This window comes from Leiobunum rupestre, chromosome 1 (assembly GCF_980474605.1).
Source record: "Leiobunum rupestre chromosome 1, qqLeiRupe1.1.hap1, whole genome shotgun sequence".
Lineage (NCBI taxonomy): Eukaryota > Metazoa > Arthropoda > Arachnida > Opiliones > Sclerosomatidae > Leiobunum > Leiobunum rupestre.
Window position 1 is genome coordinate 63,435,065 of NC_143384.1, and position 468,261 is coordinate 63,903,325.

A 468,261-nucleotide genomic window follows, 5' to 3' on the forward strand; every position below is an offset into this window, starting at 1 on the left:
GCAAACCCCGTGTACGGTACGCCACTGTGAAAAACCTTCTTTCAAGGTGACAAAACTATTCAAGTCGTCGAAACTGATAAAAGTCAAGAGAGGAATGGTAGGTTTATAGAATAGCTTTTCAATTTTGCTCTCTAGTGGCAGAGTAATGGCTCCGTGGCCTAAGTTCAGCTTCACTCTTGCTTCCAATGATTGGTAGATCATCTTTATAAAGCCCGCGACTGCATCTCCGTCCAACATGATTTAAGATCTTAAATAAATAATTATGGTTTACACGGTTGAAAGACTTCGTTTGGTCCAACGAGACGATGGCCAATGGTAAATTGTGTTTCGTGATATATTGTATGGAGTCTCGAATTATGGCAATATTTGAGCCGAAAGTACGTCCAGGAATACCGGCCGTTTGTTCTTGCCCTTAAATAGGTAAGAGTGTGGAATAACTAGTCGGGATCCGGCTCTTGTAACCCATAAGGGCGGTCGCGCATTGGGAGATGTAAGCTTTGATCAAATGGTCCTATCTCCACCTAGAAACTGAGCTTTGGCTCAGGCTAACGGAGAGGGTCCGTGCAAACTGGCCACCTCGGCGGATTGGGTTTTTGAAATGAGTGAGATATAGAAGTTGGCCCCCCCAATTAAAATTAAATTATTTCAAAATCAATTTCTAGAGCAAAATTTAATTGTAAGGTTGTATGATGGAGCAAAATGAGACGAATCTAATGCACTAGTTAGTTTTTGAAATGAGTGAGATTTAGGGGGGCTAGCTATGAATTTGGCCCCCAATTAAAATTAAATTATTTCAAAACCTATTTCTAGAGCAAAATTTAATTTTAGTGTTGTATGATGGAGCAAAATGAGACGAATCTAATGCACTTATTTGTTTTTGAAATGAGTGAGATTAAGGGGGGCTAGTTATGAAGTTGGCCCCCCCAAATAAAATTAAATTATTTCGAAACCTATTTCTAGAGCAAAATTTCATTGTAGGCTTGTATGATGGAGCAAAATGAGACGAATCTAATGCACTAATTAGTTTTTGAAATGAGTGAGATTTAGGGGGACTAGTTATGAAGTTGGCCCCCCAATTAAAATAAAATTATTTCAAAAACTATAATAGAGCAAAATTTAATTTTAGTGTTGTATTATGGAGCAAAATGAGACGAATCTAGTGCACTAGTTACTTTTTGAAATGAGTGAGATTTAGGGGGTCTAGTTATGAAGTTGGCCCCCCAATTAAAATTAAATTATTTCAAAATCTATTTCTAGAGCAAAATTTAATTGTAGGGTTGTATGATGGAGCAAAATGAGACGAATCTAATGCACTAAATAGTTTTTGAATTGAGTGAGATTTAGGGGTGCTAGTTATGAAGTTGCCCCCCCCCAATTAAAATTAAATTATTTCAAAAACTATTATAGAGCAAAATTTAATTTAAGTGTTGTATTATGGAGCAAAATGAGACGAATCTAGTGCACTAGTTAGTTTTTGAAATGAGTGAGATTTAGGGGGGCTAGTTATGAAGTTGCCCCCCCCAATTAAAATTAAATTATTTCAAAAACATTTTTAGAGCAAAATTTAATTGTAGGGTTGTATGATGAAGCAAAATGATACGAATCTAATGCACTTATTTGTTTTTGAAATGAGTGAGATTTAGGGGGGCTAGTTATGAAGTTGGCCCCCCAATTAAAATTAAATTATTTCGAAACCTATTTCTAGAGCAAAATTTAATTGTAGGGTTGTATGATGGAGCAAAATGAGACGAATCTAATGCATTAAATAGTTTTTGAAATGAGTGAGATTTAGGGGGACTAGTTATGAAGTTGCCCCCCCTAATTAAAATAAAATTATTTTGAAACCATTTCTAGAGCAAAATTTAATTGTAGGCTTGTATGATGGAGCAAAATGAGACGAATCTAATGCACTAAATAGTTTTTGAAATGAGTGAGATTTAGGGGGGCTAGTTATGAAGTTGCCCCCCCCCCAATTAAAATTAAATTATTTCAAAAACTATAATAGACCAAAATTTAATTGTAGGGTTGTATGATGGAGCAAAATGAGACGAATCTAGTGCACTAGTTAGTTTTTGAAATGAGTGAGATTTAGGGGGTCTAGTTATGAAGTTGGCCCCCCAATTAAAATTAAATTATTTCAAAATCTATTTCTAGAGCAAAATTTAATTTTAGTGTTGTATTATGGAGCAAAATGAGACGAAAATTATAAGTTATAGCGTCTTCGTCTAGAGTCAAAAGGGGGGACAACTTAAGGGACCCACCAATTTTCGCCCGTTATTTACGGCGCCAAGGCTTAAGTGGATACCACATGGCAAAGTTTATTGAAATTCCACCTAAAACGTTTTGGGAACTTGTTGAAGGTATGTTTAATTATGAAATATTAATGCGACGAGCACACGTAAAATCGTTTAGGCTGGTTGTTCGAGTATCGACTCTTCTAATCTTTTATTGTAAGGTCTAACCTACCACAAGCCTTGACCCACTTATCACATTTGGTACGTTCCAGTTTTACACTTGGAAACTTAATTAGCTTAATATTGTCTTGAATATACTGCTTATCATTTTGCATGCACCATAAGAGCACCGAATAGCCGGCATTATTGTTGCCTAGGGCCCTAGGCTTAACCACTTAACGGCCGAGAAGTTGCAGACCACCGAAAATTTATTTAGACCCCCGCTAGAAATGAAGAGGAACCCAGAGTCCGAGAAAAACAGCGGAAGAGAGCGCGAACCGTTCGCCTCCAAAAGAAGGGGGATAAAAAAAGGGGGTTTGCTTCATGTTTGTGGATTACTTTCGCGGATTTTCTCCACTTGGTGGAGTTTTGTAGCGGACACTCTGAAATCGGAGTTATAACGTTGGCATTGTAGTCCAGGTGTAAATGGTTTTAGCTTAATCTGGATCGCTTAATTGCGATCCTGTTCAAATAAACAGGAATCGCGAAATGTCTATGCACCGGGCCCTCAAGTAGCTGGTCTTTGGTTCTGGCGGGAAAAGATTCAAGCAAATGGAACTTCTGTAATAAAGATATTATTTAATGAAATTCTAAAATAATAGATTGGCACTATTTGAAGAGTAAGTATTAAAATAAAATAACTTTGATTTTTTTTAGTATTAAAATTTAAGTTGAATCGTACAACGTCTCATCGTTTGTGGACAATGTGGATATTCTCGTCATTAATAATTCATACATTCATTTTAACATTCCTTACATCAAAAACTATAGGGGAAGACTCCTTACTGATAAACAACGTTGAAGACATTTTAAGAGTGAAAGATAAAAAATGCTGTTACAATAAATATGGAGTCACCGCCAGAAATATTCTTAAAGTACGTTACCCAAGCCAAGGAAAGTACACATCTTACAGATTATTTTAAATTTTTGTTTGAAAACCAAAACCCAGAACTCTATATCGGTGTACTGCTCGGAAGCCAAGTTTGTAGTAGAGTTATTACTTATTTATTATCACAATTATTATTATCAACACGATTTTTATATAAACACAATTAATTCAGTTATATTTATAAGTTCTTCATTTTTAATAAAGTGCCAAATTATTAGACGATTAGTTATTATTATCTTTTATCTGCGTCATTCCAAGTAAAAAGAGGTTGCAAATATCACCAAGAAAAATAAATTTTCATAAAACGTCTAATGTATATTTATGGGATTTCGATAATAATGTAGAATAATAATATATGTATGGACATTTTTTTCCCAATATTTTCTAAAGTTCAATTTTTCGATAATTCTTTAAAAAATATGTTTCTTAACTATCTACACTTCATAAAACGGTTTCTAGATTAATTTCTTCAAACATTTTCAATCAATGTTTATGGTTAAAATGAGAAAAAAATATTGCATTTTAAGATAGTTTATGAACCGAATATACCATATTTTATCGTTTTCGATTTTCAAATCATTTCCTTAAATGAAAAACAGCTCTTACAAATTAAAGCAGAAGCATTTTAAAATATTACTAAATAGCCCCCGTGTAAATAATCCCCGATTTTGTTGAATGCGATTAAATAAATTTACTTCTGAAAATATGAATTATATTTGAATATTAGATTTAATATTTATGAAATTTACGTTAAATATTAAATAACATTAAATATTTATGAAATTTACGTCAAATATTTAAAAACGATAAGTATAAAATACTGCTAAATATTTATGAAATTTACGTAAAATATTTAAAAACGATAAATATAAAATACTGCTAAATATTTATGAAATTAAAGTGAGTATTGAATAATGTTAAATATTTATGTAATTTAGGTTACATATTAAAAAACGTTTAATATTTATGAAATTTACGTTAAATATATATTACCTTTGAATATTTATGAAATTTAAGTTAAATATTTATGAAATTTACGTTAAATATTTATGAAATTTCTGATCTTTACGAAAACGTAACTTTAAACTTTATGAATGAAAAAGTCAACTTACATTTTTTGGCATTTCATAACTTTTTAGGTAGTACCATCGTAACATCGCCGAAGTCTAATTGGCGCATTAGTGAAATAAATTCTAGTTTCTTTTAATGTTTAGGATGTTTATAAATTATATTACATTTTTTTTCAGATAGCTATTTCAACCATCGCTAAGTATTGAACTGTTAAGAGTAGAGCTAGCTATGGTCAAATCTGTTCAAATCGGTTAGTTTTTACGATGGCTACAGTGGTAACAAAATGGCTCACAACTTATATAATGAACGAAAGAAGATATCAATATTTGAGTCAGTAATTAGGAAACTTTGTTTCAAACAGAAAATATAACTTATAAAAAGCATTATTTTAAGTAACGTTTTTAGTTAATAAGTATTTACTATCTTTTATTTAAATTCGGTTTCAGTTATTCTCATGGCACTGAAGAGGATTTTATTTAATAAGAGCAATAAGAACGGTACGAATGGCTAGCAAGCATTTAGTATGGACGAAACATATATTGTGCTAGTTGTGTGTTTCGAGGCACTCCACCCCAGTAAGGCCCCCCTACCCCTTTCCCCCATGCCAGAATTACCGGGGTACCCTTTCTCCCCCGCAAAAATAACATAAAAAAATCGTCTTTCTCTCGCAACCCAAACCCCCCCCAGTAAGGCACCCTCTCCCTTTTCCCCATGCCTGAATTACCGGGGTACCCTTTTACCCTCGCAAAAATAATTTAAAAACACGCCTTTTCCTCGTGCCAGAATTACCGGGGTACCCTTTTGCCCGCAAAAATAACAAAAAAAAACCCGCCTTTCTCTCTCGTCGCATACCCCCTGTACCCCTGTAAACCTGTAAACCCCCTGTACCCCTGTAAACCCCCTGTACCCAATGGCAGATTTGTTACCCCTCATGACGAACAGAAACAAATACGCTCGTCCCTTATAATTTGAAGAGACCGAGAGACTGTATCGCCTCGCTTGCCGCATTCTTCTCCCAGCTTTGACAATCTTACATATTGCTGCCCTGACTGAGTAAAAAGATTCCAAGAAACCGAGGTCTTGGGTTTTCTTGACCGCAGAATAGCGTGGAAAAAGAGGAGCCACTACCCATACGCGCAAATTTTACCACTCGGCCGGCTTAACAGGATAAGGCAGTCCCAATTTGCCAAGTGACTAATCCAAAGCCCGAACGACGGCGTTTCAAGGTCGACTATACACTCTTTTACGCGCGTCTTTCCCCACATCAACGACCCTCCCACGATTTGCTCCACAGGCAGCTGCCATAGACGCACTGCACCTAGCTCTACCGTGGAAAGTTCTTTCCCCCAAAACCCGTTCTCTCGCGTGTAGCACGGTAATGGCGACTCCCATGAAACACGCGCGTAAAAGAATCTATAACTACTTCAGCAAGGGAGGCGGGGGGGGGGGTAGATGGCTCTGGCGCCTCGCTATCTCTACCTATAGGCTAGTCGAACCACCACCAGTGACAAGCGAAAGCCAGTCCAGGTTTACCTCTGTCCCGTGCTGCCTGTGTCTTCGCATGGTTTGCCCCCGCCTTTGGTACCCTTACTCACTAAGCCAAAACACAAAAAGACTATAGTTGAGCCACTAACAAAGCGAAAGGCAGCAGCTTCTCTCACCGTCCCACGCTGGCCTTCTCTTCGCCGGCAAACATTCCAGAAAGCTCGGACGTACGACGATGACCAACGTACCAAGCGCTCCTTATAATATAGATAATAATTATAATTTTTATTTTAATGATATTCAATGAGAACAGTTAAGTCGATTGATTTAACTTATTTATGAAATTTTGAAGATTTAACTAATATTAAGAAAAATTAAATAATTTTTAAAATGCGAAATATCTCATAATTTCAGTTTTGGGAATCACAATTTGGAAAGCAAATTACGCACCGAAAAATCAAAAATACGAAATCTACTGAATGCATTCGTTATATTTATGAAAAGAACGCTGTTTTTATAAACTACTTCGATGAAATGTTGGATTTCAAAAAATGGTGTGACAAGCGGAAGGATAAAAGCCAAATGATTTATCAAGGCAGTTCCTCATTACGAACTGATTTATCTGTATTTTTGATGAAGAAAAATAGTACTTTTGGAAATCATTTTCTGGAATTAATTAACCTGAAGTAGGACACCAATTTTGTAGTTCTTTTTGTATTCAGTTTATTTTTATATCGTTATAAAAAAATAAGTTTATTTAAAAAAGAAAGAGATCCCGTAGAATTCTTAGGAATTTTGATAGATCAGTAGAGTTGTTAATTTTCAGGAAAATAATCGAGGCCTTTTCTATAGAATATTTTCCTTATGCTTCCAAAAAATGAGAAAAAAAAGGTTTTAGCTTCATGAATAGCCTCATATTGTTCGTCAATTTAAATTTCGAATCCAAAAGTAACACTAAACCTCTAGACTAGTCTAGAATAAAAAGTCCTTAAAAAATAATTTGTTACTTTTTTTCTGATTTCTGGGAAATGTTCCTCAATTCGGAAAAATGTTTGTAAAATATTCTGGAATTTTTTCCGCATTTAACCTTTTGGGAAAATTAACATTTCTAGATAGAACTGTTAATAAAATAATGTTTATTCTTATAGGATTCGACAGGTGGCGTCAATGTCGGTTTGCGACCACGAGTTCACGCGATCATTTTTCGGCATTAATGAAGGTTGCGTAATAAAATATTCCCAACTAGAAAAACTAACTCAACTTGACCTTCGACTGAACCGCGAAGGAATGATGATTTTGTTCAGCATATATTTTATTTGTGTTTCAATATCTTGGGCGGTACAAGTTTTGGAGCTTTTTAAAATGTGCTTTAAAAAATAGATCGACTAATTGTTAATTAAAATAAAAATATACTAATTGTTATTACAAATAAAAATAGATAGACTAATTGCTAATTGAAAATAAAAATGTTAATCCTTCTTATAAATGGTTTCTGATTTTGCTCTGACATCGCATTTTTCTCTAAAACTATAATGGGTAGAGTTTTGAAATTTTTTGTGAATACTCTTGACGAAGAAAACATTCAAATCGCTGACTAATACAATGTTAAATTTTTTAAACTAATGCTTTTAAAATTTGGTTTAAACATGTACTTTATAAACTGCAAACACATCTAAGTCAATGATGTTCCATCGGATTGTTATTTTTAAAATTAGTATTAAAATTATTTCAATAATAGAATATCTTTGAAGGAACGACGGGTCATTATTAAGATTTCAAGAATGTAAAAGTGTTTAAATGAAAATACCGAAAAAAGGAATTTGTATCATCGAACCTGATTCGAAATGTTAATTTAATGAATGTTTTTATTATAAAGTTATATTTATAATTTTTTATTTTTGGATATGAATTTGTTTTGGTTTCCCTCCTCAGTGCAGATTCGTCACAATCTATGTCTAAATTAAATTTGGAATTGTCATTACACACATGAGCAGTTTCTCAACTCCACGAAATCTATTCTTAAGCCGGCATTCAGTATCGGCAAAATATTCCTTAACAGTTACAAATGATTTATTTGGAAACACATAACTTGTCTAGCAAATTTTTTCTTTCCTTACGCTGATATTTATAAGATCTTATTAAGATCACAAAAACTTCAACTTGATCGAATAGTTTATGCTTTAAACATTGAGTACGTATGATTTAAATGGGCATAAATGCTCAAATATAGCGTGTATGTTCTAGTCACTTTTCTTGGAATGTGTAAATCATGTTTACGCAATAGTGATCTCTAGTCTCACAGTAGGTGCTCCACAGGTGTATAGAAACATTAAAATGTACTGGTTCAATAGTAGCTCACTTCATTCTGAGATCAAGTTGTATTCACATCACATTAAATCATGTATAAATTTAGTTCACAAAGTGTGTAATTAATATTTTCTTTCAAATTTACCGTGAATAAACATATTTTCTTTGGTCTATTAAAGGCTTGGGCCATGTGATGTTTTTTATTTCTATTTCAACGACCTTTATTGATCGACTGGAGTAATAAATTTTTTTTGGTAGAAAATGCAACAAAACTAATGTCTTAAAAATAAGACTTATAAAGACTATACTAAATTTTCATGAGAGTGTTTCTGTAAACAGTCGCTTAACTGTGATGAAATTGCTAATGTAAATAGGCACTTAATTGTTATGAAATTTTTACTGTAAACAGTCGATTAATTGTCATGAAATTGTAATTGTAAACAGTCGCTAAACTATTATGAAATTGTTAATATAAACAGTCGCTAAAATGTCATGAAATTGTTTCTTTAAACAGTCCTTTAATTATTATGAAATTATAACTGTAACCAGTTACTTAATTGTGATGAAATTGTTAATGTAAATAGGCACTTCATTGTCATGAAATTGTAACTGTAAACAGTCGCTAAATTATGATGAAATTGTAACTATAAACAGTCGCTTAATTGTGATGAAATTCTTAATGTAAATAGCCGCTTAACTGTGATCAAATTGTTACTGTAAACAGTCGATGAATTATTACGAAATTGTTAATGTAAACCGTCGCTTAAATGTGATGAAATTGTTACTGTAAACAGTCCTTTTATTGTGATGAAATTGTTAATGTAAATAGGCACTTAATAATTGTTAAATTTTCAATGTAAACAGTCGCTAATTTGTGATGAAATTGATACTGTAAACAGTCGCTTAGCTGTGATGAAATTGTTAATGAAATAATAGTTTGTTTGTCCAAAATATTTTTCCCCTTCCCATCATCAATTCCACATTTTTGACACACTTTTCTCGTGAGATTGATTCTTCGATCGTGATATATTTATAATCTAGCTCCAACCTTATTATTAAGTTTAAATTGCTAGCTTTTAATACAAATTAGATTAGAAAAACCGAGTGCATGCTAAAAACGTTTTAAGTGTTCTTTTTTAGCATCTATAAATCCAACACGATCTTGTATTTAAGTCCAATGCTTCATCTTAATTTCTACCATATCTACATATTCTTTATGTAAAGTTAATTCTTTGAAAATCATTTTGGCTCCCTGTGATGCTTGCAAAGACCTTAACAGAGTTCCTAAAACATACAACATAAATCAAGGCTCCTTCCTTCTTTAGTTTATTCTGCTATCAGAAATTTGGTAGGCTAATCAAATCTTACACTGCGTACAAAGCTTTACTCAAGAAGAAAATGCATGTCAGTTTTAATTAATGAATCTTCAGATTTGGTTCCTGAAAAAAATTACTATAAACAACTTATTTTAAAGGGAGGGTAAAATGCTCAAATGAAACTTGATTGTCTCTTTAAATTGCTGAACTTGTAAATATTAACTCATGGGAATTTTAATAGGGCCGACTCCTAGTAATTTTAGAAGCCATATACTATAAATTTAGAACTATTTAGACTAATTTCAAGTGCAATTAATACTTAATTATTTTTTTTATTGATAAGAAAGTAACCAGCGTTTTTGTCATAGTTTTCATAACTTTTTCAATTAAATTTACAGATAATTTTATTGTACTAGATTTTGAAACAAATTGATCGTTACTTGTTTTTGTCAAAAGATCCTTAAGTTCAGTTTTGCAAACTAAAACACTTTTATCTAGCGCTCCCAGTGAATAACTAAAAACAGTGCTGAAAATTCTGTCGTAGTTATTTAAATTAACTATTTCTTTAGGTTTAACTTTCAAGCTTTGGTTGGTATCGACTTTGCAATTTTCCTGGAGCTGCACTATTATTTTTTTGTGTTACGCCTTCCACTGCTAGAAAAATTTAGTTTTTTATATTATTTGGTTTTGGGTCTTTCTTCACCTTGGGGTAAGTCTCCGGTTTTTTCTTTTTCATTTTCATAGAATATTTTCTCTAATAATATTAATATGATGGTATGGGAAAACCATGAAAATGTATGACGAATAACTGAATTTTAGCATTTCAATATTTGAGGTTCAGGTACTTTAATAGCGTAGGAATTATCACTTAAAACCTTATCACAGACTGCAACCAAGGGCCATTCTGCAGGGTTTTCTTACAATGAGTTATTTTCACTCAAAAGATCACAGTCAGCATCTACTACACTAAACATTTTATACAAATACGGAATATAAAGGAATATTAAATTAAACTTGTTTTGAAATTTTTACCTCAGCTTTCGTCACTAATTAAGCACCATGGCACTTTTAAGACTAATTCCGACCTCCCCGCCTTCATCCAAAGGGCGTCACGTGGGTGGTTACAAATCATCTAGCGTCTGTTAATGCCTTTAAACAGGCGGCCGCTGGTTTACAAAGCTTAGGAGGGTGGTGGCAAACAAAAATGGGCACTATCATATCTTTTTTTAATCTGATACTGTTATTGATCGATTTCAGAAATATACCTTATAATTCTATCAATTTTGATACGATTATTAACAAAAAAATTATATACAAATTGATTGGTTGTGATTCCAAGGATTTTTATTTATAGAAAAATTGATCGAAATAGTGATGGTCGCGTTATATTAAAAAAATTGAGAGGAATAAAATTGATCGAGAAAAATTACTCATCTATGATTTTAAATTGATATTTAAACATTGCGGGGTTTTGATTGGTGGTTTCGAAATTTCGATGTCATCACGTGTGGTTGTTTCGAAATTTCGTTGTCATCACGTGGGCTAGCCGAGAGTCACGGAAGTGACGGACCTCTGCATCTTTTGTGTAAACTGTAAACAATTTCTAGAAATTTCTTTATGGCGCTGTATATAATACTAAAACCAAACCAAACCCAAGGGGAGCGCATTCCCGTTTTTGCCCGGCGTTCCTTTTGAGAAAACTCGCTAGCTCTCTTTCTACCGCGCGAGTGACGTAGCTGGTTGACGGTTTTCCCGTAGACACGGAGAGTAGGGTGTCTTATAAGTACCGTGTAGTTTGTCTGTCATGGGTAAAAAAAATCTGTGCAAAAATGTGGTGAAATTGCATAATCTTGGGAGAATGTGAAAGAATATAAATAACGTTGGAATTATTTTTGGGTTTTTCAATTATTGTGGTCGGACGTGGTCAGAAAAAAGAACTATATTTTTTAATAAATATTTATTAAAATAAAAAATAGGAATATTTTAATATTGAAAAGGCACGTTTTTAAATTCAATAAAAAAGGATTATATTGTTCCGTTTAAATCTGTCAACTGAACAGCTTATTTTTTAAACTTAACTACTTAATTTTTTAGTTTTATTATCTTTTTTCCTGTCTTGGGCCTCAGTAATACTTTTTGAATTTAAATATTTAATTCTAGTTCTCATTTTTAAATAACAAAACACAATCTTTCTTGGATATTTTGAAAATAATGGCATACGTTCATTTGTTAGGTTATTGATAAAAATTTAAATCTTAATTTCCTTTCCAACTTTACCTTAAAAGTTAAAACTATCACTTTTACAATTTCACTATTAATTTATAATAATATTAGGCCTAGGCCCTATGCTATAAGCTTATAAAAGTTCGGGGTTTAATGTCAGCTAATATTGGAAGTTTTAATAATTTAGAGAATATAATACTTACAGAAATTTATATTAAGTGCCAAAAACAAGTGTAAAATTGAAGGGAAAACGACCGCACGTATTTATTTTCTATACCACATTTTTTTTGGTTTCTTTTATTAGGAATTCGACTGATTTCTCTAGTCTCTCCTCTCTTCGCGCTCTACTACCCTCCCCGCGGCTTGTTTCTGGTTTCCTGTCAACCAGCGACGACACTGAAGGTGGGCCGGTAGTTGCCAAGCCCCCCAACGTACCCGCTGAAGCGCTTCTCTACAGACCCCGTCGAAAGAGCTAACCTTATTATACTCAGTATTTTACCAACCTTGAACCAAACCATCCATTATTCGCGGGATTAGGATGCGTGGCTCGCACTGCGATTGGAAAGCCTACCATTGTGAAGTCGTTTGACTCGTTTCAAATTTCGAATTTTTGTTTAAAAGGTAAAAATTCTTTCAATAAGTTATAACTTACTACTTGATATGTAATATATATTATATAATTATAATAATTATATAATTATTATATATTATAAATTATATCTATAGATATATATTATATAAAAATTGATAGGGATTTGATAGTGGTGCTTTCTAAAGATTTTTGAAAGGTAAAAAAATCCATCAGGTAGGAAGTACTATGATTTTATTTTAATTTGATTTTTAAACTTTGTGGGTTGTTTTTTTAAATTTATCGGGTAGAAAGTAATAATATTTGATATTCACTTGATATTTAAACCTTTTGAGGTATTGATAGAAAATTTGATCGGAATAGTGATAGTGGCGCTATATTAAAAAAAATTGATCGGAATAGTGATAATGGCGCTATATTAAAAAAATGAAAGGAAAAAAATTGATCGATTAAAGTTATTCATCTTTGATTTGGATATTTTAACTTTGCGGGGTTTAAAAAAAATGATCGTGATAGTGATATTGGCGCCATATTAATGATTTTGAGAGGTAAAAAGATAGATACGCAAAAAAGTGCCCATCTCTGGAAAGACCTTCATTCCACGTGAGCCAACACCTCGCTACACTTACTATTACCATTATTCTTTACAAGTTTTGATGGAAAGAGGAAACCGAAGAATTCGACGGAAAACCCCTTTAGCCATTGGGGAGAGAACTTGCGAACAGAAGGAGTTGTTCCGAGTTTTCACCCAGTGCTACAAGCTGTGATCGAACATCGCTCCTCTTCCTTTCATTAACTTCCTTCGCCAGTTTGTTTCGGTCTAAAATTATTTTCCAGGTTCTTTGCCGTTGTGTGAGCATCAGTCGTTTTTACAGATGAATAACGGCTTCAGAAATTGGGTTAAACTCACAATTATACACTCTAACTTACATTCTATTGAGTTTAGTTCAAACTAATGAATATTTTGGACACGCGTTAGATTTGGATACTTCGGACTAGATAAATAAAAAGATAATTAAAATAATTTTTAAAATTTTAACCTGGAATATTTTTTATTAAGATCCAATATCAAAGGTATCAAACGTAAATTATCTCTAAGAAAAACCCTATAATTGAAAATATTCAATCTTTTCTTTCATATAGTAACTATTGTAATAATCTTATCAACAAGAAATTCATTTTTTTTAATTAGCTACGCAGTGCATCAAACCCTAAACACAAATGGAGAAACGTTGAAGGAGCTCCTGAAATGTAATAATAATAAAGAAAATATTTTACCATTGACTGAATTTAATTCAATAACTATTTTATTTCAGATCTTTGTTTAATTAAACCAAAAGTTGATATTTCGGCTATAACCTCTTCTCCAAGCTCTTTGTCCCTTTTCCCGATTGAAGAACCGGAATTGATTACTATTATTAAAGGGCGTCCCTCTTGTTACCCGGGCTGAGAAGAAATTACTCCCAAAGCGATGGAATTTGCGACCAATGCCATCTTTTGTTTTTGATTAACCTATCGTTTTCCTTGGGTAGATATCCTGAAAGCAAGGGGCTAACCACTCTTAGAAAATCTGTACACCGGATTACGCTTAGATTACCACTGCCAAAGGCAGGAACTTGAAAGATTACGCGTAATCCCATTAGTACAGTCAAAGGTACGGCTCTGTACACCGATTACGCGGAGTGAACAGCCCCTCGCCTGAAAGTCTGAAACAAACGCTAGCGAAGCTTTCGATATTTCTTTCATAATAGGGTTCTGGATTTCGGTAAAAAAATAACTATCAGATTGGCTTTAGGAAGTCTAGGAGTACTATTTGTGCGCTTACTACGGTTAATAATAAATAACGTACTGCCCTGGATGAAAGTAGTCTTGCTGACGGAGGGTATTCTTAGATATCGGTTAGATGTTTGATACGGTTCCACAAAAAATATTACTTGATAAACTTAAGCGCTTGGTAATTAGACCGGAATATAGTCGGTTGGCTAGCTCATTGAATTGGGAATAATACTGCTAGAATTACAAATACGTTTTCGGTAGCCAAATCTATATTTTGTAAAGTTATGTGGCTAAAAATAAATAATTATTAGCTAACTCACCGTAACTAGTGTTAAAAAGGATGGTGTTGACAGAATAAAATTATTTTTAAACAACTTCAAAGGTTTGTTTGTTACGATAAATCATACATTTCAATTTCGCATCAGATTCGCGAAAAAATTCAATTGCAATATAGTTGCCACCAATAGAGACAGATGCCCCCACGGTAGAACGATAAAGTTGATAAAGTCTCCTTATGGAACGAAATTGGTCCCGCGCCAGCCAGATTTAGTTGGACCTCTATTTATTCCCAACTCAATGGGCTAGCTATTTAGAACGAGAGTGAGCAATATTTGCTCCTCCACGAAGTTGAGAAAGGCATAGGTTCCCCGGGCTCAATCATCTCTCTATTATTATTTAGTTTTTACTTAAATGATATTACTGTTTATGTTCTTAGTGATCTCTTCTTTTTATTTTTCTAGTACACAACTTAACTACTTTATAAAGACAAAAAATTCTTGCCGTCTAAATTATACCATTGGTTGACTGGGAAAGGTTGACAGAACTGAATATAAAGTGTTTTCAATTGACAGTAATATCTAAAGTTTTTATTTATGCTATGGAAATTAAAAAGAGTTAATTCTTAAAAATATCTTCGAATCTCGATAGACAGTCATCTTACCTAAGGTAGTGCCTTGGGTATTAGCCTAGCTGATTATTATTATTATTATTATTATTATTACCTTTAATGAACATGCACGAGGTTCGCTATTCTAGAATCGGGATACTATCCCTCGCCACATATTATTCTAAATGTATTATTCTGTATTTAATTAAGGTATTTTTTAAGGTATTGCAAACTGGGAAAATGCAAAAAGTCACAATCAAACACGCATTCATCGTTTACAAAAAACAAAGATAACTTTTTCATCTTCATTACAATGCCCACACTGAAGATTTTTCTTAAACAGCAAAATTACACGGTATAATTTTTAATGAGATCTCAAATGCTTATGGTTCTTGTCAAAATTATTATAAAAATTAAATATCCAAAGGAATATGTATATGTATTTTTGTAATATTTAATTTAGCTAAATTTACTTTAATTGCTTATCTTTTGCTTATTTAAAACTTTAAATTATAAACTATTGCGTGGAACACAAGTCACGATTAGATGTAGCCCCTACATCCTTGTTGTACCAAAACAATAGCATTTTCCGTAAAAAAATTAAATTGAGTTGATTTAATATCAATTTAAAAAAAATTCCAATTGAAGTTTTGAAGTCAAAAAGCACCCCCCAAAGTTTTAAATCGTTGGCAAATTAAAGGTTTGGTTGGTAAATTCCAGTGAATCCTACCTTAGAGTTTTGAAGTGAGTAGAAGGAAAGTGAGGGTGTGGCATCGATCCCGGGTTCGGGTTTGGGTTCGGGATCGAAATCCGGGATTTAAGGGATGAAATGGGGGTAAAATCATCAAAAAGTCAATGTATTTAGGGTATTTCTCGCGACGATTTGTTTTCCCGTATATCAACATATTGTGTCCAGGCCAACTTGTTCATTTATCTACGCTTATCTCGAAAGATACTTGAACGTATATCTTATCAAGTTTTATCGTACGGAATAAGTTGAAATGATGTAAAAATTGATAACCTAGGCGGCGCGTGCGCAGATTACCCCGGGGGACGCGGTTAATTTGAATTTAAGAGTTTTTTGACGTCATGGAATATGGGACGCGGTTAACGTGCGCGGATTGGGGCGCGGTTAATTTGAATTTAAAACATAGATTTGAGTGTTTTGACGTCATGGAATATTCGTTGTTAAAATGACGTAGAATGGAAATATTTTTAAACTTAATTTTAATATCATTGTAGTACTTAAATATGCTTGACACTTGAACCTTTCTCACGAGTATTTCAAACGAATATCTAAAGTTTAAGTATGAGAAACGTATCGTTCTCAAGTATTGTAATTGTACACGTGATTCCGTATGAGGACCGGGTAAATTCCTATATACGTAACGCGATACACTTCAAAATGCGTATACGTAGAATGGAATTAATTTTAAACTCCATTTTAAAAAATAAGATATCGAAGATAAATAATTTCAGAGTATAAAAAGGGAAAACCGTATAATAGTAAGACCATATTTAGAAAGTTCACCATCTGAATTGTATTGGAAGTGACTTCGAGGAACCTTAAAATGTAAGTAGGAATACTCAGTGATAATTCTTAACTTTGTCTTAATGTATTTATTTTATAGGAATTGTTCATTTCCTGTGTCTGCTGACAAAGGGTTAATCGTTTATGCAGATGAAACCATCTACTGCGGTCTATTAGATTTAACAAAGGGTATCAAACTAACAGAAGCGGAACTGCAAGAGCTATGGACAAAGAAAGATGCCATTGAAGCTTATTTCAATAACGAAGCTGAAACTTCGTGGGTTTTCACAGGTTCTGAAACTAAACGGTTTTCGGTTCATAGATTTGCCGAACAAAAGGTTTTAGATGTTAGACAAATGTACCATGGTTATGGAGTAAACTATGGAAAACTGTTACCGACTAAAGAGGGGGTAGCTTTCGCTCAATCTTCTTGGTTGAATTTCCTCGACCAGTACAAGTCTATTCAGAAGTGTTTAAAGAAAATCAAGGAAATAAAGGAGGCGATGACTAACGTTGTAATTAAACAATTACACGAAGCTCTTAAGAAAGCGTGCAATGGCTGTCAAATTGATCATCCATCTCAACTCCAGCATGATTGTATCATGACGGATTATTCTAAGCGCGTAGATTTGCATTTTTATGAAATAATTATGTCGGTAGATTGTGAAAATATTATTGAAATGTTTACTATTCGCTGTGAATTGTCGAAAGAAATTTTAAATAATATAATGTCACTAATAATATGCAATGCTAAAAACTTGTTAAAAAGTTAATAAAATTGATTGCACTAATGTTCCGATTCTCATTTACCATTATGGATTTAAGCTTACAACATCCAATGAATGGGCTTGTAGCCGGGTCCACCCAATGCGGAAAGTCATTCCTGGTGGGACGGTTGATTCAATATAAGAAGACCTGTATATCCCCTCCTCCGGAGAGGATAATATGGTGTTATACCGAGTATCAGCCGAAACTATTTCAATCAATATTAGAACACACACCTTCAGTCGAGTTTCACGAAGGGTTACTCGATGTTAATATATTAAACCCGCAAATTAGGAATTTAGTTATTTTAGACGATTTGTTATGCGAGATATCTAATAATAAAGATGTAACTAATTTATTTATTCGTGGATCTCATCACAGAAACACCTCCGTACTAATTTTAATGCAAAACCTTTATTACCCCGGAAAAGAAATAAGAACTTTAAATTTAAATGCTCATTATCTATTTATTTTTAAATCACCACGAGATAAATCAACAATTTATCATCTCGCGAGGCAGATATCTCCAACCAATAGCAAATACGTTATTGATGCGTTTCAACAAGCTACGTCACGGAAATTTGGGTATTTATTAGTTGACTTGAAACCTCACACCCCAGATCAGTATTTACTACGAACAGGTTTAATACCGGGTGAAGAATCGGCTGTCTTTATTCCAAAATGAAGTGTATTATAGAAGGGAATTTTTTTAGGGTTAATCGAGAGTGGATTATTAAAGAATTAGCTTACGTAGTATTAGAAACTGAAGAATCGGAAGTGTTTACTTTCAAATCTCCATGCCCTTTCAAAGAGCTTTCAAACGAAAATAAAAGACAATGCAGATGGATATCTCATAACATTTGTCATCTTCGATGGGATGACGGCGAACGTCCTTACAGAACGAGACGTGACATTTGCAATCAGATAGCGGAAAAAGCTACTTCGTTTTTCACCAAAGGTTTAGAAAAAGCTGCAGTATTATCGACACTCCTCGGTGTTCCAGTAACTAACATCGAAGATACCGGTTGTCCTAAATTATCAGAACTAGAAGACGTTGAATTAAACTGCCCTTTTCATTCCGAAACTGTTCATTGCGCTTTAAGAAAGGCTAAGAAAATCTCTAAATGGATGTCTCAAAACGAGTAAAGGAAAACCTAGACTTTCTACGTTTCCTGACATCCTGTAATCTAAATCAAAGAAAGACAGCTATTAAATACGCTAGCAAGGAAGCTATACTGGCTCTCGTTGAATGTTGTATAAATGTATTACACGGAACAATTGAACTGTCAGAACGTCATCGTAAGCGGTTAAAGAAACATAGCGCGGTTATACGAAACGTGTCGAAGAAGAATCCTATATCAAAACGACGAAAGATACTGGTACAAAAAGGTGGTTTTCTTCCATTTTTATTAGCGCCACTGCTATCTATCGTTAGCTCAGTCGCCGGAAGTGCAATAAGCCGAGCTATAAACCGATGATGGCTCGAAAAATGCTTCTAGTACCTGAAGATGTAATGGAGAGATTAAAAAACACTCCACCTTCCAAAACAGAAGAAACACCTGAACTTCAAAAAGAGAAGACACTCGATGATGAAATGAAATCTATTCTAGATAATCCAGATTTAAACGAATCAGAGAAATTAGCATTATACAATCAAACTCTCCAACGACGGTTAACTTACGTACGTAAAGAGCAAATCTCTCCCGTTATTGAAAACTCTGAACGGCCTAAAACCTGGTTCGCGCAAATATCTTATTCTCTACCTGCAACTTATGTTAGTGATGCGATTTCATTATACCGAGCGACTACGGAAGATCCGAGATATATTAGATGGACTAACTCAGGAGAGCTTTCTATTCGAGGACAAGTGATTGGAGGATCTAATATAATCGATCTTTTGTATGACGCTGTGAGAAAAACGCCTGGAACAGCGATTGATCCTATAGGAGTTACAGAGTTTTACGAGGGCATTCATAAGTCAAATATTTCAAAACGTTTAATTAAAAATCCTGTAAGATTGACACTGTTAAAAACATTCGCTGTATTTCATACACCACCAAGTAGTTCAATGTTATCATCATCTTCACCTAGTCCTCTAAGATCTTGGATACATACTAAATAAAATATATTAACCTGATAATTTTGTTCTCATTTCATAGTATAAGCCTACAATGGAAGGTTGTACAGAAACGGTCTCTTTAGGACTTTTAGCCTATTTATCACAATCATTTTCAAAATCACCGAAAATTATCACAGCTGTATTAATTATCATAGTTATTATAATATTAGAATTATTTAATTTCCTTTTTTGGCGTTACATGCCATTACATCAAAATATTACCCAATATGGAGAAAGAACTTGAGCAGATCTATACTAACCCCGCAGACCCAGGGTCATTCGCTGGAGTTCAAGCGCTCTATAATTCAGCTCGACATAAAGGTTTAAAGGTTTCATTGGAAAAAGTAAAACAATTTCTAATAAAGCAGGATACATATACGCTGCATAAACCTGCTAGAAGACGATTCAAACGAAATCGAACTATTGTTTATGGAATTGACGAACAGTGGCAAGCGGACTTGGCAGATTTTCAGAAGCTGTCTAAATATAATTCAGGATCTCGCTACGTATTATGTATTATCGACATATTTAGCAAATACGCTATGGCTGTAGCGGTTAAAAATAAGAAAGGTGTAACAATTTTAGAAGCGTTACGTAACGTTTTTGAAAAAGGCCGTCAACCGAAAAGAATTCAAAGTGATCATGGAAACGAATTTGTCTGTCAAGAAGTGCAGAGTGAATTAGAAAGAAGGAACATTAAATTTTTCGCTACCCGATCGGAAATGAAAGCGTCCATTATTGAAAGATTCATTAGAAGTTTTAAATCTCGTTTATATCGCTATTTCACGCAGAATAACACCCTTAAATATATCGACGTTTTAGATGATATTATAAACGCTTATAACAATAGTTATCATAGATCAATTAAATGTAAACCCGCGGAAGTTACTCTAGATAACTCTGCTAAAATATGGAAAAATCTTTACGGTTCGGTAAATTTTTCTCCTCCGTTAACATACGCGTTTGAAATTGGAGATATTTGTAGAATAAGTAGAAATTTATCAATTTTCGATAAGAAATATAACCCGAATTTTACTACAGAATTGTTTAAAATAGCTGAGAGACTACCACGTGACCCACCTGTATATAAGCTGATGGATTTAAATTCTAACCCCATTTTAGGAGTATTCTATCGAGAGGAGGTTCAGATTGTTGGTCGAGATTTAAAAGACTGTTACTTCATAATCGAAAAAGTAATAAAAAAGAGGAAAAAATCGGACGGTCGCGTAGAACTGTATGTCAAGTGGCAAGATTACGACCCTACATTTAATTCTTGGATACAAGAAGTGGATTTAAAATGAGTTTTTACGTAACGCTACCTTCAGATTCCTCGTCATTATATTACCAAGATAATAGCGTTGGTAAATTTCGAACGTATTTAGCTGAACCGTTAAGATTTGAGGAACAGTACGAAGTTGGGTTAGCGGAAATAAGCTATCCTCGGACATGGCATAACGTTCGAAAACCTAATCTATTGGTTATTAAAGACCCTCTCGAATATGATAAAATGACTGATAACCCTCTAGTTAAAGACCCTCTCGAATATGATAAAATAATTGAAGTTCCCGCGGGTTTTTATAAAACTCCGGAAGAACTATTACATGTTATGAACGTCCACAACCAAGAAGAAGAACAAGTTACATTCGCTTATTTAAATTATTCTAATCGAATTAAAGTTAAATTGCAACCGAAAATCAGAGCTGTAATTGGCCCCGATCTATCGATTTTACTAGGTTTTAAGGATAGAAGAGATAATGATTTCACCATTTTAAATTCAATGATAACCCCCTACCCAGTTGATATGAACGCTGGGTTACATTCCTTATTCGTTTATTCCGATCTGGTTGAAAATAGCGTTGTTGGGGATAGTTTAGCACCTCTATTAAGAATCATAAGCGTCGAAGAGAAAACCGAGTCTAATGGGAAAACAACTACAAAAATATTTTCACAACCTCATTACCTACCAGTCGTGTCTAATAATATTAAGACTATAGAGATTAATATAACAGATGATTTAGGTGAGCCAATACAGTTTCATAGTGGAAAAGCTCACGTTGTATTACATTTTAAACCCCGTAAAATGTGGACTTCACTATAAACCTTTAATCATTCAGGACACACCTTCATTCTAGCTTAAGAGAGCGAACAGTTAACATCATGAGGTCTGAATATTCACCTTCAAGAACTGATTATGAAAGTTACTATTTAAACCAGGTTGGTTTCGGTGGAATACCTGTATATAGAGGTTTAGCCGTGCAAAGAGGACATGGACTAGGAAATATATTATCTTCAGCGTTTAGATTCGCGGTACCTTTACTGAAGAAAGGCGCTACTTACTTGGGAAAAAAACTTTTAAGTACCGGAGCGAAAGTAGCGACCGATGTTGTTAGCGGAGTCCCAATTAAAACAGCGCTTAAATCGCATTCTATTAACGCTGGAAGGGAAACTTTAGCTTCAGCAGCTGATGAAGCCATGAGACTAACATCTTCAGCTACGGATCATATTAAAAGAATGACGGGTTCCGGAAATAAAAGGAAACGAACTCAATCGAAAAGCGCCATTTCAACAGCAGGCAGGATAGCGAAAGGACGGTTCCCTAAACGTTCCGATATATTCTCATAATGTCCCTTTTACACCCGCACTCAGTTGAATGTATAAATTCCGAGCTAGATTTGTTTCAAGTACCTATGACACAATCTTCGATTATTGGTGGAGAATGGGTTGAGTATAATCCAATATCAAATATAGTTGATAACGCATCAATTACATTTTCTATCAACGGTAACTCTGAAACGTATATAGACCTTTCACAAACTTTGCTGCACGTTCGAGTTAAGGTAACTAAAGATAATGGTCAACTACCGCAACCCGCGGTTCCAGGTGTTGCGGGTGGGGCCGCCGGAACTCCAGCCGACAATATCGCCCCCGAGAATTTGTTTCTTCATTCGCTTTTTAGCGACGTCCACGTATTTCTTAATGAAAGATCAGTAACACCTTCCAGTCAAAATTACGCTTATAAAAGTATGATACAAACTTTATTAACGTTCGGAGATTCTGCGAAAAAAAGTTATTTAACGAGTTCACTTTTCTATCGGGATACGCCTGGAAAGTTCGATTCATTTTTCGATAACGATGGTTTCTCTAAACGAGCGAGTTTAGCGCAAAAAGGGGCGATTGACTTGTTAGGCGTAGTCCATACTGATTTATGTCAACAACCACGCTTTTTATTAAATATGGTTGATTTGAAATTTAAATTCGATAAAAATAGAGCAGCTTTTTGCGTTCATTCCGACGTAAAATGTAAAGTGGAGATTTTATCAGCTTCCCTTTATCTGAGGAAAGTTAAAGTGATACCGGAACTATCGCTCGCTCAAGCCAAGGCGTTACAATATGGAACCGCTAAATATCCTGTAACTCGTTCGGAGTGCACCTCATTTTCTATACCCGCTGGACTTATGGCTAGTGTGCAAGATCATTTATTTACCGGACAAGCACCTAAGAAAGTTGTTATCGGGTTTGTGGAACAAAAAGCGTTTCTAGGAGATTTGAAAAAATCCCCGTACAACTTTCAACATTTCGATTTATCAAGCATTGGATTGTACATTGACGGTAGCAGCGTCCCTCATAAGGCGTTATCTCTAAACTTTGAGGAAAATCTATATATTCAAGCGTATTGCAATCTTTTCATTCAAACTAATCAGTGGAACGTAGATGAAGGGAATCAGATAAGTCGGGAAGATTACCCTAACGGAAATTGTTTATTCGCGTACAATTTAACCTCGGATCTTAATAACAACGCTAATCACTTGCATCTTGTAAAAAACAGTAACCTGAGATTAGAATTAAAATTTGCAAAACCGTTACCGGAGACGATTTCCATTCTAATTTACGCCGAGTTTCAAAATTTGATTGAAATTGATAAAAATCGAACCGTGATTTTCGATTACAGTAATTAATGGATTCGCTACAGATAACTAAAATACTTGAAAAAGATTTAAGTACTAAAAGTATATTTCAAGGCGTGTTCGCGGCTGACAAGCTACCTAAATACGTAAAAATATTCCCTTCTCTATTTATTGTAAATACCGATACGAGTGCTGAACCTGGAGAACACTGGGTTCTAATATATTTTTCTAAACATAAAAATTGTGAATTCATGGATTCCTTTGGAAACCCGCCAGATTATTTTAAATTTAATGACTTTATTGAACGAAACAGTAAAACTGTAACTTTTAATTCTAATCAATTACAGAGTAATTCTAGTAATACGTGTGGAGCATTCTGTATCTATTTTGCTATAAACAGGTGTAAAGGAATAGAAATGTATAACATTGTGTCTAGGTTTAAGAAAGATAAATATGTAAACGATAAAATGATTAAAGAGTTTATGTGCAAAATGTATTCAATAAAATAATTTTTTACAATTTATAGCAATAGCAGTTTTTTTTTTATATATACATAAATACAAGCATTCATTATAATTTTTCAATATCTTTATGACCGTGCGCTAATGTACGAACCCCGCAGGGTAGAATGTATCTCTTATCATCATTTGGTGATAAACAAAGTTTTCTAGTATTTATAGTAAATAGTTCATGCTTGAAACTAGCTATACGCATCATCTCGGCTGACATGGTTTCTTGATTAAAAAGACAACGTTCATAGTCTTCGTGGCGGATGACGTTTCTAATAACGTTCATGGCAACGCCCTTACAAACCTTTTTATGGTTTAAAATTGACTCTAAAGATTTCCCCAATCGCAACTCCTTTTCTATCTCTTCAGCGGTCTTAGACTCCCCGTACAATTTAATAGAATAAAGCTTTGGACGAAGTCCTACAAAGCTTTGAATTAACTGCGAATTTGTCTCGTCTTTAAAATAACCGAGAGCTTTTTTATTCTGATTAGAATGAAGGAAATGCGAAGGTGGATAATCAGAGAAGTCAAAGCGGTTTTTATGAACTTCAAAGTCTTTATAAACATCATCCGTCTTAATGTTGTACGTTAAACTGTCTGTAAATATTTTATATATTAGTACTATTTAAATAAAAAATGCATATTAAATTAAATTACCAGTGTCTGTAAATAATAGTGATGCTTTGTCCCCGTACGTATTTTTTATGAATCCATAATGGAACCGATACATGAGCTCCTTGGATAAATCTAGAATGGTGAATCCGGTAAATATAGGCCGGTTAAGAACAATTTTAGCTCTCTTCTTATGAGCGCCGGCTAACTCTTCATTAAAGATGGTAAAGTGTTCAAACTGCGGGGAACTTGTAACTTTTAACATTCTTTCTGGTTTATGAATCAACTCGAAATTTATATGCTTCCGTAAATTTTCCATTGTTTTTCTAAAGAATTAAATGAAGTAAGGGAAAAAACAGCAATAAATTATTTAAATTGATTTACCCGAAAACAGAGTTAACCATTAGTTTCCAGAAATTCTTTTCAAATGAACTCTTGGATAATTTCCTCTGTTCAGTGTTGAGTCTAACATATTTTTCTAACCATTTTCCTTGAGTGAAGGTTAGAGCTCGATGAACCTTGGTTATTTTCAAACCTAATTCTACATAATATTTTAAATTGCGGTAATGTACTATGTATTTCTCTTTATTATTTAAATTAGGAAGAAGTTTTGGTAGACTTTGATTCTCCTTAATATTTAATTTTCCTAAGAGATCTTTGGAGTATGGAGATAGCATATCATGTGTAATAACTTTAGATTCCGCCGCTACTGGGAGATCGTTATGTAAGTCATGCAACTCTGGAGGATATTCAAGATCCACCTGCAAAGGAAACAATTCTTTAAAAATATAATTCAATAATTATAACACTTGTTATTTACCTCTAAAATGTATCCGTTTTCAACGTTATTGGGAATACTCAGAATATTTTCACTGAGTGTTTGCAAATCATCCTCCTGAACCCACTGGAAGTCGCCTAGCGGTAGTGGTTCACACATAACAGCACCGTACAAATTATTAGCATCTTCAATTAAGTTAAATTAAGTTAATTAATATAATTAAAATTAAAATAATTAAAATAAAAAAATAAAAATAAAAAAAATTATTTATTTTTTAAAAAATGTAAATTACCTAAATAGCATATATAACTGCTCTCTTTAGACGAATCATATGTGTCGGCCATATATTTGTTATTCGCTTCAGAATAACGAGTTGAGATCATTGAAACACCGCCTCGAATCCCTAAAAATTCAATGTAAATACAATAATATTTAAAATATCACAAAAGCGTTACCCTTTTCAATAAATAAGTGTTGATCTATATCAAGTATGAGATCGAGGCGAACATCGGTCATCTTCAAAGCTGCTTGCCAGGCTAAACCTGGTGCGGTGTAAGCGTGAGCGGGATCTAATTTATAATGGGTTATAGATAATGTTCTAAAATTTTCAAAAACGTCGGCTAAGAGCAACGCATCGCTTTTCACATAGAGGTCGGTGTATTCCCCTACGAAAACCGAGGTTAAGAGATTTGAAATATTTATACTATAGTAATTTTACCTAATGTTTGAATATTAAACGCTGTCCAAACATTTTGGGCGTGTAAATAATCAGATTCTAAAATATTTTGATTTTTCAATGAACTGAAAAACGCTTCTCTAGGTGGCAGCATCGTCTCGTCAAATTTCTTTTCATCGTCCATATACTCGTATGGGTAGACCCCCTTCCGCAAAAGCAGTTGAACTTTCTCACTTTCAAAATATTTCTTAACAATCTGGAATTTACTGGCTCCTTCCAAAACGAGATTAGATACTAGAGCATCGAGGCTATCACTTAGAAATCGATAAGAGTCTAAAAACCGAAATCTCCCTAAAAAACAATAAAATTAATGTTAAGGTTAAATTCATAATTAAATATATTTTACCTAGTTTCAGCGAAATATAATTTTCGCTAGTGGAAGGAATACAGTCAAGTGTCTGTTCCTTAAAATGACCAATCTCCTGACATATAAGATGTAAATCGTATCTATGAAGATTTATTATTATTAGGTTTATTTCCTGGTTAATTAACTTAATAAATTCACCTGCTAAGGTTATGAAGGAAAATAGGGATAAATTCTGGAACTTTCTTTTGAAGATTACAGACGTTATGCGCTGGCCCCCTATATTTGCCGCTGAAATGGCAATGATCTCGAACAGCGGGCATATTTCCCTGATTTAGCTGCTTCTGACAAATGTAGCAATGCGTAGCAGCTTGAAACTGTTCCTCCTCCTCCGGGGTAATAATCATTGGTACATTTGTCTCAATGAGTTCCATCAACTCCTTCTCTAATTCCAGAATAGACTCCAGAAATCTTCGAGTTGCATCTTGTCCTCGATAGCAATCGGTTCGAACAGGTACACCTATAAGTATCCTATTGTAATATATCTAAAAGGGAATTTTGTCAAATAACTTACCGTCAGGTCCAACAAACACCCACGAATACGCGCAGCTGATGTGCATGTTTACTTTGCTGGTATTTATATCGGGATCTAGATCACATCCTTGAACTCTCGGTAGGATTGCTTCAAAATCGGCGTAAAATACATACTGCACCTAATAATTTCATTTCATTAAGAGTTAAATTAAATAATTTTTATTTTTACCTTTTCTGTCCACTCATATTTATCAAAATAAACCGTCTTCTTCTTAGTAGGGAAAACTGTTTTTTGGACGCCGTGAGTGGCGCATTCTTCGATATGCGCATCACGTCGCTGTTCAGCGTTGCTTCCACTGAATCGGTGAAGACACATTCTAATACAGAAAATAATTAGTATATTTCAAACTAATATATTGGAAACTAAATTACCTGCAATAATAACTTGAATTTCTGTGTTTTGTTAGATGCTGTAGCAGTTTTCCTAGGTCTCGTATAAGACAGTAATGTCTATTCCCATCGTCAATATCTTTAGTTTCGTCGGTGATGTATAGCAAATCAACCTCCCTTTCCTTACAACACTTGTTAGCGCTTACGTAAAGGGGGAATATGTCTCCCGAAAAGCCGAACACAGATATTGATAAATTATTCATTAATTCAAATTTTTTAAGTTCCGTAGCGTTTAATTTGAAAGGAAAAGATATATCACTGGTATCAAGTTCATTTTCATAAGGTGTATATTTGGAAACACGATTAGCGTTTTGAGTCCGAGGAACTGGGTGAAGTTTAGCGAGAATTGACCAGAGAAAACATTTCTCGTCATTTTCGTTTCTAATATTAAGAATCGCGTGACGTCGAGATAGTTTTTCAGGTAGTTCCATATACGATGACCCTCGCAACGGTTGGTAAGATGCTACATTTAATTCTACATACAGAACACGGTCAATTACCCAACCCGATCCTATCAAAAATATAATGTTTTAGTTCAAAATATAACTTATAAATTTTAGTACATACCTGTCGCTTCAAAGTTTTCCGCTGCTGACTGTATTGTTTCAAGACATTCATTCAGCTGGCTTTCAATGACATCGGGCGTTAATGTTGTTTGCATAGTGCTCCGGAAATAGGGTCGTACTTCCGCTCTTTGTTCCTCACCCCCTAAAGGTCTCATATAAACAGATCTTACGAGTAGGAACCATTTAATTCCACGTTTACTGGTGAGTCTTTCCATTAGAAATTTACTGAAAGCGGCTCGGTAACGTCCGATAAACATCCCCGCATCAATATCATAGTCTTCAGCATTGTAACGGATAGATGCTAACGTATCATTCAAGGCCTGGACCATACTTGGAGATGCTGGTGGTGTTTCATCAAGTATTGATGAGGCGGGAACAGGTGATGGCGTTGGGTTGTTGGGTAAATCCGCTGTAGATGGTTGGATAGATTCCAGTTGAATTTCTTGAAGCAGACTAGGTGAAGGTGGACGGTATGGCGATGGTGGACGGAAAGATGCTAGCGAACGTTGCATTGGTGACGGTGTGCGAGACAGGTCCATGGGTTCGGAAGGGCCGGGTGCGTTCAAGTCATGAGTTCGTTGATGGCTCTTGAAATGTTCCAATCTAGCAACATTCTTACCACATACTTCACAGACAAACGTATGTCTATCACCGTGTACTTCTCTAACATGCCGATTTAAGGAGGACTTGGTAGTGAAACTTTTCGCGCACGTAGGGCAAATATGTTGGGCTTTAGGCATCTTGAATATAGCTACCGCAGTTAACCGTGGAATGACCTCCTACAACGCTATACAACCTCTTTTATAGTATATTCAAGTATCATTTGAGAACAATACGTTTCTCATACTTAAAATATTCGTTTGAAATACTCGTGAGATAGGTTCAAGTGTTAAGCATATTTAAGTACTACTTACGCGTTAATGCTATTAAAATGAAGTTTAAAAATATTTCCATTCTACTTTAACAACAAATATTCCATGACGTCAAAACACTTCAATTCAAATTAACCGCGCCTCCCGGGGAATCTGCGCACGCGCCGCCTAGGTTATCAATTTTTACATCATTTCAACTTATTCCGTACGATAAAACTTGATAAGATATACGTTCAAGTATCTTTCGAGATAAGCGTAGATAAATGAACAAGTTGGCCTGGACACAATATGTTGATATACGGGAAAACAAATCGTCGCGAGAAATACCCTAAATACATTGACTTTTCGATGATTTTACCCCCATTTCATCCCTTAAATCCCGGATTTCGATCCCGAACCCAAACCCGAACCCGGGATCGATGCCACACCCTCACTTTCCTTCTACTGAAGTGCAAAAGCAATTAATCTACACTAACCCCATATCCAAAGTTTTCAATAGTTAGCAAATTAGAGTTTTTGGCAAAATCAATTGTATCATACCTTAAAGTTTTGAATTTAAAAAGCACTTAATCCACACTGCCCAACTCCATCAGTTTTTAATAGCTGGAAAATAAAGGTCTAGTTGGTAAAATCATGTGCTTAGAGTTTCGAAGTCCAATAACACCTAATCTACACTGCCCTGCCTCCAAAGTTTTAAAAATTTTGCAAATTAAGTTCTTACTGGCAAAATTAAATGTATCAAATGTATCATAAGTTAGAGTGTGGAAGTCCATGTGAAATATTGAAAATATTTAAAGATGGCATTTCTTTTATTTGTTATATTATTCCTAGAAAAAATGTATTCCTTTAGCCGCACCTGTGTTCAGTGGTCTCCCTTCACACCCTTTCCTCAAGTCACCCCTTTTTTAAGGGGAACCCTTTGTCCAGTATGGCACTACCATATTCCTGACGCCAATTCCCGCGTGCTTTAAAATGTTCGTGTGAAGGGGGAACCAATCTCCTGACTACAGGTTGCAATATTTTATCAAATTCCATGACGTAGATGTGTTTTTTTAATGGTGGATATTTAGCCTTTTACAGACGTTTTTGTAGTTCCTATAACATTCCTTAGATTGTGAATTCCTCCGACCGAAACGGTCCCTTTATTGTCATTAAAAAACGCGAAGTTAACTGCGGCCCTTTAACGTGAAATTCATGTAGCAGTATTTTTCTAATAAATTCCCAATTGTGTAAAAATGCCAGGAACGCGCTAGCGCGGCACGTGTAAAAATAAAAAAAGTTTAGTTTTTGAAATAAATTCGTTTGAAACAGACTGGTTAAGAAATTAGTCTTAGCTCTTAACTGTTATTTTATTATCCCCAAATATTCAAAGTCGCGTAAAGATTCCTCATTTTGAAATTAATAGTTCTTTTTATAAAATAACCTTGGCCATCTTGTTGAAATGTTGCCTCCCAGCTTCAGCTGTGGATCCGTTTTCTCTCCCACTAAAGAGTTTATGAACTCATTCTTAGGCATTGGCTGAACTATTCCAGGGCAACATTTCAACAAGTTGGGCAAGCTTAAAGACATTTTATAAAATCAACTATTCATCCTTCCAAGTGTATTATGTCCCCTCAAACCCCTCGGTTATTTTCAGTCGGTTACCGGACGGGGTCCCGTATTTAAGCTCTCCCACAGTCCAAAAGCACCCAATCTGCCCCCATCTCTGAAGTTTTAAATAGTAAGCCAATTAAGGTCTTGTTGGCCAAATCAACTGTACATTCCTTATAGTTTTGAAGCAAAACAGCACCCAATCTAAAGTACGAAAATTTAAATAAATGGCAAATTAGGGTATTGTTGAAAAATAAAGTGTACCATTCGTTTGAGTTTTTAAGTCCAAAAGCCGCTGCCCAGCTCGACTTATCCCTTACAACAAAAATCTTAAGATATCTTAAGAAATTTCAAAGGGGTTTGAAGGAGCTTTTGGGAGTTTGAACGTTGGGAAAAACTTCCCAAGAGTTCTTAAAAAGAATAAACGGAAGTTTTAAGAATATCCGTCTTGGGAAAAATAGGTAATTTTGGTATTAAGAATTCTTAAGGAAATTAAAGGGAAGTTTTGGGAATATCCGTCTTGGGAAAAATAGGTCATTTTGTTATTAAGAATTCTTAAGTTATAGGAATATTCAAGCACCTTGGAAAAAGTAAGCATTTTGTGTAAATAATAAGAATTCCTACGAAATTAACCGCTTTATAAAATTGGGTTGCAAAGTTTGTGTTTTACATAGCTGGTATAGATATTAAAATAGAAAGAATAAAAAGCTGCTTAAGTTTTAATTTTTTATTTTTAAACATTCGTTTTACGACAAGGAAATGACTTTTAGCTTAATCGAATCAATTCCATTTTTTGTTAAATAAGCTTAACATATTAATTTCCATCTAGTATTATGATAATTTTAAAAAGGTATTGTTTACCCTTGGAGCCAACGACTTTTAAACATTTTATAAATTTTTCGTCATCGACTGTGATTAGTTTTTTCCCTGTGGTCATTTCAAACGGAAATAAAATTTAACCTCATTCAAATTACTTAAAATTTTCATGTTTTGAACCGACATATATACTTTACCATTAACAGTGGAGTAAATCTGGCTAATTTTAAAAAGAAGTGCTACATCTAGCTTCAATGAAAATATAACAGTTTTCTGTTTTTTTTTGCTTTTGCATTTTGCGCTAAACGTAAATCCATTGACGATAAGTTTTTTCTGTATAAGTGTACTACCAGGATCAATTCCATTCTCCTCTAATAAGCAACTTTCGTCGGCACAAGTTTCAGTGCGTAATATGTTTCCTAGTGAAATGGTTTTATTCTCACTAAGATTATTTTTTTGGGGTAGGAAATTGCGAATAGTTATTGGTTAAAGATCCGAAGAAATTTGAAAGCATTGTATTGATTTTAAAAGCGTTATTTTTTAAAACCAACGTGGGAAGATATTGCAAAAATAGAAACTTTTCGCAAATTTGAGTTTGGACATATTGTGTCCCGTGAAAGAGTTTTAGCAAGCGACCATTGTTCGACTCGAACGGGAATGCGGAAAACGACCATAGTGGGCCCCAATTTGCCACACAATCAACTAAATAGATGATTTGATGCACGTTAAATATAGCACACATTCTACACCGTAGAGATCTTCGTATCCGTTGATAAATTCAGATACAAGCTTTCTTACTTGAAAAAAACAAATTAAGTGGGATTGATCTGCCTAATAGAAAATGAACCACCATACTAAGATTCATCCAGTTATCAAAAAAACGTTTTGGTAAAAGGCTGTTTAAAACCGTTGGGGAATAAAATAAGCCCCACGTTCTCCATTCCGACGCCTTCCAATAAGCTCTCGCATCAAATGACCTTGGCTTTCGTGAAAATTCTTGTGGCACTTTAATTTGTAATAGTTGGTTGTCTAACTCGGCCACATTATTACCCAAGTAATATTCTTGCGCATGATATTCTGAGTCAAGCCACATATTTGTAGTTTTCTTAAAAACACCCAAACACAAACAGTGCATATAATCAACTACAACATATTCTGCTAAATCGAAGTTTTTCGGATTTAAAATTATCGGTGGCCCCTTAACACCATTTATTACTTCTTCCTGTTTTACTGCGATTTAAGCATCTTCAAGAAAGGAAATGTTTGATCGGGAAACCACATTTTCATAATTTTTAAAAGGGTAAACTCTTGCGTGACCTTTTCCCTTATCTATAATTATTCCTGGGTGATAACACCAAGTACACCCACGCTCACCATTAAATTGAATCGTATTCAAAATTTTGCAACTCGCCATTGTGTCTACGGTGCAGGGCAAAGACTATATAACGCTTCGCTTACTAGACAGGCGTGTTCTAGTGCTCAACTTACATACCGATTGTGGCTCCATCTCGACGCTGGCCCAAAATTTCCCCTAGCTTGAGCTGTGTTACTAGTGGCGCCTCTAGCCGCGGGTCCAAATATTACCCGAGCTTTAACAGTGCTACAGAGGTGTTAACAGGTTTTTCCTAGGAAAACGCCTGTCAAGTAAGCGAAGCGTTATATAGTCTTTGGTGCAGGGGCCTGAGAAGACTCGAGACTTGATGTTTTTCTTCATTTTGTTGGAGCAAACAAGGCCCTTAGAAGAAAATATATTCAACTTTTCAACAAAAGGTTTTAAAAAGCAGTTCATATTTGGCGCATCTTGTCCAAACCAAAGGCCAGCACAAAGTGTGTTCCTCTGTTTTGCACCGAGTGGGAATTTATTGATAGTAAACTGTAGTGGCCAAATGGCAAATTTTTTAGATTCGAAAACGGGAACGCCGTCTGTGTTCCATGTTATTGTTAAATCATTGTCTTAAAAATTAAGTTTGCGGTATTTAGAAAACCTAGTTATGTCATTTACGTCAAAATAATTTACCGTTTTCGTTACGTCTGGGTTTGAAAGTTCCAAAAGGTTTTTCATTTGAGACTCAATATCAAATATTAAAAAATAACTACCGGTTTTTAAAGAATCTTCGGCGTTGCAAATTACATGGCACATATCACACACTAATTCTGCGTTTTCTATCTCTGGCCCCAAATAATTATTTTTACAAGCACCGTTTGAACAAAAGAAGTAAGGTTTAACCAATGGTTGTGGACAACGAAAATATTTTTACAATAAATATTTAGTCGTTGGAAAAGATGTTGACGCTTGTTTTCGTAAATGCCATCTAAGAAGTTGTAGTAAACTAGACGTAGCTTCTTCCGATGAATGATGTCTTAATATGTGTGCCATTATAAGGAGCATACTTTCTTTTTCTGTCAAATGTGAACCTTCATATAGCTGCTCATCGTTTTCAATAGCATCATTTTCACTGTGATAGCTTTGGTCAGGTGAACTGGAAATATTCATAATACTGTTTTCTCCACCTGACTCCACCTCCGCTTCATCCGTCTCCACCTCAGTATTTTCTCCATCCATCTCCTCGTCCATAAATAATAATAATAAAAAATTAACATGTTTAAAACATATTACAAAAAGTAAGAGTGAAGCAACATTATCGTATATAAAAACATATTTAGGTATCGATTTAATTACTTACCAAATTTTTACTTGTTCCAAATTTTCGATGAAGTTAGGTTCTTGGATTGCTCCGTCCGCGAATGTACGACGCGCTTCACGAATCACGATTACCCTGGCTACGCACATCGAGTGTCGAATCTAGCCAGCTGAGGGATATGACGCTATGCGCCTAAGCGGCCTAACTAGCGTTTGGGGGGAAAACTAGTTTTGGAAATGGAATATTGGAGGGGGAAACCGGACAATACCAACAACTATCAAAGGCCAAGGCCGAATTCTGTAGAAAATGCATAATGTAGGGTAGATGGCTCGGTAGAAAGGCTTATAATACAAAAGAGTATTCGGTTAAAAAGTCGTTGAAAAAACGGGGGCGCGCTTGTTCACTGCGGAAATATTATTTTTAAAAATAGCGATTTAAAGTTAAATATGTCGAAAGCCAGAAGGCGTTAACCAGACGATTGAGATTTCGACAAAACCTTCTTGATGGAGAAGGGAGTACATCCCGGAGCTTCGTTCAGTGACCTCTTTGATAATCCACGTCACTCGATTACGCTCAAGGTTAACGATCTGGTGCTCATTTACGAAGACAAGCTTCCGAGATCCGTTTGGAAGATGGGGATCGTCCACGAACTCATCAATATTTTAAAAGTAATTATAAACTCAGGTATTTGGTGGGGATCACCAACGATTGCAGCTCTGTTTGCTCTTGCCTTTGGCTTTAGAAATGTTTGGCGCCACTGTACCGAGCAATTTGAAAAATTGAAGGGGTCTTCCGTAAAGACTGCTTTGCAGGTTATATTCCCTTTAACCATTAAGAATATTTTTTTTCATTTAAAACGCATGGGTATTTCACGGATGAAAATATTCAAAGGTTGATTTTTTTTAAAAATCTAAACTTAAAATGCATAATAATTTGGGTTAAACGTAATATAACCTACAAAGCAATCTTTATGGAAGACTCCTTCAATGTTTCAAATTACCCTGTACAGTTGCGCTAAACATTTTTAAAGCCAAAGGCAAGAGCAAACAGAGCTGCAAACGTCGGTGTTATATTCCCTTTAATTTGGCTAAATCAAATTGAAATTGGATAAGTGTAAGTAAATTTGGGTAAATATAAATCATTTAAGGAAAATTTCGGTAATGTCTGAACGAGGACCTAATCACTAAACTAAAATGTGTTCACTGGATTTCAAACTTCACTAAGATTCGAGAGACTTAAAAGTAGAATCCAGGACTCTCTTGGGAGAGCTATATATTTTTTTTTAATTCCGAAGGACTGACTGAAAAAAATTCTGGATTAACTTTTCTTTATTTTTAATTAGTGTTGTAAGTCGGAAAATTTTATTTTCTAATATTGTTTACAAATTTAAATAAAGCTGCATTTTTGCCTCATTTCTTGAAATCTAAAACTAAAACTAAACCTCTACACTAGCTTTAATCTGACTAACAATGTAACGCTATTAATGTTTTGTAGTGTGATTACTGTTAGTAGACATTTAATATCGATAAATAGTTAAAAAATTAAAAACCCTTAAAAAGTAATTAATGTTTAATTTTTTTATTTTTCCGATTTGCTATTTTTAATCTATTAAAATAGTGAAACATTTGGTCTTAGACTTAAGTTTTTATAAATACAAATCTCTAACTAAAGAAGCTGACCATTTCGGCCTACACTTTCTCTCTCATTTGGACAGGTCGAAGATGCTGCCTCTTGGTGAATTGTTTATTCAAAAATCTGCTATTTTTCACTAACTTTTCCTTTTTGACGTTAGCTCTATACGTGTAGAAGTATTGGTATAGACGTCAGGGATGTCCCTCATTACATGCATCCAGGGCTGGATTGAGCAGACATAATTAATCCTTTAAGGCTCCCATATTTTAATAAACCGATACAAAAATGTATTTATAATTTATCAAAAAAAATATTTTGGGCTCCTCATTTACCTGGCACCCGGGAACAGGGGCTTCATCTGGTCCTGCAAGAATCTCTTTTGTAAGACTGTATTTAAATGTAACATAGATATTTCTATTGTAAATATAGAAGATGCACTCGAACGTATTGCCCAAAAGTGACGTAAAACGTTTCATTTAAAATTTCAGGAAAAACAATGACATTACTGATATTTTGAACTTTAGGGCAATGTGTATTATATTATGGTATCTTCTACTAATTTGTATTATATTATGGTATCTTCTACTAATTTGTATTATATTATGGTATCTTCTACTAATTTGTATTATATTATGGTATCTTTACTAATGTGTATTATATTATGGTATCTTATACTAATGTGTATTATATTATGGTATCTTATACTAATGTGTATTATATTATGGTATCTTATACTAATGTGTATTATATTATGGTATCTTATACTAATGTGTATTACATTATGGTATCTTATACTAATGTGTATTATATTATGGTATCTTATACTAATGTGTATTATATTATGGTATCTTATACTAATGTGTATTATATTAAGGTATCTTATACTAATGTGTATTATATTATGGTATCTTATACTAATGTGTATTATATTATGGTATCTTATACTAATGTTTATTATATTATGGTATCTTATATTAATGTGTATTACATTATGGAATCTTATAATAATGTGTATTATATTATGGTATCTTTAACTAATGTGTATTATATTATGGTATTCAATACTAATGTGTATTATATTATGGTATTCAATACTAATGTGTATTATATTATAATATCTTATACTAATGTCTATTATATTATGGTATCTTATACCAATGTGTATTATATTATGGTATCTTATACTATTGTGTATTATATTATGGTATCTTATACTAATGTGTATTATATTATGTTATCTTATACTAATGTGTATTATATTATGTTTTCTTATACTAATGTGTATATAATTAATGTTCATTATATTAATGAATCTTATATTAATGTATATTATAATAAAGTATCTTATATTAATGTTTATTATATTAATGAATATTATATTAATGTTTATTATATTAATGAATATTATATTAATGTACATTATATTAATGATTATTATAATATTTACTATATTTAAAAAAATATTTATATTATATTTTAAATTATAATAATGAACATTATATTTCAAATTATAAAAATGTATATTATATAAATGCATATTATGTTTTAACTTATAATATATTAACTTACAATAACAAATATTTCCTTAATATTTTCTTATGTTATTTATTAACCGTGAATTTTTGTAAATTGTATTAAGAATTAAAATTTTGGTTATGATTTAAAATTATAATAAATATTGTGATTCAATTCCATTCAAATGGTGTTTATTGCTTGTGAAATAAAATATTTACCTACGTTTTTACAATTTAACAGGAAAGAAAGAAAAATAAAAAACTTCGACGTCAAAAACCAAAATACGTTATACAACAACATAGTCAGCCAAAGTTAAAGAAAATTCTTATGAGTATGCAGTTGAATGACATTGTCGGAATAAAAAAAATGTAATATATTTGTTGTTTCATTCTAAAACTACTATAGAAAGATTTAACGAAATTTGACCTCCGGATTAATTTTATGACCTAAAATTATTTATATTAGAGTGTGTTTATATTAAGATTATAAGATTAGTTTCTAAATTATTTATATTTACAATTTCATTTTCCTGCTTATTTTTAACTCGTTAAACAAAGATTTGCGGAATTTTAGCTGGTTTGGTTCAAATATATCCAAATTTTTACAGTTCAAGTTGAATGTTTTTGAGTTCTTTTAAAGGGGTTATTACAAATATCAGGGACATAAAAAGTTTCCTTTGATCTTGTGTTAGTGCTGAGCACGCGCAGGTTGATGCAGGAAAGCAGGTCTTTACTATTATTGATTAATTTATATACGAACATAATTTCGTGGTAATTAGTTCGATTACATAATGATGGTAGTTAACATTTTTCAATAATGATTTTGTATCTGTAATTTTGTACCTTAATTTCGTTAAGCCTTATATATGGAAAAAATAATCATTCTTATTTATTCAAAACGTTTTTTAGTTAACCGACAACAGGAGACGCGCACGGGACGTCAGTTGAGTGCTCGCTCGTGACAAAAAAATATTCCCAAGTTTAAATTTTGAATTTACAACAGTATCACCGCGTCATCTAGACCCTTTTGGACGCGAACAGTTTCACAGCGATCAATAATGCGTTGTCGTAGGTCATCAATTTTTAAAGACGTCCCCAGAGATAAAAGTAGGGTATGGGAAGAAATTCGTATTCTTAGAGTAGCAAGGAGTTAAAACGTAATATGAGATAAGTGAATAATAATTCGTTATGATTTAAAATAATGACAAGGCGATTTAAATTACAAAGAGACCCAGTTAAAATTAATTTTATTATTTTATGTTTTCTCAGAGGTTACATGTACTGTTACCTAACAACATAACATTGATCATTGTATTTACAAAAGTTGTTTGAAATAGCCCACATTAGCGTGTAAGCAAGCTTGGATGCATCTTCAAAAAGATTCTCGAACACGACGAAAGATTTTTGGCGCGTTTCGGATTGTGTGGCAGGCGTCAATTATGCGTTGACGTAGGTCTTTAACGTCTCGTACTTCAGTCTTGAATACCAAGTCCTTGATATGTCTCCAAAGATGTAAATCACATGGATTTAAATCAGATCTGGCTGGTCATGCAACAGTTCCGCCTCAACCTATCCACCTCTGAGGAAACTCGGCATCAAGATGAACATTACCCGAAGGCTAAAATGAGGTGGTGCTCCGTTGTCTTACTGCTAGCGGTAGGTCTTCATCTGGTTCATAGGTTAAATATGACTCACCAGTTAGTCTTGGTGGTAGAAAAAAGGGTCAACAATTCCTCACCAGACGTTGAGACTAATTTGCACTTGATTCGTGTGCGGATTTCCTTGCTGCCATTCATTGACGATTATGTAAATTGAAGATTCCGTCAAGAAAAAATTTTGCCTCGTCAGAAACTAGGAGCGTACTTAACCAATTGGCGGGAATAATCTGCAACAGAAACCCTTGACAAAATTCGACTCATCTCGGATAATATGATAATAAGATCAAACCTTTTGTACTGGTGTCCTCGAAGGATACTCCAAAAAGGATCATGGTCAACTCGCAAATGAAGTCAAACTTGAAGATAGTAAAAACTTGTTCCTCCACGTCTTCTGGAACGTCTCCATCTGCAGTAGCAGGTGCAGTGTGTTTAATTTTTCAGATTTCGCTAAAGCGGCTGTCTACCGCCGTGAACATTTGTCGATTTGGAAACCGTCTTTGAAGAAAGTGTTCTTGATACAAACGCCGCGCTTCCACCGCATTTCCCTGAGTGAGTCCATACATAATATGCATATCGGTATTTTCTGCATTCGCGAAGTATGCCATAGCAGAGCAGGTTTAAGATACGAAATGTGAATTAAGTTATTAAGGCCCCTCAATTTTTTGCAAATTTGAGTCTCTTACACGTCGGAAACTATTAGAACATGTGTTGCAGACTAAACACATTTTTATGTGGGTTACTATTTAATGAGCCCACTAATTACACCAGTCAACTACATTCAGTGTACTAGCATTCGGGGAAAAATACGGAGATGAGCTATATACGTTCCAAAACGCCTCATAAGGTGTATGATTTGTACTAACATATGGCATTAGAAGAATAAAAAAACTAAATTTATTCATTCCAATTTTTAATAAGCATAGTCACTTAGAAACACCTTGTTATAGTTTCTACACGTAGCTTACTTCTTCCATTGTACTAATCACTTTTGATATTAGGTTTGTTTTTTATTGATGAAGATAAGAAAGCCTAGTAAAATAAAACAATTGTGGCCAAGGAATAATTGAAACTGCACATATGCGCATTTTTCGAAGTTTTGATCGTCGATTTTTGACGGACAATTACTTGGATATGGTTCAATTTAGGATAAGGTTTCTTCAGACCTTTTCCACTGCTTGTTACCCAAATAACTTGCCCTCAAATTTGTGCCATAATTTTTGAAACACCCTGTACATGTTTTCAAAGTATTTTGCTTTGAAGATGCAAGTTACAGTAAAAGTATAAATATTTATGATATGGCAATAGGTCTAAGGTGCTTACATAAAAAATGAATACTACAAAACATAGTAATGTTATATATGAAACAATAAAATGGTTTATTTCAATTTGATATTTGATGCATTCTTTTGTAAGATGTCGTATTAACGGATTCTCTTTATTCATTAAAATTAAACTAAACTTGGCTAGCATAATGTATGTTATATACTCTGTTGTTGAGTATAGGTCGATAAAACAGAGTCATCAAATAATTCTTTTTTGTTGAATTGAAAAAAAAACAATAAGTATTAGTCAATATGAAATAATATATTTTATACTTTTACTAAACCTATCCATCATCGAACACGCAATTTTCTTAAGAACGCGATTATTTGGTTCGTGTGTTTATTTATGGCTTTACAAGACTCGACAAAAGCCGTTCTGTGCTTGGTACCTTTATTATTCATTGTATTGTTTCTCTTAGTTTATTTACTAATCAATCGATAGTCCTTGCGCAAGTAAATCGAATTTGCACAAAGTAGGTAAAAGAGACCATCTGTAAATGGTAAAGTGTTTAAATATTTTTCCGGTGATCTTCTCACAAAACCTAGTTAGTAGTTTTTAAAAATACAAAGGTATTTGCTTAAAGTTTTTGTTCTTAAATAAATTGTTGAAGTTGCATTATATAAGAACAATCGCTGATGAAATTGTAAACGTTTTTCAATGTTTTTTGTGTTTTGTAAACTAATATTTCAATAATGGTTTTGTACGGAATATTTAATTTTATCACAAACCTTTTCGATAAGATTTTATTTCTAGAATTGACTTTATTGAAATGGGGATGGCTTATTATAATGAAGCATAGTTCCTTTAGACTGTACTAAAAGCATCAGTTTGAGAAAGTGAGATTTATTGTACGGAAAAGATTATTTTGCTAGTAAGGACCAAAACGCCGCTTTTCTCTTTCTTGTAAAAAGGTTGATTTATTGTAGAGGAAGTCATACATTAATAACTTTATCATTTTGTTCTGTGGTCTTTCTTAGAGATTGGTAGACTCGGACAAAGGATGACGTAACACTCGTCAAATTGGATTTGAGTTGCTAAAATATAGGGGCCAGGGAATTTACTGTCATTCGTAGTCGACCTATTATCGCAATAATGAAGAAATAGAGAGTCAATATATTTTATTTGTCGACCTAACACCGTCTGTTATATCAACAAGAAATATTTAACAATGGAACACCATATTCCCAACGAACCGATAATTATTTTTTTCAGGGACTAGCCTTACCAGTAAAAAAGACTAGTTTTATTATTCTCTCATAGGTGTTCGCTTGCACACTCTCAGGATTATGACAGCATTTTTTTAAATATTATCTACCCTTTTTAAAAATTTGTGTTTTGAAACTCTCAAAACAAAGACGCGTACCCATTCGAAGAAGGACATTTCCATTTTTAATCTAAACTAAAGTGCTAAAGAGGCATCGATGCAAAAACTTCGGAAATATTTTCAAATACTAAGCCAATTACACCATATTATAATATTTATCGGAAATAAGTTCAGCACATTTAATCTGTGCCCATTGTTAATTAATCCAAATCTTAATTAAACTCAAGCTATTCAAGCTCACCGGCAATCGATAAATCAAAATGGAAAAATCAGTACGATTTTGCACAACTCAGGTAAATTGATATTTTATTTTAATAAGCTATTATTAAGTTACAGTAGTATTGTAAATTTGCCTGTAAGACATTATAAAACCAAAAGAATATATACCTATTAATTAAACTGCACTTAAATTGCTTGAGACTTATTCTCTGTGGAAAGAAAAACTGAAGTTAAATCCAAGTGTATATGACTAAGGAATTGTGAGAATTTTTAAATTGCTTGTTTATTTATATTTTCTAGACTCAGTTTTGGACTGCAATTGAGAGTTCAGATGGTTACCCACTTAAATTGAGTGGAATCCATAAAAACTTCGTTTCGACGCTTATGACCAGGCTAAATGTCTCGTAAGTAAAATTTAGGAATGTAAAGCCACAAAAACTTCTAGATATTAACGGTTATAGTAAGTGTAGGTTTTTCTCACTTGACATGAAGGGCTTGCCCCTACCCTCCTACGGATTGTTACCTGGACACCTGTTTAAGACATTATATGTCGCTAGATGACTTGGGCCTAAGGTGGTGCCTTGGTTATTAGACTTGCTGATTATTATTATTTTAATATCAACTTAACTGCGAGAGTACAACAAAGTTATATTGATAAAGTTAAATAATTTTTATTGCAAAAGCATTTGGATTTCCATTAAGCATTAAGGCTAAATTTTGAAAATATATGTTTTCCTTCTTATTTTTGGCCTTTTTTGTTAAATGACTCACGAAAGTAATCCCAAAAATAATGTATTCGCTACAAAAAGTTTCAAAAGCACCACCAAGTCAAGTGTCAGGTGTTTCTTAATTACAGGCTGGTTTTAATTTTCATTTTTGGACAGTTTGTGCTTTAATCTTTTCACAAATTAGACAATAAATAAGGAAACGAAGTAAATATTGCGACAGATTTAAGAGTAGAAATATATTGTGTAGTGTAACTAGCAAATCTGATAAGTAGAACAATAAGTAGGTGCTTTGGTTTGTTAAAACTATTTTTTGTGTTATTGAATTTAGATCAAACAATGCAAGCTAGTAAATTTTTTTGTGCTTATCAAATGTAAACATATTTTTTAACTATTGTATATAATCACCGGCTTGATATTGTAAATTTATTCAGTATGTAATTTCATCAGTCTTCAATTGACAGCGACTATTCTAGTTGTTAATAATAAAGTAATGATTTAAATTATTTTTATCGTCATTATTTTCGCCTAAATCGGTCTCCTTAGGAATTGTGGTATTCTGCGAGTCGCCCGTCAATCATGCTTCGTTAGGTTTCATCATATTTGGTGCCGAAACCCGGGAGTCGAGAACAAGCTGGAGCCTTCCTCGGACTTGAGACAACAACCGGCAGAGAAGCAAGCGATCGATCAACTGACGAAAGAAGTAGATCAAGTCGACATTACGGTTACCAGGGCTCAAGTAACCATTCACGTAATCGAATTTCGTCTGCTGCAGTACTCAATACAGTCGTAGATTCGAAGCAATGTATCTTTTGCGAGAACTCATCCCACAAGTCAGAGTCGTGTGACATCGTTCCAGTTCAACGGAAGAGAGACATCATCAGAGAGCAAAGAAGATGCTACATCTGTAGGAAGACCTTGCATGCCACAGGGAACTGTCGATCAAAGAATCCCATCTGTAAAGGCTGGACAGGTGTCAGATTTATAGCCCGGTGTACCCGGTAAGATTTAAACCACACCACCAGAGGCCTGTCATCATTATGCCCTACGCCAGCGTCACAGACCCGGACAGGCGGCAAAACCAGCATGGGTAGCAGAACCCCACTACTGATGGTCGCGCCCTTGACGCAAGCCACTCAACCCAGCAGAAGGTGATCTGTAAAGGCTGTGGAAAGAAGCACCATATCGTCCTCTGTGAACGAAACTTAGATTCTTCCAAAGTCAACAACGAAATCACGGAGACAACGAAACCCAATGAAGTTACGGAAATTACTACACTTTCAACAATCACACCGGAGGTCACGCCGAACCAGGTCATACTACTTCAAATGGCCCAAGCGAAGATTCACGGGGTCAACGGCGCATTCCGAAAAGTACGATGTCTAATTGACGGTGGGGCCCATCGTACGTTCGTCAAAGAAGAGATTTCCCGGCGATTGAAGCTACCTGCGGTCGGAGAAGTGCTGAATATATACAGCTTTGGGAATCCAATTCCACAAAAGGTCAATAGCCGAAGAGTGAAGGTTATTATGGAGAATCTACGCGATTCGTCTCGAAGAATCGAGATAGAAGCCCTGGAGACGCCGCATATTTGCAGTGCAGTAATATCAATACCAGAGCAAGGAGCGTTAGCGGAGCTGAGGCGGCGTGGATTAGAGCTTGCAGACGAAGAAGACGAATGGGGAGGTGACGATTCCAAGCTTGGATTTCTGATCGGATGTGACTTATCAATGGCAAATTCGGACAGGAAGAATCGAGCGATTGGATGTGGCACTTGTAGCATCAGAAACTTTATTCGGATGGTCACTTCAAGGACCAACTACTGCTTCCTCCATGAGCGTCGCAGTATATACCGTCGTGACCATGTCAGTGGGAGTTGCGGAAAGTGAAGCCATGCTATCAAAACAAATACAAGCATTCTGGGAACTTGATTCGCTGGGAATCCGAGATGACGGAACCGTCAGTAATAATGACGTGAGTACCCTTAAGAACTTTGAAGGCACTTTAACCTTTAATGGCGAAAGGTACGAAGTCCGACTGCCTTGGAACGAACACCGAGAGAAACTTGGAAGCAATTACATCGTTGCCAAGAAAAGAACGGAAAATCTTAATAAGCGACTACGAACATATTTTACTCGGGAAATATGAAGCCGTTCTACGAGAGCAAGAGCAGTTAGGAATTATCGAAGAGGTAAAAGGCGATTTATGGAACACTAATAATCCAACGTATTATTTACCCCATCATGCAGTCGTTCGAATGGATAAAGAAACAACAAAATTCCGGATCGTATATGACGGATCGTTACATGAACCTGGGCTACTATCATTGAACCAATGTCTATTCGCTGGACCGAATCTTAATCCAGATCTATTGACGGTACTCATACGCTTTCGGAGGTTCAAGATAGCATTTACGGCAGACATTGAAAAGGCGTTCTTGATGGTATCATTGGCCCCCAACGACAGAGACGCAGTCAGGTTTTTATGGTTTGACAATCCTTGGGACTCAGAGCTGAAGACATAACGATTAGCTCGTGTTCCTTTCGGTGTGACATCAAGTCCCTTTATTTTGTCAGCAACCATCCAATATCACTTGCGTAAAAATCAAGATAAGTATCCGGAAGTCTGTCAATCGCTCGAAGACAGCCTGTATGTAGACGACCTTCTATCTGGAGAAACCGAAGTGGACCATGCTTATCAGACGTCGGTAAAAATGAAGAATTTGATGAGCACCGCTGGAATGAACTTAGAAAATGGCGAAGCAATTCGTCTGAGCTGCAAGAGAAATGGAATAAAGATACTCGGACTGGTAGCATACATTTCTCCAACAACAACGAATCTCCAGAAGTCCTCAACGTCTTGGGCTTAACATGGAAACCTGAATAAGATATCTTGGTTTTAGACCTAAGCTCACTCCTTGAATTCATAACGGCACGAGACAATACGAAGAGAGCAGTTCTCCAATGCGTCGCACGTATCTTCGATCCAATTGGTCTAATTTCGCCGTTTATCGTACGTATGAAAATTCTCTTTCAACAAATTTGGCAACTTGGACTTTCGTGGGACACAGATTTACCGCCTGAAGTTGCCAAAACCTTCCAAACATGGCTCTACGAACTACCGACACTACATCGATTAAGTATACATCGCCATTATTATCTTGTAAAATCGGATGCTTCGATCGCTCAACTTGAACTACATGTCTTTTGTGATGCAATTGAAGCAGCCTATGCGGCAGTTGCCCATGTGCGACACGTTCTTCACAACGGCACAGCGAAGGTCTCATTAATCGCCTCGAAAACCAGGGTTTCTCCGCTAAAGAGACTCACCTTGCCACGTCTTGAACTAATGGCTGCTGTTCTCGGAGCCCGATTGGTGAAGTATCTAAAAATGAACTTTCCTAATCTTACCTGTATTCGTTTATGGACAGATTCAAGTATTACGCTTTTCTGGATAAGGGGTTCTGCAAGTAAATGGAAACCCTTTGTTGGAAATCGGGTTTCCGAGATACAGAGCCTTACCGAGCCAAGAGTTTGGAATCATGTAAAAGGAAAAGAAAATCCCGCAGATCTACCGACGAGGGGTATGAAAGTCGAAGACATAATCAGTAGTCGTATCTGGTGGGAAGGACCAACATGGCTCACAGCGGACTCAAGTACCTGGCCTGTCAGCACTAATGTTGAATCAATGATTCCTGGGGTGGAAGACGAGTTACGACCGACCTGAACCAACGTGACGCAAGCTAGCATTTCCGTAGAACCAGAACAGCGCAATATTATGGATCTCCACCGTTACAGTTCCTTCAGTAAGGTAAAAAGAACCGCTTCATGGGTTCTACGATTCCAGAGTTTTCTCCAGCGGAAGGAGCCCAAACATTTCCTTCCTTTGACGGCGGAAGAATTGGAAAAGGGGGAGAAAGTCTTAATACGTCAAGCGCAATTTCAGGACTTCAAGGAAGAAATTCAACTTATAGCATTAGGACGGCGAGTATCAACTGAACCAAAACTATTCTCGCTCAATCCTATCTTAGATCAAGATGGTCTTTTCGTCTTGGTGGTAGATTTTCGTACAACGAAAAGCATCCGTACATCTTAATGGGCAAGAATCGTTTATCTGAACTAATAATAGTATATTACCACAATAGACTTATGCACTCTGGACTAAGAGATACGCTTATGGACATCAGAGAGAAATTCTGGATAACTCGTGGAAGACAAGTGGCAAAGGTTATTCTTCATAAATGCGTCAAATGCAAACGTTTCACGGCCAAGGCTGCAACTGTTGACGTTGCCCCTCTACCCAGCTTCAGGGTCATTGAAACTCCACCGTTCAACCGCACTGGCGTCGATTTCGCCGGACCGTTTTAAGTCAAGAAGCAAATCAGTACTACAAAGGCGTACATAGTACTCTTCACCTGTTCCGTCACCAGAGCAGTGCACCTGGAATTGGTAAGTGAGCAATCAACGAACAGTTTCTTGATGTCGCTGCGAAGATTTATTTCCAGACGTGGAATACCAAGCCTTATGTTTTCTGATAATTCAAAGACGTTTAAAAAGGCAGAACAAGACCTACGAGCCATTTGGAAAAATTTGAAGAGCCCTGAAGTTCTGAAGTTTATTGGAGGTAAAAATATAACGTGGAGATATATTACTGATCGTGCAAGCTGGAGGGGAGGGTTTTATGAGTGATTGGTAAGATCCGTCAAGCTAGCATTGAAGAAAGTCTTCCGAAATGCCGTATTGAAATATGAAGAGCTGAGATAGAGGCAATCCTGAATTCGAGGCCACTGACGTTCCAGTATAATGATCCGAATGAACCATCACCGCTAACACCTGGTCATCTACTCGTGGGCCAGAGAATCATCTCGATACCATCGCAAACATTTCCGACCAATAATTCAGCAGTCGCAACCCAGAAGGCGTTAACCAGACGATTGAGATTTCAACAAAACCTTCTTGATAAGTACTGGACTCGATGGAGAAGGGAGTACATCCTGGAGCTTCGTTCAGCCAACCTCTTTGATAATCCACGTCACTCGATTACGCTCAAAGTTAACGATCTGGTGCTCATTTACGAAGACAAGCTTCCGAGATCCATTTGGAAGAAGGGGAACGTCCACGAACTCATCACGGGGCGAGATTGTAAGATTCGAGTCTGCATCGTAAAAATCGGAAACGGACAATATCTTCGTCGTCCACTTCAGCTCTTGTTTCCGTTCGAAGTCCGAGATCATTTAAGTGAAGGATGAGCTGTCCTCATCGGCGGGTAATGATTTAAATTATTTTTATCGTCATTATTTTCGCCTAAATCGGTCTCCTTAGGAATTTGGTATTCTGCGAGTCGCCCGTCAGTCATGCTTGTTTAGGTTTCATCATGGTTCTTAGAATATTACCATTTTAGAATTTGTTACGTGCTGGGCTTGAAGTTTCAGGAATTGTTCTATTGTATTACTTTAATTCAGAAAGAGTAGTTAATTTGTAACAAAACACTGTCTTTAAATGGGGTAAAATGTAAATGAATGCACCCTTAGATCCCAAATGTTACCTTACAATCAGTTAAACAAATTTTAGTATGCTAAATTTAATAGCATGTCACTGACTAACTTGATTTCTTGCATTTGCGTTCTGGAATTACCAGACAGGATATGTGAAATGTAAAGGATAGTAGAGCGTTCCTTGGTAGACTTGAATACGAAACTTAAATCTAACTCGTTGTATATTCAGCAGCTTAAGTCATTGGAAGACGAAGTAATAACAATAGTGTATTAAAAATTTAATTTTGAAATTAAGGAAACTTAGTGAACTAGTAATTGTAGTTACATGTTTTCATTGACCAAAGACAAATTTCGTTTTGGCATTAGCTGTAATGAAATAACAATTTTAGTGGGTATGGTTTCATAATTCCATTATTTTATTTTGTACACAAAGAGTTCTTACAAAGGATGTACTTCAAACCGAAAACCCCATGGATTATGGAAAGGTAACAGGTCACAGAAACGGCTCCGGAATGATAGGATTCTTAGTACGTAATGTGAGTATTCTTTCTTAACTTCGACATGAATTACGTATATATACAGAACGTAACGTATTAGTTTGTGAAAAATTCAGGGCTAAATTCTATGGGTCCCAATGAGTAAAAATGTCCCATGAACATGGGTCCTATATTACTTCCGTTCAGAGATATGGGCTTCCATGAATGAACTGCGAAAAGGGGGGCACTGCTTTAACACATTTTTCTTCCCTGACATGATGAGTTGTTTTTATCAGTGAAGGAATGTTTTTCATAACAAGTTTCAACCTTTCAATTTTGTGCGTTTAAAAGTAATATAAGTATGATTAGGGATATCAGCTTAAAGTAGTGATACTTTTTTCGTCCCGATCGATTTTAGTTATCAATATTAAAGATACAAAGGAATTTATTTGGAATTTTCTAATCAGGTCTGTAGTTGATATAGTACATTTTTCTAATAAAAAATAAAGAGTGGAAAAGTTCTAAAAGCCCATATATTGTACCAAAAGCAGATTACTTAGAAGGTGACGCACACTATACATATTATCGTATCGCCAACAGTTGCTGGTACCAAACCAACACTACAATTGTCGACACTGTTTAGGGGAAAATGGGGCCAATACCACCAACCCGGTTCTTACACCGTTCAACTTATTGTATAGCAGAACATGGAAAGTCATTCTGACGTCACGGCATACCTCATCTGGTTAGCACACTCGAGTCGCAGCAATAGGAACCGGGTTCGATCCTAGCTTGTGGCACTGTGTGAAAAAATCGGTACAACTCCTTCTGCGTTGAGTTTGCAAGTTCTCTTCCCACTGGCTTAAGGGGTTTCCCCTTCTATAAAACCTGTTGAGGTTAACGTAAAACTATGTGTAGGGGGCTATTGGCAGACGATCTACGGGTATTCTTTCCGTAGCGGTATTTTCCCGCCGGTGTTTAAGCCGACTTTATAGCGGTTTTGCCGCTATTAAAAAGAGTTCAATGAATTTATGTCGTAAAATTCGCTATATCTTTAAAATTTACTTTCTTTAATTAATTATTATTTCAATAAAAGTTTTATTAATTATGTAAATTATTATTAGTTAAATTTGTATTTATAAAAGACAATTTGATCTCGTATTCCAATACTCTCATATTATTGGTTGTAAATGCCGTCGCTCTTAAATTGTAGAGTTTTCATTTTGCAATAAAAAAGTAAGGTAACATAATATAACGGAAGTTTATACTTTGTAAATTTCATTATAAAATTTTGATTGTTAGGTTTTTGAAAATTATTCATCATGGCTGAGGAAAAGGATAAACAACCTAAAACGCAAGAAAGAGATAATGATCGTGGCGTAGCACCTTTCCCTGTAGTTCCAGATGTGCATAAAGCTATAAAAGAATTTGATGGTGGTTTTTTTCTAAGTTGAAGATTGTGATTAAAGGAAAGCGGTAATAGAACATTTGATAATCACTGGCAATCTGAATTCACTTTTGGAAAATATGAAAATTCTGTGCAGTGAACTAGACGTTCAACTTAAAGATGTTTGGGGAACATATTCTACATTTATTTTCTTATGGTCAGATTTTTTATTGCAATTTAGTTATTGAACTGTTAGGAAATCTCGAAAACAATCAATTAGAAGAAAATAAAATTGTGTTCACAATACATTTACTTGGAATGAGGTTTATCGATGTTGTAGCGCAGTTAAGAATTAGTAATCCCTCTTCAACTGAAGAAGGGCAATGTGATATACCTAATATTCAAGCTAGGATTATTCGGCATTGGAAAACTGACAGACTGTGTTCAATTATATAGATTAGGGTTACGTTTCTTATAGAAGCATTGAAATTAAAAAATATACCGGAAATAAGTTTATATAAAATCATATGACTGTGCATAATAATATTATCTTCGTAGATTTTCAATGTATTCCTTAAGGAAAGTTATTGGAGCAGTTGGGGTTGCTTATCTGACTTCAAACGCTTTTCATATAGCACTGTAACTGAATTTTAAATTCTTGGAGCTCATCCTCTTTTCTCATAATTTTATCATTAGATTGCAAGAGTAGATCATTTCTAACCACATAAGCAATGTTATCTAAGCATGATGCGTTTGCAATTATACATTCATTTACTTCTATAGGTGCTAAGTTTGTTTGAATTGATTTAGACTTTAGTAGTTTGATGGTTAAGTCACTCTGGTCTTGAATTTTTCTGCTTTTGATGAAGTTATAATGCCTCATCATCAACTAAGGATTCATAAAACCATTAGTCTCTAAAAAAATTGGTCAATAAGTTTGTCACTTTGGTTGATATTTTATTGAGAGCTAGTAACATAGTGACGTCATCACAAGAATAAAATGTCCGTCTAGCGAGGCGCTGTCAAAGGCTACGTGTGACGCGTTAGCAAGCGGACGCAAATCTGTGACGAAGCCCGTAATGCAGTAAAACGTTTACCTGTGAAGAATAAACATACATACAATAAGCATACATTTAGAAGGTGGACGATACTAAATTTTCACATAAATGATATTGTGTAGATTATTTGGCTTATTCCCGGGGGTTCCCGGTTTAGCGCAATGTAGCTGAAATGTAAGTGATCAAATAATAATGAACTGATTCCCCTGAAACTGCTAATTTGATATAGTCTCCATATTTATAATTTTTTTTCTATAAATAATTATTAAATTTTAAGCAATGACATCTTCTTCCATAAATTGGCGTAGCGAAAGTAACCACAGTATACACGTTTTATAACGTTTGTCTCTACCTTTCTATGTAATTGAGTTTTTAAAATATTATTATCATCGTTACACGAACAGTCATACGAATTTAAAAGAGCTATTTTTATTACTTCCAAAACCGTGGTGCTAACGCAATCCAAATAGCTTTGAAGTGTAAAAAACCATTAGTTAAATTGTTGTCTTTGTTGAAGATGCACCTCACTTGTCAGTAGCTGAGGCCTATCGTTTGCCTAGTATCTCCAGTTGGTAAATTAATATTAAAAAAATTATAACCATTCGTAGTTGAAGTTTTTATTTATCGTTTACCACCGTAATGTTATAGCTAATCGTTCCCCAGGAGAAATATTTTTTCTAAATGATATCCATTTTTAAAAATGAAAGAGCCAAACGTAGCCAGAAGCGTGTCATACTTTGAAGGTGCCATTCTGAAGTTAAGGTAGAAAATCTAGTTATCTTGAAGTCTCAATCCGTGTAGGAGGATGTGATATTTTCTATATTTTTCTGCTTTAGACTTATTTGTCTTAATTTATCTTTAATTTGTTCTTTTTCTTTTTCGTCTGGCTTACATGAACAATAGCAAAACCTTGTGCCATTCTTAGGTAGATCTAGGTCGGAGTTTGGATAAGAATTAATCACTTTATCTTTTTTTTATCCACAAACGATGATTATCCGAAAAATAAAATTATTTTTTGCATGTAAAATCCCTTTCTATCCGTGGATATTATCTATAAATAAACAGTTAACCGTAATTGTTATGGTTAATCGATATTTTGGCAGTTAATTTATCTGTTTTGCCTACCTCTATTCTTAGGCAATTATGCCTTTCTTTAGAGCAAATGCTAAAATAAATTATATATTACCTTTAGTTTTGTTTATATCTTGGATATAAACAACATGAGCTTTTGTATATTCCCTTCCCTTCGTAAATACCGTGCACCCAGTTTCAATCAATTACATTTTTTTTACTTATTAGCTTTAATGATATAATTACAAAGAACAAGTTAAGTAATAATAATCGTTAGACAAAAGCGAATAATTGTGGAAACCCAACAAACAGATGCGCGCGCACTCTTGGTCTCAAGTTTTTGGTGCCAGCTCTTCCTCCTAGTGTGAAATTGTCACTAGCGGCCACTTCGAATGTGGTTGAAGCCGATGCCGAAACTATTCAAACCAAGAAACAAGTTTTGTTGCCAGTGACAGCTTCAAGAATTTTTATTAGCAGCGTAAAAGGGTTATTGGTTTTTTTTGGGAGCCCATATCTCTAAAACCAAGCACTTTACATAAATGTGTACAATTGTTTTTCCCTTAATGTATCTACTCGTCAGTGAAAGGGTAGGTTTGAGGTGGCCCGCAAAGAGAGAAAGGCTTTTTTCAACCGAAAAATAAATTCGAATTTGGAAGCGTTCAAGCAAACGCATTTCGCCATAAAAAGAAGCAACAAACGTTTTGATATTTATTGCTACCATTCTTAAAAAACAATGAATTTTGGAACACCTTTACTGCATAACTTTCCTAAACGATGATGTATTGAACGTGAGTATAACATTTATATATATATTTAAAGGAATCCGACATAACTCTGTGCACAAGTTCTTTATCCAGTCAGCTTTTGGAGAACGTTGACTTTACGATTCCTTTTTGGGTTTATGTTTCAAAAATTTTGTCTACCAAACCAATTCGTATACAGAAACATTTTTTTGGGATTTTAGAAATTTTTTCAATACAGGTAAGTCACGCTTCATTAACCTCTCGCAGATCAACATCAACTTTTGTTAGAAATCTAGGGCAAAACTTTATTTTAAAATTTTCCTTAGATCTGGCTTATTCTTCTTTGCTCGTTACACATCATTGGAATCATTTTGATTTTTTTCAGTCTTACAAAAGGTCAAAAATGTAAGAAGATTAAATTTGTAACATGTCAAATTTACGCTCTTGGAATGCTTGTTCAAAAAGGTAAAATTTAAAAACCAGTAAATAATTTGAAATTTATGTTAAGATATCTTGTAAAAGCAACTAGGATTAAGTGATCTTTAAAGTGAGAGCTGTTAAACCTCATCTAAAGGCAAAGGCGCATAGCGTTTTTTTTTATTCAAAGAAAAAAGGGCTGATTGAGTCCGAGAAGACCGCGAGCCCGGCGAAGACACCATTTGAGTAATCAGGGCGAGATATGTGTATCGGCCACGCCAATGGTGGGATACGTGGGGACAGGGGTGAGGACACCCGTGGCGGAAGTATCCCGACCACCCGTTGGGGGATTGGTGGTCGTCCTCAAATGGCCATCCACAAACTCTGTTTCCCAGACGCCTGGGATTACAGTAGTGAGCCACTACTCCCGGCAGGCGCATAGCGTTATCAATTTTTAATTTTTTGGTGCTCCCCGGTCTTGCTTTCAGGCAGTTTTTAGTATTTTATTTAAAAAAGACAACCATCTATCTTACTGATATGTTTCCAGGCATAACGTTGGAAGGAATAATTTCGAAAAACAGGCGATATTCGTTGTTGCATAGAACGATTTGGACACACTGGATGTTTTCTTTGTACATCGTTTCTTTATTCTTCTCATTGGCATTGTTGTCAAGTCTCTCACTTCCAGATGCACTGCAGTTTATTGACACGCTGAAAGACGTTCTTAAAATACCGGATTTAAAAATTCGTCTGCCTCATGATTTCCCTTTGCGTTATCATTTAGAAGTAAGTTAATAGACTCTTTAAGCAGCTGTTAACAAATTCCAGATGCGTGTAGAAGTTTTTTTGATTAAGGTTTTGGAAAATCATAGGTCAAAATAAAAAATTGCCAATTGACTTCAAGATATATTTGGTAAATTCTCTAGAAAATTTAAATGCGCGGTTAATTTGGTAAATTCTCTAGAAAATTTAAATGCGCGGTTAATTTGGTAAATTCTCTAGAAAATTTAAATGCGCGGTTAATTTGGTAAATTCTCTAAATAATTTAAATGCGCGGTTAATTTGGAAAATTATCTAGAAAATTTAAAAGCGCGGTTAATTTGGTAAATTCTCTAGAAAATTTAAAAGCGCGGTTAATTTGGTAAATTCTCTAGAAAATTTAAAAGCGCGGTTAATTTGGTAAATTCTCTAGAAAATTTAAATGCGCGGTTAATTTGGTAAATTCTCTAGAAATTTAAAAGCGCGGTTAATTTGTTAAATTCTCTAGAAATTTAAAAGCGCGGTTAATTTGGTAAATTCTCTAGAAAATTTAAATGCGCGGTTAATTTGGTAAATTCTCTAGAAAATTTAAATGCGCGGTTAATTTGGTAAATTCTCTAGAAAATTTAAATGCGCGGTTAATTTGGTAAAGTTAATAAAATTGTTCTTCCAAGCTCACTTAAAATTTCTTTGCGATACATTGAAAAATTTCTGCCGTAGCTATAAAAAACTTATAGGCTCAACTATGATAAACTTTAATAAACCTTAAGTAAAATTTAAAATGAGTGTGTTTATAATATGTATTTAGAGCAAAATAAAATTTAAAAAGCATCTTATATTAATTATTTTGTTAGCTTAAACGTATTTAGAATTGAAGAAGAAAAAGAACCTTTTTCGATATGTAGAGCGAAAGGAAAATTTCACGATTAAAATGAAATTTCCAATACTTTGTTGAATCTTGTTCATATATAGGGATCGATAGACAATACTAAACAAGGAATCTGGAGAAAAGTTGTTGAATCAGATGGGCTGTTCAACATAGATGAACTTGATTTTTTTGAAGAAATGAAAATGTTCATAGAAGGGCGAACAATCGGTTTTCTGGATCCCGATACCATCATAATGATTACAAGTTTTATGAAAATATGCCAATCGGAATCTGTATATTTTCATTTGTCAGAGGAAATTGTCAATGCAGAATATTTTTACTTTTTGATAAGGAAGGGATTAAATGATATGATGGTCTATCAAAAATGGAAACATTTGTAAGTATTTAACTATACAAGTTTTGCTTAACGGCTTAAAGCATAAGAATTGCAATACCGTAACAATGCATCGGTTCTGAGAATTCAGAATCAGTCTGCCCGTTCTCGCAGAAATCCATTTATATGTTTTCGTTATTACTAAAATAAATACACATTAAATGTAATTAATATAAAATTGAAATAAGTACATATAAAATACACATTTTTAAGGTGGCATTTTGTTTTGAAATTAGGAAGGAATTAAAGTAAAAATTATTAATTTCCAACTAGGTTGGAAATTAATTTGGCAAACATTGTATTTTCAGATAGGAATCTTTATCTCTGCTTTGGTCAATTTATTGAAACTGAACTAATCGTCAACAAGCTGAAAGTGGTATGGTCTATATCAGAAGCTTAGCTTAAGACCTAATTAATCACAAATGAAGCTAAAAGCACTTTGTTGTAGAAAAAAATTATAAATAAATGCCATAAAGGGTCCAAATTTAAAATTAAATCCGACGTTACTGAAGAACTAACTTCGCTCTTTCAGGATGTTTACAAAACATTCAAATTGGGTTTTTTTCGGTATTTTATTAAAGACCTTCTTATTTTTAGATGCAGCCATTACGTGTCAGCTGGATTAAATTTGGCAGATTTGAAAAAAGAAATGGCACCATTTTCTTCGTGTCAATCTCTTTTTCAGCTAAAAGAACAAAAAAACGAGCTCAAACAATTGAAAATTATCGTATTACTTTTTCCTGGACTCATTTATTTGGTTGGTATTTTATTATCAACTTTTATTATAATAGAGGAGGTCTACCGTCGATCATTACCTAAAAGAACGACTAAATCGTGGATGTAGTTCAATATATATCTATTTCCTTATAATCGGGTTTAATGATGTGGTTAATCAATAAATTAAATTTGATACCAATCAAATTTATTTAAGTAGTTAGTTTTCAACTGTTAATAGCACTTATATATATAAATAAAGTGGTAATTATAGAAAATACAACCACAAATCGTATCGTTATATTCGTATTATGTCGCTTAACATTATTAGTAAATTAAAATAATATTTTTGCCTATTTTGCAATGGTGAAACATATAGATTATAAACAGATAGGGTAAGGCTATTTTTATTAATGGAAGAAGTTATCTAGATTATCTATTGGAAAATGCTTATAAATTAGATACAATAAATTCAATTCACAAACGAATTGCAATAAACATGAAACTAACCTTTCAGTGTTTTACCGTTGTACAGTTCTTTATAAAATAATTATATTCCTTAACGTTGTTAAAATTTAAAATATAAATCAAATCTGAGCCAATATTAAAAATTAATTAAATTTAATTAATATTTCATTAAATTGAAAAATTAGCTAACTGAAAAAAAGTTAAATATCCGTTAATTTTACATAAAAAGATGAATATTAATTTATTAAAAATCAATAAATCAGTAAAAAAATTATTTATTTTAAAAAAATTGATTGATTTGATTTGTAATTGAAAACAGTTCCAACCCTGATTTTTATCCCATAAAAGTAAAAGCAACATTTTGTGGCTTTAAGCTGAGATTAATTGTGATTGATGAGTATATTTAACCGAAATTAATAACAAATTAAAACCTTGTCGGACATATAAATTAAGTATGAGCAGCGAGAAATTTCATTTTCATTGTACGAAATATTAAAAAGGCACAAATAAAAGTTTAATAGCGACCTCATTTAGAAGAGAGTTTGTCTAACCTAGGAGCAACAAACACAAGGAGAACGCAGCTAGCCTTTAAACACGCTAACGAAGGGTTGTGTATGAATTTCATTGGACGAGCGTCACGAGCCTTTACGCTGAACGTTTTACTAAAGCGTCTAACCAATGAAAAATGTACGCAAGAAAATCCACGACTTTTGACGGGTTGCGTTCTCCTTGTGTGGGGTGTTGTGTTTGTTGCTCCTAGATAAACTTAACATTTTAGCAAGAATCATCAATATCTTGTTTACCATACAGTTTGGTTATAAGTGAACATCTTCCATAAAGAGAGTTGTTTTCAGAAAAAGCGCTGAGTTAATATTGTATTTTGTTCAATGACCTTCCGGAAAGCTACTCTCCCAAAGTGAACTCGAACCGTTGCTCCTAATGCTTTGTGTTTTATTACTTTTTGTCAACTCACGCACATTTCTTAAAGATCTTAGAGAAAAGTTGAAAATGTTCAATATTAAATAGCGTGTACCGCGTCTCATTATTTAAATGTATCGTTAAAAAAAACCAACCACTATTGCTTTCGGAGAAGACTTCGTTATATGTAAAGTGTAAGTTCATGTTTGAAAAACGTCTAGAGACTTCACCAAGACACAACAACCTCCTGCTTTCTAATACTGTGACAGATTAAGCACCATTTTTATAATTATAAAAGAACTGTTCAATATTTAGATACATCTTAGGCGATTAAGACTTAGGTTTGAGCAGAGAAAATACCCATTATTTTGTCGTTAAAATGGAAATATGTAATTTTTGGATATGAACGAACTCAGACTTAGAATTTTTTAAATCTACACATTTATTTGTCATGTCTGAAGTTTTTGAATTCGATATAATCATTTTTTTTCCAAGGTAAGAAATTTGAAATCAATTATTTAAATGAAAGGTAAGGGTGTTTTATTGAAAATAGAATGTTTTTGTGTATCGTAGAACGACTAAAAAGCGACTTCCTTTTCAGAGTATCACGCTTCATACTTTTAATTACTTTTTCAAGATTTATATTGAAAAATTGCTTAAAAATCAGTTTTATGAGCCGTTCCTTTCGACTTCGTCGTTAAAAATTGTCCTTTTATCGTTATGATTTTTTTAAACCCTGAAATTATTTTATCATTTTTATGGCTTTACGAATCGTTTTATGGGTGTTTTATTCAAACATATTACGTTTTAATTAAATACCCTAATAGGAAAGAAATTAACAACCTATCATTCGTAAAACGTACAATAATTGCTGGCTTTAACGTTATATTAAAATGAATTTCTATACTGTATAAATATACACATTTACCGAAAAGTATTTCTGGACTTCTATATCGAAAGGTCTAAAAATTATTTAATGAATAAGTTGTTATATGTAAAGGATCGAAGTAAAGGTGGATGCACACATAGCCTTCGCGCGCGAAATTTCGCTGGCAAATCGCGTCGCGTCGCGTGACTTAAATAGAATGGAAGTCATGGTGCATGGGCCCGTGCGCGAAAATTCGCAGGCGAAATCGCTTGCGAACCGTATGTGTGTTTGGGCCTTAAGAGTCATTTGGACTTATTTGTATAACGTAAATCTTTCGAGATATTCCTTCGTGTATACAAAATATTACGTTCGCGTGTCTCGCCTTGGGAGCGAGATCCGTTAGGCAATAAGGGGGACGGGAAAATAGGAGATGGTTGGGCTGGGAATCGGAACAATGACGAAATTCAAATCAAAAAGTAAAGATTTTTAATTGAAACTTTCAAAATCTAATCAAACAATAAAACACAATAAATGAAATTATAACTTACACATATCGCGGCTTGGGTCACCTCGAATTGGCGACATTAGGGGGAAAAAAGAGGGGTTAGATGTACGATCGGGGAATTAAAAAAATGGTATCGACAGTTGGTTTGGAAAGTTAGGAATGAGTTCTATTTTTTTCCATCTTCTTGGGATAATCTTTTTTTTTGGCAAGGTATTCTATGGGATTTTCCGATTTCTAAAGGGGGGGCTGGAAATAGACTTAAGAACCAATAATGGGCCACTGAAAGATATTATGGGGGATGGGTAGAGATTTGAACAAGTTTCTAGGGATGAGACTCAGTGGCGACGGATTCGACGGAATGTTTATTTGGCGACTCCAGTTGGGGGATGGAGAATAGGTAAATTTCAACGTTACGATTTGATGGTTTCGGGTTCGGCGTCTTCACTTTCTGGGGATGCTCTTTTCTGGTGTCTCGAAGTTGTGGTGATGTTTGCAGACTACGAGAACGACTTGGTTTCTCGACAAAGAAGGGATGAAACCAGGGTTGTATCTCGCAAACGGTAGATTTCGACGACGGATGGAAAAGACTCACTTTCTGGGGTTTATGCCTGACCGGAAGTTACTCTCGCTAACGCTGAAAGTTCTTATTTTGGGGTTTCTTAAAATTGGAATTGCGTTTTGTGCCTATTGGCATCTTTTCTTGAGGGTTTATTTGGGCCTTTTGCCTCTTTTATTCCGACTTGGGGTTATCGCGGAACGGAGTCCAAACTGGGGTATCTCTTAGGGTTAACCTTTGAGGTAAGGTTGTCTTCCTCCGAGCAACTGAGTTCTGACTTGTCTCTTTTGGGGCTTGCTCTCTGGTTTTGTTGTTTTTGGCTTTGTAGGTCTGGGTGTGTTACTTGCTCTTGGTTATGGTTCTAGAATGACGTCAGAGATAAGTGAGTGTGTATACCGATAGGGGGCCCCTGCGGGCGGGGGAAACTGGGGTGAAACGGGCCCCTGTGGGGGTAAGCAGTCCCCCCTTTCCCCACATTTTGCGTACATTTTCGGTAGGTCAAAAGGTTAGCTGATTTACGAGGTCAATAGGCTAGATGATTTACGATACCCGGCCCCTTATAAAACCTAGGTGGTAACCCCCCATTTTAGGTCAATAGGTTAGATGATTTATCACCCTATTCGGCAGGTGGTGTGGACTGACACGATGTTATTCAAACAGCTATAAACCGTTAAATAGGCCCGTCAAAACCGATCCGTCATAGTGAATGTCTGACCCTGTCTTTCGAGTTGGTAATAAATAGTTCAAAGGGTTTCCGCCAACAAACACTTTTCGCCGACAAACACTTTTCCGCCGCCAAACACTTTCCATCTTATATGGGTGGGGCCCAAGGGGTGTAAAAGGGTAGCGTAAAATAGCGGGCGGTCATCGGTAAAAGTGTTTTGGAAAAAAAGAGCAGAGTGTATACAAATTATAAGTGTGTATTTATACATTCAACGTTACAGTACATTAAGCGGATGAAAAAAAACGCTTAAAGATAAAACAATTTATTTTTAATATATTTATGGTTTGTAGATACCATAGTGAACAAATTCTACAAGTTAAATACGCAAAACATATTTTGGTTGGCAACTGTTTCTTTAAAATCTTCAATAATTTTAAATGCTGTTACGTAATTGAACGCGTAGCGTACAACGGTATCATACCTTGTTCAACCGATATAAATAAATTGTTGGATGCGCATGGTTCTTTATACAATATTTCGTAAATTTTACGATTATTATCGGTTATAACGTAACCCATTAGGCCTAATTCAAAGAGTTTTTGGTTCACTTTAAGGAATTGAATGTGCGAATTAATGAAATATTTGAGTCTGTCCAATTCTCGAGTTTCAAGCGCTTTGATTACGACCGACGCTTCGGATATCGTACTTAGCAAGGTTAATTCTTTTTGGTCAGACATGGCGGCGGTCACTAGCGCATCAGCTAGCGGGAACGGTGATCGAAAGGGCAGCCGTTGGGGATCATTTATTTGTTCCCAGTGGCCGTATAAATCATCCCAGGCGTGCGAAGACATCTCAAAGACCTGGTGTGAGACTTTATTGCATAGAGCTACAGATATATCGAGTTCAGACTTAAACCCCGTAGTAACGAAAAGCTCGGATGAAAGTGAATACCGAGGGTTAACTTTCCGCTGAGTCGGATCAAATTTAGACATTTTATTAGGCCCTGGAACGTTATCTGCACAGCTTCGTTTAGACATGATGCTCGAGAAACGGTTTGTAGTGTACTGCCGATGGATGATGGGGGTGAATGCCTTATATATAGACCCCATTTGCGTTCATTTTCGGTAGGTCAATAGGATCATATGATTTATCGATAGTTGGATGATCTCCCCTTTAGCGTCCCTATTCGGTAGGGGTGGTGGAATCATCTGACATGATGTTATGCAAACAGCCAGTAGCTATAAACCCAAGTAATGGGCCTATTTACCCATAGGTCAATAGGTCCATCATTATTTCTCAACCACTTGTCAAAAACCTATCCGTCTTAGGGAATGTCCCCCTACGGCATCTGTCAAACACTTTTCTCCACGTGCGAGTGGTGTTATGTAATAAATCCAAATAGTTCAATGGGTCGAGCCTTTTGTGTTTTCGCCGACAAACACTTTCCCCGTGCAACATTATTTTCAAACACTTTCACGATGCGCAAAGCTATCCGTCTTACAGAATATCGGTCCTAAGGGGTAAAGAGTAGCTAGAGAATGGCCCTTACCCCCAGCTCGTAAAATAGACACAGCGGGTGTCCCCTCTCGCTAGCTAAAAGTGTCGTTTTACATCAGGTGTGGATTCTTCGCGCTGAAATGGTTATAACAAACGATTGTTCCCACCAAAAATGTTAAATCCATCTCCGATGTTCTCGGATGAGTACGTAGCCCATGTAAGTTTTTATCAATTTCTATATTTTTAGCTTGGTGATCTATTCCAAAATTAAATGGTAACCCTGTATGCGTAACAATTTCAATATGCACGATACTCGAGAATGGTAAAATAGTCTATATTTAAATTTAAAGTGCGAAAACTATATTTGTATAGTCGAAATGTATTTTAACGTATTAAAAGCAGAATTCATCTTTTTGACAAAAGACTTACCCATCAAACCCTCTAATCTGGAATCCATGTTTAACAATTGGATGAATTCGTGTTTACGATAGGTTCTTTTTAAACGTAACTTAGTACATTAATTGAGTATTTTGAAATATTTTAATATCGGATTTTTTTTGATGTATTAAAAGTAGAGTTAAGATGCTTTTATAGTATTTTCTATGTATTTGCATATCTGAACTTGCGGTTAAATTTTAAGTACATGGACCACTTACACGCTAATGATATTAAAATGAAATTTAAAAATATTTCCATTTGAACGAGTCCCTCTTTTTATATCCACAAAGTACTGAACGATTCTATCTTAAGGATTAAAATAGTTCTAACAATCATATCTATTAGTACAATTACAAAATTTGAGAAAGACACTTTTCCCATTGTGAAAGTGGAATCCAAAATAAGAATCACTTCAATTTAAAACAAAAACGACATCAGTGATAAATTAATTGTTTCCGAGTATGACAGACGATTTTTGATATTAAAGAGTCATTATTCAAAAGTAAGATTGTTTTCGGTTATTTTTTTCAAAGCTAGCTTAGAAATCACATTATTTTTATATATAATTATTTAGTTGTAATGTTAATTCTTAATTACTGGTAGCCTTCACTAGAAACTATTATAAGAATTATATATGAATTTATAACCAAGCGTGTATTTACCACTAGTGAATGCAATATCAGTCGAAGAATTGAAGAAAGACGGAATCACGTCATTATTAAGAACTGGTGACTACTGCTGTATACAGGGTCTTTTTTTTTGCTCGGAAAAGTGTTTTTTTTCAAAAACTATTTATAGTACCGATTTCAAATTTGGAAGGTCAATTCTCTATACCGGGGGACATCAGTTTGAGAAATTTGAGCGTTTTCGGTAATGTTTTTCACCAATTTTGAAAAATTATTTTTCGACCACTAGGTGCGAGATAAAAAATTTCTATTATAAAGTTGTAGGCCGTCATCGAAAACCCTTAAAAATTGTTCACTCGACAAAAAACAACTTATTTATCAGTGAAAATTCGAGCTAAAAAATTTACAAGTTGGTGAAGCCAAATTACGATTGTTTGAAACGATAATTGAAAAGGGAACAAGTCTAATACAAACGTAGTAGAGTTTTCACACTTGAAAAAATGTACACGTTTGGTTTATAAATGCAGATATTTTATTCACATAAATTTTTACAAAACATTTTCAATAATATCACCATTGGCTGCAACACAGGTTTGTGCGCGGACAATTAAGTTCTCAAACGCTTTCTCTACCATTTCTGGTGTGACGTCTCGGCAAGCACTGATTATTCGTCTAAAGAGTTCCTCCCTAGTTTCAATGGGCGTGGCGTATACCTTTGCTTTAACGAATCCCCAGAGAAAATAATCCAGCGGTGTTAGGTCAGGTGACCTTGCTGGCCAATGCACTGGACCATTTCTCCCTATCCACCTTTCACGAAACTCGTTGTTGAGGTGCTCAGTTACTTGCCGGGAAAAATGCGGAGGGGCGCCATCTTGCTGTAACCACAACTAACGTCTTTCAGCCAATGGAAGGTCGTCGATTGCGTCACTCAGTTCGTTCTGTAGAAAATGTAAATACCTTTGGCCGTTGAGGTTCGTCGGCAGGAAAAAGGGACCAATCAAACGGTTTCCAACAAGTCCAACCCAAACATTGACCCGTTCAAATTGAACCTGGTGATGATATTCAAAACCCCAATGTGGGTTGATGTCAGACCAAAGATGGCTGTTTTGATGATTAAAGGGCCCATCTCTAGAAAATGACGCTTCGTCGGAGAACAAAACATGGCGCAAAAATTGTCTATCTTCTTGGACAGCATTTAGTAACCAGTTGCTAAATTCATAACGTCTTTGATGGTCTCCGTCAATTAGTCCTTGGTGGAGCGTAGCTCTGTATGGGTGATAGCGATTCTTACGAAGAATTTTCCACACACGATTTGCAGAACAACCCAAATCAGCAGCGGCGTTAGCGCAACTGTGACGAGGATATGCCACAAAGTACGCGAGTACATTGTTCTAGAAGTCTAAATCCGGTTGACCCAATCCGCGAAACCTAGGTTGCAAGTTACCAAATTGATTGAAATCGTGAATTGCTCGTCTTACTGTATTTACAGATGGTGCTCCATTTGGATGTCTTTCTGCGAAGATTTCAGTCACTCTTCTAAGGTTTTGCGCTGCTTCTCCATAGTAAATGGCAACTATCTCGGTACGCTCAGCTACTGAATAACGAGGCATTGTTCGAAATATTATCAAACACTGATAATAATCTCCCAAAGTTTTCCTTTAAATACCCAATGCATGTTTAGGATTGACCTATAGCCTCGTGTTTTTTAAATCCGGTCGTTTTTTTAACCAAAGTTTCAACTGGATTAGGTAATTCGGTTTCAATTATCGTTTCAAACAATCGTAATTTGGCTTCACCAACTTGTAAATTTTTCAAGCTCGAATTTTCACTGATAAATAAATTGTTTTTCGTCGAGTGAACAATTTTTAAGGGTTTTCGATGACGGCCTACAACTTTATAATAGAAATTTTTTATCTCGCACCTAGTGGTCGAAAAATAATTTTTCAAAATTGGTGAAAAACATTACCGAAAACGCTCAAATTTCTCAAACTGATGTCCCCCGGTATAGAGAATTGACCTTCCAAATTTGAAATCGGTACTATAAATAGTTTTTGAAAAAAAACACTTTTCCGAGCAAAAAAAAAGACCCTGTATATTGTGACGGTTCAGTTTTTCATGTTCCAACTGTCGGAGGGCTAGCATGGTACTGTGACGGATACTCAATCTGTTTGAAGTACCGTAAAGCTGTTTATTTCCAATCTAAAATAATTCTAAGTACAAGAATTCCACCAGGTGTATTAAAAGCGTTACCACGCATATATTTGTGTTTAAATTGCGATATGTTAGGGACTAAGAGAGCAGCCAATTTGTCATATTGCGAAGTAACTGGTGGATGTTGTGTATTTCCAAAAATTAAAAAATAATAATAGTATGTGTGTTTTCTATTATTTTTTCACCTATATTTGGCGTATTGAAAGCTATTTTAACGTATTGAACGTAGAGTCAGGGGTTTTTATAGTATTTTACTACCTATAATTACATTTTGGAAAGCTATTTAAACGTATTGAACGTACAGAGTATTTATGGTAATAAAAGGTAATTATTGTAGAAAGTAAAAGATATTTTAATTAAAACATTTCGGTGACCTAGTCCAAAATTAATAGGTAACCCCCGTATGCGTAACAATTTCAATATGCAAGATACTCGAGAATGGTAAAATAGTCTATATTTAAGTTAAAATGAGAAATGTATATTTGTAGTGTTCAATTTTAAAGAAAATCACTTCAGCTTTTAAATAAGATTTTTTTCTGTATCTACCCTATATCATTTACATATAATTTTTTTATTCTAATTTAACCATCACTTTAAAAACTTTGCACGTCTTAATAGCTGTGTAGAGTACTATTAACAGAGATAAATATTTCTGGGTTCAGTTAATGTGATGATTCGAGTGAAAAATTTGCATATGTTAAAGTTATTGGATTGAAGGAAACTTCAGTGTTTTCAGGGTGATAATTAAGGGAAGTTGCCTTACAATATAGTTGAAAATTATCTTTTAATTCTGTGTTCAAACATTGAATATGTTAGGAAGTGAAAAAAATTTCATTTAGCAAGCTTTTCTTAAATTTCGGTATCCACCCTGTATCATTTAAAAGCTCCAGCGTTGTTTTTATCAAGTTAATTTTAAACATATCTTAAAACAAGCTTCCCTAAGTCTGACTAGCTTTGTAGGGTACTATTAACTAAGATAAATATTTTTTGGATTCAATAATTTTGATTCTGAGTGAAATATTTGCATATAATACAGTATTAGTTTGGCTAATTATTTTTTTTTTCATCTGCTACCATACTCAATGGGTGAACATAGAATAAGAAAGGTAATTTTCCACTTTATTTAAAGCCAACTTCCCTTACATTTCACTATGAAAACACTGAAGCTTCTTTCAATGCGATAAGTTAATTACAGTCAATTTTTTCCCCCAGAATTACAATAATTGAATCGAAAAATTATCCAACTCAGCTTATCAGACTTGGGCAAAGTGGTTTTTAAGTGATGGTGTTAAATAATAAAATATACTTCAGCTTTTGAATAAGATATTTTTCTATCCAACCTATATCATTTATATAAAAGCTGAAGTAATTTATCCTTTCAATTCAACAAGCATTAAAAAACCAGGTTTAAGTCAGAATAGCTGTGCAAAGTACTAATAACGTAGAAAATGTTTTTGGCTCAATTGACCTGATGAAAAATATTCATAGGGTAAAGTTACTGGACTGATGGAAGCTTCAGTGTTTTCCGAGCGAAGTCTTCTATTCACCCCACTGAAAATGTTAACGAGTGAAAAAATTTCATTAAGGAAGCTTGTACTAAATTTAAGTTTGATATTTTGGTATCCAGCGTCGTGTAAAATATATTTAAAAGCTGAAGCAAATTTATTCCAAATTCATTTGAATCATAAATTAAAACAACCTTCCCTAAGTCTGACTAGTGTAATAATAAAATAGCTATGCTAAATATTTTTAGTTTCAATAATTGAGATTCTGGTTGAAATATATATATATATATATATATATATATATATATATATATATATATATATATATATATATATATATATATATTAAATTAATTATAGCGTTTAACGGGATAATTTAAAAATTGACGCGTTATTGAGTTAAGCCTAGGTGGTTTGTTTATACCAATCAAGCATAAATAAATACATTCTTGACCCACTCACTATTTTGTATTTGATGATAATTTGTGTGCCGTGATACGATCATCTTCAATTGCAACACGGCAAAGCCGTTACACTTTGAAACTAGTGAAAACTACCACCTCCCCAAGATGGTGGGCTCAAGCAATCGGTTACACGGTATTACCGAAAATTTAATGTTAATATAACGGTTATTCGACGAACAGTACTATAACTGTTGCGTACAGCAACTATCTAGTATCTCTAAAGGTAAAAGTTGGTACTGGAATTTACCTGTTAAAATTTAACAGGAATTTTTCACAGTGTAGCATATGAAAGTATTAATTTCCAAAAAGTGCATTTAAATTGAAGTGAGTCCTATTTTTGGATTCCCCTTGTTCCTCCTTCTTTCATCCCCGCATGTATCCCCTTTTATCAGGTTTCTCTCCAAAAGTCTTAAATCAGTAGGTCTCGTTCCTATTTATCTCCCACCACCCAAATTGTCAGCTTTATTATGTAATAACAAAGAACCAACTACCCTCCTCGACAAGGCCAACATTTATAAAATCTCCTGTGATTGTGGTGATTATTACATTGGGCAATGCCGTAGCCCATTTCATCAAAGGCTTAAAGAGCACAAAAATATAAACAATGTACAATAATTCTCCCCTTAACGAACACCTTCCGTGTTTTTGGCCATAATGCTAGGTGGGACTCAATAGACATACTAGCTCAACCCAAAATTACATAAAACTCATTTTAATGTACGCGAATCCATCGAAATTTAAAAAAATTAATCTGCGCAATGTTTAAACCGTGACGATGGTCCCAATAACTTATACACGTTTTCTCCACTTTTTAAACGTGTTTATGGGCCTCACCCTCTAACACACACAACAAACCAATTCCTCCTCTCGCAGAATCCACCGTTCCGACAATAGTAGCCTCGAGCGCGAACGAAGATATCGAGCCCGTTGCTCATATAACACTTCGACGTTGTCGACTCGCCTTTGAGAAAAAACGCTCGCGGCTATGTATAAAGCGCATAAATATTTTTTCGTCCCAAAGTTTTACCATCGTACTGTCAGACTTGTAAAAATCCCCGAAGAAGGAGGAACATTTCTTCCGAAACGTTCGATTTTTTAAATAAATATATGGTGAATTTTAAAGACGGTTAAAGTCTCTTTTCACTAAATATTTGAATATCGGAATTGTATTTTGCCGCGTTAAAAGTAGAGTTTAGATGTATAGTCCTTTTAAGAAATACTCGTGATATAGGTTCAAGTGCCAAGCATATTTAAGTACTACAATGATATTAAAATAAAGTTTAAAAATATTTCCATTCTACGTTACTTTAACAACGAATATTCTATGACGTCAAAACACTCAAATCCATGTTTCAAATTCGAATTAACCGCGCACTACCCTTAAATCTAGGTTTGCATTTGATTTTTAAATTAACCGCGACGCGCCCCCAGACCATGTGTTCAGCATGTCTTATGGGAAACCAAAGTCATTCTAAAATTTGTTTCAGCTTCAATTTTAAATATATATAATTAAACAAAATAAAAGAAAGAAAGAAATAAAAATAATAAAAAAACGAAGTTTGAAATTATGGTCGTTGTCGGAATTCGCGAACATATAGGATCTTCTATCAAAGGCGATACCACCTTTGAGGTCGGGGATGGTTAACTTTTATTCAATAGATAAAGCTCTCAAAATTATTCGTAAAACGTTTTGATCAAGTAATTTATATTCCTGTATTTTCCGATTACGCGCACCGCTCAGGTTATGACTTTTTACGCGTTCTATCTGTTTGTATTTGGATTTTTTAGCCATTTCTATCTGGGTCGAAAAGGAACGAGTGGGCTCGAAAAAGCTTCCCCAATATTCTTTTTAATTAAATTTTATTTTAAACCATAAAGTATCTGTCTCTATAGTATATTACTTACTATTTACTAGTTTAAATTAACCATGGTTAAATTTGGCGTTTAGTCATTACTTACTATTATCATTAAACTACGTTAGTCATAACTTACTATTATCGTTTAGCTACGTTAGCCATTACATATTATTATCTTAAACCTCCACGAGTTATTATCAAAAGGGGAAACCTATGAGCTCGGGGAAGTATTTGCGTCGACTGTCGCCGTTATGTCCTTTTTGCCCTAGTGGAAACCAACCTTTAAGAGCTTTAACAATTTAACGGTATACGTTTTCGACAATACGACAAGTTCGCATTAACTTACGATGGACGACGTTACCTTTTTTTGGTATGAACGAATCTTTTCTCTGTCACTCAGGAAAAATAAATTCCGTTTTAATACTTTATTGAAACAGGTCTGCTCGTAACTTCAAACAAAACTAACTCGGTTTGGAATTATTCACAAAAAAGGGATACTAAAATATTCAGTGGATTAATTAGCGATACAATCTAACTAATCTGAAGTTTCAAGTAATGAAAGTGCAATATGTGTAGTTACAAATGTTTATATGACGGTTAGATTTATTTATTTATTTAGTTATTTATTTAAGAGACATACCTACGAAGCCGGAACGACTTACATGTAGTCATCACGATATGTGCTTTAGCTGATTGATTGAATGATTAGCCCGATATTTTGCAGAGATGTTAATGTAACTGCAATGCGTTAACCGACGCCTTGTGAAATACCTTGTTTATATACATTATACAGAGATGCTAATATATTAATGGTAAGTTGCGAAAATCACAGTGCGCGTAAAACTCAGACATTATATAGTGACTAGTAAAACAATATAACATAGTGAACAAGTTGGCCTGAACACAATATGTTGATATACGAAGCCTTCCCCACCTCGCCGTAGCCCGGACGGCGCACGTGCGCTGATTTCCCCGGGGGGGGGGGCGCGGATTTCTCGGGGAGGGGAGCGCGGGCTTGGGGCGCGTCGCGGTTAATTTAAAAATCAAATGAAAACATAGATTTAAGTGTATTGCGCGGTTAATTTGAATTTGAAACATGGATTTGAGTGTTTTGACGTCATAGAATATTCGTTGTTAAAGTAACGTAGAATGGAAATATTTTTAAACTTTATTTTAATATCATTGTAGTACCTAAATATGCTTGGCACTTGAACCTATATCACGAGTATTTCTTAAAACGACTATACATCTAAACTCTACTTTTAACGCGGCAAAATACAATTCCGATATTCAAATATTTAGTGAAAAGAGACTTTAATCGTTTTTAAAATTCACCATATATTTATTTAAAAAATCGAACGTTTCGGAAGAAATGTTCCTCCTTCTTCGGGGATTTTTACAAGTCTGACAGTACGATGGTAAAACTTTGGGACGAAAAAATATTTATGCGCTTTATACATATAGTATAAAGTGGAGAAAACGTGGATACGTTATTGGGACCATCGTCCCGGTTTAAACATTGCGCAGATTTATTTTTTTAAATTTCGATGGATTCGCGTACATTAAAATGAGTTTTATGTAATTTTGTGTTGAGCTAGTATGTCTATTGAGTCCAACCTAGCATTATGGCCAAAAACACGAAGGTGTTCGTTAAGGGGAGAATTATTGTACGGGTTGTTTATATTTTTGTGCTCTTTAAGCCTTTGATGAAATGGGCTACGGCATTGCCCAATGTAATAATCACCACAATCACAGGAGATTTTATAAATGTAGGCCTTGTCGAGGAGGGTAGTTGGTTCTTTGTTATTACATAATAAAGCTGACAATTTCGGTGGTGGGAGATAAATAGGAACGAGACCTACTGATTTAAGACTTTTGGAGAGAAACCATGATAAAAGGGGATACATGCGGGGATGAAAGAAGGAGGAACAAGGGGAATCCAAAAATAGGACTCACTTCAATTTAAATGCACTTTTTGGAAATTAATACTTTCATATGCTACACGGTGAAAAATTACTGTAGCTTCCTGTTAAATTCCTGTTAAATTGTAACAGGTAAATTCCAGTACCAACTTTTACCTTTAGAGATACTAGATAGTTGCTGTACGCAACAGTTATAGTCCTGTTCGTCGATTAACCGTTATATTAACATTAAATTTTCGGTAATACCGTGTAACCGATTGCTTGAGCCCACCATCTTGGGGAGGTGGCGGTTTTCACTAGTTTCAAAGTGTAACGGCTTTGCCGTGTTGCAATTGAAGAAGATCGTATCACGGCACACAAATTATCATCAAATACAAAATAGTGAGTAGAATTTTAAATTTCATTAATTTAAAGTAATAATTAGTTAAGTAGATATTTGTATTATGTATTGGGTCAAGAATGTATTTATTTATGCTTGACTGGTATAAACAAACCACCTAGGCTTAACTCAATAACGCGTCAATTTTTAAATTATTCCGTTAAACGCTATAATTAATTTAATATATATATATATATATATATATATATATATATATATATATATATATATATATATATATATATATATATATATATATATTTCAACCAGAATCTCAATTATTGAAACTAAAAATATTTAGCATAGCTATTTTATTATTACTCTAGTCAGACTTAGAGAAGGTTGTTTTAATTTATGATTCAAATGAATTTGGAATAAATTTGCTTTAGCTTTTAAATATATTTTACACGACGCTGGATATCAAACTTAAATTTAGTAAAAGCTTGCTAAATGAAATTTTTTCACTCGTTAACATATTCAGTGGGGTGAATAGAAGACTTCGCTCGGAAAACACTGAAGCTTCCATCAGTCCAGTAACTTTACCCTATGAATAAAACATTTTCTACGTTATTAGTACTTTGCACAGCTATTCTGACTTAAACCTGGTTTTTTAATGCTTGTTGAATTGAAAGGATAAATTACTTCAGCTTTTATATAAATGATATAGGTTGGATAGAAAAATATCTTATTCAAAAGCTGAAGTATATTTTATTATTTAACACCATCACTTAAAAACCACTTTGCCCAAGTCTGATAAGCTGAGTTGGATAATTTTTCGATTCAATTATTGTAATTCTGGGGGAAAAAATTGACTGTAATTAAGTTATCGCATTGAAAGAAGTTTCAGTGTTTTCATAGTGAAATGTAAGGGAAGTTGGCTTTAAATATAGTGGAAAATTACCTTTGTTATTCTATGTACACCCATTGAGTATGGTAGCAGATGAAAAAAAAATAATTAGCCAAACTAATACTGTAATATATGCAAATATTTCACTCAGAATCAAAATTATTGAATCCAAAAAATATTTAGCTATTTTATTATTAACCTACAGAGCTAATCAGACTTAGGGAAGCTTGTTTTAAGATAAGTTAAAAATGAATTTGGAAAAAAAATTGCTTGAGCTTTTAAATTTACGATACAGAGTGGATCACATTTAATGTGATGATTCTGAGTTAAAAAATTTCAAAAGTCAAAGTTATTGGATTGCATGAAACTTTAGTGTTTTCTGGGTGAAATTTAAGGGAAATTACCGTTAAATATAGTTGAAAATTATCTTTTTAAGTCTGTGCTCACCTATTGAATTTGTTAGGAAGTGAAAAAAAATTCATTTTGCAAGCTTTTTATTAAATTTTATTTTGAAATTTTGGTATCCACCCTGTATCATATATTTAAAAAGCTCAAGCTTTTTTTTTAAATTAATTTTAAACTTATCTTCAAACAAGCTTCCCTACACATAACTGAACCAATAAATATTTACCTACGTTATTAGTACTCTACGCAACTATTCTGACTTGCACAAGGTTTTTAAAGTGATGGTTAAATTAGAATTCAAAAAAATATAAAATTTCAGGTTTTATATAATTGATATAGGGTAGATCCAAAAAAAAGTAATTCTAAGGTGGTTACATATTTTTTTCGTTTCAATAATTGTAATGCTGGGGGGGGGGAAATTGCATGTAATAAAGTTATCGCATTGAAAGAAGCTTCAGTGTTTTCATAGTGAAATGTAAGGAAAGTTGGCTTTAAATATAGTTGAAAATTATCTTTGTTATTCTATGTTCACCCGTTGAGCATGGTAGCAGGTGAAAAAAATCATTAGCCAACCTAATACTGTACTTTATGCCAAATTTTCACTAAGAAGCACAATTATTAAACCCAAAAAATATTTATCTCTGTTAATAGTACCCTACAAAGCTAGTCAGACTTAGGGAAGCTTGTTTTAAGATATGTTTAAAATTAACTTGATAAAAACAATGCTTGAGCTTTTAAATGATACAGGGTGGATACCGAAATTTAAAAAAACCTTGCTAAATGAAATTTTTTTCACTTCCTAAAATATTCAATGTTTGTAAGGCAACTTCCCTTAATTATCACCCTGAAAACACTGAAGTTTCCTTCAATCAAATAACTTTAACATATGCAAATCTTTCACTCGAATCATCACTTTAACTGAACCCAGAAATATTTATCTCTGTTAATAGTACTCTACACAGCTATTCAGACGTGCCAAGTTTTTAAAGTGATGGTTAAATTAGAATAAAAAAATAATATGTAAATGATATAGGGTAGATACAAAAAAAATCTTATTTAAAAGCTGAAGTAATTGAACACTACAAATATAGTTTTCGCATTTTAACTTTAAATATAGACTATTTTACCATTCTCGAGTATTTTACATATTGAAATTGTTACGCATACGGGGGTTACCATTTAATTTTGGACTAGCTCACCGAAATGTTTTAATTAAAATATCTTTTATTTTCTACAATAATTAAGTTTTATTACCATAAATACTCTGTACGTTCATTACGTTTAAATAGCTTTCCAAAATGTAATTATAGGTAGTAAAATACTATAAAAACCCCTGACTCTACGTTCAATACGTTAAAATAGCTTTCAATACGCCAAATATAGGTGGAAAAATGATAGAAAACACACATTATATTATTATTTTTTAATTTTTGGAAATACACAACATCCACCAGTTACTTCGCAATATGACAAATTGGCTGCTCTCTTCGTCCCTAACATATCGCAATTTAAACACAAATATATGCGTTTTAACGCTTTTAATACACCTGGTGGAATTCTTGTACTTAGAATTATTTTAGATTGGAAATAAACAGCTTTACGGTACTTCAAACAGATTGAGTATCCGTCACAGTACCATGCTAGCCCTCCGACAGTTGGAACATGAAAAACTGAACCGTCACAATATATACAGCAGTAGTCACCAGTTCTTAATAATGACGTGATTCCGTCTTTCTTCAATTCTTCGACTGATATTGCATTCACTAGTGGTAAATACACGCTTGGTTATAAATTCATATATATTTCTTATAATAGTTTCTAGTGAAGGCTACCAGTAATTAAGAATTAACATTGCAACTAAATAATTATATATAAAAATAATGTAATTTCTAAGCTATTTTTAAAAAAAATAACCGAAAACAATCTTACTTTTGAAAAATGACTCTTTAATATCAAAAATCGTCTGTCATACTCGGAAACAATTAATTGATCACTGATGTCGTTTTTGTTTTAAATTGAAGTGATTCTTATTTTGGACCACTTTCACAATGAGAAAAGTGTCTTTCTCAAATGTTGTAATTGTAAATAAGATTTTTTTGTATCTACCCTATATCATTTACATATTATTTTTTATTCTAATTTAACCATAACTTTAAAAACTTTGCACGTCTGAATAGCTGTGTAGAGTACTATTAACAGAGATAAATATTTCTGGGTTCAGTTAAAGTGATGATTCGAGTGAAAAATTTGCATATGATTGTTAGAACTATTTTAATCCTTAAGATAGAATCGTTCAGTACTTTGTGGATATAAAAAGAGGGACTCGTTCAAATGGAAATATTTTTAAATTTCATTTTAATATCATTAGCGTGTAAGTGGTCCATGTACCCAAAATTGAACCGCAAGTTCAGATATGCAAATACATAGAAAATACTATAAAATCATCTTAACTCTACTTTTAATACATAAAAAAAAATCCGTAATTAATATATTTCAAAATACTCAAATAATGTACTAAGTTACGTTTAAAAAGAACCTATCGTAAAAACGAATTCATCCAATTGTTAAACATGGATTCCAGATTAGAGGGTGTATGTATGATGGGTAAGACTTTTGTCAAAAAGATGAATTCTGCTTTTAATACGTTAAAATACATTTCGACTATACAAATATAGTTTTCGCACTTTAAATATAAATATAGACTATTTTACCATTCTCGAGTATCGTGCATATTGAAATTGTTACGCATACAGGGTTACCATTTAATTTTGGAATAGATCACCAAGCTAAAAATATAGAAATTGATAAAAACTTACATGGCTACGTACTCATACGAGAACATCGGAGATGGATTTTACATTTTTGGTGGGAACAATCGTTTGTTATAACCATTTCAGCGCGAAGAATCCACACCTGATGTAAAACGACACTTTTAGCTAGCTAGAGGGGACACCCGCTGTGTCTATTTTACGAGCTGGGGGTAAGGGCCATTCTCTAGCTACCCTTTACCCCTAAGGGCCGATATTCCGTAAGACGGATAGCTTTGCGCATCGTGAAAGTGTTTGAAAATAATGTTGCACGGGGAAAGTGTTTGTCGGCGAAAACACAAAAGGCTCGACCCATTGAACTATTTGGATTTATTACATAGCACCACTCGCACGTGGAGAAAAGTGTTTGACAGATGCCGTAGGGGGACATTCCCTAAGACGGATAGGTTTTTGACAAGTGGTTGAGAAATAATGATGGACCTATTGACCTATGGGTAAATAGGCCCATTACTTGGGTTTATAGCTACTGGCTGTTTGCATATTATCATGTCAGATGATTCCACCACCCCTACCGAATAGGGACGCTAAAGGGGAGATCATCCAACTATCGATAAATCATATGATCCTATTGACCTACCGAAAATGAACGCAAATGGGGTCTATATATAAGACATTCACCCCCGTCATCCATCGGCAGTACACTACAAACCGTTTATCGAGCATCATGTCTAAACAAAGCTGTGTAGATAACGTTCCAGGGCCTACTAAAATGTCTAAATTTGATCCAACTCAGCGGAAAGTTAACCCTCGTTATTCACTTTCATCCGAGCTTTTCGTTACTACGGGGTTTACGTCTGAACTCGATATATTTGTAGCTCTATGCAATAAAGTCTCACACCAGGTCTTTGAGATGTCTTCGCACGCCTGGGATGATTTATACGGCCACTGGGAACAAATAAATGATCCCCAACGGCTGCCCTTTCGATCACCGTTCCCGCTATCTGATGCGCTAGTGACCGCCGCCATGTCTGACCAAAAAGAATTAACCTTGCAAAGTACGATATCCGAAGCGTCGGTCGTAATCAAAGCGCCTGAAACTCGAGAATTGGACAGACTCAAATATTTCATTAATTCGCACATTCAACTCCTTAAAGTGAACCAAAAACTCTTTGAATTAATGGGTTACGTTATAACCGATAATTATCGTAAAATTTTCGAAATATTGTATAAAGAACCATGCGCATCCAACAATTTATTTCTATCGGTTGAACATGAAAGGCATGATACCGTTGTACGCTATGCGTCCAATTACGTAACAGCATTTAAAATTATTGAAGATTTTAAAGAAACAGTTGCCAACCAAAATATGTTTTGCGTATTTAACTTGTACAATTTGTTCACTATGGTATCTACAAACCATAAATATATTAAAAATAAATTGTTTTATCTTTAAGCGTTTTTTTCATCCGCTTAACGTACTGTAACATTAAATGTATAAATAAACACTTATAATTTGTATACACTCTGCTCTTTTTTTCCAAAACACTTTTACCGATGTCCGCCCGCTATTTTACGCTACCCTTTTACACCCCTTGGGCCCCACCCATATAAGATCGAAAGTGTTTGGCGGCGGAAACGTGTTTGTCGGCGAAAAGTGTTTGTCGGCGGAAACCCTTTGAACTATTTATTACCAACTCGAAAGACAGTAGCCAGACATTCACTATGACGGATCGGTTTTGACGGGCCTATTTAATGGTTTATAGCTGTTTGCATAACATCGGGTCAGTTCACACCACCTGCCGAATAGGGTGATAAATCATCTAACCTATTGACCTAAAATAAGGGGTTACCACCTAGGTTTTATGAGGGGCCGGGTATCGTAAATCATCTAACCTATTGACCACGTAAATCAGGTAACCTTTTGACCTACCGAAAATGTACGCAAAATGGGGGGTTCTGCTTACCCCCACAGGGGCCCGTTTCACCCCCGTTTCCCCCGCCCGCAGGTGCCCCCTATCGGTATACACACTCACTTATCTCTGACGTCGAATTATTTCCACGTCTTTGATTTGTGGGGGCTGTTGCTATCCTATTTTAAAATCCCACCGACGCTTCCTTAAGCTTATGCTTATCCTTTCTCTCTCGCGTTTTTGGGGTGACGAACTAATATTTTCCTGGTCCCTGGGCATCTGGATCGGCAAGTTGGCTGTTATCGATGCAGTATAGTTTTTGACAGGGGGCTGTTGGGGTCTTTTTCGACTAGTTGAGGTCCGTGGTGCAATCGACCTTCGCATTGTTATTCTCGATTTCGTTGGCGCCAGGGGGCGGGGAGGAGGAAGGTGTGAAATGGTGGACAATGGGAAAGGATTTTAACTAAAAAAAGGCTAATGAATTCCTTAAAAAGGGGGTTTTTAACTGAGGCAATTTAATTTAACATTAAATGGGTAATATATTGGGATAGCTTGAGTTAGGGGTTTTCTGGGCATACCAAACATTAAAAGGCTATATGGGGCAACAGGGGTTTTGGGGATAAGTTTAATTTATTAATAAAGTAAATAATATCTTAATTTTATGAGTATCAGTTACCTGTTTCCAATATTCCGTTAATTATTCTGTAAACATTAATTAAAGACAAGAGTCTAATATTAAACACAAAACAAACAGAAATGACCAACCCAATCCAATGACAATTATATCTAGACTATATTTCAGGGTTTAATCATGTTACTTTTAATAAATTTGGGTGAGGTAATAAAGATTTGTTAGCATTAAGTTAGTAATATCGGTTTTAAATTGTTCTTATAAAATAATATGAAACAAAAACTAAAACAAAATCTTTTATATTTGGGTTGGTTTCTGAGTTGAGGTAGTGTACCTTATTACGTAAGGCGTTTATGGGGGTGCTATTTCTAACCAATATGAAAAATAACGTTAGTTTTTTATTTCTTTTATAATAGGAAGTTTTATTGGAAAAAGGGAAAAATAAAAAAACACACAAAAATATTTAAAAATCAATTAAAATAATAAAATAAAGTTTTTTTTATTTGTCTTTCGCTCTATGGCGCCACAAGGGTAACAAAAACTTATATACATGTTGCGCGTTTGTTTCCCGTCAAATTAAAGTTTTGAAACAAGTAAAACCACCTACTAGTAAAATAATATATCCTTACATTTGTACGTTTCTTTATTCTATACTTGGGGAAATAATTATTTATGGTAAAAACGTATTCTCAACATTGTCGTTTAACGCGAATGCCTTCGATTAAAGTTCCAAATACCAGATTTCTTATTAAACTTTAATTTTCTAAATTGTTTATTTAATATGCAAGTTTTTTTAAGTAAACTCCAACTAACATGCCGATTAATATATTTTTTAACTTTCGGTAGACGGCTAGCGCGGTCCGCTCTGAAATTTCGGGTTGTTGATTTCGTTGTTTTTACGCAAGGTTTGTAGAGAAAATGCGCTCGTAAGAGTGTCGGGAAAGGAAATTTCAGCAGCTGGGTTGGAAGGGAGGAAGATAGTCTCGTTTCCCATAGATGCTGGACAGAGAAAACGAAAGAAGACGCCGCGTCAAAAAGTGTAGGTTGAAACTATTCTGCTGCAGACGGCCAGTTTTGCTGAGCGACGCGGATTTTTTTTTTAAAAATGGTATTCATTTCTAGGTAAGCTTTTAATTTACAATATTTTAGTTCAAAAGCACTTCGTTATCCTAATTTTTATTTAATATGTGCGTAGGCTTTTTTCGTGATATTATTTCTGCTGGCTGCGCCGCTGTCCTGCATTCCACTTTCCGGGCATTGGTTGATTAATAAGAGTGGGCGAAAGGAAACGTTTTTAAACTGGATGAAATTTTAAATGAAGGTATTCAACTTACTGTAAAGCTGTACAATTAATGTTTTCAATTATGTAACTAACTATTGATTATTTGTTATAGCTATGCCTCCACATAATTGCGCTGTATTTGGCTGTAAAATTATTTCACATCAAATTCGCAAGTATAATCTCATAGATTTCCTTCAGATGGAAATATAAGGGATCTCTGATTAGCAAGTTGTGTGGGAAGTTATGTTAAAAAGAATATCAATCCAAAATATGCTAGAATATGTTCGGAACATTCCCCCCCGAAAATTTTGAAACGGATCTAAGGGAAGATCTCTTAAATCAAAAAACTTGGAAGGAGTTATAAAATAACGCTATTCCAGATTTAAATCTCCCGTCTATTGCAATTACTTAAACAGTGAGATAGTCGCGAAGTAATCCTGTGATAAATTTGCCAAAGACCTCCAAAAATGGCAAGAAAAATTCAAAAACAATGCCAGAAGTCCCTGATGGGATTGAAAAACTTTCTGGATGCCGTAGAATGCCACAAAAACCCCAATAAAAGAAACTAAAACGTCCAAAGCTTCAAAAAACTTTTCAGACACCTCTGAATCACTAAAAATTAACCCTCCAAAAAACTCCGGAACTGTCAAACACTGTGATCAACTTTTCAATGTGAAATATATTCTAACTCACAGGATCAATCAAGATTGTTTGGATAATTTTTTATCACAATTAAAAACTCGTGGGGGTCTTGATGACCATCCAACTCCTCTCAACGCATTTTACCCAGGCGTTGTGACGTTGAAAACCAACACAGTTCCTCAATCAGAAATGTATTAGGGCAGTTTGACATATGTATTGACGCAACCGACATTGAAGATTCTAGCCAATTGCAAAATACAAACTTAGATGAGCTTTAAGGATTATCGTATAATGAAATGTATAATGACCAAAATATAGTTCATTTTAAAACTACCACAATTTCCCCTTTAAAAAAGATAGCCGAAGTAATAAATAGGCCATCTCTAGTAATTTTTCGAAAAATAATACTCCATCAACCTCTCATTGAAAACAAATTACCCACCCAATTATCTTTAAGTTTGCCCTCTACCAGAAAATGATAAAATGTTAATGTCTCGAGAAGAGGGTGGGATTTAGAATCCTGCAGGGTGGGTAGCCAAAAGGTAAATAAGATGATAATAGGGGGCTTTTCCGGGTGGAACACCTTAGCTAAGATGATATTTTTGTTCTATCTCAATCCTTCGAATAGTTGAATTAGGGGCCCTTAATCTCATACGAGCGATTTGCGAACTATCCTAACTTTTAAAATCGCGCAATTTTGGCTTAGGTGTCTTATAACTGGAACGCGCCGCGCGTGCGAAACAATTTTTTTGCGTCTTCAGCAGCGCGCGCTTTTACAATGTTTTTCTGTCTCACCGACTTCTCACCAGGTGTCGTGGCGGACGCGCGCTTTTCGATTTCCCGAAATTTCTTTATTTTATTAAAAATTAACCACTCAATATTTTTCGATGCGGTTTTCGCCATAAATTTTAGTTTTTAAAGGGCTATAGCGCTATTTAACTGGTTAAAGCTTGACCGTTCCCCTTTAAGTGCCTATTAAAATAATAAAAAATTAGCTCTCCTGATGTATTAACATACGACATTAGTTTATATCGAGGTGTATATCAATGTTTAACTACCACGCTGTGATTTCCATTGCTTTACAAGAACTAAAGTGATAAATGGTTTTAATTGTTAAGTTCCTTCTAAAATAATTATTACTTTAATTTCAATCTACCTCACTGTGAAAAACCCCTTTTAAAAAGGACTTGATAAATAATAAAATAAAGTTTTTACCTTTTATAAACATGTGGATTATTTATTAGCGCTATATAACAACTAACAAGGAGAGTACCCGAGGTATTTATTGCCGATTTAGTTCAAAGTCGGCCGTAATGTAGACCTATATGAGATATGAAATTTCCCAAAAGGAGACGTTGCACTACCCATTCGATTTGCCATGGCAACCGAAAATGTTTTTGACCACTTACAACAAAAATAAGATTTTTTCCTTATTTTACCCAAAATTTGTTACAAATTAACCCAAAAAATGTTTCAATTTACCCAAACTTGATGAAATTTACCTAAATGTGGTCCAAATTACACATTTCGTGATTTTAAAAAATTTTCAAATTTTCGTAGCTAGGACCCTGTGAAACCGAGAAAATCCCATCCAAAGCTCGCAAAAACAATGGCGGATTTTAGTACGCAAAGAGCCCGGGAAATAAATTGAGAAGTAAACGCTTTTTACCTACATTAATAAGATAAATAATACAACACGATAGGTCAGAATCTTTTAAATGATTAAAATTTGAGATTCTAGCTCAAAATCGCTTACCGAAAAATATATACAGAATTCACAATAAACAGGTTGATATACATACTTTATTGTTCAAGAAGTGGATGTTGTTGTTTTTAAGTTATTTTATGTACAAGTGTCTTTATTAATTTTAATTGACAAATATATCCCAAATGTTTTTCAAAAAGGTCTATTTTAATTAGCTTGCTGTTGGTGTTTTTAAATCCTGGTTTATAAAAATACAGGTTCGAGTTTCCCCTTGCTAATACTATCAAAAGCACTAAGACGTCAGTGTCCTCGGGAACAACCGCAATGTTTATGTTTTTAGCTAGATCAACGGCGGTTGTAACTAGAAGTCTGTCTGCATCGGCTTGAGCCTCCTATCTCTTAATTCCTGATTTTTCAAGGTTTTCACGTTGTAAATTTATTAAGTTTTCTTTCTATTGGAGTTATTTAAGAAATTCGCCTGGTTTGTTGAACACATCCGTGTTATGTTTTTGGAAGACCTCCTAAAATGTTCCATCGATTTCGTAGAGCTAAGTTATTATATCCGTCATAAACAACTGTAACACTCGAGCCGTAGTGTTTTAATAAATAGTTACGTAAGCACTAATGACATCTTTGTATGTAGCCGCCTTAGGCAATATAACTTTATGCAAAAGGTGGCCCCCATCTACGACGTACAATATCTCGTTGGGTATTGTTATGTCGTTTTCGCTCGATGCTAGGTCGACTATATAGTGTGGACATTAGCGTTGCTTTGTTACCCTTCCTCATGAAATAGTCATCGAAAAGCGAAGTTGGTCGAGGTGCTAGTTCAAAAGCTATGTAATCGCGAATCTCTTCGTTAGATCCCATGACGCAAGTTATTCGATTAAACAATTGTTGCGAATTAACAACTATAATGTCATTTCGAACTTTGATCGCATTGTTCATAGACGCCAGAGGTTTCACTTTGTCTTTGCGTTTCAATTTAATGTCAGCAAAATGGGTTCCTATCATTACATTCATAGATTTCAGGCCAACTTCTTAAGCTAGATGACAATTTATAGTTTCATCACCAACCATACCAGATGTAAGTGATATTAAACTTTTGTTCGGCTTTTTGAAAGAATTGCGATCTCGAAACCACGCTAATAGCTCTTCAACGTTTTCCTCTGCACTGACGACTATCTCGTAATTCGACATGCTGATCTGAAGAACCGCTAGCGACATCGCAAAATTATTCAAGTGCGTTACTTATTTGTATACATTCTGGAGTCGCATTAATCCAAGTAGAAAGTGTGCTGTCGGTTATACCCCGACCGTGGGTTAGACCTCCTCTTGTCTTCATGGACTTCATTAGTATTTGCTCAATTGTAATATCGGTCCAAATACCAGCCCAGTAGCGTTCAGAGCGACAAACGGTAAAATATCCATCTTCGACAATTTTTTTTAGATTTTTTTGGACATGATATTATTTAGGTCTTCCATTTGTTGAATATATATTTGAGATGCTTTAGCGTAGGGCAAATGTGACGCACCGTGAAAGTATAGCAGCATTTCGTTAATGCATTGTATGTGAAGATTCAAGTCACCAGTGCGTTCCGCACGAATAAACGGTCGAATTAAGGTTACTTGTTCAAAATATTGTATCCATAGCATTGAAGTCAAGTTCTCTTCCTTTTTTTTTAAGATTATTTTTTCAGTTTCTCTTGCAGCGACAAGAGGGTACGTGAACTTTCTACGTGTTCAAGAGTTACCTTGTTTTCGATGAAACTATTGAACATCTTGCGTATTTCTTCAATATCATCGTCTGCGATCTCAACGTCTTCGATTAACAAAGAAAATAGAACTAGTTGAGTCAACGAATGTGCTCGAAGGGCTCTAGCGTAAGCATAACCCTTAAGCATACGGTTAACTGAAGACTTTGCATACACTACATACCACAGCTTTTCAAGTCCACTCCCTGCCATAATATTACCAAAGGCACCCATAAATGACATCAATAAAGGGAACCCTTCAAGTCGAGGGATAACTTTTGATAGTGGACTACTTTTTTCGGCTGCAAAAACCATTTCTACAGCTTTAATGTACAAGGGCTGGTCGAAGGTTACAAAACAGTGGTCTTGGGTTTGTTTTTGTGCTTCGTTAATAGCATATGTTAGAGCCGTGTACATTGTAGTCAAGTTAGCTGGATCCATATTTATAAAAGGAACGGGTATAACTTTTGTTGTTTCAAAGTTTGTGTTATTTGAAAATGCTTTTAACATGAACCCATTCCAACCTGGAGCGTATTTATCGAGTGTTGCACCAATAGCCCATAGAAGGCTCTAGAATAATTGTGGAAAATTGAAAATGGCTAGTCAGCTCCGTTGAAATACATACACCTCTAGCAACTATTTTCTTCAGACCAGATTCAACGGGTCTGTTACCAATGGTTTTATCTTGCCTGTATCTGTTAAGGACTCATTTGAAGTAGGAGTGGAAACGCGCTTTGCCGCTGATGAGATCCGTACCGAATTCGATGGTGTAACACCTTTGATGCCACCCATGCTGTGGAAAGTTCCTAGTACGTCGAGAGTTCTAATGTTAAAGTCAGCATTATCGAACACGAACTGCACGTATGCCTTGATGTCAATGTTTGTTGACGTAGGATCTAGCGCGGGTTTCTTTATTGTGTCAATAACCTTTAAGGTTCTTACTTCAATTATGGTTCTTCTGTATTTTTGGCTTTCTTTACTTCTAGGCGATGATCCGCTTTTTCTCCACTAAACAAACAGCACTGTTTGAAATCAAAAATATCATCGGAGGATCGCAATTGTCGGGGATTATTCCTTGGCTCCTCCGACTGTGACGCAGAACGTAAGGCTTGGGGATTAAAGTAGGAGGAGTGTAGTCCTTGCGGAAATTGACGTGCAGGGATATGGATTTTTAACCCATCATCTTTTTATCTAGATCATCTTTTTGTTTAACACTTGCTTCGATAAGTGTTTTTATACTTCTTGAAACGTCAATTGTTTCACCTGTAGTAAGTTCTAATCCACAAATAATACATGTCGTTAATACATTTTCAGCCATTTGACACTATTGACTTTCACCGTTTGATTTCTTGAAGCTTTGTATACTAACCGCAGATTTAGTAACCTTTAATTTGTTAAAAAGGGTATAACGAAAATATTTGCCATTGATGGCGTTTAGAAGCATGGACAAAAAATGCACAGGGACTGTTCTCGCGTGGAATTTGTTTCATGGAACCCTAAAGAAGCATAACAAATGATTCAAAAACAAAATGTGTTGGTTGCAACTAGGTGCCATGCGAGGATCGAACAAGGGTCGAAAAACACCCTCAGGCCTCCCCTCCCCTTAAATATTAAGTAAAACGGCCCGTTATTTGATTGGTTCGGTAAAACATAAGATTTTATAGTCTCAACGCGATCCGAACTGACGCCGGACCGCCGTTTACGTTTTGTATCCCCCCCCCCGCGCGAGACGAAGGCAAAAGGCGTCCAGGGTAGACTTGGAAATAAGGTTAATATCTAAACTGGTCTCTTTGGCTGGCAGTGACTCTTGAATTATTTAAGTGGTCACGTAGACCAGTTCGTTAATAATACGGTAGATAATTTTGAATTAATAAACTGGACACTGGACCAGTGAACCTCTAGCTTTTGGATAAAAAAACTGGTCCAAGCAATTAATAAACGGGTCTTTGACCCAGTAACCACCGCTTATTTCCAAGCCTGGTCCATGGTTCCTGCGCAAGGATGATCCGCGTAAAAATACAGTTTTGCTGTTCAAGGCAAGTTGAGACGTAATTCGAGTTTTTAATAATCGCGTAGGGATCCTCGGTTCCTCGGATAAAATAAGAAGACCCTCGGGCCGTGGTCGGGGGCCTTCTAAATGGCTGAGGCTCGGTTCTATCCTTGGTTCTATGACTGAGTAAAAAAATCCCCTAAACACTCACCGTTTTTATTTTTAATTTTCAACTTATAGTAATTTTAGTTTATGAGATCTAACATTGTGCCATTTTGATATATTATGCCCTCTAACGGAGGAAGCACAAGTCCCACATTTTTTAAATTCTTTTACTCGATATTAAATATCTGCCAATTTTTACCTTTCAGAAATATTTTGATGTCTATGTCTAATTCCTTTAAAGAAACGTTACAAAAATGTCGTCAACCTTCCAAAATGGCGGAAAATATACCCGTTTTCAGTCTCGTGACAGACTTCACTACTTAATACAAAAATAAAACAAACAAAATAGATATCGCGTAATCGATGGAATTTTAGCTTGTACAATAATGCCAGTTAACGTATCAACGATTGGTGGGAATACATTGTTAATTACGCCAAAAGTGTACTCCTCATTAAAACAAAAAGGAAACCAAAATTAGATACCCCTTAAACTAATTAATATGCAAAAATTAAAGTTAGATTAAATGTAAAATTAACTACAATATATCGGAATTAAAGGTGGTGGGGTGAAATCAAACCACCGCTTTTCCCCAGTTTACGCCACTGCACTAAAGAAAAAATTAAGATTAAAATGCTAAACATACCCTTTAAATTGTCGTTGAGTTTTTGATTCTAGGTTAAGTAGTTTAACAGAAATAAAATAAAAACTAGAAGCAGCCATTTTGAACTTCGACGCCCCCTAGCAGTAGATGCACGCGTCCAAGACTTTGGGACGTTTGGTATTTTTTTTTATCGTTAAAGACTACTTATATAAAAATTTTCATCTTTTCATAAAATTTTTGAGCTCTAAGTCTAATTTTACTGGACTATATTCTCAATAGTAGGAATTTTTCTGTTATAAATTATGTACGAGAAGGTATAAAAGTGTCAAACTAAAAACCTTACTGGCCAAAGATCTGACACGTGTTTGTGGGAGCTTAATTTCCCGGAAAATGGTCACTGCTCCTTGATAATGTGCTTGAGCATCATCTTTTTTAAACGAAAAATCTGTTTCTTCAGCTTAAAACGTATTTCGTTTACAAGTTTGTGGTCGGACAGGTTCTAAAGCCATGAAATGATTTCAGAAACCTCCAAGCATACATCGATGCGCATACCCAGTGTGGATTTTCGTCGATCCAAATACTATCAGTGTGAGAAATGAAATGATCATTCGTTGGAAAAGAGCATGGCTTATTAAATGAGTATCATTGGCCCCAGCATTCACCAACCAGATGCAATTTTTTTAATGTTTTCATCATTTAGGCCGGGATGAAGCGGATCTATGTTTGAAGTGATATTGAAGAAAATTCTCTATAGCACGGGGTTTTCCAAAACCCAAATCGGTATTATATAGTTGCTGTTTAGTTTCTTGGTGATCAGGTAAAACATCCCGGTTCGTTTCCTTTTAAAACTACGTAGCCTAATTGTAAATATTTAAAATCTCAGTTATACTAAATGCTGAGTAAATTCGGTATAGTATGATTATGGACCCAACGGTGCAAGCTTTTCACGTCAATATATGATCTGTGCAACGTTGGTCAGTAATGTGCGAACTTGGAATGCTATTTTATAATACGTACGGGTTTTGGATAACCCATGAACGATTTTTGCTTAGAGTGCTGGATCACAAAGCTCTTGCTTTTACTATCCGCCGTATCCTTTATTGTTCCATTTGTTCTATAACTCCAGATTATTAATCTCTGACCACGAAGATCTGAGAGTATTCCTTACCAAATTGATCGTACTGAACGCCAGCCGAAACTCACGAGGTGTGATAATTTATTTTAAATATTTATGTTAGCAGTACGCGAGTGTTTAATTTAAAAAATCCCTCTTGTGTTACGTCCTCGTGTCAAGTGGCTCGAGAAAATAAATTAAATTTTACGCAATGATGTATTTTATTACATTTTCAATGGCGTCTTGAATATCTTCTAGTCAAGATTAAAATTGTTTTATCATTTTAAATGCCGTCTAAACTGTTAAAAATGTTCTCATCTTGCAAGGATTTGACAAGTGCACGTCAAATATGAGGTCAGAGAGAGGTGCAGCTTGAATGCTTAACTCTCAAAATTTTTCTATGAAGCTGAAAAAGACAATTATGGGAAAGAGTTTAACATATTTCCCAAACGTAACTCTGCAATTTTAATATTAATTCAAAAACTAAAATCGTTAGGCTGATCTTTAAATTACGCTTTAAGAGCCTTAATTATCATTGAAAGCAATGACTTTAAGTTTAATGAAAAGTTATTATACTTACAGGTCATCATTTTTAAAACCCCATGTTAACAGGCTTAATATCCCAGCAAACACAAAAACGTCCTTTGGACATCCGATAGACGTCACACTCGGATCTTGCCTTCGTCCGTAGGACATCCCATAATCCGGGGTTGAAGTCGGTTGGACGTTAAAGGACATCCAAATGCCCGGTTTGTCGATAGCCGTATAGTACGTCCCGGAGACGAGTTTTCGGACGTCCAACGGCGATTACGGTGGTCGCCCACTGGATGTCTTTCTATAAAATCTAGAGATGTCTTTAGGCCTTTAATTTCGTTCAATCATGGCTCAATAGGGATGAAACTAGGACGTTCATTGGATATCGTATTTCTGAACAAATAATTTAAAAAGCCAAACTTGATATTAAAATTTTATTCAAAACATTAAAATACAAGATAATGGAAAAAATCCAGCAACAAGTGTACAATTTGATTGTAATAACACGAACTCTGCAAGAATTAGCAGTTAACATATAAATTACAAAACTTATATAATTATTTAATTTTTATGTAACAAAATAAATTTCGAACTAAACTATTAAAAAATTAAATAACCTTCCTTATACAAATGTAAAAAAAACAATAAAATTAATTTTTATACAGAAGCAAAATAAAACTAAGCCATTTAATACTATTCCTTAAAAAAATTAAGACTATCGGATGAAAAATGTACTCTAGAAATTACTGTTTCTCGAAGCTTAATTTTAATATCTATCCAAATCTTACTTTTGGAATTACAATTTAACTATATAAAATATCACAGTATAAAATAAAGCTTTAGGCGAACCGTTCAGTGAGAGTAATGAATAATAAACTTAAAAAGTTAAATTGAAACATGTACAGGTCCAAAATGAACTTTAAAAACAGCGAACCTTCCATAACTTTCGGAGAATTCAACGCAAATTTTACTTTTGGAATTCCAAATTCAATAAATAAAATATAACAGTATGAAATAAAGCTTTAGGCGAACCGTTCAGTGAGAGTAATGAATAATAAACTTAAAAAGTTAAATTGAAACATGTACAGGTCCAAAATGAACTTTAAAAACAGCGAACCTTCCTTAACTTTCGGAGAATACACTGCAAATCTTACTTTTGGAAATACAAATTCACTAAACTATTCACGGAACACATTTGAGCTATAAGTCCACCATTCAGTGAGAGTGAAGATGAATACTCCATAAAATTAACGAGTCAAAATAGACTTTGATCAAACATATTTTCTCCCTACCTCTGTAAAAGACACATTAAAAAAATCGAGTTAAAATCATTAAAAAAATCAAACAGTTTTTTTAATAAAATACTTACTCCTATGATATATTATCAGCAATACTAGAGATTACTATGTTATAATCTTTAACATTTGTGTAGAACGCATTAAGCTGGTTTCACACTCGACGGAAAATTAGCAGCGTAAAGTTGAACGTTAGCGGTATATCGATTGGGAATCAATTTTCAGCTGGGCGTTTATTATCGTCTTTCCGCCATATTTTCCGTCGAGTGTGAAACCAGCTTAATGGACTTTATGGTGACTGATTCCAAACTATCGAGTAATAGCGTCGTTCAAAAGAAACTACAAACTGGGCTACCAGATATTTTAAAAGGACTTTAGCTCGGACAACTTAGATCAGCTTTTTCGCAGTAATTGGCTGTGATTGTAGAAATAATTCATAAAATGAAAATAATGGAAATAAAAATTAAGAAAATAATAATATAAAAAAAATATAAAAATTAAGAACAGATAAAATTAATTAAATAATTAATTAGTTTTGATTTAACACGTAATTTCATTAATTCACGTTAAATAAACTCGTAAATTTAAATAATAATATTCTTAATAAAATTAATATTTTGTGGTTCATTAATCATTATCAGCTCAAATACAAATACAAATTAAAATTAATTGCTGATAAACGCGCCTCTAGATAGCATTGATGGACGAAACATTTCGGACGAATAGTAGAGATCCATGCGACGTCGATTGGGCTGAATATCGGATGTCGCGAAATTGGTACTACGAGGACTAAAATGGGACGTCCGTTATTCGTCCCGTAGGACGAATTTTGGACGGGACCAAGCTGGGCTCTATGGACCATGCTGGGACGTCCCAGGCACGATTTGTGTTTGCTGGGTAGTTGATTAGAGGTTGACCTATAACGGAACGAAGAAATGTCCCTTTGATATTCAAACTCTAATCATGATATACAGATCTAAGGCTGCCGCAGAACCAATCGCCGTACTTATGCCAAAACTATACGACAAGTGAGTGTTTTATGATTTTATTTAATTAAGTGGGGAAAGCTGAAACTCGGACCCAAAAAAGTTGTCTAAATGCTTGTAATACAAATAAATTATAGAATGCACAAGTATAAAACTATTTTTCCTGGCATCACACCACATTTTGAAACTGTTATGGCTTACGAAAAAAACAATCTTGAATAAAATAGCAGCCCCAAATTTTCTTCAGGTTTTCGTTTCTTGTTAAAAAGTAATATTAAACGCGTCGTTGAAATAGTAAGTGTGGTCGTTCCGGATATTGAGCATACCTTGGGAGTTTTTTATCTATTCACTTAAATATAGTTTAAAGCAATTCTGCGAGGGATTATTTAAGTTAAGTCGTTCGAAAACTTGGTTTCCATGTACGTTTCAGGGTTAACTATTTTGCTCAGCGTAGATTTTATGAACTGTCTTCATTTAAGGCCTTTCGATGTCAGCGCGAATATCAATGAAGGAACCATGGCAGTAGCTGGAACACATGTTAAATTTTGGTTGTTTTAGAGATAGCTGACCTCATTTGGACTAATACAATCAAAATGACCATACATCGGTGCGATAGAAACCACGTTTCCGAGGCTATTGCTTCTCCGTCCAGAAAATGGTTAAATTTCCCAGGATTAATTACTTATCGATGTCCTAAACGTAATTGTAAACGAGGTTTGAGTTGTGATTCACTCTCCTCACGACGCTATTCAATAACATAATTGCAATTAATGGGCCAATCAGCAAAGTTGTCTTCCAAGGTCGGTGGGTGAGGTGTTTAATCTACAGGCCCCTTCAGTAGTGCGACAGTGGCTTTGGAAACGGCCAGCGTAGGTATCGTAATGAATTACGTGCAGAAAACAATTAATTTATCAAGGTTTCAATTAAATCGGTCCTTACTAACTTTAGTATATCCCCGCTTCTTTGGACATAAATTATTCACGCAACGTTTAAATAGCTTTAATCATTATTACGAGCCAGAGGCCCGTTGTCGCCGTTTCAGATAGGTTAGTATTTTAACTTTACTCAAAGATCTATTTGGAAGTTTCACGTCTTTTTGTGTGCTCGAAGACCTATCGGTACGAGCTATTTGTAAGTTTTTAAATTTCTTCAAATATTTTAAGGGTTTAGCTTTTTTATCCCTTTTTATATTGAACTAATCTACTTATTCGCTAATTTTATCATCCTTAGTATTTTAACTTTATGAGCTCCGAACTATATGCCTACATATTTTAATACAGGCTGTCTTTTTTCTAACAAATAAGTTGTTTTTTCAAATTTTAAATTGTGGAAACTTTTAATACAGAGCTAAGCTACACAAAGGACTAAAAACTGACAGCACTAAAAAATTATACAACCACAGAAAATTGGTGCTCAATGCTATAGACGAGATTCCTAATTTTCGAGTAGCTTAAATTATCTTTCAAAAAAGCCGAAAATACAAAATTTATACAATTTTATCCAACAAATTCATTCGGTTTAATTAATAAGCTTAACTACAACTTGGCAACTAAAAGAAATTGGTCTATTATTACCAAAATGACAAAAAGATAAGTAATGGTAGCCCTACGCAATTTTCCATTGATTATATATATTAACAGACTAATGCGGCGTCAGCGAAACCTTAAACCGTTATATTAATCATGTTTTAAATAATTGATATATATATATCTCATAAATATATCGAGTATGCTTTAAAATATGAAGTTCTAGTTTTTTCTTAAATATACCTCATCCAAATGTAAAAATAACCTATAAATTCCTAAATAACTTACTCTTAAATGAAATATTGCATGGTTTTCAGGAAATATAATTAAAACTTAAACATTTGAGGTGTTATTAAACGCATGTGAAAAATAATTACTACGAGAGAAGTGATTGCAATTCAAATAAAAATATTTCCGCTTTTCATGATATCAACAAACAATAGCGTACCTTTAAGAAAGGTTGAAATGTGAAACAAGAGCGCAAATAGATTTTATCGATATAAGGAGAACCATTTGCGGAACAAACTGGTTGCGTGTCTGGTTTTTTCTGCTAGATAATGAAGTCGACGTAAAATAAATATAAATGTAGGTTCTGTAACATATCACTTTCGTCGAGACAGTTATACCCCAAGAATTTTCCCTTAAAGGTTTATCTCAGTTAATTTAGACCAGATCGTGAAATTGCAGGTTCTGTTTTTGCAGAGTTTCGTACTGCAGCAATATCAGAATACTTTTATACGCCAACCAAAATTTATATACCCGTTCCGTCGACGGTGCCCCAACTGAAGAATCTTAATATAAGTGGACGGAAAGCAAACAGTTAGAGGTAAGTGGTTCCGCCAGTCCGGAGATTGATAATCACAGTAGGCTCGCGTTGATGGGTAGGGCTGAGCGGTCAGACACTTTCTAAATTTGATTTGGGATTTTGAACAACAAAAAGGTTTAGAAATGTTTTTTGAGATTTTACAAAAATGTTTCACTGATTTTCCCAGTGAACTCCAAAATTTCTATACGCATTTAATTTTAATGCATGTCACACCCCACCGGGATTACTCAAGTTAATTGTAACAATATTTTTTAATTAAAATTAAATCTTATAAAAATGAATATATCAGCGGATGCCTTTTAATAAATTAAAAGAACTCGAATACGGAACGGTTGATACCGTGTTACAATAATTTAAAAGAAAACGCTTACAGATACAGAAACAGACTTAAGTCGTGGTATACTACTTGTATTTTAGTTTAATCAATAATAACAAACATTTTCAGTTACAAGAGAACCCGATTTTATACAACAATATGTTTGAAAATGGTTTGAAGTCAAAAATAGTGTTATAAAGTACATGTAGTGAAAGTTTTTGACTAAAATCGTTTGCACACAGTTTTCATTTCGAGTTTAATAAACACATTAAAATGGTTGAACCGGAAGTTTTCAAATTTTGAGGCCCTATTGAGAAATAAGCAAGCAAAAACGCACTGAATCTTAACCTAATAGCATATGTAACATTATTACTCATAAGTATGCCACTAGCTCTATTTCTTCACTAACGGCTTGTTTCAGATATTGCGTCATCCGTACCCTACGTAATATTTGACGTCATCGAATCTGAAATGGCGGTTATGCCGTCACACAATAAGCTCTACGTCTGATGAAACGACGGCCATTACTTTAGTAAAAAAACCAGTTTGAACAACAAAGGCTTAGGAACTAAAATGAACTACAATACACTGTCAAGTACTTTTAATGCAATTAATATGCAAATTAATGAAGTTTTGGGAGACTCAGGTTCTAAAATAAATTTGCATTGGGAAATAAAAGAAGCAGGTTTTTTGGAAAAAATAAGTGAAATTCAGGTTGAGCTTTTCTGGGGCATCTACAAGGTTGGAGTCTTTGCAGATTCTTTTGAGCGTAGGCTTAACTCTTCTAGGCTAAGTATGGGTTTTAAAACCGCTGGTGGAATATCCCACTTTGACGACTTGTTTCGTTTTCGGAAAGCGATCACTGAACCGAACCGTATTGGCATTTTCCCCAACCTTTTATTTTTCAAAACTACTCATTATTCAACTTCCTCCGCACAAACCGAGCGAGTTTATAAATTTCAATAAAGCTACATTAGGCTGTCTGAAATTCCGACACAAAGATTCCTTCTCAATTTAGAGGTTTTCTTATGCTACTAGCATATATCGGATGGTTTTCTCTATCCCACAAATCAAGCAAAACATTCAAATCTTAAACTTATATTCCGATAGGACCTTGTCAAGTCGATTAGCGCGTGACATTAGAAAATGTGTCGGCTTGCCATTATTAACGGCCATAAAAAATTAAGCACGGCAAAATAAAAAAAGAGAAAAAAGCCAAACATTATTTTGAAAGGCAACTCGGGGGCATTTGAAATTTCGAACAAGGAAGGGGGCAGAATAGTTTTTGATGGGGCTACGGACTGATCCCACAGCAGTCGAACTTATTTAATCCCTGGCTAAAAAAAATCATATTTTGTGTAAAAGCACCTCAGTTATATATATATCCGTAATAAATAAAAACATGAAACGTACTCCTTTACAATAACAATTTTTACTCCGTCAACGTTAACAGTTTAAATGTGCAATTTTTAAGAAAACGCTTTTAAAATAAAAACTTGTTGAGTATAGTTTGAAGTCTGAAATTCTTACTATGTTTCAATGTTTGAAAACATTCTTTGTTTAAAATTTGGGGAAAACGTATAGACCTAATTAGGGTGTTAATTTTTGAGCAGAAGTAAATGCTAAATTTTACTCTCAGACTCGTGGCCTAGCCATAAGCAAACAATTTTCTGCTACTAAAGTATAACAGAAACGCACAGTTTTTATTGAAAAACTTAAATGTTTAATTTCTAAAAAAATATTTAGCAAACCATCCTTAAACTTTCATTCGTAGCACAGTCATAAAATTCAAGAATGGAACTTCAAAAGTCTGTAACAAAGATTTAACATAAAGAAGAAAATAGTAATAGCAAACCAATTTATTTACTCGGACCATCCTTACCCATTAATATATGGAATTTAAAACTTCAAAATTTTATTATACCTGCACCTACATTGGTAAATTGCTTTATTTTTAAAATATAGGTATTATCGCCAATAGATTCCTAAAGAGTAACATTAAAAATAGCTAAGTCAGTAAAGGGAGTTTAAATCTTAAACGCGTTTTTAAAAGGAACAAGGATAAAAAAACACTAGGAATGTCTATGAAAAACTAAGATGGTCTTTATAGAAATGGGCGTGGCTTACAAGTGAGAATTTTGTACGCAACGTGCTTAGTTAATCTCGGCACGAAGCCAAAATTTTACATTATATACATTCTATGCTCTTTTCAACCATATTAAAACGTGACAAAAGCTACATAATCAACATAACACTCTCTTCTTAATTTTGTGTGTTGGCAGTGAATACTTACACATTTTAGATGAATACAAACATTTTCACCTCGTGACAGCAAAAAACCCCGTTGACAAAAATAAATGAACTCAAAATTATAAGAAGTCGCGCGAATGTATTAGTTCAACGGTATGTAGGGAATAGAGCGCTTGACTAAAATAGCATTTGTTAAAATAGCGTTTTCAAAAGCGCGTTTTTCAAAACAGCATTTTGTTGCAACGGCGCTTTGTTAAAACAGCAGTTGTTGAAATAGCGTTTCTCAATACCGCGGTTTGTCGAAAGAGCGTTTTGTTTAGTCAGCGTTTTTTTGTTAAGCGTTTCTCAGTAGAGCGGTTTGTCAAAACAGCTTTTTCCATAAACAGCGTTTCTGAATATAGCGTTTCTCAAATTAGCGATTTTGAAACAGCGGTTTTGGTCAAGACAGCGGTTTCTTAAAATTTATATGAATTGACGATGGAAAATGTATAACATACATATGAACTTCAGGGGTTAGGTTAGGTTAGGTTAAGTTAGGTTAGGTAAGTTTGCAATACTAACTATCGGCAGAAACCATTAGGTAATGAAATTTGCCGAAATTCCAGAAAAATATGTATTACAATAGGCCTATATTATTAGTGCTATCGAAAGCAGCGCCATTTTGGGAAACGCTGTTTCGACAAAATACGGTTTGAGAACCGCCGCTATGACGAAGCGCCGTTTGAACAAATTGCTGTTTTGGGAAACACTGTATAAAGAAACGCTGTTATGACAAAGCGCTATTTTGACAAAACGCTGATTTGAAAAACGCTGTTTTGGAAAATGCTGATTAAACAAATGCTGTTTAGGAAAGCGCTGTAGTCCCTACAAATCTAGTTCAACATCAAAGGAACAGAGGAAATCCCGTTTATTCCCACTCTTTTGGCCCTAGTTACGAGGGGTTCATTTGTCATTGGTATTTGTACCCTTACGGAACAAAGTGGTCCAGTTGCGCAGTCTTCTAACGTTTTAACTTGTTACGTTTATTAAAAACGCACTTAATCCGACCGAAAGCAAAATTGTCACATCCAACCATATATTCAGACAGCCCATAAAAATCATCAAATATAAATATGGTAAGGTCTAAAATCTTTATGCCCGTTAACATATTGGAAACAGAATTATGGGCTAAGCTAGAATTATTGACTCAATAAAATCTTAGGTAACGCACGATGTAGGATATTTAATGACAAGTAGCGTGATCTGCAGGCAATGTAATAAATAGTCACGCCAATAATACGGACAGGCGGAAAATCCATTATACAAGACCTCTTTTAGAAAGTCCAGCGAATAAAGGGCCGGTACCGTAAAAAAGGAAGGCGATGTGTGGCGAGATTAAATGAAAAGTCCTAGTAGACCGTCGGTGTTATTATCTAGTTTTGAAAAGGACAAACCTGCAACTTGTTCTATACGGAGGAGGCTGTTAAGAAATGATATGGAAATTTATGTTTAATTTGGAACCCTTTAATAATAGGAATTTTGTGAATGGCTTGCTTTTTTTAATCTTAATTGCGCGTGACAGACTGTGCCCATTCTAGAGAGAAGTGGTCGTACTGCCAAGGTCGGCTTCAGATGACGAAACAAAACGAACGCTTAAACAGGTAAAATCTGACTGGCCAATTCATTTAATGTAAAGCCATTTAAACAGTGAATACAAGTTTTGACCTCTCAGAGGGGACATAGCCCCTAGAAGGGGTATCACAATCAGCGTGTCTGTCTTGGTGTAGGTGTGGGTGTGTGTGTCGGTCTGGGCTGCGAACGCGTTCGCATTTACGGAGCAAAGTTTAATCGCTGCGTTCACAGTTTCTTGGAATAAGGGAAAAGGTTTTTCCAAAAGCGCCCTCTTTTGTCATTGGGTCTATTACATTTTCCTTTTGCGAGTTGTGATTATACGTGAATAATCTTTGACGTTTGGGACGGACCGATTTCTGATAGTTACGGTAACCGTCTCAACGTCCAAATGGCAGGGTTTCCACTAAATGTTAACGGTATACATCTTATTATCAATTGGCGATAGTATCGGGCGGGAATTGAACCCGAGCCCTCCTGCATGACAAGTGAGCGATCGACCACAGAACCACCGATACAAGGTAAACTTCATTGAAAATTATAAACTTAGCTTACCGGAAGAGCATATTAATTGTTTTTAAAGTCTACATTTTTTGCGTATGAAATTTTAAAGGTCAAATCTTGTTTTAGCGCAGTCAGCAGAGATAAGAGGGTTAAAGGGTAGAAGCCGTCGGAGGTCCACTTAGTTATTTTTTTCTTATTTATTTACGGGTTATCTTATTTACTTAACGGTTATTGATATACGAGCTGTCGTTTAGTCATGTGGCTTTCTGTGCTTTGTTAATGGTAAGGTTTTGGCTTCTTGTCAATACATTTGGTGTGGATATTTGGATATCTACATGTACGATTTCTAATGCAGTCATTGATTTCCTGCGTGTGCGAGTCATAATATGATATTGGAAATTGGACGGCATTAGCCTATTTTATGCGGTATGTGTCACAACGTCAACAGGAAGTCTACGAGTCGTTGACTACCATAGGTCGAATATAGCTATTATACGGTATCTTCATCAAAGGGGAATGTTGAAATAAAATGAGCGTTAAACATGGGGCAAGTATTTCGTAAGCGAGAAAAATATTATTTCTTCCATTAAAATTTGCTTCATATTATATTTAACTGATAAACTTGTACTGTAAATAGGGTTAGATTCAATTGTGCATTGTTTTAGTACTTCTAACTCACTGTTGTAACTACTTAATTTATAATATTCTATATAAATTAAACTCGGTTGCTTCGTATCAATTATTTTAATTATAATTAAAATTTTATTCCGGGCAGGATTGAACAGGGATCACGTTTTTAGTAAATAACTCTGAATTGCGGAGATATATCTTTAATTGTCGTCTCGAGAAATTAATACCACTAGGGACGATTCTTCTGAGGAGAGGTATATTTTGGCTTGCCAACTTGTTTAAATTCGATATACGTAGTTAATTTTGTCAGTTAAACGATCAAAAATTTCCTTATTAAGTTTAAATCTATCAATTTCAACGAATAGGAAAATAACTGAGGCGTTGGCACTTATTTTAAATAAAACTTTTCCGTTTCTGCCTATAAAATGATAACACAGACGTCGATATCTCATGGCACTCATTCATATTCGCATACCATTAGGTGGTGCCTTGGGTAATAGCCTAGCTGATTATTATAATTTTTATTATTATTTATAGTTTCAAAGCTACAATGTAGGCCAAATTCAATTAAAATTTCAAAGCTGGTAGCATTGGTACCTTTACAAAACCTGCTCAATCATATTGCTGAAAGAATCTTGACTCTGCAAAACGAATTTCTAGTTAAGAACGTCAAAAGCCTAAATTTACAACCGAAAATCAATCTTCGTTTGCTCAAATCCTTGACCTTGAAGTGAATTGTCCCTCGTAAGAGCTATCATTTGATTCGTTTGAAGAAAATTCATTGTTCGGGAATGGTAGTTCGTCAGATTCCTTAGGTAATTCTAGCGTGGCTTTCGGAAGTTGAATAGTGCTTCGTTTTCCAACCTCTTCTGTAATAAATAGATGGAATCAATTTTATCAGAGGAATCCTCAAGCCTCAGATACTTCAGGCTAACTAAATACGCCGAGTGTGACAAGTTGTTTTCGCTTATGAAATATTATAATATTTGTTTATAGATATTAAAGCATTCTCGATCAGTGAATCGAGCCGGCTAGTTTGGCAATACTGTCGTGCACTTACACATTGCAACGCAGCATCATGAATCTATCTCAGATTTCTTTAATTACAGGAAATCAGTCAGCAATCCCTATTTAAACCCTTTTATTATGGACAAAGAATTTCAATTTATGGGTGGTAACAAATACTTCAAATACAGGTAAATTAAAGTGAAATCAGTATATATTTGAGTTGCAATTAAAATATACATTTAACCTTATTGATCTGCCAAAATTATCAAACTTCTTAAATTTTAATGAGTAAAAGTTGTCATTAAAATTTAAATTATCATTGCAAAAGTCACAGAAATGGTTTTAGTGTTAAGCGATATGATTTTAACAAGAAAATTAGTTCTATTACTTTCTAATACCCAATATAGGTTATTTCACTCACTCAAGAACTAGGATTATTTTTTCACTTTTATTCAAAAAATATTTTGGACTCAAACGGTTCTTCCGCGTCCACATTTACATTGATAATTAAAAATAGAGTGGCGCTGTAAAGATCACTCTACCATTGTATTATCATTGTAACACCAAGAACACACTTTTTTAAGACAGTTGGGTGGGTCCTGCTGATAAAAAAAATATTGTTAAGCCACACTCTAGAAATAGGATTATTGTTCACTTAATTTCAGAAAGTGGCGTTGAAAAGATCACTCTGCCATTGTAACACCATTGTATAACCCCCAGCAATCTGTTTATAATAGTGGATCGTAGGTCCTACGGATATAAAAGATGCCTTTGTTAAGCCACGCTGGAGGAAAAAAAATAGGGGGTGCAAAGTTTCGAAAGAAAGGATAAAAGTAAATTCAAATCACAGCTATAATAAAAACATCATCAATTTTCATCCACTTATTTGAAAATAAAACATTTTTAAATAAAAGTTGATAAATTTTTATCAAAAACATTTAATTTACATACCTTATATTCTCATCAGAGTCTGTTACTCTTCATTTGGCTTAAGCTCGGGCTTTGAATCAATAAAGGTCGCTGTTTTCAATTCAAAATACCATATTTTAAAATAAAAGCAAGTGGTTAAACAGCTATAGTAAGTCAATTTATTAAACCTGGTTTTTAAGGGTTAGTAGATCTTTTCTGAATAGGGTATAAGAAACAAATAGAGCAGTTTCAAGAAAGATTAAATAACGTAAGTTCTAAAATTAACAATGTAGGTAAACAAGATTTCAGTTATTTCTAGAAAAAAAAGCAGTTTGAAGATATCGAAAATATGAATGTATCTAGAAAAATGTATTTCATTTATTTGTTCTTCTCGTTGCTACTTTTGCTACCTAGAGAATGACATTCTTGACTAAATATTTTACATTATTGGTATTGGAGTCAGAGGAAGATTTGGAAGATAAAAACGAATTTAAATTTTATTGTTTCTACTTTGGTTTATTAACAGAATCCAATCAGTCCATTTATTTCTAGTTTTTGGTGAACTCTATTATTTAAATGGGCACAAAGCAGTCCCTCGCAGTAAGGACTGTTCACCAATACGTATCGAGCCATATTGGCTCACAAGCCGGCTCGCGAATTTTTTGGCTATTAGTGGGTATTAACTAACTTACACCGCTGCACGAATAAAAAGGTCAGTCTGTAAACAAGCTCCTTTGCCGAGTGTCGGAGGAAGCTGATCCCAGCCCCAATACCGCGCGAGGTGATACCCCCCACTTTAAATCACTGTTTATTTTTGCCTTCCTTCTCTCCACCAAAAACGTTTTTGTTTTTACTTTTAAGCGACATAAAGCGTAAGAAAAAAGTTTTCCTCACTCTCCTAGCTGTGCGAATAGTACATGCACAGTACGTTTCGTTCGGTTATAACAATACCAATACATTCCTAGTATTTTGTATCGAGTCAATTTCTTCATATTTATTATTTTTGAAAGAAGCATCTGAAGCGAGCCAGCTCGTTTATTTTATAGCCAAACCTCAGCTCGGCTTGACTCGAGTCGAGCCGTTGTTTTTGCTAGTCGAGTCGAGGAATCTGCTCAGTTCGGCTCGTGAACAGTCATACTCGCAGTTTCAAAGATTCGCTGCTTCTAAAACACGGTTTGTCGTTTACAAATGTTTAACGGAATTTTACCGTTTTACAGATATAAAATTCAACAATCATTGAACATTTGTACACTTTCGGTAAGTGAATTTCAGTTTTTGTTAAAAGAAATGAAATCTTATGAGCACTTAGCTTTGACATGTTTTACTTTCTAAAATATAGTTTTCGTAAAGTTTAAAATAATACTTGAGCTAAAAGCCTTGACCTGCTATTATATTTCAGAGAGGAGTATGTCCACCGGAAGGACACAAAGCTATAGCTTGGCTCCCGCCGTTCACCCGCGCCTCTCCCGTTCCTCCCGCCGTTCACCCGCACCTCTCCCGTCCTCCCTTAATCACCAGAATTTCTAATCACCAGATTCTCCCGTTCACCGGTTGCTTTCCCCCAAACCCCATTCACTGGATACTTTATCTCTCGTTCACCAGCTCCTTTCCCCCTTTGCTATCCCCATTCACTGGATACTTTATCTCTCTCGTTCACCAGCTGCTTTCCCCCCCCCCATCTCTAGGCAATAAAAACAACCATAATTGTTATCTCTCATACTATCGCTCCCAATCGCTAGAAATTGGCTTTTTCCCCATTCGCTATAAATCGCAGCAGTTTGCCAGAATTAGTTTTATCTCTCCGAAATAATTAATGTACCCAAAATTGGACCGCCAGTTTATTATTCTTTTTAGGGGAATCTCTATGGGAGTTTAACATTACAATAAAGCTAAAAGGTCCAGTTTGGGGTACATTTGGTCCGAAATGGGGTACATAGGGCCGAAAATGGTGACTTTGGTCGTTTTTGGGGTACATTTGGTCCATTTTGGTCTATTTTTGGGTACATCCCTGCTTTCCCCCATCCCCATTCACTGGATACTTTATCTCTCGTTCACCAGCTCCTTTTCCCCATTGCTATCCCCATTCACTGGATACTTTATCTCTCTCTCTCTCTCGTTCACCCACTCATTTCCCCCATTGCGTTCCTCCCTTAATCACCAGAATTTCTAATCACTAGATTATCTCTCCCGTTCACCAGCTGCTTTCCCCCATCCCCATTCTCCAAAATTAGTTTTGCTCGCGCAGATATCTGGAGATTAGATTTTTACCCGTTTGCTTATCGCTTCCGAACTCCTTAATTTCTAATCTCTAGGTAATAAAAACAAGTTATTTACATTTAATTTTTTATTTTAGAACTTTGTTTTACATGTTAGTAGGTACTATCAGATATTCCATTAGATGGTTATCTTGTACATTACACAATTAAAACAAATTAAAGTAGTTAAGTTTACATGCATCTAAATGGGGTGAAACAATCTCCTGCAACTTAATTTAATTTAAAGTTCTAACTCACGTATTTGTAGTGTTTAGCAGCAGTATCGTCTTCTTCTTCTTCTTCTTCAGGTACAGGTGAGATGCATTTGTCAGAGACCGTAGTTACTTTTGGCGTCGGGGAATGTCCCATTCTAGCGAAAGGTACTTTTTTTCCGATGGTGAATTATCCCTCGACGGACAGTGTGGAAAGCATCTGGCGTGTTCAAGTTCTGGTACGTCTCCTGATTCCCAGTGTTCTAAGATTCCATGGCATTTGTAACATCGTACTTCATCGCCCCGCTGAATATAGTAGAATCCAGCCTTCGCTAGTTGCTCCTTAGTGACGTGCGGATTTTTCCAGTGACAAAACGTTTCAAGTCGATACACTTCAATGTCCATAGCTGATCTAGACCAAATACGTTCTATAGTTTCAAATGATACATTCTCTAAGCCTACATTTACCCCTAAGTCTACTAAACCTAATTTTATCAATATGGTTAAATTTCTACGCTAAAATTCTCAATATAAACGCTTTTTTCAATATGCAAATTGTTTTAAATATGTCTAAAAATATAGTCTATTACAAAGAAAAAATAGTTACTTACTTTACGGGTAGAAATCCTTTGTCGAGCTGTAGAAAAGACTGAGCGATCCGTCAGCAGGTCTTTACTCGTCAATGCGCCGTAGAGAAATGACGCACGGAAGATTAATTTATTCCTATCTTGTTGAGAATAATTCATCACGTGATCTAAACTTCAAATAACCCTCAAATTCTATTGGCTGTCTCTCTCTGACAGTTTAAACTGCCTCTAATGATTGACGGCACATATTAACCCACTTGAGTATTTGGAAAAAACCCTTTGCTACTCGAAGGAGAGTTTTGGAATTACCACGTTGACGATATCAAAATCGAGCTCTCACTTGAAAATGTTTACGGAAAACAATCCTCTTGGAAAATTGAGTTACGTAGAAGATTGCTAAAAAATGGCTAAGTGTTATGTTTTTTTCAATAATGAGTCTTATTTTTTACATTTTAAAGTATTTATTAAGAGTGAAAAATCCTATGACTACACTGACGGCATATTTTAAGTACCGGTGGAAAAAAATCCATTGCTCAAAGTTCAGTTATAATAATAATAATAATCAGCTAGGCTAATACCCAAGGCACCAACTTAGGCCTAAGTCATCATGCGACTTTTGAAGCGCTTAATTCAAGTGTCCGGGTTACAATGCGTAGGAGGGTGGTGGCAAGCCCTGCATGCCACGAGATCGAGCCAATAGCTCCCTACACTAACTATTACCGTTAACCTCAACAAGTTTTTATGGAAGGGGAAACCGAAGAACTCGGGGGAAAACCCCTTAAACCAGTGGGGAGAGAACTTGCAAACTCAACGCAGAAGGAGTTGTTCCGAGTTTGCACCCAGTGCCACAAGCTGGGATCGAACCCGGCTCCTTTTGCACAGCAAAATGAACGAGTCACGTGATAGTAACTTAATTTCTACGCTAATCTTACCCCTACTAGACCTAATTTCTGTCTAATACATTTCCAATATATATATATATAAAAGAATGCCTAAAAATTTCATTTTAAATATAATAAAATAGCCTAGCTGATTATTATTATTATTATTATAACTTACTTTTCAGCGTGACCTTCAATGACTATTCCCAAAGCTAAGACTCTTTATTGAGATAACGAAAACTGTAACTAAGAATTGATTCCCATGACTACCCTGACGGCATATCTTAAGTACCAGTGGAAAAAAATCCATTGCTCAAAGTTCAGTTATCTTATTAATCGGGTGCGCGCGCACAGAAAATGAAAGTCACGTGAGAATCGGTACGTCACTGAAAATAGTGGAAGTGTCATCACTAGAGTTCTTTTATCAATATATTTAATTAAGGATTATTTCAAAGTTTAGATGGCGCCATGGTTCTCAAAGCAGTGATATTAAAAGATCTCAACGGGTGGAATTGGAGAAACGCTAAAAATATTATCGACATATTCATTCTCCCTGAGTATAAATAAATAAATAAATAAATACATTCTTGGCGTAGTAGTATGATTTTAAAAAAAAAATTAAATACGGAAAATCAATTATTTTATTTTAAAGGTTTTGTGATTTCTCACCAAACAATTTCAACATCTTCAATGTAGGCTATCACATCAGGGGCATCTCAAAAATCTTTTTCCTCTGATCTCCTAGTTTCTGCCTCTGTCTTTAGTATTTATAAATATTTTCCTATCCATAAACCATTTCCTAACTGGTGGACATTGATAACACTAAAAGTTTACTTATAATAATATGCTGAAATACATTTTCCAATACGCAAAAAATTAAAGCTAGACCTAAAAACCTGTAAAGTGTAAATAGTTAAGACTAAATTTCTAAGCCTAGCCCATGAAAGTACATTTTCCGTAAATCATATCCTAACATGAATGCATTTGTTAAGAATAAATGTTTTTTTTTTAAAATATGCTAATTAATTTCGTAAACAAGCATAAATTTTAGTTCGCCCTTCCTCCAAAATATCTAATAGAGCTAGTACATTCTCGATAAATATACATGTTCTTCGGGAATAAGAGACTTTTTTATCAAAGTAAGCCAAGTTTAAAGCTTATTGTCATTGGTTCCATAACAAAAACCACATTGTAACGTGATAATGGCTGTTCACTAATCCCAATTCCATGTGAAACTCTTTCAGTTTCTTTTGAGTTTCAAAATAGGGTTTTAGAAATAGATTTTTCCTATTTCATTAAATATAAGTATTAAAATTAGAATTGCTTCATTAAATTATGCATTTGTACTGTACTGTACACAATACCTGCATTTGAAATTGTATAACATTAAAACACAGTTTTTAAAAAAAAATATATCAAGATTTTCAATTCAGTTAAAAATAATTATATTAGATGTAATGTGTTTATATTTTTAACTTAATTGCATTGATGTTTTAAAAGCAAACCTCGGGCCTAAGAAACAGGCAAAGTGTAAATTGCTAAGACTAAATTTCTAACTCTAATAATGTGTAAATCAATTATACAATTATCTATTCATAAGTGTTAGAGACTTTATTACAATGAAATAAAACCATGTAGAAATGTATATGATATAAATTTAAGAAAACTCAAACATTCGACAGACATAACTTTTCTGTTTTAAATCAACAATTTTATTAATCTTTCTTATCATTTTTTTTATACAACCATTTGTTTTTATAAAGATAACCTGAGGACGGCTATAATATGAACATATACCTAAAAAAAATCGGGGGTTAAACAAAAACAACCTTAAGTTTACTATTTTTATATATTCACACGTCCTCAATTATGCAAATTTTATATTAACATTTCTACTATACATATTTCATAATTATCTAGTATAAAAGAGGGTCATTTTTGTACTATAAAACCATTCCATTCCTGAAATCCGCTACAGGAAAATCTGCAAAGGGATAAAAAACAAACATATATATATATATATATATATATATATTTATATATATAGCTTTAATCAAATAAATAAATAAATATATTCCTTATGGATTATAAGTTCGTGAAAGGTGTGTATTATATTTAATTTCTTACATTTCGTTTCATTATTTAATGATTTTTTTTATTTTTTAAAAAAGTATGTCTTACTCTGAAGTCACACTCTGGTTTTTGGAGTTACAGCTTCAATTTTTGATGGTGCCCCAGCCGTGTACTTAACAAACGGTGTCAATAGTATCGTTGTCTTAATTCAATCTTGGGATTGTCTTACTGAAAAATGGTCCTATGTCATTGACGCTCTGGGGTCACAAACAGGAATACGAATTACTCTACCAACGCCTACTATTGAGCAGTATTCGGATTGCTGTTACAACCATTACTTTCGCGTAACGTCGACAGGCGGAGAGTTTAATTGGATTCTGCAACCATTTAGTCAAAAGTATTTGCTAGATGAAATGTGTTTAACTGGGAGTTTGACGCTTAGCGTACCCCAGGTAATTTCGTTCGATCAGTGCAAACCCAGAATTGATGAGCAACTTTCCGTACTTCAGCAAAATCAATCATCCATCACCACAATGTATGAAGTTCTCGAACAAAAATTCAGAACTTTCTATAGTGTTTTCAAACCTTTGGAGAGGAGAGAGAATCCCTGTGGCTTTTTAGAACTATACAGTGGATTCCATCTCTCAAACGACTATTCTAAGCCTTTGGAAAACCTCTTTTTAGAAAAATTCTGTGGGAATTGCCCCTTTGAAATATATTCTCTAATGAATTATTGTTTGAACGATATAAAACATTTACAATTACTGTTGGGAGACATACTGTAATTTTCTAAACAATAAACAAAATACGAACCATTTTCATGTTTTATTATTATTAGGAATATGGATGAAAAAAAAAACACACACATTAAATATTTATTTCAAATATCTGTAGAACCGAAGCCTCTCGATCCTCTTTCTGTATCTTCTTCAATTTGCTAATACAAACCAAAAATTGAAGCTGTAACTCCAAAAACCAGAGTGTGACTTCAGAGTAAGACATACTTTTTTAAAAAATAAAAAAAATCATTAAATAATGAAACGAAATGTAAGAAATTAAATATAATACACACCTTTCACGAACTTATAATCCATAAGGAATATATTTATTTATTTATTTGATTAAAGCTATATATATATATATATATATATATATATATATATATATATATATGTTTGTTTTTTATCCCTTTGCAGATTTTCCTGTAGCGGATTTCAGGAATGGAATGGTTTTATAGTACAAAAATGACCCTCTTTTATACGAGATAATTATGAAATATGTATAGTAGAAATGTTAATATAAAATTTGCATAATTGAGGACGTGTGAATATATAAAAATAGTAAACTTAAGGTTGTTTTTGTTTAACCCCCGATTTTTTTTAGGTATATGTTCATATTATAGCCGTCCTCAGGTTATCTTTATAAAAACAAATGGTTGTATAAAAAAATGATAAGAAAGAATAATAAAATTGTTGATTTAAAACAGAAAAGTTCTGTCTGTCGAATGTTTGAGTTTTCTTAAATTTATATCATATACATTTCTACATGGTTTTATTTCATTGTAATAAAGTCTCTAACACTTATGAATAGATAATTGTATAATTGATTTACACATTATTAGAGTTAGAAATTTAGTCTTAGCAATTTACACTTTGCCTGTTTCTTAGGCCCGAGGTTTGCTTTTAAAACATCAATGCAATTAAGTTAAAAATATAAACACATTACATATATATAATAATATAATTATTTTTAACTGAATTGAAAATCTTGATATATTTTTTTTTAAAACTGTGTTTTAATGTTATACAATTTCAAATGCAGGTATTGTGTACAGTACAGTACAAATGCATAATACTCAGGGAGAATGAATATGTCGATAATATTTTTAGCGTTTCTCCAATTCCACCCGTTGAGATCTTTTAATATCACTGCTTTGAGAACCATGGCGCCATCTAAACTTTGAAATAATCCTTAATTAAATATATTGATAAAAGAACTCTAGTGATGACACTTCCACTATTTTCAGTGACGTACCGATTCACACGTGACTTTCATTTTCTGTGCGCGCGCACCCGATTAATAAGATAACTGAACTTTGAGCAATGGATTTTTTTCCACTGGTACTTAAGATATGCCGTCAGGGTAGTCATGGGAATCAATTCTTAGTTACAGTTTTCGTTATCTCAATAACGGTCTTAGCATTGGGAATAGTCATTGAAGGTCACGCTGAAAAGTAAGTTATAATAATAATAATAATAATCAGCTAGGCTATTTTATTATATTTAAAATGAAATTTTTAGGCATTCTTTTATATATATATATATATTGGAAATGTATTAGACAGAAATTAGGTCTAGTAGGGGTAAGATTAGCGAAGAAATTAAGTTACTATCACGTGACTCGTTCTTTTTTCTGTGCACGCGCACGTTTAATAAGATAACTGAACTTTGAGCAATGGATTTTTTTCCACCGGTACTTAAGATATGCCGTCAGTGTAGTCATAGGATTTTTCACTCTTAATAAATACTTTAAAATGTAAAAAATAAGACTCATTATTGAAAAAAACATAACACTTAGCCATTTTTTAGCAATCTTCTACGTAACTCAATTTTCCAAGAGGATTGTTTTCCGTAAACATTTTCAAGTGAGAGCTCGATTTTGATATCGTCAACGTGGTAATTCCAAAACTCTCCTTCGAGTAGCGAAGGGTTTTTTCCAAATACTCAAGTGGGTTTATATGTGCTGTCAATCATTAGAGGCAGTTTAAACTGTCAGAGAGAGACAGCTAATAGAATTTGAGGGTTATTTGAAGTTTAGATCACGTGATGAATTATTCTCAACAAGATAGGAATAAATTAATCTTCCGTGCGTCATTTCTCTACGGCGCATTGACGAGTAAAGACCTGCTGACGGATCGCTCAGTCTTTTCTACAGCTCGACAATGGATTTCTACCCGTAAAGTAAGTAACTATTTTTTCTTTGTAATAGACTATATTTTTAGACATATTTAAAACAATTTGCATATTGAAAAAAGAGTTTATATTAAGAATTTTAGCGTAGAAATTTAACCATATTGATAAAATTAGGTTTAGTAGACTTAGGGGTAAATGTAGGCTTAGAGAATGTATCATTTGAAACTATAGAACGTATTTGGTCTAGATCAGCTATGGACATTGAAGTGTATCGACTTGAAACGTTTTGTCACTGGAAAAATCCGCACGTCACTAAGGAGCAACTAGCGAAGGCTGGATTCTACTATATTCAGCGGGGCGATGAAGTACGATGTTACAAATGCCATGGAATCTTAGAACACTGGGAATCAGGAGACGTACCAGAACTTGAATACGCCAGATGCTTTCCACACTGTCCGTCGAGGGATAATTCACCATCGGAAAAAAAGTACCTTTCGCTAGAATGGGACATTCCCCGACGCCAAAAGTAACTACGGTCTCTGACAAATGCATCTCACCTGTACCTGAAGAAGAAGAAGAAGAAGACGATACTGCTGCTAAACACTACAAATACGTGAGTTAGAACTTTAAATTAAATTAAGTTGCAGGAGATTGTTTCACCCCATTTAGATGCATGTAAACTTAACTACTTTAATTTGTTTTAATTGTGTAATGTACAAGATAACCATCTAATGGAATATCTGATAGTACCTACTAACATGTAAAACAAAGTTCTAAAATAAAAAATTAAATGTAAATAACTTGTTTTTATTACCTAGAGATTAGAAATTAAGGAGTTCGGAAGCGATAAGCAAATGGGTAAAAATCTAATCTCCAGATATCTGCGCGAGCAAAACTAATTTTGGAGAATGGGGATGGGGGAAAGCAGCTGGTGAACGGGAGAGATAATCTAGTGATTAGAAATTCTGGTGATTAAGGGAGGAACGCAATGGGGGAAATGAGTGGGTGAACGAGAGAGAGAGAGAGATAAAGTATCCAGTGAATGGGGATAGCAATGGGGAAAAGGAGCTGGTGAACGAGAGATAAAGTATCCAGTGAATGGGGATGGGGGAAAGCAGGGATGTACCCAAAAATGGACCAAAATGGACCAAAATGGACCAAATGTACCCCAAAAACGACCAAAGTCACCATTTTCGGCCCTATGTACCCCATTTCGGACCAAATGTACCCCAAACTGGGCCTTTTAGCTTTATTGTAATGTTAAACTCCCATAGAGATTCCCCTAAAAAGAATAACAAACTGGCGGTCCAATTTTGGGTACATTAATTATTTCGGAGAGATAAAACTAATTCTGGCAAACTGCTGCGATTTATAGCGAATGGGGAAAAAGCCAATTTCTAGCGATTGGAAGCGATAGTATGAGAGATAACAATTATGGTTGTTTTTATTGCCTAGAGATGGGGGGAAAGCAGCTGGTGAACGAGAGAGATAAAGTATCCAGTGAATGGGGATAGCAAAGGGGGAAAGGAGCTGGTGAACGAGAGATAAAGTATCCAGTGAATGGGGTTTGGGGGAAAGCAACCGGTGAACGGGAGAATCTGGTGATTAGAAATTCTGGTGATTAAGGGAGGAACGGGAGAGGTGCGGGTGAACGGCGGGAGGAACGGGAGAGGCGCGGGTGAACGGCGGGAGCCAAGCTATAGCTTTGTGTCCTTCCGGTGATTGAGAATGAAATTCTCAATCACCGGATGGTCATACTCCTCTCTTATTTCTTTGCCGCCGAAAAAAATTGAACGTGGATACTTGGTAAAATTGTCATATATTTTGGATATCTTAAGAATTTTAAAAGGACTGTCATATACACGGTGTCTTCATTTGATCGGCCAAGGCAGTTTTCTCAAAAACTATACCTTCTAGAAATGTGAAATTTTCAGTATGTACTGTCTCGGTGGCGATCGTTGTTATTTGTGAATTTAAGAAAAATCGTGAAATGTTTTACGGTTTTATAAATTGTAGTTTTTGAACACTAGGTGGTAGCCAAAGGTTTCAAGGAGTAAGTTGTAGAGCATACTCGAAAACCTTTAATGGAGTTGGTATGGTCAAAATCGTACATTTTGTCACTGGAATAATAGGTCATGAAAAATAAAAAGTTGATACTACCCAAATGTTTTACGCATCATGTTATTGTAATGATTTTCTGTGAAAAATTAACACGTTTTAAACCAAATCATCGTTTTACTTTTACAAATAAAGTGTTAGAACAAGTGAAATGATTATAATAAGGAATTACAGAAAGTTTTTTACAAATACGGTTCAATAATGCCACCGTCCGCTGTTATACAAATCCGTACGCGATGAAGCATATTCTGGAACGAACCACGGACCATATCTGGAGTAACGAGTTGGAACGCTACAATGATTCTCTGGCGCAAGTCGTCTTCGCTAGTGACCGGTGTCTGGTATACTTCCTCCTTGAGGAATCCCCACAGGTAAAAGTCCAGCGGTGTCAAATCCGGGGACCTAGGAGGCCATCGCACTGGACCATTCTTCCCATTTCAATGCTCAGGCAACTCGGTGTTGAGGTATTGCACCACATGCAAGAACCAAAGGCGTGACAGGTCGACTAAAGGGACATCTTCCAATGCTTCCGCTACTTAATTTCGTAGAAGCGCCAAGTAGCTCACCCCGTTAAACCGATTCGGAAGAAAAAATGTCCCAATGACGCGATATCCTAGCAGACCTGCCCAGACGTTTAACCGGAATTGAACTGGATTTTGATGTGGAAATCCCCAGTGCGGATTTACATCCCTCCACATATGGTTATTCTGGCGGTTAAATGAACACTCCTTGAACGCCAGGATGAAACGGGAAAATGCCTCGGTCGATCAAATGAAGACATCCTGTATGTTTATTTTATATATTTGACATTTTATAGCAACAGCTTATGTTCCTTGATTTGAAAACTATACTATTGATACCTTGATTTTTCTTCTTCCATTAAATGGCTAATAAGAAACGATTGCAGAAAGAAAAATCAAATTGATTTATTAAGTTTGGTTGCATTTTTGTTTCTTAAGAATAACAATACCACAATTTCCAAAGCTAATAATAATATTTTTCCAACACTTTAGCATAAACATTGAAGTACATTTTAATTCTCAGAAAAACCATTTTAAAACAGTAAAAAAATACGCGAATAGTTAGAATAATCTATAATGAAAAAGGGACAAAAAAGCTAAACCCTAAACAAATTTGAAGATATTGAAAAACTTCCAAATAAATCGTACCAATAGGTCTTGGAGCAAACTTAAGGACGTGAATCTCGGACCAAATAGATCTTCGAGTTAAAAACTAAATAAAATATAATAAAATAGCCAGAATTTCCAACGGTAGATCGGTTTCGTCTTATTTGGGACTCGTCAGTATCGTGCGGGAACTCTGGCTTGCGATTAATACACCGAAAAGACAAACTAAGCCTAAGCATGAAAAAAAACGCGTTGCGTAGCAACGGGAAGCCGAATAGGGGGAGGGTGGTGGAGAATAATATATACGAAATGTTAAGTTAATAAGAACTGCCTATGAACTGCATTGTAAAGAGTGATAAAATACGCGTTTAGGTAGAATAGTCAATAATGAAAAGGAACCAAAAAGTTAAACCCTCAACAAATTTGAAATTAAAATTTACCGTTTCTGAACGGTTATTCAACGAGTTCATACTACATGGGAATTTATAATATTGAAAATTTCAGTTTGGTTATTTTGATATCGGCTTATTTGCATTAGGTAGACTAATGTTGTAGAACAGAAGGTTTAAATTGACGTGATAAAATTATCATGAGAGGGGATGTTTGGCAATGAAATTTCGAATGACTTTAAACCATGTCTTCTAGGTAATTTACATATTATCTTACAAACTGCTGAGCTCCATTAAAAATAGTTTGTACAAATTAATCAATAATTTAATTTTTTAGGAGACATGGTTGATTAATGAACAAGTACAGTTACTGTTGCTAGCGAAGGATTTTTTTGAAAGATCCCTGAATGTCAAGTACGTAAAGAAGAAAAAATTTATTCATGTTACTTCAATTTTTTCAATGTCATACGTGTTTTCGATTTCAGAATTACAAAACCCGTTAAAGTACTTAGCTTAGAAATGATAATTGGAAATAAAAGGCCGTTGAGTCTTAGTGGTGATAACAGTTGATAAGTTAATTTAAAAATGGTTTAAAAATTAAAGGTTTAGAAACAATAACTTTTACCTACCAAATATGTTTAAATATTCGAACTTAAAGGGGCTCCAAAGTTCAGTGGCAAAAAAAAAGAAAATTAAGCATGCTTTTCATCCCCCCAACCCCTCACTCGAGGCGGGCAGAGTCAACCGTAAATTTCGCACTTTACTGACTTTACACACATTTTGCCACCGATTTTTGGAGCCCCTTTAAATGATTAATTTATTACCAATTTTAAAATACAATTTAATTTCTATAATACTTTAGCATTAATTATGAAGATCATATGATTGATTTTGAAAATTTTAACAAACTCCATAGTTCTGAAACATTTATTGTAAGTATATTTCGAAATTTTTACTCGAAATCAGAGTGAAACAGCCCTTTTTTACAACTGGAAAATAGTGATACTGAGATTGAGCGGATGAATATAATTCAGATATTAAAACTAAATTAATGGAATCGGGGAGTTTGTTTGGCTTCCTATGATTTCCCTTTAACCCATCGAAAATTCATAAATTATCCTCAGTATGCCACGATAAACAGAAATGCTTCCTACTGGTAAAAAGCCCCATGTAGACTGCGAAAGTTAAAATTTTAAATAAATAACGTTTTCCATTAAAAAACGCTTGATCAAAATATTTTTTCATATTTATTTTAAACATAATTTAAATAGAGCAGCTATATATAAGTACGCATCTGGCCCTGGCAGAAATATCCGCTACGAGTCTCATAAAGGAATGTTACATTTTGTTCCTGCCAAAAAAAGCACCTTTTTCAAAATATTGCTATACACATTTAGTTCCTGCACCTTTATCAAAATTTATTTATCCAATCTCATGGTTCATTTAAGATGCATTTCATTCGAAAAAATTTCAAAATCATGATAGTCTGGCGTTATGTATTACACTTTTGTATAATTTGAATAGTCTAGTCGTTTATTCTAGACACTGTTTCCGCTACCAGTCCTATGGTAACCAAAACAACCTCTGGCGGGTTCGGAATTGTAGCATATACAAAATGTTTTGAAATTTTCAAAAAAAATATTGTGGCGGCCAGATATGTTTGGTACCATATTGACCACTCCCATCGCAAACTGTCCAGTTTGTGACATATTGACCACTCCCATCTCAAACTGACCATTTTGTTCCATATTGACCACTCACACCGCAAAATGACCATATTGGACCATATTGACCTCTCCCATCGCAAACTGACCATTTTGTACCATATTGACCACTCCCACCGCAAACTGACCATATTAGACCATAGTGACCACTCACATAGCAAACCGACCATTTTAGACCATATTGACCACTCCTGATTAAAACTGGCCAGTTTCGGCCATTTTACCAATTTTAACTTTGAATGACCACTTTTACGCATGTTTCACATGGGCATCACAAAAGTAAAAACTTGCAAATTCTGGTGCCCATGAAATTAGCATATTAAAATTCCATAAGGGATTTCCGGCTCGATCAAGGTAAAAATTGCGAAAGGTTATAAAACTTGACCAGGCCGATACCTTTCTGGGGCAGTGTCTAAAGGTTGCCATAACTTTTTATAGTAGAATCTAGATATTTCCGAACAAGTTAATATTTAAGGAAAAACTCATAAAAAGGTTTTCTTAGATCGTTGCCCTATACGTTTTATCTAGTTAAGTTGGTTGTGGAACCTAAGCTAAGATTATATCTTTCAAGGGAATTTAGTTCAAAAATACGTTGCGAAAAAGGTGCGTTCTATCTGCACTTTACGCATGCAGTATCGAGAGGTTATCCTCTTCTGTAAATTCTGTACACCCGGTACAGAAAGTACAGCCATTGGTGGAACCGAGTATTTATACTCTTTTTATTACAGCGAAAGCTACAGGATTGTACACCGATTACCCGTAGTGATCAACCCCTCAGGCAGTAGAAACCATAACAGACCGACACTTGGTACGGTAGCCTACGCTCTGGGCGGTAACAAGCCACCGGCGAATAGTATTAGTTATCTAGGCCTAATCTGTAAGGCCTAGTTGTCACTTTAAGTTCGGGCAAAGACTTAATCAGATGGCTATTTAACGTACAAATACTTCAACTATCTCACACTAACTTCTTTGCTTTTTGAAATATAAAGTTATTTTCAACTTTTACTTTAGGACAAACACATGCTTTTCATACCAAGTACACTTTCGACCTTGAGCTCCTTACCTTCATTCGTAACATCTTCGGTATTAGACTCGACAGACTTTCTTATTATTTCAGCAAAACCAAAAAGAATTGAAGCAAGTTCATTGGCTTTCTTATTTATGGACCAAGAGGTAAATCTGTTTTAATTTGTTAAATCTTCAAAACAATATACTTTGTACTCATAATATAGTTTGCATGCACTGTTCTAAACAGAACCGTAAACCAGAACTCGATTTTTGTTAAAAAATAGGCTTAATTAAACCTGAACCGACTCTTACATTTCTCGACTTAACCTTGACAAGCTTCTTTCAGTGTAATACTTGTCAGCCACGGCTTGCCTTACATGTATGTTCGGCTTGATAACCCTTTTTAATCCGCATGTAGGGTCCAATTGCTTTCCACTGCCAGTTGTTCAATTAATTAAAGGTTATAACCAATATAAATTCTTTCGGTTTTCTTCTTTCGGTTTTTACAATTTGTAAAAAGTCCATTAAATATTTGAAATAAATAAATGTTTTCCTTGATAGTTTCATGTTATTTTTTTGTTTAAGGAAAGTTAATTTGGAACCAAATCCAATAATTCCCAGGAATGTGCGAAAGAAATGGAAAACTGTTGTTTTTTGTCACACGCGTAAATCAGAGCAATACTTTATTAAATTGAATGTACACAAAGCACATTTCCTTCTAATGATTCCCATGTCACAAACAAACAATAATTAAAATGATTTTCACCTACGTTTCGCTTGAGCTTCAAAGCTTATAAAAAGAGTTTCATAAAAAGGATTTTGATGTTGCACTTAAGCATTTTCATACAGACTCTCATAGCAAACGTAATCGTTATCTCTTTATATTGCTGAAAACCATTTATATTACAAAAATAAAACATTAGATGGATACCTTTGCAAATATACATCCTACATAGTACCAGAGTGACCAAAAATTTGATATGTAAATGAACAATTTGAACCATATGAATTCCGAAAAGTAGATAAATTCAGAAAAATACCTCTCCCCTAAACCATTACCAAAACCTAGCACCGTAATAAAATTTATTTATTTCTGTACTTAAAATTTAAAGCTATTTAAAACGTTTCTCAGGTTATGATATTGTTTATATTGTCCATCGTACTTGTTTCAACTATTCTTTCGTGGACAATTCTTTTATTGGGAAAAAAAAGAAAAACCTCTCTTAAGGTTTTTGAAGTACTCCAAAAGCACTTTAATGTTATCTGGGATGCAATTTCTTTGCTCTTTTCTGAACGTACGTAGTGATTTGGTTTTCCATTTATAATTGTTTCTTTGTTTAATTAACAATGCAATGTATCTTCCAACTATTTGATTATGTTTGTGCTTTCTTTGACAGCGTTCCCAGTCGTACCCAGAACACTGTCCTCAAGAATTGTCATCGGAACGTGGCTTTTAGCCGTGACCTACACAATGTGTGTTTCGAGCTGTTTCCTTCAATCTAAATATTCGATCGTGACGTACGACTACGTTGAAACTCTCGACGACCTGATGACTAAAAATATCCAACCTCTCTTGGTAAAAGAAAGCAACATTTATGAATATCTGGAGAACAAGGTTAGACATTAGTATATTTTCCTCTCTGGGTGACAGCCCTGATGTTGTTTTGAAGGACCTGGGCCTCCTCAACGAGCTCTCCATTGCTCTCGGCCTCGAGCTTAACCCCTCCAAATGTGAGCTCCTTATCCTCAATGCTGGAGAGTTTGAAGATCATCAGTTGAAATCTATGTTCGAGTTAGCTGCCCTAGGTATAAAAGTTGTCGATCGGGTCAATTACACCCTTTTGGGCGCGCCCCTTTCACCCGTGGCGATCTCGCAATGCCTCGCCATTAAAACAGAATCTTTGAAGGTCATGTCTTCAAACCTCCAGCATGTTTCGGCACATCACGGCTTTTTCTTATTGAAAAATTCTTTGGCCATCCCTAAGTTGCTATTTCTCCTGAGAAGCGCTCCTGTTTGGCTCCACAAGGAAGGCCTAGCCTCGTTTGATAACACCCTCAGGCTGGCACTACAAAACGTCACCAATACCTTGATGGACGAGCTTTCGTGGGAACAGGTATCTCTCCCCGTCGCCAAAGGGGGCCTAGGCATTCGCCACTCTTCCAAACTCGCTCTTCCGGCGTTTATTTCTTCAATCCACAGTGTGACCGATTTGGTGAAAGATATTCTCCCTAATCTAGTTGTCGACCCACCAGTTTCGGTAGTTCAGGATGCCCTTAGCGAGTGGGGCCTATCCACAAGCGAATACCTTCCATCTCCGGATTAGCGGGGTTACCAACGCGTTTGGGAGGCTCCAATCATCGACAAGTCCGTGCAGCATTTGTCGGATTGTGCTGTTAGCGACCGCGACAAGGCTCGCTTACTGTCAGTGAGCTCCAAAGAATCGGGTGCTTGGCTCAACGCCCTTCCGTCGCCATCCTTGGGCACTATTCTAGACGATGACTCTTAAAGGATAGCTGTCGGTCTACGTTTGGGAGCCCAAATTTGCGTCCCTCATACGTGTGTTTGCGGTGGCCAGGTGGACTCTTTGGGCACCCACGGCTTGAGTTGTAAGCGAAGTTCGGGTCGCTTGTCGCGCCACGGTGCCGTAAATGACCTTCTAAAACGTGCCCTGGTTTCTGCTGGCGTTCCTTCCCTTCTGGAGCCACCCGGACTTTCTCGCCATGACGGAAAACGCCCCGATGGCATGTCAATGGTACCGTGGTCGGGTGGTAAAGCCATCGTTTGGGATTTTACCTGCACGGTCCCACTAGCACCTTCCTATTTGGTCTCTTCATCTTCAGCCCCTCTCTGGGCCGCTACCCAGGCTGAAACAAAGAAGAGATCCAACTATTCGGATCTCGACAGCAAATTCATCTTCCATCCAGTGGCCATTGAAACCCTTGGCGCTTTCGGTCGCGATGCTTTGTCGTTAATTCACGCCATAGGCCGTAGGATTCGAGATATCTCTTCCGAGCCGCGCTCCGTAGAGTATCTGGTGCAACGCATCGCGATTGCGGTTCAAAGAGGAAACGCCGCCTCTGTTTTGAGCACTTTTCGGCCGGGTGCTTCTTTGGAAGACTACCTCTTCCATTTGAACTAAATTTTTGTTTTGGTGTAACTATTTTAACTTATCACATTAAAATTGCTTATATCGTATTATACTAGCAAGCGTCAATACTTTGAAATTGAAGAATAACGTTTGTGTTTGCAATTTTATTAATATTTAAATATAATTATTTATGTTTGTTGAGGAAAAACGCTAATTCTTAACTGTAAAGCCATTAACCCACGATACCACTATTCCTAACATTGTCTAGCTACTAGGTATGACCTCGTTGACTCCTTTATGATAATATAGAATTTCATTAATTTATTTATTAAATTTTGTGAATTTGATAAACAGAGGCTTATAAACAATTAAGTCGAGTTTATTTAAACAGTTTATTTTGTTAATATTAAAAACGTTGTTTACAACTTGTGTATATTCGAATTTATTGTAAATAGAATTGTTTATACTCCAGAACAAAAATAACCATAGTGATTAGTTTTCCCAATTTCATTTTTTAATGAACTTCTGTACAATAAATGTATAATTTTAAAGAAATTAAATGTCACTCGATTAAGTTAAATGTGGTTATCTTTGGTTGTTCTGACTAATTGGCAAAATTATTCAATAGCTAGGTAGATTTCCAAAACCAATATGTTCAAACATTTTAGAAATACATGTAGCATATTATATCTCTTCCAAATGCATATCTAATTTCTATCCTTAAAATTGGTTTTTAACAGTGAAGTAATTGATTAAAGGAAAAGCCCAGGTTGGGTAAAACTTGTATCTATTTGAAAGATCATGTTTAAATAAACTCAAAAATATCAGTCGTAAAATTGTATCTTTTTTTAATGACGAGAAATTAATTTTTAAACGAGCGAAATTTACCCGCCAAGCGAGCTGCCATTTTATTTCGCCATCCCTCCGCATACTGCACGCGGAGCAAGCGCGCGCAGGGAACAGAGCGCTGTTATAGCGTGAACAGCGCGTGATTAAAGTCCTAAAACGTCACCGCGAAAGAAAATGGCAGATCGCTTGGCGGGTAAATTTGGCTCGTTTAAAAATAAATTTATCGTCATTAAAAAAAGATACAATTTTACGACTGATATTTTTGAGTATATTTAAACAGGATCTTTCAAATAAATCCAAATCTTACCCAACCTGAACTTTTCCGTTAAATATTTTTGATCGTCCTTTTTATTAGAGATGTTCCCTATTGAAATGAAATCCAAATACGTGATCTTTGTTAACTTATTATGATTCTTACGAATCCAATTTCTTTCAAAGGATGCGAAAACCAGTAAATGGTTCAGTTCCTTAAGCCAAGAGAATTGCTGTAGCCTGTGGGACCTCCTCTCAATAGACGGATATATGGACGTTATTAAAGGACTCAAATCATTCATAACTGACCAATTGTTTTTAAACTATTTTTTTGGAGTAATGCTTAATCGAGATAAAACTCAACTGAAAATAATAAATGACAAATATGAGGGAGTGTACTTTGCAAATCATTTTAAATCTGATTACATTATGATTCCAATTAATAGAACATATGCCAAAAGCAGCGAAATTCTGGACGAATATAAAGAACTAGCGTAAGTACTTTATAAAAAAAAATAATAATCAGCTAGGCTAATACCCAAGGCAGCACCTCAGGCCTAAGTCATCAAGCGACTTTTGAAGCCATTTATTCAGGTGGCCGGGTTACAATACGTTGACCATACCCAACTTTCCTCTTTCGAAAATATACCATGTTTCATTGGCTATGAGTTCATTATATATGGTCCAGGTCAATTTGTAAAAAAATTGTAGATTGGACATCTCGGTACAATGTGTTACAAAATTTCAAATAAATTAAATCATTTCTTTATTTTCTAAATGTTGACCAACAACAATATTAGAAAGTTTCCACATTAAAAAATATATCTTGAAAATGGGTTGAAATTCAAATTGCTCATAAAGTGCTATTTGACTATTTTTTATTAATATAGTTTATTAATTATATTTATTTATTTATTTATTTATATTTTTATTTGATGCTCTTCAATTTGTTAATTTTAGAGATTTTGAAAACATTTTAACTGTTTTAATGTATATTTTTTACTGATAGGTCTTAGTGAAATAGGATTTATTAATTTTATCCTTTATATTTTAATTTAGTTCGGACCTTGTTAGTAAATATTTAATGAGAAACAAACGAACGATTGTTCTGGAAATACCTAAGTTGAAAGTTTTAAAATTTAAGGAATGAGCGTATTTTTAATTATATAACAGGAATTTTTTAATAATTTCTCCAACAGCAGCAAAAAATGACTTAAATGACCAGAGCTCTTTTCTTTATCGGGTTAGAGGACACTAGAATTCGGCGTTTGGAAAAAAATTAACTTCTTATTTTATTTTTATCCATAACCTACAATTATCCGAAAATATAAAATATTTTTTGCATGTTTAATCGTTGTTTATCCATGGATAATATCCATATCTAAACAGTTAACCCAAATATTTAAGATTAATTGAAATTTTGTTAGCTAATTTATCTGTTACGCAGGGCTTTAGAGTACAGCATGGTGTAAGTTATCTTTGCTTTTTAAGGAAAACGACAACCAGCGTTGGACTAAAGTAAACATTGAACAACGTCGACGAGGTAAAAAAACCTGCAACGTTTGGGTAAACTAAAATATATTTCATATTAAATTGAAGGTGAAGTTACAAGTTAAGACTAACTAACGGAATGTTTCAAAAATGCAAACGCGCGACAAGAGAAATTGAAAACCGGAGACCAGAAAAACGCGAAAACGACCACGCGACACACAAAAAGAAACCTACAAAAACGTAATCTTAAAGGAGGATTTTCAACTAAGTTTGATGCACAAACAATAACGTAAAAACCGAAGGAGGAAGGCAAATACCAAAAAACATCAAGTGCTTGCCAACAAATATAGAAACCAACTGCCAATCGAAAGAGACGAAAACGTTACAATGTCGAAAGCTTTCGGGAAAAACACCGGGATGACCACACGCGAATGACCTAAAAAGAAAAACGTACTACCTAAAAACCAACTTATCATTTAAACCAAAAGGAAACTGAGTACCCAAATTAAACGATTTTCATCAGTTAGCCGCTGCTTGGTGGAAAAATTAGTTGCACGCAAGACGCGGATGGAGACGTCAATGGTGGTATGCGTGTTGTTAAAGTGATCGGTGATGTAGTTCTTTGATGCAAACTTTCTAATGCCATTGAGATGTTCTCTGAATCTATCAGCGAGCCGCCTTGGTGTCTCATCAATGTAAATAAAATCGCAGACCATTCAGCTGCGACCGTAGATTAGATTGGCAGTCGTGCAACTGAAAATCCACGGACAGTTAGGTCAGAGGGCACAAACGCGCAAGTGTTGCACCGGGGACGAAGGGGTTATCGTAAGTTCCCAAGAAACCACTTCCTTATCGTTTCCTGTTGCGTCATGACCTTGAAGATTTCTACCGTCGTTTGCTCCTAAGGTCCAATTTTACTGACTAGCTATTTAGGCCCAAGGCTCATCCAACCATCTGTGAGCAAATACACAACCCAAAACAAACATTCCCTTATCCCCAAGGAAAGCAAAATACCCTCGACTTGCTCATCACCGCCAGCAAAGAGTGAGATTGGTAATTTGCAGTTAACCACTAACGAGACATCAAATTAAACTTTAGATGAACGTGCTGCAATACGTTCTCTTCGATTTAGGTGTGATATCGTCATTAAACCAGCTGATAAGGGGGTGCTATTGTAGTTTGGAAGAAGGAACTTTACGTCACCGAAGCCTTACGACAGCTTTCTGACGCTCTCTTCTTTGAGAAGCTTCAAATTGATCCGACACTTGAGTATCAAAAGCGGATCATTTCTGAAGTCACACACTCAGAACTTACTGTTGAAAAAACAGCAAATACGGTTTATAATTTACAGCAAGGTGCAGTTGAAGTGGGTTAACAGCAGTTTGTCGTAAATTTTACAGCTTTTTGCTGAATTTTGAAGAAAACAGTAGCGACTGTCAAAATTCATATTCGTACTGTTTTTAAAATGACAGTTATATTAAAATTAACAATATGAAACCGTGGTTGACGTTTTACTATAAAAATGCGTAAATTTACCACACGTTGCTGTTTTTTCTGTTATAAAAGGCCAGAGCTTGTATATAAAACAACTAATTATTATTTAGTTGTCAAAATATTTTTTTTTAAATCGCACAAGTTTCATTTTAGTTTTAAATATAATAATATCCGATAAAAATATTTTTTTAAACTCTTTTGTATAAGAAGCATCCCACGCAAAATGCTATATTAATTCCAACCCCTGTTCATCGTGTGCTTAATAATTTGAAACCAAGTTAATAGTTTACTTTCCTTTCGTTTTCCCTATAACTCTAAAGTACAAAGGCTCGAGCTAAACATGAACAACTAGAGTTGTAGTTATTGTAGGTTAAATTCTTCTGTTGGATTATTAAAATAATGTGTCAAAGTTTTTGTTATAACAATTTAATAATTGTTAAATTTTTTATATATTTCTATTATTAATTGATTAATAAAATATTTGAAAATTTTTAATTAAACCAATATGATAATGGTTTGATCCGTAAAATCTTATGAAATTTTAGGGTTGTGAATAGGTTCTGTACTAAATACGTTAGATAACTAAAACTACGGCAAACACTGGAATTTTACAAACATTGGATTTTACTGTAAAAACTACATACATTTACCCTATTAAATACGTCTGCAATGAAGATTAAATAAACAGCAATACTCTGTAAATATAACTTTATCTTGCTGTATTTTTAAACAGCAGTGTCCAGTAAATTTAACAGGAAGCAAAAACAGTCATGGTTGGTTGTGAAATTAACAGAATTCTGCTGGCATCTATGCTGACCGCAGCTTACTGTAAAATTTACAATAATATTTTTCTGTGTGCAGTGAAATGAACGAGGCAATAGATCTTCCTTCCATTGGAATCTGTCTTATAGTAAAAACCACTTGACCTCTTGTTTTTATTTTCTGCCTAAAATCCACAAGCCTTATAATCCTGGTCGGCCCATTGTCTCAGCCTGCTCCTTTCCTACTGAGTACATCTCGAGTTTTCTGGACGGAGGAATGCGGCCCTTTGTGACTTCTCTTCCAAGCTACATTAAATATACTAGTGATGCTCTCCACCGTTTCTTTTCTTTCTCTTTCACAGGAACTAACAGGTGGCTTATTTCAATGCTTATTTACAGTGATTCCCCATGCTGATGGCCTTCGAGCGCTTTAGCATTTTTTTAACCAGAGGATCGACAAATACCCTCCCACCGAAACCCTCTTTCGTCTCGTGGAACTAGTGTTGACATTGAACTCTTTCTCTTTTGATGGCAAGTTCTACAGACAGGTTATAGTTGTGCTATAGGGATAATGAAAGGTCCTAGTTTTGCCAATTTATTTCATGGTTGGTTCGAGGAGCGCTTCTTTTTAGGTTATGCTGGTCCCATTCTAGAGTTTTATGTTTGTTTCATCAACGACGTCACCCAGTTTTCCTTTTTTAGTCGTCATGATCTTGACACGTTCCTCACTGCCTATTGTGCAATCGTCCCCGGTGTATCACTTTCGCGTTTGTGTCGTCAGACCTTACCATCCGTGTTCCCAGTCGTGATTTCACCCTCAAGGGGTCTTTCAGCTGCACGACTGCCAGTCTAATCTACGCTCTCAGCTGCAAGGTCTGCGATTGTCTTTACATAGGTGAGACTCAGAGGTGGCTCGCTGATAGTTGGAACATCTCAGTAGCTAAAAACTACATCACAGATCACTTAAACAACACGCATACCATCAATGACGTCTCCATCCGCGTCTTGCGTGCAACTAATTTTCCCATCAGCAACGGCGTACTGAAGAAAATCGTCTAATTTTTAATTTAGGTACTGAGTTTCCCTCCGAATGATAAGTTGGTTTATAGGTAATTCGTTTTCCTGTTAGGTTATTTGCGTTCGGTCATCCCGGGTGCGTGTTTTTCCCACTAGCGTTCGACATTTTTTTTAAATATTCGTCTCTTGCGATCGGCAGTGGTTTTTTAATCACTGGTTTGGAGCTTTGTTTGTAAGCATTTGATGTTTTTTTTGCCTCCCCTTTTGGTTTTTAATTTCCCACTCGGTTTTACCTTTTTTTCAACAAACTTATTGTGATCATCCTCCTTTTTGACAATCCTTTTTTGTAGGTATCGTTTTTTATGTCGAATGGTCATTTTCGCGTTTTTCTTGACACGGGTTTTTAATTTCTCGCGTCTCGTCTTTTTATTTTTAAAACATTCCGTTAGTCCTAACTTTTATTTTCGCCTTCAAGGCCTATCGGCTGAAGTACCACGTATCATTTCAATTTAATAAATAAATATACAGGGTCTTTTTTTTTGCTCGGAAAAGTGGTTTTTTTTTCAAAAACTATTTATAGTACCGATTTCAAATTTGGAAGGTCAATTCTCTATACCGGGGGACATCAGTTTGAGAAATTTGAGCATTTTCGGTAATGTTTTTCACCAGTTTTGAAAAATTATTTTTCGACCACTAGGTGCGAGATAAAAAATTTCTATTATAAAGTTGTAGGCCGTCATCGAAAACCCTTAAAAATTGTTCACTCGACGAAAAACAACTTATTTATCAGTGAAAATTCGAGCTTGAAAAATTTACAAGTTGGTGAAGCCAAATTACGATTGTTTGAAACGATAATTGAAAAGGGAACAAGTCTAATACAAACGTAGTAGAGTTTTCACACTTGAAAAAATGTACACGTTTGGTTTTTAAATGCAGATATTTTATTCACATAAATTTTTACAAAACATTTTCAATAATATCACCATTGGCTGCAACACAGGTTTGTGCGCGGACAATTAAGTTCTCAAACGCTTTCTCTACCATTTCTGGTGTGACGTCTCGGCAAGCACTGATTATTCGTCTAATAAGTTCCTCCCTAGTTTCAATGGTCGTGGCGTATACCTTTGCTTTAACGAAACCCCAGAGAAAATAATCCAGCGGTGTTAGGTCAGGTGACCTTGCTGGCCAATGCACTGGACCATTTCTCCCTATCCACCTTTCAGGAAACTCGTTGTTGAGGTGCTCAGTTACTTGCCGGGAAAAATGCGGAGGGGCGCCATCTTGCTGAAACCACAACTGACGTCTTTCAGCCAATGGAAGGTCGTCGATTGCGTCACTCAGTTCGTTCTGTAGAAAATGTAAATACCTTTGGCCGTTGAGGTTCGTCGGCAGGAAAAAGGGACCACTCAAACGGTTTCCAACAAGTCCAACCCAAACATTGACCCGTTCAAATTGAACCTGGTGATGATATTCAAAACCCCAATGTGGGTTGATGTCAGACCAAAGATGGCTGTTTTGATGATTAAAGGGCCCATCTCTAGAAAATGACGCTTCGTCGGAGAACAAAACATGGCGCAAAAATTGTCTATCTTCTTGGACAGCATTTAGTAACCAGTTGCTAAATTCATAACGTCTTTGATGGTCTCCGTCAATTAGTCCTTGGTGGAGCGTAGCTCTGTATGGGTGATAGCGATTCTTACGAAGAATTTTCCACACACGATTTGCAGAACAACCCAAATCAGCAGCGGCGTTAGCGCAACTGTGACGAGGATATGCCACAAAGTACGCGAGTACATTGTTCTCGAAGTCTAAATCCGGTTGACCCAATCCGCGAAACCTAGGTTGCAAGTTACCAAATTGATTGAAATCGTGAATTGCTCGTCTTACTGTATTTATAGATGGTGCTCCATTTGGATGTCTTTCTGCGAAGATTTCAGTCACTCTTCTAAGGTTTTGCGCTGCTTCTCCATAGTAAATGGCAACTATCTCGGTACGCTCAGCTACTAAATAACGAGGCATTGTTCGAAATATTATCAAACACTGGTAATAATCTCCCAAAGTTTTCCTTTAAATACCCAATGCATGTTTAGGATTGACCTATAGCCTCGTGTTTTTTAAATCCGGTCGTTTTTTTAACCAAAGTTTCAACTGGATTAGGTAATTCGGTTTCAATTATCGTTTCAAACAATCGTAATTTGGCTTCACCAACTTGTAAATTTTTCAAGCTCGAATTTTCACTGATAAATAAATTGTTTTTCGTCGAGTGAACAATTTTTAAGGGTTTTCGATGACGGCCTACAACTTTATAATAGAAATGTTTTATCTCGCACCTAGTGGTCGAAAAATAATTTTTCAAAATTGATGAAAAACATTACCGAAAACGCTCAAATTTCTCAAACTGATGTCCCCCGGTATAGAGAATTGACCTTCCAAATTTGAAATCGGTACTATAAATAGTTTTTGAAAAAAAAACACTTTTCCGAGCAAAAAAAAAGACCCTGTATTTTAGTTTCCCCAAACGTTATTGGTTGGTTTAACCTCTTCGACGTTGCTCTATGCTTTTTATAGGCCTCTTGTATTATTGTTCCTTGATTATGAACCAAGGAAAATATAAAATCAGTGTCTTGGTATCCATTGAACGAGTTTATTTCAGTCCGTCGCAGATGGTTATACATTCAACTACATAATCACGTTGATGTGCGGTCACAGTCATGCTGGCACCAAAGACATCTTCTTCGCTTTCATTTATTATGTCGTTTAACTGAAACTGACTTTGTAGTCCTCTAATAAAGAACATATATGAGTCACTAAGACTAACTGTGAATAATGGGCATTTGTTATAAAAACTGCCAAAGAAGTTACAAATGACATACTGGAATTGAATATCTTTAATAATTAAGTATCTGATGTACAGTCGCTAAGTAATACTATAATGCTGTGACAATGCAAAACTCTTCCAATTCTGTATTAAGGGTAAGGAACTTAGTAGCTGAAAACAGTGTCTACCCTGTCGATGTTTTGACTGCCTAGTTCACGAAAACTAGAAATTTTAATTCTATTATTGTCTAAGTGGCGAACAATTTGTTGTAGGGTGCTTGGGTAAGATAATCTGTATAAAAACGCGCTGATAACGAGTAAAAAAGTGCTTTTGATTTAAAATTTATTTTAATGAAATCGAAAAAGTAATTGTTATATTATATTTGTTCTCTAAGTTGATGCATTAATGAAAATCAATAAGATGGTTGTAAATTAACTTAATGTTATATAGGATAATTTATTATTCTAAGGCTAATTAGAAGTGAGTGACTTTAAACTTATTTCGGCATCACCACACAAGTTGCAACCATATCGTACATATTAAAAAGATAAAATTTATTCAAGAAATTATTAAAACTTTGAATTCACCATTCAATGATATGCTAAAAGCTAAAACATCTGAACTGACCTACAAGTTATTAAGTTTGATCACCACAGATATTTTTCTCATGAACTAAATTACCTAGAAATGTGAAATATTCAGGAGGTACACTATCAGGGAAGGTCGTTGATATTTGTAAATTTCAGCAAACTTGTGACATTCTTCAAGGTTTTGCATTTTTTTAACGCAAGGTGGTAGAGGAAAAGTCAATGAACAAATTGTAGAGCTTGCTAGTAAACCTTAAATGAAATTGGTTTGGTCGGAATAGGCCAATTTTTCACTGAGATATTAAGTCATTAAAAATACAGGGCTCGCACGGAACCTGGGCTAGTCAGGGATTTTATTAGTCAACAAACTTTGCATTGCCTGAAAAAATGAAGTATCTTCTCTTGGGGGCTCATGTCTAGCTCCTTTTCCTGAGGGAGGAGAGAGACGCTCTCCGTATGCTGTAATAAAATATAATGAAGTTTGTGATTTATAAAAAAAATTGCTTCACTTTATATTTTACCTATGAAACATTTCCAGGAATATCACCACAAAGGTCAGAGTTAATCTGGATAAGTCAGGGATTTGAAATCTGAAAAATTCATACGAACCCTGGTAGTAGGCGGCCTAAGCCTTTTCATAAATAATTTAAAAAGAAACGTATCGAAATGGTGATGTTTGTATGACTGCTAAAAAATTCCGAAAGTGTTAAATCATTAAAAAATGTACCATTCTTATACTAAATGAGATTCAATAAATCCATAATCCGCTACTATACATGTCTGTGCGCGATACAGCATATTTGGAAATGAACCACGGACCATGATTGTAGGTGCGACTCGAAACGGAACTATAATTCTCGGATGCAAGTCTTCTTCGCTAGTGGCTGGCGTGTTAAATATTTCCCAATGCTTCTTTAAATTCTTTCAGTAGGAAAGCCAAGTAGATCTCCCCAGAAAGCCAATTCGTTAAAATAAATGGTTTATTAACGTGACCAGCCCAAAGGTTGAAGTGAAATTGGACCTGATTGTGGAGAGGAAATCCCCAGTTTGGATTTTCATCGCTTCACATGTGTTTGTTCTGTCTGATAGACGGGCCGTCTCTTGCCAATGAGTACTCATCGTCCACGGTACTGAACAAGTTTCAAAAGTCCAATTCAAGTCGCTCATCACCTTCATGAAGTGCTTGGTGGAGCGTGACACTTAATGGAGGAAAGTTATAGTGGTTAGTGACACTCTAGACATAATACGTTGAAAAGTCCAAATCCGAGCATGCCATTCTTATACTTGCTCGAGTGTCGCCGACAAAGTAGGCGATGACTGTGTCTTCCATATTCATGTTATGATGTCACCGTCCACGAAATCTGGGATACACGTTGCCATCATCTTCACCAGCACGGATAATAGTTGAGTTATTTGGTCGACTATCAGGATAGAACATTTGAAATAACTGACTTACTAAACGTGTGTTTTGATGACCATCACCGTAAAATAACTCTACCATCCTGGACCGCTTTTCATGGCTATAACAAGGCATTCTTTTTAACTGAAGAACGTTGAGATAATGATAACAATATCAGTGACTCTGCACTTTAAGTACTTAAACGAAATCTAAATTTAAATGAAGTTCAAATTCAAAAAAAGCTTTGGGAAATTCAGTTGGCATAAATTAGACATTTTTGTATACTTTTTACAGCCTCCTTTTATTATGTAACACTTTCGGAAAGGATTTTTCTACATTAGTTACCAATGTAAGAAAATTAGTTTAAAACACGTTCATTTTTTGCAGTTATACAAACATTACAATTTTCATTTTATATTAGTTGTGAAAAGGCAGAGGTTACCTACAACCAACTTGTTATTTTTATAACCGAATATCTCAGTGACAAATTGACCTAATCCGACCAAATCAATTTAATTTTAGGTTTTCAAGTATGCTCTACAACATGCTCATTGACAATTTTCGCCTACCACCTAGCGTTAAAACAATTCCAAAACCGTGAGAAATGTCAAGATTTGACTGAAATTTACAAGTAACAAAGATATCCCCACTAGTGTAAATCCTGAAAAAGTCACATTTCTAGGTAAAACAGTTTTTGAGCACAATGCCTAGGGCGATATTGTAGCAGGGTTTTCTATGCGTTAAAATAAGAGGAGGATAATTAATATGAATTTGCACAGATCAAATTAACAAATTATTTTTGTCCCGGACACTCGCATATCTGTCACTATTGGGGTTAGCGAGATATATACTGATAATTGGCTCATTAATATTTAGGGATGTGTTTCGGCTTATATTCTAAGTTAATGAACTATTTACTCATTGAGAATTGCCACATGTGGATAAGATTAATATTGATTTCAAGAAATTAACTGTAATTTTATACAACACAAGAAATGGCGCAAAGGCCTTAATAAAATTATCAAACACAAAATTGAAAAGTGAGACCGGAGGTTTTTTCGAATATAAACCAGGGGTTTAATTCCAGAGGTTTATTGAAAAGGTAATTAATCCTTTTCTTAGAAAGATGACCAGAAGGATTAATTACCTTATTGACATGACAATGTTCTACGCCCGAAGGCCATTGAAAATTAACCAGAAGGGTCAATTACTTTATTTATATTAACAATGTTCTACGCCCGAAGGCCATTGAAAATTAACCAGAAGGGTCAATTACTTTATTTATATTAACAATGTTCTACGCCCGAAGGCCATTGAAAGTTGACCAGAAGGGTCGATTATTTTATTTATATTAACAATGTTCTACGCCCGAAGGCCATTGAAAGTTGACCAAAAGGGTCGATTACTTTATTTATATTAACAATGTTCTATGCCCGAAGGCCATTGAAACTTTCTGGTACACTCTGTTTAAAAAGTCTTCGACAGGTGAAATTTTTGCCCTCTTTTTAATTCTGCTAGAAAACTATAAAAGATAGATCGATGAAACCAATTGCAACTATTATTTATTTTCCAATATCTTTCGTTATTTATCGGTTTCGTCCGCCAAAAATTAATAGTTTTGGCGGGTACCGTCAAAACTCATTTTTGACAACTTTTTAAATATTGGTTCTACGGCACTGACTCGCGCGTTTTTGAATTCACAATGGTCGATTCATTATAAGTGGTAAAAATTCCACTCTACAACCAACGGTTGAGAAGTTATCGCGTTTACAAACTTTCGTCGAAATTGGGAAACACCTAAATTGCATCAAGCTATTATAATTGTGGTAACCATTATTATAAACAATTTCTAACGCAAATAGCTTTTTAAAAGCTTTAGCGTATAAAAAAGGATATTCCTAAAACCACTTACCAAGTTGTTCTTGGGATTTTTTTTTAAACCGGCCTTTAATTAAATATATGTTGTTGGATCGCTGTTGAAGTTGCGTTATTAATAATCGCTTGATGCATTTTAGGTGTTTCCCAATTTCGACGAAAGTTTGTAAACGCGATAACTTCTCAACCGTTGGTTGTAGAGGGAAATTTTTTCCACTTATTATGAATCGACCATTGTGAATTCAAAAACGCGCGAGTCAGTGCCGTAGAACCAATATTTAAAAAGTTGTCAACAATGAGTTTTGACGGTACCCGCCAAAACTATTAATTTTTGGCGGACGAAACCGATAAATAACGAAAGATATTGGAAAATAAATAATAGTTGCAATTGGTTTCATCGATCTATCTATTATAGTTTTCTAGCAGAATTAAAAAGAGGGCAAAAATTTCACCTGTCGAAGACTTTTTAAACAGAGTGTACCTTAGTACCAGTTGAATAAAATTTTCACGCACCGTTCACCATATTTGGTGGTTAGTGTAGAAGTAGCGACGAATCACCATTAAATGTTAAGATATTAAACTGATACTTAAGTGATTAAGTGAAGTCCAATGAAGTTGTCATCCTTGGGTGATGTTCGTGGGATCACGTAATCGCGAACCACACATACGGAGTATTGGTAAAGAGGAAAGTCTTGATGACCCCCAGGGTCAGAGGTCAGGACACTTTCACTGGAAGTTGTTAAGTCCCGCACCCCTCGCGTAAGATCCAAGGTCAGAGACCATAAATAACATCTTTAACTTTGACACATTCAATATCTTAAAGTAATATAACAAAAATGCTTTCTAACATGAAAGCTCGATACCGATGCTTTATTTTACACATTACTGGTTTTATGGCAATTCTCAATTCTTGGAATAAGAGTTCGAAATGAATAATGAAACTAAGGAACTTTATGGGACTAACATTTGGGAACGGGCGGCTTATGACAATGCCTCAAAAGAAAAACAAGGGAAGGACTATCGGACCAACGACAAAAACGGGGTCGGGGAATAGAGATTATGCGCACTAGTCTTCTAAACCAATTTAGGGACGACTCTGAAACAGCGCCTGGGGGCACCTTCGCGGAGGCCAATTGAGAATATAACAATCGTCAGAAAGAACGGCCAGCATTCAAACTCAGGAAAGACATTTTAAACGAAACTTAAGGGGGGAGAAGCGTGAGAGTGATAATTGTTACTAAGAAAACTTAACGAAAGAGCAATATATTCCAAAAATTAATATTTGGACATTACAATATAATCAAAACACCTGTTATATTTCAAAAGGCTTTCGAAGAAAAGTAAAAATTTGCAAAAACGTAGGGAAGTCTTATTAAAGTCATTATAATCATCAGCTATTCTAAAACACAAGGCACCACCTGAAGTCCAAGTCATCTAGCGACTTATAATGCCTTTAATTAATATTCAAGCGGTGGTTATTACGATGCCTGGGGCTGGTCTTCCTCTGTTGAAATAGGAATTTATAGATATATACTCTTTCTATCTGTCCCAGGTTTTTCTTTTTGATTGTCTTCATTTATCGATTGGTTCATTAACGTCCTCTATAACAAATAAACAAATTAAGCTTTTAATCGAGATGGCTAAGAAATGGGCGATAAAATAAAGCAACTAAAAGCGTGCCAACAAATTGTATATAACAAAATAAAGCCAACACACTGTATATGACATTCTTCCCGTGAAAAATAAGCGCTGAACGTAACCAACATAGCCATTTAAAGTATGGTCAACTTCCAATAATTGTATTCAAGTTTTAAATTGTTAGGCTTACATGTAGCTTATCATTCTTATTCGCACGCCAGATTCACTGATTAGCCCTTAGTGGATTCCGAATTTGTGAAAATTCTAATTCGATTATGACTCTAGACCTATTTGGCGTCTTTATTTTATTCGGCCCAGGTTAGTCGTTATATTTTACAATACCTTTAAAATTTTCTAGAGTGTGTTTTGTGTGTTCCTTTAAATTAAAGACTTCTCTGAATTTTCGATTTCCTTTTTCTGTTTTGACGAGTGCCGACTTTTAACATTTGTACCACCTTGGTGCTCTTTTCTTTCGAGATCCTTTTTCATTTAAGGGTATTTTTTATAAACTCTTGGTTTCTCTTGTTTTGGCTTACAAATTTAATTTTAAGTGGTTGGCAGTCTTATCTCGTGCGAAAACAGCTTTGGTTCGATCATCGTTCGTGGCAGAGTATTAAAATTTCAAGCTGGGGCAAAAAATGCTGTTTCTAACAAGTCGTAGCGAGTATGCTGGTAGCTTCTCCCTCAACTATCATTATAAATTTACAAAGTACCACCAATTAATTATTTTGTAGTCGTTAAGCATTTACTGTTACATTTTCGGGATTTGGTAACTGGTGTACCGAACATTATGATCTGTTTACCCCAAAAGAAAGTATAGCGATACTCTCTTAAAGCCACCGTTCTTCATGTAGCAAAGTGATTAATTCTAATTATATTACCTTTTTTTAAAGTATGTACCCGTTTTTCGAAAGTAAACCTCATGATTATTTGATCAAAAAGTATGTGAATTGTATAGAAAACATAATTTGGCAAAAACCAACGGATGACGTCAAAGTTTTAGCTCTCACTGATGTAATGGCACCTTTCCTACTTTATGTTGGTGGTCTTGTGGTTTCGTGGGTGGTTTTACTCATTGAGGTAAGTGTTTTTTTTCAATGTATGTAAAGTGGAGATTTGGTGGTAGTTTTGTGTGCTTTGCTTAAATATAAGAGACAAAAACAGACCCTGTAAAGGGAATTTGTTGTGTTCGTCATGACCTCGAAACTATTTGCAACGGATTTAATTTTTGACAATAATTAATGACCACTGATAATAAAATTCATAAAGAAGTTCAACTCTAATTTTTAGCTACTAAAACAATGTTTTTTTTATTTCTAGTTAATTTCAGTTGTAGCACCTTTTTGAAAACGAAAGTATTTCTGGTCCAATGAAAACAAGAAAATTATTTCGTTATTTCACCGATAAAACTATTAAAACTGTAAAAATTAACCAACAACTATATTGTTAAATATCAAAACTCTCCCTTTAAAGACGCTAATAAATACGTACACGGTGAAACCTTTTTCTTATATTTTAATATATATGTACCAGTAAATACCTTTTGCATAACCACAATGAATGAACCAGTAAATACCACTCACATAAATCAGAAAATACATTTTGCATAACCACAATGAATGAACCAGTAAATACCACTCACATAAATCAGAAAATACATTTTGCATAACCACAATGAATGAACCAGTAAACACCACTCACATAAATCAGAAAATACATTTTACATTACCACAATGAATGAACCAGTAAATACCACTCACATAAATCAGTAAATACACTTTGCATTACCACAATGAATGAACCAGTAAATACCACTCACATACATCAGAAAATACATTTTGCATTACCACAATGAATGAACCAGTAAATACCACTCACATAAATCAGTAAATACATTTTGCATTACCACAATGAATGAACCAGTAAATACCACTCACATAAATCAGAAAATACATTTTGCATTACCACAATGAATGAACCAGTAAATACCACTCCCATAAATCAGTAAATACATTTTGCATTACGACAATGAATGAACCATTAAATACAACTCACATAAATCAGAAAATACATTTTGCATTACCACAATGAATGAACCAGTAAATACCACTCACATAAATCAGAAAATACATTTTGCATTACCACAATGAATGTACCAGTAAATACCACTCACATAAATCAGTAAATACATTTTGCATTACGACAATGAATGAACCAGTAAATACCACTCACATAAATCAGAAAATACATTTTGCATTACGACAATGAATGAACCAGTAAATACCACTCATATAAATCAGAAAATACATTTTGCATTACCACAATGAATGAACCAGTAAATACCACTCACATAAATCAGTAAATACATTTTGCATTACCACAATGAATGTACCAGTAAATACCACTCACATAAATCAGTAAATACATTTTGCATTACGACAATGAATGAACCAGTAAATACCACTCATATAAATCAGAAAATACATTTTGCATTACCACAATGAATGAACCAGTAAATACCACTCACATAAATCAGAAAATACATTTTGCATTACGATCATGAATGAACCAGTAAATACCACTCACATAAATCAGTAAATACATTTTGCATTACGATCATGAATGAACCAGTAAATACCACTCACATAAATCAGAAAATATATTTTGCATTACCACAATGAATGAACCAGTAAATACCACTCACATAAATCAGAAAATACATTTTACATTACCACAATGAATGAACCAGTAAATACCACTCACATAAATCAGAAAATACATTTTGCATTACCACAATGAATGAACCAGTAAATACCACTCACATAAATCAGTAAAAACATTTTGCATTACGACAATGAATGAACCAGTAAATACCACTCACATAAATCAGAAAATACATTTTGCATTACCACAATGAATGAACCAGTAAATACCACTCACATAAATCAGTAAATACATTTCGCATTACCACAATGAATGAACCAGTAAATACCACTCACATACATCAGAAAATACATTTTGCATTACCACAATGAATGAACCAGTAAATACCACTCACATAAATCAGAAAATACATTTTGCATTACGATCATGAATGAACCAGTAAATACCACTCACATAAATCAGAAAATACATTTTGCATTACCACAATGAATGAACCAGTAAATACCACTCACATAAATCAGTAAATACATTTTGCATTACGACAATGAATGAACCAGTAAATACCACTCATATAAATCAGAAAATACATTTTGAATTACCACAATGAATGAACCAGTAAATACCACTCACATACATCAGAAAATATATATTTTGCATTACCACAATGAATGAACCAGTAAATACCACTCACATAAATCAGTAAATACATTTTGCATTACGACAATGAATGAACCATTAAATACCACTCACATAAATCAGAAAATACATTTTACATTACCACAATGAATGAACCAGTAAATACCACTCACATAAATCAGAAAATACATTTTGCATTACCACAATGAATAAACCAGTAAATACCACTCACATAAATCAGTAAATACATTTTGCATTACGACAATGAATGAACCAGTAAATACCACTCACATAAATCAGAAAATACATTTTGCATTACCACAATGAATGAACCAGTAAATACCACTCACATAAATCAGAAAATACATTTTGCATTACCACAATGAATGAACCAGTAAATACCACTCATATAAATCAGAAAATACATTTTGCATTACCACAATGAATGAACCAGTAAATACCACTCACATAAATCAGAAAATACATTTTGCATTACCACAATGAATGAACCAGTAAATACCACTCACATACATCAGAAAATACATTTTGCATTACCACAATGAATGAACCAGTAAATACCACTCACATATATCAGAAAATACATTTTGCATTACCACAATGAATGAACCAGTAAATACCACTCACATAAATCAGAAAATACATTTTGCATTACCACAATGAATGAACCAGTAAATACCACTCACATAAATCAGTAAATACATTTTGCATTACCACAATGAATGAACCAGTAAATACCACTCACATACATCAGAAAATACATTTTGCATTACCACAATGAATGAACCAGTAAATACCACTCACATAAATCAGAAAATACATTTTGCATTACCACAATGAATGAACCAGTAAATACCACTCACATAAATCAGAAAATACATTTTGCATTACCACAATGAATGAACCAGTAAATACCACTCACATAAATCAGTAAATACATTTTGCATTACCACAATGAATGAACCAGTAAATACCACTCACATACATCAGAAAATACATTTTGCATTACCACAATGAATGAACCAGTAAATACCACTCACATAAATCAGAAAATACATTTTGCATTACCACAATGAATGAACCAGTAAATACCACTCACATAAATCAGTAAATACATTTTGCATTACCACAATGAATGAACCAGTAAATACCACTCACATACATCAGAAAATACATTTTGCATTACCACAATGAATGAACCAGTAAATACCACTCACATAAATCAGAAAATACATTTTGCATTACCACAATGAATGAACCAGTAAATACCACTCACATACATCAGAAAATACATTTTGCATTACCACAATGAATGAACCAGTAAATACCACTCACATAAATCAGTAAATACATTTTGCATTACCACAATGAATGAACCAGTAAATACCACTCACATACATCAGAAAATACATTTTGCATTACCACAATGAATGAACCAGTAAATACCACTCACATAAATCAGAAAATACATTTTGCATTACCACAATGAATGAACCAGTAAATACCACTCACATAAATCAGAAAATACATTTTGCATTACCACAATGAATGAACCAGTAAATACCACTCACATAAATCAGAAAATACATTTTGCATTACCACAATGAATGAACCTGTAAATAGCGCTCACATTACCATAAATTAAATGGCAGTATATACCTTTTACATTTAATTTTACTATTAAATAAACCACTAAATACCACTCACATTACCGAAAGGCGTATAAAGTAGTAAATACCACTTTTATAACCATAAGGAATATAGCAGTTAATACCACTTACTTTTCCGAAAGGCCTATATAGCAGTTAATACCACTTATATTTACATAAGGACTAAACAAGTTAATGTCATTAACATTACCATAAGGCATATATAGAAGTAAATACATTTTACATTTCCATATTGTACCATTAAATACTACTTACGTTACTATAAGGTATATATAGAAGTAAATTTATTTTACATTTCCATACCTATTGTACCATTAAATACTACTTAAGTTACCATAAGGCATATATAGAAGTAATTTGATTTTACATTTCCATACTTATTGTACGATTAAATACTACTTACGTTACTATAAGGCATATATGTGGGGTGGCGGAGTGGCTAGCACTTTCGGCTCGCAGCAAGAGGAGCCGGGTTCGATCCAAGCTAGTGGCACTGGGGGAAAATCCGGAACCACTCCTTCTGCGTAGAGTTTGTAAGTTCTCTCTCCAGTGGTAAAAGGGGTTTTCTCCGAGATATTCGGTTTCCGTTTTCCATAAAAAGTTGCTGAGGTTAATGGTAATAGTAAGTGTAGGGAGCTGACGTTGGCTCGCGTGGCATGAAGGGCTTGTCACCACCCTCCTACGCATTGTAACCCGGCCACCTGTTGCTTGATCACGCACAAGCAACATTGCTTATGTGGTCGAAGCCTTGGGTATTAGCTCTATTTTAAAAAAAGGCATATATAGCACTTAATGCCACTTATATTACCATAAGGCATATACATACAAGTAAATACCTTTTACATTTCTTTAAAACATATATCAGTAAATTTTACTTACCTTACATTTCTTTACAAATAATGTATATATAAATAAAGGACCTGAAATATCTGATACTGTAAAAAAAGGTTCACCGCGTGCTACTATGAGATTTTTAGTTTGTGAAATTGGTAAAAAGTCAAATAAAGAGAAAAATAATTTACTTAAAAATCATAAACCCGCCACTATTAGTAAACTTAACTTTTAGAGTGTTTTTGCATTTTGAATTTTGCATCTTGGCGGGGAAGAACAAATGACAATAATTATCAAAAAATGAATTGTATAGAATCCGAAAGAGATGTTTTTAACTATTTGAATATTTAATACTGTTCAAAATATGAATAACAGGCTTTCTTCAATTTCACTCTGATTAAAAACCCCTATATTAGGCCATTGTAATATTACCACACTCTTATTTTACTCTTTGATAACGTTTGGCTGGTTGGATAAAATATTTTATTCAAGAGGTTGATGAGATTGCTTATGTCTAATTCAATAATAACAGTTTAATATTTTTAATATTTGTGGGATAATTGTTTGTATTTTTTTAAATTGATCTTTAATTGACGTCAGTTCATTTGTTTTAATAAAATTTCATTTAAAAGTGGTTTTATAAATGGAACCATTAATCGTGAAAGGTGCGGAATAGGGTTTATTGAATTTTAGAGTGAATAAGTAAATCTTTTTTAACTTCCTTATGTAGCGGTTATATTGAATTTAAATAAAAAATAAACACTCTTTATTTTTTAATTCAATGCTTTTAAATAATGTGTTAAGCTAATGGTATGGCAACAAAGCTTAAAGGAAAAGTTCAGGATAAAATAAACTTAATTTAAAATTAAAGGCCCAGTTTTAAAAAAATTTAAATAATTTTCATTTTGTTTTTAAACTTTCAAATAAAATATATTAACGCTTCTATAATATATAAAAAACAATTAGTAGGGTGGCGCCATTTTCGTTAAGAGCCGGCTATGACGAAAGTCCTGAATTTGCTTCCCGTTGACTCCGAAAGTTAGAGTTGACGTCAATTTAAAATTCCATTTCATTGGCTCTGAGCCTCTGAATGGTAGAGTTGCAGGAGACGGCTTTTCAATTAGCGAGTGAGTGTAATTCTTACAATTGTATATGGTTCTATTTACAATTAACTCGTTTAATAATTATTATAAATATCATTGGAATTATGTGCGCTCACCAATTAAGACGTGGAAGAGTACCTGGATACGAATCAGAACCAGAATATACGGAAGAAGAATTGATAGCCCAAAGAAATCAAGAGGCGGTGGCAAGGCCCGAACCCGTAGGGAATGGAGACGTAGAACGTATTCGAGCTAATTGTAAATGTGAAGCAGGTTGTTTTACTCATATTCATGATACTTTGAACGCAAACACAGGCCCGTACACGGGGGGGGGGGGCGCCAGGGGATGCTCAGCGCCCCCAAATGAGTACTTGAGCATCCCCAATCCGACTGACCCGAAAAAAATCGATTGCTCAATTACCGAAAGATATTATCTAAAATATTTGTATATTAATCAAAAAGGAAAATTACTTTTACTAGAGAGCTAGTATCAGTAAATATTTGAAACCATTTTACTAAAGTTTTCGAAAATTGCTTTCGTGCGTCTCACTGCACCAGAAAAACTTTTCAATTGTAGAAATATTGAACCAGCTTATCAAAAATGTTTTGACGGATATTTTAGGGCTACAACCGGATTAGTATATTTACTTATTTCATAGGTGGGGAGATAAAAATTACTCAAGGTATTGGCAGCCCAAAAAGAATTTGAGCGCCCCAGAGTTTTGGCGGCTGTGTACGGGCCTGCGCAAACAACGACATTCAAGACTTGCCAAGGTTTTTAAATAACAAAGACTTTGACATAGGTATTATATGTTGCCGCCATATTCCTCAAGTTATAAATTTCCTAAACAACAGCCCCGATGCAACAGCTACTTCAATTTGAATCACACAGAATTCGAATTTTAAAACTATGTGTACAAATCTACATTACAGAAGAAGAATAAATAGATACATGCCAAAAAATGCTTTTAAACAGGTAATATTCTTTTTAGCACGTGTTTGCCTGGTATTAAATATTATTTCTATTTTTCTTCACAGAACTTTGCGGTACACTGCATACAGGAATTTTATTTAACTGAAGAATGTTGCCTATTTGCACGTTACTCAAAATTAGGGCAGAATTTCCGGAAGAAAATCTTGAAGACTACATTGGTTACAAGCGCTTTGGTATTCCCGAAGACCAACAGGCCCTTGATTAATTAATTACCAGCTATAGGAAAAATCCCAGAGTTCTTTAAAAAAACTAAAGAGACAAATTATATTGAAAATTTCAAACCCTAGTGTATGTTTATTTAAAATAATTATCTTAAATACTGAGTATTTTGGACTACAAATAGTATGAAATAACCCTGACAGAGGTCTTTAAAAATTGCATTACATTAAAACTTTGTGTTTTAAATATAAAGGCTTTTCACCTACTAGTGGATTATAGTAAATAGTACACTAAAGAGACAATCTTTAAAAAAGCGTGAATTTCTGATAAAATTTTAAAGCCAGTGTTCCTAAATATAACAATAGACTTAACAATTTTTAGGAAGCCAGTATTACCAAAGAAGAATTTAAAAATGTAATGTTATGAAATCGTTTTTTTTTCTCACTACTGGTGAACACAATTTCTATGAAAATATAAAAAAAAGTTTTTTCTTGAAATAAGAAAATTTAGGTTGTGAGTAGCTTAAACTACCAGTAGTATGAAATAATTTTAAATTTTGACATTTTTTTAAATTTACATGTAATGTGATAAAAGGTTTTATAAAATTTCATGTGATAAGAGTTCAAAACCAAAGGGTTCTTATATTAAAAACATCTTTATGATACCAGAATTTCAATTATGGGAGAAAAAAAACAAAAGTGATATAAACAAACTTTGGGATACCTATACCAGTATTAGGGGGAAAACCCCAAAGGCGTATTTTTAAAGTGATTTTAAACTGTTGTACATATTAAAAAAAAAGCTTTGACTAAATCAATCAGAATGAGTTTATTAATTTTCATTCATGACACACTGATTAATTTTTTTAAATTGAACAATTAGAAATTTCACCCTCGTCTCTTTGCTGCTTCAATCAGCCCCTGCTTTTCTGGTCTTGGAATTGGAGCTATTGTTGATATACTATTTACTGCTTTTGAATCTTTTAAACCACGAATTTGTCTCTGTACAATATGAATATCGAAAATATAAAAATATTTCTGAGGCTCTTTTAACGGTCTTGCATGCCATTCTGCAGTGGCTTTCATGTTTGTTTACATAATTTACCTCCCAGAGCAATTTTTGATCAACCAAAGGCTTAGAAGCAGTAGTGCAAGATTCGTAAGGGCCTTTGCATTTATAACCCATTCCTTTGCCAGATCGGGAAACTTGAGTATATTTGGAACGCAATTAGCACAATTTTTAATTATACATATCGGCATCTTAAAAACTTGTTAGACTACGATTTTTTTGTTGAATGTGACGTGTGGGACAATTCAGTCCTCTCGTCCATTTAAATAATCAGGGCGAGATATGTGTAAAGGCCACGCCAACGGGGGGATACGTGCGGACAGGGGTGAGGATACGTGGGGACAGGGGTGAGGACACCCGTGGCGGAAGTATTCCGACCACCCTTTGGGGGATTGGTTGTCTTCCTCAAACGGGTAGCCTACGATATCTTGAAAACTTCGGAACCCTACAGCTTATGAGAGGGGCCCACGAGGGGTCGGAGTGTGCAATTACTGGTAGCTTTACCGGGGAGTCGGGGTCCGGCTCTTGTAACCCAGCACGGGCGGTGGCGCACTGGGAGATGTTAGCTCCGTCCAAATGGTCCTATCTCCACCTCTGACTTCCGTCCGGTGTGGGCTGGTAACTGGGCTTCGGCCCAGGCTAACGGAGAGGGGCCGGGCAAACTGGCCGTCTCGGCGGATTGAGTTGCCTGCTGTGGGGCTGCGGGCCTCCGTATGAGGGCACGGCGGACCCATCTCCCGGCCTTTTGGAGTTCCACCGGGATATCGGGTGCCAGCTGTGCCGGGTTATGCGGGCTGCTATGTGCCCGCCGTTCCCCTTTAGGCGCTCCTTCCAAAGGGCTTGGCTCTCTACCTTTCTAGGTAGGGTGTCGGCTGGGGTTGCCAGAGCATCCGCTCTTATTCCCACTGCTGTGTGCGAAGTGGGGCTGGTCGACCCATTGCTGCACCTTCTGCTGGGTTGAGTGGCTTGCGTCGAAGGCGCGACCATCAGTAGTGGGGTACTGCTACTCATGCTGGTTTTGCCGCCTGTCCGGGTCTGTGGACGCTGGCGTAGGGCATAATGATGACAGACCTCCGGTGGTGTGGTTTAATTCTTACCGGGTACACCGGGCTATAAATCTGACACATGTCCAGCTTATGAGAGGCAAACTTTAAAAAAAAACTGAATGTTTTCCTTGAAACTAGCATATAAAGTCTCATTTTCACGTCAAAATCTTACCAAAAAACCCGTTGTGAAATTTTTCACGCTAATTGTTGGTTTTTCGAAATATCCGGCATTCCCAAACACGATCCACTTATGTTCTGTATAGGTTGATGGTTTATCGATCAGCTGTTATAATATAGCCAATCGCGTAGTCATTCTGGAAACACGCCATACTACATTAAAAACGACTAATGGGTTCGGAAGTGTGTCTGTCCACACGAACGGCATAATAATTGGCATTTAATTGTATCATATATTATTTTTATCGCTGTTTTAAACGATACTTTTTCACTATAAATAAAAATTTAAGCAAGTTGGACTTTTCCTTTAATAAAATAATCGCTATGTGTATTTTCTCTGTATTGCTTATTTATATATAAATACATTGCTGCTTTGCTAACCACTAGACATTATTTACTTGGTTTTTGAAGTTTTGGTTAATTATTTTAAGTGTCAATTTGGAACTTAATTATAATTAAATAAAACAAGGTTAGCTCCTTCACTAGAATGGTAAGAGTCGTCAGCTGAATTCTGTTCCGAAGATTTTAAGCACGCTTAAATTTTCCTACGCTATCTGCAGAACAAAGCTGAAATGTGTCCGGCTAAATAAACATGACGTGATACATAATAAATGGTGGATGTTGAAAAGGGGAAGAAGGATAAATCTTTCCATTAAGTGGCTTAAGTTTTAAGCATTGGTCTCTTGAACATATTTATGGAAATTCCCCAAGATGAAAAGTGAGGTTAAGTTATAACTTCATTTTGTAAGAATACATTTGTAACCTGCCCCTTGTATTGTCACAAATAGCTCCAATTGTACGAAATAATCTTTTTTGTCCTTGAATTTTACTTAGCTTAACTTTCATTTTGTTAAACTTTTACAATAACTTAAGAGGATAAATTGGGGAAAAATAAATTTAGAATGATACCTAATTTATTTCCAACATTTGACCCTTCTACGTCACAATTTTTTCTATAAAATGAGTTAGAGCCTTAAGACCTGTCCTCTCTGAAAAAAATAAAGCTGGGGGTATTTAGAAGGGCTCGTATTAGAATATGTCCAAGGCCAAAGGGTAAAAGGTTTAATCCAATATTTAGACTGTTTAATTAAACTTGCAAAAGGTAACATGTTTGTTTACAAAGACGACTCCTTTTTGACTGGCTTATTAAGTCGGCTATGCAGAAAGAAACATAAATGTAAGATAATATCAAAGAATTTGCAACATATTTAAAAAATAGATTTATTCCAAAAGGTGGTGATGTAAATATTGGCAACTGACACCGTTTTATGGTCAGTGTATATTTATCCTTCAGTTCTTTAGGGGGAAAAAACGGTGCTGATAAAAATTTACACCTTTTGTTACACTCAATATTTTCTCAATTGCTTTGAGTATGCTTATGTGAAAATATGTTAAATTAATTAAACGTGACATACATGATTTAAATACTTTTGCCCAATAGCTAAAAGTTTGATGATTAAAACATATTGCTTTATTTTCAAGAAAAATTATCGGCCCACAATTTAAAATCTTAAATTAATTGTACTCGCAGTGGCAGCACCAGGCAGCAAATAGATTGAAAATCAGTCTATTTGCTTAAATAAAAATTTCTTCAAATTCTACTGAAATGTTTAACATAAAAAAAATAATTTTTGAAGAAGAATCAAGAGATTTTTCAGGCTTCAGGAAATCAACTATTAGACCTCAAGGCAGTAGCCCTAACTTTTTAAGGCTACCTGATCACATAATTTAGACTCGGTAACTGTGCACTGTCGTTAATAATCCTTTGTTAGTGATATTAGCTATTGTCGACAGATTTTACGCGTGTCTATGTTATTTAACATATTTCTGGCAGAAATGTTGCTTGGGCTATTAAAGGGCCCGGTGCAGAGACGATTTTAAGAATCGCCAAATTGCGATTAATCCGAGGGATAGGACAGTCTCAGATAATCTGTACACCGAGTTCGTACATTTAGCACTGTTAAAGGTACATATTTTCAAGAGTTCGCGAGTTCCATTTAGCACTGTCAAAGGTACGGCAGTGTACACCGAGTTCGCAGAGTGTCTTACCCCTCGGATTCATCGCCAAATTAACAGAAAGGGGGCGTGGTTTCGGAAAATCGCGAGCTTCAAGCCAAATCGGTGTGCAGAGACATCGCGATCGCTAAATAAACAGGAATACGTTCTGTTTATTTTGCCGTTGTACTACGGCAATCGCTAGCCGCCCCAAAGCTCGCTTAAACAATGGCTGATTGTGGTACGCAAAGAGCTCGGGAAATAAATTGAGAAGTAAACGCTTTTTACCTACTTTATTAAGATAAATAATACAACACTGTAGGTCAGAATCTTTTAAATTATTAAAATTTTAGTTTCTTGCTCATTATCGCTTTCCAAAAAATGTTTTTGTCAAATTATTGTCAGAGCCAAGGCCTAACCACAATCATGATTTACGAAACAAAAATAAGCCAGCCACTCTTAGCAATTTTACAGGTAAGAATAAATTATAATAGGGAATTTTATACATTACTACTTTGGGTGTATTCTAAGCCTTGGTTTATTTATAGATCCTTATTTGCTGGTAGTGTATGCAGTGGGTTTTAACTAATGAGTCAGTAATGACATGGTGAATTTGTTCAGTGTATCAAAGATCTTTAGCTATCAACCAGCGTTTATACCAATTCAACTACCAAGAAGAAACCTTTCCTCGGGTAGACTAGGAGTTGCGATAAATGATGTATTGGAATATTCAAATTTATTTGGCATGAATCAAGAGCTTACCGAGCCACTTTGATGTATTACCCGAGGGGTCGGACACTTGCTATTATTTTGGCAATTTATCATTAAATTTTGAAGTGATTTTGGGATTTCAATGTTAATTTACCATAGAGAGAGTTAAAAAATTTTGCGATTTAAGACAAAGTACGGAATTTTGGTAAATGTCCGACCCCTCGGTATTACCTTAAAAGGGTTTTTCAGTTAATTCTACACGCTTATATCATTTGTTACAATTTATACCTGGACTAGGCTATGTAAATGCCAGATGATTAAAAAATAACTTATATCAAAAAGCAGGACAATTGATTTACGTGTGATCAATATAGGATATTTCGCTAGAAATTGCTTTAGACAATTACCAATTTTTGTACACTCGTGAAATTGCTGTCTTTTATTTATTGATGTATGCTATAACTAGATTTATTTTAATTGCTATCAGCTAAGTTTTGAAATAAATATTTTCCTAAAAACCAAATGATATGGCTCATTTTCTAACAGAAAATCATTTTCGGAAAATGTTGGCTTATAATAGTAATAAATCTTATTTTCATTCGTTATTTTATTGGTGTACCAACCACATTATAAAAATATAGTTTTAAAATGACAAAACCATTAAACTGTGTAGTAAATGCAACCAATCTAATAAATAATAAGAGTAAGAAAATTATATAATCAGAAGGAACCAATTTTCATGCACTATTTTATAGCTTTAAAAAAAATTTGGATAACCTCTCATTCTTCAGAAACTGATTTGGTTTCCCTTCGTGGCTATATTATATAAATATATTTTATTAAAATAACGGATTTAACTATAAAAATTATAAAACCTAATAATATAATTAGAGTAAGAAAATTATTAATTAGAAGAGCCATCATTTCATCGTCAAAATGCAAGCCAACCATAACCACGCGATAGCTTTTTGCGTCAAAAATAGAGCTCTCCTATTGGTCCGTTACTTGGGTGAAAAAATTCGTAAAAATAACAGCGTCGCCGATGAACAGGAATCGCTTTTACGTCTCTGCACCGCGATTTCGATTGCGAGGATCGCAAAATAAACAGCTCGCTAAATCTGAATCGCTAAATTGCGATCCTGTTAAAATTAACAGGAATCGCAAAACGTCTCTGCACCAGGCCCTAAAACCGCTTGTGAGGTACTTGGATATCGTTAATACTTGAAAGTTCCATCTTAGAGTTTACTTCCAACTCATGATACTATTTGAACGAATGAAATTAATCAAATGAATGAAGAATTTATATCAGTGGCTTTGATAAGCTCGTAACTCGTAAGAAAAACATTAAAATTGATAAACACAAAACTTCAATGGGTCTTTTTTAGATTAATGAAAATGTTTCCCCATTGAGGCAAAAAAAGAATGTGTGAGAAAACAGCAGCAGTTAACTCGTCATGTAGTTTATTTGTTTCATTCATTGCTTCTGGTACTGAGTTTAATCAAAAATATTTTCATTTAACAAATAACTTAGCACACCTAATTTTTTAAGACCCCAATTTGTTTAGGCTGAGTTTAAGCAAAATAAATAAAATAATATAATATAAAATACGCTAAGTAAAATTTTTTCATAATTTTCCTAAGTTTTTTACCGTGACTAAGATATTGCACGTCCCTCGCCCATAGTCAATATTTCTCTTTCACATACCTACAAAAGTTTATGATGTTTAATTGTTTATAATACCAAAATACGAAGCTGAGGGTGACTATTTAAATACTTTAAATACGTTATCTTTTTGCATACCTCTCTCAATAAAAACTTTTAATTATGTATATACGTTTTTTCATTTATGTTAATCCAGACTAACTTTATATGTGCATTAGAAGAAATCAAGTGCCAATATAAATCCCTTTTCTTCAGAGAGCGATTTATATCCACTACGGCCAGCCATTTTCCAAGTTGAAATTGTTTGTTTTGATATGTGGCCTCTAAGCTCCTTTTTCTAGCATGACATACCTGAAGTGTAACTTTTTCCCGATACATTTAAATAACAACTACAGATTGCGCCGCAAGCATAATTTAACTGTTGCATTCTTAAATAGGCTTAGGAATCAAAGGATTTGGCACGCAAACACGTTCATTACTTAAAATTTTCAAGCGTTAAGGCCTTTGTTAATTAAATGTTTGACACTTAAACCTGTTTTGGTGCTAACAACTGATTGCCTATACATTTTTACATTTACAGAGACTTTTATTTTGCTAAAAAGTTCGTACAGTAACATTATCGCTTAATTTAGGTAAATACACTTAACTAGACATGTAATAAATAAATTGAATATTTTACGATACAAAACTAAACACCATGATATTTTAATTAAATATTATAAATTACTAATTGAATTTTTTTGTACCTCCTAGTGGTTATGTTAACTTGAAGTTAGTTTTTTTTTAATCGTCCATACAGTTAATATATTTTGAGGAGGCATTTTATAATAAACCAGTCAATTAAAAAGACGAATAAAATACAAAAAAGTATAAATATGTGTAGCATGAGAGCGGGTTTCAAATACGTGAGTGGTATTGGATTACAATTGGCTTCCATTGACTTTTCAGGCGATTGCTGCAATTCGATTCCAGTGTCTCGGGTAAGACCACGATGCCAAAGAACGTTCTGAGAGGTTTCAAAAATTGAGCGTATTCTGAAAAACATTAAATGTAAAAAGTTCCTAAAACCAAAACAAAATTTGGACCAACCTCTTGTTGATTAGCCGTTCTTTTTCGACGTTTATATTTCGTTTCATCAAATATATCATCGGTTTCGTGAAATATCGAGAATAACTCAGGTGGACGTGGTTCCTGACCTTAAAATTGTGCTTGGCACTGTTTTTCATATAATGTAAATATTTCTGCACGACGATTGTGAAATCTTCGATAGTTACAGCGCGTCCTTCAATAAGAAGTGAATTTCGTTCTTTCTTTGGTGTTAGCCTTCTACCTCGTTTTATTCTAACGCACAAATCCTTCATTGCATGACGTTTCTTCAAAAAGAATCAAAATCCGTTATAAAGAGGCTCTTTCCTAATTGGGAGATTTTTCTAGAATGCGTGTATGTAAGATTTTAGAAAGCTTTTAATTTTTAAGGTCATATTTTAATTAATCTATATTATTTCATAGAACATTTTTATTATTATTTAACTACTATTGAATTGATCATTTTCCTGCGCATTCTCCGGAAAATATTTTTTTTTCGATATATTTATGGATAACCCAAGTTTGTTATATCTGCTTTTTGGACAGATGATCTTTAAATGCCCTTTATCTTGAGATTAAATAGATTGGTTTTAGAACAGGATAATAAAACGTTCGTTGTCTTACCGAATTACAGATATTGTTTTGTTGATTATTTGGTGTGAATATGAATAAATGTTTCATAATCAACAGATCTTCTACGGAATTAACTCTTATGTTTTCTTGAAGAGAGTAGCTTGCTTTTAACATTCCGGAGAAAAGGTTGACAAATATCACAACTTCCAAAAGCCAAACGCCTTGGCTAAGACGAAAAGCTGGTAAATTAGGAACTTCGATACCTAAAAATTTAATTTAATTAATAATTATTTAGATTTAATTAAAGGTGAAAATATATATAAATATAAAAAAGCCATTTTTAAAGCCCATTTCAACGTAGTTAAGTCAAAGTACTAAAATTACTTTGAGTCCAGAGTAAATGCGGTAAGGTATTTCTGAGTCACGTGATAGAATGAGAGCTAATTGAAATTCGACCTTGATTTTTCTTAATGTTTCTTTTCAGCTTACATTTTTAAGGAATTAATTTTTTTGGACAATTACCATTTGGCACCCTGGGACAAATGTTGACCGTACTTAGGAAAATTAAAATTTCCAGATGATTGTTTCAAACTGAACGGAAATTTCCCAAGTTTGAAAAAAAAAACGGATTAACTACTAAAATAAAATGGAAGTCTTACAACTTGACTTTTTTTTTATCAGCTAGGCTAATACCGAAAGCACCACCTTAGGCCTAAGTCATCAAGCGACTTTTGAAGCCATTAATTCAGGTGGCCGGGTTACAATGCGTAGGAGGGTGGTGACAAGCCCTGCATGCCACGCGTTCGAGCCAACAGCTCCCTACACTAACTATTACCGTTAACCTCAACAAGTTTTTTATGGAAGGGGAAACCGAAGATCTCGGGGGAAAACCCCTTGAACCAGTGGGGAGAGAACTTGCAAACTCTACGCGGAAGAAGTTGTTCAGAGTTTTCACCCAGTGCCACAAGCTGGGATCGAACCCGGCTCCTCTTGCTGCGAGGCGAAAGTGCTAACCACTCCGCCACCCCACCACAATGTAAAATGTTTAAAATTAGAAATAAACATGAATGGTAAATTGAATGACATATTTTAAATTGAACTATTGGTTTAAAATATGTTTAGGTCATTCAAAAAGTCTAATAAGTGAACGAAATAAATTATTCATGCCGTTTCGTACTGCAATTTGCTTAACAAATTTAAAGTTTTGCGCAGTATTTCAGTGTATTCTTTGAGGTCTGCCGAATTCTAAATGCCAGGCCTTATAAAACCTACTTGTGACTTAGCCACCCTTCAGTTCGGTATTTTTTTTAAAGACAAGTGCTTAGTTTTATTTAAAAATCAAAACAGTGATCATGGGCTGGAAAATATTTTGTTTTATCAGGTTTCAATATTACTATTTCAATAAAAAATATTTTGACATGTTGTTCAAAATGTTCTCTGAAATCGCACCAGTAATTGTCAAACTATAATATAAGTTTAAATTAAATTTATGAAACAGGTGTTTCTCATATTGCGAAACACGTTTAGCTTAGCAAACGGTTTGGTTAAAGGGGAACGCAAGTGATCGTGTTAGCTGTTCGAGGATATGGAGGGAAACCCATTCTAAGTTTAAAATATATATATTTCCGTTTTAAGATACACATCACATTAATCAAGCGAATGTTGAATTGAACCTTAAGCTGGTTTCACACTCGACGGAAAATTAGCAGCGTAAAGTTGAACGTTAGCGGTATATCGATTGGGAATCAATTTTCAGCTCGGCGTTTATTATCGTCTTTCCGGCATATTTTCCGTCGAGTGTGAAACCAGCTTCAATTAGGAATAATTTTCGAATAGTACAACTTTATTCCTCTTTCATAACCGATTCAAAAGTGGTAGAAATTAAGGGTTTTCCACAAATTCAAAATCTCACCTTGTCCAAGAACTGACTGATAACCTTTAAACATTTTGTGGTAAAAGCTAAATAAAAGTTTGGATTTATGACCTCGAATATATTCTTCAATTATACCAACTATTGCCAGAATCGGAATAAATAATAAAATAAGTATCCATACCTGTGGAGTATAAAATATATATGTTATAAAATTATTTATCGGTTACTGGATGGTATATATCATTACAAAATTCTAGTGAAACAATATTAAAATACAGTGCGAATAAATATTATTTAAAATCAACATGTAACCAATTATGGTAGAGAAAACAAACATTCCTCGAGTGAGGAGCCCGGCGGAAAAGTGTTCAGAAGCGAGGCCGCATTGTCTCGTTGTACGGCGATTGCGATTCTCTGTACTAGGTAAAAGAATAGAAACTATGATGAGCTAAAATTGTATCAGCTCGTGGAAAGAATTATATTGAATATCTATAATTTCATTCAATGTTAATTAATTTGATTTTCTATAGTCGTAAGGCTTTGAAATATATCTTTTATTTACATAACAATTAATAATCCCCTGAAATTAAAACATGAAGAGCCCCACTATTTTATTATACAAATTATTTTGATGTTATGTATTTAAGAAGCGCGTGCAATATATGCTTTGTAAATCACCCAAGGTACCAACAATGGTTGAGTCTTCATTGAAATTGCCGTTAGTGGTTGCTTAACAATACTAAAATATTAAAGAGTTCTTTAATAGCAAATTTTATGTCATAACAGAGAATATTTTAACAGCGTTAATTTTGAAACAGTTAGTATAACATTTGTATCAGCAATTTGATTATTTTTGATATTTTAAATTAGCTTTTTAATTTGAAATAAAACAGCTAAGCTAATACCCAAGGCACCACCTTAAGCCCAAGTTACTTTTAATGCCTTTTAAATCAGGTAACTGATTTAAATCTCTTAGGGGTAGGAGGCAAGCCCTTCATGCCACGCGAGGCAACATCTCCCTACTCTAACTATTACCGGAAAATCTTTTAAACCAGGGGGAAGAGAACTTACAAACTCTATGCAGGAGATATAAATTAGTGCCACAAGCTGGGATTGAGCTTGGCTCCTCTTGTTGCGAGGTGGAAAGGCTAATCCTATCCACCACCCCACTTTTTACATAAGTGCTTAGATTTAGGATTAATTCAAATTATAAAATGCGGACAATGATTAACTTTATTATGTCTGCTACATCATCTATGTATTATATTGATTCATATAATTTTACAATTTCTTAATCATTCATTTTACGTTTATACATTTCTTTATAACAAACTTATAACTATCGAATTACGAAATGAGGAAAATAGTCTAAAAATGTGATAATAGTGTAGCAGACGAATCACGCTTGAAAACAGGTCTGATATGAGCTTTTAAAAACCAATTCGTAAAAGGAACTGGGTTTCTACCAAAAAATATAACAAAAACCAAAAAAATTAATCCATTAAAATTTGTTTTTCTTAACTCACGGAATCACACTAAAGTTTGAAAATTTAAAAAACCGTTTTAAGTTATTTCCCATCGATTAAATGTGCAAATTAAACTGAAGGGAGGATATATAGGTATTCTTGGCGATCCAAAATATCATTTATCTTAAAATGCGCAATATCAAAGCCTTTTTATTTTTCCTGCCACAACAACCTTAATTCTTAAACTGTTTTCTACTAAATTGTTTTGTTTTATATGTTTATCTGGTTCTACGTATGTTTGAAGGTATTTATAATCTTATATAAACAGGGTGTTTTAGAGAAAACTAGCGCAAATTTTCAAGCGTGTTCGTTAGGTAACAAGGAGTGAAAAAGGTCCGGAGAAACGTTTTCCTCAATTGAACCATATCCGAGGAATTGGTCGTTGAAAATAGAACTCCAAAACGTCGAAAAAAGGGGAAATGCGCAGGTTCTGTTATTCCTTTTAGAATGCATTTGTTTTTTAATCGAAAAATATTAGAAAACAACCACTAGTATCAAAAGTTTGTTGTCAAAAGAAAAAAGTATTCTACGTGTAGAAATTAACAATAACAAGGTGTTTCATAGTGACCACGTCAATTGAAATAAAGTTACTTTTTTTCTTCAAATGCCATAAGTACAAATTTAAATGAATTACAAAAAATGTAAAAAATGATCATCTAGTACACACGCAAATCATTCTAGAACCCATTGAAATATTCGAGGCGCGACCGAAAACTATTGATGCGCTCCCTAATGGCAGTGAGTGGAACTACTCGTCGGAAGTCAAATTTAATGCACTTTGGAAGTTAGCAAGTTTAAAACTTAAGCAGATGTTTGAGGGAATAATACCCCTTTCACGGTTCAGAACCATTGCGTCATCTAGACCCGTTTCAGTCACGAATAGTTTTATAGCGATAAATAATGCGTTCTTATTGAGTAACAATTTTTCAAAATGCCCCCGGCCAGAAATAAAAGTTGGGTATGGGTAGAAATTCGTGTTCTTTGAGTAACAAGGAGTAAAAAAGTCTTACGATATAAGTGAAAAAATTCTACTAGCAAAAGCTTAATAAGCGTTCGTATCTAGAATTTACGATTGATTTACATAACCAAGAGACACAGTTTTATGGCTTCTCAAAGGTTACATGTACTGTTATCTAACAACATTACATTGATCATTGTATTTTCAAAAATTGTTTAAAATGGCCCCCATTGGCGTGTAGGTAAGCTGGTACGCGTCTTTGGAAAGAGTATCGAAAACGACTTAAGATTTCTGGCATAAATTGGATTGTGTCGCAGGCGTCAATTATCCGTTGACGTAGGTCTTTAACGTCTCGAACCAAGTCCTTGATATGGCCACCTCTCAGGAAACTTGGCTTGAAGATGAGCTCTAACCCGAAGGCTGAAATGAGGGGGTGCTCCGCCGTGAATAAACCACATTTGTTGTCTTACTGATAGCGGTACATAATTAAGTAACTCTGGTAAAGCGTCCTATAAAATGATTAAGTACAGCTCACCAGTTAGTCTTCGTGGTAGAAATAATATCTAATTAAATGGTCGCCAACAATTCCACGCCATATGTTGAGAGTAAAATGCATTTGATGTGACCTAACGGTAGTCACGTGCGGATTTTCTTGCTGCCACTCACTTCAACTGTGTAAATTGAAGATGCTGCCACGGGAAAATTAAGCCTCGTCAGAAACCATGAGCTTACTTAACAATTTACGTCATACGTCTTCTCCTGAAACAACTGAAAAAATTCGACTCGTCTTGGATAATCGGCCTCATTTAAAGATTGAACCTTCTGTTAATGGAATTGGTAGTACTGGTGTCCTTAAAGGATACGCCAGACAAGTACATGGTTGACTTGTAATTGTTGTCCAGCTTGCCTCGTACTTGTCGTAGGATCAACATCGAAGATAGTAAGTACTGGTTCCTCAACGTCTTCTGGAACGTCTCCTTCTGCAGTAGCAGGTCCCGTGGTTTGTATTTTCCATTTTGTTTTAAGTGTTTGTCAACCGCAGTAAACGTTTCTCGATTTGAAAGCTGTCTTTGAGGAAAATGCTCCTGATACAAGCGCTTTTCCCTGAGCGAATCCACATATAAGATGCATATTGGCATATTCTGTATTCGTGAAGTACGCCATAGCATAGCAGGTTTAGGCTACGAAATGTTAATTTAATTATGAAGCCCCCTCAATTTTTTGCAAATTCGAGCCTTTTACCCGTCCAAAAAACTATTAGAACCTGTGTGATATACTTAGCCTGAAAACCAAAAAAAAAAAATTGTGGGTGACTATTTATTGAGATAATTACACAAACCAATTACATTCAGTGTACTAGAATTTGAAGGGAAAAAACAAGGAGATGAGCTAATTGCGTTGCAAAACACCTCATAAGCAGTTAAATTCGTGCTTACTAATGGCATTAGAAGAATAAAAAAACGAAATTCAATAATTCCCTTTTTTAACAGGCGTAGTCACTTAGAAACACCGTGCTATTTTAAAAACGTATTTCTACATGCAGCTTACTTCTTTTATTTAAATAAGGCACTTTTGATACTAGATTTGTTTTTTATTAAAAAATATTAGAAACCAAATGCTTTCGACGTTTTGGAAGGCGATTTCGACGACCAATTAACGGGTCAAATTTAGGAAAACGTTTCTTTGGACCTGGTTAATTAAATAACACGTCTGTAAATTTGAGTCAGACTTCTTTGAAACACCCTGTATATGTAATGAGGGTGGATCGCTTTAAGAAAATGATAAGCCGTAAATTAAAGTCCATTTTACTGTTTCCTAATTATCGGAAGAAATTTTGTGTACATTTTGAAGCTCTTCTAAAATATAAAGATCTCGACTGCATCAGTTACATCGTGTCTTTTTCAAAATTTCTACAAATAGCGTACTTACATGTGCATCAATATAATTAATGTCATCAAATATTTCCGGCTCTTTGTTAAAAACACGTAAAGATTTATTTGACGAAATTGCTGTGTGTGTATACATTAACGGAGCAGAAGGTCTAACTTTAAACCCTTTTATTTTAAATTCGGTAGACAGGAGGGCAAGCGATATCGGGAACATCATAATTTCAGCGCTATTCGAATCCTGTAATTGAAAAGGTTTTTACAAAAAAAAAGTATTTGTAAGCACTTAACATAATTTTCTGCCAAAAAATGTCTGAATCACAAACTAAATTGTGATTGCTTTAAATAAAATGAAACGAAACGAAATGAAATAATAAAATAAAAAGACGCAGTTTGTATCTAGCGTGACGTCACGTAGTGTAAAGTGACTATTATTCAAACGTGATTGAAGGCCCTAAAATGAAACTCACATTTTCGTTAGATATCGACATCAAATTATGCAAGTTAGTCTTCCCAATTAGTTGAAAAAATGGAGAAAAATTAAATCTAAATTTAAAGATTCTATATTAAAATTATAGTAAACCCATATTTCGTTAACTTAGTATTGTGTCTTTTATATTTTAATAATACGTTTCCCTTGAAGAATTTCCAATTTTTATAACATGGTATTAAAATGCAAACTCTAACTACAAACACACTAAAATAAGCCCTTCGATGATTTTATTATCAAAACCGGAACAGGCGCGTGTCAAATTTTTGATTTTATCTATGATCTAATCCTTCATATTTAAATATATGGATAATTTAGATTATTTGAAAACCCAGTTTCATACCTAAATACAAATAAAGCCTAACACAACAAAAATAATCTGGTACCCCAAAACAACTGAATACTTGTAAGCTCCTAACTAAAAACAAGAGGTCGTGGGAATTTAAGTACATGCAATTCCTTCTATGTAGTATATCTTGCATATTAAATATCACTGTGAACAATTTTTAAATCACATTTAAATTAAAACTTAATAAAGATAAATTTGGTCGAAAAGAAGCATTTTCTCAACCACTCTTCCGTTTAAAATAACGAGTGCACTAAATATTACGAATCAAACAGTAATTTTACCACAAAGAAAAATTCAGAACAACTCTTTACTTCTCCACCTTTATATTCATTACGAGTTATTTTTAATAACCTTGTACATTAAGTTAATAAGTGCACTATAAGAAAATGACTATTTATTAAAATGAGGACTATCTGAGCCGCCATATCCTTTTTAGAGCACTTAGGTTTAACAACCAAAAATTAACATTATCACAAAGGAAATGTTTTAACAATACTTTCTTAATCAACCAATACATATGGAGCAATATAACAATCAGCATTTATATTAACTTCATAAGCACAGTAAGAAACTTTACCAAATGTCCAATCAATGACAAAATCTGTCTTTTTTCATATTTATTGACAAAAGATAGTTAAACCGGCTCATTTAAGCTATCGGGTCCCAAAACGAGTTCAAATACACAGTATCCGCCATTAATAAAGGAATGGCGTTCGATATCTAGGATTCATAAATGACAAAGATGTAGCTGAAGTAGCCGTGGCCACCTATCGCGAAAATTTTGGGGTAGCTTAAGTTTTGGTTTACTATTCATTGACGAAACGTTCTTCTTTCTAACATAATCTATTTCGAGTTATGTATAATGCATAGAAATCATTAAAACTGAAACTGTCTAAATTCCAAGCCCTTGATCTGTATAATAAAAATTTTATTATCAAAATCATGTAATTCACTATAGATAAATAGTTTACCCTCCTATCATTATTGGTGGGGAGTTATAGACAATAAGGTGACCATTGAGTTGGGAATATTAATCTAGAGGTCAAATCAAAACGTCGGATTTCAGTATTTCGCGAAATAAGTTTTTAACAAATAAGAATACTGATGTCTGCTCCCAAATGACGAGAAAACTTTATCATTCTACCCGTGACGCCGTCTATCTCTCAATGGTTCGTTCAAATAAGACGCGTTTTCCGGCAAAAAGATTTTTTTTTTCAAAAATAATGGATGGCGCCACGGGTCATATGATAACGTTTTCTCGTCATTTTAGAGGAGACGGCACATTCGTAATTTTCAAAAACTTGTTTCGCGTGGAGCAGGTTTTATTGGATCTCTAGATTAATATTCCCAACTCGATGAGGGCACATACTACAATATCAAAAAAGCCACGGCCCTATAATCACGAAAATTGAAATAAGGGCAGTGAGCGGGAGGGGGAGTTTTCTGTTGATTAACGAATTATCTACATGTACCTTTTTAACATAATCGGCTGAGACAGCTAGTAGAAAACGTTCAACTCACAAACAAACCCCCTCTCGTCATTTAATAATAATGGTTGAAGAATTATGCCAATTTCGGTAGTGGCAGCGGAGGCGGCTACGTACTATTTGCAAAAAGCACACAATTTGTTTTAAGGATTGTGTGTTAACAGTACAGCGAATAGTAAAATCAGAAATATCAAACACATTGTCATTCTCTTTCACGATATCTTTTTTTTAGTATATGCATATACCATGTATTCACTTTCCCTCGCTAACGTTCGGGTGGAGTTTGAATCAACTGGCCACTCCACTACTGCTAACATTTATAAATTATGAACAACTTTTTCATACTATATTCCTAATAATGAAAGAGTTACCTCAGAAATTTGCTATTCTCAAAGACTAGATGATTCAATCTCTGAAAGGAATTCAGTGGCATATCTTTGACGAATTCCTATAATAAGAGTATCAGTTTATTAAAATTAATACGCAACAATTAAATTGAACCATTTCTTCTCATGTCAAAATTTAAAAGAAAAATTTAAAAAGTTTAACATCATAAGCCAATGACAAGTGAAATTTTAACCTTCCGCCAATAAATTTGTAAACTACATAAATTACTTATGAGGAGTTTAAACTATATAAATTATACTTAATAGGGATAAATACTGCATTAGTTATTGAAGTGTGGTAAAACAACATAAATTAATTAAAAGGAAAAAAAACATAAATAACTCAATAGGGGTAATTACTACATTAGTTATTTAAGAGGGATGAAACTACATAAATTACTCAACAGGTAGAAAAACCACGAAAATGACTTGAGTGGTAGAAACTATATAAATTACGTCATTTATGGAGTTTTTACCACTCTCAAGTAATGTAAGAGGTTTAAAACTACAATAACTGCATACGCCATGTAAAATTGACATGAATTACTAAAGAGGTTTAAACACTACATAAATTACTGAAAAGGGGTAAACATTACATAATTTACATATGAAAAGTAAAAACTACATAAATTACTTGAGATAAATAAAAACTACATGAATTACTTGAGATAAATAAAAACTACATAAATTACTTGAGATAAATAAAAACTACATAAATTACTTCGAAGAAATAAACACTACATAAATTACAGAAATTACTTAAGAGCCCTGGTAAAATCTACATAAATTACCAAAGATTGGTAAAAACTACAAATTACTAAGGAAGGGTAAAAACAAATCAAAAGTACATAAATCTTGCAAGGCTCAAACTGCAGAAATTACTGTCTTATAATTTTGCTATTAACACCCTTGTCTTCTAGTAACAAAAAACCCATTGTTTACTTGAATACTATCATGTTTTTAATTTAAAGCAATAAAAACCAAACTATATAGTGGGCAAGTAAACAAGTTAATTGTTAACTTTCTTTTATAAATAATATATACAATAGTTAAGGATTATCGAGTTATACAACATGCTTTTTGACGTTCATTAGTAAACGAAATATAGAACTGTTAAAATAAAATATATAATAGTTTACTTACATTAGCCGCCAAAGCGTTTATGTTAAACATTTTTCAAATCGATTATTATGTTATTATTTTTTACCTGTATGAGAATCGGTTCTTGAGTATGCAAGTTTATAGGTATTAAAAATATAACATATTCCGTACTTATCTTTATTCTTTAAAAACCCAAAAATTTAGTATATAATTCGTAAGATATAAGCATTTTTGGGACGTCAAAGAAAGCAAACGACAAAACGTTATTGTGTTTTGTTTCATTGTTTGTGGTCGGTCGTTAATGGTGGTATTCTTTAAAAAATGGTTAAAACGATTCTGTCCATTAGTTTCACTATAATTTGAACATTCAAAACAACATAAAGTTTCATACATTTTGCAAATACGCTATATTATTCTAATATCGGATATAATGATGGCTTTCGTAAATTTAATATGAAGTATTCATTCCATAAACATGGTAAGAAGATAATGAAATGAAACAGAATAAACTTTATCCAGTTGAAACATCAAAATGTTGAAAAAAAACATCGTCATTAAGGGACTAAATCTTGTTTGACCGTAAAATACTTAGAAGTGACTTTTCCATCTGTTTCGCTTTAAGGCACAAATAACGGTTATTTCCAAATGAAAAATCACTAGAGCCTACTAAAGTGTTGTTTCCTAAAAGTAGCCAATGTGTTATCTTTTTAATGCAAGTTCTAATTTCTCTTAATGTGAGCGTCATTTAAATTAAAAATTTAGTAGTAAATACAGATAAAAACAATAAATAAAATGAATTATTCGTTTGAAAAATTAGATTTTGATTATATGCAGTTTATTGTTTTTTAAAGAAATTGGCTAAGGATCCATTGGGAAAATCACATTTCCTTCGAAGATATCATAAGAAAGGACGTTTAAGTAGATTTTTTTAATGGACATCAATGCTATGATCAACAATACAGGGTGTTACGGATAAGAGTACCAAAACTTTTTATACGCATTCTATGGGTTTCTATGAGTAAAAAATGGCTAATAAACATTGGTCCTAAAGTACTTCGTTTCAGAGATATGGGCTCCCAAAAAACTACCCCAAAAAACCAGACACAGCAAACAATATTCTTTCTTGAACCAAATTGTTTTCATTAAACTATCAATTGTTTTTTACTCGTTAGGCGAGAAACTTTAATAACAAGTGGCAAAAGTTCATTTATGTCCTTTCTCAGCAGGTGGATCTTTTACAGCTGAGCTATTGACTTGCATGTCTTCAGTTTGAAAATAAATAATATCATAGACAAACCATGGAGGAATTAAAGGAGGTATAAATTTGTCTCGCTATTTAATACAGTACGATCGTCAGTTGACACTAGCATCTCCTTTTAAAATAAACTTACATAGCCCAAAGGCTGGGTTGGTCCAAGGTTGCTAGAGACGCTAATATAGGTTTGCTCGCGCGGACATTTTTGAAGCCTTAAAATACGAGACAAAAAGAAAGTGGTAGGGTCTGACGACTACGTCACTTAAACAATCGATTAGAGTTTCAGACGTTATAAAGTACACTAAAAAATATCAAAAATACATTGGTTAGGTAGTCAAAAGTCAGAGCAAACATAATCCGAGGACATAATACAACTTTTTTAAATCGTGGAGTTGGTGTCAGACCCATGAAACGAAAAGGAAAAACATTGACCAATTCAAATCAAGCGTGAGCACCCCTTGGGGTCGGCCCTCCTGTTGTTTCTCCATGGACAAACTCTTCCGAAGAGAGGTATATTTTGGCTTGCCAACTTGTATTTATTTTGTAATTTCACATTGATTTATTTTGTGGTTATGAGGTTTCATCGCATACTATCTTTTGTTTTTTTAGCAAATTTATGAAAAAAACGTCGATTTGTAAAAATCGTGCTTCTTTGTGGGTCCGTCTTTATTACTTTAGTCGTAGCTTTGTAATTTATTTAACGCGTTTTCTCATCGGCTGGTGTTTTTGATTTTGGCTATAACATTTTTTATTGCTTCAACTGTGGGTAGTTGGTTTTATATCTTCTTGATTTTTAAAGGAAAAGTTTGGTTCATTAACGCTGAAATTTGGGTGCCGCCATTACCGATTTCCAAAAAATTATCGATCAGTCACCGAAGACACCACGCACGAAACTATAGAGCCTACTCTCTCTTGCTCTATCCGAATAGAGGTAATAGCAGGCTTACCGTTGTACATGCTGTATTTTCAACGTAATTCTCTCTTTGTGGTCACATGACTCACAGACTCCTCAATCGTTGGCGAGAGTTTGTTTTAAACTAGCCAATAAAAATACTAGATTATAAATCGTCTGCTGTGTTTCTTAAGCCTAGGTCTAACAGTCTCTCTCTCTAATTTTTTGCAATTATAATTCATAAATCTGAAATGCTTCGTTTAAATCCCTATGAAGTTCAACCGGAATATATAGAAGAAGAACTCAGGGAAAAAGAAAATCAACGAAGAAATGAGATAGTTGGTTATGCCCAAATTCAAATCAATTTAGAGGAAATCATAAAACTGCACTTGTGGGAAATGTGTCCCTGAATGGGTTGGCCTAATTGGTGATGATAAACAAATTCAAAACATGAAGAGATATTGAAGTTGGGAGGATGTAAGGAGAGGGTTCGTCTAATGCACACAAATTGAGAAGGTTATTGAATACTCAAAGGAATCTGATGGAGATGAACCAGCTCAGTGTGTAACTAATGACATTGATTATAAGTTTATGTGCCAACGAAATCGTGCTTTGAGAGCCACTTATAGGAGCTATTTGCACGCTCGTCAAAGACAATTACCTGAAAATTTTACAAACAGGTAGGTAATTTTATATTCAAATATACATGTAACTTTAATTATTATATTTTATATTTTAGAACATATCGTTATACAGCTTATCCAACGTATACGCATCTCATTTTTCAGAAGCTGGAGAGAGGTATTCGCAACGCTGTCCCACTTTGCACAATTCTTGACATGCGAAAACCCTTTGCTGGAGATGATGTAAATGCATATACAAGCTACGAACCTGGAGTGGAAATAGAGATTTAGGGCTTTTTTATTTTTTTTTTAAATAGAGCTAATACCCAAGGCACCACCGTCGACCACATAAGCAATGCTGCTTGTGCGTGATCAAGTAACAGGTGGCCGGGTTACAATGCGTAGGATGGTGGTGGAAAGCCCTTCATGCCACGCGAGCCAACAGCTCCCTACACTAACTATTACCGTTAACCTCAGCAAGTTTTTATCGGAAGGGGAAACCGAAGATCTCGGTGGAAAACCACTTTAACCAGTGGGGAGATAACTTACAAACTCTACGCAGAAGGAGTGGTTCCGGATTTTCACCCAGTGCCACTAGCTGGGATCGAACCCGGCTCCTCTTGCTGCGAGGCTAAAGTGCTAACCACTCAGCCACCCCACCTAATAAGTTTTATACGCTACCAATATTTTTATGATATTATGATGATGATTTATAAGATATTCTGATTCTGAATATATATTTAATCACTAATAGTTTGTGATAGAAATGTTGTGATAGTAAATAACCCAATAACTCGCTACTATAGTTTTGCGATGTTGATATAAATTCTATAGGCTATTTTTATATCTTTACGATATTAAATTTTCAAGTTCAATCATTTCTCTGGTGCTCTAAATTATTGACCCCATTACCCAGATTTACAGTTTTAAATGTCTAGATTAAGTCAATTGATTATACTGTAATACTAATTCAACTTAATCACACCTTTTTAATATTAAAAATTTTATTTTTCACGTTCAATAATACTAAAGCTAATTCTTTAAATATTAAATTTAATCTTTTGATAGCGTATAATATACTATATTATTATTTCATTAGCCCAATTAGTTCTACTAAATAAGGAGATAATGTAGATAGTGAACTAATATTTTTTTAATGGTGAAATTAGAAAAAATTTTGCACCATAATAATGACAAGTAAGGTAAATACATATTCAGTAAATACAATTTTAATAATTGCTTTCAAATACAAATGCCTTCTCTTTTTTGCAGCTTCGATTAAACTTTGTTTGCCGGGACGTGGAATCGGAGCAATATTTGGTCTTTTACGAGGTGCATTCATCAAATAAGACATAAGTATTTTGTATTTGTACCCCGCTGCTCCGCCTTAAGCACTACAGCGGCCACCTAAAACAACCAGCCCCGGACAAAAGTGCGCTTTGCGAAACAACGTTCGGCCAGTGAGACAGCCATTTGGACAGTGGTATTTTATCTTCGTTATTTAGTTTACGGTTAGCAATATTTTTGATAATATCATAAATGAACACGTAAGACTTAGGCTCTTTGCGATGTCTCGCATGCCATTCGCCAGTGGCTTTGGAAAATTAATATTTAAATTCTTCTTTATTCGAGTGTTCTTGTTGGGGTACTATTATTTGATGGTGAAGGATATTTAAAATCCAAATCTGGTAAATCGTCGTCTATATTCTTCGAACTTGCAGAGTAAGAATGATCTTTTGACACTGTTACAACATTTTTCTCTTGTAGAGCTAAAATTTCCATTTCTATTTCCAATTGCGTACAAGTTTCAGTGAAGTTGTCAATCTTAAAAAGTCAGTCTGAATAGCAACTTCTTTACTATTTTGGTGGATGTAGTGGGTTTTATTACTAATTTCTGTATCAGTTTGTATTCCTATTTCTATGGTTTTGGGAAATGTAATTTCACTTGCCTCATTGGCTGATTTTTCATGAATTTCTTTCCCAGATGAAATATTTATCAAGTCTTCTACTACATTTGGTAAGTTTAGTGTTGGCACAGAATCTGACTTCAGCGTTAACTTTGGCTTCAAAAATTCTTTGCCAAATTCAACAGTATTGAAACCCTCTTGAGTGAAATGTAATTGACATACTCGAGAAGAATCACAAAATCTGTTTACAATTAATCGCCTGTCTGCCCTGTTAATAATTGACAAAGGCTTAGCCTATAATGTTGCTATAACTTCTTCGAACTTTTGTTTCACCGATTCTTTGGCATATTTAATCCACTTTTTAGCTGATTCTAAATGTTCTTTCACATCGGGAATTTTAAAGCGACTAACACCAGATTGTTTTGAAGTTGTTTTACAACCTTCAATCATACAATTAGGCATTTGAGTCAAATCTAGCAACGTTGGATTTTTCTACTCTTTAATTTTAATATTTTCCGTCAGATGGCAAAGCGTTCGCTAAGGCCAATGATTGAGGAGTCTGTGAGCCATGTGACCACAAAGAGATAATCACGTTGAAAATGCAGCATGCACAACGGTGAGCCTGCTTTTATTTCTATTCGGATAGATAAAGAGACTCAGGCTCTATAGTTTCGTACGTGGTACCTTCGATGATTGATCTCTAGATGGTTTTGAAATCGGTAATGGCGGTACCCAAATTTCAGCATTAATGAATTGAATTTAATTAATATCTAATTATTAAGGTTCGATAATTTTTTTCATTTTAATATGTTAACAGAAGAAAACGAATAAAAAGTCATTCTCCACAATTTTCAAAAAAAGGAATCGAACCTGACTTTCTTGGGTGGTCTGATAATCAAAACCGCACTTAAAGGCCAACCAATGACGGTTTCCTACGGGACATTTTGTGTGCTGCATTAAGACCTTAGCCAGTTCTTACGTCGTTATAAAACCTGGTTCAGTTTGGGCTCTCCGAGTGCCCCATACTGACGGCAAAATTCACGCGGTAGTTATATCTCCACAGCCCGATGATCGTCAGAGTCTCCACCCTCATAAAATCCTCTAATTTATGCTTCCAAGACGCTGGATAACTAATGGACGCCTCAATTCCTATTTAGCGCCAGTTGCCAAGGTGGAAACTTTAAATCATAATAACGTTCCTTTTTTAACAAATGAATAAAAAGGGCTTTTAATATATTAACAGAAGAAAATGAATAAAAAGTCATTCTCCGCAATTTTCAAGAAGATGAGCGCTGGAAGAGCCGGGATAGTTTAGTCGGTAAAGCTTGAGGGTTTTAACCTTAAGAGCCTCTGTTGAAACCACAGTTTAAGAGGGAAGCCTGTTTCAAGAAAACAAAATTTTTTAAATTTCGTTGTCGGTTTTATTGAATGTTGTGACGTTACGATTTGGCCCACTGAGGGTCGCCCGTGTAGCTCAGTCGGTAGAGCGTAAGGCTCTTAACCTAACGGTCCTTGGTTTAAGCCCCAGCTCGAGTGCTTAACCTTTTACGGGAAGTTAAGAAACGTTCGACGGATGTGGTTAGGGAGAAATTCGTGACCTTGAAAAAAAAAGCGGAAGTTATTTGTTTTCAAATCCAAATATTGAACTACTTACGTCTGTTCGCCAGGCGTTGTTCAAAATGAAATATAGTCAGAGTCCTTTTCGTTGTAACTCGTTGAACATACTGAAATTTAAATAAAAAATGTTGTAAAATTCTTTTAATTTTTTTTCTATTGCATAGAAACTGTTTTACATGTTTTCAAAAAAAGTAATCGAAACTGACTTTCTTGGCTGGTCTGATAATCAAAACCGCACTTAAAGGCCAACCAATGACGGTTTCCTACGGGAAATTTTGTGTGCTGCATTAAGAACTTAGCCAGTTCTTACATCGTTATAAAACCTGGTAAAGTTTGGGCTCTCCGAGTGCCCTATACTGACGGCAAACTTCACGCGGTAGTTATATCTCCACAGCCCGATGATCGTCAGAGTCTCCACCCTCATAAAATCCTCTAATTTATGCTTCCAAGACGCTGGATAACTAATGGACGCCTCAATTCCTAGTCAGCGCCAGTTGCCAAGGTGGAAACTTTCAATCATAATAACGTTCCTTTTTTAACATAAGAATAAAAAGGGCTTTTAATATATTAACAGAAGAAAATGAATACAAAGTCATTCTCCACAATTTTCAAGAAGATGAGCGCTGGAAGAGCCGGGATAGTTTAGTCGGTAAAGCTTGAGGGTTTTAACCTTAAGAGCCTCAGTTGAAACCACAGTTTAAGAGGGAAGCCTGTTTCAAGAAAACAAATTTTTTTAAATTTCGTTGTCGGTTTTATTGAATGTTGTGACGTTACGATTTGGCCCACTGAGGGTCGCCCGTGTAGCTCAGTCGGTAGAGCGTTAGGCTCTTACCCTAACGGTCCTGGGTTCGAGCCCCAGTTCGGATGCTTAACCTTTTACGGGAAGTTAAGAAACGTTCGACGGATGTGGTTAGGGAGAAATTCGTGACCATGAAAAAAATCGGAAGTAATTGGTTTCCAAAACCAAATATGGAACTACTTACGTCTGTTCGCCAGGCGTTGTTCAAAATGAAATATAGTCAGAGTCCTTTTCGTTGTAACTCGTTGCCCATACTGAAATTTAAATAAAAATGTTGTAAAAAAATCTTTTAATTTTTTTCTATTGCATAGAAACTGTTTTACATGTTTTCAAAAAAAGGAATCGAACCTGACTTTCTTGGCTGGTCTGATAATCAAAACCGCACTAAAAAACCAACCAATGACGGTTTCCTACGGGAAATTTTGTTTGCTGCATTAAGACCTTAGCCAGTTCTTACGTCGTTATAAAACCTGGTAAAGTTTGGGCTCTCCGAGTGCCCCATACTGACGGCAAACTTCACGCGGTAGTTATATTTCCACAGCCCGATGATCGTCAGAGTCTCCACCCTCATAAAATCCTCTAATTTATGCTTCCAAGACGCTGGATAACTAATGGACGCCTCAATTCCTAGTCAGCGCCAGTTGCCAAGGAGGAAACTTTCAATCATAATAACGCTCCTTTTTTAACATATGAATAAAAAGGGCTTTTAATATATTACAGAAGAAAATGAATAAAAAGTCATTCTTTGCAATTTTCAAGAAGATGAGCGCTGGAAGAGCCGGGATAGTTTAGTCGGTTAAGCTTGAGGGTTTTAACCTTAAGAGCCTCTGTTGAAACCACAATTTAAGAGGAAAGCCTGTTTGAAGAAAACAAAATTTTTTAAATTTCGTTGTCGGTTTTATTGAATGTTGTGACGTTACGATTTTGCCCCACTGAGGGTCGCCCGTGTAGCTCAGTCGGTAGAGCGTCAGGCTCTTAACCTAACGGTCCTGGGTTCGAGCCCCAGTTCGCTCGCTTAACCTTTTACGGGAAGTTAAGAAACGTTCGACGGATGTGGTTAGGGAGAAATTCGTGACCTTGAAAAAAATTGGAAGTTATTTGTTTCCAAATCCAAATATTGAACTACTTACGTCTGTTCGCCAGGCGTGGTTCAAAATGAAATATAGTCAGAGTGCTTTTCGTTGTAACTCGTTGCCCATACTTAAATTTAAATAAAAAATGTTGTAAAAAAATCTTTTAATTTTTTTCTATTGCATAGAAACTGTTTTACATGTTTTCAAAAAAAGGAATCGAACCTGACTTTCTTGGCTGGTCTGATAATCAAAACCGCACTTAAAGGCCAACCAATGACGGTTTCCTACGGGAAATTTTGTGGGCTGCATTAAGACCTTAGCCAGTTCTTACGTCGTTATAAAACCTGGTAAAGTTTGGGCTCTCCGAGTGCCCCATACTGACGGCAAACTTCACGCGGTAGTTATATTTCCACAGCCCGATGATCGTCAGAGTCTCCACCCTCATAAAATCCTCTAATTTATGCTTCCAAGACGCTGGATAACTAATGGACGCCTCAATTCCTAGTCAGCGCCAGTTGCCAAGGTGGAAACTTTCAATCATAATGACGTTCCTTTTTTAACATATGAATAAAAATGGCTTTTAATATATTAACAGAAGAAAATGAATAAAAAGAAATTATCCGCAATTTTCAAGAAGATGAGCGCTGGAAGAGCCAGGATAGCTTAGTCGGTAAAGCTTGAGGGTTTTAACCTAAAGAGCCTCTGTTGAAGCCACAGTTTAAGAGGGAAGCCTGTTTGAAGAAATCTAAAATTTTTAAATTTCGTTGTCCGTTTTATTGAATGTTGTGACGTTACGATTTTGCCCGCAGAGGGTCGCCCGTGTAGCTCAGTCGGTAGAGCGTTAGGCTCTTAACCTAACGGTCCTGGGTTCGAGCCCCAGTTCGGGTGCTTAACCTTTTGCGGGAAGTTAAGAAACATTCGACGGATGTGGTTTGCGATAAATTCGTGACCTTGAAAAAAAGCGGAAGTTATTAATTTCCAAATCCAAATATTGAACTACTTAAGTCTGTTCGCCAGGCGTTGTTCAAAATGAAATATAGTCAGAGTCCTTTTCGTTGTAACTCGTTGCCCATACTGAAATTTAAATAAAAAATGTTGTAAAAAAATCTTTTAATTTTTTTCTATTGCATAGAAACTGTTTTACATGTTTTCAAAAAAAGGAATCGAACCTGACTTTCTTGGCTGGTCTGATAATCAAAACCGCACTTAAAGGCCAACCAATGACGGTTTCCTACGGGAAATTTTGTGGGCTGCATTAAGACCTTAGCCAGTTCTTACGTCGTTATAAAACCTGGTAAAGTTTGGGCTCTCCGAGTGCCCCATACTGACGGCAAACTTCACGCGGTAGTTATATTTCCACAGCCCGATGATCGTCAAAGTCTCCACCCTCATAAAATCCTCTAATTTATGCTTCCAAGACGCTGGATAACTAATGGACGCCTCAATTCCTAGTCAGCGCCAGTTGCCAAGGTGGAAACTTTCAATCATAATAACGTTCCTTTTTTAACATATGAATAAAAAGGGCTTTTAATATATTAACAGAAGAAAATGAATAAAAAGTCATTCTCCGCAATTTTCAAGAAGATGAGTGCTGGAAGAGCCGGGATAGTTTAGTAGGTAAAGCTTGAGGGTTTTAACCTTAAGAGCCTCAGTTGAAACCACAGTTTAAGAGGGAAGCCTGTTTGAAGAAAACAAAATTTTTTAAATTTCGTTGTCGGTTTTATTGAATGTTGTGACGTTACGATGTTGCCCCACTGAGGGTCGCCCGTGTAGCTCAGTCGGTACAGCGTTAGGCTCTTAACCTATCGGTCCTGGGTTCGAGCCCCAGTTCGGGTGCTTAACCTTTTACGGGAAGTTAAGAAACGTTCGACGGATGTGGTTAGGGAGAAATTCGTGACCTTGAAAAAAATCGGATGTTATTTGTTTCCAAATCCAAATATTGAACTACTTACGTCTGTTCGCCAGGCGTTGTTCAAAATGAAATATAGTCAGTGTCCTTTTCGTTGTAACTCGTTGCCCATACGGAAATTTAAATAAAAATTGTTGTAAAAAAATCTTTTAATTTTTTTCTATTGCATAGAAACTGTTTTACATGTTTTCAAAAAAGGAATCGAACCTGACTTTCTTGGCTGGTCTGATAATCAAAACCGCACTTAAAGGCCAACCAATGACGGTTTCCTACGGGAAATTTTGTGGGCTGCATTAAGACCTTAGCCAGTTCTTACGTCGTTATAAAACCTGGTAAAGTTTGGGCTCTCCGAGTGCCCCATACTGACGGCAAACTTCACGCGGTAGTTATATTTCCACAGCCCGATGATCGTCAAAGTCTCCACCCTCATAAAATCCTCTAATTTATGCTTCCAAGACGCTGGATAACTAATGGACGCCTCAATTCCTAGTCAGCGCCAGTTGCCAAGGTGGAAACTTTCAATCATAATAACGTTCCTTTTTTAACATATGAATAAAAAGGGCTTTTAATATATTAACACAAGAAAATGAATAAAAAGTCATTCTCCGCAATTTTCAAGAAGATGAGCGCTGGAAGAGCCGGGATAGTTTAGTAGGTAAAGCTTGAGGGTTTTAACCTTAAGAGCCTCAGTTGAAACCACAGTTTAAGAGGGAAGCCTGTTTGAAGAAAACAAAATTTTTTAAATTTCGTTGTCGGTTTTATTGAATGTTGTGACGTTACGATGTTGCCCCACTGAGGGTCGCCCGTGTAGCTCAGTCGGTACAGCGTTAGGCTCTTAACCTATCGGTCCTGGGTTCGAGCCCCAGTTCGGGTGCTTAACCTTTTACGGGAAGTTAAGAAACGTTCGACGGATGTGGTTAGGGAGAAATTCGTGACCTTGAAAAAAATCGGATGTTATTTATTTCCAAATCCATATATTGAACTACTTACGTCTGTTCGCCAGGCGTTGTTCAAAATGAAATATAGTCAGTGTCCTTTTCGTTGTAACTCGTTGCCCATACGGAAATTTAAATAAAAATTGTTGTAAAAAAATCTTTTAATTTTTTTCTATTGCATAGAAACTGTTTTACATGTTTTCAAAAAAAGGAATCGAACCTGACTTTCTTGGCTGGTCTGATAATCAAAACCGCACTTAAAGGCCAACCAATGACGGTTTCCTAAGGGAAATTTTGTGGGCTGCATTAAGACCTTAGCCAGTTCTTACGTCGTTATAAAACCTGGTAAAGTTTGGGCTCTCCGAGTGCCCCATACTGACGGCAAACTTCACGCGGTAGTTATATTTCCACAGCCCGATGATCGTCAGAGTCTCCACCCTCATAAAATCCTCTAATTTATGCTTCCAAGACGCTGGATAACTAATGGACGCCTCAATTCCTAGTCAGCGCCAGTTGCCAAGGTGGAAACTTTCAATCATAATAACGTTCCTTTTTTTAACATAGGATTAAAAAGGGCTTTTAATATATTAACAGAAGAAAATGAATACAAAGTCATTCTCCGCAATTTTCAAGAAGATGAGCGCTGGAAGAGCCGGGATAGTTTAGTCGGTAAAGCTTGAGGGTTTTAACCTTAAGAGCCTCAGTTGAAACCACAGTTTAAGAGGGAAGCCTGTTTGAAGAAAACAAAATTTTTTAAATTTCGTTGTCGGTTTTATTGAATGTTGTGACGTTACGATTTTGCACCACTGAGGGTCGGCCGTGTAGCTCAGTCGGTAGAGCGTTAGGCTCTTAACCTAACGGTCCTGGGTTCAAGCCCCAGTTCGGGTGCTTAACCTTTTACGGGAAGTTAAGAAACGTTCGACGGATGTGGTTAGGGATAAATTCGTGACCTTGAAAAAAAGCGGAAATTATTTATTTCCAAATCCAAATATTGAACTACTTACGTCTGTTCGCCAGGCGTTGTTTAAAATGACTTATAGTCAGAGTCCTTTTCGTTGTTACTCGTTGCCCATACTGGAATTTAAATAAAAAATGTTGTATAAAAATCTTTTAATTTTTTTCTATTGCATAGAAACTGTTTTACATGTTTTCAAAAAAAGGAATCGAACCTGACTTTCTTGGCTGGTCTGATAATTCATACCGCACTTAAAGGCCAACCAATGACGGTTTCCTACGGGAAATTTTGTGTGCTGCATTAACACCTTAGCCAGTTCTTACGTCGTTATAAAACCTGGTAAAAATTGGGCTCTCCGAGTGCCCCATACTGACGGCAAACTTCACGCGGTAGTTATATTTCCACAGCCCGATGATCGTCAGAGTCTCCACCCTCATAAAATCCTCTAATTTATGCTTCCAAGACGCTGGATAACTAATGGACGCCTCAATTCCTAGTCAGCGCCAGTTGCCAAGGTGGAAACTTTCAATCATAATGACGTTCCTTTTTTAACATATGAATAAAAAGGGCTTTTAATATATTAACAGAAGAAAATGAATAAAAAGAAATAATCCGCAATTTTCAAGAAGATGAGCGCTGGAAGAGCCAGGATAGCTTAGTCGGTAAAGCTTGAGGGTTTTAACCTAAAGAGCCTCTGTTGAAGCCACAGTTTAAGAGGGAAGCCTGTTTGAAGAAAACTAAAATTTTTAAATTTCGTTGTCCGTTTTATTGAATGTTGTGACGTTACGATTTTGCCCGCAGAGGGTCGCCCGTGTAGCTCAGTCGGTAGAGCGTTAGGCTCTTAACCTAACGGTCCTGGGTTCGAGCCCCAGTTCGGGTGCTTAACCTTTTGCGGGAAGTTAAGAAACGTTCGACGGATGTGGTTTGCGATAAATTCGTGACCTTGAAAAAAAGCGGAAGTTATTTATTTCCAAATCTTAATATTGAACTACTTACGTCTGTTCGCCAGGCGTTGTTTAAAATGACATATAGTCAGAGTCCTTTTCGTTGTTACTCGTTGCCCATACTGGAATTTAAATAAAAAATGTTGTATAAAAATCTTTTAATTTTTTTTTCTATTGCATAGAAACTGTTTTTCATGTTTTTAAAAAAATTAATCGAACCTGACTTTCTTGGGTGGTCTGATAATTAAAACCGCACTTAAAGGCCAACCAATGACGGTTTCCCACGGGAAATTTTGTGTGCTGCATTAAGACCTTAGCCAGTTCTTACGTCGTTATAAAACCTTGTTCAGTTTGGGCTCTCCGAGTGCCCCATACTGACGGCAAAATTCACGCGGTAGTTTGATCTCCACAGCCCGATGATCGTCAGAGTCTCCACCCTCATAAAATCCTCTAATTTATGCTTCCAAGACGCTGGATAACTAATGGACGCCTCAATTCCTAGTCAGCGCCAGTTGCCAAGGTGGAAACTTTCAATCATAATGACGTTCCTTTTTTAACATATGAATAATAAGGGCTTTTAATATATTAACAGAAGAAAATGAATAAAAAGAAATAATCCGCAATTTTCAAGAAGATGAGCGCTGGAAGAGCCAGGATAGCTTAGTCGGTAAAGCTTGAGGGTTTTAACCTAAAGAGCCTCTGTTGAAGCCACAGTTTAAGAGGGAAGCCTGTTTGAAGAAAACTAAAATTTTTAAATTTCGTTGTCCGTTTTATAGAATGTTGTGACGTTACGATTTTGCCCGCAGAGGGTCGCCCGTGTAGCTCAGTCGGTAGAGCGTTAGGCTCTTAACCTAACGGTCCTGGGTTCGAGCCCCAGTTCGGGTGCTTAACCTTTTGCGGGAAGTTAAGAAACGTTCGACGGATGTGGTTTGCGATAAATTCGTGACCTTGAAAAAAAGCGGAAGTTATTTATTTCCAAATCTTAATATTGAACTACTTTCGTCTGTTCGCCAGGCGTTGTTTAAAATGACATATAGTCAGAGTCCTTTTCGTTGTTACTCGTTGCCCATACTGGAATTTAAATAAAAAATGTTGTATAAAAATCTTTTAATTTTTTTTTCTATTGCATAGAAACTGTTTTTCATGTTTTTAAAAAAATGAATCGAACCTGACTTTCTTGGGTGGTCTGATAATTAAAACCGCACTTAAAGGCCAACCAATGACGGTTTCCCACGGGAAATTTTGTGTGCTGCATTAAGACCTTAGCCAGTTCTTACGTCGTTATAAAACCTTGTTCAGTTTGGGCTCTCCGAGTGCCCCATACTGACGGCAAAATTCACGCGGTAGTTATATCTCCACAGCCCGATGATCGTCAGAGTCTCCACCCTCATAAAATCCTCTAATTTATGCTTCCAAGACGCTGGATAACTAATGGACGCCTCAATTCCTAGTCAGCGCCAGTTGCCAAGGTGGAAACTTTCAATCATAATGACGTTCCTTTTTTAACATATGAATAAAAAGGGCTTTTAATATATTAACAGAAGAAAATGAATAAAAAGAAATAATCCGCAATTTTTAAGAAGATGAGCGCTGGAAGAGCCAGGATAGCTTAGTCGGTAAAGCTTGAGGGTTTTAACCTAAAGAGCCTCTGTTGAAGCCACAGTTTAAGAGGGAAGCCTGTTTGAAGAAAACTAAAATTTTTAAATTTCGTTGTCCGTTTTATTGAATGTTGTGACGTTACGATTTTGCCCGCAGAGGGTCGCCCGTGTAGCTCAGTCGGTAGAGCGTTAGGCTCTTAACCTTACGGTCCTGGGTTCGAGCCCCAGTTCGGGTGCTTAACCTTTTGCGGGAAGTTAAGAAACGTTCGACGGATGTGGTTTGCGATAAATTCGTGACCTTGAAAAAAAGCGGAAGTTATTTATTTCCAAATCTTAATATTGAACTACTTACGTCTGTTCGCCAGGCGTTGTTTAAAATGACATATAGTCAGAGTCCTTTTCGTTGTTACTCGTTGCCCATACTGGAATTTAAATAAAAAATGTTGTATAAAAATCTTTTAATTTTTTTTTCTATTGCATAGAAACTGTTTTTCATGTTTTTAAAAAAATGAATCGAACCTGACTTTCTTGGGTGGTCTGATAATTAAAACCGCACTTAAAGGCCAACCAATGACGGTTTCCCACGGGAAATTTTGTGTGCTGCATTAAGACCTTAGCCAGTTCTTACGTCGTTATAAAACCTTGTTCAGTTTGGGCTCTCCGAGTGCCCCATACTGACGGCAAAATTCACGCGGTAGTTATATCTCCACAGCCCGATGATCGTCAGAGTCTCCACCCTCATAAAATCCTCTAATTTATGCTTCCAATACGCTGGATAACTAATGGACGCCTCAATTCCTAGTCAGCGCCAGTTGCCAAGGTGGAAACTTTCAATCATAATGACGTTCCTTTTTTAACATATGAATAAAAAGGGCTTTTAATATATTAACACAAGAAAATGAATAAAAAGTCATTCTCCGCAATTTTCAAGAAGATGAGCGCTGGAAGAGCCGGGATAGTTTAGTAGGTAAAGCTTGAGGGTTTTAACCTTAAGAGCCTCAGTTGAAACCACAGTTTAAGAGGGAAGCCTGTTTGAAGAAAACAAAATTTTTAAATTTCGTTGTCGGTTTTATTGAATGTTGTGACGTTACGATGTTGCCCCACTGAGGGTCGCCCGTGTAGCTCAGTCGGTACAGCGTTAGGCTCTTAACCTATCGGTCCTGGGTTCGAGCCCCAGTTCGGGTGCTTAACCTTTTACGGGAAGTTAAGAAACGTTCGACGGATGTGGTTAGGGAGAAATTCGTGACCTTGAAAAAAATCGGATGTTATTTGTTTCCAAATCCAAATATTGAACTACTTACGTCTGTTCGCCAGGCGTTGTTCAAAATGAAATATAGTCAGTGTCCTTTTCGTTGTAACTCGTTGCCCATACGGAAATTTAAATAAAAATTGTTGTAAAAAAATCTTTTAATTTTTTTCTATTGCATAGAAACTGTTTTACATGTTTTCAAAAAAAGGAATCGAACCTGACTTTCTTGGCTGGTCTGATAATCAAAACCGCACTTAAAGGCCAACCAATGACGGTTTCCTAAGGGAAATTTTGTGGGCTGCATTAAGACCTTAGCCAGTTCTTACGTCGTTATAAAACCTGGTAAAGTTTGGGCTCTCCGAGTGCCCCATACTGACGGCAAACTTCACGCGGTAGTTATATTTCCACAGACCGATGATCGTCAGAGTCTCCACCCTCATAAAATCCTCTAATTTATGCTTCCAAGACGCTGGATAACTAATGGACGCCTCAATTCCTAGTCAGCGCCAGTTGCCAAGGTGGAAACTTTCAATCATAATAACGTTCCTTTTTTTAACATAGGAATAAAAAGGGCTTTTAATATATTAACAGAAGAAAATGAATACAAAGTCATTCTCCGCAATTTTCAAGAAGATGAGCGCTGGAAGAGCCGGGATAGTTTAGTCGGTAAAGCTTGAGGGTTTTAACCTTAAGAGCCTCAGTTGAAACCACAGTTTAAGAGGGAAGCCTGTTTGAAGAAAACAAAATTTTTTAAATTTCGTTGTCGGTTTTATTGAATGTTGTGACGTTACGATTTTGCACCACTGAGGGTCGGCCGTGTAGCTCAGTCGGTAGAGCGTTAGGCTCTTAACCTAACGGTCCTGGGTTCAAGCCCCAGTTCGGGTGCTTAACCTTTTACGGGAAGTTAAGAAACGTTCGACGGATGTGGTTAGGGATAAATTCGTGACCTTGAAAAAAAGCGGAAATTATTTATTTCCAAATCCAAATATTGAACTACTTACGTCTGTTCGCCAGGCGTTGTTTAAAATGACTTATAGTCAGAGTCCTTTTCGTTGTTACTCGTTGCCCATACTGGAATTTAAATAAAAAATGTTGTATAAAAATCTTTTAATTTTTTTCTATTGCATAGAAACTGTTTTACATGTTTTCAAAAAAAGGAATCGAACCTGACTTTCTTGGCTGGTCTGATAATTCATACCGCACTTAAAGGCCAACCAATGACGGTTTCCTACGGGAAATTTTGTGTGCTGCATTAACACCTTAGCCAGTTCTTACGTCGTTATAAAACCTGGTAAAAATTGGGCTCTCCGAGTGCCCCATACTGACGGCAAACTTCACGCGGTAGTTATATTTCCACAGCCCGATGATCGTCAGAGTCTCCACCCTCATAAAATCCTCTAATTTATGCTTCCAAGACGCTGGATAACTAATGGACGCCTCAATTCCTAGTCAGCGCCAGTTGCCAAGGTGGAAACTTTCAATCATAATGACGTTCCTTTTTTAACATATGAATAAAAAGGGCTTTTAATATATTAACAGAAGAAAATGAATAAAAAGAAATAATCCGCAATTTTCAAGAAGATGAGCGCTGGAAGAGCCAGGATAGCTTAGTCGGTAAAGCTTGAGGGTTTTAACCTAAAGAGCCTCTGTTGAAGCCACAGTTTAAGAGGGAAGCCTGTTTGAAGAAAACTAAAATTTTTAAATTTCGTTGTCCGTTTTATTGAATGTTGTGACGTTACGATTTTGCCCGCAGAGGGTCGCCCGTGTAGCTCAGTCGGTAGAGCGTTAGGCTCTTACACTAACGGTCCTGGGTTCGAGCCCCAGTTCGGGTGCTTAACCTTTTGCGGGAAGTTAAGAAACGTTCGACGGATGTGGTTTGCGATAAATTCGTGACCTTGAAAAAAAGCGGAAGTTATTTATTTCCAAATCTTAATATTGAACTACTTACGTCTGTTCGCCAGGCGTTGTTTAAAATGACATATAGTCAGAGTCCTTTTCGTTGTTACTCGTTGCCCATACTGGAATTTAAATAAAAAATGTTGTATAAAAATCTTTTAATTTTTTTTTCTATTGCATAGAAACTGTTTTTCATGTTTTTAAAAAAATGAATCGAACCTGACTTTCTTGGGTGGTCTGATAATTAAAACCGCACTTAAAGGCCAACCAATGACGGTTTCCCACGGGAAATTTTGTGTGCTGCATTAAGACCTTAGCCAGTTCTTACGTCGTTATAAAACCTTGTTCAGTTTGGGCTCTCCGAGTGCCCCATACTGACGGCAAAATTCACGCGGTAGTTATATCTCCACAGCCCGATGATCGTCAGAGTCTCCACCCTCATAAAATCCTCTAATTTATGCTTCCAAGACGCTGGATAACTAATGGACGCCTCAATTCCTAGTCAGCGCCAGTTGCCAAGGTGGAAACTTTCAATCATAATGACGTTCCTTTTTTAACATATGAATAAAAAGGGCTTTTAATATATTAACAGAAGAAAATGAATAAAAAGAAATAATCCGCAATTTTCAAGAAGATGAGCGCTGGAAGAGCCAGGATAGCTTAGTCGGTAAAGCTTGAGGGTTTTAACCTAAAGAGCCTCTGTTGAAGCCACAGTTTAAGAGGGAAGCCTGTTTGAAGAAATCTAAAATTTTTAAATTTCGTTGTCCGTTTTATTGAATGTTGTGACGTTACGATTTTGCCCGCAGAGGGTCGCCCGTATAGCTCAGTCGGTAGAGCGTTAGGCTCTTAACCTAAGGGTCCTGGGTTCGAGCCCCAGTTCGGGTGCTTAACCTTTTGCGGGAAGTTAAGAAACGTTCGACGGATGTGGTTTGCGATAAATTCGTGACCTTGAAAAAAAGCGGAAGTTATTTATTTCCAAATCTTAATATTGAACTACTTACGTCTGTTCGCCAGGCGTTGTTTAAAATGACATATAGTCAGAGTCCTTTTCGTTGTTACTCGTTGCCCATACTGGAATTTAAATAAAAAATGTTGTATAAAAATCTTTTAATTTTTTTTTCTATTGCATAGAAACTGTTTTTCATGTTTTTAAAAAAATGAATCGAACCTGACTTTCTTGGGTGGTCTGATAATTAAAACCGCACTTAAAGGCCAACCAATGACGGTTTCCCACGGGAAATTTTGTGTGCTGCATTAAGACCTTAGCCAGTTCTTACGTCGTTATAAAACCTTGTTCAGTTTGGACTCTCCGAGTGCCCCATACTGACGGCAAAATTCACGCGGTAGTTATATCTCCACAGCCCGATGATCGTCAGAGTCTCCACCCTCATAAAATCCTCTAATTTATGCTTCCAAGACGCTGGATAACTAATGGACGCCTCAATTCCTAGTCAGCGCCAGTTGCCAAGGTGGAAACTTTCAATCATAATGACGTTCCTTTTTTAACATATGAATAAAAAGGGCTTTTAATATATTAACAGAAGAAAATGAATAAAAAGAAATAATCCGCAATTTTCAAGAAGATGAGCGCTGGAAGAGCCAGGATAGCTTAGTCGGTAAAGCTTGAGGGTTTTAACCTAAAGAGCCTCTGTTGAAGCCACAGTTTAAGAGGGAAGCCTGTTTGAAGAAAACTAAAATTTTTAAATTTCGTTGTCCGTTTTATTGAATGTTGTGACGTTACGATTTTGCCCGCAGAGGGTCGCCCGTGTAGCTCAGTCGGTAGAGCGTTAGGCTCTTAACCTAAGGGTCCTGGGTTCGAGCCCCAGTTCGGGTGCTTAACCTTTTGCGGGAAGTTAAGAAACGTTCGACGGATGTGGTTTGCGATAAATTCGTGACCTTGAAAAAAAGCGGAAGTTATTTATTTCCAAATCTTAATATTGAACTACTTACGTCTGTTCGCCAGGCGTTGTTTAAAATGACATATAGTCAGAGTCCTTTTCGTTGTTACTCGTTGCCCATACTGGAATTTAAATAAAAAATGTTGTATAAAAATCTTTTAATTTTTTTTTCTATTGCATAGAAACTGTTTTTCATGTTTTTAAAAAAATGAATCGAACCTGACTTTCTTGGGTGGTCTGATAATTAAAACCGCACTTAAAGGCCAACCAATGACGGTTTCCCACGGGAAATTTTGTGTGCTGCATTAAGACCTTAGCCAGTTCTTACGTCGTTATAAAACCTTGTTCAGTTTGGACTCTCCGAGTGCCCCATACTGACGGCAAAATTCACGCGGTAGTTATATCTCCACAGCCCGATGATCGTCAGAGTCTCCACCCTCATAAAATCCTCTAATTTATGCTTCCAAGACGCTGGATAACTAATGGACGCCTCAATTCCTAGTCAGCGCCAGTTGCCAAGGTGGAAACTTTCAATCATAATGACGTTCCTTTTTTAACATATGAATAAAAAGGGCTTTTAATATATTAACAGAAGAAAATGAATAAAAAGAAATAATCCGCAATTTTCAAGAAGATGAGCGCTGGAAGAGCCAGGATAGCTTAGTCGGTAAAGCTTGAGGGTTTTAACCTAAAGAGCCTCTGTTGAAGCCACAGTTTAAGAGGGAAGCCTGTTTGAAGAAAACTAAAATTTTTAAATTTCGTTGTCCGTTTTATTGAATGTTGTGACGTTACGATTTTGCCCGCAGAGGGTCGCCCGTGTAGCTCAGTCGGTAGAGCGTTAGGCTCTTAACCTAACGGTCCTGGGTTCGAGCCCCAGTTCGGGTGCTTAACCTTTTGCGGGAAGTTAAGAAACGTTCGACGGATGTGGTTTGCGATAAATTCGTGACCTTGAAAAAAAAGCGGAAGTTATTTATTTCCAAATCTTAATATTGAACTACTTACGTCTGTTCGCCAGGCGTTGTTTAAAATGACATATAGTCAGAGTCCTTTTCGTTGTTACTCGTTGCCCATACTGGAATTTAAATAAAAAATGTTGTATAAAAATCTTTTAATTTTTTTTTCTATTGCATAGAAACTGTTTTTCATGTTTTTAAAAAAATGAATCGAACCTGACTTTCTTGGGTGGTCTGATAATTAAAACCGCACTTAAAGGCCAACCAATGACGGTTTCCCACGGGAAATTTTGTGTGCTGCATTAAGACCTTAGCCAGTTCTTACGTCGTTATAAAACCTTGTTCAGTTTGGGCTCTCCGAGTGCCCCATACTGACGGCAAAATTCACGCGGTAGTTATATCTCCACAGCCCGATGATCGTCAGAGTCTCCACCCTCATAAAATCCTCTAATTTATGCTTCCAAGACGCTGGATAACTAATGGACGCCTCAATTCCTAGTCAGCGCCAGTTGCCAAGGTGGAAACTTTCAATCATAATGACGTTCCTTTTTTAACATATGAATAAAAAGGGCTTTTAATATATTAACAGAAGAAAATGAATAAAAAGAAATAATCCGCAATTTTCAAGAAGATGAGCGCTGGAAGAGCCAGGATAGCTTAGTCGGTAAAGCTTGAGGGTTTTAACCTAAAGAGCCTCTGTTGAAGCCACAGTTTAAGAGGGAAGCCTGTTTGAAGAAATCTAAAATTTTTAAATTTCGTTGTCCGTTTTATTGAATGTTGTGACGTTACGATTTTGCCCGCAGAGGGTCGCCCGTGTAGCTCAGTCGGTAGAGCGTTAGGCTCTTAACCTAACGGTCCTGGGTTCGAGCCCCAGTTCGGGTGCTTAACCTTTTGCGGGAAGTTAAGAAACGTTCGACGGATGTGGTTTGCGATAAATTCGTGACCTTGAAAAAAAGCGGAAGTTATTTATTTCCAAATCTTAATATTGAACTACTTACGTCTGTTCGCCAGGCGTTGTTTAAAATGACATATAGTCAGAGTCCTTTTCGTTGTTACTCGTTGCCCATACTGGAATTTAAATAAAAAATGTTGTATAAAAATCTTTTAATTTTTTTTTCTATTGCATAGAAACTGTTTTTCATGTTTTTAAAAAAATGAATCGAACCTGACTTTCTTGGGTGGTCTGATAATTAAAACCGCACTTAAAGGCCAACCAATGACGGTTTCCCACGGGAAATTTTGTGTGCTGCATTAAGACCTTAGCCAGTTCTTACGTCGTTATAAAACCTTGTTCAGTTTGGGCTCTCCGAGTGCCCCATACTGACGGCAAAATTCACGCGGTAGTTATATCTCCACAGCCCGATGATCGTCAGAGTCTCCACCCTCATAAAATCCTCTAATTTATGCTTCCAAGACGCTGGATAACTAATGGACGCCTCAATTCCTAGTCAGCGCCAGTTGCCAAGGTGGAAACTTTCAATCATAATGACGTTCCTTTTTTAACATATGAATAAAAAGGGCTTTTAATATATTAACAGAAGAAAATGAATAAAAAGAAATAATCCGCAATTTTCAAGAAGATGAGCGCTGGAAGAGCCAGGATAGCTTAGTCGGTAAAGCTTGAGGGTTTTAACCTAAAGAGCCTCTGTTGAAGCCACAGTTTAAGAGGGAAGCCTGTTTGAAGAAATCTAAAATTTTTAAATTTCGTTGTCCGTTTTATTGAATGTTGTGACGTTACGATTTTGCCCGCAGAGGGTCGCCCGTGTAGCTCAGTCGGTAGAGCGTTAGGCTCTTAACCTAACGGTCCTGGGTTCGAGCCCCAGTTCGGGTGCTTAACCTTTTGCGGGAAGTTAAGAAACGTTCGACGGATGTGGTTTGCGATAAATTCGTGACCTTGAAAAAAAGCGGAAGTTATTTATTTCCAAATCTTAATATTGAACTACTTACGTCTGTTCGCCAGGCGTTGTTTAAAATGACATATAGTCAGAGTCCTTTTCGTTGTTACTCGTTGCCCATACTGGAATTTAAATAAAAAATGTTGTATAAAAATCTTTTAATTTTTTTTTCTATTGCATAGAAACTGTTTTTCATGTTTTTAAAAAAATGAATCGAACCTGACTTTCTTGGGTGGTCTGATAATTAAAACCGCACTTAAAGGCCAACCAATGACGGTTTCCCACGGGAAATTTTGTGTGCTGCATTAAGACCTTAGCCAGTTCTTACGTCGTTATAAAACCTTGTTCAGTTTGGGCTCTCCGAGTGCCCCATACTGACGGCAAAATTCACGCGGTAGTTATATCTCCACAGCCCGATGATCGTCAGAGTCTCCACCCTCATAAAATCCTCTAATTTATGCTTCCAAGACGCTGGATAACTAATGGACGCCTCAATTCCTAGTCAGCGCCAGTTGCCAAGGTGGAAACTTTCAATCATAATGACGTTCCTTTTTTAACATATGAATAAAAAGGGCTTTTAATATATTAACAGAAGAAAATGAATAAAAAGAAATAATCCGCAATTTTCAAGAAGATGAGCGCTGGAAGAGCCAGGATAGCTTAGTCGGTAAAGCTTGAGGGTTTTAACCTAAAGAGCCTCTGTTGAAGCCACAGTTTAAGAGGGAAGCCTGTTTGAAGAAAACTAAAATTTTTAAATTTCGTTGTCCGTTTTATAGAATGTTGTGACGTTACGATTTTGCCCGCAGAGGGTCGCCCGTGTAGCTCAGTCGGTAGAGCGTTAGGCTCTTAACCTAACGGTCCTGGGTTCGAGCCCCAGCTCGGGTGCTTAACCTTTTGCGGGAAGTTAAGAAACGTTCGACGGATGTGGTTTGCGATAAATTCGTGACCTTGAAAAAAAGCGGAAGTAATTTATTTCCAAATCCAAAATTGAACTACTTACGTCTGTTCGCCAGGCGTTGTTTAAAATGACATATGGTCAGAGTCCTTTTCGTTGTTACTCGTTGCCCATACTGGAATTTAAATAAAAAATGTTGTATAAAAATCTTTTAATTTTTTTTTCTATTGCATAGAAACTGTTTTTCATGTTTTCAAAAAAATGAATCGAACCTGACTTTCTTGGGTGGTCTGATAATTAAAACCGCACTTAAAGGCCAACCAATGACGGTTTCCCACGGGAAATTTTGTGTGCTGCATTAAGACCTTAGCCAGTTCTTACGTCGTTATAAAACCTTGTTCAGTTTGGGCTCTCCGAGTGCCCCATACTGACGGCAAAATTCACGCGGTAGTTATATCTCCACAGCCCGATGATCGTCAGAGTCTCCACCCTCATAAAATCCTCTAATTTATGCTTCCAAGACGCTGGATAACTAATGGACGCCTCAATTCCTAGTCAGCGCCAGTTGCCAAGGTGGAAACTTTCAATCATAATGACGTTCCTTTTTTAACATATGAATAAAAAGGGCTTTTAATATATTAACAGAAGAAAATGAATAAAAAGAAATAATCCGCAATTTTCAAGAAGATGAGCGCTGGAAGAGCCAGGATAGCTTAGTCGGTAAAGCTTGAGGGTTTTAACCTAAAGAGCCTCTGTTGAAGCCACAGTTTAAGAGGGAAGCCTGTTTGAAGAAAACTAAAATTTTTAAATTTCGTTGTCCGTTTTATTGAATGTTGTGACGTTACGATTTTGCCCGCAGAGGGTCGCCCGTGTAGCTCAGTCGGTAGAGCGTTAGGCTCTTAACCTAACGGTCCTGGGTTCGAGCCCCAGTTCGGGTGCTTAACCTTTTGCGGGAAGTTAAGAAACGTTCGACGGATGTGGTTTGCGATAAATTCGTGACCTTGAAAAAAAGCGGAAGTTATTTATTTCCAAATCTTAATATTGAACTACTTACGTCTGTTCGCCAGGCGTTGTTGAAAATGACATATAGTCAGAGTCCTTTTCGTTGTTACTCGTTGCCCATACTGGAATTTAAATAAAAAATGTTGTATAAAAATCTTTTAATTTTTTTTTCTATTGCATAGAAACTGTTTTTCATGTTTTTAAAAAAATGAATCGAACCTGACTTTCTTGGGTGGTCTGATAATTAAAACCGCACTTAAAGGCCAACCAATGACGGTTTCCCACGGGAAATTTTGTGTGCTGCATTAAGACCTTAGCCAGTTCTTACGTCGTTATAAAACCTTGTTCAGTTTGGGCTCTCCGAGTGCCCCATACTGACGGCAAAATTCACGCGGTAGTTATATCTCCACAGCCCGATGATCATCAGAGTCTCCACCCTCATAAAATCCTCTAATTTATGCTTCCAAGACGCTGGATAACTAATGGACGCCTCAATTCCTAGTCAGCGCCAGTTGCCAAGGTGGAAACTTTCAATCATAATGACGTTCCTTTTTTAACATATGAATAAAAAGGGCTTTTAATATATTAACAGACGAAAATGAATAAAAAGAAATAATCCGCAATTTTCAAGAAGATGAGCGCTGGAAGAGCCAGGATAGCTTAGTCGGTAAAGCTTGAGGGTTTTAACCTAAAGAGCCTCTGTTGAAGCCACAGTTTAAGAGGGAAGCCTGTTTGAAGAAATCTAAAATTTTTAAATTTCGTTGTCCGTTTTATTGAATGTTGTGACGTTACGATTTTGCCCGCAGAGGGTCGCCCGTGTAGCTCAGTCGGTAGAGCGTTAGGCTCTTAACCTAACGGTCCTGGGTTCGAGCCCCAGTTCGGGTGCTTAACCTTTTGCGGGAAGTTAAGAAACGTTCGACGGATGTGGTTTGCGATAAATTCGTGACCTTGAAAAAAAGCGGAAGTTATTTATTTCCAAATCTTAATATTGAACTACTTACGTCTGTTCGCCAGGCGTTGTTTAAAATGACATATAGTCAGAGTCCTTTTCGTTGTTACTCGTTGCCCATACTGGAATTTAAATAAAAAATGTTGTATAAAAATCTTTTAATTTTTTTTTCTATTGCATAGAAACTGTTTTTCATGTTTTTAAAAAAATGAATCGAACCTGACTTTCTTGGGTGGTCTGATAATTAAAACCGCACTTAAAGGCCAACCAATGACGGTTTCCCACGGGAAATTTTGTGTGCTGCATTAAGACCTTAGCCAGTTCTTACGTCGTTATAAAACCTTGTTCAGTTTGGGCTCTCCGAGTGCCCCATACTGACGGCAAAATTCACGCGGTAGTTATATCTCCACAGCCCGATGATCGTCAGAGTCTCCACCCTCATAAAATCCTCTAATTTATGCTTCCAAGACGCTGGATAACTAATGGACGCCTCAATTCCTAGTCAGCGCCAGTTGCCAAGGTGGAAACTTTCAATCATAATGACGTTCCTTTTTTAACATATGACTAAAAAGGGCTTTTAATATATTAACAGAAGAAAATGAATAAAAAGAAATAATCCGCAATTTTCAAGAAGATGAGCGCTGGAAGAGCCAGGATAGCTTAGTCGGTAAAGCTTGAGGGTTTTAACCTAAAGAGCCTCTGTTGAAGCCACAGTTTAAGAGGGAAGCCTGTTTGAAGAAAACTAAAATTTTTAAATTTCGTTGTCCGTTTTATTGAATGTTGTGACGTTACGATTTTGCCCGCAGAGGGTCGCCCGTGTAGCTCAGTCGGTAGAGCGTTAGGCTCTTAACCTAACGGTCCTGGGTTCGAGCCCCAGTTCGGGTGCTTAACCTTTTGCGGGAAGTTAAGAAACGTTCGACGGATGTGGTTTGCGATAAATTCGTGACCTTGAAAAAAAGCGGAAGTTATTTATTTCCAAATCTTAATATTGAACTACTTACGTCTGTTCGCCAGGCGTTGTTTAAAATGACATATAGTCAGAGTCCTTTTCGTTGTTACTCGTTGCCCATACTGGAATTTAAATAAAAAATGTTGTATAAAAATCTTTTAATTTTTTTTTCTATTGCATAGAAACTGTTTTTCATGTTTTTAAAAAAATGAATCGAACCTGACTTTCTTGGGTGGTCTGATAATTAAAACCGCACTTAAAGGCCAACCAATGACGGTTTCCCACGGGAAATTTTGTGTGCTGCATTAAGACCTTAGCCAGTTCTTACGTCGTTATAAAACCTTGTTCAGTTTGGGCTCTCCGAGTGCCCCATACTGACGGCAAAATTCACGCGGTAGTTATATCTCCACAGCCCGATGATCGTCAGAGTCTCCACCCTCATAAAATCCTCTAATTTATGCTTCCAAGACGCTGGATAACTAATGGACGCCTCAATTCCTAGTCAGCGCCAGTTGCCAAGGTGGAAACTTTCAATCATAATGACGTTCCTTTTTTAACATATGAATAAAAAGGGCTTTTAATATATTAACAGACGAAAATGAATAAAAAGAAATAATCCGCAATTTTCAAGAAGATGAGCGCTGGAAGAGCCAGGATAGCTTAGTCGGTAAAGCTTGAGGGTTTTAACCTAAAGAGCCTCTGTTGAAGCCACAGTTTAAGAGGGAAGCCTGTTTGAAGAAATCTAAAATTTTTAAATTTCGTTGTCCGTTTTATTGAATGTTGTGACGTTACGATTTTGCCCGCAGAGGGTCGCCCGTGTAGCTCAGTCGGTAGAGCGTTAGGCTCTTATCCTAACGGTCCTGGGTTCGAGCCCCAGTTCGGGTGCTTAACCTTTTGCGGGAAGTTAAGAAACGTTCGACGGATGTGGTTTGCGATAAATTCGTGACCTTGAAAAAAAGCGGAAGTTATTTATTTCCAAATCTTAATATTGAACTACTTACGTCTGTTCGCCAGGCGTTGTTTAAAATGACATATAGTCAGAGTCCTTTTCGTTGTTACTCGTTGCCCATACTGGAATTTAAATAAAAAATGTTGTATAAAAATCTTTTAATTTTTTTTTCTATTGCATAGAAACTGTTTTTCATGTTTTTAAAAAAATGAATCGAACCTGACTTTCTTGGGTGGTCTGATAATTAAAACCGCACTTAAAGGCCAACCAATGACGGTTTCCCACGGGAAATTTTGTGTGCTGCATTAAGACCTTAGCCAGTTCTTACGTCGTTATAAAACCTTGTTCAGTTTGGGCTCTCCGAGTGCCCCATACTGACGGCAAAATTCACGCGGTAGTTATATCTCCACAGCCCGATGATCGTCAGAGTCTCCACCCTCATAAAATCCTCTAATTTATGCTTCCAAGACGCTGGATAACTAATGGACGCCTCAATTCCTAGTCAGCGCCAGTTGCCAAGGTGGAAACTTTCAATCATAATGACGTTCCTTTTTTAACATATGAATAAAAAGGGCTTTTAATATATTAACAGACGAAAATGAATAAAAAGAAATAATCCGCAATTTTCAAGAAGATGAGCGCTGGAAGAGCCAGGATAGCTTAGTCGGTAAAGCTTGAGGGTTTTAACCTAAAGAGCCTCTGTTGAAGCCACAGTTTAAGAGGGAAGCCTGTTTGAAGAAATCTAAAATTTTTAAATTTCGTTGTCCGTTTTATTGAATGTTGTGACGTTACGATTTTGCCCGCAGAGGGTCGCCCGTGTAGCTCAGTCGGTAGAGCGTTAGGCTCTTAACCTAACGGTCCTGGGTTCGAGCCCCAGTTCGGGTGCTTAACCTTTTGCGGGAAGTTAAGAAACGTTCGACGGATGTGGTTTGCGATAAATTCGTGACCTTGAAAAAAAGCGGAAGTTATTTATTTCCAAATCTTAATATTGAACTACTTACGTCTGTTCGCCAGGCGTTGTTTAAAATGACATATAGTCAGAGTCCTTTTCGTTGTTACTCGTTGCCCATACTGGAATTTAAATAAAAAATGTTGTATAAAAATCTTTTAATTTTTTTTTCTATTGCATAGAAACTGTTTTTCATGTTTTTAAAAAAATGAATCGAACCTGACTTTCTTGGGTGGTCTGATAATTAAAACCGCACTTAAAGGCCAACCAATGACGGTTTCCCACGGGAAATTTTGTGTGCTGCATTAAGACCTTAGCCAGTTCTTACGTCGTTATAAAACCTTGTTCAGTTTGGGCTCTCCGAGTGCCCCATACTGACGGCAAAATTCACGCGGTAGTTATATCTCCACAGCCCGATGATCGTCAGAGTCTCCACCCTCATAAAATCCTCTAATTTATGCTTCCAAGACGCTGGATAACTAATGGACGCCTCAATTCCTAGTCAGCGCCAGTTGCCAAGGTGGAAACTTTCAATCATAATGACGTTCCTTTTTTAACATATGAATAAAAAGGGCTTTTAATATATTAACAGAAGAAAATGAATAAAAAGAAATAATCCGCAATTTTCAAGAAGATGAGCGCTGGAAGAGCCAGGATAGCTTAGTCGGTAAAGCTTGAGGGTTTTAACCTAAAGAGCCTCTGTTGAAGCCACAGTTTAAGAGGGAAGCCTGTTTGAAGAAATCTAAAATTTTTAAATTTCGTTGTCCGTTTTATTGAATGTTGTGACGTTACGATTTTGCCCGCAGAGGGTCGCCCGTGTAGCTCAGTCGGTAGAGCGTTAGGCTCTTAACCTAACGGTCCTGGGTTCGAGCCCCAGTTCGGGTGCTTAACCTTTTGCGGGAAGTTAAGAAACGTTCGACGGATGTGGTTTGCGATAAATTCGTGACCTTGAAAAAAAGCGGAAGTTATTTATTTCCAAATCTTAATATTGAACTACTTACGTCTGTTCGCCAGGCGTTGTTTAAAATGACATATAGTCAGAGTCCTTTTCGTTGTTACTCGTTGCCCATACTGGAATTTAAATAAAAAATGTTGTATAAAAATCTTTTAATTTTTTTTTCTATTGCATAGAAACTGTTTTTCATGTTTTTAAAAAAATGAATCGAACCTGACTTTCTTGGGTGGTCTGATAATTAAAACCGCACTTAAAGGCCAACCAATGACGGTTTCCCACGGGAAATTTTGTGTGCTGCATTAAGACCTTAGCCAGTTCTTACGTCGTTATAAAACCTTGTTCAGTTTGGGCTCTCCGAGTGCCCCATACTGACGGCAAAATTCACGCGGTAGTTATATCTCCACAGCCCGATGATCGTCAGAGTCTCCACCCTCATAAAATCCTCTAATTTATGCTTCCAAGACGCTGGATAACTAATGGACGCCTCAATTCCTAGTCAGCGCCAGTTGCCAAGGTGGAAACTTTCAATCATAATGACGTTCCTTTTTTAACATATGAATAAAAAGGGCTTTTAATATATTAACAGAAGAAAATGAATAAAAAGAAATAATCCGCAATTTTCAAGAAGATGAGCGCTGGAAGAGCCAGGATAGCTTAGTCGGTAAAGCTTGAGGGTTTTAACCTAAAGAGCCTCTGTTGAAGCCACAGTTTAAGAGGGAAGCCTGTTTGAAGAAATCTAAAATTTTTAAATTTCGTTGTCCGTTTTATTGAATGTTGTGACGTTACGATTTTGCCCGCAGAGGGTCGCCCGTGTAGCTCAGTCGGTAGAGCGTTAGGCTCTTAACCTAACGGTCCTGGGTTCGAGCCCCAGTTCGGGTGCTTAACCTTTTGCGGGAAGTTAAGAAACGTTCGACGGATGTGGTTTGCGATAAATTCGTGACCTTGAAAAAAAGCGGAAGTTATTTATTTCCAAATCTTAATATTGAACTACTTACGTCTGTTCGCCAGGCGTTGTTTAAAATGACATATAGTCAGAGTCCTTTTCGTTGTTACTCGTTGCCCATACTGGAATTTAAATAAAAAATGTTGTATAAAAATCTTTTAATTTTTTTTTCTATTGCATAGAAACTGTTTTTCATGTTTTTAAAAAAATGAATCGAACCTGACTTTCTTGGGTGGTCTGATAATTAAAACCGCACTTAAAGGCCAACCAATGACGGTTTCCCACGGGAAATTTTGTGTGCTGCATTAAGACCTTAGCCAGTTCTTACGTCGTTATAAAACCTTGTTCAGTTTGGGCTCTCCGAGTGCCCCATACTGACGGCAAAATTCACGCGGTAGTTATATCTCCACAGCCCGATGATCGTCAGAGTCTCCACCCTCATAAAATCCTCTAATTTATGCTTCCAAGACGCTGGATAACTAATGGACGCCTCAATTCCTAGTCAGCGCCAGTTGCCAAGGTGGAAACTTTCAATCATAATGACGTTCCTTTTTTAACATATGAATAAAAAGGGCTTTTAATATATTAACAGAAGAAAATGAATAAAAAGAAATAATCCGCAATTTTCAAGAAGATGAGCGCTGGAAGAGCCAGGATAGCTTAGTCGGTAAAGCTTGAGGGTTTTAACCTAAAGAGCCTCTGTTGAAGCCACAGTTTAAGAGGGAAGCCTGTTTGAAGAAATCTAAAATTTTTAAATTTCGTTGTCCGTTTTATTGAATGTTGTGACGTTACGATTTTGCCCGCAGAGGGTCGCCCGTGTAGCTCAGTCGGTAGAGCGTTAGGCTCTTAACCTAACGGTCCTGGGTTCGAGCCCCAGTTCGGGTGCTTAACCTTTTGCGGGAAGTTAAGAAACGTTCGACGGATGTGGTTTGCGATAAATTCGTGACCTTGAAAAAAAGCGGAAGTTATTTATTTCCAAATCTTAATATTGAACTACTTACGTCTGTTCGCCAGGCGTTGTTTAAAATGACATATAGTCAGAGTCCTTTTCGTTGTTACTCGTTGCCCATACTGGAATTTAAATAAAAAATGTTGTATAAAAATCTTTTAATTTTTTTTTCTATTGCATAGAAACTGTTTTTCATGTTTTTAAAAAAATGAATCGAACCTGACTTTCTTGGGTGGTCTGATAATTAAAACCGCACTTAAAGGCCAACCAATGACGGTTTCCCACGGGAAATTTTGTGTGCTGCATTAAGACCTTAGCCAGTTCTTACGTCGTTATAAAACCTTGTTCAGTTTGGGCTCTCCGAGTGCCCCATACTGACGGCAAAATTCACGCGGTAGTTATATCTCCACAGCCCGATGATCGTCAGAGTCTCCACCCTCATAAAATCCTCTAATTTATGCTTCCAAGACGCTGGATAACTAATGGACGCCTCAATTCCTAGTCAGCGCCAGTTGCCAAGGTGGAAACTTTCAATCATAATGACGTTCCTTTTTTAACATATGAATAAAAAGGGCTTTTAATATATTAACAGAAGAAAATGAATAAAAAGAAATAATCCGCAATTTTCAAGAAGATGAGCGCTGGAAGAGCCAGGATAGCTTAGTCGGTAAAGCTTGAGGGTTTTAACCTAAAGAGCCTCTGTTGAAGCCACAGTTTAAGAGGGAAGCCTGTTTGAAGAAATCTAAAATTTTTAAATTTCGTTGTCCGTTTTATTGAATGTTGTGACGTTACGATTTTGCCCGCAGAGGGTCGCCCGTGTAGCTCAGTCGGTAGAGCGTTAGGCTCTTAACCTAACGGTCCTGGGTTCGAGCCCCAGTTCGGGTGCTTAACCTTTTGCGGGAAGTTAAGAAACGTTCGACGGATGTGGTTTGCGATAAATTCGTGACCTTGAAAAAAAGCGGAAGTTATTTATTTCCAAATCTTAATATTGAACTACTTACGTCTGTTCGCCAGGCGTTGTTTAAAATGACATATAGTCAGAGTCCTTTTCGTTGTTACTCGTTGCCCATACTGGAATTTAAATAAAAAATGTTGTATAAAAATCTTTTAATTTTTTTTTCTATTGCATAGAAACTGTTTTTCATGTTTTTAAAAAAATGAATCGAACCTGACTTTCTTGGGTGGTCTGATAATTAAAACCGCACTTAAAGGCCAACCAATGACGGTTTCCCACGGGAAATTTTGTGTGCTGCATTAAGACCTTAGCCAGTTCTTACGTCGTTATAAAACCTTGTTCAGTTTGGGCTCTCCGAGTGCCCCATACTGACGGCAAAATTCACGCGGTAGTTATATCTCCACAGCCCGATGATCGTCAGAGTCTCCACCCTCATAAAATCCTCTAATTTATGCTTCCAAGACGCTGGATAACTAATGGACGCCTCAATTCCTAGTCAGCGCCAGTTGCCAAGGTGGAAACTTTCAATCATAATGACGTTCCTTTTTTAACATATGAATAAAAAGGGCTTTTAATATATTAACAGAAGAAAATGAATAAAAAGAAATAATCCGCAATTTTCAAGAAGATGAGCGCTGGAAGAGCCAGGATAGCTTAGTCGGTAAAGCTTGAGGGTTTTAACCTAAAGAGCCTCTGTTGAAGCCACAGTTTAAGAGGGAAGCCTGTTTGAAGAAATCTAAAATTTTTAAATTTCGTTGTCCGTTTTATTGAATGTTGTGACGTTACGATTTTGCCCGCAGAGGGTCGCCCGTGTAGCTCAGTCGGTAGAGCGTTAGGCTCTTAACCTAACGGTCCTGGGTTCGAGCCCCATTTCGGGTGCTTAACCTTTTGCGGGAAGTTAAGAAACGTTCGACGGATGTGGTTTGCGATAAATTCGTGACCTTGAAAAAAAGCGGAAGTTATTTATTTCCAAATCTTAATATTGAACTACTTACGTCTGTTCGCCAGGCGTTGTTTAAAATGACATATAGTCAGAGTCCTTTTCGTTGTTACTCGTTGCCCATACTGGAATTTAAATAAAAAATGTTGAATAAAAATCTTTTAATTTTTTTTTCTATTGCATAGAAACTGTTTTTCATGTTTTTAAAAAAATGAATCGAACCTGACTTTCTTGGGTGGTCTGATAATTAAAACCGCACTTAAAGGCCAACCAATGACGGTTTCCCACGGGAAATTTTGTGTGCTGCATTAAGACCTTAGCCAGTTCTTACGTCGTTATAAAACCTTGTTCAGTTTGGGCTCTCCGAGTGCCCCATACTGACGGCAAAATTCACGCGGTAGTTATATCTCCACAGCCCGATGATCGTCAGAGTCTCCACCCTCATAAAATCCTCTAATTTATGCTTCCAAGACGCTGGATAACTAATGGACGCCTCAATTCCTAGTCAGCGCCAGTTGCCAAGGTGGAAACTTTCAATCATAATGACGTTCCTTTTTTAACATATGAATAAAAAGGGCTTTTAATATATTAACAGAAGAAAATGAATAAAAAGAAATAATCCGCAATTTTCAAGAAGATGAGCGCTGGAAGAGCCAGGATAGCTTAGTCGGTAAAGCTTGAGGGTTTTAACCTAAAGAGCCTCTGTTGAAGCCACAGTTTAAGAGGGAAGCCTGTTTGAAGAAATCTAAAATTTTTAAATTTCGTTGTCCGTTTTATTGAATGTTGTGACGTTACGATTTTGCCCGCAGAGGGTCGCCCGTGTAGCTCAGTCGGTAGAGCGTTAGGCTCTTAACCTAACGGTCCTGGGTTCGAGCCCCAGTTCGGGTGCTTAACCTTTTGCGGGAAGTTAAGAAACGTTCGACGGATGTGGTTTGCGATAAATTCGTGACCTTGAAAAAAAGCGGAAGTTATTTATTTCCAAATCTTAATATTGAACTACTTACGTCTGTTCGCCAGGCGTTGTTTAAAATGACATATAGTCAGAGTCCTTTTCGTTGTTACTCGTTGCCCATACTGGAATTTAAATAAAAAATGTTGAATAAAAATCTTTTAATTTTTTTTTCTATTGCATAGAAACTGTTTTTCATGTTTTTAAAAAAATGAATCGAACCTGACTTTCTTGGGTGGTCTGATAATTAAAACCGCACTTAAAGGCCAACCAATGACGGTTTCCCACGGGAAATTTTGTGTGCTGCATTAAGACCTTAGCCAGTTCTTACGTCGTTATAAAACCTTGTTCAGTTTGGGCTCTCCGAGTGCCCCATACTGACGGCAAAATTCACGCGGTAGTTATATCTCCACAGCCCGATGATCGTCAGAGTCTCCACCCTCATAAAATCCTCTAATTTATGCTTCCAAGACGCTGGATAACTAATGGACGCCTCAATTCCTAGTCAGCGCCAGTTGCCAAGGTGGAAACTTTCAATCATAATGACGTTCCTTTTTTAACATATGAATAAAAAGGGCTTTTAATATATTAACAGAAGAAAATGAATAAAAAGAAATAATCCGCAATTTTCAAGAAGATGAGCGCTGGAAGAGCCAGGATAGCTTAGTCGGTAAAGCTTGAGGGTTTTAACCTAAAGAGCCTCTGTTGAAGCCACAGTTTAAGAGGGAAGCCTGTTTGAAGAAATCTAAAATTTTTAAATTTCGTTGTCCGTTTTATTGAATGTTGTGACGTTACGATTTTGCCCGCAGAGGGTCGCCCGTGTAGCTCAGTCGGTAGAGCGTTAGGCTCTTAACCTAACGGTCCTGGGTTCGAGCCCCAGTTCGGGTGCTTAACCTTTTGCGGGAAGTTAAGAAACGTTCGACGGATGTGGTTTGCGATAAATTCGTGACCTTGAAAAAAAGCGGAAGTTATTTATTTCCAAATCTTAATATTGAACTACTTACGTCTGTTCGCCAGGCGTTGTTTAAAATGACATATAGTCAGAGTCCTTTTCGTTGTTACTCGTTGCCCATACTGGAATTTAAATAAAAAATGTTGTATAAAAATCTTTTAATTTTTTTTTCTATTGCATAGAAACTGTTTTTCATGTTTTTAAAAAAATGAATCGAACCTGACTTTCTTGGGTGGTCTGATAATTAAAACCGCACTTAAAGGCCAACCAATGACGGTTTCCCACGGGAAATTTTGTGTGCTGCATTAAGACCTTAGCCAGTTCTTACGTCGTTATAAAACCTTGTTCAGTTTGGGCTCTCCGAGTGCCCCATACTGACGGCAAAATTCACGCGGTAGTTATATCTCCACAGCCCGATGATCGTCAGAGTCTCCACCCTCATAAAATCCTCTAATTTATGCTTCCAAGACGCTGGATAACTAATGGACGCCTCAATTCCTAGTCAGCGCCAGTTGCCAAGGTGGAAACTTTCAATCATAATGACGTTCCTTTTTTAACATATGAATAAAAAGGGCTTTTAATATATTAACAGAAGAAAATGAATAAAAAGAAATAATCCGCAATTTTCAAGAAGATGAGCGCTGGAAGAGCCAGGATAGCTTAGTCGGTAAAGCTTGAGGGTTTTAACCTAAAGAGCCTCTGTTGAAGCCACAGTTTAAGAGGGAAGCCTGTTTGAAGAAAACTAAAATTTTTAAATTTCGTTGTCCGTTTTATTGAATGTTGTGCCGTTACGATTTTGCCCGCAGAGGGTCGCCCGTGTAGCTCAGTCGGTAGAGCGTTAGGCTCTTAACCTAACGGTCCTGGGTTCGAGCCCCAGTTCGGGTGCTTAACCTTTTGCGGGAAGTTAAGAAACGTTCGACGGATGTGGTTTGCGATAAATTCGTGACCTTGAAAAAAAGCGGAAGTTATTTATTTCCAAATCTTAATATTGAACTACTTACGTCTGTTCGCCAGGCGTTGTTTAAAATGACATATAGTCAGAGTCCTTTTCGTTGTTACTCGTTGCCCATACTGGAATTTAAATAAAAAATGTTGTATAAAAATCTTTTAATTTTTTTTTCTATTGCATAGAAACTGTTTTTCATGTTTTTAAAAAAATGAATCGAACCTGACTTTCTTGGGTGGTCTGATAATTAAAACCGCACTTAAAGGCCAACCAATGACGGTTTCCCACGGGAAATTTTGTGTGCTGCATTAAGACCTTAGCCAGTTCTTACGTCGTTATAAAACCTTGTTCAGTTTGGGCTCTCCGAGTGCCCCATACTGACGGCAAAATTCACGCGGTAGTTATATCTCCACAGCCCGATGATCGTCAGAGTCTCCACCCTCATAAAATCCTCTAATTTATGCTTCCAAGACGCTGGATAACTAATGGACGCCTCAATTCCTAGTCAGCGCCAGTTGCCAAGGTGGAAACTTTCAATCATAATGACGTTCCTTTTTTAACATATGAATAAAAAGGGCTTTTAATATATTAACAGACGAAAATGAATAAAAAGAAATAATCCGCAATTTTCAAGAAGATGAGCGCTGGAAGAGCCAGGATAGCTTAGTCGGTAAAGCTTGAGGGTTTTAACCTAAAGAGCCTCTGTTGAAGCCACAGTTTAAGAGGGAAGCCTGTTTGAAGAAATCTAAAATTTTTAAATTTCGTTGTCCGTTTTATTGAATGTTGTGACGTTACGATTTTGCCCGCAGAGGGTCGCCCGTGTAGCTCAGTCGGTAGAGCGTTAGGCTCTTAACCTAACGGTCCTGGGTTCGAGCCCCAGTTCGGGTGCTTAACCTTTTGCGGGAAGTTAAGAAACGTTCGACGGATGTGGTTTGCGATAAATTCGTGACCTTGAAAAAAAGCGGAAGTTATTTATTTCCAAATCTTAATATTGAACTACTTACGTCTGTTCGCCAGGCGTTGTTTAAAATGACATATAGTCAAAGTCCTTTTCGTTGTTACTCGTTGCCCATACTGGAATTTAAATAAAAAATGTTGTATAAAAATCTTTTAATTTTTTTTTCTATTGCATAGAAACTGTTTTTCATGTTTTTAAAAAAATGAATCGAACCTGACTTTCTTGGGTGGTCTGATAATTAAAACCGCACTTAAAGGCCAACCAATGACGGTTTCCCACGGGAAATTTTGTGTGCTGCATTAAGACCTTAGCCAGTTCTTACGTCGTTATAAAACCTTGTTCAGTTTGGGCTCTCCGAGTGCCCCATACTGACGGCAAAATTCACGCGGTAGTTATATCTCCACAGCCCGATGATCGTCAGAGTCTCCACCCTCATAAAATCCTCTAATTTATGCTTCCAAGACGCTGGATAACTAATGGACGCCTCAATTCCTAGTCAGCGCCAGTTGCCAAGGTGGAAACTTTCAATCATAATGACGTTCCTTTTTTAACATATGAATAAAAAGGGCTTTTAATATATTAACAGACGAAAATGAATAAAAAGAAATAATCCGCAATTTTCAAGAAGATGAGCGCTGGAAGAGCCAGGATAGCTTAGTCGGTAAAGCTTGAGGGTTTTAACCTAAAGAGCCTCTGTTGAAGCCACAGTTTAAGAGGGAAGCCTGTTTGAAGAAATCTAAAATTTTTAAATTTCGTTGTCCGTTTTATTGAATGTTGTGACGTTACGATTTTGCCCGCAGAGGGTCGCCCGTGTAGCTCAGTCGGTAGAGCGTTAGGCTCTTAACCTAACGGTCCTGGGTTCGAGCCCCAGTTCGGGTGCTTAACCTTTTGCGGGAAGTTAAGAAACGTTCGACGGATGTGGTTTGCGATAAATTCGTGACCTTGAAAAAAAGCGGAAGTTATTTATTTCCAAATCTTAATATTGAACTACTTACGTCTGTTCGCCAGGCGTTGTTTAAAATGACATATAGTCAGAGTCCTTTTCGTTGTTACTCGTTGCCCATACTGGAATTTAAATAAAAAATGTTGTATAAAAATCTTTTAATTTTTTTTTCTATTGCATAGAAACTGTTTTTCATGTTTTTAAAAAAATGAATCGAACCTGACTTTCTTGGGTGGTCTGATAATTAAAACCGCACTTAAAGGCCAACCAATGACGGTTTCCCACGGGAAATTTTGTGTGCTGCATTAAGACCTTAGCCAGTTCTTACGTCGTTATAAAACCTTGTTCAGTTTGGGCTCTCCGAGTGCCCCATACTGACGGCAAAATTCACGCGGTAGTTATATCTCCACAGCCCGATGATCGTCAGAGTCTCCACCCTCATAAAATCCTCTAATTTATGCTTCCAAGACGCTGGATAACTAATGGACGCCTCAATTCCTAGTCAGCGCCAGTTGCCAAGGTGGAAACTTTCAATCATAATGACGTTCCTTTTTTAACATATGAATAAAAAGGGCTTTTAATATATTAACAGAAGAAAATGAATAAAAAGAAATAATCCGCAATTTTCAAGAAGATGAGCGCTGGAAGAGCCAGGATAGCTTAGTCGGTAAAGCTTGAGGGTTTTAACCTAAAGAGCCTCTGTTGAAGCCACAGTTTAAGAGGGAAGCCTGTTTGAAGAAATCTAAAATTTTTAAATTTCGTTGTCCGTTTTATTGAATGTTGTGACGTTACGATTTTGCCCGCAGAGGGTCGCCCGTGTAGCTCAGTCGGTAGAGCGTTAGGCTCTTAACCTAACGGTCCTGGGTTCGAGCCCCAGTTCGGGTGCTTAACCTTTTGCGGGAAGTTAAGAAACGTTCGACGGATGTGGTTTGCGATAAATTCGTGACCTTGAAAAAAAGCGGAAGTTATTTATTTCCAAATCTTAATATTGAACTACTTACGTCTGTTCGCCAGGCGTTGTTTAAAATGACATATAGTCAGAGTCCTTTTCGTTGTTACTCGTTGCCCATACTGGAATTTAAATAAAAAATGTTGTATAAAAATCTTTTAATTTTTTTTTCTATTGCATAGAAACTGTTTTTCATGTTTTTAAAAAAATGAATCGAACCTGACTTTCTTGGGTGGTCTGATAATTAAAACCGCACTTAAAGGCCAACCAATGACGGTTTCCCACGGGAAATTTTGTGTGCTGCATTAAGACCTTAGCCAGTTCTTACGTCGTTATAAAACCTTGTTCAGTTTGGGCTCTCCGAGTGCCCCATACTGACGGCAAAATTCACGCGGTAGTTATATCTCCACAGCCCGATGATCGTCAGAGTCTCCACCCTCATAAAATCCTCTAATTTATGCTTCCAAGACGCTGGATAACTAATGGACGCCTCAATTCCTAGTCAGCGCCAGTTGCCAAGGTGGAAACTTTCAATCATAATGACGTTCCTTTTTTAACATATGAATAAAAAGGGCTTTTAATATATTAACAGAAGAAAATGAATAAAAAGAAATAATCCGCAATTTTCAAGAAGATGAGCGCTGGAAGAGCCAGGATAGCTTAGTCGGTAAAGCTTGAGGGTTTTAACCTAAAGAGCCTCTGTTGAAGCCACAGTTTAAGAGGGAAGCCTGTTTGAAGAAATCTAAAATTTTTAAATTTCGTTGTCCGTTTTATTGAATGTTGTGACGTTACGATTTTGCCCGCAGAGGGTCGCCCGTGTAGCTCAGTCGGTAGAGCGTTAGGCTCTTAACCTAACGGTCCTGGGTTCGAGCCCCATTTCGGGTGCTTAACCTTTTGCGGGAAGTTAAGAAACGTTCGACGGATGTGGTTTGCGATAAATTCGTGACCTTGAAAAAAAGCGGAAGTTATTTATTTCCAAATCTTAATATTGAACTACTTACGTCTGTTCGCCAGGCGTTGTTTAAAATGACATATAGTCAGAGTCCTTTTCGTTGTTACTCGTTGCCCATACTGGAATTTAAATAAAAAATGTTGAATAAAAATCTTTTAATTTTTTTTTCTATTGCATAGAAACTGTTTTTCATGTTTTTAAAAAAATGAATCGAACCTGACTTTCTTGGGTGGTCTGATAATTAAAACCGCACTTAAAGGCCAACCAATGACGGTTTCCCACGGGAAATTTTGTGTGCTGCATTAAGACCTTAGCCAGTTCTTACGTCGTTATAAAACCTTGTTCAGTTTGGGCTCTCCGAGTGCCCCATACTGACGGCAAAATTCACGCGGTAGTTATATCTCCACAGCCCGATGATCGTCAGAGTCTCCACCCTCATAAAATCCTCTAATTTATGCTTCCAAGACGCTGGATAACTAATGGACGCCTCAATTCCTAGTCAGCGCCAGTTGCCAAGGTGGAAACTTTCAATCATAATGACGTTCCTTTTTTAACATATGAATAAAAAGGGCTTTTAATATATTAACAGAAGAAAATGAATAAAAAGAAATAATCCGCAATTTTCAAGAAGATGAGCGCTGGAAGAGCCAGGATAGCTTAGTCGGTAAAGCTTGAGGGTTTTAACCTAAAGAGCCTCTGTTGAAGCCACAGTTTAAGAGGGAAGCCTGTTTGAAGAAATCTAAAATTTTTAAATTTCGTTGTCCGTTTTATTGAATGTTGTGACGTTACGATTTTGCCCGCAGAGGGTCGCCCGTGTAGCTCAGTCGGTAGAGCGTTAGGCTCTTAACCTAACGGTCCTGGGTTCGAGCCCCAGTTCGGGTGCTTAACCTTTTGCGGGAAGTTAAGAAACGTTCGACGGATGTGGTTTGCGATAAATTCGTGACCTTGAAAAAAAGCGGAAGTTATTTATTTCCAAATCTTAATATTGAACTACTTACGTCTGTTCGCCAGGCGTTGTTTAAAATGACATATAGTCAGAGTCCTTTTCGTTGTTACTCGTTGCCCATACTGGAATTTAAATAAAAAATGTTGTATAAAAATCTTTTAATTTTTTTTTCTATTGCATAGAAACTGTTTTTCATGTTTTTAAAAAAATGAATCGAACCTGAATTTCTTGGGTGGTCTGATAATTAAAACCGCACTTAAAGGCCAACCAATGACGGTTTCCCACGGGAAATTTTGTGTGCTGCATTAAGACCTTAGCCAGTTCTTACGTCGTTATAAAACCTTGTTCAGTTTGGGCTCTCCGAGTGCCCCATACTGACGGCAAAATTCACGCGGTAGTTATATCTCCACAGCCCGATGATCGTCAGAGTCTCCACCCTCATAAAATCCTCTAAAGAGAAAAGGGATGTCCTTCTGGTGAATGAGAATTTCATTCTCAATCACCGGAAGGACACAAAGAGCTTGGCTCCCGCCGTTCACCCGCGCCTATCCCGTTCCTCCCCCACCCGCGCCTCTCTCTCTCTCAATCACCAGAATTTCCAATCACCAGAATTTCTAATCACCAGAATTTCTAATCATCAGATTGCCGCAGCAGTTTTATCTCTCCGAAATAATTAATGTACCCAAAATTGGACAGCCAGTTTATTATTCTTTTTAGGGGAATCTCTATGGGAGTTTAACATTACAATAAAGCTAAAAGGTCCAGTTTGGGGTACATTTGGTCCGAAATGGGGTACATAGGGCCGAAAATGGTGACTTTGGTCGTTTTTGGGGTACATTTGGTCCATTTTGGTCCATTTTTGGGTACATCCCTGCTTTCCCCCATCCCCATTCACTGGATACTTTATCTCTCGTTCACCAGCTCCTTTTCCCCATTGCTATCCCCATTCACTGGATACTTTATCTCTCTCTCTCGTTTACCAGCTCCTTTTCCCCATTGCTATCCCCATTCACTGGATACTTTATCTCTCTCTCTCGATCACCCGCTCCTTTCCCCCATTGCGTTCCTCCCTTAATCACCAGAATTTATAATCACTAGATTATCTCTCCCGTTCACCAGCTGCTTTCCCCCCATCCCCATTCTCCAAAATTAGTTTTTGCTCGTGCAGATATCTGGAGATTAGATTTTTACCCGTTTGCTTATCGCTTCCGAACTCCATAATTTCTAATCTCTAGGTAATAAAAACAAGTTATTTACATTTAATTTTTTATTTTAGAACTTTGTTTACATGTTAGTAGGTACTATCAGATATTCCATTAGATGGTTATCTTGTACATTACTCAATTAAAACAAATTAAAGTAGTTAAGTTTACAGGCATTTAAATGGGGTGAAACGATCTCCTGCAACTTAATTTAATTAAAAGTTCTAACTCACGTATTTGTAGTGTTTAGCAGCAGTATCGTCTGACATACAGTCACAAACGTCTTCTTCAGGTACAGGTGAGATGTATTTGTCAGTGACCGTAGTTGCTTTTGGCGTCGGGGGAATGTCCCATTCTAGCGAAAGGTACTTTTTTTCCGATGGTGAATTATCCCTAGCCGGACAGTTTGGAAAGAATCTAGCGTGTTCAAGTTCTGGTACGTCTCCTGATTCCCATCCTTCTAATACGCCATGGCACTTGTAACATCGTACTTCATCGCCCCGCTGAATATAGTAGAATCCAGCCTTCGCTAGTTGTTCCTTAGTAACGTGCGGATTTTTCCAGTGACGAAACGTTTCAAGTCGATACACTTCAATATCCATAGCTGATCTAGACCAAATACGTTCTATAGTTTCAAATGATACATTCTCTAAGCCTACATTTACCCATAAGTCTACTAAACCTAATTTTATCAATATGGTTAAATTTCTACGCTAAAATTCTCAATATAAACGCTTTTTTCAATATGCAAATTGTTTTAAATATGTCTAAAAATATAGTCTATTTCAAAGAAAAAAATAGTTACTTACTTTATGGGTAGAAATCCTTTGTCGAGCTGTAGAAAAGACAGCGATCCGTCAGCAGGTCTTTACTCGTCAATGCACCGTAGATAAATGACGCATGGAAGATTAATTTATTCCTATCTTGTTGAGAATAATTCATCACGTGATCTAAACTTCAAATAACCCTCAAATTCTATTGGCTGTCTCTCTCTGACAGTTTAAACTGCCTCTAATGATTGACGGCACATATTAACCCACTTGAGTATTTGGAAAAAACCCTTTGCTACTCAAAGGAGAGTTTTGGAAATACCACGTTGACGATATCAAAATCGAGCTCTCACTAGAAAATGTTTTGACGTCACCCAGATGAGATCCTATTGAACGAGATATTTCCGAACTAATAATTATCACGTGATCAAATCTGCAACTAATGATACTCATTGACGTCACATAATTTTACCCACTTGAAAAAAAAAACCCATTGTAGATTCCTCTCGGGAGCTTTTGATGGAATCATATCCTAGAAAACAATACAATTAATAGAAATTTACATTAAATTAGTATACTATTAATACCATTTTGCGAACTACAGTGAAAAAAGTTACAATTTTACGGTAGAAACGTTTTCAATAACTTAATTGTCTAAAATGTATACTCTACAACAAAAACAAAATAGTAAATTACTTTCTACGCTAATCTTGGCCTAAAAAAAAAAAAGCAAAATACTAAAATTCATTTTTAACTCTAATTCAGATTCCTACCTGGTAAGCCTAAATTTAATATACTAAGTATAATATGCCTTAAAGTTCAAATACTGTCTAATACAATAAATATTCATGAAAAATTCTTACTTTGTATGTACAATGAACGCTCCAAAAGGCTGAAAATGTAACATGGGACAAGACAGAATTTCTACCCAAACCTTTCCGATTGTATCGTCAAATAAAACAAAGATCTCGCTAAGTCAAAGTTCAGCTATCTTATCAATGGTACGAGCGCACGCGCTCGGAAAAATGAACGAGTCACGTGAGAATCGGTACGTCACGAGCCCCTATGCATAAATGTTAGGGCGTCTTACTACCATTAGATCTAATCGCACTAGCACATTCTCGAAAAATAAACCAGTTCTTGGGAATAAGAGACGGTTTTTTTATCAAAGATAAACCAATTTATAGTTTATTGTATGAAAATATTAATTAATTCGGAAATATATTCGATGCTTACTGTTTTTTTATAATAATACGCTGAAATACATTTTCCAATACGTAAAAAATTAAAGCTAGACCTAAAAAACCTGTAAAGTGTAAATAGTTAAGACTATTTTTTATCAAAGTAAGCCAAGTTTAAAGCTTATTGTCATTGGTTCCATAACAAAAACCACATTGTAACGTGATAATGGCTGCTCACTAATCCCAATTCCATGTGAAACTCTTTCAGTTTCTTTAAGTTCCTTTTGAGTTACAAAATAGGGTTTTAGAAATAGATTTTTCCTATTTCATTAAATATAAGTATTAAAATTAGAATTGCTTCATTAAATTATGCATTTGTACTGTAGTACTGTACTGTACACAATACCTGCATTTGAAATTGTATAACATAAAAACACAGTTTTTTAAAAAAATATATCAAGGTTTTCAATTCAGTTAAAGGTTCCATAACAAAAACCACATTCGGATCAAAATAAATTTATTTATTTATTTTATTTTTATACAGATTTTTTTTCATTTTTTTTGCCTTAATTTCAATTTTGGGAGTCGGTACCCGTTTCACCGAAGATGAAGATGCTTCGTTTTATTCAGCGTAGGGTAAATCGCCGTGTAAAAAAACATCTAGCATTGCATTAACTTTTTCCTCGTCCTCGTCCGAGACCCCTACAATACGTCTCTCGATCTATAAAGTAAAGAAATCAAAATAATAAGCTAAACGATAATCCATACCTTCTATTCACTAGTTCAATTTATCACTGTCTCATATATCCACTATCGTACATACATACATACATACATACACTAACTTACTAACGCTTTAGTCTCCGCAAGTTTTTATGTTGTATAATCAAAGTTTTGAATTGAATAATAATAATAATAATAATAATAATTAGATCAAAACAAATTTCAAGCTTACGTTAATGTATTCCCTTGAGTGAGGGCCCAATCTTTGAAAAATCTTATCAATGACGACATGGGTAGCTAGATGGACGTCGATGTAACCTTCGTCCTCTTGCAGGTTCAATTCACGTAAATACCAGTTTTTATATTTTCTTAACATTATTTCTAACGTTCTAAACGAAAATTGTTTTTCGGTTGGCATATCAGGCTTAAAAGAAAACCTAAGAACAGCTTTAGTTACACGCATATCCACGTTATTTTCCATAGCTAATATTTAGCCCTTAAACTTGCTCGTAATTACGAAGAATGTAAAAATGTAGATTGCTCGCTCCTATATTTATGCCAAATCAGAAATCACTTGAAATAATAACTTCATTTGGTACTTAAAAACGGTGAGAGGTGGGAGGAGGGGTTTGGTAATTTATAAATTTTTATAATCAAGTGTACCATAGCAAAAGTATATAAATAATACAAGAAGTGTACTAATTAGAATTTTCGCTCGCCAGGTAATTTCGTTTGATTTCCGTTTCGCACGGACGCAGATAACATGGTAACGCGACTACAGCGAACCGATAAAGCTAATTAATAAAATATTGTCAACCATTTGATATTAGAAATGTTAAAATAAAACTTTTACAGATAAATCTAATTTATAAAATATTGCCAATTGAGGGTTTGCAAGTTAGTTTGATTATAGGTTTTGTACCATCGTCTGCTTCGTAAACTTTAGGGATGCGTTGGGAGGGCTCAAATTAAGCTAAGGGGATACACTTCTTGTTTAATTTATATACTTCTAACCATATTAAAGTATCAATTTTAATTAAAGGAATTCAACTTAAGTGTTGTTTTGCTATCTGAAATTCGAAAACAAAGAAGGTAGTACAGGGGTACTTAAGTTGATTTTAATATTTTTTTAGAAATAACTTAAGTATACAGCGAAATAATCATTAGTGGTATCTAATTTTTTTAAGTGCCCCACATACTTCTCATCTCGTATAAAAGGGGGTCATTTTTGTACTATAAAACCATTCCATTCCTGAAATCCGCTACAGGAAAATCTGCAAAGGGATAAAAAACAATATATATAGCTTAAATCAAATAAATAAATAAATAAATATATTCTTTATGGATTATAAGTTCGCGAAAGGTGTGTATTATATTTAATTTCTTACATTTCGTATCATTATTTAATAGTGAAGATAAGTTGATTAAGCTAAGCAATTTACGAGCGACGTCCTAGCGTACTTGTAATTAAGAAAGTAAGTACTTAGTTTTACGATTTTGCTTAAAACTATGATTTTAAATCGATAAAGTGAAACACGTAAAGTGTCCCTGACCAAAATTGTTTCACAAACATCTGTACCGTTTAATAAAATACGAGTATGATGACGATTTCTAGAGCCCTATGTTCAATAATGATTCATTAGGAAAATTTGAATATAGTTTAAATTTTTAATTACTTATTTTTGGGTTGACTACCAATTTGGAGGACTACTCTTTTGATTTTGATATAACTAAATTTGATTGGTTTTCGAAAAGTTTTCTCTTCTACCCCCGCCCCCAGTTTATAATTATGATGTCAGTTGTAAATTGTTTTTTTCGAGTATAAAAAGGGTAAACAGAAAAATTGAGATATAGTATTAAGAAAACAGCCAATTCGAATTGTTTCGGAATCGGCTCGAGGGACTAAGTACGTAGATATACGTCAATTGCAAATTCTAAACTTTGTATATATATTATATTCAATCATTCATTCTTACTAATTTTATAGTAATGGATCCTATTTCCATAACTTTGGCCTCGGGAAATGAGTACGTCGGTACGACAACCGAATCTATGATTTGCTTTCACTGCGGCGAATGTACGGAAGAATTGGCTGTAAGAGGTGGAGCACTCTTCTTTTGCTGGGGTCGAGAGTGCGCGCATTATCAAATGGGTGTAATTTTTCGACATGGTAATGTCTATACCAAACACATCCCCGGGCATCTTATAAAGGAGTTCCCGCCCCATCTCCGCTGTACGTACTGTGGAAGAAGAGGGTCGAAGAGAAGCCGTCGACAGGAGGAGTGCTCAGCGTTCGATTTCATGGGATGCTGTCATTACCCTAAGCCTCCCAGAGACCGAACTGTAGTTCGTTTTATAAATAAATAAATAAATAAAATTGCGAATAATTTACAAATAAATGTCTATTGACTTTTCTTCATCCTATAATATAAGTTTATTCCTAAATTTTTAAGCTTATTACAATAAGATTTCTTTAAGAGACTGATGGTGCCCCAGCCGTGTACTTAACAAACGGTGTCAATAGTATCGTTGTCTCAATTCAATCTTGGGATTGTCTTACTGAAAAATGGTCCTATGTCATTGACGCTCTGGGGTCACAAACAGGAATACGAATTACTCTACCAACGCCTACTATTGAGCAGTATTCGGATTGCTGTTACAACCATTACTTTCGCGTAACGTCGACAGGCGGATTCTAGCGTACTTGTAATTAAGAAAGTAAGTACTTAGTTTTTACGATTTTGTTTAAAACTATGATTTTAAATCGATAAAGTGAAACACGTAAAGTGTCCCTGACCAAAATTGTTTCGCAAACATCTGTACCGTTTAATAAGATACGAGTATGATAACGATTTCTAGAGCCCTTTAAATTTTTAATTACTTATTTTTGGGTTGACTACCAATTTGGAGGACTACTGTTTTGATTTTGATATAACTAAATTTGATTGGTTTTCGAAAAGTTTTCTCTTCTACCCCCGCCCCCAGTTTATAATTATGATGTCAGTTGTAAATTGTTTTTTTCGAGTATAAAAAGGGTAAACAGAAAAATTGAGAGATAGTATTAAGAAAACAGCCAATTCGTTCGGAATCGGCTCGAGGGACTAAGTACGTAGATATACGTCAATTGTAAATTCTAAACTTTGTATATATATTATATTCAATCATTCATTCTTACTAATTTTATAGTAATGGATCCTATTTCCATAACTTTGGCCTCGGGAAATGAGTACGTCGGTACGACAACCGAATCTATGATTTGCTTTCACTGCGGCGAATGTACGGAAGAATTGGCTGTAAGAGGTGGAGCACTCTTCTTTTGCTGGGGTCGAGAGTGCGCGCATTATCAAATGGGAGTAATTTTTCGACATGGTAATGTCTATACCAAACACATCCCCGGGCATCTTATAAAGGAGTTCCCGCCCCATCTCCGCTGTACGTACTGTGGAAGAAGAGGGTCGAAGAGAAGCCGTCGACAGGAGGAGTGCTCAGCGTTCGATTTCATGGGATGCTGTCATTACCCTAAGCCTCCCAGAGACCGAACTGTAGTTCGTTTTATAAATAAATAAATAAATAAAATTGCGAATAATTTACAAATAAATGTCTATTGACTTTTCTTCATCCTATAATATAAGTTTATTCCTAAATTTTTAAGCTTATTACAATAAGATTTCTTTAAGAGAGAGAGAGAAAAGAATTGCTTAAATTATTAAGTTAGGGTTATAAGTCAACATGATAACTTATATCCTGGGTATAATTTACTAAACTTTGACTTGATAAAGTAGGTAATATATGATTCCATCTAAGTATACAAAAAAAAAATGCTTCAATCTTTCAATAACTTTATTTAAATTACATTGATTGTGGAAAGGCTTAATTTAAGTATGCGAAGGATATAATTTACTAAACTTCAATAACTTTTCGAAAACCAATCAAATTTAGTTATATCAAAATCAAAACAGTAGTCCTCCAAATTGGTAGTCAACCCAAAAATAAGTAATTAAAAATTTAAAGGGTTCTAGAAATCGTTATCATACTCGTATCTTATTAAACGGTACAGATGTTTGCGAAACAATTTTGGTCAGGGACACTTTACGTGTTTCACTTTATCGATTTAAAATCATAGTTTTAAGCAAAATCGTAAAAACTAAGTACTTACTTTCTTAATTACAAGTACGCTAGGACGTCGCTCGTAAATTGCTTAGCTTAATCAACTAATCTTCACTATAACAAGATCTGTTTACAAGAATACTTCATAGATTATCTTAAGTAGCGTATCTAAAGAATTTTAAATCGAGTTAAACGCTATAAAAGGAATTTTTTCGTAAAACTTGTCATTTGTGTTTGAAACTTCTTTACTCGTTAGAATATTTTTTTAATATTTGTCTTTAATATTTGTCTTTAATATTTATCCATAATGGAAATTCCTCAGCAAATTCTGAAATTCGTAAGATTAACGAAATATGCATGCGCACCTACTCGAGAAACACCTGGCTCTGCAGGTCTTGATTTATGTAGTGCATATAACTATGTTGTAGCCCCCATGGCAAGAGAGCTAATAAATACTGATTTAAGTGTAGTTATACCTGATTTCTGCTACGGCCGTATTGGTAATATTATATATATATATATATATTTATTTAACGAATACCATGTTTTATTTTTATTTATTTATTTCTAGCCCCTCGTTCGGGTCTTTCCGTAAAACATGGTATTGATGTTTTAGCAGGTGTGATAGATAAAGATTACACTGGTACAATAGGGGTTGTCTTGATTAATCACGGGAAAAACGCATTTAAAATTTTCAGAGGCGATCGAATAGCTCAACTTATCTGCGAATGTATTTCGATGCCAGTTCCTATGGAATGCCTTGTGAGTTAAATTGATATGTTCCACCCTCCAAAATTATTATTATTATTTCAATTTTCCTGTTTTGGTTTGTATTAGCAAATTGAAGAAGATACAGAAAGAGGTTCGAGAGGCTTCGGTTCTACAGATATTTGAAATAAATATTTAATGTGTGTTTTTTTTCATCCATATTCCTAATAATAATAAAACATGAAAATGGTTCGTATTTTTGTTTATTGTTTAGAAAATTACAGTATGTCTCCCAACAGTAATTGTAAATGTTTTATATCGTTCAAACAATAATTCATTAGAGAATATATTTCAAAGGGGCAATTCCCACAGAATTTTTCTAAAAAGAGGTTTTCCAAAGGCTTAGAATAGTCGTTTGAGAGACGGAATCCACTGTATAGTTCTAAAAAGCCACAGGGATTCTCTCTCCTCTCCAAAGGTTTGAAAACACTATAGAAAGTTCTGAATTTTTGTTCGAGAACTTCATACATTGTGGTGATGGATGATTGATTTTGCCGAAGTACGGAAAGTTGCTCATCAATTCTGGGTTTACACTGATCGAACGCAATTACCTGGGGTACGCTAAGCGTCAAACTCCCAGTTAAACACATTTCATCTAGCAAATACTTTTGACTAAATGGTTGCAGAATCCAATTAAACTCTCCGCCTGTTGACGTTACGCGAAAGTAATGGTTGTAACAGCAATCCGAATACTGCTCAATAGTAGGCGTTGGTAGAGTAATTCGTATTCCTGTTTGTGACCCCAGAGCGTCAATGACATAGGACCATTTTTCAGTAAGACAATCCCAAGATTGAATTGAGACAACGATACTATTGACACCGTTTGTTAAGTACACGGCTGGGGCACCATCAAAAATTGAAGCTGTAACTCCAAAACCAGAGTGTGACTTCAGAGTAAGACATACTTTTTTAAAAATAAAAAATCATTAAATAATGATACGAAATGTAAGAAATTAAATATAATACACACCTTTCGCGAACTTATAATCCATAAAGAATATATTTATTTATTTATTTATTTGATTTAAGCTATATATATTGTTTTTTATCCCTTTGCAGATTTTCCTGTAGCGGATTTCAGGAATGGAATGGTTTTATAGTACAAAAATGACCCCCTTTTATACGAGATGAGAAGTATGTGGGGCACTTAAAAAAATTAGATACCACTAATGATTATTTCGCTGTATACTTAAGTTATTTCTAAAAAAATATTAAAATCAACTTAAGTACCCCTGTACTACCTTCTTTGTTTTCGAATTTCAGATAGCAAAACAACACTTAAGTTGAATTCCTTTAATTAAAATTGATACTTTAATATGGTTAGAAGTATATAAATTAAACAAGAAGTGTATCCCCTTAGCTTAATTTGAGCCCTCCCAACGCATCCCTAAAGTTTACGAAGCAGACGATGGTACAAAACCTATAATCAAACTAACTTGCAAACCCTCAATTGGCAATATTTTATAAATTAGATTTATCTGTAAAAGTTTTATTTTAACATTTCTAATATCAAATGGTTGACAATATTTTATTAATTAGTTTTATCGGTTAGCTGTAGTCGCGTTACCATGTTATCTGCGTCCGTGCGAAACGGAAATCAAACGAAATTACCTGGCGAGCGAAAATAATAATTAGTGCACTTCTTGTATTATTTATATACTTTTGCTATGGTACATTTGATTATAAAAATTTATAAATTACCAAACCCCTCCTCCCACCTCTCACCGTTTTTAAGTACCAAATGAAGTTATTATTTCAAGTGATTTCTGATTTGGCATAAATATAGGAGCGAGCAATCTACATTTTTACATTCTTCGTAATTACGAGCAAGTTTAAGGGCTAAATATTAGCTATGGAAAATAACGTGGATATGCGTGTAACTAAAGCTGTTCTTAGGTTTTCTTTTAAGCCTGATATGCCAACCGAAAAACAATTTTCGTTTAGAACGTTAGAAATAATGTTAAGAAAATATAAAAACTGGTATTTACGTGAATTGAACCTGCAAGAGGACGAAGGTTACATCGACGTCCATCTAGCTACCCATGTCGTCATTGATAAGATTTTTCAAAGATTGGGCCCTCACTCAAGGGAATACATTAACGTAAGCTTGAAATTTGTTTTGATCTAATTATTATTATTATTATTATTATTATTCAATTCAAAACTTTGATTATACAACATAAAAACTTGCGGAGACTAAAGCGTTAGTAAGTTAGTGTATGTATGTATGTATGTACGATAGTGGATATATGAGACAGTGATAAATTGAACTAGTGAATAGAAGGTATGGATTATCGTTTAGCTTATTATTTTGATTTCTTTACTTTATAGATCGAGAGACGTATTGTAGGGGTCTCGGACGAGGACGAGGAAAAAGTTAATGCAATGCTAGATGTTTTTTTACACGGCGATTTACCCTACGCTGAATAAAACGAAGCATCTTCATCTTCGGTGAAACGGGTACCGACTCCCAAAATTGAAATTAAGGCAAAAAAAATGAAAAAAAATCTGTATAAAAATAAAATAAATAAATAAATTTATTTTGATCCGAATGTGGTTTTTGTTATGGAACCTTTAACTGAATTGAAAACCTTGATATATTTTTTTAAAAAACTGTGTTTTTATGTTATACAATTTCAAATGCAGGTATTGTGTACAGTACAGTACTACAGTACAAATGCATAATTTAATGAAGCAATTCTAATTTTAATACTTATATTTAATGAAATAGGAAAAATCTATTTCTAAAACCCTATTTTGTAACTCAAAAGGAACTTAAAGAAACTGAAAGAGTTTCACATGGAATTGGGATTAGTGAGCAGCCATTATCACGTTACAATGTGGTTTTTGTTATGGAACCAATGACAATAAGCTTTAAACTTGGCTTACTTTGATAAAAAATAGTCTTAACTATTTACACTTTACAGGTTTTTTAGGTCTAGCTTTAATTTTTTACGTATTGGAAAATGTATTTCAGCGTATTATTATAAAAAAACAGTAAGCATCGAATATATTTCCGAATTAATTAATATTTTCATACAATAAACTATAAATTGGTTTATCTTTGATAAAAAAACCGTCTCTTATTCCCAAGAACTGGTTTATTTTTCGAGAATGTGCTAGTGCGATTAGATCTAATGGTAGTAAGACGCCCTAACATTTATGCATAGGGGCTCGTGACGTACCGATTCTCACGTGACTCGTTCATTTTTCCGAGCGCGTGCGCTCGTACCATTGATAAGATAGCTGAACTTTGACTTAGCGAGATCTTTGTTTTATTTGACGATACAATCGGAAAGGTTTGGGTAGAAATTCTGTCTTGTCCCATGTTACATTTTCAGCCTTTTGGAGCGTTCATTGTACATACAAAGTAAGAATTTTTCATGAATATTTATTGTATTAGACAGTATTTGAACTTTAAGGCATATTATACTTAGTATATTAAATTTAGGCTTACCAGGTAGGAATCTGAATTAGAGTTAAAAATGAATTTTAGTATTTTGCTTTTTTTTTTTAGGCCAAGATTAGCGTAGAAAGTAATTTACTATTTTGTTTTTGTTGTAGAGTATACATTTTAGACAATTAAGTTATTGAAAACGTTTCTACCGTAAAATTGTAACTTTTTTCACTGTAGTTCGCAAAATGGTATTAATAGTATACTAATTTAATGTAAATTTCTATTAATTGTATTGTTTTCTAGGATATGATTCCATCAAAAGCTCCCGAGAGGAATCTACAATGGGTTTTTTTTTTCAAGTGGGTAAAATTATGTGACGTCAATGAGTATCATTAGTTGCAGATTTGATCACGTGATAATTATTAGTTCGGAAATATCTCGTTCAATAGGATCTCATCTGGGTGACGTCAAAACATTTTCTAGTGAGAGCTCGATTTTGATATCGTCAACGTGGTATTTCCAAAACTCTCCTTTGAGTAGCAAAGGGTTTTTTCCAAATACTCAAGTGGGTTAATATGTGCCGTCAATCATTAGAGGCAGTTTAAACTGTCAGAGAGAGACAGCCAATAGAATTTGAGGGTTATTTGAAGTTTAGATCACGTGATGAATTATTCTCAACAAGATAGGAATAAATTAATCTTCCATGCGTCATTTATCTACGGTGCATTGACGAGTAAAGACCTGCTGACGGATCGCTGTCTTTTCTACAGCTCGACAAAGGATTTCTACCCATAAAGTAAGTAACTATTTTTTTCTTTGAAATAGACTATATTTTTAGACATATTTAAAACAATTTGCATATTGAAAAAAGCGTTTATATTGAGAATTTTAGCGTAGAAATTTAACCATATTGATAAAATTAGGTTTAGTAGACTTATGGGTAAATGTAGGCTTAGAGAATGTATCATTTGAAACTATAGAACGTATTTGGTCTAGATCAGCTATGGATATTGAAGTGTATCGACTTGAAACGTTTCGTCACTGGAAAAATCCGCACGTTACTAAGGAACAACTAGCGAAGGCTGGATTCTACTATATTCAGCGGGGCGATGAAGTACGATGTTACAAGTGCCATGGCGTATTAGAAGGATGGGAATCAGGAGACGTACCAGAACTTGAACACGCTAGATTCTTTCCAAACTGTCCGGCTAGGGATAATTCACCATCGGAAAAAAAGTACCTTTCGCTAGAATGGGACATTCCCCCGACGCCAAAAGCAACTACGGTCACTGACAAATACATCTCACCTGTACCTGAAGAAGACGTTTGTGACTGTATGTCAGACGATACTGCTGCTAAACACTACAAATACGTGAGTTAGAACTTTTAATTAAATTAAGTTGCAGGAGATCGTTTCACCCCATTTAAATGCCTGTAAACTTAACTACTTTAATTTGTTTTAATTGAGTAATGTACAAGATAACCATCTAATGGAATATCTGATAGTACCTACTAACATGTAAACAAAGTTCTAAAATAAAAAATTAAATGTAAATAACTTGTTTTTATTACCTAGAGATTAGAAATTATGGAGTTCGGAAGCGATAAGCAAACGGGTAAAAATCTAATCTCCAGATATCTGCACGAGCAAAAACTAATTTTGGAGAATGGGGATGGGGGGAAAGCAGCTGGTGAACGGGAGAGATAATCTAGTGATTATAAATTCTGGTGATTAAGGGAGGAACGCAATGGGGGAAAGGAGCGGGTGATCGAGAGAGAGAGATAAAGTATCCAGTGAATGGGGATAGCAATGGGGAAAAGGAGCTGGTAAACGAGAGAGAGAGATAAAGTATCCAGTGAATGGGGATAGCAATGGGGAAAAGGAGCTGGTGAACGAGAGATAAAGTATCCAGTGAATGGGGATGGGGGAAAGCAGGGATGTACCCAAAAATGGACCAAAATGGACCAAATGTACCCCAAAAACGACCAAAGTCACCATTTTCGGCCCTATGTACCCCATTTCGGACCAAATGTACCCCAAACTGGACCTTTTAGCTTTATTGTAATGTTAAACTCCCATAGAGATTCCCCTAAAAAGAATAATAAACTGGCTGTCCAATTTTGGGTACATTAATTATTTCGGAGAGATAAAACTGCTGCGGCAATCTGATGATTAGAAATTCTGGTGATTAGAAATTCTGGTGATTGGAAATTCTGGTGATTGAGAGAGAGAGAGGCGCGGGTGGGGGAGGAACGGGATAGGCGCGGGTGAACGGCGGGAGCCAAGCTCTTTGTGTCCTTCCGGTGATTGAGAATGAAATTCTCATTCACCAGAAGGACATCCCTTCTCTCTCTAATTTATGCTTCCAAGACGCTGGATAACTAATGGACGCCTCAATTCCTAGTCAGCGCCAGTTGCCAAGGTGGAAACTTTCAATCATAATGACGTTCCTTTTTTAACATATGAATAAAAAGGGCTTTTAATATATTAACAGAAGAAAATGAATAAAAAGAAATAATCCGCAATTTTCAAGAAGATGAGCGCTGGAAGAGCCAGGATAGCTTAGTCGGTAAAGCTTGAGGGTTTTAACCTAAAGAGCCTCTGTTGAAGCCACAGTTTAAGAGGGAAGCCTGTTTGAAGAAAACTAAAATTTTTAAATTTCGTTGTCCGTTTTATTGAATGTTGTGCCGTTACGATTTTGCCCGCAGAGGGTCGCCCGTGTAGCTCAGTCGGTAGAGCGTTAGGCTCTTAACCTAACGGTCCTGGGTTCGAGCCCCAGTTCGGGTGCTTAACCTTTTGCGGGAAGTTAAGAAACGTTCGACGGATGTGGTTTGCGATAAATTCGTGACCTTGAAAAAAAGCGGAAGTTATTTATTTCCAAATCTTAATATTGAACTACTTACGTCTGTTCGCCAGGCGTTGTTTAAAATGACATATAGTCAGAGTCCTTTTCGTTGTTACTCGTTGCCCATACTGGAATTTAAATAAAAAATGTTGTATAAAAATCTTTTAATTTTTTTTTCTATTGCATAGAAACTGTTTTTCATGTTTTTAAAAAAATGAATCGAACCTGACTTTCTTGGGTGGTCTGATAATTAAAACCGCACTTAAAGGCCAACCAATGACGGTTTCCCACGGGAAATTTTGTGTGCTGCATTAAGACCTTAGCCAGTTCTTACGTCGTTATAAAACCTTGTTCAGTTTGGGCTCTCCGAGTGCCCCATACTGACGGCAAAATTCACGCGGTAGTTATATCTCCACAGCCCGATGATCGTCAGAGTCTCCACCCTCATAAAATCCTCTAATTTATGCTTCCAAGACGCTGGATAACTAATGGACGCCTCAATTCCTAGTCAGCGCCAGTTGCCAAGGTGGAAACTTTCAATCATAATGACGTTCCTTTTTTAACATATGAATAAAAAGGGCTTTTAATATATTAACAGAAGAAAATGAATAAAAAGAAATAATCCGCAATTTTCAAGAAGATGAGCGCTGGAAGAGCCAGGATAGCTTAGTCGGTAAAGCTTGAGGGTTTTAACCTAAAGAGCCTCTGTTGAAGCCACAGTTTAAGAGGGAAGCCTGTTTGAAGAAATCTAAAATTTTTAAATTTCGTTGTCCGTTTTATTGAATGTTGTGACGTTACGATTTTGCCCGCAGAGGGTCGCCCGTGTAGCTCAGTCGGTAGAGCGTTAGGCTCTTAACCTAACGGTCCTGGGTTCGAGCCCCAGTTCGGGTGCTTAACCTTTTGCGGGAAGTTAAGAAACGTTCGACGGATGTGGTTTGCGATAAATTCGTGACCTTGAAAAAAAGCGGAAGTTATTTATTTCCAAATCTTAATATTGAACTACTTACGTCTGTTCGCCAGGCGTTGTTTAAAATGACATATAGTCAGAGTCCTTTTCGTTGTTACTCGTTGCCCATACTGGAATTTAAATAAAAAATGTTGAATAAAAATCTTTTAATTTTTTTTTCTATTGCATAGAAACTGTTTTTCATGTTTTTAAAAAAATGAATCGAACCTGACTTTCTTGGGTGGTCTGATAATTAAAACCGCACTTAAAGGCCAACCAATGACGGTTTCCCACGGGAAATTTTGTGTGCTGCATTAAGACCTTAGCCAGTTCTTACGTCGTTATAAAACCTTGTTCAGTTTGGGCTCTCCGAGTGCCCCATACTGACGGCAAAATTCACGCGGTAGTTATATCTCCACAGCCCGATGATCGTCAGAGTCTCCACCCTCATAAAATCCTCTAATTTATGCTTCCAAGACGCTGGATAACTAATGGACGCCTCAATTCCTAGTCAGCGCCAGTTGCCAAGGTGGAAACTTTCAATCATAATGACGTTCCTTTTTTAACATATGAATAAAAAGGGCTTTTAATATATTAACAGAAGAAAATGAATAAAAAGAAATAATCCGCAATTTTCAAGAAGATGAGCGCTGGAAGAGCCAGGATAGCTTAGTCGGTAAAGCTTGAGGGTTTTAACCTAAAGAGCCTCTGTTGAAGCCACAGTTTAAGAGGGAAGCCTGTTTGAAGAAATCTAAAATTTTTAAATTTCGTTGTCCGTTTTATTGAATGTTGTGACGTTACGATTTTGCCCGCAGAGGGTCGCCCGTGTAGCTCAGTCGGTAGAGCGTTAGGCTCTTAACCTAACGGTCCTGGGTTCGAGCCCCAGTTCGGGTGCTTAACCTTTTGCGGGAAGTTAAGAAACGTTCGACGGATGTGGTTTGCGATAAATTCGTGACCTTGAAAAAAAGCGGAAGTTATTTATTTCCAAATCTTAATATTGAACTACTTACGTCTGTTCGCCAGGCGTTGTTTAAAATGACATATAGTCAGAGTCCTTTTCGTTGTTACTCGTTGCCCATACTGGAATTTAAATAAAAAATGTTGTATAAAAATCTTTTAATTTTTTTTTCTATTGCATAGAAACTGTTTTTCATGTTTTTAAAAAAATGAATCGAACCTGACTTTCTTGGGTGGTCTGATAATTAAAACCGCACTTAAAGGCCAACCAATGACGGTTTCCCACGGGAAATTTTGTGTGCTGCATTAAGACCTTAGCCAGTTCTTACGTCGTTATAAAACCTTGTTCAGTTTGGGCTCTCCGAGTGCCCCATACTGACGGCAAAATTCACGCGGTAGTTATATCTCCACAGCCCGATGATCGTCAGAGTCTCCACCCTCATAAAATCCTCTAATTTATGCTTCCAAGACGCTGGATAACTAATGGACGCCTCAATTCCTAGTCAGCGCCAGTTGCCAAGGTGGAAACTTTCAATCATAATGACGTTCCTTTTTTAACATATGAATAAAAAGGGCTTTTAATATATTAACAGAAGAAAATGAATAAAAAGAAATAATCCGCAATTTTCAAGAAGATGAGCGCTGGAAGAGCCAGGATAGCTTAGTCGGTAAAGCTTGAGGGTTTTAACCTAAAGAGCCTCTGTTGAAGCCACAGTTTAAGAGGGAAGCCTGTTTGAAGAAAACTAAAATTTTTAAATTTCGTTGTCCGTTTTATTGAATGTTGTGCCGTTACGATTTTGCCCGCAGAGGGTCGCCCGTGTAGCTCAGTCGGTAGAGCGTTAGGCTCTTAACCTAACGGTCCTGGGTTCGAGCCCCAGTTCGGGTGCTTAACCTTTTGCGGGAAGTTAAGAAACGTTCGACGGATGTGGTTTGCGATAAATTCGTGACCTTGAAAAAAAGCGGAAGTTATTTATTTCCAAATCTTAATATTGAACTACTTACGTCTGTTCGCCAGGCGTTGTTTAAAATGACATATAGTCAGAGTCCTTTTCGTTGTTACTCGTTGCCCATACTGGAATTTAAATAAAAAATGTTGTATAAAAATCTTTTAATTTTTTTTTCTATTGCATAGAAACTGTTTTTCATGTTTTTAAAAAAATGAATCGAACCTGACTTTCTTGGGTGGTCTGATAATTAAAACCGCACTTAAAGGCCAACCAATGACGGTTTCCCACGGGAAATTTTGTGTGCTGCATTAAGACCTTAGCCAGTTCTTACGTCGTTATAAAACCTTGTTCAGTTTGGGCTCTCCGAGTGCCCCATACTGACGGCAAAATTCACGCGGTAGTTATATCTCCACAGCCCGATGATCGTCAGAGTCTCCACCCTCATAAAATCCTCTAATTTATGCTTCCAAGACGCTGGATAACTAATGGACGCCTCAATTCCTAGTCAGCGCCAGTTGCCAAGGTGGAAACTTTCAATCATAATGACGTTCCTTTTTTAACATATGAATAAAAAGGGCTTTTAATATATTAACAGAAGAAAATGAATAAAAAGAAATAATCCGCAATTTTCAAGAAGATGAGCGCTGGAAGAGCCAGGATAGCTTAGTCGGTAAAGCTTGAGGGTTTTAACCTAAAGAGCCTCTGTTGAAGCCACAGTTTAAGAGGGAAGCCTGTTTGAAGAAAACTAAAATTTTTAAATTTCGTTGTCCGTTTTATTGAATGTTGTGCCGTTACGATTTTGCCCGCAGAGGGTCGCCCGTGTAGCTCAGTCGGTAGAGCGTTAGGCTCTTAACCTAACGGTCCTGGGTTCGAGCCCCAGTTCGGGTGCTTAACCTTTTGCGGGAAGTTAAGAAACGTTCGACGGATGTGGTTTGCGATAAATTCGTGACCTTGAAAAAAAGCGGAAGTTATTTATTTCCAAATCTTAATATTGAACTACTTACGTCTGTTCGCCAGGCGTTGTTTAAAATGACATATAGTCAGAGTCCTTTTCGTTGTTACTCGTTGCCCATACTGGAATTTAAATAAAAAATGTTGTATAAAAATCTTTTAATTTTTTTTTCTATTGCATAGAAACTGTTTTTCATGTTTTTAAAAAAATGAATCGAACCTGACTTTCTTGGGTGGTCTGATAATTAAAACCGCACTTAAAGGCCAACCAATGACGGTTTCCCACGGGAAATTTTGTGTGCTGCATTAAGACCTTAGCCAGTTCTTACGTCGTTATAAAACCTTGTTCAGTTTGGGCTCTCCGAGTGCCCCATACTGACGGCAAAATTCACGCGGTAGTTATATCTCCACAGCCCGATGATCGTCAGAGTCTCCACCCTCATAAAATCCTCTAATTTATGCTTCCAAGACGCTGGATAACTAATGGACGCCTCAATTCCTAGTCAGCGCCAGTTGCCAAGGTGGAAACTTTCAATCATAATGACGTTCCTTTTTTAACATATGAATAAAAAGGGCTTTTAATATATTAACAGACGAAAATGAATAAAAAGAAATAATCCGCAATTTTCAAGAAGATGAGCGCTGGAAGAGCCAGGATAGCTTAGTCGGTAAAGCTTGAGGGTTTTAACCTAAAGAGCCTCTGTTGAAGCCACAGTTTAAGAGGGAAGCCTGTTTGAAGAAATCTAAAATTTTTAAATTTCGTTGTCCGTTTTATTGAATGTTGTGACGTTACGATTTTGCCCGCAGAGGGTCGCCCGTGTAGCTCAGTCGGTAGAGCGTTAGGCTCTTAACCTAACGGTCCTGGGTTCGAGCCCCAGTTCGGGTGCTTAACCTTTTGCGGGAAGTTAAGAAACGTTCGACGGATGTGGTTTGCGATAAATTCGTGACCTTGAAAAAAAGCGGAAGTTATTTATTTCCAAATCTTAATATTGAACTACTTACGTCTGTTCGCCAGGCGTTGTTTAAAATGACATATAGTCAAAGTCCTTTTCGTTGTTACTCGTTGCCCATACTGGAATTTAAATAAAAAATGTTGTATAAAAATCTTTTAATTTTTTTTTCTATTGCATAGAAACTGTTTTTCATGTTTTTAAAAAAATGAATCGAACCTGACTTTCTTGGGTGGTCTGATAATTAAAACCGCACTTAAAGGCCAACCAATGACGGTTTCCCACGGGAAATTTTGTGTGCTGCATTAAGACCTTAGCCAGTTCTTACGTCGTTATAAAACCTTGTTCAGTTTGGGCTCTCCGAGTGCCCCATACTGACGGCAAAATTCACGCGGTAGTTATATCTCCACAGCCCGATGATCGTCAGAGTCTCCACCCTCATAAAATCCTCTAATTTATGCTTCCAAGACGCTGGATAACTAATGGACGCCTCAATTCCTAGTCAGCGCCAGTTGCCAAGGTGGAAACTTTCAATCATAATGACGTTCCTTTTTTAACATATGAATAAAAAGGGCTTTTAATATATTAACAGACGAAAATGAATAAAAAGAAATAATCCGCAATTTTCAAGAAGATGAGCGCTGGAAGAGCCAGGATAGCTTAGTCGGTAAAGCTTGAGGGTTTTAACCTAAAGAGCCTCTGTTGAAGCCACAGTTTAAGAGGGAAGCCTGTTTGAAGAAATCTAAAATTTTTAAATTTCGTTGTCCGTTTTATTGAATGTTGTGACGTTACGATTTTGCCCGCAGAGGGTCGCCCGTGTAGCTCAGTCGGTAGAGCGTTAGGCTCTTAACCTAACGGTCCTGGGTTCGAGCCCCAGTTCGGGTGCTTAACCTTTTGCGGGAAGTTAAGAAACGTTCGACGGATGTGGTTTGCGATAAATTCGTGACCTTGAAAAAAAGCGGAAGTTATTTATTTCCAAATCTTAATATTGAACTACTTACGTCTGTTCGCCAGGCGTTGTTTAAAATGACATATAGTCAGAGTCCTTTTCGTTGTTACTCGTTGCCCATACTGGAATTTAAATAAAAAATGTTGTATAAAAATCTTTTAATTTTTTTTTCTATTGCATAGAAACTGTTTTTCATGTTTTTAAAAAAATGAATCGAACCTGACTTTCTTGGGTGGTCTGATAATTAAAACCGCACTTAAAGGCCAACCAATGACGGTTTCCCACGGGAAATTTTGTGTGCTGCATTAAGACCTTAGCCAGTTCTTACGTCGTTATAAAACCTTGTTCAGTTTGGGCTCTCCGAGTGCCCCATACTGACGGCAAAATTCACGCGGTAGTTATATCTCCACAGCCCGATGATCGTCAGAGTCTCCACCCTCATAAAATCCTCTAATTTATGCTTCCAAGACGCTGGATAACTAATGGACGCCTCAATTCCTAGTCAGCGCCAGTTGCCAAGGTGGAAACTTTCAATCATAATGACGTTCCTTTTTTAACATATGAATAAAAAGGGCTTTTAATATATTAACAGAAGAAAATGAATAAAAAGAAATAATCCGCAATTTTCAAGAAGATGAGCGCTGGAAGAGCCAGGATAGCTTAGTCGGTAAAGCTTGAGGGTTTTAACCTAAAGAGCCTCTGTTGAAGCCACAGTTTAAGAGGGAAGCCTGTTTGAAGAAATCTAAAATTTTTAAATTTCGTTGTCCGTTTTATTGAATGTTGTGACGTTACGATTTTGCCCGCAGAGGGTCGCCCGTGTAGCTCAGTCGGTAGAGCGTTAGGCTCTTAACCTAACGGTCCTGGGTTCGAGCCCCAGTTCGGGTGCTTAACCTTTTGCGGGAAGTTAAGAAACGTTCGACGGATGTGGTTTGCGATAAATTCGTGACCTTGAAAAAAAGCGGAAGTTATTTATTTCCAAATCTTAATATTGAACTACTTACGTCTGTTCGCCAGGCGTTGTTTAAAATGACATATAGTCAGAGTCCTTTTCGTTGTTACTCGTTGCCCATACTGGAATTTAAATAAAAAATGTTGTATAAAAATCTTTTAATTTTTTTTTCTATTGCATAGAAACTGTTTTTCATGTTTTTAAAAAAATGAATCGAACCTGACTTTCTTGGGTGGTCTGATAATTAAAACCGCACTTAAAGGCCAACCAATGACGGTTTCCCACGGGAAATTTTGTGTGCTGCATTAAGACCTTAGCCAGTTCTTACGTCGTTATAAAACCTTGTTCAGTTTGGGCTCTCCGAGTGCCCCATACTGACGGCAAAATTCACGCGGTAGTTATATCTCCACAGCCCGATGATCGTCAGAGTCTCCACCCTCATAAAATCCTCTAATTTATGCTTCCAAGACGCTGGATAACTAATGGACGCCTCAATTCCTAGTCAGCGCCAGTTGCCAAGGTGGAAACTTTCAATCATAATGACGTTCCTTTTTTAACATATGAATAAAAAGGGCTTTTAATATATTAACAGAAGAAAATGAATAAAAAGAAATAATCCGCAATTTTCAAGAAGATGAGCGCTGGAAGAGCCAGGATAGCTTAGTCGGTAAAGCTTGAGGGTTTTAACCTAAAGAGCCTCTGTTGAAGCCACAGTTTAAGAGGGAAGCCTGTTTGAAGAAATCTAAAATTTTTAAATTTCGTTGTCCGTTTTATTGAATGTTGTGACGTTACGATTTTGCCCGCAGAGGGTCGCCCGTGTAGCTCAGTCGGTAGAGCGTTAGGCTCTTAACCTAACGGTCCTGGGTTCGAGCCCCAGTTCGGGTGCTTAACCTTTTGCGGGAAGTTAAGAAACGTTCGACGGATGTGGTTTGCGATAAATTCGTGACCTTGAAAAAAAGCGGAAGTTATTTATTTCCAAATCTTAATATTGAACTACTTACGTCTGTTCGCCAGGCGTTGTTTAAAATGACATATAGTCAGAGTCCTTTTCGTTGTTACTCGTTGCCCATACTGGAATTTAAATAAAAAATGTTGTATAAAAATCTTTTAATTTTTTTTTCTATTGCATAGAAACTGTTTTTCATGTTTTTAAAAAAATGAATCGAACCTGACTTTCTTGGGTGGTCTGATAATTAAAACCGCACTTAAAGGCCAACCAATGACGGTTTCCCACGGGAAATTTTGTGTGCTGCATTAAGACCTTAGCCAGTTCTTACGTCGTTATAAAACCTTGTTCAGTTTGGGCTCTCCGAGTGCCCCATACTGACGGCAAAATTCACGCGGTAGTTATATCTCCACAGCCCGATGATCGTCAGAGTCTCCACCCTCATAAAATCCTCTAATTTATGCTTCCAAGACGCTGGATAACTAATGGACGCCTCAATTCCTAGTCAGCGCCAGTTGCCAAGGTGGAAACTTTCAATCATAATGACGTTCCTTTTTTAACATATGAATAAAAAGGGCTTTTAATATATTAACAGAAGAAAATGAATAAAAAGAAATAATCCGCAATTTTCAAGAAGATGAGCGCTGGAAAAGCCAGGATAGCTTAGTCGGTAAAGCTTGAGGGTTTTAACCTAAAGAGCCTCTGTTGAAGCCACAGTTTAAGAGGGAAGCCTGTTTGAAGAAATCTAAAATTTTTAAATTTCGTTGTCCGTTTTATTGAATGTTGTGACGTTACGATTTTGCCCGCAGAGGGTCGCCCGTGTAGCTCAGTCGGTAGAGCGTTAGGCTCTTAACCTAACGGTCCTGGGTTCGAGCCCCAGTTCGGGTGCTTAACCTTTTGCGGGAAGTTAAGAAACGTTCGACGGATGTGGTTTGCGATAAATTCGTGACCTTGAAAAAAAGCGGAAGTTATTTATTTCCAAATCTTAATATTGAACTACTTACGTCTGTTCGCCAGGCGTTGTTTAAAATGACATATAGTCAGAGTCCTTTTCGTTGTTACTCGTTGCCCATACTGGAATTTAAATAAAAAATGTTGTATAAAAATCTTTTAATTTTTTTTTCTATTGCATAGAAACTGTTTTTCATGTTTTTAAAAAAATGAATCGAACCTGACTTTCTTGGGTGGTCTGATAATTAAAACCGCACTTAAAGGCCAACCAATGACGGTTTCCCACGGGAAATTTTGTGTGCTGCATTAAGACCTTAGCCAGTTCTTACGTCGTTATAAAACCTTGTTCAGTTTGGGCTCTCCGAGTGCCCCATACTGACGGCAAAATTCACGCGGTAGTTATATCTCCACAGCCCGATGATCGTCAGAGTCTCCACCCTCATAAAATCCTCTAATTTATGCTTCCAAGACGCTGGATAACTAATGGACGCCTCAATTCCTAGTCAGCGCCAGTTGCCAAGGTGGAAACTTTCAATCATAATGACGTTCCTTTTTTAACATATGAATAAAAAGGGCTTTTAATATATTAACAGAAGAAAATGAATAAAAAGAAATAATCCGCAATTTTCAAGAAGATGAGCGCTGGAAAAGCCAGGATAGCTTAGTCGGTAAAGCTTGAGGGTTTTAACCTAAAGAGCCTCTGTTGAAGCCACAGTTTAAGAGGGAAGCCTGTTTGAAGAAATCTAAAATTTTTAAATTTCGTTGTCCGTTTTATTGAATGTTGTGACGTTACGATTTTGCCCGCAGAGGGTCGCCCGTGTAGCTCAGTCGGTAGAGCGTTAGGCTCTTAACCTAACGGTCCTGGGTTCGAGCCCCAGTTCGGGTGCTTAACCTTTTGCGGGAAGTTAAGAAACGTTCGACGGATGTGGTTTGCGATAAATTCGTGACCTTGAAAAAAAGCGGAAGTTATTTATTTCCAAATCTTAATATTGAACTACTTACGTCTGTTCGCCAGGCGTTGTTTAAAATGACATATAGTCAGAGTCCTTTTCGTTGTTACTCGTTGCCCATACTGGAATTTAAATAAAAAATGTTGTATAAAAATCTTTTAATTTTTTTTTCTATTGCATAGAAACTGTTTTTCATGTTTTTAAAAAAATGAATCGAACCTGACTTTCTTGGGTGGTCTGATAATTAAAACCGCACTTAAAGGCCAACCAATGACGGTTTCCCACGGGAAATTTTGTGTGCTGCATTAAGACCTTAGCCAGTTCTTACGTCGTTATAAAACCTTGTTCAGTTTGGGCTCTCCGAGTGCCCCATACTGACGGCAAAATTCACGCGGTAGTTATATCTCCACAGCCCGATGATCGTCAGAGTCTCCACCCTCATAAAATCCTCTAATTTATGCTTCCAAGACGCTGGATAACTAATGGACGCCTCAATTCCTAGTCAGCGCCAGTTGCCAAGGTGGAAACTTTCAATCATAATGACGTTCCTTTTTTAACATATGAATAAAAAGGGCTTTTAATATATTAACAGACGAAAATGAATAAAAAGAAATAATCCGCAATTTTCAAGAAGATGAGCGCTGGAAGAGCCAGGATAGCTTAGTCGGTAAAGCTTGAGGGTTTTAACCTAAAGAGCCTCTGTTGAAGCCACAGTTTAAGAGGGAAGCCTGTTTGAAGAAATCTAAAATTTTTAAATTTCGTTGTCCGTTTTATTGAATGTTGTGACGTTACGATTTTGCCCGCAGAGGGTCGCCCGTGTAGCTCAGTCGGTAGAGCGTTAGGCTCTAAACCTAACGGTCCTGGGTTCGAGCCCCAGTTCGGGTGCTTAACCTTTTGCGGGAAGTTAAGAAACGTTCGACGGATGTGGTTTGCGATAAATTCGTGACCTTGAAAAAAAGCGGAAGTTATTTATTTCCAAATCTTAATATTGAACTACTTACGTCTGTTCGCCAGGCGTTGTTTAAAATGACATATAGTCAGAGTCCTTTTCGTTGTTACTCGTTGCCCATACTGGAATTTAAATAAAAAATGTTGTATAAAAATCTTTTAATTTTTTTTTCTATTGCATAGAAACTGTTTTTCATGTTTTTAAAAAAATGAATCGAACCTGACTTTCTTGGGTGGTCTGATAATTAAAACCGCACTTAAAGGCCAACCAATGACGGTTTCCCACGGGAAATTTTGTGTGCTGCATTAAGACCTTAGCCAGTTCTTACGTCGTTATAAAACCTTGTTCAGTTTGGGCTCTCCGAGTGCCCCATACTGACGGCAAAATTCACGCGGTAGTTATATCTCCACAGCCCGATGATCGTCAGAGTCTCCACCCTCATAAAATCCTCTAATTTATGCTTCCAAGACGCTGGATAACTAATGGACGCCTCAATTCCTAGTCAGCGCCAGTTGCCAAGGTGGAAACTTTCAATCATAATGACGTTCCTTTTTTAACATATGAATAAAAAGGGCTTTTAATATATTAACAGACGAAAATGAATAAAAAGAAATAATCCGCAATTTTCAAGAAGATGAGCGCTGGAAGAGCCAGGATAGCTTAGTCGGTAAAGCTTGAGGGTTTTAACCTAAAGAGCCTCTGTTGAAGCCACAGTTTAAGAGGGAAGCCTGTTTGAAGAAATCTAAAATTTTTAAATTTCGTTGTCCGTTTTATTGAATGTTGTGACGTTACGATTTTGCCCGCAGAGGGTCGCCCGTGTAGCTCAGTCGGTAGAGCGTTAGGCTCTTAACCTAACGGTCCTGGGTTCGAGCCCCAGTTCGGGTGCTTAACCTTTTGCGGGAAGTTAAGAAACGTTCGACGGATGTGGTGTGCGATAAATTCGTGACCTTGAAAAAAAGCGGAAGTAATTTATTTCCAAATCCAAATATTGAACTACTTACGTCTGTTCGCCAGGCGTTGTTTAAAATGACATATGGTCAGAGTCCTTTTCGTTGTTACTCGTTGCCCATACTGGAATTTAAATAAAAAATGTTGTATAAAAATCTTTTAATTTTTTTTTCTATTGCATAGAAACTGTTTTTCATGTTTTCAAAAAAATGAATCGAACCTGACTTTCTTGGGTGGTCTGATAATTAAAACCGCACTTAAAGGCCAACCAATGACGGTTTCCCACGGGAAATTTTGTGTGCTGCATTAAGACCTTAGCCAGTTCTTACGTCGTTATAAAACCTTGTTCAGTTTGGGCTCTCCGAGTGCCCCATACTGACGGCAAAATTCACGCGGTAGTTATATCTCCACAGCCCGATGATCGTCAGAGTCTCCACCCTCATAAAATCCTCTAATTTATGCTTCCAAGACGCTGGATAACTAATGGACGCCTCAATTCCTAGTCAGCGCCAGTTGCCAAGGTGGAAACTTTCAATCATAATGACGTTCCTTTTTTAACATATGAATAAAAAGGGCTTTTAATATATTAACAGAAGAAAATGAATAAAAAGAAATAATCCGCAATTTTCAAGAAGATGAGCGCTGGAAGAGCCAGGATAGCTTAGTCGGTAAAGCTTGAGGGTTTTAACCTAAAGAGCCTCTGTTGAAGCCACAGTTTAAGAGGGAAGCCTGTTTGAAGAAATCTAAAATTTTTAAATTTCGTTGTCCGTTTTATTGAATGTTGTGACGTTACGATTTTGCCCGCAGAGGGTCGCCCGTGTAGCTCAGTCGGTAGAGCGTTAGGCTCTTAACCTAACGGTCCTGGGTTCGAGCCCCAGTTCGGGTGCTTAACCTTTTGCGGGAAGTTAAGAAACGTTCGACGGATGTGGTTTGCGATAAATTCGTGACCTTGAAAAAAAGCGGAAGTTATTTATTTCCAAATCTTAATATTGAACTACTTACGTCTGTTCGCCAGGCGTTGTTTAAAATGACATATAGTCAGAGTCCTTTTCGTTGTTACTCGTTGCCCATACTGGAATTTAAATAAAAAATGTTGTATAAAAATCTTTTAATTTTTTTTTCTATTGCATAGAAACTGTTTTTCATGTTTTTAAAAAAATGAATCGAACCTGACTTTCTTGGGTGGTCTGATAATTAAAACCGCACTTAAAGGCCAACCAATGACGGTTTCCCACGGGAAATTTTGTGTGCTGCATTAAGACCTTAGCCAGTTCTTACGTCGTTATAAAACCTTGTTCAGTTTGGGCTCTCCGAGTGCCCCATACTGACGGCAAAATTCACGCGGTAGTTATATCTCCACAGCCCGATGATCGTCAGAGTCTCCACCCTCATAAAATCCTCTAATTTATGCTTCCAAGACGCTGGATAACTAATGGACGCCTCAATTCCTAGTCAGCGCCAGTTGCCAAGGTGGAAACTTTCAATCATAATGACGTTCCTTTTTTAACATATGAATAAAAAGGGCTTTTAATATATTAACAGAAGAAAATGAATAAAAAGAAATAATCCGCAATTTTCAAGAAGATGAGCGCTGGAAGAGCCAGGATAGCTTAGTCGGTAAAGCTTGAGGGTTTTAACCTAAAGAGCCTCTGTTGAAGCCACAGTTTAAGAGGGAAGCCTGTTTGAAGAAAACTAAAATTTTTAAATTTCGTTGTCCGTTTTATTGAATGTTGTGACGTTACGATTTTGCCCGCAGAGGGTCGCCCGTGTAGCTCAGTCGGTAGAGCGTTAGGCTCTTAACCTAACGGTCCTGGGTTCGAGCCCCAGTTCGGGTGCTTAACCTTTTGCGGGAAGTTAAGAAACGTTCGACGGATGTGGTTTGCGATAAATTCGTGACCTTGAAAAAAAGCGGAAGTAATTTATTTCCAAATCCAAATATTGAACTACTTACGTCTGTTCGCCAGGCGTTGTTTAAAATGACATATGGTCAGAGTCCTTTTCGTTGTTACTCGTTGCCCATACTGGAATTTAAATAAAAAATGTTGTATAAAAATCTTTTAATTTTTTTTTCTATTGCATAGAAACTGTTTTTCATGTTTTTAAAAAAATGAATCGAACCTGACTTTCTTGGGTGGTCTGATAATTAAAACCGCACTTAAAGGCCAACCAATGACGGTTTCCCACGGGAAATTTTGTGTGCTGCATTAAGACCTTAGCCAGTTCTTACGTCGTTATAAAACCTTGTTCAGTTTGGGCTCTCCGAGTGCCCCATACTGACGGCAAAATTCACGCGGTAGTTATATCTCCACAGCCCGATGATCGTCAGAGTCTCCACCCTCATAAAATCCTCTAATTTATGCTTCCAAGACGCTGGATAACTAATGGACGCCTCAATTCCTAGTCAGCGCCAGTTGCCAAGGTGGAAACTTTCAATCATAATGACGTTCCTTTTTTAACATATGAATAAAAAGGGCTTTTAATATATTAACAGACGAAAATGAATAAAAAGAAATAATCCGCAATTTTCAAGAAGATGAGCGCTGGAAAAGCCAGGATAGCTTAGTCGGTAAAGCTTGAGGGTTTTAACCTAAAGAGCCTCTGTTGAAGCCACAGTTTAAGAGGGAAGCCTGTTTGAAGAAATCTAAAATTTTTAAATTTCGTTGTCCGTTTTATTGAATGTTGTGACGTTACGATTTTGCCCGCAGAGGGTCGCCCGTGTAGCTCAGTCGGTAGAGCGTTAGGCTCTTAACCTAACGGTCCTGGGTTCGAGCCCCAGTTCGGGTGCTTAACCTTTTGCGGGAAGTTAAGAAACGTTCGACGGATGTGGTTTGCGATAAATTCGTGACCTTGAAAAAAAGCGGAAGTTATTTATTTCCAAATCTTAATATTGAACTACTTACGTCTGTTCGCCAGGCGTTGTTTAAAATGACATATAGTCAGAGTCCTTTTCGTTGTTACTCGTTGCCCATACTGGAATTTAAATAAAAAATGTTGTATAAAAATCTTTTAATTTTTTTTTCTATTGCATAGAAACTGTTTTTCATGTTTTTAAAAAAATGAATCGAACCTGACTTTCTTGGGTGGTCTGATAATTAAAACCGCACTTAAAGGCCAACCAATGACGGTTTCCCACGGGAAATTTTGTGTGTTGCATTAAGACCTTAGCCAGTTCTTACGTCGTTATAAAACCTTGTTCAGTTTGGGCTCTCCGAGTGCCCCATACTGACGGCAAAATTCACGCGGTAGTTATATCTCCACAGCCCGATGATCGTCAGAGTCTCCACCCTCATAAAATCCTCTAATTTATGCTTCCAAGACGCTGGATAACTAATGGACGCCTCAATTCCTAGTCAGCGCCAGTTGCCAAGGTGGAAACTTTCAATCATAATGACGTTCCTTTTTTAACATATGAATAAAAAGGGCTTTTAATATATTAACAGACGAAAATGAATAAAAAGAAATAATCCGCAATTTTCAAGAAGATGAGCGCTGGAAGAGCCAGGATAGCTTAGTCGGTAAAGCTTGAGGGTTTTAACCTAAAGAGCCTCTGTTGAAGCCACAGTTTAAGAGGGAAGCCTGTTTGAAGAAATCTAAAATTTTTAAATTTCGTTGTCCGTTTTATTGAATGTTGTGACGTTACGATTTTGCCCGCAGAGGGTCGCCCGTGTAGCTCAGTCGGTAGAGCGTTAGGCTCTTAACCTAACGGTCCTGGGTTCGAGCCCCAGTTCGGGTGCTTAACCTTTTGCGGGAAGTTAAGAAACGTTCGACGGATGTGGTTTGCGATAAATTCGTGACCTTGAAAAAAAGCGGAAGTTATTTATTTCCAAATCTTAATATTGAACTACTTACGTCTGTTCGCCAGGCGTTGTTTAAAATGACATATAGTCAGAGTCCTTTTCGTTGTTACTCGTTGCCCATACTGGAATTTAAATAAAAAATGTTGTATAAAAATCTTTTAATTTTTTTTTCTATTGCATAGAAACTGTTTTTCATGTTTTTAAAAAAATGAATCGAACCTGACTTTCTTGGGTGGTCTGATAATTAAAACCGCACTTAAAGGCCAACCAATGACGGTTTCCCACGGGAAATTTTGTGTGCTGCATTAAGACCTTAGCCAGTTCTTACGTCGTTATAAAACCTTGTTCAGTTTGGGCTCTCCGAGTGCCCCATACTGACGGCAAAATTCACGCGGTAGTTATATCTCCACAGCCCGATGATCGTCAGAGTCTCCACCCTCATAAAATCCTCTAATTTATGCTTCCAAGACGCTGGATAACTAATGGACGCCTCAATTCCTAGTCAGCGCCAGTTGCCAAGGTGGAAACTTTCAATCATAATGACGTTCCTTTTTTAACATATGAATAAAAAGGGCTTTTAATATATTAACAGACGAAAATGAATAAAAAGAAATAATCCGCAATTTTCAAGAAGATGAGCGCTGGAAGAGCCAGGATAGCTTAGTCGGTAAAGCTTGAGGGTTTTAACCTAAAGATCCTCTGTTGAAGCCACAGTTTAAGAGGGAAGCCTGTTTGAAGAAATCTAAAATTTTTAAATTTCGTTGTCCGTTTTATTGAATGTTGTGACGTTACGATTTTGCCCGCAGAGGGTCGCCCGTGTAGCTCAGTCGGTAGAGCGTTAGGCTCTTAACCTAACGGTCCTGGGTTCGAGCCCCAGTTCGGGTGCTTAACCTTTTGCGGGAAGTTAAGAAACGTTCGACGGATGTGGTTTGCGATAAATTCGTGACCTTGAAAAAAAGCGGAAGTTATTTATTTCCAAATCTTAATATTGAACTACTTACGTCTGTTCGCCAGGCGTTGTTTAAAATGACATATAGTCAGAGTCCTTTTCGTTGTTACTCGTTGCCCATACTGGAATTTAAATAAAAAATGTTGTATAAAAATCTTTTAATTTTTTTTTCTATTGCATAGAAACTGTTTTTCATGTTTTTAAAAAAATGAATCGAACCTGACTTTCTTGGGTGGTCTGATAATTAAAACCGCACTTAAAGGCCAACCAATGACGGTTTCCCACGGGAAATTTTGTGTGCTGCATTAAGACCTTAGCCAGTTCTTACGTCGTTATAAAACCTTGTTCAGTTTGGGCTCTCCGAGTGCCCCATACTGACGGCAAAATTCACGCGGTAGTTATATCTCCACAGCCCGATGATCGTCAGAGTCTCCACCCTCATAAAATCCTCTAATTTATGCTTCCAAGACGCTGGATAACTAATGGACGCCTCAATTCCTAGTCAGCGCCAGTTGCCAAGGTGGAAACTTTCAATCATAATGACGTTCCTTTTTTAACATATGAATAAAAAGGGCTTTTAATATATTAACAGACGAAAATGAATAAAAAGAAATAATCCGCAATTTTCAAGAAGATGAGCGCTGGAAGAGCCAGGATAGCTTAGTCGGTAAAGCTTGAGGGTTTTAACCTAAAGAGCCTCTGTTGAAGCCACAGTTTAAGAGGGAAGCCTGTTTGAAGAAATCTAAAATTTTTAAATTTCGTTGTCCGTTTTATTGAATGTTGTGACGTTACGATTTTGCCCGCAGAGGGTCGCCCGTGTAGCTCAGTCGGTAGAGCGTTAGGCTCTTAACCTAACGGTCCTGGGTTCGAGCCCCAGTTCGGGTGCTTAACCTTTTGCGGGAAGTTAAGAAACGTTCGACGGATGTGGTTTGCGATAAATTCGTGACCTTGAAAAAAAGCGGAAGTTATTTATTTCCAAATCTTAATATTGAACTACTTACGTCTGTTCGCCAGGCGTTGTTTAAAATGACATATAGTCAGAGTCCTTTTCGTTGTTACTCGTTGCCCATACTGGAATTTAAATAAAAAATGTTGTATAAAAATCTTTTAATTTTTTTTTCTATTGCATAGAAACTGTTTTTCATGTTTTTAAAAAAATGAATCGAACCTGACTTTCTTGGGTGGTCTGATAATTAAAACCGCACTTAAAGGCCAACCAATGACGGTTTCCCACGGGAAATTTTGTGTGCTGCATTAAGACCTTAGCCAGTTCTTACGTCGTTATAAAACCTTGTTCAGTTTGGGCTCTCCGAGTGCCCCATACTGACGGCAAAATTCACGCGGTAGTTATATCTCCACAGCCCGATGATCGTCAGAGTCTCCACCCTCATAAAATCCTCTAATTTATGCTTCCAAGACGCTGGATAACTAATGGACGCCTCAATTCCTAGTCAGCGCCAGTTGCCAAGGTGGAAACTTTCAATCATAATGACGTTCCTTTTTTAACATATGAATAAAAAGGGCTTTTAATATATTAACAGAAGAAAATGAATAAAAAGAAATAATCCGCAATTTTCAAGAAGATGAGCGCTGGAAGAGCCAGGATAGCTTAGTCGGTAAAGCTTGAGGGTTTTAACCTAAAGAGCCTCTGTTGAAGCCACAGTTTAAGAGGGAAGCCTGTTTGAAGAAATCTAAAATTTTTAAATTTCGTTGTCCGTTTTATTGAATGTTGTGACGTTACGATTTTGCCCGCAGAGGGTCGCCCGTGTAGCTCAGTCGGTAGAGCGTTAGGCTCTTAACCTAACGGTCCTGGGTTCGAGCCCCAGTTCGGGTGCTTAACCTTTTGCGGGAAGTTAAGAAACGTTCGACGGATGTGGTTTGCGATAAATTCGTGACCTTGAAAAAAAGCGGAAGTTATTTATTTCCAAATCTTAATATTGAACTACTTACGTCTGTTCGCCAGGCGTTGTTTAAAATGACATATAGTCAGAGTCCTTTTCGTTGTTACTCGTTGCCCATACTGGAATTTAAATAAAAAATGTTGTATAAAAATCTTTTAATTTTTTTTTCTATTGCATAGAAACTGTTTTTCATGTTTTTAAAAAAATGAATCGAACCTGACTTTCTTGGGTGGTCTGATAATTAAAACCGCACTTAAAGGCCAACCAATGACGGTTTCCCACGGGAAATTTTGTGTGCTGCATTAAGACCTTAGCCAGTTCTTACGTCGTTATAAAACCTTGTTCAGTTTGGGCTCTCCGAGTGCCCCATACTGACGGCAAAATTCACGCGGTAGTTATATCTCCACAGCCCGATGATCGTCAGAGTCTCCACCCTCATAAAATCCTCTAATTTATGCTTCCAAGACGCTGGATAACTAATGGACGCCTCAATTCCTAGTCAGCGCCAGTTGCCAAGGTGGAAACTTTCAATCATAATGACGTTCCTTTTTTAACATATGAATAAAAAGGGCTTTTAATATATTAACAGAAGAAAATGAATAAAAAGAAATAATCCGCAATTTTCAAGAAGATGAGCGCTGGAAGAGCCAGGATAGCTTAGTCGGTAAAGCTTGAGGGTTTTAACCTAAAGAGCCTCTGTTGAAGCCACAGTTTAAGAGGGAAGCCTGTTTGAAGAAATCTAAAATTTTTAAATTTCGTTGTCCGTTTTATTGAATGTTGTGACGTTACGATTTTGCCCGCAGAGGGTCGCCCGTGTAGCTCAGTCGGTAGAGCGTTAGGCTCTTAACCTAACGGTCCTGGGTTCGAGCCCCAGTTCGGGTGCTTAACCTTTTGCGGGAAGTTAAGAAACGTTCGACGGATGTGGTTTGCGATAAATTCGTGACCTTGAAAAAAAGCGGAAGTTATTTATTTCCAAATCTTAATATTGAACTACTTACGTCTGTTCGCCAGGCGTTGTTTAAAATGACATATAGTCAGAGTCCTTTTCGTTGTTACTCGTTGCCCATACTGGAATTTAAATAAAAAATGTTGTATAAAAATCTTTTAATTTTTTTTTCTATTGCATAGAAACTGTTTTTCATGTTTTTAAAAAAATGAATCGAACCTGACTTTCTTGGGTGGTCTGATAATTAAAACCGCACTTAAAGGCCAACCAATGACGGTTTCCCACGGGAAATTTTGTGTGCTGCATTAAGACCTTAGCCAGTTCTTACGTCGTTATAAAACCTTGTTCAGTTTGGGCTCTCCGAGTGCCCCATACTGACGGCAAAATTCACGCGGTAGTTATATCTCCACAGCCCGATGATCGTCAGAGTCTCCACCCTCATAAAATCCTCTAATTTATGCTTCCAAGACGCTGGATAACTAATGGACGCCTCAATTCCTAGTCAGCGCCAGTTGCCAAGGTGGAAACTTTCAATCATAATGACGTTCCTTTTTTAACATATGAATAAAAAGGGCTTTTAATATATTAACAGACGAAAATGAATAAAAAGAAATAATCCGCAATTTTCAAGAAGATGAGCGCTGGAAGAGCCAGGATAGCTTAGTCGGTAAAGCTTGAGGGTTTTAACCTAAAGATCCTCTGTTGAAGCCACAGTTTAAGAGGGAAGCCTGTTTGAAGAAATCTAAAATTTTTAAATTTCGTTGTCCGTTTTATTGAATGTTGTGACGTTACGATTTTGCCCGCAGAGGGTCGCCCGTGTAGCTCAGTCGGTAGAGCGTTAGGCTCTTAACCTAACGGTCCTGGGTTCGAGCCCCAGTTCGGGTGCTTAACCTTTTGCGGGAAGTTAAGAAACGTTCGACGGATGTGGTTTGCGATAAATTCGTGACCTTGAAAAAAAGCGGAAGTTATTTATTTCCAAATCTTAATATTGAACTACTTACGTCTGTTCGCCAGGCGTTGTTTAAAATGACATATAGTCAGAGTCCTTTTCGTTGTTACTCGTTGCCCATACTGGAATTTAAATAAAAAATGTTGTATAAAAATCTTTTAATTTTTTTTTCTATTGCATAGAAACTGTTTTTCATGTTTTTAAAAAAATGAATCGAACCTGACTTTCTTGGGTGGTCTGATAATTAAAACCGCACTTAAAGGCCAACCAATGACGGTTTCCCACGGGAAATTTTGTGTGCTGCATTAAGACCTTAGCCAGTTCTTACGTCGTTATAAAACCTTGTTCAGTTTGGGCTCTCCGAGTGCCCCATACTGACGGCAAAATTCACGCGGTAGTTATATCTCCACAGCCCGATGATCGTCAGAGTCTCCACCCTCATAAAATCCTCTAATTTATGCTTCCAAGACGCTGGATAACTAATGGACGCCTCAATTCCTAGTCAGCGCCAGTTGCCAAGGTGGAAACTTTCAATCATAATGACGTTCCTTTTTTAACATATGAATAAAAAGGGCTTTTAATATATTAACAGACGAAAATGAATAAAAAGAAATAATCCGCAATTTTCAAGAAGATGAGCGCTGGAAGAGCCAGGATAGCTTAGTCGGTAAAGCTTGAGGGTTTTAACCTAAAGAGCCTCTGTTGAAGCCACAGTTTAAGAGGGAAGCCTGTTTGAAGAAATCTAAAATTTTTAAATTTCGTTGTCCGTTTTATTGAATGTTGTGACGTTACGATTTTGCCCGCAGAGGGTCGCCCGTGTAGCTCAGTCGGTAGAGCGTTAGGCTCTTAACCTAACGGTCCTGGGTTCGAGCCCCAGTTCGGGTGCTTAACCTTTTGCGGGAAGTTAAGAAACGTTCGACGGATGTGGTTTGCGATAAATTCGTGACCTTGAAAAAAAGCGGAAGTTATTTATTTCCAAATCTTAATATTGAACTACTTACGTCTGTTCGCCAGGCGTTGTTTAAAATGACATATAGTCAGAGTCCTTTTCGTTGTTACTCGTTGCCCATACTGGAATTTAAATAAAAAATGTTGTATAAAAATCTTTTAATTTTTTTTTCTATTGCATAGAAACTGTTTTTCATGTTTTTAAAAAAATGAATCGAACCTGACTTTCTTGGGTGGTCTGATAATTAAAACCGCACTTAAAGGCCAACCAATGACGGTTTCCCACGGGAAATTTTGTGTGCTGCATTAAGACCTTAGCCAGTTCTTACGTCGTTATAAAACCTTGTTCAGTTTGGGCTCTCCGAGTGCCCCATACTGACGGCAAAATTCACGCGGTAGTTATATCTCCACAGCCCGATGATCGTCAGAGTCTCCACCCTCATAAAATCCTCTAATTTATGCTTCCAAGACGCTGGATAACTAATGGACGCCTCAATTCCTAGTCAGCGCCAGTTGCCAAGGTGGAAACTTTCAATCATAATGACGTTCCTTTTTTAACATATGAATAAAAAGGGCTTTTAATATATTAACAGAAGAAAATGAATAAAAAGAAATAATCCGCAATTTTCAAGAAGATGAGCGCTGGAAGAGCCAGGATAGCTTAGTCGGTAAAGCTTGAGGGTTTTAACCTAAAGAGCCTCTGTTGAAGCCACAGTTTAAGAGGGAAGCCTGTTTGAAGAAATCTAAAATTTTTAAATTTCGTTGTCCGTTTTATTGAATGTTGTGACGTTACGATTTTGCCCGCAGAGGGTCGCCCGTGTAGCTCAGTCGGTAGAGCGTTAGGCTCTTAACCTAACGGTCCTGGGTTCGAGCCCCAGTTCGGGTGCTTAACCTTTTGCGGGAAGTTAAGAAACGTTCGACGGATGTGGTTTGCGATAAATTCGTGACCTTGAAAAAAAGCGGAAGTTATTTATTTCCAAATCTTAATATTGAACTACTTACGTCTGTTCGCCAGGCGTTGTTTAAAATGACATATAGTCAGAGTCCTTTTCGTTGTTACTCGTTGCCCATACTGGAATTTAAATAAAAAATGTTGTATAAAAATCTTTTAATTTTTTTTTCTATTGCATAGAAACTGTTTTTCATGTTTTTAAAAAAATGAATCGAACCTGACTTTCTTGGGTGGTCTGATAATTAAAACCGCACTTAAAGGCCAACCAATGACGGTTTCCCACGGGAAATTTTGTGTGCTGCATTAAGACCTTAGCCAGTTCTTACGTCGTTATAAAACCTTGTTCAGTTTGGGCTCTCCGAGTGCCCCATACTGACGGCAAAATTCACGCGGTAGTTATATCTCCACAGCCCGATGATCGTCAGAGTCTCCACCCTCATAAAATCCTCTAATTTATGCTTCCAAGACGCTGGATAACTAATGGACGCCTCAATTCCTAGTCAGCGCCAGTTGCCAAGGTGGAAACTTTCAATCATAATGACGTTCCTTTTTTAACATATGAATAAAAAGGGCTTTTAATATATTAACAGACGAAAATGAATAAAAAGAAATAATCCGCAATTTTCAAGAAGATGAGCGCTGGAAGAGCCAGGATAGCTTAGTCGGTAAAGCTTGAGGGTTTTAACCTAAAGAGCCTCTGTTGAAGCCACAGTTTAAGAGGGAAGCCTGTTTGAAGAAATCTAAAATTTTTAAATTTCGTTGTCCGTTTTATTGAATGTTGTGACGTTACGATTTTGCCCGCAGAGGGTCGCCCGTGTAGCTCAGTCGGTAGAGCGTTAGGCTCTTAACCTAACGGTCCTGGGTTCGAGCCCCAGTTCGGGTGCTTAACCTTTTGCGGGAAGTTAAGAAACGTTCGACGGATGTGGTTTGCGATAAATTCGTGACCTTGAAAAAAAGCGGAAGTTATTTATTTCCAAATCTTAATATTGAACTACTTACGTCTGTTCGCCAGGCGTTGTTTAAAATGACATATAGTCAGAGTCCTTTTCGTTGTTACTCGTTGCCCATACTGGAATTTAAATAAAAAATGTTGTATAAAAATCTTTTAATTTTTTTTTCTATTGCATAGAAACTGTTTTTCATGTTTTTAAAAAAATGAATCGAACCTGACTTTCTTGGGTGGTCTGATAATTAAAACCGCACTTAAAGGCCAACCAATGACGGTTTCCCACGGGAAATTTTGTGTGCTGCATTAAGACCTTAGCCAGTTCTTACGTCGTTATAAAACCTTGTTCAGTTTGGGCTCTCCGAGTGCCCCATACTGACGGCAAAATTCACGCGGTAGTTATATCTCCACAGCCCGATGATCGTCAGAGTCTCCACCCTCATAAAATCCTCTAATTTATGCTTCCAAGACGCTGGATAACTAATGGACGCCTCAATTCCTAGTCAGCGCCAGTTGCCAAGGTGGAAACTTTCAATCATAATGACGTTCCTTTTTTAACATATGAATAAAAAGGGCTTTTAATATATTAACAGAAGAAAATGAATAAAAAGAAATAATCCGCAATTTTCAAGAAGATGAGCGCTGGAAGAGCCAGGATAGCTTAGTCGGTAAAGCTTGAGGGTTTTAACCTAAAGAGCCTCTGTTGAAGCCACAGTTTAAGAGGGAAGCCTGTTTGAAGAAATCTAAAATTTTTAAATTTCGTTGTCCGTTTTATTGAATGTTGTGACGTTACGATTTTGCCCGCAGAGGGTCGCCCGTGTAGCTCAGTCGGTAGAGCGTTAGGCTCTTAACCTAACGGTCCTGGGTTCGAGCCCCAGTTCGGGTGCTTAACCTTTTGCGGGAAGTTAAGAAACGTTCGACGGATGTGGTTTGCGATAAATTCGTGACCTTGAAAAAAAGCGGAAGTTATTTATTTCCAAATCTTAATATTGAACTACTTACGTCTGTTCGCCAGGCGTTGTTTAAAATGACATATAGTCAGAGTCCTTTTCGTTGTTACTCGTTGCCCATACTGGAATTTAAATAAAAAATGTTGTATAAAAATCTTTTAATTTTTTTTCTATTGCATAGAAACTGTTTTTCATGTTTTTAAAAAAATGAATCGAACCTGACTTTCTTGGGTGGTCTGATAATTAAAACCGCACTTAAAGGCCAACCAATGACGGTTTCCCACGGGAAATTTTGTGTGCTGCATTAAGACCTTAGCCAGTTCTTACGTCGTTATAAAACCTTGTTCAGTTTGGGCTCTCCGAGTGCCCCATACTGACGGCAAAATTCACGCGGTAGTTATATCTCCACAGCCCGATGATCGTCAGAGTCTCCACCCTCATAAAATCCTCTAATTTATGCTTCCAAGACGCTGGATAACTAATGGACGCCTCAATTCCTAGTCAGCGCCAGTTGCCAAGGTGGAAACTTTCAATCATAATGACGTTCCTTTTTTAACATATGAATAAAAAGGGCTTTTAATATATTAACAGAAGAAAATGAATAAAAAGAAATAATCCGCAATTTTCAAGAAGATGAGCGCTGGAAGAGCCAGGATAGCTTAGTCGGTAAAGCTTGAGGGTTTTAACCTAAAGAGCCTCTGTTGAAGCCACAGTTTAAGAGGGAAGCCTGTTTGAAGAAATCTAAAATTTTTAAATTTCGTTGTCCGTTTTATTGAATGTTGTGACGTTACGATTTTGCCCGCAGAGGGTCGCCCGTGTAGCTCAGTCGGTAGAGCGTTAGGCTCTTAACCTAACGGTCCTGGGTTCGAGCCCCAGTTCGGGTGCTTAACCTTTTGCGGGAAGTTAAGAAACGTTCGACGGATGTGGTTTGCGATAAATTCGTGACCTTGAAAAAAAGCGGAAGTTATTTATTTCCAAATCTTAATATTGAACTACTTACGTCTGTTCGCCAGGCGTTGTTTAAAATGACATATAGTCAGAGTCCTTTTCGTTGTTACTCGTTGCCCATACTGGAATTTAAATAAAAAATGTTGTATAAAAATCTTTTAATTTTTTTTTCTATTGCATAGAAACTGTTTTTCATGTTTTTAAAAAAATGAATCGAACCTGACTTTCTTGGGTGGTCTGATAATTAAAACCGCACTTAAAGGCCAACCAATGACGGTTTCCCACGGGAAATTTTGTGTGCTGCATTAAGACCTTAGCCAGTTCTTACGTCGTTATAAAACCTTGTTCAGTTTGGGCTCTCCGAGTGCCCCATACTGACGGCAAAATTCACGCGGTAGTTATATCTCCACAGCCCGATGATCGTCAGAGTCTCCACCCTCATAAAATCCTCTAATTTATGCTTCCAAGACGCTGGATAACTAATGGACGCCTCAATTCCTAGTCAGCGCCAGTTGCCAAGGTGGAAACTTTCAATCATAATGACGTTCCTTTTTTAACATATGAATAAAAACAGCTTTTAATATATTAACAGAAGAAAATGAATAAAAAGAAATAATCCGCAATTTTCAAGAAGATGAGCGCTGGAAGAGCCAGGATAGCTTAGTCGGTAAAGCTTGAGGGTTTTAACCTAAAGAGCCTCTGTTGAAGCCACAGTTTAAGAGGGAAGCCTGTTTGAAGAAATCTAAAATTTTTAAATTTCGTTGTCCGTTTTATTGAATGTTGTGACGTTACGATTTTGCCCGCAGAGGGTCGCCCGTGTAGCTCAGTCGGTAGAGCGTTAGGCTCTTAACCTAACGGTCCTGGGTTCGAGCCCCAGTTCGGGTGCTTAACCTTTTGCGGGAAGTTAAGAAACGTTCGACGGATGTGGTTTGCGATAAATTCGTGACCTTGAAAAAAAGCGGAAGTTATTTATTTCCAAATCTTAATATTGAACTACTTACGTCTGTTCGCCAGGCGTTGTTTAAAATGATATATAGTCAGAGTCCTTTTCGTTGTTACTCGTTGCCCATACTGGAATTTAAATAAAAAATGTTGTATAAAAATCTTTTAATTTTTTTTTCTATTGCATAGAAACTGTTTTTCATGTTTTTAAAAAAATGAATCGAACCTGACTTTCTTGGGTGGTCTGATAATTAAAACCGCACTTAAAGGCCAACCAATGACGGTTTCCCACGGGAAATTTTGTGTGCTGCATTAAGACCTTAGCCAGTTCTTACGTCGTTATAAAACCTTGTTCAGTTTGGGCTCTCCGAGTGCCCCATACTGACGGCAAAATTCACGCGGTAGTTATATCTCCACAGCCCGATGATCGTCAGAGTCTCCACCCTCATAAAATCCTCTAATTTATGCTTCCAAGACGCTGGATAACTAATGGACGCCTCAATTCCTAGTCAGCGTAAGTTGCCAAGGTGGAAACTTTCAATCATAATGACGTTCCTTTTTTAACATATGAATAAAAAGGGCTTTTAATATATTAACAGAAGAAAATGAATAAAAAGAAATAATCCGCAATTTTCAAGAAGATGAGCGCTGGAAGAGCCAGGATAGCTTAGTCGGTAAAGCTTGAGGGTTTTAACCTAAAGAGCCTCTGTTGAAGCCACAGTTTAAGAGGGAAGCCTGTTTGAAGAAAACTAAAATTTTTAAATTTCGTTGTCCGTTTTATTGAATGTTGTGACGTTACGATTTTGCCCGCAGAGGGTCGCCCGTGTAGCTCAGTCGGTAGAGCGTTAGGCTCTTAACCTAACGGTCCTGGGTTCGAGCCCCAGTTCGGGTGCTTAACCTTTTGCGGGAAGTTAAGAAACGTTCGACGGATGTGGTTTGCGATAAATTCGTGACCTTGAAAAAAAGCGGAAGTTATTTATTTCCAAATCTTAATATTGAACTACTTACGTCTGTTCGCCAGGCGTTGTTTAAAATGACATATAGTCAGAGTCCTTTTCGTTGTTACTCGTTGCCCATACTGGAATTTAAATAAAAAATGTTGTATAAAAATCTTTTAATTTTTTTTTCTATTGCATAGAAACTGTTTTTCATGTTTTTAAAAAAATGAATCGAACCTGACTTTCTTGGGTGGTCTGATAATTAAAACCGCACTTAAAGGCCAACCAATGACGGTTTCCCACGGGAAATTTTGTGTGCTGCATTAAGACCTTAGCCAGTTCTTACGTCGTTATAAAACCTTGTTCAGTTTGGGCTCTCCGAGTGCCCCATACTGACGGCAAAATTCACGCGGTAGTTATATCTCCACAGCCCGATGATCGTCAGAGTCTCCACCCTCATAAAATCCTCTAATTTATGCTTCCAAGACGCTGGATAACTAATGGACGCCTCAATTCCTAGTCAGCGTAAGTTGCCAAGGTGGAAACTTTCAATCATAATGACGTTCCTTTTTTAACATATGAATAAAAAGGGCTTTTAATATATTAACAGAAGAAAATGAATAAAAAGAAATAATCCGCAATTTTCAAGAAGATGAGCGCTGGAAGAGCCAGGATAGCTTAGTCGGTAAAGCTTGAGGGTTTTAACCTAAAGAGCCTCTGTTGAAGCCACAGTTTAAGAGGGAAGCCTGTTTGAAGAAAACTAAAATTTTTAAATTTCGTTGTCCGTTTTATTGAATGTTGTGACGTTACGATTTTGCCCGCAGAGGGTCGCCCGTGTAGCTCAGTCGGTAGAGCGTTAGGCTCTTAACCTAACGGTCCTGGGTTCGAGCCCCAGTTCGGGTGCTTAACCTTTTGCGGGAAGTTAAGAAACGTTCGACGGATGTGGTTTGCGATAAATTCGTGACCTTGAAAAAAAGCGGAAGTTATTTATTTCCAAATCTTAATATTGAACTACTTACGTCTGTTCGCCAGGCGTTGTTTAAAATGATATATAGTCAGAGTCCTTTTCGTTGTTACTCGTTGCCCATACTGGAATTTAAATAAAAAATGTTGTATAAAAATCTTTTAATTTTTTTTTCTATTGCATAGAAACTGTTTTTCATGTTTTTAAAAAAATGAATCGAACCTGACTTTCTTGGGTGGTCTGATAATTAAAACCGCACTTAAAGGCCAACCAATGACGGTTTCCCACGGGAAATTTTGTGTGCTGCATTAAGACCTTAGCCAGTTCTTACGTCGTTATAAAACCTTGTTCAGTTTGGGCTCTCCGAGTGCCCCATACTGACGGCAAAATTCACGCGGTAGTTATATCTCCACAGCCCGATGATCGTCAGAGTCTCCACCCTCATAAAATCCTCTAATTTATGCTTCCAAGACGCTGGATAACTAATGGACGCCTCAATTCCTAGTCAGCGTAAGTTGCCAAGGTGGAAACTTTCAATCATAATGACGTTCCTTTTTTAACATATGAATAAAAAGGGCTTTTAATATATTAACAGAAGAAAATGAATAAAAAGAAATAATCCGCAATTTTCAAGAAGATGAGCGCTGGAAGAGCCAGGATAGCTTAGTCGGTAAAGCTTGAGGGTTTTAACCTAAAGAGCCTCTGTTGAAGCCACAGTTTAAGAGGGAAGCCTGTTTGAAGAAAACTAAAATTTTTAAATTTCGTTGTCCGTTTTATTGAATGTTGTGACGTTACGATTTTGCCCGCAGAGGGTCGCCCGTGTAGCTCAGTCGGTAGAGCGTTAGGCTCTTAACCTAACGGTCCTGGGTTCGAGCCCCAGTTCGGGTGCTTAACCTTTTGCGGGAAGTTAAGAAACGTTCGACGGATGTGGTTTGCGATAAATTCGTGACCTTGAAAAAAAGCGGAAGTTATTTATTTCCAAATCTTAATATTGAACTACTTACGTCTGTTCGCCAGGCGTTGTTTAAAATGACATATAGTCAGAGTCCTTTTCGTTGTTACTCGTTGCCCATACTGGAATTTAAATAAAAAATGTTGTATAAAAATCTTTTAATTTTTTTTTCTATTGCATAGAAACTGTTTTTCATGTTTTTAAAAAAATGAATCGAACCTGACTTTCTTGGGTGGTCTGATAATTAAAACCGCACTTAAAGGCCAACCAATGACGGTTTCCCACGGGAAATTTTGTGTGCTGCATTAAGACCTTAGCCAGTTCTTACGTCGTTATAAAACCTTGTTCAGTTTGGGCTCTCCGAGTGCCCCATACTGACGGCAAAATTCACGCGGTAGTTATATCTCCACAGCCCGATGATCGTCAGAGTCTCCACCCTCATAAAATCCTCTAATTTATGCTTCCAAGACGCTGGATAACTAATGGACGCCTCAATTCCTAGTCAGCGTAAGTTGCCAAGGTGGAAACTTTCAATCATAATGACGTTCCTTTTTTAACATATGAATAAAAAGGGCTTTTAATATATTAACAGAAGAAAATGAATAAAAAGAAATAATCCGCAATTTTCAAGAAGATGAGCGCTGGAAGAGCCAGGATAGCTTAGTCGGTAAAGCTTGAGGGTTTTAACCTAAAGAGCCTCTGTTGAAGCCACAGTTTAAGAGGGAAGCCTGTTTGAAGAAAACTAAAATTTTTAAATTTCGTTGTCCGTTTTATTGAATGTTGTGACGTTACGATTTTGCCCGCAGAGGGTCGCCCGTGTAGCTCAGTCGGTAGAGCGTTAGGCTCTTAACCTAACGGTCCTGGGTTCGAGCCCCAGTTCGGGTGCTTAACCTTTTGCGGGAAGTTAAGAAACGTTCGACGGATGTGGTTTGCGATAAATTCGTGACCTTGAAAAAAAGCGGAAGTTATTTATTTCCAAATCTTAATATTGAACTACTTACGTCTGTTCGCCAGGCGTTGTTTAAAATGATATATAGTCAGAGTCCTTTTCGTTGTTACTCGTTGCCCATACTGGAATTTAAATAAAAAATGTTGTATAAAAATCTTTTAATTTTTTTTTCTATTGCATAGAAACTGTTTTTCATGTTTTTAAAAAAATGAATCGAACCTGACTTTCTTGGGTGGTCTGATAATTAAAACCGCACTTAAAGGCCAACCAATGACGGTTTCCCACGGGAAATTTTGTGTGCTGCATTAAGACCTTAGCCAGTTCTTACGTCGTTATAAAACCTTGTTCAGTTTGGGCTCTCCGAGTGCCCCATACTGACGGCAAAATTCACGCGGTAGTTATATCTCCACAGCCCGATGATCGTCAGAGTCTCCACCCTCATAAAATCCTCTAATTTATGCTTCCAAGACGCTGGATAACTAATGGACGCCTCAATTCCTAGTCAGCGTAAGTTGCCAAGGTGGAAACTTTCAATCATAATGACGTTCCTTTTTTAACATATGAATAAAAAGGGCTTTTAATATATTAACAGAAGAAAATGAATAAAAAGAAATAATCCGCAATTTTCAAGAAGATGAGCGCTGGAAGAGCCAGGATAGCTTAGTCGGTAAAGCTTGAGGGTTTTAACCTAAAGAGCCTCTGTTGAAGCCACAGTTTAAGAGGGAAGCCTGTTTGAAGAAAACTAAAATTTTTAAATTTCGTTGTCCGTTTTATTGAATGTTGTGACGTTACGATTTTGCCCGCAGAGGGTCGCCCGTGTAGCTCAGTCGGTAGAGCGTTAGGCTCTTAACCTAACGGTCCTGGGTTCGAGCCCCAGTTCGGGTGCTTAACCTTTTGCGGGAAGTTAAGAAACGTTCGACGGATGTGGTTTGCGATAAATTCGTGACCTTGAAAAAAAGCGGAAGTTATTTATTTCCAAATCTTAATATTGAACTACTTACGTCTGTTCGCCAGGCGTTGTTTAAAATGACATATAGTCAGAGTCCTTTTCGTTGTTACTCGTTGCCCATACTGGAATTTAAATAAAAAATGTTGTATAAAAATCTTTTAATTTTTTTTTCTATTGCATAGAAACTGTTTTTCATGTTTTTAAAAAAATGAATCGAACCTGACTTTCTTGGGTGGTCTGATAATTAAAACCGCACTTAAAGGCCAACCAATGACGGTTTCCCACGGGAAATTTTGTGTGCTGCATTAAGACCTTAGCCAGTTCTTACGTCGTTATAAAACCTTGTTCAGTTTGGGCTCTCCGAGTGCCCCATACTGACGGCAAAATTCACGCGGTAGTTATATCTCCACAGCCCGATGATCGTCAGAGTCTCCACCCTCATAAAATCCTCTAATTTATGCTTCCAAGACGCTGGATAACTAATGGACGCCTCAATTCCTAGTCAGCGTAAGTTGCCAAGGTGGAAACTTTCAATCATAATGACGTTCCTTTTTTAACATATGAATAAAAAGGGCTTTTAATATATTAACAGAAGAAAATGAATAAAAAGAAATAATCCGCAATTTTCAAGAAGATGAGCGCTGGAAGAGCCAGGATAGCTTAGTCGGTAAAGCTTGAGGGTTTTAACCTAAAGAGCCTCTGTTGAAGCCACAGTTTAAGAGGGAAGCCTGTTTGAAGAAAACTAAAATTTTTAAATTTCGTTGTCCGTTTTATTGAATGTTGTGACGTTACGATTTTGCCCGCAGAGGGTCGCCCGTGTAGCTCAGTCGGTAGAGCGTTAGGCTCTTAACCTAACGGTCCTGGGTTCGAGCCCCAGTTCGGGTGCTTAACCTTTTGCGGGAAGTTAAGAAACGTTCGACGGATGTGGTTTGCGATAAATTCGTGACCTTGAAAAAAAGCGGAAGTTATTTATTTCCAAATCTTAATATTGAACTACTTACGTCTGTTCGCCAGGCGTTGTTTAAAATGATATATAGTCAGAGTCCTTTTCGTTGTTACTCGTTGCCCATACTGGAATTTAAATAAAAAATGTTGTATAAAAATCTTTTAATTTTTTTTTCTATTGCATAGAAACTGTTTTTCATGTTTTTAAAAAAATGAATCGAACCTGACTTTCTTGGGTGGTCTGATAATTAAAACCGCACTTAAAGGCCAACCAATGACGGTTTCCCACGGGAAATTTTGTGTGCTGCATTAAGACCTTAGCCAGTTCTTACGTCGTTATAAAACCTTGTTCAGTTTGGGCTCTCCGAGTGCCCCATACTGACGGCAAAATTCACGCGGTAGTTATATCTCCACAGCCCGATGATCGTCAGAGTCTCCACCCTCATAAAATCCTCTAATTTATGCTTCCAAGACGCTGGATAACTAATGGACGCCTCAATTCCTAGTCAGCGTAAGTTGCCAAGGTGGAAACTTTCAATCATAATGACGTTCCTTTTTTAACATATGAATAAAAAGGGCTTTTAATATATTAACAGAAGAAAATGAATAAAAAGAAATAATCCGCAATTTTCAAGAAGATGAGCGCTGGAAGAGCCAGGATAGCTTAGTCGGTAAAGCTTGAGGGTTTTAACCTAAAGAGCCTCTGTTGAAGCCACAGTTTAAGAGGGAAGCCTGTTTGAAGAAAACTAAAATTTTTAAATTTCGTTGTCCGTTTTATTGAATGTTGTGACGTTACGATTTTGCCCGCAGAGGGTCGCCCGTGTAGCTCAGTCGGTAGAGCGTTAGGCTCTTAACCTAACGGTCCTGGGTTCGAGCCCCAGTTCGGGTGCTTAACCTTTTGCGGGAAGTTAAGAAACGTTCGACGGATGTGGTTTGCGATAAATTCGTGACCTTGAAAAAAAGCGGAAGTTATTTATTTCCAAATCTTAATATTGAACTACTTACGTCTGTTCGCCAGGCGTTGTTTAAAATGACATATAGTCAGAGTCCTTTTCGTTGTTACTCGTTGCCCATACTGGAATTTAAATAAAAAATGTTGTATAAAAATCTTTTAATTTTTTTTTCTATTGCATAGAAACTGTTTTTCATGTTTTTAAAAAAATGAATCGAACCTGACTTTCTTGGGTGGTCTGATAATTAAAACCGCACTTAAAGGCCAACCAATGACGGTTTCCCACGGGAAATTTTGTGTGCTGCATTAAGACCTTAGCCAGTTCTTACGTCGTTATAAAACCTTGTTCAGTTTGGGCTCTCCGAGTGCCCCATACTGACGGCAAAATTCACGCGGTAGTTATATCTCCACAGCCCGATGATCGTCAGAGTCTCCACCCTCATAAAATCCTCTAATTTATGCTTCCAAGACGCTGGATAACTAATGGACGCCTCAATTCCTAGTCAGCGTAAGTTGCCAAGGTGGAAACTTTCAATCATAATGACGTTCCTTTTTTAACATATGAATAAAAAGGGCTTTTAATATATTAACAGAAGAAAATGAATAAAAAGAAATAATCCGCAATTTTCAAGAAGATGAGCGCTGGAAGAGCCAGGATAGCTTAGTCGGTAAAGCTTGAGGGTTTTAACCTAAAGAGCCTCTGTTGAAGCCACAGTTTAAGAGGGAAGCCTGTTTGAAGAAAACTAAAATTTTTAAATTTCGTTGTCCGTTTTATTGAATGTTGTGACGTTACGATTTTGCCCGCAGAGGGTCGCCCGTGTAGCTCAGTCGGTAGAGCGTTAGGCTCTTAACCTAACGGTCCTGGGTTCGAGCCCCAGTTCGGGTGCTTAACCTTTTGCGGGAAGTTAAGAAACGTTCGACGGATGTGGTTTGCGATAAATTCGTGACCTTGAAAAAAAGCGGAAGTTATTTATTTCCAAATCTTAATATTGAACTACTTACGTCTGTTCGCCAGGCGTTGTTTAAAATGACATATAGTCAGAGTCCTTTTCGTTGTTACTCGTTGCCCATACTGGAATTTAAATAAAAAATGTTGTATAAAAATCTTTTAATTTTTTTTTCTATTGCATAGAAACTGTTTTTCATGTTTTTAAAAAAATGAATCGAACCTGACTTTCTTGGGTGGTCTGATAATTAAAACCGCACTTAAAGGCCAACCAATGACGGTTTCCCACGGGAAATTTTGTGTGCTGCATTAAGACCTTAGCCAGTTCTTACGTCGTTATAAAACCTTGTTCAGTTTGGGCTCTCCGAGTGCCCCATACTGACGGCAAAATTCACGCGGTAGTTATATCTCCACAGCCCGATGATCGTCAGAGTCTCCACCCTCATAAAATCCTCTAATTTATGCTTCCAAGACGCTGGATAACTAATGGACGCCTCAATTCCTAGTCAGCGCCAGTTGCCAAGGTGGAAACTTTCAATCATAATGACGTTCCTTTTTTAACATATGAATAAAAAGGGCTTTTAATATATTAACAGAAGAAAATGAATAAAAAGAAATAATCCGCAATTTTCAAGAAGATGAGCGCTGGAAGAGCCAGGATAGCTTAGTCGGTAAAGCTTGAGGGTTTTAACCTAAAGAGCCTCTGTTGAAGCCACAGTTTAAGAGGGAAGCCTGTTTGAAGAAATCTAAAATTTTTAAATTTCGTTGTCCGTTTTATTGAATGTTGTGACGTTACGATTTTGCCCGCAGAGGGTCGCCCGTGTAGCTCAGTCGGTAGAGCGTTAGGCTCTTAACCTAACGGTCCTGGGTTCGAGCCCCAGTTCGGGTGCTTAACCTTTTGCGGGAAGTTAAGAAACGTTCGACGGATGTGGTTTGCGATAAATTCGTGACCTTGAAAAAAAGCGGAAGTTATTTATTTCCAAATCTTAATATTGAACTACTTACGTCTGTTCGCCAGGCGTTGTTTGAAATGACATATAGTCAGAGTCCTTTTCGTTGTTACTCGTTGCCCATACTGGAATTTAAATAAAAAATGTTGAATAAAAATCTTTTAATTTTTTTTTCTATTGCATAGAAACTGTTTTTCATGTTTTTAAAAAAATGAATCGAACCTGACTTTCTTGGGTGGTCTGATAATTAAAACCGCACTTAAAGGCCAACCAATGACGGTTTCCCACGGGAAATTTTGTGTGCTGCATTAAGACCTTAGCCAGTTCTTACGTCGTTATAAAACCTTGTTCAGTTTGGGCTCTCCGAGTGCCCCATACTGACGGCAAAATTCACGCGGTAGTTATATCTCCACAGCCCGATGATCGTCAGAGTCTCCACCCTCATAAAATCCTCTAATTTATGCTTCCAAGACGCTGGATAACTAATGGACGCCTCAATTCCTAGTCAGCGCCAGTTGCCAAGGTGGAAACTTTCAATCATAATGACGTTCCTTTTTTAACATATGAATAAAAAGGGCTTTTAATATATTAACAGAAGAAAATGAATAAAAAGAAATAATCCGCAATTTTCAAGAAGATGAGCGCTGGAAGAGCCAGGATAGCTTAGTCGGTAAAGCTTGAGGGTTTTAACCTAAAGAGCCTCTGTTGAAGCCACAGTTTAAGAGGGAAGCCTGTTTGAAGAAATCTAAAATTTTTAAATTTCGTTGTCCGTTTTATTGAATGTTGTGACGTTACGATTTTGCCCGCAGAGGGTCGCCCGTGTAGCTCAGTCGGTAGAGCGTTAGGCTCTTAACCTAACGGTCCTGGGTTCGAGCCCCAGTTCGGGTGCTTAGCTTTTGCGGGAAGTTAAGAAACGTTCGACGGATGTGGTTTGCGATAAATTCGTGACCTTGAAAAAAAGCGGAAGTTATTTATTTCCAAATCTTAATATTGAACTACTTACGTCTGTTCGCCAGGCGTTGTTTAAAATGACATATAGTCAGAGTCCTTTTCGTTGTTACTCGTTGCCCATACTGGAATTTAAATAAAAAATGTTGTATAAAAATCTTTTAATTTTTTTTTCTATTGCATAGAAACTGTTTTTCATGTTTTTAAAAAAATGAATCGAACCTGACTTTCTTGGGTGGTCTGATAATTAAAACCGCACTTAAAGGCCAACCAATGACGGTTTCCCACGGGAAATTTTGTGTGCTGCATTAAGACCTTAGCCAGTTCTTACGTCGTTATAAAACCTTGTTCAGTTTGGGCTCTCCGAGTGCCCCATACTGACGGCAAAATTCACGCGGTAGTTATATCTCCACAGCCCGATGATCGTCAGAGTCTCCACCCTCATAAAATCCTCTAATTTATGCTTCCAAGACGCTGGATAACTAATGGACGCCTCAATTCCTAGTCAGCGCCAGTTGCCAAGGTGGAAACTTTCAATCATAATGACGTTCCTTTTTTAACATATGAATAAAAAGGGCTTTTAATATATTAACAGAAGAAAATGAATAAAAAGAAATAATCCGCAATTTTCAAGAAGATGAGCGCTGGAAGAGCCAGGATAGCTTAGTCGGTAAAGCTTGAGGGTTTTAACCTAAAGAGCCTCTGTTGAAGCCACAGTTTAAGAGGGAAGCCTGTTTGAAGAAAACTAAAATTTTTAAATTTCGTTGTCCGTTTTATTGAATGTTGTGACGTTACGATTTTGCCCGCAGAGGGTCGCCCGTGTAGCTCAGTCGGTAGAGCGTTAGGCTCTTAACCTAACGGTCCTGGGTTCGAGCCCCAGTTCGGGTGCTTAACCTTTTGCGGGAAGTTAAGAAACGTTCGACGGATGTGGTTTGCGATAAATTCGTGACCTTGAAAAAAAGCGGAAGTTATTTATTTCCAAATCTTAATATTGAACTACTTACGTCTGTTCGCCAGGCGTTGTTTAAAATGACATATAGTCAGAGTCCTTTTCGTTGTTACTCGTTGCCCATACTGGAATTTAAATAAAAAATGTTGTATAAAAATCTTTTAATTTTTTTTTCTATTGCATAGAAACTGTTTTTCATGTTTTTAAAAAAATGAATCGAACCTGACTTTCTTGGGTGGTCTGATAATTAAAACCGCACTTAAAGGCCAACCAATGACGGTTTCCCACGGGAAATTTTGTGTGCTGCATTAAGACCTTAGCCAGTTCTTACGTCGTTATAAAACCTTGTTCAGTTTGGGCTCTCCGAGTGCCCCATACTGACGGCAAAATTCACGCGGTAGTTATATCTCCACAGCCCGATGATCGTCAGAGTCTCCACCCTCATAAAATCCTCTAATTTATGCTTCCAAGACGCTGGATAACTAATGGACGCCTCAATTCCTAGTCAGCGCCAGTTGCCAAGGTGGAAACTTTCAATCATAATGACGTTCCTTTTTTAACATATGAATAAAAAGGGCTTTTAATATATTAACAGAAGAAAATGAATAAAAAGAAATAATCCGCAATTTTCAAGAAGATGAGCGCTGGAAGAGCCAGGATAGCTTAGTCGGTAAAGCTTGAGGGTTTTAACCTAAAGAGCCTCTGTTGAAGCCACAGTTTAAGAGGGAAGCCTGTTTGAAGAAAACTAAAATTTTTAAATTTCGTTGTCCGTTTTATTGAATGTTGTGACGTTACGATTTTGCCCGCAGAGGGTCGCCCGTGTAGCTCAGTCGGTAGAGCGTTAGGCTCTTAACCTAACGGTCCTGGGTTCGAGCCCCAGTTCGGGTGCTTAACCTTTTGCGGGAAGTTAAGAAACGTTCGACGGATGTGGTTTGCGATAAATTCGTGACCTTGAAAAAAAGCGGAAGTTATTTATTTCCAAATCTTAATATTGAACTACTTACGTCTGTTCGCCAGGCGTTGTTTAAAATGACATATAGTCAGAGTCCTTTTCGTTGTTACTCGTTGCCCATACTGGAATTTAAATAAAAAATGTTGTATAAAAATCTTTTAATTTTTTTTTCTATTGCATAGAAACTGTTTTTCATGTTTTTAAAAAAATGAATCGAACCTGACTTTCTTGGGTGGTCTGATAATTAAAACCGCACTTAAAGGCCAACCAATGACGGTTTCCCACGGGAAATTTTGTGTGCTGCATTAAGACCTTAGCCAGTTCTTACGTCGTTATAAAACCTTGTTCAGTTTGGGCTCTCCGAGTGCCCCATACTGACGGCAAAATTCACGCGGTAGTTATATCTCCACAGCCCGATGATCGTCAGAGTCTCCACCCTCATAAAATCCTCTAATTTATGCTTCCAAGACGCTGGATAACTAATGGACGCCTCAATTCCTAGTCAGCGCCAGTTGCCAAGGTGGAAACTTTCAATCATAATGACGTTCCTTTTTTAACATATGAATAAAAAGGGCTTTTAATATATTAACAGACGAAAATGAATAAAAAGAAATAATCCGCAATTTTCAAGAAGATGAGCGCTGGAAGAGCCAGGATAGCTTAGTCGGTAAAGCTTGAGGGTTTTAACCTAAAGAGCCTCTGTTGAAGCCACAGTTTAAGAGGGAAGCCTGTTTGAAGAAATCTAAAATTTTTAAATTTCGTTGTCCGTTTTATTGAATGTTGTGACGTTACGATTTTGCCCGCAGAGGGTCGCCCGTGTAGCTCAGTCGGTAGAGCGTTAGGCTCTTAACCTAACGGTCCTGGGATCGAGCCCCAGTTCGGGTGCTTAACCTTTTGCGGGAAGTTAAGAAACGTTCGACGGATGTGGTTTGCGATAAATTCGTGACCTTGAAAAAAAGCGGAAGTTATTTATTTCCAAATCTTAATATTGAACTACTTACGTCTGTTCGCCAGGCGTTGTTTAAAATGACATATAGTCAGAGTCCTTTTCGTTGTTACTCGTTGCCCATACTGGAATTTAAATAAAAAATGTTGTATAAAAATCTTTTAATTTTTTTTTCTATTGCATAGAAACTGTTTTTCATGTTTTTAAAAAAATGAATCGAACCTGACTTTCTTGGGTGGTCTGATAATTAAAACCGCACTTAAAGGCCAACCAATGACGGTTTCCCACGGGAAATTTTGTGTGCTGCATTAAGACCTTAGCCAGTTCTTACGTCGTTATAAAACCTTGTTCAGTTTGGGCTCTCCGAGTGCCCCATACTGACGGCAAAATTCACGCGGTAGTTATATCTCCACAGCCCGATGATCGTCAGAGTCTCCACCCTCATAAAATCCTCTAATTTATGCTTCCAAGACGCTGGATAACTAATGGACGCCTCAATTCCTAGTCAGCGCCAGTTGCCAAGGTGGAAACTTTCAATCATAATGACGTTCCTTTTTTAACATATGAATAAAAAGGGCTTTTAATATATTAACAGACGAAAATGAATAAAAAGAAATAATCCGCAATTTTCAAGAAGATGAGCGCTGGAAGAGCCAGGATAGCTTAGTCGGTAAAGCTTGAGGGTTTTAACCTAAAGAGCCTCTGTTGAAGCCACAGTTTAAGAGGGAAGCCTGTTTGAAGAAATCTAAAATTTTTAAATTTCGTTGTCCGTTTTATTGAATGTTGTGACGTTACGATTTTGCCCGCAGAGGGTCGCCCGTGTAGCTCAGTCGGTAGAGCGTTAGGCTCTTAACCTAACGGTCCTGGGTTCGAGCCCCAGTTCGGGTGCTTAACCTTTTGCGGGAAGTTAAGAAACGTTCGACGGATGTGGTTTGCGATAAATTCGTGACCTTGAAAAAAAGCGGAAGTTATTTATTTCCAAATCTTAATATTGAACTACTTACGTCTGTTCGCCAGGCGTTGTTTAAAATGACATATAGTCAGAGTCCTTTTCGTTGTTACTCGTTGCCCATACTGGAATTTAAATAAAAAATGTTGTATAAAAATCTTTTAATTTTTTTTTCTATTGCATAGAAACTGTTTTTCATGTTTTTAAAAAAATGAATCGAACCTGACTTTCTTGGGTGGTCTGATAATTAAAACCGCACTTAAAGGCCAACCAATGACGGTTTCCCACGGGAAATTTTGTGTGCTGCATTAAGACCTTAGCCAGTTCTTACGTCGTTATAAAACCTTGTTCAGTTTGGGCTCTCCGAGTGCCCCATACTGACGGCAAAATTCACGCGGTAGTTATATCTCCACAGCCCGATGATCGTCAGAGTCTCCACCCTCATAAAATCCTCTAATTTATGCTTCCAAGACGCTGGATAACTAATGGACGCCTCAATTCCTAGTCAGCGCCAGTTGCCAAGGTGGAAACTTTCAATCATAATGACGTTCCTTTTTTAACATATGAATAAAAAGGGCTTTTAATATATTAACAGACGAAAATGAATAAAAAGAAATAATCCGCAATTTTCAAGAAGATGAGCGCTGGAAGAGCCAGGATAGCTTAGTCGGTAAAGCTTGAGGGTTTTAACCTAAAGAGCCTCTGTTGAAGCCACAGTTTAAGAGGGAAGCCTGTTTGAAGAAATCTAAAATTTTTAAATTTCGTTGTCCGTTTTATTGAATGTTGTGACGTTACGATTTTGCCCGCAGAGGGTCGCCCGTGTAGCTCAGTCGGTAGAGCGTTAGGCTCTTAACCTAACGGTCCTGGGTTCGAGCCCCAGTTCGGGTGCTTAACCTTTTGCGGGAAGTTAAGAAACGTTCGACGGATGTGGTTTGCGATAAATTCGTGACCTTGAAAAAAAGCGGAAGTTATTTATTTCCAAATCTTAATATTGAACTACTTACGTCTGTTCGCCAGGCGTTGTTTAAAATGACATATAGTCAGAGTCCTTTTCGTTGTTACTCGTTGCCCATACTGGAATTTAAATAAAAAATGTTGTATAAAAATCTTTTAATTTTTTTTTCTATTGCATAGAAACTGTTTTTCATGTTTTTAAAAAAATGAATCGAACCTGACTTTCTTGGGTGGTCTGATAATTAAAACCGCACTTAAAGGCCAACCAATGACGGTTTCCCACGGGAAATTTTGTGTGCTGCATTAAGACCTTAGCCAGTTCTTACGTCGTTATAAAACCTTGTTCAGTTTGGGCTCTCCGAGTGCCCCATACTGACGGCAAAATTCACGCGGTAGTTATATCTCCACAGCCCGATGATCGTCAGAGTCTCCACCCTCATAAAATCCTCTAATTTATGCTTCCAAGACGCTGGATAACTAATGGACGCCTCAATTCCTAGTCAGCGCCAGTTGCCAAGGTGGAAACTTTCAATCATAATGACGTTCCTTTTTTAACATATGAATAAAAAGGGCTTTTAATATATTAACAGACGAAAATGAATAAAAAGAAATAATCCGCAATTTTCAAGAAGATGAGCGCTGGAAGAGCCAGGATAGCTTAGTCGGTAAAGCTTGAGGGTTTTAACCTAAAGAGCCTCTGTTGAAGCCACAGTTTAAGAGGGAAGCCTGTTTGAAGAAATCTAAAATTTTTAAATTTCGTTGTCCGTTTTATTGAATGTTGTGACGTTACGATTTTGCCCGCAGAGGGTCGCCCGTGTAGCTCAGTCGGTAGAGCGTTAGGCTCTTAACCTAACGGTCCTGGGTTCGAGCCCCAGTTCGGGTGCTTAACCTTTTGCGGGAAGTTAAGAAACGTTCGACGGATGTGGTTTGCGATAAATTCGTGACCTTGAAAAAAAGCGGAAGTTATTTATTTCCAAATCTTAATATTGAACTACTTACGTCTGTTCGCCAGGCGTTGTTTAAAATGACATATAGTCAGAGTCCTTTTCGTTGTTACTCGTTGCCCATACTGGAATTTAAATAAAAAATGTTGTATAAAAATCTTTTAATTTTTTTTTCTATTGCATAGAAACTGTTTTTCATGTTTTTAAAAAAATGAATCGAACCTGACTTTCTTGGGTGGTCTGATAATTAAAACCGCACTTAAAGGCCAACCAATGACGGTTTCCCACGGGAAATTTTGTGTGCTGCATTAAGACCTTAGCCAGTTCTTACGTCGTTATAAAACCTTGTTCAGTTTGGGCTCTCCGAGTGCCCCATACTGACGGCAAAATTCACGCGGTAGTTATATCTCCACAGCCCGATGATCGTCAGAGTCTCCACCCTCATAAAATCCTCTAATTTATGCTTCCAAGACGCTGGATAACTAATGGACGCCTCAATTCCTAGTCAGCGCCAGTTGCCAAGGTGGAAACTTTCAATCATAATGACGTTCCTTTTTTAACATATGAATAAAAAGGGCTTTTAATATATTAACAGACGAAAATGAATAAAAAGAAATAATCCGCAATTTTCAAGAAGATGAGCGCTGGAAGAGCCAGGATAGCTTAGTCGGTAAAGCTTGAGGGTTTTAACCTAAAGAGCCTCTGTTGAAGCCACAGTTTAAGAGGGAAGCCTGTTTGAAGAAATCTAAAATTTTTAAATTTCGTTGTCCGTTTTATTGAATGTTGTGACGTTACGATTTTGCCCGCAGAGGGTCGCCCGTGTAGCTCAGTCGGTAGAGCGTTAGGCTCTTAACCTAACGGTCCTGGGTTCGAGCCCCAGTTCGGGTGCTTAACCTTTTGCGGGAAGTTAAGAAACGTTCGACGGATGTGGTTTGCGATAAATTCGTGACCTTGAAAAAAAGCGGAAGTTATTTATTTCCAAATCTTAATATTGAACTACTTACGTCTGTTCGCCAGGCGTTGTTTAAAATGACATATAGTCAGAGTCCTTTTCGTTGTTACTCGTTGCCCATACTGGAATTTAAATAAAAAATGTTGTATAAAAATCTTTTAATTTTTTTTTCTATTGCATAGAAACTGTTTTTCATGTTTTTAAAAAAATGAATCGAACCTGACTTTCTTGGGTGGTCTGATAATTAAAACCGCACTTAAAGGCCAACCAATGACGGTTTCCCACGGGAAATTTTGTGTGCTGCATTAAGACCTTAGCCAGTTCTTACGTCGTTATAAAACCTTGTTCAGTTTGGGCTCTCCGAGTGCCCCATACTGACGGCAAAATTCACGCGGTAGTTATATCTCCACAGCCCGATGATCGTCAGAGTCTCCACCCTCATAAAATCCTCTAATTTATGCTTCCAAGACGCTGGATAACTAATGGACGCCTCAATTCCTAGTCAGCGCCAGTTGCCAAGGTGGAAACTTTCAATCATAATGACGTTCCTTTTTTAACATATGAATAAAAAGGGCTTTTAATATATTAACAGACGAAAATGAATAAAAAGAAATAATCCGCAATTTTCAAGAAGATGAGCGCTGGAAGAGCCAGGATAGCTTAGTCGGTAAAGCTTGAGGGTTTTAACCTAAAGAGCCTCTGTTGAAGCCACAGTTTAAGAGGGAAGCCTGTTTGAAGAAATCTAAAATTTTTAAATTTCGTTGTCCGTTTTATTGAATGTTGTGACGTTACGATTTTGCCCGCAGAGGGTCGCCCGTGTAGCTCAGTCGGTAGAGCGTTAGGCTCTTAACCTAACGGTCCTGGGTTCGAGCCCCAGTTCGGGTGCTTAACCTTTTGCGGGAAGTTAAGAAACGTTCGACGGATGTGGTTTGCGATAAATTCGTGACCTTGAAAAAAAGCGGAAGTTATTTATTTCCAAATCTTAATATTGAACTACTTACGTCTGTTCGCCAGGCGTTGTTTAAAATAACATATAGTCAGAGTCCTTTTCGTTGTTACTCGTTGCCCATACTGGAATTTAAATAAAAAATGTTGTATAAAAATCTTTTAATTTTTTTTTCTATTGCATAGAAACTGTTTTTCATGTTTTTAAAAAAATGAATCGAACCTGACTTTCTTGGGTGGTCTGATAATTAAAACCGCACTTAAAGGCCAACCAATGACGGTTTCCCACGGGAAATTTTGTGTGCTGCATTAAGACCTTAGCCAGTTCTTACGTCGTTATAAAACCTTGTTCAGTTTGGGCTCTCCGAGTGCCCCATACTGACGGCAAAATTCACGCGGTAGTTATATCTCCACAGCCCGATGATCGTCAGAGTCTCCACCCTCATAAAATCCTCTAATTTATGCTTCCAAGACGCTGGATAACTAATGGACGCCTCAATTCCTAGTCAGCGCCAGTTGCCAAGGTGGAAACTTTCAATCATAATGACGTTCCTTTTTTAACATATGAATAAAAAGGGCTTTTAATATATTAACAGACGAAAATGAATAAAAAGAAATAATCCGCAATTTTCAAGAAGATGAGCGCTGGAAGAGCCAGGATAGCTTAGTCGGTAAAGCTTGAGGGTTTTAACCTAAAGAGCCTCTGTTGAAGCCACAGTTTAAGAGGGAAGCCTGTTTGAAGAAATCTAAAATTTTTAAATTTCGTTGTCCGTTTTATTGAATGTTGTGACGTTACGATTTTGCCCGCAGAGGGTCGCCCGTGTAGCTCAGTCGGTAGAGCGTTAGGCTCTTAACCTAACGGTCCTGGGTTCGAGCCCCAGTTCGGGTGCTTAACCTTTTGCGGGAAGTTAAGAAACGTTCGACGGATGTGGTTTGCGATAAATTCGTGACCTTGAAAAAAAGCGGAAGTTATTTATTTCCAAATCTTAATATTGAACTACTTACGTCTGTTCGCCAGGCGTTGTTTAAAATAACATATAGTCAGAGTCCTTTTCGTTGTTACTCGTTGCCCATACTGGAATTTAAATAAAAAATGTTGTATAAAAATCTTTTAATTTTTTTTTCTATTGCATAGAAACTGTTTTTCATGTTTTTAAAAAAATGAATCGAACCTGACTTTCTTGGGTGGTCTGATAATTAAAACCGCACTTAAAGGCCAACCAATGACGGTTTCCCACGGGAAATTTTGTGTGCTGCATTAAGACCTTAGCCAGTTCTTACGTCGTTATAAAACCTTGTTCAGTTTGGGCTCTCCGAGTGCCCCATACTGACGGCAAAATTCACGCGGTAGTTATATCTCCACAGCCCGATGATCGTCAGAGTCTCCACCCTCATAAAATCCTCTAATTTATGCTTCCAAGACGCTGGATAACTAATGGACGCCTCAATTCCTAGTCAGCGCCAGTTGCCAAGGTGGAAACTTTCAATCATAATGACGTTCCTTTTTTAACATATGAATAAAAAGGGCTTTTAATATATTAACAGAAGAAAATGAATAAAAAGAAATAATCCGCAATTTTCAAGAAGATGAGCGCTGGAAGAGCCAGGATAGCTTAGTCGGTAAAGCTTGAGGGTTTTAACCTAAAGAGCCTCTGTTGAAGCCACAGTTTAAGAGGGAAGCCTGTTTGAAGAAATCTAAAATTTTTAAATTTCGTTGTCCGTTTTATTGAATGTTGTGACGTTACGATTTTGCCCGCAGAGGGTCGCCCGTGTAGCTCAGTCGGTAGAGCGTTAGGCTCTTAACCTAACGGTCCTGGGTTCGAGCCCCAGTTCGGGTGCTTAACCTTTTGCGGGAAGTTAAGAAACGTTCGACGGATGTGGTTTGCGATAAATTCGTGACCTTGAAAAAAAGCGGAAGTTATTTATTTCCAAATCTTAATATTGAACTACTTACGTCTGTTCGCCAGGCGTTGTTTAAAATGACATATAGTCAGAGTCCTTTTCGTTGTTACTCGTTGCCCATACTGGAATTTAAATAAAAAATGTTGTATAAAAATCTTTTAATTTTTTTTTCTATTGCATAGAAACTGTTTTTCATGTTTTTAAAAAAATGAATCGAACCTGACTTTCTTGGGTGGTCTGATAATTAAAACCGCACTTAAAGGCCAACCAATGACGGTTTCCCACGGGAAATTTTGTGTGCTGCATTAAGACCTTAGCCAGTTCTTACGTCGTTATAAAACCTTGTTCAGTTTGGGCTCTCCGAGTGCCCCATACTGACGGCAAAATTCACGCGGTAGTTATATCTCCACAGCCCGATGATCGTCAGAGTCTCCACCCTCATAAAATCCTCTAATTTATGCTTCCAAGACGCTGGATAACTAATGGACGCCTCAATTCCTAGTCAGCGCCAGTTGCCAAGGTGGAAACTTTCAATCATAATGACGTTCCTTTTTTAACATATGAATAAAAAGGGCTTTTAATATATTAACAGAAGAAAATGAATAAAAAGAAATAATCCGCAATTTTCAAGAAGATGAGCGCTGGAAGAGCCAGGATAGCTTAGTCGGTAAAGCTTGAGGGTTTTAACCTAAAGAGCCTCTGTTGAAGCCACAGTTTAAGAGGGAAGCCTGTTTGAAGAAATCTAAAATTTTTAAATTTCGTTGTCCGTTTTATTGAATGTTGTGACGTTACGATTTTGCCCGCAGAGGGTCGCCCGTGTAGCTCAGTCGGTAGAGCGTTAGGCTCTTAACCTAACGGTCCTGGGTTCGAGCCCCAGTTCGGGTGCTTAACCTTTTGCGGGAAGTTAAGAAACGTTCGACGGATGTGGTTTGCGATAAATTCGTGACCTTGAAAAAAAGCGGAAGTTATTTATTTCCAAATCTTAATATTGAACTACTTACGTCTGTTCGCCAGGCGTTGTTTAAAATGACATATAGTCAGAGTCCTTTTCGTTGTTACTCGTTGCCCATACTGGAATTTAAATAAAAAATGTTGTATAAAAATCTTTTAATTTTTTTTTCTATTGCATAGAAACTGTTTTTCATGTTTTTAAAAAAATGAATCGAACCTGACTTTCTTGGGTGGTCTGATAATTAAAACCGCACTTAAAGGCCAACCAATGACGGTTTCCCACGGGAAATTTTGTGTGCTGCATTAAGACCTTAGCCAGTTCTTACGTCGTTATAAAACCTTGTTCAGTTTGGGCTCTCCGAGTGCCCCATACTGACGGCAAAATTCACGCGGTAGTTATATCTCCACAGCCCGATGATCGTCAGAGTCTCCACCCTCATAAAATCCTCTAATTTATGCTTCCAAGACGCTGGATAACTAATGGACGCCTCAATTCCTAGTCAGCGCCAGTTGCCAAGGTGGAAACTTTCAATCATAATGACGTTCCTTTTTTAACATATGAATAAAAAGGGCTTTTAATATATTAACAGAAGAAAATGAATAAAAAGAAATAATCCGCAATTTTCAAGAAGATGAGCGCTGGAAGAGCCAGGATAGCTTAGTCGGTAAAGCTTGAGGGTTTTAACCTAAAGAGCCTCTGTTGAAGCCACAGTTTAAGAGGGAAGCCTGTTTGAAGAAATCTAAAATTTTTAAATTTCGTTGTCCGTTTTATTGAATGTTGTGACGTTACGATTTTGCCCGCAGAGGGTCGCCCGTGTAGCTCAGTCGGTAGAGCGTTAGGCTCTTAACCTAACGGTCCTGGGTTCGAGCCCCAGTTCGGGTGCTTAACCTTTTGCGGGAAGTTAAGAAACGTTCGACGGATGTGGTTTGCGATAAATTCGTGACCTTGAAAAAAAGCGGAAGTAATTTATTTCCAAATCCAAATATTGAACTACTTACGTCTGTTCGCCAGGCGTTGTTTAAAATGACATATGGTCAGAGTCCTTTTCGTTGTTACTCGTTGCCCATACTGGAATTTAAATAAAAAATGTTGTATAAAAATCTTTTAATTTTTTTTTCTATTGCATAGAAACTGTTTTTCATGTTTTCAAAAAAATGAATCGAACCTGACTTTCTTGGGTGGTCTGATAATTAAAACCGCACTTAAAGGCCAACCAATGACGGTTTCCCACGGGAAATTTTGTGTGCTGCATTAAGACCTTAGCCAGTTCTTACGTCGTTATAAAACCTTGTTCAGTTTGGGCTCTCCGAGTGCCCCATACTGACGGCAAAATTCACGCGGTAGTTATATCTCCACAGCCCGATGATCGTCAGAGTCTCCACCCTCATAAAATCCTCTAATTTATGCTTCCAAGACGCTGGATAACTAATGGACGCCTCAATTCCTAGTCAGCGCCAGTTGCCAAGGTGGAAACTTTCAATCATAATGACGTTCCTTTTTTAACATATGAATAAAAAGGGCTTTTAATATATTAACAGAAGAAAATGAATAAAAAGAAATAATCCGCAATTTTCAAGAAGATGAGCGCTGGAAGAGCCAGGATAGCTTAGTCGGTAAAGCTTGAGGGTTTTAACCTAAAGAGCCTCTGTTGAAGCCACAGTTTAAGAGGGAAGCCTGTTTGAAGAAATCTAAAATTTTTAAATTTCGTTGTCCGTTTTATTGAATGTTGTGACGTTACGATTTTGCCCGCAGAGGGTCGCCCGTGTAGCTCAGTCGGTAGAGCGTTAGGCTCTTAACCTAACGGTCCTGGGTTCGAGCCCCAGTTCGGGTGCTTAACCTTTTGCGGGAAGTTAAGAAACGTTCGACGGATGTGGTTTGCGATAAATTCGTGACCTTGAAAAAAAGCGGAAGTAATTTATTTCCAAATCCAAATATTGAACTACTTACGTCTGTTCGCCAGGCGTTGTTTAAAATGACATATGGTCAGAGTCCTTTTCGTTGTTACTCGTTGCCCATACTGGAATTTAAATAAAAAATGTTGTATAAAAATCTTTTAATTTTTTTTCTATTGCATAGAAACTGTTTTTCATGTTTTCAAAAAAATGAATCGAAACTGACTTTCTTGGGTGGTCTAATAATTAAAACCGCACTTAAAGGCCAACCAATGACGGTTTCCCACGGGAAATTTTGTGTGCTGCATTAAGACCTTAGCCAGTTCTTACGTCGTTATAAAACCTTGTTCAGTTTGGGCTCTCCGAGTGCCCCATACTGACGGCAAAATTCACGCGGTAGTTATATCTCCACAGCCCGATGATCGTCAGAGTCTCCACCCTCATAAAATCCTCTAATTTATGCTTCCAAGACGCTGGATAACTAATGGACGCCTCAATTCCTAGTCAGCGCCAGTTGCCAAGGTGGAAACTTTCAATCATAATGACGTTCCTTTTTTAACATATGAATAAAAAGGGCTTTTAATATATTAACAGAAGAAAATGAATAAAAAGAAATAATCCGCAATTTTCAAGAAGATGAGCGCTGGAAGAGCCAGGATAGCTTAGTCGGTAAAGCTTGAGGGTTTTAACCTAAAGAGCCTCTGTTGAAGCCACAGTTTAAGAGGGAAGCCTGTTTGAAGAAAACTAAAATTTTTAAATTTCGTTGTCCGTTTTATTGAATGTTGTGACGTTACGATTTTGCCCGCAGAGGGTCGCCCGTGTAGCTCAGTCGGTAGAGCGTTAGGCTCTTAACCTAACGGTCCTGGGTTCGAGCCCCAGTTCGGGTGCTTAACCTTTTGCGGGAAGTTAAGAAACGTTCGACGGATGTGGTTTGCGATAAATTCGTGACCTTGAAAAAAAGCGGAAGTAATTTATTTCCAAATCCAAATATTGAACTACTTACGTCTGTTCGCCAGGCGTTGTTTAAAATGACATATGGTCAGAGTCCTTTTCGTTGTTACTCGTTGCCCATACTGGAATTTAAATAAAAAATGTTGTATAAAAATCTTTTAATTTTTTTTTCTATTGCATAGAAACTGTTTTTCATGTTTTTAAAAAAATGAATCGAACCTGACTTTCTTGGGTGGTCTGATAATTAAAACCGCACTTAAAGGCCAACCAATGACGGTTTCCCACGGGAAATTTTGTGTGCTGCATTAAGACCTTAGCCAGTTCTTACGTCGTTATAAAACCTTGTTCAGTTTGGGCTCTCCGAGTGCCCCATACTGACGGCAAAATTCACGCGGTAGTTATATCTCCACAGCCCGATGATCGTCAGAGTCTCCACCCTCATAAAATCCTCTAATTTATGCTTCCAAGACGCTGGATAACTAATGGACGCCTCAATTCCTAGTCAGCGCCAGTTGCCAAGGTGGAAACTTTCAATCATAATGACGTTCCTTTTTTAACATATGAATAAAAAGGGCTTTTAATATATTAACAGAAGAAAATGAATAAAAAGAAATAATCCGCAATTTTCAAGAAGATGAGCGCTGGAAGAGCCAGGATAGCTTAGTCGGTAAAGCTTGAGGGTTTTAACCTAAAGAGCCTCTGTTGAAGCCACAGTTTAAGAGGGAAGCCTGTTTGAAGAAAACTAAAATTTTTAAATTTCGTTGTCCGTTTTATTAAATGTTGTGACGTTACGATTTTGCCCGCAGAGGGTCGCCCGTGTAGCTCAGTCGGTAGAGCGTTAGGCTCTTAACCTAACGGTCCTGGGTTCGAGCCCCAGTTCGGGTGCTTAACCTTTTGCGGGAAGTTAAGAAACGTTCGACGGATGTGGTTTGCGATAAATTCGTGACCTTGAAAAAAAGCGGAAGTAATTTATTTCCAAATCCAAATATTGAACTACTTACGTCTGTTCGCCAGGCGTTGTTTAAAATGACATATGGTCAGAGTCCTTTTCGTTGTTACTCGTTGCCCATACTGGAATTTAAATAAAAAATGTTGTATAAAAATCTTTTAATTTTTTTTCTATTGCATAGAAACTGTTTTTCATGTTTTCAAAAAAATGAATCGAAACTGACTTTCTTGGGTGGTCTAATAATTAAAACCGCACTTAAAGGCCAACCAATGACGGTTTCCCACGGGAAATTTTGTGTGCTGCATTAAGATCTTAGCCAGTTCTTACGTCGTTATAAAACCTTGTTCAGTTTGGGCTCTCCGAGTGCCCCATACTGACGGCAAAATTCACGCGGTAGTTATATCTCCACAGCCCGATGATCGTCAGAGTCTCCACCCTCATAAAATCCTCTAATTTATGCTTCCAAGACGCTGGATAACTAATGGACGCCTCAATTCCTAGTCAGCGCCAGTTGCCAAGGTGGAAACTTTCAATCATAATGACGTTCCTTTTTTAACATATGAATAAAAAGGGCTTTTAATATATTAACAGAAGAAAATGAATAAAAAGAAATAATCCGCAATTTTCAAGAAGATGAGCGCTGGAAGAGCCAGGATAGCTTAGTCGGTAAAGCTTGAGGGTTTTAACCTAAAGAGCCTCTGTTGAAGCCACAGTTTAAGAGGGAAGCCTGTTTGAAGAAAACTAAAATTTTTAAATTTCGTTGTCCGTTTTATTGAATGTTGTGACGTTACGATTTTGCCCGCAGAGGGTCGCCCGTGTAGCTCAGTCGGTAGAGCGTTAGGCTCTTAACCTAACGGTCCTGGGTTCGAGCCCCAGTTCGGGTGCTTAACCTTTTGCGGGAAGTTAAGAAACGTTCGACGGATGTGGTTTGCGATAAATTCGTGACCTTGAAAAAAAGCGGAAGTAATTTATTTCCAAATCCAAATATTGAACTACTTACGTCTGTTCGCCAGGCGTTGTTTAAAATGACATATGGTCAGAGTCCTTTTCGTTGTTACTCGTTGCCCATACTGGAATTTAAATAAAAAATGTTGTATAAAAATCTTTTAATTTTTTTTCTATTGCATAGAAACTGTTTTTCATGTTTTCAAAAAAATGAATCGAAACTGACTTTCTTGGGTGGTCTAATAATTAAAACCGCACTTAAAGGCCAACCAATGACGGTTTCCCACGGGAAATTTTGTGTGCTGCATTAAGATCTTAGCCAGTTCTTACGTCGTTATAAAACCTTGTTCAGTTTGGGCTCTCCGAGTGCCCCATACTGACGGCAAAATTCACGCGGTAGTTATATCTCCACAGCCCGATGATCGTCAGAGTCTCCACCCTCATAAAATCCTCTAATTTATGCTTCCAAGACGCTGGATAACTAATGGACGCCTCAATTCCTAGTCAGCGCCAGTTGCCAAGGTGGAAACTTTCAATCATAATGACGTTCCTTTTTTAACATATGAATAAAAAGGGCTTTTAATATATTAACAGAAGAAAATGAATAAAAAGAAATAATCCGCAATTTTCAAGAAGATGAGCGCTGGAAGAGCCAGGATAGCTTAGTCGGTAAAGCTTGAGGGTTTTAACCTAAAGAGCCTCTGTTGAAGCCACAGTTTAAGAGGGAAGCCTGTTTGAAGAAAACTAAAATTTTTAAATTTCGTTGTCCGTTTTATTGAATGTTGTGACGTTACGATTTTGCCCGCAGAGGGTCGCCCGTGTAGCTCAGTCGGTAGAGCGTTAGGCTCTTAACCTAACGGTCCTGGGTTCGAGCCCCAGTTCGGGTGCTTAACCTTTTGCGGGAAGTTAAGAAACGTTCGACGGATGTGGTTTGCGATAAATTCGTGACCTTGAAAAAAAGCGGAAGTTATTTATTTCCAAATCTTAATATTGAACTACTTACGTCTGTTCGCCAGGCGTTGTTTAAAATGACATATAGTCAGAGTCCTTTTCGTTGTTACTCGTTGCCCATACTGGAATTTAAATAAAAAATGTTGTATAAAAATCTTTTAATTTTTTTTTCTATTGCATAGAAACTGTTTTTCATGTTTTTAAAAAAATGAATCGAACCTGACTTTCTTGGGTGGTCTGATAATTAAAACCGCACTTAAAGGCCAACCAATGACGGTTTCCCACGGGAAATTTTGTGTGCTGCATTAAGACCTTAGCCAGTTCTTACGTCGTTATAAAACCTTGTTCAGTTTGGGCTCTCCGAGTGCCCCATACTGACGGCAAAATTCACGCGGTAGTTATATCTCCACAGCCCGATGATCGTCAGAGTCTCCACCCTCATAAAATCCTCTAATTTATGCTTCCAAGACGCTGGATAACTAATGAACGCCTCAATTCCTAGTCAGCGCCAGTTGCCAAGGTGGAAACTTTCAATCATAATGACGTTCCTTTTTTAACATATGAATAAAAAGGGCTTTTAATATATTAACAGACGAAAATGAATAAAAAGAAATAATCCGCAATTTTCAAGAAGATGAGCGCTGGAAGAGCCAGGATAGCTTAGTCTTTAAAGCTTGAGGGTTTTAACCTAAAGAGCCTCTGTTGAAGCCACAGTTTAAGAGGGAAGCCTGTTTGAAGAAATCTAAAATTTTTAAATTTCGTTGTCCGTTTTATTGAATGTTGTGACGTTACGATTTTGCCCGCAGAGGGTCGCCCGTGTAGCTCAGTCGGTAGAGCGTTAGGCTCTTAACCTAACGGTCCTGGGTTCGAGCCCCAGTTCGGGTGCTTAACCTTTTGCGGGAAGTTAAGAAACGTTCGACGGATGTGGTTTGCGATAAATTCGTGACCTTGAAAAAAAGCGGAAGTTATTTATTTCCAAATCTTAATATTGAACTACTTACGTCTGTTCGCCAGGCGTTGTTTAAAATGACATATAGTCAGAGTCCTTTTCTTTGTTACTCGTTGCCCATACTGGAATTTAAATAAAAAATGTTGTTTAAAAATCTTTTAATTTTTTTTTCTATTGCATAGAAACTGTTTTTCATGTTTTTAAAAAAATGAATCGAACCTGACTTTCTTGGGTGGTCTGATAATTAAAACCGCACTTAAAGGCCAACCAATGACGGTTTCCCACGGTAAATTTTGTGTGCTGCATTAAGACCTTAGCCAGTTCTTACGTCGTTATAAAACCTTGTTCAGTTTGGGCTCTCCGAGTGCCCCATACTGACGGCAAAATTCACGCGGTAGTTTGATCTCCACAGCCCGATGATCGTCAGAGTCTCCACCCTCATAAAATCCTCTAATTTATGCTTCCAAGACGCTGGATAACTAATGGACGCCTCAATTCCTAGTCAGCGCCAGTTGCCAAGGTGGAAACTTTCAATCATAATGACGTTCCTTTTTTAACATATGAATAAAAAGGGCTTTTAATATATTAACAGAAGAAAATGAATAAAAAGAAATAATCCGCAATTTTCAAGAAGATGAGCGCTGGAAGAGCCAGGATAGCTTAGTCGGTAAAGCTTGAGGGTTTTAACCTAAAGAGCCTCTGTTGAAGCCACAGTTTAAGAGGGAAGCCTGTTTGAAGAAAACTAAAATTTTTAAATTTCGTTGTCCGTTTTATTGAATGTTGTGACGTTACGATTTTGCCCGCAGAGGGTCGCCCGTGTAGCTCAGTCGGTAGAGCGTTAGGCTCTTAACCTAACGGTCCTGGGTTCGAGCCCCAGTTCGGGAGCTTAACCTTTTGCGGGAATTTAAGAAACGTTCGACGGATGTGGTTTGCGATAAATTCGTGACCTTGAAAAAAAGCGGAAGTTATTTATTTCCAAATCTTAATATTGAACTACTTACGTCTGTTCGCCAGCCGTTGTTTAAAATGACATATAGTCAGAGTCCTTTTCGTTGTTACTCGTTGCCCATACTGGAATTTAAATAAAAAATGTTGTATAAAAATCTTTTAATTTTTTTTTCTATTGCATAGAAACTGTTTTTCATGTTTTTAAAAAAATGAATCGAACCTGACTTTCTTGGGTGGTCTGATAATTAAAACCGCACTTAAAGGCCAACCAATGACGGTTTCCCACGGGAAATTTTGTGTGCTGCATTAAGACCTTAGCCAGTTCTTACGTCGTTATAAAACCTTGTTCAGTTTGGGCTCTCCGAGTGCCCCATACTGACGGCAAAATTCACGCGGTAGTTATATCTCCACAGCCCGATGATCGTCAGAGTCTCCACCCTCATAAAATCCTCTAATTTATGCTTCCAAGACGCTGGATAACTAATGGACGCCTCAATTCCTAGTCAGCGCCAGTTGCCAAGGTGGAAACTTTCAATCATAATGACGTTCCTTTTTTAACATATGAATAAAAAGGGCTTTTAATATATTAACAGAAGAAAATGAATAAAAAGAAATAATCCGCAATTTTCAAGAAGATGAGCGCTGGAAGAGCCAGGATAGCTTAGTCGGTAAAGCTTGAGGGTTTTAACCTAAAGAGCCTCTGTTGAAGCCACAGTTTAAGAGGGATGCCTGTTTGAAGAAAACTAAAATTTTTAAATTTCGTTGTCCGTTTTATTGAATGTTGTGACGTTACGATTTTGCCCGCAGAGGGTCGCCCGTGTAGCTCAGTCGGTAGAGCGTTAGGCTTTTAACCTAACGGTCCTGGGTTCGAGCCCCAGTTCGGGTGCTTAACCTTTTGCGGGAAGTTAAGAAACGTTCGACGGATGTGGTTTGCGATAAATTCGTGACCTTGAAAAAAAGCGGAAGTTATTTATTTCCAAATCTTAATATTGAACTACTTACGTCTGTTCGCCAGGCGTTGTTTAAAATGACATATAGTCAGAGTCCTTTTCGTTGTTACTCGTTGCCCATACTGGAATTTAAATAAAAAATGTTGTATAAAAATCTTTTAATTTTTTTTTCTATTGCATAGAAACTGTTTTTCATGTTTTTAAAAAAATGAATCGAACCTGACTTTCTTGGGTGGTCTGATAATTAAAACCGCACTTAAAGGCCAACCAATGACGGTTTCCCACGGGAAATTTTGTGTGCTGCATTAAGACCTTAGCCAGTTCTTACGTCGTTATAAAACCTTGTTCAGTTTGGGCTCTCCGAGTGCCCCATACTGACGGCAAAATTCACGCGGTAGTTATATCTCCACAGCCCGATGATCGTCAGAGTCTCCACCCTCATAAAATCCTCTAATTTATGCTTCCAAGACGCTGGATAACTAATGGACGCCTCAATTCCTAGTCAGCGCCAGTTGCCAAGGTGGAAACTTTCAATCATAATGACGTTATTTTTTTATTATATGAATAAAAAGGGCTTTTAATATATTAACAGAAGAAAATGAATAAAAAGAAATAATCCGCAATTTTCAAGAAGATGAGCGCTGGAAGAGCCAGGATAGCTTAGTCGGTAAAGCTTGAGGGTTTTAACCTAAAGAGCCTCTGTTGAAGACACAGTTTAAGAGGGAAGCCTGTTTGAAGAAAACTAAAATTGTTAAATTTCGTTGTCCGTTTTATTGAATGTTGTGACGTTACGATTTTGCCCGCAGAGGGTCGCCCGTGTAGCTCAGTCGGTAGAGCGTTAGGCTCTTAACCTAACGGTCCTGGGTTCGAGCCCCAGTTCGGGTGCTTAACCTTTTGCGGGAAGTTAAGAAACGTTCGACGGATGTGGTTTGCGATAAATTCGTGACCTTGAAAAAAAGCGGAAGTTATTTATTTCCAAATCTTAATATTGAACTACTTACGTCTGTTCGCCAGGCGTTGTTTAAAATGACATATAGTCAGAGTCCTTTTCGTTGTTACTCGTTGCCCATACTGGAATTTAAATAAAAAATGTTGTATAAAAATCTTTTAATTTTTTTTTCTATTGCATAGAAACTGTTTTTCATGTTTTTAAAAAAATGAATCGAACCTGACTTTCTTGGGTGGTCTGATAATTAAAACCGCACTTAAAGGCCAACCAATGACGGTTTCCCACGGGAAATTTTGTGTGCTGCATTAAGACCTTAGCCAGTTCTTACGTCGTTATAAAACCTTGTTCAGTTTGGGCTCTCCGAGTGCCCCATACTGACGGCAAAATTCACGCGGTAGTTATATCTCCACAGCCCGATGATCGTCAGAGTCTCCACCCTCATAAAATCCTCTAATTTATGCTTCCAAGACGCTGGATAACTAATGGACGCCTCAATTCCTAGTCAGCGCCAGTTGCCAAGGTGGAAACTTTCAATCATAATGACGTTCCTTTTTTAACATATGAATAAAAAGGGCTTTTAATATATTAACAGAAGAAAATGAATAAAAAGAAATAATCCGCAATTTTCAAGAAGATGAGCGCTGGAAGAGCCAGGATAGCTTAGTCGGTAAAGCTTGAGGGTTTTAACCTAAAGAGCCTCTGTTGAAGCCACAGTTTAAGAGGGATGCCTGTTTGAAGAAAACTAAAATTTTTAAATTTCGTTGTCCGTTTTATTGAATGTTGTGACGTTACGATTTTGCCCGCAGAGGGTCGCCCGTGTAGCTCAGTCGGTAGAGCGTTAGGCTTTTAACCTAACGGTCCTGGGTTCGAGCCCCAGTTCGGGTGCTTAACCTTTTGCGGGAAGTTAAGAAACGTTCGACGGATGTGGTTTGCGATAAATTCGTGACCTTGAAAAAAAGCGGAAGTTATTTATTTCCAAATCTTAATATTGAACTACTTACGTCTGTTCGCCAGGCGTTGTTTAAAATGACATATAGTCAGAGTCCTTTTCGTTGTTACTCGTTGCCCATACTGGAATATAAATAAAAAATGTTGTATAAAAATCTTTTAATTTTTTTTTCTATTGCATAGAAACTGTTTTTCATGTTTTTAAAAAAATGAATCGAACCTGACTTTCTTGGGTGGTCTGATAATTAAAACCGCACTTAAAGGCCAACCAATGACGGTTTCCCACGGGAAATTTTGTGTGCTGCATTAAGACCTTAGCCAGTTCTTACGTCGTTATAAAACCTTGTTCAGTTTGGGCTCTCCGAGTGCCCCATACTGACGGCAAAATTCACGCGGTAGTTATATCTCCACAGCCCGATGATCGTCAGAGTCTCCACCCTCATAAAATCCTCTAATTTATGCTTCCAAGACGCTGGATAACTAATGGACGCCTCAATTCCTAGTCAGCGCCAGTTGCCAAGGTGGAAACTTTCAATCATAATGACGTTCCTTTTTTAACATATGAATAAAAAGGGCTTTTAATATATTAACAGAAGAAAATGAATAAAAAGAAATAATCCGCAATTTTCAAGAAGATGAGCGCTGGAAGAGCCAGGATAGCTTAGTCGGTAAAGCTTGAGGGTTTTAACCTAAAGAGCCTCTGTTGAAGCCACAGTTTAAGAGGGATGCCTGTTTGAAGAAAACTAAAATTTTTAAATTTCGTTGTCCGTTTTATTGAATGTTGTGACGTTACGATTTTGCCCGCAGAGGGTCGCCCGTGTAGCTCAGTCGGTAGAGCGTTAGGCTTTTAACCTAACGGTCCTGGGTTCGAGCCCCAGTTCGGGTGCTTAACCTTTTGCGGGAAGTTAAGAAACGTTCGACGGATGTGGTTTGCGATAAATTCGTGACCTTGAAAAAAAGCGGAAGTTATTTATTTCCAAATCTTAATATTGAACTACTTACGTCTGTTCGCCAGGCGTTGTTTAAAATGACATATAGTCAGAGTCCTTTTCGTTGTTACTCGTTGCCCATACTGGAATTTAAATAAAAAATGTTGTATAAAAATCTTTTAATTTTTTTTTCTATTGCATAGAAACTGTTTTTCATGTTTTTAAAAAAATGAATCGAACCTGACTTTCTTGGGTGGTCTGATAATTAAAACCGCACTTAAAGGCCAACCAATGACGGTTTCCCACGGGAAATTTTGTGTGCTGCATTAAGACCTTAGCCAGTTCTTACGTCGTTATAAAACCTTGTTCAGTTTGGGCTCTCCGAGTGCCCCATACTGACGGCAAAATTCACGCGGTAGTTATATCTCCACAGCCCGATGATCGTCAGAGTCTCCACCCTCATAAAATCCTCTAATTTATGCTTCCAAGACGCTGGATAACTAATGGACGCCTCAATTCCTAGTCAGCGCCAGTTGCCAAGGTGGAAACTTTCAATCATAATGACGTTATTTTTTTATTATATGAATAAAAAGGGCTTTTAATATATTAACAGAAGAAAATGAATAAAAAGAAATAATCCGCAATTTTCAAGAAGATGAGCGCTGGAAGAGCCAGGATAGCTTAGTCGGTAAAGCTTGAGGGTTTTAACCTAAAGAGCCTCTGTTGAAGACACAGTTTAAGAGGGAAGCCTGTTTGAAGAAAACTAAAATTGTTAAATTTCGTTGTCCGTTTTATTGAATGTTGTGACGTTACGATTTTGCCCGCAGAGGGTCGCCCGTGTAGCTCAGTCGGTAGAGCGTTAGGCTCTTAACCTAACGGTCCTGGGTTCGAGCCCCAGTTCGGGTGCTTAACCTTTTGCGGGAAGTTAAGAAACGTTCGACGGATGTGGTTTGCGATAAATTCGTGACCTTGAAAAAAAGCGGAAGTTATTTATTTCCAAATCTTAATATTGAACTACTTACGTCTGTTCGCCAGGCGTTGTTTAAAATGACATATAGTCAGAGTCCTTTTCGTTGTTACTCGTTGCCCATACTGGAATTTAAATAAAAAATGTTGTATAAAAATCTTTTAATTTTTTTTTCTATTGCATAGAAACTGTTTTTCATGTTTTTAAAAAAATGAATCGAACCTGACTTTCTTGGGTGGTCTGATAATTAAAACCGCACTTAAAGGCCAACCAATGACGGTTTCCCACGGGAAATTTTGTGTGCTGCATTAAGACCTTAGCCAGTTCTTACGTCGTTATAAAACCTTGTTCAGTTTGGGCTCTCCGAGTGCCCCATACTGACGGCAAAATTCACGCGGTAGTTATATCTCCACAGCCCGATGATCGTCAGAGTCTCCACCCTCATAAAATCCTCTAATTTATGCTTCCAAGACGCTGGATAACTAATGGACGCCTCAATTCCTAGTCAGCGCCAGTTGCCAAGGTGGAAACTTTCAATCATAATGACGTTCCTTTTTTAACATATGAATAAAAAGGGCTTTTAATATATTAACAGAAGAAAATGAATAAAAAGAAATAATCCGCAATTTTCAAGAAGATGAGCGCTGGAAGAGCCAGGATAGCTTAGTCGGTAAAGCTTGAGGGTTTTAACCTAAAGAGCCTCTGTTGAAGCCACAGTTTAAGAGGGAAGCCTGTTTGAAGAAAACTAAAATTTTTAAATTTCGTTGTCCGTTTTATTGAATGTTGTGACGTTACGATTTTGCCCGCAGAGGGTCGCCCGTGTAGCTCAGTCGGTAGAGCGTTAGGCTCTTAACCTAACGGTCCTGGGTTCCAGCCCCAGTTCGGGTGCTTAACCTTTTGCGGGAAGTTAAGAAACGTTCGACGGATGTGGTTTGCGAAAAATTCGTGACCTTGAAAAAAAGCGGGAGTTATTTATTTCCAAATCTTAATATTGAACTACTTACGTCTGTTCGCCAGGCGTTGTTTAAAATGACATATAGTCAGAGTCCTTTTCGTTGTTACTCGTTGCCCATACTGGAATTTAAATAAAAAATGTTGTATAAAAATCTTTTAATTTTTTTTTCTATTGCATAGAAACTGTTTTTCATGTTTTTAAAAAAATGAATCGAACCTGACTTTCTTGGGTGGTCTGATAATTAAAACCGCACTTAAAGGCCAACCAATGACGGTTTCCCACGGGAAATTTTGTGTGCTGCATTAAGACCTTAGCCAGTTCTTACGTCGTTATAAAACCTTGTTCAGTTTGGGCTCTCCGAGTGCCCCATACTGACGGCAAAATTCACGCGGTAGTTATATCTCCACAGCCCGATGATCGTCAGAGTCTCCACCCTCATAAAATCCTCTAATTTATGCTTCCAAGACGCTGGATAACTAATGGACGCCTCAATTCCTAGTCAGCGCCAGTTGCCAAGGTGGAAACTTTCAATCATAATGACGTTCCTTTTTTAACATATGAATAAAAAGGGCTTTTAATATATTAACAGAAGAAAATGAATAAAAAGAAATAATCCGCAATTTTCAAGAAGATGAGCGCTGGAAGAGCCAGGATAGCTTAGTCGGTAAAGCTTGAGGGTTTTAACCTAAAGAGCCTCTGTTGAAGCCACAGTTTAAGAGGGAAGCCTGTTTGAAGAAAACTAAAATTTTTAAATTTCGTTGTCCGTTTTATTGAATGTTGTGACGTTACGATTTTGCCCGCAGAGGGTCGCCCGTGTAGCTCAGTCGGTAGAGCGTTAGGCTCTTAACCTAACGGTCCTGGGTTCGAGCCCCAGTTCGGGTGCTTAACCTTTTGCGGGAAGTTAAGAAACGTTCGACGGATGTGGTTTGCGATAAATTCGTGACCTTGAAAAAAAGCGGAAGTTATTTATTTCCAAATCTTAATATTGAACTACTTACGTCTGTTCGCCAGGCGTTGTTTAAAATGACATATAGTCAGAGTCCTTTTCGTTGTTACTCGTTGCCCATACTGGAATTTAAATAAAAAATGTTGTATAAAAATCTTTTAATTTTTTTTTCTATTGCATAGAAACTGTTTTTCATGTTTTTAAAAAAATGAATCGAACCTGACTTTCTTGGGTGGTCTGATAATTAAAACCGCACTTAAAGGCCAACCAATGACGGTTTCCCACGGGAAATTTTGTGTGCTGCATTAAGACCTTAGCCAGTTCTTACGTCGTTATAAAACCTTGTTCAGTTTGGGCTCTCCGAGTGCCCCATACTGACGGCAAAATTCACGCGGTAGTTATATCTCCACAGCCCGATGATCGTCAGAGTCTCCACCCTCATAAAATCCTCTAATTTATGCTTCCAAGACGCTGGATAACTAATGGACGCCTCAATTCCTAGTCAGCGCCAGTTGCCAAGGTGGAAACTTTCAATCATAATGACGTTCCTTTTTTAACATATGAATAAAAAGGGCTTTTAATATATTAACAGAAGAAAATGAATAAAAAGAAATAATCCGCAATTTTCAAGAAGATGAGCGCTGGAAGAGCCAGGATAGCTTAGTCGGTAAAGCTTGAGGGTTTTAACCTAAAGAGCCTCTGTTGAAGCCACAGTTTAAGAGGGAAGCCTGTTTGAAGAAAACTAAAATTTTTAAATTTCGTTGTCCGTTTTATTGAATGTTGTGACGTTACGATTTTGCCCGCAGAGGGTCGCCCGTGTAGCTCAGTCGGTAGAGCGTTAGGCTCTTAACCTAACGGTCCTGGGTTCGAGCCCCAGTTCGGGTGCTTAACCTTTTGCGGGAAGTTAAGAAACGTTCGACGGATGTGGTTTGCGATAAATTCGTGACCTTGAAAAAAAGCGGAAGTTATTTATTTCCAAATCTTAATATTGAACTACTTACGTCTGTTCGCCAGGCGTTGTTTAAAATGACATATAGTCAGAGTCCTTTTCGTTGTTACTCGTTGCCCATACTGGAATTTAAATAAAAAATGTTGTATAAAAATCTTTTAATTTTTTTTTCTATTGCATAGAAACTGTTTTTCATGTTTTTAAAAAAATGAATCGAACCTGACTTTCTTGGGTGGTCTGATAATTAAAACCGCACTTAAAGGCCAACCAATGACGGTTTCCCACGGGAAATTTTGTGTGCTGCATTAAGACCTTAGCCAGTTCTTACGTCGTTATAAAACCTTGTTCAGTTTGGGCTCTCCGAGTGCCCCATACTGACGGCAAAATTCACGCGGTAGTTTGATCTCCACAGCCCGATGATCGTCAGAGTCTCCACCCTCATAAAATCCTCTAATTTATGCTTCCAAGACGCTGGATAACTAATGGACGCCTCAATTCCTAGTCAGCGCCAGTTGCCAAGGTGGAAACTTTCAATCATAATGACGTTCCTTTTTTAACATATGAATAAAAAGGGCTTTTAATATATTAACAGAAGAAAATGAATAAAAAGAAATAATCCGCAATTTTCAAGAAGATGAGCGCTGGAAGAGCCAGGATAGCTTAGTCGGTAAAGCTTGAGGGTTTTAACCTAAAGAGCCTCTGTTGAAGCCACAGTTTAAGAGGGAAGCCTGTTTGAAGAAAACTAAAATTTTTAAATTTCGTTGTCCGTTTTATTGAATGTTGTGACGTTACGATTTTGCCCGCAGAGGGTCGCCCGTGTAGCTCAGTCGGTAGAGCGTTAGGCTCTTAACCTAACGGTCCTGGGTTCGAGCCCCAGTTCGGGTGCTTAACCTTTTGCGGGAAGTTAAGAAACGTTCGACGGATGTGGTTTGCGATAAATTCGTGACCTTGAAAAAAAGCGGAAGTTATTTATTTCCAAATCTTAATATTGAACTACTTACGTCTGTTCGCCAGGCGTTGTTTAAAATGACATATAGTCAGAGTCCTTTTCGTTGTTACTCGTTGCCCATACTGGAATTTAAATAAAAAATGTTGTATAAAAATCTTTTAATTTTTTTTTCTATTGCATAGAAACTGTTTTTCATGTTTTTAAAAAAATGAATCGAACCTGACTTTCTTGGGTGGTCTGATAATTAAAACCGCACTTAAAGGCCAACCAATGACGGTTTCCCACGGGAAATTTTGTGTGCTGCATTAAGACCTTAGCCAGTTCTTACGTCGTTATAAAACCTTGTTCAGTTTGGGCTCTCCGAGTGCCCCATACTGACGGCAAAATTCACGCGGTAGTTTGATCTCCACAGCCCGATGATCGTCAGAGTCTCCACCCTCATAAAATCCTCTAATTTATGCTTCCAAGACGCTGGATAACTAATGGACGCCTCAATTCCTAGTCAGCGCCAGTTGCCAAGGTGGAAACTTTCAATCATAATGACGTTCCTTTTTTAACATATGAATAAAAAGGGCTTTTAATATATTAACAGAAGAAAATGAATAAAAAGAAATAATCCGCAATTTTCAAGAAGATGAGCGCTGGAAGAGCCAGGATAGCTTAGTCGGTAAAGCTTGAGGGTTTTAACCTAAAGAGCCTCTGTTGAAGCCACAGTTTAAGAGGGAAGCCTGTTTGAAGAAAACTAAAATTTTTAAATTTCGTTGTCCGTTTTATTGAATGTTGTGACGTTACGATTTTGCCCGCAGAGGGTCGCCCGTGTAGCTCAGTCGGTAGAGCGTTAGGCTCTTAACCTAACGGTCCTGGGTTCGAGCCCCAGTTCGGGAGCTTAACCTTTTGCGGGAATTTAAGAAACGTTCGACGGATGTGGTTTGCGATAAATTCGTGACCTTGAAAAAAAGCGGAAGTTATTTATTTCCAAATCTTAATATTGAACTACTTACGTCTGTTCGCCAGCCGTTGTTTAAAATGACATATAGTCAGAGTCCTTTTCGTTGTTACTCGTTGCCCATACTGGAATTTAAATAAAAAATGTTGTATAAAAATCTTTTAATTTTTTTTTCTATTGCATAGAAACTGTTTTTCATGTTTTTAAAAAAATGAATCGAACCTGACTTTCTTGGGTGGTCTGATAATTAAAACCGCACTTAAAGGCCAACCAATGACGGTTTCCCACGGGAAATTTTGTGTGCTGCATTAAGACCTTAGCCAGTTCTTACGTCGTTATAAAACCTTGTTCAGTTTGGGCTCTCCGAGTGCCCCATACTGACGGCAAAATTCACGCGGTAGTTTGATCTCCACAGCCCGATGATCGTCAGAGTCTCCACCCTCATAAAATCCTCTAATTTATGCTTCCAAGACGCTGGATAACTAATGGACGCCTCAATTCCTAGTCAGCGCCAGTTGCCAAGGTGGAAATTTCAATCATAATGACGTTCCTTTTTTAACATATGAATAAAAAGGGCTTTTAATATATTAACAGAAGAAAATGAATAAAAAGAAATAATCCGCAATTTTCAAGAAGATGAGCGCTGGAAGAGCCAGGATAGCTTAGTCGGTAAAGCTTGAGGGTTTTAACCTAAAGAGCCTCTGTTGAAGCCACAGTTTAAGAGGGAAGCCTGTTTGAAGAAAACTAAAATTTTTAAATTTCGTTGTCCGTTTTATTGAATGTTGTGACGTTACGATTTTGCCCGCAGAGGGTCGCCCGTGTAGCTCAGTCGGTAGAGCGTTAGGCTCTTAACCTAACGGTCCTGGGTTCGAGCCCCAGTTCGGGTGCTTAACCTTTTGCGGGAAGTTAAGAAACGTTCGACGGATGTGGTTTGCGATAAATTCGTGACCTTGAAAAAAAGCGGAAGTTATTTATTTCCAAATCTTAATATTGAACTACTTACGTCTGTTCGCCAGGCGTTGTTTAAAATGACATATAGTCAGAGTCCTTTTCGTTGTTACTCGTTGCCCATACTGGAATATAAATAAAAAATGTTGTATAAAAATCTTTTAATTTTTTTTTCTATTGCATAGAAACTGTTTTTCATGTTTTTAAAAAAATGAATCGAACCTGACTTTCTTGGGTGGTCTGATAATTAAAACCGCACTTAAAGGCCAACCAATGACGGTTTCCCACGGGAAATTTTGTGTGCTGCATTAAGACCTTAGCCAGTTCTTACGTCGTTATAAAACCTTGTTCAGTTTGGGCTCTCCGAGTGCCCCATACTGACGGCAAAATTCACGCGGTAGTTATATCTCCACAGCCCGATGATCGTCAGAGTCTCCACCCTCATAAAATCCTCTAATTTATGCTTCCAAGACGCTGGATAACTAATGGACGCCTCAATTCCTAGTCAGCGCCAGTTGCCAAGGTGGAAACTTTCAATCATAATGACGTTCCTTTTTTAACATATGAATAAAAAGGGCTTTTAATATATTAACAGAAGAAAATGAATAAAAAGAAATAATCCGCAATTTTCAAGAAGATGAGCGCTGGAAGAGCCAGGATAGCTTAGTCGGTAAAGCTTGAGGGTTTTAACCTAAAGAGCCTCTGTTGAAGCCACAGTTTAAGAGGGATGCCTGTTTGAAGAAAACTAAAATTTTTAAATTTCGTTGTCCGTTTTATTGAATGTTGTGACGTTACGATTTTGCCCGCAGAGGGTCGCCCGTGTAGCTCAGTCGGTAGAGCGTTAGGCTTTTAACCTAACGGTCCTGGGTTCGAGCCCCAGTTCGGGTGCTTAACCTTTTGCGGGAAGTTAAGAAACGTTCGACGGATGTGGTTTGCGATAAATTCGTGACCTTGAAAAAAAGCGGAAGTTATTTATTTCCAAATCTTAATATTGAACTACTTACGTCTGTTCGCCAGGCGTTGTTTAAAATGACATATAGTCAGAGTCCTTTTCGTTGTTACTCGTTGCCCATACTGGAATTTAAATAAAAAATGTTGTATAAAAATCTTTTAATTTTTTTTTCTATTGCATAGAAACTGTTTTTCATGTTTTTAAAAAAATGAATCGAACCTGACTTTCTTGGGTGGTCTGATAATTAAAACCGCACTTAAAGGCCAACCAATGACGGTTTCCCACGGGAAATTTTGTGTGCTGCATTAAGACCTTAGCCAGTTCTTACGTCGTTATAAAACCTTGTTCAGTTTGGGCTCTCCGAGTGCCCCATACTGACGGCAAAATTCACGCGGTAGTTATATCTCCACAGCCCGATGATCGTCAGAGTCTCCACCCTCATAAAATCCTCTAATTTATGCTTCCAAGACGCTGGATAACTAATGGACGCCTCAATTCCTAGTCAGCGCCAGTTGCCAAGGTGGAAACTTTCAATCATAATGACGTTATTTTTTTATTATATGAATAAAAAGGGCTTTTAATATATTAACAGAAGAAAATGAATAAAAAGAAATAATCCGCAATTTTCAAGAAGATGAGCGCTGGAAGAGCCAGGATAGCTTAGTCGGTAAAGCTTGAGGGTTTTAACCTAAAGAGCCTCTGTTGAAGACACAGTTTAAGAGGGAAGCCTGTTTGAAGAAAACTAAAATTGTTAAATTTCGTTGTCCGTTTTATTGAATGTTGTGACGTTACGATTTTGCCCGCAGAGGGTCGCCCGTGTAGCTCAGTCGGTAGAGCGTTAGGCTCTTAACCTAACGGTCCTGGGTTCGAGCCCCAGTTCGGGTGCTTAACCTTTTGCGGGAAGTTAAGAAACGTTCGACGGATGTGGTTTGCGATAAATTCGTGACCTTGAAAAAAAGCGGAAGTTATTTATTTCCAAATCTTAATATTGAACTACTTACGTCTGTTCGCCAGGCGTTGTTTAAAATGACATATAGTCAGAGTCCTTTTCGTTGTTACTCGTTGCCCATACTGGAATTTAAATAAAAAATGTTGTATAAAAATCTTTTAATTTTTTTTTCTATTGCATAGAAACTGTTTTTCATGTTTTTAAAAAAATGAATCGAACCTGACTTTCTTGGGTGGTCTGATAATTAAAACCGCACTTAAAGGCCAACCAATGACGGTTTCCCACGGGAAATTTTGTGTGCTGCATTAAGACCTTAGCCAGTTCTTACGTCGTTATAAAACCTTGTTCAGTTTGGGCTCTCCGAGTGCCCCATACTGACGGCAAAATTCACGCGGTAGTTATATCTCCACAGCCCGATGATCGTCAGAGTCTCCACCCTCATAAAATCCTCTAATTTATGCTTCCAAGACGCTGGATAACTAATGGACGCCTCAATTCCTAGTCAGCGCCAGTTGCCAAGGTGGAAACTTTCAATCATAATGACGTTCCTTTTTTAACATATGAATAAAAAGGGCTTTTAATATATTAACAGAAGAAAATGAATAAAAAGAAATAATCCGCAATTTTCAAGAAGATGAGCGCTGGAAGAGCCAGGATAGCTTAGTCGGTAAAGCTTGAGGGTTTTAACCTAAAGAGCCTCTGTTGAAGCCACAGTTTAAGAGGGAAGCCTGTTTGAAGAAATCTAAAATTTTTAAATTTCGTTGTCCGTTTTATTGAATGTTGTGACGTTACGATTTTGCCCGCAGAGGGTCGCCCGTGTAGCTCAGTCGGTAGAGCGTTAGGCTTTTAACCTAACGGTCCTGGGTTCGAGCCCCAGTTCGGGTGCTTAACCTTTTGCGGGAAGTTAAGAAACGTTCGACGGATGTGGTTTGCGATAAATTCGTGACCTTGAAAAAAAGCGGAAGTTATTTATTTCCAAATCTTAATATTGAACTACTTACGTCTGTTCGCCAGGCGTTGTTTAAAATGACATATAGTCAGAGTCCTTTTCGTTGTTACTCGTTGCCCATACTGGAATTTAAATAAAAAATGTTGTATAAAAATCTTTTAATTTTTTTTTCTATTGCATAGAAACTGTTTTTCATGTTTTTAAAAAAATGAATCGAACCTGACTTTCTTGGGTGGTCTGATAATTAAAACCGCACTTAAAGGCCAACCAATGACGGTTTCCCACGGGAAATTTTGTGTGCTGCATTAAGACCTTAGCCAGTTCTTACGTCGTTATAAAACCTTGTTCAGTTTGGGCTCTCCGAGTGCCCCATACTGACGGCAAAATTCACGCGGTAGTTATATCTCCACAGCCCGATGATCGTCAGAGTCTCCACCCTCATAAAATCCTCTAATTTATGCTTCCAAGACGCTGGATAACTAATGGACGCCTCAATTCCTAGTCAGCGCCAGTTGCCAAGGTGGAAACTTTCAATCATAATGACGTTATTTTTTTATTATATGAATAAAAAGGGCTTTTAATATATTAACAGAAGAAAATGAATAAAAAGAAATAATCCGCAATTTTCAAGAAGATGAGCGCTGGAAGAGCCAGGATAGCTTAGTCGGTAAAGCTTGAGGGTTTTAACCTAAAGAGCCTCTGTTGAAGACACAGTTTAAGAGGGAAGCCTGTTTGAAGAAAACTAAAATTGTTAAATTTCGTTGTCCGTTTTATTGAATGTTGTGACGTTACGATTTTGCCCGCAGAGGGTCGCCCGTGTAGCTCAGTCGGTAGAGCGTTAGGCTCTTAACCTAACGGTCCTGGGTTCGAGCCCCAGTTCGGGTGCTTAACCTTTTGCGGGAAGTTAAGAAACGTTCGACGGATGTGGTTTGCGATAAATTCGTGACCTTGAAAAAAAGCGGAAGTTATTTATTTCCAAATCTTAATATTGAACTACTTACGTCTGTTCGCCAGGCGTTGTTTAAAATGACATATAGTCAGAGTCCTTTTCGTTGTTACTCGTTGCCCATACTGGAATTTAAATAAAAAATGTTGTATAAAAATCTTTTAATTTTTTTTTCTATTGCATAGAAACTGTTTTTCATGTTTTTAAAAAAATGAATCGAACCTGACTTTCTTGGGTGGTCTGATAATTAAAACCGCACTTAAAGGCCAACCAATGACGGTTTCCCACGGGAAATTTTGTGTGCTGCATTAAGACCTTAGCCAGTTCTTACGTCGTTATAAAACCTTGTTCAGTTTGGGCTCTCCGAGTGCCCCATACTGACGGCAAAATTCACGCGGTAGTTATATCTCCACAGCCCGATGATCGTCAGAGTCTCCACCCTCATAAAATCCTCTAATTTATGCTTCCAAGACGCTGGATAACTAATGGACGCCTCAATTCCTAGTCAGCGCCAGTTGCCAAGGTGGAAACTTTCAATCATAATGACGTTCCTTTTTTAACATATGAATAAAAAGGGCTTTTAATATATTAACAGAAGAAAATGAATAAAAAGAAATAATCCGCAATTTTCAAGAAGATGAGCGCTGGAAGAGCCAGGATAGCTTAGTCGGTAAAGCTTGAGGGTTTTAACCTAAAGAGCCTCTGTTGAAGCCACAGTTTAAGAGGGAAGCCTGTTTGAAGAAATCTAAAATTTTTAAATTTCGTTGTCCGTTTTATTGAATGTTGTGACGTTACGATTTTGCCCGCAGAGGGTCGCCCGTGTAGCTCAGTCGGTAGAGCGTTAGGCTTTTAACCTAACGGTCCTGGGTTCGAGCCCCAGTTCGGGTGCTTAACCTTTTGCGGGAAGTTAAGAAACGTTCGACGGATGTGGTTTGCGATAAATTCGTGACCTTGAAAAAAAGCGGAAGTTATTTATTTCCAAATCTTAATATTGAACTACTTACGTCTGTTCGCCAGGCGTTGTTTAAAATGACATATAGTCAGAGTCCTTTTCGTTGTTACTCGTTGCCCATACTGGAATTTAAATAAAAAATGTTGTATAAAAATCTTTTAATTTTTTTTTCTATTGCATAGAAACTGTTTTTCATGTTTTTAAAAAAATGAATCGAACCTGACTTTCTTGGGTGGTCTGATAATTAAAACCGCACTTAAAGGCCAACCAATGACGGTTTCCCACGGGAAATTTTGTGTGCTGCATTAAGACCTTAGCCAGTTCTTACGTCGTTATAAAACCTTGTTCAGTTTGGGCTCTCCGAGTGCCCCATACTGACGGCAAAATTCACGCGGTAGTTATATCTCCACAGCCCGATGATCGTCAGAGTCTCCACCCTCATAAAATCCTCTAATTTATGCTTCCAAGACGCTGGATAACTAATGGACGCCTCAATTCCTAGTCAGCGCCAGTTGCCAAGGTGGAAACTTTCAATCATAATGACGTTCCTTTTTTAACATATGAATAAAAAGGGCTTTTAATATATTAACAGAAGAAAATGAATAAAAAGAAATAATCCGCAATTTTCAAGAAGATGAGCGCTGGAAGAGCCAGGATAGCTTAGTCGGTAAAGCTTGAGGGTTTTAACCTAAAGAGCCTCTGTTGAAGCCACAGTTTAAGAGGGAAGCCTGTTTGAAGAAAACTAAAATTTTTAAATTTCGTTGTCCGTTTTATTGAATGTTGTGACGTTACGATTTTGCCCGCAGAGGGTCGCCCGTGTAGCTCAGTCGGTAGAGCGTTAGGCTCTTAACCTAACGGTCCTGGGTTCGAGCCCCAGTTCGGGTGCTTAACCTTTTGCGGGAAGTTAAGAAACGTTCGACGGATGTGGTTTGCGATAAATTCGTGACCTTGAAAAAAAGCGGAAGTTATTTATTTCCAAATCTTAATATTGAACTACTTACGTCTGTTCGCCAGGCGTTGTTTAAAATGACATATAGTCAGAGTCCTTTTCGTTGTTACTCGTTGCCCATACTGGAATTTAAATAAAAAATGTTGTATAAAAATCTTTTAATTTTTTTTTCTATTGCATAGAAACTGTTTTTCATGTTTTTAAAAAAATGAATCGAACCTGACTTTCTTGGGTGGTCTGATAATTAAAACCGCACTTAAAGGCCAACCAATGACGGTTTCCCACGGGAAATTTTGTGTGCTGCATTAAGACCTTAGCCAGTTCTTACGTCGTTATAAAACCTTGTTCAGTTTGGGCTCTCCGAGTGCCCCATACTGACGGCAAAATTCACGCGGTAGTTTGATCTCCACAGCCCGATGATCGTCAGAGTCTCCACCCTCATAAAATCCTCTAATTTATGCTTCCAAGACGCTGGATAACTAATGGACGCCTCAATTCCTAGTCAGCGCCAGTTGCCAAGGTGGAAACTTTCAATCATAATGACGTTCCTTTTTTAACATATGAATAAAAAGGGCTTTTAATATATTAACAGAAGAAAATGAATAAAAAGAAATAATCCGCAATTTTCAAGAAGATGAGCGCTGGAAGAGCCAGGATAGCTTAGTCGGTAAAGCTTGAGGGTTTTAACCTAAAGAGCCTCTGTTGAAGCCACAGTTTAAGAGGGAAGCCTGTTTGAAGAAAACTAAAATTTTTAAATTTCGTTGTCCGTTTTATTGAATGTTGTGACGTTACGATTTTGCCCGCAGAGGGTCGCCCGTGTAGCTCAGTCGGTAGAGCGTTAGGCTCTTAACCTAACGGTCCTGGGTTCGAGCCCCAGTTCGGGTGCTTAACCTTTTGCGGGAAGTTAAGAAACGTTCGACGGATGTGGTTTGCGATAAATTCGTGACCTTGAAAAAAAGCGGAAGTTATTTATTTCCAAATCTTAATATTGAACTACTTACGTCTGTTCGCCAGGCGTTGTTTAAAATGACATATAGTCAGAGTCCTTTTCGTTGTTACTCGTTGCCCATACTGGAATTTAAATAAAAAATGTTGTATAAAAATCTTTTAATTTTTTTTTCTATTGCATAGAAACTGTTTTTCATGTTTTTAAAAAAATGAATCGAACCTGACTTTCTTGGGTGGTCTGATAATTAAAACCGCACTTAAAGGCCAACCAATGACGGTTTCCCACGGGAAATTTTGTGTGCTGCATTAAGACCTTAGCCAGTTCTTACGTCGTTATAAAACCTTGTTCAGTTTGGGCTCTCCGAGTGCCCCATACTGACGGCAAAATTCACGCGGTAGTTTGATCTCCACAGCCCGATGATCGTCAGAGTCTCCACCCTCATAAAATCCTCTAATTTATGCTTCCAAGACGCTGGATAACTAATGGACGCCTCAATTCCTAGTCAGCGCCAGTTGCCAAGGTGGAAACTTTCAATCATAATGACGTTCCTTTTTTAACATATGAATAAAAAGGGCTTTTAATATATTAACAGAAGAAAATGAATAAAAAGAAATAATCCGCAATTTTCAAGAAGATGAGCGCTGGAAGAGCCAGGATAGCTTAGTCGGTAAAGCTTGAGGGTTTTAACCTAAAGAGCCTCTGTTGAAGCCACAGTTTAAGAGGGAAGCCTGTTTGAAGAAAACTAAAATTTTTAAATTTCGTTGTCCGTTTTATTGAATGTTGTGACGTTACGATTTTGCCCGCAGAGGGTCGCCCGTGTAGCTCAGTCGGTAGAGCGTTAGGCTCTTAACCTAACGGTCCTGGGTTCGAGCCCCAGTTCGGGAGCTTAACCTTTTGCGGGAATTTAAGAAACGTTCGACGGATGTGGTTTGCGATAAATTCGTGACCTTGAAAAAAAGCGGAAGTTATTTATTTCCAAATCTTAATATTGAACTACTTACGTCTGTTCGCCAGCCGTTGTTTAAAATGACATATAGTCAGAGTCCTTTTCGTTGTTACTCGTTGCCCATACTGGAATTTAAATAAAAAATGTTGTATAAAAATCTTTTAATTTTTTTTTCTATTGCATAGAAACTGTTTTTCATGTTTTTAAAAAAATGAATCGAACCTGACTTTCTTGGGTGGTCTGATAATTAAAACCGCACTTAAAGGCCAACCAATGACGGTTTCCCACGGGAAATTTTGTGTGCTGCATTAAGACCTTAGCCAGTTCTTACGTCGTTATAAAACCTTGTTCAGTTTGGGCTCTCCGAGTGCCCCATACTGACGGCAAAATTCACGCGGTAGTTTGATCTCCACAGCCCGATGATCGTCAGAGTCTCCACCCTCATAAAATCCTCTAATTTATGCTTCCAAGACGCTGGATAACTAATGGACGCCTCAATTCCTAGTCAGCGCCAGTTGCCAAGGTGGAAATTTCAATCATAATGACGTTCCTTTTTTAACATATGAATAAAAAGGGCTTTTAATATATTAACAGAAGAAAATGAATAAAAAGAAATAATCCGCAATTTTCAAGAAGATGAGCGCTGGAAGAGCCAGGATAGCTTAGTCGGTAAAGCTTGAGGGTTTTAACCTAAAGAGCCTCTGTTGAAGCCACAGTTTAAGAGGGAAGCCTGTTTGAAGAAAACTAAAATTTTTAAATTTCGTTGTCCGTTTTATTGAATGTTGTGACGTTACGATTTTGCCCGCAGAGGGTCGCCCGTGTAGCTCAGTCGGTAGAGCGTTAGGCTCTTAACCTAACGGTCCTGGGTTCGAGCCCCAGTTCGGGTGCTTAACCTTTTGCGGGAAGTTAAGAAACGTTCGACGGATGTGGTTTGCGATAAATTCGTGACCTTGAAAAAAAGCGGAAGTTATTTATTTCCAAATCTTAATATTGAACTACTTACGTCTGTTCGCCAGGCGTTGTTTAAAATGACATATAGTCAGAGTCCTTTTCGTTGTTACTCGTTGCCCATACTGGAATATAAATAAAAAATGTTGTATAAAAATCTTTTAATTTTTTTTTCTATTGCATAGAAACTGTTTTTCATGTTTTTAAAAAAATGAATCGAACCTGACTTTCTTGGGTGGTCTGATAATTAAAACCGCACTTAAAGGCCAACCAATGACGGTTTCCCACGGGAAATTTTGTGTGCTGCATTAAGACCTTAGCCAGTTCTTACGTCGTTATAAAACCTTGTTCAGTTTGGGCTCTCCGAGTGCCCCATACTGACGGCAAAATTCACGCGGTAGTTATATCTCCACAGCCCGATGATCGTCAGAGTCTCCACCCTCATAAAATCCTCTAATTTATGCTTCCAAGACGCTGGATAACTAATGGACGCCTCAATTCCTAGTCAGCGCCAGTTGCCAAGGTGGAAACTTTCAATCATAATGACGTTCCTTTTTTATTATATGAATAAAAAGGGCTTTTAATATATTAACAGAAGAAAATGAATAAAAAGAAATAATCCGCAATTTTCAAGAAGATGAGCGCTGGAAGAGCCAGGATAGCTTAGTCGGTAAAGCTTGAGGGTTTTAACCTAAAGAGCCTCTGTTGAAGACACAGTTTAAGAGGGAAGCCTGTTTGAAGAAAACTAAAATTGTTAAATTTCGTTGTCCGTTTTATTGAATGTTGTGACGTTACGATTTTGCCCGCAGAGGGTCGCCCGTGTAGCTCAGTCGGTAGAGCGTTAGGCTCTTAACCTAACGGTCCTGGGTTCGAGCCCCAGTTCGGGTGCTTAACCTTTTGCGGGAAGTTAAGAAACGTTCGACGGATGTGGTTTGCGATAAATTCGTGACCTTGAAAAAAAGCGGAAGTTATTTATTTCCAAATCTTAATATTGAACTACTTACGTCTGTTCGCCAGGCGTTGTTTAAAATGACATATAGTCAGAGTCCTTTTCGTTGTTACTCGTTGCCCATACTGGAATTTAAATAAAAAATGTTGTATAAAAATCTTTTAATTTTTTTTTCTATTGCATAGAAACTGTTTTTCATGTTTTTAAAAAAATGAATCGAACCTGACTTTCTTGGGTGGTCTGATAATTAAAACCGCACTTAAAGGCCAACCAATGACGGTTTCCCACGGGAAATTTTGTGTGCTGCATTAAGACCTTAGCCAGTTCTTACGTCGTTATAAAACCTTGTTCAGTTTGGGCTCTCCGAGTGCCCCATACTGACGGCAAAATTCACGCGGTAGTTATATCTCCACAGCCCGATGATCGTCAGAGTCTCCACCCTCATAAAATCCTCTAATTTATGCTTCCAAGACGCTGGATAACTAATGGACGCCTCAATTCCTAGTCAGCGCCAGTTGCCAAGGTGGAAACTTTCAATCATAATGACGTTCCTTTTTTAACATATGAATAAAAAGGGCTTTTAATATATTAACAGAAGAAAATGAATAAAAAGAAATAATCCGCAATTTTCAAGAAGATGAGCGCTGGAAGAGCCAGGATAGCTTAGTCGGTAAAGCTTGAGGGTTTTAACCTAAAGAGCCTCTGTTGAAGCCACAGTTTAAGAGGGAAGCCTGTTTGAAGAAATCTAAAATTTTTAAATTTCGTTGTCCGTTTTATTGAATGTTGTGACGTTACGATTTTGCCCGCAGAGGGTCGCCCGTGTAGCTCAGTCGGTAGAGCGTTAGGCTTTTAACCTAACGGTCCTGGGTTCGAGCCCCAGTTCGGGTGCTTAACCTTTTGCGGGAAGTTAAGAAACGTTCGACGGATGTGGTTTGCGATAAATTCGTGACCTTGAAAAAAAGCGGAAGTTATTTATTTCCAAATCTTAATATTGAACTACTTACGTCTGTTCGCCAGGCGTTGTTTAAAATGACATATAGTCAGAGTCCTTTTCGTTGTTACTCGTTGCCCATACTGGAATTTAAATAAAAAATGTTGTATAAAAATCTTTTAATTTTTTTTTCTATTGCATAGAAACTGTTTTTCATGTTTTTAAAAAAATGAATCGAACCTGACTTTCTTGGGTGGTCTGATAATTAAAACCGCACTTAAAGGCCAACCAATGACGGTTTCCCACGGGAAATTTTGTGTGCTGCATTAAGACCTTAGCCAGTTCTTACGTCGTTATAAAACCTTGTTCAGTTTGGGCTCTCCGAGTGCCCCATACTGACGGCAAAATTCACGCGGTAGTTATATCTCCACAGCCCGATGATCGTCAGAGTCTCCACCCTCATAAAATCCTCTAATTTATGCTTCCAAGACGCTGGATAACTAATGGACGCCTCAATTCCTAGTCAGCGCCAGTTGCCAAGGTGGAAACTTTCAATCATAATGACGTTCCTTTTTTATTATATGAATAAAAAGGGCTTTTAATATATTAACAGAAGAAAATGAATAAAAAGAAATAATCCGCAATTTTCAAGAAGATGAGCGCTGGAAGAGCCAGGATAGCTTAGTCGGTAAAGCTTGAGGGTTTTAACCTAAAGAGCCTCTGTTGAAGACACAGTTTAAGAGGGAAGCCTGTTTGAAGAAAACTAAAATTGTTAAATTTCGTTGTCCGTTTTATTGAATGTTGTGACGTTACGATTTTGCCCGCAGAGGGTCGCCCGTGTAGCTCAGTCGGTAGAGCGTTAGGCTCTTAACCTAACGGTCCTGGGTTCGAGCCCCAGTTCGGGTCCTTAACCTTTTGCGGGAAGTTAAGAAACGTTCGACGGATGTGGTTTGCGATAAATTCGTGACCTTGAAAAAAAGCGGAAGTTATTTATTTCCAAATCTTAATATTGAACTACTTACGTCTGTTCGCCAGGCGTTGTTTAAAATGACATATAGTCAGAGTCCTTTTCGTTGTTACTCGTTGCCCATACTGGAATTTAAATAAAAAATGTTGTATAAAAATCTTTTAATTTTTTTTTCTATTGCATAGAAACTGTTTTTCATGTTTTTAAAAAAATGAATCGAACCTGACTTTCTTGGGTGGTCTGATAATTAAAACCGCACTTAAAGGCCAACCAATGACGGTTTCCCACGGGAAATTTTGTGTGCTGCATTAAGACCTTAGCCAGTTCTTACGTCGTTATAAAACCTTGTTCAGTTTGGGCTCTCCGAGTGCCCCATACTGACGGCAAAATTCACGCGGTAGTTATATCTCCACAGCCCGATGATCGTCAGAGTCTCCACCCTCATAAAATCCTCTAATTTATGCTTCCAAGACGCTGGATAACTAATGGACGCCTCAATTCCTAGTCAGCGCCAGTTGCCAAGGTGGAAACTTTCAATCATAATGACGTTCCTTTTTTATTATATGAATAAAAAGGGCTTTTAATATATTAACAGAAGAAAATGAATAAAAAGAAATAATCCGCAATTTTCAAGAAGATGAGCGCTGGAAGAGCCAGGATAGCTTAGTCGGTAAAGCTTGAGGGTTTTAACCTAAAGAGCCTCTGTTGAAGCCACAGTTTAAGAGGGAAGCCTGTTTGAAGAAAACTAAAATTTTTAAATTTCGTTGTCCGTTTTATTGAATGTTGTGACGTTACGATTTTGCCCGCAGAGGGTCGCCCGTGTAGCTCAGTCGGTAGAGCGTTAGGCTTTTAACCTAACGGTCCTGGGTTCGAGCCCCAGTTCGGGTGCTTAACCTTTTGCGGGAAGTTAAGAAACGTTCGACGGATGTGGTTTGCGATAAATTCGTGACCTTGAAAAAAAGCGGAAGTTATTTATTTCCAAATCTTAATATTGAACTACTTACGTCTGTTCGCCAGGCGTTGTTTAAAATAACATATAGTCAGAGTCCTTTTCGTTGTTACTCGTTGCCCATACTGGAATTTAAATAAAAAATGTTGTATAAAAATCTTTTAATTTTTTTTTCTATTGCATAGAAACTGTTTTTCATGTTTTTAAAAAAATGAATCGAACCTGACTTTCTTGGGTGGTCTGATAATTAAAACCGCACTTAAAGGCCAACCAATGACGGTTTCCCACGGGAAATTTTGTGTGCTGCATTAAGACCTTAGCCAGTTCTTACGTCGTTATAAAACCTTGTTCAGTTTGGGCTCTCCGAGTGCCCCATACTGACGGCAAAATTCACGCGGTAGTTATATCTCCACAGCCCGATGATCGTCAGAGTCTCCACCCTCATAAAATCCTCTAATTTATGCTTCCAAGACGCTGGATAACTAATGGACGCCTCAATTCCTAGTCAGCGCCAGTTGCCAAGGTGGAAACTTTCAATCATAATGACGTTCCTTTTTTATTATATGAATAAAAAGGGCTTTTAATATATTAACAGAAGAAAATGAATAAAAAGAAATAATCCGCAATTTTCAAGAAGATGAGCGCTGGAAGAGCCAGGATAGCTTAGTCGGTAAAGCTTGAGGGTTTTAACCTAAAGAGCCTCTGTTGAAGACACAGTTTAAGAGGGAAGCCTGTTTGAAGAAAACTAAAATTGTTAAATTTCGTTGTCCGTTTTATTGAATGTTGTGACGTTACGATTTTGCCCGCAGAGGGTCGCCCGTGTAGCTCAGTCGGTAGAGCGTTAGGCTCTTAACCTAACGGTCCTGAGTTCGAGCCCCAGTTCGGGTCCTTAACCTTTTGCGGGAAGTTAAGAAACGTTCGACGGATGTGGTTTGCGATAAATTCGTGACCTTGAAAAAAAGCGGAAGTTATTTATTTCCAAATCTTAATATTGAACTACTTACGTCTGTTCGCCAGGCGTTGTTTAAAATGACATATAGTCAGAGTCCTTTTCGTTGTTACTCGTTGCCCATACTGGAATTTAAATAAAAAATGTTGTATAAAAATCTTTTAATTTTTTTTTCTATTGCATAGAAACTGTTTTTCATGTTTTTAAAAAAATGAATCGAACCTGACTTTCTTGGGTGGTCTGATAATTAAAACCGCACTTAAAGGCCAACCAATGACGGTTTCCCACGGGAAATTTTGTGTGCTGCATTAAGACCTTAGCCAGTTCTTACGTCGTTATAAAACCTTGTTCAGTTTGGGCTCTCCGAGTGCCCCATACTGACGGCAAAATTCACGCGGTAGTTATATCTCCACAGCCCGATGATCGTCAGAGTCTCCACCCTCATAAAATCCTCTAATTTATGCTTCCAAGACGCTGGATAACTAATGGACGCCTCAATTCCTAGTCAGCGCCAGTTGCCAAGGTGGAAACTTTCAATCATAATGACGTTCCTTTTTTATTATATGAATAAAAAGGGCTTTTAATATATTAACAGAAGAAAATGAATAAAAAGAAATAATCCGCAATTTTCAAGAAGATGAGCGCTGGAAGAGCCAGGATAGCTTAGTCGGTAAAGCTTGAGGGTTTTAACCTAAAGAGCCTCTGTTGAAGCCACAGTTTAAGAGGGAAGCCTGTTTGAAGAAAACTAAAATTTTTAAATTTCGTTGTCCGTTTTATTGAATGTTGTGACGTTACGATTTTGCCCGCAGAGGGTCGCCCGTGTAGCTCAGTCGGTAGAGCGTTAGGCTTTTAACCTAACGGTCCTGGGTTCGAGCCCCAGTTCGGGTGCTTAACCTTTTGCGGGAAGTTAAGAAACGTTCGACGGATGTGGTTTGCGATAAATTCGTGACCTTGAAAAAAAGCGGAAGTTATTTATTTCCAAATCTTAATATTGAACTACTTACGTCTGTTCGCCAGGCGTTGTTTAAAATAACATATAGTCAGAGTCCTTTTCGTTGTTACTCGTTGCCCATACTGGAATTTAAATAAAAAATGTTGTATAAAAATCTTTTAATTTTTTTTTCTATTGCATAGAAACTGTTTTTCATGTTTTTAAAAAAATGAATCGAACCTGACTTTCTTGGGTGGTCTGATAATTAAAACCGCACTTAAAGGCCAACCAATGACGGTTTCCCACGGGAAATTTTGTGTGCTGCATTAAGACCTTAGCCAGTTCTTACGTCGTTATAAAACCTTGTTCAGTTTGGGCTCTCCGAGTGCCCCATACTGACGGCAAAATTCACGCGGTAGTTATATCTCCACAGCCCGATGATCGTCAGAGTCTCCACCCTCATAAAATCCTCTAATTTATGCTTCCAAGACGCTGGATAACTAATGGACGCCTCAATTCCTAGTCAGCGCCAGTTGCCAAGGTGGAAACTTTCAATCATAATGACGTTCCTTTTTTATTATATGAATAAAAAGGGCTTTTAATATATTAACAGAAGAAAATGAATAAAAAGAAATAATCCGCAATTTTCAAGAAGATGAGCGCTGGAAGAGCCAGGATAGCTTAGTCGGTAAAGCTTGAGGGTTTTAACCTAAAGAGCCTCTGTTGAAGCCACAGTTTAAGAGGGAAGCCTGTTTGAAGAAAACTAAAATTTTTAAATTTCGTTGTCCGTTTTATTGAATGTTGTGACGTTACGATTTTGCCCGCAGAGGGTCGCCCGTGTAGCTCAGTCGGTAGAGCGTTAGGCTTTTAACCTAACGGTCCTGGGTTCGAGCCCCAGTTCGGGTGCTTAACCTTTTGCGGGAAGTTAAGAAACGTTCGACGGATGTGGTTTGCGATAAATTCGTGACCTTGAAAAAAAGCGGAAGTTATTTATTTCCAAATCTTAATATTGAACTACTTACGTCTGTTCGCCAGGCGTTGTTTAAAATGACATATAGTCAGAGTCCTTTTCGTTGTTACTCGTTGCCCATACTGGAATTTAAATAAAAAATGTTGTATAAAAATCTTTTAATTTTTTTTTCTATTGCATAGAAACTGTTTTTCATGTTTTTAAAAAAATGAATCGAACCTGACTTTCTTGGGTGGTCTGATAATTAAAACCGCACTTAAAGGCCAACCAATGACGGTTTCCCACGGGAAATTTTGTGTGCTGCATTAAGACCTTAGCCAGTTCTTACGTCGTTATAAAACCTTGTTCAGTTTGGGCTCTCCGAGTGCCCCATACTGACGGCAAAATTCACGCGGTAGTTATATCTCCACAGCCCGATTATCGTCAGAGTCTCCACCCTCATAAAATCCTCTAATTTATGCTTCCAAGACGCTGGATAACTAATGGACGCCTCAATTCCTAGTCAGCGCCAGTTGCCAAGGTGGAAACTTTCAATCATAATGACGTTCCTTTTTTATTATATGAATAAAAAGGGCTTTTAATATATTAACAGAAGAAAATGAATAAAAAGAAATAATCCGCAATTTTCAAGAAGATGAGCGCTGGAAGAGCCAGGATAGCTTAGTCGGTAAAGCTTGAGGGTTTTAACCTAAAGAGCCTCTGTTGAAGCCACAGTTTAAGAGGGAAGCCTGTTTGAAGAAAACTAAAATTTTTAAATTTCGTTGTCCGTTTTATTGAATGTTGTGACGTTACGATTTTGCCCGCAGAGGGTCGCCCGTGTAGCTCAGTCGGTAGAGCGTTAGGCTTTTAACCTAACGGTCCTGGGTTCGAGCCCCAGTTCGGGTGCTTAACCTTTTGCGGGAAGTTAAGAAACGTTCGACGGATGTGGTTTGCGATAAATTCGTGACCTTGAAAAAAAGCGGAAGTTATTTATTTCCAAATCTTAATATTGAACTACTTACGTCTGTTCGCCAGGCGTTGTTTAAAATAACATATAGTCAGAGTCCTTTTCGTTGTTACTCGTTGCCCATACTGGAATTTAAATAAAAAATGTTGTATAAAAATCTTTTAATTTTTTTTTCTATTGCATAGAAACTGTTTTTCATGTTTTTAAAAAAATGAATCGAACCTGACTTTCTTGGGTGGTCTGATAATTAAAACCGCACTTAAAGGCCAACCAATGACGGTTTCCCACGGGAAATTTTGTGTGCTGCATTAAGACCTTAGCCAGTTCTTACGTCGTTATAAAACCTTGTTCAGTTTGGGCTCTCCGAGTGCCCCATACTGACGGCAAAATTCACGCGGTAGTTATATCTCCACAGCCCGATGATCGTCAGAGTCTCCACCCTCATAAAATCCTCTAATTTATGCTTCCAAGACGCTGGATAACTAATGGACGCCTCAATTCCTAGTCAGCGCCAGTTGCCAAGGTGGAAACTTTCAATCATAATGACGTTCCTTTTTTATTATATGAATAAAAAGGGCTTTTAATATATTAACAGAAGAAAATGAATAAAAAGAAATAATCCGCAATTTTCAAGAAGATGAGCGCTGGAAGAGCCAGGATAGCTTAGTCGGTAAAGCTTGAGGGTTTTAACCTAAAGAGCCTCTGTTGAAGCCACAGTTTAAGAGGGAAGCCTGTTTGAAGAAAACTAAAATTTTTAAATTTCGTTGTCCGTTTTATTGAATGTTGTGACGTTACGATTTTGCCCGCAGAGGGTCGCCCGTGTAGCTCAGTCGGTAGAGCGTTAGGCTTTTAACCTAACGGTCCTGGGTTCGAGCCCCAGTTCGGGTGCTTAACCTTTTGCGGGAAGTTAAGAAACGTTCGACGGATGTGGTTTGCGATAAATTCGTGACCTTGAAAAAAAGCGGAAGTTATTTATTTCCAAATCTTAATATTGAACTACTTACGTCTGTTCGCCAGGCGTTGTTTAAAATGACATATAGTCAGAGTCCTTTTCGTTGTTACTCGTTGCCCATACTGGAATTTAAATAAAAAATGTTGTATAAAAATCTTTTAATTTTTTTTTCTATTGCATAGAAACTGTTTTTCATGTTTTTAAAAAAATGAATCGAACCTGACTTTCTTGGGTGGTCTGATAATTAAAACCGCACTTAAAGGCCAACCAATGACGGTTTCCCACGGGAAATTTTGTGTGCTGCATTAAGACCTTAGCCAGTTCTTACGTCGTTATAAAACCTTGTTCAGTTTGGGCTCTCCGAGTGCCCCATACTGACGGCAAAATTCACGCGGTAGTTATATCTCCACAGCCCGATTATCGTCAGAGTCTCCACCCTCATAAAATCCTCTAATTTATGCTTCCAAGACGCTGGATAACTAATGGACGCCTCAATTCCTAGTCAGCGCCAGTTGCCAAGGTGGAAACTTTCAATCATAATGACGTTCCTTTTTTAACATATGAATAAAAAGGGCTTTTAATATATTAACAGAAGAAAATGAATAAAAAGAAATAATCCGCAATTTTCAAGAAGATGAGCGCTGGAAGAGCCAGGATAGCTTAGTCGGTAAAGCTTGAGGGTTTTAACCTAAAGAGCCTCTGTTGAAGCCACAGTTTAAGAGGGAAGCCTGTTTGAAGAAAACTAAAATTTTTAAATTTCGTTGTCCGTTTTATTGAATGTTGTGACGTTACGATTTTGCCCGCAGAGGGTCGCCCGTGTAGCTCAGTCGGTAGAGCGTTAGGCTTTTAACCTAACGGTCCTGGGTTCGAGCCCCAGTTCGGGTGCTTAACCTTTTGCGGGAAGTTAAGAAACGTTCGACGGATGTGGTTTGCGATAAATTCGTGACCTTGAAAAAAAGCGGAAGTTATTTATTTCCAAATCTTAATATTGAACTACTTACGTCTGTTCGCCAGGCGTTGTTTAAAATGACATATAGTCAGAGTCCTTTTCGTTGTTACTCGTTGCCCATACTGGAATTTAAATAAAAAATGTTGTATAAAAATCTTTTAATTTTTTTTTCTATTGCATAGAAACTGTTTTTCATGTTTTTAAAAAAATGAATCGAACCTGACTTTCTTGGGTGGTCTGATAATTAAAACCGCACTTAAAGGCCAACCAATGACGGTTTCCCACGGGAAATTTTGTGTGCTGCATTAAGACCTTAGCCAGTTCTTACGTCGTTATAAAACCTTGTTCAGTTTGGGCTCTCCGAGTGCCCCATACTGACGGCAAAATTCACGCGGTAGTTATATCTCCACAGCCCGATGATCGTCAGAGTCTCCACCCTCATAAAATCCTCTAATTTATGCTTCCAAGACGCTGGATAACTAATGGACGCCTCAATTCCTAGTCAGCGCCAGTTGCCAAGGTGGAAACTTTCAATCATAATGACGTTTCCTTTTTAACATATGAATAAAAAGGGCTTTTAATATATTAACAGAAGAAAATGAATAAAAAGAAATTATCCACAATTTTCAAGAAGATGAGCGCTGGAAGAGCCAGGATAGCTTAGTCGGTAAAGCTTGAGGGTTTAAACCTAAAGAGCCTCTGTTGAAGCCACAGTTTAAGAGGGAAGCCTGTTTGAAGAAAACTAAAATTTTTAAATTTCGTTGTCGGTTTTATTGAATGTTGTGACGTTACGATTTTGCCCGCAGAGGGTCGCCCGTGTAGCTCAGTCGGTAGAGCGTTAGGCTCTTAACCTAACGGTCCTGGGTTCCAGCCCCAGTTCGGGTGCTTAACCTTTTGCGGGAAGTTAAGAAACGTTCGACGGATGTGGTTTGCGAAAAATTCGTGACCTTGAAAAAAAGCGGGAGTTATTTATTTCCAAATCTAAATATTGAACTACTTACGTCTGTTCGCCAGGCGTTGTTTAAAATGACATATGGTCAGAGTCCATTTCGTTGTTACTCGTTGCCCATACTGGAATTTAAATAAAAAATGTTGTATAAAAATCTTTTAATTTTTTTTTCTATTGCATAGACACTGTTTTTCATGTTTTCAAAAAAATGAATCGAACCTGACTTTCTTGGGTGGTCTGATAATTAAAACCGCACTTAAAGGCCAACCAATGACGGTTTCCCACGGGAAATTTTGTGTGCTGCATTAAGACCTTAGCCAGTTCTTACGTCGTTATAAAACCTTGTTCAGTTTGGGCTCTCCGAGTGCCCCATACTGACGGCAAAATTCACGCGGTAGTTATATCTCCACAGCCCGATGATCGTCAGAGTCTCCACCCTCATAAAATCCTCTAATTTATGCTTCCAAGACGCTGGATAACTAATAAACGCCTCAATTCCTAGTCAGCGCCAATTGCCAAGGTGGAAACTTTCAATCATAATGACGTTCCTTTTTTAACATATGAATAAAAAGGGCTTTTAATATATTAACAGAAGAAAATGAATAAAAAGAAATTATCCGCAATTTTCAAGAAGATGAGCGCTGGAAGAGCCAGGATAGCTTAGTCGGTAAAGCTTTAGGGTTTTAACCTAAAGAGCCTCTGTTGAAGCCACAGTTTAAGAGGGAAGCCTGTTTGAAGAAAACTAAAAAATTTAAATTTCGTTGTCGGTTTTATTGAATGTTGTGACGTTACGATTTTGCCCGCTGAGGGTCGCCCGTGTAGCTCAGTCGGTAGAGCGTTAGGCTCTTAACCTAACGGTCCTGAGTTCGAGCCCCAGTTCGGGTGCTTAAACTTTTGCGGGAAGTTAAGAAACGTTCGACGGATGTGGTTTGCGATAAATTCGTGACCTTGAAAAAAAGCGGAAATTATTTATTTCCAAATCCAAATATTGAACTACTTACGTCTGTTCGCCAGGCGTTGTTTAAAATGACTTATAGTCAGAGTCCTTTTCGTTGTTACTCGTTGCCCATACTGGAATTTAAATAAAAAATGTTGTATAAAAATCTTTTAATTTTTTTTTCTATTGCATAGAAACTGTTTTTCATGTTTTCAAAAAAATTAATCGAACCTGACTTTCTTGGGTGGTCTGATAATTAAAACCGCACTTAAAGGCCAACCAATGACGGTTTCCCACGGGAAATTTTGTGTGCTGCATTAAGACGTTAGCCAGTTCTTACGTCGTTATAAAACCTTGTTCAGTTTGGGCTCTCCGAGTGCCCCATACTAACGGCAAAATTCACGCGGTAGTTATATCTCCACAGCCCGATGATCGTCAGAGTCTCCACCCTCATAAAATCCTCTAATTTATGCTTCCAAGACGCTGGATAACTAATAAACGCCTCAATTCCTAGTCAACGCCAATTGCCAAGGTGGAAACTTTCAATCATAATGACGTTCCTTTTTTAACATATGAATAAAAAGGGCTTTTAATATATTAACAGAAGAAAATGAATAAAAAGAAATTATCCGCAATTTTCAAGAAGATGAGCGCTGGAAGAGCCAGGATAGCTTAGTCGGTAAAGCTTGAGGGTTTTAACCTAAAGAGCCTCTGTTGAAGCCACAGTTTAAGAGGGAAGCCTGTTTGAAGAAAACTAAAAAATTTAAATTTCGTTGTCGGTTTTATTGAATGTTGTGACGTTACGATTTTGCCCGCTGAGGGTCGCCCGTGTAGCTCAGTCGGTAGAGCGTTAGGCTCTTAACCTAACGGTCCTGAGTTCGAGCCCCAGTTCGGGTGCTTAACCTTTTGCGGGAAGTTAAGAAACGTTCGACGGATGTGGTTTGCGATAAATTCGTGACCTTGAAAAAAAGCGGAAATTATTTATTTCCAAATCCAAATATTGAACTACTTACGTCTGTTCGCCAGGCGTTGTTTAAAATGACTTATAGTCAGAGTCCTTTTCGTTGTTACTCGTTGCCCATACTGGAATTTAAATAAAAAATGTTGTATAAAAATCTTTTAATTTTTTTTTCTATTGCATAGAAACTGTTTTTCATGTTTTCAAAAAAATTAATCGAACCTGACTTTCTTGGGTGGTCTGATAATTAAAACCGCACTTAAAGGCCAACCAATGACGGTTTCCCACGGGAAATTTTGTGTGCTGCATTAAGACGTTAGCCAGTTCTTACGTCGTTATAAAACCTTGTTCAGTTTGGGCTCTCCGAGTGCCCCATACTAACGGCAAAATTCACGCGGTAGTTATATCTCCACAGCCCGATGATCGTCAGAGTCTCCACCCTCATAAAATCCTCTAATTTATGCTTCCAAGACGCTGGATAACTAATAAACGCCTCAATTCCTAGTCAACGCCAATTGCCAAGGTGGAAACTTTCAATCATAATGACGTTCCTTTTTTAACATATGAATAAAAAGGGCTTTTAATATATTAACAGAAGAAAATGAATAAAAAGAAATTATCCGCAATTTTCAAGAAGATGAGCGCTGGAAGAGCCAGGATAGCTTAGTCGGTAAAGCTTGAGGGTTTTAACCTAAAGAGCCTCTGTTGAAGCCACAGTTTAAGAGGGAAGCCTGTTTGAAGAAAACTAAAAAATTTAAATTTCGTTGTCGGTTTTATTGAATGTTGTGACGTTACGATTTTGCCCGCTGAGGGTCGCCCGTGTAGCTCAGTCGGTAGAGCGTTAGGCTCTTAACCTAACGGTCCTGAGTTCGAGCCCCAGTTCGGGTGCTTAACCTTTTGCGGGAAGTTAAGAAACGTTCGACGGATGTGGTTTGCGATAAATTCGTGACCTTGAAAAAAAGCGGAAATTATTTATTTCCAAATCCAAATATTGAACTACTTACGTCTGTTCGCCAGGCGTTGTTTAAAATGACTCATAGTCAGAGTCCTTTTCGTTGTTACTCGTTGCCCATACTGGAATTTAAATAAAAAATGTTGTATAAAAATCTTTTAATTTTTTTTTCTATTGCATAGAAACTGTTTTTCATGTTTTCAAAAAAATTAATCGAACCTGACTTTCTTGGGTGGTCTGATAATTAAAACCGCACTTAAAGGCCAACCAATGACGGTTTCCCACGGGAAATTTTGTGTGCTGCATTAAGACGTTAGCCAGTTCTTACGTCGTTATAAAACCTTGTTCAGTTTGGGCTCTCCAAGTGCCCCATACTAACGGCAAAATTCACGCGGTAGTTATATCTCCACAGCCCGATGATCGTCAGAGTCTCCACCCTCATAAAATCCTCTAATTTATGCTTCCAAGACGCTGGATAACTAATGGACGCCTCAATTCCTAGTCAGCGCCAGTTGCCAAGGTGGAAACTTTCAATCATAATGACGTTCCTTTTTTAACAAATGAATAAAAAGGGCTTTTAATATATTAACAGAAGAAAATAAATAAAAAGAAATTATCCGCAATTTTCAAGAAGATGAGCGCTGGAAGAGCCAGGATAGCTTAGTCGGTAAAGCTTGAGAATTTTAACCTTAAGAGCCTCTGTTGAAGCCACAGTTAAAGAGGGAAGCCTGTTTGAAGAAAACTAAAAAATTTAAATTTCGTTGTCGGTTTTATTGAATGTTGTGACGTTACGATTTTGCCCGCTGAGGGTCGCCCGTGTAGCTCAGTCGGTAGAGCGTTAGGCTCTTAACCTAACGGTAATGGGTTCGAGCCCCAGTTCGGGTGCTCAACCTTTTGCGGGAAGTTAAGAAACGTTCGACGGATGTGGTTTGCGATAAATTCGTGACCTTGAAAAAAAGCGGAAGTTATTTATTTCCAAATCCAAATATTGAACTACTTACGTCTGTTCGCCAGGCGTTGTTTAAAATGACATATGGTCAGAGTCCTTTTCGTTGTTACTCGTTGCTCATACTGGAATTTAAATAAAAAATGTTGAATAAATATCTTTTAATTTTTTTTTCTATTGCATAGAAACTGTTTTTCATGTTTTCAAAAAAATTAATCGAACCTGACTTTCTTGGGTGGTCTGATAATTAAAACCGCACTTAAAGGCCAACCAATGACGGTTTCCCACGGGAAATTTTGTGTGCTGCATTAAGACCTTAGCCAGTTCTTACGTCGTTATAAAACCTTGTTCAGTTTGGGCTCTCCGAGTGCCCCATACTGACGGCAAAATTCACGCGGTAGTTATATCTCCACAGCCCGATAATCGTCAGAGTCTCCACCCTCATAAAATCCTCTAATTTATGCTTCCAAGACGCTGGATAACTAATAAACGCCTCAATTCCTAGTCAGCGCCAATTGCCAAGGTGGAAACTTTCAATCATAATGACGTTCCTTTTTTAACATATGAATAAAAAGGGCTTTTAATATATTAACAGAAGAAAATGAATAAAAAGAAATTATCCGCAATTTTCAAGAAGATGAGCGCTGGAAGAGCCAGGATAGCTTAGTCGGTAAAGCTTGAGGGTTTTAACCTAAAGAGCCTCTGTTGAAGCCACAGTTTAAGAGGGAAGCCTGTTTGAAGAAAACTAAAATTTTTAAATTTCGTTCTCGGTATTATTGAATGTTGTGACGTTACGATTTTGCCCGCTGAGGGTCGCCCGTGTAGCTCAGTCGGTAGAGCGTTAGGCTCTTAACCTAACGGTCCTGGGTTGGAGCCTCAGTTCGGGTGCTTAACCTTTTGCGGGAAGTTAAGAAACGTTCGACGGATGTGGTTTGCGATAAATTCGTGACCTTGAAAAAAAGCGGAAGTTATTTATTTCCAAATCCAAATATTGAACTACTCACGTCTGTTCGTCAGGCGTTGTTTTAAATGACTTATAGTCAGAGTCCTTTTCGTTGTTACTCGTAGCCCATACTGGAATTTAAATAAAAAATGTTGTATACAAATCTTTTAATTTTGTTTCTATTGCATAGAAACTGTTTTTCATGTTTTCAAAAAAATGAATCGAAACTGACTTTCTTGGGTGGTCTAATAATTAAAACCGCACTTAAAGGCCAACCAATGACGGTTTCCCACGGGAAATTTTGTGTGCTGCATTAAGACCTTGGCCAGTTCTTACGTCGTTATAAAACCTTGTTCAGTTTGGGCTCTCCGAGTGCCCCATACTGACGGCAAAATTCACGCGGTAGTTATATCTCCACCGCCCGATGATCGTCAGAGTCTCCACCCTCATAAAATCCTCTTATTTATGCTTCCAAGACGCTGGATAACTAATGGACGCCTCAATTCCTAGTCAGCGCCAGTTGCCAAGGTGGAAACTTTCAATCATAATGACGTTTCCTTTTTAACATATGAATAAAAAGGGCTTTTAATATATTAACAGAAGAAAATGAATAAAAAGAAATTATCCGCAATTTTCAAGAAGATGAGCGCTGGAAGAGCCAGGATAGCTTAGTCGGTAAAGCTTGAGGGTTTTAACCTAAAGAGCCTCTGTTGAAGCCACAGTTTAAGAGGGAAGCCTGTTTGAAGAAAACTAAAAATTTTAAATTTCGTTCTCGGTTTTATTGAATGTTGTGACGTTACGATTTTGCCCGCTGAGGGTCGCCCGTGTAGCTCAGTCGGTAGAGCGTTAGGCTCTTAACCTAACGGTCCTGGGTTGGAGCCTCAGTTCGGGTGCTTAACCTTTTGCGGGAAGTTAAGAAACGTTCGACGGATGTGGTTTGCGATAAATTCGTGACCTTGAAAAAAAGTGGAAGTTATTTATTTCCAAATCCAAATATTGAACTACTTACGTCTGTTCGTCAGGCGTTGTTTTAAATGACTTATAGTCAGAGTCCTTTTCGTTGTTACTCGTAGCCCATACTGGAATTTAAATAAAAAATGTTGTATACAAATCTTTTAATTTTTTTTCTATTGCATAGAAACTGTTTTTCATGTTTTCAAAAAAATGAATCGAAACTGACTTTCTTGGGTGGTCTGATAATTAAAACCGCACTTAAAGGCCAACCAATGACGGTTTCCCACGGGAAATTTTGCGTGCTGCATTAAGACCTTGGCCAGTTCTTACGTCGTTATAAAACCTTGTTCAGTTTGGGCTCTCCGAGTGCCCCATACTGACGGCAAAATTCACGCGGTAGTTATATCTCCACAGCCCGATGATCGTCAGAGTCTCCACCCTCATAAAATCCTCTAATTTATGCTTCCAAGACGCTGGATAACTAATGGACGCCTCAATTCCTAGTCAGCGCCAGTTGCCAAGGTGGAAACTTTCAATCATAATGACGTTTCTTTTTTAACATATGAATAAAAAGAGCTTTTAATATATTAACAGAAGAAAATGAATAAAAAGAAATTATCCGCAATTTTCAAGAAGATGAGCGCTGGAAGAGCCAGGATAGCTTAGTCGGTAAAGCTTGAGGGTTTTAACCTAAAGAGCCTCTGTTGAAGCCACAGTTTAAGAGGGAAGCCTGTTTGAAGAAAACTAAAAATTTTAAATTTCGTTCTCGGTTTTATTGAATGTTGTGACGTTACGATTTTGCCCGCTGAGGGTCGCCCGTGTAGCTCAGTCGGTAGAGCGTTAGGCTCTTAACCTAACGGTCCTGGGTTGGAGCCTCAGTTCGGGTGCTTAACCTTTTGCGGGAAGTTAAGAAACGTTCGACGGATGTGGTTTGCGATAAATTCGTGACCTTGAAAAAAAGCGGAAGTTATTTATTTCCAAATCCAAATATTGAACTACTTACGTCTGTTCGTCAGGCGTTGTTTTAAATGACTTTTAGTCAGAGTCCTTTTCGTTGTTACTCGTAGCCCATACTGGAATTTAAATAAAAAATGTTGTATACAAATCTTTTAATTTTTTTTCTATTGCATAGAAACTGTTTTTCATGCTTTCAAAAAAATGAATCGAAACTGACTTTCTTGGGTGGTCTGATAATTAAAACCGCACTTAAAGGCCAACCAATGACGGTTTCCCACGGGAAATTTTGTGTGCTGCATTAAGACCTTGGCCAGTTCTTACGTCGTTATAAAACCTTGTTCAGTTTGGGCTCTCCGAGTGCCCCATACTGACGGCAAAATTCACGCGGTAGTTATATCTCCACCGCCCGATGATCGTCAGAGTCTCCACCCTCATAAAATCCTCTAATTTATGCTTCCAAGACGCTGGATAACTAATGGACGCCTCAATTCCTAGTCAGCGCCAGTTGCCAAGGTGGAAACTTTCAATCATAATGACGTTTCCTTTTTAACATATGAATAAAAAGGGCTTTTAATATATTAACAGAAGAAAATGAATAAAAAGAAATTATCCGCAATTTTCAAGAAGATGAGCGCTGGAAGAGCCAGGATAGCTTAGTCGGTAAAGCTTGAGGGTTTTAACCTAAAGAGCCTCTGTTGAAGCCACAGTTTAAGAGGGAAGCCTGTTTGAAGAAAAATAAAATTTTTAAATTTCGTTGTCGGTTTTATTGAATGTTGTGACGTTACGATTTTGCCCGCTGAGCGTCGCCCGTGTAGCTCAGTCGGTAGAGCGTTAGGCTCTTAACCTAACGGTCCTGGGTTCGAGCCCCAGTTCGGGTGCTTAACCTTTTGCGGGAAGTTAAGAAACGTTCGACGGATGTGGTTTGCGATAAATTCGTGACCTTGAAAAAAAGCGGAAGTTATTTATTTCCAAATCCAAATATTGAACTACTCACGTCTGTTCGTCAGGCGTTGTTTTAAATGACTTATAGTCAGAGTCCTTTTCGTTGTTACTCGTAGCCCATACTGGAATTTAAATAAAAAATGTTGTATAAAAATCTTTTAATTTTTTTTCTATTGCATAGAAACTGTTTTTCATGTTTTCAAAAAATTGAATCGAAACTGACTTTCTTGGGTGGTCTGATAATTAAAACCGCACTTAAAGGCCAACCAATGACGGTTTCCCACGGGAAAATTTGTGTGCTGCATTAAGACCTTAGCCAGTTCTTACGTCGTTATAAAACCTTGTTCAGTTTGGGCTCTCCGAGTGCCCCATACTGACGGCAAAATTCACGCGGTAGTTATATCTCCACAGCCCGATGATCGTCAGAGTCTCCACCCTCATAAAATCCTCTAATTTATGCTTCCAAGACGCTGGATAACTAATGGACGCCTCAATTCCTAGTCAGCGCTAGTTGCCAAGGTGGAAACTTTCAATCATAATGACGTTCCCTTTTTAACATATGAATAAAAAGGGCTTTTAATATATTAACAGAAGAAAATGAATAAAGAGAAATTATCCGCAATTTTCAAGAAGATGAGCGCTGGAAGAGCCAGGATAGCTTAGTCGGTAAAGCTTGAGGGTTTTAACCTAAAGAGCCTCTGTTGAAGCCACAGTTTAAGAGGGAAGCCTGTTTGAAGAAAACTAAAATTTTTAAATTTCGTTGTCGGTTTTATTGAATGTTGTGACGTTACGATTTTGCCCGCTGAGGGTCGCCCGTGTAGCTCAGTCGGTAGAGCGTTAGGCTCTTAACCTAACGGTCCTGGGTTCGAGCCCCAGTTCGGGTGCTTAACCTTTTGCGGGAAGTTAAGAAACGTTCGACGGATGTGGTTTGCGATAAATTCGAGACCTTGAAAAAAGCGGAAGTTATTTATTTCCAAATCCAAATATTGAACTACTTACGTCTGTTCGTCAGGCGTTGTTTTAAATGACTTATAGTCAGAGTCCTTTTCGTTGTTACTCGTAGCCCATACTGGAATTTAAATAAAAAATGTTGTATACAAATCTTTTAATTTTTTTTCTATTGCATAGAAACTGTTTTTCATGTTTTCAAAAAAATGAATCGAAACTGACTTTCTTGGGTGGTCTGATAATTAAAACCTCACTTAAAGGCCAACCAATGACGGTTTCCCACGGGAAATTTTGTGTGCTGCATTAAGACCTAAGCCAGTTCTTACGTCGTTATAAAACCTTGTTCAGTTTGGGCTCTCCGAGTGCCCCATACTGACGGCAAAATTCACGCGGTAGTTATATCTCCACAGCCCGATGATCGTCAGAGTCTCCACCCTCATAAAATCCTCTAATTTATGCTTCCAAGACGCTGGATAACTAATGGACGCCTCAATTCCTAGTCAGCGCTAGTTGCCAAGGTGGAAACTTTCAATCATAATGACGTTCCCTTTTTAACATATGAATAAAAAGGGCTTTTAATATATTAACAGAAGAAAATGAATAAAGAGAAATTATCCGCAATTTTCAAGAAGATGAGCGCTGGAAGAGCCAGGATAGCTTAGTCGGTAAAGTTTGAGGGTTTTAACCTAAAGAGCCTCTGTTGAAGCCACAGTTTAAGAGGGAAGCCTGTTTGAAGAAAACTAAAATTTTTAAATTTCGTTGTCGGTTTTATTGAATGTTGTGACGTTACGATTTTGCCCGCTGAGGGTCGCCCGTGTAGCTCAGTCGGTAGAGCGTTAGGCTCTTAACCTAACGGTCCTGGGTTCGAGCCCCAGTTCGGGTGCTTAACCTTTTGCGGGAAGTTAAGAAACGTTCGACGGATGTGGTTTGCGATAAATTCGAGACCTTGAAAAAAGCGGAAGTTATTTATTTCCAAATCCAAATATTGAACTACTTACGTCTGTTCGTCAGGCGTTGTTTTAAATGACTTATAGTCAGAGTCCTTTTCGTTGTTACTCGTAGCCCATACTGGAATTTAAATAAAAAATGTTGTATACAAATCTTTTAATTTTTTTTCTATTGCATAGAAACTGTTTTTCATGTTTTCAAAAAAATGAATCGAAACTGACTTTCTTGGGTGGTCTAATAATTAAAACCGCACTTAAAGGCCAACCAATGACGGTTTCCCACGGGAAATTTTGTGTGCTGCATTAAGACCTAAGCCAGTTCTTACGTCGTTATAAAACCTTGTTCAGTTTGGGCTCTCCGAGTGCCCCATACTGACGGCAAAATTCACGCGGTAGTTATATCTCCACAGCCCGATGATCGTCAGAGTCTCCACCCTCATAAAATCCTCTAATTTATGCTTCCAAGACGCTGGATAACTAATGGACGCCTCAATTCCTAGTCAGCGCCAGTTGCCAAGGTGGAAACTTTCAATCATAATGACGTTTCTTTTTTAACATATGAATAAAAAGGGCTTTTAATATATTAACAGAAGAAAATGAATAAAAAGAAATTATCCGCAATTTTCAAGAAGATGAGCGCTGGAAGAGCCAGGATAGCTTAGTCGGTAAAGCTTGAGGGTTTTAACCTAAAGAGCCTCTGTTGAAGCCACAGTTTAAGAGGGAAGCCTGTTTGAAGAAAACTAAAAATTTTAAATTTCGTTCTCGGTTTTATTGAATGTTGTGACGTTACGATTTTGCCCGCTGAGGGTCGCCCGTGTAGCTCAGTCGGTAGAGCGTTAGGCTCTTAACCTAACGGTCCTGGGTTGGAGCCTCAGTTCGGGTGCTTAACCTTTTGCGGGAAGTTAAGAAACGTTCGACGGATGTGGTTTGCGATAAATTCGTGACCTTGAAAAAAAGCGGAAGTTATTTATTTCCAAATCCAAATATTGAACTACTTACGTCTGTTCGTCAGGCGTTGTTTTAAATGACTTATAGTCAGAGTCCTTTTCGTTGTTACTCGTAGCCCATACTGGAATTTAAATAAAAAATGTTGTATACAAATCTTTTAATTTTTTTTCTATTGCATAGAAACTGTTTTTCATGTTTTCAAAAAAATGAATCGAAACTGACTTTCTTGGGTGGTCTGATAATTAAAACCGCACTTAAAGGCCAACCAATGACGGTTTCCCACGGGAAATTTTGTGTGCTGCATTAAGACCTTGGCCAGTTCTTACGTCGTTATAAAACCTTGTTCAGTTTGGGCTCTCCGAGTGCCCCATACTGACGGCAAAATTCACGCGGTAGTTATATCTCCACCGCCCGATGATCGTCAGAGTCTCCACCCTCATAAAATCCTCTAATTTATGCTTCCAAGACGCTGGATAACTAATGGACGCCTCAATTCCTAGTCAGCGCCAGTTGCCAAGGTGGAAACTTTCAATCATAATGACGTTTCCTTTTTAACATATGAATAAAAAGGGCTTTTAATATATTAACAGAAGAAAATGAATAAAAAGAAATTATCCGCAATTTTCAAGAAGATGAGCGCTGGAAGAGCCAGGATAGCTTAGTCGGTAAAGCTTGAGGGTTTTAACCTAAAGAGCCTCTGTTGAAGCCACAGTTTAAGAGGGAAGCCTGTTTGAAGAAAACTAAAAATTTTAAATTTCGTTGTCGGTTTTATTGAATGTTGTGACGTTACGATTTTGCCCGCTGAGGGTCGCCCGTGTAGCTCAGTCGGTAGAGCGTTAGGCTCTTAACCTAACGGTCCTGGATTCGAGCCCCAGTTCGGGTGCCTAACCCTTTACGGGAAGTTAAGAAACGTTCGACGGATGTGGTTTGCGATAAATTCGTGACCTTAAAAAAAGCGGAAGTTATTTATTTCCAAATCCAAATATTGAACTACTTACGTCTGTTCGTCAGGCGTTGTTTTAAATGACTTATAGTCAGAGTCCTTTTCGTTGTTACTCGTAGCCCATACTGGAATTTAAATAAAAAATGTTGTATACAAATCTTTTAATTTTTTTTCTATTGCATAGAAACTGTTTTTCATGTTTTCAAAAAAATGAATCGAAACTGACTTTCTTGGGTGGTCTGATAATTAAAACCGCACTTAAAGGCCAACCAATGACGGTTTCCCACGGGAAATTTTGTGTGCTGCATTAAGACCTTGGCCAGTTCTTACGTCGTTATAAAACCTTGTTCAGTTTGGGCTCTCCGAGTGCCCCATACTGACGGCAAAATTCACGCGGTAGTTATATCTCCACCGCCCGATGATCGTCAGAGTCTCCACCCTCATAAAATCCTCTAATTTATGCTTCCAAGACGCTGGATAACTAATGGACGCCTCAATTCCTAGTCAGCGCCAGTTGCCAAGGTGGAAACTTTCAATCATAATGACGTTTCCTTTTTAACATATGAATAAAAAGGGCTTTTAATATATTAACAGAAGAAAATGAATAAAAAGAAATTATCCGCAATTTTCAAGAAGATGAGCGCTGGAAGAGCCAGGATAGCTTAGTCGGTAAAGCTTGAGGGTTTTAACCTAAAGAGCCTCTGTTGAAGCCACAGTTTAAGAGGGAAGCCTGTTTGAAGAAAACTAAAATTTTTAAATTTCGTTGTCGGTTTTATTGAATGTTGTGACGTTACGATTTTGCCCGCTGAGCGTCGCCCGTGTAGCTCAGTCGGTAGAGCGTTAGGCTCTTAACCTAACGGTCCTGGGTTCGAGCCCCAGTTCGGGTGCTTAACCTTTTGCGGGAAGTTAAGAAACGTTCGACGGATGTGGTTTGCGATAAATTCGTGACCTTGAAAAAAAGCGGAAGTTATTTATTTCCAAATCCAAATATTGAACTACTCACGTCTGTTCGTCAGGCGTTGTTTTAAATGACTTATAGTCAGAGTCCTTTTCGTTGTTACTCGTAGCCCATACTGGAATTTAAATAAAAAATGTTGTATAAAAATCTTTTAATTTTTTTTCTATTGCATAGAAACTGTTTTTCATGTTTTCAAAAAAATGAATCGAAACTGACTTTCTTGGGTGGTCTGATAATTAAAACCGCACTTAAAGGCCAACCAATGACGGTTTCCCACGGGAAAATTTGTGTGCTGCATTAAGACCTTAGCCAGTTCTTACGTCGTTATAAAACCTTGTTCAGTTTGGGCTCTCCGAGTGCCCCATACTGACGGCAAAATTCACGCGGTAGTTATATCTCCACAGCCCGATGATCGTCAGAGTCTCCACCCTCATAAAATCCTCTAATTTATGCTTCGAAGACGCTGGATAACTAATGGACGCCTCAATTCCTAGTCAGCGCTAGTTGCCAAGGTGGAAACTTTCAATCATAATGACGTTCCCTTTTTAACATATGAATAAAAAGGGCTTTTAATATATTAACAGAAGAAAATGAATAAAGAGAAATTATCCGCAATTTTCAAGAAGATGAGCGCTGGAAGAGCCAGGATAGCTTAGTCGGTAAAGCTTGAGGGTTTTAACCTAAAGAGCTTCTGTTGAAGCCACAGTTTAAGAGGGAAGCCTGTTTGAAGAAAACTAAAATTTTTAAATTTCGTTCTCGGTTTTATTGAATGTTGTGACGTTACGATTTTGCCCGCTGAGGGTCGCCCGTGTAGCTCAGTCGGTAGAGCGTTAGGCTCTTAACCTAACGGTCCTGGGTTCGAGCCCCAGTTCGGGTGCTTAACCTTTTGCGGGAAGTTAAGAAACGTTCGACGGATGTGGTTTGCGATAAATTCGAGACCTTGAAAAAAGCGGAAGTTATTTATTTCCAAATCCAAATATTGAACTACTTACGTCTGTTCGTCAGGCGTTGTTTTAAATGACTTATAGTCAGAGTCCTTTTCGTTGTTACTCGTAGCCCATACTGGAATTTAAATAAAAAATGTTGTATACAAATCTTTTAATTTTTTTTCTATTGCATAGAAACTGTTTTTCATGTTTTCAAAAAAATGAATCGAAACTGACTTTCTTGGGTGGTCTGATAATTAAAACCGCACTTAAAGGCCAACCAATGACGGTTTCCCACGGGAAAATTTGTGTGCTGCATTAAGACCTTAGCCAGTTCTTACGTCGTTATAAAACCTTGTTCAGTTTGGGCTCTCCGAGTGCCCCATACTGACGGCAAAATTCACGCGGTAGTTATATCTCCACAGCCCGATGATCGTCAGAGTCTCCACCCTCATAAAATCCTCTAATTTATGCTTCCAAGACGCTGGATAACTAATGGACGCCTCAATTCCTAGTCAGCGCTAGTTGCCAAGGTGGAAACTTTCAATCATAATGACGTTCCCTTTTTAACATATGAATAAAAAGGGCTTTTAATATATTAACAGAAGAAAATGAATAAAGAGAAATTATCCGCAATTTTCAAGAAGATGAGCGCTGGAAGAGCCAGGATAGCTTAGTCGGTAAAGCTTGAGGGTTTTAACCTAAAGAGCCTCTGTTGAAGCCACAGTTTAAGAGGGAAGCCTGTTTGAAGAAAACTAAAATTTTTAAATTTCGTTCTCGGTTTTATTGAATGTTGTGACGTTACGATTTTGCCCGCTGAGGGTCGCCCGTGTAGCTCAGTCGGTAGAGCGTTAGGCTCTTAACCTAACGGTCCTGGGTTCGAGCCCCAGTTCGGGTGCTTAACCTTTTGCGGGAAGTTAAGAAACGTTCGACGGATGTGGTTTGCGATAAATTCGAGACCTTGAAAAAAGCGGAAGTTATTTATTTCCAAATCCAAATATTGAACTACTTACGTCTGTTCGTCAGGCGTTGTTTTAAATGACTTATAGTCAGAGTCCTTTTCGTTGTTACTCGTAGCCCATACTGGAATTTAAATAAAAAATGTTGTATACAAATCTTTTAATTTTTTTTCTATTGCATAGAAACTGTTTTTCATGTTTTCAAAAAAATGAATCGAAACTGACTTTCTTGGGTGGTCTGATAATTAAAACCGCACTTAAAGGCCAACCAATGACGGTTTCCCACGGGAAATTTTGTGTGCTGCATTAAGACCTAAGCCAGTTCTTACGTCGTTATAAAACCTTGTTCAGTTTGGGCTCTCCGAGTGCCCCATACTGACGGCAAAATTCACGCGGTAGTTATATCTCCACAGCCCGATGATCGTCAGAGTCTCCACCCTCATAAAATCCTCTAATTTATGCTTCCAAGACGCTGGATAACTAATGGACGCCTCAATTCCTAGTCAGCGCCAGTTGCCAAGGTGGAAACTTTCAATCATAATGACGTTTCTTTTTTAACATATGAATAAAAAGGGCTTTTAATATATTAACAGAAGAAAATGAATAAAGAGAAATTATCCGCAATTTTCAAGAAGATGAGCGCTGGAAGAGCCAGGATAGCTTAGTCGGTAAAGTTTGAGGGTTTTAACCTAAAGAGCCTCTGTTGAAGCCACAGTTTAAGAGGGAAGCCTGTTTGAAGAAAACTAAAATTTTTAAATTTCGTTGTCGGTTTTATTGAATGTTGTGACGTTACGATTTTGCCCGCTGAGGGTCGCCCGTGTAGCTCAGTCGGTAGAGCGTTAGGCTCTTAACCTAACGGTCCTGGGTTGGAGCCTCAGTTCGGGTGCTTAACCTTTTGCGGGAAGTTAAGAAACGTTCGACGGATGTGGTTTGCGATAAATTCGAGACCTTGAAAAAAGCGGAAGTTATTTATTTCCAAATCCAAATATTGAACTACTCACGTCTGTTCGTCAGGCGTTGTTTTAAATGACTTATAGTCAGAGTCCTTTTCGTTGTTACTCGTAGCCCATACTGGAATTTAAATAAAAAATGTTGTATAAAAATCTTTTAATTTTTTTTCTATTGCATAGAAACTGTTTTTCATGTTTTCAAAAAAATGAATCGAAACTGACTTTCTTGGGTGGTCTGATAATTAAAACCGCACTTAAAGGCCAACCAATGACGGTTTCCCACGGGAAAATTTGTGTGCTGCATTAAGACCTTAGCCAGTTCTTACGTCGTTATAAAACCTTGTTCAGTTTGGGCTCTCCGAGTGCCCCATACTGACGGCAAAATTCACGCGGTAGTTATATCTCCACAGCCCGATGATCGTCAGAGTCTCCACCCTCATAAAATCCTCTAATTTATGCTTCCAAGACGCTGGATAACTAATGGACGCCTCAATTCCTAGTCAGCGCTAGTTGCCAAGGTGGAAACTTTCAATCATAATGACGTTCCCTTTTTAACATATGAATAAAAAGGGCTTTTAATATATTAACAGAAGAAAATGAATAAAGAGAAATTATCCGCAATTTTCAAGAAGATGAGCGCTGGAAGAGCCAGGATAGCTTAGTCGGTAAAGCTTGAGGGTTTTAACCTAAAGAGCCTCTGTTGAAGCCACAGTTTAAGAGGGAAGCCTGTTTGAAGAAAACTAAAATTTTTAAATTTCGTTCTCGGTTTTATTGAATGTTGTGACGTTACGATTTTGCCCGCTGAGGGTCGCCCGTGTAGCTCAGTCGGTAGAGCGTTAGGCTCTTAACCTAACGGTCCTGGGTTCGAGCCCCAGTTCGGGTGCTTAACCTTTTGCGGGAAGTTAAGAAACGTTCGACGGATGTGGTTTGCGATAAATTCGAGACCTTGAAAAAAGCGGAAGTTATTTATTTCCAAATCCAAATATTGAACTACTTACGTCTGTTCGTCAGGCGTTGTTTTAAATGACTTATAGTCAGAGTCCTTTTCGTTGTTACTCGTAGCCCATACTGGAATTTAAATAAAAAATGTTGTATACAAATCTTTTAATTTTTTTTCTATTGCATAGAAACTGTTTTTCATTTTTCAAAAAAATGAATCGAAACTGACTTTCTTGGGTGGTCTGATAATTAAAACCGCACTTAAAGGCCAACCAATGACGGTTTCCCACGGGAAATTTTGTGTGCTGCATTAAGACCTAAGCCAGTTCTTACGTCGTTATAAAACCTTGTTCAGTTTGGGCTCTCCGAGTGCCCCATACTGACGGCAAAATTCACGCGGTAGTTATATCTCCACAGCCCGATGATCGTCAGAGTCTCCACCCTCATAAAATCCTCTAATTTATGCTTCCAAGACGCTGGATAACTAATGGACGCCTCAATTCCTAGTCAGCGCCAGTTGCCAAGGTGGAAACTTTCAATCATAATGACGTTTCTTTTTTAACATATGAATAAAAAGGGCTTTTAATATATTAACAGAAGAAAATGAATAAAGAGAAATTATCCGCAATTTTCAAGAAGATGAGCGCTGGAAGAGCCAGGATAGCTTAGTCGGTAAAGTTTGAGGGTTTTAACCTAAAGAGCCTCTGTTGAAGCCACAGTTTAAGAGGGAAGCCTGTTTGAAGAAAACTAAAATTTTTAAATTTCGTTGTCGGTTTTATTGAATGTTGTGACGTTACGATTTTGCCCGCTGAGGGTCGCCCGTGTAGCTCAGTCGGTAGAGCGTTAGGCTCTTAACCTAACGGTCCTGGGTTGGAGCCTCAGTTCGGGTGCTTAACCTTTTGCGGGAAGTTAAGAAACGTTCGACGGATGTGGTTTGCGATAAATTCGAGACCTTGAAAAAAGCGGAAGTTATTTATTTCCAAATCCAAATATTGAACTACTCACGTCTGTTCGTCAGGCGTTGTTTTAAATGACTTATAGTCAGAGTCCTTTTCGTTGTTACTCGTAGCCCATACTGGAATTTAAATAAAAAATGTTGTATAAAAATCTTTTAATTTTTTTTCTATTGCATAGAAACTGTTTTTCATGTTTTCAAAAAAATGAATCGAAACTGACTTTCTTGGGTGGTCTGATAATTAAAACCGCACTTAAAGGCCAACCAATGACGGTTTCCCACGGGAAAATTTGTGTGCTGCATTAAGACCTTAGCCAGTTCTTACGTCGTTATAAAACCTTGTTCAGTTTGGGCTCTCCGAGTGCCCCATACTGACGGCAAAATTCACGCGGTAGTTATATCTCCACAGCCCGATGATCGTCAGAGTCTCCACCCTCATAAAATCCTCTAATTTATGCTTCCAAGACGCTGGATAACTAATGGACGCCTCAATTCCTAGTCAGCGCTAGTTGCCAAGGTGGAAACTTTCAATCATAATGACGTTCCCTTTTTAACATATGAATAAAAAGGGCTTTTAATATATTAACAGAAGAAAATGAATAAAGAGAAATTATCCGCAATTTTCAAGAAGATGAGCGCTGGAAGAGCCAGGATAGCTTAGTCGGTAAAGCTTGAGGGTTTTAACCTAAAGAGCCTCTGTTGAAGCCACAGTTTAAGAGGAAAGCCTGTTTGAAGAAAACTAAAATTTTTAAATTTCGTTCTCGGTTTTATTGAATGTTGTGACGTTACGATTTTGCCCGCTGAGGGTCGCCCGTGTAGCTCAGTCGGTAGAGCGTTAGGCTCTTAACCTAACGGTCCTGGGTTCGAGCCCCAGTTCGGGTGCTTAACCTTTTGCGGGAAGTTAAGAAACGTTCGACGGATGTGGTTTGCGATAAATTCGAGACCTTGAAAAAAGCGGAAGTTATTTATTTCCAAATCCAAATATTGAACTACTTACGTCTGTTCGTCAGGCGTTGTTTTAAATGACTTATAGTCAGAGTCCTTTTCGTTGTTACTCGTAGCCCATACTGGAATTTAAATAAAAAATGTTGTATACAAATCTTTTAATTTTTTTTCTATTGCATAGAAACTGTTTTTCATGTTTTCAAAAAAATGAATCGAAACTGACTTTCTTGGGTGGTCTGATAATTAAAACCGCACTTAAAGGCCAACCAATGACGGTTTCCCACGGGAAATTTTGTGTGCTGCATTAAGACCTAAGCCAGTTCTTACGTCGTTATAAAACCTTGTTCAGTTTGGGCTCTCCGAGTGCCCCATACTGACGGCAAAATTCACGCGGTAGTTATATCTCCACAGCCCGATGATCGTCAGAGTCTCCACCCTCATAAAATCCTCTAATTTATGCTTCCAAGACGCTGGATAACTAATGGACGCCTCAATTCCTAGTCAGCGCCAGTTGCCAAGGTGGAAACTTTCAATCATAATGACGTTTCTTTTTTAACATATGAATAAAAAGGGCTTTTAATATATTAACAGAAGAAAATGAATAAAGAGAAATTATCCGCAATTTTCAAGAAGATGAGCGCTGGAAGAGCCAGGATAGCTTAGTCGGTAAAGTTTGAGGGTTTTAACCTAAAGAGCCTCTGTTGAAGCCACAGTTTAAGAGGGAAGCCTGTTTGAAGAAAACTAAAATTTTTAAATTTCGTTGTCGGTTTTATTGAATGTTGTGACGTTACGATTTTGCCCGCTGAGGGTCGCCCGTGTAGCTCAGTCGGTAGAGCGTTAGGCTCTTAACCTAACGGTCCTGGGTTGGAGCCTCAGTTCGGGTGCTTAACCTTTTGCGGGAAGTTAAGAAACGTTCGACGGATGTGGTTTGCGATAAATTCGTGACCTTGAAAAAAAGCGGAAGTTATTTATTTCCAAATCCAAATATTGAACTACTTACGTCTGTTCGTCAGGCGTTGTTTTAAATGACTTATAGTCAGAGTCCTTTTCGTTGTTACTCGTAGCCCATACTGGAATTTAAATAAAAAATGTTGTATACAAATCTTTTAATTTTTTTTCTATTGCATAGAAACTGTTTTTCATGTTTTCAAAAAAATGAATCGAAACTGACTTTCTTGGGTGGTCTGATAATTAAAACCGCACTTAAAGGCCAACCAATGACGGTTTCCCACGGGAAATTTTGTGTGCTGCATTAAGACCTTGGCCAGTTCTTACGTCGTTATAAAACCTTGTTCAGTTTGGGCTCTCCGAGTGCCCCATACTGACGGCAAAATTCACGCGGTAGTTATATCTCCACCGCCCGATGATCGTCAGAGTCTCCACCCTCATAAAATCCTCTAATTTATGCTTCCAAGACGCTGGATAACTAATGGACGCCTCAATTCCTAGTCAGCGCCAGTTGCCAAGGTGGAAACTTTCAATCATAATGACGTTTCCTTTTTAACATATGAATAAAAAGGGCTTTTAATATATTAACAGAAGAAAATGAATAAAAAGAAATTATCCGCAATTTTCAAGAAGATGAGCGCTGGAAGAGCCAGGATAGCTTAGTCGGTAAAGCTTGAGGGTTTTAACCTAAAGAGCCTCTGTTGAAGCCACAGTTTAAGAGGGAAGCCTGTTTGAAGAAAACTAAAATTTTTAAATTTCGTTCTCGGTTTTATTGAATGTTGTGACGTTACGATTTTGCCCGCTGAGGGTCGCCCGTGTAGCTCAGTCGGTAGAGCGTTAGGCTCTTAACCTAACGGTCCTGGGTTGGAGCCTCAGTTCGGGTGCTTAACCTTTTGCGGGAAGTTAAGAAACGTTCGACGGATGTGGTTTGCGATAAATTCGTGACCTTGAAAAAAAGCGGAAGTTATTTATTTCCAAATCCAAATATTGAACTACTTACGTCTGTTCGTCAGGCGTTGTTTTAAATGACTTATAGTCAGAGTCCTTTTCGTTGTTACTCGTAGCCCATACTGGAATTTAAATAAAAAATGTTGTATACAAATCTTTTAATTTTTTTTCTATTGCATAGAAACTGTTTTTCATGTTTTCAAAAAAATGAATCGAAACTGACTTTCTTGGGTGGTCTGATAATTAAAACCGCACTTAAAGGCCAACCAATGACGGTTTCCCACGGGAAATTTTGTGTGCTGCATTAAGACCTAAGCCAGTTCTTACGTCGTTATAAAACCTTGTTCAGTTTGGGCTCTCCGAGTGCCCCATACTGACGGCAAAATTCACGCGGTAGTTATATCTCCACAGCCCGATGATCGTCAGAGTCTCCACCCTCATAAAATCCTCTAATTTATGCTTCCAAGACGCTGGATAACTAATGGACGCCTCAATTCCTAGTCAGCGCTAGTTGCCAAGGTGGAAACTTTCAATCATAATGACGTTCCCTTTTTAACATATGAATAAAAAGGGCTTTTAATATATTAACAGAAGAAAATGAATAAAGAGAAATTATCCGCAATTTTCAAGAAGATGAGCGCTGGAAGAGCCAGGATAGCTTAGTCGGTAAAGTTTGAGGGTTTTAACCTAAAGAGCCTCTGTTGAAGCCACAGTTTAAGAGGGAAGCCTGTTTGAAGAAAACTAAAATTTTTAAATTTCGTTGTCGGTTTTATTGAATGTTGTGACGTTACGATTTTGCCCGCTGAGGGTCGCCCGTGTAGCTCAGTCGGTAGAGCGTTAGGCTCTTAACCTAACGGTCCTGGGTTCGAGCCCCAGTTCGGGTGCTTAACCTTTTGCGGGAAGTTAAGAAACGTTCGACGGATGTGGTTTGCGATAAATTCGAGACCTTGAAAAAAGCGGAAGTTATTTATTTCCAAATCCAAATATTGAACTACTTAAGTCTGTTCGTCAGGCGTTGTTTTAAATGACTTATAGTCAGAGTCCTTTTCGTTGTTACTCGTAGCCCATACTGGAATTTAAATAAAAAATGTTGTATACAAATCTTTTAATTTTTTTTCTATTGCATAGAAACTGTTTTTCATGTTTTCAAAAAAATGAATCGAAACTGACTTTCTTGGGTGGTCTAATAATTAAAACCGCACTTAAAGGCCAACCAATGACGGTTTCCCACGGGAAATTTTGTGTGCTGCATTAAGACCTAAGCCAGTTCTTACGTCGTTATAAAACCTTGTTCAGTTTGGGCTCTCCGAGTGCCCCATACTGACGGCAAAATTCACGCGGTAGTTATATCTCCACAGCCCGATGATCGTCAGAGTCTCCACCCTCATAAAATCCTCTAATTTATGCTTCCAAGACGCTGGATAACTAATGGACGCCTCAATTCCTAGTCAGAGCTAGTTGCCAAGGTGGAAACTTTCAATCATAATGACATTCCCTTTTTAACATATGAATAAAAAGGGCTTTTAATATATTAACAGAAGAAAATGAATAAAGAGAAATTATCCGCAATTTTCAAGAAGATGAGCGCTGGAAGAGCCAGGATAGCTTAGTCGGTAAAGTTTGAGGGTTTTAACCTAAAGAGCCTCTGTTGAAGCCACAGTTTAAGAGGGAAGCCTGTTTGAAGAAAACTAAAATTTTTAAATTTCGTTGTCGGTTTTATTGAATGTTGTGACGTTACGATTTTGCCCGCTGAGGGTCGCCCGTGTAGCTCAGTCGGTAGAGCGTTAGGCTCTTAACCTAACGGTCCTGGGTTCGAGCCCCAGTTCGGGTGCTTAACCTTTTGCGGGAAGTTAAGAAACGTTCGACGGATGTGGTTTGCGATAAATTTGAGACCTTGAAAAAAGCGGAAGTTATTTATTTCCAAATCCAAATATTGAACTACTTACGTCTGTTCGTCAGGCGTTGTTTTAAATGACTTATAGTCAGAGTCCTTTTCGTTGTTACTCGTAGCCCATACTGGAATTTAAATAAAAAATGTTGTATACAAATCTTTTAATTTTTTTTCTATTGCATAGAAACTGTTTTTCATGTTTTCAAAAAAATGAATCGAAACTGACTTTCTTGGGTGGTCTAATAATTAAAACCGCACTTAAAGGCCAACCAATGACGGTTTCCCACGGGAAATTTTGTGTGCTGCATTAAGACCTAAGCCAGTTCTTACGTCGTTATAAAACCTTGTTCAGTTTGGGCTCTCCGAGTGCCCCATACTGACGGCAAAATTCACGCGGTAGTTATATCTCCACAGCCCGATGATCGTCAGAGTCTCCACCCTCATAAAATCCTCTAATTAATGCTTCCAAGACGCTGGATAACTAATGGACGCCTCAATTCCTAGTCAGCGCCAGTTGCCAAGGTGGAAACTTTCAATCATAATGACGTTTCTTTTTTAACATATGAATAAAAAGGGCTTTTAATATATTAACAGAAGAAAATGAATAAAGAGAAATTATCCGCAATTTTCAAGAAGATGAGCGCTGGAAGAGCCAGGATAGCTTAGTCGGTAAAGTTTGAGGGTTTTAACCTAAAGAGCCTCTGTTGAAGCCACAGTTTAAGAGGGAAGCCTGTTTGAAGAAAACTAAAATTTTTAAATTTCGTTGTCGGTTTTATTGAATGTTGTGACGTTACGATTTTGCCCGCTGAGGGTCGCCCGTGTAGCTCAGTCGGTAGAGCGTTAGGCTCTTAAACTAACGGTCCTGGGTTCGAGCCCCAGTTCGGGTGCTTAACCTTTTGCGGGAAGTTAAGAAACGTTCGACGGATGTGTTTTGCGATAAATTCGAGACCTTGAAAAAAGCGGAAGTTATTTATTTCCAAATCCAAATATTGAACTACTTACGTCTGTTCGCGAGGCGTTGTTTAAAATGACTTATAGTCAAAGTCCTTTACGTTGTTACTCGTAGCCCATACTGGAATTTAAATAAAAAATGTTGTATAAAAATCTTTTAATTTTTTTTCTATTGCATAGAAACTGTTTTTCATGTTTTCAAAAAAATGAATCGAAACTGATTTTCTTGGGTGGTCTGATAATTAAAACCGCACTTAAAGGCCAACCAATGACGGTTTCCCACGGGAAAATTTGTGTGCTGCATTAAGACCTTAGCCAGTTCTTACGTCGTTATAAAACCTTGTTCAGTTTGGGCTCTCCGAGTGCCCCATACTGACGGCAAAATTCACGCGGTAGTTATATCTCCACAGCCCGATGATCGTCAGAGTCTCCACCCTCATAAAATCCTCTAATTTATGCTTCCAAGACGCTGGATAACTAATGGACGCCTCAATTCCTAGTCAGCGCTAGTTGCCAAGGTGGAAACTTTCAATCATAATGACGTTCCCTTTTTAACATATGAATAAAAAGGGCTTTTAATATATTAACAGAAGAAAATGAATAAAGAGAAATTATCCGCAATTTTCAAGAAGATGAGCGCTGGAAGAGCCAGGATAGCTTAGTCGGTAAAGCTTGAGGGTTTTAACCTAAAGAGCCTCTGTTGAAGCCACAGTTTAAGAGGGAAGCCTGTTTGAAGAAAACTAAAATTTTTAAATTTCGTTGTCGGTTTTATTGAATGTTGTGACGTTACGATTTTGCCCGCTGAGGGTCGCCCGTGTAGCTCAGTCGGTAGAGCGTTAGGCTCTTAACCTAACGGTCCTGGGTTCGAGCCCCAGTTCGGGTGCTTAACCTTTTGCGGGAAGTTAAGAAACGTTCGACGGATGTGGTTTGCGATAAATTCGGGACCTTGAAAAAAGCGGAAGTTATTTATTTCCAAATCCAAATATTGAACAACTTACGTCTGTTCGCGAGGCGTTGTTTAAAATGACTTATAGTCAAAGTCCTTTACGTTGTTACTCGTAGCCCATACTGGAATTTAAATAAAAAATGTTGTATAAAATTCTTTTAATTTTTTTTCTATTGCATAGAAACTGTTTTTCATGTTTTCAAAAAAATGAATCGAAACTGACTTTCTTGGGTTGTCTGATAATTAAAACCGCACTTAAAGGCCAACCAATGACGGTTTCCCACGGGAAAATTTGTATGCTGCATTAAGACCTTAGCCAGTTCTTACGTCGTTATAAAACCTTGTTCAGTTTGGGCTCTCCGAGTGCCCCATACTGACGGCAAAATTCACGCGGTAGTTATATCTCCACAGCCCGATGATCGTCAGAGTCTCCACCCTCATAAAATCCTCTAATTTATGCTTCCAAGACGCTGGATAACTAATGGACGCCTCAATTCCTAGTCAGCGCTAGTTGCCAAGGTGGAAACTTTCAATCATAATGACGTTCCCTTTTTAACATATGAATAAAAAGGGCTTTTAATATATTAACAGAAGAAAATGAATAAAGAGAAATTATCCGCAATTTTCAAGAAGATGAGCGCTGGAAGAGCCAGGATAGCTTAGTCGGTAAAGCTTGAGGGTTTTAACCTAAAGAGCCTCTGTTGAAGCCACAGTTTAAGAGGGAAGCCTGTTTGAAGAAAACTAAAATTTTTAAATTTCGTTGTCGGTTTTATTGAATGTTGTGACGTTACGATTTTGCCCGCTGAGGGTCGCCCGTGTAGCTCAGTCGGTAGAGCGTTAGGCTCTTAACCTAACGGTCCTGGGTTCGAGCCCCAGTTCGGGTGCTTAACCTTTTGCGGGAAGTTAAGAAACGTTCGACGGATGTGGTTTGCGATAAATTCGTGACCTTGAAAAAAAGCGGAAGTTATTTATTTCCAAATCCAAATATTGAACTACTTACGTCTGTTCGTCAGGCGTTGTTTTAAATGACTTATAGTCAGAGTCCTTTTCGTTGTTACTCGTAGCCCATACTGGAATTTAAATAAAAAATGTTGTATACAAATCTTTTAATTTTTTTTCTATTGCATAGAAACTGTTTTTCATGTTTTCAAAAAAATGAATCGAAACTGACTTTCTTGGGTGGTCTGATAATTAAAACCGCACTTAAAGGCCAACCAATGACGGTTTCCCACGGGAAATTTTGTGTGCTGCATTAAGACCTAAGCCAGTACTTACGTCGTTATAAAACCTTGTTCAGTTTGGGCTCTCCGAGTGCCCCATACTGACGGCAAAATTCACGCGGTAGTTATATCTCCACAGCCCGATGATCGTCAGAGTCTCCACCCTCATAAAATCCTCTAATTTATGCTTCCAAGACGCTGGATAACTAATGGACGCCTCAATTCCTAGTCAACGCTAGTTGCCAAGGTGGAAACTTTCAATCATAATGACGTTCCCTTTTTAACATATGAATAAAAAGGGCTTTTAATATATTAACAGAAGAAAATGAATAAAGAGAAATTATCCGCAATTTTCAAGAAGATGAGCGCTGGAAGAGCCAGGATAGCTTAGTCGGTAAAGTTTGAGGGTTTTAACCTAAAGAGCCTCTGTTGAAGCCACAGTTTAAGAGGGAAGCCTGTTTGAAGAAAACTAAAATTTTTAAATTTCGTTGTCGGTTTTATTGAATGTTGTGACGTTACGATTTTGCCCGCTGAGGGTCGCCCGTGTAGCTCAGTCGGTAGAGCGTTAGGCTCTTAACCTAACGGTCCTGGGTTCGAGCCCCAGTTCGGGTGCTTAACCTTTTGCGGGAAGTTAAGAAACGTTCGACGGATGTGGTTTGCGATAAATTCGTGACCTTGAAAAAAAGCGGAAGTTATTTATTTCCAAATCCAAATATTGAACTACTTACGTCTGTTCGTCAGGCGTTGTTTTAAATGACTTAAAGTCAGAGTCCTTTTCGTTGTTACTCGTAGCCCATACTGGAATTTAAATAAAAAATGTTGTATAAAAATCTTTTAATTTTTTTTCTATTGCATAGAAACTTTTTTTCATGTTTTAAAAAAAATTAATAGAAACTGACTTTCTTGGGTGGTCTGATAATTAAAACCGCACTTAAAGGCCAACCAATGACGGTTTCCCACGGGAAATTTTGTGTGCTGCATTAAGACCTTAGCCAGTTCTTACGTCGTTATAAAACCTTGTTCAGTTTGGGCTCTCCGAGTGCCCCATACTGACGGCAAAATTCACGCGGTAGTTATATCTCCACAGCCCGATGATCGTCAGAGTCTCCACCCTCATAAAATCCTCTAATTTATGCTTCCAAGACGCTGGATAACTAATGGACGCCTCAATTCCTAGTCAGCGTCAGTTGCCAAGGTGGAAACTTTCAATCATAATGACGTTCCCTTTTTAACATATGAATAAAAAGGGCTTTTAATATATTAACAGAAGAAAATGAATAAAGAGAAATTATCCGCAATTTTCAAGAAGATGAGCGCTGGAAGAGCCAGGATAGCTTAGTCGGTAAAGCTTGAGGGTTTTAACCTAAAGAGCCTCTGTTGAAGCCACAGTTTAAGAGGGAAGCCTGTTTGAAGAAAACTAAAATTTTTAAATTTCGTTGTCGGTTTTATTGAATGTTGTGACGTTACGATTTTGCCCGCTGAGGGTCGCCCGTGTAGCTCAGTCGGAAGAGCGTTAGGCTCTTAACCTAACGGTCCTGGGTTCGAGCCCCAGTTCGGGTGCTTAACCTTTTGCGGGAAGTTAAGAACGTTCGACGGAAGTGGTTTGCGATAAATTCGTGACCTTGAAAAAAAGCGGAAGTTATTTATTTCCAAATCCAAATATTGAACTACTTACGTCTGTTCGTCAGGCGTTGTTTTAAATGACTTATAGTCAGAGTCCTTTTCGTTGTTACTCGTAGCCCATACTGGAATTTAAATAAAAAATGTTGTATAAAAATCTTTTAATTTTTTTTCTATTGCATAGAAACTGTTTTTCATGTTTTAAAAAAAACGAAAAGAAACTGACTTTCTTGGGTGGTCTGATAATTAAAACCGCACTTAAAGGCCAACCAATGACGGTTTCCCACGGGAAATTTTGTGTGCTGCATTAAGACCTTAGCCAGTTCTTACGTCGTTATAAAACCTTGTTCAGTTTGGGCTCTCCGAGTGCCTCATACTGACGGCAAAATTCACGCGGTAGTTATATCTCCACAGCCCGATGATCGTCAGAGTCTCCACCCTCATAAAATCCTCTAATTTATGCTTCCAAGACGCTGGATAACTAATGGACGCCTCAATTCCTAGTCAGCGCCAGTTGCCAAGGTGGAAACTTTCAATCATAATGACGTTTCTTTTTTAACATATGAATAAAAAGGCTTTTTAATATATTAACAGAAGAAAATGAATAAAAAGAAATTATCCACAATTTTCAAGAAGATGAGCGCTGGAAGAGCCAGGATAGCTTAGTCGGTAAAGCTTAAGGGTTTTAACCTAAAGAGCCTCTGTTGAAGCCACAGTTTAAGAGGGAAGCCTGTTTGAAGAAAACTAAAATTTTTAAATTTCTTTGTCGGTTTTATTGAATGTTGTGACGTTAGGATTTTGCCCGCTGAGGGTCGCCCGTGTAGCTCAGTCGGTAGAGCGTTAGGCTCTTAACCTAACGGTCCTGGGTTCGAGCCCCAGTTCGGGTGCTTAACCTTTTGCGGGAAGTTAAGAAACGTTCGACGGATGTGGTTTGCAATAAATTCGTGACCTTGAAAAAAAGCGGAAGTTATTTATTTCCAAATCCAAATATTAAACTACTTACGTCTGTTCGCGAGGCGTTGTTTAAAATGACTTATAGTCAAAGTCCTTTACGTTGTTACTCGTAGCCCATACTGGAATTTAAATAAAAAATGTTGTATAAAAATCTTTTAATTTTTTTTCTATTGCATAGAAACTGTTTTTCATGTTTTCAAAAAAATGAATTGAAACTGACTTTCTTGGGTGGTCTAATAATTAAAACCGCACTTAAAGGCCAACCAATGACGGTTTCCCACGGGAAATTTTGTGTGCTGCATTAAGACCTAAGCCAGTTCTTACGTCGTTATAAAACCTTGTTCAGTTTGGGCTCTCCGAGTGCCCCATACTGACGGCATAATTCACGCGGTAGTTATATCTCCACAGCCCGATGATCGTCAGAGTCTCCACCCTCATAAAATCCTCTAATTTATGCTTCCAAGACGCTGGATAACTAATGGACGCCTCAATTCCTAGTCAGCGCCAGTTGCCAAGGTGGAAACTTTCAATCATAATGACGTTTCTTTTTTAACATATGAATAAAAAGGGCTTTTAATATATTAACAGAAGAAAATGAATAAAAAGAAATTATCCGCAATTTTCAAGAAGATGAGCGCTGGAAGAGCCAGGATAGCTTAGTCGGTAAAGCTTGAGGGTTTTAATCTAAAGAGCCTCTGTTGAAGCCACAGTTTAAGAGGGAAGCCTGTTTGAAGAAAACTAAAATTTTTAAATTTCGTTGTCGGTTTTATTGAATGTTGTGACGTTACGATTTTGCCCGCTGAGGGTCGCCCGTGTAGCTCAGTCGGTAGAGCGTTAGGCTCTTAACCTAACGGTCCTGGGTTCGAGCCCCAGTTCGGGTGCTTAACCTTTTGCGGGAAGTTAAGAAACGTTCGACGGATGTGGTTTGCGATAAATTCGAGACCTTGAAAAAAGCGGAAGTTATTTATTTCCAAATCCAAATATTGAACTACTTACGTCTGTTCGCGAGGCGTTGTTTAAAATGACTTATAGTCAAAGTCCTTTACGTTGTTACTCGTAGCCCATTCTGGAATTTAAATAAAAAATGTTGTATAAAAATTTTTTAATTTTTTTTCTATTGCATAGAAACTGTTTTTCATGTTTTCAAAAAAATGAATCGAAACTGACTTTCTAGGGTGGTCTGATAATTAAAACCGCACTTAAAGGCCAACCAATGACGGTTTCCCACGGGAAATTTTGTGTGCTGCATTAAGACCTTAGCCAGTTCTTACGTCGTTATAAAACCTTGTTCAGTTTGGGCTCTCCGAGTGCCCCATACTGACGGCAAAATTCACGCGGTAGTTATATCTCCACAGCCCGATGATCGTCAGAGTCTCCACCCTCATAAAATCCTCTAATTTATGCTTCCAAGACGCTGGATAACTAATGGACGCCTCAATTCCTAGTCAGCGCCAGTTGCCAAGGTGGAAACTTTCAATCATAATGACGTTTCTTTTTTAACATATGAATAAAAAGGGCTTTTAATATATTAACAGAAGAAAATGAATAAAAAGAAATTATCCGCAATTTTCAAGAAGATGAGCGCTGGAAGAGCCAGGATAGCTTAGTCGGTAAAGCTTGAGGGTTTTAACCTAAAGAGCCTCTGTTGAAGCCACAGTTTAAGAGGGAAGCCTGTTTGAAGAAAACTAAAATTTTTAAATTTCGTTCTCGGTTTTATTGAATGTTGTGACGTTACGATTTTGCCCGCTGAGGATCGCCCGTGTAGCTCAGTCGCTAGAGCGTTAGGCTCTTAACCTAACGGTCCTGGGTTGGAGCCTCAGTTCGGGTGCTTAACCTTTTGCGGGAAGTTAAGAAACGTTCGACGGATGTGGTTTGCGATAAATTCGTGACCTTGAAAAAAAGCGGAAGTTATTTATTTCCTAATCCAAATATTGAACTACTTACGTCTGTTCGTCAGGCGTTGTTTTAAATGACTTATAGTCAGAGTCCTTTTCGTTGTTACTCGTAGCCCATACTGGAATTTAAATAAAAAATGTTGTATAAAAATCTTTTAATTTTTTTTCTATTGCATAGAAACTGTTTTTCATGTTTTAAAAAAAACGAATAGAAACTGACTTTCTTGGGTGGTCTGATAATTAAAACCGCACTTAAAGGCCAACCAATGACGGTTTCCCACGGGAAATTTTGTGTGCTGCATTAAGACCTTAGCCAGTTCTTACGTCGTTATAAAACCTTGTTCAGTTTGGGCTCTCCGAGTGCCTCATACTGACGGCAAAATTCACGCGGTAGTTATATCTCCACAGCCCGATGATCGTCAGAGTCTCCACCCTCATAAAATCCTCTAATTTATGCTTCCAAGACGCTGGATAACTAATGGACGCCTCAATACCTAGTCAGCGCCAGTTGCCAAGGTGGAAACTTTCAATCATAATGACGTTTCTTTTTTAACATATGAATAAAAAGGGCTTTTAATATATTAACAGAAGAAAATGAATAAAAAGAAATTATCCGCAATTTTCAAGAAGATGAGCGCTGGAAGAGCCAGGATAGCTTAGTCAGTAAAGCTTGAGGGTTTTAACCTAAAGAGCCTCTGTTGAAGCCACAGTTTAAGAGGGAAGCCTGTTTGAAGAAAACTAAAATTTTTAAATTTCGTTCTCGGTTTTATTGAATGTTGTGACGTTACGATTTTGCCCGCTGAGGGTCGCCCGTGTAGCTCAGTCGGTAGAGCGTTAGGCTCTTAACCTAACGGTCCTGGGTTGGAGCCTCAGTTCGGGTGCTTAACCTTTTGCGGGAAGTTAAGAAACGTTCGACGGATGTGGTTTGCGATAAATTCGAGACCTTGAAAAAAGCGGAAGTTATTTATTTCCAAATCCAAATATTGAACTACTTACGTCTGTTCGCGAGGCGTTGTTTAAAATGACTTATAGTCAAAGTCCTTTACGTTGTTACTCGTAGCCTATTCTGGAATTTAAATAAAAAATGTTGTATAAAAATCTTTTAATTTTTTTTCTATTGCATAGAAACTGTTTTTCATGTTTTCAAAAAAATGAATCGAAACTGACTTTCTTGGGTGGTCTGATAATTAAAACCGCACTTAAAGGCCAACCAATGACGGTTTCCCACGGGAAATTTTGTGTGCTGCATTAAGACCTTAGCCAGTTCTTACGTCGTTATAAAACCTTGTTCAGTTTGGGCTCTCCGAGTGCCCCATACTGACGGCAAAATTCACGCGGTAGTTATATCTCCACAGCCCGATGATCGTCAGAGTCTCCACCCTCATAAAATCCTCTAATTTATGCTTCCAAGACGCTGGATAACTAATGGACGCCTCAATTCCTAGTCAGCGCCTGTTGCCAAGGTGGAAACTTTCAATCATAATGACGTTTCTTTTTTAACATATGAATAAAAAGGGCTTTTAATATATTAACAGAAGAAAATGAATAAAAAGAAATTATCCGCAATTTTCAAGAAGATGAGCGCTGGAAGAGCCAGGATAGATTAGTCGGTAAAGCTTGAGGGTTTTAACCTAAAGAGCCTCTGTTGAAGCCACAGTTTAAGAGGGAAGCCTGTTTGAAGAAAACTAAAATTTTTAAATTTAGTTGTCGGTTTTATTGAATGTTGTGACGTTACGATTTTGCCCGCTGAGGGTCGCCCGTGTAGCTCAGTCGGTAGAGCGTTAGGCTCTTAACCTAACGGTCCTGGGTTCGAGCCCCAGTTCGGGTGCTTAACCTTTTGCGGGAAGTTAAGAAACGTTCGACGGATGTGGTTTGCGATAAATTCGAGACCTTGAAAAAAGCGGAAGTTATTTATTTCCAAATCCAAATATTGAACTACTTACGTCTGTTCGCGAGGCGTTGTTTAAAATGACTTATAGTCAAAGTCCTTTACGTTGTTACTCGTAGCCCATTCTGGAATTTAAATAAAAAATGTTGTATAAAAATTTTTTAATTTTTTTTCTATTGCATAGAAACTGTTTTTCATGTTTTCAAAAAAATGAATCGAAACTGACTTTCTAGGGTGGTCTGATAATTAAAACCGCACTTAAAGGCCAACCAATGACGGTTTCCCACGGGAAATTTTGTGTGCTGCATTAAGACCTTAGCCAGTTCTTACGTCGTTATAAAACCTTGTTCAGTTTGGGCTCTCCGAGTGCCCCATACTGACGGCAAAATTCACGCGGTAGTTATATCTCCACAGCCCGATGATCGTCAGAGTCTCCACCCTCATAAAATCCTCTAATTTATGCTTCCAAGACGCTGGATAACTAATGGACGCCTCAATTCCTAGTCAGCGCCAGTTGCCAAGGTGGAAACTTTCAATCATAATGACGTTTCTTTTTTAACATATGAATAAAAAGGGCTTTTAATATATTAACAGAAGAAAATGAATAAAAAGAAATTATCCGCAATTTTCAAGAAGATGAGCGCTGGAAGAGCCAGGATAGCTTAGTCGGTAAAGCTTGAGGGTTTTAACCTAAAGAGCCTCTGTTGAAGCCACAGTTTAAGAGGGAAGCCTGTTTGAAGAAAACTAAAATTTTTAAATTTCGTTCTCGGTTTTATTGAATGTTGTGACGTTACGATTTTGCCCGCTGAGGGTCGCCCGTGTAGCTCAGTCGCTAGAGCGTTAGGCTCTTAACCTAACGGTCCTGGGTTGGAGCCTCAGTTCGGGTGCTTAACCTTTTGCGGGAAGTTAAGAAACGTTCGACGGATGTGGTTTGCGATAAATTCGTGACCTTGAAAAAAAGCGGAAGTTATTTATTTCCTAATCCAAATATTGAACTACTTACGTCTGTTCGTCAGGCGTTGTTTTAAATGACTTATAGTCAGAGTCCTTTTCGTTGTTACTCGTAGCCCATACTGGAATTTAAATAAAAAATGTTGTATAAAAATCTTTTAATTTTTTTTCTATTGCATAGAAACTGTTTTTCATGTTTTAAAAAAAACGAATAGAAACTGACTTTCTTGGGTGGTCTGATAATTAAAACCGCACTTAAAGGCCAACCAATGACGGTTTCCCACGGGAAATTTTGTGTGCTGCATTAAGACCTTAGCCAGTTCTTACGTCGTTATAAAACCTTGTTCAGTTTGGGCTCTCCGAGTGCCTCATACTGACGGCAAAATTCACGCGGTAGTTATATCTCCACAGCCCGATGATCGTCAGAGTCTCCACCCTCATAAAATCCTCTAATTTATGCTTCCAAGACGCTGGATAACTAATGGACGCCTCAATACCTAGTCAGCGCCAGTTGCCAAGGTGGAAACTTTCAATCATAATGACGTTTCTTTTTTAACATATGAATAAAAAGGGCTTTTAATATATTAACAGAAGAAAATGAATAAAAAGAAATTATCCGCAATTTTCAAGAAGATGAGCGCTGGAAGAGCCAGGATAGCTTAGTCAGTAAAGCTTGAGGGTTTTAACCTAAAGAGCCTCTGTTGAAGCCACAGTTTAAGAGGGAAGCCTGTTTGAAGAAAACTAAAATTTTTAAATTTCGTTCTCGGTTTTATTGAATGTTGTGACGTTACGATTTTGCCCGCTGAGGGTCGCCCGTGTAGCTCAGTCGGTAGAGCGTTAGGCTCTTAACCTAACGGTCCTGGGTTGGAGCCTCAGTTCGGGTGCTTAACCTTTTGCGGGAAGTTAAGAAACGTTCGACGGATGTGGTTTGCGATAAATTCGAGACCTTGAAAAAAGCGGAAGTTATTTATTTCCAAATCCAAATATTGAACTACTTACGTCTGTTCGCGAGGCGTTGTTTAAAATGACTTATAGTCAAAGTCCTTTACGTTGTTACTCGTAGCCTATTCTGGAATTTAAATAAAAAATGTTGTATAAAAATCTTTTAATTTTTTTTCTATTGCATAGAAACTGTTTTTCATGTTTTCAAAAAAATGAATCGAAACTGACTTTCTTGGGTGGTCTGATAATTAAAACCGCACTTAAAGGCCAACCAATGACGGTTTCCCACGGGAAATTTTGTGTGCTGCATTAAGACCTTAGCCAGTTCTTACGTCGTTATAAAACCTTGTTCAGTTTGGGCTCTCCGAGTGCCCCATACTGACGGCAAAATTCACGCGGTAGTTATATCTCCACAGCCCGATGATCGTCAGAGTCTCCACCCTCATAAAATCCTCTAATTTATGCTTCCAAGACGCTGGATAACTAATGGACGCCTCAATTCCTAGTCAGCGCCAGTTGCCAAGGTGGAAACTTTCAATCATAATGACGTTTCTTTTTTAACATATGAATAAAAAGGGCTTTTAATATATTAACAGAAGAAAATGAATAAAAAGAAATTATCCGCAATTTTCAAGAAGATGAGCGCTGGAAGAGCCAGGATAGATTAGTCGGTAAAGCTTGAGGGTTTTAACCTAAAGAGCCTCTGTTGAAGCCACAGTTTAAGAGGGAAGCCTGTTTGAAGAAAACTAAAATTTTTAAATTTAGTTGTCGGTTTTATTGAATGTTGTGACGTTACGATTTTGCCCGCTGAGGGTCGCCCGTGTAGCTCAGTCGGTAGAGCGTTAGGCTCTTAACCTAACGGTCCTGGGTTCGAGCCCCAGTTCGGGTGCTTAACCTTTTGCGGGAAGTTAAGAAACGTTCGACGGATGTGGTTTGCGATAAATTCGAGACCTTGAAAAAAGCGGAAGTTATTTATTTCCAAATCCAAATATTGAACTACTTACGTCTGTTCGCGAGGCGTTGTTTAAAATAACTTATAGTCAAAGTCCTTTACGTTGTTACTCGTAGCCCATACTGGAATTTAAATAAAAAATGTTGTATAAAAATCTTTTAATTTTTTTTCTATTGCATAGAAACTGTTTTTCATGTTTTCAAAAAAATGAATCGAAACTGACTTTCTTGGGTGGTCTGATAATTAAAACCGCACTTAAAGGCCAACCAATGACGGTTTCCCACGGGAAATTTTGTGTGCTGCATTAAGACCTTAGCCAGTTCTTACGTCGTTATAAAACCTTGTTCAGTTTGGGCTCTCCGAGTGCCCCATACTGACGGCAAAATTCACGCGGTAGTTATATCTCCACAGCCCGATGATCGTCAGAGTCTCCACCCTCATAAAATCCTCTAATTTATGCTTCCAAGACGCTGGATAACTAATGGACGCCTCAATTCCTAGTCAGCGCCAGTTGCCAAGGTGGAAACTTTCAATCATAATGACGTTTCTTTTTTAACATATGAATAAAAAGGGCTTTTAATATATTAACAGAAGAAAATGAATAAAAAGAAATTATCCGCAATTTTCAAGAAGATGAGCGCTGGAAGAGCCAGGATAGCTTAGTCGGTAAAGCTTGAGGGTTTTAACCTAAAGAGCCTCTGTTGAAGCCACAGTTTAAGAGGGAAGCCTGTTTGAAGAAAACTAAAATTTTTAAATTTAGTTGTCGGTTTTATTGAATGTTGTGACGTTACGATTTTGCCCGCTGAGGGTCGCCCGTGTAGCTCAGTCGGTAGAGCGTTAGGCTCTTAACCTAACGGTCCTGGGTTCGAGCCCCAGTTCGGGTGCTTAACCTTTTGCGGGAAGTTAAGAAACGTTCGACGGATGTGGTTTGCGATAAATTCGAGACCTTGAAAAAAGCGGAAGTTATTTATTTCCAAATCCAAATATTGAACTACTTACGTCTGTTCGCGAGGCGTTGTTTAAAATGACTTATAGTCAAAGTCCTTTACGTTGTTACTCGTAGCCCATACTGGAATTTAAATAAAAAATGTTGTATAAAAATCTTTTAATTTTTTTTCTATTGCATAGAAACTGTTTTTCATGTTTTCAAAAAAATGAATCGAAACTGACTTTCTTGGGTGGTCTAATAATTAAAACCGCACTTAAAGGACAACCAATGACGGTTTCCCACGGGAAATTTTGTGTGCTGCATTAAGACCTAAGCCAGTTCTTACGTCGTTATAAAACCTTGTTCAGTTTGGGCTCTCCGAGTGCCCCATACTGACGGCAAAATTCACGCGGTAGTTATATCTCCACAGCCCGATGATCGTCAGAGTCTCCACCCTCATAAAATCCTCTAATTTATGCTTCCAAGACGCTGGATAACTAATGGACGCCTCAATTCCTAGTCAGCGCCAGTTGCCAAGGTGGAAACTTTCAATCATAATGACGTTTCTTTTTTAACATATGAATAAAAAGGGCTTTTAATATATTAACAGAAGAAAATGAATAAAAAGAAATTATCCGCAATTTTCAAGAAGATGAGCGCTGGAAGAGCCAGGATAGCTTAGTCGGTAAAGCTTAAGGGTTTTAACCTAAAGAGCCTCTGTTGAAGCCACAGTTTAAGAGGGAAGCCTGTTTGAAGAAAACTAAAATTTTTAAATTTCGTTGTCGGTTTTATTGAATGTTGTGACGTTACGATTTTGCCCGCTGAGGGTTGCCCGTGTAGCTCAGTCGGTAGAGCGTTAGGCTCTTAACCTAACGGTCCTGGGTTGGAGCCTCAGTTCGGGTGCTTAACCTTTTGCGGGAAGTTAAGAAACGTTCGACGGATGTGGTTTGCGATAAATTCGAGACCTTGAAAAAAGCGGAAGTTATTTATTTCCAAATCCAAATATTGAACTACTTACGTCTGTTCGCGAGGCGTTGTTTAAAATGACTTATAGTCAAAGTCCTTTACGTTGTTACTCGTAGCCCATACTGGAATTTAAATAAAAAATGTTGTATAAAAATCTTTTAATTTTTTTTCTATTGCATAGAAACTGTTTTTCATGTTTTCAAAAAAATGAATCGAAACTGACTTTCTTGGGTGGTCTGATAATTAAAACCGCACTTAAAGGCCAACCAATGACGGATTCCCACGGGAAATTTTGTGTGCTGCATTAAGACCTTAGCCAGTTCTTACGTCGTTATAAAACCTTGTTCAGTTTGGGCTCTCCGAGTGCCCCATACTGACGGCAAAATTCACGCGGTAGTTATATCTCCACAGCCCGATGATCGTCAGAGTCTCCACCCTCATAAAATCCTCTAATTTATGCTTCCAAGACGCTGGATAACTAATGGACGCCTCAATTCCTAGTCAGCGCCAGTTGCCAAGGTGGAAACTTTCAATCATAATGACGTTTCTTTTTTAACATATGAATAAAAAGGGCTTTTAATATATTAACAGAAGAAAATGAATAAAAAGAAATTATCCGCAATTTTCAAGAAGATGAGCGCTGGAAGAGCCAGGATAGATTAGTCGGTAAAGCTTGAGGGTTTTAACCTAAAGAGCCTCTGTTGAAGCCACAGTTTAAGAGGGAAGCCTGTTTGAAGAAAACTAAAATTTTTAAATTTAGTTGTCGGTTTTATTGAATGTTGTGACGTTACGATTTTGCCCGCTGAGGGTCGCCCGTGTAGCTCAGTCGGTAGAGCGTTAGGCTCTTAACCTAACGGTCCTGGGTTCGAGCCCCAGTTCGGGTGCTTAACCTTTTGCGGGAAGTTAAGAAACGTTCGACGGATGTGGTTTGCGATAAATTCGAGACCTTGAAAAAAGCGGAAGTTATTTATTTCCAAATCCAAATATTGAACTACTTACGTCTGTTCGCGAGGCGTTGTTTAAAATAACTTATAGTCAAAGTCCTTTACGTTGTTACTCGTAGCCCATACTGGAATTTAAATAAAAAATGTTGTATAAAAATCTTTTAATTTTTTTTCTATTGCATAGAAACTGTTTTTCATGTTTTCAAAAAAATGAATCGAAACTGACTTTCTTGGGTGGTCTGATAATTAAAACCGCACTTAAAGGCCAACCAATGACGGTTTCCCACGGGAAATTTTGTGTGCTGCATTAAGACCTTAGCCAGTTCTTACGTCGTTATAAAACCTTGTTCAGTTTGGGCTCTCCGAGTGCCCCATACTGACGGCAAAATTCACGCGGTAGTTATATCTCCACAGCCCGATGATCGTCAGAGTCTCCACCCTCATAAAATCCTCTAATTTATGCTTCCAAGACGCTGGATAACTAATGGACGCCTCAATTCCTAGTCAGCGCCAGTTGCCAAGGTGGAAACTTTCAATCATAATGACGTTTCTTTTTTAACATATGAATAAAAAGGGCTTTTAATATATTAACAGAAGAAAATGAATAAAAAGAAATTATCCGCAATTTTCAAGAAGATGAGCGCTGGAAGAGCCAGGATAGCTTAGTCGGTAAAGCTTGAGGGTTTTAACCTAAAGAGCCTCTGTTGAAGCCACAGTTTAAGAGGGAAGCCTGTTTGAAGAAAACTAAAATTTTTAAATTTAGTTGTCGGTTTTATTGAATGTTGTGACGTTACGATTTTGCCCGCTGAGGGTCGCCCGTGTAGCTCAGTCGGTAGAGCGTTAGGCTCTTAACCTAACGGTCCTGGGTTCGAGCCCCAGTTCGGGTGCTTAACCTTTTGCGGGAAGTAAAGAAACGTTCGACGGATGTGGTTTGCGATAAATTCGAGACCTTGAAAAAAGCGGAAGTTATTTATTTCCAAATCCAAATATTGAACTACTTACGTCTGTTCGCGAGGCGTTGTTTAAAATGACTTATAGTCAAAGTCCTTTACGTTGTTACTCGTAGCCCATACTGGAATTTAAATAAAAAATGTTGTATAAAAATCTTTTAATTTTTTTTCTATTGCATAGAAACTGTTTTTCATGTTTTCAAAAAAATGAATCGAAACTGACTTTCTTGGGTGGTCTAATAATTAAAACCGCACTTAAAGGACAACCAATGACGGTTTCCCACGGGAAATTTTGTGTGCTGCATTAAGACCTAAGCCAGTTCTTACGTCGTTATAAAACCTTGTTCAGTTTGGGCTCTCCGAGTGCCCCATACTGACGGCAAAATTCACGCGGTAGTTATATCTCCACAGCCCGATGATCGTCAGAGTCTCCACCCTCATAAAATCCTCTAATTTATGCTTCCAAGACGCTGGATAACTAATGGACGCCTCAATTCCTAGTCAGCGCCAGTTGCCAAGGTGGAAACTTTCAATCATAATGACGTTTCTTTTTTAACATATGAATAAAAAGGGCTTTTAATATATTAACAGAAGAAAATGAATAAAAATAAATTATCCGCAATTTTCTAGAAGATGAGCGCTGGAAGAGCCAGGATAGCTTAGTCGGTAAAGCTTAAGGGTTTTAACCTAAAGAGCCTCTGTTGAAGCCACAGTTTAAGAGGGAAGCCTGTTTGAAGAAAACTAAAATTTTTAAATTTCGTTGTCGGTTTTATTGAATGTTGTGACGTTACGATTTTGCCCGCTGATGGTCGCCCGTGTAGCTCAGTCGGTAGAGCGTTAGGCTCTTAACCTAACGGTCCTGGGTTCGAGCCCCAGTTCGGGTGCTTAACCTTTTGCGGGAAGTTAAGAAACGTTCGACGGATGTGGTTTGCGATAAATTCGTGACCTTGAAAAAAAGCGGAAGTTATTTATTTCCAAATCCAAATATTGAACTACTTACGTCTGTTCGTCAGGCGTTGTTTTAAATGTCTTATAGTCAGAGTCCTTTTCGTTGTTACTCGTAGCCCATACTGGAATTTAAATAAAAAATGTTGTATACAAATCTTTTAATTTTTTTTCTATTGCATAGAAACTGTTTTTCATGTTTTCAAAAAAATGAATCGAAACTGACTTTCTTGGGTGGTCTAATAATTAAAACCGCACTTAAAGGCCAACCAATGACGGTTTCCCACGGGAAATTTTGTGTGCTGCATTAAGACCTAAGCCAGTTCTTACGTCGTTATAAAACCTTGTTCAGTTTGGGCTCTCCGAGTGCCCCATACTGACGGCAAAATTCACGCGGTAGTTATATCTCCACAGCCCGATGATCGTCAGAGTCTCCACCCTCATAAAATCCTCTAATTTATGCTTCCAAGACGCTGGATAACTAATGGACGCCTCAATTCCTAGTCAGCGCTAGTTGCCAAGGTGGAAACTTTCAATCATAATGGCGTTCCCTTTTTAACATATGAATAAAAAGGGCTTTTAATATATTAACAGAAGAAAATGAATAAAGAGAAATTATCCGCAATTTTCAAGAAGATGAGCGCTGGAAGAGCCAGGATAGCTTAGTCGGTAAAGCTTGAGGGTTTTAACCTAAAGAGCCTCTGTTGCAGCCACAGTTTAAGAGGGAAGCCTGTTTGAAGAAAACTAAAATTTTTAAATTTCGTTGTCGGTTTTATTGAATGTTGTGACCTTACGATTTTGCCCGCTGAGGGTCGCCAGTGTAGCTCAGTCGGTAGAGCGTTAGGCTCTTAACCTAACGGTCCTGGGTTCGAGCCCCAGTTCGGGTGCTTAACCTTTTGCGGGAAGTTAAGAAACGTTCGACGGATGTGGTTTGCGATAAATTCGAGACCTTGAAAAAAGCGGAAGTTATTTATTTCCAAATCCAAATATTGAACTACTTACGTCTGTTCGCGAGGCGTTGTTTAAAATGACTTATAGTCAAAGTCCTTTACGTTGTTACTCGTAGCCCATTCTGGAATTTAAATAAAAAATGTTGTATAAAAATCTTTTAATTTTTTTTCTATTGCATAGAATCTGTTTTTCATGTTTTCAAAAAAATGAATCGAAACTGACTTTCTTGGGTGGTCTGATAATTAAAACCGCACTTAAAGGCCAACCAATGACGGTTTCCCACGGGAAATTTTGTGTGCTGCATTAAGACCTTAGCCAGTTCTTACGTCGTTATAAAACCTTGTTCAGTTTGGGCTCTCCGAGTGCCCCATACTGACGGCAAAATTCACGCGGTAGTTATATCTCCACAGCCCGATGATCGTCAGAGTCTCCACCCTCATAAAATCCTCTAATTTATGCTTCCAAGACGCTGGATAACTAATGGACACCTCAATTCCTAGTCAGCGCCAGTTGCCAAGGTGGAAACTTTCAATCATAATGTCGTTTCTTTTTTAACATATGAATAAAAAGGGCTTTTAATATATTAACAGAAGAAAATGAATAAAAAGAAATTATCCGCAATTTTCAAGAAGATGAGCGCTGGAAGAGCCAGGATAGCTTAGTCGGTAAAGCTTAAGGGTTTTAACCTAAAGAGCCTCTGTTGAAGCCACAGTTTAAGAGGGAAGCCTGTTTGAAGAAAACTAAAATTTTTAAATTTCGTTGTCGGTTTTATTGAATGTTGTGACGTTACGATTTTGCCCGCTGAGGGTCGCCCGTGTAGCTCAGTCGGTAGAGCGTTAGGCTCTTAACCTAACGGTCCTGGGTTCGAGCCCCAGTTCGGGTGCTAAACCTTTTGCGGGAAGTAAAGAAACGTTCGACGGATGTGGTTTGTGATAAATTCGTGAACTTGAAAAAAAGCGGAAGTTATTTATTTCCAAATCCAAATATTGAACTATTTACGTCTGTTCGTCAGGCGTTGTTTTAAATGTCTTATAGTCAGAGTCCTTTTCGTTGTTACTCGTAGCCCATACTGGAATTTAAATAAAAAATGTTGTATACAAATCTTTTAATTTTTTTTCTATTGCATAGAAACTGTTTTTCATGTTTTCAAAAAAATGAATCGAAACTGACTTTCTTGGGTGGTCTGATAATTAAAACCGCACTTAAAGGCCAACCAATGTAGGTTTCCCACAGGAAATTTTGTGTGCTGCATTAAGACCTTAGCCAGTTCTTACGTCGTTATAAAACCTTGTTCAGTTTGGGCTCTCCGAGTGCCCCATACTGACGGCAAAATTCACGCGGTAGTTATATCTCCACAGCCCGATGATCGTCAGAGTCTCCACCCTCATAAAATCCTCTAATTTATGCTTCCAAGACGCTGGATAACTAATGGACACCTCAATTCCTAGTCAGCGCCAGTTGCCAAGGTGGAAACTTTCAATCATAATGTCGTTTCTTTTTTAACATATGAATAAAAAGGGCTTTTAATATATTAACAGAAGAAAATGAATAAAAAGAAATTATCCGCAATTTTCAAGAAGATGAGCGCTGGAAGAGCCAGGATAGCTTAGTCGGTAAAGCTAAAGGGTTTTAACCTAAAGAGCCTCTGTTGAAGCCACAGTTTAAGAGGGAAGCCTGTTTGAAGAAAACTAAAATTTTTAAATTTCGTTGTCGGTTTTATTGAATGTTGTGAGAGATAAGTGAGGCGTTCTACCGATAAGGGGGCACCTGCGGGCGGGGGAAACGGGGGTGAAACGGGCCCCTGTAGGGGCCCCCATTTTGCGGCAATATTCGGCGGGGTCAAAAGGTTAGCTGATTTACGATGTTACCCTTATAAAACCTAACCCTGGGTGAATAGGTTATCTGCCCCTATGGCGGTGTGGACAATAAATAGGGTGAAACAGGCCCCTGTAGGGCCCCCATTTTGCGTACATTTTCGGCGGGGTCAAAAGGTTAGCTGTTTTACGAGGTTGATTTACGATGTTAGGTCAATAGGTTATCTGCCCCTATGGACACGATGCAAACAGCCGTTAAATAAGGGTGAAACAGGCCCCTGTAGGGTCCCCCATTTTGCGTACATTTTCGGCAGGTCAATAGGTTAGCTGATTTACGATGTTAGGTCAATAGGTTATCTGCCCCTATGGTGGTGACACGATGTTATGCAAACAGCCGGCCCGTCATAGTTAATAGCTGGAGGCACCCCATTTTAGGTCAAAAGGTTAGCTGATTTACGATGTTATAACCCATAAAACCCAGGTGCTAACCCATTTTAGGTCAATAGGTTATCTGCCCCTATGGCGGTGACACGATGTTATGCAAACAGCCTAGGTGGTAACCCAATTTAGGTCAAAAGGTTAGATGATTTACGATGTTATAACCCATAAAACCCGGGTTATAACCCATAAAACCCAGGTGCTAACCCATTATAGGTCAATAGGTTATCTGCCCCACCCTATGGCGGTGACACGATGTTATGCAAACAGCCTACCCGTCATAGTGAATGTCACCCCCCTGTCTTTCGAGTTGGTTGGTTTTCGCCGACAAACACTTTCGGGCCCCTAAGGGTAGCGTAAAATAGCGGGCGTTCATCGGTAAAAGTGTTTTGGAAAAAAAGAGCAGAGTGTATACAAATTATAAGGTTTTATTTAGATATTCAAAGTTACAGTACATTAAGCGGATGAAAACGTTTAAAGATAAAACAATTTAGTTTTAATATATTTATGGTGTGTAGATACCATATTAAACAAATTGTAAAAGTTAAATACACAAAACATATTTTGGTTGGCCACTGTTTCTTTAAAATCGTCAATAATTTTAAATGCTGTTACGTAATTGGACGCATAGCGGACAACGGTATCATACCTTTCATGTTCATCCGATAGAAATAAATTGTTGGGTGCACATGGTTCTTTATACAATATTTCGTAAATTTTACGATAATTATCGGTTATAACGTAACCCATTAATTCAAAGAGTTTTTGGTTCACTTTAAGGAGTTGAATGTGCGAATTAATGAAATATTTGAGTCTGTCCAATTCTCGAGTTTCCGGCGCTTTGATTACGACCGACGCTTCGGATATCGTACTTTGCAAGGTTAATTCTTTTTGGTCAGACATGGCGGCGGTCACTAGCGCATCAGATAGCGGGAACGGTGATCGAAAGGGCAACCGTTGGGGATCATTTATTTGTTCCCAGTGGCCGTATAAATCATCCCAGGCGCGCGAAGACATTTCAAAGACCTGGTGTGTGATTTTATTGCATAGAGCTACAGATATATCGAGCTCAGACGTAAAACCCGTAGTAACGAAAAGCTCGGATGAAAGTGAATACCGAGGGTTAACTTTCCGCTGAGTCGGATCAAATTTAGACATTTTAGTAGGCGCTGGAACGTTATCTACACAGCTTCGTTTAGACATGATGCTCGAGAAACGGTTTGTAGTGTACTGCCGATGGATGACGGGGATGAATCCCTTATATAGCGATAATAATTTTATGACGTAATCAGGATGACGTAATGGGTTGACTCAATGACTCACGCGATTAGTCAAATTTTGCGGTGTTATGTGTATAGCGACGGCCATATTGGTAAACCAAAGAGATAGAAATTCTACAAGTCCCATTAAAAGTAAAATCAACGCGATTAGTAATGCGTTTTTAGGATTGTTCGCGATAAGGCGAGTAACGGGAAAGGCGGGATCGTCCCTATTCGGTAGGGCTTGTGGAATCATCTGACATGATGTTATGCAAACAGCCAGTAGCTATAAACCCGAGTAATGGGCCCCCTACGGCATCTGTCAAACACTTTTTTCCACGTGCGAGTGGTGTTATGAAATAAATCCAAATAGTTCAATGGGTCGAGCCCTTTGTGTATCTATTCATAACTATTTTCACCGACAAACACTTTCCCCGTGTAACATTATTTTCAAACACTTTTACGATGCGCAAAGCTATCCGTCTTACGGAATATCGGCCCTAAGGGGTAAAGGGTAGATAGAGGATGGCCCTTGCCCCCCGCGCGTAAAATAGACACAGCGGGTGTCCCCTCTCGCTAGCTAAAAGTGTCGTTTTTACATCAGGTGTGGATTCTTCGCGCTAAAATGGTTATAACAAACGATTGTTCCCACCAAAAATGTAAAATCCATCTCCGCTGTTCTCGGATGAGGACGTAGCCATTTAAGTTTTTATCAATTTTTATATTTTTAGCTTGGCGATGTATTCCAAAATTAAATGGTAACCAGTATGCGTTACAATTTCAAGATGCAAGATACTCGAGAATGGTAAAATAGTCTATATTTAAAGTTAAAATGCGAAAACTATATTTGTATAGTCGAAATTTATTTTAACGTATTAAAATAAAAATTCATCTTTCTGACAAGAGTCTTACCCATCATACATACACCATCTAATCTGGAATCTATGTTTAACAATTGGAGGAATTCGTGTTTACGATAGGCTCTTTTTTAACGTAACTTAGTACATTAATTGAGTATTTTGAAATATTTTAATATCGGAATTTTTTTTGATGTATTAAAAGTAGAGTTAAGATGCTTTTATAGTATTTTCTATGTATTAGCATATCTGAACTTGCGGTTCAATTTTGGGTACATGGACCACTTACACGCTAATGATATTCAAATGAAGTTTAAAAATATTTCCATTTGAACGAGTCCCTCTTTTTATATCAGCAAAGTACTGAACGATTCTATCTTATGGATTTAAATAGTTCTAACAATAGTACAACTACAACATTTGAGAAAGACACTTTTCCCATTGTGAAAGTGGAATACAAAATAAGAATCACTTCAATTTAAAACGCACTTTAAATTTAAGTATAGACTATTTTACCATTCTCGAGTAACTCTTTTTTCTTTAAAAGCTGAAGAAATATTAGAAACGACATCAGTGATCAATTAATTGTTTCCGAGTATGACAGACGATTTTTGATATTAAAGAGTCATTTTTCAAAAGTAAGATTGTTTTAGGTTATATTTTTTAAAGCTAGCTTAGAAATCACATTATTTTTATATATAATTATTTAGTTGTAATGTTAATTCTTAATTACTGGTAGCCTTCACTAGAAACTATTATAAGAATTATATATGAATTTATAACCAAGCGTGTATTTACCACTAGTGAATGCAATATCAGTCGAAGAATTGAAGAAAGACGGAATCACGTCATTATTAAGAACTGGTGACTACTTCTGTATATATTGTGACGGTTCAGTTTTTCATGTTCCAACTGTCGGATGGCTAGCATGGTACTGTGACGGATACTCAATCTGTTTGAAGTACCGTAAAGCTGTTTATTTCCAATCAAAAAGAATTCTAAGTATAAGAATTCCTCCAGGTGTATTAAAAGCGTTACCACGCATATATTTGTGTTTAAATTGTGATATGTTGGGCACTAAGAGAGCAGCCAATTTGTCATATTGCGAAGTAACTGGTGGATGTTGTGTATTTCCAAAAATTAAAAAATAATAATAGTATGTGTGTGTTTTTCTATTATTTTTCCACCTATATTTGGCGTATTGAAAGCTATTTTAACGTATTGAACGTAGAGTCAGGGGTTTTTATAGTATTTTACTACCTATATTTACATTTTGGAAAGCTATTTAAACGTATTGAGCGTACAGAGTATTTTGCATTATTTATGTTAATAAAAGGTAATTATTGTAGAAAATAAAAGATATTTTAATTAAAACATTTCGGTGATCTATTCCAAAATTAAATGGTAACCCCGTATGCGTAACAATTTCAATATGCAAGATACTCGAGAATGGTAAAATAGTCTATATTTAAAGTTAAAATGCGAAAACTATATTTGTAGTGTTCAATTTAAAAGAAAATTACTTCAGCTTTTAAATAAGATTTTTTTTCTGTATCTACCCTATATCATTTACATATTATTTTTTTATTCTAATTTAACCATAACTTTAAAAACGTTGCACGTCTGAATAGCTGTGTAGAGTACGATTAACAGAGATAAATATTTCTGGGTTCAGTTAATGTGATGATTCGAGTGAAAAATTTGAATATGTTAAAGTTATTGGATTGAAGGAAACTTCAGTGTTTTCAGAGTGATAATTAAGGGAAGTTGCCGTACAATATAGTTGAAAATTATCTTTTTAAGTCTGTGTCCACCCATTGATTATGTTAAGAAGTGAAAAAATTTCATTTAGCAAGCTTTTCTTCAATTTCGGTATCCACCCTGTATCATTTAAAAGCTCAAGCATTGTTTTTATCAAGTTAATTTCAAAAATATCTTAAAACAAGCTTCCCTAAGTCTGACTAGCTCTGTAGGGTAATAATAAAATAGCTAAATATTTTTTGGGTTTAATACTTGTGATGCTTAGTGAAAATTTTCCATATATTACAGTATTAGGTGGGCTAATTATTTTTTTCACCTGCTACCATTCTCAACGGGTGAACATAGAATAACAAAGATAATTGTCCAATATATTTAAAGCCAACTTTCCTTACATTTCTCTATGAAAACACTGAAGCTTCTTTCAATGCGATAACTTTATTACATTCATTTTTTTTCCAGAATTACAATTATTGAATCGAAAAAAATATGGAACCACCCTAGAATTAACCAACACAGGTATTCAGAAGAGATGGTGTTCAATTTAAAAAAATTACTTTTTTTGGATCCACCCTATATCAGTTATATAAAACCTGAAATTATTTATTTTTTTGAATTCTAATTTAACCATCACTTTAAAAACGGTAACTCCCCTTAAATTTCAAACTGAAAACACTAAAGTTTCATGCAATCCAATAACTTTGACTTTTGAAATTTTTTCACTCAGAATCATCACATTAAATGGGAGCCACTCTGTATCGTAAAAGTAAAAGCTCAAGCAATTTTTTTTCCAAATTCATTTTTAACTTATCTTAAAACACGCTTCACTAAGTCTGACTAGCTCTGTAGGTTAATAATAAAATAGCTAAATATTTTTTGGATTCAATAATTTTGATTCTGAGTGAAATATTTGCATATATTACAGTATTAGTTTGACTAATTAATTTTTTTTTCATCTGCTACCATACTCAATGGTTGAACATAGAATAATAAAGGTAATTTTCCACTATATTTAAAGCCAACTTCCCTTACATTTCACTATGAAAACACTGAAGCTTCTTTCAATGCGATAACTTTATTACATGCATTTTTTTCCCAGAATTACGATTATGGAATCGAAAAAAAATATGTGACCACCTTAGAATTACCCAACACAGGTATTCAGAAGAGATGGTGTTCAATTTAAAAAAATTACTTTTTTTGGATCCACCCTATATCAGTTATAAAAAACCTGAAATTATTTATTTTTTTCAATTCTAATTTAACCATCACTTTAATAACGGTAACTTCCCTTAAATTTCAAACTGAAAACACTAAAGTTTCATGCAATCCAATAACTTTGACTTTTGAAAATTTTTCATTCAGAATCATCACATTAAATGGGAGCCACTCTGTATCGTAAAATTAAAAACTCAAGCATTGTTTTTATCAAGTTAATTTTAAACATATCTTAAAACACGCTTCCCTAAGTCTGACTAGCTCTGTAGGTTAATAATAAAATAGCTAAATATTTTTTGGGAGTCAATAATTTTGATTCTGAGTGAAATATTTGCATATATTACAGTATTAGTTTGGCTAATTAATTTTTTTTCATCTGCTACCATACTCAATGGGTGAACATAGAATAACAAGGGTAATTTTCCATTATATTTAAAACCAACTTCCCTTACAGTTCACTATGGAAACACTGAAGCTTCTTTCAATGCGATAACTTAATGACATGCAATTTTTTTGCCCAGAATTACAATAATTGAATCGAAAAATTATCCAACTCGGCTTATTACGCGGATAATACAGAAATATAAATTACTTGATCAAAACGTTTTACGAATAATTTTGAGAGCTTTATCTATTGAATAAAAGTTAACCATCCCCAACCTCAAGGGTGGTATCGCGCTTAGATAGAAGACCCGATATGTTCGCGAATTCCGACAACGACCATAATTTCAAACTATGTTTTTTATATTTTTTATTTATTTCTTTCTTTTATTTTGTTTAATTATATATATTTAAAATTGAAGCTGAAACAAATTTTAAAATGACTTTGGTTTCCCCATAAGACATGCTACCCTCCCCACCTCGCCGTCTTGCACGCGTGCGCTGATTTCCCCTGGGGGGGGGCGCGGTCTGGGGCGCGGATTTCTCGGGGGGGGGGGGGCGCGGTCGGGGGAACTTTGGGACGAAAAAATATTTATGCATACATATAGTGGAGGCTACTGTTCTTTAGCCGCGCGCGTTTTTTCTCAAAGGCTAGTGTTACGTCGTCATAAACGGAGTATAAATTCCCGTCGCGCGACTACACCCCGTTTTATTCATAACTAAACCCTCAGTATCGTGTTGGTGGCATGGCGAGAATGGCCGTTGTCGAATTTGACTTTCTACTAGGAAAATCCGCCTCGCGCTCCGGCGGAGACCCCCCCGACATTGTCGTGAAGGAACTAGCTATATCAACAGTATCGACCCCTCCCGCCGTTCAAGCTTGGACTTTCGAACAACCCTATCCAGTACAACAACTTCCGAACGCCATTAAAAGACAAAACGGCTGGGTGTCTAGGAACCTTCACGGTATTTGCTGGACCGCGGGGTATCTCCCCTATTATAAACTACCCGCCTGCCTTATATCAGCTGTTTCGAGTGCTGATATGATTTTTACAAAAGGAGACGTAAAGTGTAAATTTTTAGCCGATTATACTGAGACCGCCATATACGATTTGGAAACTTTTGACTGTCCCCGAGCTGCGACTTTTGATACGCCCCCGCCAGTGAAATGTCTATTCAGACATCAAACTCTAAACACCCGACAACCGTGTTCTTTGGAACGAAGTCTACTTTTCGCCGACTGGATTACCCAGAACCGCGCTGAAATAGATAACCAAATACGATGTCCATTTTAATTTTTTTTGTATCGCACTATAATATTTTTATTTGACTCGTAAAAGAAAAATAATTTTTGTAATATATCATCTTATAGCATAATGACGTTCCTTTTTTAACATATGAATAAAAAGGGCTTTTAATATATTAACAGAAGAAAATGAATAAAAAGAAATTATCCGCAATTTTCAAGAAGATGAGCGCTGGAAGAGCCAGGATAGCTTAGTCGGTAAAGCTTGAGGGTTTTAACCTAAAAAGCCTCTGTTGAAGCAAGAAGATGAGCGCTGGAAGAGCCAGGATAGCTTAGTCGGTAAAGCTTGAGGGTTTTAACCTAAAGAGCCTCTGTTGAAGCCACAGTTTAAGAGGGAAGCCTGTTTGAAGAAAACTAAAATTTTTAAATTTCGTTGTCGGTTTTAATGAATGTTATGACGTTACGATTTTGCCCGCTGAGGGTCGCCCGTGTAGCTCAGTCGGTAGAGCGTAAGGCTTTTAACCTAACAGTCCTGGGTTCGAGCCCCAGTTCGGGTGCTTAACCTTTTACGGGAAGTTAAGAAACGTTCGACGGATGTGGTTAGGGAGATATTCAAGACCTTGAAAAAAAGCGGAAGTTATTTATTTCCCAATCCAAATATTGAACTACTTACGTCTGTTCGCCAGGCGTTGTTTAAAATCACATATAGTCAGAGTCCTTTTCGTTGTTACTAGTTGCCCATACTGGAATTTAAATAAAAAATGTTGTATAAAAATCTTTTAATTTTTTTTCTATTGCATAGAAACTGTTTTTCATGTTTTCAAAAAAAGGAATCGAACCTGACTTTCTTGGGTGGTCTGATAATTAAAACCGCACTTAAAGGCCAACCAATGACGGTTTCCCACGGGAAATTTTGTGTGCTGCATTAAGACCTTAGCCAGTTCTTACGTCGTTATAAAACCTTGTTTAGTTTGGGCTCTCCGAGTGCCCCATACTGACGGCAAAATTCACGCGGTAGTTATATCTCCACAGCCCGATGATCGTCAGAGTCTCCACCCTCATAAAATCCTCTAATTTATGCTTCCAAGACGCTGGATAACTAATGGACGCCTCAATTCCTAGTCAGCGCCAGTTGCCAAGGTGGAAACTTTCAATCATAATGACGTTCCTTTTTTAACATATGAATAAAAAGGGCTTTTAATATATTAACAGAAGAAAATGAATAAAAAGAAATTATCCGCAATTTTCAAGAAGATGAGCGCTGGAAGAGCCAGGATAGCTTAGTCGAAAAGCTTGAGGGTTTTAACCTAAAAAGCCTCTGTTGAAGCAAGAAGATGAGCGCTGGAAGAGCCAGGATAGCTTAGTCGGTAAAGCTTGAGGGTTTTAACCTAAAGAGCCTCTGTTGAAGCCACAGTTTAAGAGGGAAGCCTGTTTGAAGAAAACTAAAATTTTTAAATTTCGTTGTCGGTTTAATTGAATGTTATGACGTTACGATTTTGCCCGCTGAGGGTCGCCCGTGTAGCTCAGTCGGTAGAGCGTTAGGCTTTTAACCTAACGGTCCTGGGTTCTAGCCCCAGTTCGGGTGCTTAACCTTTTACGGCAAGTTAAGAAACGTTCGACGGATGTGGTTAGGGAGAAATTCGTGACCTTGAAAAAAAGCGGAAGTTATTTATTTCCAAATCCAAATATTGAACTACTTACGTCTGTTCGCCAGGCGTTGTTTAAAATGACATATAGTCAGAGTCCTTTTCGTTGTTACTCGTTGCCCATACTGGAATTTAAATAAAAAATGTTGTATAAAAATCTTTTAATTTTTTTTCTATTGCATAGAAACTGTTTTTCATGTTTTCAAAAATTTGAATCGAAACTGACTTTCTTGGGTGGTCTGATAATTAAAACCGCACTTAAAGGCCAACCAATGACGGTTTCCCACGGGAAATTTTGTGTGCTGCATTAAGACCTTAGCCAGTTCCTACGTCGTTATAAAACCTTGTTCAGTTTGGGCTCTCCGAGTGCCCCATACTGACGGCAAAATTCACGCGGTAGTTATATCTCCACAGCCCGATGATCGTCAGAGTCTCCACCCTCATAAAATCCTCTAATTTATGCTTCTAAGACGCTCGATAACTAATGGACGCCTCAATTCCTAGTCAGCGCCAGTTGCCAAGGTGGAAACTTTCAATCATAATGACGTTCCTTTTTTAACATATGAATAAAAAGGGCTTTTAATATATTAACAGAAGAAAATGAATAAAAAGAAATTATCCGCAATTTTCAAGAAGATGAGCGCTGAAAGAGCCAGGATAGCTTAGTCGGTAAAGCTTGAGGGTTTTAACCTAAAGAGCCTCTGTTGAAGCAAGAAGATGAGCGCTGGAAGAGCCAGGATAGCTTAGTCGGTAAAGCTTGAGGGTTTTAACCTAAAGAGCCTCTGTTGAAGCCACAGTTTAAGAGGGAAGCCTGTTTGAAGAAAACTAAAATTTTTAAATTTCGTTGTCGGTTTGATTGAATGTTGTGACGTTACGATTTTGCCCGCTGAGGGTCGCCCGTGTAGCTCAGTCGGTAGAGCGTTAGGCTCTTAACCTAACGGGCCTGGGTTCGAGCCCCAGTTCGGGTGCTTAACCTTTTGCGGAAAGTTAAGAAACGTTCGACGGATGTGGTTTGCGATAAATTCGTGACCTTGAAAAAAAGCGGAAATTATTTATTTCCAAATCCAAATATTGAACTATTTACGTCTGTTCGCCAGGCGTTGTTTAAAATGACATATAGTCAGAGTCCTTTTCGTTGTTACTCGTTGCCCATACTGGAATTTAAATAAAGAATGTTGTATAAAAATCTTTTAATTTTTTTTCTATTGCATAGAAACTGTTTTTCATGTTTTCAAAAATTTGAATCGAAACTGACTTTCTTGGGTGGTCTGATAATTAAAAACGCACTTAAAGGCCAACCAATGACGGTTTCCCACGGGAAATTTTGTGTGCTGCATTAAGACCTTAGCCAGTTCTTACGTCGTTATAAAACCTTGTTCAGTTTGGGCTCTCCGAGTGCCCCATACTGACGACCAAATTCACGCGGTAGTTATATCTCCACAGCCCGATGATCGTCAGAGTCTCCACCGTCATAAAATCCTCTAATTTATGCTTCCAAGACGCTGGATAAGTAATGGACGCCTCAATTCCTAGTCAGCGCCAGTTGCCAAGGTGGAAACTTTCAATCATAATGACGTTCCTTTTTTAACATATGAATAAAAAGGGCTTTTAATATATTAACAGAAGAAAATGAATAAAAAGAAATTATCCGCAATTTTCAAGAAGATGAGCGCTGGAAGAGCCAGGATAGCTTAGTCTGTAAAGCTTGAGGGTTTTAACCTAAAGAGCCTCTGTTGAAGCAAGAAGATGAGCGCTGGAAGAGCCAGGATAGCTTAGTCGGTAAAGCTTGAGGGTTTTAACCTAAAGAGCCTCTGTTGAAGCCACAGTTTAAGAGGGAAGCCTGTTTGAAGAAAACTAAAATTTTTAAATTTCGTTGTCGGTTTTATTGAATGTTGTGACGTTACGATTTTGCCCGCTGAGGGTCGCCCGTGTAGCTCAGTCGGTAGAGCGTTAGGCTCTTAACCTAACGGTCCTGGGTTCGAGACCCAGTTCGGGTGCTTAACCTTCTGCGGGAAGTTAAGAAACGTTCGACGGATGTGGTTTGCGATAAATTCGTGACCTTGAAAAAAAGCGGAAGTTATTTATTTCCAAATCCAAATATTGAACTACTTACGTCTGTTCGCCAGGCGTTGTTTAAAATGACATATAGTCAGAGTCCTTTTCGTTGTTACTCGTTGCCCATACTGGAATTTAAATAAAAAATGTTGTATAAAAATCTTTTAATTTTTTTTTCGATTGCATAGAAACTGTTTTTCATGTTTTCAAAAAAAGGAATCGAACCTGACTTTCTTGGGTGGTCTGATAATTAAAACCGCACTTTAAGGCCAACCAATGACGGTTTCCCACGGGAAATTTTGTGTGCTGCATTAAGACCTTAGCCAGTTTTTACGTCGTTATAAAACCTTGTTCAGTTTGGGCTCTCCGAGTGCCCCATACTGACGGCAAAATTCACGCGGTAGTTATATCTCCACAGCCCGATGATCGTCAGAGTCTCCACCCTCTTAAAATCCTCTAATTTATGCTTCCAAGACGCTGGATAACTAATGGACGCCTCAATTCCTAGTCAGCGCCAGTTGCCAAGGTGGAAACTTTCAATCATAATGACGTTCCTTTTTTAACATATGAATAAAAAGGGCTTTTAATATATTAACAGAAGAAAATGAATAAAAAGAAATTATCCGCAATTTTCAAGAAGATGAGCGCTGGAAGAGCCAGGATAGCTTAGTCGGTAAAGCTTGAGGGTTTTAACCTAAAAAGCCTCTGTTGAAGCAAGAAGATGAGCGCTGGAAGAGCCAGGATAGCTTAGTCGGTAAAGCTTGAGGGTTTTAACCTAAAGAGCCTCTGTTGAAGCCACAGTTTAAGAGGGAAGCCTGTTTGAAGAAAACTAAAATTTTTAAATTTCGTTGTCGGTTTTAATGAATGTTATGACGTTACGATTTTGCCCGCTGAGGGTCGCCCGTGTAGCTCAGTCTGTAGAGCGTAAGGCTTTTAATCTAACAGTCCTGGGTTCGAGCCCCAGTTCGGGTGCTTAACCTTTTACGGGAAGTTAAGAAACGTTCGACGGATGTGGTTAGGGAGATATTCAAGACCTTGAAAAAAAGCGGAAGTTATTTATTTCCCAATCCAAATATTGAACTACTTACGTCTGTTCGCCAGGCGTTGTTTAAAATGACATATAGTCAGAGTCCTTTTCGTTGTTACTAGTTGCCCATACTGGAATTTAAATAAAAAATGTTGTATAAAAATCTTTTAATTTTTTTTCTATTGCATAGAAACTGTTTTTCATGTTTTCAAAAAAAGGAATCGAACCTGACTTTCTTGGGTGGTCTGATAATTAAAACCGCACTTAAAGGCCAACCAATGACGGTTTCCCACGGGAAATTTTGTGTGCTGCATTAAGACCTTAGCCAGTTCTTACGTCGTTATAAAACCTTGTTTAGTTTGGGCTCTCCGAGTGCCCCATACTGACGGCAAAATTCACGCGGTAGTTATATCTCCACAGCCCGATGATCGTCAGAGTCTCCACCCTCATAAAATCCTCTAATTTATGCTTCCAAGACGCTGGATAACTAATGGACGCCTCAATTCCTAGTCAGCGCCAGTTGCCAAGGTGGAAACTTTCAATCATAATGACGTTCCTTTTTTAACATATGAATAAAAAGGGCTTTTAATATATTAACAGAAGAAAATGAATAAAAAGAAATTATCCGCAATTTTCAAGAAGATGAGCGCTGGAAGAGCCAGGATAGCTTAGTCGAAAAGCTTGAGGGTTTTAACCTAAAAAGCCTCTGTTGAAGCAAGAAGATGAGCGCTGGAAGAGCCAGGATAGCTTAGTCGGTAAAGCTTGAGGGTTTTAACCTAAAGAGCCTCTGTTGAAGCCACAGTTTAAGAGGGAAGCCTGTTTGAAGAAAACTAAAATTTTTAAATTTCGTTGTCGGTTTAATTGAATGTTATGACGTTACGATTTTGCCCGCTGAGGGTCGCCCGTGTAGCTCAGTCGGTAGAGCGTTAGGCTTTTAACCTAACGGTCCTGGGTTCTAGCCCCAGTTCGGGTGCTTAACCTTTTACGGCAAGTTAAGAAACGTTCGACGGATGTGGTTAGGGAGAAATTCGTGACCTTGAAAAAAAGCGGAAGTTATTTATTTCCAAATCCAAATATTGAACTACTTACGTCTGTTCGCCAGGCGTTGTTTAAAATGACATATAGTCAGAGTCCTTTTCGTTGTTACTCGTTGCCCATACTGGAATTTAAATAAAAAATGTTGTATAAAAATCTTTTAATTTTTTTTCTATTGCATAGAAACTGTTTTTCATGTTTTCAAAAATTTGAATCGAAACTGACTTTCTTGGGTGGTCTGATAATTAAAACCGCACTTAAAGGCCAACCAATGACGGTTTCCCACGGGAAATTTTGTGTGCTGCATTAAGACCTTAGCCAGTTCCTACGTCGTTATAAAACCTTGTTCAGTTTGGGCTCTCCGAGTGCCCCATACTGACGGCAAAATTCACGCGGTAGTTATATCTCCACAGCCCGATGATCGTCAGAGTCTCCACCCTCATAAAATCCTCTAATTTATGCTTCTAAGACGCTCGATAACTAATGGACGCCTCAATTCCTAGTCAGCGCCAGTTGCCAAGGTGGAAACTTTCAATCATAATGACGTTCCTTTTTTAACATATGAATAAAAAGGGCTTTTAATATATTAACAGAAGAAAATGAATAAAAAGAAATTATCCGCAATTTTCAAGAAGATGAGCGCTGAAAGAGCCAGGATAGCTTAGTCGGTAAAGCTTGAGGGTTTTAACCTAAAGAGCCTCTGTTGAAGCAAGAAGATGAGCGCTGGAAGAGCCAGGATAGCTTAGTCGGTAAAGCTTGAGGGTTTTAACCTAAAGAGCCTCTGTTGAAGCCACAGTTTAAGAGGGAAGCCTGTTTGAAGAAAACTAAAATTTTTAAATTTCGTTGTCGGTTTGATTGAATGTTGTGACGTTACGATTTTGCCCGCTGAGGGTCGCCCGTGTAGCTCAGTCGGTAGAGCGTTAGGCTCTTAACCTAACGGGCCTGGGTTCGAGCCCCAGTTCGGGTGCTTAACCTTTTGCGGAAAGTTAAGAAACGTTCGACGGATGTGGTTTGCGATAAATTCGTGACCTTGAAAAAAAGCGGATATTATTTATTTCCAAATCCAAATATTGAACTATTTACGTCTGTTCGCCAGGCGTTGTTTAAAATGACATATAGTCAGAGTCCTTTTCGTTGTTACTCGTTGCCCATACTGGAATTTAAATAAAGAATGTTGTATAAAAATCTTTTAATTTTTTTTCTATTGCATAGAAACTGTTTTTCATGTTTTCAAAAATTTGAATCGAAACTGACTTTCTTGGGTGGTCTGATAATTAAAACCGCACTTAAAGGCCAACCAATGACGGTTTCCCACGGGAAATTTTGTGTGCTGCATTAAGACCTTAGCCAGTTCTTACGTCGTTATAAAACCTTGTTCAGTTTGGGCTCTCCGAGTGCCCCATACTGACGACCAAATTCACGCGGTAGTTATATCTCCACAGCCCGATGATCGTCAGAGTCTCCACCGTCATAAAATCCTCTAATTTATGCTTCCAAGACGCTGGATAAGTAATGGACGCCTCAATTCCTAGTCAGCGCCAGTTGCCAAGGTGGAAACTTTCAATCATAATGACGTTCCTTTTTTAACATATGAATAAAAAGGGCTTTTAATATATTAACAGAAGAAAATAAATAAAAAGAAATTATCCGCAATTTTCAAGAAGATGGGCGCTGGAAGAGCCAGGATAGCTTAGTCGGTAAAGCTTGAGGGTTTTAACCTAAAGAGCCTCTGTTGAAGCAAGAAGATGAGCGCTGGAAGAGCCAGGATAGCTTAGTCGGTAAAGCTTGAGGGTTTTAACCTAAAGAGCCTCTGTTGAAGCCACAGTTTAAGAGGGAAGCCTGTTTGAAGAAAACTAAAATTTTTAAATTTCGTTGTCGGTTTGATTGAATGTTGTGACGTTACGATTTTGCCCGCTGAGGGTCGCCCGTGTAGCTCAGTCGGTAGAGCGTTAGGCTCTTAACCTAACGGGCCTGGGTTCGAGCCCCAGTTCGGGTGCTTAACCTTTTGCGGAAAGTTAAGAAACGTTCGACGGATGTGGTTTGCGATAAATTCAAGACCTTGAAAAAAAGCGGAAGTTATTTATTTCCAAATCCAAATATTGAACTACTTACGTCTGTTCGCCAGGCGTTGTTTAAAATGACATATAGTCAGAGTCTTTTTCGTTGTTACTCGTTGCCCATACTGGAATTTAAATAAAAAATGTTGTATAAAAATCTTTTAATTTTTTTCTATTGCATAGAAACTGTTTTTATGTTTTCAAAAAATTGAATCGAAACTGACTTTCTTGGGTGGTCTGATAATTAAAACCGCACTTAAAGGCCAACCAATGACGGTTTCCCACGGGAAATTTTGTGTGCTGCATTAAGACCTTAGCCAGTTCTTACGTCGTTATAAAACCTTGTTTAGTTTGGGCTCTCCGAGTGCCCCATACTGACGGCAAAATTCACGCGGTAGTTATATCTCCACAGCCCGATGATCGTCAGAGTCTCCACCCTCATAAAATCCTCTAATTTATGCTTCCAAGACGCTGGATAACTAATGGACGCCTCAATTCCTAGTCAGCGCCAGTTGCCAAGGTGGAAACTTTCAATCATAATGACGTTCCTTTTTTAACATATGAATAAAAAGGGCTTTTAATATATTAACAGAAGAAAATGAATAAAAAGAAATTATCCGCAATTTTCAAGAAGATGAGCGCTGGAAGAGCCAGGATAGCTTAGTCGGTAAAGCTTGAGGGTTTTAACCTAAAGAGCCTCTGTTGAAGAAAGAAGATGAGCGCTGGAAGAGCCAGGATAGCTTAGTCGGTAAAGCTTGAGGGTTTTAACCTAAAGAGCCTCTGTTGAAGCCACAGTTTAAGAGGGAAGCCTGTTTGAAGAAAACTAAAATTTTTAAATTTCGTTGTCGGTTTGATTGAATGTTGTGACGTTACGATTTTGCCCGCTGAGGGTCGCCCGTGTAGCTCAGTCGGTAGAGCGTTAGGCTCTTAACCTAACGGGCCTGGGTTCGAGCCCCAGTTCGGGTGCTTAACCTTTTGCGGAAAGTTAAGAAACGTTCGACGGATGTGGTTTGCGATAAATTCAAGACCTTGAAAAAAAGCGGAAGTTATTTATTTCCAAATCCAAATATTGAACTACTTACGTCTGTTCGCCAGGCGTTGTTTAAAATGACATATAGTCAGAGTCTTTTTCGTTGTTACTCGTTGCCCATACTGGAATTTAAATAAAAAATGTTGTATAAAAATCTTTTAATTTTTTTCTATTGCATAGAAACTGTTTTTATGTTTTCAAAAAATTGAATCGAAACTGACTTTCTTGGGTGGTCTGATAATTAAAACCGCACTTAAAGGCCAACCAATGACGGTTTCCCACGGGAAATTTTGTGTGCTGCATTAAGACCTTAGCCAGTTCTTACGTCGTTATAAAACCTTGTTTAGTTTGGGCTCTCCGAGTGCCCCATACTGACGGCAAAATTCACGCGGTAGTTATATCTCCACAGCCCGATGATCGTCAGAGTCTCCACCCTCATAAAATCCTCTAATTTATGCTTCCAAGACGCTGGATAACTAATGGACGCCTCAATTCCTAGTCAGCGCCAGTTGCCAAGGTGGAAACTTTCAATCATAATGACGTTCCTTTTTTAACATATGAATAAAAAGGGCTTTTAATATATTAACAGAAGAAAATGAATACAAAGAAATTATCCGCAATTTTCAAGAAGATGAGCGCTGGAAGAGCCAGGATAGCTTAGTCGGTAAAGCTTGAGGGTTTTAACCTAAAGAGCCTCTGTTGAAGAAAGAAGATGAGCGCTGGAAGAGCCAGGATAGCTTAGTCGGTAAAGCTTGAGGGTTTTAACCTAAAGAGCCTCTGTTGAAGCCACAGTTTAAGAGGGAAGCCTGTTTGAAGAAAACTAAAATTTTTAAATTTCGTTGTCGGTTTGATTGAATGTTGTGACGTTACGATTTTGCCCGCTGAGGGTCGCCCGTGTAGCTCAGTCGGTAGAGCGTTAGGCTCTTAACCTAACGGGCCTGGGTTCGAGCCCCAGTTCGGGTGCTTAACCTTTTGCGGAAAGTTAAGAAACGTTCGACGGATGTGGTTTGCGATAAATTCAAGACCTTGAAAAAAAGCGGAAGTTATTTATTTCCAAATCCAAATATTGAACTACTTACGTCTGTTCGCCAGGCGTTGTTTAAAATGACATATAGTCAGAGTCTTTTTCGTTGTTACTCGTTGCCCATACTGGAATTTAAATAAAAAATGTTGTATAAAAATCTTTTAATTTTTTTCTATTGCATAGAAACTGTTTTTATGTTTTCAAAAAATTGAATCGAAACTGACTTTCTTGGGTGGTCTGATAATTAAAACCGCACTTAAAGGCCAACCAATGACGGTTTCCCACGGGAAATTTTGTGTGCTGCATTAAGACCTTAGCCAGTTCTTACGTCGTTATAAAACCTTGTTTAGTTTGGGCTCTCCGAGTGCCCCATACTGACGGCAAAATTCACGCGGTAGTTATATCTCCACAGCCCGATGATCGTCAGAGTCTCCACCCTCATAAAATCCTCTAATTTATGCTTCCAAGACGCTGGATAACTAATGGACGCCTCAATTCCTAGTCAGCGCCAGTTGCCAAGGTGGAAACTTTCAATCATAATGACGTTCCTTTTTTAACATATGAATAAAAAGGGCTTTTAATATATTAACAGAAGAAAATGAATAAAAAGAAATTATCCGCAATTTTCAAGAAGATGAGCGCTGGAAGAGCCAGGATAGCTTAGTCGGTAAAGCTTGAGGGTTTTAACCTAAAGAGCCTCTGTTGAAGAAAGAAGATGAGCGCTGGAAGAGCCAGGATAGCTTAGTCGGTAAAGCTTGAGGGTTTTAACCTAAAGAGCCTCTGTTGAAGCCACAGTTTAAGAGGGAAGCCTGTTTGAAGAAAACTAAAATTTTTAAATTTCGTTGTCGGTTTGATTGAATGTTGTGACGTTACGATTTTGCCCGCTGAGGGTCGCCCGTGTAGCTCAGTCGGTAGAGCGTTAGGCTCTTAACCTAACGGGCCTGGGTTCGAGCCCCAGTTCGGGTGCTTAACCTTTTGCGGAAAGTTAAGAAACGTTCGACGGATGTGGTTTGCGATAAATTCAAGACCTTGAAAAAAAGCGGAAGTTATTTATTTCCAAATCCAAATATTGAACTACTTACGTCTGTTCGCCAGGCGTTGTTTAAAATGACATATAGTCAGAGTCTTTTTCGTTGTTACTCGTTGCCCATACTGGAATTTAAATAAAAAATGTTGTATAAAAATCTTTTAATTTTTTTCTATTGCATAGAAACTGTTTTTATGTTTTCAAAAAATTGAATCGAAACTGACTTTCTTGGGTGGTCTGATAATTAAAACCGCACTTAAAGGCCAACCAATGACGGTTTCCCACGGGAAATTTTGTGTGCTGCATTAAGACCTTAGCCAGTTCTTACGTCGTTATAAAACCTTGTTTAGTTTGGGCTCTCCGAGTGCCCCATACTGACGGCAAAATTCACGCGGTAGTTATATCTCCACAGCCCGATGATCGTCAGAGTCTCCACCCTCATAAAATCCTCTAATTTATGCTTCCAAGACGCTGGATAACTAATGGACGCCTCAATTCCTAGTCAGCGCCAGTTGCCAAGGTGGAAACTTTCAATCATAATGCCGTTCCTTTTTTAACATATGAATAAAAAGGGCTTTTAATATATTAACAGAAGAAAATGAATAAAAAGAAATTATCCGCAATTTTCAAGAAGATGAGCGCTGGAAGAGCCAGGATAGCTTAGTCGGTAAAGCTTGAGGGTTTTAACCTAAAGAGCCTCTGTTGAAGCAAGAAGATGAGCGCTGGAAGAGCCAGGATAGCTTAGTCGGTAAAGCTTGAGGGTTTTAACCTAAAGAGCCTCTGTTGAAGCCACAGTTTAAGAGGGAAGCCTGTTTGAAGAAAACTAAAATTTTTAAATTTCGTTGTCGGTTTTATTGAATGTTGTGACGTTACGATTTTGCCCGCTGAGGGTCGCCCGTGTAGCTCAGTCGGTAGAGCGTTAGGCTCTTAACCTAACGGTCCTGGGTTCGAGACCCAGTTCGGGTGCTTAACCTTCTGCGGGAAGTTAAGAAACGTTCGACGGATGTGGTTTGCGATAAATTCGTGACCTTGAAAAAAAGCGGAAGTTATTTATTTCCAAATCCAAATATTGAACTACTTACGTCTGTTCGCCAGGCGTTGTTTAAAATGACATATAGTCAGAGTCCTTTTCGTTGTTACTCGTTGCCCATACTGGAATTTAAATAAAAAATGTTGTATAAAAATCTTTTAATTTTTTTTCTATTGCATAGAAACTGTTTTTCATGTTTTCAAAAAAAGGAATCGAACCTGACTTTCTTGGGTGGTCTGATAATTAAAACCGCACTTAAAGGCCAACCAATGACGGTTTCCCACGGGAAATTTTGTGTGCTGCATTAAGACCTTAGCCAGTTCTTACGTCGTTATAAAACCTTGTTTAGTTTGGGCTCTCCGAGTGCCCCATACTGACGGCAAAATTCACGCGGTAGTTATATCTCCACAGCCCGATGATCGTCAGAGTCTCCACCCTCATAAAATCCTCTAATTTATGCTTCCAAGACGCTGGATAACTAATGGACGCCTCAATTCCTAGTCAGCGCCAGTTGCCAAGGTGGAAACTTTCAATCATAATGACGTTCCTTTTTTAACATATGAATAAAAAGGGCTTTTAATATATTAACAGAAGAAAATGAATAAAAAGAAATTATCCGCAATTTTCAAGAAGATGAGCGCTGGAAGAGCCAGGATAGCTTAGTCGGTAAAGCTTGAGGGTTTTAACCTAAAAAGCCTCTGTTGAAGCAAGAAGATGAGCGCTGGAAGAGCCAGGATAGCTTAGTCGGTAAAGCTTGAGGGTTTTAACCTAAAGAGCCTCTGTTGAAGCCACAGTTTAAGAGGGAAGCCTGTTTGAAGAAAACTAAAATTTTTAAATTTCGTTGTCGGTTTTAATGAATGTTATGACGTTACGCTTTTGCCCGCTGAGGGTCGCCCGTGTAGCTCAGTCGGTAGAGCGTAAGGCTTTTAACCTAACAGTCCTGGGTTCGAGCCCCAGTTCGGGTGCTTAACCTTTTACGGGAAGTTAAGAAACGTTCGACGGATGTGGTTAGGGAGATATTCAAGACCTTGAAAAAAAGCGGAAGTTATTTATTTCCCAATCCAAATATTGAACTACTTACGTCTGTTCGCCAGGCGTTGTTTAAAATGACATATAGTCAGAGTCCTTGTCGTTGTTACTCGTTGCCCATACTGGAATTTAAATAAAAAATGTTGTATAAAAATCTTTTAATTTTTTTTCTATTGCATAGAAACTGTTTTTCATGTTTTCAAAAATTTGAATCGAAACTGACTTTCTTGGGTGGTCTGATAATTAAAACCGCACTTAAAGGCCAACCAATGACGGTTTCCCACGGGAAATTTTGTGTGCTGCATTAAGACCTTAGCCAGTTCCTACGTCGTTATAAAACCTTGTTCAGTTTGGGCTCTCCGAGTGCCCCATACTGACGGCAAAATTCACGCGGTAGTTATATCTCCACAGCCCGATGATCGTCAGAGTCTCCACCCTCATAAAATCCTCTAATTTATGCTTCTAAGACGCTCGATAACTAATGGACGCCTCAATTCCTAGTCAGCGCCAGTTGCCAAGGTGGAAACTTTCAATCATAATGACGTTCCTTTTTTAACATATGAATAAAAAGGGCTTTTAATATATTAACAGAAGAAAATGAATAAAAAGAAATTATCCGCAATTTTCAAGAAGATGAGCGCTGAAAGAGCCAGGATAGCTTAGTCGGTAAAGCTTGAGGGTTTTAACCTAAAGAGCCTCTGTTGAAGCAAGAAGATGAGCGCTGGAAGAGCCAGGATAGCTTAGTCGGTAAAGCTTGAGGGTTTTAACCTAAAGAGCCTCTGTTGAAGCCACAGTTTAAGAGGGAAGCCTGTTTGAAGAAAACTAAAATTTTTAAATTTCGTTGTCGGTTTGATTGAATGTTGTGACGTTACGATTTTGCCCGCTGAGGGTCGCCCGTGTAGCTCAGTCGGTAGAGCGTTAGGCTCTTAACCTAACGGGCCTGGGTTCGAGCCCCAGTTCGGGTGCTTAACCTTTTGCGGAAAGTTAAGAAACGTTCGACGGATGTGGTTTGCGATAAATTCGTGACCTTGAAAAAAAGCGGAAATTATTTATTTCCAAATCCAAATATTGAACTATTTACGTCTGTTCGCCAGGCGTTGTTTAAAATGACATATAGTCAGAGTCCTTTTCGTTGTTACTCGTTGCCCATACTGGAATTTAAATAAAGAATGTTGTATAAAAATCTTTTAATTTTTTTTCTATTGCATAGAAACTGTTTTTCATGTTTTCAAAAATTTGAATCGAAACTGACTTTCTTGGGTGGTCTGATAATTAAAACCGCACTTAAAGGCCAACCAATGACGGTTTCCCACGGGAAATTTTGTGTGCTGCATTAAGACCTTAGCCAGTTCTTACGTCGTTATAAAACCTTGTTCAGTTTGGGCTCTCCGAGTGCCCCATACTGACGACCAAATTCACGCGGTAGTTATATCTCCACAGCCCGATGATCGTCAGAGTCTCCACCGTCATAAAATCCTCTAATTTATGCTTCCAAGACGCTCGATAACTAATGGACGCCTCAATTCCTAGTCAGCGCCAGTTGCCAAGGTGGAAACTTTCAATCATAATGACGTTCCTTTTTTAACATATGAATAAAAAGGGCTTTTAATATATTAACAGAAGAAAATGAATAAAAAGAAATTATCCGCAATTTTCAAGAAGATGAGCGCTGAAAGAGCCAGGATTGCTTAGTCGGTAAAGCTTGAGGGTTTTAACCTAAAGAGCCTCTGTTGAAGCAAGAAGATGAGCGCTGGAAGAGCCAGGATAGCTTAGTCGGTAAAGCTTGAGGGTTTTAACCTAAAGAGCCTCTGTTGAAGCCACAGTTTAAGAGGGAAGCCTGTTTGAAGAAAACTAAAATTTTTAAATTTCGTTCTCGGTTTTATTGAATGTTGTGACGTTACGATTTTGCCCGCTGAGGGTCGCCCGTGTAGCTCAGTCGGTAGAGCGTTAGGCTCTGAACCTAACGGTCCTGGGTTCGAGCCCCAGTTCGGGTGCTTAACCTTTTGCGGGAAGTTAAGAAACGTTCGACGGATGTGGTTTGCGATAAATTCGTGACCTTGAAAAAAAGCGGAAGTTATTTATTTCCAAATCCAAATATTGAACTACTTACGTCTGTTCGTCAGGCGTTGTTTTAAATGACTTATAGTCAGAGTCCTTTTCGTTGTTACTCGTAGCCCATACTGGAATTTAAATAAAAAATGTTGTATAAAAATCTTTTAATTTTTTTTCTATTGCATAGAAACTGTTTTTCATGTTTTAAAAAAAATGAATAGAAACTGACTTTCTTGGGTGGTCTGATAATTAAAACCGCACTTAAAGGCCAACCAATGACGGTTTCCCACGGGAAATTTTGTGTGCTGCATTAAGACCTTAGCCAGTTCTTACGTCGTTATAAAACCTTGTTCAGTTTGGGCTCTCCGAGTGCCCCATACTGACGGCAAAATTCACGCGGTAGTTATATCTCCACAGCCCGATGATCGTCAGAGTCTCCACCCTCATAAAATCCTCTAATTTATGCTTCCAAGACGCTGGATAACTAATGGACGCCTCAATTCCTAGTCAGCGCCAGTTGCCAAGGTGGAAACTTTCAATCATAATGACGTTTCTTTTTTAACATATGAATAAAAAGGGCTTTTAATATATTAACAGAAGAAAATGAATAAAAAGAAATTATCCGCAATTTTCAAAAAGATGAATGCTGGAAGAGCCAGGATAGCTTAGTCGGTAAAGCTTGAGGGTTTTAACCTAAAGAGCCTCTGTTGAAGCCACAGTTTAAGAGGGAAGCCTGTTTGAAGAAAACAAAAATTTTTCAATTTCGTTCTCGGTTTTATTGAATGTTGTGACGTTACGATTTTGCCCGCTGAGGGTCGCCCGTGTAGCTCAGTCGGTAGAGCGTTAGGCTCTTAACCTAACGGTCCTGGGTTGGAGCCTCAGTTCGGGTGCTTAACCTTTTGCGGGAAGTTAAGAAACGTTCGACGGATGTGGTTTGCGATAAATTCGTGACCTTGAAAAAAAGCGGAAGTTATTTATTTCCAAATCCAAATATTGAACTACTTACGTCTGTTCGTCAGGCGTTGTTTTAAATGACTTATAGTCAGAGTCCTTTTCGTTGTTACTCGTAGCCCATACTGGAATTTAAATAAAAAATGTTGTATAAAAATCTTTTAATTTTTTTTCTATTGCATAGAAACTTTTTTTCATGTTTTAAAAAAAATGAATAGAAACTGACTTTCTTGGGTGGTCTGATAATTAAAACCGCACTTAAAAGCCAACCAATGACGGTTTCCCACGGGAAATTTTGTGTGCTGCATTAAGACCTTAGCCAGTTCTTACGTCGTTATAAAACCTTGTTCAGTTTGGGCTCTCCGAGTGCCCCATACTGACGGCAAAATTCACGCGGTAGTTATATCTCCACAGCCCAATGATCGTCAGAGTCTCCACCCTCATAAAATCCTCTAATTTATGCTTCCAAGACGCTGGATAACTAATGGACGCCTCAATTCCTAGTCAGCGCCAGTTGCCAAGGTGGAAACTTTCAATCATAATGACGTTTCTTTTTTAACATATGAATAAAAAGGGCTTTTAATATATTAACAGAAGAAAATGAATAAAAAGAAATTATCCGCAATTTTCAAGAAGATGAGCGCTGGAAGAGCCAGGATAGCTTAGTCGGTAAAGCTTGAGGGTTTTAACCTAAAGAGCCTCTGTTGAAGCCACAGTTTAAGAGGGAAGCCTGTTTGAAGAAAACTAAAATTTTTAAATTTCGTTCTCGGTTTTATTGAATGTTGTGACGTTACGATTTTGCCCGCTGAGGGTCGCCCGTGTAGCTCAGTCGGTAGAGCGTTAGGCTCTTAACCTAACGGTCCTGGGTTGGAGCCTCAGTTCGGGTGCTTTACCTTTTGCGGGAAGTTAAGAAACGTTCGACGGATGTGGTTTGCGATAAATTCGTGACCTTGAAAAAAAGCGGAAGTTATTTATTTCCAAATCCAAATATTGAACTACTTACGTCTGTTCGTCAGGCGTTGTTTTAAATGACTTATAGTCAGAGTCCTTTTCGTTGTTACTCGTAGCCCATACTGGAATTTAAATAAAAAATGTTGTATAAAAATCTTTTAATTTTTTTTCTATTGCATAGAAACTGTTTTTCATGTTTTAAAAAAAATGAATAGAAACTGACTTTCTTGGGTGGTCTGATAATTAAAACCGCACTTAAAGGCCAACCAATGACGGTTTCCCACGGGAAATTTTGTGTGCTGCATTAAGACCTTAGCCAGTTCTTACGTCGTTATAAAACCTTGTTCAGTTTGGGCTCTCCGAGTGCCCCATACTGACGGCAAAATTCACGCGGTAGTTATATCTCCACAGCCCGATGATCGTCAGAGTCTCCACCCTCATAAAATCCTCTAATTTATGCTTCCAAGACGCTGGATAACTAATGGACGCCTCAATTCCTAGTCAGCGCCAGTTGCCAAGGTGGAAACTTTCAATCATAATGACGTTTCTTTTTTAACATATGAATAAAAAGGGCTTTTAATATATTAACAGAAGAAAATGAATAAAAAGAAATTATCCGCAATTTTCAAGAAGATGAGCGCTGGAAGAGCCAGGATAGCTTAGTCGGTAAAGCTTGAGGGTTTTAACCTAAAGAGCCCCTGTTGAAGCCACAGTTTAAGAGGGAAGCCTGTTTGAAGAAAACTAAAATTTTTAAATTTCGTTCTCGGTTTTATTGAATGTTGTGACGTTACGATTTTGCCCGCTGAGGGTCGCCCGTGTAGCTCAGTCGGTAGAGCGTTAGGCTCTTAACCTAACGGTCCTGGGTTGGAGCCTCAGTTCGGGTGCTTAACCTTTTGCGGGAAGTTAAGAAACGTTCGACGGATGTGGTTTGCGATAAATTCGTGACCTTGAAAAAAAGCGGAAGTTATTTATTTCCAAATCCAAATATTGAACTACTTACGTCTGTTCGTCAGGCGTTGTTTTAAATGACTTATAGTCAGAGTCCTTTTCGTTGTTACTCGTAGCCCATACTGGAATTTAAATAAAAAATGTTGTATAAAAATCTTTTAATTTTTTTTCTATTGCATAGAAACTTTTTTTCATGTTTTAAAAAAAATGAATAGAAACTGACTTTCTTGGGTGGTCTGATAATTAAAACCGCACTTAAAAGCCAACCAATGACGGTTTCCCACGGGAAATTTTGTGTGCTGCATTAAGACCTTAGCCAGTTCTTACGTCGTTATAAAACCTTGTTCAGTTTGGGCTCTCCGAGTGCCCCATACTGACGGCAAAATTCACGCGGTAGTTATATCTCCACAGCCCGATGATCGTCAGAGTCTCCACCCTCATAAAATCCTCTAACTTATGCTTCCAAGACGCTGGATAACTAATGGACGCCTCAATTCCTACTCAGCGCCAGTTGCCAAGGTGGAAACTTTCAATCATAATGACGTTTCTTTTTTAACATATGAATAAAAAGGGCTTTTAATATATTAACAGAAGAAAATGAATAAAAAGAAATTATCCGCAATTTTCAAGAAGATGAGCGCTGGAAGAGCCAGGATAGCTTAGTCGGTAAAGCTTGAGGGTTTTAACCTAAAGAGCCTCTGTTGAAGCCACAGTTTAAGAGGGAAGCCTGTTTGAAGAAAACTAAAATTTTTAAATTTCGTTCTCGGTTTTATTGAATGTTGTGACGTTACGATTTTGCCCGCTGAGGGTCGCCCGTGTAGCTCAGTCGGTAGAGCGTTAGGCTCTTAACCTAACGGTCCTGGGTTGGAGCCTCAGTTCGGGTGCTTAACCTTTTGCGGGAAGTTAAGAAACGTTCGACGGATGTGGTTTGCGATAAATTCGTGACCTTGAAAAAAAGCGGAAGTTATTTATTTCCAAATCCAAATATTGAACTACTTACGTCTGTTCGTCAGGCGTTGTTTTAAATGACTTATAGTCAGAGTCCTTTTCGTTGTTACTCGTAGCCCATACTGGAATTTAAATAAAAAATGTTGTATAAAAATCTTTTAATTTTTTTTCTATTGCATAGAAACTGTTTTTCATGTTTTAAAAAAAATGAATAGAAACTGACTTTCTTGGGTGGTCTGATAATTAAAACCGCACTTAAAGGCCAACCAATGACGGTTTCCCACGGGAAATTTTGTGTGCTGCATTAAGACCTTAGCCAGTTCTTACGTCGTTATAAAACCTTGTTCAGTTTGGGCTCTCCGAGTGCCCCATACTGACGGCAAAATTCACGCGGTAGTTATATCTCCACAGCCCGATGATCGTCAGAGTCTCCACCCTCATAAAATCCTCTAATTTATGCTTCCAAGACGCTGGATAACTAATGGACGCCTCAATTCCTAGTCAGCGCCAGTTGCCAAGGTGGAAACTTTCAATCATAATGACGTTTCTTTTTTAACATATGAATAAAAAGGGCTTTTAATATATTAACAGAAGAAAATGAATAAAAAGAAATTATCCGCAATTTTCAAGAAGATGAGCGCTGGAAGAGCCAGGATAGCTTAGTCGGTAAAGCTTAAGGGTTTTAACCTAAAGAGCCTCTGTTGAAGCCACAGTTTAAGAGGGAAGCCTGTTTGAAGAAAACTAAAATTTTTAAATTTCGTTCTCGGTTTTATTGAATGTTGTGACGTTACGATTTTGCCCGCTGAGGGTCGCCCGTGTAGCTCAGTCGGTAGAGCGTTAGGCTCTTAACCTAACGGTCCTGGGTTGGAGCCTCAGTTCGGGTGCTTAACCTTTTGCGGGAAGTTAAGAAACGTTCGACGGATGTGGTTTGCGATAAATTCGTGACCTTGAAAAAAAGCGGAAGTTATTTATTTCCAAATCCAAATATTGAACTACTTACGTCTGTTCGTCAGGCGTTGTTTTAAATGACTTATAGTCAGAGTCCTTTTCGTTGTTACTCGTAGCCCATACTGGAATTTAAATAAAAAATGTTGTATAAAAATCTTTTAATTTTTTTTCTATTGCATAGAAACTGTTTTTCATGTTTTAAAAAAAATGAATAGAAACTGACTTTCTTGGGTGGTCTGATAATTAAAACCGCACTTAAAGGCCAACCAATGACGGTTTCCCACGGGAAATTTTGTGTGCTGCATTAAGACCTTAGCCAGTTCTTACGTCGTTATAAAACCTTGTTCAGTTTGGGCTCTCCGAGTGCCCCATACTGACGGCAAAATTCACGCGGTAGTTATATCTCCACAGCCCGATGATCGTCAGAGTCTCCACCCTCATAAAATCCTCTAATTTATGCTTCCAAGACGCTGGATAACTAATGGACGCCTCAATTCCTAGTCAGCGCCAGTTGCCAAGGTGGAAACTTTCAATCATAATGACGTTTCTTTTTTAACATATGAATAAAAAGGGCTTTTAATATATTAACAGAAGAAAATGAATAAAAAGAAATTATCCGCAATTTTCAAGAAGATGAGCGCTGGAAGAGCCAGGATAGCTTAGTCGGTAAAGCTTGAGGGTTTTAACCTAAAGAGCCTCTGTTGAAGCCACAGTTTAAGAGGGAAGCCTGTTTGAAGAAAACTAAAATTTTTAAATTTCGTTCTCGGTTTTATTGAATGTTGTGACGTTACGATTTTGCCCGCTGAGGGTCGCCCGTGTAGCTCAGTCGGTAGAGCGTTAGGCTCTTAACCTAACGGTCCTGGGTTGGAGCCTCAGTTCGGGTGCTTAACCTTTTGCGGGAAGTTAAGAAACGTTCGACGGATGTGGTTTGCGATAAATTCGTGACCTTGAAAAAAAGCGGAAGTTATTTATTTCCAAATCCAAATATTGAACTACTTACGTCTGTTCGTCAGGCGTTGTTTTAAATGACTTATAGTCAGAGTCCTTTTCGTTGTTACTCGTAGCCCATACTGGAATTTAAATAAAAAATGTTGTATAAAAATCTTTTAATTTTTTTTCTATTGCATAGAAACTGTTTTTCATGTTTTAAAAAAAATGAATAGAAACTGACTTTCTTGGGTGGTCTGATAATTAAAACCGCACTTAAAGGCCAACCAATGACGGTTTCCCACGGGAAATTTTGTGTGCTGCATTAAGACCTTAGCCAGTTCTTACGTCGTTATAAAACCTTGTTCAGTTTGGGCTCTCCGAGTGCCCCATACTGACGGCAAAATTCACGCGGTAGTTATATCTCCACAGCCCGATGATCGTCAGAGTCTCCACCCTCATAAAATCCTCTAATTTATGCTTCCAAGACGCTGGATAACTAATGGACGCCTCAATTCCTAGTCAGCGCCAGTTGCCAAGGTGGAAACTTTCAATCATAATGACGTTTCTTTTTTAACATATGAATAAAAAGGGCTTTTAATATATTAACAGAAGAAAATGAATAAAAAGAAATTATCCGCAATTTTCAAGAAGATGAGCGCTGGAAGAGCCAGGATAGCTTAGTCGGTAAAGCTTGAGGGTTTTAACCTAAAGAGCCTCTGTTGAAGCCACAGTTTAAGAGGGAAGCCTGTTTGAAGAAAACTAAAATTTTTAAATTTCGTTCTCGGTTTTATTGAATGTTGTGACGTTACGATTTTGCCCGCTGAGGGTCGCCCGTGTAGCTCAGTCGGTAGAGCGTTAGGCTCTTAACCTAACGGTCCTGGGTTGGAGCCTCAGTTCGGGTGCTTAACCTTTTGCGGGAAGTTAAGAAACGTTCGACGGATGTGGTTTGCGATAAATTCGTGACCTTGAAAAAAAGCGTAAGTTATTTATTTCCAAATCCAAATATTGAACTACTTACGTCTGTTCGTCAGGCGTTGTTTTAAATGACTTATAGTCAGAGTCCTTTTCGTTGTTACTCGTAGCCCATACTGGAATTTAAATAAAAAATGTTGTATAAAAATCTTTTAATTTTTTTTCTATTGCATAGAAACTTTTTTTCATGTTTTAAAAAAAATGAATAGAAACTGACTTTCTTGGGTGGTCTGATAATTAAAACCGCACTTAAAAGCCAACCAATGACGGTTTCCCACGGGAAATTTTGTGTGCTGCATTAAGACCTTAGCCAGTTCTTACGTCGTTATAAAACCTTGTTCAGTTTGGGCTCTCCGAGTGCCCCATACTGACGGCAAAATTCACGCGGTAGTTATATCTCCACAGCCCGATGATCGTCAGAGTCTCCACCCTCATAAAATCCTCTAATTTATGCTTCCAAGACGCTGGATAACTAATGGACGCCTCAATTCCTAGTCAGCGCCAGTTGCCAAGGTGGAAACTTTCAATCATAATGACGTTTCTTTTTTAACATATGAATAAAAAGGGCTTTTAATATATTAACAGAAGAAAATGAATAAAAAGAAATTATCCGCAATTTTCAAGAAGATGAGCGCTGGAAGAGCCAGGATAGCTTAGTCGGTAAAGCTTGAGGGTTTTAACCTAAAGAGCCTCTGTTGAAGCCACAGTTTAAGAGGGAAGCCTGTTTGAAGAAAACTAAAATTTTTAAATTTCGTTCTCGGTTTTATTGAATGTTGTGACGTTACGATTTTGCCCGCTGAGGGTCGCCCGTGTAGCTCAGTCGGTAGAGCGTTAGGCTCTTAACCTAACGGTCCTGGGTTGGAGCCTCAGTTCGGGTGCTTAACCTTTTGCGGGAAGTTAAGAAACGTTCGACGGATGTGGTTTGCGATAAATTCGTGACCTTGAAAAAAAGCGGAAGTTATTTATTTCCAAATCCAAATATTGAACTACTTACGTCTGTTCGTCAGGCGTTGTTTTAAATGACTTATAGTCAGAGTCCTTTTCGTTGTTACTCGTAGCCCATACTGGAATTTAAATAAAAAATGTTGTATAAAAATCTTTTAATTTTTTTTCTATTGCATAGAAACTTTTTTTCATGTTTTAAAAAAAATGAATAGAAACTGACTTTCTTGGGTGGTCTGATAATTAAAACCGCACTTAAAAGCCAACCAATGACGGTTTCCCACGGGAAATTTTGTGTGCTGCATTAAGACCTTAGCCAGTTCTTACGTCGTTATAAAACCTTGTTCAGTTTGGGCTCTCCGAGTGCCCCATACTGACGGCAAAATTCACGCGGTAGTTATATCTCCACAGCCCGATGATCGTCAGAGTCTCCACCCTCATAAAATCCTCTAATTTATGCTTCCAAGACGCTGGATAACTAATGGACGCCTCAATTCCTAGTCAGCGCCAGTTGCCAAGGTGGAAACTTTCAATCATAATGACGTTTCTTTTTTAACATATGAATAAAAAGGGCTTTTAATATATTAACAGAAGAAAATGAATAAAAAGAAATTATCCGCAATTTTCAAGAAGATGAGCGCTGGAAGAGCCAGGATAGCTTAGTCGGTAAAGCTTGAGGGTTTTAACCTAAAGAGCCTCTGTTGAAGCCACAGTTTAAGAGGGAAGCCTGTTTGAAGAAAACTAAAATTTTTAAATTTCGTTCTCGGTTTTATTGAATGTTGTGACGTTACGATTTTGCCCGCTGAGGGTCGCCCGTGTAGCTCAGTTGGTAGAGCGTTAGGCTCTTAACCTAACGGTCCTGGGTTGGAGCCTCAGTTCGGGTGCTTAACCTTTTGCGGGAAGTTAAGAAACGTTCGACGGATGTGGTTTGCGATAAATTCGTGACCTTGAAAAAAAGCGGAAGTTATTTATTTCCAAATCCAAATATTGAACTACTTACGTCTGTTCGTCAGGCGTTGTTTTAAATGACTTATAGTCAGAGTCCTTTTCGTTGTTACTCGTAGCCCATACTGGAATTTAAATAAAAAATGTTGTATAAAAATCTTTTAATTTTTTTTCTATTGCATAGAATCTTTTTTTCATGTTTTAAAAAAAATGAATAGAAACTGACTTTCTTGGGTGGTCTGATAATTAAAACCGCACTTAAAAGCCAACCAATGACGGTTTCCCACGGGAAATTTTGTGTGCTGCATTAAGACCTTAGCCAGTTCTTACGTCGTTATAAAACCTTGTTCAGTTTGGGCTCTCCGAGTGCCCCATACTGACGGCAAAATTCACGCGGTAGTTATATCTCCACAGCCCGATGATCGTCAGAGTCTCCACCCTCATAAAATCCTCTAATTTATGCTTCCAAGACGCTGGATAACTAATGGACGCCTCAATTCCTAGTCAGCGCCAGTTGCCAAGGTGGAAACTTTCAATCATAATGACGTTTCTTTTTTAACATATGAATAAAAAGGGCTTTTAATATATTAACAGAAGAAAATGAATAAAAAGAAATTATCCGCAATTTTCAAGAAGATGAGCGCTGGAAGAGCCAGGATAGCTTAGTCGGTAAAGCTTGAGGGTTTTAACCTAAAGAGCCTCTGTTGAAGCCACAGTTTAAGAGGGAAGCCTGTTTGAAGAAAACTAAAATTTTTAAATTTCGTTCTCGGTTTTATTGAATGTTGTGACGTTACGATTTTGCCCGCTGAGGGTCGCCCGTGTAGCTCAGTCGGTAGAGCGTTAGGCTCTTAACCTAACGGTCCTGGGTTGGAGCCTCAGTTCGGGTGCTTAACCTTTTGCGGGAAGTTAAGAAACGTTCGACGGATGTGGTTTGCGATAAATTCGTGACCTTGAAAAAAAGCGGAAGTTATTTATTTCCAAATCCAAATATTGAACTACTTACGTCTGTTCGTCAGGCGTTGTTTTAAATGACTTATAGTCAGAGTCCTTTTCGTTGTTACTCGTAGCCCATACTGGAATTTAAATAAAAAATGTTGTATAAAAATCTTTTAATTTTTTTTCTATTGCATAGAAACTTTTTTTCATGTTTTAAAAAAAATGAATAGAAACTGACTTTCTTGGGTGGTCTGATAATTAAAACCGCACTTAAAAGCCAACCAATGACGGTTTCCCACGGGAAATTTTGTGTGCTGCATTAAGACCTTAGCCAGTTCTTACGTCGTTATAAAACCTTGTTCAGTTTGGGCTCTCCGAGTGCCCCATACTGACGGCAAAATTCACGCGGTAGTTATATCTCCACAGCCCGATGATCGTCAGAGTCTCCACCCTCATAAAATCCTCTAATTTATGCTTCCAAGACGCTGGATAACTAATGGACGCCTCAATTCCTAGTCAGCGCCAGTTGCCAAGGTGGAAACTTTCAATCATAATGACGTTTCTTTTTTAACATATGAATAAAAAGGGCTTTTAATATATTAACAGAAGAAAATGAATAAAAAGAAATTATCCGCAATTTTCAAGAAGATGAGCGCTGGAAGAGCCAGGATAGCTTAGTCGGTAAAGCTTGAGGGTTTTAACCTAAAGAGCCTCTGTTGAAGCCACAGTTTAAGAGGGAAGCCTGTTTGAAGAAAACTAAAATTTTTAAATTTCGTTCTCGGTTTTATTGAATGTTGTGACGTTACGATTTTGCCCGCTGAGGGTCGCCCGTGTAGCTCAGTCGGTAGAGCGTTAGGCTCTTAACCTAACGGTCCTGGGTTGGAGCCTCAGTTCGGGTGCTTAACCTTTTGCGGGAAGTTAAGAAACGTTCGACGGATGTGGTTTGCGATAAATTCGTGACCTTGAAAAAAAGCGGAAGTTATTTATTTCCAAATCCAAATATTGAACTACTTACGTCTGTTCGTCAGGCGTTGTTTTAAATGACTTATAGTCAGAGTCCTTTTCGTTGTTACTCGTAGCCCATACTGGAATTTAAATAAAAAATGTTGTATAAAAATCTTTTAATTTTTTTTCTATTGCATAGAATCTTTTTTTCATGTTTTAAAAAAAAATGAATAGAAACTGACTTTATTGGGTGGTCTGATAATTAAAACCGCACTTAAAAGCCAACCAATGACGGTTTCCCACGGGAAATTTTGTGTGCTGCATTAAGACCTTAGCCAGTTCTTACGTCGTTATAAAACCTTGTTCAGTTTGGGCTCTCCGAGTGCCCCATACTGACGGCAAAATTCACGCGGTAGTTATATCTCCACAGCCCGATGATCGTCAGAGTCTCCACCCTCATAAAATCCTCTAATTTATGCTTCCAAGACGCTGGATAACTAATGGACGCCTCAATTCCTAGTCAGCGCCAGTTGCCAAGGTGGAAACTTTCAATCATAATGACGTTTCTTTTTTAACATATGAATAAAAAGGGCTTTTAATATATTAACAGAAGAAAATGAATAAAAAGAAATTATCCGCAATTTTCAAGAAGATGAGCGCTGGAAGAGCCAGGATAGCTTAGTCGGTAAAGCTTGAGGGTTTTAACCTAAAGATTCTCTGTTGAAGCCACAGTTTAAGAGGGAAGCCTGTTTGAAGAAAACTAAAATTTTTAAATTTCGTTCTCGGTTTTATTGAATGTTGTGACGTTACGATTTTGCCCGCTGAGGGTCGCCCGTGTAGCTCAGTCGGTAGAGCGTTAGGCTCTTAACCTAACGGTCCTGGGTTGGAGCCTCAGTTCGGGTGCTTAACCTTTTGCGGGAAGTTAAGAAACGTTCGACGGATGTGGTTTGCGATAAATTCGTGACCTTGAAAAAAAGCGGAAGTTATTTATTTCCAAATCCAAATATTGAACTACTTACGTCTGTTCGTCAGGCGTTGTTTTAAATGACTTATAGTCAGAGTCCTTTTCGTTGTTACTCGTAGCCCATACTGGAATTTAAATAAAAAATGTTGTATAAAAATCTTTTAATTTTTTTTCTATTGCATAGAATCTTTTTTTCATGTTTTAAAAAAAAATGAATAGAAACTGACTTTCTTGGGTGGTCTGATAATTAAAACCGCACTTAAAAGCCAACCAATGACGGTTTCCCACGGGAAATTTTGTGTGCTGCATTAAGACCTTAGCCAGTTCTTACGTCGTTATAAAACCTTGTTCAGTTTGGGCTCTCCGAGTGCCCCATACTGACGGCAAAATTCACGCGGTAGTTATATCTCCACAGCCCGATGATCGTCAGAGTCTCCACCCTCATAAAATCCTCTAATTTATGCTTCCAAGACGCTGGATAACTAATGGACGCCTCAATTCCTAGTCAGCGCCAGTTGCCAAGGTGGAAACTTTCAATCATAATGACGTTTCTTTTTTAACATATGAATAAAAAGGGCTTTTAATATATTAACAGAAGAAAATGAATAAAAAGAAATTATCCGCAATTTTCAAGAAGATGAGCGCTGGAAGAGCCAGGATAGCTTAGTCGGTAAAGCTTGAGGGTTTTAACCTAAAGATTCTCTGTTGAAGCCACAGTTTAAGAGGGAAGCCTGTTTGAAGAAAACTAAAATTTTTAAATTTCGTTCTCGGTTTTATTGAATGTTGTGACGTTACGATTTTGCCCGCTGAGGGTCGCCCGTGTAGCTCAGTCGGTAGAGCGTTAGGCTCTTAACCTAACGGTCCTGGGTTGGAGCCTCAGTTCGGGTGCTTAACCTTTTGCGGGAAGTTAAGAAACGTTCGACGGATGTGGTTTGCGATAAATTCGTGACCTTGAAAAAAAGCGGAAGTTATTTATTTCCAAATCCAAATATTGAACTACTTACGTCTGTTCGTCAGGCGTTGTTTTAAATGACTTATAGTCAGAGTCCTTTTCGTTGTTACTCGTAGCCCATACTGGAATTTAAATAAAAAATGTTGTATAAAAATCTTTTAATTTTTTTTCTATTGCATAGAAACTTTTTTTCATGTTTTAAAAAAAATGAATAGAAACTGACTTTCTTGGGTGGTCTGATAATTAAAACCGCACTTAAAAGCCAACCAATGACGGTTTCCCACGGGAAATTTTGTGTGCTGCATTAAGACCTTAGCCAGTTCTTACGTCGTTATAAAACCTTGTTCAGTTTGGGCTCTCCGAGTGCCCCATACTGACGGCAAAATACACGCGGTAGTTATATCTCCACAGCCCGATGATCGTCAGAGTCTCCACCCTCATAAAATCCTCTAATTTATGCTTCCAAGACGCTGGATAACTAATGGACGCCTCAATTCCTAGTCAGCGCCAGTTGCCAAGGTGGAAACTTTCAATCATAATGACGTTTCTTTTTTAACATATGAATAAAAAGGGCTTTTAATATATTAACAGAAGAAAATGAATAAAAAGAAATTATCCGCAATTTTCAAGAAGATGAGCGCTGGAAGAGCCAGGATAGCTTAGTCGGTAAAGCTTGAGGGTTTTAACCTAAAGAGCCTCTGTTGAAGCCACAGTTTAAGAGGGAAGCCTGTTTGAAGAAAACTAAAATTTTTAAATTTCGTTCTCGGTTTTATTGAATGTTGTGACGTTACGATTTTGCCCGCTGAGGGTCGCCCGTGTAGCTCAGTCGGTAGAGCGTTAGGCTCTTAACCTAACGGTCCTGGGTTGGAGCCTCAGTTCGGGTGCTTAACCTTTTGCGGGAAGTTAAGAAACGTTCGACGGATGTGGTTTGCGATAAATTCGTGACCTTGAAAAAAAGCGGAAGTTATTTATTTCCAAATCCAAATATTGAACTACTTACGTCTGTTCGTCAGGCGTTGTTTTAAATGACTTATAGTCAGAGTCCTTTTCGTTGTTACTCGTAGCCCATACTGGAATTTAAATAAAAAATGTTGTATAAAAATCTTTTAATTTTTTTTCTATTGCATAGAAACTTTTTTTCATGTTTTAAAAAAAATGAATAGAAACTGACTTTCTTGGGTGGTCTGATAAATAAAACCGCACTTAAAAGCCAACCAATGACGGTTTCCCACGGGAAATTTTGTGTGCTGCATTAAGACCTTAGCCAGTTCTTACGTCGTTATAAAACCTTGTTCAGTTTGGGCTCTCCGAGTGCCCCATACTGACGGCAAAATTCACGCGGTAGTTATATCTCCACAGCCCGATGATCGTCAGAGTCTCCACCCTCATAAAATCCTCTAATTTATGCTTCCAAGACGCTGGATAACTAATGGACGCCTCAATTCCTAGTCAGCGCCAGTTGCCAAGGTGGAAACTTTCAATCATAATGACGTTTCTTTTTTAACATATGAATAAAAAGGGCTTTTAATATATTAACAGAAGAAAATGAATAAAAAGAAATTATCCGCAATTTTCAAGAAGATGAGCGCTGGAAGAGCCAGGATAGCTTAGTCGGTAAAGCTTGAGGGTTTTAACCTAAAGAGCCTCTGTTGAAGCCACAGTTTAAGAGGGAAGCCTGTTTGAAGAAAACTAAAATTTTTAAATTTCGTTCTCGGTTTTATTGAATGTTGTGACGTTACGATTTTGCCCGCTGAGGGTCGCCCGTGTAGCTCAGTCGGTAGAGCGTTAGGCTCTTAACCTAACGGTCCTGGGTTGGAGCCTCAGTTCGGGTGCTTAACCTTTTGCGGGAAGTTAAGAAACGTTCGACGGATGTGGTTTGCGATAAATTCGTGACCTTGAAAAAAAGCGGAAGTTATTTATTTCCAAATCCAAATATTGAACTACTTACGTCTGTTCGTCAGGCGTTGTTTTAAATGACTTATAGTCAGAGTCCTTTTCGTTGTTACTCGTAGCCCATACTGGAATTTAAATAAAAAATGTTGTATAAAAATCTTTTAATTTTTTTTCTATTGCATAGAAACTTTTTTTCATGTTTTAAAAAAAATGAATAGAAACTGACTTTCTTGGGTGGTCTGATAATTAAAACCGCACTTAAAAGCCAACCAATGACGGTTTCCCACGGGAAATTTTTTGTGTGCTGCATTAAGACCTTAGCCAGTTCTTACGTCGTTATAAAACCTTGTTCAGTTTGGGCTCTCCGAGTGCCCCATACTGACGGCAAAATTCACGCGGTAGTTATATCTCCACAGCCCGATGATCGTCAGAGTCTCCACCCTCATAAAATCCTCTAATTTATGCTTCCAAGACGCTGGATAACTAATGGACGCCTCAATTCCTAGTCAGCGCCAGTTGCCAAGGTGGAAACTTTCAATCATAATGACGTTTCTTTTTTAACATATGAATAAAAAGGGCTTTTAATATATTAACAGAAGAAAATGAATAAAAAGAAATTATCCGCAATTTTCAAGAAGATGAGCGCTGGAAGAGCCAGGATAGCTTAGTCGGTAAAGCTTGAGGGTTTTAACCTAAAGAGCCTCTGTTGAAGCCACAGTTTAAGAGGGAAGCCTGTTTGAAGAAAACTAAAATTTTTAAATTTCGTTCTCGGTTTTATTGAATGTTGTGACGTTACGATTTTGCCCGCTGAGGGTCGCCCGTGTAGCTCAGTCGGTAGAGCGTTAGGCTCTTAACCTAACGATCCTGGGTTGGAGCCTCAGTTCGGGTGCTTAACCTTTTGCGGGAAGTTAAGAAACGTTCGACGGATGTGGTTTGCGATAAATTCGTGACCTTGAAAAAAAGCGGAAGTTATTTATTTCCAAATCCAAATATTGAACTACTTACGTCTGTTCGCCAGGCGTTGTTTAAAATGACTTATAGTCAGAGTCCTTTTCGTTGTTACTCGTAGCCCATACTGGAATTTAAATAAAAAATGTTGTATAAAAATCTTTTAATTTTTTTTCTATTGCATAGAAACTGTTTTTCATGTTTTAAAAAAAATGAATAGAAACTGACTTTCTTGGGTGGTCTGATAATTAAAACCGCACTTAAAAGCCAACCAATGACGGTTTCCCACGGGAAATTTTTTGTGTGCTGCATTAAGACCTTAGCCAGTTCTTACGTCGTTATAAAACCTTGTTCAGTTTGGGCTCTCCGAGTGCCCCATACTGACGGCAAAATTCACGCGGTAGTTATATCTCCACAGCCCGATGATCGTCAGAGTCTCCACCCTCATAAAATCCTCTAATTTATGCTTCCAAGACGCTGGATAACTAATGGACGCCTCAATTCCTAGTCAGCGCCAGTTGCCAAGGTGGAAACTTTCAATCATAATGACGTTTCTTTTTTAACATATGAATAAAAAGGGCTTTTAATATATTAACAGAAGAAAATGAATAAAAAGAAATTATCCGCAATTTTCAAGAAGATGAGCGCTGGAAGAGCCAGGATAGCTTAGTCGGTAAAGCTTGAGGGTTTTAACCTAAAGAGCCTCTGTTGAAGCCACAGTTTAAGAGGGAAGCCTGTTTGAAGAAAACTAAAATTTTTAAATTTCGTTCTCGGTTTTATTGAATGTTGTGACGTTACGATTTTGCCCGCTGAGGGTCGCCCGTGTAGCTCAGTCGGTAGAGCGTTAGGCTCTTAACCTAACGATCCTGGGTTGGAGCCTCAGTTCGGGTGCTTAACCTTTTGCGGGAAGTTAAGAAACGTTCGACGGATGTGGTTTGCGATAAATTCGTGACCTTGAAAAAAAGCGGAAGTTATTTATTTCCAAATCCAAATATTGAACTACTTACGTCTGTTCGCCAGGCGTTGTTTAAAATGACTTATAGTCAGAGTCCTTTTCGTTGTTACTCGTAGCCCATACTGGAATTTAAATAAAAAATGTTGTATAAAAATCTTTTAATTTTTTTTCTATTGCATAGAAACTGTTTTTCATGTTTTAAAAAAAATGAATAGAAACTGACTTTCTTGGGTGGTCTGATAATTAAAACCGCACTTAAAGGCCAACCAATGACGGTTTCCCACGGGAAATTTTGTGTGCTGCATTAAGACCTTAGCCAGTTCTTACGTCGTTATAAAACCTTGTTCAGTTTGGGCTCTCCGAGTGCCCCATACTGACGGCAAAATTCACGCGGTAGTTATATCTCCACAGCCCGATGATCGTCAGAGTCTCCACCCTCATAAAATCCTCTAATTTATGCTTCCAAGACGCTGGATAACTAATGGACGCCTCAATTCCTAGTCAGCGCCAGTTGCCAAGGTGGAAACTTTCAATCATAATGACGTTTCTTTTTTAACATATGAATAAAAAGGGCTTTTAATATATTAACAGAAGAAAATGAATAAAAAGAAATTATCCGCAATTTTCAAGAAGATGAGCGCTGGAAGAGCCAGGATAGCTTAGTCGGTAAAGCTTGAGGGTTTTAACCTAAAGAGCCTCTGTTGAAGCCACAGTTTAAGAGGGAAGCCTGTTTGAAGAAAACTAAAATTTTTAAATTTCGTTCTCGGTTTTATTGAATGTTGTGACGTTACGATTTTGCCCGCTGAGGGTCGCCCGTGTAGCTCAGTCGGTAGAGCGTTAGGCTCTTAACCTAACGATCCTGGGTTGGAGCCTCAGTTCGGGTGCTTAACCTTTTGCGGGAAGTTAAGAAACGTTCGACGGATGTGGTTTGCGATAAATTCGTGACCTTGAAAAAAAGCGGAAGTTATTTATTTCCAAATCCAAATATTGAACTACTTACGTCTGTTCGCCAGGCGTTGTTTAAAATGACTTATAGTCAGAGTCCTTTTCGTTGTTACTCGTAGCCCATACTGGAATTTAAATAAAAAATGTTGTATAAAAATCTTTTAATTTTTTTTCTATTGCATAGAAACTGTTTTTCATGTTTTAAAAAAAATGAATAGAAACTGACTTTCTTGGGTGGTCTGATAATTAAAACCGCACTTAAAGGCCAACCAATGACGGTTTCCCACGGGAAATTTTGTGTGCTGCATTAAGACCTTAGCCAGTTCTTACGTCGTTATAAAACCTTGTTCAGTTTGGGCTCTCCGAGTGCCCCATACTGACGGCAAAATTCACGCGGTAGTTATATCTCCACAGCCCGATGATCGTCAGAGTCTCCACCCTCATAAAATCCTCTAATTTATGCTTCCAAGACGCTGGATAACTAATGGACGCCTCAATTCCTAGTCAGCGCCAGTTGCCAAGGTGGAAACTTTCAATCATAATGACGTTTCTTTTTTAACATATGAATAAAAAGGGCTTTTAATATATTAACAGAAGAAAATGAATAAAAAGAAATTATCCGCAATTTTCAAGAAGATGAGCGCTGGAAGAGCCAGGATAGCTTAGTCGGTAAAGCTTGAGGGTTTTAACCTAAAGAGCCTCTGTTGAAGCCACAGTTTAAGAGGGAAGCCTGTTTGAAGAAAACTAAAAATTTTAAATTTCGTTCTCGGTTTTATTGAATGTTGTGACGTTACGATTTTGCCCGCTGAGGGTCGCCCGTGTAGCTCAGTCGGTAGAGCGTTAGGCTCTTAACCTAACGGTCCTGGGTTGGAGCCTCAGTTCGGGTGCTTAACCTTTTGCGGGAAGTTAAGAAACGTTCGACGGATGTGGTTTGCGATAAATTCGTGACCTTGAAAAAAAGCGGAAGTTATTTATTTCCAAATCCAAATATTGAACTACTTACGTCTGTTCGCCAGGCGTTGTTTAAAATGACTTATAGTCAGAGTCCTTTTCGTTGTTACTCGTAGCCCATACTGGAATTTAAAAGAGAGAAGGGTGTCTATCCGGTGAATGAGAATTTCATTCTCAATCACCGGATAGACACAAAGAGCTTGGCTCCCGCCGTTCACCCGCGCCTCTCCCGTTCCTCCCCCACCCGCGCCCCCATCTCAATCACCAGAATTTCTATTCACCAGATTCTCCCGTTCACGGGTTGCTTTCCCCCACCCCCCATTCACTGGATACTTTATCTCTCGTTCACCAGCTCCTTTCCCCCATTGCTTTCACCCCTTCTAATCACCAGTTGCTTTCCCCCATCCCCATTCTCCAAAATTAGTTTTCCTCGCGCGGATATCTGGAGATTAGATTTTTTACCCGTTTGCTTATCGCTTCAGAACCCCTTAATTTTCTAATCTCTAGGTAATAAAAACAAGTTATTTACATTTAATTTTTTATTTTAGAACTTTGTTTTACATGTTAGTAGGTACTATCAGATATTCCATTAGATGGTTATCTTGTACATTACACAATTAAAACAAATTAAAGTAGTTAAGTTTACAGGCATTTAAATGGGGTGAAACGATCTCCTGCAACTTAATTTAATTAAAAGTTCTAACTCACGTATTTGTAGTGTTTAGCAACAGTATCGTCTGACATACAGTCACAAACGTCTTCTTCTGGTACAGGTGAGATGTATTTGTCAGTGACCGTAGTTGCTTTTGGCGTCGGGGGAATGTCCCATTCTAGCGAAAGGTACTTTTTTTCCGATGGTGAATTATCCCTAGCCGGACAGTTTGGAAAGAATCTAGCATGTTCAAGTTCTGGTACGTCTCCTGATTCCCATCCTTCTAATACGCCGTGGCACTTGTAACATCGTACTTCATCGCCCCGCTGAATAAAGTAGAATCCAGCCTTCGCTAGTTGTTCCTTAGTAACGTGCGGATTTCTCCAGTGACGAAACGTTTCAAGTCGATACGCTTCGATGTCCATACTGTAAACTGATAGTTTCTATAAGCTATTGTCAACATTCTTAAGCCTAATTGGTTAAGCCTAAATTTCAATAAATGTTTTTCTATTTATTTTGGTTAGACTCTATGACTATTTGACTAGAATCTAAGTCTATTTACTTCAATTTAAACAAGGCCTAATTTCCCTCTACAGTAAAATAATAAAGTCACTTACTTTTACGGAAATCCTGAAGCCTTTGCCAGTAAATAGAGTCGAGAAGGCTGGGGAACGGAGCGCGAAAATCTACGTGTCTCTTCTCGATGAGGTCCAGGAACTAAAAGAACGTTGAGTCGTATATCTAGAGATCAAATAACACTCGAAACTTCAAGTAAATCCTGATTTCTCATTGGCTGAAACCAATTGACGTCACGGGAGAATGTAAAATGTAACCAAAAATAGAGGTTACTGCTCATCGGTTAGCGGAGAATGTAAAATGTAACCAAAAATAGAGGTTACTGCTCATCGGTTAGCGATAAAAAATTCGTCACGTGTTAAATTAGGCAAATTAGAATAGCTGAAAATACATTGCGCTTACTTCGCACTAATTTACTTCTGATACAACTTTGATAAAAATTAATCCTGTTTCGGGGCTGTAGCTTGGCTCCCTCTGTTCCCCCCGTTCCTCCTCCACCCGCGCCTCTTCCCCCATCTCAATCACCAGAATTTCTAATCACCAGATTCTCCCGTTCACGGGTTGCTTTCCCCCATACCCCCATTCACTGGATACTTTATCTCTCGTTCACCAGCTCCTTTCCCCCCATTGCTTTCACCCCTTCTAATCACCAGTTGCTTTCCCCCATCCCCATTCTCCAGAATTTGTTTTGCTCGCGCAGATATCTGGAGAATAGATTTTTACCCGTTTGCTTATCGCTTCAGAACTCCTTAATTTCTAATCTCTAGGCAATAATAACAAGTTATTTTCAATTTAATTAATTTTTTATTTTATTTTAGAACTTTGTTTACATGTTAGTAGGTACTATCAGATATTCCATTAGATGGTTATCTTGTGCATTACACAATGAAAACAAATTAAAGTAGCTAAGTTTACAGGTTAATTGATTATCTACGAGTAAATTAGTAAAATCTTGTAGTACTTCCGAGGGTGATTTAAAACAGCCAAAATAAGATTTTACTTGATGGTACGAATTAAATTGATCAGGGTACAAAAATAAACCCTCGAAAGGTTTTCCATATAATAATTCGTGAATTTTTTTAAGGTTTTTAACAATAGCTAAGTACATGCATTCGATAACATTTTTATGTTCGTTTAAAAGATTTATTTGAAACCGAATAAAATCAATTTTTTTTTGGAACTCACCGATTTCGCGAGCTCCCAGATCCAGAACATGACCGTAGGCAGAGTTCAATTTGATGTTGTTGGTAGTGGCGACGACGGATACGTTGTTGTCGTGATAGTCGATGATGTTGTGGGTTAGAGACGATGCTCCGGTTTGCGTAGCGGCGAAAAGCTCTCCCCAAAGAGAGAGTAGATTGGTGAAAGCTTCGGAGGTCAGGAACAGAATATTTTCGTTCGATTTTTTGAAGAAGAGAACTTGTAATTTTGATCCGTCGAAACCAAAAGAAATGTAGACTGATCCTCCTAACGTGATTTTTATGTTGATACGTCTTTCTTGGCCCCTGCGTTTGGATACGGTATGCGTCTCGGCTATAGAAAATGAAAATGTTAAGCCTTTGTCTATTGAAATAGTAATAGTATTAATAAAATAATGCTTACCAATAGATCGTTTTTCCATGTTTACGGTAGATGAGGATGCACTTCTTTTCAGTTCAGCGTCTCAGAGAGAAATGACGCAGTTCCTATCTTGTTGAGATTAATTCATCACGTGATCTAAACTTCAAATAACCCTCAAATTCTATCGGCTCTCTCTCTCTCTCTCTCTCTGAGATAACAGTTCTAGACACTCGAAATTAAACCGTCCCGTGCTCGAAACTGCCTCTAATTATTCCCATTGACGTCACATATTAATCCACTTGGAAGAAGAAAAAAACCCATTGTAGTTTCCTCTCGAGAGCTTGTGATGCAATCATATCCTAGAAAACAATACAATTAATAGAAATTAACATAAAATTAGTATACTTTTAATACCATTTTGTGAACTACAGTGAAAAAAGTTACAATTTTACGGTAGAAACGTTTTCAAAATACCACAAAATGAACTCAAATAAGAAAATTGTAATTAAAATAATCACTACGGCTATAATTTTAGAAGGTTGTTTCAGGACGGTGATTATGGCAGATGTTTGTACTTCAGTGTCCATATCGGAAATGAAGTTAAATGGAATATTTTGCGGAAATAAGTATAAATTTTAGCATAACCCTAATATATTCTCGAGAACTGAACAAGTTCTTTGGGAATAAGAGATAAGCTTACTATCTTCCCCTAGGCACTATATAAGGGGGGGGGCCTGAACCGGGGGAACGTCACTCTATTGTTGTTCTTTGTGCGTCTAGTACCAGGATTTTTGAAGCGCGCTCTCTCTCTCTACGTAAGTTTATTTTGATTTTTTTATATCGTAATTTTTTGAATAAGGTTTAAGTAAATCGGCATTAAAATGAAAGGTGTACAATACCCAGAAATTAATTTAGTTGATACCCCGGAAATGATTATAATCGACTCCCCTGAATTGATTGATATAACTGATAACGAGCTCCCGGAAGTACCCATAGTAACTTTACCCAATTCTCCAGAAATGGAAATAATAGATTTAACTGATACCCAAGACCCTACCCTTTCCTTAACTACAGTAACTGATTCGCAATTGGAACGTTTAAAAGAAATGACAATGGTACGAGATTATCTTAGAGAATATCAACTAACCCATCAAATCTGTTCGCCCCCTATCGATAATTTACCTTCACCCCTTTTAAGACCTAGTTCTATTCCACCTGACGAAGTACGTTTTTCGCCCTCGTATACGCCTATGGATGCTCCCTCACCCTTTCTAGAATCAGATGACACATGTCACTCTTTATCTTTGGAAGATAATTTTATCATGTCGTCCCTCAGTACGGACAGCATTCAGCGCTTAGCTGAGAACGTACAATTTTCATTTGTACGCTAGTACTCGAAGGGAGATAACCATGCAATTTATTCATCCGTTTAATTGCGTAACGGCAGGCCCGAGTCAGAGTGGCAAAAGCTATTTAATTGAATCTATAATTAATCACGAAGAAGAAATGTTTGTTCCGGGTTTCAAAGAAATACATTGGTATTACGGAGAATGACAAGCTCTATACGATAAAATGAAGCGCAGGGTAGTTTTTAAAGAAGGATTGCCTGTTTTATCTGATTATGACGGAAAAGATCCTATATTATTAGTTATCGACGACCAGATGAGCGAGAGTAAAGGTCAAATTGGTGATTTATTCGTGAAAGGGACCCATCACCGTTCTCTAAGCGTTATTTTTATTACACAGAACTTATTCCATCAATCAAAAGATAGCAGATCCATATCCCTGAATTCGCATTACATAATTTTATTGAAAAGTCCCCGAGACCGTCAGCAAGTGGCTTATCTCGCTAGACAAATGTTCCCTGATAAGTGGCGTTTTGTAGTTGACGCTTACGAAGACGCGACTTCGAGACCTCACGGTTACCTAGTATTCAATTTAACTCAAACTTGTCCCGAAGATCAAAGAGTCTTGACTAATATTTTACCGGGAGAAACGTGCTACGGTTATCTCCCTAAATAAATAAATAAATAGAACTTACATTTCGTAACTTCAATCAGTTATGAATCATGTCTCGTAGAGTACGTATCGAGAGAGACGCTCTCCGATATCTCGGTCGTTGCAAACCCGTTCAAAGAAAAGCCATTTTAGCTAAAGCCGACAAATCCCTCATAGACGCTATCAGTGAATGTATTCATAACACTTTAATTGGTAACGTAAAACTATCAAATACCCAAAAAACCAGGTTATCTCGTCATAAAAATACCCTTCGAAAACTAGCTAGTAAGCGGGTAGCTTGGAAAAGTAAAAAGAAATTGTTAGTTCAGTCTGGGGGCGGATTTTTCTCGTTTCTTCTACCCGTCGTTTCAACCCTTCTTGGTTCTATATTCGGTAGTAAACAATGAAACACGCCAGAAAAATGATTCTCGTCCCTAGCGGCGTTTTAAAGCCAGACCCGTTCCCGCACCCCCTCGCTCTGACAGTCTCTGAATTAGACGTTAAGATGGACCAAATATTAAATATGAAAGATTTAGACGACGCCTCGAAATGGATTTTATACGAACAAGCTTTAATGACACACGGAAATCTACGTAAGCAAGCCTCGGCTCCTAAAGAAATCGAAATTGCCCCCGCATTCGACTCGCTAAGTAGGGACTGGATAGACGATTTGCCTTTGATATATTACCAAAAAGCGCAAAGCATGGTGGATCAGTTGGAAACTGTACCCGAAAGAATACGGTGGGATGAAAACGGGGAGCTCGTAATAAACGGTCGACCTATTAAAGGTTCCAATATTAGCGAAATTACCAAAGCGTATTTAAATCCTAAAACCCACCCAAAACCTATCGGATATTTCGCGTTTATTTCCAATTTAACCCAATTTAACTCTTCACCTGCAATCCAAGGCTTTCCCTCCCCGCTAGCTCCGAGAACCCGACAACGACGTTCTCCCGTTAAGCGCGAGTATCCGGTTCCTCAAAGTGGGCGTGCGCGCAGGAGAGATAAGCCCCGTCCCCCTCGTAGCCTCGACCGAGATCACTCCTCGTCCGACTCTTCTCTTCACTCTTATAAACAAACAAGGAGTCGCGCGCAAAAGTCTAAAGTATGGGCGAAGCTATTTTAGAAAAAATATATTTTAACCCGAAGCATCCGGCTTCTTTCGGAGGCGCTGAAAGGTTATTCCAGTCCGTAAAGTCTCACGGCTTAAGTAGGGAAACTGTAGAAAAATGGTTAAGAGGAATCGACGCTTTTACGATGCATAGGCCGAAATATAAAAAGTTTCAACGAAATAAAATAGTAATTAGTAATATAAGGGAACAATACCAGGCTGATATTAACGATATGCGCTCGTTAGAGGCAGATAATGACGGATACAAATACATTTTAACAATTATAGACTGTTTTAGTAGAAAAGCGTGGGGGTTACCTCTTAAAACTAAATCGGGGAAAGAGGTTTTGAAAAATATAAAAATTGTTTTTAAAGACGGAATTCCGGATAAATTTCAATCGGACAAGGGCACGGAATTTAGGAATAAAGAAGTACAAGGATATTTCAAAAAGAATAAAGTTAAATTTTTTAGTACCGAAAATGACGAAATAAAAGCCTCTATCGTAGAAAGGTTTAATAGAACGTTAAAAACAAAAATGTATAGATATTTTACCCATCACTCCTCAAATAGATATTTGGAAGTCTTACAGGACTTGGTCGAAGCGTACAATTCCTCTTATCATAGCTCAATTAAAATGGCCCCTAATGACGTTTCGGAAAATAACGTATTACGTGTGTACAATAATATCTACTCTAAATATTATGCCGAGAAACTGAAAATGAAACCGCAATTCCAAGTAGGGGATTTGGTTAGAATAAATACAACTAAAATGATATTTCAAAAGGGTTTCGAAGCTAATTATACCGAAGAAATATTTAAAGTCGTAGCTATAGTTAAAAGACATCCTCCCGTTTATAAAATAAAAGACCTATCAGAAATCGATATAAAAGGGACGTTCTATTCGAGAGAGCTTCAAAAGGTCAGTGCGCCTCGTTCGTTCAAGTTAAACAAGATTTTACGTCAGAGAATTAAAAACGGAGTAAAACAATTGTACGTTAGTTGGCTAGGATATCCTCCATCGTTTAATAGTTGGGTTAATCAAGATGACGTCTGGGATTTACATAACTCTTCCTAGTAATACTAGAGATAAGAATAAGAATAATTCAGAAAATACTCTAGCCTCGTATTCTACAACGTTGGCCAAACCCATTAGTTTACGCGGAGATTGGGAAATTGCTCTGGTAGAAATTATTTATCCTTTATCTTTTTATAACGTAAGCGAGCCAATGGGATGTGGAATAGAAATTAAGGAATTACTATCGAAACCTCCAGCCCACATAGTAGATTACAAATATACCTACGACTTCCGCGAGATACCTCAGGGCTACTACAAAAATCCTCATGAACTTTTGGCAGTACTTAATGAAAGTATTAAAAGTTTGAACCTTGATTTAAAGGAAAGCGCTAATTCAGAGTTCGATAATGATTCATTAGGAAAATTTGAATATAGTTTAGAAAGTGGACACGTACAATACACTTCCTATAGTAAACATTATTATCAACTCGAGTTATCGCCAAAGTTAAGGAAAATTTTAGGATTTAGAGATAATGTTACTGATATTTCACCTAAGGTAGCATTCAGATCAGATTCCCCTATGCAATTAAACTTATTCATCCCCGATCTTATGTTCGTGTATTCCGATTTGGTAGGAAATGAAATGGTTGGGGATACATTAGCCCCCCTTTTGCGAACAATTGTTGTAGACCAAAACGCCCCCAATGGATCAACCGTTTCAAAAACTTTCGATTCTCCGCATTACCTTAAACTGAGTAGAAATTATTTTGACTGTATCGACATTAATATAAGAACTAGTTTAGGTGAATTCGTGCCATTTCAGTTTGGTTCAGTCACGTGTAAAGTACATTTACGACGAGCTCAGTAAAAAAAAAAGAATGGCTTATCAGTACGTTGATAGAAATTGTCCCTACATGCAATATTATTTAAATCAGGCGGGGGGAGGAGTAGATTTACCTTATTTCTCTGGGTTTGCGGGACAAAAAGGACACGGAATTGGTAGCTTTTTTTCTGGGCTAGCTAGGTTTGTATTCCCATTCCTAAAACAGTCTGCCAAATACGTGGGAAAAAGGGCTCTTTCTACAGGAAAGAAAGTACTCGGAGACGTCTTGCAAGGTCAGGACTTAAAAACGTCAGCCAATAAACGAATGACAGAAACTGTGGACGAAATGGCAGCGCAAGAAGGTTCGGGTCGTCGCAAGAGAAGAAAAACTACTAAGAAACCATTGAAGAAGAAAAAGAGTTCAGTTAAACGCCGCAAGTTCACGCGTACGGTTCGCGATATTTTTGCTCTCTAAAAAAATGGAAGTACTTAAAAGCGAATTAAATATTTTCAACGAACTACCAACTCAACTCAGCGTTGAAAAAGGTCAAACGGTATGGTGTAAGCCAATTTCATCTATCGACAGCAGTTCTATCATCGAATTCGTGGTACCGGGTACGGGAGACTCTTACACAGATTTGGCAATGACAATGATATATTGTAAAGTAAAAATCGTCAAAACCAACGGTGACAACTTGGATGCCGGGTCTAACGTTTCGCTCGTGAACAATTCTCTGCATTCGCTATTCAAACAATGCGAAGTGAAACTCAATGATACGACGGTTTCACCATCGGCCTCAAATTACCCCTATAGGGCCTATATCGAAACCTTGCTCAACTTTGGGTACGATGCAAAAAACACTCACCTTGCGACATCTGGATGGTACGATGACACGGCTGGAAGTATGGATCTGATAACAAACGCCGGATTCATAAAACGTCAGGTTCTAGCTGCTGAATCAAAAGAAATTGAACTTTACGGGAACATTTTTTGTGACATTTTTAATTTCAACAAATATTTAATTAATGGCGTACAACTTAAGGTTTCACTCACTAGAAATAGCGATAATTTTACCCTTTTTAGCGACACTGTCGACGCGTATAAAGTCGAATTTATAGACGCTGCTCTAATTGTACGTAAAGTTAAAATTATGCCTAAAATTTTATTAGCCCATCAGCAAGGATTATTACGTAGCAATGCCAAATATCCCTTTACTCGTACTGAAATTAAAGTTAAAACATTAGCTAGTTCTATTCAGAACGATAGTTTTGACAATATATTCTTAGGTCCGATGCCCAACAGAGTCATTATTGGTTTAGCCACCAACAAAGCGTATAAGGGCTCCGTTAAGTCTAATCCTTATAATTTTGAAAATTTCGACCTAAATTATCTGGCTCTATACGTTGATAACGAACAAATCCCTTCGAAAGCGTTGACCCCTAATTTTAATAGTAAACAATTTACGCTGGCCTATCATTCGCTATTCTCGGGATCTGGGATACTCTACCAAGACGGGGGAAATCACATTGCGTTGGCTCACTTTCCTCTAGGCTTTGCCCTATATGCTTTTGATTTAACCCCCGACAATTCGGCCAGTGACGTCACGTTTTGGAACCCCGTAAAGAGAGGGCAACTACGTTTAGATTTAGGATTTGGTACCCCTTTAAAAGATTCTACGGTCGTTATCGTGTACGCTGAATTTCAATCTTGTTTACAGATAGATAAAAATAGGAACATTATTCGAGACTATTAAAATGACTACGACAAACGTGGACTTATCTCAGGCACTGTATAAAACACCGAACTTTTTAGGCGTGTTTTCTTCAGATAATTTAAAACCCATGGTGAAATATCCGCAATCGCTTATCATTAATTTTGATAAAAGGGGCGAAACAGGTTCTCATTGGATTTGCGTCTACGTCGATGGCCGAAAACGGGGATTCTATTTTGATTCAATGGGGCTTCCCCCATTTTTACCCACAATCAGAAAATATTTAAATTCAATGTGTAAGACGTGGACATTTAGCAAAAGACGATTGCAAGGACTAACTAGTAACGTTTGCGGCGAATATTGCGTAATGTATATTTTGCATAGAACTAAAGGACAGAGTACAAAAACGTACTACCAAAAGTTTTCCAAAAATTGGGAAAAAAACGACAGCAAGATATTTTTATCTTTCGCAAATCATGCTAGAAAAATCATCACATCGAATTTAGCGAATCCATTAGCTAGAGAGAGAGGTATGGTGACTGACTGGAAAAAATCCGGTTCCAGAGGATAAAACAATATATTCCCACGCTATCTGGTATCTTTTAGAGATATGACCCGACCTCTCTCGAAAACATGCGCGCGCTTCTATGGGCGCCAAACCATTTACTTTCGAATAAAATAAACCATCCAAAAACAAAAAAATTAAAATAGAATCAGAAAGTATTGGTAAACTAGTTAGGACAACGTGGGTGGTTTACGCAATCTAGCATGAAAACAAAACATTGGTAGAAATATATTATTGCATTATTCCTGTACGTTCTATTTAAAGTACTTTCTAAAAGTCATTGAAATCTGTTACCGTCTTGAACCATTGAAATATGTTTTCTACCCGTCATTAACAAAATATCTTTAGTACACGCAAAATAAGATTGGTGAAAAAAACATTGCCTTAGATAATTTAACAGGGATTTAGTTAGCTTTGGGTCTTGTAATGATAAAAAAAAAGATTGAAATTTGACTCTGCCATTTTATTTAATAATATAAACTCATGTACGCGAAAAAAAACAATTGTAAACAATTTTTCCTATGTAACTTTTTTCACTCTTAATAAATACTTTAAAAAACGTAACAAAAAAAAGACTCTTTATTGAAAATCGCTTACCCTTTTTTTTCCAGAATTTCGTTAAGTCAACCAGTCCAATGCAAGAACGTACTACAATGCGGACTCTTATCTGTAAATTTGTTAGACTTTGCACGAACCTAAACCATCTTCTCGTGACGTACGCTAAGAGGAAGATGGTGGAAATTCCCAGTCTCACGAAATTAATTATCTACGAACACTATTTAACCAATGGAAAAATTTACAGACTTTACCCACTTATTTACACACTGAATAGATTCCACACTCAATCACTAACTTAGATTTCATCACGGAAAAGAAGGAGATAGGATATAGGGGCTAGGAATTGGTGGGGATGGAAAATGGTATAAAAAGGGAGTAAATCAATTAGAACAAATTATTCCAACCTTTTTCTTTGCTTGGAGCAAAAACTAAATTGAAATCAAAAATGAGGTAAATATTATTTTAAGATTTAAATAACTTTTAGAACAAAAATTTTAGATTTTAATTTTCTTCATGTAGAATTGAAGAATTGAAGGGAATTGTATTGCAAAGCGCGAGCGATGATACAATTAAATTTGAGATTAGAATAAGGTAATAAATTAAATTTCACGAATTATTTATACTGTACTAAAGTTAAAATTTTATGTATTGTTCTGTTAGCTTTGAGGTTGGAGAGCCCAGGAAGCTTCTTCAAGTCTGGGAACATCAATTATATTGGGACGATGAGGGCGAAATACATTCCAGTAGGATACTACTCATCGTCCCAATTATTTTATAATAAAAAAATTAACATTTATCACGATTCTTTTATTTTCCTATCCAACAATAATCATTTCAGTATATATCAAACATTACAATAACAAGGATTATATGCAATTGCAATTGCTAAAATAGTGTATTCTACCGAGTTAATAGTCTCTAAGATTTCCTCCTGGGGGGTTCCCCCCGAAACAGGATTAATTTTTATCAAAGTTGTATCAGAAGTAAATTAGTGCGAAGTAAGCGCAATGTATTTTCAGCTATTCTAATTTGCCTAATTTAACACGTGACGAATTTTTTTCGCTAACCGATGAGCAGTAACCTCTATTTTTGGTTACATTTTACATTCTCCCGTGACGTCAATTGGTTTCAGCCAATGAGAAATCAGGATTTACTTGAAGTTTCGAGTGTTATTTGATCTCTAGATATACGACTCAGCGTTCTTTTAGTTCCTGGACCTCATCGAGAAGAGACACGTAGATTTTCGCGCTCCGTACCCCGCCTTCTCGACTCTATTTACAGGCAAAGGCTTAAGGATTTCCGTAAAAGTAAGTGACTTTATTATTTTACTGTAGAGGGAAATTAGGCCTTGTTTAAATTGAAGTAAATAGACTTAGATTCTAGTCAAATAGTCTTAGAGTCTAACCAAAATAAATAGAAAAAACATTTATTGAAATTTAGGCTTAACCAATTAGGCTTAAGAATGTTGACAATAGCTTATAGAAACTATCAGTTTACAGTATGGACATCGAAGCGTATCGACTTGAAACTTTTCGTCACTGGAGAAACCCCCACGTTACTAAGGAACAACTAGCGAAGGCTGGATTCTACTATATTCAGCGGGGCGATGAAGTACGATGTTACAAGTGCCATGGCGTATTAGAAGGATGGGAATCAGGAGACGTACCAGAATGGGAACATGCTAGATTCTTTCCACACTGTCCGTCGAGGGATAATTCACCATCGGAAAAAAAGTACCTTTCGCAAGAATGGGAGATCCCGGCACCACCAAGGGCAGCGGCACTGGAGGATGACGATTTCATATCTATTCCGGTCAGACGTGGTGAGGTAGAACTTTTATTAAAATTATTTATACAATCCGCACTTGCAGAAGGTAGTTCGTTTCAGCCCATTAAATGAAATTGTACATATTCCTTACGAAGATCGAGTTAATTTTTTTTATATTGATAAAATGCGATTTAAACGCGTTATTTATAATGTCGGTCTAATATTAGAACCTGTTTTACGCAATCATGTAATTAAAAGTAAAATAAAATTGGAAATTAATTAAATTGAAAATAACTTGTTATTATTGCCTAGAGATTAGAAATTAAGGAGTTCTGAAGCGATAAGCAAACGGGTAAAAATCTAATCTCCAGATATCTGCGCGAGGAAAACAAATTCTGGAGAATGGGGATGGGGGAAAGCAACTGGTGATTAGAAGGGGTGAACGCAATGGGGGAAAGGAGCTGGTGAACGAGAGATAAAGTATCCAGTGAATGGGGGGTGGGGGAAAGCAACCCGTGAACGGGAGAATCTGGTGAATAGAAATTCTGGTGATTAGAAATTCTGGTGATTGAGATGGGGGCGCGGGTGGGGGAGGAACGGGAGAGGCGCGGGTGAACGGCGGGAGCCAAGCTCTTTGTGTCTATCCGGTGAATGAGAATGAAATTCTCATTCACCGGATAGACACCCTTCTCTCTTTTAAATAAAAAATGTTGTATAAAAATCTTTTAATTTTTTTTTCTATTGCATAGAAACTGTTTTTCATGTTTTAAAAAAAATGAATAGAAACTGACTTTCTTGGGTGGTCTGATAATTAAAACCGCACTTAAAGGCCAACCAATGACGGTTTCCCACGGGAAATTTTGTGTGCTGCATTAAGACCTTAGCCAGTTCTTACGTCGTTATAAAACCTTGTTCAGTTTGGGCTCTCCGAGTGCCCCATACTGACGGCAAAATTCACGCGGTAGTTATATCTCCACAGCCCGATGATCGTCAGAGTCTCCACCCTCATAAAATCCTCTAATTTATGCTTCCAAGACGCTGGATAACTAATGGACGCCTCAATTCCTAGTCAGCGCCAGTTGCCAAGGTGGAAACTTTCAATCATAATGACGTTTCTTTTTTAACATATGAATAAAAAGGGCTTTTAATATATTAACAGAAGAAAATGAATAAAAAGAAATTATCCGCAATTTTCAAGAAGATGAGCGCTGGAAGAGCCAGGATAGCTTAGTCGGTAAAGCTTGAGGGTTTTAACCTAAAGAGCCTCTGTTGAAGCCACAGTTGAAGAGGGAAGCCTGTTTGAAGAAAACTAAAATTTTTAAATTTCGTTGTCGGTTTTATTGAATGTTGTGACGTTACGATTTTGCCCGCTGAGGGTCGCCCGTGTAGCTCAGTCGGTAGAGCGTTAGGCTCTTAACCTAACGGTCCTGGGTTGGAGCCTCAGTTCGGTTGCTTAACCTTTTGCGGGAAGTTAAGAAACGTTCGACGGATGTGGTTTGCGATAAATTCGTGACCTTGAAAAAAAGCGGAAGTTATTTATTTCCAAATCCAAATATTGAACTACTTACGTCTGTTCGCCAGGCGTTGTTTAAAATGACTTATAGTCAGAGTCCTTTTCGTTGTTACTCGTAGCCCATACTGGAATTTAAATAAAAAATGTTGTATAAAAATCTTTTAATTTTTTTTCTATTGCATAGAAACTGTTTTTCATGTTTTAAAAAAAATGAATAGAAACTGACTTTCTTGGGTGGTCTGATAATTAAAACCGCACTTAAAGGCCAACCAATGACGGTTTCCCACGGGAAATTTTGTGTGCTGCATTAAGACCTTAGCCAGTTCTTACGTCGTTATAAAACCTTGTTCAGTTTGGGCTCTCCGAGTGCCCCATACTGACGGCAAAATTCACGCGGTAGTTATATCTCCACAGCCCGATGATCGTCAGAGTCTCCACCCTCATAAAATCCTCTAATTTATGCTTCCAAGACGCTGGATAACTAATGGACGCCTCAATTCCTAGTCAGCGCCAGTTGCCAAGGTGGAAACTTTCAATCATAATGACGTTTCTTTTTTAACATATGAATAAAAAGGGCTTTTAATATATTAACAGAAGAAAATGAATAAAAAAAAATTATCCGCAATTTTCAAGAAGATGAGCGCTGGAAGAGCCAGGATAGATTAGTCGGTAAAGCTTAAGGGTTTTAACCTAAAGAGCCTCTGTTGAAGCCACAGTTTAAGAGGGAAGCCTGTTTGAAGAAAACTAAAATTTTTAAATTTCGTTGTCGGTTTTATTGAATGTTGTGACGTTACGATTTTGCCCGCTGAGGGTCGCCCATGTAGCTCAGTCGGTAGAGCGTTAGGCTCTTAACCTAACGGTCCTGGGTTCGAGCCCCAGTTCGGGTGCTTAACCTTTTGCGGGAAGTTAAGAAACGTTCGACGGATGTGGTTTGCGATAAATTCGTGACCTTGAAAAAAAGCGGAAGTTATTTATTTCCAAATCCAAATATTGAACTACTTACGTCTGTTCGTCAGGCGTTGTTTTAAATGACTTATAGTCAGAGTCCTTTTCGTTGTTACTCGTAGCCCATACTGGAATTTAAATAAAAAATGTTGTATAAAAATCTTTTAATTTTTTTTCTATTGCATAGAAACTGTTTTTCATGTTTTAAAAAAAATGAATAGAAACTGACTTTCTTGGGTGGTCTGATAATTAAAACCGCACTTAAAAGACAACCAATGACGGTTTCCCACGGGAAATTTTTTGTGTGCTGCATTAAGACCTTAGCCAGTTCTTACGTCGTTATAAAACCTTGTTCAGTTTGGGCTCTCCGAGTGCCCCATACTGACGGCAAAATTCACGCGGTAGTTATATCTCCACAGCCCGATGATCGTCAGAGTCTCCACCCTCATAAAATCCTCTAATTTATGCTTCCAAGACGCTGGATAACTAATGGACGCCTCAATTCCTAGTCAGCGCCAGTTGCCAAGGTGGAAACTTTCAATCATAATGACGTTTCTTTTTTAACATATGAATAAAAAGGGCTTTTAATATATTAACAGAAGAAAATGAATAAAAAGAAATTATCCGCAATTTTCAAGAAGATGAGCGCTGGAAGAGCCAGGATAGCTTAGTCGGTAAAGCTTGAGGGTTTTAACCTAAAGAGCCTCTGTTGAAGCCACAGTTGAAGAGGGAAGCCTGTTTGAAGAAAACTAAAATTTTTAAATTTCGTTGTCGGTTTTATTGAATGTTGTGACGTTACGATTTTGCCCGCTGAGGGTCGCCCGTGTAGCTCAGTCGGTAGAGCGTTAGGCTCTTAACCTAACGGTCCTGGGTTGGAGCCTCAGTTCGGTTGCTTAACCTTTTGCGGGAAGTTAAGAAACGTTCGACGGATGTGGTTTGCGATAAATTCGTGACCTTGAAAAAAAGCGGAAGTTATTTATTTCCAAATCCAAATATTGAACTACTTACGTCTGTTCGCCAGGCGTTGTTTAAAATGACTTATAGTCAGAGTCCTTTTCGTTGTTACTCGTAGCCCATACTGGAATTTAAATAAAAAATGTTGTATAAAAATCTTTTAATTTTTTTTGTATTGCATAGAAACTGTTTTTCATGTTTTAAAAAAAATGAATAGAAACTGACTTTCTTGGGTGGTCTGATAATTAAAACCGCACTTAAAGGCCAACCAATGACGGTTTCCCACGGGAAATTTTGTGTGCTGCATTAAGACCTTAGCCAGTTCTTACGTCGTTATAAAACCTTGTTCAGTTTGGGCTCTCCGAGTGCCCCATACTGACGGCAAAATTCACGCGGTAGTTATATCTCCACAGCCCGATGATCGTCAGAGTCTCCACCCTCATAAAATCCTCTAATTTATGCTTCCAAGACGCTGGATAACTAATGGACGATTCAATTCCTAGTCAGCGCCAGTTGCCAAGGTGGAAACTTTCAATCATAATGACGTTTCTTTTTTAACATATGAATAAAAAGGGCTTTTAATATATTAACAGAAGAAAATGAATAAAAAAAAATTATCCGCAATTTTCAAGAAGATGAGCGCTGGAAGAGCCAGGATAGATTAGTCGGTAAAGCTTAAGGGTTTTAACCTAAAGAGCCTCTGTTGAAGCCACAGTTTAAGAGGGAAGCCTGTTTGAAGAAAACTAAAATTTTTAAATTTCGTTGTCGGTTTTATTGAATGTTGTGACGTTACGATTTTGCCCGCTGAGGGTCGCCCATGTAGCTCAGTCGGTAGAGCGTTAGGCTCTTAACCTAACGGTCCTGGGTTCGAGCCCCAGTTCGGGTGCTTAACCTTTTGCGGGAAGTTAAGAAACGTTCGACGGATGTGGTTTGCGATAAATTCGTGACCTTGAAAAAAAGCGGAAGTTATTTATTTCCAAATCCAAATATTGAACTACTTACGTCTGTTCGTCAGGCGTTGTTTTAAATGACTTATAGTCAGAGTCCTTTTCGTTGTTACTCGTAGCCCATACTGGAATTTAAATAAAAAATGTTGTATAAAAATCTTTTAATTTTTTTTCTATTGCATAGAAACTGTTTTTCATGTTTTAAAAAAAATGAATAGAAACTGACTTTCTTGGGTGGTCTGATAATTAAAACCGCACTTAAAGGCCAACCAATGACGGTTTCCCACGGGAAATTTTGTGTGCTGCATTAAGACCTTAGCCAGTTCTTACGTCGTTATAAAACCTTGTTCAGTTTGGGCTCTCCGAGTGCCCCATACTGACGGCAAAATTCACGCGGTAGTTATATCTCCACAGCCCGATGATCGTCAGAGTCTCCACCCTCATAAAATCCTCTAATTTATGCTTCCAAGACGCTGGATAACTAATGGACGCCTCAATTCCTAGTCAGCGCCAGTTGCCAAGGTGGAAACTTTCAATCATAATGACGTTTCTTTTTTAACATATGAATAAAAAGGGCTTTTAATATATTAACAGAAGAAAATGAATAAAAAGAAATTATCCGCAATTTTCAAGAAGATGAGCGCTGGAAGAGCCAGGATAGCTTAGTCGGTAAAGCTTGAGGGTTTTAACCTAAAGAGCCTCTGTTGAAGCCACAGTTTAAGAGGGAAGCCTGTTTGAAGAAAACTAAAAATTTTAAATTTCGTTGTCGGTTTTATTGAATGTTGTGACGTTACGATTTTGCCCGCTGAGGGTCGCCCGTGTAGCTCAGTCGGTAGAGCGTTAGGCTCTTAACCTAACGGTCCTGGGTTGGAGCCTCAGTTCGGGTGCTTAACCTTTTGCGGGAAGTTAAGAAACGTTCGACGGATGTGGTTTGCGATAAATTCGTGACCTTGAAAAAAAGCGGAAGTTATTTATTTCCAAATCCAAATATTGAACTACTTACGTCTGTTCGTCAGGCGTTGTTTTAAATGACTTATAGTCAGAGTCCTTTTCGTTGTTACTCGTTGCCCATACTGGAATTTAAATAAAAAATGTTGTATAAAAATCTTTTAATTTTTTTTCTATTGCATAGAAACTGTTTTTCATGTTTTAAAAAAAATGAATAGAAACTGACTTTCTTGGGTGGTCTGATAATTAAAACCGCACTTAAAGGCCAACCAATGACGGTTTCCCACGGGAAATTTTGTGTGCTGCATTAAGACCTTAGCCAGTTCTTACGTCGTTATAAAACCTTGTTCAGTTTGGGCTCTCCGAGTGCCCCATACTGACGGCAAAATTCACGCGGTAGTTATATCTCCACAGCCCGATGATCGTCAGAGTCTCCACCCTCATAAAATCCTCTAATTTATGCTTCCAAGACGCTGGATAACTAATGGACGCCTCAATTCCTAGTCAGCGCCAGTTGCCAAGGTGGAAACTTTCAATCATAATGACGTTTCTTTTTTAACATATGAATAAAAAGGGCTTTTAATATATTAACAGAAGAAAATGAATAAAAAGAAATTATCCGCAATTTTCAAGAAGATGAGCGCTGGAAGAGCCAGGATAGCTTAGTCGGAAAAGCTTGAGGGTTTTAACCTAAAGAGCCTCTGTTGAAGCCACAGTTTAAGAGGGAAGCCTGTTTGAAGAAAACTAAAAATTTTAAATTTCGTTCTCGGTTTTATTGAATGTTGTGACGTTACGATTTTGCCCGCTGAGGGTCGCCCGTGTAGCTCAGTCGGTAGAGCGTTAGGCTCTTAACCTAACGGTCCTGGGTTGGAGCCTCAGTTCGGGTGCTTAACCTTTTGCGGGAAGTTAAGAAACGTTCGACGGATGTGGTTTTCGATAAATTCGTGACCTTGAAAAAAAGCGGAAGTTATTTATTTCCAAATCCAAATATTGAACTACTTACGTCTGTTCGTCAGGCGTTGTTTTAAATGACTTATAGTCAGAGTCCTTTTCGTTGTAACTCGTTGCCCATACTGGAATTTAAATAAAAAATGTTGTATAAAAATCTTTTAATTTTTTTTCTATTGCATAGAAACTGTTTTTCATGTTTTAAAAAAAATGAATAGAAACTGACTTTCTTGGGTGGTCTGATAATTAAAACCGCACTTAAAGGCCAACCAATGACGGTTTCCCACGGGAAATTTTGTGTGCTGCATTAAGACCTTAGCCAGTTCTTACGTCGTTATAAAACCTTGTTCAGTTTGGGCTCTCCGAGTGCCCCATACTGACGGCAAAATTCACGCGGTAGTTATATCTCCACAGCCCGATGATCGTCAGAGTCTCCACCCTCATAAAATCCTCTAATTTATGCTTCCAAGACGCTGGATAACTAATGGACGCCTCAATTCCTAGTCAGCGCCAGTTGCCAAGGTGGAAACTTTCAATCATAATGACGTTTCTTTTTTAACATATGAATAAAAAGGGCTTTTAATATATTAACAGAAGAAAATGAATAAAAAGAAATTATCCGCAATTTTCAAGAAGATGAGCGCTGGAAGAGCCAGGATAGCTTAGTCGGAAAAGCTTGAGGGTTTTAACCTAAAGAGCCTCTGTTGAAGCCACAGTTTAAGAGGGAAGCCTGTTTGAAGAAAACTAAAAATTTTAAATTTCGTTCTCGGTTTTATTGAATGTTGTGACGTTACGATTTTGCCCGCTGAGGGTCGCCCGTGTAGCTCAGTCGGTAGAGCGTTAGGCTCTTAACCTAACGGTCCTGGGTTGGAGCCTCAGTTCGGGTGCTTAACCTTTTGCGGGAAGTTAAGAAACGTTCGACGGATGTGGTTTTCGATAAATTCGTGACCTTGAAAAAAAGCGGAAGTTATTTATTTCCAAATCCAAATATTGAACTACTTACGTCTGTTCGTCAGGCGTTGTTTTAAATGACTTATAGTCAGAGTCCTTTTCGTTGTTACTCGTTGCCCATACTGGAATTTAAATAAAAAATGTTGTATAAAAATCTTTTAATTTTTTTTCTATTGCATAGAAACTGTTTTTCATGTTTTCAAAAAAATGAATCGAAACTGACTTTCTTGGGTGGTCTAATAATTAAAACCGCGCTTAAAGGCCAACCAATGACGGTTTCCCACGGGAAATTTTGTGTGCTGCATTAAGACCTTAGCCAGTTCTTACGTCGTTATAAAACCTTGTTCAGTTTGGGCTCTCCGAGTGCCCCATACTGACGGCAAAATTCACGCGGTAGTTATATCTCCACAGCCCGATGATCGTCAGAGTCTCCACCCTCATAAAATCCTCTAATTTATGCTTCCAAGACGCTGGATAACTAATGGACGCCTCAATTCCTAGTCAGCGCCAGTTGCCAAGGTGGAAACTTTCAATCATAATGACGTTTCTTTTTTAACATATGAATAAAAAGGGCTTTTAATATATTAACAGAAGAAAATGAATAAAAAGAAATTATCCGCAATTTTCAAGAAGATGAGCGCTGGAAGAGCCAGGATAGCTTAGTCGGTAAAGCTTGAGGGTTTTAACCTAAAGAGCCTCTGTTGAAGCCACAGTTTAAGAGGGAAGCCTGTTTGAAGAAAACTAAAAATTTTAAATTTCGTTCTCGGTTTTATTGAATGTTGTGACGTTACGATTTTGCCCGCTGAGGGTCGCCCGTGTAGCTCAGTCGGTAGAGCGTTAGGCTCTTAACCTAACGGTCCTGGGTTGGAGCCTCAGTTCGGGTGCTTAACCTTTTGCGGGAAGTTAAGAAACGTTCGACGGATGTGGTTTGCGATAAATTCGTGACCTTGAAAAAAAGCGGAAGTTATTTATTTCCAAATCCAAATATTGAACTACTTACGTCTGTTCGTCAGGCGTTGTTTTAAATGACTTATAGTCAGAGTCCTTTTCGTTGTTACTCGTTGCCCATACTGGAATTTAAATAAAAAATGTTGTATAAAAATCTTTTAATTTTTTTTCTATTGCATAGAAACTGTTTTTCATGTTTTCAAAAAAATGAATCGAAACTGACTTTCTTGGGTGGTCTAATAATTAAAACCGCACTTAAAGGCCAACCAATGACGGTTTCCCACGGGAAATTTTGTGTGCTGCATTAAGACCTTAGCCAGTTCTTACGTCGTTATAAAACCTTGTTCAGTTTGAGCTCTCCGAGTGCCCCATACTGACGGCAAAATTCACGCGGTAGTTATATCTCCACAGCCCGATGATCGTCAGAGTCTCCACCCTCATAAAATCCTCTAATTTATGCTTCCAAGACGCTGGATAACTAATGGACGCCTCAATTCCTAGTCAGCGCCAGTTGCCAAGGTGGAAACTTTCAATCATAATGACGTTTCTTTTTTAACATATGAATAAAAAGGGCTTTTAATATATTAACAGAAGAAAATGAATAAAAAGAAATTATCCGCAATTTTCAAGAAGATGAGCGCTGGAAGAGCCAGGATAGCTTAGTCGGTAAAGCTTGAGGGTTTTAACCTAAAGAGCCTCTGTTGAAGCCACAGTTTAAGAGGGAAGCCTGTTTGAAGAAAACTAAAAATTTTAAATTTCGTTCTCGGTTTTATTGAATGTTGTGACGTTACGATTTTGCCCGCTGAGGGTCGCCCGTGTAGCTCAGTCGGTAGAGCGTTAGGCTCTTAACCTAACGGTCCTGGGTTGGAGCCTCAGTTCGGGTGCTTAACCTTTTGCGGGAAGTTAAGAAACGTTCGACGGATGTGGTTTGCGATAAATTCGTGACCTTGAAAAAAGCGGAAGTTATTTATTTCCAAATCCAAATATTGAACTACTTACATCTGTTCGTCAGGCGTTGTTTTAAATGACTTATAGTCAGAGTCCTTTTCGTTGTTACTCGTAGCCCATACTGGAATTTAAATAAAAAATGTTGTATAAAAATCTTTTAATTTTTTTTCTATTGCATAGAAACTGTTTTTCATGTTTTAAAAAAAATTAATAGAAACTGACTTTCTTGGGTGGTCTGATAATTAAAACCGCACTTAAAGGCCAACCAATGACGGTTTCCCACGGGAAATTTTGTGTGCTGCATTAAGACCTTAGCCAGTTCTTACGTCGTTATAAAACCTTGTTCAGTTTGGGCTCTCTGAGTGCCCCATACTGACGGCAAAATTCACGCGGTAGTTATATCTCCACAGCCCGATGATCGTCAGAGTCTCCACCCTCATAAAATCCTCTAATTTATGCTTCCAAGACGCTGGATAACTAATGGACACCTCAATTCCTAGTCAGCGCCAGTTGCCAAGGTGGAAACTTTCAATCATAATGACGTTTCTTTTTTAACATATGAATAAAAAGGGCTTTTAATATATTAACAGAAGAAAATGAATAAAAAGAAATTATCCGCAATTTTCAAGAAGATGAGCGCTGGAAGAGCCAGGATAGCTTAGTCGGTAAAGCTTGAGGGTTTTAACCTAAAGAGCCTCTGTTGAAGCCACAGTTTAAGAGGGAAGCCTGTTTGAAGAAAACTAAAAATTTTAAATTTCGTTCTCGGTTTTATTGAATGTTGTGACGTTACGATTTTGCCCGCTGAGGGTCGCCCGTGTAGCTCAGTCGGTAGAGCGTTAGGCTCTTAACCTAACGGTCCTGGGTTGGAGCCTCAGTTCGGGTGCTTAACCTTTTGCGGGAAGTTAAGAAACGTTCGACGGATGTGGTTTGCGATAAATTCGTGACCTTGAAAAAAAGCGGAAGTTATTTATTTCCAAATCCAAATATTGAACTACTTACGTCTGTTCGTCAGGCGTTGTTTTAAATGACTTATAGTCAGAGTCCTTTTCGTTGTTACTCGTTGCCCATACTGGAATTTAAATAAAAAATGTTGTATAAAAATCTTTTAATTTTTTTTCTATTGCATAGAAACTGTTTTTCATGTTTTAAAAAAAATGAATAGAAACTGACTTTCTTGGGTGGTCTGATAATTAAAACCGCACTTAAAGGCCAACCAATGACGGTTTCCCACGGGAAATTTTGTGTGCTGCATTAAGACCTTAGCCAGTTCTTACGTCGTTATAAAACCTTGTTCAGTTTGGGCTCTCCGAGTGCCCCATACTGACGGCAAAATTCACGCGGTAGTTATATCTCCACAGCCCGATGATCGTCAGAGTCTCCACCCTCATAAAATCCTCTAATTTATGCTTCCAAGACGCTGGATAACTAATGGACGCCTCAATTCCTAGTCAGCGCCAGTTGCCAAGGTGGAAACTTTCAATCATAATGACGTTTCTTTTTTAACATATGAATAAAAAGGGCTTTTAATATATTAACAGAAGAAAATGAATAAAAAGAAATTATCCGCAATTTTCAAGAAGATGAGCGCTGGAAGAGCCAGGATAGCTTAGTCGGTAAAGCTTGAGGGTTTTAACCTAAAGAGCCTCTGTTGAAGCCACAGTTTAAGAGGGAAGCCTGTTTGAAGAAAACTAAAAATTTTAAATTTCGTTCTCGGTTTTATTGAATGTTGTGACGTTACGATTTTGCCCGCTGAGGGTCGCCCGTGTAGCTCAGTCGGTAGAGCGTTAGGCTCTTAACCTAACGGTCCTGGGTTGGAGCCTCAGTTCGGGTGCTTAACCTTTTGCGGGAAGTTAAGAAACGTTCGACGGATGTGGTTTGCGATAAATTCGTGACCTTGAAAAAAGCGGAAGTTATTTATTTCCAAATCCAAATATTGAACTACTTACGTCTGTTCGTCAGGCGTTGTTTTAAATGACTTATAGTCAGAGTCCTTTTCGTTGTTACTCGTAGCCCATACTGGAATTTAAATAAAAAATGTTGTATAAAAATCTTTTAATTTTTTTTCTATTGCATAGAAACTGTTTTTCATGTTTTAAAAAAAATTAATAGAAACTGACTTTCTTGGGTGGTCTGATAATTAAAACCGCACTTAAAGGCCAACCAATGACGGTTTCCCACGGGAAATTTTGTGTGCTGCATTAAGACCTTAGCCAGTTCTTACGTCGTTATAAAACCTTGTTCAGTTTGGGCTCTCTGAGTGCCCCATACTGACGGCAAAATTCACGCGGTAGTTATATCTCCACAGCCCGATGATCGTCAGAGTCTCCACCCTCATAAAATCCTCTAATTTATGCTTCCAAGACGCTGGATAACTAATGGACGCCTCAATTCCTAGTCAGCGCCAGTTGCCAAGGTGGAAACTTTCAATCATAATGACGTTTCTTTTTTAACATATGAATAAAAAGGGCTTTTAATATATTAACAGAAGAAAATGAATAAAAAGAAATTATCCGCAATTTTCAAGAAGATGAGCGCTGGAAGAGCCAGGATAGCTTAGTCGGTAAAGCTTGAGGGTTTTAACCTAAAGAGCCTCTGTTGAAGCCACAGTTTAAGAGGGAAGCCTGTTTGAAGAAAACTAAAAATTTTAAATTTCGTTCTCGGTTTTATTGAATGTTGTGACGTTACGATTTTGCCCGCTGAGGGTCGCCCGTGTAGCTCAGTCGGTAGAGCGTTAGGCTCTTAACCTAACGGTCCTGGGTTGGAGCCTCAGTTCGGGTGCTTAACCTTTTGCGGGAAGTTAAAAAACGTTCGACGGATGTGGTTTGCGATAAATTCGTGACCTTGAAAAAAAGCGGAAGTTATTTATTTCCAAATCCAAATATTGAACTACTTACGTCTGTTCGTCAGGCGTTGTTTTAAATGACTTATAGTCAGAGTCCTTTTCGTTGTTACTCGTTGCCCATACTGGAATTTAAATAAAAAATGTTGTATAAAAATCTTTTAATTTTTTTTCTATTGCATAGAAACTGTTTTTCATGTTTTAAAAAAAATGAATAGAAACTGACTTTCTTGGGTGGTCTGATAATTAAAACCGCACTTAAAGGCCAACCAATGACGGTTTCCCACGGGAAATTTTGTGTGCTGCATTAAGACCTTAGCCAGTTCTTACGTCGTTATAAAACCTTGTTCAGTTTGGGCTCTCCGAGTGCCCCATACTGACGGCAAAATTCACGCGGTAGTTATATCTCCACAGCCCGATGATCGTCAGAGTCTCCACCCTCATAAAATCCTCTAATTTATGCTTCCAAGACGCTGGATAACTAATGGACGCCTCAATTCCTAGTCAGCGCCAGTTGCCAAGGTGGAAACTTTCAATCATAATGACGTTTCTTTTTTAACATATGAATAAAAAGGGCTTTTAATATATTAACAGAAGAAAATGAATAAAAAGAAATTATCCGCAATTTTCAAGAAGATGAGCGCTGGAAGAGCCAGGATAGCTTAGTCGGTAAAGCTTGAGGGTTTTAACCTAAAGAGCCTCTGTTGAAGCCACAGTTTAAGAGGGAAGCCTGTTTGAAGAAAACTAAAAATTTTAAATTTCGTTCTCGGTTTTATTGAATGTTGTGACGTTACGATTTTGCCCGCTGAGGGTCGCCCGTGTAGCTCAGTCGGTAGAGCGTTAGGCTCTTAACCTAACGGTCCTGGGTTGGAGCCTCAGTTCGGGTGCTTAACCTTTTGCGGGAAGTTAAGAAACGTTCGACGGATGTGGTTTGCGATAAATTCGTGACCTTGAAAAAAGCGGAAGTTATTTATTTCCAAATCCAAATATTGAACTACTTACGTCTGTTCGTCAGGCGTTGTTTTAAATGACTTATAGTCAGAGTCCTTTTCGTTGTTACTCGTAGCCCATACTGGAATTTAAATAAAAAATGTTGTATAAAAATCTTTTAATTTTTTTTCTATTGCATAGAAACTGTTTTTCATGTTTTAAAAAAAATTAATAGAAACTGACTTTCTTGGGTGGTCTGATAATTAAAACCGCACTTAAAGGCCAACCAATGACGGTTTCCCACGGGAAATTTTGTGTGCTGCATTAAGACCTTAGCCAGTTCTTACGTCGTTATAAAACCTTGTTCAGTTTGGGCTCTCTGAGTGCCCCATACTGACGGCAAAATTCACGCGGTAGTTATATCTCCACAGCCCGATGATCGTCAGAGTCTCCACCCTCATAAAATCCTCTAATTTATGCTTCCAAGACGCTGGATAACTAATGGACGCCTCAATTCCTAGTCAGCGCCAGTTGCCAAGGTGGAAACTTTCAATCATAATGACGTTTCTTTTTTAACATATGAATAAAAAGGGCTTTTAATATATTAACAGAAGAAAATGAATAAAAAGAAATTATCCGCAATTTTCAAGAAGATGAGCGCTGGAAGAGCCAGGATAGCTTAGTCGGTAAAGCTTGAGGGTTTTAACCTAAAGAGCCTCTGTTGAAGCCACAGTTTAAGAGGGAAGCCTGTTTGAAGAAAACTAAAAATTTTAAATTTCGTTCTCGGTTTTATTGAATGTTGTGACGTTACGATTTTGCCCGCTGAGGGTCGCCCGTGTAGCTCAGTCGGTAGAGCGTTAGGCTCTTAACCTAACGGTCCTGGGTTGGAGCCTCAGTTCGGGTGCTTAACCTTTTGCGGGAAGTTAAGAAACGTTCGACGGATGTGGTTTGCGATAAATTCGTGACCTTGAAAAAAAGCGGAAGTTATTTATTTCCAAATCCAAATATTGAACTACTTACGTCTGTTCGTCAGGCGTTGTTTTAAATGACTTATAGTCAGAGTCCTTTTCGTTGTTACTCGTTGCCCATACTGGAATTTAAATAAAAAATGTTGTATAAAAATCTTTTAATTTTTTTTCTATTGCATAGAAACTGTTTTTCATGTTTTCAAAAAAATGAATCGAAACTGACTTTCTTGGGTGGTCTAATAATTAAAACCGCACTTAAAGGCCAACCAATGACGGTTTCCCACGGGAAATTTTGTGTGCTGCATTAAGACCTTAGCCAGTTCTTACGTCGTTATAAAACCTTGTTCAGTTTGAGCTCTCCGAGTGCCCCATACTGACGGCAAAATTCACGCGGTAGTTATATCTCCACAGCCCGATGATCGTCAGAGTCTCCACCCTCATAAAATCCTCTAATTTATGCTTCCAAGACGCTGGATAACTAATGGACGCCTCAATTCCTAGTCAGCGCCAGTTGCCAAGGTGGAAACTTTCAATCATAATGACGTTTCTTTTTTAACATATGAATAAAAAGGGCTTTTAATATATTAACAGAAGAAAATGAATAAAAAGAAATTATCCGCAATTTTCAAGAAGATGAGCGCTGGAAGAGCCAGGATAGCTTAGTCGGTAAAGCTTGAGGGTTTTAACCTAAAGAGCCTCTGTTGAAGCCACAGTTTAAGAGGGAAGCCTGTTTGAAGAAAACTAAAAATTTTAAATTTCGTTCTCGGTTTTATTGAATGTTGTGACGTTACGATTTTGCCCGCTGAGGGTCGCCCGTGTAGCTCAGTCGGTAGAGCGTTAGGCTCTTAACCTAACGGTCCTGGGTTGGAGCCTCAGTTCGGGTGCTTAACCTTTTGCGGGAAGTTAAGAAACGTTCGACGGATGTGGTTTGCGATAAATTCGTGACCTTGAAAAAAAGCGGAAGTTATTTATTTCCAAATCCAAATATTGAACTACTTACGTCTGTTCGTCAGGCGTTGTTTTAAATGACTTATAGTCAGAGTCCTTTTCGTTGTTACTCGTTGCCCATACTGGAATTTAAATAAAAAATGTTGTATAAAAATCTTTTAATTTTTTTTCTATTGCATAGAAACTGTTTTTCATGTTTTCAAAAAAATGAATCGAAACTGACTTTCTTGGGTGGTCTAATAATTAAAACCGCACTTAAAGGCCAACCAATGACGGTTTCCCACGGGAAATTTTGTGTGCTGCATTAAGACCTTAGCCAGTTCTTACGTCGTTATAAAACCTTGTTCAGTTTGAGCTCTCCGAGTGCCCCATACTGACGGCAAAATTCACGCGGTAGTTATATCTCCACAGCCCGATGATCGTCAGAGTCTCCACCCTCATAAAATCCTCTAATTTATGCTTCCAAGACGCTGGATAACTAATGGACGCCTCAATTCCTAGTCAGCGCCAGTTGCCAAGGTGGAAACTTTCAATCATAATGACGTTTCTTTTTTAACATATGAATAAAAAGGGCTTTTAATATATTAACAGAAGAAAATGAATAAAAAGAAATTATCCGCAATTTTCAAGAAGATGAGCGCTGGAAGAGCCAGGATAGCTTAGTCGGTAAAGCTTGAGGGTTTTAACCTAAAGAGCCTCTGTTGAAGCCACAGTTTAAGAGGGAAGCCTGTTTGAAGAAAACTAAAAATTTTAAATTTCGTTCTCGGTTTTATTGAATGTTGTGACGTTACGATTTTGCCCGCTGAGGGTCGCCCGTGTAGCTCAGTCGGTAGAGCGTTAGGCTCTTAACCTAACGGTCCTGGGTTGGAGCCTCAGTTCGGGTGCTTAACCTTTTGCGGGAAGTTAAGAAATGTTCGACGGATGTGGTTTGCGATAAATTCGTGACCTTGAAAAAAGCGGAAGTTATTTATTTCCAAATCCAAATATTGAACTACTTACATCTGTTCGTCAGGCGTTGTTTTAAATGACTTATAGTCAGAGTCCTTTTCGTTGTTACTCGTAGCCCATACTGGAATTTAAATAAAAAATGTTGTATAAAAATCTTTTAATTTTTTTTCTATTGCATAGAAACTGTTTTTCATGTTTTAAAAAAAATTAATAGAAACTGACTTTCTTGGGTGGTCTGATAATTAAAACCGCACTTAAAGGCCAACCAATGACGGTTTCCCACGGGAAATTTTGTGTGCTGCATTAAGACCTTAGCCAGTTCTTACGTCGTTATAAAACCTTGTTCAGTTTGGGCTCTCTGAGTGCCCCATACTGACGGCAAAATTCACGCGGTAGTTATATCTCCACAGCCCGATGATCGTCAGAGTCTCCACCCTCATAAAATCCTCTAATTTATGCTTCCAAGACGCTGGATAACTAATGGACACCTCAATTCCTAGTCAGCGCCAGTTGCCAAGGTGGAAACTTTCAATCATAATGACGTTTCTTTTTTAACATATGAATAAAAAGGGCTTTTAATATATTAACAGAAGAAAATGAATAAAAAGAAATTATCCGCAATTTTCAAGAAGATGAGCGCTGGAAGAGCCAGGATAGCTTAGTCGGTAAAGCTTGAGGGTTTTAACCTAAAGAGCCTCTGTTGAAGCCACAGTTTAAGAGGGAAGCCTGTTTGAAGAAAACTAAAAATTTTAAATTTCGTTCTCGGTTTTATTGAATGTTGTGACGTTACGATTTTGCCCGCTGAGGGTCGCCCGTGTAGCTCAGTCGGTAGAGCGTTAGGCTCTTAACCTAACGGTCCTGGGTTGGAGCCTCAGTTCGGGTGCTTAACCTTTTGCGGGAAGTTAAGAAACGTTCGACGGATGTGGTTTGCGATAAATTCGTGACCTTGAAAAAAAGCGGAAGTTATTTATTTCCAAATCCAAATATTGAACTACTTACGTCTGTTCGTCAGGCGTTGTTTTAAATGACTTATAGTCAGAGTCCTTTTCGTTGTTACTCGTTGCCCATACTGGAATTTAAATAAAAAATGTTGTATAAAAATCTTTTAATTTTTTTTCTATTGCATAGAAACTGTTTTTCATGTTTTAAAAAAAATGAATAGAAACTGACTTTCTTGGGTGGTCTGATAATTAAAACCGCACTTAAAGGCCAACCAATGACGGTTTCCCACGGGAAATTTTGTGTGCTGCATTAAGACCTTAGCCAGTTCTTACGTCGTTATAAAACCTTGTTCAGTTTGGGCTCTCCGAGTGCCCCATACTGACGGCAAAATTCACGCGGTAGTTATATCTCCACAGCCCGATGATCGTCAGAGTCTCCACCCTCATAAAATCCTCTAATTTATGCTTCCAAGACGCTGGATAACTAATGGACGCCTCAATTCCTAGTCAGCGCCAGTTGCCAAGGTGGAAACTTTCAATCATAATGACGTTTCTTTTTTAACATATGAATAAAAAGGGCTTTTAATATATTAACAGAAGAAAATGAATAAAAAGAAATTATCCGCAATTTTCAAGAAGATGAGCGCTGGAAGAGCCAGGATAGCTTAGTCGGTAAAGCTTGAGGGTTTTAACCTAAAGAGCCTCTGTTGAAGCCACAGTTTAAGAGGGAAGCCTGTTTGAAGAAAACTAAAAATTTTAAATTTCGTTCTCGGTTTTATTGAATGTTGTGACGTTACGATTTTGCCCGCTGAGGGTCGCCCGTGTAGCTCAGTCGGTAGAGCGTTAGGCTCTTAACCTAACGGTCCTGGGTTGGAGCCTCAGTTCGGGTGCTTAACCTTTTGCGGGAAGTTAAGAAACGTTCGACGGATGTGGTTTGCGATAAATTCGTGACCTTGAAAAAAGCGGAAGTTATTTATTTCCAAATCCAAATATTGAACTACTTACATCTGTTCGTCAGGCGTTGTTTTAAATGACTTATAGTCAGAGTCCTTTTCGTTGTTACTCGTAGCCCATACTGGAATTTAAATAAAAAATGTTGTATAAAAATCTTTTAATTTTTTTTCTATTGCATAGAAACTGTTTTTCATGTTTTAAAAAAAATTAATAGAAACTGACTTTCTTGGGTGGTCTGATAATTAAAACCGCACTTAAAGGCCAACCAATGACGGTTTCCCACGGGAAATTTTGTGTGCTGCATTAAGACCTTAGCCAGTTCTTACGTCGTTATAAAACCTTGTTCAGTTTGGGCTCTCTGAGTGCCCCATACTGACGGCAAAATTCACGCGGTAGTTATATCTCCACAGCCCGATGATCGTCAGAGTCTCCACCCTCATAAAATCCTCTAATTTATGCTTCCAAGACGCTGGATAACTAATGGACGCCTCAATTCCTAGTCAGCGCCAGTTGCCAAGGTGGAAACTTTCAATCATAATGACGTTTCTTTTTTAACATATGAATAAAAAGGGCTTTTAATATATTAACAGAAGAAAATGAATAAAAAGAAATTATCCGCAATTTTCAAGAAGATGAGCGCTGGAAGAGCCAGGATAGCTTAGTCGGTAAAGCTTGAGGGTTTTAACCTAAAGAGCCTCTGTTGAAGCCACAGTTTAAGAGGGAAGCCTGTTTGAAGAAAACTAAAAATTTTAAATTTCGTTCTCGGTTTTATTGAATGTTGTGACGTTACGATTTTGCCCGCTGAGGGTCGCCCGTGTAGCTCAGTCGGTAGAGCGTTAGGCTCTTAACCTAACGGTCCTGGGTTGGAGCCTCAGTTCGGGTGCTTAACCTTTTGCGGGAAGTTAAAAAACGTTCGACGGATGTGGTTTGCGATAAATTCGTGACCTTGAAAAAAAGCGGAAGTTATTTATTTCCAAATCCAAATATTGAACTACTTACGTCTGTTCGTCAGGCGTTGTTTTAAATGACTTATAGTCAGAGTCCTTTTCGTTGTTACTCGTTGCCCATACTGGAATTTAAATAAAAAATGTTGTATAAAAATCTTTTAATTTTTTTTCTATTGCATAGAAACTGTTTTTCATGTTTTAAAAAAAATTAATAGAAACTGACTTTCTTGGGTGGTCTGATAATTAAAACCGCACTTAAAGGCCAACCAATGACGGTTTCCCACGGGAAATTTTGTGTGCTGCATTAAGACCTTAGCCAGTTCTTACGTCGTTATAAAACCTTGTTCAGTTTGGGCTCTCTGAGTGCCCCATACTGACGGCAAAATTCACGCGGTAGTTATATCTCCACAGCCCGATGATCGTCAGAGTCTCCACCCTCATAAAATCCTCTAATTTATGCTTCCAAGACGCTGGATAACTAATGGACGCCTCAATTCCTAGTCAGCGCCAGTTGCCAAGGTGGAAACTTTCAATCATAATGACGTTTCTTTTTTAACATATGAATAAAAAGGGCTTTTAATATATTAACAGAAGAAAATGAATAAAAAGAAATTATCCGCAATTTTCAAGAAGATGAGCGCTGGAAGAGCCAGGATAGCTTAGTCGGTAAAGCTTGAGGGTTTTAACCTAAAGAGCCTCTGTTGAAGCCACAGTTTAAGAGGGAAGCCTGTTTGAAGAAAACTAAAAATTTTAAATTTCGTTCTCGGTTTTATTGAATGTTGTGACGTTACGATTTTGCCCGCTGAGGGTCGCCCGTGTAGCTCAGTCGGTAGAGCGTTAGGCTCTTAACCTAACGGTCCTGGGTTGGAGCCTCAGTTCGGGTGCTTAACCTTTTGCGGGAAGTTAAAAAACGTTCGACGGATGTGGTTTGCGATAAATTCGTGACCTTGAAAAAAAGCGGAAGTTATTTATTTCCAAATCCAAATATTGAACTACTTACGTCTGTTCGTCAGGCGTTGTTTTAAATGACTTATAGTCAGAGTCCTTTTCGTTGTTACTCGTTGCCCATACTGGAATTTAAATAAAAAATGTTGTATAAAAATCTTTTAATTTTTTTTCTATTGCATAGAAACTGTTTTTCATGTTTTAAAAAAAATGAATAGAAACTGACTTTCTTGGGTGGTCTGATAATTAAAACCGCACTTAAAGGCCAACCAATGACGGTTTCCCACGGGAAATTTTGTGTGCTGCATTAAGACCTTAGCCAGTTCTTACGTCGTTATAAAACCTTGTTCAGTTTGGGCTCTCCGAGTGCCCCATACTGACGGCAAAATTCACGCGGTAGTTATATCTCCACAGCCCGATGATCGTCAGAGTCTCCACCCTCATAAAATCCTCTAATTTATGCTTCCAAGACGCTGGATAACTAATGGACGCCTCAATTCCTAGTCAGCGCCAGTTGCCAAGGTGGAAACTTTCAATCATAATGACGTTTCTTTTTTAACATATGAATAAAAAGGGCTTTTAATATATTAACAGAAGAAAATGAATAAAAAGAAATTATCCGCAATTTTCAAGAAGATGAGCGCTGGAAGAGCCAGGATAGCTTAGTCGGTAAAGCTTGAGGGTTTTAACCTAAAGAGCCTCTGTTGAAGCCACAGTTTAAGAGGGAAGCCTGTTTGAAGAAAACTAAAAATTTTAAATTTCGTTCTCGGTTTTATTGAATGTTGTGACGTTACGATTTTGCCCGCTGAGGGTCGCCCGTGTAGCTCAGTCGGTAGAGCGTTAGGCTCTTAACCTAACGGTCCTGGGTTGGAGCCTCAGTTCGGGTGCTTAACCTTTTGCGGGAAGTTAAGAAACGTTCGACGGATGTGGTTTGCGATAAATTCGTGACCTTGAAAAAAGCGGAAGTTATTTATTTCCAAATCCAAATATTGAACTACTTACGTCTGTTCGTCAGGCGTTGTTTTAAATGACTTATAGTCAGAGTCCTTTTCGTTGTTACTCGTTGCCCATACTGGAATTTAAATAAAAAATGTTGTATAAAAATCTTTTAATTTTTTTTCTATTGCATAGAAACTGTTTTTCATGTTTTCAAAAAAATGAATCGAAACTGACTTTCTTGGGTGGTCTAATAATTAAAACCGCACTTAAAGGCCAACCAATGACGGTTTCCCACGGGAAATTTTGTGTGCTGCATTAAGACCTTAGCCAGTTCTTACGTCGTTATAAAACCTTGTTCAGTTTGAGCTCTCCGAGTGCCCCATACTGACGGCAAAATTCACGCGGTAGTTATATCTCCACAGCCCGATGATCGTCAGAGTCTCCACCCTCATAAAATCCTCTAATTTATGCTTCCAAGACGCTGGATAACTAATGGACGCCTCAATTCCTAGTCAGCGCCAGTTGCCAAGGTGGAAACTTTCAATCATAATGACGTTTCTTTTTTAACATATGAATAAAAAGGGCTTTTAATATATTAACAGAAGAAAATGAATAAAAAGAAATTATCCGCAATTTTCAAGAAGATGAGCGCTGGAAGAGCCAGGATAGCTTAGTCGGTAAAGCTTGAGGGTTTTAACCTAAAGAGCCTCTGTTGAAGCCACAGTTTAAGAGGGAAGCCTGTTTGAAGAAAACTAAAAATTTTAAATTTCGTTCTCGGTTTTATTGAATGTTGTGACGTTACGATTTTGCCCGCTGAGGGTCGCCCGTGTAGCTCAGTCGGTAGAGCGTTAGGCTCTTAACCTAACGGTCCTGGGTTGGAGCCTCAGTTCGGGTGCTTAACCTTTTGCGGGAAGTTAAGAAATGTTCGACGGATGTGGTTTGCGATAAATTCGTGACCTTGAAAAAAGCGGAAGTTATTTATTTCCAAATCCAAATATTGAACTACTTACATCTGTTCGTCAGGCGTTGTTTTAAATGACTTATAGTCAGAGTCCTTTTCGTTGTTACTCGTAGCCCATACTGGAATTTAAATAAAAAATGTTGTATAAAAATCTTTTAATTTTTTTTCTATTGCATAGAAACTGTTTTTCATGTTTTAAAAAAAATTAATAGAAACTGACTTTCTTGGGTGGTCTGATAATTAAAACCGCACTTAAAGGCCAACCAATGACGGTTTCCCACGGGAAATTTTGTGTGCTGCATTAAGACCTTAGCCAGTTCTTACGTCGTTATAAAACCTTGTTCAGTTTGGGCTCTCTGAGTGCCCCATACTGACGGCAAAATTCACGCGGTAGTTATATCTCCACAGCCCGATGATCGTCAGAGTCTCCACCCTCATAAAATCCTCTAATTTATGCTTCCAAGACGCTGGATAACTAATGGACACCTCAATTCCTAGTCAGCGCCAGTTGCCAAGGTGGAAACTTTCAATCATAATGACGTTTCTTTTTTAACATATGAATAAAAAGGGCTTTTAATATATTAACAGAAGAAAATGAATAAAAAGAAATTATCCGCAATTTTCAAGAAGATGAGCGCTGGAAGAGCCAGGATAGCTTAGTCGGTAAAGCTTGAGGGTTTTAACCTAAAGAGCCTCTGTTGAAGCCACAGTTTAAGAGGGAAGCCTGTTTGAAGAAAACTAAAAATTTTAAATTTCGTTCTCGGTTTTATTGAATGTTGTGACGTTACGATTTTGCCCGCTGAGGGTCGCCCGTGTAGCTCAGTCGGTAGAGCGTTAGGCTCTTAACCTAACGGTCCTGGGTTGGAGCCTCAGTTCGGGTGCTTAACCTTTTGCGGGAAGTTAAGAAACGTTCGACGGATGTGGTTTGCGATAAATTCGTGACCTTGAAAAAAAGCGGAAGTTATTTATTTCCAAATCCAAATATTGAACTACTTACGTCTGTTCGTCAGGCGTTGTTTTAAATGACTTATAGTCAGAGTCCTTTTCGTTGTTACTCGTTGCCCATACTGGAATTTAAATAAAAAATGTTGTATAAAAATCTTTTAATTTTTTTTCTATTGCATAGAAACTGTTTTTCATGTTTTAAAAAAAATGAATAGAAACTGACTTTCTTGGGTGGTCTGATAATTAAAACCGCACTTAAAGGCCAACCAATGACGGTTTCCCACGGGAAATTTTGTGTGCTGCATTAAGACCTTAGCCAGTTCTTACGTCGTTATAAAACCTTGTTCAGTTTGGGCTCTCCGAGTGCCCCATACTGACGGCAAAATTCACGCGGTAGTTATATCTCCACAGCCCGATGATCGTCAGAGTCTCCACCCTCATAAAATCCTCTAATTTATGCTTCCAAGACGCTGGATAACTAATGGACGCCTCAATTCCTAGTCAGCGCCAGTTGCCAAGGTGGAAACTTTCAATCATAATGACGTTTCTTTTTTAACATATGAATAAAAAGGGCTTTTAATATATTAACAGAAGAAAATGAATAAAAAGAAATTATCCGCAATTTTCAAGAAGATGAGCGCTGGAAGAGCCAGGATAGCTTAGTCGGTAAAGCTTGAGGGTTTTAACCTAAAGAGCCTCTGTTGAAGCCACAGTTTAAGAGGGAAGCCTGTTTGAAGAAAACTAAAAATTTTAAATTTCGTTCTCGGTTTTATTGAATGTTGTGACGTTACGATTTTGCCCGCTGAGGGTCGCCCGTGTAGCTCAGTCGGTAGAGCGTTAGGCTCTTAACCTAACGGTCCTGGGTTGGAGCCTCAGTTCGGGTGCTTAACCTTTTGCGGGAAGTTAAGAAACGTTCGACGGATGTGGTTTGCGATAAATTCGTGACCTTGAAAAAAGCGGAAGTTATTTATTTCCAAATCCAAATATTGAACTACTTACATCTGTTCGTCAGGCGTTGTTTTAAATGACTTATAGTCAGAGTCCTTTTCGTTGTTACTCGTAGCCCATACTGGAATTTAAATAAAAAATGTTGTATAAAAATCTTTTAATTTTTTTTCTATTGCATAGAAACTGTTTTTCATGTTTTAAAAAAAATTAATAGAAACTGACTTTCTTGGGTGGTCTGATAATTAAAACCGCACTTAAAGGCCAACCAATGACGGTTTCCCACGGGAAATTTTGTGTGCTGCATTAAGACCTTAGCCAGTTCTTACGTCGTTATAAAACCTTGTTCAGTTTGGGCTCTCTGAGTGCCCCATACTGACGGCAAAATTCACGCGGTAGTTATATCTCCACAGCCCGATGATCGTCAGAGTCTCCACCCTCATAAAATCCTCTAATTTATGCTTCCAAGACGCTGGATAACTAATGGACGCCTCAATTCCTAGTCAGCGCCAGTTGCCAAGGTGGAAACTTTCAATCATAATGACGTTTCTTTTTTAACATATGAATAAAAAGGGCTTTTAATATATTAACAGAAGAAAATGAATAAAAAGAAATTATCCGCAATTTTCAAGAAGATGAGCGCTGGAAGAGCCAGGATAGCTTAGTCGGTAAAGCTTGAGGGTTTTAACCTAAAGAGCCTCTGTTGAAGCCACAGTTTAAGAGGGAAGCCTGTTTGAAGAAAACTAAAAATTTTAAATTTCGTTCTCGGTTTTATTGAATGTTGTGACGTTACGATTTTGCCCGCTGAGGGTCGCCCGTGTAGCTCAGTCGGTAGAGCGTTAGGCTCTTAACCTAACGGTCCTGGGTTGGAGCCTCAGTTCGGGTGCTTAACCTTTTGCGGGAAGTTAAAAAACGTTCGACGGATGTGGTTTGCGATAAATTCGTGACCTTGAAAAAAAGCGGAAGTTATTTATTTCCAAATCCAAATATTGAACTACTTACGTCTGTTCGTCAGGCGTTGTTTTAAATGACTTATAGTCAGAGTCCTTTTCGTTGTTACTCGTTGCCCATACTGGAATTTAAATAAAAAATGTTGTATAAAAATCTTTTAATTTTTTTTCTATTGCATAGAAACTGTTTTTCATGTTTTAAAAAAAATTAATAGAAACTGACTTTCTTGGGTGGTCTGATAATTAAAACCGCACTTAAAGGCCAACCAATGACGGTTTCCCACGGGAAATTTTGTGTGCTGCATTAAGACCTTAGCCAGTTCTTACGTCGTTATAAAACCTTGTTCAGTTTGGGCTCTCTGAGTGCCCCATACTGACGGCAAAATTCACGCGGTAGTTATATCTCCACAGCCCGATGATCGTCAGAGTCTCCACCCTCATAAAATCCTCTAATTTATGCTTCCAAGACGCTGGATAACTAATGGACGCCTCAATTCCTAGTCAGCGCCAGTTGCCAAGGTGGAAACTTTCAATCATAATGACGTTTCTTTTTTAACATATGAATAAAAAGGGCTTTTAATATATTAACAGAAGAAAATGAATAAAAAGAAATTATCCGCAATTTTCAAGAAGATGAGCGCTGGAAGAGCCAGGATAGCTTAGTCGGTAAAGCTTGAGGGTTTTAACCTAAAGAGCCTCTGTTGAAGCCACAGTTTAAGAGGGAAGCCTGTTTGAAGAAAACTAAAAATTTTAAATTTCGTTCTCGGTTTTATTGAATGTTGTGACGTTACGATTTTGCCCGCTGAGGGTCGCCCGTGTAGCTCAGTCGGTAGAGCGTTAGGCTCTTAACCTAACGGTCCTGGGTTGGAGCCTCAGTTCGGGTGCTTAACCTTTTGCGGGAAGTTAAAAAACGTTCGACGGATGTGGTTTGCGATAAATTCGTGACCTTGAAAAAAAGCGGAAGTTATTTATTTCCAAATCCAAATATTGAACTACTTACGTCTGTTCGTCAGGCGTTGTTTTAAATGACTTATAGTCAGAGTCCTTTTCGTTGTTACTCGTTGCCCATACTGGAATTTAAATAAAAAATGTTGTATAAAAATCTTTTAATTTTTTTTCTATTGCATAGAAACTGTTTTTCATGTTTTAAAAAAAATGAATAGAAACTGACTTTCTTGGGTGGTCTGATAATTAAAACCGCACTTAAAGGCCAACCAATGACGGTTTCCCACGGGAAATTTTGTGTGCTGCATTAAGACCTTAGCCAGTTCTTACGTCGTTATAAAACCTTGTTCAGTTTGGGCTCTCCGAGTGCCCCATACTGACGGCAAAATTCACGCGGTAGTTATATCTCCACAGCCCGATGATCGTCAGAGTCTCCACCCTCATAAAATCCTCTAATTTATGCTTCCAAGACGCTGGATAACTAATGGACGCCTCAATTCCTAGTCAGCGCCAGTTGCCAAGGTGGAAACTTTCAATCATAATGACGTTTCTTTTTTAACATATGAATAAAAAGGGCTTTTAATATATTAACAGAAGAAAATGAATAAAAAGAAATTATCCGCAATTTTCAAGAAGATGAGCGCTGGAAGAGCCAGGATAGCTTAGTCGGTAAAGCTTGAGGGTTTTAACCTAAAGAGCCTCTGTTGAAGCCACAGTTTAAGAGGGAAGCCTGTTTGAAGAAAACTAAAAATTTTAAATTTCGTTCTCGGTTTTATTGAATGTTGTGACGTTACGATTTTGCCCGCTGAGGGTCGCCCGTGTAGCTCAGTCGGTAGAGCGTTAGGCTCTTAACCTAACGGTCCTGGGTTGGAGCCTCAGTTCGGGTGCTTAACCTTTTGCGGGAAGTTAAGAAACGTTCGACGGATGTGGTTTGCGATAAATTCGTGACCTTGAAAAAAGCGGAAGTTATTTATTTCCAAATCCAAATATTGAACTACTTACGTCTGTTCGTCAGGCGTTGTTTTAAATGACTTATAGTCAGAGTCCTTTTCGTTGTTACTCGTAGCCCATACTGGAATTTAAATAAAAAATGTTGTATAAAAATCTTTTAATTTTTTTTCTATTGCATAGAAACTGTTTTTCATGTTTTAAAAAAAATTAATAGAAACTGACTTTCTTGGGTGGTCTGATAATTAAAACCGCACTTAAAGGCCAACCAATGACGGTTTCCCACGGGAAATTTTGTGTGCTGCATTAAGACCTTAGCCAGTTCTTACGTCGTTATAAAACCTTGTTCAGTTTGGGCTCTCTGAGTGCCCCATACTGACGGCAAAATTCACGCGGTAGTTATATCTCCACAGCCCGATGATCGTCAGAGTCTCCACCCTCATAAAATCCTCTAATTTATGCTTCCAAGACGCTGGATAACTAATGGACGCCTCAATTCCTAGTCAGCGCCAGTTGCCAAGGTGGAAACTTTCAATCATAATGACGTTTCTTTTTTAACATATGAATAAAAAGGGCTTTTAATATATTAACAGAAGAAAATGAATAAAAAGAAATTATCCGCAATTTTCAAGAAGATGAGCGCTGGAAGAGCCAGGATAGCTTAGTCGGTAAAGCTTGAGGGTTTTAACCTAAAGAGCCTCTGTTGAAGCCACAGTTTAAGAGGGAAGCCTGTTTGAAGAAAACTAAAAATTTTAAATTTCGTTCTCGGTTTTATTGAATGTTGTGACGTTACGATTTTGCCCGCTGAGGGTCGCCCGTGTAGCTCAGTCGGTAGAGCGTTAGGCTCTTAACCTAACGGTCCTGGGTTGGAGCCTCAGTTCGGGTGCTTAACCTTTTGCGGGAAGTTAAGAAACGTTCGACGGATGTGGTTTGCGATAAATTCGTGACCTTGAAAAAAGCGGAAGTTATTTATTTCCAAATCCAAATATTGAACTACTTACGTCTGTTCGTCAGGCGTTGTTTTAAATGACTTATAGTCAGAGTCCTTTTCGTTGTTACTCGTAGCCCATACTGGAATTTAAATAAAAAATGTTGTATAAAAATCTTTTAATTTTTTTTCTATTGCATAGAAACTGTTTTTCATGTTTTAAAAAAAATTAATAGAAACTGACTTTCTTGGGTGGTCTGATAATTAAAACCGCACTTAAAGGCCAACCAATGACGGTTTCCCACGGGAAATTTTGTGTGCTGCATTAAGACCTTAGCCAGTTCTTACGTCGTTATAAAACCTTGTTCAGTTTGGGCTCTCTGAGTGCCCCATACTGACGGCAAAATTCACGCGGTAGTTATATCTCCACAGCCCGATGATCGTCAGAGTCTCCACCCTCATAAAATCCTCTAATTTATGCTTCCAAGACGCTGGATAACTAATGGACGCCTCAATTCCTAGTCAGCGCCAGTTGCCAAGGTGGAAACTTTCAATCATAATGACGTTTCTTTTTTAACATATGAATAAAAAGGGCTTTTAATATATTAACAGAAGAAAATGAATAAAAAGAAATTATCCGCAATTTTCAAGAAGATGAGCGCTGGAAGAGCCAGGATAGCTTAGTCGGTAAAGCTTGAGGGTTTTAACCTAAAGAGCCTCTGTTGAAGCCACAGTTTAAGAGGGAAGCCTGTTTGAAGAAAACTAAAAATTTTAAATTTCGTTCTCGGTTTTATTGAATGTTGTGACGTTACGATTTTGCCCGCTGAGGGTCGCCCGTGTAGCTCAGTCGGTAGAGCGTTAGGCTCTTAACCTAACGGTCCTGGGTTGGAGCCTCAGTTCGGGTGCTTAACCTTTTGCGGGAAGTTAAGAAACGTTCGACGGATGTGGTTTGCGATAAATTCGTGACCTTGAAAAAAAGCGGAAGTTATTTATTTCCAAATCCAAATATTGAACTACTTACGTCTGTTCGTCAGGCGTTGTTTTAAATGACTTATAGTCAGAGTCCTTTTCGTTGTTACTCGTTGCCCATACTGGAATTTAAATAAAAAATGTTGTATAAAAATCTTTTAATTTTTTTTCTATTGCATAGAAACTGTTTTTCATGTTTTCAAAAAAATGAATCGAAACTGACTTTCTTGGGTGGTCTAATAATTAAAACCGCACTTAAAGGCCAACCAATGACGGTTTCCCACGGGAAATTTTGTGTGCTGCATTAAGACCTTAGCCAGTTCTTACGTCGTTATAAAACCTTGTTCAGTTTGAGCTCTCCGAGTGCCCCATACTGACGGCAAAATTCACGCGGTAGTTATATCTCCACAGCCCGATGATCGTCAGAGTCTCCACCCTCATAAAATCCTCTAATTTATGCTTCCAAGACGCTGGATAACTAATGGACGCCTCAATTCCTAGTCAGCGCCAGTTGCCAAGGTGGAAACTTTCAATCATAATGACGTTTCTTTTTTAACATATGAATAAAAAGGGCTTTTAATATATTAACAGAAGAAAATGAATAAAAAGAAATTATCCGCAATTTTCAAGAAGATGAGCGCTGGAAGAGCCAGGATAGCTTAGTCGGTAAAGCTTGAGGGTTTTAACCTAAAGAGCCTCTGTTGAAGCCACAGTTTAAGAGGGAAGCCTGTTTGAAGAAAACTAAAAATTTTAAATTTCGTTCTCGGTTTTATTGAATGTTGTGACGTTACGATTTTGCCCGCTGAGGGTCGCCCGTGTAGCTCAGTCGGTAGAGCGTTAGGCTCTTAACCTAACGGTCCTGGGTTGGAGCCTCAGTTCGGGTGCTTAACCTTTTGCGGGAAGTTAAGAAACGTTCGACGGATGTGGTTTGCGATAAATTCGTGACCTTGAAAAAAGCGGAAGTTATTTATTTCCAAATCCAAATATTGAACTACTTACATCTGTTCGTCAGGCGTTGTTTTAAATGACTTATAGTCAGAGTCCTTTTCGTTGTTACTCGTAGCCCATACTGGAATTTAAATAAAAAATGTTGTATAAAAATCTTTTAATTTTTTTTCTATTGCATAGAAACTGTTTTTCATGTTTTAAAAAAAATTAATAGAAACTGACTTTCTTGGGTGGTCTGATAATTAAAACCGCACTTAAAGGCCAACCAATGACGGTTTCCCACGGGAAATTTTGTGTGCTGCATTAAGACCTTAGCCAGTTCTTACGTCGTTATAAAACCTTGTTCAGTTTGGGCTCTCTGAGTGCCCCATACTGACGGCAAAATTCACGCGGTAGTTATATCTCCACAGCCCGATGATCGTCAGAGTCTCCACTCTCATAAAATCCTCTAATTTATGCTTCCAAGACGCTGGATAACTAATGGACGCCTCAATTCCTAGTCAGCGCCAGTTGCCAAGGTGGAAACTTTCAATCATAATGACGTTTCTTTTTTAACATATGAATAAAAAGGGCTTTTAATATATTAACAGAAGAAAATGAATAAAAAGAAATTATCCGCAATTTTCAAGAAGATGAGCGCTGGAAGAGCCAGGATAGCTTAGTCGGTAAAGCTTGAGGGTTTTAACCTAAAGAGCCTCTGTTGAAGCCACAGTTTAAGAGGGAAGCCTGTTTGAAGAAAACTAAAAATTTTAAATTTCGTTCTCGGTTTTATTGAATGTTGTGACGTTACGATTTTGCCCGCTGAGGGTCGCCCGTGTAGCTCAGTCGGTAGAGCGTTAGGCTCTTAACCTAACGGTCCTGGGTTGGAGCCTCAGTTCGGGTGCTTAACCTTTTGCGGGAAGTTAAGAAACGTTCGACGGATGTGGTTTGCGATAAATTCGTGACCTTGAAAAAAAGCGGAAGTTATTTATTTCCAAATCCAAATATTGAACTACTTACGTCTGTTCGTCAGGCGTTGTTTTAAATGACTTATAGTCAGAGTCCTTTTCGTTGTTACTCGTTGCCCATACTGGAATTTAAATAAAAAATGTTGTATAAAAATCTTTTAATTTTTTTTCTATTGCATAGAAACTGTTTTTCATGTTTTCAAAAAAATGAATCGAAACTGACTTTCTTGGGTGGTCTAATAATTAAAACCGCACTTAAAGGCCAACCAATGACGGTTTCCCACGGGAAATTTTGTGTGCTGCATTAAGACCTTAGCCAGTTCTTACGTCGTTATAAAACCTTGTTCAGTTTGAGCTCTCCGAGTGCCCCATACTGACGGCAAAATTCACGCGGTAGTTATATCTCCACAGCCCGATGATCGTCAGAGTCTCCACCCTCATAAAATCCTCTAATTTATGCTTCCAAGACGCTGGATAACTAATGGACGCCTCAATTCCTAGTCAGCGCCAGTTGCCAAGGTGGAAACTTTCAATCATAATGACGTTTCTTTTTTAACATATGAATAAAAAGGGCTTTTAATATATTAACAGAAGAAAATGAATAAAAAGAAATTATCCGCAATTTTCAAGAAGATGAGCGCTGGAAGAGCCAGGATAGCTTAGTCGGTAAAGCTTGAGGGTTTTAACCAAAAGAGCCTCTGTTGAAGCCACAGTTTAAGAGGGAAGCCTGTTTGAAGAAAACTAAAAATTTTAAATTTCGTTCTCGGTTTTATTGAATGTTGTGACGTTACGATTTTGCCCGCTGAGGGTCGCCCGTGTAGCTCAGTCGGTAGAGCGTTAGGCTCTTAACCTAACGGTCCTGGGTTGGAGCCTCAGTTCGGGTGCTTAACCTTTTGCGGGAAGTTAAGAAACGTTCGACGGATGTGGTTTGCGATAAATTCGTGACCTTGAAAAAAAGCGGAAGTTATTTATTTCCAAATCCAAATATTGAACTACTTACGTCTGTTCGTCAGGCGTTGTTTTAAATGACTTATAGTCAGAGTCCTTTTCGTTGTTACTCGTTGCCCATACTGGAATTTAAATAAAAAATGTTGTATAAAAATCTTTTAATTTTTTTTCTATTGCATAGAAACTGTTTTTCATGTTTTCAAAAAAATGAATCGAAACTGACTTTCTTGGGTGGTCTAATAATTAAAACCGCACTTAAAGGCCAACCAATGACGGTTTCCCACGGGAAATTTTGTGTGCTGCATTAAGACCTTAGCCAGTTCTTACGTCGTTATAAAACCTTGTTCAGTTTGAGCTCTCCGAGTGCCCCATACTGACGGCAAAATTCACGCGGTAGTTATATCTCCACAGCCCGATGATCGTCAGAGTCTCCACCCTCATAAAATCCTCTAATTTATGCTTCCAAGACGCTGGATAACTAATGGACGCCTCAATTCCTAGTCAGCGCCAGTTGCCAAGGTGGAAACTTTCAATCATAATGACGTTTCTTTTTTAACATATGAATAAAAAGGGCTTTTAATATATTAACAGAAGAAAATGAATAAAAAGAAATTATCCGCAATTTTCAAGAAGATGAGCGCTGGAAGAGCCAGGATAGCTTAGTCGGTAAAGCTTGAGGGTTTTAACCTAAAGAGCCTCTGTTGAAGCCACAGTTTAAGAGGGAAGCCTGTTTGAAGAAAACTAAAAATTTTAAATTTCGTTCTCGGTTTTATTGAATGTTGTGACGTTACGATTTTGCCCGCTGAGGGTCGCCCGTGTAGCTCAGTCGGTAGAGCGTTAGGCTCTTAACCTAACGGTCCTGGGTTGGAGCCTCAGTTCGGGTGCTTAACCTTTTGCGGGAAGTTAAGAAACGTTCGACGGATGTGGTTTGCGATAAATTCGTGACCTTGAAAAAAAGCGGAAGTTATTTATTTCCAAATCCAAATATTGAACTACTTACGTCTGTTCGTCAGGCGTTGTTTTAAATGACTTATAGTCAGAGTCCTTTTCGTTGTTACTCGTTGCCCATACTGGAATTTAAATAAAAAATGTTGTATAAAAATCTTTTAATTTTTTTTCTATTGCATAGAAACTGTTTTTCATGTTTTCAAAAAAATGAATCGAAACTGACTTTCTTGGGTGGTCTAATAATTAAAACCGCACTTAAAGGCCAACCAATGACGGTTTCCCACGGGAAATTTTGTGTGCTGCATTAAGACCTTAGCCAGTTCTTACGTCGTTATAAAACCTTGTTCAGTTTGGGCTCTCCGAGTGCCCCATACTGACGGCAAAATTCACGCGGTAGTTATATCTCCACAGCCCGATGATCGTCAGAGTCTCCACCCTCATAAAATCCTCTAATTTATGCTTCCAAGACGCTGGATAACTAATGGACGCCTCAATTCCTAGTCAGCGCCAGTTGCCAAGGTGGAAACTTTCAATCATAATGACGTTTCTTTTTTAACATATGAATAAAAAGGGCTTTTAATATATTAACAGAAGAAAATGAATAAAAAGAAATTATCCGCAATTTTCAAGAAGATGAGCGCTGGAAGAGCCAGGATAGCTTAGTCGGTAAAGCTTGAGGGTTTTAACCTAAAGAGCCTCTGTTGAAGCCACAGTTTAAGAGGGAAGCCTGTTTGAAGAAAACTAAAAATTTTTAATTTCGTTCTCGGTTTTATTGAATGTTGTGACGTTACGATTTTGCCCGCTGAGGGTCGCCCGTGTAGCTCAGTCGGTAGAGCGTTAGGCTCTTAACCTAACGGTCCTGGGTTGGAGCCCCAGTTCGGGTGCTTAACCTTTTGCGGGAAGATAAGAAACGTTCGACGGATGTGGTTTGCGATAAATTCGTGACCTTGAAAAAAGCGGAAGTTATTTATTTCCAAATCCAAATATTGAACTACTTACATCTGTTCGTCAGGCGTTGTTTTAAATGACTTATAGTCAGAGTCCTTTTCGTTGTTACTCGTAGCCCATACTGGAATTTAAATAAAAAATGTTGTATAAAAATCTTTTAATTTTTTTTCTATTGCATAGAAACTGTTTTTCATGTTTTAAAAAAAATGAATAGAAACTGACTTTCTTGGGTGGTCTGATAATTAAAACCGCACTTAAAGGCCAACCAATGACGGTTTCCCACGGGAAATTTTGTGTGCTGCATTAAGACCTTAGCCAGTTCTTACGTCGTTATAAAACCTTGTTCAGTTTGGGCTCTCCGAGTGCCCCATACTGACGGCAAAATTAACGCGGTAGTTATATCTCCACAGCCCGATGATCGTCAGAGTCTCCACCCTCATAAAATCCTCTAATTTATGCTTCCAAGACGCTGGATAACTAATGGACACCTCAATTCCTAGTCAGCGCCAGTTGCCAAGGTGGAAACTTTCAATCATAATGACGTTTCTTTTTTAACATATGAATAAAAAGGGCTTTTAATATATTAACAGAAGAAAATGAATAAAAAGAAATTATCCGCAATTTTCAAGAAGATGAGCGCTGGAAGAGCCAGGATAGCTTAGTCGGTAAAGCTTGAGGGTTTTAACCTAAAGAGCCTCTGTTGAAGCCACAGTTTAAGAGGGAAGCCTGTTTGAAGAAAACTAAAAATTTTTAATTTCGTTCTCGGTTTTATTGAATGTTGTGACGTTACGATTTTGCCCGCTGAGGGTCGCCCGTGTAGCTCAGTCGGTAGAGCGTTAGGCTCTTAACCTAACGGTCCTGGGTTGGAGCCCCAGTTCGGGTGCTTAACCTTTTGCGGGAAGATAAGAAACGTTCGACGGATGTGGTTTGCGATAAATTCGTGACCTTGAAAAAAGCGGAAGTTATTTATTTCCAAATCCAAATATTGAACTACTTACATCTGTTCGTCAGGCGTTGTTTTAAATGACTTATAGTCAGAGTCCTTTTCGTTGTTACTCGTAGCCCATACTGGAATTTAAATAAAAAATGTTGTATAAAAATCTTTTAATTTTTTTTCTATTGCATAGAAACTGTTTTTCATGTTTTAAAAAAAATGAATAGAAACTGACTTTCTTGGGTGGTCTGATAATTAAAACCGCACTTAAAGGCCAACCAATGACGGTTTCCCACGGGAAATTTTGTGTGCTGCATTAAGACCTTAGCCAGTTCTTACGTCGTTATAAAACCTTGTTCAGTTTGGGCTCTCCGAGTGCCCCATACTGACGGCAAAATTAACGCGGTAGTTATATCTCCACAGCCCGATGATCGTCAGAGTCTCCACCCTCATAAAATCCTCTAATTTATGCTTCCAAGACGCTGGATAACTAATGGACACCTCAATTCCTAGTCAGCGCCAGTTGCCAAGGTGGAAACTTTCAATCATAATGACGTTTCTTTTTTAACATATGAATAAAAAGGGCTTTTAATATATTAACAGAAGAAAATGAATAAAAAGAAATTATCCGCAATTTTCAAGAAGATGAGCGCTGGAAGAGCCAGGATAGCTTAGTCGGTAAAGCTTGAGGGTTTTAACCTAAAGAGCCTCTGTTGAAGCCACAGTTTAAGAGGGAAGCCTGTTTGAAGAAAACTAAAAATTTTTAATTTCGTTCTCGGTTTTATTGAATGTTGTGACGTTACGATTTTGCCCGCTGAGGGTCGCCCGTGTAGCTCAGTCGGTAGAGCGTTAGGCTCTTAACCTAACGGTCCTGGGTTGGAGCCTCAGTTCGGGTGCTTAACCTTTTGCGGGAAGTTAAGAAACGTTCGACGGATGTGGTTTGCGATAAATTCGTGACCTTGAAAAAAAGCGGAAGTTATTTATTTCCAAATCCAAATATTGAACTACTTACGTCTGTTCGTCAGGCGTTGTTTTAAATGACTTATAGTCAGAGTCCTTTTCGTTGTTACTCGTTGCCCATACTGGAATTTAAATAAAAAATGTTGTATAAAAATCTTTTAATTTTTTTTCTATTGCATAGAAACTGTTTTTCATGTTTTCAAAAAAATGAATCGAAACTGACTTTCTTGGGTGGTCTAATAATTAAAACCGCACTTAAAGGCCAACCAATGACGGTTTCCCACGGGAAATTTTGTGTGCTGCATTAAGACCTTAGCCAGTTCTTACGTCGTTATAAAACCTTGTTCAGTTTGGGCTCTCCGAGTGCCCCATACTGACGGTAAAATTCACGCGGTAGTTATATCTCCACAGCCCGATGATCGTCAGAGTCTCCACCCTCATAAAATCCTCTAATTTATGCTTCCAAGACGCTGGATAACTAATGGACGCCTCAATTCCTAGTCAGCGCCAGTTGCCAAGGTGGAAACTTTCAATCATAATGACGTTTCTTTTTTAACATATGAATAAAAAGGGCTTTTAATATATTAACAGAAGAAAATGAATAAAAAGAAATTATCCGCAATTTTCAAGAAGATGAGCGCTGGAAGAGCCAGGATAGCTTAGTCGGTAAAGCTTGAGGGTTTTAACCTAAAGAGCCTCTGTTGAAGCCACAGTTTAAGAGGGAAGCCTGTTTGAAGAAAACTAAAAATTTTTAATTTCGTTCTCGGTTTTATTGAATGTTGTGACGTTACGATTTTGCCCGCTGAGGGTCGCCCGTGTAGCTCAGTCGGTAGAGCGTTAGGCTCTTAACCTAACGGTCCTGGGTTGGAGCCCCAGTTCGGGTGCTTAACCTTTTGCGGGAAGATAAGAAACGTTCGACGGATGTGGTTTGCGATAAATTCGTGACCTTGAAAAAAGCGGAAGTTATTTATTTCCAAATCCAAATATTGAACTACTTACATCTGTTCGTCAGGCGTTGTTTTAAATGACTTATAGTCAGAGTCCTTTTCGTTGTTACTCGTAGCCCATACTGGAATTTAAATAAAAAATGTTGTATAAAAATCTTTTAATTTTTTTTCTATTGCATAGAAACTGTTTTTCATGTTTTAAAAAAAATGAATAGAAACTGACTTTCTTGGGTGGTCTGATAATTAAAACCGCACTTAAAGGCCAACCAATGACGGTTTCCCACGGGAAATTTTGTGTGCTGCATTAAGACCTTAGCCAGTTCTTACGTCGTTATAAAACCTTGTTCAGTTTGGGCTCTCCGAGTGCCCCATACTGACGGCAAAATTAACGCGGTAGTTATATCTCCACAGCCCGATGATCGTCAGAGTCTCCACCCTCATAAAATCCTCTAATTTATGCTTCCAAGACGCTGGATAACTAATGGACACCTCAATTCCTAGTCAGCGCCAGTTGCCAAGGTGGAAACTTTCAATCATAATGACGTTTCTTTTTTAACATATGAATAAAAAGGGCTTTTAATATATTAACAGAAGAAAATGAATAAAAAGAAATTATCCGCAATTTTCAAGAAGATGAGCGCTGGAAGAGCCAGGATAGCTTAGTCGGTAAAGCTTGAGGGTTTTAACCTAAAGAGCCTCTGTTGAAGCCACAGTTTAAGAGGGAAGCCTGTTTGAAGAAAACTAAAAATTTTAAATTTCGTTCTCGGTTTTATTGAATGTTGTGACGTTACGATTTTGCCCGCTGAGGGTCGCCCGTGTAGCTCAGTCGGTAGAGCGTTAGGCTCTTAACCTAACGGTCCTGGGTTGGAGCCTCAGTTCGGGTGCTTAACCTTTTGCGGGAAGTTAAGAAACGTTCGACGGATGTGGTTTGCGATAAATTCGTGACCTTGAAAAAAAGCGGAAGTTATTTATTTCCAAATCCAAATATTGAACTACTTACGTCTGTTCGTCAGGCGTTGTTTTAAATGACTTATAGTCAGAGTCCTTTTCGTTGTTACTCGTTGCCCATACTGGAATTTAAATAAAAAATGTTGTATAAAAATCTTTTAATTTTTTTTCTATTGCATAGAAACTGTTTTTCATGTTTTCAAAAAAATGAATCGAAACTGACTTTCTTGGGTGGTCTAATAATTAAAACCGCACTTAAAGGCCAACCAATGACGGTTTCCCACGGGAAATTTTGTGTGCTGCATTAAGACCTTAGCCAGTTCTTACGTCGTTATAAAACCTTGTTCAGTTTGGGCTCTCCGAGTGCCCCATACTGACGGTAAAATTCACGCGGTAGTTATATCTCCACAGCCCGATGATCGTCAGAGTCTCCACCCTCATAAAATCCTCTAATTTATGCTTCCAAGACGCTGGATAACTAATGGACGCCTCAATTCCTAGTCAGCGCCAGTTGCCAAGGTGGAAACTTTCAATCATAATGACGTTTCTTTTTTAACATATGAATAAAAAGGGCTTTTAATATATTAACAGAAGAAAATGAATAAAAAGAAATTATCCGCAATTTTCAAGAAGATGAGCGCTGGAAGAGCAAGGATAGCTTAGTCGGTAAAGCTTGAGGGTTTTAACCTAAAGAGCCTCTGTTGAAGCCACAGTTGAAGAGGGAAGCCTGTTTGAAGAAAACTAAAATTTTTAAATTTCGTTCTCGGTTTTATTGAATGTTGTGACGTTACGATTTTGCCCGCTGAGGGTCGCCCGTGTAGCTCAGTCGGTAGAGCGTTAGGCTCTTAACCTAACGGTCCTGGGTTGGAGCCTCAGTTCGGGTGCTTAACCTTTTGCGGGAAGTTAAGAAACGTTCGACGGATGTGGTTTGCGATAAATTCGTGACCTTGAAAAAAAGCGGAAGTTATTTATTTCCAAATCCAAATATTGAACTACTTACGTCTGTTCGCCAGGCGTTGTTTAAAATGACTTATAGTCAGAGTCCTTTTCGTTGTTACTCGTAGCCCATACTGGAATTTAAATAAAAAATGTTGTATAAAAATCTTTTAATTTTTTTTCTATTGCATAGAAACTGTTTTTCATGTTTTAAAAAAAATGAATAGAAACTGACTTTCTTGGGTGGTCTGATAATTAAAACCGCACTTAAAGGCCAACCAATGACGGTTTCCCACGGGAAATTTTGTGTGCTGCATTAAGACCTTAGCCAGTTCTTACGTCGTTATAAAACCTTGTTCAGTTTGGGCTCTCCGAGTGCCCCATACTGACGGCAAAATTCACGCGGAAGTTATATCTCCACAGCCCGATGATCGTCAGAGTCTCCACCCTCATAAAATCCTCTAATTTATGCTTCCAAGACGCTGGATAACTAATGGACGCCTCAATTCCTAGTCAGCGCCAGTTGCCAAGGTGGAAACTTTCAATCATAATGACGTTTCTTTTTTAACATATGAATAAAAAGGGCTTTTAATATATTAACAGAAGAAAATGAATAAAAAGAAATTATCCGCAATTTTCAAGAAGATGAGCGCTGGAAGAGCCAGGATAGCTTAGTCGGTAAAGCTTAAGGGTTTTAACCTAAAGAGCCTCTGTTGAAGCCACAGTTTAAGAGGGAAGCCTGTTTGAAGAAAACTAAAATTTTTAAATTTCGTTGTCGGTTTTATTGAATGTTGTGACGTTACGATTTTGCCCGCTAAGGGTCGCCCGTGTAGCTCAGTCGGTAGAGCGTTAGGCTCTTAACCTAACGGTCCTGGGTTCGAGCCCCAGTTCGGGTGCTTAACCTTTTGCGGGAAGTTAAGAAACGTTCGACGGATGTGGTTTGCGATAAATTCGTGACCTTGAAAAAAAGCGGAAGTTATTTATTTCCAAATCCAAATATTGAACTACTTACGTCTGTTCGCCAGGCGTTGTTTAAAATGACTTATAGTCAGAGTCCTTTTCGTTGTTACTCGTTGCCCATACTGGAATTTAAATAAAAAATGTTGTATAAAAATCTTTTAATTTTTTTTCTATTGCATAGAAACTGTTTTTCATGTTTTAAAAAAAATGAATAGAAACTGACTTTCTTGGGTGGTCTGATAATTAAAACCGCACTTAAAGGCCAACCAATGACGGTTTCCCACGGGAAATTTTGTGTGCTGCATTAAGACCTTAGCTAGTTCTTACGTCGTTATAAAACCTTGTTCAGTTTGGGCTCTCCGAGTGCCCCATACTGACGGCAAAATTCACGCGGTAGTTATATCTCCACAGCCCGATGATCGTCAGAGTCTCCACCCTCATAAAATCCTCTAATTTATGCTTCCAAGACGCTGGATAACTAATGGACGCCTCAATTCCTAGTCAGCGCCAGTTGCCAAGGTGGAAACTTTCAATCATAATGACGTTTCTTTTTTAACATATGAATAAAAAGGGCTTTTAATATATTAACAGAAGAAAATGAATAAAAAGAAATTATCCGCAATTTTCAAGAAGATGAGCGCTGGAAGAGCCAGGATAGCTTAGTCGGTAAAGCTTAAGGGTTTTAACCTAAAGAGCCTCTGTTGAAGCCACAGTTTAAGAGGGAAGCCTGTTTGAAGAAAACTAAAATTTTTAAATTTCGTTGTCGGTTTTATTGAATGTTGTGACGTTACGATTTTGCCCGCTGAGGGTCGCCCGTGTAGCTCAGTCGGTAGAGCGTTAGGCTCTTAACCTAACGGTCCTGGGTTGGAGCCTCAGTTCGGGTGCTTAACCTTTTGCGGGAAGTTAAGAAACGTTCGACGGATGTGGTTTGCGATAAATTCGTGACCTTGAAAAAAAGCGGAAGTTATTTATTTCCAAATCCAAATATTGAACTACTTACGTCTGTTCGTCAGGCGTTGTTTTAAATGACTTATAGTCAGAGTCCTTTTCGTTGTTACTCGTAGCCCATACTGGAATTTAAATAAAAAATGTTGTATAAAAATCTTTTATTTTTTTTTCTATTGCATAGAAACTGTTTTTCATGTTTTAAAAAAAATTAATAGAAACTGACTTTCTTGGGTGGTCTGATAATTAAAACCGCACTTAAAGGCCAACCAATGACGGTTTCCCACGGGAAATTTTGTGTGCTGCATTAAGACCTTAGCCAGTTCTTACGTCGTTATAAAACCTTGTTCAGTTTGGGCTCTCTGAGTGCCCCATACTGACGGCAAAATTCACGCGGTAGTTATATCTCCACAGCCCGATGATCGTCAGAGTCTCCACCCTCATAAAATCCTCTAATTTATGCTTCCAAGACGCTGGATAACTAATGGACACCTCAATTCCTAGTCAGCGCCAGTTGCCAAGGTGGAAACTTTCAATCATAATGACGTTTCTTTTTTAACATATGAATAAAAAGGGCTTTTAATATATTAACAGAAGAAAATGAATAAAAAGAAATTATCCGCAATTTTCAAGAAGATGAGCGCTGGAAGAGCCAGGATAGCTTAGTCGGTAAAGCTTGAGGGTTTTAACCTAAAGAGCCTCTGTTGAAGCCACAGTTTAAGAGGGAAGCCTGTTTGAAGAAAACTAAAAATTTTAAATTTCGTTCTCGGTTTTATTGAATGTTGTGACGTTACGATTTTGCCCGCTGAGGGTCGCCCGTGTAGCTCAGTCGGTAGAGCGTTAGGCTCTTAACCTAACGGTCCTGGGTTGGAGCCTCAGTTCGGGTGCTTATCCTTTTGCGGGAAGTTAAGAAACGTTCGACGGATGTGGTTTGCGATAAATTCGTGACCTTGAAAAAAAGCGGAAGTTATTTATTTCCAAATCCAAATATTGAACTACTTACGTCTGTTCGTCAGGCGTTGTTTTAAATGACTTATAGTCAGAGTCCTTTTCGTTGTTACTCGTTGCCCATACTGGAATTTAAATAAAAAATGTTGTATAAAAATCTTTTAATTTTTTTTCTATTGCATAGAAACTTTTTTTCATGTTTTAAAAAAAATGAATAGAAACTGACTTTCTTGGGTGGTCTGATAATTAAAACCGCACTTAAAGGCCAACCAATGACGGTTTCAAACGGGAAATTTTGTGTGCTGCATTAAGACCTTAGCCAGTTCTTACGTCGTTATAAAACCTTGTTCAGTTTGGGCTCTCTGAGTGCCCCATACTGACGGCAAAATTCACGCGGTAGTTATATCTCCACAGCCCGATGATCGTCAGAGTCTCCACCCTCATAAAATCCTCTAATTTATGCTTCCAAGACGCTGGATAACTAATGGACACCTCAATTCCTAGTCAGCGCCAGTTGCCAAGGTGGAAACTTTCAATCATAATGACGTTTCTTTTTTAACATATGAATAAAAAGGGCTTTTAATATATTAACAGAAGAAAATGAATAAAAAGAAATTATCCGCAATTTTCAAGAAGATGAGCGCTGGAAGAGCCAGGATAGCTTAGTCGGTAAAGCTTGAGGGTTTTAACCTAAAGAGCCTCTGTTGAAGCCACAGTTTAAGAGGGAAGCCTGTTTGAAGAAAACTAAAAAATTTAAATTTCGTTCTCGGTTTTATTGAATGTTGTGACGTTACGATTTTGCCCGCTGAGGGTCGCCCGTGTAGCTCAGTCGGTAGAGCGTTAGGCTCTTAACCTAACGGTCCTGGGTTGGAGCCTCAGTTCGGGTGCTTAACCTTTTGCGGGAAGTTAAGAAACGTTCGACGGATGTGGTTTGCGATAAATTCGTGACCTTGAAAAAAAGCGGAAGTTATTTATTTCCAAATCCAAATATTGAACTACTTACGTCTGTTCGTCAGGCGTTGTTTTAAATGACTTATAGTCAGAGTCCTTTTCGTTGTTACTCGTTGCCCATACTGGAATTTAAATAAAAAATGTTGTATAAAAATCTTTTAATTTTTTTTCTATTGCATAGAAACTGTTTTTCATGTTTTCAAAAAAATGAATCGAAACTGACTTTCTTGGGTGGTCTAATAATTAAAACCGCACTTAAAGGCCAACCAATGACGGTTTCCCACGGGAAATTTTGTGTGCTGCATTAAGACCTTAGCCAGTTCTTACGTCGTTATAAAACCTTGTTCAGTTTGGGCTCTCCGAGTGCCCCATACTGACGGCAAAATTCACGCGGTAGTTATATCTCCACAGCCCGATGATCGTCAGAGTCTCCACCCTCATAAAATCCTCTAATTTATGCTTCCAAGACGCTGGATAACTAATGGACGCCTCAATTCCTAGTCAGCGCCAGTTGCCAAGGTGGAAACTTTCAATCATAATGACGTTTCTTTTTTAACATATGAATAAAAAGGGCTTTTAATATATTAACAGAAGAAAATGAATAAAAAGAAATTATCCGCAATTTTCAAGAAGATGAGCGCTGGAAGAGCCAGGATAGCTTAGTCGGTAAAGCTTGAGGGTTTTAACCTAAAGAGCCTCTGTTGAAGCCACAGTTTAAGAGGGAAGCCTGTTTGAAGAAAACTAAAAATTTTAAATTTCGTTCTCGGTTTTATTGAATGTTGTGACGTTACGATTTTGCCCGCTGAGGGTCGCCCGTGTAGCTCAGTCGGTAGAGCGTTAGGCTCTTAACCTAACGGTCCTGGGTTGGAGCCTCAGTTCGGGTGCTTAACCTTTTGCGGGAAGTTAAGAAACGTTCGACGGATGTGGTTTGCGATAAATTCGTGACCTTGAAAAAAGCGGAAGTTATTTATTTCCAAATCCAAATATTGAACTACTTACATCTGTTCGTCAGGCGTTGTTTTAAATGACTTATAGTCAGAGTCCTTTTCGTTGTTACTCGTAGCCCATACTGGAATTTAAATAAAAAATGTTGTATAAAAATCTTTTAATTTTTTTTCTATTGCATAGAAACTGTTTTTCATGTTTTAAAAAAAATTAATAGAAACTGACTTTCTTGGGTGGTCTGATAATTAAAACCGCACTTAAAGGCCAACCAATGACGGTTTCCCACGGGAAATTTTGTGTGCTGCATTAAGACCTTAGCCAGTTCTTACGTCGTTATAAAACCTTGTTCAGTTTGGGCTCTCTGAGTGCCCCATACTGACGGCAAAATTCACGCGGTAGTTATATCTCCACAGCCCGATGATCGTCAGAGTCTCCACCCTCATAAAATCCTCTAATTTATGCTTCCAAGACGCTGGATAACTAATGGACACCTCAATTCCTAGTCAGCGCCAGTTGCCAAGGTGGAAACTTTCAATCATAATGACGTTTCTTTTTTAACATATGAATAAAAAGGGCTTTTAATATATTAACAGAAGAAAATGAATAAAAAGAAATTATCCGCAATTTTCAAGAAGATGAGCGCTGGAAGAGCCAGGATAGCTTAGTCGGTAAAGCTTGAGGGTTTTAACCTAAAGAGCCTCTGTTGAAGCCACAGTTTAAGAGGGAAGCCTGTTTGAAGAAAACTAAAAATTTTAAATTTCGTTCTCGGTTTTATTGAATGTTGTGACGTTACGATTTTGCCCGCTGAGGGTCGCCCGTGTAGCTCAGTCGGTAGAGCGTTAGGCTCTTAACCTAACGGTCCTGGGTTGGAGCCTCAGTTCGGGTGCTTAACCTTTTGCGGGAAGTTAAGAAACGTTCGACGGATGTGGTTTGCGATAAATTCGTGACCTTGAAAAAAGCGGAAGTTATTTATTTCCAAATCCAAATATTGAACTACTTACATCTGTTCGTCAGGCGTTGTTTTAAATGACTTATAGTCAGAGTCCTTTTCGTTGTTACTCGTAGCCCATACTGGAATTTAAATAAAAAATGTTGTATAAAAATCTTTTAATTTTTTTTCTATTGCATAGAAACTGTTTTTCATGTTTTAAAAAAAATTAATAGAAACTGACTTTCTTGGGTGGTCTGATAATTAAAACCGCACTTAAAGGCCAACCAATGACGGTTTCCCACGGGAAATTTTGTGTGCTGCATTAAGACCTTAGCCAGTTCTTACGTCGTTATAAAACCTTGTTCAGTTTGGGCTCTCTGAGTGCCCCATACTGACGGCAAAATTCACGCGGTAGTTATATCTCCACAGCCCGATGATCGTCAGAGTCTCCACCCTCATAAAATCCTCTAATTTATGCTTCCAAGACGCTGGATAACTAATGGACACCTCAATTCCTAGTCAGCGCCAGTTGCCAAGGTGGAAACTTTCAATCATAATGACGTTTCTTTTTTAACATATGAATAAAAAGGGCTTTTAATATATTAACAGAAGAAAATGAATAAAAAGAAATTATCCGCAATTTTCAAGAAGATGAGCGCTGGAAGAGCCAGGATAGCTTAGTCGGTAAAGCTTGAGGGTTTTAACCTAAAGAGCCTCTGTTGAAGCCACAGTTTAAGAGGGAAGCCTGTTTGAAGAAAACTAAAAATTTTAAATTTCGTTCTCGGTTTTATTGAATGTTGTGACGTTACGATTTTGCCCGCTGAGGGTCGCCCGTGTAGCTCAGTCGGTAGAGCGTTAGGCTCTTAACCTAACGGTCCTGGGTTGGAGCCTCAGTTCGGGTGCTTCACCTTTTGCGGGAAGTTAAGAAACGTTCGACGGATGTGGTTTGCGATAAATTCGTGACCTTGAAAAAAAGCGGAAGTTATTTATTTCCAAATCCAAATATTGAACTACTTACGTCTGTTCGTCAGGCGTTGTTTTAAATGACTTATAGTCAGAGTCCTTTTCGTTGTTACTCGTTGCCCATACTGGAATTTAAATAAAAAATGTTGTATAAAAATCTTTTAATTTTTTTTCTATTGCATAGAAACTGTTTTTCATGTTTTCAAAAAAATGAATCGAAACTGACTTTCTTGGGTGGTCTAATAATTAAAACCGCACTTAAAGGCCAACCAATGACGGTTTCCCACGGGAAATTTTGTGTGCTGCATTAAGACCTTAGCCAGTTCTTACGTCGTTATAAAACCTTGTTCAGTTTGGGCTCTCCGAGTGCCCCATACTGACGGCAAAATTCACGCGGTAGTTATATCTCCACAGCCCGATGATCGTCAGAGTCTCCACCCTCATAAAATCCTCTAATTTATGCTTCCAAGATGCTGGATAACTAATGGACGCCTCAATTCCTAGTCAGCGCCAGTTGCCAAGGTGGAAACTTTCAATCATAATGACGTTTCTTTTTTAACATATGAATAAAAAGGGCTTTTAATATATTAACAGAAGAAAATGAATAAAAAGAAATTATCCGCAATTTTCAAGAAGATGAGCGCTGGAAGAGCCAGGATAGCTAAGTCGGTAAAGCTTGAGGGTTTTAACCTAAAGAGCCTCTGTTGAAGCCACAGTTTAAGAGGGAAGCCTGTTTGAAGAAAACTAAAAATTTTAAATTTCGTTCTCGGTTTTATTGAATAATGTGACGTTACGATTTTGCCCGCTGAGGGTCGCCCGTGTAGCTCAGTCGGTAGAGCGTTAGGCTCTTAACCTAACGGTCCTGGGTTGGAGCCTCAGTTCGGGTGTTTAACCTTTTGCGGGAAGTTAAGAAACGTTCGACGGATGTGGTTTGCGATAAATTCGTGACCTTGAAAAAAAGCGGAAGTTATTTATTTCCAAATCCAAATATTGAACTACTTACGTCTGTTCGTCAGGCGTTGTTTTAAATGACTTATAGTCAGAGTCCTTTTCGTTGTTACTCGTTGCCCATACTGGAATTTAAATAAAAAATGTTGTATAAAAATCTTTTAATTTTTTTTCTATTGCATAGAAACTGTTTTTCATGTTTTCAAAAAAATGAATCGAAACTGACTTTCTTGGGTGGTCTAATAATTAAAACCGCACTTAAAGGCCAACCAATGACGGTTTCCCACGGGAAATTTTGTGTGCTGCATTAAGACCTTAGCCAGTTCTTACGTCGTTATAAAACCTTGTTCAGTTTGGGCTCTCCGAGTGCCCCATACTGACGGCAAAATTCACGCGGTAGTTATATCTCCACAGCCCGATGATCGTCAGAGTCTCCACCCTCATAAAATCCTCTAATTTATGCTTCCAAGACGCTGGATAACTAATGGACGCCTCAATTCCTAGTCAGCGCCAGTTGCCAAGGTGGAAACTTTCAATCATAATGACGTTTCTTTTTTAACATATGAATAAAAAGGGCTTTTAATATATTAACAGAAGAAAATGAATAAAAAGAAATTATCCGCAATTTTCAAGAAGATGAGCGCTGGAAGAGCCAGGATAGCTAAGTCGGTAAAGCTTGAGGGTTTTAACCTAAAGAGCCTCTGTTGAAGCCACAGTTTAAGAGGGAAGCCTGTTTGAAGAAAACTAAAAATTTTAAATTTCGTTCTCGGTTTTATTGAATGTTGTGACGTTACGATTTTGCCCGCTGAGGGTCGCCCGTGTAGCTCAGTCGGTAGAGCGTTAGGCTCTTAACCTAACGGTCCTGGGTTGGAGCCTCAGTTCGGGTGCTTAACCTTTTGCGGGAAGTTAAGAAACGTTCGACGGATGTGGTTTGCGATAAATTCGTGACCTTGAAAAAAAGCGGAAGTTATTTATTTCCAAATCCAAATATTGAACTACTTACGTCTGTTCGTCAGGCGTTGTTTTAAATGACTTATAGTCAGAGTCCTTTTCGTTGTTACTCGTTGCCCATACTGGAATTTAAATAAAAAATGTTGTATAAAAATCTTTTAATTTTTTTTCTATTGCATAGAAACTGTTTTTCATGTTTTCAAAAAAATGAATCGAAACTGACTTTCTTGGGTGGTCTAATAATTAAAACCGCACTTAAAGGCCAACCAATGACGGTTTCCCACGGGAAATTTTGTGTGCTGCATTAAGACCTTAGCCAGTTCTTACGTCGTTATAAAACCTTGTTCAGTTTGGGCTCTCCGAGTGCCCCATACTGACGGCAAAATTCACGCGGTAGTTATATCTCCACAGCCCGATGATCGTCAGAGTCTCCACCCTCATAAAATCCTCTAATTTATGCTTCCAAGACGCTGGATAACTAATGGACGCCTCAATTCCTAGTCAGCGCCAGTTGCCAAGGTGGAAACTTTCAATCATAATGACGTTTCTTTTTTAACATATGAATAAAAAGGGCTTTTAATATATTAACAGAAGAAAATGAATAAAAAGAAATTATCCGCAATTTTCAAGAAGATGAGCGCTGGAAGAGCCAGGATAGCTTAGTCGGTAAAGCTTGAGGGTTTTAACCTAAAGAGACTCTGTTGAAGCCACAGTTGAAGAGGGAAGCCTGTTTGAAGAAAACTAAAATTTTTAAATTTCGTTCTCGGTTTTATTGAATGTTGTGACGTTACGATTTTGCCCGCTGAGGGTCGCCCGTGTAGCTCAGTCGGTAGAGCGTTAGGCTCTTAACCTAACGGTCCTGGGTTGGAGCCTCAGTTCGGGTGCTTAACCTTTTGCGGGAAGTTAAGAAACGTTCGACGGATGTGGTTTGCGATAAATTCGTGACCTTGAAAAAAAGCGGAAGTTATTTATTTCCAAATCCAAATATTGAACTACTTACGTCTGTTCGTCAGGCGTTGTTTTAAATGACTTATAGTCAGAGTCCTTTTCGTTGTTACTCGTAGCCCATACTGGAATTTAAATAAAAAATGTTGTATAAAAATCTTTTAATTTTTTTTCTATTGCATAGAAACTGTTTTTCATGTTTTAAAAAAAATGAATAGAAACTGACTTTCTTGGGTGGTCTGATAATTAAAACCGCACTTAAAGGCCAACCAATGACGGTTTCCCACGGGAAATTTTGTGTGCTGCATTAAGACCTTAGCCAGTTCTTACGTCGTTATAAAACCTTGTTCAGTTTGGGCTCTCTGAGTGCCCCATACTGACGGCAAAATTAACGCGGTAGTTATATCTCCACAGCCCGATGATCGTCAGAGTCTCCACCCTCATAAAATCCTCTAATTTATGCTTCCAAGACGCTGGATAACTAATGGACACCTCAATTCCTAGTCAGCGCCAGTTGCCAAGGTGTAAACTTTCAATCATAATGACGTTTCTTTTTTAACATATGAATAAAAAGGGCTTTTAATATATTAACAGAAGAAAATGAATAAAAAGAAATTATCCGCAATTTTCAAGAAGATGAGCGCTGGAAGAGCCAGGATAGCTAAGTCGGTAAAGCTTGAGGGTTTTAACCTAAAGAGCCTCTGTTGAAGCCACAGTTTAAGAGGGAAGCCTGTTTGAAGAAAACTAAAAATTTTAAATTTCGTTCTCGGTTTTATTGAATGTTGTGACGTTACGATTTTGCCCGCTGAGGGTCGCCCGTGTAGCTCAGTCGGTAGAGCGTTAGGCTCTTAACCTAACGGTCCTGGGTTGGAGCCTCAGTTCGGGTGCTTAACCTTTTGCGGGAAGTTAAGAAACGTTCGACGGATGTGGTTTGCGATAAATTCGTGACCTTGAAAAAAAGCGGAAGTTATTTATTTCCAAATCCAAATATTGAACTACTTACGTCTGTTCGTCAGGCGTTGTTTTAAATGACTTATAGTCAGAGTCCTTTTCGTTGTTACTCGTTGCCCATACTGGAATTTAAATAAAAAATGTTGTATAAAAATCTTTTAATTTTTTTTCTATTGCATAGAAACTGTTTTTCATGTTTTCAAAAAAATGAATCGAAACTGACTTTCTTGGGTGGTCTAATAATTAAAACCGCACTTAAAGGCCAACCAATGACGGTTTCCCACGGGAAATTTTGTGTGCTGCATTAAGACCTTAGCCAGTTCTTACGTCGTTATAAAACCTTGTTCAGTTTGGGCTCTCCGAGTGCCCCATACTGACGGCAAAATTCACGCGGTAGTTATATCTCCACAGCCCGATGATCGTCAGAGTCTCCACCCTCATAAAATCCTCTAATTTATGCTTCCAAGACGCTGGATAACTAATGGACGCCTCAATTCCTAGTCAGCGCCAGTTGCCAAGGTGGAAACTTTCAATCATAATGACGTTTCTTTTTTAACATATGAATAAAAAGGGCTTTTAATATATTAACAGAAGAAAATGAATAAAAAGAAATTATCCGCAATTTTCAAGAAGATGAGCGCTGGAAGAGCCAGGATAGCTTAGTCGGTAAAGCTTGAGGGTTTTAACCTAAAGAGACTCTGTTGAAGCCACAGTTGAAGAGGGAAGCCTGTTTGAAGAAAACTAAAATTTTTAAATTTCGTTCTCGGTTTTATTGAATGTTGTGACGTTACGATTTTGCCCGCTGAGGGTCGCCCGTGTAGCTCAGTCGGTAGAGCGTTAGGCTCTTAACCTAACGGTCCTGGGTTGGAGCCTCAGTTCGGGTGCTTAACCTTTTGCGGGAAGTTAAGAAACGTTCGACGGATGTGGTTTGCGATAAATTCGTGACCTTGAAAAAAAGCGGAAGTTATTTATTTCCAAATCCAAATATTGAACTACTTACGTCTGTTCGTCAGGCGTTGTTTTAAATGACTTATAGTCAGAGTCCTTTTCGTTGTTACTCGTAGCCCATACTGGAATTTAAATAAAAAATGTTGTATAAAAATCTTTTAATTTTTTTTCTATTGCATAGAAACTGTTTTTCATGTTTTAAAAAAAATGAATAGAAACTGACTTTCTTGGGTGGTCTGATAATTAAAACCGCACTTAAAGGCCAACCAATGACGGTTTCCCACGGGAAATTTTGTGTGCTGCATTAAGACCTTAGCCAGTTCTTACGTCGTTATAAAACCTTGTTCAGTTTGGGCTCTCTGAGTGCCCCATACTGACGGCAAAATTAACGCGGTAGTTATATCTCCACAGCCCGATGATCGTCAGAGTCTCCACCCTCATAAAATCCTCTAATTTATGCTTCCAAGACGCTGGATAACTAATGGACACCTCAATTCCTAGTCAGCGCCAGTTGCCAAGGTGTAAACTTTCAATCATAATGACGTTTCTTTTTTAACATATGAATAAAAAGGGCTTTTAATATATTAACAGAAGAAAATGAATAAAAAGAAATTATCCGCAATTTTCAAGAAGATGAGCGCTGGAAGAGCCAGGATAGCTTAGTCGGTAAAGCTTGAGGGTTTTAACCTAAAGAGCCTCTGTTGAAGCCACAGTTTAAGAGGGAAGCCTGTTTGAAGAAAACTAAAAATTTTAAATTTCGTTCTCGGTTTTATTGAATGTTGTGACGTTACGATTTTGCCCGCTGAGGGTCGCCCGTGTAGCTCAGTCGGTAGAGCGTTAGGCTCTTAACCTAACGGTCCTGGGTTGGAGCCTCAGTTCGGGTGCTTAACCTTTTGCGGGAAGTTAAGAAACGTTCGACGGATGTGGTTTGCGATAAATTCGTGACCTTGAAAAAAAGCGGAAGTTATTTATTTCCAAATCCAAATATTGAACTACTTACGTCTGTTCGCCAGGCGTTGTTTAAAATGACTTATAGTCAGAGTCCTTTTCGTTGTTACTCGTAGCCCATACTGGAATTTAAATAAAAAATGTTGTATAAAAATCTTTTAATTTTTTTTCTATTGCATAGAAACTGTTTTTCATGTTTTAAAAAAAATGAATAGAAACTGACTTTCTTGGGTGGTCTGATAATTAAAACCGCACTTAAAGGCCAACCAATGACGGTTTCCCACGGGAAATTTTGTGTGCTGCATTAAGACCTTAGCCAGTTCTTACGTCGTTATAAAACCTTGTTCAGTTTGGGCTCTCCGAGTGCCCCATACTGACGGCAAAATTCACGCGGTAGTTATATCTCCACAGCCCGATGATCGTCAGAGTCTCCACCCTCATAAAATCCTCTAATTTATGCTTCCAAGACGCTGGATAACTAATGGACGCCTCAATTCCTAGTCAGCGCCAGTTGCCAAGGTGGAAACTTTCAATCATAATGACGTTTCTTTTTTAACATATGAATAAAAAGGGCTTTTAATATATTAACAGAAGAAAATGAATAAAAAGAAATTATCCGCAATTTTCAAGAAGATGAGCGCTGGAAGAGCCAGGATAGCTTAGTCGGTAAAGCTTAAGGGTTTTAACCTAAAGAGCCTCTGTTGAAGCCACAGTTTAAGAGGGAAGCCTGTTTGAAGAAAACTAAAATTTTTAAATTTCGTTGTCGGTTTTATTGAATGTTGTGACGTTACGATTTTGCCCGCTAAGGGTCGCCCGTGTAGCTCAGTCGGTAGAGCGTTAGGCTCTTAACCTAACGGTCCTGGGTTCGAGCCCCAGTTCGGGTGCTTAACCTTTTGCGGGAAGTTAAGAAACGTTCGACGGATGTGGTTTGCGATAAATTCGTGACCTTGAAAAAAAGCGGAAGTTATTTATTTCCAAATCCAAATATTGAACTACTTACGTCTGTTCGCCAGGCGTTGTTTAAAATGACTTATAGTCAGAGTCCTTTTCGTTGTTACTCGTAGCCCATACTGGAATTTAAATAAAAAATGTTGTATAAAAATCTTTTAATTTTTTTTCTATTGCATAGAAACTGTTTTTCATGTTTTAAAAAAAATGAATAGAAACTGACTTTCTTGGGTGGTCTGATAATTAAAACCGCACTTAAAGGCCAACCAATGACGGTTTCCCACGGGAAATTTTGTGTGCTGCATTAAGACCTTAGCTAGTTCTTACGTCGTTATAAAACCTTGTTCAGTTTGGGCTCTCCGAGTGCCCCATACTGACGGCAAAATTCACGCGGTAGTTATATCTCCACAGCCCGATGATCGTCAGAGTCTCCACCCTCATAAAATCCTCTAATTTATGCTTCCAAGACGCTGGATAACTAATGGACGCCTCAATTCCTAGTCAGCGCCAGTTGCCAAGGTGGAAACTTTCAATCATAATGACGTTTCTTTTTTAACATATGAATAAAAAGGGCTTTTAATATATTAACAGAAGAAAATGAATAAAAAGAAATTATCCGCAATTTTCAAGAAGATGAGCGCTGGAAGAGCCAGGATAGCTTAGTCGGTAAAGCTTAAGGGTTTTAACCTAAAGAGCCTCTGTTGAAGCCACAGTTTAAGAGGGAAGCCTGTTTGAAGAAAACTAAAATTTTTAAATTTCGTTGTCGGTTTTATTGAATGTTGTGACGTTACGATTTTGCCCGCTGAGGGTCGCCCGTGTAGCTCAGTCGGTAGAGCGTTAGGCTCTTAACCTAACGGTCCTGGGTTGGAGCCTCAGTTCGGGTGCTTAACCTTTTGCGGGAAGTTAAGAAACGTTCGACGGATGTGGTTTGCGATAAATTCGTGACCTTGAAAAAAAGCGGAAGTTATTTATTTCCAAATCCAAATATTGAACTACTTACGTCTGTTCGTCAGGCGTTGTTTTAAATGACTTATAGTCAGAGTCCTTTTCGTTGTTACTCGTAGCCCATACTGGAATTTAAATAAAAAATGTTGTATAAAAATCTTTTAATTTTTTTTCTATTGCATAGAAACTGTTTTTCATGTTTTAAAAAAAATTAATAGAAACTGACTTTCTTGGGTGGTCTGATAATTAAAACCGCACTTAAAGGCCAACCAATGACGGTTTCCCACGGGAAATTTTGTGTGCTGCATTAAGACCTTAGCCAGTTCTTACGTCGTTATAAAACCTTGTTCAGTTTGGGCTCTCTGAGTGCCCCATACTGACGGCAAAATTCACGCGGTAGTTATATCTCCACAGCCCGATGATCGTCAGAGTCTCCACCCTCATAAAATCCTCTAATTTATGCTTCCAAGACGCTGGATAACTAATGGACACCTCAATTCCTAGTCAGCGCCAGTTGCCAAGGTGGAAACTTTCAATCATAATGACGTTTCTTTTTTAACATATGAATAAAAAGGGCTTTTAATATATTAACAGAAGAAAATGAATAAAAAGAAATTATCCGCAATTTTCAAGAAGATGAGCGCTGGAAGAGCCAGGATAGCTTAGTCGGTAAAGCTTGAGGGTTTTAACCTAAAGAGCCTCTGTTGAAGCCACAGTTTAAGAGGGAAGCCTGTTTGAAGAAAACTAAAAAATTTAAATTTCGTTCTCGGTTTTATTGAATGTTGTGACGTTACGATTTTGCCCGCTGAGGGTCGCCCGTGTAGCTCAGTCGGTAGAGCGTTAGGCTCTTAACCTAACGGTCCTGGGTTGGAGCCTCAGTTCGGGTGCTTAACCTTTTGCGGGAAGTTAAGAAACGTTCGACGGATGTGGTTTGCGATAAATTCGTGACCTTGAAAAAAAGCGGAAGTTATTTATTTCCAAATCCAAATATTGAACTACTTACGTCTGTTCGTCAGGCGTTGTTTTAAATGACTTATAGTCAGAGTCCTTTTCGTTGTTACTCGTTGCCCATACTGGAATTTAAATAAAAAATGTTGTATAAAAATCTTTTAATTTTTTTTCTATTGCATAGAAACTGTTTTTCATGTTTTAAAAAAAATGAATAGAAACTGACTTTCTTGGGTGGTCTGATAATTAAAACCGCACTTAAAGGCCAACCAATGACGGTTTCCCACGGGAAATTTTGTGTGCTGCATTAAGACCTTAGCCAGTTCTTACGTCGTTATAAAACCTTGTTCAGTTTGGGCTCTCTGAGTGCCCCATACTGACGGCAAAATTCACGCGGTAGTTATATCTCCACAGCCCGATGATCGTCAGAGTCTCCACCCTCATAAAATCCTCTAATTTATGCTTCCAAGACGCTGGATAACTAATGGACACCTCAATTCCTAGTCAGCGCCAGTTGCCAAGGTGGAAACTTTCAATCATAATGACGTTTCTTTTTTAACATATGAATAAAAAGGGCTTTTAATATATTAACAGAAGAAAATGAATAAAAAGAAATTATCCGCAATTTTCAAGAAGATGAGCGCTGGAAGAGCCAGGATAGCTTAGTCGGTAAAGCTTGAGGGTTTTAACCTAAAGAGCCTCTGTTGAAGCCACAGTTTAAGAGGGAAGCCTGTTTGAAGAAAACTAAAAAATTTAAATTTCGTTCTCGGTTTTATTGAATGTTGTGACGTTACGATTTTGCCCGCTGAGGGTCGCCCGTGTAGCTCAGTCGGTAGAGCGTTAGGCTCTTAACCTAACGGTCCTGGGTTGGAGCCTCAGTTCGGGTGCTTAACCTTTTGCGGGAAGTTAAGAAACGTTCGACGGATGTGGTTTGCGATAAATTCGTGACCTTGAAAAAAAGCGGAAGTTATTTATTTCCAAATCCAAATATTGAACTACTTACGTCTGTTCGTCAGGCGTTGTTTTAAATGACTTATAGTCAGAGTCCTTTTCGTTGTTACTCGTAGCCCATACTGGAATTTAAATAAAAAATGTTGTATAAAAATCTTTTAATTTTTTTTCTATTGCATAGAAACTGTTTTTCATGTTTTAAAAAAAATGAATAGAAACTGACTTTCTTGGGTGGTCTGATAATTAAAACCGCACTTAAAGGCCAACCAATGACGGTTTCCCACGGGAAATTTTGTGTGCTGCATTAAGACCTTAGCCAGTTCTTACGTCGTTATAAAACCTTGTTCAGTTTGGGCTCTCTGAGTGCCCCATACTGACGGCAAAATTCACGCGGTAGTTATATCTCCACAGCCCGATGATCGTCAGAGTCTCCACCCTCATAAAATCCTCTAATTTATGCTTCCAAGACGCTGGATAACTAATGGACACCTCAATTCCTAGTCAGCGCCAGTTGCCAAGGTGGAAACTTTCAATCATAATGACGTTTCTTTTTTAACATATGAATAAAAAGGGCTTTTAATATATTAACAGAAGAAAATGAATAAAAAGAAATTATCCGCAATTTTCAAGAAGATGAGCGCTGGAAGAGCCAGGATAGCTTAGTCGGTAAAGCTTGAGGGTTTTAACCTAAAGAGCCTCTGTTGAAGCCACAGTTTAAGAGGGAAGCCTGTTTGAAGAAAACTAAAAAATTTAAATTTCGTTCTCGGTTTTATTGAATGTTGTGACGTTACGATTTTGCCCGCTGAGGGTCGCCCGTGTAGCTCAGTCGGTAGAGCGTTAGGCTCTTAACCTAACGGTCCTGGGTTGGAGCCTCAGTTCGGGTGCTTAACCTTTTGCGGGAAGTTAAGAAACGTTCGACGGATGTGGTTTGCGATAAATTCGTGACCTTGAAAAAAAGCGGAAGTTATTTATTTCCAAATCCAAATATTGAACTACTTACGTCTGTTCGTCAGGCGTTGTTTTAAATGACTTATAGTCAGAGTCCTTTTCGTTGTTACTCGTTGCCCATACTGGAATTTAAATAAAAAATGTTGTATAAAAATCTTTTAATTTTTTTTCTATTGCATAGAAACTGTTTTTCATGTTTTAAAAAAAATGAATAGAAACTGACTTTCTTGGGTGGTCTGATAATTAAAACCGCACTTAAAGGCCAACCAATGACGGTTTCCCACGGGAAATTTTGTGTGCTGCATTAAGACCTTAGCCAGTTCTTACGTCGTTATAAAACCTTGTTCAGTTTGGGCTCTCTGAGTGCCCCATACTGACGGCAAAATTCACGCGGTAGTTATATCTCCACAGCCCGATGATCGTCAGAGTCTCCACCCTCATAAAATCCTCTAATTTATGCTTCCAAGACGCTGGATAACTAATGGACACCTCAATTCCTAGTCAGCGCCAGTTGCCAAGGTGGAAACTTTCAATCATAATGACGTTTCTTTTTTAACATATGAATAAAAAGGGCTTTTAATATATTAACAGAAGAAAATGAATAAAAAGAAATTATCCGCAATTTTCAAGAAGATGAGCGCTGGAAGAGCCAGGATAGCTTAGTCGGTAAAGCTTGAGGGTTTTAACCTAAAGAGCCTCTGTTGAAGCCACAGTTTAAGAGGGAAGCCTGTTTGAAGAAAACTAAAAAATTTAAATTTCGTTCTCGGTTTTATTGAATGTTGTGACGTTACGATTTTGCCCGCTGAGGGTCGCCCGTGTAGCTCAGTCGGTAGAGCGTTAGGCTTTTAACCTAACGGTCCTGGGTTGGAGCCTCAGTTCGGGTGCTTAACCTTTTGCGGGAAGTTAAGAAACGTTCGACGGATGTGGTTTGCGATAAATTCGTGACCTTGAAAAAAAGCGGAAGTTATTTATTTCCAAATCCAAATATTGAACTACTTACGTCTGTTCGTCAGGCGTTGTTTTAAATGACTTATAGTCAGAGTCCTTTTCGTTGTTACTCGTTGCCCATACTGGAATTTAAATAAAAAATGTTGTATAAAAATCTTTTAATTTTTTTTCTATTGCATAGAAACTGTTTTTCATGTTTTAAAAAAAATGAATAGAAACTGACTTTCTTGGGTGGTCTGATAATTAAAACCGCACTTAAAGGCCAACCAATGACGGTTTCCCACGGGAAATTTTGTGTGCTGCATTAAGACCTTAGCCAGTTCTTACGTCGTTATAAAACCTTGTTCAGTTTGGGCTCTCTGAGTGCCCCATACTGACGGCAAAATTCACGCGGTAGTTATATCTCCACAGCCCGATGATCGTCAGAGTCTCCACCCTCATAAAATCCTCTAATTTATGCTTCCAAGACGCTGGATAACTAATGGACACCTCAATTCCTAGTCAGCGCCAGTTGCCAAGGTGGAAACTTTCAATCATAATGACGTTTCTTTTTTAACATATGAATAAAAAGGGCTTTTAATATATTAACAGAAGAAAATGAATAAAAAGAAATTATCCGCAATTTTCAAGAAGATGAGCGCTGGAAGAGCCAGGATAGCTTAGTCGGTAAAGCTTGAGGGTTTTAACCTAAAGAGCCTCTGTTGAAGCCACAGTTTAAGAGGGAAGCCTGTTTGAAGAAAACTAAAAAATTTAAATTTCGTTCTCGGTTTTATTGAATGTTGTGACGTTACGATTTTGCCCGCTGAGGGTCGCCCGTGTAGCTCAGTCGGTAGAGCGTTAGGCTCTTAACCTAACGGTCCTGGGTTGGAGCCTCAGTTCGGGTGCTTAACCTTTTGCGGGAAGTTAAGAAACGTTCGACGGATGTGGTTTGCGATAAATTCGTGACCTTGAAAAAAAGCGGAAGTTATTTATTTCCAAATCCAAATATTGAACTACTTACGTCTGTTCGTCAGGCGTTGTTTTAAATGACTTATAGTCAGAGTCCTTTTCGTTGTTACTCGTTGCCCATACTGGAATTTAAATAAAAAATGTTGTATAAAAATCTTTTAATTTTTTTTCTATTGCATAGAAACTGTTTTTCATGTTTTCAAAAAAATGAATCGAAACTGACTTTCTTGGGTGGTCTAATAATTAAAACCGCACTTAAAGGCCAACCAATGACGGTTTCCCACGGGAAATTTTGTGTGCTGCATTAAGACCTTAGCCAGTTCTTACGTCGTTATAAAACCTTGTTCAGTTTGGGCTCTCCGAGTGCTCCATACTGACGGTAAAATTAACGCGGTAGTTATATCTCCACAGCCCGATGATCGTCAGAGTCTCCACCCTCATAAAATCCTCTAATTTATGCTTCCAAGACGCTGGATAACTAATGGACGCCTCAATTCCTAGTCAGCGCCAGTTGCCAAGGTGGAAACTTTCAATCATAATGACGTTTCTTTTTTAACATATGAATAAAAAGGGCTTTTAATATATTAACAGAAGAAAATGAATAAAAAGAAATTATCCGCAATTTTCAAGAAGATGAGCGCTGGAAGAGCCAGGATAGCTTAGTCGGTAAAGCTTGAGGGTTTTAACCTAAAGAGCCTCTGTTGAAGCCACAGTTTAAGAGGGAAGCCTGTTTGAAGAAAACTAAAAATTTTAAATTTCGTTCTCGGTTTTATTGAATGTTGTGACGTTACGATTTTGCCCTCTGAGGGTCGCCCGTGTAGCTCAGTCGGTAGAGCGTTAGGCTCTTAACCTAACGGTCCTGGGTTGGAGCCTCAGTTCGGGTGCTTAACCTTTTGCGGGAAGTTAAGAAACGTTCGACGGATGTGGTTTGCGATAAATTCGTGACCTTGAAAAAAAGCGGAAGTTATTTATTTCCAAATCCAAATATTGAACTACTTACGTCTGTTCGTCAGGCGTTGTTTTAAATGACTTATAGTCAGAGTCCTTTTCGTTGTTACTCGTTGCCCATACTGGAATTTAAATAAAAAATGTTGTATAAAAATCTTTTAATTTTTTTTCTATTGCATAGAAACTGTTTTTCATGTTTTAAAAAAAATGAATAGAAACTGACTTTCTTGGGTGGTCTGATAATTAAAACCGCACTTAAAGGCCAACCAATGACGGTTTCCCACGGGAAATTTTGTGTGCTGCATTAAGACCTTAGCCAGTTCTTACGTCGTTATAAAACCTTGTTCAGTTTGGGCTCTCTGAGTGCCCCATACTGACGGCAAAATTCACGCGGTAGTTATATCTCCACAGCCCGATGATCGTCAGAGTCTCCACCCTCATAAAATCCTCTAATTTATGCTTCCAAGACGCTGGATAACTAATGGACGCCTCAATTCCTAGTCAGCGCCAGTTGCCAAGGTGGAAACTTTCAATCATAATGACGTTTCTTTTTTAACATATGAATAAAAAGGGCTTTTAATATATTAACAGAAGAAAATGAATAAAAAGAAATTATCCGCAATTTTCAAGAAGATGAGCGCTGGAAGAGCCAGGATAGCTTAGTCGGTAAAGCTTGAGGGTTTTAACCTAAAGAGCCTCTGTTGAAGCCACAGTTTAAGAGGGAAGCCTGTTTGAAGAAAACTAAAAATTTTAAATTTCGTTCTCGGTTTTATTGAATGTTGTGACGTTACGATTTTGCCCGCTGAGGGTCGCCCGTGTAGCTCAGTCGGTAGAGCGTTAGGCTCTTAACCTAACGGTCCTGGGTTGGAGCCTCAGTTCGGGTGCTTAACCTTTTGCGGGAAGTTAAGAAACGTTCGACGGATGTGGTTTGCGATAAATTCGTGACCTTGAAAAAAAGCGGAAGTTATTTATTTCCAAATCCAAATATTGAACTACTTACGTCTGTTCGTCAGGCGTTGTTTTAAATGACTTATAGTCAGAGTCCTTTTCGTTGTTACTCGTTGCCCATACTGGAATTTAAATAAAAAATGTTGTATAAAAATCTTTTAATTTTTTTTCTATTGCATAGAAACTGTTTTTCATGTTTTAAAAAAAATGAATAGAAACTGACTTTCTTGGGTGGTCTGATAATTAAAACCGCACTTAAAGGCCAACCAATGACGGTTTCCCACGGGAAATTTTGTGTGCTGCATTAAGACCTTAGCCAGTTCTTACGTCGTTATAAAACCTTGTTCAGTTTGGGCTCTCTGAGTGCCCCATACTGACGGCAAAATTCACGCGGTAGTTATATCTCCACAGCCCGATGATCGTCAGAGTCTCCACCCTCATAAAATCCTCTAATTTATGCTTCCAAGACGCTGGATAACTAATGGACGCCTCAATTCCTAGTCAGCGCCAGTTGCCAAGGTGGAAACTTTCAATCATAATGACGTTTCTTTTTTAACATATGAATAAAAAGGGCTTTTAATATATTAACAGAAGAAAATGAATAAAAAGAAATTATCCGCAATTTTCAAGAAGATGAGCGCTGGAAGAGCCAGGATAGCTTAGTCGGTAAAGCTTGAGGGTTTTAACCTAAAGAGCCTCTGTTGAAGCCACAGTTTAAGAGGGAAGCCTGTTTGAAGAAAACTAAAAATTTTAAATTTCGTTCTCGGTTTTATTGAATGTTGTGACGTTACGATTTTGCCCGCTGAGGGTCGCCCGTGTAGCTCAGTCGGTAGAGCGTTAGGCTCTTAACCTAACGGTCCTGGGTTGGAGCCTCAGTTCGGGTGCTTAACCTTTTGCGGGAAGTTAAGAAACGTTCGACGGATGTGGTTTGCGATAAATTCGTGACCTTGAAAAAAAGCGGAAGTTATTTATTTCCAAATCCAAATATTGAACTACTTACGTCTGTTCGTCAGGCGTTGTTTTAAATGACTTATAGTCAGAGTCCTTTTCGTTGTTACTCGTTGCCCATACTGGAATTTAAATAAAAAATGTTGTATAAAAATCTTTTAATTTTTTTTCTATTGCATAGAAACTGTTTTTCATGTTTTCAAAAAAATGAATCGAAACTGACTTTCTTGGGTGGTCTAATAATTAAAACCGCACTTAAAGGCCAACCAATGACGGTTTCCCACGGGAAATTTTGTGTGCTGCATTAAGACCTTAGCCAGTTCTTACGTCGTTATAAAACCTTGTTCAGTTTGGGCTCTCCGAGTGCTCCATACTGACGGTAAAATTAACGCGGTAGTTATATCTCCACAGCCCGATGATCGTCAGAGTCTCCACCCTCATAAAATCCTCTAATTTATGCTTCCAAGACGCTGGATAACTAATGGACGCCTCAATTCCTAGTCAGCGCCAGTTGCCAAGGTGGAAACTTTCAATCATAATGACGTTTCTTTTTTAACATATGAATAAAAAGGGCTTTTAATATATTAACAGAAGAAAATGAATAAAAAGAAATTATCCGCAATTTTCAAGAAGATGAGCGCTGGAAGAGCCAGGATAGCTTAGTCGGTAAAGCTTGAGGGTTTTAACCTAAAGAGCCTCTGTTGAAGCCACAGTTTAAGAGGGAAGCCTGTTTGAAGAAAACTAAAAATTTTAAATTTCGTTCTCGGTTTTATTGAATGTTGTGACGTTACGATTTTGCCCTCTGAGGGTCGCCCGTGTAGCTCAGTCGGTAGAGCGTTAGGCTCTTAACCTAACGGTCCTGGGTTGGAGCCTCAGTTCGGGTGCTTAACCTTTTGCGGGAAGTTAAGAAACGTTCGACGGATGTGGTTTGCGATAAATTCGTGACCTTGAAAAAAAGCGGAAGTTATTTATTTCCAAATCCAAATATTGAACTACTTACGTCTGTTCGTCAGGCGTTGTTTTAAATGACTTATAGTCAGAGTCCTTTTCGTTGTTACTCGTTGCCCATACTGGAATTTAAATAAAAAATGTTGTATAAAAATCTTTTAATTTTTTTTCTATTGCATAGAAACTGTTTTTCATGTTTTAAAAAAAATGAATAGAAACTGACTTTCTTGGGTGGTCTGATAATTAAAACCGCACTTAAAGGCCAACCAATGACGGTTTCCCACGGGAAATTTTGTGTGCTGCATTAAGACCTTAGCCAGTTCTTACGTCGTTATAAAACCTTGTTCAGTTTGGGCTCTCTGAGTGCCCCATACTGACGGCAAAATTCACGCGGTAGTTATATCTCCACAGCCCGATGATCGTCAGAGTCTCCACCCTCATAAAATCCTCTAATTTATGCTTCCAAGACGCTGGATAACTAATGGACGCCTCAATTCCTAGTCAGCGCCAGTTGCCAAGGTGGAAACTTTCAATCATAATGACGTTTCTTTTTTAACATATGAATAAAAAGGGCTTTTAATATATTAACAGAAGAAAATGAATAAAAAGAAATTATCCGCAATTTTCAAGAAGATGAGCGCTGGAAGAGCCAGGATAGCTTAGTCGGTAAAGCTTGAGGGTTTTAACCTAAAGAGCCTCTGTTGAAGCCACAGTTTAAGAGGGAAGCCTGTTTGAAGAAAACTAAAAATTTTAAATTTCGTTCTCGGTTTTATTGAATGTTGTGACGTTACGATTTTGCCCGCTGAGGGTCGCCCGTGTAGCTCAGTCGGTAGAGCGTTAGGCTCTTAACCTAACGGTCCTGGGTTGGAGCCTCAGTTCGGGTGCTTAACCTTTTGCGGGAAGTTAAGAAACGTTCGACGGATGTGGTTTGCGATAAATTCGTGACCTTGAAAAAAAGCGGAAGTTATTTATTTCCAAATCCAAATATTGAACTACTTACGTCTGTTCGTCAGGCGTTGTTTTAAATGACTTATAGTCAGAGTCCTTTTCGTTGTTACTCGTTGCCCATACTGGAATTTAAATAAAAAATGTTGTATAAAAATCTTTTAATTTTTTTTCTATTGCATAGAAACTGTTTTTCATGTTTTAAAAAAAATGAATAGAAACTGACTTTCTTGGGTGGTCTGATAATTAAAACCGCACTTAAAGGCCAACCAATGACGGTTTCCCACGGGAAATTTTGTGTGCTGCATTAAGACCTTAGCCAGTTCTTACGTCGTTATAAAACCTTGTTCAGTTTGGGCTCTCTGAGTGCCCCATACTGACGGCAAAATTCACGCGGTAGTTATATCTCCACAGCCCGATGATCGTCAGAGTCTCCACCCTCATAAAATCCTCTAATTTATGCTTCCAAGACGCTGGATAACTAATGGACGCCTCAATTCCTAGTCAGCGCCAGTTGCCAAGGTGGAAACTTTCAATCATAATGACGTTTCTTTTTTAACATATGAATAAAAAGGGCTTTTAATATATTAACAGAAGAAAATGAATAAAAAGAAATTATCCGCAATTTTCAAGAAGATGAGCGCTGGAAGAGCCAGGATAGCTTAGTCGGTAAAGCTTGAGGGTTTTAACCTAAAGAGCCTCTGTTGAAGCCACAGTTTAAGAGGGAAGCCTGTTTGAAGAAAACTAAAAATTTTAAATTTCGTTCTCGGTTTTATTGAATGTTGTGACGTTACGATTTTGCCCGCTGAGGGTCGCCCGTGTAGCTCAGTCGGTAGAGCGTTAGGCTCTTAACCTAACGGTCCTGGGTTGGAGCCTCAGTTCGGGTGCTTAACCTTTTGCGGGAAGTTAAGAAACGTTCGACGGATGTGGTTTGCGATAAATTCGTGACCTTGAAAAAAAGCGGAAGTTATTTATTTCCAAATCCAAATATTGAACTACTTACGTCTGTTCGTCAGGCGTTGTTTTAAATGACTTATAGTCAGAGTCCTTTTCGTTGTTACTCGTAGCCCATACTGGAATTTAAATAAAAAATGTTGTATAAAAATCTTTTAATTTTTTTTCTATTGCATAGAAACTTTTTTTCATGTTTTAAAAAAAATGAATAGAAACTGACTTTCTTGGGTGGTCTGATAATTAAAACCGCACTTAAAGGCCAACCAATGACGGTTTCCCACGGGGAATTTTGTGTGCTGCATTAAGACCTTAGCCAGTTCTTACGTCGTTATAAAACCTTGTTCAGTTTGGGCTCTCCGAGTGCCCCATACTGACGGCAAAATTCACGCGGTAGTTATATCTCCACAGCCCGATGATCGTCAGAGTCTCCACCCTCATAAAATCCTCTAATTTATGCTTCCAAGACGCTGGATAACTAATGGACGCCTCAATTCCTAGTCAGCGCCAGTTGCCAAGGTGGAAACTTTCAATCATAATGACGTTTCTTTGTAACATATGAATAAAAAGGGCTTTTAATATATTAACAGAAGAAAATGAATAAAAAGAAATAATCCACAATTTTCAAGAAGATGAGCGCTGGAAGAGCCAGGATAGCTTAGTCGGTAAAGCTTGAGGGTTTTAACCTAAAGAGCCTCTGTTGAAGCCACAGTTTAAGAGGGAAGCCTGTTTGAAGAAAACTAAAATTTTTAAATTTCGTTGTCGGTTTTATTAAATGTTGTGACGTTACGATTTTGCCCGCTGAGGGTCGCCCGTGTAGCTCAGTCGGTAGAGCGTTAGGCTCTTAATCAAACGGTCCTGGGTTCGAGCCCCAGTTCGGGTGCTTAACCTTTTGCGGGAAGATAAGAAACGTTCGACGGATGTGGTTTGCGATAAATTCGTGAGTAGAAGGAAAGTGAGGGCGAGGCTCCGATCCCGGGGACGGGGTCAGGTTCGGGATCGGGGTCCGGGATTTAAGGGGTGAAATGGGGGTAAAATCGTCGAAAAGTCAATGTATTTAGGGTATTTCTCGCGACGATTTGTTTTCCCGTATATCAACATATTGTGTCCAGGCCAACTTGTTCATTTATCTACGCTTATCTCGAAAGATACTTGAACGTATATCTTATCAAGTTTTATCGTACGGAATAAGTTGAAATGATGTAAAAATTGATAACCTAGGCGACGCGTGCGCAGATTACCCCGGGGGACGCGGTTAATTTGAATTGAAGTGTTTTGACGTCATGGAATATTCGTTGTTAAAGTAGAATGGAAATATTTTTAAACTTCATTTTAATATCATTGTAGTATGCTTGACACTTGAAGCAATCTCACGAGTATTTCTTAAAACGTATATCTCGATCGCGTTTTATCGTACGAAATAAGTAGAAATTATGTAAGTTGTATGATACTTGATAACCTAGGCAGGAAGATAGCGCGCGCGTGCGTGGATTACCTGGGAGGCGTGGATTACCTGGGAGGCGCGGATTGCCCGGGCGCGCGGTTAATTTGAATTTAAAACATGGATTCCCTCTCCGAAATAATTCATGTACCCAAAATTGGACCGCAAGTTTTTTTCTTTTAGGGGAATCTCTATGGGAGTTTAACATTACAATAAAGCTAATAGGTCCAGTTTGGGGTACTTTTGGTCCGAAATGGGGTACATAGGGCCGAAAATGGTGACTTTGGTCGTTTTAAGGGTACTTTTGTTCTATTTTGGTCCATTTTTGGGTACATCAGAGAAGCAGTTGGAAAAACGAAGAGCCTTATTTTTTTTTTCCCACCCATCTCCAAACTCCAAAAATTTATTGCTTTAATTTATTTATCGCTTCCGTAGGTATAAAATAAGATAAAAACCACTTACCTATATTTTAATTACGGTAAATTAAAAATACTTAATTAGTGTACTAAGTTACGTTTAAAAGAACCTTTTGTAACAATTCCAATATGTAAATATAGGTATAAGGATTGAAAAAATACTTAAAGTGGTTTTACTGTTAAACTCTAAAGGAATTTAACTTTAAAGGGTATCTTAGATTATTGTTTTTAATTTTATTCAAGTTGAAAAAGAGAGAAGGGTGTCTATCTGGTGATTGAGAATTTCATTCTCAATCACCAAATAGACACAAAGAGCTTGGCTCCCGCCGTTCACCCGCGCCTCTCCCGTTCCTCCCCCACCCGCGCCTCTCTCTCAATCACCAGAATTTCTAATCACCAGAATTTCTAATCACCAGAATTTCTATTCACCAGATTCTCCCGTTCACGGGTTGCTTTCCCCCAACCCCCATTCACTGGATACTTTATCTCTCGTTCACCAGCTCCTTTCCCCCATTGCTTTCACCCCTTCTAATCACCAGTTGCTTTCCCCCATCCCCATTCTCCAGAATTTGTTTTCCTCGCGCGGATATCTGGAGATTAGATTTTTTACCCGTTTGCTTATCGCTTCTGAACCCCTTAATTTCTAATCTCTAGGCAATAATAACAAGTTATTTTCAATTTAATTAATTTCCAATTTTATTTTACTTTTAATTACATGATTGCGTAAAACAGGTTCTAATATTAGACCGACATTATAAATAACGCGTTTAAATCGCATTTTATCAATATAAAAAAAATTAACTCGATCTTCGTAAGGAATATGTACAATTTCATTTAATGGGCTGAAACGAACTACCTTCTGCAAGTGCGGATTGTATAAATAATTTTAATAAAAGTTCTACCTCACCACGTCTGACCGGAATAGATATGAAATCGTCATCCTCCAGTGCCGCTGCCCTTGGTGGTGCCGGGATCTCCCATTCTTGCGAAAGGTACTTTTTTTCCGATGGTGAATTATCCCTCGACGGACAGTGTGGAAAGAATCTAGCATGTTCCCATTCTGGTACGTCTCCTGATTCCCATCCTTCTAATACGCCATGGCACTTGTAACATCGTACTTCATCGCCCCGCTGAATATAGTAGAATCCAGCCTTCGCTAGTTGTTCCTTAGTAACGTGGGGGTTTCTCCAGTGACGAAAAGTTTCAAGTCGATACGCTTCGATGTCCATACTGTAAACTGATAGTTTCTATAAGCTATTGTCAACATTCTTAAGCCTAATTGGTTAAGCCTAAATTTCAATAAATGTTTTTTCTATTTATTTTGGTTAGACTCTAAGACTATTTGACTAGAATCTAAGTCTATTTACTTCAATTTAAACAAGGCCTAATTTCCCTCTACAGTAAAATAATAAAGTCACTTACTTTTACGGAAATCCTTAAGCCTTTGCCTGTAAATAGAGTCGAGAAGGCGGGGTACGGAGCGCGAAAATCTACGTGTCTCTTCTCGATGAGGTCCAGGAACTAAAAGAACGCTGAGTCGTATATCTAGAGATCAAATAACACTCGAAACTTCAAGTAAATCCTGATTTCTCATTGGCTGAAACCAATTGACGTCACGGGAGAATGTAAAATGTAACCAAAAATAGAGGTTACTGCTCATCGGTTAGCGAAAAAAATTCGTCACGTGTTAAATTAGGCAAATTAGAATAGCTGAAAATACATTGCGCTTACTTCGCACTAATTTACTTCTGATACAACTTTGATAAAAATTAATCCTGTTTCGGGGGGAACCCCCAGGAGGAAATCTTAGAGACTATTAACTCGGTAGAATACACTATTTTAGCAATTGCAATTGCATATAATCCTTGTTATTATAATGTTTGATATATACTGAAATGATTATTGTTGGATAGGAAAATAAAAGAATCGTGATAAATGTTAATTTTTTTATTATAAAATAATTGGGACGATGAGTAGTATCCTACTGGAATGTATTTCGCCCTCATCGTCCCAATATAATTGATGTTCCCAGACTTGAAGAAGCTTCCTGGGCTCTCCAACCTCAAAGCTAACAGAACAATACATAAAATTTTAACTTTAGTACAGTATAAATAATTCGTGAAATTTAATTTATTACCTTATTCTAATCTCAAATTTAATAGAATCATCGCTCGCACTTTGTATTAATATCCCCTTAATTTCTTCAATTCTACATGAAGAAAATTAAAATCTAAAATTTTTGTTCTAAAAGTTATTTAAATCTTAAAATAATATTTACCTCATTTTTGATTTCAATTTAGTTTTTGCTCCAAGCAAAGAAAAAGGTTGGAATAATTTGTTCTAATTGATTTACTCCCTTTTTATACCATTTTCCATCCCCACCAATTCCTAGCCCCTATATCCTATCTCCTTCTTTTCCGTGATGAAATCTAAGTTAGTGATTGAGTGTGGAATCTATTCAGTGTGGGTAAAGTCTGTAAATTTTTCCATTGGTTAAATAGTGTTCGTAGATAATTAATTTCGTGAGACTGGGAATTTCCACCATCTTCCTCTTAGCGTACGTCACGAGAAGATGGTTTAGGTTCGTGCAAAGTCTAACAAATTTACAGATAAGAGTCCGCATTGTAGTACGTTCTTGCATTGGACTGGTTGACTTAACGAAATTCTGGAAAAAAAAAGGGTAAGCGATTTTCAATAAAGAGTCTTTTTTTGTTACGTTTTTTAAAGTATTTATTAAGAGTGAAAAAAGTTACATAGGAAAAATTGTTTACAATTGTTTTTCTCGCGTACATGAGTTTATATTATTAAATAAAATGGCAGAGTCAAATTTCAATCTTTTTTATCATTACAAGACCCAAAGCTAACTAAATCCCTGTTAAATTATCTAAGGCAATGTTTTTTTCACCAATCTTATTTTGCGTGTACTAAAGATATTTTGTTAATGACGGGTAGAAAACATATTTCAATGGTTCAAGACGGTAACAGATTTCAATGACTTTTAGAAAGTACTTTAAATAGAACGTACAGGAATAATGCAATAATATATTTCTACCAATGTTTTGTTTTCATGCTAGATTGCGTAAACCACCCACGTTGTCCTAACTAGTTTACCAATACTTTCTGATTCTATTTTAATTTTTTTGTTTTTGGATGGTTTATTTTATTCGAAAGTAAATGGTTTGGCGCCCATAGAAGCGCTCGCATGTTTTCGAGAGAGGACGGGTCATATCTCTAAAAGATACCAGATAGCGTGGGAATATATTGTTTTATCCTCTGGAACCGGATTTTTTCCAGTCAGTCACCATACCTCTCTCTCTAGCTAATGGATTCGCTAAATTCGATGTGATGATTTTTCTAGCATGATTTGCGAAAGATAAAAATATCTTGCTGTCGTTTTTTTCCCAATTTTTGGAAAACTTTTGGTAGTACGTTTTTGTACTCTGTCCTTTAGTTCTATGCAAAATATACATTACGCAATATTCGCCGCAAACGTTACTAGTTAGTCCTTGCAATCGTCTTTTGCTAAATGTCCACGTCTTACACATTGAATTTAAATATTTTCTGATTGTGGGTAAAAATGGGGGAAGCCCCATTGAATCAAAATAGAATCCCCGTTTTCGGCCATCGACGTAGACGCAAATCCAATGAGAACCTGTTTCGCCCCTTTTATCAAAATTAATGATAAGCGATTGCGGATATTTCACCATGGGTTTTAAATTATCTGAAGAAAACACGCCTAAAAAGTTCGGTGTTTTATACAGTGCCTGAGATAAGTCCACGTTTGTCGTAGTCATTTTAATAGTCTCGAATAATGTTCCTATTTTTATCTATCTGTAAACAAGATTGAAATTCAGCGTACACGATAACGACCGTAGAATCTTTTAAAGGGGTACCAAATCCTAAATCTAAACGTAGTTGCCCTCTCTTTACGGGGTTCCAAAACGTGACGTCACTGGCCGAATTGTCGGGGGTTAAATCAAAAGCATATAGGGCAAAGCCTAGAGGAAAGTGAGCCAACGCAATGTGATTTCCCTCGTCTTGGTAGAGTATCCCAGATCCCGAGAATAGCGAATGATAGGCTAGCGTAAATTGTTTACTATTAAAATTAGGGGTCAACGCTTTCGAAGGGATTTGTTCGTTATCAACGTATAGAGCCAGATAATTTAGGTCGAAATTTTCAAAATTATAAGGATTAGACTTAACGGAGCCCTTATACGCTTTGTTGGTGGCTAAACCAATAATGACTCTGTTGGGCATCGGACCTAAGAATATATTGTCAAAACTATCGTTCTGAATAGAACTAGCTAATGTTTTAACTTTAATTTCAGTACGAGTAAAGGGATATTTGGCATTGCTACGTAATAATCCTTGCTGATGGGCTAATAAAATTTTAGGCATAATTTTAACTTTACGTACAATTAGAGCAGCGTCTATAAATTCGACTTTATACGCGTCGACAGTGTCGCTAAAAAGGGTAAAATTATCGCTATTTCTAGTGAGTGAAACCTTAAGTTGTACGCCATTAATTAAATATTTGTTGAAATTAAAAATGTCACAAAAAATGTTCCCGTAAAGTTCAATTTCTTTTGATTCAGCAGCTAGAACCTGACGTTTTATGAATCCGGCGTTTGTTATCAGATCCATACTTCCAGCCGTGTCATCGTACCATCCAGATGTCGCAAGGTGAGTGTTTTTTGCATCGTACCCAAAGTTGAGCAAGGTTTCGATATAGGCCCTATAGGGGTAATTTGAGGCCGATGGTGAAACCGTCGTATCATTGAGTTTCACTTCGCATTGTTTGAATAGCGAATGCAGAGAATTGTTCACGAGCGAAACGTTAGACCCAGCATCCAAGTTGTCACCGTTGGTTTTGACGATTTTTACTTTACAATATATCATTGTCATTGCCAAATCTGTGTAAGAGTCTCCCGTACCCGGTACCACGAATTCGATGATAGAACTGCTGTCGATAGATGAAATTGGCTTACACCATACCGTTTGACCTTTTTCAACGCTGAGTTGAGTTGGTAGTTCGTTGAAAATATTTAATTCGCTTTTAAGTACTTCCATTTTTTTTTAGAGAGCAAAAATATCGCGAACCGTACGCGTGAACTTGCGGCGTTTAACTGAACTCTTTTTCTTTTTCTTCAATGGTTTCTTAGTAGTTTTTCTTCTCTTGCGACGACCCGAACCTTCTTGCGCTGCCATTTCGTCCACAGTTTCTGTCATTCGTTTATTGGCTGACGTTTTTAAGTCCTGACCTTGCAAGACGTCTCCGAGTACTTTCTTTCCTGTAGAAAGAGCCCTTTTTCCCACGTATTTGGCAGACTGTTTTAGGAATGGGAATACAAACCTAGCTAGCCCAGAAAAAAAGCTACCAATTCCGTGTCCTTTTTGTCCCGCAAACCCAGAGAAATAAGGTAAATCTACTCCGCCCCCCGCCTGATTTAAATAATATTGCATGTAGGGACAATTTCTATCAACGTACTGATAAGCCATTCTTTTTTTTTACTGAGCTCGTCGTAAATGTACTTTACACGTGACTGAACCAAACTGAAATGGCACGAATTCACCTAAACTAGTTCTTATATTAATGTCGATACAGTCAAAATAATTTCTACTCAGTTTAAGGTAATGCGGAGAATCGAAAGTTTTTGAAACGGTTGATCCATTGGGGGCGTTTTGGTCTACAACAATTGTTCGCAAAAGGGGGGCTAATGTATCCCCAACCATTTCATTTCCTACCAAATCGGAATACACGAACATAAGATCGGGGATGAATAAGTTTAATTGCATAGGGGAATCTGATCTGAATGCTACCTTAGGTGAAATATCAGTAACATTATCTCTAAATCCTAAAATTTTCCTCAACTTTGGCGTTAACTCGAGTTGATAATAATGTTTACTATAGGAAGTGTATTGTACGTGTCCACTTTCTAAACTATATTCAAATTTTCCTAATGAATCATTATCGAACTCTGAATTAGCGCTTTCCTTTAAATCAAGGTTCAAACTTTTAATACTTTCATTAAGTACTGCCAAAAGTTCATGAGGATTTTTGTAGTAGCCCTGAGGTATCTCGCGGAAGTCGTAGGTATATTTGTAATCTACTATGTGGGCTGGAGGTTTCGATAGTAATTCCTTAATTTCTATTCCACATCCCATTGGCTCGCTTACGTTATAAAAAGATAAAGGATAAATAATTTCTACCAGAGCAATTTCCCAATCTCCGCGTAAACTAATGGGTTTGGCCAACGTTGTAGAATACGAGGCTAGAGTATTTTCTGAATTATTCTTATTCTTATCTCTAGTATTACTAGGAAGAGTTATGTAAATCCCAGACGTCATCTTGATTAACCCAACTATTAAACGATGGAGGATATCCTAGCCAACTAACGTACAATTGTTTTACTCCGTTTTTAGTTCTCTGACGTAAAATCTTGTTTAACTTGAACGAACGAGGCGCACTGACCTTTTGAAGCTCTCGAAAATAGAACGTTCCTTTTATATCGGTTTCTGCCAAGTCTTTTATTTTATAAACGGGGGGATGTCTTTTAACTATAGCTACGACTTTAAATATTTCTTCGGTATAATTAGCTTCGAAACCCTTTTGAAATATCATTTTAGTTGTATTTATTCTAACCAAATCCCCTACTTGGAATTGCGGTTTCATTTTCAGTTTCTCGGCATAATATTTAGAGTAGATAGTATTGTACACACGTAATACGTTATTTTCCGAAACGTCATTAGGGGCCATTTTAATTGAGCTATGATAAGAGGAATTGTACGCTTCGACCAAGTCCTGTAAGATTTCCAAATATCTATTTGTGGAGTGATGGGTAAAATATCTATACATTTTTGTTTTTAACGTTCTATTAAACCTTTCTACGATAGAGGCTTTTATTTCGTCATTTTCGGTACTAAAAAATTTAACTTTATTCTTTTTGAAATATCCTTGTACTTCTTTATTCCTAAATTCCGTGCCCTTGTCCGATTGAAATTTATATGGAATTCCGTCTTTAAAAACAATTTTTATATTTTTCAAAACCTCTTTCCCCGATTTAGTTTTAAGAGGTAACCCCCACGCTTTTCTACTAAAACAGTCTATAATTGTTAAAATGTATTTGTATCCGTCATTATCTGCCTCTAACGAGCGCATATCGTTAATATCAGCCTGGTATTGTTCCCTTATATTACTAATTACTATTTTATTTCGTTGAAACTTTTTATATTTCGGCCTATGCATCGTAAAAGCGTCGATTCCTCTTAACCATTTTTCTACAGTTTCCCTACTTAAGCCGTGAGACTTTACGGACTGGAATAACCTTTCAGCGCCTCCGAAAGAAGCCGGATGCTTCGGGTTAAAATATATTTTTTCTAAAATAGCTTCGCCCATACTTTAGACTTTTGCGCGCGACTCCTTGTTTGTTTATAAGAGTGAAGAGAAGAGTCAGACGTGGAGGAGGAGTGATCTCGGTTAAGGCTACGAGTGGGGCGGGGCTTATCTGTCCTGCGCGCACGCCCACTTTGAGGAACCGGATACTCGCGCTTAACGGGAGAACGTCGTTGTCGGGTTCTCGGAGCTAGCGGGGAGGGAAAGCCTTGGATAGCCGGTGAAGAGTTAAATTGGGTTAAATTGGAAATAAACGCGAAATATCCAATAGGTTTTGGGTGGGTTTTAGGATTTAAATACGCTTTGGTAATTTCGCTAATATTGGAACCTTTAATAGGTCGACCGTTTATTACGAGCTCCCCGTTTTCATCCCACCGTATTCTTTCTGGTACAGTTTCCAACTGATAGACCATGCTTTGCGCTTTTTGGTAATATATCAAAGGCAAATCGTCTATCCAGTCCCTACTTAGCGAGTCGAATGCGGGGGCAATTTCGATTTCTTTAGGAGCCGAGGCTTGTTTACGTAGATTTCCGTGTGTCATTAAAGCTTGTTCGTATAAAATCCATTTCGAGGCGTCGTCTAAATCTTTCATATTTAATATTTGGTCCATCTTAACGTCTAATTCAGAGACTGTCAGAGCGAGGGGGTGCGGGAACGGGTCTGGCTTTAAAACGCCGCTAGGGACGAGAATCATTTTTCTGGCGTGTTTCATTGTTTACTACCAAATATAGAACCAAGAAGGGTTGAAACGACGGGTAGAAGAAACGAGAAAAATCCGCCCCCAGACTGAACTAACAATTTCTTTTTACTTTTCCAAGCTACCCGCTTACTAGCTAGTTTTCGAAGGGTATTTTTATGACGAGATAACCTGGTTTTTTGGGTATTTGATAGTTTTACGTTACCAATTAAAGTGTTATGAATACATTCACTGATAGCGTCTATGAGGGATTTGTCGGCTTTAGCTAAAATGGCTTTTCTTTGAACGGGTTTGCAACGACCGAGATATCGGAGAGCGTCTCTCTCGATACGTACTCTACGAGACATGATTCATAACTGATTGAAGTTACGAAATGTAAGTTCTATTTATTTATTTAGGGAGATAACCGTGGCACGTTTCTCCCGGTAAAATATTAGTCAAGACTCTTTGATCTTCGGGACAAGTTTGAGTTAAATTGAATACTAGGTAACCGTGAGGTCTCGAAGTCGCGTCTTCGTAAGCGTCAACTACAAAACGCCACTTATCAGGGAACATTTGTCTAGCGAGATAAGCCACTTGCTGACGGTCTCGGGGACTTTTCAATAAAATTATGTAATGCGAATTCAGGGATATGGATCTGCTATCTTTTGATTGATGGAATAAGTTCTGTGTAATAAAAATAACGCTTAGAGAACGGTGATGGGTGCCTTTCACGAATAAATCACCAATTTGACCTTTACTCTCGCTCATCTGGTCGTCGATAACTAATAATATAGGATCTTTTCCGTCATAATCAGATAAAACAGGCAATCCTTCTTTAAAAACTACCCTGTGCTTCATTTTATCGTATAGAGCTTGCCATTCTCCGTAATACCAATGTATTTCTTTGAAACCCGGAACAAACATTTCCTCTTCGTGATTAATTATAGATTCAATTAAATAGCTTTTGCCACTCTGACTCGGGCCTGCCGTTACGCAATTAAACGGATGAATAAATTGCATGGTTATCTCTCTTCGAGTACTAGCGTACAAATGAAAATGTAAATTAAAATTCGGTTAAATTTATGGGACTCTTCAGCGGAGGAAAAATATAATCGAATAACCTATTTCATCCCTTACCCCGTATAGGTTTGATATTCACATTAGAGTCGCAAGACTATATTTACTTTAGAGTCGTAAGACTGAAACCTATATTCACTTTAGAGTGGAGAGACTAATTTTTAGCGAGAATTAGCAATTAGATTCGCTTTATAGCCGTAGGGTACCGTAGTGAAGTCGTCCAGTAACCGTACCTTGTCTACGACGGGTCTATAGATTTTAGTACGGTCGACGGAAACGACCGTATGATCGGGTAGACGCAAAATCTGCCTCGGCTGTGGTACGGTTACTGGCTCGTTCGTTTCTCCGTCGACACCTATCAATCTTTTAAGCGTGTCCATATTAACCAAATCTTTAATGCCTTGATTTATACGGAACCCTTTGACTTTCATTTCGTAGGAGACTTTACCGGTCGTAGGGTTCAGTACTTTAAAGGCGTAATTTTTTGCGCCACCTGTTGCCAATTCTTGGATGTACGAGCCTTTTCCGTACTTTGCCAACTCATTGGTCATGTCTCCGAGATAATTTCCAGTCTCAATCTCTATTCCATCTCGTTCTTTTAGATAAATGCAACTGTCCGTATCATAATAATACGTAAGCTGGCCTAATCTCCTTAAATAAGAGTATAACTTGATCCTAGCCATTGCGGTCGTATAGGCTGCAATTACTACGTTCGTGTTTGGGTAAACAAGATCAATATCTTTCAAAAACGCCCACTTGATCACGCAATGCGTTTGACTTAATGGAATAACCGATTTAACTTCTATGTCGGGGTCTAAGAATAAATCGAAAAACTTTTTGGGATCGCTAATAATAGCCGATTGGTCTTTGCGAGGGTTTAAACCAAAACGACCCCAAAAAGAGTTAAGACAAAGCTTCGCGATGGTACGAAGTCCAGGGTTCTTTTTAATATTGGTAGGATCAAGTTTTACTCCTTCCTTTTCGTAATATTCGTCAACGTATTTCTTAATCTCTTCATCGGTCTCTATTCCCGCGGGTAAGCCGCTGGATTCCTGTTTGAGTTTAAGAAACGCGTTGACGTACTCGGAGAAAAGACCGCCCTCTTTCGATATCGGGTCGTATTTTACTACCTCGTATTCCCAAATTTCGTGAATAGAAATGACCTTGTAACCCATTTCGATTGCCAACTGTACCTCATCTGCAACCCAAGTACCAGTTATTTGTCGTTCTGAGTCTTCGTGGGGACAATCCTGCTGGTTTCGAGACTCACTACATTTTTGGCAGTTGGCAAACACTAGTTTCGATCCTATTCTTTGGGGTAAAACGGGATGGTAGAGAGATTGAGGCGGTAACATTGTGGCTTTTATTAATCCGTTTACGGTAGAAATGTCCGGGAAAGGAGCTTTTACATGTATTTTAGGGTGTCCCACTGGTAACTTGCAATACTTGTTACACCACGGATAGAGTGAACAAATATCAATGTATTTAATTTCCTCCCCCTCTTTACACTTGTGATGTAATTTCAAGGCTGACGTACGTCCTCCGAAAAAGGCTTCGCGGGGGCGGATTGGTTCTTTAATTTTAAATTTTAAATTTTCGGTAGAAAGATATGCGTCGATGACGGAGTTAGTACTCCGCTCAGCTTTGAAGGTACATTCCCATTTTTCATGGACAGTGTATCCCAATTGTTTCAAACGGTTAGTGGTAGCAATGGTTGACGCGTATCGCGAATTATGGGTCTGAGTGTGGTCGCCGTATAACGCTAAGTTTCTATTGATAGGAAAACACGTTTTACACCCGTGATAATAACAACCGTGATATTGAAAGACTTCGTTATCGAGAAGTCCGTCCACGTTAATGTTAAGAATTCTAGGTTCAAATCCATTAAAAGCAGACTGAATTTCCTTCCCTCGTAAGTGAGACATCCATTCAAGCCATTCGATCGCTCCAAAACTCTGGTTGCAGTTCATACGATAGCCGAAAGGGGGCACTACACCAATCGTATCGGGCTGTAAAAAGTGTTTCCTAAAGATAAAACTGCATACTCCCGCAATCGTTATCGCAGTTAAGAACGGGTCTATTTTGAATTTATCCATGAAAATAGAACGATATGATAAACAGCCTTGCAAAAGAATGTTTACGTCCTGGCGACAGTACCGGATTAAATCTTTTTTATAATCAAAATAATTAAAATTGGGGTCCGAATTTCCGCAAGCTTCGGACCGGGAATCGTTATACCACTGGATAAATTCATCGTAGGCCTTACCGCTTAAACGATTAGGGTCGTACGCCTCCATCGGAGGCATGTCATTATGTAGTACGTAATTGGTTTCGTTCGAACGGGCTGGATCAAATTCATGGTCTACGGTATTAAACAGTAAATGCGGGAAATGTCCCTTATTTAAATTATTATCTAAACCAAATGTGGAAACGAATTGAGAAAGGGCAAAGGGCATAAAATTTAAGGAATCTAAGAATTTTAATTTTTTATACTGTACATTCATGAATTTGGTCCCGTCTGTCAAGACTTTAGGGGTCCACTTTAAATCGACCATTTTACGTACTATAAATTGCGCGTCGTAACCTTTAGCGTTATGGGCAATACATATTATCTTATCAGCCACTCTGTTAAGCGTACGAAGATACTCTAGAAAGTCGCCGACGGGGTCTTTTGAGAGAAATATTTTCTCCCGAGGACCACTACCGCATTTAGCGCATGCGTACTGACTATCTTTTTCTTCGAAACAGAATTTACACGCTTTTTGCGAAACGCATAAAATTGGTTCGTGAATCAAAGCATTGGCGTCAGTACGATTTGTTTGTTTACATTCCAAGTCATAAAAAACAAAGACTTCCGTTTTTGGAGTACTTCTCTTGGTCAGTGGTGATTCTTCATTGTCGGAGTCGTGGACCCGTTTATTATTGCTATTTATTCGAGAACGAGTAGTTTTATCGGCAGAATCTTTACGGACGGTCTTTAAAGGTTGCATGTAACATAGATGACCTGCGGAGTTAAACTCACTACACGAAAGACAATAGGTCTCTCCACAAACGTGTACTGCCTTACGCTTAAACATACTGATAAATTTTCCGCAAAGATTACAAACGTAAATTTTATTACATAAGGGCTCGGGTCCTGATAAATGGTACTCGTAACAATTTTGATTAGGGAAAACTCTTAAACATGTTTGGCAAGTTATTTTATCTACCTCCTTCCTGCAATCTTGTTTTCTACAACAAGCGTGACAGAAAAGAATGCATTTATGCTCACTGAGATGATTAAAACCTACTAAACATTTTTCGCAAAAGTAATTAAACGCGAAAAGGGGTTTAGGGTTAGTAATTACGTTGAAATGTGTGTCAATATTTAGAAGATAAAGACGTTTGCGGAGAGGCCCTTCTAGTTCCCTCTCTTCTTTGACGTCGCCGAAAATAACTAAGGGTACGGGATCGCGTAATCGAAAAACGATAATACTGTATTCGGGCAAGATTTCTTGGAACCGAGTTAAAGCGTCCGGACCCGCGCATTCTTCGTCTGTTAATGCAGAATAAGCCAAAAGGGTCCTAGCTTCGCGGGTCTGTAATAGCATTTCAATATTTTTTCCTCTACACTGTCTTATAGTAGTATATTTTCTTTTAAGTTCTCCATCATTTTTATTTTCCATGTATTCTCTATGAGCTATGGCTACTACAAGAGCTCGTGCTAAACAAATTTTATCAGGGTTATTTATCGTTATGGTGCATTTTTTATAAAAAGAAAACTCTTTTTCAAGGGAAATCCCTAACCCAACTGATCTAATTCCGCCTTGCGGTAATCTGACTCGATTAAACGTAACCGTAACTATTCCTTCAAAAAAACTACCATCGTTCTCGGATCTATAGCTTTTTTCTTCGATATACATCATCAACCATTGCAAGTCTAATTGGTCCCGACGCCGGAAACTGACGTTAATTTGAAAGCCGTGGTTAGTGACGTTCACGAATGAAACCGAAACCATATCTGATGGCAAACAGTCCTCTAATAGGGTTTCCATCAATATATAAATACCATTTTCTATATTATTTTCTAACCGGACATTTAAAGTCCGTCCCATTAGTCCAAAATTTGGAAAATTTTGGATATTATTATTCAATATTTTAACAGAACCTGGTAAATTAGGAAAGGATGGAGGCGTTATTGGTGCGTCAACCAGCCCACCTCCAACTTGAGGAGGAGACGAAGTGGGGGCAGCCAAATTTGCGTTCTCGGGGTTCGCGTTTTTCTCAGCAGTCTGAGACGATGGAGGTGAATACTGCGGAGCTCGTGAGGGGCCAGCGACCGCTATAGGGTCATTATTACGCTGAGAGGAAATATTATGAGGGTGCCTGCTACTACTACTAGCCGTACGAGCAGCTAACAACGCTTTAGCTTCCTCGAACATTTCGGCTGCCCTTGCGGCTGCGGCTGCAAGTTCCTCCGCGTCCCGTCGGGCAACTTGTACGTTCTCAGCTAAGCGCTGAATGCTGTCCGTACTGGGGGACGACATGATAAAGTTATCTTCCAAAGATAAAGAGTGGCATGTGTCATCTGATTCTAGAAAGGGTGAGGGAGCATCCATAGGCGTATACGAGGGCGAAAAACGTACTTCGTCAGGTGGAATAGAACTAGGTCTTAAAAGGGGTGAAGGTAAATTAACGATAGGGGGCGAACAGATTTGATGGGTTAGTTGATATTCTCTAAGATAATCTCGTACCATTGTCATTTCTTTTAAACGTTCCAATTGCGAATCAGTTACTGTAGTTAAGGAAAGGGTAGGGTCTTGGGTATCAGTTAAATCTATTATTTCCATTTCTGGAGAATCGGGTAAAGTTACTATGGGTACTTCCAGGAGCTCGTTATCAGTTATATCAATCAATTCAGGGGAGTCGATTATAATCATTTCCGGGGTATCAACTAAATTAATTTCTGGGTATTGTACACCTTTCATTTTAATGCCAATTTACTTAAACCTTATACAAAAAATTACGATAAAAAAATCAAAATAAACTTACGTAGAGAGAGAGAGAGCTTCAAAAATCCTGGTACTAGACGCACAAAGAACAACAATAGAGTGACGTTCCCCCAGTTCAGACACCCCCCTTATATAGGGCCTAGGGGAAGATAGTAAGCTTATCTCTTATTCCCAAAGAACTTGTTCAGTTCTCGAGAAAATATTAGGGTTATGCTAAAATTTATACTTATTTACGCTAAATATTCCATTTAACTTCATTTCCGATATGGACACTGAAGTACAAACATCTGCCATAATCACCGTCCTGAAACAACCTTCTAAAATTATAGCCGTAGTGATTATTTTAATTACAATTTTCTTATTTGAGTTCATT

At 37.5% G+C, this 468,261-nt stretch overlaps 8 protein-coding genes, 1 long non-coding RNA gene and 244 other non-coding genes across 255 annotated transcripts; 249 read left to right on the top strand and 4 right to left on the bottom strand.

Annotated features, from left to right (window-relative positions):
• The first annotated feature begins 16,557 nt into the window (after nt 1–16,557).
• On the top strand, nt 16,558–17,246 carry LOC149964406 (uncharacterized). The gene is made up of 3 exons (XM_090167219.1): nt 16,558–16,568; nt 16,627–17,182; nt 17,238–17,246. Coding segments are annotated over exons 1-3 (567 nt in total). The 5' UTR covers nt 16,558–16,566.
• A 7,692-nt stretch (nt 17,247–24,938) lies between these two features.
• Nucleotides 24,939–29,100, bottom strand: LOC149964407 (uncharacterized). Its single transcript, XM_090167225.1, has 12 exons — nt 27,806–29,100; nt 27,221–27,749; nt 27,018–27,165; nt 26,829–26,967; nt 26,456–26,774; nt 26,297–26,397; nt 25,933–26,241; nt 25,670–25,879; nt 25,507–25,617; nt 25,257–25,399; nt 24,982–25,197; nt 24,939–24,944 (listed from the first exon to the last, which is right to left on the bottom strand). The coding sequence occupies exons 1-12, from the start codon at nt 28,542–28,544 to the stop codon at nt 24,939–24,941; spliced, it is 2,970 nt and encodes a 989-aa protein (XP_090023351.1). The 5' UTR covers nt 28,545–29,100.
• Nucleotides 29,101–45,137: 16,037 nt separating this feature from the next.
• LOC149964408 (uncharacterized) lies at nt 45,138–45,845 on the top strand. Its single transcript, XM_090167234.1, has one exon. The coding sequence runs from the start codon at nt 45,138–45,140 to the stop codon at nt 45,843–45,845; it is 708 nt and encodes a 235-aa protein (XP_090023360.1).
• A 51-nt stretch (nt 45,846–45,896) lies between these two features.
• On the top strand, nt 45,897–46,486 carry LOC149964409 (uncharacterized). Its single transcript, XM_090167242.1, has 2 exons — nt 45,897–46,102; nt 46,150–46,486. The coding sequence occupies exons 1-2, from the start codon at nt 45,897–45,899 to the stop codon at nt 46,484–46,486; spliced, it is 543 nt and encodes a 180-aa protein (XP_090023368.1).
• Nucleotides 46,487–52,483: 5,997 nt separating this feature from the next.
• LOC149964410 (uncharacterized) lies at nt 52,484–54,793 on the top strand. Its single transcript, XM_090167250.1, has 4 exons — nt 52,484–52,586; nt 52,675–52,813; nt 53,313–53,551; nt 54,497–54,793. The coding sequence occupies exons 2-4, from the start codon at nt 52,798–52,800 to the stop codon at nt 54,791–54,793; spliced, it is 552 nt and encodes a 183-aa protein (XP_090023376.1). The 5' UTR covers nt 52,484–52,586; nt 52,675–52,797.
• Nucleotides 54,794–106,784: 51,991 nt separating this feature from the next.
• Nucleotides 106,785–211,645, top strand: LOC149964411 (death-associated inhibitor of apoptosis 2-like). 2 transcript variants are annotated; one of them, XM_090170887.1, is made up of 4 exons: nt 106,785–106,825; nt 107,181–107,264; nt 209,747–210,962; nt 211,168–211,645. In XM_090170887.1, exon 4 carries the CDS (start codon nt 211,170–211,172, stop codon nt 211,545–211,547), a length of 378 nt encoding a protein of 125 aa, XP_090027013.1. In that variant the 5' UTR covers nt 106,785–106,825; nt 107,181–107,264; nt 209,747–210,962; nt 211,168–211,169; the 3' UTR covers nt 211,548–211,645. The 2 variants fall into 2 exon arrangements, 1 of the variants encoding a protein (XP_090027013.1); XR_016480241.1 differs by lacking the exons at nt 106,785–106,825; nt 107,181–107,264 and having other exon boundaries at nt 209,764–210,962; nt 211,163–211,645.
• On the top strand, nt 164,679–164,751 carry TRNAK-CUU (transfer RNA lysine (anticodon CUU)). Its single transcript has one exon. It is a non-coding gene; the product is annotated as a tRNA-Lys (tRNA).
• TRNAK-CUU (transfer RNA lysine (anticodon CUU)) lies at nt 165,620–165,697 on the top strand. Its single transcript has one exon. It is a non-coding gene; the product is annotated as a tRNA-Lys (tRNA).
• On the top strand, nt 166,572–166,644 carry TRNAK-CUU (transfer RNA lysine (anticodon CUU)). The gene has a single exon. It is a non-coding gene; the product is annotated as a tRNA-Lys (tRNA).
• TRNAK-CUU (transfer RNA lysine (anticodon CUU)) lies at nt 167,520–167,592 on the top strand. The gene has a single exon. It is a non-coding gene; the product is annotated as a tRNA-Lys (tRNA).
• Nucleotides 168,467–168,539, top strand: TRNAK-CUU (transfer RNA lysine (anticodon CUU)). Its single transcript has one exon. It is a non-coding gene; the product is annotated as a tRNA-Lys (tRNA).
• TRNAK-CUU (transfer RNA lysine (anticodon CUU)) lies at nt 169,416–169,488 on the top strand. The gene has a single exon. It is a non-coding gene; the product is annotated as a tRNA-Lys (tRNA).
• On the top strand, nt 170,363–170,435 carry TRNAK-CUU (transfer RNA lysine (anticodon CUU)). Its single transcript has one exon. It is a non-coding gene; the product is annotated as a tRNA-Lys (tRNA).
• Nucleotides 171,312–171,384, top strand: TRNAK-CUU (transfer RNA lysine (anticodon CUU)). The gene has a single exon. It is a non-coding gene; the product is annotated as a tRNA-Lys (tRNA).
• On the top strand, nt 172,261–172,333 carry TRNAK-CUU (transfer RNA lysine (anticodon CUU)). The gene has a single exon. It is a non-coding gene; the product is annotated as a tRNA-Lys (tRNA).
• Nucleotides 173,210–173,282, top strand: TRNAK-CUU (transfer RNA lysine (anticodon CUU)). The gene has a single exon. It is a non-coding gene; the product is annotated as a tRNA-Lys (tRNA).
• On the top strand, nt 174,159–174,231 carry TRNAK-CUU (transfer RNA lysine (anticodon CUU)). Its single transcript has one exon. It is a non-coding gene; the product is annotated as a tRNA-Lys (tRNA).
• Nucleotides 175,106–175,178, top strand: TRNAK-CUU (transfer RNA lysine (anticodon CUU)). The gene has a single exon. It is a non-coding gene; the product is annotated as a tRNA-Lys (tRNA).
• TRNAK-CUU (transfer RNA lysine (anticodon CUU)) lies at nt 176,055–176,127 on the top strand. Its single transcript has one exon. It is a non-coding gene; the product is annotated as a tRNA-Lys (tRNA).
• On the top strand, nt 177,004–177,076 carry TRNAK-CUU (transfer RNA lysine (anticodon CUU)). Its single transcript has one exon. It is a non-coding gene; the product is annotated as a tRNA-Lys (tRNA).
• TRNAK-CUU (transfer RNA lysine (anticodon CUU)) lies at nt 177,953–178,025 on the top strand. Its single transcript has one exon. It is a non-coding gene; the product is annotated as a tRNA-Lys (tRNA).
• Nucleotides 178,903–178,975, top strand: TRNAK-CUU (transfer RNA lysine (anticodon CUU)). The gene has a single exon. It is a non-coding gene; the product is annotated as a tRNA-Lys (tRNA).
• TRNAK-CUU (transfer RNA lysine (anticodon CUU)) lies at nt 179,852–179,924 on the top strand. The gene has a single exon. It is a non-coding gene; the product is annotated as a tRNA-Lys (tRNA).
• On the top strand, nt 180,801–180,873 carry TRNAK-CUU (transfer RNA lysine (anticodon CUU)). The gene has a single exon. It is a non-coding gene; the product is annotated as a tRNA-Lys (tRNA).
• Nucleotides 181,749–181,821, top strand: TRNAK-CUU (transfer RNA lysine (anticodon CUU)). The gene has a single exon. It is a non-coding gene; the product is annotated as a tRNA-Lys (tRNA).
• On the top strand, nt 182,698–182,770 carry TRNAK-CUU (transfer RNA lysine (anticodon CUU)). The gene has a single exon. It is a non-coding gene; the product is annotated as a tRNA-Lys (tRNA).
• On the top strand, nt 183,647–183,719 carry TRNAK-CUU (transfer RNA lysine (anticodon CUU)). Its single transcript has one exon. It is a non-coding gene; the product is annotated as a tRNA-Lys (tRNA).
• TRNAK-CUU (transfer RNA lysine (anticodon CUU)) lies at nt 184,596–184,668 on the top strand. Its single transcript has one exon. It is a non-coding gene; the product is annotated as a tRNA-Lys (tRNA).
• On the top strand, nt 185,545–185,617 carry TRNAK-CUU (transfer RNA lysine (anticodon CUU)). Its single transcript has one exon. It is a non-coding gene; the product is annotated as a tRNA-Lys (tRNA).
• TRNAK-CUU (transfer RNA lysine (anticodon CUU)) lies at nt 186,494–186,566 on the top strand. The gene has a single exon. It is a non-coding gene; the product is annotated as a tRNA-Lys (tRNA).
• On the top strand, nt 187,443–187,515 carry TRNAK-CUU (transfer RNA lysine (anticodon CUU)). Its single transcript has one exon. It is a non-coding gene; the product is annotated as a tRNA-Lys (tRNA).
• On the top strand, nt 188,392–188,464 carry TRNAK-CUU (transfer RNA lysine (anticodon CUU)). The gene has a single exon. It is a non-coding gene; the product is annotated as a tRNA-Lys (tRNA).
• TRNAK-CUU (transfer RNA lysine (anticodon CUU)) lies at nt 189,341–189,413 on the top strand. Its single transcript has one exon. It is a non-coding gene; the product is annotated as a tRNA-Lys (tRNA).
• On the top strand, nt 190,290–190,362 carry TRNAK-CUU (transfer RNA lysine (anticodon CUU)). The gene has a single exon. It is a non-coding gene; the product is annotated as a tRNA-Lys (tRNA).
• On the top strand, nt 191,239–191,311 carry TRNAK-CUU (transfer RNA lysine (anticodon CUU)). Its single transcript has one exon. It is a non-coding gene; the product is annotated as a tRNA-Lys (tRNA).
• TRNAK-CUU (transfer RNA lysine (anticodon CUU)) lies at nt 192,188–192,260 on the top strand. The gene has a single exon. It is a non-coding gene; the product is annotated as a tRNA-Lys (tRNA).
• TRNAK-CUU (transfer RNA lysine (anticodon CUU)) lies at nt 193,137–193,209 on the top strand. The gene has a single exon. It is a non-coding gene; the product is annotated as a tRNA-Lys (tRNA).
• TRNAK-CUU (transfer RNA lysine (anticodon CUU)) lies at nt 194,086–194,158 on the top strand. The gene has a single exon. It is a non-coding gene; the product is annotated as a tRNA-Lys (tRNA).
• Nucleotides 195,035–195,107, top strand: TRNAK-CUU (transfer RNA lysine (anticodon CUU)). The gene has a single exon. It is a non-coding gene; the product is annotated as a tRNA-Lys (tRNA).
• Nucleotides 195,984–196,056, top strand: TRNAK-CUU (transfer RNA lysine (anticodon CUU)). Its single transcript has one exon. It is a non-coding gene; the product is annotated as a tRNA-Lys (tRNA).
• TRNAK-CUU (transfer RNA lysine (anticodon CUU)) lies at nt 196,933–197,005 on the top strand. Its single transcript has one exon. It is a non-coding gene; the product is annotated as a tRNA-Lys (tRNA).
• TRNAK-CUU (transfer RNA lysine (anticodon CUU)) lies at nt 197,882–197,954 on the top strand. The gene has a single exon. It is a non-coding gene; the product is annotated as a tRNA-Lys (tRNA).
• Nucleotides 199,347–200,749, bottom strand: LOC149964448 (death-associated inhibitor of apoptosis 2-like). 2 transcript variants are annotated; one of them, XR_016480240.1, is made up of 2 exons: nt 200,030–200,749; nt 199,347–199,829 (listed from the first exon to the last, which is right to left on the bottom strand). XR_016480240.1 is itself a non-coding variant. In XM_090170879.1 (2 exons), exon 2 carries the CDS (start codon nt 199,820–199,822, stop codon nt 199,445–199,447), a length of 378 nt encoding a protein of 125 aa, XP_090027005.1. In that variant the 5' UTR covers nt 199,823–199,824; nt 200,030–200,736; the 3' UTR covers nt 199,347–199,444. The 2 variants fall into 2 exon arrangements, 1 of the variants encoding a protein (XP_090027005.1); XM_090170879.1 differs by having other exon boundaries at nt 199,347–199,824; nt 200,030–200,736.
• Nucleotides 211,646–212,881: 1,236 nt separating the features above from the next.
• TRNAK-CUU (transfer RNA lysine (anticodon CUU)) lies at nt 212,882–212,954 on the top strand. The gene has a single exon. It is a non-coding gene; the product is annotated as a tRNA-Lys (tRNA).
• Nucleotides 212,955–213,830: 876 nt separating this feature from the next.
• TRNAK-CUU (transfer RNA lysine (anticodon CUU)) lies at nt 213,831–213,903 on the top strand. The gene has a single exon. It is a non-coding gene; the product is annotated as a tRNA-Lys (tRNA).
• An 876-nt stretch (nt 213,904–214,779) lies between these two features.
• Nucleotides 214,780–214,852, top strand: TRNAK-CUU (transfer RNA lysine (anticodon CUU)). The gene has a single exon. It is a non-coding gene; the product is annotated as a tRNA-Lys (tRNA).
• Nucleotides 214,853–215,728: 876 nt separating this feature from the next.
• Nucleotides 215,729–215,801, top strand: TRNAK-CUU (transfer RNA lysine (anticodon CUU)). The gene has a single exon. It is a non-coding gene; the product is annotated as a tRNA-Lys (tRNA).
• An 876-nt stretch (nt 215,802–216,677) lies between these two features.
• TRNAK-CUU (transfer RNA lysine (anticodon CUU)) lies at nt 216,678–216,750 on the top strand. Its single transcript has one exon. It is a non-coding gene; the product is annotated as a tRNA-Lys (tRNA).
• An 876-nt stretch (nt 216,751–217,626) lies between these two features.
• Nucleotides 217,627–217,699, top strand: TRNAK-CUU (transfer RNA lysine (anticodon CUU)). Its single transcript has one exon. It is a non-coding gene; the product is annotated as a tRNA-Lys (tRNA).
• An 876-nt stretch (nt 217,700–218,575) lies between these two features.
• TRNAK-CUU (transfer RNA lysine (anticodon CUU)) lies at nt 218,576–218,648 on the top strand. The gene has a single exon. It is a non-coding gene; the product is annotated as a tRNA-Lys (tRNA).
• Nucleotides 218,649–219,524: 876 nt separating this feature from the next.
• TRNAK-CUU (transfer RNA lysine (anticodon CUU)) lies at nt 219,525–219,597 on the top strand. The gene has a single exon. It is a non-coding gene; the product is annotated as a tRNA-Lys (tRNA).
• An 876-nt stretch (nt 219,598–220,473) lies between these two features.
• Nucleotides 220,474–220,546, top strand: TRNAK-CUU (transfer RNA lysine (anticodon CUU)). The gene has a single exon. It is a non-coding gene; the product is annotated as a tRNA-Lys (tRNA).
• An 876-nt stretch (nt 220,547–221,422) lies between these two features.
• Nucleotides 221,423–221,495, top strand: TRNAK-CUU (transfer RNA lysine (anticodon CUU)). Its single transcript has one exon. It is a non-coding gene; the product is annotated as a tRNA-Lys (tRNA).
• An 876-nt stretch (nt 221,496–222,371) lies between these two features.
• On the top strand, nt 222,372–222,444 carry TRNAK-CUU (transfer RNA lysine (anticodon CUU)). The gene has a single exon. It is a non-coding gene; the product is annotated as a tRNA-Lys (tRNA).
• A 1,825-nt stretch (nt 222,445–224,269) lies between these two features.
• Nucleotides 224,270–224,342, top strand: TRNAK-CUU (transfer RNA lysine (anticodon CUU)). Its single transcript has one exon. It is a non-coding gene; the product is annotated as a tRNA-Lys (tRNA).
• Nucleotides 224,343–225,218: 876 nt separating this feature from the next.
• TRNAK-CUU (transfer RNA lysine (anticodon CUU)) lies at nt 225,219–225,291 on the top strand. Its single transcript has one exon. It is a non-coding gene; the product is annotated as a tRNA-Lys (tRNA).
• An 876-nt stretch (nt 225,292–226,167) lies between these two features.
• TRNAK-CUU (transfer RNA lysine (anticodon CUU)) lies at nt 226,168–226,240 on the top strand. Its single transcript has one exon. It is a non-coding gene; the product is annotated as a tRNA-Lys (tRNA).
• An 876-nt stretch (nt 226,241–227,116) lies between these two features.
• TRNAK-CUU (transfer RNA lysine (anticodon CUU)) lies at nt 227,117–227,189 on the top strand. The gene has a single exon. It is a non-coding gene; the product is annotated as a tRNA-Lys (tRNA).
• Nucleotides 227,190–228,065: 876 nt separating this feature from the next.
• Nucleotides 228,066–228,138, top strand: TRNAK-CUU (transfer RNA lysine (anticodon CUU)). The gene has a single exon. It is a non-coding gene; the product is annotated as a tRNA-Lys (tRNA).
• Nucleotides 228,139–229,014: 876 nt separating this feature from the next.
• Nucleotides 229,015–229,087, top strand: TRNAK-CUU (transfer RNA lysine (anticodon CUU)). Its single transcript has one exon. It is a non-coding gene; the product is annotated as a tRNA-Lys (tRNA).
• An 876-nt stretch (nt 229,088–229,963) lies between these two features.
• On the top strand, nt 229,964–230,036 carry TRNAK-CUU (transfer RNA lysine (anticodon CUU)). The gene has a single exon. It is a non-coding gene; the product is annotated as a tRNA-Lys (tRNA).
• Nucleotides 230,037–230,912: 876 nt separating this feature from the next.
• TRNAK-CUU (transfer RNA lysine (anticodon CUU)) lies at nt 230,913–230,985 on the top strand. Its single transcript has one exon. It is a non-coding gene; the product is annotated as a tRNA-Lys (tRNA).
• An 876-nt stretch (nt 230,986–231,861) lies between these two features.
• TRNAK-CUU (transfer RNA lysine (anticodon CUU)) lies at nt 231,862–231,934 on the top strand. The gene has a single exon. It is a non-coding gene; the product is annotated as a tRNA-Lys (tRNA).
• An 876-nt stretch (nt 231,935–232,810) lies between these two features.
• TRNAK-CUU (transfer RNA lysine (anticodon CUU)) lies at nt 232,811–232,883 on the top strand. Its single transcript has one exon. It is a non-coding gene; the product is annotated as a tRNA-Lys (tRNA).
• An 876-nt stretch (nt 232,884–233,759) lies between these two features.
• Nucleotides 233,760–233,832, top strand: TRNAK-CUU (transfer RNA lysine (anticodon CUU)). Its single transcript has one exon. It is a non-coding gene; the product is annotated as a tRNA-Lys (tRNA).
• An 876-nt stretch (nt 233,833–234,708) lies between these two features.
• Nucleotides 234,709–234,781, top strand: TRNAK-CUU (transfer RNA lysine (anticodon CUU)). Its single transcript has one exon. It is a non-coding gene; the product is annotated as a tRNA-Lys (tRNA).
• Nucleotides 234,782–235,657: 876 nt separating this feature from the next.
• On the top strand, nt 235,658–235,730 carry TRNAK-CUU (transfer RNA lysine (anticodon CUU)). The gene has a single exon. It is a non-coding gene; the product is annotated as a tRNA-Lys (tRNA).
• An 876-nt stretch (nt 235,731–236,606) lies between these two features.
• On the top strand, nt 236,607–236,679 carry TRNAK-CUU (transfer RNA lysine (anticodon CUU)). Its single transcript has one exon. It is a non-coding gene; the product is annotated as a tRNA-Lys (tRNA).
• An 875-nt stretch (nt 236,680–237,554) lies between these two features.
• On the top strand, nt 237,555–237,627 carry TRNAK-CUU (transfer RNA lysine (anticodon CUU)). The gene has a single exon. It is a non-coding gene; the product is annotated as a tRNA-Lys (tRNA).
• An 876-nt stretch (nt 237,628–238,503) lies between these two features.
• TRNAK-CUU (transfer RNA lysine (anticodon CUU)) lies at nt 238,504–238,576 on the top strand. The gene has a single exon. It is a non-coding gene; the product is annotated as a tRNA-Lys (tRNA).
• Nucleotides 238,577–239,452: 876 nt separating this feature from the next.
• On the top strand, nt 239,453–239,525 carry TRNAK-CUU (transfer RNA lysine (anticodon CUU)). The gene has a single exon. It is a non-coding gene; the product is annotated as a tRNA-Lys (tRNA).
• An 876-nt stretch (nt 239,526–240,401) lies between these two features.
• TRNAK-CUU (transfer RNA lysine (anticodon CUU)) lies at nt 240,402–240,474 on the top strand. The gene has a single exon. It is a non-coding gene; the product is annotated as a tRNA-Lys (tRNA).
• An 876-nt stretch (nt 240,475–241,350) lies between these two features.
• On the top strand, nt 241,351–241,423 carry TRNAK-CUU (transfer RNA lysine (anticodon CUU)). Its single transcript has one exon. It is a non-coding gene; the product is annotated as a tRNA-Lys (tRNA).
• An 876-nt stretch (nt 241,424–242,299) lies between these two features.
• On the top strand, nt 242,300–242,372 carry TRNAK-CUU (transfer RNA lysine (anticodon CUU)). The gene has a single exon. It is a non-coding gene; the product is annotated as a tRNA-Lys (tRNA).
• An 876-nt stretch (nt 242,373–243,248) lies between these two features.
• TRNAK-CUU (transfer RNA lysine (anticodon CUU)) lies at nt 243,249–243,321 on the top strand. Its single transcript has one exon. It is a non-coding gene; the product is annotated as a tRNA-Lys (tRNA).
• Nucleotides 243,322–244,197: 876 nt separating this feature from the next.
• TRNAK-CUU (transfer RNA lysine (anticodon CUU)) lies at nt 244,198–244,270 on the top strand. Its single transcript has one exon. It is a non-coding gene; the product is annotated as a tRNA-Lys (tRNA).
• Nucleotides 244,271–245,146: 876 nt separating this feature from the next.
• On the top strand, nt 245,147–245,219 carry TRNAK-CUU (transfer RNA lysine (anticodon CUU)). The gene has a single exon. It is a non-coding gene; the product is annotated as a tRNA-Lys (tRNA).
• An 876-nt stretch (nt 245,220–246,095) lies between these two features.
• TRNAK-CUU (transfer RNA lysine (anticodon CUU)) lies at nt 246,096–246,168 on the top strand. The gene has a single exon. It is a non-coding gene; the product is annotated as a tRNA-Lys (tRNA).
• Nucleotides 246,169–247,044: 876 nt separating this feature from the next.
• On the top strand, nt 247,045–247,117 carry TRNAK-CUU (transfer RNA lysine (anticodon CUU)). The gene has a single exon. It is a non-coding gene; the product is annotated as a tRNA-Lys (tRNA).
• An 876-nt stretch (nt 247,118–247,993) lies between these two features.
• On the top strand, nt 247,994–248,066 carry TRNAK-CUU (transfer RNA lysine (anticodon CUU)). Its single transcript has one exon. It is a non-coding gene; the product is annotated as a tRNA-Lys (tRNA).
• Nucleotides 248,067–248,941: 875 nt separating this feature from the next.
• TRNAK-CUU (transfer RNA lysine (anticodon CUU)) lies at nt 248,942–249,014 on the top strand. Its single transcript has one exon. It is a non-coding gene; the product is annotated as a tRNA-Lys (tRNA).
• Nucleotides 249,015–249,890: 876 nt separating this feature from the next.
• On the top strand, nt 249,891–249,963 carry TRNAK-CUU (transfer RNA lysine (anticodon CUU)). The gene has a single exon. It is a non-coding gene; the product is annotated as a tRNA-Lys (tRNA).
• An 876-nt stretch (nt 249,964–250,839) lies between these two features.
• On the top strand, nt 250,840–250,912 carry TRNAK-CUU (transfer RNA lysine (anticodon CUU)). The gene has a single exon. It is a non-coding gene; the product is annotated as a tRNA-Lys (tRNA).
• Nucleotides 250,913–251,788: 876 nt separating this feature from the next.
• On the top strand, nt 251,789–251,861 carry TRNAK-CUU (transfer RNA lysine (anticodon CUU)). The gene has a single exon. It is a non-coding gene; the product is annotated as a tRNA-Lys (tRNA).
• An 876-nt stretch (nt 251,862–252,737) lies between these two features.
• Nucleotides 252,738–252,810, top strand: TRNAK-CUU (transfer RNA lysine (anticodon CUU)). The gene has a single exon. It is a non-coding gene; the product is annotated as a tRNA-Lys (tRNA).
• Nucleotides 252,811–253,686: 876 nt separating this feature from the next.
• On the top strand, nt 253,687–253,759 carry TRNAK-CUU (transfer RNA lysine (anticodon CUU)). The gene has a single exon. It is a non-coding gene; the product is annotated as a tRNA-Lys (tRNA).
• An 876-nt stretch (nt 253,760–254,635) lies between these two features.
• Nucleotides 254,636–254,708, top strand: TRNAK-CUU (transfer RNA lysine (anticodon CUU)). The gene has a single exon. It is a non-coding gene; the product is annotated as a tRNA-Lys (tRNA).
• An 876-nt stretch (nt 254,709–255,584) lies between these two features.
• TRNAK-CUU (transfer RNA lysine (anticodon CUU)) lies at nt 255,585–255,657 on the top strand. Its single transcript has one exon. It is a non-coding gene; the product is annotated as a tRNA-Lys (tRNA).
• An 876-nt stretch (nt 255,658–256,533) lies between these two features.
• On the top strand, nt 256,534–256,606 carry TRNAK-CUU (transfer RNA lysine (anticodon CUU)). The gene has a single exon. It is a non-coding gene; the product is annotated as a tRNA-Lys (tRNA).
• An 876-nt stretch (nt 256,607–257,482) lies between these two features.
• TRNAK-CUU (transfer RNA lysine (anticodon CUU)) lies at nt 257,483–257,555 on the top strand. Its single transcript has one exon. It is a non-coding gene; the product is annotated as a tRNA-Lys (tRNA).
• An 876-nt stretch (nt 257,556–258,431) lies between these two features.
• TRNAK-CUU (transfer RNA lysine (anticodon CUU)) lies at nt 258,432–258,504 on the top strand. The gene has a single exon. It is a non-coding gene; the product is annotated as a tRNA-Lys (tRNA).
• An 876-nt stretch (nt 258,505–259,380) lies between these two features.
• Nucleotides 259,381–259,453, top strand: TRNAK-CUU (transfer RNA lysine (anticodon CUU)). The gene has a single exon. It is a non-coding gene; the product is annotated as a tRNA-Lys (tRNA).
• Nucleotides 259,454–260,329: 876 nt separating this feature from the next.
• On the top strand, nt 260,330–260,402 carry TRNAK-CUU (transfer RNA lysine (anticodon CUU)). Its single transcript has one exon. It is a non-coding gene; the product is annotated as a tRNA-Lys (tRNA).
• Nucleotides 260,403–261,277: 875 nt separating this feature from the next.
• TRNAK-CUU (transfer RNA lysine (anticodon CUU)) lies at nt 261,278–261,350 on the top strand. The gene has a single exon. It is a non-coding gene; the product is annotated as a tRNA-Lys (tRNA).
• An 876-nt stretch (nt 261,351–262,226) lies between these two features.
• Nucleotides 262,227–262,299, top strand: TRNAK-CUU (transfer RNA lysine (anticodon CUU)). Its single transcript has one exon. It is a non-coding gene; the product is annotated as a tRNA-Lys (tRNA).
• Nucleotides 262,300–263,174: 875 nt separating this feature from the next.
• TRNAK-CUU (transfer RNA lysine (anticodon CUU)) lies at nt 263,175–263,247 on the top strand. Its single transcript has one exon. It is a non-coding gene; the product is annotated as a tRNA-Lys (tRNA).
• An 875-nt stretch (nt 263,248–264,122) lies between these two features.
• Nucleotides 264,123–264,195, top strand: TRNAK-CUU (transfer RNA lysine (anticodon CUU)). The gene has a single exon. It is a non-coding gene; the product is annotated as a tRNA-Lys (tRNA).
• Nucleotides 264,196–265,071: 876 nt separating this feature from the next.
• TRNAK-CUU (transfer RNA lysine (anticodon CUU)) lies at nt 265,072–265,144 on the top strand. Its single transcript has one exon. It is a non-coding gene; the product is annotated as a tRNA-Lys (tRNA).
• An 876-nt stretch (nt 265,145–266,020) lies between these two features.
• Nucleotides 266,021–266,095, top strand: TRNAK-CUU (transfer RNA lysine (anticodon CUU)). Its single transcript has one exon. It is a non-coding gene; the product is annotated as a tRNA-Lys (tRNA).
• A 1,823-nt stretch (nt 266,096–267,918) lies between these two features.
• On the top strand, nt 267,919–267,991 carry TRNAK-CUU (transfer RNA lysine (anticodon CUU)). Its single transcript has one exon. It is a non-coding gene; the product is annotated as a tRNA-Lys (tRNA).
• Nucleotides 267,992–270,765: 2,774 nt separating this feature from the next.
• TRNAK-CUU (transfer RNA lysine (anticodon CUU)) lies at nt 270,766–270,838 on the top strand. Its single transcript has one exon. It is a non-coding gene; the product is annotated as a tRNA-Lys (tRNA).
• Nucleotides 270,839–271,714: 876 nt separating this feature from the next.
• TRNAK-CUU (transfer RNA lysine (anticodon CUU)) lies at nt 271,715–271,787 on the top strand. Its single transcript has one exon. It is a non-coding gene; the product is annotated as a tRNA-Lys (tRNA).
• An 876-nt stretch (nt 271,788–272,663) lies between these two features.
• On the top strand, nt 272,664–272,736 carry TRNAK-CUU (transfer RNA lysine (anticodon CUU)). Its single transcript has one exon. It is a non-coding gene; the product is annotated as a tRNA-Lys (tRNA).
• Nucleotides 272,737–273,612: 876 nt separating this feature from the next.
• TRNAK-CUU (transfer RNA lysine (anticodon CUU)) lies at nt 273,613–273,685 on the top strand. The gene has a single exon. It is a non-coding gene; the product is annotated as a tRNA-Lys (tRNA).
• Nucleotides 273,686–274,561: 876 nt separating this feature from the next.
• On the top strand, nt 274,562–274,634 carry TRNAK-CUU (transfer RNA lysine (anticodon CUU)). The gene has a single exon. It is a non-coding gene; the product is annotated as a tRNA-Lys (tRNA).
• An 876-nt stretch (nt 274,635–275,510) lies between these two features.
• TRNAK-CUU (transfer RNA lysine (anticodon CUU)) lies at nt 275,511–275,585 on the top strand. The gene has a single exon. It is a non-coding gene; the product is annotated as a tRNA-Lys (tRNA).
• An 873-nt stretch (nt 275,586–276,458) lies between these two features.
• Nucleotides 276,459–276,531, top strand: TRNAK-CUU (transfer RNA lysine (anticodon CUU)). The gene has a single exon. It is a non-coding gene; the product is annotated as a tRNA-Lys (tRNA).
• Nucleotides 276,532–278,356: 1,825 nt separating this feature from the next.
• On the top strand, nt 278,357–278,429 carry TRNAK-CUU (transfer RNA lysine (anticodon CUU)). The gene has a single exon. It is a non-coding gene; the product is annotated as a tRNA-Lys (tRNA).
• A 1,825-nt stretch (nt 278,430–280,254) lies between these two features.
• TRNAK-CUU (transfer RNA lysine (anticodon CUU)) lies at nt 280,255–280,327 on the top strand. Its single transcript has one exon. It is a non-coding gene; the product is annotated as a tRNA-Lys (tRNA).
• A 1,825-nt stretch (nt 280,328–282,152) lies between these two features.
• On the top strand, nt 282,153–282,225 carry TRNAK-CUU (transfer RNA lysine (anticodon CUU)). The gene has a single exon. It is a non-coding gene; the product is annotated as a tRNA-Lys (tRNA).
• An 876-nt stretch (nt 282,226–283,101) lies between these two features.
• TRNAK-CUU (transfer RNA lysine (anticodon CUU)) lies at nt 283,102–283,174 on the top strand. Its single transcript has one exon. It is a non-coding gene; the product is annotated as a tRNA-Lys (tRNA).
• Nucleotides 283,175–284,050: 876 nt separating this feature from the next.
• On the top strand, nt 284,051–284,125 carry TRNAK-CUU (transfer RNA lysine (anticodon CUU)). Its single transcript has one exon. It is a non-coding gene; the product is annotated as a tRNA-Lys (tRNA).
• An 873-nt stretch (nt 284,126–284,998) lies between these two features.
• On the top strand, nt 284,999–285,071 carry TRNAK-CUU (transfer RNA lysine (anticodon CUU)). Its single transcript has one exon. It is a non-coding gene; the product is annotated as a tRNA-Lys (tRNA).
• Nucleotides 285,072–285,947: 876 nt separating this feature from the next.
• On the top strand, nt 285,948–286,020 carry TRNAK-CUU (transfer RNA lysine (anticodon CUU)). The gene has a single exon. It is a non-coding gene; the product is annotated as a tRNA-Lys (tRNA).
• A 1,825-nt stretch (nt 286,021–287,845) lies between these two features.
• On the top strand, nt 287,846–287,918 carry TRNAK-CUU (transfer RNA lysine (anticodon CUU)). The gene has a single exon. It is a non-coding gene; the product is annotated as a tRNA-Lys (tRNA).
• A 1,825-nt stretch (nt 287,919–289,743) lies between these two features.
• TRNAK-CUU (transfer RNA lysine (anticodon CUU)) lies at nt 289,744–289,816 on the top strand. The gene has a single exon. It is a non-coding gene; the product is annotated as a tRNA-Lys (tRNA).
• Nucleotides 289,817–295,437: 5,621 nt separating this feature from the next.
• Nucleotides 295,438–295,510, top strand: TRNAK-CUU (transfer RNA lysine (anticodon CUU)). The gene has a single exon. It is a non-coding gene; the product is annotated as a tRNA-Lys (tRNA).
• An 876-nt stretch (nt 295,511–296,386) lies between these two features.
• On the top strand, nt 296,387–296,459 carry TRNAK-CUU (transfer RNA lysine (anticodon CUU)). The gene has a single exon. It is a non-coding gene; the product is annotated as a tRNA-Lys (tRNA).
• An 876-nt stretch (nt 296,460–297,335) lies between these two features.
• TRNAK-CUU (transfer RNA lysine (anticodon CUU)) lies at nt 297,336–297,408 on the top strand. Its single transcript has one exon. It is a non-coding gene; the product is annotated as a tRNA-Lys (tRNA).
• Nucleotides 297,409–298,284: 876 nt separating this feature from the next.
• TRNAK-CUU (transfer RNA lysine (anticodon CUU)) lies at nt 298,285–298,357 on the top strand. The gene has a single exon. It is a non-coding gene; the product is annotated as a tRNA-Lys (tRNA).
• An 876-nt stretch (nt 298,358–299,233) lies between these two features.
• On the top strand, nt 299,234–299,306 carry TRNAK-CUU (transfer RNA lysine (anticodon CUU)). The gene has a single exon. It is a non-coding gene; the product is annotated as a tRNA-Lys (tRNA).
• Nucleotides 299,307–300,182: 876 nt separating this feature from the next.
• On the top strand, nt 300,183–300,255 carry TRNAK-CUU (transfer RNA lysine (anticodon CUU)). Its single transcript has one exon. It is a non-coding gene; the product is annotated as a tRNA-Lys (tRNA).
• An 875-nt stretch (nt 300,256–301,130) lies between these two features.
• TRNAK-CUU (transfer RNA lysine (anticodon CUU)) lies at nt 301,131–301,203 on the top strand. The gene has a single exon. It is a non-coding gene; the product is annotated as a tRNA-Lys (tRNA).
• An 875-nt stretch (nt 301,204–302,078) lies between these two features.
• On the top strand, nt 302,079–302,151 carry TRNAK-CUU (transfer RNA lysine (anticodon CUU)). The gene has a single exon. It is a non-coding gene; the product is annotated as a tRNA-Lys (tRNA).
• An 875-nt stretch (nt 302,152–303,026) lies between these two features.
• TRNAK-CUU (transfer RNA lysine (anticodon CUU)) lies at nt 303,027–303,099 on the top strand. Its single transcript has one exon. It is a non-coding gene; the product is annotated as a tRNA-Lys (tRNA).
• Nucleotides 303,100–303,974: 875 nt separating this feature from the next.
• On the top strand, nt 303,975–304,047 carry TRNAK-CUU (transfer RNA lysine (anticodon CUU)). Its single transcript has one exon. It is a non-coding gene; the product is annotated as a tRNA-Lys (tRNA).
• Nucleotides 304,048–304,921: 874 nt separating this feature from the next.
• Nucleotides 304,922–304,994, top strand: TRNAK-CUU (transfer RNA lysine (anticodon CUU)). Its single transcript has one exon. It is a non-coding gene; the product is annotated as a tRNA-Lys (tRNA).
• Nucleotides 304,995–305,868: 874 nt separating this feature from the next.
• Nucleotides 305,869–305,941, top strand: TRNAK-CUU (transfer RNA lysine (anticodon CUU)). The gene has a single exon. It is a non-coding gene; the product is annotated as a tRNA-Lys (tRNA).
• An 875-nt stretch (nt 305,942–306,816) lies between these two features.
• On the top strand, nt 306,817–306,889 carry TRNAK-CUU (transfer RNA lysine (anticodon CUU)). The gene has a single exon. It is a non-coding gene; the product is annotated as a tRNA-Lys (tRNA).
• Nucleotides 306,890–307,763: 874 nt separating this feature from the next.
• On the top strand, nt 307,764–307,836 carry TRNAK-CUU (transfer RNA lysine (anticodon CUU)). Its single transcript has one exon. It is a non-coding gene; the product is annotated as a tRNA-Lys (tRNA).
• Nucleotides 307,837–308,711: 875 nt separating this feature from the next.
• Nucleotides 308,712–308,784, top strand: TRNAK-CUU (transfer RNA lysine (anticodon CUU)). Its single transcript has one exon. It is a non-coding gene; the product is annotated as a tRNA-Lys (tRNA).
• Nucleotides 308,785–309,658: 874 nt separating this feature from the next.
• TRNAK-CUU (transfer RNA lysine (anticodon CUU)) lies at nt 309,659–309,731 on the top strand. The gene has a single exon. It is a non-coding gene; the product is annotated as a tRNA-Lys (tRNA).
• Nucleotides 309,732–310,605: 874 nt separating this feature from the next.
• On the top strand, nt 310,606–310,678 carry TRNAK-CUU (transfer RNA lysine (anticodon CUU)). The gene has a single exon. It is a non-coding gene; the product is annotated as a tRNA-Lys (tRNA).
• An 874-nt stretch (nt 310,679–311,552) lies between these two features.
• On the top strand, nt 311,553–311,625 carry TRNAK-CUU (transfer RNA lysine (anticodon CUU)). The gene has a single exon. It is a non-coding gene; the product is annotated as a tRNA-Lys (tRNA).
• An 873-nt stretch (nt 311,626–312,498) lies between these two features.
• TRNAK-CUU (transfer RNA lysine (anticodon CUU)) lies at nt 312,499–312,571 on the top strand. The gene has a single exon. It is a non-coding gene; the product is annotated as a tRNA-Lys (tRNA).
• Nucleotides 312,572–313,445: 874 nt separating this feature from the next.
• Nucleotides 313,446–313,518, top strand: TRNAK-CUU (transfer RNA lysine (anticodon CUU)). Its single transcript has one exon. It is a non-coding gene; the product is annotated as a tRNA-Lys (tRNA).
• Nucleotides 313,519–314,392: 874 nt separating this feature from the next.
• Nucleotides 314,393–314,465, top strand: TRNAK-CUU (transfer RNA lysine (anticodon CUU)). Its single transcript has one exon. It is a non-coding gene; the product is annotated as a tRNA-Lys (tRNA).
• Nucleotides 314,466–315,340: 875 nt separating this feature from the next.
• TRNAK-CUU (transfer RNA lysine (anticodon CUU)) lies at nt 315,341–315,413 on the top strand. The gene has a single exon. It is a non-coding gene; the product is annotated as a tRNA-Lys (tRNA).
• Nucleotides 315,414–316,288: 875 nt separating this feature from the next.
• On the top strand, nt 316,289–316,361 carry TRNAK-CUU (transfer RNA lysine (anticodon CUU)). The gene has a single exon. It is a non-coding gene; the product is annotated as a tRNA-Lys (tRNA).
• Nucleotides 316,362–317,235: 874 nt separating this feature from the next.
• TRNAK-CUU (transfer RNA lysine (anticodon CUU)) lies at nt 317,236–317,308 on the top strand. The gene has a single exon. It is a non-coding gene; the product is annotated as a tRNA-Lys (tRNA).
• Nucleotides 317,309–318,182: 874 nt separating this feature from the next.
• On the top strand, nt 318,183–318,255 carry TRNAK-CUU (transfer RNA lysine (anticodon CUU)). Its single transcript has one exon. It is a non-coding gene; the product is annotated as a tRNA-Lys (tRNA).
• An 874-nt stretch (nt 318,256–319,129) lies between these two features.
• On the top strand, nt 319,130–319,202 carry TRNAK-CUU (transfer RNA lysine (anticodon CUU)). Its single transcript has one exon. It is a non-coding gene; the product is annotated as a tRNA-Lys (tRNA).
• An 874-nt stretch (nt 319,203–320,076) lies between these two features.
• On the top strand, nt 320,077–320,149 carry TRNAK-CUU (transfer RNA lysine (anticodon CUU)). The gene has a single exon. It is a non-coding gene; the product is annotated as a tRNA-Lys (tRNA).
• An 875-nt stretch (nt 320,150–321,024) lies between these two features.
• Nucleotides 321,025–321,097, top strand: TRNAK-CUU (transfer RNA lysine (anticodon CUU)). Its single transcript has one exon. It is a non-coding gene; the product is annotated as a tRNA-Lys (tRNA).
• An 875-nt stretch (nt 321,098–321,972) lies between these two features.
• Nucleotides 321,973–322,045, top strand: TRNAK-CUU (transfer RNA lysine (anticodon CUU)). The gene has a single exon. It is a non-coding gene; the product is annotated as a tRNA-Lys (tRNA).
• An 874-nt stretch (nt 322,046–322,919) lies between these two features.
• TRNAK-CUU (transfer RNA lysine (anticodon CUU)) lies at nt 322,920–322,992 on the top strand. Its single transcript has one exon. It is a non-coding gene; the product is annotated as a tRNA-Lys (tRNA).
• Nucleotides 322,993–323,867: 875 nt separating this feature from the next.
• TRNAK-CUU (transfer RNA lysine (anticodon CUU)) lies at nt 323,868–323,940 on the top strand. Its single transcript has one exon. It is a non-coding gene; the product is annotated as a tRNA-Lys (tRNA).
• Nucleotides 323,941–325,762: 1,822 nt separating this feature from the next.
• Nucleotides 325,763–325,835, top strand: TRNAK-CUU (transfer RNA lysine (anticodon CUU)). The gene has a single exon. It is a non-coding gene; the product is annotated as a tRNA-Lys (tRNA).
• Nucleotides 325,836–326,709: 874 nt separating this feature from the next.
• Nucleotides 326,710–326,782, top strand: TRNAK-CUU (transfer RNA lysine (anticodon CUU)). Its single transcript has one exon. It is a non-coding gene; the product is annotated as a tRNA-Lys (tRNA).
• Nucleotides 326,783–328,604: 1,822 nt separating this feature from the next.
• Nucleotides 328,605–328,677, top strand: TRNAK-CUU (transfer RNA lysine (anticodon CUU)). Its single transcript has one exon. It is a non-coding gene; the product is annotated as a tRNA-Lys (tRNA).
• Nucleotides 328,678–329,551: 874 nt separating this feature from the next.
• On the top strand, nt 329,552–329,624 carry TRNAK-CUU (transfer RNA lysine (anticodon CUU)). Its single transcript has one exon. It is a non-coding gene; the product is annotated as a tRNA-Lys (tRNA).
• Nucleotides 329,625–330,498: 874 nt separating this feature from the next.
• Nucleotides 330,499–330,571, top strand: TRNAK-CUU (transfer RNA lysine (anticodon CUU)). The gene has a single exon. It is a non-coding gene; the product is annotated as a tRNA-Lys (tRNA).
• Nucleotides 330,572–331,445: 874 nt separating this feature from the next.
• On the top strand, nt 331,446–331,518 carry TRNAK-CUU (transfer RNA lysine (anticodon CUU)). The gene has a single exon. It is a non-coding gene; the product is annotated as a tRNA-Lys (tRNA).
• Nucleotides 331,519–332,392: 874 nt separating this feature from the next.
• On the top strand, nt 332,393–332,465 carry TRNAK-CUU (transfer RNA lysine (anticodon CUU)). Its single transcript has one exon. It is a non-coding gene; the product is annotated as a tRNA-Lys (tRNA).
• An 874-nt stretch (nt 332,466–333,339) lies between these two features.
• TRNAK-CUU (transfer RNA lysine (anticodon CUU)) lies at nt 333,340–333,412 on the top strand. The gene has a single exon. It is a non-coding gene; the product is annotated as a tRNA-Lys (tRNA).
• Nucleotides 333,413–334,286: 874 nt separating this feature from the next.
• Nucleotides 334,287–334,359, top strand: TRNAK-CUU (transfer RNA lysine (anticodon CUU)). The gene has a single exon. It is a non-coding gene; the product is annotated as a tRNA-Lys (tRNA).
• An 875-nt stretch (nt 334,360–335,234) lies between these two features.
• Nucleotides 335,235–335,307, top strand: TRNAK-CUU (transfer RNA lysine (anticodon CUU)). The gene has a single exon. It is a non-coding gene; the product is annotated as a tRNA-Lys (tRNA).
• An 874-nt stretch (nt 335,308–336,181) lies between these two features.
• Nucleotides 336,182–336,254, top strand: TRNAK-CUU (transfer RNA lysine (anticodon CUU)). Its single transcript has one exon. It is a non-coding gene; the product is annotated as a tRNA-Lys (tRNA).
• A 10,629-nt stretch (nt 336,255–346,883) lies between these two features.
• Nucleotides 346,884–346,956, top strand: TRNAK-CUU (transfer RNA lysine (anticodon CUU)). Its single transcript has one exon. It is a non-coding gene; the product is annotated as a tRNA-Lys (tRNA).
• A 956-nt stretch (nt 346,957–347,912) lies between these two features.
• TRNAK-CUU (transfer RNA lysine (anticodon CUU)) lies at nt 347,913–347,985 on the top strand. The gene has a single exon. It is a non-coding gene; the product is annotated as a tRNA-Lys (tRNA).
• A 3,014-nt stretch (nt 347,986–350,999) lies between these two features.
• TRNAK-CUU (transfer RNA lysine (anticodon CUU)) lies at nt 351,000–351,072 on the top strand. The gene has a single exon. It is a non-coding gene; the product is annotated as a tRNA-Lys (tRNA).
• A 956-nt stretch (nt 351,073–352,028) lies between these two features.
• TRNAK-CUU (transfer RNA lysine (anticodon CUU)) lies at nt 352,029–352,101 on the top strand. Its single transcript has one exon. It is a non-coding gene; the product is annotated as a tRNA-Lys (tRNA).
• Nucleotides 352,102–353,055: 954 nt separating this feature from the next.
• Nucleotides 353,056–353,128, top strand: TRNAK-CUU (transfer RNA lysine (anticodon CUU)). Its single transcript has one exon. It is a non-coding gene; the product is annotated as a tRNA-Lys (tRNA).
• Nucleotides 353,129–354,082: 954 nt separating this feature from the next.
• Nucleotides 354,083–354,155, top strand: TRNAK-CUU (transfer RNA lysine (anticodon CUU)). The gene has a single exon. It is a non-coding gene; the product is annotated as a tRNA-Lys (tRNA).
• Nucleotides 354,156–355,109: 954 nt separating this feature from the next.
• TRNAK-CUU (transfer RNA lysine (anticodon CUU)) lies at nt 355,110–355,182 on the top strand. Its single transcript has one exon. It is a non-coding gene; the product is annotated as a tRNA-Lys (tRNA).
• A 954-nt stretch (nt 355,183–356,136) lies between these two features.
• Nucleotides 356,137–356,209, top strand: TRNAK-CUU (transfer RNA lysine (anticodon CUU)). Its single transcript has one exon. It is a non-coding gene; the product is annotated as a tRNA-Lys (tRNA).
• A 1,985-nt stretch (nt 356,210–358,194) lies between these two features.
• On the top strand, nt 358,195–358,267 carry TRNAK-CUU (transfer RNA lysine (anticodon CUU)). The gene has a single exon. It is a non-coding gene; the product is annotated as a tRNA-Lys (tRNA).
• Nucleotides 358,268–359,223: 956 nt separating this feature from the next.
• On the top strand, nt 359,224–359,296 carry TRNAQ-CUG (transfer RNA glutamine (anticodon CUG)). Its single transcript has one exon. It is a non-coding gene; the product is annotated as a tRNA-Gln (tRNA).
• Nucleotides 359,297–360,171: 875 nt separating this feature from the next.
• On the top strand, nt 360,172–360,244 carry TRNAK-CUU (transfer RNA lysine (anticodon CUU)). Its single transcript has one exon. It is a non-coding gene; the product is annotated as a tRNA-Lys (tRNA).
• Nucleotides 360,245–361,119: 875 nt separating this feature from the next.
• On the top strand, nt 361,120–361,192 carry TRNAK-CUU (transfer RNA lysine (anticodon CUU)). Its single transcript has one exon. It is a non-coding gene; the product is annotated as a tRNA-Lys (tRNA).
• An 875-nt stretch (nt 361,193–362,067) lies between these two features.
• On the top strand, nt 362,068–362,140 carry TRNAK-CUU (transfer RNA lysine (anticodon CUU)). Its single transcript has one exon. It is a non-coding gene; the product is annotated as a tRNA-Lys (tRNA).
• An 875-nt stretch (nt 362,141–363,015) lies between these two features.
• On the top strand, nt 363,016–363,088 carry TRNAK-CUU (transfer RNA lysine (anticodon CUU)). The gene has a single exon. It is a non-coding gene; the product is annotated as a tRNA-Lys (tRNA).
• An 875-nt stretch (nt 363,089–363,963) lies between these two features.
• Nucleotides 363,964–364,036, top strand: TRNAK-CUU (transfer RNA lysine (anticodon CUU)). Its single transcript has one exon. It is a non-coding gene; the product is annotated as a tRNA-Lys (tRNA).
• An 875-nt stretch (nt 364,037–364,911) lies between these two features.
• TRNAK-CUU (transfer RNA lysine (anticodon CUU)) lies at nt 364,912–364,984 on the top strand. Its single transcript has one exon. It is a non-coding gene; the product is annotated as a tRNA-Lys (tRNA).
• An 875-nt stretch (nt 364,985–365,859) lies between these two features.
• TRNAK-CUU (transfer RNA lysine (anticodon CUU)) lies at nt 365,860–365,932 on the top strand. The gene has a single exon. It is a non-coding gene; the product is annotated as a tRNA-Lys (tRNA).
• Nucleotides 365,933–366,807: 875 nt separating this feature from the next.
• On the top strand, nt 366,808–366,880 carry TRNAK-CUU (transfer RNA lysine (anticodon CUU)). The gene has a single exon. It is a non-coding gene; the product is annotated as a tRNA-Lys (tRNA).
• An 875-nt stretch (nt 366,881–367,755) lies between these two features.
• Nucleotides 367,756–367,828, top strand: TRNAK-CUU (transfer RNA lysine (anticodon CUU)). Its single transcript has one exon. It is a non-coding gene; the product is annotated as a tRNA-Lys (tRNA).
• An 875-nt stretch (nt 367,829–368,703) lies between these two features.
• TRNAK-CUU (transfer RNA lysine (anticodon CUU)) lies at nt 368,704–368,776 on the top strand. The gene has a single exon. It is a non-coding gene; the product is annotated as a tRNA-Lys (tRNA).
• Nucleotides 368,777–369,651: 875 nt separating this feature from the next.
• TRNAK-CUU (transfer RNA lysine (anticodon CUU)) lies at nt 369,652–369,724 on the top strand. The gene has a single exon. It is a non-coding gene; the product is annotated as a tRNA-Lys (tRNA).
• An 876-nt stretch (nt 369,725–370,600) lies between these two features.
• Nucleotides 370,601–370,673, top strand: TRNAK-CUU (transfer RNA lysine (anticodon CUU)). The gene has a single exon. It is a non-coding gene; the product is annotated as a tRNA-Lys (tRNA).
• An 876-nt stretch (nt 370,674–371,549) lies between these two features.
• On the top strand, nt 371,550–371,622 carry TRNAK-CUU (transfer RNA lysine (anticodon CUU)). The gene has a single exon. It is a non-coding gene; the product is annotated as a tRNA-Lys (tRNA).
• Nucleotides 371,623–372,497: 875 nt separating this feature from the next.
• Nucleotides 372,498–372,570, top strand: TRNAK-CUU (transfer RNA lysine (anticodon CUU)). Its single transcript has one exon. It is a non-coding gene; the product is annotated as a tRNA-Lys (tRNA).
• Nucleotides 372,571–373,445: 875 nt separating this feature from the next.
• Nucleotides 373,446–373,518, top strand: TRNAK-CUU (transfer RNA lysine (anticodon CUU)). The gene has a single exon. It is a non-coding gene; the product is annotated as a tRNA-Lys (tRNA).
• An 877-nt stretch (nt 373,519–374,395) lies between these two features.
• TRNAK-CUU (transfer RNA lysine (anticodon CUU)) lies at nt 374,396–374,468 on the top strand. Its single transcript has one exon. It is a non-coding gene; the product is annotated as a tRNA-Lys (tRNA).
• An 877-nt stretch (nt 374,469–375,345) lies between these two features.
• TRNAK-CUU (transfer RNA lysine (anticodon CUU)) lies at nt 375,346–375,418 on the top strand. The gene has a single exon. It is a non-coding gene; the product is annotated as a tRNA-Lys (tRNA).
• An 875-nt stretch (nt 375,419–376,293) lies between these two features.
• TRNAK-CUU (transfer RNA lysine (anticodon CUU)) lies at nt 376,294–376,366 on the top strand. Its single transcript has one exon. It is a non-coding gene; the product is annotated as a tRNA-Lys (tRNA).
• Nucleotides 376,367–377,241: 875 nt separating this feature from the next.
• On the top strand, nt 377,242–377,314 carry TRNAK-CUU (transfer RNA lysine (anticodon CUU)). Its single transcript has one exon. It is a non-coding gene; the product is annotated as a tRNA-Lys (tRNA).
• A 700-nt stretch (nt 377,315–378,014) lies between these two features.
• On the bottom strand, nt 378,015–378,867 carry LOC149964593 (death-associated inhibitor of apoptosis 2-like). The gene is made up of 2 exons (XM_090170897.1): nt 378,648–378,867; nt 378,015–378,463 (listed from the first exon to the last, which is right to left on the bottom strand). Exon 2 carries the CDS (start codon nt 378,453–378,455, stop codon nt 378,078–378,080), a length of 378 nt encoding a protein of 125 aa, XP_090027023.1. The 5' UTR covers nt 378,456–378,463; nt 378,648–378,867; the 3' UTR covers nt 378,015–378,077.
• A 13,176-nt stretch (nt 378,868–392,043) lies between these two features.
• On the top strand, nt 392,044–392,116 carry TRNAK-CUU (transfer RNA lysine (anticodon CUU)). Its single transcript has one exon. It is a non-coding gene; the product is annotated as a tRNA-Lys (tRNA).
• Nucleotides 392,117–392,993: 877 nt separating this feature from the next.
• On the top strand, nt 392,994–393,068 carry TRNAK-CUU (transfer RNA lysine (anticodon CUU)). The gene has a single exon. It is a non-coding gene; the product is annotated as a tRNA-Lys (tRNA).
• Nucleotides 393,069–393,941: 873 nt separating this feature from the next.
• Nucleotides 393,942–394,014, top strand: TRNAK-CUU (transfer RNA lysine (anticodon CUU)). The gene has a single exon. It is a non-coding gene; the product is annotated as a tRNA-Lys (tRNA).
• An 875-nt stretch (nt 394,015–394,889) lies between these two features.
• Nucleotides 394,890–394,962, top strand: TRNAK-CUU (transfer RNA lysine (anticodon CUU)). Its single transcript has one exon. It is a non-coding gene; the product is annotated as a tRNA-Lys (tRNA).
• An 875-nt stretch (nt 394,963–395,837) lies between these two features.
• Nucleotides 395,838–395,910, top strand: TRNAK-CUU (transfer RNA lysine (anticodon CUU)). The gene has a single exon. It is a non-coding gene; the product is annotated as a tRNA-Lys (tRNA).
• An 875-nt stretch (nt 395,911–396,785) lies between these two features.
• TRNAK-CUU (transfer RNA lysine (anticodon CUU)) lies at nt 396,786–396,858 on the top strand. Its single transcript has one exon. It is a non-coding gene; the product is annotated as a tRNA-Lys (tRNA).
• An 875-nt stretch (nt 396,859–397,733) lies between these two features.
• On the top strand, nt 397,734–397,806 carry TRNAK-CUU (transfer RNA lysine (anticodon CUU)). The gene has a single exon. It is a non-coding gene; the product is annotated as a tRNA-Lys (tRNA).
• Nucleotides 397,807–398,681: 875 nt separating this feature from the next.
• On the top strand, nt 398,682–398,754 carry TRNAK-CUU (transfer RNA lysine (anticodon CUU)). Its single transcript has one exon. It is a non-coding gene; the product is annotated as a tRNA-Lys (tRNA).
• Nucleotides 398,755–399,628: 874 nt separating this feature from the next.
• TRNAK-CUU (transfer RNA lysine (anticodon CUU)) lies at nt 399,629–399,701 on the top strand. The gene has a single exon. It is a non-coding gene; the product is annotated as a tRNA-Lys (tRNA).
• Nucleotides 399,702–400,576: 875 nt separating this feature from the next.
• TRNAK-CUU (transfer RNA lysine (anticodon CUU)) lies at nt 400,577–400,649 on the top strand. The gene has a single exon. It is a non-coding gene; the product is annotated as a tRNA-Lys (tRNA).
• Nucleotides 400,650–401,523: 874 nt separating this feature from the next.
• On the top strand, nt 401,524–401,596 carry TRNAK-CUU (transfer RNA lysine (anticodon CUU)). The gene has a single exon. It is a non-coding gene; the product is annotated as a tRNA-Lys (tRNA).
• Nucleotides 401,597–402,471: 875 nt separating this feature from the next.
• TRNAK-CUU (transfer RNA lysine (anticodon CUU)) lies at nt 402,472–402,544 on the top strand. The gene has a single exon. It is a non-coding gene; the product is annotated as a tRNA-Lys (tRNA).
• Nucleotides 402,545–403,418: 874 nt separating this feature from the next.
• Nucleotides 403,419–403,491, top strand: TRNAK-CUU (transfer RNA lysine (anticodon CUU)). Its single transcript has one exon. It is a non-coding gene; the product is annotated as a tRNA-Lys (tRNA).
• An 875-nt stretch (nt 403,492–404,366) lies between these two features.
• TRNAK-CUU (transfer RNA lysine (anticodon CUU)) lies at nt 404,367–404,439 on the top strand. Its single transcript has one exon. It is a non-coding gene; the product is annotated as a tRNA-Lys (tRNA).
• An 875-nt stretch (nt 404,440–405,314) lies between these two features.
• On the top strand, nt 405,315–405,387 carry TRNAK-CUU (transfer RNA lysine (anticodon CUU)). The gene has a single exon. It is a non-coding gene; the product is annotated as a tRNA-Lys (tRNA).
• An 874-nt stretch (nt 405,388–406,261) lies between these two features.
• On the top strand, nt 406,262–406,334 carry TRNAK-CUU (transfer RNA lysine (anticodon CUU)). Its single transcript has one exon. It is a non-coding gene; the product is annotated as a tRNA-Lys (tRNA).
• An 875-nt stretch (nt 406,335–407,209) lies between these two features.
• On the top strand, nt 407,210–407,282 carry TRNAK-CUU (transfer RNA lysine (anticodon CUU)). The gene has a single exon. It is a non-coding gene; the product is annotated as a tRNA-Lys (tRNA).
• Nucleotides 407,283–408,156: 874 nt separating this feature from the next.
• Nucleotides 408,157–408,229, top strand: TRNAK-CUU (transfer RNA lysine (anticodon CUU)). Its single transcript has one exon. It is a non-coding gene; the product is annotated as a tRNA-Lys (tRNA).
• Nucleotides 408,230–409,104: 875 nt separating this feature from the next.
• Nucleotides 409,105–409,177, top strand: TRNAK-CUU (transfer RNA lysine (anticodon CUU)). The gene has a single exon. It is a non-coding gene; the product is annotated as a tRNA-Lys (tRNA).
• Nucleotides 409,178–410,052: 875 nt separating this feature from the next.
• TRNAK-CUU (transfer RNA lysine (anticodon CUU)) lies at nt 410,053–410,125 on the top strand. Its single transcript has one exon. It is a non-coding gene; the product is annotated as a tRNA-Lys (tRNA).
• Nucleotides 410,126–410,999: 874 nt separating this feature from the next.
• TRNAK-CUU (transfer RNA lysine (anticodon CUU)) lies at nt 411,000–411,072 on the top strand. The gene has a single exon. It is a non-coding gene; the product is annotated as a tRNA-Lys (tRNA).
• An 874-nt stretch (nt 411,073–411,946) lies between these two features.
• TRNAK-CUU (transfer RNA lysine (anticodon CUU)) lies at nt 411,947–412,019 on the top strand. Its single transcript has one exon. It is a non-coding gene; the product is annotated as a tRNA-Lys (tRNA).
• Nucleotides 412,020–412,894: 875 nt separating this feature from the next.
• TRNAK-CUU (transfer RNA lysine (anticodon CUU)) lies at nt 412,895–412,967 on the top strand. The gene has a single exon. It is a non-coding gene; the product is annotated as a tRNA-Lys (tRNA).
• An 874-nt stretch (nt 412,968–413,841) lies between these two features.
• Nucleotides 413,842–413,914, top strand: TRNAK-CUU (transfer RNA lysine (anticodon CUU)). The gene has a single exon. It is a non-coding gene; the product is annotated as a tRNA-Lys (tRNA).
• Nucleotides 413,915–414,789: 875 nt separating this feature from the next.
• Nucleotides 414,790–414,862, top strand: TRNAK-CUU (transfer RNA lysine (anticodon CUU)). The gene has a single exon. It is a non-coding gene; the product is annotated as a tRNA-Lys (tRNA).
• Nucleotides 414,863–415,737: 875 nt separating this feature from the next.
• TRNAK-CUU (transfer RNA lysine (anticodon CUU)) lies at nt 415,738–415,810 on the top strand. Its single transcript has one exon. It is a non-coding gene; the product is annotated as a tRNA-Lys (tRNA).
• Nucleotides 415,811–416,684: 874 nt separating this feature from the next.
• On the top strand, nt 416,685–416,757 carry TRNAK-CUU (transfer RNA lysine (anticodon CUU)). The gene has a single exon. It is a non-coding gene; the product is annotated as a tRNA-Lys (tRNA).
• An 874-nt stretch (nt 416,758–417,631) lies between these two features.
• Nucleotides 417,632–417,704, top strand: TRNAK-CUU (transfer RNA lysine (anticodon CUU)). Its single transcript has one exon. It is a non-coding gene; the product is annotated as a tRNA-Lys (tRNA).
• Nucleotides 417,705–418,579: 875 nt separating this feature from the next.
• Nucleotides 418,580–418,652, top strand: TRNAK-CUU (transfer RNA lysine (anticodon CUU)). Its single transcript has one exon. It is a non-coding gene; the product is annotated as a tRNA-Lys (tRNA).
• Nucleotides 418,653–419,526: 874 nt separating this feature from the next.
• On the top strand, nt 419,527–419,599 carry TRNAK-CUU (transfer RNA lysine (anticodon CUU)). The gene has a single exon. It is a non-coding gene; the product is annotated as a tRNA-Lys (tRNA).
• Nucleotides 419,600–420,474: 875 nt separating this feature from the next.
• On the top strand, nt 420,475–420,547 carry TRNAK-CUU (transfer RNA lysine (anticodon CUU)). The gene has a single exon. It is a non-coding gene; the product is annotated as a tRNA-Lys (tRNA).
• An 875-nt stretch (nt 420,548–421,422) lies between these two features.
• Nucleotides 421,423–421,495, top strand: TRNAK-CUU (transfer RNA lysine (anticodon CUU)). The gene has a single exon. It is a non-coding gene; the product is annotated as a tRNA-Lys (tRNA).
• An 875-nt stretch (nt 421,496–422,370) lies between these two features.
• TRNAK-CUU (transfer RNA lysine (anticodon CUU)) lies at nt 422,371–422,443 on the top strand. Its single transcript has one exon. It is a non-coding gene; the product is annotated as a tRNA-Lys (tRNA).
• Nucleotides 422,444–423,317: 874 nt separating this feature from the next.
• TRNAK-CUU (transfer RNA lysine (anticodon CUU)) lies at nt 423,318–423,390 on the top strand. Its single transcript has one exon. It is a non-coding gene; the product is annotated as a tRNA-Lys (tRNA).
• Nucleotides 423,391–424,264: 874 nt separating this feature from the next.
• TRNAK-CUU (transfer RNA lysine (anticodon CUU)) lies at nt 424,265–424,337 on the top strand. The gene has a single exon. It is a non-coding gene; the product is annotated as a tRNA-Lys (tRNA).
• An 875-nt stretch (nt 424,338–425,212) lies between these two features.
• TRNAK-CUU (transfer RNA lysine (anticodon CUU)) lies at nt 425,213–425,285 on the top strand. The gene has a single exon. It is a non-coding gene; the product is annotated as a tRNA-Lys (tRNA).
• An 874-nt stretch (nt 425,286–426,159) lies between these two features.
• TRNAK-CUU (transfer RNA lysine (anticodon CUU)) lies at nt 426,160–426,232 on the top strand. Its single transcript has one exon. It is a non-coding gene; the product is annotated as a tRNA-Lys (tRNA).
• An 875-nt stretch (nt 426,233–427,107) lies between these two features.
• Nucleotides 427,108–427,180, top strand: TRNAK-CUU (transfer RNA lysine (anticodon CUU)). Its single transcript has one exon. It is a non-coding gene; the product is annotated as a tRNA-Lys (tRNA).
• An 875-nt stretch (nt 427,181–428,055) lies between these two features.
• Nucleotides 428,056–428,128, top strand: TRNAK-CUU (transfer RNA lysine (anticodon CUU)). Its single transcript has one exon. It is a non-coding gene; the product is annotated as a tRNA-Lys (tRNA).
• An 875-nt stretch (nt 428,129–429,003) lies between these two features.
• Nucleotides 429,004–429,076, top strand: TRNAK-CUU (transfer RNA lysine (anticodon CUU)). Its single transcript has one exon. It is a non-coding gene; the product is annotated as a tRNA-Lys (tRNA).
• An 875-nt stretch (nt 429,077–429,951) lies between these two features.
• On the top strand, nt 429,952–430,024 carry TRNAK-CUU (transfer RNA lysine (anticodon CUU)). The gene has a single exon. It is a non-coding gene; the product is annotated as a tRNA-Lys (tRNA).
• Nucleotides 430,025–430,899: 875 nt separating this feature from the next.
• Nucleotides 430,900–430,972, top strand: TRNAK-CUU (transfer RNA lysine (anticodon CUU)). Its single transcript has one exon. It is a non-coding gene; the product is annotated as a tRNA-Lys (tRNA).
• An 875-nt stretch (nt 430,973–431,847) lies between these two features.
• On the top strand, nt 431,848–431,920 carry TRNAK-CUU (transfer RNA lysine (anticodon CUU)). Its single transcript has one exon. It is a non-coding gene; the product is annotated as a tRNA-Lys (tRNA).
• An 874-nt stretch (nt 431,921–432,794) lies between these two features.
• TRNAK-CUU (transfer RNA lysine (anticodon CUU)) lies at nt 432,795–432,867 on the top strand. Its single transcript has one exon. It is a non-coding gene; the product is annotated as a tRNA-Lys (tRNA).
• An 874-nt stretch (nt 432,868–433,741) lies between these two features.
• On the top strand, nt 433,742–433,814 carry TRNAK-CUU (transfer RNA lysine (anticodon CUU)). The gene has a single exon. It is a non-coding gene; the product is annotated as a tRNA-Lys (tRNA).
• Nucleotides 433,815–434,689: 875 nt separating this feature from the next.
• On the top strand, nt 434,690–434,762 carry TRNAK-CUU (transfer RNA lysine (anticodon CUU)). The gene has a single exon. It is a non-coding gene; the product is annotated as a tRNA-Lys (tRNA).
• An 875-nt stretch (nt 434,763–435,637) lies between these two features.
• On the top strand, nt 435,638–435,710 carry TRNAK-CUU (transfer RNA lysine (anticodon CUU)). Its single transcript has one exon. It is a non-coding gene; the product is annotated as a tRNA-Lys (tRNA).
• Nucleotides 435,711–436,585: 875 nt separating this feature from the next.
• On the top strand, nt 436,586–436,658 carry TRNAK-CUU (transfer RNA lysine (anticodon CUU)). Its single transcript has one exon. It is a non-coding gene; the product is annotated as a tRNA-Lys (tRNA).
• An 875-nt stretch (nt 436,659–437,533) lies between these two features.
• Nucleotides 437,534–437,606, top strand: TRNAK-CUU (transfer RNA lysine (anticodon CUU)). The gene has a single exon. It is a non-coding gene; the product is annotated as a tRNA-Lys (tRNA).
• Nucleotides 437,607–438,481: 875 nt separating this feature from the next.
• On the top strand, nt 438,482–438,554 carry TRNAK-CUU (transfer RNA lysine (anticodon CUU)). The gene has a single exon. It is a non-coding gene; the product is annotated as a tRNA-Lys (tRNA).
• An 875-nt stretch (nt 438,555–439,429) lies between these two features.
• On the top strand, nt 439,430–439,502 carry TRNAK-CUU (transfer RNA lysine (anticodon CUU)). The gene has a single exon. It is a non-coding gene; the product is annotated as a tRNA-Lys (tRNA).
• Nucleotides 439,503–440,377: 875 nt separating this feature from the next.
• TRNAK-CUU (transfer RNA lysine (anticodon CUU)) lies at nt 440,378–440,450 on the top strand. Its single transcript has one exon. It is a non-coding gene; the product is annotated as a tRNA-Lys (tRNA).
• Nucleotides 440,451–441,325: 875 nt separating this feature from the next.
• TRNAK-CUU (transfer RNA lysine (anticodon CUU)) lies at nt 441,326–441,398 on the top strand. The gene has a single exon. It is a non-coding gene; the product is annotated as a tRNA-Lys (tRNA).
• An 875-nt stretch (nt 441,399–442,273) lies between these two features.
• Nucleotides 442,274–442,346, top strand: TRNAK-CUU (transfer RNA lysine (anticodon CUU)). Its single transcript has one exon. It is a non-coding gene; the product is annotated as a tRNA-Lys (tRNA).
• Nucleotides 442,347–443,221: 875 nt separating this feature from the next.
• On the top strand, nt 443,222–443,294 carry TRNAK-CUU (transfer RNA lysine (anticodon CUU)). Its single transcript has one exon. It is a non-coding gene; the product is annotated as a tRNA-Lys (tRNA).
• An 875-nt stretch (nt 443,295–444,169) lies between these two features.
• On the top strand, nt 444,170–444,242 carry TRNAK-CUU (transfer RNA lysine (anticodon CUU)). Its single transcript has one exon. It is a non-coding gene; the product is annotated as a tRNA-Lys (tRNA).
• Nucleotides 444,243–446,065: 1,823 nt separating this feature from the next.
• Nucleotides 446,066–446,138, top strand: TRNAK-CUU (transfer RNA lysine (anticodon CUU)). The gene has a single exon. It is a non-coding gene; the product is annotated as a tRNA-Lys (tRNA).
• Nucleotides 446,139–447,013: 875 nt separating this feature from the next.
• TRNAK-CUU (transfer RNA lysine (anticodon CUU)) lies at nt 447,014–447,086 on the top strand. The gene has a single exon. It is a non-coding gene; the product is annotated as a tRNA-Lys (tRNA).
• An 875-nt stretch (nt 447,087–447,961) lies between these two features.
• Nucleotides 447,962–448,034, top strand: TRNAK-CUU (transfer RNA lysine (anticodon CUU)). Its single transcript has one exon. It is a non-coding gene; the product is annotated as a tRNA-Lys (tRNA).
• Nucleotides 448,035–448,909: 875 nt separating this feature from the next.
• TRNAK-CUU (transfer RNA lysine (anticodon CUU)) lies at nt 448,910–448,982 on the top strand. The gene has a single exon. It is a non-coding gene; the product is annotated as a tRNA-Lys (tRNA).
• Nucleotides 448,983–449,857: 875 nt separating this feature from the next.
• On the top strand, nt 449,858–449,930 carry TRNAK-CUU (transfer RNA lysine (anticodon CUU)). The gene has a single exon. It is a non-coding gene; the product is annotated as a tRNA-Lys (tRNA).
• Nucleotides 449,931–450,805: 875 nt separating this feature from the next.
• TRNAK-CUU (transfer RNA lysine (anticodon CUU)) lies at nt 450,806–450,878 on the top strand. The gene has a single exon. It is a non-coding gene; the product is annotated as a tRNA-Lys (tRNA).
• Nucleotides 450,879–451,753: 875 nt separating this feature from the next.
• Nucleotides 451,754–451,826, top strand: TRNAK-CUU (transfer RNA lysine (anticodon CUU)). The gene has a single exon. It is a non-coding gene; the product is annotated as a tRNA-Lys (tRNA).
• An 874-nt stretch (nt 451,827–452,700) lies between these two features.
• TRNAK-CUU (transfer RNA lysine (anticodon CUU)) lies at nt 452,701–452,773 on the top strand. The gene has a single exon. It is a non-coding gene; the product is annotated as a tRNA-Lys (tRNA).
• Nucleotides 452,774–455,679: 2,906 nt separating this feature from the next.
• LOC149964658 (uncharacterized) lies at nt 455,680–455,916 on the bottom strand. Its single transcript, XR_016480242.1, has 2 exons — nt 455,885–455,916; nt 455,680–455,815 (listed from the first exon to the last, which is right to left on the bottom strand). It is a non-coding gene; the product is annotated as an uncharacterized LOC149964658 (long non-coding RNA).
• Between the last annotated feature and the right edge of the window lie 12,345 nt (nt 455,917–468,261).

Bases quoted from the DNA above. Each gene is read 5' to 3' on its own strand.
- LOC149964407 (XM_090167225.1), bottom strand. From the start codon at position 28,544: ATGCCTAAAGCCCAACATATTTGCCCTACGTGCGCGAAAAGTTTCACT. The intron at 25,618-25,669 runs GTAACGCTTTTG...TTGAATTTTTAG, and splicing joins ACACTTATTTATTGAAAAGG to GGATTCGAGGCGGTGTTTCA. The intron at 25,400-25,506 runs GTAATTTACATT...ACTTAATTGAAG, and splicing joins CAGTTATATATGCTATTTAG to ATGCTAATAATTTGTACGGT.
- LOC149964408 (XM_090167234.1), top strand. From the start codon at position 45,138: ATGAAAATTCTCTTTCAACAAATTTGGCAACTTGGACTTTCGTGGGAC.
- LOC149964409 (XM_090167242.1), top strand. From the start codon at position 45,897: ATGGATCTCCACCGTTACAGTTCCTTCAGTAAGGTAAAAAGAACCGCT. The intron at 46,103-46,149 runs GCGAGTATCAAC...ATCCTATCTTAG, and splicing joins CAACTTATAGCATTAGGACG to ATCAAGATGGTCTTTTCGTC.
- LOC149964410 (XM_090167250.1), top strand. The intron at 53,552-54,496 runs GTAAGTTAATAG...GTTCATATATAG, and splicing joins CTTTGCGTTATCATTTAGAA to GGATCGATAGACAATACTAA.
- LOC149964448 (XM_090170879.1), bottom strand. From the start codon at position 199,822: ATGGATATTGAAGTGTATCGACTTGAAACGTTTCGTCACTGGAAAAAT.
- LOC149964411 (XM_090170887.1), top strand. From the start codon at position 211,170: ATGGATATTGAAGTGTATCGACTTGAAACGTTTCGTCACTGGAAAAAT.
- LOC149964593 (XM_090170897.1), bottom strand. From the start codon at position 378,455: ATGGACATCGAAGCGTATCGACTTGAAACGTTTCGTCACTGGAGAAAT.